The 576,716-nt window shown below is 46.7% G+C and overlaps 3 protein-coding genes across 7 annotated transcripts in view; all 3 read left to right on the top strand.

The window, feature by feature from the left end:
- The window catches only part of plcb1 (phospholipase C beta 1), a 657,020-nt gene extending 623,036 nt beyond the window's left edge, over nucleotides 1-33,984 (top strand). Inside the window, exons 33-34 of one of the 2 annotated variants that reach the window (XM_080200039.1) lie at nucleotides 4,844-4,928; nucleotides 31,485-31,585. In XM_080200039.1, the coding sequence (XP_080056165.1) occupies nucleotides 4,844-4,897 (54 nt within the window). In that variant the 3' untranslated portion in view covers nucleotides 4,898-4,928; nucleotides 31,485-31,585. Of the gene's footprint in view, nucleotides 1-4,843; nucleotides 4,929-31,484 lie in introns of both variants that reach the window. The other variant, XM_080200038.1, reaches the window with a different exon arrangement.
- A 61,520-nt stretch (nucleotides 33,985-95,504) lies between these two features.
- LOC145350763 (1-phosphatidylinositol 4,5-bisphosphate phosphodiesterase beta-4-like) lies at nucleotides 95,505-547,048 on the top strand. 4 transcript variants are annotated; one of them, XM_080200037.1, is made up of 43 exons: nucleotides 95,505-96,370; nucleotides 106,229-106,283; nucleotides 224,313-224,428; nucleotides 239,926-239,990; nucleotides 300,262-300,423; nucleotides 347,916-348,013; nucleotides 358,281-358,361; nucleotides 362,660-362,719; nucleotides 366,272-366,415; nucleotides 372,666-372,745; nucleotides 376,066-376,119; nucleotides 377,942-378,023; nucleotides 384,476-384,576; nucleotides 387,302-387,359; nucleotides 392,758-392,866; nucleotides 401,105-401,315; nucleotides 407,108-407,201; nucleotides 412,369-412,448; nucleotides 412,558-412,639; nucleotides 413,400-413,490; nucleotides 415,316-415,411; nucleotides 415,524-415,544; nucleotides 417,937-418,040; nucleotides 421,393-421,428; nucleotides 428,208-428,349; nucleotides 431,602-431,686; nucleotides 435,319-435,443; nucleotides 436,311-436,362; nucleotides 443,408-443,510; nucleotides 444,447-444,611; nucleotides 447,605-447,809; nucleotides 448,703-448,791; nucleotides 454,133-454,283; nucleotides 459,571-459,620; nucleotides 465,957-466,022; nucleotides 489,257-489,372; nucleotides 499,998-500,073; nucleotides 506,949-507,124; nucleotides 515,151-515,252; nucleotides 516,628-516,685; nucleotides 519,970-520,056; nucleotides 525,938-525,974; nucleotides 544,414-547,048. In XM_080200037.1, the coding sequence occupies exons 6-43, from the start codon at nucleotides 347,930-347,932 to the stop codon at nucleotides 544,500-544,502; spliced, it is 3,642 nt and encodes a 1,213-aa protein (XP_080056163.1). In that variant the 5' UTR covers nucleotides 95,505-96,370; nucleotides 106,229-106,283; nucleotides 224,313-224,428; nucleotides 239,926-239,990; nucleotides 300,262-300,423; nucleotides 347,916-347,929; the 3' UTR covers nucleotides 544,503-547,048. The 4 variants fall into 4 exon arrangements, with proteins under 4 accessions (XP_080056163.1, XP_080056160.1, XP_080056162.1 ...); XM_080200034.1 differs by having other exon boundaries at nucleotides 412,558-412,642; XM_080200036.1 differs by lacking the exon at nucleotides 300,262-300,423 and having other exon boundaries at nucleotides 412,558-412,642.
- Nucleotides 547,049-565,425: 18,377 nt separating this feature from the next.
- On the top strand, nucleotides 565,426-576,134 carry lamp5 (lysosomal associated membrane protein family member 5). The gene is made up of 6 exons (XM_080199724.1): nucleotides 565,426-565,577; nucleotides 567,887-568,059; nucleotides 569,366-569,497; nucleotides 571,727-571,832; nucleotides 574,619-574,807; nucleotides 575,417-576,134. Exons 1-6 carry the CDS (start codon nucleotides 565,511-565,513, stop codon nucleotides 575,593-575,595), a joined length of 846 nt encoding a protein of 281 aa, XP_080055850.1. The 5' UTR covers nucleotides 565,426-565,510; the 3' UTR covers nucleotides 575,596-576,134.
- The last annotated feature ends 582 nt before the right edge of the window (nucleotides 576,135-576,716 follow it).

Here is a 576,716-nt window from a genome sequence, read left to right as displayed (position 1 = left end):
TGGGTGGGAATATTCTGCCCGAAATCTCCGGAGATTAAAGTGCGAATACTCGCCTATTTGACTTGACGTTAAGTTGGAATGACTTAAAACGGGGTGATTTAAAGTGAAGACTTGCCACGTTGATGGTTTTAACTCGAGTGTGCAGGGACCAATGTCAAAATTTGTAAATGGCTCAAAACCTGTGAGTAGTGAGGAGGGGAGTGATGGATGGTGACAGATAGATGGTGGAATGGACAGACATGTGGCAGATGAGGACTAGGGGAGAAAAAAACTAGAGGACATGGGTTAAGGGTGAAGGGGGAAAAGTTTAAAGGGAATATTAGGGGGGGGTTTCTTCACACAGAGAGTGGTGGGAGTGTGGAATGAGCTGCCAGATGAAGTGGTGAATGCGGGCTCACTTTTAACATTTAAGAAAATCTTGGACAGGTACATGGATGAGAGGGGTGTGGAGGGATATGGTCCAGATTCAGGTCATTGGGACTAGGCAGAAAAATGGTTCGACACAGCCAAGAAGAGCCAAAAGGCCCGTTTCTGTGCTGTGGTGTTCTATGGTTCTACGAAATTGAATGCATTGATGTGTGATTTCAATAGGGTGAATGAAGAACGGATATATAAAATATAGGGTGCAATTCTGAAGGGGGTGCAGGAGCAGAGGGGCCTGGTGGTGTGGGTATATGGATCGTTGAACGTAGCAGGGCAGGGTGAGGACAATAGAATACAGCATCCTTGTCTTTATAAATTGATACAGTAAGAAGTCTCACAACACTAGGTTAAATTCCAGCAGGTTTATTTGGAATCATGAGCTTTCGGAGTGCTGTTCCTTCATCAGGTGAGTGATGGAGCAGTGCTCCAAAAGCTCGTGATTCCAAATAAGCCTGTTAGATATTAGCCTGGTGTTGTGAGACTTCTTAATGTGCCCACCCCAGTCCAATGCCGGCATCTCCACCTCACGGATAAACTGGAGAAGGTGGGATGGTTCTCCTGAGAAAAAAGAGGAGATTTAGTAAAGGTCTTGAGAACAGCGAGTCAATGGAGACAACTGTTCCTAGTGACAGAAGGGGCCAGGGGCCACCAATTTAGGTTGATTAACCCAAGAAGAACCAGAGGCGGCATGAGGAAAAAGCACTGGCGCGTGGTGAGTGGCTGAGATCCGGGATTCCCTGCCTGGGAGCGTGGTTGGGGATGACCCAGTAATGGTTTCGGGAATTGGATAATTATCCGAAGAGAAACATTTGCCGGGCTCTGGAAAAAGGGCAGGTGAGTGGATCAGGGTTGAGTAGACCTTGCAAAAAACCAGTGCAGACGATGATGGGCCGAATGAGTAGGGAGGGAATAGAGGGATATGGACCGAGTAAGGGCAGAATGGGTTTTTGTTTAGTTCAGTTAGGGGATCATGATTGGCACGGGCTTGGGCCGGAGGGGTGGTGGCGGCAAAGGGCCTGTTCCTTGTTGTACTTTTCCTTGTTCTTTGACGGAATCATAGAATCCCTACAGTGCAGAAGGAGGCCTTTTGGCCCATCGAACCTGCACCGACGACACAGACCCTATCCCCCTAACCCCATGGATTTACCCTAATAATCCCCCTGACGCTAAGGGGCAATTTAGCCAGGCCAATCCACCTAACCCGCACATCTTTGGGACAAAACCGGTGAAGCCTACGCAGACAAGGGGAGAACGTACAAATTCCACACAGGCAGTGACCCAAGCCGGGAATCGAACCCAGGTCTCTGGCGCTGTGAGGCAGCAGTGCTAACCAGTGTGTCACCGCGCCGCCCTTGTAAATAGCTTAGTCCTGTACTATAACCATTATGAGATGATACGTATCTTTTCCCCTGTTTTTCTTTGCCCCAGCCTGGGAGATTGTGTGGCCTTGTTGGGGAAGGGGTGGGACTGATATGTGTACAAATATACCACTGTGTCACAATGGGACCTGTTGAAAGGACTAGCTGGTTTTAACCTGTCTGTTATCATCTGTTTAAGTGTTAATGATTACCTTTTGGAACATAAGGACCGTGAGAAGGAATGGTCAAATAGGAGGAAGAGAGATAAGTACATAATAGAAACTATTCAGTCCCAGGGTGATTAATACACCGCTGATACAAAAGGGATTTTATTTCTATTTCACTGTTTCTTGTTCCTAACCTGAGGCAGAATAAGCAGCACATTGTTACCAGTCCTATGCCCGCAGGATACATGAGCAATTCCGGATCACCTTAAATAACCTGGACGCAGCAAGAAAGGCAATGACAAAATTAATCTGAGTTGTCGCCCAAAGGTAGTCGTAGAATATACACAGAATGGTTAAAGCAGAGGCAGCTTTTCTGCCTCTAATTTCATAGAATCCCTACAGCACAGAAGGAGGCCATTTGGCCCTTCGAGTCTGCACTGACCCACTATTTTTTAAATCTTACCCAGGCCCATAACCTCACGTATTTACCCCACTAATCCCCACTAGCCTACACATGCGTCCTAGCATGGCCAATCCATCTAACCCTGCACATCTTTGGACACTAAGAGGCAATTTAGCATAGCCAATCCACTATCCTACACATCTTGGAAGGCTAAGCGGCAATTTCCCATGGCCAATCCGCCAAACCTGCACATCTTGCAACACTAAGGGGCAATTTAGCATGACTAATCCACCTATCCTACACATCTTGGAACACTAAGGGGCAATTTAGCATGGCCAATCCACCCAACCTGCACACCTTGAAACACTAAGGGGCAATTTAGCGTGGCCAATCCACTAATCCTACACATCTTGGAACACTAAGGGATAATTTAGCATGGCCAATCCACCCAACCTGCACATCTTGGAACACTAAGGAGCAATTTAACGTGGCCAATCTAACTAACTTGCACGTCTTTAGAGTGTGGGAGGAAACCGGAGCACCCGGCGGGGGAAGCCCACACAGACAGGAGGCAAACATGCAAACTCTGCACAGTAACCCGAGGACAGAATCGAACCCGGGCCCCCAGTACTATGAGGCAGCGGTGCTAACCATTGTGCCACCATGACGTCCAAGGCCCTCCTGCAAACAGGAGCAGTTTCTCCCTGTCTCCATCCCTCAGGATTTTGAGTATCACTAATGAATCTCCTCCTCACCCACCCCTCTGCCTCTCCAACCCATCTGCGCCGCTGAAGTCTTTCATCTCAATTAATGGAGTATCTCACCTTTTATCTTTACGAATGTATTAGTAAGCGTAGAATATTGTCCTTTTTTTTAACCGTAAAGGCTATTAATCACAGGAAACAATGAATTAGGAACTGAAGTCCACTCGATAATTAGAAAAGGTGAAAGAAATTGACTTGAACTAATCTCCAGTTCTGTGCGTTTTGGTATTTGTCCAAGCTTTTATGCATTTTGCAAACGAACCTATATATATTAAATGGAGGAGATTGAAGGAAGTATGTCCAGGGCAGGATTAAAGTATCAAAAGGACATGTGACATCATTCAGGAAATTAAAAAGCAATGTGTGCTATTCAGGACAAATGGCAAACGGTATAAAGCAGAAGATAAACAATAATCCTGCGGGTTTTTTTTTACAAAGAGGCAAAAGTGTAGGTGAATAAGCTGACGGCAGTAGATGTTTAGAAGGATGGTCGAGAATTGCAGAGCACAGATTTCAACTGATTGGCAAAGAAACGAAAAGCAAAAATGAGAGAAATCAGCTAATGGTGTAGGGCAGGAAAGCCGCACACCGAGATGAGGGAAGGGGGGGAAAGGTTGGAGGAGTGGAGGAAGCGGAGTTGCTCTGGGAGTGAGTCAGCGGGCTGAATGGCCTCCTCCGTGCTTACCATCCTGCCGATTCTTTTAAAGAAGGAATGCGCCAATGTTAATATTTCAGACTGCCATTGCTCCCGTATCCAGTTGGCACAGAGGCTCATTCCATCGTTAGCACCTTGCTTTGCGACATTGGTTCACATAAGGATGTCTCTGAAGTGTTATGAGTGCACAGTTAGCACAGCCTTGGAATATTCCAGTGCAATAGATGCACCAACAGATGGCACCCTAGTAATTCAAAGTCACATTTTTAAACATTTTGGTGCACTACTATTCAACAGATGAACATAACGTTGGCTTTAGATTTCATAGCCATTAAGGTTAAAAAAAACACAAACACACACACACTTTGCCAACTGTGTTTGAACTTCAAGTGCACTTACACAGGTAGTTAATGTTTAATAGGCTCTGAGTTTTATCTAAGACTTAAAATTGAATTGTGAGTGTCACAAGTAGGCTTACATTAACACCGCAATGAAGTTACTGTGAAAATCCCCCAGTCGCCACACTCCGGGCGAATTAAGAATGGCCAATGCAACTAAACCAGCACGTCTTTCGGACTGTGGGAGGAAACCGGAGCACCCGGAGGAAACCCACGCAGACAACGTGCGGAGTCCCCACAGGCGGTGACCCGAGTCGGGAATCCAACCCAGGTCCCAGGCACTGCCAGAGGCAGCAGTGCTAACCACTGTGTCGTCCACTAAGGCACAAAGGTGTAAGACACTAAGATGCAACTTACAGTTTAAAGTTGATTTAACAGTGTCACAAGTAGGCTTACATTAACAGTTCAATGAAGCGGACGTCCGCCAGAATGAAGCCATTAGGATGATCAGATTAACTGTTTGAAATTGCCGTCTTAAAGATGTCTAAGCTAATTGGAGTTCATAATACATTTCAGGCATGTGTTTGAAATGACCACGTCATAGTTCTACATTTTGCGAAACTCTTTAACATGTTTTCTCTATGTGTGGCTTTTCTAGAAAGCTAATTTATATTGTGTGTTTTCTGTGATGTTTCTATTGTAAATATTATTTTCATTCTCCCCATTTTGCTGCAGTATTTACAAGACATTGAGGCAGAATGCTCTGAAAAAAATGTTGCCCTTGACTAATCCCCCCAGAGCCCTGTGTGTTACTTTCCCTGTAAGTACAGACAAAAGACAAAAGAATCATTGTGCACACACTCGAATCATCGCTCCTGTTTTTTTTGTTTCCGATTCTCGGTTCATCAACTTGGTTTTTTTTTCTCTCTAAACTACAATATGTGTCTGATCTCTCTAGCTCATGTGAAAGTAACCTTTTGAATCATCATGTCACTCTTGCCGCCTTTGTGTCCCAAAGTTTCGTTGCCACGGTGCGTCAAAAGAGAAACGAAAGGACGATTTTTGTATTACCAGTCGCCGAGCCCGTTAGCCTGGTCGGAGCGTAGAATTTGGTTGCTTGAAACCAGGAAGTCCAAGTAGGCTCTGCTTAGCAACAGAAGATGGTAATAATTCAGGGGTTGGCTGAAGAGCGGTGTTGCGAGCGGGCATGTGGGACGACAGAACCGCCAATGAGAATGATCCGGTTGCCTTAGCAACTTGCTCTTTCCCTGCTATTGTTAGGGCTACTTCAGTCACAGGCAGCAGCGAGTGGTTCCACTCACATGCCTGTTTTAAAATGTCAATAGGGGCTGGGACTCCAGACATTCGATAAACCTCACCGTCCCTTCATCCAGGCTGGGGAACACTTGCGAGCATTAGACTGACGTTCTTTGTCGCAGGATTCATTCTCCTTACGCAGGAGCTAGGCGCGGAGTTCTATTTTCTTTACCTAGTTATAAATTAGTTAATGATTAGCGAGGGGCTTAACGCAGATATGTCAAGTTGAAGTCATGCAATAAGTTGGAGCTGGCACGCTCTAATATCCTGCCTTGGGAGTTGAGTGCTGATTAAGATCTGCGATGGATTTTTTTTCCATCTTAGCCCTAGCTGAGAATGTCAGATGGCAGATGCGATACATTTTGATGGAGTAGCACACTGCATGCTCACTGATGTACATTCCTGTCAGAAAAAAAAACACACTCTGTTGTATCGTTAAGAATACACACATATACACCGAGCTTTTTTAATGGCTTTTTTTTTTGCTGCCAAGTCATTATGGGGCAGTGGTTAGCACAGCTGCCTCACAGCGCCAGGGAGTGCCCCCCTCCAGATCAGCAATCAGCAACAAGTGTGCAATGACGCACCTAGGCATCGCTGAGTGGCACAGTGGTTAGCACTGCTGCCTCACAGCGTCAGGCACCCGGGTTCGATTCCCGGCTTGGGTCACTGTCTGTGCGGAGTCTGCACGTTCACCCCGTGTCTGCGTGGGTTTCCTCTGGGTGCTCCAGTTTCCTCCCACAGTCCAAAAATGTGTGGGTTAGGTGGACTGGCCATGCTAAATTGCCTCTAAGCGTCAGCGGGGTTAGCAGGGTAAATTTATGGGGATAGGGCATATGTATGGGATAGTGGTCAATGCAGACTCAATGGGCTGAATGGCCTCCATCTGCACTGTAGAATTCTATCATTTAATGCAAGACTTAGGAATTATTGCCCCCTTGACTTTTAAAATACTACATTTTTGCCTATGGCTGATTATGTGACAGAAGCCAGAAAACATTTGGGATTATACCCTTTATTAATACAAAGGAACTGCGTTGTAAAGGAAAAGTGAGGCTCCGTGTAGGACACGAGGCAGATGATGAAGTGAATAATAAGCAGTGGCAGTACGAACCAAGTGGTATTATTTTACAGGGAGGAACACCAGTGAAGGGTTAGATGGGTAGATTGCTGGGACTGACAGCGCGGTGTCCAACATCAGCAAAGAGAACAACTGAAACTCATCACTGAGGGAAGGGTGCACTTGCTAGAGGAAATACTTTTGTTGCCCCACGTGTATCTCCATGGCCATTGGAATATGGGAGTTGTATGGGAGGGGCAGCATGGTGGCACAGTTGTTAACACTACTGCCTCACAACGCCAGGGACCCGGGTTCAATTCCCAGCTTGGGTCACTGTCTGTGCGGACTTTGTACCTTCTCCCCATGTCTGCGTGGGTTTCGTCCGGGTGCTCTGGTTTCCTCCCACAGTACAAAGATGTGCGGGTTAGGTTGATTGGCCTTGCTAAATTGACCCTAGTGTCAGGGAGACTAGCTAGGGTAAATGAGGGTTATGGCAATAAGGCCTGGCTGGGGTTACGGTCAGCACAGACAAGATGGGCCGAATGGCCTCCTTCTTTACTGTAGAGATTCTATGATTACAAGGATTCTATGATTCATGAAGGGTGCAGCCAAGGGCAAATAAATTGAGATTCGGGATGAGGCCTTCAAGCCTAAGCCTAAATTACCCCATAGTGTCCCAGGATGTTTAGGTTACAGGGATTAGTAGGGTAAATATACAGGGTTACAGGGATAGGGCTTGGGTGGCCTCCTTCTGCACCATAGGGAATCTATGAATGCAAATCACAGGATGTAAACAGAATACATGCCAATCGCTCTGAAATTCCCAGCATGGCTCGATGATTATTTTTTACTTGGAGTTATAATGGGATCCTTTGCAAATATTTGATCTGAACATATTCAGTGTTGTCACATGGTGTTTACTACGGGAGGGCATTGCCTCCTGATTAGAAGAGAGGGGGATCCAATTTTACTGGCTATAAGTAGAGAGCGGTGAGTGGGTGAAGTGAGGATTTTTGGGAGATTGTGCCTGGATGATGAATCAATAAGTTCACAAAGGGATTGGCTCACTGCTCGATGAACAATGTGACATAAAGCTAGTGCTATCGTGGACTATGATCATGAGATGGGCTCAATTCTTTGATTTGATTTATTATTAACACACGGATTGGCATACAGTGAAAAGTATTGTTTCTCGCGTGCTATACAAACAAAATATACCGTTTATAGGGAAGGAAAGGAGAGAGTGCAGAATATAGAGATACAGTCATAGCTAGGGCGTAGAGAAAGATCAACTTAATGTGAGATATGTCCATTCAAAAGTCTGATGAAAGCAGGAAAGAAGCTGTTTTTGAGTCAGTTGGCACATGGCCTCAGGCTTGTAAATCATTTTTCTGACGGAAGAAGGTGGAAGAGAGAATGTCTGGGGTGCGTGGGGTCCTTAATTATGCTGGCTGCTTTTCTAAGTCAGTGGGAAGCATAGACAGAGTTCGAATCACGGCAGATGGTGGAATTTGAATTCAATAAAAAATATCTGGAATTAAGAATCTACTGGTGACCAGGAAACCATTGTCGGAAAAACCCATCTAGTTCACCAATGTCCTTTAGGGAAGGAAATCTGCCGTCCTTACCTGGTCTGGCCTACATGTGACTCCAGAGCCATGGCAATGTGGTTGACTCTCAACTGCCCTCTGAAATAGCCTAGCAAACCATTGAGTTCGAGGGCAATTAAGGATGGGCAATAAATGCTGGCCCATCTAGTGACACCCATGTCCCACGAATGAATTAAAAAGAAAGATAGACCTTTAATGATTATAAGTGTTTCCTAATATTCAGTTTACAACTTCAATGTTGATTTCAATTTTGGTGAACTCAACTCATAGCTTTCCCATGCGTGACTTTATCAAAATATTTGTTAAAAATCAAGCTGCGTAATAAGCTTTCATTTTCCCCCGTATCCTCAAAGAATTCAGATGAATTTCCTCAGCATTATAAATCTGTGTTGCTGTGGAAATATTCCCTCTGCATTTATCAAATGCTTCTGAACTGTTCCCTTATGATTTATTCCCGTATTTCTTTACCCTCCATGCCTTATTAGAGGACCCATAGTTCACAGGAACTTGCTTCTGACCCTCCTAATGCAAAACAAAAGAGTCAGAGGCTAAAGTAAAACTTAAATACGAGGCAGATTATTTGTTTATAGGTCAGTGACATCGGTAGTTTTATTGCACTCAATTCCTCTGCTTTCCGGATTGCAAATGGAAATCTCAATGAGAAGGGATTGCTTGCCTTTCCATAGCTCTTTGTGTGTCTCTGGGAGATAGGTGCCACAAGGACCCCAAATTGCCCAGGAGACACGAATGGGGAGCCATCTTCTTCACCAAGCCCAAGAGGTGTTCGGGAGCAAGTTCCAGGATTTTGATCCAGCAACTATGAGTGAACGGCAGTTCCAGGCCAGGCTGGTGAGCCACTGGGTAGGGAATTTTCAGGGGAGGATTTAGCTCACATTAAGTTGATCTTTCTCGACGCCCTAGCTATGACTGTATTCCCATCCGCACACCACCCTTATTCTGTGAGCTGGTGGAGTTTTGGAAGGAAGGCTGTCAGATTATCGCCACGGTCGAGATTTTCATAGAATCACAGAATCCTACAATGCAGAAGGAGGCCATTGGGCCCATCGGGCCTACACTGAACACAATCCCACCCAAGCCCTGTCCCCATAACCTCATGCATTTACCCTAGCTAGCCCCCCTAACCCTAAGGGGCAATTTAGCAATCTACTGAACTCACAAACCTTTGGGCAGCAAGAGGAAACGGGAGCACCAGGAAGAAACCCACGCTGACATGGGGAGGACATGCAAACTCCACACAGACAGTGACCCAAGGCCGGAATTGAACCTGGGTCCCTGGTGTTGTGAGGCAGCAGTGCTAACCACTGTGCCACCATGCCGCCGATATGTTTCCTCTCTCTATGTGCTTTGCTGAGCCGGTGCGAGCCAGGATTCAAGGTTGTTTTTGGAAAATTCTGATACAAATTGAAATGATGCAAATGATAGCTCCATGGCATTGTGATCCTCTCTCACCAGCAGGTTATGGAGATAATCGGAGCTTTATAGCCACCTCCTGCCATCACACAACCCACCCCACCCCACCCCATCCAAACAATGTTGCTTTCTGTCTACTCTTGTTGCTCTCTGGTTAATTTTGCCCCCACATCTTCCTCTGCAATTACCCACAACAATCTTCTGCGGTTACAAAGGCCTACACATATGCCAAAAACAATATCTCTACAATCATATTGTTTCCATCTTTTGCAGACCACCTGATGGCCCCAGCTGATTTGATGGCTGGCGGGGTCTAGAAAAATGGGGGCATAGTCTCAGAATATTTTTCTTTGTTCCTCTTTGGGACATGGGCTTCACTGGCTGGGCTAGCATTTATGTTTGAGACTAAATCAAACCAAATTTATTGCCCATCCTTAATTGCCTTTGAGAATCATGGAATCATACAGTGCAGAAGAGGCCCTTCGGCCCATCGAGCTGGTACCAACATTTTAGAAACACGTGAACTTCCACCTAATCCCATCCGCCAGCACTTGGCCCATAGCCCTGAAAGTTATGATGTGCCAAGTGTTCATCCAGGTACTTTTTAAAGGATGTGAGGCATCCACCACCCTCCCAGATAGCACATTCCAGACCCTCACCGCTCTCTGGGTAAAGAGATCTTTCCTCACATTCTCAACCCCCCCCAAATCTCCTGCCCCTCACCTTGAACCTCTGTCCCCTCATGACTGACCCTCCAAATAAGGGGGACAGCTGCTCCCTATCCACTCTGTCCATGTTCATCATAATCTTGTACACCTCGATCAGGTCACCCCTCTGCCTTCGCTGCTCCAACGAAAACAACCCAAGCCTCCCCAACCTCCCTTCACAATTTAAGTGTTCCATCCCAGGCAGCATCCTGATGGATCTCCTCTGCACCCCTTCCAGTGTGATCACATCCTTCCTACAATATGGCGACCAGAACTTCACACAGTGCTCCAGCTGTGGCCTCACCAAGGCTCTATACAACTCCAACATGACTTCCCTGCTTTTGTAATCTATGCCTCAATTGATAAAGGCAAGTGTCCCACAAGCCTTTTTCACCACCCTATTAACATGCCCTTCTACCTTCAGAGATCTGTGGACAAACACACCGAGGTCCCTTTGCTCCACAGAACATCCCTAGTGTTCTACCATCATTGAATATTTCCTTATCAAATTACTCCTTCAAAAGTGTATCACCTTACACTTTTCAGCATTAAATTCTTATCTGCCCATTTGACCATTCCATTTATACCTTTTTGTAGCTCAAGTAACTCCATCTCACTATTAACCTCACCCAGCCAATCTTTGTATCATCCATAAACTTATTAACCTTACCCTCCACAGAGTCATCTATGCCATTTATATAAATAATGAATAGTAAGTAGGTAGAAGATTGACCATGATGAAATTAAATGGGCTGAATGGCCTCCTCGCGTTCCATAATATTGCCGTCTCCACCCTGGTCTCAACTTAACTGCTGCTGAAATTCTGCCTTCATTTCCTTGAGCCTTGCCTATTCCAGTCCCCTACCAGCCTGCCTACCTTCCAGTTCCTGGTCTGGAAATGCCTCCAGTTCCCAGACCCTTCCTCCTATCATTCTCCTCCTTTGAAACCTTCTGCAAACCCTGCCATCCTCCAAGAACTAAGCATTCCTTCAACGATGAGCTATTGTACACGCTACATTTCCTTTCCCTCACCGTTGAGAAGTCCATTTATTTGTCACAAGTAAGGCTTACATTAACACTGCAATGAAGCTACAGTGAAAATCCCCTAGTCGCCACATTCCGGCGCCCGTTCACGTACACTGAGGGAGAATTTAACTGGCCAATGCGCTTACTTAGCATTTTCGGAGTGTGGGAGGAAACCCACACAGACATAGGGAGAACAGACAGACTACACACAGATGGTGACCCGAGCTGGGAATCGAACCTGGGTCCCTGGCACTGTGAGACAGCAGTGCTAGCCACCGTGCCACCCATTGATGACTATGCCTTCAGCTGTTTAGACCCTAAGCTCTGGGAACTCCCTACCTAAACCTCTCTGCTCCTTTGAACAGGCCCCTTAAAACCTAATTCTGCGATGCATTTAGTCGTTCACCTGTCCTAATGTCACCTTCTTTGTCTGGATGTCAACCTTTCTCGCTGATTGCGGCTTTTAAGAGGTAATTGTTGTCCATTATTGCAATCATTTGTTTATTTCATAACGTTTAGCGGATTCTGTTCTACACTACTGGCCTGTTGCTTAAAAGCAGGCCAAACAGCCAGTTCAGTTCAGCGTGTTAGCGAATTATTAACTGCCTGTTGATATTGTGATTAGCTCACAAATCAACTTGTTTTGAGTGTGTCCTTAAATACCTCTTTGAAAACAATGCAAAATGGCAGGGAGCAGATAATTAGGACTTGTACAATTAGTCACCCCGCCGCTTTTCATTCAGTGCTCCTCCCAGAATTGACGGGTAAATCGGAGTCAGAAATAAATTATTTGCTCAACTATATAAAAAATAAAAATGGCCACTGAACAACCGTGACTAATTCATTCAAAGCCAACGATTCCGACAAAATCTGTTCCATTTCGTAACCCCTCGTCACTTTCGTTTTAAATCTTGCAAAGCAGCGTCATGTCGTGAGATTTGGCAGTAGTTTGAGGATCGTAGACTCATAAGAACATAAGAAATAGGAGCAGGAGTAGGCCATCTAGCCCTTCGAGCCTGCCCTGCCATTCAATAAGATCATGGCTGATCTGTCGTGGCTCAGTTCCACATTCCCGCCCTCTCCCCATAACCCTTAATCCCCTCGCTTATCAAAAACCCATCAACCCGCGTCTTAAATATATTTAGCGAGGCAGCCTCCACCACTTCAACGGGCAGAGATTCACCACCCTTTGAGTGAAGAAGTGCCTCCTCAACTCCGTTCTAAACCGCCCCCCCCCCTTTATCTTGAGGCTGTGCCCTCTAGTCCTACTGTCTTTTCTGAGCAGCAAGAGCCTCTCCACCTCTATCCTATCCATCCCATTCATCATCTTATACGTCTCAGTGAGATCTCCCCTCATTCTTCTAAACTCACTGGGCGCGAACTTACCACTGTTCACACCGGGCCCACGGTCCAGCGAAGAATTTGGAGACATGCCAAATCTCAGTTCACTGCAGTGGGATGGAAAAATCCCACCAGTGTCAACGCTTGGAAATTCTGGCCATATAATCCCTACAGGGTAGAGCAAGGCCATTTGGCCCATTGACTCTGCACCAATAACAATCCCATCACCCAGGCCCTATCCCCACGTATTTACCCTGCTAATCCCCCTGACACTAAAAGACAATTTGAGGCAGCGGTGCTAACCACTGTGCCACCGTGCCAGCCATCATGCAATATTTCTTGCCAGCCGTTTGAGGAAATAGGAGCAGAATTAGGCCATTCAGCCCATCAAGTCTGCTCCACCATTCAATCATGGCTGATATGATTCTCATTCCCATTCTTCTGCCTTCCCCGCATAACCTTGATCCCCTTATTGATCAACAAAGAACAAAGAACAACACAGCATGGGAAACAGGCCCTTCAGCCCAACGAGCCCACGCCGCCATCTTAGCATTGTGAGTGCCCTCTTCTGTCTATGACCTTTGTCTACGCCTATTGGACTCCACAATAAAGGAACCATGACCAGATTGAGGGACGAATCAAGAACCTATCTATCTCTGTCTTAAAGATACTCAATGACCTGACCTCCACAGCCCTTTGTCGTAATGAGTTCCACAGATTCACCACTCTCTAGCTGAAGAAATTCCTCCTCATCCCAGTTTTAAAGGGACGTGCCTCCGCTCTGAGGTTGTGCCCTCAAGTTCTAGTCTCTCCCACTAATGGAAATATCCTCTCCATGTCTACTCTATCGAGTCAGATTTACAAAATTGCCCTCCAGTGCAGTGGCTCATTCATTGGGAGCACACGTCAGAAAATGATGGAAGCCCAGATCACAATTGTCCACCAGGGAATGGAAAATCACGGGGATCGCACCCACAATAAGTGTGCCTGGAAGTTTATTTATTAGTGTCATGAGTAGGTTACATTAACAATGAAGTTACTCTGAAAATTCTCTAGTCACCACACTCCGGTACCTGTTCGTATACACTGAGGGTGAATTTAGCATGGCCAGTTAGGCAGCATGGTGGCACAGGCGTTAGCACTGATGCCTCACAATTCCAGGGACCCGGGTTCGATTCCCAGCTTGGGTCACTGGCTGTGTAGAGTTTGCATGTTCTCCCCGTGTCTGCATGGGTTTCCTCCAGGTGCTCCAGTTTCCTCCCACAGTCCGAAAGACGTGCTGGTTAGGGTGCATTGACCATGCTAAATTCTCTCTCAGTGTACCTGAACAGGTATTGGACTGAGGCGACTAGGAGAATTTCAAAGTAACTTCATTGCAGTGTGAATGTAAGCCTACTTGTGACAAATAATAAATAAAACTTTAACCGGCAAATCTTTTGGACTGTGGGAGGAAACTGAAGTGCCCGGAGGAAATCCACGCAGACACAGAGGAAACATGCAGACTCCGCACAGACAGTGACCCGAACCAGGAATCGAATCTCTGGCGCCGTGAGGCAGCAGTGCTAACCACTGTGCCACCGTGCGGAGGCTCCAGGTGTAAATTCGGAAGTGATACGCTTTATAAAAGCACGATAGTTTCGCCAAGTAAATTTCAATCAGCGTAAGGTTACTAAATGCGCTTCCCAATTATGCACTAAAGAGCTGTCATTCTCAACTTACCACTGCGACCGTCCACTTCATTTCAATCTGGAGAGCCACGCTGCTGCACGGGGCCAGGAGCAGATGGGTCAGGGATCCAGGCTCAGCGAGTGAGACTCACCAACTCCATGGCAAAATTAAAATAATAATCAGAGGCTTCGTGAGCTCTACCAGGAACTCAGCAAGCAGATTGTTCGCTTTGTAAGTAGGTCGCACATTGTGCTGAGCTATCTTGCTTTGTCCTTAGCCATCTGGTATCATGAATCAATGTCAGATGGATGAAAATATACCCAAGAAGGTGACCTTGGGAAGTGTACTGGTCCACTGAGAATAGACCACAAGAGCTTTACTCTGCTTCTGCAGGTATATTTTAAGGAGAATTCGAGGAGCGGTAGTAATTTTGGGAACGAGGCACTGTTCAGGTGTTGTGTTATTAAGTTATTTTATGAAGAGCAGCTTGTAATGTACTTAACGCATTACACTCAGAAATTCAGTTTAGTGAATTGCATCCTACCATGCTCTGCTAAGGTATATAAGTCCATCACTGTGACACCTTATATGCATTATGTAGACTGGAAACATGCATTTAGAATTGCCTCTCTCAAATGCACACTAAATAATTTCATGTAGACCATTTTTAAATGTAAAAATCCACATTGTAACACAGCACAAAACTGCTCATAATCAAAAGTACTTATTTAAGAACATAAGAACATAAGAAATAGGAGCAGGAGTAGGCCATCTAGCCCTTCGAGCCTGCCCCGCCATTCAATAAGATCATGGCTGATCTGTCGTGGCTCAGTTCCACTTTCCCGCCCTCTCCCCATAACCCTTAATCCCCTCTCTTATCAAAAACCCATCAACCCGCGTCTTAAAAATATTTAGCGAGGCATTGAGCATTTATGAACGAGGCTGATCCGGGAATGGCGGGATAATGTACGAGGAGAGTTTGATTAGGTTAGGATTGTTTTCACTGCAGTTCAGGTGAATGAGGGGAGATCTCATCTAGGCTTAGAAAATTCCATAGGACTAGACAGGCTAGATGCAGAGAGGATGTTCCTGATGGTGAGGGCTGTCCAGAACCAGGGGTAAACACAGTAAAAAGTCTGACAACACCAGGTTTTAGTCCAACCAATTTATTTGATAGTAAACGCACAAGCGTGACGAAGAGGGAAACCTCGGAAGCTTGTGCGTTTACTATCAAATAAATCGGTTGGACTAAAACCTGGTGTTGTCAGACTTTTTACTGTGTTTACCCCAGTCCAACGCCGGCATATCCACATCAGAACCAGGGGTCACAGTCTGACGATTCGGGATAGACCATTAGGGACAGAGGTGAGGAGACATTTCTTCACCCAAAGTGTGGTGAGCCTGTGGAATTCATTACCATAGGAAGTAGTTGATGCCAAAACCTTGAATGTATTCAAGAGGCGGCTGGATATAGCACTTGGGGTGAATGGGATCAAAGATTATGGGGAGAAAGCAGGATTAGGCTATTGAGTTGGATGATCAGCCATGATCATGATGAATGGCGGAGCAGGCTTGAAGGGCTGAATGGCCACTTACTGCTCCTATCTTCTATGCTATGTTTCTATTAATCTTTAAGCTGCAATATGCTCCAGGCCCTCTACGAATACAAGTTAATCCACCTTAAAAGACAATATCTGCCTTTTAACAGTCATTACATGGATATGTGGAGGGTAACAGTAGTTTAGTTTTTGAGCTTTTTTTATTTTATTTATTAGTGTCATAATTAGGCTTACATTAACACTGCAATGAAGTTACTGTGAAAATTCCCTAACTGCCACACTCCGGTGCCTGTTCGGGTACACTGAGGGAAAATTTAGCATGGCCAATGCACCTAACCAGCACGTCTTTCGGACTGCGGGGGGAAACCGGAGCACCCGGAGGATACCCATAGACACGAGGAGAATGTGCAGACTCTACACAGACAGTGACCCAAGCCAGGAATCGAACCTGGGTCCCTGATGCTGTGAGGCAGCAGTGCTAACCACTGTGCCACCATGCCACCCTAACTCTCCTTTGCTGTGCCATCGTGCCCGTTGGTGGCTAGGTCCAATTTGAGGCCTGAGCATCATTAAAAGTGTGACTACATGCCAAAATGGATGTCTTGCTGGGCTATGCCGACACAATATTGGGAAGCTCCAAGCCCAAACCAGCTGGCCAATCCTGTGGGCAAATTGGAAGCTTGGTAAAGAGGCAAGCAGGAGCAGATTGTGGGGAAGTGGCGGGGGGGAGGTGGGCTTTGGGTTTGGGTCTCACTCACAGCCCACATTATTCATGTTGAAGCCACAGGAACACCACTGCACCACACTAGTCACTATCTCACAAGCCTTTTATTTGGGGGTTTCTCCCTTTTCATCACTTTCTGATCAGTGGGTCATTGGTTACATGAGTCACTTGGAGAAGGTGGAACTGTTTTCCTTGGAGATGAGAAGATTTGAGAGGAGATTTGACTGAGGTGGTCAAAATTGAGGGGGTCAGCACAGATTTGATTTGATTTGATTTATTATTGTCACATGTATCAGTAAACAGTGAAAAGTATTGTTTCTTGTGTGCTGTACAGACAAAGCATACTGTTCATAGACAAGGAAAGGAGAGGGTGCAGAATGTAGTGTTACAGTCTTAGCTAGGGTGTAGAGAAAGATCAATTTAATGCAAGATAGATCCATTCAAAAGTCTGACAGCAGCAGGGAAGAAGCTGTTCTTGAGTCGGTTGTTAGGTGACCTCAGACTTTTGTATCTTTTTCCCGACAGAAGAAGGTGGAAGAGAGAATGTCTGGGGTCCCTGGGGTCTTTGATTATTTTGGCTGCTTTGCCAAAGCAGCGGGAAGTGTAGACGGAGTCAACAGATGGGAGGTTGGTTTGCGTGATGGATTGGGCTTCATTCACGACCCTTTGTAGTTTCTTGCGGTCTTGGGCAGAGCAGGAGCCCATACCAAGCTGTGATACAACCAGAAAGAATGGTTTCTATGGAGAAACTGTTCCCATTAGCAGAAAGGTTGAAGAATCAGAGGACACTGATTTAAGGTACTTGCCAGAAGAACCAAAGATGACGGGATGATGGGAAATATTTTATCGAGTGGCTATGACTTAGAATGCATTCCCTAAAAGGGTGGTGGGCAACAAAATCAATGGTGATTTTCAAAAATGTTTTGGATAAAGCACATGAAGGGGAAATAGCAGAGCTATGCCAAAGAGAGTCAGTATGGGCTCATACAGGCCGAATGGCTTCTGTAACCATTCCATGGTTCCATTCAATGACTCTACCTGAGAGAATTGGATGGAACGTGCACACGGGCCCTCAGCGGGCACTGTGCCCAACTCTGCCTGATTCCAGCAGGCACTTGGGTCACCCAACAGAAGGTCCCAGTACGTGCGGCATGGAGCAGGAAGTGGGCATTGAGTTCATTGGGATGATGTAAACTCTGCCACCAGCCTGTCTGTGGGTGAGGTGGCAACTGTGCTAATCGCACCAACTACAACATGCTGGTAGCCCAAGTGTGAAGCACCACAAAGCTGAGACATCATTGATGGCAGGTTGGTGCCATTTGGCTCAGGATTTGCAATGGAACATGCATCGCTTCATGTTCAGCACTACAAGTCACTGCCAACCTTCAGAGTTGAGAGAACTGTTAAAATGAACCATTTATAACTAATGCACTACGACTGGAATCCCCATCAGCTGGCATTTCTGTCACACGCTTAACATAGCTGTGAAAAGACTGGCTGGGATTCTCCAATGTTCATGCCAGCGGGATTCTCCAGTCCTACCCAACAGCGCATCCCCTGCCCGTAGGTTTCCCACTGGCATGGGGAATTCCCAATGACAGTGGCAGGATCGGAGAATCCCATCACTAGCAAACAATGCACCATCTCTCACTGGCGAATAACAGGTGGTTGGGAGGCTGGAAAATATCGCACAAAATCCTAAGTTTCCTTGATGGATATGCACGTATGAAAGGTCGATTTCCAACACTGTATGGCCGGTGAGACTGGAAAGTTTGGCGCTCAGCCAAATCACTATCCGCTGCAGCAGGACAGGAGAATCCCAGCTGGCGGAGGAGGTTGGAGAATCCCAGCACTCTTCACTGCAAAGGTCTACACTTTAACTAAAACCATCGCTGCAAATTTCGCATCCTGCCCAGTGGGAGATCGCCGAGCCAATAGCTATGGGGTCAAATCCCCTTCAGCCCAACTGTGGTTTTGGTGGAAAATGTGGGGAGGGGATGGCAGGTAGTGATGGCCCAAGTCTAGGACATGGCACCTGGACGGCATGGTGGCACAGTGGTTAGCACTGCTGTCTCACAGCACCAGGGACCCAGGTTCAATTCCGACCCCGGGTCACTGTGCAAAGATGTGAGGGTCAGGTTGATTGGCCATAGTAAATTGCCCATAGTGTCAGGAGGACTAGTAGGGTAAATACGTGGAGTTAAAGGGATTGTGCTTGGGTGGGATTGTGGTCAGCGCAGACCCGATAGGCTGAATGGCCTCATTCCGCACTGTAAGGATCCTATGACTCTGTTTGTGTGGAGTTTGCGCATTCTTCCCAGGTCTGCGTGGGTTTCCTCTGGGTGCTCTGGTTTCCTCCCACACTCCAAAAATGTGCAGGTTAGGTGGATTGGCCATGCTCAATTGCCTCTTAGTGTCAGGGGTATTCATAGGGTAAATACGTGGGGTTAAGGGGATAGGACCTGGTTGGGATTATTGTTGGTGCAGACTCAATGGACCAAATGGCCTCCTTGTGCACTGTAGGGATTCTGTGATTTTCATACATCATTGTGCACCAAAATGGCCATCATGTTTTGCCTCTACAGGTTTCACATATCCTATAAGATCTGCTCAAGTAATATGAGCTTTTACCATCTCGGGTCACTAAACCATTACACGGGAATGACTGCGTCTGTGGAGAGAGAACGTGGCCAACATTTCGAGTCTTGATGTCACTTGGGGTGGGATTTTCTGGCCACCATCGCCTCAAAACCGGTAAAAATCCTGCACAAAGTCAATAGACATGCCCCTCACTACTGCCTCCCCCACCGCCCACTACGATTCCCGTGGCATGATGGGAAAATTCCACCTCTGGTCTGAGCCCCCGCAAGACTTGAAACGTTGGCTCTATTCTCTCTTCACAGATGCTGTCAAACCGGCTGAGATTTTCCAGCATTTTCTGCTTTTTATTCCAGATTCCAGCACCCACCAGCATTCGCTTTTATTGTTACACTGGGGGGGGAGGCGTTGGAAATTCACAGGTTGATTGGCATTTGTCTGTGCTGTCGATGAAGTGGCTCGTTAGTCATTTGAGAAGCGTTAACTGATTCATTGTTACCGGCGTATTGTAGCTGGCTCTATCTCTCTTTCTCTGCTTACAAAAGAAGCTTTGGAACGGGAAGAAAGAATACGGACTTAATAATGGAGAGTGTCAGTCATCCAGAAACACAGCATTGTCACACTAGGGTCAGGGTTGGGATAAAAGGAATGCCTCATCAAACTGCACGTACATTGATAAATCACAGTGCAGTGCGAAGTTACCATTCTAAATAAAACCCAGTATCTCCTGCAATCAATGGTCCGAAAACCATTTACCAGGATGCTGCCTGGTTTGGAGGGTAGGTCTTCTGAGGAAAGGTTGAGGGAGCTGGCGCTTTTCCCTTTGGAGCGGAGGAGGATGAGAGGCGACTTAATAGAGGTTTATAAGATGATGAGAGGGATTGATAGACTGGACGTGCAGAGACTATTTCCTCAGGTGGATGTAGCTGTAATTAGGGGGCATAACTGTAAGGTTCATGGTGGGAGATATAGGAGGGATGTCCAAGGTAGATTCTTCACCCAGAGAGTGGTTGGGGTGTGGAATAGACTGCCTGCTGTGATGGTGGAGTCAGACACTTTAGGAACTTTCAAACAGTTATTGGATCAGCACATGGAGCACTCCAGAATTATAGGGAGGGGGATAGCTTGATCTTGGGATTGGACATAGCTCGGCACAACATTGAGGGCCAAAGGGCCTGTACTGTGCTGCAATGTTCTATGTTCTAAAAACATCTATACTTCAATTAATAGGCAGTCAGTGTTTTTTGATGAATTCAGTGGGGGCCTTAATTATTAGTAGCGCAATGTCTAAAAATTGGTTTTTAGTCTGTGCGGAGTTTGCACGTTCTCCCCCTGTCTGCGTGGGTTTCCTCCGGGTACTCCAGCTTCCTCCAAAAGGCGTGCTGGTTAGCTGCATCGGCTGTGCTAAATTCTCGCTCAGTGTACCCGAACAGGCGCCAGAGTGTGGCAACTAGGGGGCCTTCGCACTAACTTCATTGCAGTGTTAATGTAAGCCGACTTGTGACACTGATAAATAAGCTTAAACTTAGATCTGTTAAATTTAATTAGCTGACATTTTCAGATGTCGGATATGACATTGACTCTAATTAGGGGCAGGAACTTCTTGTGGAGTTTGCACATTCTCCCCGTGTCTGCATGGGTTTCCTCCGGGTGCTCTGGTTTCTTCCCACAATCCAAAAGATGTGCTGGTTAGGTGCATTGGCCGTGCTAAACTCTCCTTCATTGTACCTAAACAGACGCCGGAGTGTGGCGACTAGGGGATTTTCACAGTAACTTCATCGCAGTGTTAATGTAAGTTTACTTGTGACCTTAACAAAATAAACTTTAAAAAAGAATCTCAGTCCCATAAGTACACTTAAAATTACTCTCAAAGGATAGTGATCTTGTCAGATGATAAACTTACTTGTATAATGTAACTCCTTCCCCCACAAATATTTTTTTCAATCACACTTGAGAGAGATTTGTACTCTGGATGCAGTTGGTGATTTATTCATTGTCAACTGGTTATATTGATATCTATCGCCAGATTTTGCTCATTCTGCAAATAAATTTGCCTTTGAGGATGAGGAGGTATCCTGTTAGAGGCACAGAGAGTTTAAAGTTTTAACTTACTTCTCACAAGTAGGCTTACATTAACACTGCAATGAAGTTACCGTGAAAATCCCCTAGTCACCATACTCCAGTGCCAGTTCAGGTACAACGAGAGAGAATTTAGCATGGCCAATGCACCTAACCACCATGTCTTGGAGCAAACCCACACAGACACGGGGAGAATGTGCAGACTCCACATAGACAGTGACCCAAACCGGGAATCAAACTACTAAGCGTCACGTCTTTTAGTAGCATCAGGTCGCAGAGGCAAAAGCCTCTCAGATAAACATGGCAAAATGTTGATCTGCAATTAAAATGAGGTTTCATTGCTGGGATGTGAGCAGAACTCGCAAATCTTTGGACATTGGGAGAAAACGGGATCACCAGGAAGAAACCCACGGTAACATGGGGAGAACATGCAGACTCCACACAAACAGTGACCCAAGGCCAGAATTGAACCCTGGTCCCTGGCACTGTGAGGCAACAGTGCTAACCACTGTGCCACTGTGCCGCACAACAGTTGACTGTGGATTTAAGTGAAGGCGGTGTCTGGGTGTTTGGAGAGGTTATTCTTGGAATTATGAGAAAGGGGGGAATTTTCCCATCCCACCCACCATGGGAATTGTAACCGGCGGACGGGGAGAGGGTATAATGCAAAGCTCCGTTGACCTCAGGCGGGTTTTGGTGTGAGCACAGCTGGAAAATCCCATCCAAGGTGTATGATCAATGAAGAGGTGAATGAAGCTGCCCTGAGTGGCCATTATTTTTGTACATTCATTCTCTCCCCTTGGGGAACAGTATACTCCAGTGGGAGGAATCTCACAACCACCATTTGAACCCTTCATCCATGGCCTTCGTCATCTTTCTACTAACCAATGGGCTCATAAGATCATTCAAGAACAGGAGGAGGTCATTCGGCCCATTTGAGCCTGCTTTGCCATTTATGGCAGTTCTAATTGCGGCCTCAATTCCCGCTTAACCTGCCTGACCCATAGCCCTTGGCTCCCTTCTCAATCAAAATGTGCAGGTTGGGTGGATTGGCCATGCTAAATTGTCCCTTATTTTCCAAAGATGTGGAGGTTAGGGGATGTGGCCATGCTAAATTGTCCCTTAGTTTCCAAAGATGTACAGGTTAGGTGGATTGGCCATGCTAAATTGCCCCTTAGTGTCCAAAGATGTGGTGGTTAGGGGGATTGGCCATGCTAAATTCACCCCTAGTGTCCAAAGATGCCCAGGATAGGTGGACTGGCCATGCTAAATTGCCCCTTAGTGTCCAAAGATGTGCAGGCTAGGGGGATTGGCCATGCTAAATTGCCCCTTAGTGTCCAAAGATGTGCAGGTTAGGGGGATTGGCCATGCTAAATTGCCCCTTAGTGTCCAAAGATGCCCAGGATAGGTGTATTGGCCGTGCTAAATTGCCCCTTAGTGTCCAAAGATGCATAGGATAGGTGTATTGGCCATGCTAAATTGCCCCTTAGTGTCAGGGGAACTAGCAAGGGTGAATGTACGGGGTTATGGGGAAAGGGCCTAGGTGGGATTGTGGTCGGTGGAGATTTGATGGGCCAAATGGCCTCCTTCTGCACTGTAGGGCTTCTATGATTCTATAAAAATATGTAACTCAACCTGGCATTTACTCAATGCCTCAGCCTCCTTTGCGGAAGAGAATTCCGAATATTAGTGACCCTCTGAGGGAAGAAATTCCACCTCATCGCCTTCTTAAATGGTTTAAGTTTAAAGTTTATTTATTAGTGTCACAAGTAGACTTATATTAACAATGCAATGGGGGAAGGCAACAGGATTGTCGCCAGGCTACTAATCCAGAAACTCAGCTGATGTTCTGGAGACTCGGGTTCGAATCCCGCCATGGCAAATGATGGAAGTTGAATACAATTTTAAAAATTCTGGAATTTAGAATCTACTGATGACCATGAAACCATTATCAATTGTTGGAAAAACCCACCTGGTTGACTCACATTCTTTAGGGAAGGAAATCTGCCGTCTTTTCCTGGTCTGGCCTACATGTGACTCCAGAGCCACATCAACATGGTTGACTCTCAACTGCCCTTGGGAAATTAGGGATGGGCAATAAATGCTGTAAGAAGTCTCACAACACCAGGTTAAAGCCCAACAAGTTTATTTCATAGTAAACCCACAAGCTTTCGGAACGCTGTTCCTTCGTCAGGCGCTTGTGGGTTTACTATGAAATAAACTTGTTGGACTTTAACCTGGTGTTGTGAGACTTCTTACTGTCCTTACCCCAGTCCAACGCCGGCATCTCCACACAATAAATGCTGGCCAGCCGGCGACGCCCATGTCCCAAGAGTGAATAAGAAACAACACGGGGAGAACGCGCAGACTCTGTACAGACAGTGACCCAAGCCGGGAATCGAACTACTAAGCGTCAGGTCGTTTAGTAGCATCAGGTCGCAGAGGCAAAAGCCTCTCAGACAAACACAGCAAAATGTTGATGTACAATTAAAATGAGGTTTTATTGCTGGGATATGAGCAGAAGGACCCCATGTTCCACGATAGTAAAGTTCAGTTACAGGAGGCCGTCAGATAACACAAATCCACTGAGGATTCCTTCAGAATAAGACTTTCTTGGAACACAAAAGCTTCTCTTATCCTTGAGAAACATAAAGAGGCATTCATAGTTTATATCAAAATAGTCTAATTTCTTCTTTTCAAAGGCTATTTCTATACTTTTAATTCAATTAAAATACTTGCATATAGCTTCTCCTGAAGCATCGCAAAGCGGTGAATATTTCTCGATATGGAGTATCCATTTTTTTTTGCAAATAAACAAACTTTATTCAATAATGTTAGTTCTGTAATATCATAGAATCCCAACAGTGCAGGAGGAGGCCATTCGGCCCATTGAGTCTACACCGGCCACAATCCTCCCCCCCCCGCCATAACCCTATATTTACCCTGAAGCTAAGGGACAATTTAGCATGGTCAATCTGCCTAACCTGCACATTTTTCAGACTGTGGGAGGAAACCAGGGCACCCAGAGGAAACCCATGCAGATGTGGGGAGAACGTGCAAACTCCACACAGTCACCCAAGGCGGGAATTGAACCCAGGTCCCTGGCGCTGTGAGGCAGCAGCACTGACCACTGTGCCACATATCCAACGTAGAAAAAGAGAATGGATTTAATCTGTTATATGACGCACCTTGCTGCCAGAAAACGCCACAGAAAATTATTAGCCCAGCATTTAATTTCAGATTTAACTCAGTTTGCGTCAAGCCTTTTGGGATTTCAGGTCATGCATTTGGCAGGACATAGAAGACTGAGCGAATTAACATTCCAGGGAGATGACCAAATCTACTCCGACAAGAAAATAAAGAGATAAATGTAAAATCGCAAACTGATGACAGCTACACTGCAGAATCAGACCTGAAGTTTGGTAAGGTCTCAGGCAAAAGCATTGTAAATTACCAACATACATGCATTGCAACTTAAGTTTATGTTTATTTATTAGCATCACAAGTGGACGGTAATAATTAGGGTGCTACCGGGACTTGATGGATTGAGTTATAAAGAGAGGCTGGATAGACTGGGACTTTTTTTCTCTGGAGCATAGGAAACTGAGGGGTGATCTTATAGAGGTCTATAACATAATGAGGGGCACAGATCAGCTAGATAGTCAACATCACTTCCCAAAGGTAGAGGAGAGTAGAACTAGAGGGCATAGGTTTAAGGTGAGAGGGGAGAGATACAAAAGTAGGGGAATTTTTTCACACAGAGGGTGGTGAGTGTCTGGAACAAGCTTCCAGAAGTAGTAATAGAGGTGGATACAATTTCGTCTTTTAAAAAGCATTTGGATAGTTACATAGGTATAATAGATACAGTGGGATATAGGCCAAATGCGGCAATTGGGATTAGTTTAGGGGTTTTTAAAAGAAAGGGCAGCATGGACAAGTTGGGCTGAAGAGCCTGTTTCCATGCTGTAGACCTCTATGACTCTAAATAGGCTTAAGTTACTGTGAAAAATCCCCTATTCGCCACACTCCAGTGCCTGTTTGGGAACGCAGAGGGAGAATTTGGCATGGCCAATACACCTAACCAGCATGGAGCACCCAAAAGAAACCAACGCAGGCACAGGGAGAACAGGGAGACAGCGATCGAAGCCAGAATTGAACTGGGCTCTCTGGCGTTCTGAGGCAGCAGTGTTAACCATTGTGCCACCATGCCACCCATTTGCAGTTGCTGAGCATTCTTTGGAACCCTACAAAAGATAATTAGATCGGTCCTTGATTAATAAGTGGATCAGGGGTTATGGGGAAAAGGCTGGAGAATGGGGATGTGAAAAATATCAGCCATGATAGAATGGCTGAGCAGACTCGAGGGGCCGAGTGGCCTAATTCTGCTCCTATGTCTTATGGTCTTATGAAAGCTCTGAAGGGTTATAGAGTTAAAACGTTGCCCGTGTTTTTCTCTCTCCACCAATGCTTCCTAACCTGCTGAGTGGCTCCAGTGCTTTTTCTGTTTCTTCTTCTTTAGACTGAGGGGGCAATCTTACCCCCTCCTTGTGACATTAGCTTCTCATAGTTTGAAGAGGAAGAAAGAAAGCCTTTTGTTAATGTGTCCACTTCTTGAAAAGCACAGCACACATTCAGATTTGATGAAGATGGTGTACGATCTGCATCTTACTCATGGGAGATTGCACTGCTCCCTTGACTTTACTGGATATTGTGAATGTTTAGGGATATAGGTCATGCTGATATTGACTGCTATTCAATCTGGATTAGAATACTGAGTTAGGTGCTGGTGAGTAATATGTGTAATGGTATGGTGTTGGATATATTAATTTAATTCATCTTTAAGAATTTTAAGTTGAATGCACGATCATTACCAGTTATGAATCTATTTCATATGCATTCTTATAGACCCAATACAGTCATCTATATATTGCATTAAGTTATGGAGCACTTGCCGTTTAATGGCCTTTTATTATTGTTTCCATTACCTTGTGTGTGTTCATATTCTGTGACATTTGTTTGTGTTTCTTGACAATATGCTTCCCTCCCTCCTTCTTCTGAAAGTGTTGGTCAAAAGTTCATTTTCCTCTATTCATTCGTGGGGCCTGGGTGTCGCTGGCTGGCCAGCATTTATTGCCTATCCCCAGTTGAGACTCAGCCCATTGCTGTGGCTCTGGAGTCATATGTGGGCCAGATCAGGTAAGGACAGCAGTCTTCAAAAGTTTAAAGTTTATTTATTAGTCACAAGTAGGCTTACATTAACACTGCAATGAAGTTACTTTGAAAATCCCCGAATCGCCACAATCCAGCACCTGTTTGGGTACCCTGAGGGAGAATTTAGCACCTAACCAGCACGTCTTTCGGACTAAGGGAGGAAAACAGAGCACCCGGAGGAAACCCACGCAGACACTGGAAGAATGTGCAAAGTCCACACAGACAGTGACCCAAGCTGGGGATTGAACCTGGGTCCTAGTACTGTGAGGCAGCAGTGCTAACCACTGTGCCATCGTGCCACCTTTCACCAGATTCCCTTTACTTACAAACTCTATTCCACTCCTAAGAGCGCTTCAGGTACACAGTCAGAATCCAGAATGTCAGTAGCCCTGACATGCCTCGATATATATACACAGATGAGGCTCCCTGATTGGACAGGCAACTGTTACCTCAGTCAGGGAGTTCATACTCCAAGAGGCTCCGAAATCCTTCTCTAAAGGGGCATAAGTGAACCAGATAGGTTTTCCCAACAATCAACAATGGTTTCATGGTCATCTGTAGATTCTTAATTCCAGACTTTTTTAATTGAATTAAAATTCCACCACCTTCCATGGCGGGATTTGAACCCGGGTCCCCAGAACATTAGCTGAGTTTCTAGATTAATAGTCTAGCAATAATACCACTAGGCCATCACCTAGTTTCGGCCTGAGCACTGTGCAGTCAGCAAAAGCTTGGACCCAAAGGAACCATAAGTCCAGGAAATTTGGCCATTGGTCTCTTTGGCATCTTGGGCATGGACTGGTAGCGTCAATCACGGTTAAAGGCAACTCAGAATAATATCATCAATGTCAGCTTGTTAGCTCCCAAGCTGCAGCCCTGAGCTAAGCCTTGGAGGGATGGGTTGGAGCAAGTTACGGAGGTGAAAGGGTAATGTCCAGTGCTAAGGATTCACTGGAGGAACCTGGCTGCTCCTTCCACAGTTATATTTTTAATAAAACAAAATAATTCTGAAATCCGCTGGCAACTGCTAACTAATCCAATGCCTGTTACACTTTTACTGGACAAATCGCAGTGAAGAATCCTTCAGTATAGACTTTTGCCCCTTTATTATATTCAAGACGCCCTATGCAAGGCTTGAATGGATTGGACACAGCAAAATGGGGGCAAGTTGTACCTATTTCCACCCCATTAATTTCTTGCTAGGGTTTCATGGAGATGGAATCCCTGAGTGCAGAAGGAGGCCATTTGGCCCATCAAGTCTGCACTAACCACCCATGTCCTAACCCACATATTTACCCTGCTAATCCTGTACCACTAAGGTCTATTTAGCACCTAACCCACTTATCTTTGGACTGTGGGAGGAAACCGGAGAAAGCCCATGCAGACATGGGGAGAACATGCAAATTCTGCGCAGATAGTGACCCGAGACCTGAATTGAACCCGGGTCCCTAGCACTGTGAGGCAGCAGTGATAACCACTGTGCCGCCATGCTGCCCCAGTCACAATCCAATAGTTTGTCTTATGCATGAGGCTTGACAGTGACCATGAGGGCATTTTACAACCAAGCTTTATTCCATCCACATAATTTCACCAGCCACAATTGTGATTAGGGGGAGGAATCCCTGCCGTGCTCCTCCAACCATCCCCCCAGCCTTGGAGACACTGAGCCCAATTTTAACTCCCCCCTCCCACCCTGCCCCAGCTGAGGTTGACTCGCAGTCAGGGGAGCCAAACCAGGAATTCATAGAATCCATACAGTGGAGAGGAGGCCATTCAGCCCATCGCATCTGCTCTTTGGAAGAGAATCTTATCCAGGCTCATTCCACCCCCCCACCCCACCCCACCAGCATCCCTCCCCAACTCCTATCCTCATATCACTGCACATTTAGCATGGCCAATCAACCTAACCCGCACATCTTTGGATTGTGGGAGGAAACCGGAGCACTCGGAGGAAACCCACGCAGACACGCGGAGAATGTGCAAATTCCACACAGACTGTCACCCGAGGCTGGAATCGAACTCGGGTCCCTGGCCCTGTGATGCAGAGTGGATAGAATTACTGATCCACTGAGGACTCACTCACATTGGCATTTTGTTTCAACCCACAGTTTGCATCAATGTCGACCATTGGCAAACTTTATTTTCCTCATGTTCTCCAGTGAACAAAGAGCAGCTAATGCTTCTTTGTCACATAATAAACAATAAAAGTGGGCCAATCCTTGAAATATTGCCATTGAAAATCGTACTTCTGTAGAACTGGGGCAGGACGGTGGCACAGTGGTTAGCACTGCTGCCTTACACGCCAGGGACTCAGGTTCAATCCCTCGCTTGGGTCACTGTCTGTGTAGAGTCTGCATGTTCTTCCCTGTGTCTGTGTGGGTTTCCTCCAGGTGCTCCGGTTTCCTCCCACCCTCCAAAGATGTGCGGGCTAGGATGGACTGGCCATGCTAAATTGCCCCTTAGTGTCAGGGCACTAGCTCAGGTAAATGCAGGGGGTAGTGGGGATAGGGCCTGGGTGGGACTGTGGTCAATGCAGACTTGATGGGCCGATCGGCCTCCTTCTGCATTGTTCCCATTGAGTGGTGCTCCAATACATTGTGCGATATCTGTGTGGGAAGCTCTCTGTGTGATTTATTACAGGGCAATGCAGAGAAGGCACTGTCTGCTGTCTGTATATGCCACGACTTTGACTGCAAGCAGGCGTAGGGATATCATTGACTAAGAGACCAAATGATTTTGCAATGCAGAGCCAGGGGAGTGGTGAAGGTGGAGGGGGGAGAGAGTGGAAAAGAGGGGAGAGAGGGGGAGGAGGGGAGGGGGTGGAGAGGAGGGGAGGGGGGGGAAACAAGGACCATTAGTGCAGAACAGCTTGGGTTTGAGCAGATTGGGAAGGTGAACAAGAGAGTTTCAGTACATCCATGGCCTGTCTTGCTCCCCGCTTTTTGCCTTGCCATCTTTGAACATTCCCAGTTGCTGCTTATCCTCAGTTGACTAGGCTGCTCCTGGGGTGTTTCCCTTTCTTTAATTGTCCCTCCAGCCAGTCTACTTAAGCAACACACCCAGCTACAACACACGGAGAAAGCATGCTCAGGGCACCCTAACTATGACTGTAACACTACATCCTGCAGTGTCTCCTTTCCTTCTCTATGAACGGTTTGCTTTGTCTGTAAAGCGCAGAAGAAAAAATGCTTTTCACTGTATACTAATACATGTGATAATAATAAATCAAATTAAATCAATTCCAGCCTTGAGCCACTGTCTGTGTGGCTCTGTCTCCCCGAGTTTGGTGGGTTTCCTCCGGGTACTCCGGTCTCCTCCGAAACTCCAAGGATGTGCAGGTTAGGTGGATTAGCCGTGCTAAATTGCCCTTAGTGTCCAAAGATGTGTATGTTAAATGGATTAGCCGTGGGAAATATCTGGGGTTACAGTGATAGGGCAGGGAAGAGGGCCAGGGTAAGATACGTTGTCAGTGAGTCAGTGTAGATTCGATGGGCCAAATGGCCTCCTTCTGCACTGTAGGGGCCCTATGCTTTCCTTACAATTTCTTTGGTTGATTTTGCCAGCGGTTTTGTGCTGTGAGCTGAAACCCACTAGGTAGTGACTCAAAATTGCCAAGTCCACTTTGCGTGGGATCCTTTTATTGAGCAGATTGCAATTCAAATGGAGATGGGAGAATGCAATGCTCCAACCAACGTGGAAAATCATCTTTATTTATTTAATTTTCTCAATTTCCTCCTGGCCTCTGTTTCACACCAGGTTCCACCACAAAACCTGCTTTGTGTCTCTGCACAGTGATTCAGAAAGAATGTTCCCGATGGCGGGGATGTCCCCAGCTAGGGGGTTATAGTTTGAGGATAAGGGGTAAACCTTTTAGAACTGAGGCGAGGAGAAATTTCTTCACCCAGAGGGTGGTGAATGTGTGGGATTCACTCCCACAGAATGTAGCTGAGGTCAGAACGTTGTCTGATTACAAGAGGAAATTAGATATGGCTTTAGGGACTACAGGGATCAAGGGATCTGGGAGGAAGTGGAGGGATCGGGATATTGAATTTGATGATCAGCCATGATCGTAATGAATGGCAGAGCACATTGGAGGGGCCGAACCCTTGCTTCTGCTTTCTATGTTTCTATGAGGGACACCAATTGAACACTGTTAGGAGAATGCCTAGCGAAACCGAAACAAAGATCAAAGCCTTCAAAACAATCAAAGCCTTCGGTTGAGAATGAAGGGAAAAAACTGACAAAGAAAGAATGTTTTGGAGTCTCCATCTCGTTCCATACGTGGCAGCATTAGTTGGGAACCAAAACTATTCCATATTCCAAGCATCCCAATCATCAAAACACATTTAGAATATTGTGTACAATTCTGGTCGTCACACTGCCAGAAGGATGCTTTGGAGAGGGTACGGAAGAGGTCTACCAGGATGTTACCTGGTTTGGACGGTATGAGCTATGAGGAGAGGTTGGATAAACTCGGCTTGTTTGCACTGGAATGACGGAGGTTGAGGGGGGCGACCTGATAGAGGTTTATGAGTGGCATGGACAGAGTGGATAGTCTTTCCTAGGTTAGAAAAGTCAAATACGAGGAGACATAGGTTTAAGGTGCATGGGAAAAGTTCAGAGGAGATGTGCGAGGCAGGTTTTTTACACAGAGGGCGGTGAATGTCTGGGACGCGCTGTCCAGGGAGGTGGTGGGAACAACAGCAGCATTTAAGAGGCAACTAGACAAATACGTGAATAGGATGGGGATGGAAGGATACAGGCTGCATAGTGCATACGGTTTTAGTTTAGGCAGGCATCGTGATCAGCACAGGTTTGGAGGGCCGAAGGGCCTGTTCCTGTGCTGAACTGTTCTTTGTTCTTCATTCTTTGTGACAAATGTTGACCTTAACCGAAAGGATTTGCATCAACTACAAATACAAATGTGTTGTTTTATGTTGGAGTGAGCTTGCCCTGGACACAAAGGTCCCACTGTGCAATAAAGGAATCTTAATTTATTTGTCTGCAGGATTGACGGCCTCTCTCTCTCTTTCTCTCGATTGCAGTTACAGAGTGACCTTGATCAAGAATACCAGGACAAGTTTAAGAGGCTGCCATTGGAAATCCAAGAGTTTGTACAGGACACGCTGAAAGGGAAGTTCAGTGAAGATGGAGACCACAGTGTCCCAGCTCCCACCCTCGCACCAGACAATGGGAAATTAAACCACAAGTCATGCTCAAACGAAGACGATTTAGAAGACGACAAGTCGGATAAAGTCTTCGATACATCACTCTAATCGGCAGACCCCCACCTTGAAACTGTGTTACATCTTTTCTTATGGAGGGGGCACGGTCGTGGCAACCACAAAGAATGTAGGCAGGGGAGCAAGTGCTTTGAGTGCAAGTCTGCGTTCTGGAAGACCTACCCAAGCGTACAGTGCAGTGTCAGGGTCATGTGTGTGTGTGTGTGTGTGTGTGTGTACAGTCCGTCCGAGTGCCAGTGCGAAACTAATTGTACAGTGCCACCCATTTCATTTGAAGGACCATCAAAGAGGAACTTGGCACCTCCAGCACTTAATGGGCCCAAGCTCGCCAGCCACGTATCCATAACGTTGCATGATTGCACTGTGGGAAGAAACCTTTGCTCTAGTTGCAGGCACGGGTTTACCACTTGTCTTTGCTTTACACATGAAGTACACTTCTCTGAAGAATTGTAAATTGCTGCGTACTTTAATGTCGGCATTGCTGAATTAAGAATTTGCTAAATATTACGGGAGTTTTGGTCGTGCACCCTCTAAAACTTTCTGTATAGCTTCGTCCAGTATATTCAATGGGAAACAAGTTTCAGGGATGCATGCTTGATGGAAGTATTATGGTTCTCACTGTGGATCCTTTAATATATAACTGTAACAGGCAGTTTTTGTCGTGGAGTTTGTGCTGTAATGTACTTTAAGGTAGCTTTACAGGGTAAAAATAAAACGTGTCTTTGACTTGTGTGTACAAAGTAAAAGTTACATCGATATCACAGTTTTTTTTCTAAACCAAGATTGTTATTACAAGTTAACGTGAGTGACGTAACGGGAAGTCCTTGTATCCAACTGCACAGTCAGAATGTTGTAACTTGCTACGCGTCGAAGTCATTTGTAAAATTTGTTTTTGTACAATACCAGTGGCTGTAAATATCTTGAACCGAATGGGACAGGGCGGGGCGGGGGGGGAGGCGCGAAGAGAAATGCAAACAAGTCATTGTATTAATGCACTTTGTGGACGAAATTTTAATTTCAAAATCAAACACTGAAAACGCGGATACTGCTAATGATTAATTATCACTGGTAACTTTAGTGAAAACGGCACTATAATGGACAGTTCGCTTTGACCGATTTGTGCGACCTGAATTCTTTGGCATTTGGCATTATTTTTCACCCGATGCCATGTAGCCCCCCAGCATGCAATAGATGCATGTGCTGCAGCAGCTAAATTGGCAGGGTAGGTGGTTTCAGATTTAAGGGACTATCTCACGGCAAAAGCATTTTGATGTTTACAGTGGCTGCTCCATCCACGGGATACAAGGATCCGAAGTCTCTTGTATTTCCACTCAATTTAGTGTGTGTGTGTAATTATTCCGAGCGACGACATTTCATTGCCAGTATTGGCGCAGTATTTGTCTAGTATGACATCGCTGTAAAACGTTCTTTTTATTTTTATACAATGTAGTGTGCCATCCTAATAAAAAACACCATCGTCATGGGTCGAGCTAGCTCAGAACTGATGGTGGGATATCTTTCTTTTAACCTTTTATTGGTTTTAACTGTAACTTTATTGCAAAAACAGAAATTCATAGTTTTATTCCATCTCTATCACGCCCTACAGTTTTCAGTGGTTGTAGTGGAATCGTGTGTGTGTGTAAATGTGTGTCTATATATACATATATATAAAACATACACATACATACATACATGCACACATGCTATACGTGTTGTGTAACGTTACTTGAATTAGATTTGTTGAATCTAACAGAGGGGTTCTTATATGATGTGAAAGTCTTGTGCCTTTGAACTGTTTGCCTTGTTCTGTATCTGTCTAAGTGGAATATTCAAAGTACTTACTGTGGAAATCTGTATTTATGGGCTGTTCTGTACTGAACTGGGTTGTATGTGAATTTCCTGTAACAACTACAAAACACTACACCATGCGTTCAGCATTAAATGCGGGTCATTTTTGGATTAGGACATTGAACAGGACATTTTCAGTTCCGATGGGCGGCTAACAAAACGCGTATTAACAGTGAGCGTAGCCTAATTCCGTTTACCTCGCTGGACATACTAATATTGTTCAAATGTTTTGACTTCAAGTTGACTGTAGAATAACAAAATGTGACAAAGGGAACACTTCACGCAACAAAAAGGATGTAAATAGTATTGTCTTCGACGATGATAACTTGTTCCGAAATGCATATTCAAATTTTGTATGAATTCTATGCAATTTTCTGGCATGATGTTTCTTCCACTCGTAATTTTATGTGCATTCATCCGTTACAATGGAAAAATAAAACTTCTTTAAACATGAGTTTCTGTGTGTAACCATTGCAGAAATATGTGTTGTCTATTTAAAATATATATTATAGAACCCATACAGTGCAGAAGAATAAAGAACAGCACAGGAACAGGCCCTTCGGCCCTCCAAGCCTGCACCGCTCACGGGCCCAACTAGACCATTCGTTTGTATCCCTCTATTCCCAGTCTGTTCATATGGCTATCTAGATAAGCCTTAACCAATCCCAGTGTGTCCGCCTCAACCACTTTACTTGGCAGTGCATTCCAGGCTCCTACCACCCTCTGTGTAAAATACATTCCCCTGATATCTGTGTTGAACCTTGTCCCCCTCACCTTGAACTTGTGACCCCTTGTGTTCGTCACCTCCGACCTGGGAAAAGCTTCCCACTGTTCCCCCTATCTATACCCTTCACAATTTTATACACCTCTACTAGGTCTCCCCTCATTGTCCGTCTTTCCAGGGAGAACAACCCCAGTTTAACTAATCTCTCCTCATAGCTAAGACTCTCCATACCAGGCAACATCCTGGTAAACCTTTTCTGCACTCTCTCCAAAACCTCCACATCCTTCTGGTAGTGTGGCGACCAGAACTGGATGCAGTAAACCGAATGTGGCCTAACCAACGTTCTATACAGCTGCAACATCATATGCCAACTTTTCTACTCTATGCCCCGTCCAATAAAGGCAAGCATGCCATATGCCTTCTTCACCACCCTCTCCACCTGTGCTGCCACCTTTAAGGATTTGTGGACTTGCACACCCAGGTCCCTCTGTGTGTCTATACTCCTGATGGTTCTGCCATTTATTGCACAGCTCCCCCCTACATTAGAAGGAGGCCATTCAGCCCATCGATTCTGCACCGACCACAATCCCACCCAATTCCCATAACCCAATCTATTATCCCGGCACTAGGGTCAATTGAGCATGGCCAATCAACCTAACCCGCGTATCTTTGGACTGTGGAAGGAAATAAGAACATCCGGAGGAAACCCATGCAGACTCGGGAAGAAGATATTGTTATTTGTTTTGACAAAGACATGAATAAATTATGATTGGGATTTTACGGTCTTGCTCGTCCTGAAATCATAAAATCCCTCACGAGGTCATTCCCATCACCTGCCCCTCACCTGCTCCGATTCCTGTGGCGGGTGGAACAGTAAGCTTCCGGCCTGCATTTTTCAAAGTTTATTCATTAGTGTCACAAGTAGGCTTACATTAACACTGCAATGAAGTTACTATGAAAATCCGCTAGTCGCCACACCCTGGTGCCTGTTTGGGTTACACTGTGGGAGAATTTAGCATTGACCAGTGCATCTAACCAGCACAATTTTCCATCTAGTCTGTAACAACCACAACACCACCCAGGCTCTTTTCCCTTAATCCTCATTTACCCTGTTAATTCCCCTTACACTAGGGGCAATATAGCATGACTAATCAACCTAACACGCACATTTTTGCACTGTGGGAGGAAACTGGAGCATCCGGAGGAAACCCACGTAGACACAGACAGAATGTACAGACTCCGCAGAATCAAACCCAGATCCCTGGTGCCGTGAGACAGCAGTGTGTCACCGTGCTGCCCTGTGACAATGCAGCTACTGTTTCAACTCTTTGCAAATGTTGGGAGAACATAGTACGAACACCCAGGGTACCTCATCAAATAACAATTATTTTCAGAATTTAGTGAGCAGAAATTGGGCCCTTTAGTGCACAGTGCAAACTATGCCAGATTTAAGTCTTAGTTGCTAACATATCAAAGATTCGTCTGCATTGTGTACAAATTAAACTAAATGTAGTGGCAGTCCACCATGTGGAAGATCTAATGAATATTTCAGAAAGAACAAATCATGTAGGTTCATTGAGGAGATAACAGTGCAATACTGTCAAAGTTTGGGGGCAAGTTATGTGGTGCAACTGAAGGGATCTTAAAAGCCTATAGAACTAGTTTAAAGCATAGAATCCCTACAGTGCAGAAGAGGCCATTTGGCCCATCGACTCTGCGCCGACTCTCTGACAGAATATCTTACCCAGGCCCTCTCCACTGCCCTATCCCCGTATCCCCACACATTTCTCATGGCTAATCCACCTAACCTACACATTTTGGGACACTAAGTGATAATTTAGTGCGGCCAACCCACCTAACCTGCACATCTTTGGACACAAAGGGGCAATGTAGCATGCCCGATCCACCTAACCTGCACATCTTAAGAATGCAAGAGGAAACCGGAGCACCCGGAGGAAACCCATGCAGACACGGGGAGACGTGCAGACTCCGCACAGACAGTGACCCAAGGCCAGGAATCGGACCCGGGTCCCTGGCGCTGTGAGGCAGCAGCGCTAACCATTGTGCCACTGCGTTGGAGAAGATTTTTGTTGGATACTTGTAAAACCGATCCATTATCACAGGTGCTAATAGGATGTGTGGATTTGCCATGCTGAACTGTTGCTTGGTGTCCCAAGGTGTGTAGGTTAGCTGGATTAACTGTGGGAAATGTGTGTGGATATGGGGATAAGGCAGAGGAAAGGGCCTGGGTAAAATACTCTGTCAGAGAGTCAGTGCAGATTCAATGGGCCGAATGGCTTCTTCTGCACTGTAGGGATTCTACAATCCTATGGGTTAAACTAGTTCCAAAGGGGTTTAAGATCCCTTCAGTCGCATGACATAACTTGCCTCCAGAAGTTTGGCATCATCCCCACAGGGAGTCATACACCTTGCATGACCAAAGGAGAGATCCATGTCAATAGTCAGAAGCTTTTTCCCAGGACGGAAGAGTCAATTACTAGGGGGCACAAGTTTAAAGTGCAAGGGGAAAGATTTAAAGGAGATGTACGAGGCAAATTTTATACACAGAGGGTGGTGGGTGCCCGGAACTCATTGCCGGGGGAGGTAGTGGAAGCAGATACAATAGTGACAAATACATGAATAGGATGGGAATGGAGGGATATGGTCCCCAGAAGGGAGGGGGTTTTAGTTCAGTCAGGCAGCATGGTCAGGGCAGGTTTGGAGGGCTGAAGGGCCTGTTCCTGTGTTGTAATTTAATTTGTCCTCTTTGTTCTAATACTACATCATGCCAGAGGAGCAGGCTCCAGTTGAGGAAAGCATTCAAAGGTATCGATGAATCAGCTACAGTAAATCTATTCTAAATTGGCAAAGTATGCTTGGCTCTGTCCATCTATTCAAACAATTTAACAGCCTGCTAATGTTTGCAATGCCAGCCCACCTAATGGATGGGCCTATTTCACCAAAGCAACTTCTTACTGGAAATCTTGCCATGTTGATAAATATAAAGGGCTTCACTTCTAACCACGCACACACATTCACATTCTCAGAGAGCAGGATGGTAAAGTGAGGTTCATGATCCGCTGTGATATTCCCAACCTTACAACGCCGCTTGCTGAGCAAGATGCAGATAACAAGAGGAAACATCTGGAAAGAGGTTTTAATTGTGGGACGACGGCCTTGCGTTGCAAAGGCTTTTCCGTTCCTTCAGAGAGGCCATACCATTAACCTGAGTCCAGAGGGGATGGGTGAAGTCAGAGGACTCGCCAAGCACAACAGTCAGTTCAACCCTCCTGCACTTTTCACCCCATGCACTCTTCCATTACCTTACTAACTCACTCCCTTCCAGTAATGGTGCAATCACAATGCCATAAGATACATGGTTCCAGTTTTGCAGGAACCAGGCACTTTATGCCAGGTGCTGCAAACTTTAGAATCATGGAATCCTACAGTGCAGAAGACGACCATTTGGCCCATCTACACCAACCGCAATTCCACCCAAACCCTATCCCCATAACCCCATGCATTTACCCGAGCGAGTTCCTCTGACACTAAGGGGCAATTTAGCATGGCCAATTCGCCTAAGCCGCACATCTTTGGAGTGCGGGAGGAAACTGGGGGAAACCCACGGAGACACGGGGAGAACATGCAGACTCTATACAGACAGTGACCCAAGCCAAGAATCGAACCCGGATCCCTGGCGCTGTGAGGCAGCAGTGCTAACCACTGTGCCACCCTGCTGCATGATGCATGTGTCTGTGAATTTGCCGGAAATTTAAGGGGATGAAAGGTTATCAGGGTCGTGTGAGGTTGAGGTACAATCAGATAAGCCACGATCTTATTGCATGGCAGAGCAGGCTGGCGGGGCCACGCGACCGATTCCTGCTCCGAGTTTGTTCGTTCCTGTGTTCGGGAATCAGCCTGGTGAGTCACATGAAGAACCAAGGCAGAAACACGTAACCCTGACTTGGTGTCGTCCTTGAATCAAGGCCCAGACATGGTCGGGGGTTACCTACACTGCTACTGGTGGTGTTGCAGGTTGATCGCAGGTCGGCTTAATGCAAGTGGCTAACTCTGCCCAACTAGCTTCTACCTGAGCCTAAAGCTGTAGAGGCAATTGTTCTCAGTCATGGGCAGCACGATGATACAATGGTTAGCACTGCTGCCTCACAACACCAGGAAACAAGGTTCAATTCTGGCCTCGGGCCAACTGTCTGCACATTCTCCCCATGTCTGTGTGGGCTACCTCCGGGTTCTCTGGTTTCCTTCCACAGCCCAAAGATGTGTGGGTTAGGTTGGTTGGCTGTGCTAAATTGACCCTACTGTCAGGGGGATTAGCAGAATAAATGTGCGAGGTTATGGGAATAGAGCCTGAGTTGGGATTGTGGTCGGTGTAGACTCGATGGACCAAATGGCCTCCTTCTGTACTGTAGGGATTCTATAGGCATGGCAAAGGCGCATTGATGGTATTGGGGCAGGAGTGGTCAATGCAGATTAGCCGCCGACTAAAGCCCCTAGTTATGTCTTATTTCATCCTAAACCACTTTAAGCATGGATTAATGTCTTTAGGCAATTTTAACCCAACCTTAACTTAATTGCTAACCACCAACAAGCTCTGTTGTCTTCCTTTTGAATGTTTTGTCACTTCTGTTCTTCAATGAACATTTGCATTACAAGAATTCTTTCTCATGTCACAGAAATATAAAACCAGAAGTAGGAGGAGGCCATTTGGCCCTTCGAGCCTGTTCCATTATTCATCTTGATCATGGCTGATCATCGAATTCAATATTCTGGTCCCCGTTCCCCTCACATCTCTTGATCCTTTAGCCCCAAGACCTATATCTAATTCCTTCTTGAAATCAGACAATGTTTTGGCCTCAACTACTTTTTGTGAAAGTGAATTCCACACATTCACCACCCTCTGGGGGAAGAAATTTCTCCTCACCTCAGTTCTAAAAGATTTACCCCTTATCCCCAAACTATGACCCCCAGTTCGGGATTCCCCCACCATCGGGAACACTTTTTCTGAATCCACTCTGTCTAACCTTGTTAGAATTTTATATGTTTCTGTGAGATCGCCACTAACTCTTCTAAACTCCAATGAATACAACCCTAAGGGCAGCACGGTGGCACAGTAGTACTGTTGCCCCACAGTGCCAGAGATTCAGGTTCAATTCCAGCCTTGGGTCACTGTCTGTGTGGAGTCTGCACGTTCTCCCTGTGTCTGCATGGGTTTCCTCCGGGTGCTCCACTTTCCTCCCACACTGCAAAAATGTGCGGGTTAGGTTGATTGGTCATGCTATATTGACCCTAGTGTAAGGGGAATTAGCAGGGTAAATGAGGATTACGGGCAAAGGGCCTGGGTGGCATTGTGGTTGTTACAGACTAGATGGATCGAATGGCCTCTTCTGTACCATCAGGATTCTTGATTCTAACTAACTTTGTCTCTCCTCATATGACAGACCTGCTATCCCAGCACTCAGCGTGGTAAACTTTCACTGTACCTCCTCCATACTGTACTGAAGAAATCTTATAAATATCTTTTTATGCAGGTTACCTTTTGTCCGGACAACATTTTTTATTTCCAGCCGACAATATTCCCGATCTTTCCCCACATCAAATTTGAAATGAAAAGCGGGAGAGAGAAACATAGGGAGAGTCCTGCCAAAACAAGACGCTGATTTTTAAAAACCAACCTGACGTAGGTAACGCAAATTAAGAAAAAAAACCTCCGGCACTTTGTGAGGGGAAGTGCTCGTCACACCCACTCCTGATGGCCGAGAAAGTACACAGCCCGATCCCGCTGGTGATGGGATTGTGCTGACCTACATTTGCATATGTGAAAATCATCTTCTTTTTAGGAGGGAACTCTTGTTCACGTTTTCAGCTGATCTGGGAGATCAGATGGGAGATTTCATAAAGCACAGAATTCAGTGCCTTACAGCAAATAGGACATTGCGTCTGGATTTCTGGTATTCATTCTTATGATGTGCACTAGTGGGAGTGATTCCTTCTTCCCCCTTGTCAAGAGTGGATGTAACAGTTTGAGAATGAGCCCAGAAGGAGGCCATTCGGCCCATTGAGTCTGCACCGACCACAATCCCACCCTATCCCCATAACCCCATGCATTTACCCTAAATTAGTTCCCCTGACACTAATGGACAATTTAGCATGGCCAATCCACCTAACCCACACATCTTTAGAATGTGGGAGGAATCTGGAGCACCCAAAGGAAACCCACGCAGACACAGAGAGGACGTGCAGACTCCGCACAAACAGTGACCCAAGTCAGGAATTGAACCCGGGTCCCTGGCACTGTGAATTAGCAGTGCTAACCGCTGTGCTAACCACTGTGCCTCTGTAAAGTTTATTTATTATGTCACAAGTAAGGTTTACATTAACACTGCAATGAAGTTACTGTGAAATTTCCCTCATTGCCACACTCAGGTACCTGTTCAGGTCAACACACCTAACTAGTACATCTTTCGGACTGTGGGAGGAAACCGGAGCACCCAGAGGAAACCCACGCAGACATGGGGAGAGGATGAAAGCTCCTCAGTGACCCAGTCTGGGAATCAAAACCAGAAGCAGCTGTGCTAACCACTGTGCCACCATGCCGTCACACCGTGTATTAGTATACCATGAAAAATATTGTTTCTTGCACTATACAGATACACATTGTTTCTTGTGCACTATACAAGTGGATTGGCCATGCTAAATTGCCCCTTAGTGTCAAGGGGACTAGCTAGGGCAAATGCATGGGGTTGTGGGGATAGGGCCTGGGTGGGATTGCGGTCAGTGCAGACTCGATGGGCCAAAACAGCCTCCTTCTGCATTCATAGAATCATAGAACCCTACAGTGCAGAAAGAGGCCCTTCGGCCCATCAAGTCTGCACCGAACACAATCCAACCCAAGCCCTACCCCCATGTCCCTACATATTATACCCACTAATTCCTCTAACCTACGCATCCCTGGACACTAAGGGGCAATTTCTTAGCGTGGCCAATCAACCTAACCCGCACATCTTTGGACTGTGGGAGGAAACCGGAGCACCCAGAGGAAACCCATGCAGACATGAGGAGAATGTGCAAACTCCACACAGACACAGTGACCCGAGCCGGGAATCGAACGCAGGACCCTGGAGCTGCTAACCACTGTGCTACCGTGTCGCCCATATAGGATTCTGTGAGTCTATGACTACCTCACATCCGAACCGTATGACAATTGATGCTTGTTAGAGCATAAAAGGCGGAGGTGTTGTCGGAAGTGGCAAGAATGTGTTGCTGAAAGTTTAGGCCAATGCGTGAATGGGTTGTCCAAAGAGATACCAACTTTAAAATCATGATATTTTCTTCACCATCGGTTGAGAAGGTCACTTCACTGTGAATAGATTTTCCAGGAAAGAAACATTCCTACTAATGGGACACATTGTTCTAAATGCTATTTGGTGTAACTTTTCCCATCTGGGACCTTTTTTGAATAAAGCAACATGTTTACAATTAATTCAAGAACAATTAAGAGTCGCCAATATGATCCCCACCCATCTGATAAAAAGACAATGCTACCAATTATTAATTTCCCAGGTGATAGAATAGGTACATTTTATAACATTCAGAAATAGATTTTCGCCCAGAAAATATTCGAAACTGAGGGTTGGTTTTATTTATTTTTCAGCACCGCATATCCTCACAGACTTACAAGAAAAATGCACCTGAGTGAAACACGGCTTAGCATGCCCCGAGTTCCCCGCAGCGGCTAAACAATCGGCAATCTGTTTTCCAAATACTGGGAACACTCAGCAGGGCTGGCAGCGTCTGTGGAAAGTGGAAAGGAGTTCCAGCTCACTGGGCTTTCCTCAAAGCTGCAAGCTGCACCGGTGAAAATGAAGCGAGCTGCTGCCCTGAAGCAATGTCACTGACCTGAAACACGCTCCTCTTTCTGTTCCGGAGGTCCAGCATCTGCCACAGTTTACTTCTGTATAGGCGTGACGCGGTGGCACAGTGGTTAGGTCTGCTGCCTCACAGTGCCAGTGATCTGGACTCGGGTGACTGCCTGCGTGGAGTTTTGTACGTCCTCCCTGTGTCTGTGTGGGTTTCCTCCGGATGGTCCAGTTTCCTCCCACAATCCAAAGATGTGCAAGTTAGGTGGATTGGCCATGCTAAATTGCCCCTTGTATCCAAAAGATATGCAGGTTAGGTGGATTGGCATTGCTAAATTACCCTCTAGTGTCCAAAAAATGTGCAGATTAGGTGGATTGGCCATGCTAAATTACCCTCTAGTGTCCAAAAGATATGCAGGTTAGGTGGATTGGCATTGCTAAATTGTCTCTTAATGTCCAAAAGATGTGCAGATTAGGTGGAATGGCCATGCTAAATTACCCCCTAGTGTCCAAAAGATGTGCAGATTAGGTGGATTGGCCACGCTAAATTACCCCCTAGTGTCCAAAAAATATGCAGGTTAGGTGGATTGGCATTGCTAAATTGTCCCTTAGTGTCCAAAAGATGTGCAGATTAGGTAGATTGGCCATGCTAAATTACCCCCTAGTGTCCAAAAGATGTGCAGATTAGGTGGATTGGCCATGCTAAATTATCCCCTAGTGTCCAAAAGGCGTGCGGGTTAGATGAATTGGCCATGATAAGTTGCCCTTTAGAGTCCAAAGATGTGCAGATTAGTTGGATTGACCTTGGTAAATGTGCAGGGTTATGGAAATAGGCATGGGTAAGATGCTCTTTCAAAAGGTTGGTGCACATTTGATGGGCCAAATGGCCTCCATGTGCACTGTAGTGATTCTATGATCTTCGGCATGATCCCTGAGCCGCAGAGACACGAACAACTCCTTGAGCTAAGGTACATCATCCTCAGTAAGCCTTTCCTTGTGCTGCGCAGAGATGCCTATGTTGCCCTTGAGTTTATCCAGTGAGCAGAAGATATCAAGACCACCACTGTCGTGAGGCGGCCAGAACAACATGGTCATAGAAGTATAGAATCACTACAGTGCAGAAAGAAGCCATTCGGCCCATCGAGCCTGCACCGACCACAATCCCACCCATGCCTTATTCCCATAACCCCACATACCTACTCTGCTAATCCCCTGTCACTAGGGTCACTCTAGCATGGCCAACCTACCTAACCTGCATATCTTTGGACTGTGGGAGAAAACCGGAGCACCCAGAGGAAACCCACACAGACACAGAGAAAATATACAAACTCCACAGAGACACAAGTCTGGGACTCGAACCCTGGTTTCTGGTGCTGTGGGACAGTAGTGCTAACCACTGTGCCACTGGATTTCTCAACCAATAAAGAGTATTCAGAACCTGATTTGTGGAGCACTTTTGTCCTCCATCATTCCAGGTCCCAGGGATCAGACCAACCTCCCGCGCACGAGATTACTACTGCAACCTCTAGTAGATCTCCTCCGTATCCTTTTGCAGCATAATTACATGTTTTCTAGTGGTGACCAGAACTGCGCACAGTAAACAACATGCGCTGAACCAGTCTTTTCTGTAATTTCAGGGTAGTATATGCTTAAGGGACCCATATCAAGGCAGGCAATGGCCCACTGGCATGATTGGTCAACAATTAACCTAATAGCTCAGCTATTGTTCCAGGATACCCGGGTTCAAATCCCGCGACGGCAGATGGTGGAATTTGAATCCAATAAAAAAGTCTGGATTTAAGAATTTATTGATGACCATAAAACCATTATTGATTGTCATAAAAACCCGTTTGATTCACGAATGCCCTTTAGGGAAGGAAATCTGCCAACCTTAGTCGGTCTGGTCTATATCTTTATTTTATTCATTCGTGGGACATGGGCATTGTCGGCTGGGCCAGCATTTATTGCCCACCCCTAATCACCCTTCTACAGAGGGCAGCTGAAAGTCAACGACATTGCTCTGGCTCTGGAGTCACATGTAGGCCAGAACAGGCAAGGACGGCAGATTTCCTTCCCTAAAGGGCATTAGTGAACCAAATGGGTTTTTATGACAATGGTTTTCTGGTCATCGTTAGATTCTTAATTCCAGATATTTTTAAATTTCATTTAAATTCCATCATCTGCCGTGACAGGATTCGAAGCCGGGTCCCCAGAACATCAGCTTAGTTTCTGGATTAATAGTCTAGCGATAATACCACAAGGCCATTGTCTCTCCTAACATATGACTCCCGAACTAAGGCAATGTGGTTGGCAATGTGGTAATGGTTGACTCTCAACTGCCCCTCCAAGGGCAACTAGGGATGGGCAACAAATGCTGGCCAGCCAGCGATGCCCTTGTCCCACGAATGAATGAAAAATTATATCAACCACGGTGAGGGGAAATCCTGGTTTGAGGAAAAAGAAAGATGTATCAGACGTGCCAACCTGTTGAGTATTTCCAGCATTTTCCATTTCAATTGCTTAAGGAGCCACTCAACACTTGAAGAGATATCCGGATTGGACCCAGATGGGTTCTAGCAATGATTAAAGGAATGAGGATTCGGTCCGTGAACACAATTCGTTTTCAAAAAAAAAACAGAACAAAGACATGATTTGCAGCCATCAAGCTATTCCAAGTGTAGAACGCAATCCTCTCTCGTTCTCAAATCAACAAAGCAATTATAAGATGCAACAGCAGCTCAAGTTAAGCTCCTTTCTTTAATTAAGGAAGAATACTTTGAAGGAAACTAATTGCCAAAGTACACCCTCAGTTGCAGGATGAAAGATATTGCTTTAACTATCTCCAGTCTAAATGCCAACCGCAATGGAGTAATAGAGATATTATGGCACAGAAAGAGGCAATTCACTTCAGAGTCTGTTCCAATTTTCTGTATATTAATAAAGTCTGTCACACTGTCTCGTTCTACCTCCATAGCCGCCCCCCCCCCCAGCCCCCCCAAGTTTAATGAAGTGGAAATGGTTGAGAGCTTCAAGTTTCTAGGTGCCCAGATTGCCAACAACCTGTCCTGGTCACTCCACACCAACGCTATAGTTAAGAAAGCCCCCCAATGCCCTACTTTCTCAGGAGTGAAAGGAAATTTGGCATGTCAGTTACAATTCTCACCAATTTTTACAGATGCACCACAGAAAGCATTCTTTCTGGTTGTATCACAACTTGGTAATGGCTCCTGCTCTGCCCAAGAGCGCAAGAAACTACAATGTGTTGTGAACGTAGCACAATCCATCATGCAAACCAGCCTCCCATCTGTGCACTCTGACTACATTGCCTTGGAAAAGCAGCCAGCATAATTAAGGACCCCACGCACCCCGGACATTCTCTCTTCCACCTTCTTCCACTGGGGAACAAGATACAAAATCTGAGGTCATGTACCAACCAACTCAAGAGCAGCTTCATCTCTGCTGCCATCAAACTTTTGAATGGACCCATCTTGATCTTTCTCTACACCCTAGCTATGACTGTAACGCTACATTCTGCGCCCTCTTCTTGTCTTCTCCCCTATGTACTCTATGAATGGTATGCTTTGTTTGTGTAACATGCAAGAAACAATATTTTTCACCGACAGCTTGGACATATTCAAACAAAGAGGAGGCTACCACAAAACTCAATACTTACCAATCAGGCAAAGCTTAGATCCCAGAACTTTAAATCAGTCAGTTATACTTTGTTAAACTGCAATTACTTTAGTGATCAGATTCTGGGTGGAAATGCCATGAATTAGCAAAGACTGTAGTTAAATCTACATTGTTTCTTTAAAAATAAATGCTGGTTACTTACATTTGACAGAATTCATCGAATAGAATCCCTACCACGTAAAAGAAGGCCATTCGGCCCATCAAGTCTGCACCAGCCACAATCCCACCCAGGCCCTATCCCCATAACCCCATGTATTTACCACACTAATCCCCCTGAAATTCAGGGTCAATTTAGCACAGCCAATCAACCTAACCTGCACATCTTTGGACTGTGGAAGGAAACCCACGCAGACGCAGGGAGAATGTGCAAATTGCACACAGACAGTGACCCGAGCTGGGAATCGAACCCAGGTCCCTGGTGCTGTGGGGCATCAGTGCTAACCACTGTGCCACCGTGCCATCCTTTTGACCTTTTCCTCCATATGATGAGAAAATCATGTTAACACATGCAACCAAGCTACAAATGGCATGGACGGTTTTTGATTTAAAACATTTCTTCCATTTTTCGCTGAGGTATTTTACAGCCTTCAGAACAGAGAATTTGGCACTCAGCCAAATCTCCATACACTGCAGTGGTTCCCGAGAACCCCAGGCGCAGTCGAGATCGGAGAATCTTTGCCACAGTTTTAACTGAAACCAAACCCTCTTCACACATACAAACAACTTTGTCTAACATGAATCTAACCATAGGCTTATCTTCCTTACACAGAAACACTAAACTAAATTCAGTTAATTCTATATCTTATTTCTAATGTTTAACAATGTAAATATAGATCGCTTAAAAGTACCTCCCTTTTTCCTGACATGAAACAAGTGGGCCGGAATTCTCTGGCCATTCATGCCGGTGGGATTCTCCAGTCTCGCTGGCATTGCACCCCACCCGTGGGTTTCCTGCTGGCATGGAGTGACATCAATGGGAATTTCCAATGACCACAGCAGGACTGGAGAATCCCGTCCCTAGCAAACAGCGCACCACCTCTCACCGGTGAGAAACACACAGCTGGGAGGCCGGAGAATCTCACCTGTGATATTTGCTTTCAAAGGTTATTCAAGTGATCAACTTAGCAGGAAATAATGGGCATTTGCATCCCATTATTGTATGACCACCTCACATCTGGGAAGGGTTCCTCAGGCATTCCCAAACCATTACCTCGAATAGGAGCAGACCAAAGCAGGAAGAATGAGCCCCCTGAACAAGCTTCACCCCATGCTTAACCTGGACCTCCAGAGGAATAAGCAGAGCAGAGAGTCTTTAAGAAAGGAACACCTTCCAAAGATCTTCTGGGCAAATCGCCTGAAACTCAGCACTTAGCATAGGATTGCAACAGTGCCAGCGAGGATTGCTGATCGCAGATTAGGCTTCATATCAAATTGAGGGATTGCCTCACGCTGGCAACTGGGCTGCCTCCAACCACAAAGAGAACAGAGAGAGCAGATGGGCCCAAGGTCCATCAACAAAATAGTTGGCACCAGCTTCAATGGGCTGGTGATTACATTGTTAGCTAGTTTCATGAAGGTCTATTGAGATCAAAAAGATATATTTTCCTGATATTATAAACGGTGTTTGATATCAATCTGACAGCAACACAAATGTGGTGCCATGCATGGGGAATTGTAAGAGGTCTCACAACACCAGGTTAAAGTCCAACAGGTTTATTTGGAATCACGAGCTTTCGGAGCGCTGCTCCTTCATTAGGTGAGTGGAGAGTTGGGTTCATAAACAGGGCATATACAGGTGGAGACACAATCGCAAGATAATGGTTGGAGTGTGAGTCTTTACAGGTAATCAATCTTTATCAGTGATAGTAACGACATTGTAAATGTGCTTGTAAGTATTTTCGATAGTTTTGGCTCAACACTCCCTGAAACACGTTTTTGGTTTTTGATTTCGATGGCATTAATAATGAAAGACTGAAACCTATTAATGGAGCCTGATTGTTCAAAGTAAAGTCAGTTAATTATAATCGTGCATAATCATGATACAGGAATCTTAGCGGCGATACATTTTGCCAAAAGCCATTCTTCTGAAAATATTACTTGTTAGACAATCTGAGATAACCTGTCCAGTGGCGACAAGTTTGTAACTTTTGAGACGGTTAATCTTTAAGTAGGCAATTCTTTTCAAATCTCTAATGGATTATTATCAGGGATACCAGTTGCTTATTTATTTAAATTTCTTAAAATAATGAACTCTAAGAACAACGCACTGTTGGCATCTTGATTGGCAACTGATGGAAATCATCTAATAGCACAACCAGTGTTGTATGTTCTGCAGTGATATTGGTTAGCACACTGGCTTTTACAGACCGCTGATTTTTTTGAGTGGGAGTGGCCCCCTTTTGCATATTCTTGAAATCCTAGCCTGCCTCTGACCTCACTTTGCACCATATTTCCTTCTCTGTTTGATGTGGCTGAGGGTGGGGTCTTGGGCTTTGCCAGCCATGATGCACTGTGAGGTGTGTGTGTGTGTGTGTGTGTGTGTAAGGGGATATGGGAAGTGTGAAGTGGCATGGAGGAAACCTGGGGAGAGAAAAGGGACCTGGGAAGTGCAAGGGGGCATAGAGGGCAGTATAAGGGGACATGGGAAGTGTGAATGGAGCATAGAGGGACCTAAGGAATACAAGAGTTCATGGGACTATGAGGGTGCATTGAGGAGACCTGGGGAGTATAGGGGGACATGGGGAGTGGGAGGCAGCAAGGATAGGACCTGGGGCATCTGAGAGAGCATGGAGGGATCTGGGAAGTGTAGGGGGACATAGGGAGTGTGAAGTGGCAGAAGAATTAGAAGAGATACGGCCTGGGCTTTACAGGACGGATGAAGGTGAACAATGAGGTTTAAGTAGCATCAGAACATAGTGCGGAACTGGGGCCTTCTCCCTGAGACCAAAATGAGCTTCTAACTTTCAGTGTTAGTGTCAGCCTACTTGCGTCGCTAATAAATAAACTGAAGTTGGGTGCAAGAGAAAGTCTTGGGGGGGGATTTGTTCTATGTGGATGATTGTCATGGCAACGTACGCCAGCCTACAGGTGATGTCACCATTTTCCTCAGTTATTGGTTGATGTCTCCGGGTTTCAGAATGAGTGCCTAGGGCCTCCATGTAAGGCTTGCAAGCACCTTGTGTGAGGAACGCCGCTGATGTTAAAGGTGAGGTGATCCCAAAACCCAGAAGGGTAATTTGGAACACTGGTTCTGAGTGGTGTATATTTTCAATTCGGTGCAATGTGAGGAAAGATATGACAAAGAGATATGAACAGCTAGGTCTTGTTGAAATTAATTAATAATGAATGTTCGTTAATGTATAAAAAAACACACACACACACACAATAAGAAAGGCTACAATACCCTATAGTAATACACTTAACTACAATAATCCCTCCCAGGCCCTATCCCCGTAATCCCATGTATTTACCCTGCTGATCCCACTGACACTATGGGACAATTTGCCAACCTAACCCGCACATTTTTTTGTAATGTGAGAGGAAGCCAGATCACCCGGAGGGAACCCACGCAGCTGCGAAGAGGAGTTTTTTTTGAACATTTATTTATTATTGTCACAAGTAGGTGTACATTAACACTGCAATGAAGCTTCTGTGAAAATCCCCTGGTTGCCACACTCCGGCACACTGAGGGAGAATTTAGCACGGCCAATGCACCCTAACCAGCACATCTTTTGGGCTGTGGGAGGAAACCGGAGATAGGGGAGGAAACCCACGCAGACACGGGGAGAACGTGCAGGCTCCACACAGGCAGTGACCCAAGCCGGGAATCGAACCCGGGTCCCTGGAGCTGTGAGGCAGCAGTGCTAACCACCGTGCCACCGCATCACCCTTTTTTTATGAGACAATATGTTGAAATAATCATCGAGCTTCATTGAAGGGAACATTTTGCAGGCTTTGTACACATCTGTTATTCTTAAATCAAAGCACATGGTGAGGACGCATAACCTGCCTTTATGGGATTTACTGTCCCTATCAATATACTTTTACGCAGATTAACAGTAAATAATTGGATTATGATGAGAGTTGAATATCATTTTCATGTTATTTGGATGCAAATTTCAAAAAACTCTGTTGTGTCTCCCTGGCAGCAGCGAATGTGCATTTTGAACTGGAATGTGTGTTTCAGATGCCAAATATTTATGTCCCAGTTCATCCTTCTCACCAGCAAACCCAACATCCATTCTACTGCAGCTGAGAAACCATCCCTCAATACTGCTTCTGAAAAAGATCCCCAGTAAGGAATTATAGAACCATAGAAACCCTACAGTGCAGAAAGAGGCCATTCAGCCCATCGAATCTGCACCGACAACAATCCCACCCAGGCCCTATCCCCGTATCCCTGCATACTTATCCGCTAATCCCTCTAACATACACATCCACCTATTTACCCTAGCTAGTCACCCTGACACTAACGGGTAATTTAGCTTGGCCAATCCACCTAACCCACACATCTTTGGACTGTGGGAGGAAACCAGAGCAAACCCACGCAGGCACCGGGAGAATGTGCAAACACTGCGCAGACAGTGACCCGAGCTGGGAATCTAATCCCAGTCCCTGGAGCTGTGAAGCAACAGTGCTAACCACTATGTCACCGTGCTGCCCCAGAATTGCATGCTACTTGCCCTTCTACTCGTAAGAGCACTCTACTTTGTCTCTCAGCCTGTCTGCCTTCACCCGACTGCTTCTACCAACTAATTTTTGCTTACAGGCGCCAGCGAGAATTGAACTCATGATGCCTAGTTTACAGGACCAGCGCTCTAACCACTGAGCTATGGAGTCAAATGCTAATAAAGTTACTGTGAACATCCCAGAGTCACCACACTCCCGTGCCTGTTCGGATCAATCCAGCTAACCAGAGGACCACCTAATTGTCCAAACCAATTAACAAATCAACATGAATAAAAAATACTTTGTTTTGCATCATTCCTTTCATGATGCCAGGGGGCAGAATTTTCCCGTCCTGCCCACCACAGGAATTGTAGTGGGCTCGATACGGACCATGCCAAGGTCTGTTGACCTCAGCGAGATCTTCCGACCTTGGAGTGAGAGCGGACCGGACAATTCGGCCCCGGAGGGTGTCTCCAAGCACCTTACCAGTAACAAAGCGTTTTTGCAAAGCTGTATTGGAGGAGATACAGCTGCCAATTTGTGCACAGCAAGTTCCCACAGACAGCAAAGAGACAATGACCAAATAATGTGGCGTAACAACGTGGATTCAGGGATAGATACTAGCCGGGCCAGTGACGATATCTCCCCTGCTTCTCTCCTTCGAAAGGGGAATCTTTAGCCTTCACCTGAGAGGGCAGGAGTTCCAGTTTCCTCCCACACTCCAAAGGTGTGCAGTTTGGTTGGATTGGCCATGTTAAATTAAGTATCAGAGGGATTAACAGGGTAAATATGTGGAGAAATGGGGATGGGTGGAATTGTGTGCTCGCTGCAGACTCAAAGGGCCGAATGGCCTCCTTCTGTACCGTAGGATTTCTATGGTTGGGTGGCACTGCTGCCTCACAGTGCCAGGGACCCGGGTTCAATTCCCGACTGAATGTGCAGACCCTGCACGTTCTCCCCGTGTCTGCATGGGTATCCTCCGGATGCCCCTGCTTCCTCCCACACTCCAAAGATGCGCCGATCAGGTGGCTGGGCCATGCTAAATTGCCTTTGGCGGTGTTAACAGGATATATGGGGTCACGGGAATGGGCGATTGGTCTAGACTCAGTGGGCCGAATGGCCTCCTTCTGCACTGTAGGGATTCTCTGGTTCTATGGAAGTGGTGGTACGCCTCCTGTCTGCCTGCCTCACCTTTGCCACGTTGGGGGTAGGTGAGGTCAGGAGGGTGGCGGGGGAGCTAAAACTGACCCGGTGATTCCTACTTCTGAAATCTGGCCCTTCAGCCCATCACTGCTGACAAAGAGAAGCATCTCCATTTGAGCTCAATCCTTGGGAATCACCTTCTGAATTACAATTGATACATTTTTACTGTGGAGAGCCACAAAGTTAATTTGCTTTTCATTTCCAATTCAACTAAAACATTAAAAATAATTATGCATCTATGAATATTAAGTGCATGTAACACGGCTTAGGCGCGTGGTTGTAAACACGGGGTAATTTTATTTGAAAACTCAAATGGGAGTCTCATTTCGCAGGCTCTGGTAAACATGATTAGATGTGACCTAACATACAACTGCAGTGTTACAAGTTAAAATAAGAATTGTAAACTAGGGTTATCATCCTGATTTGGCACAGTAGACCTTCCCTAGGGGTGAGCAGGTCATCTGCTCGGGCCCACAGGTCAACCCCGCAAAACACCATGCTTCACATGGAGGTAGAAGGAGGTGCATTTATATAGCACCTTTCACAACGATTGAACATCGCAAAATGCTTTACAGCCAATCGGGAGCTTTAGAGTGAAGTCATTATGTTTAAATTTATTTATTAGTGCCACTAGCAGGCTTACATTAACACTGCAATGAAGATACTGTGAAAATCCCCTAGTTGCTGCACTCTTTGGGTACACTGAAGGAGAATTTAGCGCGGCCAATGACCCTAACTAGCACATCTTTTGGAGTCAGTAAGAAGTCACACAACACTAGGTGAAAGTGCAACAGGTTTATTTGGAATCACAAGCTTTCAGAGTGCTGCTCCTTCATCAGGTGAATCACTCACCTGTAGGATATATGTCTATATGTAGGATACAAACCTGGTGTTGTGAGACTCCTTACTCTGCTCATCCCAGTCCAATGCTGGCATTTCCATATCATCTTTTGGACCGTGGGAGGAAGCCGGAGCGTCCGAAGGAAACTCACGCAGACACGGGGAGAATGTGCAGCCTCCACATAGACAGTGACCCAAGCCGGGAATCGAACCCGGGTCACTGGCACTGTGAGGCAGCAGTGCTAATCACTGTTCCACCGAGCCGTTGTTGTAATGCAGGAAATGCAGCAGACATTGTGTGCATCACACAAACGGCAAAGTAATAAAACCTGATCATCTGTTTTTGGTGTCAACATACTGAAACGTCAGTGTCTAATATACTAGGAAGCATTGGTGATTATGTAGGATGTAAAGCATAGGATGAGGACATTCAGTCCAGTTCAAGGCAAAAAGCTGCAGCATGCTACGGTGCAGAGGGACCTGGGGGTCCTTGTGTACGAATCGCAAAAACCCAGTCTGCAGGTGCAGCAGGTGATCAAGAAGGCGAATGGAATGTTGGCCTTTATAGCGAGGGGGATAGAATATAAAAGCAGGGAGGTCTTGCTGCAACTGTATAGGGTACTGGTGAGGCCGCAGCTGGAGTACTGTGTGCGGTTTTGGTCGCCGTACTTGCGGAAGGATATATTGGCTTTGGAAGGTTCACCAAGAAGAAGAGAAGGTAGAGAAGGTTCACAGATTGGCAGAGAAGGTTCACTAAGCTGATACCGGAGATGAGGGGGTTAGCTTATGAAGAGAGATTGAACAGACTGGGTCTGTACTCGTTAGAGTTTAGAAGGCCGAGGGGGGATCTTATAGAGATTTACAAGATAATGAAGGGGCTAGATAGGGTAGATGTAGAGAGACTCTTCCCGCTTAGAAAGGATAGCAGAACTAGAGGGCACAGCCTCAAAATAACTTGGGGGGGGGGTGCAGTTTAGATCGGAGTTGAGGAGGAACTTCTTCACTCAAAGGGTGGTGAATCTCTGGAATTCTCTGCCCATTGAAGTGGTGGAGGCTACCTCACTAAATATATTTAAGTCACGGGTAGATAGGTTTCTGACAGACAAGGGAATTAAAGGTTATGGGGAGAAGGCAGGAAAGTGGAACTGATCCACTTCAGATCAGCCACGATCTTATTGAATGGTGGGGCAGGCTCGAAGGGCTGGATGGCCTACTCCTGCTCCTATTTCTTATGATTCTGGTTTTGGGTGACTGTCTGTGTGGTGTTTGCACATTCTCCCCATATCTGCATGGGTTTCCTCTGGGTGTCCAGTTTCCTCCCACAGTCTAAAGATGTACTGTTTGGGTGGACTGGCCATGCTAAATTGCCCCTCAGCATCAGGGGAATTAACAGGGGAAATACGTAGGGTTAGAGGGATAGGGCATGGGTACAGGCTTGATGAGCCAAACATCCTCTTTCTGCACTGTAGGGATGCTATGATTCTACAATTATTAATTACTGCCACTGTTTCCAGGTCAAAGGCCATCCACTGTCAAATTAAACACCACATAATATTTCCAGAATCAACATTATGTTAATTTTTATCTATATTACTGCAGCATCCCCAGCTTCTGGGAGTCAAAGCAGGAGGAGACGGTGACAGCTGGTATCAATGAAATGTGCTATGAATGTGTTAATCATTCACTCAGCTTAGGCAGCACTTGTAGCAACACAATGTCTTTCCCATTCCCTTTAAACACAGCCTAATTCATAGGGAACCAGGGGAAGGCTCACACGGTGCGTGTTGGCTCATTTTCCACATCAGCTGTCACCACGATTGAAGAACATTTGTTGATGCTTGGGTTGGATCATTATCCTTCTTCCCAATCGCTCGTTGAGGGATTTTTTTTTTTCCATGGGGCGTGGGCATCATTGGCTGAGCCATGCATTTGTCGTGCATTCCTAGTTGCTCCTTGAACTGCGGCCCTTACTAGGCCATCTCAGATGGCGGTTAAAAGTCAACCATGGTTCTGATGTCACATGTAGGTCATGGAGCCACAATGGTTAGCAGTGCTGCCTCGCAACGCCAGAGATCTGGCTTCGATTTCCAGCTTGGGTCACCATCTGTGCGGAGTGTGCGTGTTCTCCCCGCGTCCGTGTGCATTTCCTCCAGATGCTCCGGATTCCTCCTACAGTCCGAAAGGCATGCTGGTTGGCTGTGCTCCCTCAGTGTACCCGAACAGGTGCCAGAGTGTGGCAACTAGGGGATTTTCACAGTAACTTCATTGCAGTGTGAACATAAGTCTATTTGTGACTAATAAATAAACTTTAAAGATCAGGTGTCAGAGCGTTGCAACTAGGGGATTTTCACAGTAATTTCATTGCAGTGTTAACGTAAGCGTACTTGTGACACTAATGAATAAACTTAACATAGGCCAGACCAGGTAAGGACAGCAGATTTCCTTCCCTCAAAGGCATTAGCAAATCAGATGGGCTTTTACAACGATCACTTCATGGTCATCACTAGATTTTTAATTTCATATTTTTTACTGAATTCATATTTCACCATCTACCGTGGTAGGATTCAAACCCAGGTCCTCAGAGCATTCCCTGGGTTTCTGAATTACTAGCCCGGCAATAATACCACTCTGCCACTGCTTCCCCAGAGTTGGTGTCTAGAGGTGCCACAGATGAATGAAAAATGCAGAATCAGGTCTCTGGGGTCCCACGCGTGTCAGTGGCTTTCTGGAGCATAGAATGTAGTGAACAGACATTTACGTGACTTTGACTCTGGTGCCACTCAACAAGTGTCATCAGAGGAAATCTGACCTCTAAGATGACCCTGGCACCGACCTTGATGCAGCAGGCAATGGTGGTGTGATAGACTGACTCATAATGAATGAACACATTATGACAGCTTCATTAGCTTGCTTGGCAAGGTGGCTGAAATCTGGCATCAGGGACAGGAACCTTTCCTGTTGTATTAGGTAATAACCTACATATGATCAATCCATCACGCCTTGCACTTCATAAATTTCTCTTCTTTGACGGGATGTGGGCATCATTAAGTAGGCCAGCATTTATTGGCCATCCTTGACTGCCCTTGAGAAGCTGGTGGTAGGCCACTTTCCTGAAGCACTGCAGTCCACAGGCTGTAGGAACACTCTCCGTGCTATGATCGACGTAGGGTTGGAGGCCCGAAGGGCCTGTTCCTTTGCTGTACTGTTCTTTATTCCTTATAGGGTATTTGTAGGCTATGATTTATTCCAGTGTGAGTGAGATGTTAGTTTGACATTCAGTGGCTTCTATGTTTTTTTGGAGCCAGAGAAACGATCCTTAAGATTAACTGGCAGCCTTTAAAACACAGTACAAAGTCTCTCAACACCAGGTTAAAGTCCAACAGGTTTATTTGGTAACATAAGCCATTAGCTTTCAGAGCACTGTCCCTTCATCAGGTGAGTGGGAGTTCTGTTCACAAACAGGGCAAATATAGATACAAGCTCAATTTACAAAATAATGGTAGGAATGCGAGTCTTTACAGGTAATCAAGTCTTAAAGGTACAGACAATGTGAGTGAAGAGAGCGTTAAGCACAGGTTAAAGAGATGTGCATTGTCTCCAGACAGGATAGTTAGTGATATTTTGCAAGTCCAGGCAAGTCGTGGGGGTTACAGACAGTGTGACATGAATCCAAGATCCCGGTTGAGGCCGTCCTCGTGTGTGCAGAACTTGGCTATCTGTCTCTGCTCAGCAACTCTGCGCTGTTGTGAAGGCCGCCTTGGAGAATACTTACCCGAAGAAGGCATGAGTCAAACTTATAACTCTTGAAGTGTCCCAAAGCTTGGAAGTGTATCTTCAGGTCACGTTCAACCTTGTAAAAAACTTATTCTCTTTGTTATTTTCTGACACGTTGTGCCAATGCATCGTCCCCTGGTGGAGGCTTGTGGAATCAAGGCAGCTTTATGGAACAAAGAACAAAGAACAACCCAGCACGGGAAACAGGCCCTTCGGCCCAACGAGCCCGCGCCGCCGCATCACCCTACACCTATTCTACCCTGCATGTCTACGAATGGGACCCTACTCAGTCAGATTCAGGGAAGAAATAGTGTCAATTTGGTAGAAACCGATTAGCCTAAGAGCACATCTTTGGGGTGTGGGAGGAAACCGGAGCGCCCGGAGGAAACCCACGCAACCACAGGGAGAATGCGCAAACTCCCACAGACACAGGCCCAAATCCATGTATCTGCACAGCTAGCAGTGCTAGTCACTGAGCTGTTGCGGCGCCCGTCTACCGGTCCAGGATCAAGCACACACACCGACATGAAGTACTAGGCCACTCCTGGACTTCCAAGAGCAGCCCACGCACGACCCGCCATGTGCATGCCCCTCGCTTGACACGAGGAGCACTCAATTGGCCATGATCTTAATGAACAAAGGAGCTGAATGGCCTATTGTTGTTAGCAGTGCATCCACATTCCTCATAGAAACCCTACATTGCAGAAAGAGGCCATTTGCCCCATCAAGTCTGCACTGACCACAATCTCACCCAGGCCCTGTCCCCATATCCCCACATATTTACCAGTTAATCCCTCTAACCTACACATCTCAGGACACTAAGGGACAATTTTAGCATGGCCAATCAACGTAACCTGCACATCTTTGAACTATGGGAGGAAACTGGAGTACCCGGAGGAAACCCACGCAGACACGAGGAAAACGTGCAAACTCCGCACAGACAGTGACAAGCCAGGACTCGAACCCAGGTCCCTGGAGCTGTAAGGCAGCAGTGTTAACCACTGTGCTACCATGCCGTCATATGATAACCTATGTCCCTATGGGTGACACGATGGTTAGCACTGCTGCTTCACAGTGTCAGGGACCTGGGTTTGATTCCACCTCGGATCACTATCTGTGTGGAGTCTGCATGTTCTCCCCATGTCTGCATGGGTTTCCTCCAGGTCCTCCGGTTTCCTCCCATAGTCCGAAAGACGTGCTGGTTAGGGTGTAATGGCCATGCTAAATTCTCCCTCAGTGTACCGGAACAGGCACCAGAGTGTGGCGACTAAGGGATTTTCATAGTAACTTCATTGCAGTGTTAATGTAAGCCTACTTGTGAGACTGATAAATAAAATTTAAACATTAGTTTAAAGGCAATTTCACTAAGCTGATACCTGGGTATGTTTGAGCACATTACCAGGTTGTAGCAGTTTAGAAGAACTAAGAGATTTTCACAATAACTTCATAGCAGTGTTAATATAAGTCTACTTGAGACATTAATAATAATAATAATAATAATATAACCTGTAGTTTCAAGGATAATGTATTAATCGTCAGGGCTACGATCACAAGTAGAAATGTGCTTGTGCTGTATTAACCCTTCAACTGGATGCTATATTCATCTTGAGTTGATTTGATTTGATTTACGATTGCCACATGTATTAACGTACAGTGAAAAGTGCTGTTTCTTGCGCGCTATACAGACAAAACATACCATTCATAGAGAAGGAGATGAGAGAGTACAGAATGTAGTGTTACAGTTATAGCTAGGGTGTAGAGAAAGATCAACTTAATGCAAGGTAGGTCCATTCAAAAGTCAGGGAAGTCATTTTGTCAGTTGGTACATGACCTCAGACTTTTGTATCTTATTTTTAAAATTGCAGTTGGAGTCATTGTGGTTTGCAGCATGGAAACAGGTCCTTCAGCCCAACTTGTCCATGCCTCCCCTTTTTTTAAACCCCTGAACTAGTCACAATTGCCCGCATACCCTTCTATACCCATATTACACATGTAACTGTCTAAACACTTTTTAAAAGGCAAAATTATACCCGCTTCTACTACTGTCTCTGGCACCTCATTCCAGACACTCACCACCCTCTGTGTGAAAAAAATTGCCCCTCTGGATTCTTTTGTATCTTTCCCCTCACCTTAAACCTATGCCTCTAGTTTTAGACTCTCCTACTTTTGGGAAAAGATATTGACTATCCAGCTGATCTAAGCCCCTCATTATTTATAGAACTCTATAAGATCACCCCTCAGCCTCCTATGCTCCAGGGAAAGAACTCCCAGTCTATCCAGCCTCCTGTTATAACTCAAACAATCAAGTCCCAATAACATCCTAGTATATCTTTTCTGCACTCTTTCTAGTTTAATTCTAGTCCTTTCTATAATAGGGTGACCAGAATTGCACACAGTTTTCCAAGTATGGCCTTACCAATGTCTTGTACAACTTCAACAAGCCGTCCCAATTCCTGTATTCAACGTTCTGACCGATGAAACCAAGCATGCCGAATGCCTTCTTCACCACTCTGTCAATCTGTGACTCCCATTTCAAGGAGCTATGAACATGTACCCCTAGATCACTTTGTTCTATAACTCTCCCCAACGCCCTACCATTAACTGAGTAAGTCCTGTCTTGGTTCAATCTACCAAAATGCATCACCCCACATTTATTTAAATTAAACTCCATCTGCCATTCGTCAGCCCACTGGCCGAATTGATCAAGATCCCATTGCAATCCTAGATAACCTTCTTCACGGTCCACTATGCCACCAATCTTGGTGTCATCTGCAAACTTACTAATCATGACTCTGATATTCTCATCCAAATCATTCATATAAATGACAAATAACACTAGATCCAGCACCAATCCCTGAGGCACACCACTGATCACAAGCTTCAAGTTTGAAAAACAACCGTCTACAACCACTCTCTGTCTTCTGTCATCAAGCCAATTTTGTATCTATTTGGCTGCCTCACCCTGGATCCCATGAGATTTAACCTTATGCAACAACCTACCATGCGGTACCTTGCCAAAGGCGAGCTAGCTTGAAGGAGTCGATAAGCATGTGGGAGTCACAGTTGTGTCTGTGTGGAGTTTGCACATTCTCCTCGTGCCTGCGTGGGTTTCCTCCAGGTGCTCCAGTTTCGTCTTACAGACTGAAAGACGTGCTGGTTAGGGTGCATTGGCCGTGCTGAATTCTCCCTCAGTGTACCCGAACAGGCACCGGAGTGTGGCGACAAGGGGATTTTCACTGTAACTTCACTGCAGTATTAATGTAAGCCTACTTGTGACACTAATAAATAAACTTTGGGGGAGAAAAGGACAGATTGTAATTGTAGGGGACTGCAGTATAAAAATTGCCTTGCTTGCTGAGCCTTGAAAACCTTAAGAGCAATGTTGGTGTTCAGGTTTTGACATTTCAAGGGACATCTAAATGAAACAGCTTCTGAAACTGCACAACATCAATTTAGCTACTAGAGTATTATTTCCTGGTATTTTGCAAGATTGAAGATAACTATGAAAATTTAAGAGGCCCAGGACATGATAATTATGTAATTGCGTTGCAAAGTAGTTCCGTAATAGCCAAAAACTATTTAGAAATAAGATTCCTTGGCAACTGCAGCAAGGGATGAAATAAAACAACTAAACTTTATCTACACTGCAGCTGTATAGGAACGGCAACTCCCAAATTCCATTTCAGAAATAGCTCACAAATCAAGTGAAGAAATATGTTCCAGTTCGAACAGTGTTTGTAAAAACGATCCCCTCTGCCAATTTTCACTGTGTTTCCCTGTGGTGTTAAGAGCTTGCTGGCACTTTGTTCCATCTCACTACGTGAGTCCCACATAGTGGGCACCAGCAGTTAAGGAAAACAGCACAGCCAAGGTCAACCCCACCTTCCTGCCACCCAAAGGCGGCAGGAGTCACTGTAGATCAGTCAGGATGTATCAACAACTGATTTTCATTTTACTTACTAACCTATAAACCCATTAAATGAATATGTGAATATGGCAGTCTTTTAAAAAAAAAACCCCAGTGGATGACAAAAAGTGGTAGGGGCAATGGTGGCATGGTCGTAATGTCACTGCACTAGCAAGAGGACCAAGCTAACCACAAAATCCCTACCATGCAGAAGAAGACCAATTGGCCCATCGAGCCTGCGCCAACTCAACATGATGGTACAGTGGTTGGCACTGCTGGCTCACAGCGCCAGGGACCCGGGTTCGATTGCCGGATTGTCTATGCAGAGTCTGCACGTTCTCCACGTCTCTGCATGGGTTTCCTTCAGGTGCTCCAGTTTGCTCCCATAGTCCAAAAGGTGCAGATTAACCCTGCTGACTTATACATCTTGGGGCACTTAAGGGACAACTTAGCATGGCCAATCCACCTAACCTGCACATCACTGCTCTGAAAACATGGCTTCAAGTCCCACCATGAGCAGCCGGTGGAATTTAAATCTAATTAATAAATCCGGAATATAAATCTAATCTCAGTGATTGTGATGACAGCAACCATCATCAATTGTCTAAAAACCCCATCTGGTTCACTAATGTCCTTCATAGAATGAAGGAAATCTGCCATCCTTACCCTGTCTGGCCTGGTCTAGTGTGACTCCAACTATTTTGTATAAAACCAAGTAAACTAAGTCAAACAAACAGAGGGACAGTCACAGCACTCTTAACTGCCCTCTGAAATGATCTAGTAAGCCATTCAGTTCAAGGGCAATTAGGGATGGACAATGTGACATCAACATCCCATGAAAAAAGAAATAATTTCAGAACATCAGGGTTTTGTTTTAATGCATACAGGGGAATCCATCCGTTATTAGCCATGTGGGATCCTTGGCATTTTCCCTCTGTTCCCTGCAATTCCGGTTGCTTTGGTCATTCCAAACAAACAAACAAGGAGCAGGAGGAGGCCATTCAGCCCCTTGAGCTTGCTGCTACGACTAGCTACACATCAAAAAACTGAGTCAAATGTTGGTTTGATTTGATTTGATTTGATTTATTATTGTCACATGTATTAACATACAGTGAAAAGTATTGTTTCTTGCGCGTACGTTACCAGCTAGCTGGAGGAAGGGGGTAGGGGGATCATGTAAACAATTGAATCATAGAAACCCTACACTAGAGAAGGAGGCCATTTGGCCCATTGGGTCTGCATTGGCCCTAACCCATAATCCCACATTTTTACCTCACTAATCCTTCTAACCTGGACATCCCGGGACACTAAAAGCCAATTTAGCATGACCAATGCACCTAACCTGCACATTTTTCAGACCATGGGGGGAAACCAGAGTACCCAGAGGAAACCCACGCAGACACGGGGAGAATGTGCAGAGTCCACACAGACACTGACCCAAGCTGGGAATCGAACTCATCCATTGGCTCTGTCTACACTTCCTGCTGCCTCGGAAAAACAGCTAGCATAAGCAAGGACCCCACACACTCCGGATAGATTAAATCAAATCAAAAATCAAATCAGATCAAAAATCAAATCAGATCAAATCAAATGATCCCAACCATCATTTGAAAACTAAAGGTGGTAAAATTCCGTGCTATAGCTTCACCCTGTGGTGCTTATGTAGCAACTTCACTTGTAGCAAATGTATGCAATGTACACAATAAGTACATTCTGAATATATCTGCCCACTCCCTATTAATTGCTGCTTCTTTGATTAATTAGTCAACAACCACTTAAAAACTTCCAGTGCCAGATTGTGGTGTTGATCCATTTTGTGGCCAAATAGTCCCAGAGCAATTTTGCTGTATGTGATAAAGTTACTGCTCATTTTGCTAATGCTGACTCATTAAACTAATACCATTGAAACACGTACAACCAGTTTGAAGCAAATTAAATCTCAGGGGTTTGCGGAACCAACTAACAACGGGCAATTTAAGCAAACCAATCGGAAAGCTTTGATTTCAAATGGATTAGAATATTTTAAGTTTGACATCCGCCATTAAACAAACCAGCCCCCACCCCCCATCCCCCATCCATTGACTCTGTCTACACTTCCCGCTGCCTTGGAAAAGCAGCCAGTATAATCAAGGACCCCCACACACCCTCCGACATTCTCTCTTCCACCTTTCCCATCCGAAAAAGATGCACAAGTCTGAGGTCATGTACCAATCAACTCAAGAACAATTTCTTCCCTGCTGCCATCAGACTTTGAATGGACCCTACCTCACATTAAGTTGATCTTTTCCTGCACCTTAGCTATGACTGTCACACTACATTCTGCACTCTCTCGTTTCCTTCTCTATGAACGGTATACTGTGTCTGTATAGTGCGCAAGAAACAATACTTTTCACTGTATACTAAACCATAGAATCCCTACAGTGCAGAAGGAGGCCATTCAGCCCATCGAGTCTGCACCGACCATAATCCCACCCAGTCCCTATTTCCATAACCTCACACATTTACCCTGCTAAGCTCCCTGACACTAAGGTCAATTTAGCATGGCCAATCAACCTAACCTGCACATCTTCGGACTGTGCGAGGAAACTGGAGCTTCTGAGGAAACACACACAGACACAAGGAGAACATACAAAGTCCACACAGACAATGACCTGAGGCTGGAATTGAACCCAGGCCCCCGGCGCTGTGAGGGAGCAGTGCTAACCACCGTGCCACCGTAAATCAAATCAAATCAAATCAAACCAAAGCAGTCGACAGATGGAAAGTGATACACAAATTCTGAAAAATTATCTTAAATGACGGGGCAAGTCTGACATAGCAATTTTTTTGTCATTCATGGAGTCACACTTTATTATGTTCTATATTTTGATTGATAATGTTATAAAGTGAATATATTATGGAGAACTGCTCTCACAACGTACAACACCTCATTGCTGATGTGTTTCTAACTGTCTCATTCGCTGTCAAAACCTGTTTAACCATCAAATACTCTGGAATTAGCCTATTATTTACTACCAGATTCGCTGTGAACAGTTTTCCAGAACTGACAGCCATTGTGGTCACATCATCAACTGGAAATGTTGACTTTAAGTGCTGCATAAATAAATGCAGTTATGTGAATGTTACAGACAGGAGGGAGTGAATTTAAATTGCTCTAATTTCACCTCTCATTATCCGTCAATAAACAGAAAGGTTTTCCTCGGAAAAGGTCCTTGTGCATGAGTCGCAAAAACCCAGCCTGCAGGTGCAGCAGGTGGTCAGGAAGGCGAATGGGATGCTGGCCTTCATAGCGAGGGGGATTGAATATAAAAGTAGGGAGGTCTTGCTGCGGCTGTATAGGGCATTGGTGAGGCCGCAGCTGGAGTACTGTGTGCAGTTTGGCCGCCGCACTTACGCAAGGATATTTTGGCCTTGGAGGGAGTGCAGAGGAGGTTTACTAGGCTGATGCCGGAGTTGAGGAGGTTGAGCTATGAGGAGAGGCTGAATAAACTAGGCTTGTACTCGTTAGAGTTTAGAAAAATGAGGGGAGATCTCATTGAGATGTATAAGATGATGAATGGGATGGATAGGATAGAGGTGGAGAGACTCTTCCCACTCAGAAAGGACAGTAGGACTAGGGGGCACAGCCTCAAGATAAAGGGGGGCGGTTTAGAACGGAGTTGAGGAGGAACTTCTTCACTCAAAGGGTGGTGAATCTCTGGAATTCTCTGCCTGTTGAAGTGGTGGAGGCTGCCTCGCTAAATATTTTTAAGACGCGGGTTGATGGGTTTTTGATAAGCGAGGGGATTAAGGGTTATGGGGAGAGGGCGGGAATGTGGAACTGAGCCACAACAGATCAGCCATGATCTTATTGAATGGCGGGGCAGGCTCGAAGGGCTAGATGGCCTACTCCTGCTCCTATTTCTTATGTTCTTATAATCAAGGACACCATCCAGACATACTGGGCAGAGCTCTCCCAAAAGGAGGCTGAGGGGAGGCCTGATGGAAATCTGTAAAATTGAGGGGCAGATTTAGGGTTGACACTCAAAATCTTTTCCCCAGAATTGAAATGTCTAATACTAGGGGGCACGCGCTTAAGGTGAGGGGGGAAACTTTAAAGGAGATGTGGGGGGATTGTTTTTACATAGAGTGGTAGGTGGCTGCCAGGGGTGGTGGTGCAGGCAGATACGATAGGATTGTTTATGGGGCTTTTAGATAAACACATGAATATGCAAGATGTAGAAGGATATGGAGCAAGGGCAGGCAGAAGGGATTAGTTTAATTTGGCATCATGTTCAGCACAACATTGTGGGCTGGAGGGCCTGTTCCTGTGCTGGCGATTCTCCCCAAAAAAATTTGAAGTGTTGAATTTGCAGGACAACGGGAGTATTTCACGCTGTGTTTTTTTCAGTGGGAGTTCACACTGGAATCTTTCACACTCTATGCAATGCAGAGGCCACCATCTAATATCATTAGATTTCAGGGGGAGGAGCCTATCCCCATCCGGGAGGCTGAAACCAACGGGCCTCGGCGCATGCGCAGTGGGTCTGCATAGACAGTCTGGGGACTCTGCAGTGCTGCCTCCCCACCCCAACTCCTCACGCACCCCCCCCATTCCAACCCCAACTATTTCCAGGCCTCCCTATCCCAGGCTGATCTCTAGCCCACCCCTCCGCAGTTCCAATACCCCTCCCACCCCTGCAGTCCCTCTGGCAGACACCCCCCTGAGTCTCCACCCCCCCCATCCCCATCGATCCCAATGCAGAGTGGCAACAGGACCGCCCCCGCACCCAGACCGATTGCCTCTAGGCCCCATCCCATCACGTGCTAACTTATAGCCCCCCTCCAATAGGCCCCACCCCATTGGTATTGCCTCATGCCCTTCTTCAGAGGGTAGGGTTGGTTGGACTTCACAGGGTGATCGTCATTCCCTGATGGGAGAAGACTCCTAGCATTGAATTAGACTTGAAGACACCATTTCCAATGTTTTTTTTGTTTATCTGTGGAAAAGGACACCACTGGCTGGCCAGCATTTATTGCCCATTCTTGGTTGCCCTTGGAGGGCAGTTGAGAGTCAACCACATTGCTGAGGCTCTGGTGAGACATGTAGGCCAGACCAGGTAAGGATAGCAAATTTCCTTCCCTAAAGGGCACTAGTGAATGAGATGGGATTTTCCTCAATCGACAACTGTTTCATGGTCATCAGTAGATTCTTAACTCCAGTTATTTTTATTGAATTCAAATTCCATCCATTAACCATGGCAGGATTCGAACCAAGACCCCAGAACATTAGCTGAGTTTCTGGATTGACAGTCAAGCGATAATACCACAAGGCCATCGCCTCCCAAGTAATCCAAAGTGTAGATGAGGGCCAGGTGATTTTATGTGAGCAGAGTTTCTTTGATTGCTCCCTGTTCAATGATAAGATGGTGGACAGCGACATTTGCCTGGAGTTCTGTTCTCTTAGGTTGTCAAAATGGTGACTAAAGTTAAGATCCAACCGGTCAGTAAAGGAAATTGGACAGTTCAAATCTCGGTCATATGACTTTGTGGTTTTGGGTTGACCTAACAAGGCCCCTGGTTGAAACCCATTGTGTTTTGGAGCAGATAAGTGGACAAGCCATTAACACATATTGGATATTAGAAGTCACAAACCTCGGCCTTTGTCCTTGGAGGCAACTCTGCTGGCCAGAATTCCTCTTTAGAAATGCCAAAGAAGCTTTTGGGGAGGGGCCTTTTTTATTTTGAAGATAATAAGACTCTGCTGGTTTGTCTGAAAGTTAGAGATTCCTGTGAGTCACGGATAGTCAAGGTAAAGCCTTGGTCCTTTATTTCAGAATTGAAATTATAATATTACAGACTAGCCCAGTTGGCTTGTATATGGCTTTATATCTTCCTTCTTGTCCCAAACAGGACATAAATCAGACGAACACAAGAGCTAAAAACGAAAAGATTTACTGAAACCAGACTCCTGAGATGAAGGGTCATCCAGACTTGAAATGTTAACATTGTGGGAGAGAGTTGGTTGCCCCAGCCTGGGGTTGATAAGTCACCCACGATGGGTTCCTACCCACTGCCAGCAAATGGGAGCTCAGTGCAACCAACAAGAATGTACAAGAACACAGCTGCTGTAAACCAGGAGAGGTGGGAAGCTAGTGTCCTTAAGGTTCAATGCGCTTTAACTGAGACCCTTACCTCGGACCAAGGCCTTCAGCAGATTCATGCTGGGACCTTAACTGCAAAGACAGCAAGCACTTACTAGCTTCACCCCACAGAGACTGCAAACCAACTGGATTAGTGAACCCTTCATTCCTCTTCAGCGTCATCCAACTTGACAATGTACTGGGCAGAGGGGCATTAAAACGAGCCTATTGCCAGAATCAAGTATTTATTGCACAATTTTGTTTTAAAGTTTATTTATTAATGTCGCAAGTAGACTTACATTAACACTGCAATGAAATTACTGTGAAAATCCCCCAGTCACCACACTCCGGTGCCTGTTTGGGTACACTCAGGGAGAATTTAGCACCGAACCAGCACATCTTTTGGACTGTGGGAGGAAACCGGAGCACCTGGAGGAAACCCATGCAGATATGGGGAGAAGGTGTAGTCTCTGCGCAGATAGTGACCCCAGCCAGGAATCGAACTCGGATCCCTGGCGCTGTGAGGCAGTGGCGCTAACCACTGTGCCACCATGCCGTCCTCTGAGTCCAAAGTAATGAATAAATTGATTGATCCACTGTAACTGCATCCTGATATATCCCCAAAAACCTGTGTAACGTCCTACAGTCCATCAACCTGAGGATTGCCCCTGGCAGTCCTAGTTCATGAACCATTCAGATGGTCAAAACTCCATGGTTGCCGCAAACACTTTAAACGTATTACTTACCTTTGTTTCATCTCTTGAAAAGGTACCAAATACTGTGTCTGCTAATTTACCTTTCACCCAGAGGGTCAGGATCAGACAGTGGTTCATCTCTTTAAAAAGCTTCTTCTTCTGCTGAGGCAGTCACTCGGGATTGAAGGCAACTTGCTTCCATTCTGGTTCAATGGATTTTGAAAAGTCCAATGTGCGATCTGCAGATTCTGCCACAGGCAGGGCAAGTGGTGCTCGAAAGGCTGGGCAGATTGTTTGAATGTTTGTGCCTTCCCTCCAATGCCTCCTTCCCACCTCTGCCTGTTTCCTGACAAAGTCCCTCCATGTTTTCCGTGCCTTCCCCAATTTACCGTTTCCATTCTTCTCGGTCATGAGCCACGATCTCCCGTGAGTCAGGGGGCATGTTTGACCTCTTCAGGGAGGCATTGAGGACTTCCCTCAAGTCCTCCTGGGGGTCTCCTGCCATGACCAAGTCCTAATTAGAGTAATCATTAAGGCGTCTGGTGTCAGGCATACAAGTGACATCTCCCGCCTGGTGGCGTTGGATTAACATTGATGGTGAGATCCTGGAAAATGTGGAGCATTTTCTGTCTCTTGGGATGAAGGCAGGCATGGACGACAGAATTTACCATCATCTCCAATGTGGCAGCTCAGCCTTTGCCTGATGGTGGATAAGAGTATTTGATCTCCAGGATCTTAAACCTGAGAGTACAGTCATCATTTATTGGGCAGCGGTTATCCCCACTTTGCCATATGCTTCAGAGAGATGGACAACCAACAGCAAAAACGACAAAGCACTGGAGGAGAATGGTCAGCAGTGTCTTCTCAACCTTCTCTGCATGCTGCATTCTGAATCATAGAGCCCCTACAGCACAGAGGGATGCTATTTGGCCCATTTAGTCTGCACTGACTCTGCAACAGAGCATCTTACCCTACCCAGTACCCCCATACAGTTTTGGTCGCCGCACTTACGCAAGGATATTTTGGCCTTGGAGGGAGTGCAGAGGAGGTTTACTAGGCTGATACCAGAGTTGAGGGGGTTGAGCTATGAGGAGAGGCTGAATAAACTAGGCTTGTACTCGTTAGAGTTTAGAAGAATGAGGGGAGATCTCATTGAGACGTATAAGATGATGAATGGGATGGATAGGATCGAGGTGGAGAGACTCTTCCCGCTCAGAAAGGATAGTAGGACTAGGGGGGCACAGCCTCAAGATAAAGGGGGGCGGTTTAGAACGGAGTTGGGGAGGAACTTCTTCACTCAAAGGGTGGTGAATCTCTGGAATTCTCTGCCCGTTGAAGTGGTGGAGGCTGCCTCGCTAAATATTTTTAAGACGCGGGTTGATGGGTTTTTGATAAGAGAGGGGATTAAGGGTTATGGGGAGAGGGCGGGAATGTGGAACTGAGCCACGACAGATCAGCCATGATCTTATTGAATGGCGGGGCAGGCTCGAAGGGCTAGATGGCCTACTCCTGCTCCTATTTCTTGTGTTCTTATGTTCTTATGTATATATTTAAAGTAAAGTTTATTTATTAGTCACAGGTAAGGCTTACATTAACATTGCAATGAAGTTACTGTGAAATTCCCCTAGTCGCACTTAACCAGCATGTCTTTCGGACTGTGAAGTGAAACTGGAGCACCCAGAGGGAACCCACGCAAACACAGGAAGAACATGCAAACTCCACACAGGCAGTAACCCAAGCCAGGAATGGAATCCAGGTCCCTGGCGCTGTGAGGCAACAGTGCTAACCACTGTGCCACCATGCCACCCCCTACCTCATTAATCCCATAACCTACAAATCTTGGGATACTACAGGACGGTTTACCATTGCCAATCAACCAAACCTGAATGTCTTTGGGCACTAAGGGGCAATTAACATGCCAATCCAACTAACCTACCCATCTTTGGACACTTGGAGCAATTTAGCATGGCCAGTCCACCTAACCTGCACATCTTTGGACTCCTAGGGCAGTTTAGCATGGCCAGTCCACCTAACCTACACACCTTTCCACTCTTAGGGGCAATTTAGCATGGCCAATCCACCTAACCTGCACATCTTTGGATACTTGGAGCAATTTAGCATGGCCAATCCACCTAACCTGCACATCTTTGGATACTTGGAGCAATTTAGCATGGCCAGTCCACCTAACCTGCACTTCTTTGGACTGTGGGAGGAAACCAGAGTACCTGTTGGAAACTCATGCAGACAGAGGAAGAAAGAGCAACCTCCACACAGACAGTCACCCAAGGCCAGAATCGAATTCGTGTTCCTGGTGCTGTGAGGCAGCAGTGCTAATCATTGTGCCAGCCCACGTTTTTGAACGTTGTGTGTTTCGATTATCAAGCGGATTTCAAAAGAAAATCTCGCAGCTACAATAATTCTGTTCAGTACAGTCACTTTTGATATGTTTCATTCAAAGACTCAACTGTGAATCTCTGTCCAAGCGGCGGGAGAATTGACCTTCAAGGCCAGAATAAACGGAAAACAACTGCTTTAAAAAAAATTATATCAAGGGCACGGCGTATTAAAGAAAGTTCCTTTCACAAGTCGAGGGACTCTGTTTCAGAGGCGAGTTAGCAATGGGCACCAGCTGAGACTGACTGGTATCTCTCCTTTGTTACAGAAAGCCACATGACTGAATATTTCCCAGACATGTCTAAAGATTCCAAAATTGCTACAAGGGTTGTGGGGAGGGAGGGGGTGCGGTGTGGCTGTAGCGGGGGGAAATGAAAGATTTGATTGTAAGTGCCTTTTGCAGATGGAAATGCAAAAAAAAAATCCTCTCTGGGAAAGATAACATTACAATAATTCATAACTGAATCCGATGAAAGAAATAATCGGAGCCACACAGCCAGTCAGACAGAGCTGCAGAATGAATTAAGATGCGGCAAAGTCAGTAAGTGGGGTGAAATGGAACAAACTCAAGAAGAGATATAAAAGGGGATCCAGTCAAGATTTTAAGACAAGGCGGCAGTGAGAAGTATTTAGTCATGGCTGCACAGTGGTTAACACTGCCGCCTCACAACACCAGGGGCCCAGTTTCTGTGGCAATGAATTCCACAGATTCACCACCCTCTGGCTGAAGAAATTCCTCCTTATCTCTGTTCTAAAGGATCATCCCTTTAATCTGAGGCTGTGCCCTTGAATCCTAGACTTTTCTACTAATGGAAACATCTTCTACCCAGGCCTTTCAGTTTTCTATAAGTTTCAATGAGATTCCACCCCCCCCAACCCTTCTAAACTTCATCAAGTACAGACCCAGAGTCCTCAAACATCAAGCTCTTCATTCCAGGGATCATTCTTGTGAACCTCCTCTGGGCCCTTTCCAAGGCCAGCACATCCTTCCTTAGATATGGGGCCCAAAATTGCTCATAATACTCCAAATGTGGTCTGACCAGACCCTTATAAAGCCTCAGCAGTACACACCTAGTTTTGTATTCTAGTCCTTTCGAAATGAAAGCTAACATTTCTCATGGCGCAGCACGGCGGCACAGTGGTTAACACTGCTGTCTCGCACTGCCAAGGACCCGGGTTCAATTTCAGCCTTGGTTGACTGTGTGTAGAATTTGCACATTCTCCCCATGTCTGCATGGGTTTCCTCCAGGTGTTCCAGTTTCCTCTCACAGTACAAAGATGTTCAGGTTAGGTTGATTGACCATGCTAAATTGCCCCTTAGTGTACCAAGATGTGTGGGTTGGGGGGGGCTGGCAGGGTAAATATTTGGGGTTACGGGAATAGGGGCTGGATGGGATTGCTGTCAGTGTAGACTCGAAGGGCCAAATGGCCTCCTTCTGCATTGTGGGGATTCTATGATTCTATGAACATTGCCTTTGCTTTCCTAACTACGATTGCCAGAGTAAGAAGTCTCACAACACCAGGTTAAAATCCAACAGGTTTATTTGGAATCACGAGCTTTCAGAGCACTACTCCTTCATGAGCGATGACCAGGATTCACCTGAGGAAGGAGGAGTGCTCCGAAAGCTCTTGATTCCAAATAAACCCGTTGGACTTTAACCTGATTTGATGAGACTTCTTACTGTGCTTACCACAGTCCAATGCCGGCATCTCCACCTCCTGACTATAGCCAGAAGCATTGCAGCTGATTGTTGGTTTAAGCAGTGGCTCTCTCCTTCCCAGCTGCCTTGCTATTCTCGCTCCACAGCCCCCCTTATTAATCAGGAGGCCTTGGCATCATTTTCCGACGATGGATCAGTCACGCTTAGGCACCTGCTGATGTTAATGGAGCAGGCGTTCACGCAGGCTTTGGAGGTTGACTTTGAAGCATCTCGTTTGGCCCCTGTGTGAATGGGCTCCCTCATCTGCAGCTAGCTTAACGTCGCAAGTAACGCATTTCGAGTTAAGTAGCCGCTGAGCCACATCAGAATTGTGAAAATGTCATTATCGGATATAATTTCAAATTGGCCAGATTTCCAGTGTTAACAGCTATGCCAAAGTGAGGAAAGATTGGTCCCTGCGGCAGAAATGTGCAGAGCTTGTTGGCATTAATAAACCAGAAGAATTGGGAAATTAACACTCAAGGATCAACAGCAGAAAATATCCATAAGAAGCCCATCTTCTTTCGTAATCTCCTCAATGGCTGTGAAAGATTACAAACTGAGAAAAGGCAGTTCCTTTCTTAACACAGCTATTTTTCATTATCTCGCATTATTACATTTCATTATCTTTGTAAGACCAAGAGGGATGAATTCGATGAAGTGTGTATCAAAGGTGAAATGTCAGCATTGCTCAGGACAACTAAACTTAATGGATGGTGCATTATGCTTATTTGACCCAGAAGTTATTTGACCCTGTGAGTCAGTGTGAATAAAGATATCAGAGAGAGCATTGGGCCCCCTTACTGGTGACCGAGTGCAGGTCACGGCTACATCAAGTCCAGTTTATATAAATTTACCACTTCCGTTAATTAAATCCCTGCCCCTTGCCGTTTCCAATATTGCATTTGGTGACACTTCTGTTTGGATTCCGGATTATTCATGCTTAACAACCAGACTGTTTCACCCTACAGGTACTGTTGCCTCACAGTACAGCTTCAGAGAAAATATGTCATAACATATGGCATCCAAGTGATTACAGCCACAAACAGTGACACCCTTAGCAGCAACACAGAAGACTGCTCTTTAAGTGTTTCCTTTCTTTATGTGGATCCAGAGTCATTAAGTAAATTATCCATTATTTATTAGCACCAAAGAAAAGATGGGTGGGGTTTTTCATTCATTCATTGATATGGGCATTGCAGGCTAGGCCAGCATTTATTGCCCATTACTAGTTGGGTGAGGGCAGTTGAGAGTCAACCACATTGCTGTGCCTCTGGAGTCAAATGTAGGCCACACCAGGTAAGGACGGCAGATTTCCTTCCCTGAAGGACATTAGTGAACCAGATGGGTTTTTCCAACAATCGGCAATGGTTTCATGGTCATCAGTAGATTCCAGATATTTTTTAATGAATTTGAATTTCACCATCTGCTGTGGCGGGATTCAAACCCGAGTCCCCAGAACATTAAAAACCATAAAATCCCACCTGAGATCAACAGGCCTTCCCATTGTCTGCCCCTTGCTCACTCTGATTCCCGTCGCAGTCAGGGCAGTAAAATTTCAACAATGTGTTTGAGGTTGTGTGTAAAGGATACTGATAGGGCGGTACAGTGGCACAATAGTTAGCACTGCTGCCTCACAGCACCAAGGACCACAGTTTGATTCAATTCTGGCCTTGGGTCTGTGTCTATTCTCCCCGTGTCTGTGTGGGTTTCCTCTGGGTGCTCCAGCTTCCTCCCTCAGTATGAAAGATGTGCTGGTTAGGTGCGTTAACTGTGCTAAATTCTCCCTCAGTTTGATTTGATTTGATTTATTATTGTCACCTGTATTAATAGACGATGAAAAGTATTGTTTTCTGCATGCTATACAGACAAATCATACAGTTCATGGAGAAGGAAAGGAGAGAGTGCAGAATGTGGTGATATAGTCATAGCTAGGGTGTAGGGAAAGATCAACCTAGTGCGAGGTAGGTCCATTCAAAAGTCTGATGGCAGCAGGGAAGATGCAGTTCTGAAGTCATTCAGTGCCTGATCTCAGACCTTTGTATTTTTTCCCCCGACAGAAGAAGGTGGAAGAGAGAAGGTTGGGGGTGAGTGGGGTTCTTAATTATGCTGGCTGCTTTTCTGAGGCAGCAGGAAGTGAAGACAGAGATAGTGACCCAAACAGGTGCCGAAGTGTGGATTTTCACCATAACTTCATTGCAGTGTTAATGTAAGCCAACTTCATAGAATCCCTACTGTGCAGAAGATCATTCGGCCCATCGAACTACACTGTCAACAATCCCACCCAGACCCTACTCCTGCAACCCTATGTATTTACCCTAGCTAGTCCACCTAACACTAAGGGGCAATTTAGCACGGCCAATCCACCTAACCCACACATCTTATGGACTTGTGACACCAATAAATAAACTCTTAAAAATTTGGAGAGCTGGCTCCCCAAATTTTCCTCTTCTGCCCACAAAAATCCCCGGTATAAAAGTTCTGTGGTAGAGAATTCCGTGTGTCCTCTAGGTGAAGAGGTTCTTCCACAACTCAGTCCTGAATGGCTTACCCCCTCATTCTTAGACTGTGGCCCCTCATTCTACACTTCCCCCGACATCAGGAACATTCTTCCCCCATCTCGCCTGTCCAGTCCCATCAGGATTTTATGTGTTTCTGTGAAATCTCCTCTCATTCTTCTAAATCCCAGTGAGTACAAGCCCGTGAATTAAACAAATTGTTGGCTTGGTTTCTTCTCGGAGATCTGTAACACACACTATAAAGCATGAGTGAAGAAAAGGCAGGGACAGATCAGGTTTTTAAATTACATAGAAATCCTGCCATAAAACAGTCAAACACAGTACAGCAAGCCTGAAGCTCCTGTGGGTCAGTTGGATTGAAATAGATATGTGGGTCATTTAAACAATTAAAATATAAATGACATATTTGGCAGAAACCAGATTGCAACTGCGTACAGTTTGGCTTTGGTCTGTGAGACTGAAACATGTGTTCCTGTACAAACATCAGTACTAATCATATACACACCGCAGCTAACAAAAATGTACAATTCTAGTCAAAGTGGCAAGGCCAGTGTTTTAACAGAAACCCAAGATCGCTGGACATGTCAAAGACCTTCTTGTATTCACCTCCGGAAATCAACACTGTCAGGCCATCTATAATAATAACAGATAACAAAGACCAAGACATAATTCTCAGCCGATAATAACTTAACGAGTGTACTAACTCTGTCCGGAATGCGGAAATACAAAGACATTTTAATCGCGGCTATCATATTCCTATAGGTGATGATGGACGGCACAGTGGCTGCCTCGCAGCGCCAGGGACCCGGGTTCAATTCCAGCCTCGGGTCACTGTCTGTATGGAGTTTGCACATTCTCCCTGTGTCTGCATGGGTTTCCTCCAGGTGCTCGGGTTTCCTCCCACTGCCCAAAGATGTGCAGGTCAGGTGGGTTGGCCATGCTCAATTGACCCGAGGGTGAGGGGGATTAGTAGGGTAAATGTGTGGAGTTACGGGAATAGGGCCTGGGTGGGATTATGGTCAGTACAGACTCGATGAGCCAAATGGCCTCCTTCTGTACTTGTAGGAATTTTATGATTCTATTCTATGTATATATATATATATTCTTATATATTTATAAAAATAAATAAATCATCATAAATAAAGATAAATAAATAATTATATATATCCTTGTTGGAAAGTTCTTTTGCTGAAACTCTGGTGAAATTACTAAGAATAAAGCAGCTGTATGCAACTCAGGACTTGCCAACAGAAAAACATTCCCTGTTACTTAGACATCTCCATGGCTACTTCATTCACTTTACAATATTAATCTTCATTCCAAGCTTTTATGCTGCTCGACAACACATTCTAACCGGGCACAAGCACTGCAGGAAGCAAGGATTATGCATTAGTAATAGATGCAATCTCACTAAAGATTACAGATGAGTGGTTAGTTCATTTGCTTTGGTATAGTTGGATGAGTTACAACTGTTGGCCAGGACACTGAGAAGGTCCCCTGCTCCCCTTTGAATGTTGTTACTGGACTTACGTCCAGCAGCAACCACTGCAGTGGGTGGAAGGTTCCTCAGTTTACTCCTTCTCCAATGGACAGCACCTCTGGCAGTGCAGCACCCCTGCAGTAAGCCATTCAGTTGTTTGCTTGTCGTTTTGGAATGGGCCTATGAAAGGTTAACCCAGGACTGAGACTACTGCCCACTTACCCAAGCTAAGGTAACAAAATCAGAATGTATATTGATGTGTATGTGGGGGATAATGAGGATTTGATGTGTGCTTGCTCAAACCGTTGCAAATGTTCATCACATTTACGAACACAATCACAGCACTATGAAGTTTATGCTCATCAACTGGGGGAAAAAAAATACCTAGAACTAATGTCAGTACGGGGGAAGTTGCTCGAGTCCATTATCAAGGATTTCATTATCAAGGATTTCATAGCTCAGTACTTGGAAGGCAGTGGTGTAATCAGACATAGTCAACACAGATTTACAAAAGGGAAATCATGTTTGACAAATCTGTTGGAATTCTTTGAGGATGTAGGGTTGACCAGGAGAACCAGTGGATGCAGGTTATTTAGACTTTCTTCTAAGGTCTCACATAGCAGATGCTACGTAAAGTGAAAGCAAATGGAATTCATCAGATCATAGAATCACTGCAGAGCAGAAGGAGGCCATTCGGCCCACCGAGTCTGCGCCAACCACAATCCTATCCAGGCCCTATTCCCGTAACCCCACATATTTACCCTGTTAATCCCCTGACACTATGGTCAGTTGAGCATGGCCAATCAATCAACCTAATCCACACATTTTTGGGCTCTCTTCACCCTGTCTTCCCCTTTCCCTACCCCCTCCCCCACCCCCTCCCCCACTTCATCCTGCCCTTTCCTCGACCTATCCAGCAGCACTTGACCTTTGTTTTATCATGCAATTTGAAATTGTTCCCTAAATGCCTTCAACCAAGTCATTAATAAATTTTAGTGTTACAAGTAGGCTTAGTTAACACTATAATGAAGTTATAGAGAAAATCCCTCAGTCATCACATTCTGGTGCACGGAGGGAGAATTTTGCACGACCAATGCACCTAACCAGCCCGACCTTTGGACTGTGAGAGGAAATTGGAGCACCTGGAGGAAACTCACGCAGACAGAGGAAGAATGTGCAGACTCCGCAGACAGTAACCCAAGCCAGGAATCGAACCAGGGCCCCTGGCACTGTGAGGCAACAGTACTAACCACTGTGCCACCATTGCTCCTTGCAGGATTCAATTAGTAACTGGACCCTATACATGACTTCAACCCTCTGCCGCAACAAATGCAACCAATTCAATAGTCATCTTAATATTTGCTTGCCAATGCCAGGGATGAGTCACTTCATTAAAGTGGTTAGACAGCTGCCTCACAGCGCCAGGGACCTGGATTCGATTCCCGGCTTGGGTCACTAACTGTGTGGAGTTTGCACTTTCTCTCGTGTTTCCTTCGTGTGCTCCGGTTTCCTCCCACAATCTAAAAGACATGCTAGTTAGGTGGATTGGCCATGCTAAATCGCCCCTTAGTATCAGGGACCTCATTAGGGTAAATGCATTGGGTTATGGGGATAGGGCCTGGGTGGGATTGTGATCGTGCAGACTCGATGGACCGAATGGCCTCCTTCTGCACTGTAGGATTCTATGAAGGAATTCTCAAAATGGAGCCACACAATATTGATTGGACTATCACCAACCTGAAACCGCCAGTTTCCTAATAATCTCTGCTCTTCCCAAGTGAGCTGCAGCCTACATCTAATAATTCCTTCCAGCAACATACAGCCAACTAAAGGCAAAGTAACTCACAGCTTCGGATTTACCATCTATCTTAATTATTTTGACCATATGGGCCTCTCTCCAGTCTTTGGGAAGAAGCCCAAATCCTAGCGAGGTAACAGGTTGCATATCACAGCCCCATTTTTGTATACCCTGGGGTGAATACCATCAGGGCGAGTGGTACAAATCTGTTTAAAGAGCCCAATGTTCTTCAATTGCCTGGATGACTGTAGCTCCAGTATTCAACAAACTCAACATGATTGAAGCAGCCAGTCGCTGCCTTACTCTCTCTACCACCTGCACACAGCAGTGTGGACCATCTACAGGATGCTTTGCATCAACTCACCAACGTTCTTTTGACAGCTCCATCCAAACCCCATCACGTTCACCATCTAAGAGGACAAAGGCAGCAGATGCACAGGAACAGCACCATCTGCAAGTACCCCTCCAAGGGACTCATCATCCCAACTTGAAACTACATTGCTGTTTCTTCAATACAAGTTGGGTCAAAATCCTGGAGCTCCCTGCAAGGTGTAGCTTCATCATATGGCCTGCAGCGCTTCAAGAAGGCATTTAAGAACATAAGAAATAGGAGCAGGAGTAGGCCATCTAGCCCTTCAAGCCTGCCCCACCATTCAATAAGATCATGGCTGATCTGAAGTGGATCAGTTCCACTTTCCCGCTTTCTCCCCATAACCCTTAATTCCCTTGTCTATCAGAAATCTATCTACACGTGACTTAAATATATTCAGCAAGGCAGCCTCCACCACTTCAACGGGCAGAGAATTCCAGAGATTCACAACCCTTGGAGTGAAGAAGTTCCTCCTTAACTACGTTCAAAACTGTCCCCTCCCCTTATTTTGAGGCTGTGCCCTCTAGTTCTGTTTTCCTTTCTAAGTGAAAAGAATCTCTCTACCTCTACCCTATCTAGCCCCTTCATTATCTTGTAAGTCTCTATAAGATTCCCCCTCAGCCTTCTAAACTCCAACGAGTACAGGCCCAGTCTATTTAATCTCTCCTCAAAAGCTAACCCCCTCATCTCCGGTATCAGCCTGGTGAACCTTCTCTGTACTCCCTCCAAGGCCAATATATCCTTATGCAAATAAGGGAACCAAAACTTTCCACAACACCTTCCCAAGGGCAACTGGGAATGAGCAGTAAGTCCTGGTTATGCTGGAAACATCCACAGTGGGTGAGAGAAATGGTCTGTTTATGACTATTTCTACAATCATAGAATCCTACAGTGCAGAAGGAGGCCATTCAGCCCATCGAGCCTACTCCAACAACAATCCCACCCAGACCCTAGCCCCGTAATACTTACTCTGCTAATCCTCCTGACACTAAGGGTCAATTTACCATAGCCAATCCTCCTAAACTGCACATCTTCAGACTGTTGGAGGAAACTGGAGTACCCGGAGGAAACCCATGCAGACATGGAGAGTATGTGCAAATTCCGTACAGACCGTTACCCGAGGTCGGAATTGAATCCGGGTCCTTGGCGCTGAGAGGGATCAATTTCATTACTATCTGTTACCACTGGCAACTCAGCACCATCAGTAACAAGAAGAATATATAGAAGGTATCCATTGGATATCCCAGCTAAATCTGTGGACACCACCAGAATGTGCCCTGCCCAAAGACTTCAAATCATTCTCAATCATTATCAAAAGCATTATTATCACTAATGCACCTATCTCTGGTATACTAAACGTGTCCAAAGATGTGTAGGTTAGGTTGATTGGCCTTGCTAAATTGACCCCAGTGTCATGGGGATTAGCAGGGTAAATAAGTGGGGCTACGGGGGTAGGGCCTGGGTGGGATTGTGGCCAATGCGGACTCAATGGGCCAAATGGCCTCCTTCTGTACTGTAGGCATTCTATCACCTTCCAATTGCTTATTTGGTATTGTCTTAGATTTTTTTTTCCTCTTATCCTCAAATAAATCTGACAGCTTTTACTATTCTCTTGAGAACTATTTCTCTTGCGTCTGGTAGCTTACTTTTTTATGGGTTAAATTGTCTGCAGATGTTATTATTAAACAATTTCAGTTTCATCTTACCTTGTATTCAGCCTTTAATCCAGGGAAGATAGTTTCCATCTCCATTAGTACAGCTTTAAAAGCATTCCACTTTCCATCTGCACCAACAATTAGCCTTTTCTTGTAACATCACCCTAATTGGGAACTCAGATGTGCTCGTAATGTTTTTTTGCAATGATAGAATATACCATGGCCAATCCACGCAACCTACCCATCTTTGGACATTAAGGGGCAATTTAGTATGGCCAATCTACTCAGCCTGCACATCTTTGGACATTAAGAAGCAAGTTAGCATGCCCAATCCACTCAACCTGCACATCTTGGCCAATCCACATCAACCTGCACATGGGAGAATTTAAACTAGGAAGGTTTTTGGGGGGGGGGGTGCTGGGAATCAAATTGAAGTGACTGGGAGAGAGGAGATTAGCTCACAAATAAAGAAAGCTTGTCAACAGGGTGAGAGGGAGGATAGGCAGGTGATAGAGAAGGGGAATGTTCAGACTGAAGGTTTGAGATGTGTCTATTCTAGTGCAAGGAGTGTTGTGAACAAAGTGCATGGGCTTAGCACGTGGATCATTATTTGGCAATGTGATGTGGTGGCCGTTACAGAGACTTGGATGACCCAGGGCCAGGACTGGTTACTTCAAGTGCTGGGTTTCAGAAGGGACAGGGAGGGAGGCAAAAGAGGTGGGGGAGTGGCACTGTTGATCAGAGATAGTGTCATGGCTGCAGAAAAGATGGATGCCATGGGGGGATTGTCTACGGAGTCTCTGTGTGTGGAGGTTAGGAACAGGAAGGGTCAATAACTTTATACTGAGCGTTTTCTATAGGCACCCAATAGTAACAGGGATGGTTGAGGAGCAGATTGGGAAGCAGATCCTGGAAATGTGTAATAATAACTGAGTTGTCATGATGGGAGATTTTAACTTTCCAAATATTGATTGGAGTCTCCCTAGGGTAAGAGATTTAGATGGGGAGGAGTTTGTTAGGTGTGTTCAGGAGGGTTTCTTGACACAGTATGTGGATAAGCCTACAAGAGGAGAGGCAGTATTTGATTTGGTGTTGGGAATTGAATCTGGTCAGATGTCAGATCTCTCAGTGGGAGAGCATTTTGGAGATAGTCATCATAATTCTATCCCCTTTACAATAGCATTGGAGAGAGACAGGGTCAGACAAGTTAGAAAAGTGCTTAATTGGAGTAAGGGGAATTATGAGGCTATTGGGCAGGAAATTGGAGGCTTAAATTGGAAAGGGGTTTTCTCAGGGAAGTGTACAGAAGAAATGTGGCAAATTTTCAGGGAATATTTGTCTGGAGTTCTGCATAGCAACGTTCCAATGAGACATGGAAGTTATGGTAGGTTACAGGGACCGTGGTGTACAAACACTGTGCCACCATGTTGCTTTCTGAAGTTTGCGTGATATCTCCATAACTGAATGATTTAGGAGTGTTTGTATGCCTGAGGTGATTGATATTAAATTATCTTATTGCTGATACAGGCACCACTGAATGTGCTTTTTCAGAATTTTGTGCAAGTGTTTCAAATTTGAATTCCTGGATTTAAATATTGAATATTCTGTAAAATATAGCTACTGATTAATTAAACTCTCTGCGGAAATATTCTACCTGACAATTTCACATCTTTCTGAGGAAGTAATTAAGTCCGAGGCCAGTCAGAATATGTTTAGTTCCTTTGCTCTGTGTTCCCACAATTGTGCACTGTTGACCCCTGAGCTAACAAGCCTGTGAGGAAAAAGCAGCATTCCATGCAATACACTTTCATTAATTACCTTGAATTAGAAGTTGAAAAATATTCTGTTAGCAGTAGATGAGTTTTGTCACCTTTGGGTTAATTATTCTAAGATTTAAATATGTTACGTAGTGAAAATGCCTCTGTCTGAAGCCAGTGGTCATTTAAAACACTCCAAGATGCCATTTAATACACATCACACTGTAATGTTGGGCCAGGTCTATTCTAATGCCTGCTTGTTATGTTAATGAACAATCCTAGCTTCCTTTGAAACCAATGCCATTGTCAGCCACACAAAGTCCAAGGGTGGATTTTCTGGCTACCATACCCCCAAGACCAGAAAGTCCCTCCTGATTTCAACAGACTCATGTATGGTCTGTATCCCGGGCGGGACGGGAAGATTCCACCCCAAGTCTGCTTTCTGAAACTCCTGAGTTCAATTCTGGCCTTGGGTGACTGTTTGTGTGGAGTCTGCACATTCTCCCCATGTCTGCATGGGTTTCCTCCTGGTGCTCCAGTTGAGTCCAAAAGGCATGCTGGTTAGGTGCATTGGCCATGCTAAATTTTCATTTTCCCTCAGTGTACCCAAATAGGTGCCAGAGTGTGGCGACTCAGGAACTTTCAAAGTAACTTCATTGCAGTGTTAATGCAAGCCTACTTGTGATACTAATGAATAAACTTGATGTTTACAATACCTGGATGAGTACTTGGCACGCCAGAACATTCAAGGCTACAGGCCAAGTACTGGCAAGTGGGGTTAGGTGGGCAAGTCAGGGCCTATCATGCGTCAGTACAGACTCGATGGGCCAAAGGGCCTCTTCTGCATTGTAATATTCTGATTATAAAGCCTCAAGAGTATCTGGCATCTCCTGAAATTTTGAATGAATGTTCTATCATGAATCGTAATTGGAAGACCAATGGGGGTTGAAAGAATTGTATCCGACACATCCTTCAAAGCAAAAGGAAGAGGTTGCAATGCAGAAATAATGTGTCTGAAGGAAGATGGGAGGGAAGAGGCTCAGGTGCAGCACCAATAGCATAAATCAGTAAAGTCAAATGTCCTGTTTCTGTGCTGTGTACATTGTGTATCGCTATGGTAATTTCATCATTTAGAAGGCAGTAGATAGATGGTCCAACATCTCAAAGGATATAAATTCTATGTTTTGTCTCACTGTGAGTCACAAGCTGCAATATCGTAGAATCTCCTGACTATTTCCCTCCCTGGATACATTTTAACATAACATCAAATTTTAACATGAAAGCAAGCCGGTTTTTCTCCACAACAAATCACCCGATTGAAGAAATTGGGGGAACGCACGACTGACTTTTATCCTAATTCACCCAGTGGGTGATCTTCCCCCACCCCCTGAGCGACTTAGCTGAAAATGACCCCGCCTGATTTCTGAGGTTGTAGCCTTGTCAGCGGGGTGATTAATGAGGCTGCAACGCGAGCTTTTTCCATTAAGACGGCAATTTAATTCCTCGCTTACTAACACCTTCCACAAGCAGAATGCAATTATAACATGCGGAATGAAATTTCCCATTCTTAACATTATTTTCAACTTTGATTCAAATACAACGCTACAAAATTATTCAGGCTGGTGCATGCAGCTCCCTCTATTGGGTAATGGCAACAGCAGTGCCACCAAGTCGAAAAAATATCAAATCCCCAATGTCACCAGTTAATGTCAATGATTTGATTTGATTTATTATTGTCACGTGTATTAGTAAAAGTGGAAAGTTTTTTTTTGCACGCTATACATACAAAGCATACTGTTCATAGAGAAGTCTGAAAGGCACGCTGGTTAGGTACATTGACCCAAACAGACACTGGAGGGTGGCGACTAGGGGAATTTCACAGTAACTTCATTGCAGTGTTAATGTAAGCGTGACCTGCGACTAATAAATAAACTTTTAACTTTAGGAAGGGAGAGAGTGCAGAATGTTGTGTTACTTTCATAACTAGGGTGTAGAGGAAGATGCAAGTTAGGTCACTAACACCCACAGCAACCTCTGGCAAGGCCACCCAGGGTCAAAGAGGAGGGCCTCCTTCTGTCAACATCCTCCTTTACTGGAGGAGCACCTCTAAGGAGGTTTCACTGTAAAGTTTCTTTATTAGTGTTACAAGTTGCCTTACATTAACACCGCAATGAAGTTACTGTGAAAATCCCCTCGGCGCTACACTCCAGCACCTGTTCAGGTACACTGAGGGAAAATTTAGCACGGCCAATGCACCCTAACCAGCACGCCTTTCAGATTGTGGGAGGAAACTGGAGCACCCGAAGGAAACCCATGCAGACACAGGGCAAACGTGCAAACTCCACAGGGAAAGTGACCCAAGCCGGGAATTGAACCCGAATCCCTGTCACTGTGAGGCAGCGGTGCTAACCACTGTGCCAACGTGCCATCCCTGTGGATGAAGCTAAGGTATAGATTTGCCATAATCTCGTTCAATGGCAGAACAAGTTTGAGGGATTTAATGGCCTACTCTTGTTCCAATGTTCTGAAATTTTCATTAAATGCTGGGAAATCCTCCACGAATGATTCAAGTTGGCATTTCTGGCAATTTCTCCATCATAGCCACCTTGAAAGTAGATGTTTGTTGGCAAGGGAAATTAGAGGTACTCCCCAGACAGAATAAAACACCACATTTTTTTTTAAGTGGGTTCATTCATAAGATGCCAGCATCACTGGCTAGACGGGTATTCACTGGCTAGACGGGTATTTACTGCCCACCCACTGATGATGGAGCTAACACTTTCTTAAAAAAAATATTCTGTATAATTGGTCAAAGGGACCCCTCACGTTGCAGTGGCAATGCTGTACGTTGCCTTCCAGTTCACTATTTAGTGGAACAACACACTTCTGGGAACATTTGATTCTGACAGGAAAATAATACTCCTTGGATGTACAGGGCAGTGTTAGCAGTGCTGCCTCGCAGCGCCAGGGACCCAGGTTCAATTCCAGCTGGGGTCAATGTGTGTGTGGAGTCGGCACGTTCTCCCTGTGTCTGCGTGGGTTTCTTCCACATGCCCCAGTTATCTCCTGCAGTTCACAAATGTGCAGGTTAGGCTCATTGGCCATGCTAAATTGCCCCTGGTGTTCAAAGATGTGTAGGGTACCAGGATTAGCCATGGTAATTGCAATGGGGTAACGGGGATAGGGTGGATGCACAGGGGGATTAGCAGGGTAAATGAGGGTTACGGGAATAGAGCCTGGGTGGGATTGTGGTCAGTACAGACCTAATGGGCCAAATGGCCTCCTTGTGTACTATAGGGATTCTGTGATACAGGAAGGTGGAGGAGAGAATCTGGGTGAGATGCTCTTTCAGAGAAACGATGCAGACATGCTGGGCTGAATGGCCTCCTTCTGCACTGTAGGGATTGTCTGGATTCTATATCAAAATATAATTGGATGGGGGGATAATGTCATGACTGCTAACAAGGGATATGGGGGGAAGGATATTGAATTTGATGATCAGTCATGATCAGGACGAATGGCTTGAAGGGCCGAATGGCCTACTCCTGCTTCTATTTCCTATTTATATTTTGATGTAACCTTTTGGACTCTAGTTATACCAGCGATTCTTTGCTGCCATTTTGGGAGCCTGAAAGAAAATAAACTGAGATGACACTGGGAATGCAGGGGAGGTCAGTCAGTGCTCGTAAAAAAACAGGTGAACATTTTGCAGACGTCTCCACAATAGTGGATTCCACCCACAATATAAATTTGCTTTGTTTACGTTGGTAAATGCACTGCGGTCGACGAGTAAAATGTGGACAATGAGACACAATGGAACACCTGGTCCGTGTGACTGAGGAAGGACCTGATTATTCACAAAGGCATTATGAAAGCTCTCCTCATGAATTTTAAAGTTGGCAGTGTGCGGAAAGGCAAAACATCGTCAGGTATTGGCGTGGTGGCACAGTGGTGAGCACTTCTGCCTCACAGCGCCAGGGACCTGGGTTCGATTCCCGGCTTGTCTGTGTGGAGAATGCACGTTCTCCGGGTGCTCCCACAGCGCTGGTTAGGTGCTAAATTCTCCCTCAGTGTCCCCGAACAGGTGCCAGAGTGTGGTGACTCGGGGATTTTCACAGTAACTTCATTGCGGCGTTAATCAGGTTCACTCACCTGATGAAGGAGCAGCGCTCCGAAAGCTCGTGCTACCAAATAAACCTGTTGGACTTTAACCTGGGGTTGTGAAACTACTTACCTTGCCTAACCCAGTCCAATGCTGGCATCTCCACAACATGCAGCGTTAATGAATGCCTAGTTGTGACGCTAATAAATAAACTTTAAACACGTAGCTATACCTCGGCCAACTACTGCTGCTCCTATTTCTTACATTAATAACCCCATTAATCAATTTCTTTTTCTTTCCCCTTCATGTTTTGTACCATTGGTTCAAGCTCTCCAACTTTCATGGTCTTTGGTACTGGACAAGATCCATGTGTTGTTCTCGAACCTTATCCCTGTCCTGCTCTTTAACTCCCCTTTAAGAGACAAGGAAGTCTCCAAATCGTTTGGACTTGTCGTTATTTACGAGTGCTGAGGTTTCCATTTTTCTCTTTGTTGGGCCCAATCTCAGGATGTGAGCATTGTTGGCGGTGGTAATCCCATGCATCTGCCTGGGAAGAAGGCAGGAAAATGGGAATGAGGAGCATATCAGCCATGATCGAAATGACGGAGCAGACTCGATGGGCCAAATGGCCTAATTCTGCTCCTATATCTTGTGAAATTGTGAACATAGAACTCTGACAGTACAGAAGGAGGCCATTCGGCCTATTAAGCTTGCATCGACAACAATCCCACCCAGGCCCTATCCCCTTACCCCTGGGAATGCAGGGGAGATCATTTCTCCCATTGGCCATACTAAATTGCCCCTTGGTGTTAGGGTAAATTTACCCTGACACTAAGGGGCAATTTAGCATGGCCAATCCACCTGGCTGACACATCTTTGGAGTGTGGGATTAAACCAGAGCACCCGGAGGAAACCCACGCAGACACAGGGAGAATGTCCAAACGGACAGTTATCCAAGGCCGAAATTGAACCTGGGTCACTGTGGCTGTGAGGCAGCAGTGCCAGCCACTGTGGCTGTGAGGCAGCAGTGCCAGCCACTGTGGCTGTGAGGCAGCAGTGCCAGCCACTGTGCCACATTGCTGCCATGCACCTTTTGGAGCCACAGGTTGTGGTGTTCCCGTGTGCCTGCTGTTCTTGTCCTTCTAGATTGCCAGAGGTTGCAGGATTGGAAACTGCTGTCGCTGGATCCTTGGTGAGTTGTTGCAATGTGTCTCGTAGATGGTACACACACTGCTGCCATGTTGCACTGGCAGTAGAGCAGTGCTTTACAGTTGTACTGTATTGTGTTGGAAGTTTTGTTCGAAATGTTGTTCACAATTCTGTCTTTGTACACCAAGGAGGCCTGGTTATGGAACGCTGGAAGTGATCTACTCTGCTTAGTTTGCGGTTCAGGTTGTTCATGTTTGTTACTAACTCAAAAGTTCCCCCCCCACCCCATCCGAGTGCCCCAGAAGATTCTGCCAAACAATAACAAAGTGATGGATGAGATGAAATGTAATTGCTACAATGTGCTCGCTCCCATCAGGAGGCTGTCTAATCTTCAACTAGCTTCAAGCACCATATTTCGCGCTGTGCCCATCTCCACACTCCATTTCTGGCCCTCAGGATTACAAAGTGAACACTGTCAAGGGTTGGCAGTTGAAAAAATTCAGCAAATCATAGAATCCCTACAGTGCAGAAGCAGGCCATTTGGCCTATTGAGACTGCACTGACAACAAGCACACCCAGGCCCTATCCCACCTGCCAGTCCACCTGACACTAAAGGGCAATTTAACATGGTCAATCAATCTAACCCCCCACATATTTGGATTGTGGGAGGAAACCGGAGCACCTGGAGGAAACGCACACAGACACGGGGAAAACGTTCAAATTCCACAAACTTTGCATAGACAGTAATCCAAGCCGGGAATCGAACCCGGGTCACTGGCACTGTGAGGCAGCAGCACTAACTACTGTGCTACCGTGCCGCCTGCATTGCCCAGATACATCAGGCAGTAATGTGAGTCAAAAGATAACCTGATAACGTGAAGGAAAGATGGATTACCCATCACTGCTATTCAACATCATTGCCTTCGCTGATTCCTGCATCCTCAAAATCCTACAGGTTACCATTTATTAAAAACAAATTACCTGAACGAGCCATCAAAATAATTTGACTACAAATCAAAGGCTAGGATTTTTACAAATAACCCACCTCCTGACTTTCCAAAGACTGTGAAGTACAAGTAGGAGTGTGGTGCTATAGTCTTCCCCTTGGCTGGATGGGTGCAGTTCCAACAACACTCGAGAAACTCCGCACCATCCAGGACACAAAGCAAACCGCTTGATTGGCACCCCATTAAATATTCATTCCTTCCACCATTGGGAAGACAAAGACAATGGTCGCTACCCCCAGTGGAGTCATGACTTGAAGTGTCACAGCGCGCAGGCAGGTCTCCCCTTTGAGACATAATGCTGAATCTCCCAATGCAGAGTAACTCGCCTCGTAATCTGTTAGAAGTGTTTGGAAATGTGAACTGTCCTTCAGTAATGGTTAGTGGGTAACTAACAGAATTACCTGACACTCACTTTAAAATAAACACTTAATAATTTGTTTATTTAACTGATAGGGAACCTTAACTGAACAAGTAAAATACTGAATAAAATAAGGTTCTACTGGAATGCTGTTCAAATAAATCCAATATCCATTCATTAACTTAAAAAATTAATAATATAATTTAATCACTCTCAAAAAGATATACAATCAGGTTTTGTGTCTTTTGGAATCTTCTGGAGTTTCTCGGTTGATTTCTCTGTCCGTAACTTCTCTTTTGATTTGGTAACTTCTGTTGGTTAGATAGCGTGTTCTGGCAGGGTGGAGAGCTGCTCTCTCCCTCTCAAGACTTGCTATCTCCTGTTTTTCCCTCCTTGCACTCTCTTTCATACCTGTGATGACCTATCAATTTTCCTACAATAGGATTGCTCTGCTGTTGTCAACATCAAATTCAAATCTTATAGGTTCTTAGTAGCTCAGCGCCTGCTTTAAATTGATTGGGCCACATTCAAATGCCTGAAGCCCATTACCAAAGCAACCTTGTTGCCAGGCCTTTGATACAAGTGTTTCAGCTTGGATACAGCATATGCATTCTAGACCTTCAAGCACTGAAACAAACTATATTCCCTTTATAATCTTATGTTTCTATAAGATCTCCCGCATTCTTCTGTTTGCCAATGAGTATAGCCCCAGTCCACTCAATCGCTCCTCATAAGTTAACCCTTGCAACTCTGGTAACTACAGGATTTCTAGTTATCATTTCAACAAGGACTTTAACAAAACCAAAACCTGGATAAAACTACATGTGTGTAAAAACAGACTTTGAAATTTAAATACATATTTTGTTAAGATTCTGGTGAATTGCTATATTTTCAGAGTCTCGTTGGGAAATGTTTTCTCTTGAGCTGGGAAGGCAGCCTTTTGCATCTGATTGACTCAACATTATTCGAGGAATAAATAAAACCGCCTTGAAATCTGCCTTGTTCTAATTTCAGCATTGTAAAAAAACAGCTCCCTAACTACCAATTTCATGACGATGTCCTTGTTTAGGGTTCACGTTTCATAGCAACAGTATAACTTAATCCTCCCTTAAACTTGTTTGGGTGATGGCATGCCCTATTGGAGTTAGATCATGCAGAAAACCTAGAAGGTATACACAGTTATCATCTTTAGGATCAGTGCTGACGTATTTGTTTAAATTGTCCTGGCCGATGCTTATCTCTCAATCAACCTCACTAAAACAACAGATTGTCTGCTCCTTGTCACATTGCTGTTTGTGGGAGCTTGCTGTGCACAAATTGACTGCTTCACTGCAACGGTGATTACGCTACAAAGGTATTAGACCACAAGACCATAAGATATAGGAGCGTAATTAGGCCATTCGGCCCATTGACTCTGCTCCGCCATTCAATCATGGCTGATATGATTCTCACCCCATTCTCCTGCCTTCTCCCCATAATCCTTGACCCCCTTATTGATCAAGAACCTATCTATCTCTGTCTTAAAGACACTCAATGATCTGGCCTCCACAACCCTCTGTGGCAATGCGTTCCACAGATTCATCGCTCTCTGGCTGAAGAAATTCCTCCTCATCTCTGTTTTAAAGGAGTGCCCCTTTACTCTGAGACTGTGCCCTTGAGTTCTAGTCTCTCCGACTAGTGGGAACAACCTCTCCAAGTCCATTCTACCTAGACTTCTCTGTAAGTTTCAATTAGATCCCCCCCTCATCCTTCTAAATCCATCGAATACAGAGCTAGACTCCTCAACCGCTCCTCAGATAACAAACCCTTCATTTCAGGGATCATTCTTGTGAACCTCCTCTGGACCCCCTCCAAGGCCAGCACATCCATCCTTAGGTATGGGGCCCACAACTGCTCACAATGTTCAACATTACATTGCGTTCAAGCACTTTGAGATGATAATAAGTCATGAAAGGTGCTACATAAATGCAAGGCCTCTTTCTATTTTCCTTCCTTGAGTTCACCTGACAAATTTGGCACAAAGAATATCTTTCAAATAATAGTTGTATTGAATAATTGTCCCTGCCGTTTGCCATTTACCAAGTCTCTTCTGCCGTCCCCCTCCTCCTTCCATCCCATTTCCATCCTACACAATAACAATCTCTCTGGTCATGGCAGCTTTGTTGTTGTTCTCCACTTACCTTCTACTATTTTTTACCTCCAAAACAATATCATAAGACCGTATTTCATCTTCTCCACCCTTATTGTTTTTTATCTTGTACTCTGGAGTTTGCACATTCTCCCCGTGTCTGCATGGGTTTCCTCCGGGTGTTCCGGTTTCCTCCCACAGTCCGAAGATGTGCGGGTTAGGCTGATTGGCCACGCTAAGAAATTGCCCCCTTAGTGTCCAGGGATGTGTAAGTTAGAGGGATTAGTGGGTATAATATGTAGGGATATGGGGGTAGGGCCTGGGTGGGATTGTGTTCGGTGCAGACTCGATGGGCCGAAGGGCCTCTTTCTGCACTGTAGAGTTCTATGATTCTATGATGATTGATTCTCCTTGCTTTTAAAGGCTTCCCAATCCTGTGGCTTCCCGCGGCTCCTCGCTTCATGTTGTGCTCTTTCCTTTGCTTTTATGCTATCCCTTGCCATCCACAGTTGCCTCATCCTCCCCTTAACATGCTTCCTCTTCTTTGGTATGAATTTATGTTGTGCCTCCTGAATTATCCCCAAGGACTCCTGCCACTGTTCATAGAATTCCTACAGTGCAGAAGGAGGCCATTCGGCCCATCAAGTCTACACCAACAACAATCCCACCCAGGCCCTTTCTCCGTAGCCCGAAATATTTACCCTGTTAATCCCTCTAACCTATGCATCCCAGGACACTAAGGGGCACTCTAGCATGGCCAATCCACCGAACGTGCACATCTTTGGACTGTGGGAGGAAACCAGAGCACCCGGAGAAAACCCAACTAAACACAATCCCACCGAGGCCCTGTCCCCAAAACAGCATGCTTTATCCTAGCTAGTCCCCATGACATCAAGGGGCTAGTCCCCATGACATTAAGGGGCAATTTAGCACAGCCAATTTACCTAACCCGCACATCTTTGGATTGTAGGAGGAAACCAGAGCAACCGGAGGAAACCCACGCAGACACAAGGAGAATGTGCAGACTCCACACAGACAGTGATCCAAGCCGGGAATTGAACCCAGGCTGCTGGAGATGTGAGGCAGCAGTGCTAACCACTGTGCCACCGTGCTGCCACGTCTGTTCCACAATCTTTCCTGCTAGACTCCCTTTCCAATCAAATCTGGTGCGATCCTCCCTCATGACTTTGTAGTTTCCTTTAGTCAATCCCATCATTAGCGCCCCCCCCCCCCCCCCCCCCCCCCCAGTGCCCCAATCCATTGCAGCCTTCACATGTTCCACACCCTGAGTGCCCCGCATGTTCCAAACTGACAAGGAAAGAAGTCAGAATGGGCAAAAGCTGAGTGTTGTTGTCATAGATTTAATCAAATTGACATAAATATGTTCTGGCCTGGAAATCACTCAGGACATGGTTGTAACTGGTAATGAATCATAGAACCCTACAGTGCAGAAGGAGGCCATTTGGCCCATCATGTCTGCACCGGCCATAATCCCTCCTAGGCCCTATCCCCATGCATTTACCGCCTGCTAGTTCCCCTGACACTAATGGGCAATTTAGCACAGCCAATCCACCTTAACCCGCACACCTTTGGACTGTGGGATGAAACCAGAGCACCCGGAGGAAACCCACGCAGACGCGGGGAGAATGTGCAACAGTGACCCAAGCTGCGAATTGAAACTGGATCCCTGGTGCTGTGAGGCAGCCGTGCTAACCACTGTGCCACCCCATTGAGAAGAAGGATGGGCACGCAGTTGGCTCAGTCACTAGCCTAGGTATTTTTTTGGTTGATGGCTGAGCCTATGAAGCCAGGTAGAACACATACACAGTTTAAGAACCAAGGATCGTTCACGCCCTGTTACAGTGTTGCAAGCACCATTACATAGTTACAGGCTGGAAAAGGAATTCTTCAGATGTGAAGAACACTGTGTGATTGTTTCCGTCTGTACATGACTTGCTGTTCTTGTTTGATCCTGACCAAATACTATAAATTTCCAGTTACTCTGGATCGGCATATAAAAAAGCTGCCTGCCCTGGTTCAACCAGAAGGTCAGTTTTTACAAATTACCCAATGTGGGAAGAGAAAGAAGATTCTGAGGCCACATTTTGGATTACAGTAACGAGTGACAACAAACTCTCGGAGAGACACCCGCATTTAAAAGCTGTTTTCAACGAATGAACTTCATGCTTTGGAATTAAATCATTTAATTATTTCGTCAGCTGAAAGCTCATAAAATAGCTACTGAAAGTTGACATTCTTTCATTGGGATAAAATGACATAGAGAAAAGAAATGTGTGCGTGTAAATAACAATTTTCAGGATCACTGGGTGTCTCACAAAGTGCTTTACAGTCAAAGAAATACTTTGTTGAAATTTAATTTGATTTATTATTGTCATGTGTATTAACATACAGTGAAAAGTATTGTTTCTTGCACGCTATACAGGCAAAGAGAAGGAAAGGAGAGTAATGCAGAATGTAATGTTACAGTCACAGCTATGGTGTAGAGAAAGATCAACTTAATGCAAGGTAGGTCCATTCAAAAATCTGACGGCAGCAGGGAAGAAGCTGTTCTTGAGTCAGTTGGTACATGATCTCAGACTTTTGTATCTTTTTCGTGACAGAAGAAGGTAGAAGAGAGAGTGTCCAGGGTGTGTGGGGTCCTTAATTATGCTGGCTGCTTTGCCGAGGCAGCTGGAAGTGTAGACAAAGTCAGTGGATGGGAGGCTGGTTGGAATGTTGGAATGTGGGGAACGTAGCGGCTAATTTGTCCACAGCAATCTCCCACAAACAGCAATGATGGCACATCGATCAGCGCTGCTTCCTCACAGTGCCAGGGACACGGGTTTGATTCTTGGCTTGGGTCACTGTGTGGAGTTTGTACGTTCTACTCTGTGTCTGCGTGGGTTTCCTACAGGTGCTCCAGTTTCCTCCCACAGAGTGAAAGATATGTTGGTTAGGGTGCATTGGCCGTGCTAAATTCTCCCTCAGCGTACCTGAACAGGTGCCGGAATGTGGCAACGAGGGGATCTTCACAGTAACTTCATTGCAGTGTCAATGTAGCCATGATGTGGAGCTGCCGGTGTTGGACTGGGGTAGGCACAGTAAATAGTCTTACAACACCAGGTTACCTGATGAAGGAGCAGTGCTCCGAAAGCTCGTGCTATCAAATAAACCTGTTCGACTTTAACCTGGTGTTGTGAGACTACTTACAATGTTAATGTAAGCCTATTTGTGACATTAATAAATAAAGTTTGAAATTTTAATGGGTAGGATTTTCCAGCCACACTCACTCCAAACCCAGAAAATCCCACCCGATGTCAATGGACCTTTGCAATGTCCGTCCCCTCTCGGCTGCTACAATTCCCATGGCAAGTGGAATGGGAAAATTTCCCTCATCTGTTTTACGGCAATATTGATTCAACGATAAATATTGGCCAGGACACGAAGGATAACTTGCCTGCTCTTCTTTGAAATATTGCCAGGGGATTTTTTTTTACATCCACCTAAGTAGGTAGCTGCACGTCTCGCTCTCGGACAGTGCGGTGCTGCCTCGTTACTGCACTGGAGTGTTGGCCTTGCTTCTCAAGCCCTGGACATTGAATAGAATCATTGCAGAAGAAGGCCATTCAGCCCATCAGGTCTGCACCGACTCCCTGAGCAGCTTACCCAGGTCCACTCCCCGTCCTATCCCCATAACCCCACACACTTACCATGGCTAATCCTCCTAATCGACACGTCTTTTGATTTGATTTGATTTATTATTGATCACCTGTATTGGATACAGTGAAAAATGTTGTTTCTTGCATGCTATACAGACAAGACGTACTGTTCATAGAGTACGTAGGGGAGAAGGAAAGGAAATGGTGCAAAATGTAGCTAGGGTGTAGAGAAAGATCAACTTAATATAAGGGAGGCCCATTCAAAAGCCTGACGGCAGCAGGGAAGAAGCTGTTCTTGATTCGGATGGTGCAACTAATCCACATAACCTACACATCTTGGGATACCAAGGGGCAATTTACCATGGCTAATCCACATAACCTACACATCTTGGGATACCAAGGGGCAATTTACCATGGCTAATCCACATAACCTACACATCTTGGGATACCAAGGGGCAATTTACCATGGCTAATCCACATAAACTACACATCTTGGGATACCAAGGGGCAACTTACCATGGCTAATCCACATAAACTACACATCTTGGGATACCAAGGGGCAACTTACCATGGCTAATCCACATAAACTACACATCTTGGGATACCAAGGGGCAACTTACCATGGCTAATCCACATAAACTACACATCTTGGGATACCAAGGGGCAATTTAGAATTACTAATCCATATAACCTACATATTTTGGCACATTCTGGGGTAATTTACCATGGCCAATCTACCTATCCTAAACATCTTGGGACACTAAGGGGCAATTTAGCATGGCCAATCCACCCAATCTGCACATCTTTGGACTGTAGGAGAAAACCAGAGCACCCGAGGAATCCCATGCAGACATGGGGAGTACATGCAAATGCCACGCAGACAGTCATCCAAGACTGAAATTGAACCCAGGCCCCTGGTCCTGTGAGGTTGCAGTGTTAACTGCAGCTGCGAGGAGCAATGGCATCAATTGTGATGTGAGAGCACTCACAGGCGTGCAGAGTGTGGGTAACTCCTACCCAGAGGATACCATATATCATTTGCAAGCAGAGTGTGAAAGGATGAAGTCTCTGAGGTTGAACGTCAACCACATTGCTTTGGATCTGGAGCCCCACGTAGGCCAGACTGGGTAAGGACAGCAGATTTCCTTCCCTGACAGACATTAGTGAACCAGATGGGGGTTTTCCGACACTGGTTTCACGGCCATCAGTAGATTCTTAATTCCAGATTTTTTTTGTTGAATTCAAATGCCACCACCTACTGTGACAGGATTCGAACCCTGGTCCCCAAGACATTAGCTGAGTTTCTGGATTAATAGCCTAGCGATAATACCACTAGGCCATCGCCTCCCCGTTGCTGGCAACCACAACTGATCAAGGGACACTACAACTCTTGATGCTTAGGAGGGCAGGACTAAAACATCTGCTTCTGATGGGTAAAATTGAGGGCAGCAGGACTGAAGAGAGAGAGAGAAAGGAGGAAATGTATCGCCACTGGACCATACCATCCTGTTGCACCTGTAATCTAACTATCTGTCACAAGTAACTTGTTTTCAGGCCAATTTCACACAGAGAAAGAATTGAATGGCAGAATGCACTCCCTCAGGTACCAGTGACAGTCTCAGTTAACGAGAATGGATTCTCAGTTATTGAGTAACCACGATGTGAAAGTCCTGCCCGCAGACCTGTTTGTCATAAGATTGTTGCTTGCTGTCTCAGGTTACAACCTCCTTTCATTGTCCCTCCCTCCAGGAGCAAACTACCCCGTTTTATTTTGTCTCCAGTTGCAACATCAGCAATACATTCTGCATCAAATGTTAGAAGTAAAGCCACACTCCCAGCACGCAAGAATGCAACAAAGTTTGTTTTTGCTGGTCAAACCGAATGCACGTTATTGTTCGGGCAAAACAGCAAATCGCCTAAAACGCTCGGAGGGGGGCTCAAGCCTGCCATTCTCAGATGCTGCATCAGAGGAGAGGATGCGTCCCCGCGTCCCTTACACTTTGCATATCAGCCGAGCTTTTCTGCTACTGCTTTGTTATTGGAAAATGAGAAAAAAAAACAACCTTTCCTCTAATGCTGGTAAATAAGTTGGCAAAATTTTAAGAGCAATGCCTCATTTATTTAGGCAGAGCAATCGTTAGTCGGAAGAATCAGGACGTCAGATGCTGGTTAAAATGTTGCAGCATCTTTGCAACACAGGAAAAAGGGCCAGCTACAATATGCACAGACGGTGCTAAAATTCACAATCCTGAATTATTTTTTTAATTGTATATACAAGACAATGACGTATGTATTTCCCTAGTAATAGTGGTCACATGGCATTTGAGAGGGACGGTCCAATTGGCTTCCCCTTTGCTGACTGCAGAGTTCCCACCGACTGGAGGATTTTACAGTGAGAATTGCATTAACCTTGGCCGGCGCAGGCTGCACAGCGCTCATTCAGTCTGTTCCATCTGAACGCAATGCTTTTTCCACCTTCCTTCCCTCCTTTCCATGCTCCTGTGGAGGGAAGCTTGCACCGGGGCTGCTAGATGAAGCTGGGGGGGTGGTGGTGGTGGTGTTTGGCTGCAGAACGTTGGCAGGGAGTTTAGAATCTGAGCCCGGGGTAATAGAACGTTGGCCCGGGAATGGAACATTGACCCGGGGGGTGTTTAGAATCTGAGCCCGGGGTAATAGAACGTTGGCCCGGGAATTTAGAATCTGAGCCCGGGGAAGGAACGTTGACCCGGGATAATAGAACGTTGGCCCGGGAATTTAGAATCTGAGCCCGGGGATGGAACGCGGCGGAGCGGAGTGAAGCGCGTGCTCCGGGTTGACAGCGGGTGCTTTTCTCCCTCTCTCTTGCAAGTCTTCACATTGTATTTTTCTGCAGCGGTGGGTGAGGAGGGAGTGCATGTTTTGCCTCATCTCCTCCCCCTCGCTAGACATCCCTGTGTTGAGGTTTTGTTGCGGGGAGGGGGTGGATTTATTTAATCCAGTGCCGAGAATGAAGGGAGACTGAGGACAAGTGGGTGGCAACTGGACAGAAAACCCCTCTCATCGCCACAGCAACCAGCACGCCCACAGCTTCTCTTCCTGCCTGCTTGGTGTAAGACTTTCTCTCTCTCTGTCTGTCTAATGCACGCATATGTTTATGTATTACTTCCTATCGCCTTCCTGACGCGGTGTCATTTGAAGGAAGCTGTTCTAATGAGGCGCTGGGGCTGGATACACTGGATTCTGCCGAGGTGAATGCAATAGGACAGCGCTGTGTGCAGACAGGTAGGAGGACAGCAAAGTGTCCCCACTCTGCCCCTGATCTCAGTCTCCCCATTCACTCCCCCCCATCTCCCCATTCACTCCCCCCCATCTCCCCATTCACTCCCCCCCATCTCCCCATTCACTCCCCCCCCATCTCCCCATTCACTCCCCCCCCATCTCCCCATTCACTCCCCCCATCTCCCCATTCACTCCCCCCCCATCTCCCATTCACTCCCCCCCATCTCCCCATTCACTCCCCCCCATCTCCCCATTCACTCCCCCCCCATCTCCCCATTCACTCCCCCCATCTCCCCATTCACTCCCCCCCCATCTCCCCATTCACTCCCCCCCCATCTCCCCATTCACTCCCCCCCATCTCCCCATTCACTCCCCCCCCATCTCCCCATTCACTCCCCCCCCATCTCCCCATTCACTCCCCCCCCATCTCCCCATTCACTCCCCCCCATCTCCCCATTCACTCCCCCCCCATCTCCCCATTCACTCCCCCCATCTCCCCATTCACTCCCCCCCATCTCCCCATTCACTCCCCCCCATCTCCCCATTCACTCCCCCCCATCTCCCCATTCACTCCCCCCCATCTCCCCATTCACTCCCCCCCATCTCCCCATTCACTCCCCCCCATCTCCCCATTCACTCCCCCCCATCTCCCCATTCACTCCCCCCCATCTCCCCATTCACTCCCCCCCATCTCCCCATTCACTCCCCCCCATCTCCCCATTCACTCCCCCCCATCTCCCCATTCACTCCCCCCCATCTCCCCATTCACTCCCCCCCATCTCCCCATTCACTCCCCCCCATCTCCCCATTCACTCCCCCCCATCTCCCCATTCACTCCCCCCCATCTCCCCATTCACTCCCCCCCATCTCCCCATTCACTCCCCCCATCTCCCCATTCACTCCCCCCCATCTCCCCATTCACTCCCCCCCATCTCCCCATTCACTCCCCCCCATCTCCCCATTCACTCCCCCCATCTCCCCATTCACTCCCCCCATCTCCCCATTCACTCCCCCCCATCTCCCCATTCACTCCCCCCCATCTCCCCATTCACTCCCCCCCATCTCCCCATTCACTCCCCCCCATCTCCCCATTCACTCCCCCCCATCTCCCCATTCACTCCCCCCCATCTCCCCATTCACTCCCCCCCATCTCCCCATTCACTCCCCCCCATCTCCCCATTCACTCCCCCCCATCTCCCCATTCACTCCCCCCCATCTCCCCATTCACTCCCCCCCATCTCCCCATTCACTCCCCCCCATCTCCCCATTCACTCCCCCCCATCTCCCCATTCACTCCCCCCCATCTCCCCATTCACTCCCCCCCATCTCCCCATTCACTCCCCCCCATCTCCCCATTCACTCCCCCCCATCTCCCCATTCACTCCCCCCCATCTCCCCATTCACTCCCCCCCATCTCCCCATTCACTCCCCCCCATCTCCCCATTCACTCCCCCCCATCTCCCCATTCACTCCCCCCCATCTCCCCATTCACTCCCCCCCATCTCCCCATTCACTCCCCCCCATCTCCCCATTCACTCCCCCCCATCTCCCCATTCACTCCCCCCCATCTCCCCATTCACTCCCCCCCATCTCCCCATTCACTCCCCCCCATCTCCCCATTCACTCCCCCCCATCTCCCCATTCACTCCCCCCCATCTCCCCATTCACTCCCCCCCATCTCCCCATTCACTCCCCCCCATCTCCCCATTCACTCCCCCCCATCTCCCCATTCACTCCCCCCCATCTCCCCATTCACTCCCCCCCATCTCCCCATTCACTCCCCCCCATCTCCCCATTCACTCCCCCCCATCTCCCCATTCACTCCCCCCCATCTCCCCATTCACTCCCCCCCATCTCCCCATTCACTCCCCCCCATCTCCCCATTCACTCCCCCCCATCTCCCCATTCACTCCCCCCCATCTCCCCATTCACTCCCCCCCATCTCCCCATTCACTCCCCCCCATCTCCCCATTCACTCCCCCCCATCTCCCCATTCACTCCCCCCCATCTCCCCATTCACTCCCCCCCATCTCCCCATTCACTCCCCCCCATCTCCCCATTCTCTCCCCCCCCGCTCTCCCCCCCCGCTCTCCCCCCCCGCTCTCCCCCCCCGCTCTCCCCCCCGCTCTCCCCCCCCGCTCTCCCCCCCCCCGCTCCCCCCCCCGCTCTCCCCCCCCCCGCTCTCCCCCCCCCGCTCTCTCCCCCCCCCCACACTCTCCCCCACCCCGCTTTCCCCCCTCTGCCCCCCACTCTCTTCCCCCCCTCTGTCCCCCCCTACTCTCCCCCGACTCTTTTCCCCTTTGCCCCCCCGCTTTCCCCCCTCTGCCCCCTCCATCTCCCCACTCTCCCCCCACTCTTCCCCCTTTGCCCCCCACTCTTCCCCCCTCTGCCCCCCCCTTCTGCCCCCCCACTCTTCCTTCTCTTTGCCCCCCCCCTTTGCCCCCAGCAACTTAGACCCAATACCTTCCTTTCCAACTCTACCTTTTTATCCAATGTTGCTCTTTAGGAAAAACTGCAGTGTTGGGTGGCATTTCTTTTTTGCCCTCGTCCGGGCCGTGCATTTCCTCCTGCTGACAATGTTTCCCACAGTTGTAGCGGGGTCAAACACAGCCACTTTAAACACCCCAGATACAAGGGGGAGAACTTGCTTTGAAATGGTTGGTTTCAGTGTCGACCGCATGGCAAAGATTACAAAGCTTTGCGATCAGACCTGACATTTTGCTTTAGACCTGAGTTTGCAGTTGCAACCGGTTCCTAATTGTGGCAAGCCCACACTTGATACTTTGTATTGACAAAGGATTACTGATTTGATTCCATGTTTAAAACCCAGCAGCATGGGCTCCGCATTGAATTGTGCTTATAATGCACACGCGGTCTTCGATATTCCAACCTCTGGCCAATATTTAGCGTGATACGGTGGCACAGTGGTTAGCACAGCTGCCTGACAGCGCCGGGGACCTGGGTTTGATTCCCAGCTTGGGTCACCGTGTGGAGTTTGCGCATTCTCCCCATGGGTTTCCTCTGGGTGCTCTGGTTTCCTCCCATAGTCCGAAAAACGTGCTGGTAAGGGTGCGTTGGCCCTGCTAAATTCTCCCTCAGTGTACCCGAACAGGTGCCGGAGTGTGACGACTGGGGGATTTTCACAGTAACTTGATTTGATTTTATAATTGTCACGTGTATTAACATACAGTGAAAAGTATTGTTTCTTGCGTGCTGTATAGACAAAGCATACCGTTCATAGAGAAGGAAACAAGAGAGTTCAGCATGTAGTGCTACAGTCGTAGCTGGGGTGTAGAGAAAGATCAACTTAATACACGGTAAGTCCATTCAGCAGCGGGGAAGAAGCTGTTCTTGAGTCGGTTGGTACGTGACCTCAGACTTTGGTATCTTTTTCCTAAAGGGAGAAGGTGGAAGAGAGAATGTCCGGGGTGCGTGGGGTCCTTGATTATGTTGGCTGCTTTGCCGAGGCAGTGGGATGTGTCAACGGATGGGAGGCTGGTTTGCGTTCATGCCCTCCCACTCTCATTGCAGTGTTAATGTAAGCCTACTTGTGACACTAATAAATAAAACTTTAAGAAACTATTTGGGTTGTGTTCTTGACCCTGAGATTTTTAAGTTCACAGCTTATTTATTAGTTGCAAGTAAGCTGACATTAACACTGCAATGAAGTTGCTGTGAAAATCCCCTAGTCGCCACACTCTGGCGCCTGTTCGGGTACACTAAGAGAGAATTTAGCACCTAACCGGCACATCTTTCAGACTGTAGGAGGAAACCGGAGGAAACTCACACAGTCACGGGGAGAATGTGCAAACTCCACACAAACAGTGACCCAAGCTGGGAATTGAACCCAGGTCCCTGACACTGTGAGGCAGCAGCGCTAACCACTGTGTCACCCAATTTCATTCATCTGAATGAATCGTGATAAGTTTTTTTTTGTCACTTCAAGCATTAACAATTTGCATTGTGAAGGATGCAGTTTGCCTACACTGCTGTTTCTCATTTGATATTGCAGTTTAGTCCAGAACTTCTTGGGGAATCAAGTTCGTTGGGGTTTTGTTTTGCTGGAATGTTCTATTAGAGAAGGAACAGTCGTGTAATTAAGTGTGCCCAGTCGCACTTCCATTAGCTTGAGCAGCTTGGGGACACGAGGAGCCCCATTCAGCCCCTCAAGCCTGTTGTGCCCCTTGAACTGGGCTGATCACCCATCCTCACGCCATTTTCCCAAGTCACAGAGTCCCTACAGTGCAGAAGGAGGTCATTTAGACCACCAAACCTGCACTGACAACAACCCCATCCAGGCCCTATCCCTGTAACACCACATATTTAGCCCCATAATCCCCCTGACTCTAAGGCAATTTGCATGACCAATCTACCTAACCGACATATTCTGGGATACTAAGGGACAATTTAGCATGACCAATCCACCTAACCTGCATGTCTTGGGACACTAAAGGCAATTTAACATGGCCAATCCATCTAACCTGCACATCTTTGGACATCGAGGGGAAATTTAGCACGGCCAATCCACCTAATCTGCTAGTCTGTGGAGGAAACCCATGCAGAGAATGTGTGGACTCCACACAGACAGTCACCCAAGCTGGAATTGAGCCCAGGTCCCTGGTGCTGTGAAGCAGCAGTGCTAACTACTGTGTCACTGCGCCACCCGCCAAATCTCTGGCTGTTATCAGCGCCCTGGAAACCTGTGGATCCCTCTCTCGAACGTACCCAGTGACTGAGCTCTGCATCCCTCTGCAATAGAAAATTCCAAAGGTTCCCCGCCCTCCGAGTGAAGAAATTCCTCCAGCATCACTTGGAGTAACCCTGAGGTCCAAGAAGTGGTGCAGAAATATTCTTTCTCGTGCTCGCTCACGTTTTAGCAGCAATTTATTGGGGTCAGAATGTGAGTTTGGGCTGTGTACAAGGCAATGTTAATAGGGAAAGAAGAATCGTCATGGCCCAGCTTACAGCAATCAGAAAAATGCACCCACACAACCCGATGGGCTGAATGGCCCCTTGCTGCATGGTAACATTTCTGTGGTTCTATAAAAGCATGTTTGAGTTCCTGTTTTTGTTTAAGAAAAGGATCTCTTCTAATGATTGAAAATGTGGCAGGTTGTTGAAGTGTAATTTTGCCATAGCACCTTTTATTTTTAGACAGTCGCATTGGCAAAATGGAGTTTGATTTGAGCTTCACTCTGTAAAGCGGACACATTTGTCGCTGGCATGATGCTTTGTGAGATTTTTTTTCAAAAACCGATTCCTGGATATGGTTTTTGATGCAAATCCAGTTCTGATGTGTGGAGGCAGATTCTGGAATTTTGATTCAAGTCACCATTCTCGACCAAATTTGACGCATTAATAATAATAAGGACAGTAACGTCAATATTACCTTTCTGGTTGCTCAGTGAGAGACTCTGTATAGAAGGGAAGTTGAACCTGTTGGGTTGGAGTTTCAGAGAAAGTCTGTCTTCCAGGGTGGCACTGTGGTTAGCACTGCTGCTTCACAGTGCCAGGGACCCGGGTTTGATTCCCAGCTTGGGTCACTGTCTGTGTGGAGTTTGCACATTCTCCCCATGTCTGTGTGGGTTTTCCCCTCGGTGCTCTTGTTTCCTCCCACGTTCTGAAAGACGTGTTGATTTGGTGGTTTGAACAGGTGCTGGAGTGTGGTGACTTTACTGCACTGTTAATGTAAGCCTATTTTTCACTAATAAATAAATTTTGATGTTGAAACCTGTTTGTGAATTGTGGGCTATGTCTGCACACTGACTGAATGTGCTAACTGCTCATTTAAACATTTTGTTATTTTGGAAATTATGGAGTTAGATTTAAATCCATGTTGAACATAAAGTGAATCAGTTTTTGGGAAGATGTGTATGTCTTTCTCAGTGAAAAATGTGTAAACGGCATAAACACCTTCGGACACCTGGATTTAATATTTGTCCCATCTGTCAGCGATCATTTTTGCTGCATTTATTGCGACTGATTAGTACAATAATCAGAGTTAATTTTAAATGTAATACACCACATTTTCTCTCTCTCTCTCCTTCTCTGCATCAGTCCCTAGCCCATTCTCCCTCGACCCGTATCATTTCTCGCTCTACCTCATCAATTCCTGTCTTGTTTTCTCTCCTGTCTCTCACTTTCCCATCCTTCTGGCGCTCGCTCTCTCTTCCTTCCTCCTCGCGTGCGACCTCTCTCCCCTTGTCCTCGCATGCACCCCCCCTCCCCTCGCAGGCGTCCCCACCCCTTGTCACCTCACCCTCGTGCGCGCCCCCTGGCCCCCCCTCACAAGCGCGTACCCCCTCAGCTCCCCCCAGATCCCCGCGCGCGCACGCCCCTCACCTCCCCCACCCCCCCTTTTTACGCGTGCACGTTCCCTTGCCCCATCCCCTCAAGGCAGCCCACTAACGCTTATACTTTCTCAGAAGATTAAGGAAATTTGGCATGTCTAGTACAGCGCTCACCATCAAAAGCATTCTTTCTGGTTGTATCTCAGCTTGGTATGGCTGCGGTCTGCCCAAGACCACAAGAAACTACAAAGGGTCACGAATAAAGCCTAGTCCATCATGCAAACCAGCCTCCCATCCATTGACTCTGTCTTACACTTCGGAAAAGCCACCAGCATAATCAAAGACCCTACGCGCCCCGGACATTCTCTCTTCCATTTTCTTCCATTGGGAAAAAGATACAAAAGTCTGAGGTCACACGCCAACCAACTCAAGAACAGCTTCTTCCCTGCTGCCATCAGAACTTTGAATGGACCTACCTCGCACTCAGTTGATCTTTCACTGCACCCTAGCTATGAGTGTAACACTACATTCTGCACTGTCTCCTTTCCTTCTCTGTGAACGGTCTGCTTTGTGCAAGGAGCAATACATACTTTCACTGTATGTTAATACATGCGATAATAATAAATCACATCAATCAAACGGCCAAACGTTATTTGGGATGGTTTGGAATTTAACCGAACGGTCCAGTTTGGTGGGTCCTCTCGGTCGGATATTGTTTCCCTGTGACGTATCACCTAACTGGTGAAATGGGACTGCAGTCATTGCTGTAAATGGTTTAAAAGGATGAGCAGTTCTGCAGTGCCAGATTTGCCCAGCCTGGGATGAGGTCATTCCTGTTTAAATAATCATTGTCTTCCTGAACCCTGACCCTTGTTCTTTAAATTGCTTCTAAAATCAAAATGCTTCTCACCACGTGTCAGAGCCCCGGTGTTATTGTTGGCCGTCCGATTCTTCAGCGACCGCCTTTGCTTCCGATGGGTTAGATTCGTTGTGGGGTGGGGGGTGGGATAAGTGTTTTTATAGTCAAGTTAAACAAATCAACTTTAAAGGAAAGCTGTGCCCTTTGAGAGGCGAAAGCATCAAAGGGAAGATGGCTTATTTACAAAGCATAATAATGCATCAATATTTGCTGTAAGCAGTCCATTCGCAGGCCCTGCTAATAGCTGACATAAAAATACATGCATAAAAATTACTTGCGTCATTTACTTTGTAATTTCAATAGCAGTAGGTATTTTTGGCTGAAGCTGCTTCCTCGGCTGTTTAATGACATTTGAAAGTGCTATTTTTAAAATTTTGCTATCGCGACATGTAAAACTACCCTGTGATATTGATGCCTTTTTTTTCAGGGTTTGTTTAAAATAGCATGGAGTGAACCATGCATCTGTTGGCATAGGCATTTTTAACTCAAAAGGGTTCAGGGGCTGCTGGCTACTTTCTGATCTGGTGAAAAGCCTTATTACGTAACCTACCCGAGCATCTGGCTTTAGATTGAGTTAAAAGTTTATTTATTAGTGTCGCAGGTAGGCTCACGTTAACACTGCAGTGAAGTTACTGTGAAAATCCCCTAGTCGCCACACGCTGTTTGGGTACACTGAGGGAGAATTTAGCACGGCCAGTGCACCCTAACCAGCACGTCTTTCGGACTTTGGGAGGAAACTGGAGTACCCGGAGGAAACCCGCGCAGACACGGGGAGAACGTGCAGACTCTGCACAGGCAGTGACCCGAGGCCGGGAATCGAACCCGGGTCCCCAGTTCTGTGAGGCAGCAGTACTAACCACTCTGCCAATTGAAGTAAAGTTTATTTATTAGTCGCAAATAGGCTTATATTAACACTTCAACAAAGTTGCTGTGAAATTCCCCTAGTTGCCACACTCCGGCGCTTGTTCGGGTCAGTGCACCTAACCAGCACATCTTTCAAATTGTGGGAGGAAACCAGAGCACCCGGAGGAAACCCATGCAGACACTGGGAGAATGTGCAGACTCTGCACAGACAGTGACCCAAGACCGGAATCGAACATGGGTCCTTGGCACTGTGAGGCAGCGGTGCTAACCACTGTGCCACCGTGCCGACTCAATGCCTCAGATAATAAAATCCAAAAGTGCTGGAAAAGCTTTGTGGGTCTGGTAGTCTGTGTGGACAGAGACATCGAAGAGTCATTCCGGACTCCAGTCGATGGCTGGGATTTTCCTCTGACAGAGCTGGCTCACCATTGGTCAGCGGTGGGATCTTCCAGTCCCGCCGAAGGCAATAGTTGTTTTCTTTGGCTCACCAGGAAACCCATCAGCCAGTGGAGACGGAAAAACTCGCGGCAATTAACTCTGGATGGAATTAGGCCATTCCGCCCGTCGAGTTTGTGCTGCCATTTGATCATGGCTGATGAGTTACTCAACCCCGTTCTCCCGCCGTTTCCTTTGAGTCCAAAATGACACTTCAAAGATTCTGTCCACAGATACTACCCGACTCTCAAAGGCTTTCCAGCACTTTGGGATGTTATTACCTGAGGCATTGTGCGGCACGGTAGTTAGCACTGCTGCCTCACAGCACCCAGGTTTGATTCCCGGCTTGGGTGTGTGTGTGTGTGTGTGTGTGTGTGTGTGGAGTTTGCACGTTCTCTCTGTGTCTGTGTGGGTTTCCTCCCACAATTCAACAGGCGCCAGAGTGTGGCGACGCAAGGGTTTTCAAAGTAACTTCATTGTGGTGTTAATGTCAGCTGACTTGTGGCACTAATGAATAACTTTTGATCCCCTTACCAATCAAGAACCTATATATCTCTGCCTTAAATACACTCAGTGACGTGCCCTCCGCAGCCTTCTGTGGAAATGACTTCCACCCACGGGCTGAAGAAATTTCCCTTTATCTAGGTTCGAAAGGATCGTTCCTTTACTCTGAGGCTGTGCCCTCGGATCTGAGTCTCTCCGACTCAGAGAAACATCTTCCCCATGTCCACTCGATCCAGACGTTTCAGCGTAGTGTGAGTTTCAATGAGATCCCTCCTCACCCTTCTAAACTCTGTCGAGTTGCAATCTATCAAGATCTTGTGGTTATTTTTAATATTCTTTAACGACACTGCTTTTTCCTTTCTGATTTTCAACTTCTGATTTTTTGATCTGATTTATTATTGTCACATGTACTGGGATAGACTGAAAAGTATTGTTTCTCACGCACTGTACAGGCAAAACATACTAATTCTGCTCCTATATCTTATTGCTGGCGATGCCCGCATCCTATGAAAGAATAAAAAATATCTCAAGTCTTTGGCAATCCTTCCTCTTGGGCTAATTTAGTTTTGATTTAAGTTGGAAAAAGACCCGACCTTTATAGGAATTTAAGGTCTGTGTTTTGGTTGGCGGCCACCTTTACAAGGAGATAAGAAAGCTACGTTGTCTCAGCTTCTCAATATAACATGATAGCAAGGTTTGTTTTGTCAGCGCTGATGCATTTTTTTAATATCAGATCTATTGCAAGCAGCTGAGTCATTCTGCTTATTTAAGAACTTTTTTTTTCCCCAGAAAAGAAATGTTATAATATCTTTACAGTGAGGATTGAAAAATGATTTCTTTTGTTTTTAGGGAACGAAGAAATTTCTCTACAATGCACACCGACAAATAATTCGATGTGGAACAGGTAAGTGAGTGGCCATTTTGCACTCGGTCTGTGTCGGTGAATGCGTTTGACTTGATTTATTATTGTCGTGTGTATTAGTATACGGTGAAAAAGTATTGTTTCTTGCATGTTATACAAACAAAGCATACCATTCATAGATAAGGAAAGGACAGAGTGCAGAATGTAATGTTACACTCATAGCTAGGGTGTAGAGAAAGAGCAACTTAATGCAAGGTAGGTCCATTCAAAAGTCTGACAGCAGCAGGGAAGAAGCTGTTCTCGAGTCTGTTGGTACGTGACCTCAGGCTTTTGTGCCTTTTTCCCGGTGGAAGAAAATATGTCCAGGGTGCATGGAGTCCTTGATTATGCTGGCCGCTTTGCCAAGGCAGCGGGAAGTGTAGACAGAGTCAATGGATGGGAGGCTGGTTTGTGTGATGGATTGGGCTTCATTCACAACGCTTTGTATTTTCTTGCGGACTTGGGCAGAGCAGGAGCCAAACCAAGCTGTGATACAACCAGGAAGTGCTTTCGATGGTGCATTTGCAAAAGTTGGTGAGAGCCGTAGCGGGCATGTCAAATTTCCTTAATCTTCTGAGAAACTAGAGGCATTGGTGGACTTTCTTAACTATAGTGTCAGCATGGGGAGACTTGGACAGGTTGTTGGTGATCTGGACACCTATAAACCTGAAGCTCGCCATCAAAAGTCTGATGGCAGCAGAAGTTGTTCTTGAGTTGGTTGGTAGGTGACCTCAGATTCTTGTATCTTTTCCCCGACGGAAGAAGGTGGAAGAGAGAATGTCTGGAGGTTCCTTGATTATGCTGGCTGCTTTCCCGAGGCAGCGGGAAGTATAGACGGAGTCAATGGATGGGAGGCTGGTTTGCATGATGGACTGGTTCTCCCTTGGAGCATGACACCAGTTCTACAACCTCCTAAATTTGTTGCAGAAAAGACTTGTCTTGAAATATCCTTTTTTCTCTAGAGCTGGAAAGGTCCAAGGAAACTGAGTTTTTTTCCCCTAGCTGAACAACACCTGGGACTCCTGTCAATTGAGAGATCCTGTTTATCATCCAGGCCTCTTGTCCCAGGATTGAACCATAGCCAGGTTGTTAAGCCAAGTGCTTCATTACGGCTTTGTAAAATAATGCTCTTTGAATTAATAGTAGCAATTGTAGCCACTGTTCCCTGAGTGGTTGAATTGCTTGTGTACAGATCAGATAGTACTTCAGTAGAGTTGATGGTGCTGCGTTACTTACTGAGCCATTGGCTTGAGGAGACAGTTTAACATTTGGATGTATATTTGTTTAAATTCTTGTCGGAAACCTCCATCTACATTCGTGGCTGGGGTTCTCTGGTGCAGCTGAAGGTGAATATAACAAATTATAGTATCGCATTGGAACAGACCCTTCGGCCCACCCTGTGCTAACACATGACGCCTTTCTAAACTGAAGACTTTTTTGCCTTTGATTTGGACTCGAAACATCAGCTCTTTTCTCTCCTCACAGATGTTGCCAGAGCTGCTGAGAATTTCCAGTGTTATCTCTTTTGGCTTCAGCTTTCATCGTCAAATTTGATTTAATCTTTTGCCTCGACATGTTCCGTATCGATCTATTTGCTGTCTATTCATGTGTCTGTCAAGCTGCCTCTTAAACGTTGCTGTTGTATCTGCTTCTATCACCTCCTCCGGCAGCGCGTTCCAGACACTCACCACCCTTTGCGGGAAAGACACTTGCCTCCCACATCTCCTTTAGACTTTCCCCCTTTTTACCTTGAACCCATGTCCCCTAGTAATTGATATTTCTACCCTGGGGAAAAAGACCCCGACTATCCATTCTGTCCGTGCCTCTCATAATTTTTGTAAACTTCTGTCAGGTCACCCCCTCAGCCTCCAACGTTCAAGTGGAACGCCAAGTACTCTGTCCTCACCTACAGCAGGGTGGGGCGGAGATGAGAATCCCGCCTTCTACCTTTGTTCCCACTGTTTATTTATCATCCGACACATTGGTTGTCTTCCCACTCCTTCCAAAACCCCATGTGGGACCCTCGCCCAAATATTTTCCTTCCCATCCTGCTGGGAAGGCCCGAGTTCCTCTCAACACCACACAGCGATGCCATGACCAAAGTACAATGACTTTGTTGAGTGAGGGCCAGTATTATTGTTTAATCATTTGTCCCCCTCTACACTATGTTGTATCAATGTCTGCTGCACTACCAGACACAGAGTGCAGAAGGAGGCCATTTGGCCCATTGAGTCAGCACTGATCACAATCCCACCCAGGCCCTATTCTCACCACCCCACATATTTACCCTCTAATCCTCCTGACACTAAGGATCAACTTAGGATGGCCAATCCAGACCCTGCACATCTTTGAGATGTAGGGGGGTAACCGGAGCACCCGGAGGAAACCCACGCAGACGTGGGAAGAATGTACAAACTCTACGCAGACGTGGGAAGAATGTACAAACTCTACACAGACAGTGACCCGAGGCCGGGAATTGAACCCAGGTCCCTGGCGCTGTGAGGCAGCGGTGCTAACCACTGTGCCACCCCAAACGTGTAACGTGTAAGGTTAGTTTCTCTGGCTGGATGCTGGTGTGTGAAAATGAAGCTTTTGGCCTACTTTCTCGCCGCAATCTCTTTCCAAAAGAGTACATTTCCGTGCGCATATCTTGTGTGAGAGTCTCATTTGGAAGCAGCAGCCTAACCTCAAAAATAGCAAATCAAAACACAGGCTCGTTTCCAGGGGGCTGGAACTGAAAAGCAGACAAATATTATTGATGGACCGTGCCTGGGTTTGGCCGCGCTTATACGTACAGTGTGCATTCTTGCTCTGTGTTGCAAATGCCACATACGTGGTGGTGATGTGGTTGAACTCCAGAGGACCAGGTATGGGCCGTGAGTTCAAATCCCACCACTGCTGCTGGAGGAGTTTAAGTTCAATGAGTTAGTAGTCTAGTAGTTTCAGTCAAGTGGCTGTGAAATTGCCATTAAATACCCATCCGTTTCACTAATGTTCTTTAGGGAAGGAAATCTGCCATCCTTACCTGGTCCGGCCTACATGTGACCCCAGAGCCACAGCAATGTCGTTGACTCTCATCTGCCTTCTGACATGGCCCAGCGAGCCATTTTTAGTGTTATGTTTTGCTATGAAGGCAGCATTTTAAAACTTGGAGATAATTTTCATTTACTAATGATGAGGATTTCTCAGGACTTCTTCAAATGTTATCCATTATTAGGCCCCTGGAGCGTTGATTGTAAGTGAAGCATTTCCAGGGGTGGAATTTTCCCATCTCACCCGCCCTGGGAATTGTAGCAGATGGGACAGAACATTTGGTGGCTCGCTTGCAGGTCCGTTGACCTCGGGCGGGGATTTCTGGTTTTGGGGGCGTGTGTGGCTAGAAAGACCAGCCCCAGGATGTCCAAAGATATGCAGGTTAGGTGGGTTGGCCATGCTAAATTGCCCTTTAGTGTCCAAAGGTGTGTACATTAGGTGGATTAGCCAGGCTGAATTGCCCCAGTGTGTCCAAAGATGTGTAGGCTGGGTGGATTGGCCATAGTAAATTGCCCCTTAGTGTCCAAAGATATGCAGGTTAGGTTGATAGGCCATGATAAATGTGTACTGATATGGTGATAGGGTGGGGGAAATAGGGCCTGGGTAAGATAATCTGTCAGAGAGTCAGTGCATACTCAGTGGGCTGAATGGCCTCCCTCTGCACTGTAGGGATTACATCAGGACATGGTGACTGAAAGAGGAATGGGCGAGCACAGAGGAGGTCATCCAATACCAACATTGATGAGCTTGCGGTGATAGTGAGATATAAGTAGAACTTGGAAAACCAAGTGAACTCGAATAGGGTTGGTTTAAGGTAACACAAGTCACTATTTCTTGGTCGATGAAGGAAAAGGCGAAGGAACCAGATGAGGACTCGCACCATCTGTTCAGGCACTAATTCTGTTTACCGGCTTGAGGACACTTCTTCCTCTTTCAGTCACCATGTCCTTATGTAATCCCTACAGTGCAGAAAGAGGTCATTCAGCCCGCTGAGTATGCACTGACTCTGACAGATTATCTTACCCAGGCTCTCTTTTCCCCCACCCTATCACCATATCAGTACACATTTATCATGGCCTATCAACCTAACCTACACATCTTTGGACACTAAGGGGCAATTTACCATGGCCAATCCACCCAGCGTACACATCTTTGGACACACTGGGCAATTTAGCCTGGCTGATCCACCTAATGTACACACCTTTAGACACTAAGGGGCAATTTAGCATGGCCAATCCACCTAACCCGCATATCTTTGGACGCTAAGCGGCAATTAAGCATGGCCAATCTACCTAACATGCACATCTTTGCACACACTGGGGCAATTTAACATGGCCAATCCACCTAGCCTACACATCTTTGGACACACTGGGGCAATTTAGCATGGCTAATCCACCTAATGTTCACATCTTTGGACACTAAGGGGCAATTAAGCATGGCCAATTCACCTAATGTTCACATCTTTGCACACACGGCGGTGGGGGACAATTTAACATGGCCAATCCACCTAGCCTACACATCTTTGGATAATACTGGGGTAACTTAACCTGGCTAATTCAGCTAACGTACACATCTTTGGAATGTGGGAGGAAATGGGAGCACCCGGAGGAAACCTACACAGATACGGGGAGGATGTGGAGACTCCACAGTCACCTGAGGCAGGAATCGTACCTGCGCTGTGAGGCTGCCATGCTAACCACTGTGCCACTGTGACACCTCAGGTTCTAAGAGGGCATTGATGACCATGGAGTTCCATTGTTTTGGTCCATGATTATACTGAGCAAAGTACTGCGTTGATTTGCCGTTGTCTTCTGAATAGGAAGCTCCCCTTGCTCTCACAGCCAGCCCCACCGGAGGGATTTGCTGGCCGATCGTCAACCTGTCAGGCCACGTTGCAAATAAAATCTCTTGACTATCAAGCCCTGAATTGGGGTTTAGAATAGGAGTTGCAGATGCAGAGCTGGGGAGGCTGCCTCTGCGTCGCAAGACCTTTGCACACTGGGGCCATCAGAAATCAAGGGGGTTTTCCATTTGGTACAAACACTCATCCAGTATTATTGCAGTATTGTCCCCGGCCAGTCTGAAATCTTTAGCCCACAACTTGTCCCAAATGAGCCGCAGTTGCTATTTTTTTTGTTTATTCATCTGTGGGACATGGGCGTCGCTGAGAGGCCAGCATTTATTGCCCATCCCTAGTTGCCCTTGAAACTCAAGCCCTTGAGTATCTCGCTAGGCCATTTCAGCAGGCAGTTGAGAGTCAACCACATTGCTGTGGCTCTGGAGTCACACGGAGGCCAGAGTAGGCAGCAGATTTCCTTCCCTAAATGCATTCAGAGACATAACTGGGCTCTGTGTGTAACCACCCATTTTTAAAATAGACATAAAATGACAAAGCAGAATGCAGTGGTTAGCGCTGCTGCCTCACAGCGTCGGGGGCCTGGGTCCGATTCCCAGCTTGGGTCACTGCCTGTCTGGAGTTTGCACTCCCCGTGTCTGCGTGGGTTTCCTCCCACGGTCCAAAGATGCGCGGGTTAGGTTGATTGACCATGCCAAATTGCCCCTTAATGTCGGGGGGTTAGCAGGGCAAATAAGTGGGGTTATAGGGATAGGGTCTGGGTGGGATTGTGATCGGTGCAGACTCGATGGGCCGAATGGCCTCTTTCTGCACTGTAAGGATTCTGTGATTCTATACTTGTACTCTGCAATGAAAGCTTTCCCTCTCTCTTTTCCTCATCCTGATGCGCTTGATTCTGTTCGCTTGTGGTTTTATTAGTTTGGGTCTTTTTTTTTCATTTATTCATGGCATCGCTGGCTGGGTGTGTATTTATTGCCCATCCCTAGTTGCCCTTGGAGGGTGTGTTGAGAGTCAACCACATTGCTGTGGCTTTGGAGTCACAGGTCGGCCAGACCGGGTAAGGACGGCAGATTTCCTTCCCTAAAGGAACCAGATGGATTTTTCCAACAATCGGCCGTGGTTTCACAGTCACCAGGAGATTCTTAATTCCAGATTTTTTTTATTGAGTTCGAATTCTACCGCCTGCTGTGGCGGGATTCGAACCTGGATCTCCCAGAACATTAGCTGAGTTTTGGGATTAATAGTCTAGCGATAATGTGCCCAATGTTACACATAAAGACTGGTGGCTGCATTTTGCTGCTGCTTTAGGTTGTCTAGTTGCTGGGATCTGCAGTGCTGTGCCCCTGCATGCAAACCTAGGTGGAAAATAAAAGAACAACGACCTGTGTCTCTGCCGTGCCTGTTCGGACTGCCGCGGTTTATAGCCAATGAATTGCAATGTAGGAGGGCGCGGGATGCCTTACAATCTTCTTCTGGGCAAAGACACAACTGGGAGCTTTCTCTCCCAGAACTGCAAAACAGAACAAATATTGAAATGCTGGATACAAGTTGAAGCAGAACTGGCATTGCAGTTAATATGTGTGTTCTCTATGTTTGCCTTCAGGGAAAATGAGTGATAAATAGGCCGACACGTAAGAACAGAATGTGCTAGACGGGAAAGCAGAGCCTGGCTGTGCCTTCATTGTTTCCAATATTTTCCCCCCCCCACGCTGTTATATTTTTTATTCCTCCATGGGGCATGGGCATCGCTGGCTGGCCAGCATTTATTACCCATCTCTCGTCACCCTTGGAGGGACATTTGAGAGTCAGCCACATTGCCGTGGCTCTGGAGTCACATGTAGGCCAGACCAAGTAAGGATGGCAGATTTCCTTCCCTAAAGGGCATTCGTGGACCAGATGGTTTTTTTCTGACAGTGGTTTCATGGTCATCAGTAGACGCTTAATTCCAGATTTTTTTTTATTGAATTCAAATTCCGCCATCTGTCGCGGCGGGATTCGAACCTGGGTCACCCCTGAACGTTAGCTGAGTTTTGGGATTAATAGTCTAGCAGTAATGTGGCACAGTGGTTAGCACCGCTGCCCCACAGTGCCAGGGACTGGGTTCGATTCCCAGCTTGGGTCATTGTCTGTACGGGGTCTGCACATTCTCCCAGTGTCTGCGTGGGTTTCCTCCGGGTGCTCCGGTTTCCTCCCACAGTCCACAGGACATCCTGGTTAGGTGATTGGCCATGCTAAAATCTCCCTCGGTGTATCCAAACAGGCACTGGAGTGTGGTGACCGGGGGATTTTCACAATAACTTAATTGCAGTGTTAATGTCAGCCTACTTGTGACACTAATGAATAAATATAAACTTAATACCAGGAGGCCATCACGAGAAAATATGGCCCATAGTTCTCAACCTGACTCCAGGTCTGTTCCCTTGTTGCGACCTCCTGTTCAGCATGATAGCAAGATGTTAATAGTAAGATAGCATGATAGTAGATGTTGGAAGTTGAAGTATCACCTATGTGTTAACACAACCTGTACGTGACCTGCAGCTGATTGTGGATGCCAGTGAGTATCCCTGGTTGGGTTTGTGGTGTTTTTAATGTGTGAGTTCTCAGATTATATGAAGGTGTGCTTCTCTGTCTTTTGGCTAAGAAGTGTAGTATGGACATGCTGCGCTTGGTTGAAGTCATTAGGTTACATTTCAGCTTCATTTGAAGCAATTTTTAAAAGCGGCATCTCAGCCTTTTGGCCAAGATGCAAATGAATCAAGCCTTGGATCATGTAGATCAAGCCCAAGCCAGGAGCTGAGAGCCCTGTCTTGTCAGCTCGGATTGGGAATGTCCTAACTTGCTGGGACTCTGAATTGGATTGAATTTGACTTGATTGGATTGGAATAAAGCTTAAAAAAAAAACAAACGAAGGCGTGCTAAGGTTTTCTATTGTAAGTTGAGGTCTGAACGTGCGTCATGCTGAAACATCAGATGAAATGAAAAAGATCAACGTGGTTGGCTGAGTCCTTGACCCAGGCCAAAAGCCTGTTCAGCAATGGGGAGTTAACTGTGTGGTTCGTGTGGGTCAATGGTGCAATCCAAAATTGTGTAAATTAAGTTGATTAGCCAAGGGATATTGCCCCGTGGCGTCCAAAGATGTGTAGGTTAGGTGGATTAGCCAAGGGATATTGTCCCGTGGTGTCCAAAGATGTGTAGGTTAGGTGGATTAGCCACAGTAATTACGCAGGATTACAGGGATAGGGTGGGGAGGGAGAGGGCCTGGGGAAAATGCTCTTTGAGAGTCAGTGAGGACTCACTGGCCCAAATGGCTGCCTCCTGCGCTGTAGGGATTCTCTGTGGTTCCAAAATCACATGTGCAGGAAGTTGGAAAGATTGCTACTTAAAGGTTAATACTGGGGAGGGTGTAAATTTTCGTAGCCTTTAGAAGTGTTCACACATTGATGACACTTCCTGAGATTAAAAACTGGGAAGGATAAAGGTGTAAAAGTAAAGTGAGAGGAGTGTGAGGAACTGATGCAGATGCTGTGGCCAAATGATAAGAGTGGATCGTCGCTCTTTCCTCTCTTTGCTGGCTGGCTGGCAGACTGGGTATGGTACAAAGGTAGGTTTAAGAGGAGTTGCTGCAGTGCATTGTACAGCTCCCACTCTGGAACATGCTCCCCTGACCCAGAGCTTCTGGAGGTTATTCTCCTCAGTTGCCAGCACATTAGCACGTCAGAGTGCCAAGGCCAGGAAGTGTGATGGGTGCACCTGCCCACTGTGCTGCTGGCATCTAATGTTCTCTGTGGCATTTTGTACAACTTTGGTCACAGCGTGTTAGTTTTGGACATCGTTCAAAGAGAACCTCGGCTTGGAACTCTGCCTTCACTTTCTGGCTGCACCTGGAAATCTCGGGAGTCCTTGAAAGTATTTGTAAATGGATTGTGGAACAACTTTTTAAAACTTTGTCTTGCATCGCTGAGGTCCTGTCAGTAATTCATGTGAAGATATTTGATTTGATTTATTCTTGTCAGATAAGATATAGGAGCAGAATTAGGCCATTCAGCCCATCGAATCTGCTCCACCATTCGATTATGGCTGACATGCTCCTCATCCCCATTTTCCTGCCTTCTCCCCATAACCCTTCAACCCATTCCCAATTAAAAATCTAACTCCTCCTTACATTTACTCACTGTCCCAGCATCCACCGCACTTTGGGGCAACAAATTTCACAGATTCACAACCCTTTGGGAGAAGTAGTTTCTCCTCAACTATGTTTCAGATTTGTTACCCCTTGTCCACAGACTATGACCTCTCGTCCTAGAATGTCCCACCACTGGAATCATCTGCTTCACGTCTAATTTATCCATACCGTGTTTAGGGATTCGGTGAAAAGTATTACTTCTTGCATAGAAACATAGAAGATAGGAGCAGGAGGAGGGAATTTGGCCCTTTAAGCCTGCTGTGCCATTCATTACAATCATGGCTGATCATCCAACTCAATTGTCTAATCCTGCTTTCTCCCCGTAACCTTTGACCCCATTCGCCCCAAGTGCTATATCCAGTTGCTCCTTGAATACGTTCAATGTTTTGGCATCAGCTACTTCCTGTCGTAATGAATTCCACAGGAAGTAGTTGCTGCCAACTACATATGCGGGCTGTATAGACAAAAACATACAATGGTGGCACAGTAAGTTAGCCCTGCTGCCTCACAGCAGCAGGGTTCAATTCTGGCCTTGGGTCGCTGTGTGGAGTTTATATGTTTTCATGTTTGTGTGGCTTTCCTGTGAGTGCTCTGGTTTCCTCCCACAGTCCAAAGATGTGGAGATTAGGTGCATTGGCCATGCTAAATTGACCCTAATATCAGGGAATTAGCAAGGTGAATATGAGAGGTTTTTGGGTATAGGGCCTGGGTGGGATTGTTGTCAGTGCAGTCTTGATGGGCTGAATGGTCTCCTTCTGCACTGAAAGGATTTTGTGATAACTGTTCATTGAGTACATTGGGGAGAAGGAAAGGAGTAAGTGCAGAACATAGTGTTACGGGTGTAGAGAAAGATCAACTTAATATAAGGTAGGACCATTCAAATGTCTGATGGCAGAGGGGAAGAGGCTGTTCTTGAGTTGGTTGCTGCGTGACCTCAGACTTTTGTATCTTTTTCCCGATGGAAGAGAGAATGTCTGGAGTGCATGGAGGCCTGAATTACACAGGCTGCTCTTCCGCAGGAGCCGGAAGTGTAGACTGAGTCAGTGGATGGGAGGCGGGTATGTCTTTGTGGTTACTCAGCAGCCAATAATGAAATTTCAATACAGACTTGTCATAATAATTCCCCTTCACTTCACAAATTCAGAAGTGTTACTAAAACCACAGTACATTGCAAAATTCCAAAGTCTTTTCCACTTTAAGAGCTGATTTGGGCATGAAACTTCCTTTGTACCCATTCACAGTCATTGCCTTGAGTCTCTTGCACAGAAATAGGCCATGTCCAACTGATTATCTCCCACTCTGATTATTAAATACTTAGATGACAGAAGTGACTATGTTCCAATAACAGTTAATCGGTTGTAAAGTGCTTCATAATGTCCGAAAACTGCTATATAAATGCTGATCATGCCAGTGTCTGTACCTGCATCACCTGGACTGTAGCGGGTGGAGAAGGTGGCTTAATACCACCTTCTGGAGGACAGTGCTGACCTTGCCAGCGACACTCTCCTCCTGTGAACAATATTTTTATTCACTCATGGGCTATGGGCATCGCTGGCTGGACCAGCATTTATTGCCCACATTGCTGTGGCTCTGGAGTCACATATAAGCCAAGACCAGGTAAGGATGGCAGATTTCCTTCCCTAATGGACATTAGTGAACCAGATGGGTTTTTACAGCAATGGTTTTATTTGTGGCCACCGTCAGATTTTTAATTAGACTCAAATTTCACCATCTGCCATGGTGGGATTCGAACCCGGGTCCCCAGCTTGGGCAGCTGGATTACTAGTTCAGTGACAAAGCCACTACGCCTTCCCCCAACTTATTTAAGATAACAACACTTCAGCTGCATCCTCCAACTGCCATTCCCACTGATCTTCCGGAAGCTTCTAGGTTTTCAGTGGATTTGTTTACAGTTGCACATGAGTCTTGAGGCACCTTTTCTGCTCATTCGTGCACTGTTGACTGGCAGTCACACATGTCCGCAGTAACCTCTGAGGCAAAAAAGAAGGGAGGTGGGAGCCTTAACTGCACTGGCAAACAGATCCTACTGCAGCCAGTCATGTAGACCACACCCATGGTAAATATATATATTTATTAGTGTCACAAGGAGGCTTACGTTAACACTGCAATGACGTTGCAATGAAAATCCCCTTGCTGTCACACCTCTAACACTTGTTCTGGTATGCCGAGTAAGGTGACTAGGGGATTTTCACAGTAACTTCATTGCAGTGTTAATGTATGCATGAGTCGCAAAAACCCAGCCTGCAGGTGCAGCAGGTGGTCAGGAAGGCGAATGGGATGCTGGCCTTCATAGCGAGGGGGATTGAATATAAAAGTAGGGAGGTCTTGCTGCAGCTGTATAGGGCATTGGTGAGGCCGCAGCTGGAGTACTGTGTGCAGTTATGGGCGCCGCACCTGCGCAAGGATATTTTGGCCTTAGAGGGAGTGCAGAGGAGGTTTACTAGGCTGATACCGGAGTTGAGGGGGTTGAGCTATGAGGAGAGGCTGAATAAACTAGGCTTGTACTCGTTAGAGTTTAGAAGAATGAGGGGAGATCTCATTGAGACGTATAAGATGATGAATGGGATGGATAGGATAGAGGTGGAGAGACTCTTCCCGCTCAAAAAAGACAGTAGGACTAGGGGGCACAGCCTCAAGATAAAGGGGGGGCGGTTTAGAACGGAGTTGAGGAGGAACTTCTTCACTCAAAGGGTGGTGAATCTCTGGAATTCTCTGCCCGTTGAAGTGGTGGAGGCTGCCTCGCTAAATATTTTGAAGAAGCGGGTTGATGGGTTTTTGATAAGAGAGGGGATTAAGGGTTATGGGGAGAGGGCGGGAAAGTGGAACTGAGCCACGACAGATCAGCCATGATCTTATTGAATGGCGGGGCAGGCTCGAAGGGCCAGATGGCCTACTCCTGCTCCTATTTCTTATGTTCTTATGTTCTTATGTAACCTTACTTGTGACACTAATAAATTAACTTCAAAAAAAGTCTCACGGCCGCCATTACTGAGGTGAGTTTTCAATTGTATATTTTTTTAATGAATTGAATTTAAATTTTAGCAGTTGCCACAGTGGGATTTGGGCCTGTGTCCTCAGTGTGTTAGCCTGTTCCCTGGCCATTCACACCGGTAGGATTCCCTTGTCCGGCTGGCGACGCACCCCCTGCCATGGTTTTCCTGGTGGTGTGGGGTAGCTTCATTGGGAACTCCCATTGCCAATGGCGGGACCAAAGGATCCCGTCACCAGTAAATGGCACGCCACCTCCCGCTGCCAAGGGAATCACTGAAGGCAGGCCAAGAGATTCTCGCCATGGGCCTCTGGATTTCTAGATCAGTTATATTCTGACTACACCACCATCTCCCCGACTGAAGTTTATGCAAAAATATAAAGTTCAGCCTTCAGTGCATGTATTCTTACAAAACTCATTTCCGTAGCCCGGGGCTCGGCTCCTCACTCTGTAACTGGAGCCTGAACTTCCTGACCCATAGACCGTAACCCAGTAAGAGTAAGCAACAACACCATCACGATTATCCTCAACACCGGTTCCCCACAAGGCCGTGTTCTCAGCTCCCCTGCTGCACGCTTTCTGCACCTTTGATTGTGTGGCCAAATTCTCCTCGATTTTCAAGTTTGCTGATGACACCACCACAGTAGGTCGGATCTCAAATAACGATGAGACCCAGTACAGGAATGAAATAGAGGATCTGGTGAACTGGCGCAGCAACGACAATCTCTCATTAGCAAAACGAAGGATATAGTCACTGATTTCACGAAGTGAGTTGGATGGTGGCCCAGTGGTTAGCACTACTGTCTCACAGCTCCAGGGTCCTGGGTTCGATTCCCGGCTCGGGTCACAGTCTGTGTGGAGCTTGCATAATCTCCTCGTGTCTGCATGGGTTTCCTCCGGTTTCCTCCCACAGCCCAAAGATGTGCGGGTTAGGTTGATTGGCCATGCTAAGAAATTGTCCCTTAGTGTCCAGGGATGCGTAGGTTAGAGGGATTAGTGGGTATAATATGTAGGGATATGGGGGTAGGGCCTGGGTGGGATTGAGTTCGGTGCAGACTCGATGGGCTGAAGGGCCTCTTTCTGCACTGTATGATTCTATGGTTCTATACCCCTGTCTACATCAATGGAGATGAACTGGAAGTGGTCGAGAGTGTCAAGTTTCTAGGTGTCCAGATCACCAACAACCTGTCCTGGTCCCCCCCCCCCGTATTATAGTTAAGAAAGCCCACCAATGATCGCTTTCCTCTGGAAGCTAAGGAAAGTTGGCATGTCAGCTACGACTCTCACCAACTTTTACAGATGCACCATAGAAAGCATTCTTTCTAGTTGTATCACAGCTTGTCATCACTCCAGCTCTGACCAAGACCGCACAAAAATACAAAGGGTAGTGAACGAAGCCCAGTCTATCACACAAACCAGCCTCCCACCCGTTGACTCTGTCTACACTTCCCGCTGCCTCAGAAAAGCAGCCAGCATAATTAAGGACCCCACACACTCTGGACATGCTCTCTTTCCCCTCTCATCCATTGGGAAAAAGATGCAAAGTCTGAGGACACGTACCAACCGACTCAAGAACAGCTCCTTCCTAGCTGCCATCAGACTTTTGAATGGACCTACCTCATATTAAGTTGATCTTTCTCTGCACCCTAGCTATGACTGTTACACTTCATTCTGCATCCTCTCCTTTTCTATGTACAGTATGCTTTGTCTGTATAACACGCAAGAAACAATACTGTATTTGAATACATGTGACAATAAATCAAATCAGTTTATGGTTGTTGCAGGTCAAAAGCTAGGATTTCACACCTCACTCTGATCATTACAAGGACTGCGGTGGGTTAGGGAGAACGCTCGCTACCATTGATACAAACCAGCAAATGATTCTGATCACGCAGACTCCAAAAGCAATCAGCGACTGAAAGCTTTTGCACTGATTTCAACAGAACGTTTGAATAGATACATTTTGCAATTGTAGAACTGCTACAGTAACACTGAACAATAATTCAAACTCAATGTTCAAAACCTCCTACATGTTAAAATGTCTGTAGGGCAAAGATTAGTCTTGAGCTATACATGTTTTGCACACTTTGTTAAGGCACTTACTTTAAATTGGGTTTTTGTTTGAAGTAGGAGTTTTTAGCAGGAAAACCTATGAGGAACAGGAATAGAATAAAGGCACCACAGAATTTCATAGAATAGAATCACAGAATCCCTACAGTGCAGAATGAGGCCATTCGGCCCATTGAGTCTGCACTGACCACAATCCCACCATTCCTGTAACCCCCTGTAGTTACCCCAGTTAGTCCCCCAGCACTAGGAGTTAACTTAACATGGCCAGTCCACCTAATCTGCACATCTTTGGATTTATGAAGGACTGCGCTGAAAAGATTTTTGTCCTATATTCTCTGGTTTTAGACTGTGATGTTTATTGGGCGTGGGGAAGGGGGTATGAGTTAGAATCATAGAATCCTACAGTGCAGGAGGAGGCCATTCGGCCCATTGAGTCTGCACCAATCACAATCCCACCCAGGCCCTATCCCCATAACCTCATACACTTACCCTCCAAATTCCCCTGACACTAAGGGTCAATTTTAGCTTGGCCAATCCACCTAACCCGCACATCTTTGGACTGTGGGAGGAAACCGGAGCACCCGGAGGAAACGCACACAGACACGGGGAGAATGTGCAAACTCCACACAGAAAGTGACCCAAGGCCGGAATTGAACCTGGGTCGCTGGCACTGTGAGGCAGCAGTGCCGCCCTAACCACTGTGCCACCCCAGTGTTTGTAACCCCTCTAATACTGAAGCAGTCCCTGTCAATATGCAGCAAAACATGGACAATATCACTCATTAGCCCAAGCCTGAGTAAGTAACATTTGTGCCGTAAAATTGGCGGACAGTGACCATCTTCAATCAACAAGAGAGAATCTGACCATCTCCCTATACGGGTACATTGAAGGAGAATTTAGCACGGCCAATGCACCTTCAACAATCTATTTACAGAATTGGGATAAATGCTAAATTATGCAAAGTAAGAATGATACCCATTACAAAAATAATACAGATGCACGAGAGAAAGCATCCTTTTCAGATTTAAAAAAAAATTTGTTTGTGGGACATGGATGTCGCTGGCTGGGCCGGCATTTAGTCCCCATCACTGGTTACCTGAGTGCAGTTGAGAGTCAGCCCCATTGCTGTGGCTCTGGAGTCACATGTAGGCCAGACCAGGTAAGGAAGGCAGAATTCCTTCCCCAGTGGACATCAGTGAATCAGATGGGTTTTCCCAACAATCGACAACGGTTTCATGGTCATCAGTAGATTCTTAATTCCAGGTATTATTTGTTGAATTCAGATTCCCCTATCTGCCGTGGCAGGATTCGAACCCGGATCCCCCAAACATTAGCTGAGTTTCTGGATTAATTGTCTTAACAATAATACCACTAGACCACTGCCTCCCCTCACAACTTGTGTGGCTGCTGCTCTGACCGAGACTGCAAGAAACTACAAAGGGTTGTGAACCGTAGTCCAGTCCGTCGTACTAACTAGCCTCCTGTCCGTTAACTCCGTCTATACTTCTCACTGCCTCGGAAAAGCCAGCATAATGAGCGCCCTTCACATACTCCCGTCCACCTTCTTCCGTCGGGGAAAAAGGTACAAAAGCCTGAGGTCACGTACCAACCGACTCAAGAACAGCCTCTTCCCTGCTGCCATCAGACTTTGGAATGGACCTACCATATATCAAGCTGATCTTTCTCTACACCCTCGCTGTGACTGTAACACTGTGGGCTGGATTTTACGGTTGCGCCCACCCAAAGTCCGGAAAATCCCACCCAAGGTCAGCGGCTCTCTGCGTGCCCCGTGACCCGCTTGCTACAATTCCCGTGGCGGGAGGGAGAGAAAAATTCTGCCCCCCCCCTCCTGCACTCTGTCCTTTCCTTCTCCTTGAACAGCATGTTTTGCCTGTCTGGCTTTTGAGTATATATTAATACATGTGACAGTAAATCAAAACAGAAGTTAAATGCTTTAAATACTCTTCTATAAATGATAAATTAATAAGTGAATTGGCCAGGCAGCGAATTGGACATGGTTTCAAATTCGGTCCCAACTGATGGAATAAAATCTCCCAGCTCTCTATTGCCTGATTAGTTTCTATTTGGATAGAATTTGGACAGTCAGACTGGTGACTGAGGAACACACATCATCATGATTCAGTAACTAACAGACTAAATTCATCACCCATGAGGTGAAATGTGTCAGATGGCTTTTCTCACTTTTAATTACTTACTGACACACAAAAATGACTGTCGTGAGGAGTGGAAAGCTAACAGTTCGGTGTTAGTGCCCTTAAGGTTGCGATTAAGCCGTTTGGGAAGCCACTTGGCTCTGCCTCTGATGCTAATTCACTTGTCTTTCGGCATTGCGTTAACAAAGAATAAAGGAAAACACAGCACAGGAACAGGCCCTTCGGCCATCCAAGCCTGCATCAATCATGATGTCTGCCTAAACTAAAAGCGTATGCGCTTACTGAGTCTGTCATTCCCACCCTATTTTTGTATTCATCGAGTTATCCCCTAAATGCCGCTATTCTAATACTCCCCCAGGGCAGCGCGTTCCAGACATCCACTACGCTCTGTTTTAAAAAAAAAAATCTGCCTCGCACATCTCCTCTAAACTTTCCCCGCGTACTTTAACCCTAGTGTTTGATTGTTCTACCTGAGGAAAGAGCATCTGACTATCCATTCTGTCCACACTACCCTTCATCTTGTAAACCTCTATCCCTCAACCTCTGTCGTTTCAGTGAGAACAAACTGAGTTTCTCCAACCTCTCCTCTTAGCAAATACCCTCCAGCCCTGGCAAATCCTGGCAAACCTCTTCTGTACCCTCTCCAAAGCATCCACATCCTTCCGGTAGATCATAGAATCGTACAGTGCAGAAAGAGGCCCTTCGGCCCATCGAGTCTGCACCGAACACAATCCCACCCAGGCCCTACCCCCATATCCCTACATATTATACCCACTAATCCCTCTAACCGACGCATCCCTGGACACTAAGGGGCAATTTCTTAGCATGGCCAATCAACCTAACCCGCACATCTTTGGACGGTGGAAGGAAACCGGAGTACCCGGAGGAAACCCACGCAGACACGAGGAGAATGTGCAAACTCCACACAGACAGTGACCTGAGCCGGGAATCAAACCCAGGACCCTGGAGCCGTGAAGCAGCAGTGCTAACCACTGTGCTACTGTGTTGCCCGGTAGTTAAGGTTGTTCTGATTTTAAGTGTGGTACACTAAAATTAACAGAGGTCAGGCAGGATTTTGCAACCTCACTCAGGTGCACCTTGGAAATTCCCGTCTGAGGTCAACAGAGATTTTCTGTTTTCGGTCCCTCGCCTGTGCCAATTCTGTGGAGGGTGAGGTGGTAGAGTTTTGACCATTATGTTTGTCTTGAACCCTGGTGGGACAACATTTGGAGCACAGAGCTGTGAACCAGGTCTCCTCCGTCCTAGGAAAATGATATAGAAGCGGTGAAGCATGATGGAAGAAACCGTTGACTTGGATAATAGCGGAATGGAGAGGTTTTACTGAGGAGAAAAGATTAAGCAAAACTGAAGGGTGGCCTTACAAAGGCTATCAAGATACTACAAGGGTTTGAGAAGGCAGACCTGAAGAACGTATTTTCCACTTGCAGGCAAGGCCAGAAGTAAGGGTCACACATCTAAAATGGTCATTAATAAATGCAATAGGGAATTCAGGAGAATTGTCCTTATGTGGCGAGTGATTGGAATATGGAAATTATTACCACATGGAGTATTTGAATTGAAGAGTGTAGATGTATTTAAGGGGAGCCTTACAATATACCAGAGGGACAAAGGAATAGAAGGAGATGTTGATGGGCATTTATCATAGAATCCCTGCAGTGCAGGAGGAGGCCATTCGGCCCATTGAATCTGCACTGATGCTCCGACAGAGCACCTTACCCAGGCCCTATTCCCGTAACCCGACATTTTTACTCCACCAATCCTGCTAACCTACACATATTGGGACACGAAGGGGCAATTTAGCACAGCCAATGCACCGAACCTGTACATTTTTGCCCAGTGGGAGGAAACCGGAGCACCTGGAGGAAACCCACGCAGACACAGGGAGAACATGCAGACGCCACGCAGACAATCGCCCAAGGCCAGAATCGAACACTGGTCCCTGGAGCTGTGAGGCGGCGGTGCTAACCACTGTGCCACCGTGCAGGTGATGGTTGCTGGAGGAAAGCTGGTGGATCTGAGACACCAGTGCACATCTGTGTACCCAAACAGGCACTGGAGTGTGGCAACAAAGGGATTTTCACAGCAGCCTCATTGCAGTTTTAATGTAGGTCTACTTGTGACACTAATAAATAATCTTAAACTTTACTAATTGGACTGAAGCAAGAGTTCTGAACCTAAATAACTCTGAGTTGAATTGTGCTGATCTTTTTCTTTTCATTTGAGCCCAATCCTGGGCAAACATCAATTCTGGGTAGCGACAGCAGAATCAGACAAACGCTAGGATCCATGATAACCAATATTGTGTAGGTAAACAAATGAGGAAGCAGACAGAGAGCTGGCTAATTAGTTATGACTGATTACAGTACTGTAATTCTAACCACAGAGCATTCAATATTTGTTTATGAGGGAGAAGGTTAGTATTAATGTTTCCCCTACAGTTATCCTCTTCAGGGTGGGACTGCATTACTTGTAAAGTTTAGTATTTATTTGGCTTACATTAACACTGCAGTGAAGTCACTGTGAAAATCCCCTAGCTGCCACGCTCTGGCGCCTGTTTGGGTGCACTGAGGGAGAGTTTAGCACGGCCAATGCTCCTAACCAGCACGTCTTTCGAGCTGTTGAAGGAAGCTGGAGCACCCGGAGGAAACCCACACAGACTCGGGGAGAACGTGCAGACAGTGACCCAAGCCGGGAATCGAACCCGGGTCCCTGACACCATGAGGCAGCAGTGCTAACCGCTGTGTTACCCTGTTATCCTTACTCTAACTCTTATTCTCGAGCAGATCATTGCTCTTCTGGTAATAGAGGAAATTGTCAATTAGGCATAGGTCTAATTGATAGTACAGATTGGGGAAGTTCATTTGCAGCTGACAGGTTTTTTTCAGAGTTTAAAAGACAGATTATAGTCAGAATTACAAGGCTGTACTGAAAAAAAGAAGTACTTCCATTTTTTATAGCCCCGTTCAAGACTATGAGCTGTGTCAAAGTGCTTCAGAACCTTTTCAGTGTTGGTGTTGCTTTTGAAGTGTATTCACTGTTGTAATGGGTGGCGCAGTGGTTAGCACTGCTGCCTCACAGAGCCAGGGATCCGGGTTCAGTTCCCGGCTTGCATCACTGTCCGTGTGGAGTTTGTACGTTCTCCCTGTGTAGGTTTCCTCCCACAGTCCAAAGATGTGTAGGTGGATTGGCCATGCTAAATTGCCCCTTGTGTGGGGGGAATTAGTAGGGTAAATGTGTTGGGTTACGGGAATAGGGCTTGAATGGGACTGTGGTTGGCACTGGCTTGGTGGGCCGAATGGCCTCCTCCTGCACTGTAGGGATTTTATGTAATGCAGGAAATGTGGCAGCCAATTTGTTGCATAGCAAGCTCCCACAAATAACAGTCTGATCATGATGATCTCTTCGATGTTGATTGAGGGATGAATGTTGGCCAGGACACTGTGGCTAACTCCCCTGCTTTTCTCCAAAAAAGTGCCTTGGGATTTTTTGTGCCTGTCTGATAGGGTGGTTTATCATTTTATTCGTGCAGAACCTGCTCACTGTTGCGCCGGAGGGTCAACCTTATTTTTTAATTTGATTTATTATCGTCACATGTATTGGGATACAGTGAAAAAAATTGTTTCTTGCGCAATATACAGACAAAGCATACTGTTCATAGAGTACATATGGAGAAGGAAAGGAGAGGGTGCAGAATGTAGTGTTACAGTCTCAGCTAAGGTGTAGAGAAAGATCAACTTAACATATGGTGGTTCCATTCAAAAGTCTGATGGCAGCAGGGAAGAATCTATTCTTGAGTCGGTTGGTACGTGACCTCAGACTTTGTATCTTTTTCCCGAAGGAAGAAGGTGGAAGAGAGAATGTCCGGGGTGGCGTGGGGTCCTTAATTATACTGGCTGCTTTTCTGAAGCAGCGGGAAGTGTAGACAGAGTCAGTGGATGGCAGGCTGGTTTGTGTGATGGACTGGGTTGGTTTATTATTATTACATGTATTGGGATACAGTGAAAAGTATTGTTTCTTGTGCACTACACAGGCAAAGCATACTGTGCATAGAGGACATAGGGGAGAAGGAACGGAGAGAGTGCAGAATACAGTGTTACAGTCATAGCTGGGGTGTAGAGAAAGATCTGCTTAATATAGGGTAGGTCCATTCAAAAGTCTGATGGAAGCAGAGAAGAAGCTGTTCTTGAGTCGGTTGGTACGTGACCTCAGACTTTTGTATCTTTTTCCCGACGGAAGAAGGTGGAAGAGAGAATGTCCGGGTTGCGTTACTTATGCTGGCTGCTTTTCTGAGGCAGTGGGAAGTGTAGGCAGAAAGGTCTTTTGAGTGGAACTTGAACACCATGCTCGTGCAATGCATTGAACTATGGTTGACATTGTTTAACTTATTGTTAAATGCTTAACGTTTAACATTTTGTCCGCATGCTAACATTATTACTTTACCCTTTTTACAAAGTGCTACAGTTGAGTTTTTGTAAAGTTAAATTCACTGACTGTCACTCAGAGTAATTACTGGTTAGGTCTGACCACAGCACGACAAAATTAGAATCGAAAATCTTTGCCAGAAGTTATTGTGTTGTGTACTGCAAAAGGAATATACACATGCTTTTAAGTAATTTGTAGCGAGGCTGGAGTGCAGTTGAGTGAAAGAAACATAAAATCTAGAAGCAGGAGTAGGCCATTCATTTTGATCATGGCTGTTCATCAGGTTCAACATCCTGATCCCCCGCTCCCCCCCGCAAATCCCTTGGTCCCTTTAGCCCCAAGAGCTATATCTAATTTCTTCTTGAAAACACACAATGTTTTGGCCTCAATTACTTTCTCTCGTGAATTCCACATATTCATCACTCTCTGTTTAAGGTTTATTTATTAGTGTCACAAGTAGGCTTACGTTAACACTGCAGTGAAGTTACTGTGAAAATCTCCTAGTCGCTATACGCGGGCGCTTGTTCGGGTACACTGAGAGGAGAGTTTAGCATGCCCAGTGCATCTAACCAGCACGTCTTTTGGACTTGGTTGGAAACTGGAGCACCCAGAGAACACCCACCCAGACATGGGGAGAACATGCAGACTCCACACAGACAGTGACCCAAGCTGAGTCCCTGATGCTGAGAGGCAGCAGTGCTAACTGCTGTGCCACAGTGCCGCCCTGGGTGATGAAATTTCTCCTCACCTCAGTTCTAAAAAGTTTATCCCTTGTCCTCAAATCATGACCCCTAGTTCTTGGCTTCCCCACTATCAGGAATATTCTTTCTGAAGCTACCCTGTTAGAATTTTATAAGTTTCTGTGAGATCCCCCCTCCTCTTGTAATGAGAACAATCCTAACCGACTTCGTCTGTCCACGTATGACAGAGCTGTGTTATATTGAACTGCAGTTAAGCTTTGTACATGGATACCTAGAATGAGTATACAAATTGATAAACTATGCTAGTGGTACAGGTAGAAAATGAGTGTTTTCTGCAAGAGAATAAACCTGAAGTTTATTGCTCACTCATTTTCAGAAGCTTCATTTGCACAACATTAAATCAGTTTGTCGTAGCCATTTTCTCTGAGGTGATCTTGTGTATTTTTTTAAAGCCAGATTACAGCAACCATCCTTTCTAGAGCACTCATTAATCACAACGAGAAAGAGGCAATGAAGACAACTTCAGATAATTAGCTCCACCCCACCTTCACCTCTTTGATTTCATTTTATTTAAATTTTAACTGCTCTCTACCTTTTATTTCTTTATTGTCTTTCTTTATTTTTAATTCCTCTCTCACTCTTTCCCCCAATTTTATCCCCCCCCCCCACTCCTTATCTTTTCTTCTCCTTCCCCCTTCTTCTCCATTTTAGATCTCTGCTGCATCTTCATCTGTCACGGTTCACTGTCTGATTTCAGTTTCTCTGCCGTTTGTCCATTCGCACCTTCTATTCTCTCTAAGGACCGCCATTAGCAACCTTTCCGCTTGTTTTTGAGGCTATGACTCACCTTTCTTTCTCTCACCCCACATTATAAAAGTTAATTTATTAGTCACAAGTAAAGCTTACATTGACATTGTGATGTAGTGACTGTGAAAATCCCCTAGTCGCCACATTCTGGTGCCTGTTCAGGTCAGCACACTTTTCAGACCATGGGAGGAAACCAGAGGAAACCCACACAGACACAGGGAGAACCCGCAAACTCCACACCGACCATGACCCAAGACGGGAATCGAACCTATGTCCCCAGCACTGCGAGGCAGTAGTACTCACTCTGCCACCACATCACTTAGTTACATCGCACCCACTTTCTATGCCTTTTGGCTTTGACAAAGGGCTGTCTGGACTGGAAACGTTAGCTCTTTTCTCTCCTTACAGATGCAGCTGGATCTGCTGAGATTTTCCAGCATTTTCTCTTTCGGTTTCAGATTCCAGTAATTTGCTTTTGTTTTAGAAAGTGGTTGGTTGTGAAATGGTGAAGGGGTCAGTCGAGGAATTGGCAAATACTTCCCCAGTGGACCGGTCGCTATGGTAAAGTGGGACAAGCGGTCTTTCCTTGAGCAAGTTTTACCTTTTTGTTCAATTTCAACTGCAGAATTGATTCTGGGGATTTCCCCCTCATCCCTTGTTTGTTCGCTGTTCGAAGGGGAGCTTTTGTTTTCACTTTGGAACACGTGTTGGGTTCCGTATCTCTGTACGTTTGCTCAGAAGCACTCAGTGTCACTTTAATTAATCGTAGCTCATCTGAACTGCTTGGATCTTTTAGTAAATGGCTTCCTGTCATTAGGCTGTGGACTCAGAGGGGAACAGTTCGCTTCACGTCCACTGGTTCATTTGTAACAACTTAATTACAAATTGGAGAGAAGTAAGAGTTCTGAACATAATAATCTCTTTGTGTTGTGGTTTTTGTCATACTCCTTTGAGTCCATTCCTGTGCAAACACCTGGGTGTGGTTCTGTGAGCTGGGGTGAAGTTAAATGATGGGCTTCTTAATCAAAAACTAAATTATTAGTCCCTTGTTCGAGTGACTTCCTTCCATTCGTCTTAACTTAGAGATTTAAATATTGAATGCTTCTTTTCCTTTCTTGGCCTTTGTAGCGAGGGGGATAAATTATAAAAGTAGGGAGGTCTTGCTGCAACTGTACAGGGTACTGGTGAGGCCGCAGCTGGAGTACTGTGTGCAGTTTTGGTCGCCGCACTTGCGGAAGGATATATTGGCCTTGGAGGGAGTGCAGAGGAGGTTCACCAGGCTGATACCGGAGATGAGGGGGTTGGACTATGAAGAGAGACTAAATAGACTGGGTCTGTACTCGTTTGAGTTTAGAAGGATGAGGGGGGATCTTACAGAGACGTATAAGATAATGAAAGGGATGGATAGGGTAGAGGTAGAGAGATTCTTCCCACTTAAAAAGTATAGCAGGACTAGAGGACGCAGCCTCAAGATAAGGGCGGTGCAGTTTAGATTGGAGTTGAGGAGGAACTTCTTCACTCAAAGGGTGGTGAATCTCTGGAATTCTCTGTCCGCTGAAGTGGTGGAGGCTACCTCGCTGAATATATTTAAGTCACGAGTAGATAGGTTTTTGACAGACAAGGGAATTAAGGGTTATGGGGAGAAAGCGGGAAAGTGGAACTGATCCACGACAGATCAGCCATGATCTTATTGAATGGCGGGGCAGGCTCAAAGGGCTAGTTGGCCTACTCCTGCTCCTATTTCTTATGTTCTTATGTTTTCAGTTTTGTAACAGAGTCTCTGACATTGTAAATGGATTATTATTACTGATCGGTCTTTATTTTGATTTGATTTATTATTGTCACATGTATTAACATAGAGTGAAAAGTATTGTTTCCTGCGTGCTATACAGACAAAACATACCATTCATAGAGAAGGGAAGGAGAGAGTGCAGAATGTAATGTTACAGTCATAGCTCCAGTCGAGAGAAAGATGAACTTAGTGCAAGGTAGGTCCATTCAAAAGTCTGACAGCAGCAAGGAAGAAGCTGTCTTTGAGTTAGTTGGTACATGACCTCAGACTTTTATATCTTTTTCCCGACGGAAGAAGGTGGAAGAGAGAACGTCCAACATACGTCAGATCCTTAATTATGTTTTTCCTGTTTTTCCAAGGCAGCGGGAAGTGTAGACAGAATCAATGGATGGGAGGCTGGTTTGAGTGATGGACTGGGCTTCAGTCATGACTCTTTGTAGTTTCTTGTGGTCTTGGTCAGAGAGTAACCAAAAAATAGACTGTGGGACAAATCATAGAATCCCTACACTACAGAAGGAGACCATTCAGCCCATCACACTTGAACCAACAACAATCCCACCCAGGCCCAATTCCTGTATTTACCATGTTATTCCCCCTGATACCAGGGGGCAGTTTTTTTAGCATGGCCAATCCACCCAATCTTTGGAATGTGGGAGGAAACCAGTGCACCTGGAGGAAACCCACGCAGACACGGGGAGAATGTGCAGACTCCACACAGGCAGTGACCCAAGCCAGGATTCGAACCCTGGTCGCTGGCGCTGTGAGGCAGCAGTGCTGACCACTGCACCATTCCCAAATTTTTTTTTTTACCAGTTAACTGATTTCATTAACCCTATCATTGTTTGTGGGAGCCAGTTTGTAAGGCATGAAACTAAAAACTCTGGCTTGCAAACATACATGAACTCTCAGCTTTGTGTGAGTTATGTAGCTTATTAGAATTCTTTAAATGGCTTCTACGAAAGCTTGAGTCAGAGACAATTATGTCTTTGAGGCTGTACCATTACTAATGCTTTGCGTGTAATTTCAGTTATATATTCAAAGACATGCTTTACATTTTGAAATTTGGTTCTGAAGGATATTGGTCGGTTTAAAAATAGGTTTGCCCTTTGATAGGCCTGCCATTTTTGAAATGAATATTATGCAGTCCGTCAGTGGCACGGTGGTTAGCACTGCTGCCTCATAGCACCAGGGACCTGGGTTCGAATCCTGGCTTGGGTCACTGCCTTTGTGGAGATTGCATGTTCTCCCCGTGTCTGCATGGGTTTCCTCCGGGTGCTCCGGTTTCCTCCCACAGTCTGAAAGGCGTGCTGGTCAGGGTGCATTGGCCATGCTAAATTCTCCCTCAGTCTGTGATCTTGTTGAATGGCGGGGCAGGCTGGAAGGGCTAGATGGTCTACTCCTGCTCCTAGTTCTTATGTACCTGAACAGACGCCGGAGTGTGTGGCGACTGGGGGATTGTCACATTGCCGTGATAATGTCAGTCTACTCGTGACACTAATAAATAAAAGTGAAAACGCTACACAGGCAGTCAGCTGAGGCTGGAATCGAACCTGTGTCCCTGGCGCTGTGAGGGAACTGTGGCATCGCGCCGTTGACGGCTCACGTGAGCCTCTGCTTCATTTTCCTGCCTTTGCTCCACGTCCCTTACCCGATTAAAAATCAGCCTTGAAAGCTTCAATTGGCCGGCTATCGATGGTCTGTAGGGAGATGCTTTTAGGAGAGAGTGTTGTGAAGCGTTTGTGATGAAGTGCTTCTTGATATTACTGCTGAGGGATTATGTGTGCTTTCTGAGAGCATTATCTTGGGTTTAATAAGGTAAGCTGTGAAAATCAAGTCATCATCCGACACGCACGCTTGTTAAAAATTCTAAACTTTATTGCTTTTGGGAGTCCTGCCCTCGCTTAGTTGAGCTACGTTTGTGAAATACCAGATGAGAGACAGTGCGATAAGGTTCGCAGGTGATATTGTAAATATGTCCAAGCACTCTAAGTTATGGCGAAGGAACATTGCGTGCGACTTAACCATCAGCGTTGAGCCGCCGCGGGTCAGATTGTTTATGTGGGGCCAGGAGGAATGTTCCCTCTCGTTGGCCAAACCAATATAAATGTACCTGCTGAACTGTACTTTGGCACATCCAGCAGTTGCTGCCGTGTAGAGCCTGACGCACAGCCTTCAGCCAGTGCAGCTGGAGTATCCATTATCCCGAATCCTGGGAGCCCTTCCAGATTTTGAGTTTTGGGTACCGCACGTAGGAAGGACGAGGTCTCCTTACGTTACGATAATATGAAAGCAAAATACTGTGGATGTTGGAATTGGAAACGAAAAAAAACAGGAAAATGCTGGAAAATCTCAGCAGGTCTGACAGCATCTCTGGGGAGAGGGTAGAGCTAGTGTTTCGAGTCTAGATGATCCCGTGCCTGATGACGGGTCATCCAGATTTGAAACGTTGGGTCTATTCGATCTCCTGATGTGGAGATGCCAGTGTAGGACTGGGGTAAACACAGTAAGAAGTCTCACAACACCAGGTTCAAGTCCAGCAGGTTTATTTGATAGTAAACGCCACCGGCTTTAACCTGGTGTTGTGAGACTTCTTACTCTATTCTCTACCCACAGATACTGTCAGACCTGCTGACGTTTTCCAGCGTTTTCTGTTTTTGTTACATTACATTAACCTAAGCCTAGACTAGGTATAGTCTAAAATAAAATGGCTACGAAAGCAAGATGTGTTACTGAATGATAAATGCAGCATTCGTGTAATAGGTTACTTCCCGTGGGTGGCATGGTGACACAATGGTTAGCACTGCTGCCTCTCAGGGACCCGGGTTTGATTCTGGCTTTGGGTGACTGCCTGTGTGTGGAGTTTGCACGTTCTCCCCATGTTTCCCCCCCCCCCACACTCCAAAGATGTGTCAGTTGGCCATGCCAGGTTGCCCCTCAGTGCCCCAAGATGTGCGGGTTAGGTGGATTGGCCATGCTAACTGTGCGGGATTACAGGAATAGGGCAGAGGGGTAAGATGCTGTTTTGGCAAGTCGATGCAGACTCGATGGACAGAATGGCCTCCTCTGCACTGTAGGGAAGCTCATAAAAATATCTTACTCTTTCCTCGATATCTCTTAATGGATGTTAAATTTCCCCTTAGTGCTCTGGATGTGAGGGTGAGTAGTGAGGTGAATACATGGGGTTGCAGAAATAGGACTTGGTCTCTGTCGGAATGTCAGTGCAGACTCGATGGGTCAAAGGACCTCCTTCTGCACTGTAGGTATTCTGTGTTGCCACGTGTGATTTTGCTTTTAGGAGGAGATACAACATGCTGATGTGCAGACAACAGCTAGACTTCCTGTGCGAAAGGTTCATGTTGGCTTGGGTCATGTTGGCTCAGGTCAGGGACTTCCCCTGCGCCAAAGATCGATCAAGAGTGGGGTTCTTGGATGTGTTGGGTTTTGGGATTTACAGGTTAAGGGATACCTAACCTGCACTGTCCTACAGTGACCGGTGAAGTCCGGCGTACATTGTAGGACCACCATTTGTACATTCAGAGGATCTAATGCCTGTTGCAGCCACTTCTTCAGGTTGCCCAGAGACTGAGATGTTGTTGGGGGGAAGTGGGAGAATTGTCATAGAGCCTTAAGCGTTTACAGCATGGAAAAAGTCAGAGTGAATAAGGCAGTCAGTAAAATTCTTGGGAGAATGGAACAATTGTGTTTTGTCTTCAGCACTTGTCTACGTTGAAGGCATTATGAGTACCCTGTTTGGAATGTGCTGTATTGTTTTCAAAATAAATTAATTATCCAAACTTTATTTTGAAATTCCATTTTGTATATTTGTTCATATTCTTTCCCATGGCTACAAAGAAATTTGGGCACCATACATGGGCTGAAAACGTCAAGGTCCTCCAGTACTGTACAAGGTTATAGATATTGTTATAACACTGTGTGGTTTACTGGACTTTCTATTAATATTTTTAGTCAGTTTGATAACCCCCACCCCAGACTTGCATGGGGGAATCACTGATTGATCCCCCCACCCCACGTAGGACTTGTTGAACATGAGCCTCCTGAGGATTGGTAATTAACTAACCAGGTGGAATTCATATAAAGCAGGCCCCTGAGTGGGTCCATTATTGCATTGCTCCAGTCGGGACCTGTTTGTGTTCACCACAGGCTTGTGGATTTTGCTTTAATTTATGCAAGAAAGCACTGCTCCTTTACAGCTGACTCCTGCAATCACTATCGCGGCACGGTGGTTAACACTGCTCCCTCACAGCGCCAGTTACCTGGGTTCCATTCCAGCCTTGGGTCACTGTTTGTATGGAGTTTGCACATTGTCCCCGTGTCCGTGTGGGTTTCCTCCAGGTGCTCTGTTTTTCTCCCACACTCCATAGATGTGTGGGTTAGGTTGATTGGCCATGCTAAATTGACCTTAGTGTCAGGGGATTAACAAGGTAAATATGTGGGGTTACGGGAATAGGGCTTGGGTGGAATTGTGGTTGGTGCAGAGTCGATGGGCCAAATGGCCTACTTCTGTACTGCGGGGATTCTATGATTCTATTCTTTAAGTCAAGTAGAAGTATTAGAAAATAACTGAGCTTAAAGCTATGTTGAATTATTTTTAACGAACAGCAGTGAAGCAGACAAAGCCAAGGATGACATTAAGCTTTTCCACTCACTTTTCCAAGTGCAGCATTCCTACTTGTTGGATTTGTTGGTTTGGTTAATTGTTTCAAAGGTTTTTGAGTGACTGAGGCATATATTGTCCCTCATATATTGCCACACCTGCATCCGTGAATATTTCCTGCATCAGAACATTCTTAGGGTAATGGTGTCGAAATAGACATGGGAGGCGATGGCCTCATGGTATTATCGCTAGACTATTAATCCAGAAGCTAATGTTTTTGGGACCCGGGTTCGAATCCCGCCGTGGTGGAATTTGAACTCAATCAAAAATATCTGGAATTAGGTATCTACACCATGAAACCCTTGCCGATTGTTGGAAGAACCCATCTGATTCACTAATGTCCTTTAGGGAAGGAAATTTGCCATCCTTACCTTGTCTGACTTACATATAACTCCAGAGCCACAGCGATGTGGCTGACTTTCAACTGCCCTCCAAGGGCAACTAGAGATGGGCAATAAATGCTGGCCAGCCAGCGACACCCTTGCCTGATGAAAGGATGAAAAAGAAGTTAGGGTGTAGAGAAAGATCAATTTAATATAAGGTAGGCTCATTCAGAAGTCTGATGGCAACAGGGAAGAAGCTGTTCTTGAGTCGGTTGGTACGTGACCTCAGACTTTTTCCCGACAGAAGATGATGGAAGAGAGTATGTCTGGGGTTTTTGGAGTCCTTGATTATGCTGGCTGCTTTTCCGAGGCAGCGGGAAGTGTAGACAGAGTCAGTGGACTGAAGGCTGGTTTGCATGATGGACTGGGCTACGTTCATGATCGTTTATCGTTTCTTGCGGTCTTGGACAAAGCAGGGGACTTAGGAAGCTGTGATATGACCAGAAAGGACGTTGTCCATGGTACACCTGTAAAAATTGGTGAGAGCCATAGCGGGAATGCTGAATTTCCTTAGCCTCCTGAGAAAGTAGAGGCATTGGTGGGCTGTCCTGACCATAGTGTTGGCATGGAGGGACCAGGGTAGATTGTTCCCAATGCTGCTTGTTGGCGTCATTGCTCCGGTGAGTTGAAGACTGAATGGCCTTCACCATTTTTCCGAGGTTACTTTCTGACCAGCAGGTGCCGTTTCTATTCAGGACATCAGTTATGCAGGTTATAACCATAAAATGAAACAAGGCAATTTATTACATCAGTTGCGCTGGGGCCAGAGCACAAAGAAATCTTGATCAGATTAATGTTTCATGTGTTTTATGAGCAAAATAAGTTTTGGAGATCATGGAGGCTAATAATTTCCATTTTTATCACCAGCAGTGCCCTTGCAAATGGGTTACCTTGAATTTATTAGTGGAAGTTTTCAATAAAGGCCACAGTTTAGTCACAAATGGCTGAAATTGAACACAAGGCTTGACTGAAGGGTAATTTGCCATTCGCCAACAGCTGCTGAATTATCGTCATTTCATTGCTTGCTTTCAGAGAAATCCTACAGCACAGAAAGAGGCCATTCGGCCCATCGAGTCTGCACCGACCACAATCCCACCCAGGCCCTACCCCCATATCCCTACATATTTACCCGCTAATCCCTCTAACCTATACACCTCAGGACACTACGGGCAATTTTAGCATGGCCAATCAACCTAACCCGCACGTTTTTGGACTGTGGGAGGAAACCGGAGCACCTGGAGGAAACTCACGCAGACATGAGGAGAATGTGCAAACTCCACACAGACAGTGACCCAAGCTGGGAATTGAACTCAGGTCCCTGGAGCTGTGAAGCAGCAGTGCTAACCACTGTGCTGTCTTTGTAGGGTTCCAGCTCAACGAGGGAACTGGAAATTTGCAGCACTCGGAGCACTTTTAAGAGACGTGACGGAATACGGCAGATGCTCAAAAAGACCGTTAACATAAGAAATAGGAGCAGGAGTAGGCCATCTAGCCCTTCGAGCCTGCCCCGCCATTCAATAAGATCACGGCTGATCTGAAGTGGATCAGTTCCACTTTCCCGCTTTTAATTGCCGATTGTTCGCTCTAGAGTCACTCTAGCAACCAATTGCCGATGATGTGAAAGGGAGAGAGAGGGGAAACGGTCATGGGGCAGAATCAAAGGTGAGTCAAGCCATGACACAGAGCCTTCACCCGAGCAAGTGTCAGAGAAGCAGGGCATCTGAACACTGCTTGATGGCTGGTAAACTGGCGATGGTGGTGATGCACGACATTGCATTACAGCAAAGATAGAATCATAGAATCCCTACAGAGGGAGGCCCTTCAGCCCATCAAGTCTGCACCGATTCTCTCCCCTCCCTATCCCCTTAATCGCACACATTTACCACGGCTAATCCACCTAACCTGCACATCTTTGGATACTAAGGAGCAATTTAGCATGGTCTGACCATCGAACCTGCACACCTTTGGACCCTAAGGGGCAATTTAGCACGGCCAGTCCAGCATGTCTTGTGGACTGTGGGAGGAAACCCACGCAGACACGGGGAGAACGTGCAAACTCCACACAGACAGTCACCTGAGCCAGGAATCGAACCTGGGTCACTGGTGCTGAGTCAGCAGTGCTGACCACTGTGCCGCCCTTGTGCCAGATCTAAGTGCGGTTTTTGCGCACGTAACTCGTGAACGACGCAAATGTGCGTGCCAAGTCAATTGCAGCAATATCCAAGAGTAAAGACAGCACAAATAAGCCACCAGCAAATTTCTTTTGGAAAGAGAGGTACAAATCTGCTTTGACATAGGAGCAGGAGAAGGCCTCTGGCTCTCATTCCACTGTGCCAGTAGATCACGGCTTGTCTCTACCTGACCTCCCTCGACCCGCTATGGCTCTGTAGCCCCGTCAAAATTTTCAACTGGCCCGTAGCCACGGCCATTTTCTGGGTGTGGGCAGGGAGCAGCAGGAAAGTAAGTTCCAGATCCACACCACCCTTTGTGCGAAGGACTGCTTCCTGACAAAAGCGCGCTGCCAGGGGGTGGCGGTGCGGGCAGATACAACAGGGGCTTTTAGATAAGCACATGAATATGCAAGGAATAGAGGGATAGGGACCAAAATCAGAAGGGACTAGTTTAATTTGGCATCATGTTCAGCACAACATTATGGGCCGAAGGGCCTTTTCTGGTGCTGTGCTGTTCTATGTTCTATCAACACTGAATGGCCTTAGTCAAATTTTAAAGTTTACATGCCCTTCTTCTGGACTCTCCCATCAAAGGAAATAATTTCTCCCTCACTCCCGCAATCCCATCAAATCCTTTTATCATCTTAAACATTTCAATTGGATCACTGTTTTAATCTTCTCGATCAAGCGATTACAAGCTGAGACCACACAACCTGCGCTCATACCGTAACCCGGTATCACGTTGGTAGATTACATCTGAGGGAGGTTTCCTCCTACAGTCCAAGGATGTGCAGGTTGGGGGGGATTGGCCTTGCTAAATTGCCCCTTAATGCCAGGGGGACTAGCCAGGGTAAATGCATGGGGTTATCGGAATAGGGCATGGGTGGGATTGGTGCATACTCAATGGGCTGAATGGCCTCCTTCTGCATTGTGGGAATCTGATACTGAGCTTGCATAGAATCGGAGAACTTGTGTGTTTCCTGCCTATTAACCTGTTCTGATAGGTGATAAACGTACACCAATATTTTGGAGGCAATATAGCTTGAGTTTCATTGTTTTAAAGTTAATTTTATAGCATCCAGTGGAGACTTGCTTTAATCCAACTGCGAATGCTTTTCTGTGACATTTACAAAGGGAAAAAAAATTCCACGTACAGAGGAGGCAGTGGTGTAGTGGTATTGTCACTGGGCTAGTGATCCCGGATATCTCTCTGAAGACCCAGGTTCAAATCCCATCGCGGCAGATGGTAAAATTTGAAATCAACAAAAATCTGGAACAAAAAGTGTAATGATGACCATGAAACCATGATTGATCGTTGTAAAAATCCATCTGGTTCACCCATCTGGTCCCTTTGGGAAGGGAACTGGTTTTCCTTAACCTTTCCTTCCATGTGATCCCAGATCCACAGCAGCGTGGGTGATTCTGAAACACTCTTGGCGATGGACAATAAAATTCGGGGTGTGTTGGTCTGTGGAGTTTGTTCCACATCTGTGGCTATGAATAAGCTTTATCGGAAGGGTTGTTTTTTTGGTTTTTTGTGCAGTTACAGTTGCCAAAATCCCCTCATTCTTTTGCAACCTTTTGCCAAACCATTCACCCACATCAATCCCTACCCCACAGAAGGGCCACACCTCTGACTCTGGGATGGGTGTCAGTTAATTGCATTCTGTTGGGAGGCTCTGTTCACCTTGCGAGTAGATTCTCGTGCTCAGTGGTAGCAAAGAAAGTTGGCCTTCTGGTGTTTTATTGCAACCTTTAGGACACTTAAAGAAAAACCGCTCTCCGACTTGCGCTATATTTTCCATTTCTTTTGATGGAATTTTATGGTTTGTGTGGAAGTCACATTAAAATTTGAAAAGCTCCCGTGTGCCAAAGGTTCTGACACTTGCTGGTGCCTGAGTTGGATAAATGATATTTAATTGAGTGGAGACGTACAATCTCTGTCTTCAGCAGGCAATATGTGGTATCCATTTGACCAGTGCTAATCACCATGCCATTCTTACCCGTTCTGGTCTACACGTGACTCCAGAGCCACAGCACTGTGGTTGACTGTCAACTGCCTTCAGGAAACTAGAGGCAGGCATTAAATGCTGGCCCAGCCAGCGATACCTGTGATCCACGAATGAATAAAAGGAGGAAAACTATGCGTGTAAGGTCGGAAAGCACCGTGTAACCCAAGTTGTTCCGGTGGAGAAGGAAAGGTGACATCGTACCTCCACATTTGACCCAAACTGTCAATATTGAAGGGCGCCTTTCACACCCAGTGGCTGATCTGGTCACTGACTTCACTGGACAAGCTAGCAGACAAGAATTGGGTGTTGAACAGGATTTTGGAATGCGTTGTGCATTGTTAGCAAGAAGACGCCTAGGGGAATAGATTAAAAATTCACTCCACTTCACTCCACAGATGTTTGGACACCCTCCCAATCAGCTTCCAGTTGATAGCATTATGCAAGGCTGTCACATGGAGGGTTTCCCATATGATTACTAAACAGTGTTGCCTGCATTTGCAGCACCAATTAGCAGTTGGCATTTGGTTTTAAGGGCCTTTCTGTATTTGATTGTTGTTGTGCTCTTATTGATGGGCAGGGAGGGTGTGGAAATAGTGGAACAGTGAAAAGAAATGATGACCTACCTTTTACTGTAAGACCTGTGCACAACATCATACATCCTAATCCCCCTCACAGTGTCTAGTTTTAAAGCTTATTTATTAGTGTCACTCAGAGGGTAGTAAGGGCGTAGAATGCCCTGCCTGCAGCAGTTGTGGACTCGCCAACTTTAAGGGTGTTCACATGGTCATTGGATAGGCATATGGATAACATTGGAATAGTTTAGGTTAGAGGGTCATTAGATTGGTTCCAATGGTCGGTGCAACATCGAGGGCCGAAGGGCCTGTAGTGCGCTGTAATATTCTATGTTCTCTATGTTCACATTAACACCGCAATGAAGTTACTGTGAAAATCCCCCAGTCGCCACACTCGAGCGCCTGTTCGGAGGGAGAATTTAGCATGACCAATGCACCCTAACCAGCACGTCTTTCGGACTGTGGAAGGAAACCGGAGCACCCGGAGGAAACCCACGCAGACACGGGGAGAGCGTGCAGGCTCCACACTGACAGCGACCCAAGCCGGGAATCGAACCCGGGTCCCTGGCGCTGAGAGTCAGCAGTGCTAACCGCTGTGCCGCCCAGTAGACAGATAGAGATGCTGGAATTTTACCATCCTGCCCGCCACAGGAATCGGAGCGGGCGACGAGCAGACAGTGGGTAGTTCCATTGACCCTGGGTGGGATTTTAACGGTTTTGAGATGAACAAGGCCTGAAAGTCCCACCCGTAAGTTTTGTTTACCAGTGATATCAACAGCAAGTGGATGGACTTTGAATCCAGCTGCCGTGTTGCTAACGTCCTATTGACTCGTGTAATTTCTGGAAAAGTCTGGTTAAATATTTAAATGCGTTCGGCATAGTTTATGCACCGCGTGTGTGCGTGCGGTGCTGAGGGTCTGTGGATAGCCGCTCGTATGTCGAGCTGTATCTTTGGGTTGAAATTCATCTTAAGCCAAAAGATGTGACGTTACCTTCATTTTTATTAACTGGCGTTCTCCCTCGGGAAGTTGAACTGATTATTCCTTCGCTCATCTTCAACCTATGGTTTCATAATTGTCTTTTATTGCTCACAGCTGAGAACTATAAAAAGTTGGTTGAAGTAACAGGAGGTAGTGTTTCCAATTACCCTACTGATCCTAACCTTCAATGCCTCCCCTCAAGGATTTATTGCAGAAATGTCTTTCTGGTGTGCTATAGGACCATTGCAGGAATGTTACTATTAATATATACAAATTTTATATAAATTGTCAAACCCTGGAGGGGAAAAGGTTTTAAAATAAATTGCACATTGGGTAAACCAGAGATTGGGTGTAAAGGTTTTATACGTGAGATATAAAACACAAGGAACTAATTAAAACATCACATTGGCCTTATTTATCTGAATGTGTCAAATCCATCCAGGCAATTGATTCATCGATGATAAATTCTTTGTAGTGTTCAAGCTGACTTTTGAAAAATAAATCAATTTCGCTGTTTCGGCATTTTCAAGCTTAGGATTTACTTAAGGGATCAATTTCATCTGTCTGGTCTATTGTATTTACTGCTTGGAACGTGGTCTCCTCTCCATTTGCGGAGACCAAATACATATTGGGCGACCGCTTGGTGGAACGTGTCCCCTCTGTCCGCAAGTATGACCTCCAAGCTTCTGGTGGTCCGCCATTTTAATTCTCCACCTTGCTCGAAGCCCCGCTGATATTTCTCCCCTCTGCACTCTCTCACTGAAGCGCGACACAATGGAGGTGACGGCCCAGTGGTATTATTGCTAGACAATTAACCCAGAAGCTCAGCTAATGTCCTGGGAACCCGGGTTCGAATCCCACCGTGGCAAGTGGTGGAATTTGAATCTAGTTTTTAAAAATCTGGCACTAAGACTCGAGTGACCATTTTCAATTGTCATAAAATGACAATCCTCACTCACCTGATGAAGGGACAGCGCTCAGAAAGCCCTTGATTCCAAATAAACCCGTCGGACTTTAACCTGGGTGTTGTGAGACTGGTGCCCACCCCAGTCCAACGCTGGCATCTCCACATCATATCATGACGTGAGACCATTGTCAATTGTCGTAAAAACCCATCTGGTTCGCTATTGTCCCTTTAGGGAAGGAAATCTGCCGTCCTTACCCGGTCTGGCCTGCATACGAGTCCAGAGCAGTGTGGCTGACTCTCCACTGCCCTCTGGCAACTCGCAATAAATGCTGGCCAGCCTCCGACACGCATTTCCTAGCAATGAATAGAAAAATACCTTGGCTGGAATTTTACCGTCCCGCTGGTGACGGGAATCGGAGTGGGCGAGGGGCGCACCATGGAGAGGTCTGTTAACCTCAAGCGGGATTTTATGGATGAGCGAGGTCGTAATACCGCGCCCCTTTGTCTTTCGATGGTGCAGCTTACAACCTTCCAGACTTGATGCTGAGTTCAACAATTTCGGATCACAATCCGTTCGCCATTTCGTTTCCTTTTCTTTGGTTTTTTTTTCTCTTTATTTTGGGCTTGAACCCAAGCACATCTTTTGTTTCTCTCCCCATCACCGCTCTCTTTGTCCCTGGAAGACTTGACTTTTCTGTTAAGCCGTCTGTCCTGTCGTACATCCTATCACTTTTATAGTCCTTGTCCCACCCAGTCCTCGCTTGAAACCTTATACACCTCTAACTGCTTCCACTTCTCATGTCCTGAAAACGTACATTCTCGTTTCTTTATCCACTGATGCTCCCATACCTGCTGAGTATTTCCAGCATCCGCAAAATACCATTTTTATGTTGATCACTTGCATCCTTGTGTTATTTTGCTCATATATTAGCCCGTCTGTTTTAGTTTGGTTAATACAGGGTGGCGCAGTGATTAGCATGGCTGCCTCACAGCGCCCACGACCCGGGTTTGCTTCTGGGCTTGAGTCACTCTGCACATTCTCCCCGTGTCTGCGTGGGTTTCCTCTGGGTGCTCCGGTTTCCTCCCACAGTCCGAAAGACGTGCTGATTAGGGTGCATTGGCCGTGCTAAGTGTACCCGAACAGGCGCCGGAGTGTGGCGACTAGGGGATTTACACAGTAACTTCATTGTGGTGTTAATGTAAGTCGATTTGTGACATTAATAAACTTTATGCTCTTGTTGAAATAACGGAGAAGTTTGTGATGAATGAGTTGCGTGCTTGTCACTGATACCAGTGAATTTCTGCTCACAGTAACAGATGCCACTTTGTTCTTGTCACAATAATGTGTCCCGTTTTGGAGTAAATTCAACTTTTGGTACAACCGCAAGCCTTACAACTGCAAGGTGTTCCTTGCATAGTGCCTTTCACAACCTCCAGGGATCCCCTGCCACTTTACAGCCAACTAAGTACTTGAGGAGTGCATTCACTATTGCAGTAGAGGTATAGATAGCGGTCCATTTGAGATACAGTCCATTGGCGCACAGCAAGATCCCACCAGCAGCCGCAGGATAAGCGAGGAGAGGATCTCTCTTCTAGTGATGTGGACGGAGAATGAAATGTTCACCGTGGGATCTCGGCTTAGCGCCTCATCCCAAAATACAGCTGTTCCCCCGAGTACCACGTTGAAGGTTGGCCTGGGTTGATGCGCTTTCGTCGGATTTTTGTGTGGAACTTGGAGTCACAGAGATATACAATACGGATACAGGCCCTTCAGCCCAACTCCTCCATGCCAACCAGGTTTCCTCAACTGAACTAGCCCCACTTGCCTGCGTTTTGTTAAACCTTTCCCATCCGTGTACCTGTCCAAATGTCTTTTAAATGTTGTAATTAGAATCGTAGAATCCTACAATGCAGAAGGAAGCCATTCGGCCCATTAGGTCTGCACTGACCACAATCCCACCCAGGCCCTATCCCCACAAACCCCACGCATTTACCCCAGCTAGCCCCTCTGAGACAAAGGGGCAATTCAGCCTGGTCAATCCACCTAACCCCTGCATCTTTGGACTGCGGGAGGAAACCGGAGGAAACCCATGCCGACACGGGGATAACATGCAGACTCTGCATAGACAGTGACCCAAGCCAGGAATCGAACCCTGGGTGTGTGGCACTGTGAAGCAGCATTGCTAACCCCTATGCTTCTGTACCCACCTCTACCCCATCTGGCAACTCATTCCACATATGGACCAACCCCTTTGTGAAACATTTTCCCCGCAGGTTCTTTTTAAATCTTTCCCCTCTCTTAAACCTATGCCCCTTAGTTTTTGACTCCACTACCCTGGGGGAAAGGACCTTGGCTATTCACCTTATCTACGCCCCACATGGATTTTATAAAACTCAGTAAGGTCACCCTTCATCCTCCTGTACTCCAGGGAAAAGTTGTCCCAGCCTCTCCTTATAATTCAAACCTTCCAGTCCCAATAACATCCTTGTAAATCTTTTTTGCACCCTTCCCAGTTTAATAACATCCTTCCTATAGCAGGGTGACCAGAATTGTACGTGGCACTCCGAGTGTGATCTTATCAATGCCTTGTACAGTCTCCGCACGTCCTCTGAGTGTACTCAAGGGCGGATTTACTGCAGATGACTAAAATTGTTACATGCTCCACGAAGTCCAAGAGATGGATGGGGTCGGCGCTCCTGTGTCGAGAGCTGTGTTGACATTCTTTGATAGATTATTGGAAAGATAATCCTCAAATTTACGACTGGTAACCAATTCCATTACTTCAACGTGGAATTGAAGTAAGATTAATGGGTTGGTACTTGAGCTGTGTCAGGGATTGATTTTGTCCTAAACCCGTCACCGTGCCTCATTTTTGTTGAATTTGTTTAAATTGTGCCTTGCTGTTCTTATCATAAGAACATAAGAAATAGGAGCAGGAGTCGGCCATCTAGCCCTTCAAGCCTGCCCCGCCATTCAATAAGATCATGGCTGATCTGAAGTGATCGAGGTAGGGTCTGCTGTTTATGCCTTCCCTAGTGAGTAGCTTGAGGAAATAATCAACCCTCAGTCGATATTGGTGCGTCAGTTTGGTTTTTTTATTTCACGCCAATTTGATGGCTTAGAACAGAATCCATAGAACAGTGAAGGAGGCCATTCAGCCCATTGAGTTTGCACCGACCACAATCCCACCCAGATCCTATCCCTGTCACCCCTTGTATTTATCCTGCTAGTCCCTCTGACACTAAGTGACAATTTAGCACAGCCAATCAACCTAACCCGCACATCTTTGGACTGTGGGAGGAGCCTCGGAGGAAACCCACGCAGACACGGGGAGAACGTGCAGACTCCACACAGAGAGTGACCCAAGCTGGGAATTTAATCCAAGTCCCTGGCGCTCTGAGTGAGGCAGCAGTGCTAACACACCGTGCCATCCAGAAGTATACTTCATGTATACTTTCTAACTGACCAGCTTTTTATTCCTGAGTTTATTTTCTGAACTGAAGTCAGATTATCAAAGAATCACAGTGAGATTTGAGTCTGCCATGTTTGAAACATATTGATTTGATTTATTATTGCCACATGCATTAGTGTGCAGTGAAAAGTATTGTTTCTTGCGCGCTATACAGACAAAGCATACCGTTCATAGAGAAGGAAAGGAGACGGTGCAGAATGTAGTGTTACAGCCATAGCTAGGGCATAGAGAAAGATCAACTTACTGCGAGGTAGGTCCATTCAAAAGTCTGATAGCATCAGGGAAGAAGCTGTTCTTGAGCTGGTTGCTACCTGACCTCAGACTTTTGTATTTTCTTCCTGATGGGAGACGGTGGAAGTGAGAATGTCCGGGGTGCGTGGGGTCCTTGATTATACTGACTGCTTTGCCGAGGCAGTGGGAAGTGTAGACAGAGTCAATGGATGGGAGGTTGGTATAAGTCCTGTCTTTTTGGTTACTAGACCAGTGACTCAAACCTTAGACCACTGAACCACCCTTGATGTATTTTCTGGCCACTATCCCTTTGTAGCATACCTATGTCTGAATTTTTTACACATTATCTGGGTCCAAAGAACTATACAGTGCAAGAACAGGCGATTTGGCCCATCAAACCTGCACTAACACATGACGACTTTCTAAATTAAAGGCCTTTTGCCTCGATGTGGTCCAGATCTCTCTCTTCCCTGTATATTCATGTATCTGTCAAGACGCTTCTTAAACATTGCAATTGTATCTGCTCCTACCACCTCTTCTGGCAACGCATTCCAAGCGCTTACCTCCCTCTGTGTAAAAAAAACTTGTCCCTCACATCTCCTTTAAACTTTCGCCCTTTTTACCGACAACCTTAAACTCGAGTCCTGTAGTAATTAACATTTCTCCTCTGGAAAAGGAATCTAACTACCCATTCTGTCTATGTCTCTCATAATTTAGTAAACTTCTGTCAGTATGTCAGTCCGTCTCCAGTGTTCAAGTGGGAATAAATCAAGTCTGTCCAATCTCTTGTTATAGTTAAAACCCCCCAAACCAAGCAACCTCCTGGGAAACCTTCTAAAGCCTCCACACCCTCCTGGTAGTGTGGTAACCAGAACTGCACACAGTATTCCTCATGTGGCCTAACTAAAGTGTTAACTTTAACCTTGTGTTGTGAGACTTCTTACTAACTAAAGAAAGCCAGCTCAATATGGCGACCACCGTTCATGATTGCGTTATATCTTCCGTTATATTCATCAACACTGACTCAAAATGTCCCCATTTATGTTGAGCACCTGATGAGCACCTTTGGTCTGTGCGCCATCAAGACCCTCATCTTCCGGTTGCTTGCCATGTTAACACACGGACCTGCTCCCGTGCCCACATGTCTGTCCTTGGCCTGCGGCAATGTTCCAGTGAAGCTCAACGCAAACTGGAGGGACAGCATCTCACCTTCCAGCTCGGCACTTTATAGCTTTCCGCTCTCAACATCAGATTCAACATCTTCAGCTGATTTGCTCTACCCCACCGCGACCCGTTTGTTTTCATTCTATTTTGTTTAATTTTTTACTGTTCTCAGCCTTTTATTTCTTTATTGTGTTTCTACATTTTTCTTTCTTCCCTCCACTCTTTCCCCCTACTTTATTCCCCCTCCCTTACCTTTTCTCCCCCTTCCCCGCTTCCTCTTTTTCTACATTCTACCTCTATCTCATCTCCCCTCCCCCACCCACCACTCCAACATCTCCATCTGTCACAGCTTACAGCTTCTCAGCTGTTTGGCCATTTACACCCTTTATTCTCTCTGTGGTCAACTATTAGCACCTTTTCCTCTGGTTTCTGTGGCTATGACTCATCTTTCATTCCCTCACCCTGTAGTATAAATATCTCCCACTTTCTATGCCTTTTTAGCTTTGACAAAGGGTCATCTGGACTCGAACCATCGGCTCTTTTCTCTCCTTACAAATGCTGCCAGACCTGCTGAGATTTTCCAGCGTTTTCTCTTTTGGATTCTACTCACTCTCCTTTCCTTTTCTATGAATGGTATGCTTTAGAACATAGAACATTACAGCGCAGTACAGGCCCTTCGGCCCTCGATGTTGCGCTGACCTGTGGAACCAATCTAATGATCCTCTAACCTAAACTATTCCAATATTATCCATATGCCTATCCACTGACCATTTGAACGCCCTTAAAGTTGGCGAGTCCACAACTGCTGCAGGCAGGGCATTCCACACCCTTACTACCCTCTGAGTAAAGAACCTACCTCTGACATCCGTCCTATAATTATCACCCCTCAATTTAAAGCTAGGTTCCCTCGTGTTAGCCATCACCATCCGAGGAAAAAGGCTCTCACTGTCCACCCTATCTAACCCTCTGATCATCTTGTATGCCTCAATTAGGTCACCTCTTAACCTTCTTCTTTCTAACGAAAATAACCTCAAGTCCCTCAGCCTTTCCTCATAAGACCTTCCCACCATACCAGGCAACATCCTGGTAAACCTCCTCTGCACCCTTTCCAATGCCTCCACATCCTTCTTATAATGCGGCGACCAGAACTGTACGCAATACTCCAAGTGCGGCCGCACCAGAGTTTTGTACAGTTGCAACATGACCTCACGGCTCTGAAATTCAATCCCTCTACCAATAAAAGCTAACACACCGTACGCCTTCTTAACAACCCTATCAACCTGGGTGCCAACTTTCAGGGATCTATGCACATCTGCTCATCGGCACTACCAAGAGTCCTTCCATTCACCCTATATTCTGTACTCCTGTTACTCTTACCAAAGTGAATCACCTCACACTTTTCCGCATTAAACTCCATTTGCCACCTCTCAGCCCAGCTCTGCAGCTTATCTATGTCCCTCTGCAAACTGTAACATCCATCCTCACTGTCTGCAACTCCTCCGACTTTGGTGTCGTCAGCAAATTTACTAACCCATCCTTCTACACCCTCATCTAGGTCATTTATAAAAATGACAAACAGCAGAGGCCCCAAAACAGATCCTTGAGGTACACCACTTGTAACTGAACTCCAGGTTGAATATTTCCCATCAACCACCACCCTCTGTCTTCTAACAGCTAGCCAATGCCTGATCCAAACTGCTATATCACCCTCAATCCCATGCATCTGCCTACCATGGGGAACCTTATCAAACGCTTTGCTAAAATCCATATACACCACGTCAACTGCCTTACCCTTATCCACCTCTTTGGTCACCTTTTCAAAAAACTCGCTAAGTCCTTCTAGATGGAAATGGTTGTCATGGGTTTGGAAGGTGCTGTCTAAGGATCTTTGGTGAATTGCTGATTGTACTGATGAAGAGATTCCCAGGGAGTTATGGATCACCACGATGTTGGATTCATTGCTCCGTTCATCTCAGGAAAACAGCAACCCATCCTCAGCTGCCTCAGGAGTTTCGTGAGATTGCTACATTTATATTCCGATAAATGTGCTGCAGAAACTTAGGGCTGGCACTTAACAGCGCGAGTAGCCCTCGACTGGCATGATTGGGGCTATCACAACGCCAGTGAACCTCACAGCCCAGAAAGGGAATTGTGGAGTCTCACTCCTGCAGGTAGAAAATTCTTAGCCATTTTCAAATTTCAAAAGTTTTTATCTGTTCCCCATGCATTCTTTGTTTTTGTTTTCTTTTCCTTTATCCAATCATTCCTTTCTCACTTCCTATTTTCAACAATTTAACAGCTCACAGGGAGGGAGACATTCAAGCTGAAGTTGGAGGGAAATAATCTAAATTAATGGGTGTGTGTGAGGTGCCACACTTCCACATATTCTGAACCATTATTGGCAGGAATTTTGTAGTGCGGTGCACACTCTGACGAAGAATGGTTTCAGGTTTTGCTTCTTAGAAACTGATGGACAAGAGGTTGCACGCACTCATGGAACAGCGCCTCAACCATAGGAAACTGATAAGCAAAGATTTTGCGCATCGTTTTTAAACAAGCCAACATGTCAAAGCTACTTTTATCTGATTCAAGGCAGGTGCCTTCTGTGTCAACGATTTGGATTTTGGCACAATTCATTACAAGATCAGAACACAGGTCCTCGGACAGAGATCGAAGGCATTCAGTGTGTAAGTAGTGGATCTTATTCAAAGCTCAAGAAGCTTCATGTGTGACTTAACTGGTGAAATTGTGAAGTTATTTAGCAGAGTGGATCATTTTACTCTCTTTGTAAAACAAGGCTGTGAACTGTTTCTTGGTTTTCTTTATCAAAAGCTTTACTATGGGCAAAATTCTAAGATACTGTTGTTCAGATAGCTTGCCTTAAGAGTTTCCACTTGTTTTGTTCTGTAAAACATTTTTTCAGAAATGAGTCCTTAAAAAAATTAACCATTTTCATATGAATGAATACATTAAAAATATTGTTGAGATATTTTAAAATAATTAATTACTTGTATATCTGGTGCTAAATAAATCACTTAACATGGCAGATAATTTAGTATTAGAAATTGTACATTGGGAAACAGCAGTGAGCTTGCAAATTCTGCCAACAATTAAATATATGAAACAAGTATATCAAATAACACGAGTACTGCTCACTAACATTAAAGCTACAATGTTCTGGGCGCATAGGAGTAAGAAACCAGGTTTATCGACTTCCAGGCGGGGATGGGGATGGGGAGAGGTGATGGAGCTGGGGAAAATAGAGGGTTCAAGAGAGGAAGAATAAAATGGAAAATGGGAGAACAAGCATGAAATAAATTTGTGTGATCAGGATCACTTTTGTAGTTGCACATTTATTAAGATAGAACTCATTTAGTACAACAGTGCTGCATCCATCCGAGCATTGGAACACTTGCCTTTATAAGAATGGAATTGGCCAGTGGTTAAGTTGCTGAGAATGTGAAATGAATAGACTAAATTGTGGCGTACTCGTTCCAGGCTGTATCACCTGCATATGAAAATGAGTTAACACCATGGCAGTATTAGTAATGAGTTAGCACATTGGGTTATTTTATACGCTTTTATTAAAAAGGGGGCATGGACCTAATTACTTGAATACCTTGAGTTAGCACAAAGTGAGTTAGTACAAATGTGTTAAGACATTTATCATTAATAGCACACATCTGGTCAGAGTGTGCAAAAAAAACAAAAGAATTTACGTTTATCCTTTCATGTGATGTGGCCATTGCCAGCTAGACTGTTTCTCATCCCTAGCTGCTCTTGAGAAGGTGGTGATGAGTTGTTCTCTTGAACCACTGAAGTCCATATGATGTAGGTAAACCCATGGTTAGGTAGAGAGTTCCAGGAATTTGTCCCAGCGACAGAGTAGGAAGAGAGTCAGGCTTTGTGGGGGGAAGCTTGTGGCTGGTGGTGTTCCCATTTATTTGTTACTTTTGTCCTTCTAGGTGATAGAAGCCGCAGGTTTGGAAGGTGCTGCAATGCATCTTGTAGATGTATTACATAATATTTACAGCATCAAAACAGGCCATTTGGCCCAACTGGTCCATGTTGGTGTTTATGCCCCTCAGAAGTTTCTTCCAACCTTAATTAATCTGGCCCTATCATCATATACTTACATTCTTTCCCTTTCATATTCTTAACTTTCCCTTACAAGTATCAGTAGCATCTCCAAAGGTTATAGTCTTATAGCAATCTCTCTTTCCAAAAGAGAAAACGCTGGAAAATCTCAGCAGGTCGGGCACCGTCTACAAGGAGAGAAAAGAGCTGACGTTTCAAGTCCAGATGACCCTTTGTCAAAGCTCAATCTCTCTTGCACTATATTCTTTTCTTCAAACAGGTGTTTAGTGAGGAACAGCCTGCAGGAGCAAATGCCAATTTTATATAGTTCAGAAAACTGTGATTGTAACAGATAAGCTCATTCTGCGCCCCCCCCCCCCTCCTTTCCTGTCCATTTCTCTCGCACACGCTTCTTCGTCAATAATTTGAGATACCCAACTCTGGAATTTATACGCCTCAAATTCCCACTTCCCAATTGCCCATCCCTCCAGCGACTCTTCGGATTCACAGCAGGTATTCCAAGAGTCTAATAGAATTACGAAGAACCATCTGGTGTTTATATTCCACATGAACTTCCTCCAACCCTCTCTTCATCTCACCCAATCAACATTTCCTTCTATTCCCTTCTCCCTCAAGAGTTTATCCAACTTCCCCTGAGATGCATCTATACTATTCGCCTCAAACACTCCCGGTGGGAGCGAGTTCAACCCTCACACCACTCTCTGGATAAAGGATTTATGACCCTAGAAGGAAATCTTTCCTGAAGTCCTTATTGGATTTATAAATGACTAACCTGTAACTATGACCATTAGGTTTGGACTGCCTCCGTCAAACCCTGTCATGATTTTAAAGATCTCTAACGGGGACATCAGAATTAGGAGCAGAAGGAGACAAATTCAGCCCTTCCCGCCTGCCCCGCCATTCAGTCAGATCGTGCCTCTCTCCCTGGTCTCAAATCTACCTCCCGACTATATCACCCTCTCCCTTTTTTTATTAGAAATATGTTCACTTCCCTCGTGAAACCATTCACGATTTAATCTGCACCGCACTATGGGGCAGCGAGTTCTGCAAATTCACCATCCTCTGTGAGAAGTAGTTCCTCCTCATCTCGGTTTTAAGTCTATCGCCTCTCAACCTGTACTCGTGACCTCTTGTTCGAGGTTGCCCCACAACAGAAAACATTTGGCCTACGTTTACTCTATCAATCCATTTTCAAATTTTATACGCCTCGATCAGATCCTCTCTCATCCATCTAAACTCCAGCGAGTATTAGCCCAAACTGTTTACTCTCTCCTCGTCGACCCTTTCATCCCCGGAATCAATCTCATGAGCCTGTCGGTGTAGCACGCAAGAAACAATACTTTTCACTGCACACGTGACAATAAAGCAAATCAAATGATGTGACTCCTGACCCGCCACAATGCGGTAGACTCTTTAACTGCCCTCTGAAATGGCCTGGCAAGCCATTTAGCTATTTCGGGGTTGGGCAGCAGATGCGGGCCTTGTCTGCGATGCCCACATCCCGTGAAGGAATAAAATAAAAATGAGGGTGGGACTGCTGGAACATGTGGAGTGAAGGGGCTCCCAACGTACTGTTGGATCGGTTGCAAGTTGTTGCAACAGCGGTGAAAAGAATGGCGATTGTATTCTCGGGTCCAGGGGGTGATTGGCTCAGAGAGAAAATGTTTGTGTTGGTGTTCCCATGCCTTTGTTGCTTTGGTGCCTCTAGGTGGCAACAGGTTTCTAGGCACTGCCGAAGAAGCCTTGGCATGTGGCTGCAAGGGAGGCAGTGGCACAGTGGTATTGTCACTGGACTCGTAATCCAGAGACCCAGGTTCGAGTCTCACCATGGCAGATGGTTAAAATTTAAGGTCATTTAAAAATCTGGAATTGAAAGTCTAATAATGGTGACCATGAAACCATTGCTGATTTCCGGTTTCCTCCCACAGTCCAGAGACACGTGGGTTTGCTGGATTGGCCATGCTAAATTGCACCTTAGTGTCAGGGGATTAGAAGGGCAAATACGTGGGGTTACTGTGATGGGGACTAGGTGGGATTGTGGTCAGTGCAGACTCGATGGGCTGAATTGCCTCCTTCTGCATTGTACGGATTTTACGATTGTTAGAAAAACCCATCTGGTTCACTAATGTCTTTTAGGGAAGGAAATCTGCTGTCCTTACTTGGTCTGGCCAACACGTGACTCCAGAGCCACAGCGTTGTGGTTGACTAAGAAATCCTTTACGTTCCCTCTACCCCACCAATGAAACAAGTGGATGTTTAAGTTACTTACTCCCCTGTTTTCTTGACGTATGTGGTTATCTTACATTAGTCATCCACCTTGGATCTAAAATTATAGATCAGAGTATTTTCTAATTGGTGAATAGCCAGAAGCAGTAGAGGCCCAATTAATCTGTGTGGAAAAAAACAAAACCAAAAAGATTGGTTCAGCACTTGTTAGCACTGCTGCCTCACGATGCCAGGGACCTGGGTTCAGTTCCGGCCTCGGGTCACTGTCTGTGTGGAGACTGCACGCTCTCCCCATGCCTGCGTGGGTTTCCTCCGGGTGCTCCGATTTCCTCCCACCGTCTGAACGTTGTTTCAGTCAGGTGCTAAATTCTCCCACAGTGTACACGAACAGGCGCCGACAAGGAGATTTTCACACTAACATTATTGCACTGTTAATGTACGCCTAACTACGGAAAGTCCGGCACAGACCATAGTTGGAGTACTGTGAGCAACGGAGGGAAGATATTTTAGCCTTTGAGACAGTGTGGTTGATACACTGGAGTGATTGCTGAACTCCCCAAGGGGTAAAATGAGAGGTCAGCCCCTGTGTCTGGGAAGGTTTCAGAGATCATCATTTCCTGAAAGCTTAACTTTCATATTTATTTATTTTTCAACAATCGCCTCATGAGCATCAGTAGATTCTTAATTCCAGATTTTTTTTTTATTGAATTCAAATTTCACCATCTGCCGTGGTGGGATTTGAACCTGGGTCCCCAGAGCATTCCCCTGGGTTTCTGGATTACTAGTCTTGTAACAATGCCACCACTCCACCGCCTCCCCACAATCAGTCAGCAGACCCCACATTTTGCATGGTTTAGTTTGGACATTGATATGACTCACCGAAAGAAAAGAGATGCGGCAGAAGGAACCAGGCACCTTGTAATAATTAGCTTTCAGTGGTTGAGTTCGCTTCTGCTCTCGAGTAACATGAAGTTGGATATACTGCTGCCCCTATCCAATGTCAATGGCCCTGCCTCAACCACTGCTTCCGGTACGTACATTCCACTTACGTACAACCCTCTTAAAAAAAAAAGTTGCTCCCCCGTTTCCTATTAATTCTTTCCCCTCTTAACTTAAACCTACGCCCTATAGTTCTCGATTTCCCCAACCCTGAGTGCATTCACCCTATCCATGCCTTTCATGATTATATACACATCTATAAGATCACCCTTCAGTCTCCTATGCTCTAACAAAAGAAGTCCGAGCCTGTCCTATCCCTCCCTATAACTCAGTCTCTTGTGTCCTGGCAACATCCTTGTAAATCACGCTCACTTCACATCTTTCCTATACCACGGAGACCAAAACTGAACACAGTACTCCAGTTGTGGCTTCAATTGCTGGTGCATCAGTTCGAATCAATAGGCCAAGCCTTTTTATTGGATTCTGTGTAACCTTTTGAAGGAAAGGAACTGCCAAATATCAGCCCTGCCTTTGGGTCCAAAGGTCGTAGCTTGAACGCTCACTCCAGGGACTTAGAATCATAGAATCCCTACAGTACAGAAGGAGGCCATTTGGCCCATCGAGTCTGCATTGACCACAATCCCACCCAGGCCCAATTCCCATAACTCCACATATCCACATCTTTGGATTGTGAGAGGAAACTGGAGCACTTGGAGGAAACTCGTGCAGACACGGGGAGAAGGTGCATCTCCACACAGGTTGGAATTGAACCCGGGTCCCTGGCACTGTGAGGCAGCAGTGCTAACCATTGTGCCACTATGCTGCCCATAACTTGAACAAATAATGCAGATTAATGCTCTGCTGCAGCACTGCAGGAGTGCTGCACTGTCTAAGGTGTAACCTTTCGCATGAGCGAATGAGATGGGTTTTTGCGACAATTGACAATGGTTTCACGGTCATCACTTGAATTACAGAGTCACAGAATTCTACAGTGCAGAAGGAGGCCATTTGGCCCATCGAGTCTGCACTGGCCACAATCCCTCCCAGGCAGTAACCCCACAACCCCATGCATTTACCCTAAGCTAGTCCCCCAGACACTAAAGGGCAATTTAGCATGGCCAATCAACCTAACCCGCACATCTTTGGACTGTGGGAGGACACCGGAGCACCTGGAAGAAACCCATGCAGACACGGGGAGAATGTACAATCTCCACATGGACAGTAACCCAAGCCGGGAATCAAACCCGGGTCCCTGGCACTGTGAGGCAGCTGTGCTGCCCCAAATTTGATTTAATTTATTATTGTCACGATTAATATGTTAAAAATGTATTATTATACAGTGAAAAGTGTTGTTTCTTGCGCGCTACACAGACTGAGGATACCGTTCATAGAGAAGGAAAGGAGAGAGTGCAGAATGCAGTGTTACAGTCATAGCTAGGGTGTGGAGAAAGATCAACTTAATATTAGATTGATTGATTCATTCATTCAAAAGCCTGAAGCAGGGAAGAAGATTATTAAATTTTTAATTCCAGATATTTTTTTATTGAATTCAGATTTCACCATCTGTCACGGTGGGATTCGAACCAGGTCTCTAGACTGCTAGTCCGGTGACCATCCATTGTGCCTCCCCTGAACTGGCAGCTTCTTTTTGGGTAAGGGAACCTACCGGGAGATTAAATCCTTCCCACTGTAGGTGGGCCCAAGCGGTTTTTATCGGGTGACTGGACACTTTTCACAATACTTTTCACTGTATACTAATACACGTGGGAATAACAAGTCGAACCCAGTCGGACAGCAAAATGACCTTTTTCACGATTTGACAGCACCATGACAACGCGCGATGCAAAGTGACACCCGGTGGTCAAGAGCTACGTGGCGAGATGCCAGCGCGTGGGGTTAATGTTTCGGTTGTTGGGTGGTAACTGAGAGTTTATAGATCACCTTCATGTTGTTAGGTCTCAGCTAAGCTTTTCTTTGTCAGGGATTCCAATGAGGGTGAAGCGGGGGGGGAGCAGTGGGATATCTAACAGTGAAAATTGGCCCCATGAACTCAGTATACAGTCCTTTGTCGGCACTTAATGTGTTACTAAACTCAGCTGCCAACTAAACATGGGAAACCTTGGAGCATTGTTATCACCAGGGCGTACACTGGTCTTGCAGGTATCTTTCAGTGGAAAATGCCACGGGAAGTTTACGGTGCATTTTAAAGTGGAATGTTGTTAGCCAAAGACTATTTTTATAATTCAGTAGACAGCCAGTACCTGTTGGCTGTTTGCATTTCCTGGTAAGCCGTCAATTACTTCGTAACTTCAGTTTAATTGGATTCAGTCAGAATGGTTAACTGCGGTGTAGTGGGTGGCACAATGGTCAGCACTGCTGCCTCGCAACGCCAGAGACCCACGTCCGACTCCCGGCTAGGGTGACTGCGCACTCTGTGTGTTCTGTGGGTCACTGTGTGTGTAGAGTCTGCACGTTCTCCCCGTATCTGCGTGGGTTTCCCTCCCACACTCCAAAGATGCGCAGGTTAGGGTGATTGGCCCTGCTAAATTCCGTGTCGGGGGGATTAGCTGGGTAAATACATGGGGATAGGGACCCTGGATGGGATTCTTATCAGTGTAGCCTTGATGGGCTGAATGGCCTCCTCCTACTCTGTAGGGATTCTGTGATGTGCTGACACCATTAAATGTGTCAGATGCACGCAATTTTTATATTGGTAACAGAATCGAAGCCACCAATAATGAAACTGAACCATCTCTACGAAGTTCTTACAATGTACTGCAGACTGCATGTTCTCCCCATGTCTGCGTGGGTATCCTCCAAGTGTTCCAGTTTCCTCCCACAGTCTGAAAGATGCTCTAGTTAGGTGCATTGGCTGTGCTAAATTCTCCCTCAGTATACCCAAAGAGGCGTCGGATTGTGGCGACGAGGGAATTTTCACAGTTACTTCATTGCAGTGTTAATGTACGCCTATTTGTGACGCTAATAAATAAATTCAAGTTGAAGCTGGAGGAACATGAAGAGTAACAGAGACCGGAGATGCGGACAGTTAAACTGAGAGCAAAGTGTTTAAATGTGGAAGAGTCACTTACAGAAATTTACACAGTCAGTGTCGATTGGAAACATTAAAATTACGACATTTGGAAGTTGTATTTGCCTAATTTTCTTCCCCGTCACTGCTTTAAACTTTAGAATCTCTTCCTTTCTCCAAATTGGTAATGTCGTGCACTTTACCGTCATCCAGCAAAAATTGCAGCATTGGAAATGGGAATCTCTGCTATTTATGAAGGCCACTGGAGTTAGCTCAACTCTGTGAGAATCTAGCCTTTCATTACTCTGTATCTTGCCAGTTGTCCGATCTGAGACGTTTAATATTGTGCAAAGGAATAATGCACGTTCTGTCCTTCAAAGTGAAATGTCCGAGACTTTTATTGATGCAATGCTTTCATTTCTGTCACAACCATCTTGCTTCATGGGCAGTCGGGCAGATTAAAAAATGTCAACCTGATCAGAAATCAGGTAGCCGTAGAATCCCTACGGTGAAAAGGCCATTCAGCCCATCGAGTCTGTACCAACTCTTCAACAGAGTATCTACCCAGGCCCTCATCCTCGCCCTACCTTTATACATTTAGCATGGCCAATCCACCTAATCTGCACATTTTGAGACACTAAGGGACAATTTAGCACAGCCAATCCCCCTAACTTGCACATTTTGAGACACTAAGGGACAATTTAGCACAGCCAATCCCCCTAACTTGCACATTTTGAGACACTAAGGGGTAATTTAGCATGGCTAATCCCCCTAACCTGCACATCTTTGTTCACGAAGGGGCAATTTAACATGGTCAATCCACCTAACCTACGCATCTTTGGACACTAAGGGCCAATTTAGCATAGCCAATCCACCTAACCTGCTCATTTTGGGGCGTAAGGGGCAATTTAGCATGGCCAATCCACCTAACCTGCACATCTTTTGGACTGTGGGAGGAAACCCACTCCGACATGGGGAGAATGTGCAGACTACACATGTACGCGCACGCGCGTGGCTGGAATCCTGGCGCTGAGAGGCAGCAGTGCTAACCACTGCGCTGCCCCAACTGAATGAGAAGTGTGATAAATGAACTTTGACGTTGCGTGTAGCGTTTCCTTCTCCCCAGCTTTATTGTATAATTCAGCATTGCCGATTGCCGTGGTGTCTGTGATTTGTGCTCTACTTCAGTAAGTTTATTCATACTGTGAAACCTCTAGGGCTGCCCTCCATTGAGTGTGTGAGCTTGCTAGCACACAGATTTGTGTACCAGTCCCAGTCAGCACTAATATATCTCTGAGATGGTTGGGAGTGCATTTTATGCTGTGCACTGCTCTGTGGCTATTTGTAAAATTTTCCAGTAGCCCAAGTGGGAGCTGCTGTCACAGTTGTAGGAAAATAATGAGGCCGTGTTCTGCTTTCAAGCAAGCTACATAACCCCTCCACTATTACTTTGTAGGTTTATTTATTTGTGTCGCACGTCAGCTCTCATTAACACTGCAATGAAGTTACTGTGAAAATCCTCCAGTCGCCACGCTCCGGCGCCTGTTCGGGTAACACTGAGGGAGAATTTAGCACAGCCAGTGCATCTAACCAGCACATCTTTCGGACTGTGGGAGGAAACCCACGCAGACATGGGGAGAACGTGCAGACCCCACACAGACAGTGACCTAAGCTGAGAATCGAACCTAGGGCCCCTGGCGTTGTGAGGCAGCAGTGCTAACTGTTGTGCCACAGTGCCTGGGTGCTCGTAAGTCACCAACTTGCAGTGTCTTTCTGCAGCTTAATATTCACTTATTTTCCAAAACTAATTGCAACTCTTCCATCCATTAAATTTGGCATATGGCAATCTTTCTGCGATTGGACTTTCCAGTTTTTATTGACTTATTTAAGCCTCTTTGGTTTCCTCCAGGGGGATCCTGTCTCCTCCCACAGTCCAGAGATGGGTTAGGTGGATTGGCCATGCTAAACTGCTCCTTTGTGTCAGGGAATTAACAGGGTAAATACATGGGGTTACAGGGGTACGGATGGGTGGGATTGTGGTCAGTGCAGATTTGATGGGCCGAATGGCCTCCTTCTGCACTGCAGGAATTCTATGACAAGAAGCGGGTGCAGGACTAGGCCATTCAGCCCATCGAGGCTGTGTCACCAATCGATAAGATCAGACCTGATCTGATGTGGCCCTAACATCACTTCTCTGCCTACTCCAGGTAAATCCTTTGAAAGAAAGACCTGCAATTATATGCAGTGTGGCGTGGCGGCACGGTGGTTAGCACGGCTGCCTCGCAGCGCCAGGGACCCGAATTCAATTCCCGGCCTCAGATCACTGACTGCGGAGAGCCTGCACGTCCTCCCCATGTCTGCGTGGGTTTCCTCCCACCGTCCGAAAGACGTGCTGGTCAGCTACATTGGCCGTGCTAAATTGCCCCTTTCGTGTAAGGGGATTAGCAGGGGAAATGTGTAGGGTTATGGGAAAAGGGCCTGGTTGGGATTGTGCTCGGCACAGACTCAATGGGCTGAATGGCCTCCTTCTGCACTGTAGAGATTCTATTCTACGATTATTTTTCTGAATGAGTGGCTGTTCAGTAGTAGAGTTTTTACAGCTGCCTAATAAAACTGCTAATGGAAACAGATATGTCTTTTATGTAATTTAACACTTGTGCTGATAACATAATCAGCAGTAGAATGTTTTTGCATTTTGCAGATATGCTGTAATAAAAATAATCATACTCTGATTTTCACTGCTCATGCTGGATATGACCTTATTTCCATAATTTTTCAATGGATTGAGCTATCGCTGTGGGATTTTGCTGCTTTTACTGTACATCTGCTTGAAGGTCGACGCATTTTTGGGTGGCACATTCACAGAATTAAGTTTGTTGCTTCTGAAATAAAATATAGATCATCTTGTGGTGGGTGAGGATTGTCCTTGGGGAAGCTGATAGCATGTGTGTCCGATACCAGTTTGTCAAATAGTTCACAGCCTTGTATTTATTCTCTGAAAGAATCTACCTTTGGTCAGTTTTAAGAAACCACACCTTTTTTTTTGTTCATTGTTGTCTGAGTGTTTTGTCTGCATTGAGTGTTGATCCATCATCTGTGTGTCCTGCTGGTTAAACTGACATGCAGTCTGCTTCTCCCTGACTGTTTGTTTGTTTCTCCCAGGTTCAGATTGAACCTGTTTAAAAAAAAATTGTCCGCCTTCTTGGCAAAGACCTTCCTTGAACCCCGGCAGTCGCTTCTCACCTCCGGGTCGCCCGTTTCCCAAGCTCGAAGCAGGAATATGCTAATCATTTGTTCATCCACTTCGTGAACAGGATTAGGATTCTCCAGCGTGTAAAGGTGCATGCCCTCCAACAAAGAGCAGCAGAATTTGGAAATGACTGACGCTGGTCCTGTGTACCTTAAAATGGAACCTCAGTTCAGACCAGTACCAGTCCTTTCCAAATTTATTCTCTTCTGCTGGCCCCCCAACACACTGCCCTCACTGCTCTCAATCTTGGTAGCGCAGTGGTTGTCACTGCTGCAGCACAGCATCAGAGACCAGGGTTCAGTTCCCGACTTGGGTCGTTATCTGTGCAGAGACTGCATGTTCTCCCCGTGTCTTCATGGGTTTCCTCCGTGTGCTCCAGTTTCCTCCCGTAGTCCAGAGAACGTGCTAGTTAGGCCGTGCTAAATTCTCCCTCAGTGTACCCGAACAGGTGCTGGAGTGTGGCGACGAGGGGATTTTCATAGTAACTTCATTGCAGTGTTAATGTAAGCCTACTTGTGATAGTAATAAATAAACTTAAAACTTAACGCCCTTTGGGGAAGGAAATCTGCCGTCCTTACCCTGTCTGGCCTACATGTGACTCCGGAGCCACAGCAATGTGCTTGACTCTAAACTGCCCTTGGGCAACTAGAGACGGGCTATAAATGTTGGCCGGCCCGCGAATGAATAAAAACAACAAATTAATGTTGTATATCCCAGTGCAGTGCGCATCAATATGCAAATGTGTTCTTCACAAATTGAGGGGAAGGAGATTGTGAGCAGGGTGGCACAGTGGTTGGGCGGCACGGTAGCACAGCGGTTAGCACTGCTGCTTCACAGCTCCAGGGTCCTGGGTTCGATTCCTGGCTCGGGTCACTGTCTGTGTGGAGTTTGCACATTCTCCTCGTGTCTGCGTGGGTTTCCTCCCACACTCTGGTTTCCTCCAGAGATGTGCGGATTGGCCATGCGAAAAATTGCCCTTAATGTCCTGAGATGCGTAGGTTAGAGGGGTTAGTGGATGGATTGGGGGGTTAGGACCTGGGGTGGGATTGTGGTTAGTGCAGTCTTGATGGGCCGAATGGCCTCCTTCTTTACTGTATGATTCTATGAGTATGTGCTGGACTGTGTATCTGAAAAATCCCTTAACTTCAGTTTCCACATCACAGTGCTGGAGGGAACTGGGGGAGTGGTAAGAAGAGAGAGAGGGGTGAAGGGGAAGCCGGGAAGACCATTCTCGCAGGAAAGGAGAGGGAATGAGTATGCACCCACTATAATTAATTTGGAGAGAGAGGACGACAATATTTTCATTGAATCCCTACAGTGCAGAAGGAGGCCATTCAGCCCAAGGAGCTTACGTCCATAACAATCCCATTCTATCCCCATAACTCCTGTGAATTTACCATAGCTGCCCCCCCCACCATAGTGAGAGGCAATCTTAGCATGGCCAATCCACCTAACCACCTCACCTAACATTTGTGGGAGTGGTGGAGGAAACCCACGCAGACATGGGGAGAATGTGCAGACTCTACACCAGACAGTGACCCAAGCTGGTATTGAGCCCAGGTCCCTGGTGCTGTGAGCCAGTGGCGCTAATCGCTGTGCCACCTTCTTGTCGTTCCTCCAAACTTTAGCTCAGGTTCATCTCTCCACCGATCCTGTCAGACCTGCTGAGATTTTCTGGCATCTTCTGATCTGGTTTGGTACAATGGTTTTTAGGTTTGTGCATGCTTTTCTTTTCTTCTTGGGTTTGAGGATGACTTGTAGCCGGATGAGTCCAAAGGTGCAGTGCACACAGACTATTGGCGGAAAGTGGTGCTTGAAGAGTTGGGTGGATGGATTGTTTATTGAAGGGCTGGGTAGAGGTTTATGCGTTCCCTCCAAAGCCTCGGCCTGCGTGTCCCCAACAAAGACTTTCGGTGTGTTCAGTGCCTTTCTGAATCGGCCATCTCCAGTTGGCTCGGTTATGAGCCAGGGATTCCCAGGAATTGGTGGTTTGAACTCTTCAGGGAGACTCCAAAGCCCTCCCTGGTGTTCCCCCTGGTGACCAGACAAGGTAGGCCGTTGGAGAGCACCCATCAGCCACGCCTGTCCGACATCCGTTGTGATGCGTTAAAATCGACCTCTAACCCCTCCTCGGCCCTAACTAACGTTTATTCCCTTTTCGCCCAAATATTCATTGGGATCGGGTGGGGATTTCTTTCCTTGCTGCAAGTCTTTGCCAGTTAACATGACCAGGAAGCTGTGAAATTCAGCAGTCAGGGGAAAACCTCTCGAGATTGTTGACCTGAATCCGACTGACTGGCTTGCTGCAAGTGCTTCATTATGAAGACATTGTGCAAGAGGCAGAAAGTTCTCGTATTGTGCTGGAGTATTCATTCCACCTGAGGAAGGCTTGAAAACCGTAAGTTCACCTCTTTGCGAGCTGGTTAGAAATCCCCCGTAAACCTACCGCGCCTCGCAATAGTTGCCTGATTTGTCAGAAGTGTGAAGAATCTAATTTAGTTTCAGCCTGCGGCAGTCAGGTGCTGAGTAGCGTATGCTTTTTGTCTTTTGGACTGGCAGAAAGGACATTAAGTGAATTCCTGTTCGCATTGTTGTTGTTAAATAGGGTAATTGTTGGCCCTAAGCTATGTAATCTCAGATGTAAACTCCGTTCATGAAGGACAAAACCCACCTGAGGACAGGAATGTGTTACACGAGCATTGGCAGAAAATTGGATAGCTTGCACGGCAACTGGAGACTGAGAGAGAGAAACGTCTTATTTGGGGCACGAAGAGGAACAGAGGAAGCCTTTCGAACTGGGAACATTTTTGGGGGTGGGGTTAGTGGGAGGCAGCACTTGTCAAAGGTGTAGCAGGTAATTAAGAAGGTAAATGGAATTTTCTCCTTCATTGCTAGAGGGATGGAGTTTAAGAACAGAGAAGGTTATATATAGTGCAGCTGCATAAGGTGCTGGTGAGGCCACACCTGGAGCACTGTGTACAGTTTTGGTCTTTTGACTTATTGTCACATGTACTAAAACACAGTGAAAAGTATTGTTTCTTGCATGCAAAAACATACCGTTCAAAGAGAGCATGCAGAATGTAGTGTTACAGTCATAGCTAAGGTGTAGAGAAAGATCAACATAATGCAAAGTAAGTCCATTCAAAAGTCTGATGGCAGCAGGGAAGAAGCTGTTCTTGAGTCGGTTGACACATGACCTGATTTTTGTGTCTTTTTCCCAAAGGAAGAAGGTGGAAGAGAGAATGTCCAGGGTGCGTGGGGTCCTTAATGATGCTGGCGGCTTTTCTGAGGCAGCGGCAAGTGTAGACAGTCAGTGGTTTGTGTGATGGATTGGGCTACATTAACGACCTTTTGTAGTTCCTTGCGGTCTTGGGCAGAGCAGGCTGTGATGCACCATAGAAAACATTCTTTCTGGTTGTATCTATAAAGCTTGGTGAGAGTTGTAGCTGACATGCCAAATTTCCTTAGTCTTCTGAGAAAGTAGAGGCATTAATAGAACATAGAACATTACAGTGCAGAACAGGCCCTTCGGCCCACGATGTTGAGCCGACCAGTTAAAAAGCAATGACCCTCTAACCTAAACCAATCCCTTTCCATCCATAAACCTATCCACGGATCTCTTAAACGCCCCCAAACTAGGCGCATTTACAACTGCAGCAGGCAGGGCATTCCAATCCCTCACCACCCTCTGGGTAAAGAACCTACCCCTGACATCCGTCCTATAACTACCCCCCCTTAATTTAAAGCTATGCCCCCTTGTGCTAGCTTTCTCCATCCGAGGAAAAAGGCTATCACTGTCCACCCTATCTAAACCTCTAATCATCTTATATGTTTCAATAAGGTCCCCTCTTAGCCGCCTTCTTTCTAATGAAAACAACCTCAAATCCCTCAGTCTCATTGGTGGGCTTTCTTAAATATAGTGTCAGCATCTTATAGAAACGTATAAGATTATGAAGGGAATAGATAAAAAAAAAGCAGGGAGGTTGTTTCCACTGGCGGGTGAAACTAGAACTAGGGGCCATGGCCTCAAGATAAGGGGGAGCAGATTTAGGACTGAGTTGAGGAGGAACTTCTTCACCCAAAATGTTGTGAATCTGTGGAATTCCCTGCCCAGTGAAGCAGTTGAGGCTACCTCATGAAATGTTTTTAAGGCAAGGATAGATACATTTTTGAACAGTAAAGAATTAAGGGTTGTGGTGAGGGGGCGGGTAAGTGGAGCTGAGTCCACGAAAAGATCAGCCGTGATCTTATTGAATGGCGGAGCGGGCTCGAGGGGCCAGATGGCCTACTCCTTCTCCTAGTTATTATGTAAGGAAGAAATCCAGTTGAGGTGGCATGAGAGAGGGATGCCTGGTTCCTCATTGTGGGGCGGATGGTGACGGAAACAAATTGAGGGCGGAATTCTGTGGGATTTGATCTCTGACTTTGCTGGGAGACGGAGCAAAAGTATTCACCTGACCTTAGAGGCCCAAGTTATAAAACACAGTGCTACTGATGCACACCAGTAGACGATACACAGTTAAGCCAATTGAAGGGCTAGTCCTGTCACTCCTTGAACTTTACTCAAATTAGCTGCTTTGATTTTGGGGCTGGAATTTTCCCCATCCCATCGGGAATCGTACAGGACTAGTCACGGAGGCCATGCAAAGATCTGTTGACCTCAGGCGGGATTTTCCAGCCTTGGGGTGAGCATGGCCAGAAGATCATAGAATCCTACAGTGCAGAAGGAGGCCGATCGGCCCATCGAGTCTGCACCAACCACAATCCCAGCCAGGCCGTATCCCCATAACCCCATGCATTTACCCTAGCTAGTCCCTCTGACACTAAGGGGCAATTTAGCATGGCCAATCCACCTAAACTGCACATCTTTGGACAGCAAGGGGCAATTTAGCATGGCCAATCCACCTAAACTGCACATCTTTGGACACTAAGGGGCAATTTAGCATGGCCAATCCACCTAACCTACACAACTTAGGACTGTGGGAGGAAACCCACACAGACACGGGGAGAACGCGCAAAAACCCCACAGACAGTGACCCAAGCTGGGAATCGAACCTGGGTCCCTGGCGCTGTGAGGCAGCAGTGCCAACCACTGTGCCACCGTGCCGCCCGCATCTTTTTTCAACATCGTGCGAATAAAGTCTCAAAGGTATTAATGAGAAAGATCAAAAAAGATCCGCATTGTTTTAAAAACAAACAACGTTGACTTGTATCTTGCATTTCATGTAATGAAAGATCCTGAGCAGAAGTATTAATATCTTTGGCACAAATGCTGTACGCGGGTTTTGTTTGAAGCAGATAATTGCTTTGATCGACAGAATCTATGGCCAGATTTAGCTCCTGAGAATTTGCAGCTTCTCTTTGGAAGGCAGTCCCCCTTGATAAGATGAAAAGCATCAAAGAGCCATCTAATACATTGCTTTTTTAAACCAGAAATGGAATATAGATTAAGGCAGAAGAATGGGTATTTTTGATTTGATTTGTTTTTATTATTGTCACAATTTTTTTCATTCATTCGTAGGAAGCGGGCATCTCTGGTGGCCTGCATTTATTGCCCATTCTTAGTTACCCCAGTACTGAGTGGCTGGTTGGGCCATTTCAGAGGGTAGTTAAGAGTCAGTCACATTGCTGTGGCATGTAGCCTGGGTAAGGATGGCAGATTTCCTTCCCTAAAGGACATTAGTGCACCAGATGTGTTTTTCCAACAATTGACAGTGGTCATCAGTAGATTCTTAACTCCAGATATTTTTTATTGAATTCGAATTCCACCACCTTCTGTGGCGGGATTCGAACCCGGGTCCTCAGAACATTAGCTGAGTTCCTAGATTGATAGTCTAGCAATAATACCACTACGCCATCACCACCCTGCATGTATTAGTATACAGTGAAGAGTATTATTTCTTGCGCGCTATGCAGACAAAGCATGCCCTTCATAGAGGAGGAAAGGAGAGAGTGCAGAATGTAGTGTTACAGTCATAGCTAGGGGGTAGAGAAAGATCAATTTAGCACAAGCTAGGTCCATTCAAAAGTCTGATGGCAGCAGGGAAGAAGCTGCTCTTGAGTCGGTTGGTGCGTGATCTCAGACAGTTGTATCTATTTTCCAACGGAAGAAGGTGGAAGAGAGAATGTCCGGGATGAACGGGGTCCTTGATTATGCTGGCTGCTTTTCTGAGGCAGCGGGAAGTGTAGATGGAGTCAATGGATAAGAGGCTGGTTTTCATGGTGAGCTGGGCTACATTCTTTATAGTTTCTTGTGGTCTTGGGCAGAGCAGGAGCCATACCAAGCTGTGATACAGGTAGATGAAAATATCCACTTCATTCTCTGAAGGGTGAGGAAGGAGCGGCGCTCCGAAAGCGCGTGATTCCAAATAAACCTGTTGGTGTTGTGAGAGTTCTTACTGTGCCCACCCCAGTCCAATGCTGGCACCTCCACATCATGTTCAGATGGGCTTGTGAATGTTAATGCTGCAAACTCGCAGAAGATGAGATTGTCTACAGAATCTTTTTAATTCCAAGTGAATGAACATGTCAAGGCAATGTATGTGCCTGTCGTAAACTGATAGATTCGAAGAGGATCTGGTCTCAGGACATTTACATGTTGCACTGTGCTGTCAGGCTAATAAGTGCCAAATGCCAATCACGCACCCTCAGAATGTGTGCTTTTTTTGTTTAAACAAATTCCTGTTTCTTCCAAGGTTTTGGCAAGGATTTTGGGGAAACAGGCTTTGGTCTCCTGGGATAAGTGTTCAGTATGTCAAGATACACCACCCTGCTGCTGTGGGATCTTTTCCGTAGTTAGAATTTGGAAAAGATCAGGGCAAAAGGTGAATCAAACAAATGTCAGGCTTGGGGCCCACACTTCTACAGATGACTAAATTGTCCCAGCTGAGTAACATGACACTCTTGCAGGTAAGGCCGAATAAAAACAAGTCAAGATATCAATTGTCCTAAACTAGATTTGCCTCCCCCGCCCCCCCCAACGACCATCGTTGGGTTTTGATTGACAAGCCACTGTGTCTAATCCTTGTGATGGGAAAATTAATAGTATCACTTCCATTAGGATGACGTGATTCTGGAATGAGTGGGAGCGGCAGCTTCAGGGAACAATGAACAGGCCCTTCGGCCCATCAAGCCTGAACCAATCATGTTGTCTCATGTAGATCTCTGTTCCTTCTACTCCCTGTCTGTTGATTATGTCTATCCAGAATTCTATACGGCGAGCCTCACCACCCTTCTGTGCACCCACTTTTCTCCCCTTACCTTGAACGAGTGCCTGCCTGGTGATTGTCATTTGTGCCCTGGGAAAAGGCTTCCATTTGTTCACCTTATCTTCACCCTTCATAATTTCATCAACTTCCTATCAGGTCGCCCCCCCCCTCAGCTTCCTGAGAGAGGTTGCAGTCTTCCAGCTGGCCGCTGACCTTGATGAGAGTTAGATCCAGGTGGCCCTTCATCCACACAGCGCGTTTTGAGACTTTTGAGAGCTGCCAGCTATTTGAGAACCTATCCCCATGTTCCCCATCATATACCGTACAGATGGCTCCTGCTTATTGTCAGCTGCTGCACACTCCAAGCACACAGCCCCGTACCGCTGTGAGATCCCTGAACCCCCACCTGTTATTTTTCTAGAACCTATTCAAGCTGGCCGTTGGCTGCGCAGGGCGACACGGTGGCTCAGTGGTTGGCACTGCTGCCTCAGAGCGCCAGGGACCCGAGTTCGATTCCTGGCTTGGGCCACTGTCTGTGCGCAGTCTGCACATTCTCCCCATGCCTGCGTGGGTTTCCTCCCAAGTCCACAAGACCTGTTAGTTAGGTGCGTCGGCTATCTACATTCTCCCTCAGTGTCCCCGAACAGGCACCGGAGCGTGACGACTAAGGGTTTTCATAGTAACTTCATTGCAGTGTTAATGTAAGCCTACTTGTGACACTAATAAATAAACGTTAAAACTTGTCACCTGCCGTAAATGTAAAGGTCAGTGTGCATTATCAACGGCAGGGATTTTTGCAGCGATGCCCGCACTCCCGAGGGTTTCCCCACTGCAGCACGGTGGCACAGTGGGTTAGCACTGCTGCCCCGCAGCGCTAGGGACCTGAGTTCGATTCCCATTGTGCCACAATGCTTCTCAAAGACTATGATAAGAAGCCAGTTTGAATAAGTGTCTACCAGAAGACGGCAGACTGGTTAGCACTGCTGCCTCACAGCGCCAGGGATCACGGTTCGATTCCCGGCTTGGGTCACTGTCTGTGTGGAGTCTGCACATGCTCCCCGTGTCTGCGTGGGTTTCCTCCGAGTGCTCCGGTTTCCTCCCGCGGTCTAAAAGACCCGCTGGTTAGGGCGCATTGACCCGACCAGGCGCCGGAGTGCGGTGACGGGGGGGATTTCACAGTAACTTCATTGCGGTGTTAATGTAAGCCTTTCTTGCGACTAATAAATAAACTTTACTGTTTAAAAAAAGGATGGAAAATTTGGCGTGTACACTCGACGCATGTCAGAAGCGTGAACTGATTCAACAGGGTCCATAACAACTGCTTGTTGGTCACCACCAGCCTTGAGTCACTGTCTCTCCTGCTCATATACCCTGTGTGTGTATATCACAGTCTTCCCTGGGGACTCCCACAGAGTCTGCCTGTGGTCTGGGGGCTGTGGAAGTGATGACATTAAAAGTTGTGCTGAGGCTTGTTGCAGGAATGTTTGTTCCTTCGGATCCCCTTGTGTCAGACCCGCAGTGATGTTGCAGGAGGCACACAGCGCCTATTTAGGCTTGTTGTTGCTGGGCAGACAGGGAAGTGTGACGGTCTGATTCATCGATTTCCTGAAAATAAGCACGGATTTGAGCGTGTATGTTAGCTCACTGAGCATATTATAATCTCATCGACAGCACACAATTACAGTGTCAGTCTTTCTCAGCCTCTGCACTCGAGGATCTTTTTTGGTTCCCGCTTATGTTGATTTTCAACCTTTTACTGCAGATTCCCCCCAGGCAGTTACTGGATTAGTTAGGTTTGCTTAACATGCGTGTACCTATCTGAAACTTGTGATTGTCTCTGACTCTGAATATCACTGACATATACGGGCATGAGTATTTTTAGCCTTCATTCTTACTCCGCACCGTGGCACCTATCATTAAGTCCGCTCTTTGTCTCTGGTCGTTTGTATGAATTTTATTTCACTCTCTGCCACTTGGGTGGCACAGTGGTCAGCGCTGCTGCCTCACAGCGCCAGGGACCCGGGTTCAATTCCCGGCTTGGGTCACTGTCTGTGTGGAGTTGGCACATTCTCCCCATCCCTGCGTGGGTTTCCCCCGGGTGCTCCGGTTTCCTCCCATGGTCCGAAAGACGTGCTAGTTAGGACGCATTGGCCGTGCATCAGTCTACCCGAACAGTGTGGTGACTGGGGGGTTTTCACACTAACTACATTGCAGTGTTAATGTAAGCCTACTTGTGACAGTAATAAATAGACTTAAAAAAAAATCAAAAAGCAATGCAGCACAGATAGTTTCTGGATTAATAGTCTAGCGATAATACCACTAGTCCACCGCCTTCCCAAAGGCAACTAGGGATGAACAGTGAACTCTTTAGCTTTTCAAAGGTTGGATAACAATCTCATGAGTGGATAAAAAAGATTTCCAACTCTTTTCTGGTTCATACCTGTGCTTCCCCCCAACTTTTCTCCCATTCAAATGGCACATTCAAGAGGTGTAGTGTTCCAGAATGGTGCTAGTTATCATGATTATCCAACAGTTTATTCTGTTAACTAGCATTGTTGGATATGTTTCCAAATTGTGCACCCAGTTCTTGGTTTCTTTCTTGCCAGTCTCAATAGCTGGTGCCTTCTCAGGTGTATCCCCAACACCCCCCCCACATTTCCTCCAGTTTCCTCCCACACTCCAAAGATGTGCAGTTAGGTTAATTGGGCCATGCTAAATTGCCCCTTAGTGTCAGGGGGTTTGAAACCACAGAGTCCCTACAGTGCAGATGAAGGCCATTCAGCCCATTGAGTTTGCACCGACAACAATCCCATCCTAGGCCCTATCTCCACAACTCCACCCATTTGCCCTGCTAATCCTTCTAACCTACACATCCCTGGACACTAAGGGGCAATTTAGCCTGGCCAATCCACCCAACCTGCACATCTTTGGACTGTGGGAGGAAACCCGAGGAAACCTACGCAGACACGGGGAGAGCGTGCAGACTCCACACAGACAGTGACCCCAAGCCAGGGATCGAACCCAGGCCCCTGGCGCTGTGAGGCAGCAGTGCTAACCACTGTGCGCCATGCCGCCCATAGATTGGAATGGAAGGATAAATGCATGGGTAGTTCCTGGGTGGGGTTGTTGTTGGTATGGGCTCAGTGGGCCCAATGGCCTCCTTTTGCGCTGTAGATATCCTCTGAGCTGGAAGTTCTCTGATGCCCCTGGCCAGTAATATGTCTGGAAGACTGTGCACAAGTTGGCTGCCGTGTACAGTTTGAGCAACACATTGGCTCAAAAGCACTTTGGGCTAGGATGCTTTTGAGGGCAGAATGGACTGAGGAATGAGGCACACCCAAAGTCCTCATGATCTGGAAGTCAGGATTGGGCCCAGAATTTTAACCATCAAATTAGTTCACACCAAAAATTTGTAAGTGTTCTGAGCGGCACAGTGGTTAGCACTGCTGCCTCATAGCGCCAGGGACTCGGGTTCGAATCCTGGCTTGGGATCACTGTCTGTGTGGAGTCTGCACGTTCTCCCCGTGTCGGCGTGGGTTTCCCCCGGGTGCTCCGGTCTCCTCCCACACTCCAAAGATTTGCGGGCTAGGTGGGTTCGGTTGCGATAAATTGCCCCTTAGCATCAGGGGGAATCTGAGGATAAATGCGTGGGATTACGGGAACGAGATTGTGGTCAGTGCAGACTCGATGGGCTGGTTGGCCTCCTTCTGCACTGTAGGGATGCTGAGTCCTCTTTGCTAAATTCGAGCGTCCCTCCCTCAGTATTGTGCTTCAGAGAGGAGCGGTGGTTTGTCACTGTGAAGGCTGGCAGCAAGAAATGCCTAATTTTACGTACTCCCCAGTGCCGTGGAATAATGAACCCTGCACTTAAAATCAATTAAATCCATTGGGTGCGCGGTCTTGGCACTGTTAGTCAGGTAGCTCCTTAACCAATCGCAGCTGAGCAATTAAGCACCACTAATGCAGATGAGCATTAGTGCCTGGCAGTGTACCAACAGTGACTGATTCCCAGTACACAAAGCAGAGCGGTAGAGTTCCTCGCTACAATTTCTTCAGCTATGCTTAATCTGGGTGCTTACGGCTTCAACTTCAAGTGCGCCGTAAGAGGATCAGTGAAGTGATGGCAAGAGCTCTTTGAACGTAGCCAAGGTAACGGTTTGCGTGGCGATTGCCCACACATGCTTGTGGCTTGAGTGGGCCACCTCAGATGACTTGGTTCCGATTTCGGTGGCTGAATTTCTCCTCCGCGTGGGTGAACGCTTTGTGCCATCCCGTAAGAGCCTGGAACCTGTGTGGAATTCTCGGTTCCCCCCCCCTCCATTCCTTTATTTTAATGCAGTGATGGATTTGGGGGTTGGGGGGGGGGGGTTCCTTGATTATAATGCGGGGAGCCGGATCAGCGGGTGCGTGGGAACGCAAAGCAGGATTTCTCCTGCTGGGAATCCAATAAACACGCAGAATTCTGAAGGGAAGAGATAAGATTGAAGCAGGGAGGTTGTTCCCATTGGCAGGCATTGGGCGGCGCAGTGGTGAGCACTGCTGCTTCACAGCTCCAGGGTCCTGGGTTCGATTCTCGGCTCGGGTCACTGTCTGTGTGTGGAGTTTGCACGTTCTCCCTGTGTCGGCGTGGGTTTCCTCCGGGCGCTCCGGTTTCCTCCCGCAGTCCAAAGATGTGCGGGTTAGGTTGATTGGCCATGCTAAGAAATTGCCCCTTAGTGTCCAGGGATGTGTAGGTTAGAGGGATTAGTGGGTATAATATGTAGGGATATGGGGGTAGGGCCTGGGTGGGATTGTGTTCGGTGCAGACTCGATGGGCCGAGGGGCCTCTTTCAGCACTGTAGGGTTCTATGATTTCTGAAACCAGAACTAGGGGGCATGGCCTCAAATTAAGGGGGAGCAGATTTAGGACTGAGTTGAGGAAGAACTTGTTCACCCAAAGGGTTGTGAATCTGTGGAATTCCCTGCCCAGTTGAGGCTCCCTCATTGAATGTTTTTAAGGCAAGGAGAGACAGATTTTTGAACAGTAAAGGAATTAAGGGTTATGATAAGAGGGCGGGTAAGTGGAGCTGAGTCCACAAAAAGATCAGCTGTGATCTTATTGAATGGCAGAGCAGGCTCGAGGGGCCAGATGGCCTACTCCTGCTCCTAGTTCTTATGTTATTATGTTCTTATGCAGACCATTCTGATTTTACATCCCACCTTGACACATTCCTTAGCTGTGTTGCTGTGTGCTATGGGGAAATCCCATCCTAGCGTAATTGAGCCTGGCCACAGAATTACGACTGTGGGATAGGTTAGCGTGGAGCAAGTCATTTTTCCATTAACCTTGCGCTGAGTTGTCCGAACACCACCTCCCTGTTTCTCCCTATCCCCATTCTCGAATATGCAGCCCATGGAGTTCAGTTCAAGGGCAGCTACTGAACAGAATTTCATAGAATCCTGCAGTGCAGAAGGAGACTGTTCGGCCCATTGAGTCTGCACCAACCACAATCCCATCCTATCCCTATAACCACTTTCCATTATCTTGGCTAATCCCACTGACACTAAGGGGCAATTTAGCATGGCCAATCCACCTGACCCGCACATCTTTGGAGTGTGGGAGGAAACCGGAGCATCCCGAGGAAGCCCATACAGACACAGGGAGAATATGCAACGGACAGTGACCTGAGCTGGGAATCGAGTCCCTGACACTGTGAGGCAGCAGTGCTAACCACTGTGCCACCATGCCACCCCCAAATATGGTATAATATATGGTGCGTCCATTCAAAAGTCTGACGGCAGCAGGGAAGAAGCTTTTCTTGTGTCAGTTGGTACAGAATGTCAGACTGTTCTATCGTTTTCCCGACGGAAGAAGGTGGAAGAGAGAATGTCCTGGCTGCGTGGGGTCCTTAATTATTCTGGCTGCTCTTCCCGAGGCAGCGGGAAGTGGAGACAGAGTGGGTGAACGGCAGGCTGGTTTGTGTGATGGATTGGGCTACATTCACGCTCTTTTGTAGTTCCTTGCGGTCTTGGGCACAGCAGGAGCCCATACCAAGCTGTGATACAACCAGAAAGAATGCTTTCTATGGTGCGCCTGTAAAAATTGGAGAGAATTGGGGAAAGAGTCTGGGTAAGATGCGCTATCGGAGTGTTGATGCTGGCAGGATGGGCTGAATGGCCTCTCCTCCTGTACTGTAGGAATTCTGTGATTCTTTGAACTTGCAAATATTCACGGACCTCAGGATCCTCTTTGATTTTAGTTGGGGCATAGAATGCAAATACAAATTGAAGTTGAATTACTTCTTGTATATATCTTGATTGATAAAGATCTGTTATCAGCAGCAGAAGTTTAGAGTCAGAAACTGTGGCTCCGCGATCAAGGGCATTTTTGAGGTTGTCTCCAATTAACTTGTGCGGCACTCCCAAGGCATCGTCCATCGCCCCCAAGTGAAGTAACAAAAGCAATTTGTTTCAGTTGCGTATGCACAGTTTATTTGTGCGTCTGAGAAGTCACGATGGACAAAGGGTTGGGATGCACGAGAACACTATCGCTCGGCAAGCTCCTCTCGGTGCCAAGCACCGCGTTGACTGATTTGGGCATATATCAGTCATCATCGCTGGGGGCAAAGTCCTGAAACACTCTACGTAACAGCGCGTTTGGGAGTTTTTAATCCTTTCATGGGGTGTGGGCGTTGATGGCAAGGCCAGCATTTACTGCCCACCCCTAATTGCGTATGCAGAGGTGGTGGGGGAAGAGCCTCCATCTTGAACTGCTGCAGTCCACGTGGTGTAGGTAAACCCGCCGTTCTGTTAGGGAGGGAGTTTTAGGATTTTGACCCAATGATAGTGAAGAGGCAGTGATATATTTCCAAGTCGGCACGTCATATGGGGCTTTGTAGGAAACTTGCATGTGATGGCACTCCTATGCATCTGGCGCCCTTGTCCTTCGAGAGTTGTGGTTTAGAAACGGCTGTGAAGGAAACCCTGGTGAGTTGCTGTAGTGTGCCTTGTAAATGGTACATTCTGTTGTCATCGTTGAGGGAGTGAGTATCGAAGGTGGTGGAATGTGGTGCCAGTCAAGCAGGCTACTTTGTCCTGGATAGTGTCAAACCTCCTATGTTGTGGGAGCTTCATTGTTTTATCATGCTCCTGATGCGTGCGTTGTAGAAGTTGGACATATTTATAGAATCCCTACTGCGCAGAAAAGATCATCTGACAGAGTGTCTTACCGAGGCTCTGACCTATCCCTGTAACTCTACTAATTTCCCTTGGCCACTGAGGGGCAATTTACTTGGACCATTCCACCTAATATTGGTTAGTACTGTTTGAGTACAGCCTTGGGTCACTGTCTGCTTGAAGTCTGCACATTCTCTCCTCGCCTGTGTGGGTTCCCTTTGGCTGCTCCAGTTTCCTCCCACAGTCCAAAGATGTGAGGGTTAGGTGGATTGGCCGTGCTAAATTGACCCAGAGGGTTACGGGGATGGGGCCTGGGTGGGATTGTTGTCGGTGCAGGCTCGATGGGTCAGATGGCCTCTCGCTGCACTGTAGGGATTCTGTGTTTCTATCTTCGCGCTGTGGGAGGAAACTGGAGCACCCGGAGGAAACCCACGCAGACACAAGGAGAACATGCAATCTCTACAGAAGGCAGTCACCCCAGGCTGGAATTGAACCCGGATCCTTGGTGCTATGAGGCTGCAGTGCTAACCACTGTGCCGCCACGTCACCCACGGTGCGTCAAATATTTGCCAACTGGTCCCAGTAGTGGGTGCGTTCCCCTACGGCTCCACTGGTGTTCAGCATCAGGAGGGAACGGGGAAGGAGAAACTTTTGCAGGAATGCAAAGAATCAGTTTCTTCTGGGATTTTACACTGGTGCCCGCCATGGTGAATCGGGAAACCAGCTGAAGGTCAGCGTGAAACTGATTTGCAACATGCCATAGAGATGTCCGGTGATTGGAGGTCGCATTTAATTTTAACAGATGTTGTTTCGGAGTTGATGTGCAGTGAGTGCTGTTTTGCAACCATCTTAAACCTTGCACTTGGGTTGTCAGTGGTAGGCATTTTCGAGCTAATTAACTTTCCCGTTGTGCTGTGCCATGCAGGTATTTTTACATCGAAAGCATAAGGTTACAGAAATGTTATTATCAACTTGCAAATTGTGTTATTAAACAAGGGCTCTGCAGACGTTAGCTCAGGAATTTTAACAAGAGGATCGGGGTGAGTATTTTATCCTTTCAGGGAATGTGAGCATCCATCATTGGCTGCTCACCCCTAATTGCCGTTGAAACGGGTGCCTGTCTAGGCTGTGGGTCGGGTGTCAGATGTTCAGGTCAGGCAGAGTAAGAACAGCGAATTTCCTTCCCGGAAGGGGTGGTACGATGATTGGCATTGCTATCTCACAGCGCCAGGGTCCCAGTTTGATTCCTGGCTTGGGTCACTGTCTGTGTGGAGTCTGCATGATCCCCCCCCCCACCGTGTCTGCGTTGATTTCCTTTGGGTGCTCCGGTTTTCTTCCAAGTCTGAAAGATGCGCTGGTTGGGGTGCATTGGCCACGCTAAATTCTCCCTCAGTGTAACCCGAACGGGCGCCGGAGTGTAGCGACTAGGGGATTTTCACAGTAACTTCATTGCAGTGTTAATGTAAGCCGACTTGTGACACTTATAAATAAACTTAAAGCTTAAACTGAAGTGGATAGAATGGGTTTTTGCAACAATCAATGGTGGCCTCTTGGCCGATGTTACTGAGAGAAGCTGTGGGTGTAATTTTACGATTTTGTCCCACCTGACTTTCAGCAAGGCACAGATGGGAGAGAGATGAAACATGAGAAATGTGCTTGGTTTCATGCCTCCCCCGATCATACTAGCCCTGTTTTGCTGTTGAAATTGGCTTCACGCCCAAGAGTTAAAAGTTAAAGCTTAAAGTTGATTTATTAGTCCACAAGTAAAGCTGACATTAACACTACAATGAAGTTACTGTGAAAATTCCCTAGTTGCCATATTCCGGTGCTTGTTCAGGTCAATGCATCTAACTAGCACGTCTTTCAGACTGTGGGAGGAAACCAGAGCACCCGGAGGAAACCCTCTGCACAGGCGGTGACCCAAGCCGGGAATCAAACCTGGGTCCCTGGTGCTGTGAGGCAGCAGTGCCAACCACTGTGCCACCGTGCAGCCCAAGAGTTCAACAGCTGGCTCCATCCCTCCCCCCGCTGGCGAGATTCTCATCCTGGCACTCGTTTTGCACCTAGTCCCATAAGATTGCGACCCACAGCTCACCGAAAAAAAAGGTGCCCTTTTCTTCCGTTTTCTCGTTTATTTGGCACTTAGAACTTTTTTTGTAAGATCATGCCATAAATATCAAATATATATCCTTGAAAGTGGAGTTACAGGTGGACAGAGTGGTGAAGAAGGCATTCGGATGCCTGGTTTCATTGGTCAGAACATTGAATACAGGAGTTGGGATGTCTTGTTGGAGTTGTAGAAGGCATTGGTAAGGCCACACTTGGAATACTGTGTACCATTCTGGACACCCTATTATAGAAAGGATATTATTAAATGAGAAAGAGTGCATAGAAGATTTACTAGTAAGCTACCAGGACTTGATGGATTGAGTTATAAGAAGAAGCTGGATAGACTGGGACCTTTTTTCCCTTGGATCGTAGGAGGCTAAGCGGTGATTTCATAGAGGTCTACAAAATAATGAGGGGCTTAGATCAGCCGGATAGTCAACATGTTTTCCCAAAGGTAGGGGAGACTAGAGGGCATAGGTTTAGGGTGAGAGGGGAGAGAAACAAAAGGGTCCAGAAGGGCAGTTTTTTCACTGAGTGTCTGGAACGAGCTGCCAGGGGTAGTAATAGAGGCGAGTACAATTTTGTCTTTTAAAAAGCATTTAGACAGTTACATGGGTGAGATGGGAGTAGAGGGATATGGGCAATTGGGACTAGCTCTGTGGTTTAAAAACAAAGAGCGGTATGGACAAATTGGGCCAAACACCCTTTTTCCGTGCTTTAAACCTCTACGCCTCTCTAAATTTAAATCTGATATGGATCCTGCTAGCTGCCGTAGTGGGATTTGAACCCATATTCTTCCTGAGCCTCCTGAGTACTTGCCCTTCATGCTACGCCCTCTCTATAACAAGAGCTGTTATTTCTCTCCTTTTAAGGAGTACAGTCGCTGTGATGTGAACATTTTCTGGGGGCCAAAATATTTTGGGGGATATTTTTGAAGTTGGGGGTGGGGAGGAGCCTTTCATGTCAAAACCAGCTGTATTGTGTGAAGTTGAAGTGCGTTCTTTTATATCTAAGTGTAGTGCAACAAATACTTGGAAGTAGCGTTTGGCCATAAACTACCAAGCCATGCAAAACAGAAAAGATGGATAAATTAGTTTCAACTAGTACGTCAGTTCCAAAATATTTAACAGAAAGAGACTATAAAATATACTGATTGTTGTTTTTTGGAACAGTAATTACTAAAGTAGGTGACGTAGATAAGATTGGAGAGGTTGGGTCTCTTGCCCTTGGTGAACTTGAAGGGATTTGATTGAGATCTTCGCAATCAAGAGATATCCGGGCAGAGCAAATTTTCTTTTTGGGGGAGATGATGTGGTATTACGGCTAGACTGTTAATCCAGAACCTCAGCTAATGTTCTGGGGACCCGGGTTCGAAACCTGCCACAGCAGATGGTGGAATTTGAGTTCAGTAAAAAAACATTCGGAATTAAGAGCCTACAGGCAATGAAACCATTGTCGATTATTGGGAAAACCCATCTGGTTCCCTTTAGGGAAGGAAATCTGCCATCCTTACCTAGTCTGGTCTACATGTGACTACAGAGTCACAGCAATGGGGTTGACTCTCAACTGCCCTCTGGTCAAGAGCAACAAGGGAGGGGCTATAAATACCAGCCAGCCCACAAATCAATAAGGAAAAGTAAAATGAGGAGAAACTGGTGGAAAGATGGAGAATGGGAGGAAATTGGCAAAAGGATCAGAGTTGACATGAGGAGAAGTATTTTCACGCATCGAGTGGTTAGGATCTAAAATGCACATGCTCTCTTTTTCTCGTGTGCGTGTTCTCTCTTTCTCTTTCTCTCTCTCGCGCGCACGCTCTCTCTCTCTCTCTCTCTCTCACGTGCACTCTCTGCTCTGTCTCTGCCCCTCCCAGGCGAACAGCCCAAACTTCTCCGATCTGCCCATGACCGGTCTATTGTCGTGTTTGCAGATGCTTGGGAACAGTTTGTCCGCAGGGTGCGTGACGTGGGGGAGTCTGAAAGGGAATAATTCAGGGAAAAGGTTTGGCCAACACTCCCTTAGCTCAGTGTTAACCTAATTGCTCTTTGTTATGGTAATGATGTGAGTTTCAAGACATCATGAAATATTTCTCCCAGATTATTATTCCCTTCAATCATAAGTACGCCAGGTATGCATTTTGTGTGCCAAGAACATAGGTTTGAATTAATGTGAGCCCTTAATCTTTATTCTTTTTAAAGCAATCTTCCAGATTAATTGCAGCACCACTGTAAAAGGAAAGGGATGCACTGAAGTGACTCTCGCCAAAGAAATCAGTGCTTAGCATATCTGCTCCTTGTCACTGGTGTCAGCATGTTGGCTATGGTTCCAAATTCAACAAACCCTGTCTTTAATTCCACCGGATTTCTTCTCGGAATCACAGAATACGACAGTGCAGAAGAGGCCCTTCGGCCCATCGAGTCTGCGCCGACACATGGAGGGCCCTGACCTGCCCACCTAATCCCACTTGCCAGCACTTGGCCTTGAACGTTACGGCGTGCCAATACTCATCCAGGTACTTCTTAAAGGATGTGAGGCATCCTGCCTCCACCGCCCTCCCAGGCAGCACATTCCAGACCCTCACCACCCTCTGAATAGAAAGGTTTTTCCTCAAATCCCCCCCCAAACCTCACTTCTAACCAATGTCCCCTTGTAACTGACCCTTCAATTAACTTCTCCTCCCATTACGGGCTCTGCCGGTTAGCTGACCGGAGCTGGTCTCTGCAGCAAAGCAGAAACGAAAAAAAAGCATAGAATCCATCCATTTTATGTTTATAATCGATATCTTCTTCCGCATTTAAATTTTAGACTCAAAAGTAATGGACTTTTGCACCATCACCTCAACACTGAAGGTGAAAGCTTGTTTTCTGCTGTGGATAAATTTATATTGTTCGAATGTACAAAGAATCATTGAATCCCTACAGTGCAGAAGAGGCCATTTGGTCCATCCAATCTATACTGACTCTCTGACAGAGTTTCTTACCCACGACCTCTGCTTCGCTCTATCCCTATAACCCCACACATTTTCCATGACCAATCTATCTAACCTAGACATCTTGGGACACTAAGGGACAACTTAGCATGGCCAATCCATCTAATTGCTCATATTTGGACACTAAGGGACAATTTAGCATGGCCAATCCATCTAATTGCTCATATTTGGACACTAATGGACAATTTAGCATGGCCAATCCATCTAATTGCACATATTTGGACACTAATGGACAATTTAGCATGGCCAATCCATCTAATTGCACATATTTGGACACTAATGGACAATTTAGCATGGCCAATCCATCTAATTGCACATATTTGGACACTAAGGGACAATTTAGCATGGCCAATCCATCTAATTGCACATATTTGGACACTAATGGACAATTTAGCATGGCCAATCCACCTAATTGCACACCTTTGGACTGTGGGAGGAAACCGGAGCACCCAGAGAAAACCCACGCAGACACGGGGAGAAAGTGCAAATTCCATACAGACAGTGACCCCAGCTGGGAATTGAACCCGGGTCCCTGGAGCTGTGAAGCAGCAGTGCTAACTGCTGTGCTGCCCCTAAGAAGCAAAATCGAAATAATATTCTCAGTTTTATGGGTACTTAGTCCATATAGTTGTGAGTCGTAGTCAGTTGTAACTGCTGTGTTCATTTTTGGATTTCCCACAGACTGTAATAATATTTTGTTTAGTTTTTGTAGATGGTAATCCAAGTTACACATGAACTAAATTTATACCGGAGGCTTACTTTTACTCTTCCCCCACCAACAGGGTGCATTCCCTCTGGGCCCCCGCCTGTGCCAACCGCACAGCAGTTTTACATTGGGGTGGGCAAGACGTCAGATGGCAGACCCACCCAGGCCTCAGTTGAGGGCCTTAAGTGGCCAATTAGTAGCCACTTAAAAGCCCCTTCCCCACACAGCATCATTTGGCTGGTTAGACCAGTGAACCTCCACGGAGGGAGGTGGGAAAGAATCAAAGGAAGTGATTGAGGAGTGGGATGGGTTTGTCTCCATCAGCGCCCCCTTCTGTCTGGGAGCACCCTCCCCTTATAGCCTGGTGACATGTGGACCTCACCCAAGACTCTGATCGCCCACACGGCGACCCACCCCCACTCCGGCCGTCCCTCCAATCTGATTGGCCAGCAGCTCTCTAGGGCGGGGCTTCTTCTTGAGTGAGGGGCAGAAGTCCCGCCTCCAGCCAATCATTGCTTCTTGGAGTGTAGATTGGCTTTGGCACAGTTGGGTGAGGGCACGGGGTGGTGCTGAGGTGTGTTCCCCACTGAGTCTTTGGATGGCTGGAGGTAAGCGGCATGGCGGCACATTGGTTGGCGCTGTTGCCTCACAGCGCCAGGGACCAGGTTCAGTTTCAGCCTCAGGTCACTGCCTCTGTGGAGTTTGCACATTCTCCCAGTATCTATGTGGGTTTCCTCAGGGTGCTCCGGTCTTCTCCTGCAATCCAAAGATGTGTGGGTTAGGTTGACTGGGCGTGCTAAATTCTCCCTTAGTGTCAGAGGGATTAGCAGGGTGAATGCGTGGTGATATAGGGATAGGTGGTGAGGGTAGGGATTGAGTGGGATTGTTGAGGGTACAGATTTGATGGGCCAAATGGCCTCCTCCTGCACTGTAGTGATCCGGAAGATTCAAGTCCCTGTCAATTGCTGTGTGCAGGAGTTGTGAGTCACGTAACATGCTGAGCCAGAACAATTGAATATAAGTGCACTCAAATCCAACTTGTCGATAATTTCACAAATTGCTGTGACTGCAGGGAGAACTGTAAAGTTTTATTTTGTAATATTTTCAAAACTCTTGCTTTTCAAGTCTTTGCCTGCGCTTTATCCTGAGGAATTCCTCATGCAATTGATCTAAAGTAAAATGTATCTATTAGCGTGACAAGTAGGCTTACATTAACACAGCAATGAAGTTACTGTGAAAATCCCCTAGTTGCCACGCTGCGGCGCCTGTTCAGGTACACTGAGGGAGAATTCAGCGCGGCCAATGCACCTACCCGGCACTACTTTCGGACTGTGGGAGGAAACCCACGCAGACACGGGGAGAATGTGCAGACTCCACACACGCAGTGACCTATGCTGGGAATCAAACCCGGGTCCCTGGCGCTGTGAAGCAGCAGTGCTAACCACTGTGCCACCATGCCTTGCGCTAGTTCTAGCTTCATTGGCTAAGAAAGCTTTTGCAAGTAAGTATCAAGAAGCGTAAATACTGATCCAATTCAGCAATCGGAAGCCAGGTAGTGCAGTACTCAAACCTGGGGAGGTGGGGGTGGCATCCTTTCCTCCTGTGATGTAAGTTGTTGCGATGGTTTGAAATTTGGTATTCTTGTGTTTGTCCTGATGAGCCCAAGATGAACGGCTTTTGCAATCTCTCTCTCTCTCTGCATCAGTTTTCAGGTTAGCAGGGTTACGTGACTCACAACAGTCATCCCTGCACGCAGCAGTAAACGTGAGCCTGAATCTTCCAGATCACTGAAGGAGGCCATTCGGCCCATCGAACCTGCACCCACAACAATCCAACCCAGATCCTATCCCCCACCACCACCACCTCTTCTGTACCATCAAGGTTTCTGGAATCCATTGCACGTATCCAGGGTGCGCCAGCATAGTTTAATTTATAAGCGTGGGTTAAGAAATGAACAGTGGGCCGGGGGCTTTTGCGGTCTCGCTCGTCCTGAGACCCTTCCATTGTTCGCTCTTCGCCCGCTCCGATTCCCGCAGCAGGTGGGACAGTAAAATTCCAGCCCATGTGTCTGCCACAGAGGTGAATAACATTGATGCATTTAGGGAGAGGTTAGATAAAGGCGTGAGGGGAAAGAAATGGGAGGATGATCTGTATACACCAGCATGGATCTGCCTGGCTGACTGCTGTCAATACATTGCTGTGTCAAGCCTTTAAGTCCACTGGCATTTGGTCAAGTATTTGCGTGAAATTTTGTATTTGCGTTTCCCACACAATGCTGGTTTTCAAAATGCAGTTGGAGAAGGATGGCAGAAGAAAGTAATATAGGAATTGGATAAATCATAGAATCCTACAGTACAGAAAGAGGCCCTTCAGCCCATTGGGTCTGCACCGTACACAATCCCACCCAGGCCCTACCCCCATATCCCTACATATTATACCCACTAATCCCTCTAACCTACACATCCCTGGACACTAAGGGGCAATTTCTTAGCATGGCCAATCAACCTGACCCACACATCTTTGGACTGTGGGAGGAAACCCACACAGACACGAGGAGAATGTGCAAACTCCGCACAGACAGTGACCCGAGCCGGGAATCGAACCCAGCACCCTGGATCAGTGAAGCAGCAGTGCTAACCACTGTGCTACCGTGCCGCCCAAGATAGTCTTTTTACTATCCCGGTGGTTATATCAGTGATAATTTGAGTCGTTGTTGAACATAAGCGGATTGAGGTGTACGCGATTATGAGGGGGCGTGGACAGAGCGGATCAGGAGCCCAAGTTGAAAGGTCAGACACAAGGGGGCACAAATTCAAGGTGAGGGCCAGCAGGTGTGGGGGGGATGTGAGGAAAATCTTTTTTACCCAGAGGGTGGTGAGGGCCTGGAATGCCCTGCCTGGGAGGGTGGTGGAGGCGGGGATGCCTTTGAAAGGTACCTGCATGAGCGCTTGGCACACCAAGGTTGTGGACCAAGTGCTGGTAAGTGGGATTAGGCGGGAGGTTAGGTGTGTCAGTGCGGAGGCCGAATGGCCTCTTCTGCACTGTAGGCCTGAGATCATGTAGCAATGGACTCGAGAGCAACTTCTTCCCTGCTGCCATCAGATCTTCAGCCCTATCACATATTAAGTTGATCTTTCTCGACACCCCAGCTATGACTGTAACTCTACATTCTGCACCCTCTCCTTTCCTTCTTTATGAACGGTATGCTTTGCCTGTACAGCGCGCAAGAAACAATACTTTTCACTGTACCCCAATACAGTGGAAAATAATAAATCAATTTGCTGATTCTCTGATAAGCTGTGATGGATAAAAATTGGCTCCTGCTACTGATATTTCCAGTTTTTTTTAATCCTTCAAGCACAGTACAGAACAGGGTGGGATGGGGATGCAGGGTGAGGCGTTGCCAGATGCGAGCGCTGAGTGGGGTGGAGGTGTCAGTAGTAAGGGAAGTGTGGTTGGTGGTTCTTGGCTTCTCTATGTCAGGTCTCTTGTTCCGAGTTCCTGACAACAAAGGGCAGCAAACCCCCCCCCACTCACTCCATCTCCAGGGAACACCCACTGCACCCGGATACTTAAACTGATGAGGCCCCCCCAGTGTGACAGACACGGAGGCTGGAATGTAAGCGGCTAAGAAATAAGGACGGGTAATTCTTTCGGGCAGAAATTCTTGATGGCGACCAAACTGGTACTGACTGGTCATTGGCTAGCTGTGAATCCATGGCTGGATTCCAGTGGGCGGGATTGGTGGCTGGGTTCCAGTGGGCGGGATTGGTGGCTGGGTTCCAATGGGTGGGATTGGTGGCTGGGTTCCAGTGGGCGGGATTGGAGGCTGGGTTCCAGTGGGTGGGATTGGTGGCTGGGTTCCAATGGGTGGGATTGGTGGCTGGGTTCCAATAGGTGGGATTGGTGGCTGGGTTCCAGTGGGCGGGATTGGTGGCTGGATTCCAGTGGGCGGGATTGGAGGCTGGATTCCAGTGGGTGGGATTGGTGGCTGGGTTCCAGTGGGCGGGATTGGAGGCTGGATCCCAGTGGACGGGATTGGTGACTGGATCCCAGTGGGCTGGAGTGGTGACTGGATCCCAGTGGGCTGGAGTGGTGACCGGATCCCGGCGGGCGGGATTGGTGACTGGATCCCGGCGGGCGGGATTGGTGACTGGGTCCCGGCGGGCGGGACTGGTGTCTGGGTCCCGGCGGGCGGGATTGGTGTCTGGGTCCCGGCGGGCGGGACTGGTGTCTGAGTCCCGGCGGGCGGGATTGGTGTCTGGGTCCCGGCGGGCGGGATTGGTGGTTGGGTCCCGGCGGGCGGGACTGGTGTCTGGGTCCCGGCGGGCGGGACTGGTGTCCGGGTCCCGGCGGGCGGGACTGGTGTCCGGGTCCCGGCGGGCGGGACTGGTGTCCGGGTCCCGGCGGGCGGGACTGGTGTCCGGGTCCCGGCGGGCGGGACTGGTGTCCGGGTCCCGGCGGGCGGGACTGGTGTCCGGGTCCCGGCGGGCGGGACTGGTGTCCGGGTCCCGGCGGGCGGGACTGGTGTCCGGGTCCCGGCGGGCGGGACTGGTGTCCGGGTCCCGGCGGGCGGGACTGGTGTCCGGGTCCCGGCGGGCGGGACTGGTGTCCGGGTCCCGGCGGGCGGGACTGGTGTCCGGGTCCCGGCGGGCGGGACTGGTGTCTGGGTCCTATGGGGTGGGGTCAGCGGCGGCTGGATCCCACTAAGGCCATGGAAATGCCTATAGAGACTTATTGGCCATCCTCCTCCCCTTTGACAATTACCTTCCTCTCTTGAGACGAGTGGAATCTGGACCTGTTAAATTCTCGTTCTATTCCTGCTCAAGCAATGGAACAAAAGATCAAATAAACATTTCTTCAAAGTCTCAGTCGCAGGAAGGTTGTTGCCAAAATGACCATCATTCCATCGGGCAAGATGTTTTGTCTCCACGAGTAAATTTATCTGTGGGATGAGGAGCAAAATAGGCTTTGTTGCAGTGGTTGGTTGTTGGGGAAACCAAGGGAAAGAATCTGCACTATGTTGGTTTGCCGTGACGTAGACTGTCGAAGCCCAAGGGATCTGAACCGTAGCAGGGGCCATTCAAACTGCAGAGAGCCCAGAATCATTCTCCCAAGTTAACTGTTCTTGGGTTTGTGATGAGTAAGTCGACGGGAACTCCGATTGCTTCTTGGTAACAAGCGCCCTGTTGTGACGGTGCATGGATTTTGGGTGAGGGACTGGGGTAGGGTTGTCCTTAACTCCTTGCGCCCCTCGTAGTAAGGTTAGGGTGGCACAGTGGTTGGCACTGCTGCCTCACAGCGCCAGGGACCCGCCTCCGATTCCCGGCTTGGGTCACTGCCTGTGCGGAGTTTGCACGTCCTCCCCATGTGTGTGGGTGCTCCAGTTTCCTCCCGCAATCCAAAGATTAGGGTGGATTGGGCATGGTAAATTTGTCCCTTAGTGTCCAAAGATCTGTCAGTTCGGGGGAGAGTAGGGAGATAAATGTTACAGATGTTTATAATGGAATTTCGATCCCACCCTACCCCATAACCTATGTATTTATCCTGCTAATGCTTCTGATACTGAGGGGCAATTTACTGTGTCCAAACAACCTAACCCACACATCTTTGCGGGAGGAAGCCGGAGCACCCTGAGGAAACCCATGCAGACACGGGGGGGATGTGCAGCCTCCACACAAATAGTGACCCGAGGCTGGGATCAAACCCGGGTCACTGCTGAGAGGCAGCAGTGCTAACCGCTGTGCCACCGTGCCGAGCGATTGTACCAAGAGGCCAACACCTTGCCTTCTCTTTACGGGTACTACGGGGCATTTCCAGTATTTTTTGGTGGTTTTTGTGCAGGTATCCAGCACCGCAATATTTTGCTGTTGGGTAAATGCAAGAGCTTTCTCTGCCTTGCCAGCCTGTAGTTTAAATAGAAATGCCTCACGTGCATGATGATGGCACAGAAACCGATGAGCGAGGTGAATTCAGCAGCTGATTCATAATAAATATTTTGCCGCGGAAATAATTGCATTTTCGTTTTGGTTTACTCGTGTCTCAAGTAGGCTTACATTAACACTGCAGTGAAGTCGCAGTGAAAATCACCCAGCTGCCACGCTCTGGCCCCTGTTTGGGTACACTGAGGGCGAATTTTGCATGGCCAATGCATTCTAGTTGCCCCAAGGGCAGTTGAGAGCCAGCCGCGTTGCTGTGGCTCTGGAGTCACATGTAGGCCAGACCGGGTAAGGATGGCAGATTTCCTTCCCTAAAGGGCATTTGTTAAAAATGATAGGTTTTTCCGACAATGGTTCCGCGATCACCAGTAAATTCTTCACTCCAGAGTGTTTTATATGGAGCTCGAATCCCACCCGCGACCCCACGTGTTTACCCCGCCAGTCCCAGCAGGTGTTTTGGAATGTGGGAGGAAACCGAGGCACCCAGAGGAAGCCCGCGCAGGACTGTGCAGTCTCCGCACAGTCGGTGATCTGAGCTGGGAATCGAACCTGGGGCCCTGGCGCTGTGAAGCGGCAGTGCTAACCACTGTGCCACCGCTCCGCCCATTACCGATGGCTGCAGGCGTTTTGAGGGCACGACCTTACTGCTGGGGAAAAGGCAGGAGAACGGGGGATGAGAAAAACATCGGCCACGATGGAACGGCGGAGCAGATTTGATGGGCCGAGTGGCCTAATTCTGCCCCCACGTCTGACGGCCGTTCACGCTACATTCCCGCTGCAGTGAGGTCGGAGAATTTGGCGCCCAGCCAAATTTCTGTTCGCTGTGGAGGAATGGGAGAAGCCCGCCTGTGTGACTGTGGTAAGAATCCTGGCCTGAGAAATTCACCTGTCTCCGTTTATTGACAAATGAAAGCTGTGATGGTTATACGGCGGACAAGTGCGCCTGTTGAACGATGTTCTGCCGTGTCGCAATCATGCTTTCTCTCTGCAGTGCAGTCCTGAAGGTCAGAAGTACAAATCAATCCATTACCAGCTCCCTTCCGTGTCACTTTCTGAGCGAAATTGTCGCACAGTTCTCGGGGGGGAAAGTTCTTTTGATATCTGGCTTGCTGTGTTATCTCACGCACTGATCTGTATCCACAGGGATAAAAGCCAACACCTCCTTGGCACCCCAGCTGGGTGCAAGACTACTGATGGAAGTCGATGGCACAATTTATTGTGGTGCTCTGCTCACTCGGCAGTCTCTGTACAGCCCTGGATAGAATCAGTGCCTCTACAGTGGGAGCAACAGACCATATAGCAGAGTGATTATTCCTTGAGCTGTGTGTGCGACACCTCTCATTTCAACACCAGCAACACCTTATTGGGGAGATGATGGCACAGTAGTATTATCGCTACGCTACTAATCCAGAAACTCTGGGGACCCGGGTTCGAACCCCGCCACCGCAGCTGGTGGAATTTGAATTCAAAGCTTATCATAGAACCCTACAGTGCAGAAAGAGGCCCTTCGGCCCATCGAGTCTGCACCGAACACAATCCCAACCCCCATATCCCTACATGTTATACCCACTAATCCCCTCTAACCTACACATCCCTGGACACTCAGGGGCAATTTCTTAGCACGGCCAATCAACCTAACCCGCACATCTTTGGACTGTGGGAGGAGACCGGAGTACCTGGAGGAAACCCACGCAGACACGAGGAGAATGTGCAAACTCCACACAGGCAGTGACCCGAGCCGGGAATCGAACCCAGGATCCTGGAGCTGTGAAGCAGCAGTGCTAACTACAGTGCTGCCTTATTTATTAGTCATCCGTAGGCGCCCGTTTGGGTACATTGAGGGAGAATTTAGAATGGCCAGTGAACCTAACCAGCATCTCTTTGGACTGTGGGAGGAAACCAGAGCGCGTGGAGGAAACACACGCAGACACGGGGAGAATGTGCAAACTCCACACAGAAGCGACCCAAACTGCGAATTGAACACGGGTCCCTGGCACTGAGAGGCAGCAGTGCTAATCACTGCGTCGCCGTGCCATCCACATTGCCACATCAATAAAAGAAATCTGGAATTAAGAATCGACTGATGGCCATGAAACCACTGTCATTTGTCAGAAAAACCAGTACTGGTTCAGTATTGTCCTTTAGAGAAGGGAATCTGCCATCCTTACCCGGTCTGGCCCACAGTGGGATAATGGCAATTTCATTGGACGAGTAATTCAGACTCAGGCTCTGAGGGTATGGGTTCAGATTATCCCATCCCGAGCAAATTCAATCTTTTAACCTGGAATACAAAGTCAGTTCTCAGTAATCGTGAAAACTGTGGTCAATCTTTGGGAAAAACCCATCTCGTTCACTAATGTCCTTTAAGGAAGGAAATCTGCTGTCCTTACCTGGTCTGGCCTACATGTGTCTCCAGAGCCACAGCAATGTGGCTGACTCTCAACTGCCCTCAGGCAATTAGGGATGGGCGATAAATGCTGGCCCAGCCAGCAACGCCCATGTCCCACGAATGAATAAGGAACAAACCTTGTTATGCAATCTAAAGGTTGGAAGGAACTTCAGAGGAACCTCATGTTCCAATGGTCTTGTGTCACCCAGCAAGCTACTTGGAATTATGTAAATTTCTCTCAGTGATGCCAACTCTGGTCCCAATTATACTGAGCCACTTCTAGATAAATAGTCCATTTAGCAGGAAAAGAAGAGAGAATCCAAATTCCTTGTAGACTATAAATATTCTTCTCACCTGGGTGGTGACGATTTCTTATTTATCTTGGCAAGGATAAAGTTTTTCTTTGAAGCGTAACAAAGGTTACACTTGCAGATTATCGAATGTTTTGCATTGCTATACACGATGATTGCCAGCTTGTTTTTTCTTCTGTTCTTGTAGATTATTCTCCCCAGTTAATGTACAATTACGTTAGCACGGTGGCACAGTGGTTAGCACTGCTGCCTCACAGCGCCAGGGACCCAAGTTCAGTTCCAGCCTCAGGTCATTGCGTGTGGAGTTGGCACCCTCTCCCCATGTCTATGTGGGTTTCCTCCGGGTGCCCCGGTTTCCTCCCATGGTCCAAAGATGTGCGGATTAGGTGGATTGGCCATGTTAAATTCCTCCTTAGCGTCAGGGGATTGGCAGGGTAAATATGTAGGTAATGGGGATAAGGTCTGGGCGGGATTGTCGTCAGTGCAGGATCGATGGGCCGAATGGTCTCCTTCTGCACTGTAGGGATTCTATAATACTAAGCCAGGATATTTGATAAGATTTGATTGTGTCGATGAAATGAGTGAAATGTTTCATGTGAAGTAAGCATGTTGGATGAAAGCATAAGTTGCTTTTTGTTCCGGTTATTATGATCATTTGGCCAGGCTTCCAAAGATTAGCAAAGGGGGAAAATATGTCCGGAATTATTTAATACGGCAAAATCATTTTATACATGACCTCTTCAAAATAAGCTTTTTTTAAATTGTTCAAAAGACATGGGCATCAGTGGATGTGCCAGCATTTATTGCCCATCCCTAGTTGCCCTTGGAGGGCAGTTGAGAGTCAACCACATTGCTGTGGCTCTGGAGTCACATGTAGGCCAGACCAGGGTAAGGACAGCAGATTTCCTTCCCTGAAAGCCGTTTGTGAACCAGATGAGTTTTTATGACAATCGACGATGGTTTCATGGCCATCTTTAAAGTTAAAGTTTATCAGTCACAAGTAAGGCTTATATTAACACTGCAATGAAGTTACTGTGAAATTCCCCAATTCTCCACACTACGGCGCCTGTTTGGGTCAATCCACCTAATCAGTACGTCTTCCAGGCTGTGGGAGGAAGCCCACGCAGACACGGGGAGAATGTGCAAACTCCACACAGGCAATGACCCAAGCGGAAATCGAACCCGGGTCCCTGGCGCTGTGAGGCAGCAGTGCTGACCAGTGTGCCATCCAATTCCAGATTTTCATTGAATTCATATTTCACCATCTGCCGTGCCGGAATTTGAACTGGGGTCCCCAGACCGTTACTCTGGGTCACTAATCCAGTGACAACACCATTATGCCACCACCTCCAATGCCACTTGAATAGTAATAAGCATATTCTAATTGATGTGTAACTGAAGAGTCAAGTAGAGATCAGGCATTCTCACAGGAGGAAATGTTAGCTCAAACCACTCTTGCATGTCCCTCACTTTCTGGCAGGAGTGCTTATCAGGGGCCTTGCAGTAAGTCTGCAGCTCGTTCTCTGGGAAAGTGTAAACAGTGGAGAATTAATTATCTGTCAAGACAGCCATGGGGAGATTGTCAATAGATCTCCCCGTGGGCCTCGTAGCTCCCCTATTGGGCGAGTGGGGCCTCACCCCCATGTTTAAGTTTATTTACTGGTGTCACAAGTAGGCTTACATTAACACTGCAATGAAGTTACTGTGAAAATCCCCTAGTCGCCACACTCCAGTGCCTGTTCGGATACACTTAAGGGAGAATTTAGCCTGGCCAGTGCACTCTAACCAGCACATCTTTCGGACTGTGGGAGGAAACTGGAGCCCCGGGGGAAACTCGTGCAGACATGGGAAGAATGTGCAGACTCCACACTGAAAGAACATAGAACACTACAGCACAAACAGGCCCTTCGGCCCACAAGTTGCACCGATCACATCAATACCTACCAATCCATAGACCTATATAGAACATAGAACACAGTGACCCAAGCCGGGAATCGAACCCAGGTCCCTGGCACTGTGAGGCAGCAGCGTTAACCACAGTGCTATAGGGAGGGTTTGAAACCAGCTGGCTCCTCCCAGGCTGGTAGTTGAAGGATTCCAGGCCTTGGCCTGTACATTGTAGGCACCAGGCAGTACTTTATACATATTGTAAATAAAAAAGAGTGCAATGGAGTGTAAAGAGGGTAACGGAAGACTGACCTCGGTGAGATTATTACACACCCTCAGGGAAAGAAATGATTCAAAATATATTGGGAATGGATGCTGTGTTCAGTTTCAAATTCTACATTTTGCTAGCATTGTTTAATCAGCATGAATGAATAAGTTTGATTTGATTTATTATTGTCACGTGTAATGGGATACAGTGAAAAGTATTGTTTCTTGTGCGCTATACAGACAAAGCATGCTGTACATAGAGCACATAGGGGAGAAGGAAACGAGAGAGTGCAGAATGTAGTGTTACAGTCATAGCTAGGGTGTAGAGAAAGGTCAACTTAGTGGTAGGACCATTCAAAAGCCTGATGGCAGCCGGGAAGAAACCGTTCTTGAGTTGATTGGTACGTGACCTCAGACTTTTGTATCTTTTTCCCGATGGAAGTCAGTGGAAGAGAGAATGTCTGGGGTGCGTGGGGTCCTTGATTATGCTGGCTGCTTTTCTGAGGCAGGGGGAAGTGTAGATGGGATGTGTAGATGGAGTTAATAGATGGGAGGCTGGTTTACGTGGACTGGACTATGTTCGCAACTCCTTGTAGCTGTAGAAGGAGTTTGATTTGGAAGGATTTTATTGTTCAGATGACACTGTTTGAGTTTAAGTGTAACTTTGATGAGTAAATTTGGAGTGCAAAGCAATTTCAAGTGAGCCTGTTGGCTAATGCGCACAGCTAGTTCTAAATGCTGGTGATGTATATGTAGTTCCTCTTTGTTAACAGAGTCTGTGGCTTGCTTTTCCTGGACGTTAAGACGAGCATTATCGTTTCATTCTTGGTGTGAGCTCTTGTTGAATATTACGATCCCCTTCTGAAGGCAGAGGCCAAAACTGACTCCATCAAAGCAAAACTAACAAATTCTGATTAAAACCAAAATGCCCTTGAGACCTATCATTCCATTCACACTGTTGGGAAGCATATTTTATTGTTAGTCTAAAAGGTATTGTTTTCTCTTACCTGAATCGTTAGCAACGAGCTAACCAAATATTTATTCATTTCTCACCATTGAAATATTCTTATTCTGGTCAGACCCCATTTGGAGTATTGTGAGCAGCTTTGAGCCCCAAACCTAAGGAAGGATGTGCTGGCCTTGGAAAGGGACCAGGGGAGGTTCACAAGAATGATCCCTAGGGATTGAAGAGCTTGTCGTATGAGGAACGGTTGAGGACTCTGGGTCGTTAGAGTTTAGAAGGATGAGGAGGGATCTTATTGAAACTTATAGGATACTGCGAGGCCTGGATAGAGTCGACATAGAGAGGATGTTTCCACTAGTAGGAAAAACTAGAACCAGAGGGCACAACCTCAGGCTAAAGGGACAGTCCTTTAAAACAGAGATTGGAGAATCTGTGGCTCTCTTTGCTGCAGAAGGCTGTGGAGGCCTGGTCTTTGAGTGTCTTTAAGACACAGATAGGTTCTTGATTAACAAGCGGATCAGGGATTATGGGGAAAGGGCAGGAGAATGAGAAAAATATCAGCCATGATTGAATGGCAGAGCAGACTCAATGGGCCGAGTGGCCTAATTCTGCTTCTATGTCTTATGGTCTTGTTCAGCATTCACCATGGCTGAATTGGTAACAAACTGACCTCTGAGTCAGAAGGTTGTGGATTCAAGGACTTGAGGACTGATATCCAGGCTGACACCCCAATAATAGTGTGCTGGAAATAATCAGGTCTGACAACATCTCTGGACAGGGAAACAGAGTTCACAGTTCCGAGTGATAACCTTTCAATACTCCACTGCTGTACCGGCAGGCGAGGGCGGAGGGGGTAGGGGGTGTTGGGGGTGGGGGGGGGGGGGGTACTGTGCTGTCTGAGGAGCCTGCATTGGAAGGGCTGTTAATCCGGGGCTCCCTCTGTCCTCTCAGGTGCCCATACAAAGACCCCAGGGCACGATCTTGTCCTGGCCAACATTCATCCCTCAATCTGGCCTCCTCACAGTGTTGTTTGTGGGAGCTTGCTGTGCACAAATTGACTGCCTTGTTTCCCACATTGCAACCAACAGCGGCTCCACTTCAGAAAATACTCGATTGGCTGAAAAGTGCTTTGGAATCATAGAATCCGTACAGTGCAGAAGGACGCCATTTGCCCCATCGAACCTGCACCAACTCACCTTCTTGTCTTACCCAAGTAGCCCCATGTAATTGTCCAGCTAATCCCACTAAACTGGACATCGTTAGACACTGAGGGACAATTTAGCATGGCCAATCCACCTAACCTGCACATCTTGCGATGTAAAGGGGCAATTTAGCATGGCCAATCCACCTAACCTGCACATCTTGCGATGTAAAGGGGCAATTTAGCATGGCTAACCCATCTAACCTGCACATCTTTGGAGGAAACTGGAACATCCTGACGGAAACCTACCGCAGACACGGGGAGAAGGTGCAAACTCCACACGGACAGCCAGGAATTGAATCCGGGTCCCTTATGCTGTTAGGCAGCACTGCTAACAGCCACTGTGCCACCCCCGAGCTCTTGAAAGGCACGATCAAATTGCAAGTATTTAGTTTTGTTTGTACAGTATTTGTTTACTTAAAAACTGTGACCCACCCTCTAAAGATCAATTAATAGAATTAAAGCACTTGATAAGGTGTAATAAGAATGCAAGGTGGTTTGTCCTTTTTAAAATAACATTTGCTTTCTGTTTGCCACCTTACCACATAGTTTCCTGTTATCGATCGTGGCTTTCGTAATACAGAAAGGGCCTTGTTCTAATATCATTTATAAACACAGCAAGAAGCATGGCACCCAGTCCAAAGATGTGCAGGTTAGGTTGATTAGCCATGCTAACGTTGCCCCTTAGTGTCCTGAGATGTGTAGGTTAGAGGGATTAGCGGGTAAAATATGTAGGGATATGAGGGTAGGGCCTGTGTGGGATTGTGGTCAGTGCAGACTCAATGGGCCGAAGGGCCTCTCTGCACTGTGGGGTTCTATGATTTTTGTGTGTCTTACAGAATCATAGAAACCCAGCAGTGCAGAAGGCGGCCATTCAGCCCATCGAGTCTGCACCCACATCAATACAGCCCCAGGCCCTATCTCCGTAACCCCACATATTTACCCCGCTAATCCCTCCAACCTACGCATCCCAGGACACTGAAGGAGAATTTCGTGTGGCCAATGCACCTAACCCCGCACATCTTTGGATTGTGGGAGGAAACCGGAGCACCTGGAGGAAACCCATGCAGACATGGGGAGAATGTGCACACTCCACACAGAGAGTGACCCGAGGCTGGAATTGAACTCTGCTGCCTCACACAGCCTGGGAGCCGTGCTAACCACTGTGCCACCCTAATCTTTCCTAACTTCTATTTTTCCTAACTTTTATTTTGATGCAATTACACGCACAAACGCCCCTACAAATCCAACATCAAGGGTGCGATATTCTATCAAAAACAATGCCGATTCTATTCCGAGTGGACTCTCTTGGACATTTGGGGCGGCACTGCTGCCTCACAGCGCCAGGGATCCCGGTTCGATCCCAGCCTCGGGTCACTGTCTGTGTGGAGTTTGCACATTCTCCTCGTGTCTGCGTGGGTTTCCTCCGGATGCTCCGGTTTCCTCCCATAGTCCAAAGATGTGCAGGTTAGGTGGATTGGCCGTGCCAGATTGCATCTTAGGGGACTGGCTAGGATAATTGCATTGGGTTGTGGAGATGGGGGCCTGGGTGGAAATGTGGTTGGTGCAGACTCGATGGGCCGAATAGCTTCCTTCTGCACTGTATGATTCTATGCTTGGTGCGATTTGCTAAAGACTTGTGGAATTTTCCCGGGAATCATAGCAGGCGGGACACGGGCCATGCAAAAATCCATAGAAACAAATGTGGATTAACTAAGCAGTTTTGTATCTATTAATATCAAATCGAGTAGCATATCCGTTGACTCTAGGTGGGATTTTCCGTGTCTTGGGGCTGAGTGTGGCCAGAAAATCCCGCCCAGGGACACTTGCCATTTTCAGTTCTGTTGAGCTGCCGCAGATGGTGGAGATGGGCTTTGGATAGGTACGGAATTTACCAAATGATGCATCCTCGATCACTGTTCTTCCCACAAACAAACTGCGAAAAGCAACTTCACTTCAAACCAAAGCTGCCTCTCCCTGGCCGCGAGACGTTTCTCCGATCGATCGATTTTCCACAACTCCAAGTCTCGCACGTGGAAGTGACCTGCTCCAAGTCACAGATCATCCACTGGAACCGTCGAACTAAGGAAAAAAAAAGTACCTTGCCTGTGATATTTATTTTATTGGCAGATGGCAGAGAAGAGACACAGAATTTGCATTCATTTGTACCAAAAATAAAATTTTATTTGGTGTTTCCCATTGCCTTGGAAAAGCAGCCAGTGTAATCAAGCACCCCAGACCTACTCTCTTTCACCTTCTTCTGTCAGGAAAACTGGTGCAAAAGTCTGAGGTCATGTACCAACCAACTCGAGAACAACTTCTTCCCTGCTGAGGAGAGACAAAGTTGGTTAGGATTATATTCATTGGAGTTCAGAAGAGTGAGAGGGGATCGCGTAAAAACGTATAAAATTCTAACAGGGTTAGGCAGGGTAGACTCAAAGTATGTTCCCAATGGTGGGGGAGTCCAGAGCTAAGGGTCTTAGTTTGTGGAAAAGGGGGTGAACCTTTTAGAACTGAGGTGAGGAGAAATTTCTTCACCCAGAGGGTGGTGAATGTGTGGGATTCACTCCCACAGAAAGTAGTTGAGGCCAAAACGTTGTGTGATTTCAAGAAGAAATTAGATATAGCTCTTGGGGCTAAAGGGAACAAGGAATATGGGGGGAAGGCAGAGATCAGGAAATTGAATTCGATGATCAGCCATGATCAAGATAAATGGTGGAGCCGGCTCGAAGGGCCAAATGGCCTCCTGCTTCTAGTTTCAATGTTTCTGTGCTGTCATCAGAACGGACCTACCTTATGTTAAGCTAATCTCTCTTTACATCCGAGCTATGAGACCGTAACACTACCTTCTGCACCCTCTCCTTCCCTTCTCGCCTGTGTACTCTATGAATGGTATGCTTTGTCAGCATAGCGTGCAATAAACAATACTTTTCACTGTATCCCAACACGTGACAATAGTAAAGCAAATGAAGGGAAGGAGCTGTGAGAACACAGCTCACAAGCGAAGGGAAAGGGTAGATTTTGCTTTTCCCAGAGGGTTGAATGTTTTTTTTCCCTGACAGTCACGGACTGTGTGTCGCTCTGAAGGGATAGCGAATCCTGTGGCCGGCAGCTATGTGTCATCTGTGATTAAAGTGAGCCACTGTCCTCCTGTATCACTGATGCTGTTCAGACACAAACAGATGATCTCTGTTGTCCTCTGGCCTAAATATATCGGTCTCACCAACAGTAGTATTGGTGGTGGTGGTGGGGACATTTATTGCTCTGTGTGCCTCCATCTCGCATGGCTTGGTGCTTGCTGCCGATACGCCTTACCTCTGCGCGTGTAGGTCTGCTGGTGTCTTAATCGCACCTTGCCTGACAGGTACAAGTCACTGTCGCCTTCCCACTTCGGAATTAGTGAGGTCTTCACCAGGAGGACAGAAGTTGTTGGAAGTTAACACAGCGGCTCAGGCACCCCAGTGCGGAGAAGTGGAAAAGCCTGAGCCGTTGGCTGGGATTTTGCAGTCCTGCCCTCGCTGCAGGTGGGGCGGAGAATTTACAGACCAGCTGGAGAACTTTCGGTGCAGGAATTTATAGAGATGGCGCAGTGGTCAGCACTGCTGCGCCAGAGACCCGGGTTCAATTCCTGGCTGGGGTCACTGTCTGTGTGGAGTCTGCACGTTCTCCCCGTGTCTGCGTGGGTTTACTCCCACAGTCCAAAGGTGTGTGGGTTAGTTGGATAGGGCAGTGGGGTGGAGCTGGGTAATTTGCTTTGTCAGAGAATTGGTGCAGATTTGATGGACTGAATGGCCTCTTCCTGCACTATAGCGATTCTATGAATTTGCAGCCCTGCAGCCAGCGGGATTGGAAAATTCTCGACGATTTGCTCTGTTTCTCACTAACAGCACCTTCTGGAAGCGATGAGTCCTTTTCTCTGTCATGTCAAGGGTGATCCACCTTGAACCTTTGGACGTGCAGCATTCCTGCCACTCTGGCCTGGATAACAAGTGTAATTTATCACCCAACTCCCTTAACTTATTCCTTCGGTCGTCTTATCAAATGCTTTGCCTCCGGGTGGGATTTTTCAGACCCTTTTCTGTTGCTGGGATCCCCATGATGTGGAGATGCCGGCGTTGGACTGGGGTAAACACAGTAAGAAGTCTCACAACACCAGGTTAAAATCCAGCATGCCTATTTGGTAGCAAAAGCATGGTCAATCCACCTAACCTGCTCATTTTTGGACAGCAACGGGCAATTTAGCATGGCCAATCCACCTAACCTGCACATCTTTGGACACCAGGGGACAATTTAGCATGGCCAGTCCACCTAACCTGCTCATCTTTGGACACCAACGGGCAATTTAGCATGGCCAATCCACCTAACCTGCACATCTTTGGACACCAGGGGACAATTTAGCATGGCCAGTCCACCTAACCTGCACATCTTTGGACACCAGCGGGCAATTTAGCATGGCCAGTCCACCTAACCTGCACATCTTTGGACACCAGGGGACAATTTAGCATGGCCAGTCCACCTAACCTGCTCATCTTTGGACACCAACGGGCAATTTAGCATGGCCAATCCACCTAACCTGCACATCTTTGGACACTAGGGGACAATTTAGCATGGCCAGTCCACCTAACCTGCACATCTTTGGACACCAACGGGCAATTTAGCATGGCCAGTCCACCTAACCTGCACATCTTTGGACACCAGGGGACAATTTAGCATGGCCAGTCCACCTAACCTGCACATCTCTGGACACCAAGCTGCAATTTAGCCTGGCTGCTCCTCCTAACCTGCACAACTTTGGACTGTGGGAGGAAACAGGGACACCTGGAGGAAACTCACACAGATACGGGGAGAACATGCGGACTCCGCACAAATTGTCACCCAAGACAGGAATCGAACCTGGTGCCACCCTGCTGCCCAGATAGCTCCATTAAGAAGCCCTAATAAAGAGGCAGAATAGGCATGCTGGGCAGAATGGCCTCCTGACCGTTCCATGATCTAATGGCAGCTATAATGCATATTAAGTGCCTACAGCAATCAACTTTGGACTATCACGCAATCTGCAATAACCACCATAAATCAGGGTGTATAAGTCAACCTGGCTCGAAAGATGACATCATTTTCCCCAGTCCCAAAATTCATCCTTTAGCATCTGCTCAGAACGTAAGTTGATCCCCCTTTTCCAGCCATCACTTGTTCAGCCAAGTATTAGTAATCAGCTCCAGCTTGTACCCCTCCAAACATGTTCTATTCACAGTTATTATGTATCTGGTTTAAGAATGGAGTATAAGGAGACCTCAGAGTAAGTAGGTGTAAACTAACTGGAACTGTTTATTAACTTGTTGTATCTCGAGCACAGTCAGTCCGAGACTAGCTTGGCAAGCTCTACTCAGGGTGGAACTTGTGCCTCGGGTCACCTGATACATTCTCTTAAAGGGGCATGCGCCCAACATACAATGCAACAATTCCTTCAAACCCAGGTGTAAGGTGTCGAGCAGGACTGTGCTGTGAAGATGCGCAGGGGTTCAAGGTGTGCCCACTCATTAGGTTGATGACACTTCCAAATGGTGACCACCAACGTTGATGTTTTTTGATTTGATTTATTATTGTCACATGTTTTAGCATACGGTGAAAAGTATTGTTTCTTGCACGCTCTACAGACAAGAGCATACCGTTCATAGAGAAGGAAAGGAGAGAGTGCAGAATGTAGTGTTACAGTCATAGCTAGGGTGTAGAGAAAGATCAACTTAATGCAGGTTAGGTCCATTCAAGAGTCTAATGGAAGCAGGGAAGGAGCTGTTCTTGAGTGGGTTGGGGCGTAACCTCAGACTTTTGTATCTTTTTCCCGATGGAAGAAGGTGGAAGAGAGAATGTCTGGGATGCGTGGTGGTCCTTGATTAGTCTGGTTGCCTTTCCGAGGCAGTGGAAAGTGTAGACAGCATCAGTTGATGAGAGGCTGGTTTGCGTGTTGGGACTGGGCTTTGTTCACGACCCTTTGTAGTTTCTTGCGGCCTTAGATAGAGCAGGATCCCACACCGAGCTGTGATACATCCAAAAAGAATGCTTTCTTTGATGCATCTATGATTTCAGTTTTATAGGTGGGGGAATAGGGTAGCTCAGTGGCACAGTGGTTAGCACTGCGGCTTCACAGCATCAGGGACCCAGGTTCGATTCCCGGCTTGAGCCTGTGTGAAGTTTGTACATTCTCCCCGTGTCTGCGTGGGGTTTCCTCCGGGTGCTCCGGTTTCCTTCCACAGTCCAAAGATGTGCGGGTTAGGCGGATTGGCCATGCTAAATTGCCATTTAGTGTCAGGGGGACTAGCTAAGAAAAAGTCATGGGGATAGAGCCTGGGTGGGATTATGGTTGGTGCAGACTCGATGGGCCGAATGGCAATGTAGGAACCTGTGATTCTTAGATAGATTTCTGATGGGCTTTTCCGAGCCTTCAGAAGAGGACCTCCAGGGTAAAGCATGTGCGAGTATGAGGGGATTTGCAGAATCTGGTGAGGAGCTACCCTGTAAATAGTGGGAAGCCTGGAGCAAGAGGGCCTTTTATCTCTGGGACTGATTCTAGTGTCTGCTCTGGCTGGTTCAATAACAGCAAGGGTAGAAGCTTGGAAGACATAATGCGTCTCATTAGTGTGCGACCGAGGGAGACCAGAAAAATAAGATTTACTTTCGCCCATAATGACTGTTAAGATTGCAGTTGGACAGGGGGAATTTAAAATGGATAGTAAACATTGATTTGGCTGCAATAGATTGCAGTGCGCTTATCTGTTATGCTACTTGGTAATGCCTGTCTGCCAATGAAATGCAGTGTCAGTGTACTTGTGTGGCTGGTGCTACTAAAAATGCCTCGGAGATTATGTTGGCAAGTTGAGTTGCTCCCGTTCCATGCTGCAAAGCTGATTATCTGTGACTGTTGTGTCTTGCTGCTGTACCAAGGAGAACGTGGTATTCACATCAGAACTCTGCTATTCATTTTCCACTGTCGGTATACCTGCAATATTGGACAACATCTCTCTGACTAGCCCTGCAGATTTGAGTACCAATTGAAAACAACTCCTTCTGTCTCTTGTGTATTCCATTGTTGACTTTTAAATCCTCAAATGTGGCTATTTAAAACATACCTCAAGTTTTATTGATGTACTTTTTGAAGGAGTTTCTGTGCCAAGGAGTGTGGTTTGGCCTCAGCACTGTTAAGGCCCAGATCAGAAGCTCCATGCTATATTAGGAATATAGCCTAAACCCTAAGTTTCACGTTTGATTTTGTCTGGAGTTCAGATGAATGAGGAGGGATCTCATAGAGACTTATAAAATTCTAACAGGACTAGACAGGGTAGATGCAGGGAGGATGTTCCCGATGGTGGGGGGAGTCCAGAACCAGGGGTCACAGTCTGAGGATTCGGGATAGACCAAAGAGTGGTGAGCCTGTGGAATTCATTACCACAGAAAGTAATTGATGCCAAAATCTTGAATGCATTGAAGAGGCAGCCGGATACAGCCCCTGGGGCGAAGGGGATTAAAGGTTAAGGGGAGGAAGCAGGATTAGGTTATTGAGTTGGATGATCAGCCATGATCGTGATGGATGGCGGAGCAGGTTTGAAGGGCTGAATGGCCCCCTCCTGCTCCTATCTCCTATGTTTCCATCACACTTTTTTTTTTCTCCCCACATTTCTGACTGTACACCATCAGACAGGAACAGTGGTTTACAAGGCTAATTTCGGGGATGGCAGGACTGATGCGTGAGAAGAGATTGAGTAGGTTAGGATTGTTTTTGCTGGTGTTCAAATAAATGAGGGGGGAATCTTGTAGAGATTTACAAAATTCCAGCAGGACTCGACAGGGTAGATGCAGGGAGGATATTCCCAATGGTGGGGGACTCCAGAACCAAGGGTCACAGTCTGAGGATTCGGGGTAGACCATTTAGGACAGAGATGAGGAGACATTTCTTCACCCAAAGAGTGGTGGGTCTGTGGAATTCATTACCACAGGAAGTAGTTGATGTCAAAACATTGAATGTATCCAAGAGACGCCTGGATATAACACTTGGGGCGAATGGGATCAAAGGTTATGGGGAGAAAGCAGGATTAGGCTATTGAGTTGGATGATCAGCCGTGATCGTAATGAATGGCAGAGCAGGCTTGAAGGGCCAAATGGCCTCCTCCTGCTCCTATCTTCTATGTTCCTATGTCTGTGTTTCTATTAGGGTGAGCATAAGCTGTTCCACTCCCCGTATGATTCAAGTGATCCACTAGGAAGCTTTTATCAACACAAACTTTATTTAAAGACACAGAATATAACAAAAAGCATTAGTATAATTTCTGCCAACTAAAATATTTATACATGGCAAAGTACAGTTCTTAACAGCTAGCTATCTCTGTTCCAATTTAAAGCAATACCTCATAAACATACACCCTTCTTCAAAACTGGTTAGCACAAAAATAAATATTCTCACGTTATGCTGCTTTTTCAGCTTTTTAACACTTTTTGGACGGAGATCCAGACACACTTCCCAAAACAGCAACTCTCAGGGAGAGATCCACTCTCCAGCAGCAGAATCTCCAAGAAATAAACTTATCTCCTGGCGGATTTCAGTCTCCAACTTCAGAGAGGGGATAAGTGAGACACTGCTCCCTCTTGACTCCAAAAGCAGCGTCTAAGCTTGAACGTTCTGTGTAAGCCCAGTTTCCCCATCACCATGACCATCCCTGCCAATCATCCCAATTGAGCCCCACTCTGCAAAATCCCGGGGAAAACAGCACTTAGTTCAGACTAAAAGCAACATTGTAGCAATTAGAAGCAATTATGTTGGTGCAGCCACAAAACAGGATGTCAGTAGACAGGACAGCTCCGCATGCATAAAAAAACTGCTACAACAGACCCTGCACAGTGGCTGAAATACACCTCTTAAAGGCACAGTATCGTCACAGTTCAAACTATCACAGTAGCAAAGGTAGGCCACTCAAGGCTGTTCCATAAGATTCTGGCCAGGATTTTTCTCTCCCTCGCAACATTTTTCCCTTTGAATATAACCCATGTCACTGGGAAAGCAGTGGTGGTGGTGCTCCATCAGTGGGACTGTAAGATTCTGTTGCGGTGAATGGCAGCAAGATTTTGGCATACGGTTGATCTGGTTGTAGTCTCAGCTCCACCTTCTTGCCTGCACCCCCCATAACCCTTGACTTGCTTGCCTACCAAAAAACACCACCTAACCCAGCCCAAAATAATTTCCAAGACCCCAGCCTCCTTTCCAGGGAAGAGAATTCACAACCCTTGTGAGCAAAAGTTTAGAACATGAACATAGAAAAACTACAGCACAAACAGGCCCTTTGGCCCACTGGTTGCACCGATCATATCCCTACCTACTAGGCTTACCTATAATCCTCAATTCTATTAAGTCCCATGTACTCATCCAGAAGTCTCCTGAAAGACCCTATTGAATTTGCCTCCACCACCACCGACGGCAGCCAGTTCCACTCACGCACCACCCTCTGAGTGAAAAACTTACCCCTGACATCTCCTCTGTACCTACTCCCCATCGCCTTAAAGCTGTGCCCTCTCGTAGCAACCATTTCAGCCCTGGGAAAAGGCCTCTGAGAATCCAGCCGATCAATACCTCTCAACATGTTATACACCTCTATCAGGTCACCCCTCATCCTTCATCTCTCCAAGGAGAAAAGATCGAGCTCCCTTAACCTATCCTTATAAGACATGCCTCCCAATCCAGGCAACATCCTTGTAAATCTCCTCTGCACCCTCTCAATAGCTTCCACATCCCTCCTGTAATGAGGCGACCAGAACTGCGCACAGTACTCCAAGTGGGGTCTGACCAGGGTCCTATACAGCTGCAACATTATCTCCCGACTCCTAAGCTCAATCCCTCGATTGATGAAGGCAGTACACCACATCTCTTTCTGAAAAGGGGAACGTAATGACTTTAAGCAGGCAATTCAGGTGGGCCACTTAGAATATGAACTCCCTGATTAATTGATGGGCCAATCAGGGAGCCTCTTGCTATGTGTTTAACCAGGCGTGTCAGTTCCTCTGGAACACCTAGTGTGGACTGTTGACTGAAAGCACTCTGTATGCTGCTGCCAGACTTGTAAGTAAAGGGGTTTTGGTGAAGGAGACTTCTGTCTCCGGGGACTTGTTACAAAAGCACCTCTTATTTTTAAATTAAAATCCCCTGGTTTCTGTGTCCCCAATGAGAGGAATCAATCTTTGGCTTTCCACCCTATCAGATCGCCTCAGGACCTTGTGTGTTCCAGTAAGCTCATCTCTCAGTGTTCTGAACTCCAAGGGGTGTGGGTTTAACTTGTTTACTCTTTATTTTATATATATTTTGTATGTATGTGTAGGTGTAGGTGTAGGTGCAGGCTGGACTTCTCTGACCACCACCTCCGCTCCCCACAGCTGGGATCTTCCAGTCCCACTGCAGTGAGTGGAGAATTGGCTATGCGTAGAATTGTCCGTTCTCGCCAGCAGCAGTAGTGGGTCATGCGAGACTGGAGAATCCCAGCCCCAAGTTCATAAACATTATGTAACTAACTCAACCTGATGACGTACGAACCTTGGAAGTTCAGAACCTTTTCATTTTCATTCTGTAAGTTAAGGGACCTGCATTTTGTAACATATTACAGTTGTGTGTATACTTGTTTAAGTTTAAAATTTATCTAGTAGGCTCACATTAACACTGCAATGAAGCTACTGTGAAAATCTCCCGGTCGCCACACTCCGGCGCCTGTTTGGGTACACTGAGGGAGAATTTAACACGGCCAATGCACCCTAACCAGCACATCTTTCAGACTGGAGCACCCGAAGGAAACCCACGCAGACATGGGGAGAACATACAGACTCCGCACAGGCAGTGACCCAAGCCGGAAACCAAACCCTGGTGCTGTGAGGCTGTGCCACTGTGAAAATCATGTTCTGCACATCCTATACGTGATAGAAAGCATTCTTTCTGGTTGTGCCACAGCTTGGTATGGCTCCTGCTCTGACCAAGATCACAAGAAACTACGAGGGATTGTGAATGTAGCCCTCTATTTCATAACTGTGCAATCCTTTTATTATTTTATACCTTATGGCACAGTGGTTAGCACTGCTGCCTCACAGCATCAGGGACCCGGATTCGATTCCCGGCTTGGGTCACTAACTGTGCGGAGTTTGCACGTTCTCCCAGTGTCTGCGTGGGTTTCCTCCGGGTGCTCCGATTTCCTCCCACAGTTCAAAAGACGTGCTGGTTAGCTGCATTTGCCATGCTAAATTCTCCCTCAGTGTACCCGAACAGGCACAAGAGTGTAACTTCATTACGGTGTTAATGTGAGCCTATTTGTGATACTAAAACTAAACTAAACTTTTTATTTCAGTCAGTGTGCATAACTATGAATAACGATTTCTAGTTATTTTTTGTATTCATATCACATTTTTCTTCCACCTTGATTTTTCAATAAACTAATTATTCGATTGATATATGTGTGGAAACATGTATATGTATATTTAATTTATTTTTGGGATGTGGCGTCGCTGGCCAGCATTTATTGCCCATCCCTACTTGCCCGAGGGCAGTTCAGAATCAATCACGTTGCCATGGCTCTGGAGTCATGTCTAGGCCAGACTGGGTAAGAGTGGCAGATTTCTTTCCCTTAAAGGATGTTAGTGAACCAGATGGGTTTTTCCAACAATGGTTTCATGCGTGATCAATAGATTCTTAATTCCAGATTCAATTTTTTTTTTAATTGAATTCAAATTCCACCGTCTGCCATGGCAGAGATTCGAACCCAGGTCACCAGAAACGAGCTGAGATTCTGGGTTAATAGTCTCATGATAATGCCACTAGGCCGTCGCTTCCCCTAAATTGTTAAATGTGCGCTGAATGTAAGACCAACTGGATAGGCCAGCCACATAATCTTGTATTCCCAGATCATATGAGTTTGCGGTTGAGCTGAATCTTGTGGTCAGTGGACTGTATCTAAGTTATAATTAATTATGCCAAACTTATAAAGGTGCGGTGACCCACGTGGGAATTAGGACGGGTAATCTTTTCCATGCAAAATAATTGAAAATTAATACCGGGTAACTTAATTCGAGCGAGCGAGTCTTCACAGCATGGGACCAGGCAGCACTGCATTGGAAAAATTTAGCAGCCCACCATGGGAAAGGTTTGCCACAGGCCATTGTTTCTTTTTAGTGGAACCCCAACACTGTCGGAGCAGGGACGATGGAGGGGCTAAGAGTGAGTCCAGACATTTAAATTGGTAATTCAAGGAAGCCACCAATATTACCATAAATTCTGGCATACAAGCCGACTTGACATAGGAAATCCTGTTTCGCGTATACTATGCACCAGAAAGCATTCTTTCTGGGTGTATCACAGCTTGATATGGGCTCCTGCTCTGACCAAGACCGCAAGAAACTACAAAGGGTTGTGAACGAAGTCCATCACGCAAACCAGCCCCCCATCCATTGACTCTGTCTACACTTCCCACTGCCTCGGAAAAGCAGCCAGCATAATCAAGGACCCCACGCATCCCGGACATTCTCTCTTCCACCTTCTTCCGTCAGGAAAAAGATACAGAAGTCTGAGGTCACATACCAACCGACTCGAGAACAGCTTCTTCCCTGCTGCCATCAGACTTTTGAATGGACCTACCTCGCATTAAGTTTACCTTTCTCTACACCCTAGTTATGACTGTAACAATACATTCTGCACTCTTTCCTTTCCTTCTCTGTGAACAGTATGCCTTGGTCTGTATACCGTGCAAGAAACAATACTTTCCACTGTATACTAATACACGTGGCAATAATAAATCAGGAAAAAGATACGGAAGTCTGAGTCACGTATGTGTCTTAGGTATCTCTTAGGAGGCTTAGGGGTGATCGACAGAGGTCTATAAAATAATGAGGGGCACAGATCAGCTAGATAGTCAACACCTTTTCCCAAAGATAGGGGAGTCTAAAACTAGAGGACATAGGTTTAAGGTGAGAGGGAAGAGATACAAAAGTGTCCAGAGGGGTAATTTTTTCTCTTAGAGGGTGGTGAGTGTCTGGAACAAGCTTTCAGAGGTAGTAGTAGAGGCAGATACAGTTCTGTGTTGTTAAAAAGCATTGAGACAGTTACATGAGTAAGATGGGTATAGAGGGATATGGGCCAAATATAGGCAATTGGGACTAGCTTAGTGGTTTAAAAAAAGGGGGGCATGGACAAGTTGGGCGGAAGGACCTGTTTCCATACTGTAAACCTCTATGACTATGTCCCACTCGCAATTAAATGAAGATGTTTAGTTATCACTATTATTTGCCACTCTCATATAATTAGGAACAGGATATGCGTACCACGCAGGGACCATTTTTAGACAAAAAGTTTGTATCGGGAACTACCAACTGGTCCACAAGTATGAATATATCTGTCACCAACCAAGTTGAAGGGTGGCGAGATTAATTTCTGCACAAGCCTCCCACTTTGATTTGATTTATAATTGTCACATGTATTAGTTTACAATGAAAAGTATTGTTTCTTGCACAGTCTACAGACAAAACATGCTGTTCATAGAGAAGGAAAGGAGAGAGTGCAGAGCGTAGTGTTACATTCATAGCTAGGGTGTAGAGAAAGATCGACTTAATGCGAGATAAGTCCATTCAAAAGTCTAATAGCAGCAGGGAAGAAGCTTTTCTTGAGTCGGTTGGTATGTTACCTCAGACTTTTGTATCTTTTTCCCAATGGATGAAGGTGGAAGAGAGAATGTCCGGGGTGTGTGGGGTCCTTAATAATGCTGGTTGCTTTTCCGAGGCAGCGGGAAGTGTAGATGGAGTCAACGGATGGGAGGCTGGTTTGCATGATGGATTTTGTGCGAAGATGCAAGTTCAGGGCCGACCGCACTGATTACCTCCTGGCAGGAGAGTGAATGAGTGATGGAAAGTGGATGGGTTTATCACCTTGCTGGAGTTCAGCCTTTTTTCTGTGCTCTGGAATTGCTGAGGGTTTGCACCCATACCAGCAGAAGCACTCAGCTCAAGTTGCTGGACATTTCATTGGCATCGTGGCCATTCTGCCATTTTCCGTTGGCCTGATTGACAAGATGTCGGGGGGAAAATCCACACACAAGCTTCAGGTCGCTGAAGCAGCGAAGCAATGTTCCGTATCCACCCATCTCCCAGTGCGTACTCACCCCACTGAGCAAACCTGTGAAGAGATCGGAGGGGTAGGACAGATGGACTGCACTCTAAAGCGAACCGAGCAGAAGGAAGTAGAGTATGACAGAATATTTTGACGTTTATACACGAAAATGAGTTTTACTTGTCACGTAGCAACATTGTGCAGCTATGGTTCTCTCTAGTGAGACCCCATTTGAATGCAAGGAGGCCATCACGATGACTTGAACCATAGAATTCCTTCAGTGCAGCAAAAGGCCATTCAGCCCATCAAGCCTGCATTGACTCCCAACAGAACGTTTTATCCAGGCTCTTTCCCCCACCTTCTCCTCGTAACCCCACTTATTTAGCATAGCCAGTCCACCGAACCTCCACATCTTTGGACACTAAGGGGCAATTTATCATGGCCAATCCACCTAACCTGCATATCTTTGGACACTAAGGGGCAATTTAGCATGGCCAATCCACTTAACCCGTACATTTTTGGACACTGAGGGGCAATTTAGCATGGCCAATCCACCTAACCTACATAATCTTTGGACTATGGGAGGAAACCTACGCAGACATGGGGAGAATGTGCAAACTCCACACGAACAGTCTCGCGAGGCCGGAATTGAATCCAGATCCCTGGCGCAGTGCTATCCGCTGTGCCACCACATTTGCATGCCATTGCCAGATGCTGTGGTTAATGCCTTTGTTGTTTCCTGTGAAAAGATCTAGTTCATCCAGCCTCCTAATGCTGGCTTTCAGAATAAGAATGCAAAGTGAATGCTCAGTAATATCTGCAAGCAAAAGGCTTGGGAGGCTGGCCAAGGTAATGTTCCCAAAATGCTCGATTCCCAATCAAATCGCCTTGACGTTTCATATTTCAAATTACCCAGAGGTAGCGGATCTTATAATGGTGGCATTATTGAATCTTGGCATCATTTGTTCCATCAGTTGGCTGATTTCCATTCACTGAACTTTTCTTTTGCCTCTCCCTGTCGCTTTTGTGATATTTTAAAGTAAGATATTTTACTCCTTTAAGACATGCTGCGAATAAGGTTTCAACAGATAATGTCTCAATGGGATAAAATCCTTTTTGGCTGCTCTGCATGCTTTTCATCACCCCACCCAACAGTAAAACATCAGGAGAGAATAAAGCCATTGGGCTGGATTGCACAGGGCACCATGCTCCATCCACAGACATCCACTCCCCCCACCACCGAAGCTCAGTAGCAGCAGTGTGCACTATCTACAAGATGCACTGTAGCAATTCGCCAAAGATTCTTAGACAGCGCCTTCCAAGCCCATGACCACTTCCATCTAGAAGGTCAAGGGCAGCAGATACATGGGAACACCACCACCTGCAAGTTCCCCTCCACTCACTATCCTGACTTGGAAATATATCACCGTTCCTTTGCAGTCGCTGTGTCAAAACCCTGGAATTCCCTCCCTAATTGCATTGTCAACCCTACCCAACTGCAGCGATTCAAGAAGGTAGCTCACCACCACCTTCTCAAGGGCAACTAGGGATGGGCAGTAAATGCTGGCCCAGCCAGCAACCCCCCCCCCATGTCCCATGAATGAATGAAAAAAACCCACTGGGAGACCAGGCAATCCCTGAGGAAGAAGACTTATGGAGGCCTGATGAAGGGAAGGCTGAGATTTCAGCTGGGCCCCAGTGGCGGGGGGGTGGGAGAGAGCGCAGAGAGGCTGTGTTAAAGGGAGGGTATGATCTTGGAGGCGGGGGTAGCCTCTGATTTGCACAGGAGACCCCCTCCTCCTCCTAGCCCTACAACAAGACGCACGCTGAAAGCTGCTGTACTAACTCCCATGGCGTCCACTTGCCCCAGCCCCATGTAACATAGGGTCAGAATCATAGATAGAATCCCTACAGAGCAGAATGAGGCCATTCAGACCATCAAATCTGTTGCCAACCCAGGCCTTGTTCCTGTAAGCCCACACATTTACCCGGTTAATCTTCCTGACGCGAAGGGGCAATTTATCATGGCCAATCAATCTAATCCGCAAATTTTTGTGGGAGGAAACTGGAGCACCCGGAGGAAACCCACGCAGACATGGGGAGAATGTGCAAACTCCACACAGACGATAACCCGAGGCCGGAATCAAACCTGGGCCGCTGGTGCTGTGAGGCAGCAGTGCTAACCACTGTGCCACCCCAAAGGCCACGTGAGGCCGGCCCATCAGTGGTTTTTCGTTGACCGGTAAAGAGTCTCGATCGATTTTATGCCTTCTCGGCCCGTTATAACATGGAGGCGGGTAAGGGTAACTTAGAAAATAGGAGCAGGAGGAGGCCACTTGGCCCTTCGAGCTTGCTCCACCATTCATTCTGATCATGGTTGATTATTCAGCTCAATAGCCTGATCCCATCTCCCCCCCGCGCCACCTGTATCCTTTGATCCCCTTTGCCTCACGCGCTATATCTAACTGCTTCTCGAAAACATTCAATGTTTTGACCTCAGCTACTTCCTGTGGTAGTGAATCCCACAGGCCGACCGCATGCTGGGCGCAGAAATTTCTCCTCAGCTCAGATGAGATCTAACTATAAGCGGTTTCGGTTCCCTTACCTGGATGGTCCCCTTCACAGAATTGCACAACCAGCACTGTGGGGTGACCCATCGGGTCCGCACTGGCAAGAGCATTCCACCCAGTCCCACTCCCCTGCTGTATCCCTCGCACGTTCGTTCTTTCCAGATAGCAGCCCTTTCGATTGAACCCTACTCCACCGCTCTCTCGGAAAGTTTGTTCCAGACTCCAAATATCCCCTGGATGAAAAACGTCCCCCTCGCGTCAGTTTTTCACCTTTTGCCAATTATTTTGAATCCCTGTCCCGTGGTTCTTGTACGGCGACAAGTTTCTCATTATTTGCCCTGTCTGTGTCCCTTGGGATCGTGAACGTCTCCGTCAGGTCTCCTGTCGGCCTGTGTTTCACCCAGGTGAAACAGACCCCCACCTTTGCAAGTTATGGAATTCTTGAGCAGCACAGTGGGTTAGCGTTGCTGCCCCTCAGCTCCAGGGACCCGGGATCGACACTGCCTGTGTTGCACGTTCTTCCCATGCCCCCTGTGGAATTCCCTGCCCAGTGAAGCAGTTGAGGCTACTTCATTGAGTGTTTTTAAGGCAAGGATAGATAGATTTTTGAACAGTAAAGGAATTAAGGATTGTGGTGAGTGGGCGGGTAAGTGGAGCTGAGTCCACAAAAAGATCAGCCATGATCTTATTGAATGGCGGGGCAGACTGGAGGAGCCAGATGGCCCACTCCTGCTCCTAGTTCTTATGTGTCCACGTGGATTTCTTCTGGGTGCTCTGGTTTCCTCCTACAGTCCGAAAGACGTGCTGGTTAGGTGCATTGGGCCGTGCTAAATTCTTCCTCAGTGCACCCGAACAGGCGCCGGAGTGTGGCAACTCGGGGATTTTCACAGTAACTTCATTGCAGTATTAATGTAAGCCTACTTGTGACACGAATAAATAAGCTCTGAACTTCTTTCTCCCTGGAATCATTCTCCACTCACCTGATGAAGGGGAAGCGCTCCAAAAGCTCGTGGTTCCGGATAAACCTGTTGGACTCTAACCTGGTGTTGTGAGACCTCTTTCTTTATCTCCGGAACCATTCTTGCGAAGTTCCTCTGTACCCTCTCCAATGCTCTTTGTTAAATCTATTTCTGATTAGAAGTTGTAAGTCAACTGCCTAGTCGGACTGGGTGCTGGATTGATGAGAGGAACGGGGGCTGATTGTTCGCTGCGGTGTGTAATTAAGATGTGGCAGAGCGATGGTTCTGTGGTGGGAGTTTTCGATATTGGATCAACGCGCGCAACTTGGGCTTGGCCCGGGATCCGAGCAATGACGGACAGGTTTTTTTTTTGGAACTGTCTGTCGGTTCGGCTCCCTTCTGTGGGGAGGGGGAGGGGGTGGGGGTGGGGGAAGATGTCATTCAGCACCCACTCTTTCCTCCTCCCCCCACAGCGCCACCTGTGAGCTGAAGCCCACAGGTGCATGCGTGCGGGGAGCCCCCTCGTTACGAGGAAAGTGAATCTTTGGCTGGATAATGGGATCAATCCTCCATTCCCCGCTCCCCGCCCCCCCCCCACCACCCCCAATGCTGGCGTGCTGAATTTAAAAACTGCGTCAGCCGCCTTTTGGGACTCCCAACGTTTGTAATTCCAACCCGCCATCACCCAGCGCAGGAAGGACTTGCAAGTCAAATTCACCCTCCAAATGGAGCTATTTGCAAAATGAAACAATTTCGAATGGAAAACATTATTCCTGTTAGATATTGAATAGGCTCGTGGCGAGATCTACAGCCCCATTCACTCCATTTGAACATAAGAACATAAGAAATAGGAGCAGGAGTAGGCCATCTAGCCCTTCGAGCCTGCCCCGCCATTCAATAAGATCATGGCTGATCTGTCGCGGCTCTGTTCCACATTCCCGCCCTCTCCCCATAACCCTTAATCCCCTCGCTTATCAAAAACCCATCAACCCGCGTCTTAAAAATATTGAGCGAGGCAGCCTCCACCATCTCAACGGGCAGAGAATTCCAGAGATTCACCACCCTTTGAGTGAAGAAGTTCCTCCTCAACTCCGTTCTAAACTGCCCCCCCTTTATCTTGAGGCTGTGCCCCCTAGTCCTACTGTCCTTTCTGAGCGGGAAGAGTCTCTCCACCTCTATCCTATCCATCCCATTCATCATCTTGTAGGTCTCAATGAGATCTCCCCTCATTCTTCTAAACTCTAACGAGTACAAGCCTAGCTTATTCAGCCTCTCCTCATAGCTCAACCCCCTCAACTCCGGTATCAGCCTAGTAAACCTCCTCTGCACTCCCTCCAAGGCCAAAATATCCTTGGCGGCCAGCCAAATCTCCCTTCACTGCGGCGAGATTGGAAAATCCCGTCGGCGTGATCGATGGTATGATTCTGGCCATGGTTTTTTCCCCCCTCGGAACTGGGGAGTCCAAAACTAAAAGGCATTGGTTTATGGTGAGAGGGGAAAGATTTAAAAGGGACCTGAGGGGCAATTATTTTCACACAGAGGGTGATGCATATATGGAATGAGCTGCCAGAGGAGATTTGATTTATTATTGTCACGTGTATTAACATACAGTGAAAAGTATTGTTTCTTGCACATTATTAGAGACAAAGCATACCATTCATAGAGAAGGAAAGAAGAGGGTGCAGAATGTAGTGTTACAGTCATAGCTAGGGTGTAGAGAAAGATCAACTTAATGTAAGGTAGGTCCATTCAAAAATTTGATGGCAACAAGGAAGAAGTTATTCTTGAGTCGGTTGGTAGGTGGTAGAGGTGGGTACACTTACAACATTTAAAAGACATTTGGTGCGTGGATGGGAAAGGTTTAGAGGGGTATGCGCCAAACGCTGGCAAATGGGACTGGTTCAGTTTCGGAAAGGCTGGTCAGCATGGATGAGTTAGGCCGAAGGGCCTGTTTCAATGCTGTCTATCTCCATGATGCTATGGGCAAAACCTTTCTGTCCTGCCCATCACCGGAATCGTAGCAGACAGGACACGAAACATGCAAAGATCTGTTGACCTCAGGTGGAATTATCCTGCCACGCTCGCCCCGAAACCGGAAAATCCCGCCTGAGGTCAGTGGACCTTTCCATGGTCCACCCGCTCCGATTCCCATGGTGCACGGACTGATAAAATTCCGGCCAATGATGCTGTCACTTCAGGGCAGCTTACACCAGCGTCTTCAGTGGTAATATTTTCAAACAATTTTTTGGTTTTTTTTTACTAATAAATTGAAAAAGCTGGTTTATTATTCCTGGTTGTAGAAATTGGTTTCAATAATTTTTAGTTTGATTTATTATTGCAAATATATTGTGATAAAGTGAAAAGTATTATTTCTTGCATGCGATACAGACAAAGCATACCATTCATAGAGAAGGAAAGGAGAGGGTGCAAGAATGTAGTGTTACCGTCATAGCTAGGGTGTAGAGAAAGATCAACTTAATGTGAGTTAGGTGCATTCAAAAGCAGCAGGGAAGAAGCTGTTCTTGAGTCGGTTGGTACGTGACCTCAGACTTTCATATCCTTTTCCTGATGGAAGAAAGTGAAAGAAAGTACGTCTGGGGGTCCTTGATTATGCCGGCTGCTTTTCCAAGGCAGCAGGAAGAGTCATTGGATGGGAGGCTGGTTTGCATGATGGATTGGGCTACATTCACGATCCTTTGTAGTTTCTTGCGACCTTGGGCAGAGCAGGTGCCATACCAAGCTGTGATACAGCCAGAAAGAATGTAGAAATTGTAGAGAGTTGCAGGGGAATTGCCAAATTTCCTTAGTCTCTTGATAAAGTAGAGGTGTTGGTGGGCTTTCTTAATTATAGTGTCAGCATGGGGGGAACAGGACAGGTTGTTGGTGATCTGGACACCTAAAATCTTGAAACGCTCAACCTTTTCTACTTCATCTCCATTGAGGTAGACGTGCCCTCATTATGCATGTGACACTAGTTGCGATGGAATTAGCTCTGGCAGTGCAGCATCTGAATATGATTCTTAGCATATTGCAGATGAGTGTGCACTCACGAGTGGTATAGAGCAAGGTTGTCCTCATTAGTGATGTAATGAGCCTACAGTGTTGGATTTCCATATTTTGTATTCTTTTTGTCTTTTGAAGCAGAAACTTAAAGAGAAAAAAAATCATAAGAACATAAGAAATAGGAGCAGGAGTAGGCCATCTAGCCCTTCGAGCCTGCCCCGCCATTCAATAAGATCATGGCTGATCGAATGACTTTTCTTCCCAGCACATATTATTTTGCCAATTGTAGACACGGGACATAGAAACAGGATTGTTTTTCTTTGAGTTTTAGTCCCAAACTCCCTAAGCCAGTCCACCCACTTATTTTATTCATTCATTCATGGAATGTGGGCATCGCTGGTGAGGCCAGCATTTATTGCCCATCCCTGATTGCCCTTGAGAAGGTCGTGGTGAGCTGCCATCTTGGACCGCTGCAGTCTGTGCGTCACAGTGGTTAGCACTGTTGCCTCACAGCGCCAGGGACCCAGGTTCAATTCCTGCCTTGGGTCACTGTGTGTATGGAATCTGCATGTTCTTCTCATGTCTGCTTGGGTTTCCTCCAGTTTCCTCCAAAGATGTGCAGGTTAGGGGGATTGGCCATGCTAAATTGGCCCTGAGTATCCAAAGATGTGCAGGTTGGGAGGATTGGGGGGGTGGTGTCTCTGTCATCTCTACCATTGAGATCTCCCACATCAGTGTAACTTACCTTGGTACAGGGCAAAGTGGGTGGCACAGTCGTTAGGGCAAAACAAATCAATTGGCACCAGTGAAAAAAGCCAGGAGTGTAATATAGATGAAGGCAGAGCTTGTATTCATAGTTAATTTACTTGAAATATGATTAGTTGTTTCTAGATTTGAAAACAGCTTTTCATATATTGAGCGTAAGTCTGACCAATTCAGAAAGAAAAATAAATGTGCCCTGGATAAGTGTCTTGGGCATTTTTCTCTATTAGGTTGTGCTATAAATGCAAGTAGTTGTACTGAGTCAGACTATATTAACTTCTCAATCTGATGTGGAAAGTTTTGAAAGTGCTTTTTGCAGTGCATTTGTTAGAGATGAGTTTATGAATTTACTATCAGTGCCAAACGATGGGAATTTTTCTCAAAGCACTCCCAGAATCCGCTCAAACAAATGGATACTTACCCCCCCATTTTTATTTTGTTTCTTCATAAAATGTTGGGATTCTGGCGGGATTGGGAGTCTCGGGGGGTTGGGAGTCTGGCAGGATTGGGAGTCTGGGGGGGTTGGGAATGTGTTTGTACATGACATTTTCCAAGTGGCAGCTGATATCATAGAATCTTAGAATCCCCACAGTGCAGAAGGAGGCCATTCGGGCCAGTGAGTCCGTACCGACCACAATCGCACCCCAGCCCTATCCCCATAACGCCACATATGTACCCCATTGATCCCCCTACACATCTTGGGAGATAAGGGAGAATTTAGAATGGCCAATCCACCTAACCAGCACTCCTTGGGACTGTGGGAGCACACACATGTACAGATAGACGCACACATATTTGCACAAATGCACACCCACCCACACACCCGAGGCAAGCACACACACACCCCAGACAAGAATACACACATACTCCACCCACACAATCCCCAACCCCACACACCCCACCCACCCACACTCACCACCCACCTACACACACCACCCACCTACACAGATGCACATACACACACACATGCACACACCCCATACACACACACAGCCCATACACACATCCTACCTACACACACAGGGTGGCACAGTGGTTAGCACTGCTACCTCACAGCGCCGGGGACCTGGGTTCAATTCCCGGCTTGGGTCACTGTCTGTGTGGAGTTTGCATGTTCTCCCCGTGTCTGCATGAGTTTCCTCCGGGTGCTCTGGTTTCCTCCCACAGTCCAAAGATGTGTGGGTTAGGTGGATTGGCCATGCTAAATCACTCCTTAGTGTCAGGGGGATTAGCTAGGGCAAATGTATGGAGCTAGGGGGATGGGGCCTGGGTGGGATTGTGGTCGGTGTAGACTCGATGGGCCGAATGTCCTACTTCTGCACTGTAGAATTCCATGATAAACTCCAGTGAATACAGGGCCAGTTGACCCAATTTCTCCTCGAAAACAATCCTGCCATTCCAGGAATCAGTCTGGAGAACTTTTCCCCGATGGACTTGGGAAATAAATCCTACCATTTCAGCTGTCATTTCTGAATGCATAAATCAGGCAGGACTGCAGAATCATCCTGTATACTTCCCATTTTCTTTCTGAATAAGTGATTAGGAATTCTCAATCCATTTGCTGCGTTGGTTGCAGTAAAGTCACTGCTGTTCTGACGTAATTATGATTTTGGTGTTATTGCTTTGTCACCTCCATTCAGAGCTGTTGTAAATCTTCACATTATTTGAGGGTTTGTGGCTAACTCGTTGTCTGGGCTGTGTTTATACAACAGCGTTGCCTAAAGTCTCCCTCAGGTGGTGGTGAGGCATGGTGGCACAGTGGCTAGCACCGGGACCCGGGTTTGATTCCTGGTCTTGGGTCACTGTCTGTACAGAGTCTGCACATTCTCCCCGTGTCTGCGTGGGTTACCTCCGGATGTTGTGGTTTCCTCCCACAGTCTGAAACACGTGCTGGTTAGGTGCATTGGCCTAAATTCCTCAGTGTACCCAAACAGGTGCCGGAGTGTGGCGACTAGGGGATTTTCACAGTACCTTCATTGCAGTGTTAATATAAGTCTACTTGTGACGCAGTGCGGCGGGGAGGCACAGTGGTTAGCACTGCTACCTCTCAACGCCAGGGACCCCGGGTTCGATTCTCGGCTTGGGTCACTGTAGGAGTCTGCACGTTCTCCCCGTGTCTGCGTGGGTTTCCTCCAGGTGCTCCTGTTTCCTCCCACAGTCCAAAGATGTGCGGGTTAGGTGGATTGGCCTTGCTAAATTGCCCCTTGGCGTCAGGGGGACTAGCTAGGGTAAGTGAGTAGGGGTATGGGGATAAGGCCTGGGTGGGAATGTGATCGGTGCAGCTTTGATGGGCCGAATGGCCTCCTTCTGCACTGTAGGATTCTATGATTCTATGACTAACAAAATAAACTTTAAAAAATTTAAGATGGTTCACACAATTGCTCGACCAAATGTGACATCTAGGACTAAAAGCTTCGTCGAAGAGGGAGATTTTAAGGAGTGCCCTGGAGGAGATGGCAAAGTTTAGGGAGGAAATTTCCAGCGTTTAAGGCCAGCCAGTGATCCGGTGGCAGACCAAAGAAATTTGGGATACAGGGGAGGCCGGAATTGGAGGAGCGCCAGAGACGAGGGCAGCAGGTACACGGGAAACGCAACCACCCGCAAGTTCCCCTCCAACCACTCACCATTCTGACTTGGAAATACGTCGCTGTTCCTTTGCTGGAATTCCCTCCCTAATGGCATCGTGGGTCAGCACGTGGGCTGCGGCGGAACAAGAAGGCAGCTCACCACCACCTTCTCAAGGGGGCAGTTAGGGGATGGGCAGTAAATGCGAGGCCCACATCCTGCGTTGAATTTTAAAAAAAAAAGAGTCAAACTTGGTAACGTTACAGAGTCGGGAGGCGAGAGGAGAGATGGCTGTCAAGACCGTAGAAGGAGTTGAAAACTAGGATGAGAATTTTAAAATCGAGGCACTCGAAGCGTTATGTAGGTCAGTGAGCGGGTTGGTGATGGATGAGCGTGACTTGGCGAGACAGGCAAGAGAGGTTTTAGATGATTATTTTGTACAGACGGTGCGTGTTAGGAAAACAGCCAGAGAGACCAATGGGATACTGAAGTCCAGAGATAATAAGAGCAATGGATGAGTGTTTGAAAAGCAGGAAGAATTGAAACGAGAATAAATAAGGGGCCTTTATTCCATTGGGTGAGGCCTTGGCAAAGAGGCTTCAAATGTTCGGCAGGGATCTTGAGGCAAAAGATTTTGACGCAGGGTGTTAGGGTGTGGAATGCATTCCCTCGTAACGGGCTGGGTGCAGGTTCAATAGCTGCCTTCAAAAGGGATAAACACCAAAATCATAGAATCTCTACAGTGCAGAAGGAGCCATTTGGCCCATTGAGCCTGTACTGACTCACCAATAGAGCATACCTCCCAAATCCCCTCCCCACTGCACCTCTCTATCCCCTTAACCCTGCTTATTTATCCTGCTAACCTCCCTAATCTACAGACCCATGGATACTAAGGGGCAATTTAGCATGGCCATCCACCTGTGGGTGGCATAGTGGTTAGCACTGCTGCCTCACAGCACCAGGAACCAGGTTCGATTCCCGGCTTGGGTCATTGTCTGTGTGGAGTTTGATCATTCTCCCCGTGTCTGCGTGGGTTTCCTCCGGGTGCTCTGCTTTCCTCCCACCGTCCAAGAATGTGCGGGTTAGGGGGATTGACCATGCTAAATTACCCCTTAGTGTCTGGGATTATGGGGATAGGGCCTGAGTGGAATTGCGTTCGGTGCAGACTCGATGGGCCAAATGGCCTCCTCCTGCACTGTAGGGTACTATGATTCTAACTTACATATTTTTGGACACCAAAGGGCAGTTTAACATGGCCAATCTAGCTAACCAGCACACCATTGCACTGTGGGAAGAAACTGGAGCACTCAGAGGAGACATGGGGAGAACGTGCAAACCCAACACAGACAGTGTCCCGAGGCCGGAATTGAACCTGGATCCCTGGGCTGTGAGGCAGCAGCTAACCAAACGGGAGTAAAAGGAGGGGAGTATGAATATGTAGGTTGTTCTTCCAAAGAGCCGGCATTGAATCAATGGCCTCACTCTTGTTCTGTGCTATCCAGTGGCTGGATAAGTAGGCCATTGGAGTGGGAAAATTAACACTGTGCCCAGTGTTATGTCATATTCCTCAAATCCATTTTGTCCATTAACTTGCTGTGGCTGCGGTGATTGTAGAAGTTGTGGCTTTAGTGCTTTCTCTGAAGTAGCTGTTCCACGTTGAGGCTGGAACGTTGCCCTGAATCCAGATCAGAATGCTGGCTATGTTCTTGAATTTGTCCGTTGGCTGCACCACAAACTTACCTGCAGCATTTTAGTTGTGACTGTCTTGTCAAGACAATCTGCCTCATGTGTAACGTTTAACCTGTGAATTATTGGAAAGGGTGTATGATTCTCTGGCCTCCCATCCACTTTGAAGGCTACTGTTGGATTTATATCCCTCACTCTTGAGGCAGTGTATTAATAACCCTAAAAACTCATAGGGTGCGAGCTGTTCACTCAGCTCTCCCACCGCACAAAGTCGGAGAATTTGGCAAAATCCCGCTGTAACATTCCGGCCGTGGCTTAAAAAACTTGTTCCTCGCGCCACCTCTGTTGTTGCCAAACATTTTATATCCTCCATTCTCTTTATCAACTCTTCAGCCATTGGGGACAGTTTCTCCTTGTTTAGTTTCGCTAAACTCTTCATGATAGCCGAACCCCCATCCATGTGTTAGGGACCAGATCAGAAGCTCCATGGTATATTTATGAAGTTAGCCTAGACTATCTAACTTGTCTATGCCCCTCATTATTTTATAGACCTCTATAAGATCAGCCCCAAACCTTCTACGCTTCAGAGAAAAAAGTCCCAGTATCCAGCCTCTCTTTATAACTCAAACCATCAAGTCCCAGTAGCATCCTAGTAAATCTTTTCTGCACTCTTTCTAGTTGTAAAATCTTTTCTATGATAGGCTGACCAGAACTGTGCACAGCATTCCAAGTGTGGCCTTACCAATGTCTTGTACAACTTCAGCAAGACATTCCAAACTCCTGTAATCTGACCAGTGAAACCAAGCATGCCGAATGGCTTCTTCACCACGCTGTCCACCTGTGACCCCACTTTCAAGGAGCTATGAACCTCGATCTCTTTGTTCTGTAACTTTCCCCAACACTATGCAGGAAACCCACGCAGACATGGGGAGAAGGTGCAAAGTCCACGCAGACAGTCACCCCGAGGCTGGAATTGAACCCAGATTCCTGGCACTATGAGGCAGTAGTGTTAACCGTGCGCCACCATGGCACGCTATCATTAAGGGTTTGGAAATTTAAGAACATAAGAACATAAGAACATAAGAACATAAGAAATAGGAGCAGGAGTAGGCCATCTGGCCCTTCGAGCCTGCCCCGCCATTCAATAAGATCATGGCTGATCTGTCGTGGCTCAGTTCCACTTTCCCGCCCTCTCCCCATAACCCTTAATCCCCTCTCTTATCAAAAACCCATCAACCCGCTTCTTAAAAATATTTAGCGAGGCAGCCTCCACCACTTCAACGGGCAGAGAATTCCAGAGATTCACCACCCTTTGAGTGAAGAAGTTCCTCCTCAACTCCGTTCTGAACTGCCCCCCCTTTATCTTGAGGCTGTGCCCCCTAGTCCTACTGTCTTTTTTGAGCGGGAAGAGTCTTTCCACCTCTATCCTATCCATCCCATTCATCATCTTATACGTCTCAATGAGATCTCCCCTCATTCTTCTAAACTCTAACGAGTACAAGCCTAGTTTATTCAGCCTCTCCTCATAGCTCAACCCCCTCAACTCCGGTATCAGCCTAGTAAACCTCCTCTGCACTCCCTCCAAGGCCAAAATATCCTTGCGCAGGTGCGGCGCCCAAAACTGCACACAGTACTCCAGCGATGTGACCCACTATTTTGTTTTGGTACTGATCTAAACTTATACCTTGAAGGTGGATGGGACGCGATGTTGTGTTTTTCCACATTTTATCGATGGAATTGCTTCACATTTGGCTAATTAATTCGGACCTTGTCTCTCTATAAAGTTATTGTGAGTTTTTCCTTCAATTGTTCCCCGCGTACTTGGAAACTATTTTTGCACAATACTGTTTTTCTTTTTGAAAAGCAGTGCCAGCAAAGACTGGGGAGGGAAGAGACTTCCTACATTGCTTAGTGACCTCGTTGTACAGATGCTGTGGTTCTGAGAGCAGTGCAACCAGTCTGAAAATGGATTAACACAATGGGTGACTTGAAAATCTATTTTCTTGGAATGAAAGACTTGTATTGCTACAGTGCCTTTTATGGGACATTCCTAACTTCTTGCAGCTAATGATGTTAACTTGAAGGGCTGTGACTGTTGTAGGAAACGCAGCAGCCAGTTGATATACATAATTCACAGTGCGATATTGGCCAGGGGATTCCTTTGTTGTAATATTGGTTGAGTGATAATTGCCACAAACATGAGCAGTAACTCCTCATGGTGCCGTGACACCTTAATGCCCACTCAGAGGTGTTTCTGTTCCGATCTCATCCCAAAGAGGGCATCTCCAATGAAGCATTGCCCCTTGCCCTGGGAGTGCCAGCCTAGGTATCGGTGCTTAAGCCTCTAGAGTGGGAATCATACGCACTGCCACCTGAACCAGAGCTGCCACATTGGGTGGCACAGTAGCATGGTGGCTAGCACTGTTGCCTCACAATGCCAGGGACGCGGGTCCGATTCCCGGCTTGGGTGTCTGCATGAAGTTTGGACTTTTTCCCCATGTCTGCATGGGTTTCTGCCGATGCTCTGATTTCCTCCCACACTCCAAAGATGTGTAGTTTAGGTGGAATGGCCATGCTAAATTGCCCCTTCATGCCCAAAGATGTGTAGGTTAGGTGGAATTAGCCATGCTAAATTTCCCCTTTGTGTCCACAGATGTGTAGGTTAGGGGGAGGGGGTAAATACGTGGAGATGTGGGGATAGTGCCTGGATGGGAGAATTTGTTAGAGAGTTAGTGCAGACTTGATAGGCCAAATGGCCCCCTTCTGCACTGTAGGGATTCTGTGACTGTATGAGGTTCTCCAGTGTGTTCTGAGAATAACTTTGCTCTTTGTGACCCTGAGCCAGATTCTCCGACCTCACCCATGGCTTCTCTGGTCCCACTGCAGGGAAACGAGATTTGGCTGAGTGCCAGACTTCCAAAGAACGATCCCAGGAATGTAGGGTTTATCATTTGAGATGCGGTTAAGGGGTCTGTATTTGATGGAGTTTAGAAGGATGAGGGGGCTTTCGAATTAAAACTTAGAAAATACTGAAGGGCCTGGATAGACTGGACATGGAGAGAATGTTCCCACCAGTGGGAGAGACTAGAACTCGAGGGCACAACTTCAGAATGAAGGAAATGCTCCTTTAAAACTGAGATGCAGAGGGCTTTCTTCAGCCAGAGAGTGGTGAATCTGTGGAACTCTTTGCCACAGAAGGCTGCAGAGGCCAGGCCATTGAGTGCCTTTCAGACAGAGATAGGTAGGTTCTTGATTAATAAGGGGATCGAGGGTTACGGGGAGAAGGCAGGAGAATGGGGATGAGAATCATATCGGCCATGATTGAATGGCGGAGTGGACTTGATGGGCCGAATGGCCTAATTCTGCTCCTATATCTTACGGTCTTAAATTCTCTGTCCTCGACAGCAGCAGTGGTGGGGAGGGGTGTGGACTGTCAGAGCATTCCACTCTCTGGCTGACAATCATGAGAAATGCAGGTTGGGGGTCTTGGGGGACGGCGGGGGGGAGTTGCTGGAGGGGGGTGCTGTTTATCATAAATATATGTCATTTTCCCCTCGTAAGGATTCCAAATTCCGACCTGCATCCAACTAATGCTTGTGAACTTCTGCACCACTTGCCCACCAGTGACTGGACTCCATGTTCTGTGTTACCACTTTGACTGCTCGTACCTTGGTGGGAATTGGAAATCCTGATCAATCCGGAGAAATCCTTTGTGGAATCCTCCCTTCATGCCATTATTTAGATGTTGGTTCGAGATGGGGCAGCACGGTGGCACAGTGTTCAGCACTGCTGCCTCACAGCACCAGGGACCCGGGTTCGATTCCAGGCTTGGGTCATTGTCTGTGTGGAGTCTGCACGTTCACCCTGTGTCTGCATGGGTTTCCTCCAGGCACTCCACTTTCCTCCCTAAATGATGTGGGGGTTAGGTTGGATTGGGTTGATTGGCCGTGCTAAGTATCCCCTTAGTGTCCCAAGATGTGAAGGTTAGGGGGATTAACAGGGTAAATGTGTGGGGCTGTGGGGATAGGGCCTGTTGTTGCACAGACTCAAGCTGAATGCCCTCCTCCTGCACTGTGGGGTTTCTATAATTATGTTGGGGTGTTGTCCTGTGGGGATGGGTGTGGAGGTGTGGGCAGCCAACCTCAAAAATGTTTTGCCAAAGAAACAGTAAACCAACATGTGTTTGCAAAATACCCTTTCATTAAACACGCTTGTGAACTTCCGTCAGCAAACCTCTTAAGATCGCAGTGTTGAGAATGACAACCATTCTGGTTAGTTAGCAACCAGAACCAGCAACTCATTGCCAGTTTTTAACATGTCATTGCCCATGCCTTGGTCCAGATGAGTGCGTTTTGCAGCACTCCTTGTGGGCCAGGAGGACCTGCTGCGTTCCTTCAGGAGAACGTTCAAGTTTCCCCAGAATACAATAATGGCCACATCTCTCCCTGTGAATGTTTCAAGAACATCCATCATATATCAGATGCCACATTTTGCAAGTCACACTTGAGTGCCAAAAATACTTTTAACAAAAGTAACCATTTTGGGCTTTTTTACTTAATCTTGCCTGAAACCATAAATTTACAAGTGTCTTCCAATCTGCAAACCATCCTGGTTGAACCATACTTAACGTTAGCCTCAAGTCGATGATATTCAGGACAAAGGCAAGTGATGTCCTAGTGGTATTACCAGTAGACTATTAATTCAGCTCAGTTCTGGGGACCGGGTTCGAATCCTGCCACAGCAGAGGGTGGAATTCAAATTCAATAAAAAAAATCTGGAATTAAGAATCTGCGGGTGACCATGAAACCGTTGTTGATTATCATAAAAACCCGTCTGGTTCACTAATGCCCTTTAGGGAAGGAAATCTGCCGTCCTTACCCGGTCCATTGCCAAAGCAACGTGGTTGACTCTCAACTGCCCTCTGGACAAGGGCATCTAGGAATGGGCAATCGGTGATGGGCAGCGAGCAACACCCATATCCCGTGGCCGAATAGCAAAATACACAAAGTAGCCTTCCTCTCAAATGTTTGGAGCAAATATGCACTATTTTCTTTCCTCTTTGTCTACCTGTTTAGCTGATCAGTCGAACTTGTGCCCGAACTCATTGTAGTGGCAGAGACTACAGGCTGTCGGTCTACCATCCAGTTATGTAACAGTGGAAGTGGACTAGCGGATGTGCACCTACCAGCAGGTAAAACCCTTCACAAAATGGAAATGGGGGCCATGGGAGTGATGTTCTTTACAATACTGGGATAGAGCCACAGCCACGTGCATGCTGCCTGTCCTTCAAGGCCTGAAAATTCAGTCCTTGCCTTGGCGTGGGACAAGATCGTAGGATCCTAGAATCCTATGGTGCAGGAGTCCATTTGGCCCATCGAATCTGCGCCAGCTCTCTGACAGATGATCTGACCCAGGCCCTATTCCTGTAACCCCACATATTTACCCCACTAATCCTCCTAACCTGATATCTTTGGACACTAAGGGGTAATTTAGCACGGCCAATCCACCTAACCTACTCATCTTTGGACACTAAGGGGCAACTTAGCATGGCTAATTTATCCAACCTGCATATCTTGAGACATTAAGAGCAATTTAGCATGGCCAGTCCACCTAACCTGCAGATCTTGAGACATTAAGAGGCAATTTGGCATGGCCAATCCACCTAACCTACTCATCTTTGGACACTAAGGGACAATTTAGAATGGCTAACTTATCCAACCTGCACATCTTGAGACATTAAGAGCAATTTAGCATGGCCAGTCCACCTCACCTGAACATCTTGGGACATAAAGGGGCAATTTAGTATGGCCAATCCACCCAACCTGCATATCATGGGACATTACAGGGCAATTTAGCATGGCCAATCCACTGACATACATCTTTAGAGTGTGGGAGGAAGCTGAAGCACGCGGAGGAAACCCAGGCAGACATGGGGAGATTGTGCTAACTCCAGACGGAGAGTTACCCAGGACCAGAATCAAACCCGGGGCCCTGGCGCTGTGAGGCAGCAGTGCCGCCTCAAAGAAAGTGGGCCATTCAGCCCCTCAGGTCTTTTCTGCCAGCCAATTCATTCTCGGGCCATCTGTGACTGAGCTTGATTTACCCACATTAGATCTGGATGTCTTGATATCATTAATTCATAAAAAAATCTGTCAGCCTCAGCCTTTACACTTCCAACCAATTCGGCAGCAAGAGACCTGGGCAATTGATGGTGTTCTGATTTTTTGTGGCAACAACTGTAAAAGGGTATAAACCACAATGGAGTTCCTCATTAAATCCTGCCAGTGGATCCTTGCCAAACATTCTGCCCCAGAGTTTGAAATAATATTTGGCCTATGAAGATATTTTTAACTTAGTGAGAATGTTGGTTCTGGGTTAAATTACATTCCTGTTAGAGGAAGAACCTGATATTGTTGATACATAGTTAGGGTCGCGGAGAGAGTGGACAATAAATGCTGCCAACCAGTGATGCCCATGCCCCATAGTAAGAGAGTTTGTCAGCAACTGAGAAAGTGTCACCTCCTATTTAATATTAACTTGCGAGAAAGATGCCAGGGGTATTATTTTTTCCACACGATTGATTTCCAATAAAATTGCTCTTGGGAAGTCAGACGACCTGATGTTTTAGAATCTGAGGAATTACATCGTAATACCACATCATATAATATCCCACTCTGAGATGGAGCAGTGTTTCAGATGACTAGTTATCTTAAGGTCACAAGATCTAACTCCTTTAAGTAAAACAATCTAAGAACATAACATATATAGAGACAATTGGTAGGTGGTATAACGCCAACTATGCCACTGAATAAGATCATAGAATCCTACATTGCAGAAGGAGACCATTTGGCCCATCTAATCTGCACTGACTTACCCAATCCCTATCACAGTAACCCGATGTATTTACCCCACTAATATCTTGGGACACTAACGGACAATTTAGCACGGCCGATCCACCTAACCTGCACATCTTTGGAGTTTGATTGGCACTGCATCTACAAACATCCACTCCTTCTGTCACCTCAGTAGCAGCAGTGTGTACTATCTACCAGATGCACTGCAGCATCTGGGTGGAAACCAGAGCACCCGGAGGAAACACAGGGAGAACTTGCAAACTCCATGCAGTTTCCCGAGGCTGGAATTGAATCGGGGTTCCTGGCATTGAGAGACAGCAGTGCTGACCACTGTGCCACCATACCACCCTCATAGCTGATCCTCCAGCTTAATTCTACTGTTGTACTAGATTCCCATATCCCTCGTGCGTCTGCAGTGCCTTATTCTTATTCATTTGTGGGACATAGGTATCACTGGCTGGGCCAGCATTTATTATCCATCTTCAGTTGCCCTTGAACTGATTGACTTCATTCCAGAGGGCAATTGGGAGAAAAATTAATAGAATGTTATTGTTTATTGCGAGGAAAATTGATGACAGAAGTAGGGAGGTTATGCTTCATTTATACAGGACACTGGTGAGACCATATCTGGAGTACTATACACCATACTGGTCTCCATATTTAAGGAAGGATAGAAGTAGATGGTTCAGAGAAGACTTACCAGACTAATTCAGGGAATTGACAGGCTATCATTTGCAGAAAGGGTGGACAGGCTAGACGTGTATCCACTGGAGTTTAGAAAAGTAAGAGGTGTCTTGATCCTGAAGGGTATTGATGGATGTGGAGAGGATGTTTCCTCTTACGGAAGAATTTAGAAGCAGGGTCACTGTTCAAAAATTAGGGGTCGCCCATTTAAGACAGAGATGAGAATTTTTTTTCTCTTGAGGGGTAGCAAATCTTTGGAAGTTCCTTCTTCAAAAGGCAGTGGGAACAGTCTTTGAGGTAGAAAAAGCTTTTGATTAATGAGGGGGTGGGAGGTTACCAGGGGTGGGTATGAAGTTACAGTCAGATCAGCTATGATCTCATTGAATGATAGAACAGGCTCAGAGGGCTGAATGGCCCACTCCTGCTCCTAGTTCATATCTTCGCAATTCATACTCGTCAAGTTTGTTCATCAGTTACGGATGAAGACAGTGTTACTTGTGTTGAAATATGGGGCGCGATTTTACAGCTTCACTCAAGCGAGACCAGGAAATCCTGCCCGAGTTCAACGGACATTTCCATTATCCATCCCTCTCCCGTTCCGACTCCATGGCGGGTGGTGAAAGTCCGACCACGTAAGCAAGTGAGTTTCCAATTTTATAATTTGACAACTTGTAAACTTAGCTGGTCAAAGTTTATTTATTAAACTAGGAAGAGTGCAGAAAAGATTTACTCGGATGCTATCGGGACTTAGTGGTTTGAGTTATAAGGAGAGGCTGGATAGACTGGGGCTTTATTCCCTGGAGCGTAGGAGGCTGAGGGGTGATCTTATCGAGGTCTATAAAATAATGAGGGATGTAGGTCAGCTAGATAGTCCACATTTTTCCCAAAGGTAGGGGAGTCTAAAACCAGAGGACATAGGTTTAAGGTGAGAGGGGAGAGATACGAAAGTGTCCAGAGGGGCAATTTTTTCACACGGAGGGTGGTGAGTGTCTGGAACGAGTTGCCAGAGGCAGTAGTAGAGGTGGGTACAATTTGTCTTTTAAAAAGCATTTAGACAGTTACATGGGTACAATGGGTATAGAGGGATATGCTTCAAATGCAGGCAATTAGACTAGCTTAGTGGCTTAAAAAAAAGCATAGACACAGTGGGCCGAAAGGCCTATTCCCTGCTGTAAACCTCCATGACTCTATTAGTCACAAATAGGCTGCAATGAAGTTCCTGCGATCCCCGAAGCAGGAGTTTTCTTCTTAAAATGCATTGAATGTCATCTCTTGGCTGAGTTTGTTTTTGTAAGATCGTAAACCTCGGCAGTCGAAGCTTTGAACAGAAGAGCAGTTAAAGACGTTTGAGCTGTGGGTGACTATGGCTGATCTGGCTTCAACCTTTGAATCTTACAAGGAGATGACAGGTTTAAGGTGCTGGGGAGCAGGTACAGAGGAGATGTCAGGGGTAAGTTTTTCACTCAGAGGGTGGTGAGTGAGTGGAATCGGCTGCCATCGGTGGTGGTAGAGGCGAACTCGCTGGGGTCTTTTAAGAGACTTCTGGATGAGTAAAGGGATTTAATGGGATTGAGGGTTATAGATAGGCCTGGTAGGTAGGGATATCATCGGCGCAACTTATGGGCCGAAGGGCCTGTTTGTGCTGTAGTGTTCTATGTTCGATGAGATAATTTATTAAGGGGAGGCTGCATGGTCATGATGTGGTGACTGGGGGCGGTGGGGTGGGCGGTGGTGTAGTATGAGGTAGACTATATCGAGGTTAGCAGCCCCTCTCCATCCAAGAGGTTATTAGTTCAGATGATGCATCACGCAACAGATAATGAAGAACAGTGTGACCTCCAACGGTGTACAGCTGCTGATGACCACTGAGCTTGAAGGAGTTTTTGTGACTAAGCCCCGCATGGTAATTACCTTCAGAGCAGGCCACTGAATCCCATATTACTTGTTCTTTTTTTCCTCCCTCCGTTCTGATTGCTTTTCATATTTCAGTCCATGCTGAGATCAGCTAATGTAACACAGCCACTCAACTTCGTCCAGCTAATTATTCCCAAAATGTAGACCTGGACTTTAAAGCCTCTTTGACTGTCAGAGAGGAGCGAGGGTTTAAAATATAAAAGGTGTGTGCACATTCCTATTCCACCGTGTACACACCCATCATGGTTGTTACAGCACAGGTAATATTCTTTGCGAAGGCAAGGAGCTTCATGAATGTGTTTAGATTGGACACAGTGGGAGCTTGATCGCGATTTAGCAGCTGCCCGCCAAATTTTAATGGTTGAGGCAACCTGGCAACGAATGGAGGCAGTGGCTTGTTAGCTCCGATAGTTTTTACAGCACCTCTTGTGGGCCGAGAGGAGCAGGCAGGAGATCTCCCTCCGGCTTCCTCGTTTTACAATCGCGGGCTCTGCTCCTGGCCACAATTTCCTTTCCAACCCCCCAACTTTCCCTTCCAAACGCTAATCTTTTCCTCTGCCCCCTCCAGGTCCTGATCTGAACCTGTTCCCCCTTCCCCCACCCCCTCCAAATTCTTTCCAATCTTCCACATTTGTTCCAGACTTTGAGCATCAGCCACTGGTTTTCTCGGCTAGCAGCCAGATTGCCAATCTAGCCGTTGGCAAGAAGGGAGAGAGGTGAAAAGAATTATAGTGAGGCCCTGCCGTAACATTAGGCAAGTGTTACGGTTCAAAGTGTTTTACGAAGCCCGCCTGAATCATAAGTTTCTTTTACGTTGAATTTGGCTAGGAGAAGCATGAGATGTTTAATTTCAGGTGTGATTCAAAAGACCCACTGGGGAGCTTTTATCAAACCCAGTTTATTTATAAGAGTATCATTAACGTGTACAGAATGAAAATTAATGATAACTTTTATCAATTAAAAGCAAAAACAAAACTACCACAATAATGTATAACCCTTAACTGATATATATCAGACGTTCCAATCAAACCCAGTGTCCAATAAATGAAACCCTTTAAACAGATTGAGCACTGCATGGGCCGAAACTCACATGATACTGGAATCCAGTTCCCTGGGTTGAATGCTGATTTCAAATGATCTTGAAAACTCAGAGCAGTTTGTAGTCTGATCAGCTCCACAAAACTTTGATTCTTTACTGCAGCCTGGCAACAAGCCTTTCTTTCAGCCAACTGGCAAAATTTTCAAAGCAAAACAGAGAGAGAAAGAGACTTCTTTTCCGGCTTGTTTCTAAGGCTGCCTCTAACCTTGTTAGCCAAAGCGAAACTGAAAGCTGAAAATCTTTGGTCACTCCTCCTTCCTAGAACGAGAGCACACAACTTCAGCCAAAGGGACGATCCTTTATAACAGAGATGAGGAGGAATTTCTTCAGCCAGAGGGTGGTGAATCTGTGGAAATCATTGCCACAGAAGGTTGTGGAGGCCAGGTCATTGAGTGTCTTTAAGACAGAGATAGATAGGTTTTTGATTAATAAGGGGATCAGGGGTTATGGGGAAAAGGCAGGAGAATGGGGATGAGAAAAGTATCAGCCATGATTGAATGGCAGAGCAGACTCGATGGGCCGAGTGGCCTAATTCTGCTCCTGTGTGTTATGGTCTTCCACCAATGGCATCACCAAAGGCTGTGACCGTGATTAAAAAAAAATCTCTTAAAGGTGCACTAACCTCACACAAGTGTACCAATCTTGTGGGATTACCCTGTGCCTGCTCCATAAATCTCAGGCCCTTAGACATTAGGGCAAGATTCTCCAGCTTCCCAGCCACGTGTTTCCTGCCAGGAGGAGATGGCGCGTTGTTTGCTAGTGGTGGGATTCTCTAGTGAGAACCTGGCAGTCTTCCCAACGATGCCAGTGGGAATTCCCATTGATGTCACCCCACACTGGTCAGAAACCCACGGCAGGGATACTTGACGTGACTGGAGAATCCCATCAGTGTGAACGGCTGGAGAATTCCTACCTACATTATGTTAAACGTGGAATCCGACAGTGCAGAAGGAGGCCATTCGGCCCATCGAGTCTGCATCGATCACAATCCCAGCCAAGCCCTATCCCCATAACCTCATGCATTTGCCCTAGCTAGTCCCCCTGACACTAAAGGACAATTTAGTACGGCCAATCCACCTAACCTGCACGTCTTTCAGACTGTGGGAGGAAATTGGAGCACCTGGAGGAAACCCATGCAGACACGGGGTGAATGTGCAGACTCCACACAGACAGTGACCCAAGCCGGGAATCGAACCTGGCATTACAGAGTCCGTGGTGCTGTGAGGCAGCAGTGCTAAGCACTGTGCCACTGTGCCGTCCCAGTTCTATAAATTTTCATTTCTCCTTTTATTTTTATTTTTCACTATCCCTCAACATTTCTAGATATGCATCTCAGGGGGGCTCTGTCTTGCCATTTTATTCCGATTCCTATTTTAAAACCTTGTTTTTCCCTTTAAGCGATAAGCCTCCCTTTTCTCCTCTGATGTTGTAAATCTGTTTTGGCTGCACTTTCCAAATCAGCGAGCTTAACACCGGCCCAGAGCTTCCGAGGTCAACCCCTAACTACTTGCGATGGTTAGCAATTGCAGTATATGGACAGACTTCAAAGGTTTGCAGCAAAGGCATAAGCCATTCCAAATGTTTCAAATGTATTTTCAGCCCTCCCTTAAGACTCTCTCACGCTGAAGAAATGGCTGGCAAAAGAAACCGTTGAGATGGGAAAACAGGCAGAAGCAAAAATGATGAAGTAACACAGCACATGACTGACTTGTTCGTTGACCGGTGTGGTAATGTTGCTGTGAGGAAAGCTTCCCTTAATTGGTGTGAATGCACCATGTATGGGGTGGCACTGCCGCCTCACAACTCCAGGGACCAGGGTTTGACTCTGATCTCGGGTCACTGTCCGCGTGGACTGTGCATGTTCCCCCCCTCCCCCCATGTCTGCGCGGGTTTCCTCCGGGCGCTCCTGTTTCCTCCCACAGTCCAAAGATGTGCAGGTTAGCTGGATTGCCCCTCAATGTCAGGGGTTTAGCAGGATAAGTACGTGGGGATTGTGGTTGGTGCAGACTAGATGGGCAGACTGGCCTCCTGTTGCACTGTAGGGATTCTATGAACTATTCTATGATCATACATTGCACCTTAGTGTCCAAAGTTGTGTAGGTTAGATGGATTGGCCATGCTAAATTGCCCCTGAGTATCCAAAGATGTGTAGGTTAGATGGATTGACCATGCTAAATTGCCCCTTAGTGTCCAAAGATGTGCAGGTTAGGTGGATTGGCATGCTAAATTGCCCCTGAGTATCCAAAGATATGTAGGTTAGGTGGATTGGCCATGCTAAATTACCCCTTAGTGTCCAAAGATGTGCAAGTTAGATGGATTGGCCATGCTAAATTGCCCCTTAGTGTCCAAAGATGTGTAGGTTAGGTGGATTGGCCATGCTAAATTGCCCCTTAGTATCCAAAAATGTGTAGGTTAGGTGGATTGGCCATGCTAAATTGCCCCTTAGTATCCAAAAATGTGTAGGTTAGGTGGATTGGCCATGCTAAATTGCCCCTTAGTGTCCAAAGATGTGCAAGTTAGGTGGATTGGCATGCTAAATTGCCCCTGAGTATCCAAAGATGTGTAGGTTAGGTGGATTGGCCATGCTAAATTGCCCCTTAGTGTCCAAAGATGTGCAGGTTAGATGGATTGGCCATGCTAAATTGCCCCTTAGTGTCCAAAGATGTGTAGGTTAGGTGGATTGGCCATGCTAAATTGCCCCTTAGTATCCAAAGATGTGTAGGTTAGGTGGATTGGCCACGCTAAATTGTCCCTTAGTGAACCAAGATGAGCTGGTGAGATGAATTCACCGTGGTAAATGTATAGAGCTACAGGGTTGGGTAGGGGAAAGGGCTTGGGTAAGATACTCTGCCGGAGAGCCGGTGCAGGCCCAATGGGCCGAATGGCCTTTTCTGCTCTGTGGGGATTCTGTGATAGGTGGTGACCTGCATCAGCATTGAGTACAATAACCGCAAAACTTGGGACATGTGTTCAAAGTGATGGTGAACCAGAAGGAAATGAGAATGTAGTGTTACAGTCATAGCTAGGATGTAGAGAAAGATCAAGTTAATGCGAGGTAGGCCCATTCAAAACTCTGACGGCAGCAGGAAAGAAGCTGTTTTTGAGTCAGTTGGTGAATGACCTCAGACCTCTCTATCTTACTCTCAATGGAAAAGGCGGAAGAAGAATGTCCAAGGTGTGTGAGGTCCTTTATAATGCTGGCTACATTTCCAGCAGGAAGTGTGGACAGAGTCAATGGATGGGAGGCTGGTTTGCCTGATGGATTGGGCTACATTCATGACTTTTTGTAGTTTATTCATTCAGGTGCATTATTATATCTGAGTTTGGGCCCATTTTTGTTGAAAATACTGGGCAGAATTCTCCAACCTCCTCTGTACCCGCCGTAGAGAATGGAAAAACTCTTTTTGCTGCGGCAGCGCTGGAGAATGCCAGCCATGGACAGAGGTTTTTGGTGACTATTCAGAAAGGCTGGATGCAAGATCTGGTTTTTAGTTTTTTACTAGTGTCACAAGTAAGGTTTGCATTAACACTGCAATGAAGTTACTGTGAAATTCCCCTAGTCGCCACACTCTGGCGCCTGTTCGGGTCAATGCACCCTAACCAGCATGTCTGTGGGAGGAAACTGGAGCACCTGGAGGGAATCCACGCAGACACGGGGAGATTCTGCACAGACAGTGACCCAAGCTGGGAATTGAACCCAGGTCCTTGGCACTGTGAGGCAGCAGTGCTAACTGCTGTGCCACCGTGCAGGAGCAAATTTGAGCCTTTACCATTGCATCCATGGCATTGGAAGTACACATTCATATTTTGCCAAATTCATAATTTTTTAATTTTATTCTTGGGATACGGGCATCACTGGCTAGGCCACCATTTGTTGCCTCTCTCTAGTTACCCCTGAGAAGGCGGTGGTGAGCTGCCTTCTTGAACCACTGCAGTCCATGTGGCGTAGATGCGCCCACAGTACTGTTCGGGAGGGAGTTCCAGGATTTTGACCCCAGAGGTGGCGAAGAGACTGCTGACATGTTTCCAAGTCAGGACAGTGCGCTGCTTTATTGATTTGATTTATTATTGTCACATATATTGGGAAGAGTCTTGTTTCTTGCATGCTATATAGACAACGCATACCATTCATAGATAAGGAAAGGAGAGCGAGTGTCGAATATAGCATTACAGTCGTAGCTAAGGTGTAGAGAAAGATCAACTTAATGCGAAGTGGGTCCATTCAAAAGCCTGATGGCAGCAGGGAAGAAGCTGTTCTTGAGTCGGTTGGTACGTGACCACAGACTTTTGTGTCTGCTCCCTGACGGAAGAAGGTTGAAGAGAGAATGTCCGGGATGTGTGGGGTCCTTAATTATGCTGGCTGCTTTACCGAGGCAGCAGGAAGTGTGGACGGAGTCAGTGGATGGGAGGCTGGTTTTGGAGGGGAACCTGCAGAAGGTGCTGTTCCCTGCAAGGTGGCAGAGGTCATGGGTTTGGGCAGTGTTGCACCATGGTTTCGCTAACAATGCCACAGAAATCCCATTTAGCCACCCAAATGAGGTTTTGTCTACACTCCTGTAGGTAGGCAGGGATGTGGGGCTGTAGTTACACTCAGATCAGTCATGGTCTTATTGAATGGTGGCGGAACGGGCTCGAGGGGCTTACTTCTGCTCCGACCTTGTATGCTCTGTAGTAAGTTGCTCTGGTAGAAAGGGAGCAGCTGGAACCTCTCCTATCCTCATGCAGGCGATTGTAGAATTTATTCCACATAATTGCTTTCATTATTTTCTGGAAACTTCTACCACTGGAGTTTCAAACCCATTATCTTCATTTCACTTTGAGCTTCAGAATATGTCTGAGTGTGCTGGTTCCATTATCTTGCTCATTCCCTGAACCCTATACTGTTTCTTTTTTATCTATCTAACTCCTTCCTAAGTAACTGCAGTGAAGTGTTCTATATTTTTATCGTGCTTAAGTCAAAATATTTCTGATCTCTTCTGGCATTGATCTTAATGCTTGTCCCCTCTTGTTGTCACTTCACCAAGCAGAGGATGAGTACCGTTTGTCTTCTCACCCGTTTTGCCATGATGAGCACTGTAATGAGGCCTCCACTTAACCTCCTTGTGGTTTTTCAAGTCTTTCGTTCCTCTCATCCCAGGCATCAATCTGACTAATCTTGTCACATTTCTCCATGACTCCCGTATGGGAGTGTCCCCCATAAAAAGCACTTGGACTACAACAATGATTCACCCAATGCCTTGTACAAAATGGCAGAGACGTAGAAAATAAAAGCAGGAATAGGCCATTTCGGCCCTTCGAGCCTGCTGCTCCGTTCATTTTGACCGTGGCTGATCATCAAATTCAACATCCCGATCCCTCCTCCTTCCCATATCTCTTGATCAATTTAGCCTCAAGAGATATATCTAATTTCTTCGTGAAATCACACACAACATTTTGGCCTCAGCTGCTTTCTGTGGGAGTGATTTCCACACATTCACCACCCTCTGGGTGAAGAAATATCTCCTCGCCTCAGTTCTAAAAGGTTTACCCCTTATCCTCAAACTATGACCCCTCATTCTGATTCCCCCATCATTTGGAACACTCTTTCTGAATCTACCCTGTCTAACCTCTTCGAATTTTATAAGTTTCTATTAGTTTCGCCTCCTCACTTTTCTAAACTCCGGCAGATACAATCCTCACCGACTTAATCTCTCCTGAGTTGATAGACCCGCCATCCCAGGAATCAGCCTGGTAAACCTTTGCTGCACTCCCTCGATAGCAAGGTCATCCTCCCTCAGAAAAGACGACCAAAACTGCACACAATACTCCAGGTGTGGACACAAGAACGCCCTGTACAATTGCAGCAAAATGTTTTAGGGTGGTACTTGGCACAGTAGTTAGCAGCTCACAGCTCCAGGAACCCAGGTTCAATTGACTGTCAGTGTGGAGTTTGCACATTCTCCCCGTGTCTGCGTGGGTTTCCTCTGGGTGCTCTGGCTTCCTCCCACACTCCAAAGATGTGCAGGTTAGGTTGATTGACCATGCTAAATTGACCCTGGTGTCAGGGAATTCACAGGGTTAATATGTGGGGTTAGGTCTTGGCTGGGATGGTGGTCGGCGCAGGCTCGATGGGCCAAATGATCTCCTACTGCACTGTGGGGATTCTATGATCCCGATCTCTACGCTCAAATCTCTTCGCTATTGTACTTAGTGCCTTGTATAATCACTCGGATCTGTTTTTGAGAGTGTGCCAATTTAGAAAAGCATAACGAGACAATGTTGAGCTTAAGAATCATTCTCCGCTTCATCTTGTTGCAGAGGGGGAAATGTCGGGGACATCTGGTTAATATTTTGAGCTGGTGAATTGATATGCATGTTTGCCTGGCTCCTGTTACTCGTATTCTGAGTTCACCGCACATTTGGTAGGTTTGAGAAAGGGAGTTACAGTAGGTGATTGTCTTGGTGCCTCTGCAGTTACTTTCTGCTCATCAGAATTTTGAATAGACCTACCTCGCGCTAAGTTGATCTTTCTTTGCACCCTAGCTAAGACTGGAACACCACATTCTGCACTCTCTCTCTTCCTTCTCTATGCATGGTATGCTTTGTCTGTATAGCGCGCAAGAAACAATACTCCTCACTGTATACCCATACACGTGACAATAATAAATCAAGTCAAAGCAAAATCAGATCACCTAGGGGCCTGTTTTGCTGTTGACGTCTTTGGTTTCGTGCCCACTGCCTTATTTACAAAACTCAATCGAAGGCAGTTAAATTTGGCTTCAAAACAAATCTAGTAGTCAATGGTTTTTTTAATTGCCTTTTTAAGACTAGTTAAACTTGTCTTAACTACTGGTTCTGCTGGTAGAATCCTGTGTTGCATTCCACTGAAATGTATTAGTTTCACTCTGCCCCACATGTGACAATTTAACTTGAAACTGCTTGTATCCGGGTTTTACATACTATCCAATCTTACACTCTCATTTACTTGCTGATTAGTGTCACAAGTAGGTTTATGTTAACACTGCAGTGAAGTTACTGTGAAATGGCAACATTCAGTGCTAAAGCATGCGGCTGTTCCATGCACTTTCACGTTGCACGATAGGCATTACCTCATGTATTTGCACCACTAATCCCCCTAACCTACACATGGTTGGGAATTTGGCACGGCCAACCCACTTAACCCTCACATCTGTGGCGTGTAGGAGGAAATCGGAGCCCCCAGAGGAAACCCGTGCAGACACAGGGAGAACGTGCAGACTCCACACAAACAGTGACCCGAGACTGGAATCGAACTTGGGTCCCTGGCACTGTGGGGCTACAGTGCTAACCAGTGTGCCACCCTGCCACACAGTTGTGTGGATTGCTGGAATGATACATGGACCAACAAAGCAGAGTAAAGTCTGCATTGCAGGCCCCACTGTGACACCTCTTAGAATGAGTAAAGTCAGGGCATCGTTATTACAAAGAACAAAGAAAATTACAGCACAGGAACAGACCCTTTGGCCTTCCAAGCCTGCACTGACCACGCTGCCTTCTGAACTAAACCACCCCCCCCAACCTTCCAGTGACCATATCCCTCTAGTCATGTTTTTGTCCAGACGCCCCTTAAAAGCCACTATTGTACCTGTTTCACTACCTCCCCCGGCGGCGAGTTCCAGGCGCCCATCACCCCCTGTGTAAAAAAACTTACCTTGTACATCTCCTTTAAACCTTGCCCGTTGCACCTTAAACCTACGCTCCCTAGTAATTGGCTCAGTCACCCTGGGAAAGAGCTTTAGACTGTCCACTCTGTCCATGCCCCTCATAATCTTGTAGACTTCTATTGCCCCTCAACCTCCGTCGTTCTAGTGAGAACAAACCAAATTTCTCCAACATCTCCTTATAGCTAATACCTTCCATACCAGGTGACACCCTGGTAAATCTTTTCTGTACCCTCTCCAAAGCCTCCACATCCTTCTGGTAGTGTGGCGACCAGAATTGAACGCTACATTCCAAATGTGCGGCCTAACTAAGGTTCTATTTTGTTTATTTGTCTGACTGAAAATCTTGTTGTGGAGATGCCGGTATCGGACTGGGGTAAACACAGTAAGGAGCCTCACAACACCAGGTTAAAGTCCAACAGGTTTATCTGGTAGCACAAGCCACTAGCTTTTGGAGCGCTGCTCCTTCATCCTGATGAAGGAGCAGCGCTCCGAAAACTAGTGGCTTGTGCTACCAGATAAATCTGTTGGACTTTAACCTGGTGTTGTGAGACTCCTTACTGTGAAAATCTTGTAGCAGTGAGGCAAGACTTCATCCACAAGCACAGGGAGTCAGTGATGAGCATTTTAGTGCTACTCTCTGTGAATCCTCCACTTAGCGTAGCAGGTTCTGGGGTCCTGACCTCCCCTCCCACTACGCGGATTGACATCTATCAGGCCGTCTTGGAGCCTGGACGGAATTAGGATCATGCTGGCAGGAGGTAATCGCAGTCTCAATTAACAACATTGCTGGCAGATACTCCAGTAGTGAAGAGGGATTTGTACCAAATTACAAAGTCAGTGTTAAAAATAGATTCCACAACTTCAGAGTCCATATAATGTGAGGTTGACATTTCAGCACAGTACTGAGGGGTACTGTGTCTTCGTTTCCCACTGCCTTGGCAAAGCAGCCAGCATAATTGAGGATCCCACGCACCCCAGACATACTGTCTTCCCCCACCTTCTTCCATCAGGACTAAGATACAAAAGTCTGAGGTCACATACCAACCGACTCAAGAACAGCTTCTTCCCTGCTGCCATCAGACTTTTGAATGGACCTACCTTATATTAAATTGATCTTTCTCTACACCCTAGCTATGGCAGTTACACCACATTCTGCACCCTCTCCTTGCCTTCTCCCCTGTGTACTCTATGATTGGTATGTTTTGTCTGTATAGCGCGCAAGAAACAACACTTTTGACCGCATCCCAATACCTGATGCAGAGTGGTGAACATGGCTGCCTCACAGCGCCAGGGCCCCAGGTTTGATACCCGGCTTGGGTTACTGTCTGTGTGGAGTCTGCACGTTCTTCCTATATCTGCGTGGGTTTCCTCCGCGTGCTCTGGTTTCCTCCCATAGTCCGAAAGAGTTGCTGGTTAGGGTGCATTGGCCGTGCTACATTCTCCTTCAGTGTTCCTGAACAGGTGCTGGAGTGTGACAACTAGAGGATTTTCACTGTAACCTCATTGTAGCGTTAATGTAAGCCGACTTGTGACACTAATAAATAAACTTTAAAGTGAAAAAAAAAGCATGCGACAATAATAAATTAAATCACATCAAAAAGTGTGTATTCACCTTATTGTATAATTTGATTGTGAAGTTTGACTATCGGGATCTGATTAGTAGCTCTTTCTATCTACCCAGTTTAGAAAACAAGTCGCTTTACCTGGATCAATTTAATCGATGTTGTCTGTATTCTTGAACAGTGTAGTTCAAGCAAATCATAATTGTCTCAAGTGTCAGGATACAGTCCAAAGATGCGCAGATTTGATGGATTGGCCATGCTAAATTGCCCCTTAGCGTCCAAAGATGTGCAGGTTAGGAGGATTGGCCATGCTAAATTGCCCCTTAGCGTCCAAAGATGTGCAGGTTAGGAGGATTGGCCATGCTAAATTGCCCCTTAGTGTCCAAAGATGTGCAGGTTGGGTGGATTGGCCATGCTAAATTGCCCCTTAGTGTCCAAAGATGTGCAGGTTGGGTGGATTGGCCGTGCTAAATTGCCCCTTAGTGTCAGGGGAATTAGCAGGGTAAGTACCTGGAGTTGCGGGAATCAGGCCTGGGTGGGATTGTTGTTGATGCAGCCTTGATGGGCCAGTTGGCCTCCTCCTGCACTGTAGGACCCTATATAAAGAAAGCAACGAAGACTTTGCATTTATTTTGCATCTCCCACATCCTCAGGACATGCTGCCTCACACTCAGTGAAGTACTTTGGAAGTTACTTCTGTTGCGTTAAAATAAATTTTATCTCATTGCTTGAATGTCATTTGACACTTTGGAAGTGTGATGCTGCGGAGAGATTTTTGATGCTATTCTAGGCTGCTGGATGCAAGATTTGCAGTGACAAACACGGCATTTTAAACCTCTTACATCGGAGACGGTCAGCAAACCTTTCTAAAAAAAAATGTTATTCTCTTGCAGAAGAAAGCAGCAGATGACGCATTTGCCAAACTAGGACACTCACCCAGATACATAGTTATTGTTTGGTAAGCAACTGTTTTTTATTTAACAAGATCGTTGTAAGAGATAGCAGTTGCTAAGGAACGTTGAAATGCAGAATTCCTTGTTAACGATCAGGATGAATTTTCTTGTCGCTTTAACACGGGAGACTTCAGCCAAAAAGTAAAGACCAGTTTGCAGTCAATGTTGATGTCATCTTGTGTGGCATTAGGCCAAGTCTCGATTTGCATAGTCAATTGCAAATTGAGTTGGTGCTGGAGGGATGGGTGGAACAGTTGGCTTTGAATTCCTCTCACTTATCCTGAAAGCACCTACCTCTGTTCTCCTCAAATGTCGAACTGTTTGCTGACAGAGGTATCTCTGTTTTTCTCTCCAGTCCAAGGCTGCAGCTTCATAAACTTTGGTGAGGCCGCACTTAAGAGTATTGAGTTCAATTCTGGTCGCCACATTACAGGGAGGGTGTGGAGGCTTTGGAGAGGGTGCAGAAGAGGTTTACCAGGATGCTGACTGGATTAACTATAAGGAGAGGCTGGACAAACTGGGGATGTTTTCTCTGGAACAGCGGAGGCTGAGGGGAGACCTGATCGAAGTCTGTAAACTTAGGAGAGGCGTAAATAGGGTTGGCAGTCAAACTTTTTTTTCCCCAGAGTTGAAATTCACCAAAGATCCTTAGACAGCACCTTCCAAATCCACGACCACTTCCATCTAGAAGGACAAGGGCAGCAGATACATGGGGACACCACCACCTGCAAGTTCCCCTCCAAGCCACTCACCATCCTGACTTGGAAATATATCACAGTTCTTTTGCAGTTACTGGGTCAAAATCCTGGAATTCTGTCCCTAATGGCATTGTGGGCACGTGGACTGCAGCGATTCAAGAGGGTAGCTCAACACCACCTTCTCAAGGGGCAACTAGGGATGGGCAATAAATGCTAGCAACACCCATGTTCCACGAACGAATGAAGAAAAATGACTCGTGGAGGGGGCACGCACTTAAGAGGGGGAAAGTTCAAAGGAAATGTGAAGGGCAAGTTTTTTTTTACACAGGGAGTGGTAGGTGTCTGGAACGTGCAGTCAGGGGTGGTGGTGGAAGCAGATATGATAGGAGGCTTTTAGATAAGCACATAAATTTGCAAGGAATAGAGGGATACGGACCAAAGGCAGACAGAAGGGATGAGTTTAATTTGGTGTCATGTTCAGCGTAACATTGTGGGTCGAAGGGCTTGTTCCCTGTGCGGTATTGTTCTGTGTTGTTCTGACTCTGAGGCTCGCTTTGAGATTATCCTCATGGCTAAGTTAGTGATGTCCTGAAAGGGGGGTGGGGGTAGTTAGGTGGTTTGGTGGTGGTGGTTCCTGTGCTCAGTTGTCTGCAGTGTACTGCCTTTGGTAAACGAGACTCCTCAAGATGGACCACATCATGAGCTCCCTGGCAAAGCTGAGCTGTGATGAGTACACTGTCAGCGCGCAGCATCTTCGCAAGAACGAGTTCTGGGGGAACTTGTCCGGCCAGCTAGTGTTACACGTCAATCTCCGACCACACGGTTGGGAATGCTTCTACATACTCCGTGTGACACCATGACATTGATTTGATTTATTATTGTCACATGTATTAACATACAGTGAAAAATATTGTTTCTTGTGCATGATACCGACAAAGCGTACCGTTCATAGAGAAGGAAGGGAGAGAGTGCAGAATGTAGTGTTGCAATCATAGGGTGTAGAGAAAGATAGCTTAGTGCGAGGTAGGTCCATTCAAAAGCCTGACAGCAGCAGGGAAGAAGCTGTTCTTGAGTCGGTTGGTGCGTGACCTCAGACTTTTGTATCTTTTTCCCTACAGAAGAAGGCAGAAGAGAGAATGTCCGGGGAGCATGGGGTCTTTGATTATGTGGCTGATTTGCCAAGTGTAGACAGAGTCAATGGATGGGAGGCTAGTTTGTGTGATGGATTGGGTTGCATTCACGACCTTTTGTCATTTCTTGCGGTCTTGGGCAGAGCAGGAGCCCAACCCAAGCTGTGATACAACCAGAAAGGATGCTTTCTATGGTGCAGCATAAAGAAGGTCAGAAGCGCTGCCTGGTAGACTTTGATTTTTGCTGTGAGACAAACTTCACGCTGTCTTCAAATTCAGTGAATGATCCTGCCCACCCAGTGTCGTCTCCTTGGAGAGGATGGTCAGCCCCCAGGTAGCGAAACTTGTGCAGGAACAGAGGAGTGTGTTGTAGATTATGACTGTGGGGTCAAGGGATGTGTGGCCTGGGACGGGTTGATACAAGATATCTGTCGTCTTCAGACTCATTGTCAGGCCAAAGTGTGCTGGGGTTGGACTAACAACAGAACCTCCTCTTGAGTATATGGTATGAGACTGAGATTGTCCACAAGCAAGTGTCACTCAATACCTCTGTGCAAGCTGTGAGACTTTGCAAGTTGCAGAGGTCTCTCTATCCTGAGTTGAATGTGTACTTCTGTGTCCAGGAGTGCCTAGCCAAGAGGTATCAAGTAAACAGAGCTGGGGCCAATACAGAGCCTGTACGCCGCCTTCACTGTACGCCGCCTTCACTGTACGCCGCCTTCACTGTACGCCGCCTTCACGGTACGCCGCCTTCACGGTACGCCGCCTTCACGGTACGCTGCCTTCACGGTACACCGCCTTCACGGTGCGCTGGTCCTACAGGTACATTGGCCCCACGGTACACTGCCTTCACTGTTGACTATTTTCACTGTACGTTACTCTCCTAGTAGCAAACATGGCACAGTATTTAGCAGTGCTGCCTCACAGCGCCAGGGACCCAGGTTCAATTCCTGGCTTAGATCACTGTCTGTGCGGTGTCTGCACGTTCTCCCCATGTCTGCTTGGGTTTCCTCTGGTGCTCTGATTTCCTCCCACAGTCCGAAACACGTGCTGGTCAGGGTGCATTGGCCGTGCTAAATCCTCCCTCAGTGTACCCAAACAGGCGCCGGAGTGTGGCGACTAGAAGATTTTCACAGTAACTTCATTGCAGTGTTAATGTAACCCTTACTTGTGACACTAATCAGTAAACATTAAACTTCTGACAGTTTTACGAAGTGTCCTGTTGCACTCATTACAATGCTGAGGGGCTTGGGGAAACACAAACATACGGCTTGCGGGCAGCATTGCAGCACCTGGGTAAACTCTCCTGCGACGAGCAGAAAGGTGTACAGCTCCCCCCCCCCCCAGCGACACCGCGGTTACACAGAATGTGGCCATACACCCTCTGCACAGTCCCACCTGGCAGCCTAGCCAAACAAGAGCCCAGAAGCTGAGTTATTTCTTAGCTTTGATGTGGGGCTACCACTTGATTCCTGCCGTGGAACTGGCTGGCGTGATAATTGGCCCTGGTGTAGTCTCAGAGTTGGACACCGCAGCGCTTTGAGATTCAAAATTGTACAGAAGGCAGTTAGGCCGTCTCTGGCATATTCCGTGCATAAGGGTGGCTATCCAAGGTGCTGGATTTATAGCTCGGCAGGCTTGCTTTATGTGGCCATAGTCAGCACAAGCCCCTTGATGTTCAGTGGTGTCACCATCACTGAATCCCCCATTGTGAACATCCTTGGGGTCATCATTGATCAGAAACTCAACTGGACTCACCACATCAACATACAAGAGCAGGTCTGAGGCTAGGAATACTGCAGCGAGTAACTCACCTCCTGACTTCCCAAAGCCTATCCACCATCTACAAGGCACAAATCAGGAATGTGATGGAATACTCCCCAGTTGCCTGGATGGGTGCAGCTCCAACCACACTCAAGAAGCTTGACACCGTCCAGGAAAAAGCAGCCCACTCGATTGGCACCACGTCTACAAACTTCCACTCCCTCCACCACCGACACCCTGTAGCAGCAGTGTGTACTAGTTACAAGGTGCACTGCAGCAATTCACCAAAGATCCTTAGACAGCACCTTCCAAACCCTCAACCACTTCTTTGGGCAGCAGATACTTGGGAACACCACCATCTGCAAGTTCCCCTCCACTCACCATCCTGACTTGGAAATATATCGACATTCCTTCACAGTTGGATCGAAATCTTGGAATCCCCTCCCTAACTGCATCGTGGGCCAACCCACAGCACGTGGACTGCACGATTCAAGAAGGCAGCTCGCCACCACCTTCTCAAGGGCAACCAGGGATGGGTAATAAATGCTGGCCCAGCCAGCGATCCCCATGTCCCACAAATGAATGAAAAAAATGCAGATGTGGCACTATACCTGGTCACTTCTTTGTTGCAGTGATTCATGTCCTATGCAGGACTTTTAACCACTGATGGCGCCCGCTCTCATAGGTGGCAGCAAACTGACTTCATTCCCACTGCCACAGAATGAGACTTGAAGATGCCAGGAAGTAATCAGCGAAGACAATTTCAGTTCTTGAAACGAGAAGCTCTCTTTGCAATAATGTTGAACTAAAACAAACATGCCCGCGGTATCCAGCAGCCCCCACAATCAGACGTGTGACTGTGGATGGTTACAGCCTTTGAGGAAAGCAGTAACGCACAATGTGAAATCCTGGACTGTCGAGCTGAAGTAATGTTTTGTGTTCGCAGTGGGTGGATATACGTCATGAGAAAACTTTCTCTCTTACCCACCTTAAAAGCTTTATTATTGTCAGCACGACAGTTTAAATTGGCCTGTGCCACGTTGGAAAACACAGCATCGCTTAATATCTCGGAAGTGTGGGAAAGGAGAGGTGATTCAGTGGGAGATTTAGGCAGCGAATGAGAAAAAGAGCAAGACCAACATTCAGATAGACTGATAAATATCAGGACGAGGAAAATACTTTGTAAAGCAGCTTCTCTTTCCCTGTTACTCTTTCTCCTCTGTTTCTTCCCTACCCGTTTCTTTTCCCCATTTTTATCTCTCCCGTCTTCCTGCATCTCTTTCCTTCCCTCTCTATTTTCTTTTCTGTTTCTTGCTCTCTTTCCCTTACTCACACATACTGTCACATTCTCTGTCTCACACTCATACACTCTCTCTGTCTCTCACACGCTCTCTCTGTCTCTCACACGCTCTCTCTGTCTCTCACACGCTCCCTCTGTCTCTCACGCGCTCCCTCTGTCTCTCACGCGCTCCCTCTGTCTCTCACGCGCTCCCTCTGTCTCTCACGCGCTCCCTCTGTCTCTCACGCGCTCCCTCTGTCTCTCACGCGCTCCCTCTGTCTCTCACGCGCTCCCTCTGTCTCTCACGCGCTCCCTCTGTCTCTCACGCGCTCCCTCTGTCTCTCACGCGCTCTCTCTGTCTCTCTCTCCCATTCATCCACAGTGGTCAGCACTGCTGCTTCACAGCGCCAGGGACCCGAGTTCGAATTCTGGCTTGTATCACTGTCTGTGCAGAGTCTGCATGTTCTCCCCGTGTCTGGGTGGGTTTTCTCCAGGTGCTCCGGTTTCCTCCTACATTCTGAAAGATGTGCTGTCCAGAACAGGCGCCAGATTGTGGCAGCTAGGGGAATTTTACAGTGACTTCATTGCAGTGTTAATATAAGCCTTACTTGTGACAAATAAATAATGAAATTAAACACTCTCTTCCACTCATTTTCTCTCTCGCACACTCTCTCCCTGTCACATTCTCTGTCTTTGACACTTTCACTCTTGCACTCATAGGTTTAATGTCTCATCCGAAAGCTGGCACCTCTGACAGTGCAGCACCCGCTCAGTGTTGCCCTGTTGTGCCAGCCTGGACTGTTACTGAGGCCAATGCTCAAGGCTTAGGGGGCGACACAGCAGTTAGCACTGCTGCTTCACAGCGCCAGGGACCAGGGTTCGATTGCCGGCTTGGGTCGCTGTCTGTGCGGAGACTGCGCGTTCTCCCCATGTCTGCGTGGGTTTCCTCCCACAGTCAGACAGATCTGCTGGTTAGCTGTATTGGCTGTTTGAGCCTCTTGGTTGCTGTAGAGTAGAGAAGAGAAGACACAAGTCCTGCTCCTTCATACACAAATCTCCACCAACAGAAATAGTGCCATCTGTGGCCCCTTTATATATCAGTGACTTCTATTGAATAATTGACATCAAGATAAGACTTAATTGGAAGGTCTGTTAACCCATTCCTAACATTGGCCATGCTAAATTCTCCCTCAGTGTACCCAAACAGGAGTGTGACGACTAGAGGATTTTCACAGTGACTTCATTGCCATGTTAATGTAAGCCTACTTGTGATGCTAAATGAACTAAACTTAGGGACCTGTACATGTGTGCAGGGACAGGGCTGGATTTTAACCAGTAAGACCGCTCAGTCCTTAGAATCCCTGCAGCGCAGAATGAGGCCATTCGACCCATCGAAACTGCGCCGACCATAATCCCAACCTATCTCTGTAACCCGACATACTTAACCTGCTAATCCCCCTGACACTAGGGTCAATTTAGCATGGCCAATCATCCTAACCCGCACATCTGTGGATAGTCAATGAGCTTCCAGGACTGGGGTATTGCACGGTTACCTGCCTCTCTCACTCACTCACACACACACACACACACACACACACACACACACACACACACACACACACACACACCCTCCCAGTCCTGCGGGTCAGTGCGGTTCTGGTTTGGTTACCGGATTCCCCAGTTTGCCGCAGAGATTGGTTTCCGTTGCCGTGCCGATATTACGCAGACTCAACAATAAAGAAACTCTCCTTATCCCATTTCTTCTCTTTCGTTTCCCAAAGAACATTGACCCTTAATTGGCCTTTGATCCTGAACAGTGTACGGGTTTCAGTCCTCTCTACAGAGGCAGCAGACGTTTCATAAGAAGTCTCACAGCACCGGGTTAAAGTTCAATAGGTTTATGTGGAATCACGAGCTTTTGGAGCACTGCTCCTTCATCAGGTGAGTGGAGAGCACCTCGCCTTCTGGGACGGGCGATAGTTCCACTAGTTGGAAGTGGGGCGGTTTGTAGAGTATTTCCTTGGATGGAAGACTGGCTTTCTTCAATCCAGTTTTAAAATTTATTTATTAGTGTCACAAGTCGGCTTACATTAACACTGCAATGAAGTTACTGTGAAAATCCCTGAGCCGCCACACTCCGGCACCTGTTCGGGTACACTGAGGGTGAATTTAGCATGGCTAATGCACCCAAACCAGCACGTCTTTCGGACTGTGGGAGGAAACTGGAGAACCCGGAGGAAACCCACATAGACATGGGGAGAACGCATAGACGGTGACCCAAGCCAGGAATCGAACCTGGGTCCCTGGCGCTGTGAGGCTGCAGTGCCAACCACTGTGCCACCGTGCAACCCAATCCATCACCATAGACATCGAACTCTGGTCAAACAGTATCGCCCTTCAATTCATGCCCTCCAGCCCATACCAAACCCAGGCCTCCTCCCTCAGTATAAATGGAATTGCCTTCAGCTACAGTTTACCAGTAACTCAGCACTCTGTACAACACTGTGCTTCATATCCTGCGTACTCATTACTAGAATCATAGAATCCTGACAATGCAGAAGGTGGCCATTCAGCCCATCTAGTCTGTACTGACCACACTCCCACCCAGGCCCTATCCCCATAACCCCACATATATACCCTTTAGCTAGTCCCCCTGACACGAAGAGACAATTTAGCATGGCCAGTCCACCTAACCCACACTTTTTTAGACTACGGGAGGAACCAGAGCACCTGGAGGAAACCCACGCAGACATGGAGAGAGTGTGCACCATACAAGTCCTTACAGGGGGATTTTGGTGAAGAGACATGATTGATGTCAGGATATTCAGTGATCGCATTGCCTTATGCATCGAGCGGAACTTCCCTGCGATTGTTTGCAGCCCTCTGCTTGGCGTGCCTGGTCCTGGACCTGGCGAGGGGCAGGCAGAAACTTTTTCTTTTGAACTTCTGGGAATTCTGAACCTGTGAAGCAGAGCAAATTTCACAAACTGATCAACTGCCTCTGGGTGACAGGAACATAGATACCTGATTCTGTTTAGTTTTGCTAATTATTTTGTGTGTGTCTTTTGTGTGTGTGTTGTGTGTATGTGGGTGTATATGCGTGTGTGTTGTGTGCATGTGGGTGTATATGCGTGTGTGTTGTGTGCATGTGGGTGTATATGCGTGTGTGTTGTGTGCATGTGGGTGTATATGCGTGTGTGTTGTGTGTATGTGGGTGTATATGCGTGTGTGTTGTGTGCATGTGGGTGTATATGCGTGTGTGTTGTGTGCATGTGGGTGTATATGCGTGTGTGTTGTGTGCATGTGGGTGTATATGCGTGTGTGTTGTGTGCATGTGGGTGTATATGCGTGTGTGTTGTGTGTATGTGGGTGTATATGCGTGTGTGTTGTGTGTGCTTGTGAGTATGCATTGTATGTGTGCGTGTGTGTGGTGTGTGTGTGTTTATGTGTGTGTGTGGTGTGTGTGTGTTTATGTGTGTGTGTGGTGTGTGTGTGTTTATGTGTGTGTGTGGTGTGTGTGTGTTTATGTGTGTGTGTGGTGTGTGTGTGTTTATGTGTGTGTGTGGTGTGTGTGTGTTTATGTGTGTGTGTGGTGTGTGTGTGTTTATGTGTGTGTGTGGTGTGTGTGTGTTTATGTGTGTGTGTGGTGTGTGTGTGTTTATGTGTGTGTGTGGTGTGTGTGTGTGGTGTGTGTGTGTTTATGTGTGGTGTGTGTGTTTTATGTGTGTGTGCGCATGTGCGTGTTTTATGTGTGTGTGCGTGTTTATGTGTGTGGTGTGTGTGTTTGTGAGTATGCATTGTGTGTGTGCGTGTTTGTTTGTGCGTATGTGTGTGGTGTGTGTGTGTTTCTCCCCATTCCCTATAATTTTCTCCAGTCCAGTGAGGGATTTTCCACACCGTCCCTTTCCCAGTTCGCACCCTGGAATTTTAACTTGTCTATTCATTTTCTTTCCCATCCCCTTTCAGTCACGCTGCTGCAGAATTCCTAGCATTTCATTTATCCGGATGACTGTTGTGTCTGTATCGTGTGTCTCGAGAATTTTCGAGAGCATTTTCTATTTGCTCCTGGAGGGAGAACAGTGGGATGTTACTGCTATTCACCTTGTGATCCCTTTTGGCAACACGATAGGATTTGTGGTCAAAATTAGTGCGGCCTTCTTCGTCTGGAAGGAGCGGGCAGTCAGCGGGGCGGGGATGGAGCGGTGGGGGGGGATTACCACTTGAGGGAGCGAAGAGGATTTCATCGCAGGGTCTCTCCCCCCTCCCCCCAACTCCCCGGTTCCTCAGGGCGTGATTGGACGGGCTGCATATTGAAGACTATCAATCACTTCTAAGCCGGTTACCGAGGCAACGAGTTGATGTCAGGCAAGTTGCTGCAACATCTGTGAGCTGTTTATTCGTAAAGAAAGGTCAGACTTGTTCTCAGCCGAAATAGAGGACTGTGGCAAAACTCTCAACCTGGTGCGTTGTGCGTTTGGATGAGTTATTTCAGGTTGCCCGAGTTTTGCGTCAGACTTCTAGTTGCCTGCACGTCACTGGGAGCTGTGGTAGCGGGGGGATAAAAAGGACCCACGTCTTCGTGAGTGGTCAGCGATTGCTGCGCCCGGCTAAGTATTGGGTTCTTTAGTCTTTTTCTTTCACGGCGACCAGAACTCCCGGCGCGCGGAGACTGAGCAGTTAACAGCTGATCTCGGCTACGGGGATGGAAAGCCGCCACGTGAAAGCTCGGTGTGTCTCCGTGTCACGGCTCTCGCTGCACTCCAGTTCAAGGGCTCGTCACTTCCAGTTGGGTGTTTGTTTTCAGAGGAGAGGCCGTTGTCCTCTCCCGTTCGCCCTCCAGAGAGAGAGAGAGATAGAGGGGAGTCAACTGTAGGGACCCTGAGGTGGAGGTGCCGGCGTTGGACTGGGATGGGCACGAATAAGAACACCAGGTTAAAGTCCAACAGGTTTATTTGGTAGCGCTCACCTGATGAAGGAGCAGCGCTCCGAAAGCTCGTGATGCCAAACAAACCCGGCGGGCATTAACCTGGTGTTGGGGGACTACTTGCCAGGAACCCTGGCTGAATTTACAAGCTGAGCCCAACCAAAGGGCTGGCAGTAATGATCCCAGTGGCAGTGTCACTGGTGCCCGTGCAGGTCCCCTCATACCCTTCAGTATTGGTGATGATAGGAAGGATGTGGGTGGCACAGTGGTTAGCACTGCTGCCTCACAGCGCCAGAGACTTGGGTTCAATTCCCAGCTTGGGTCACTGTCCGTACAGAGTCAGCGCATTCTCCCTGTGTCTGCATGGGTTTCCTCCGGGGGCTCCGGTTTCCTCCCACATTCCAAAGATGTGCGGGTCAGGTGCATTGGCCATGCTGAAACGTCCCTTAATGTCAGGGGGACTAGCTAGCATAAATGGTAAGAGGTTACGAGGATAGGGCCTGGGTGGGATTGTGGTCGGTGTAGATTTGATGGGCCGAGTGGCCTCCTTCTGCATTGTTAGATTCTGTGATAAGAACATAAGAACATAAGAAATAGGAGCAGGAGTAGGCCATCTAGCCCTTCGAGCCTACCCCGCCATTCAATAAGATCATGGCTGATCTGTCGCGGCTCAGTTCCACATTCCCGCCCTCTCCCCATAACCCTTAATCCCCTCTCTTATCAAAAACCTATCAACCCGCGTCTTAAATATATTTAGCGAGGCAGCCTCCACCACTTCAACGGGCAGAGAATTCCAGAGATTCACCACCCTTTGAGTGAAGAAGTTCCTCCTCAGCTCTGTTCTAAACCGCCTCCCCTTTATCTTGAGGCTGTGCCCCCTAGTCCTACTGTCCTTTCTGAGCAGGAAGAGTCTCTCCACCTCTATCCTATCCATCCCATTCATCATCTTATACGTCTCAATGAGATCTCCCCTCATTCTTCGAAACTCTAACGAATACAAGCCCAGTTTATTCAGCCTCTCCTCATAGCTCAACCCCCTCAACTCCGGAATCAGCCTAGTAAACCTCCTCTGCACTCCCTCCAAGGCCAAAATACATCCTGATGTGGATGTATTGGAGAGAGCGCAGAAGAGGTTTACAAGAATGGTTCCAGGGATGAGAAACTTCAGTTCTGAGGATAGATGGGAGAGGTTTGGACTGTTCTCCTTGGACAAGGTGGCATGGACAAGTTGGGCCAAAGGGCCTGTTTCCATGCTGTAAACCTCCATGACTTTACGAGAGAAGAAGGTTGAGAGGAGATTTGAAAGACATGCTCAAAATCATGAGAGGACTGGACGGAGTAGAGACGGAGAAACTGTCCCTGCTCGTAAAACGAGAGGGCACAGATTTAAAGTGATTCGCAAAGTTGATGAGAGAAAAAAACTTCTTCACGCAGCGAGTGGTAGAGGTCTGGATTGCGCTGTCTGGAATTGCGACGGAGGCAAGTTCAGTGGAGACATTCACATTGGGTGATTGCTTGAACAGAAGCAATGTGCAGGGGTATGGGGAAAAGGCAGGAGAACGGCACTAAGCCATGATGCTCGTTTGGAGAGCCAGTGCAGACACAACGAGCCAAATGGTCACTGCCAACGTCATAACAATTCTGTGAGCCAATGTTACCCCTCCTCCAACATCTCTCTTCCAACGACCATCTCAGTGCAACGGCCCTCACTTGCTCACACTCCTATCAATTTAACTCCAGTTTCCTCCCACAGTTGGAAAGACGTGCTGGTTAGATGTATTGGCCGTGCTATAGTCTCCCTCAGTGTACCTGAACAGGTGACTACAAGATTTTCACTCATTGCAGTGTCAATGTAAGCCTATTTTTGGCTAATAAATAAACTTTAAAACTTAATTGTAGTCAGAATGTCTCGAGCAATAGTTTCTCCTCACACCCCAATGCTGTCATCCCTGGATCCCCCTCCCCATGGATCCCCCTTTGCCCCCTCCAGCCTTCCTCTCCCTCATCAACACCTCGGCATCCACAGACACGGGGGGGTCAGGTCATAGAATCTGTACAGTACAGCAGGAGGCCATTCGTCCCATCGAATCTGCACTGACCACAGTCTCGCCCAGGCCCTACCCCTGTAACCCTCATTTACCTTGCTGACCCGCTGACACTAGGGACAATTTAGCATGGCTAACGCACCTAACCAGTCTTTTGACTGTGGGAGGAAACCGAAGGAAACCCACGCAGACACGGGGAGACCCTGCAAACCCCACACAGACAGTGACCCAAGCGGGGAATCGAACCTGGGTCCCTGGCACTGTGAGACAGCAGTGCTAACCCACTGTGCCACCATGCTGCCCTAATGTATGTTGAGGAGACCCAACTCTACTTTCTCAGTCACTCTTCTTCACCTCTCTGTGCTGTGTCGTCAGTCTGTTTATCCTACATGGAGTCTTGTTTGACCCAGTATCTCCTCCCTTGTGACCGAAGCCAGAAACCTTTACAATCCCGTATCACCAATGACCCAGGGATGGAAGGGAAGAACGATTAGCCAGGGTCCCCCCTTTGATTATGGCCCAGAGACTCCTGCGGGAAGCTGTCAGTGAGCGATAGAGGAGGATAGGTTCAGGGTCGAGGTGTCACATTGTATTAAGTCATCTTCACCCAAAAAGGATACTGCACATATAGGTGAGACTTGGGGAGGGTGTGCAGGGAGAGGCCAAGATGGAAACACAATGAAGAGAAGCACAGGAACGTAGGGGAGTGGCACCTTCAATCAGTCTTTTGAGTCACTTGTGTCAGTTGTGGGGCATAGAATCCCTACAGTGCAGGAAAAGGCCATTTGACCCATCGGGTCTGCACTGATTATTTGGAAAAGCATCTTACCCAGGCCCTGTCCCTGTAACCCCATGCATTTACCTTGCTAATACCCATTTTACACATGTAACCAAACGCTTTTTGAAAGTCAAAATTGTACCTTCCTCTTCTACTACTACCTCTGGCAGCTCGGTCCACGCACTCACCACCCTCTGTGTGGGAAAATTTGCCCCTCTGGACCCTGTTGTATCTCCCCCCTCTCTTGTTAAACCTATGCCCTCTAGTTTTAGACTCCTACCCCTTTGGGAATAGATGTTGACTATCTACCTGATCTATGCCCCGCACTATTTTATGTGATGTGGAGGTGCTGGTGTTGGACTGGGGTGGGCACAGTAAGAAGTCTCACAACACCAGGTTAAAGTCCAACAGGTTATTTGGAATCACGAGCTTTTGGAGCACTGCTCCTTCATCAGGTGAATCACCTGATGAAGGAGCAGCGCTCCCAAAGCTTGTGATTCCATTATTTTATAGACCACTGTAAGACTCCCCCTTAAGCCTCCAAGCTCCAGGGAAAAAAGCCCCAGTCTATCCAGTCTCTCCTTATAACTCAAACCATCAAGTCCCGGAAGCATCCTAGTCAATCTTTTCTGCACTCTTTCTAGTTTAATAATATCCTTTTCTGTACTAGGGGGACCAGAGTCAGAACCCATCGACAACTTGACATGTTTCGTTGCTACAGGCGTTAACATTGACCTGTGTCGCTGTTCACGGGAGAAAGCAAGTAAGCTTGGGAAAAAATGCTCAATGCACCAACTTCTTCAGCAAGCTACTGAAATGGCAGTGTAGACGTTAGCCTTCGAATGGACTGAGGAAGGTTTGGCTGGGGGTGATGCTTTGAACAGATGAGCATTACATTGTTGAGAAGCACCATGTTGTTCCTTTGCCACCTGCTGCATATTTCATACGGGGAAATGTAGAATAGATAGATAGAATAGATAGATTCGTACAGTGCAGAATGAGGCCATTCGGCTCATTGGGTCTGCACCGACCACAATCCCACCCAGGCCCTATCCTCATAACCCCATGCATTTACCCTAGCTAATCCCCCCTGACACTAAGGGGCAATTTAGCATGGCCAGTCTACCTAACTGGCATGTCTTTTGGACTGTGGGAGGAAACCGGAGCATTTGGAGGAAACCCACGTAGACACGGGGAGAATGTGCAAACTGTACACAGACAGTGACCCAAGAGGGGAATTGAACCCGGGTCCCTGGCGCTGTGAGGCAGCAGTGCTGACGACTGTGCCACCGTGCCGCAATATTTGACTGCTACTTTGTAAACAGAAGAGAAGGATTGAATGAGGTTTTTAAGAAAATTGGAAATTGCGAGGCATCTTGAAGGGAACTGCTTGATAGAGCAGACGCAGCACGGTTTCATTAAAGGGAAGTCGTGTCTGACAAATTTACTGGAGTTCTATGAGGATATGTCTAGGGTGGTGGATAGAGGAGAGCCGGTGGATGTGGTCTTTCTGGATTTTCAGAAGGCGTTTGACAAAGTACCTCACAAGAGGTTATTGCAGAAGGTCGAGGGACATGGAGTTGGGGGTAGGGTGTTAGCGTGGATAGAGGATTGGTTGTCAAATAGGAGGCAGAGAGTGGGGGTCAACGGGTGCTATTCGGATTGGCGGATGGTGACTAGTGGAGTGCCCCAGGGGTCGGTGCTGGGGCCTCAGCTTTTTACCATTTATATAGATGATCTGGAGGAGGGAACCGAGTGTAGGGTGTCGAAATTTGCTGATGACACCAAGATTGGGGGAACGGCAAATTGTGCGGAGGGTGTGGAGAGTCTGCAGAAGGATCTAGATAGGCTGGGCGAATGGGCCAGGAAATGGCAAATGGAATTTAATGTTGGCAAGTGTGAGGTGGTCCACTTTGGTAGGAATAATGGTAGGAAGGACTATTACTTACTTGGCGAAAAACTGCAGCAGGCGATGGTGCAGAGGGACCTCGGGGTCCTTGTGCATGAGTCGCAAAAACCCAGCTTGCAGGTGCAGCAGGTGGTCAGGAAGGCTAATGGGATGCTGGCCTTCATAGCGAGGGGGATTGAATATAAAAGTAGGGAGGTCTTGCTGCAGCTGTATAGGGCATTGGTGAGGCCACAGCTGGAGTACTGTGTGCAGTTTTGGGTGCCGCACCTGCGCAAAGATATTTTGGCCTTGGAGGGAGTGCAGAGGAGGTTTACTAGGCTGATACCGGAGTTGAGGGGGTTGAGCTATGAGGAGAGCTGAATAAACTAGGCTTGTACTCGTTTGAGTTTAGAAGAATGAGGGGAGATCTCATTGAGACGTATAAGATGATGAATGGGATGGATAGGATAGAGGTGGAGAGACTCTTCCCGCTCAAAAAAGACAGTAGGACTAGAGGGCACAGCCTCAAGATAAAGGGGAGGCGGTTTAGAACGGAGTTGAGGAGGAACTTCTTCACTCAAAGAGTGGTGAATCTCTGGAATTCTCTGCCCATTGAAGTGGTGGAGGCTGCCTCGCTAAATATTTTTAAGACGTGGGTTGATGGGTTTTTGATAAGAGAGGGGATTAAGGGTTATGGGGAGAGGGCGGGAAAGTGGAACTGAGCCACGACAGATCAGCCATGATCTTACTGAATGGCGGGGCAGGCTCGAAGGGCTAGATGGCCTACTCCTGCTCCTATTTCTTATGTTCTTATTTCTTATGTTCTTATGTATGTTCTTAAAAACTTCAGGTACAAAGCACGCCAGCCAGTTGTCTGCACTCTCCTGAAACTTGGGTGATGGTGTACATGTTTCTGATTTCCAAACTTAAGAGGTTGATCACAGATATAAAATATAATACTTTGAGTCTTGCAAACTAAGGAGATGGGGGTGTGGTGGGGGGTGATCTTACAGGCTCGTCCCTCTAGTTGATTGGCACGGTGAGCGATGAGGTCGGGCAAGATGCAAACAACTGGCTTCTCACCTCTCACGACATTACCGGCCCCGTGCAGCCGGTGAAATCAGCCTCATGCCGGGAAGGGTGCGAGGCTGATTTAAATATTAATCAGTTAACTTAAATGTGATTAGTGAGTCCCGAACACAATTGTTGGCGGGGTGGATCGGCCAGAGTGGCAATCGGGGGTGTGGGGAGAGTGACAGATCTGCCAGTACACACTACACACAGTGCACTGCAAGATTGGGGCGTTTGTGCAATGTGGCCCCTATAGCTCAATAGCTTCCTGGCGTGCATAGGCTCCGCCCACTCCACCTGCTGGCGAGAATCACATTTTGCTCTTTTTTTCCCTAAGCGCTGTGCGATTGTGTCTGCGAGCTTGTAAAAGATTCTTTTTTTGGTAAGATTGCACCTCCCCGCCCCCCCGCTCCCGCAGTCTTTCAAAGTCCCGTTATGGCCTTCAGTGAATTAGAATGTGCAAATTCACTGCTATATTTCCTAGTTTTCCCACTAACTTGAGTCAGATTCTTTCTCTAGCTAAGTTAGCTCACAGGGACAGAGTGAGGCTGACTCATTGGGCTAACAAAGTATCATGGAAAAGGCTTACAATGAATTGCTTTCCTGTTAGTTCTCTGAAAAATTGTCCAAAAGTGTAAAATAAAATCACCATTTTGAGCTTTATACACCCGAAAGCATTTCCTGTTGGATTTCATAAGAGTACAGAAAAGGCCCTTCGGCCCATTGGGTCTGTACTGACAATAACTGCCACTAAAGTCACGCTAATGCCATTTTCCTCCACTTGTCTCATATCCTTGCATGTTATGATGTTTCAAGTGCTTATCCAAATATTTTTTAAAGGCTATAAGGTTTCCGGTCTCCACTGCCTTCCCAGGCAGTGCATTCCAGATTCTCGTCACCCTCTGAGCGGTTTTTATCTCCTCACATCCCCTCTGAATCTCCTGCCCCTCACCATCAATCTATGCCCCCTTATGATTGATCCCTCAACCAAGGGGAACAGCTACCCCCTACTCACCCTGTTCAAACATGTTATTATCTAACACGCTTCAATCAAGATCTCCCTCTGCACTGAAGGGATTCTAGGATCTATATGTACATATCCAATGTAACCTCAGGCCAGGAAGTGACCCATTTTCATGGCAGCACGATGGCACAGTGGTCTAACACTGCTGCCTCACAGCTGCAGGGACCCAGGTTCAATTCTGGCCTCGGGCGGCACTGTCTGTGTGGACTTTGCACGTTCACCCCATGTCTGCGTAGGTTTCCTCCAGGTGCTACAGTTTCCTGCTACATTCCAGAGATGTGCGGGTAAGGTTGATTGCCCCTTAATGTCCAGAGATGTGCTGGTTAGGTGGATTGGCCATGCTAAATCGCCCCTTAGGGATTAGCCGTGGCACATTGTCCCTTAGTGTCTAAATATGTATTGGTTGGGTGGATTAGCCATGGTAAATTGCCCCTTAGTGTCCAAAAATGTGCAGGTTAGGTGGATTGGCCATGCGAAATTGCCCCTTAGTGTCCAAGGATGGATAGGTTTAGTGGATTGACCGTAGTAAATTGCCTCTTAGTGTCCAAAGATATATAGGTTAGGTGGATTGGCCATGGCAAATTACCCCTTAGCGTCCAAGATGCCTGGGTTAGGTGAATTGACCATGGCAAATTGCCCATTAGGGTCCAAAGATGTATAGGGGGTTCGGGGGATTTGCTGTGTTAAATTGCCGCTTAGTATCCCAGGATGTATAGGTTAGGTGGATTGTCCATAATAAATTGTCCCTTAATGTAGAGGGATTAGCAGGGTAGATACTTGGGGTTACGGGGATAGGCCTGGGTGGGATTGGTGTTGGTGCAGGCCCGATGGGTGTAATAGCCTCCTTCTGCACTGTCGGGATTCTATGTCCCTATCGATGCGCTCAGTCTGTTGATGTAAACTGCGGAAGGATAGTGATCTAAAGTTTGATTCACGTACGCCCAGATCGTAATCAGCCTTGCCTGCAGCGTTGTCGAGCCGTTGCTGCTAAAACAGCACCCGGCACTGCACACTGAACAGGCTGCTTGCAGCGTGGGGCCAGGCACTCACTCGGCTGTCCCCTCAGGTCACTCTCAGAGACAACGCTGGCCCATTGATTGTTGGGAGTGTGTGCAGAGCGCACCGTTCACCTCTTTTGGCTACCGCGCGCAGACACAGGAAACTCATTCACGAGGAGACGGCGATGGGGGTGGGGGAAGAGACTGGAAACAAATACAAAATTATAGATCAAAAGATTTTGAACTCCGTGCGATACCTTTTTATCTTTTATCTGGGTAATGCTTAGCCCTTGCATGGCCAGACTCAGAATGAGAGTCACGCACTCTGTTTCGCCGCAGTGCTTCAATTTTCGTGAAGTTTTTCCTTTCGCATCCAATCTGTCGAAGATTTACAGATAGTTAATCTCCCTTCAATATCTGGTGCCACCTAATGTTATGCTGCTGGACAGCCACTTAATTGTATGTAAATCATACAATTAAGAGTCCTTGGCGGGGGCAAGTGGCGGGGGGGGGTGGTGTGTGTCTTGTTTCCGAGTGATGTGTTGTTTTCCCAAAGATAGAAGATAAAGTGGGCTTTTTAAATTCCGCCGCAGGGTTTGTTTTCGGAACCTGTCTCCGCTGGATTTCGTGTGACTCCAGTGTCGTTAGTCGGCACGCAGGTCACGCTTGTCCCCTGACAGGCAGAGCACTGTGGATGCGAGGAGTCAAAAGAGAGAGGGGGGGGAAAAGACATGCAGGAAGTAGCCAGCAGGTCTGTGGAAACAGAAGCACGGTTAACATTTCAGGTGGATGACCCTTGCATCAGGAACGTCTCTCGCTCATTACGGGTGGCGTTGAGAGTCTTTTTTTATGTTTTAAGTTTATTTATTAGCGTCACAAGTAGGTTTACATTAGCATTGTAATGAAGTTACTGTGAATCATAGAACCCTACAGTGCAGAAAGAGGCCCTTCGGCCCATCGAGTCTGCACCGAACACAATCCCACCCAAGCTCTACCCCCATATCCCTACACCTTCATAGCGAGGAGGATTGAATATAAAAGTAGGGAGGTCTTGCTGCAGCTGTATAGGGCATTGGTGAGGCCGCAGCTGGAGTACTGTGTGCAGTTTTGGGCGCCGCACCTGCGCAAGGATATTTTGGCCCTGGAGGGAGTGCAGAGGAGGTTTACTAGGCTGATACCGGAGTTGAGGGGATTGAGCTATGAGGAGAGGCTGAATAAACTAGGCTTGTACTCGTTAGAGTTTAGAAGAATGAGGGGAGATCTCATTGAGATGTATAAGATGATGAATGGGATGGATAGGATAGAGGTGGAGAGACTCTTCCCGCTCAAAAAAGACAGTAGGACTAGGGGGCACAGCCTCAAGGTAAAGGGGAGGCGGTTTAGAACGGAGTTGAGGAGGAGCTTCTTCACTCAAAGGGTGGTGAATCTCTGGAATTCTCTGCCCGTTGAAGTGGTGGAGGCTGCCTCGCTAAATATTTTTAAGAAGCGGGTTGATGGGTTCTTGATAAGAGAGGGGATTAAGGGTTATGGGGAGAGGGCGGGAAAGTGGAACTGAGCCACGACAGATCAGCCATGATCTTATTGAATGGCGGGGCAGGCTCGAAGGGCTAGATGGCCTACTCCTGCTCCTATTTCTTATGTTCTTATGTTCTTATCTTATACCCACTAATCCCTCTAACCTACACATCTCAGGACACTAAGGGGCAATTTCTTAGCATGGCCAATCAACCTAACTCGCACATCTTTTGACTGTGGGAGGAAACCGGAGTACCCAGAGGAAACCCACGCAGACACGGGGAGAATGTGCAAACCCAACACAGACAGTGACCCAAGCCAGGAATCAAACCCAGGACCCTGGAGCTGTGAATCCCCTCGTCGCCACACTCCAGCGCCTGTTCAAGTTTTTCTTATTTATTCGTTGGACGTGGGTGTCGCTGGCTGGCCAGCATTTGTTGCCCACCCCTAGTTGCCCTTGGGGGGCAGTTGAGAGTCAACCACATTGCTCTGGCTCTGGAGTCATATGTAGGCCAGGCCATGTAGGGATGGCCGATTTCCTTCCCTAAAGGACATAAGTGAATGAGACGGGTTTTTTCCAACAATCGACAGTGGTTTCACGATCATCAGTGGATTCTTAATTCCAGATTTTTTTTTTACTGAATTCAAATTCCACCATTTGTCGTGGCGGGATTCGAACCCAGGTCCCCAGAACATTGGCTGAGTTCTTGAGACTAGTGATAATAGATTAGCAATAATACCACTAGGCCATCGCCTCCCCTAAACTGAGGAAGAACTTAGCACGGCCAACGTCTTTCAGACTGCTGGAGGAAACAGCCACGCAGAGACGGGGAGAATGTGCAAACTCCGCACAGACAGTGACCCAAGGCGGGAATTGAACCCGGGTCCCTGGCGCTGTGAGGCAGCAGTGCTCACCACTGTGCCATTTAGCATCTTGAATTTGATCCTGACACCAGCTCCATTAATGATTCACCGATTTCTTTTCCCCAGTGCTGCATAGAACTTAAGTCATTAGTGACAAGGTTGTCTCTGAGTACATGCAGAAGAGGATAGTGCTACAGTGCTATTTACACGTCCTGCTGCCTCACTCAGTGTAATTGCGAGCTTTGAGGAGTTGGCATGTTGCAGTTTTTTTCCTTTATTTCTCATTAGCAAGTGGGAGAGTAACTCTTAATTGCTACATTCTTACATGGTATTCAAGTGTGTGATAACACTCGTGATGAGAAGACATAGAAATGTGTCCAAGGTGTATTCAAACAAAAATAGAATACTTGACTGGAAAGCATATAATTATATGTTGCTTTGCTAAATAAAATATATTTTGAGAGCTCTAATGCTACAGTGGCCTATTAGTATCATAATAAGCACTGATACAGACAGTGTAAATAAAATAATGTCCAACATACATTATGGTAAGTAGCAGTTTGTAACGAGTTAGTTGTTTGTGGATGTTCAGTATTATCAAATTATGAAAAACAACATTCAGAGAGCTCTCTTCCTTTGGGCACAGTGGTTAACTCTGCTGCCTCAGAGCGGTGTGGACCCAGTTCAATTCTGGCCTCGGGTCACTGTCTATGTGGAGGTGGCACATTCTCCCCATGTCTGCGTGGGTTTCCTCCTAGTGTCCTGGTTTCCGTCCACAGTCCGCAGGTTAGGTTGATTGGTCATGCTAAATTGCCCCTTAGCGTCAGGGGGACTAGCTGGGGTAAACATGTGGGGCTACGGGGATAGGGGCTGGGTAGGGCTGTAGTCGGTGAAGACTCCATGGGCCTCCTTCTGCACTGTAGGGATTCTATGAAAATTCCAATTTTACCAACTGCCGTGGCGGGATTCGGAGCTGGGCCCCCAGAACATTAATCGTGTAGCGATAACACCACTAGACCATCGTCTCCACAAAGCAACAAGTAAAGCCAGTGGGTGAATTCTGTTTTTCCAAAAGACATTTGAAGCATGGAGTAACTCCTCAGAGGCTGCTGATTCCCTTTATTTACAAATTCTATTCCACTCCTAAGAGCGCTTCAGGTACACGATCAAGATCCAGAATGTCAGTAGCCCTGAGATTCCTCAATATATATACAACAGATGAGGCTCCCCGATTGGGCAGGCAACTGTTACCTCAATCTTTTTGTGTTTAACCAAATAAACTTAACTTAGGGTGGGTCAGTCAGGGACATCTTTGCCGTTTGAACCAAATAAACAAAATCAAACTAACTTAAGGACAACTCAAAAGGGGCAGCTCCCAAAAAGGAGGCGACCCACCCGGAACAAAAGGAAACTTAAAACGTCAAATTAAAATGTGATTAAGGGGGTCAGTAATGCACCTCAGTCCCTGTGGTGCCCACCAGGCACACAGTAGCTCAATCAGGGAGATCATACTCCAAGAGGCCCACCCCAATGGCCTCGTTGAAGACATTACACAACAAATCTGGCAGACCATCACCAGTTGAGCCTGGAGCCAGCCCTCAGGATGTCAGTACGAGTATTCTCAGGATTATTCACAGAACTATGGTATCGACCTGATTCCTGTCACATACTGGATCCAAAACATGGTTCTGCTCAATGAATTTAGTCTCCCGCAGGCAGCCGCTGAAGCCCTTATTCTTTAACCAGATGCAGCAGCACACAGTTATCAAAAGAATCAGGAATTATGATGATGTCATCAATTACACTGAATGTAGTGATGTAAAACAGGTTTGGGGCAAAGCCAACTCAGTGCATGCAAAACCCCACATCTATCAAATGAGGATTTTACTCTGTACACACTCTCTCTTTTTATGTCTCTCTCTCTCGTGTGTGTGTGTGTGTGTGTGTGTGTGTGTGTGTGTGTGTGTGTGTGTGTGTGTGTGTGTGTGTGTGTGTGTGTGTGTGTGTGTCGCACTCTCATTCTTTTTTCTTTCTTGTTCTGTTTGTGTGGCTCTCCCTCTTACTGTTTGTCTCTTTAACTCTCTCACTCTCTCTCGTTCTCTTTCTCATGTGTGTCTCTCTTGCACTGTCTCTCGTTCTCTGTCTCTTTCTTATTCTCTGTGCGTGTGTCTCTATTTCTCTCTCTTGTGTTTTCTCTTTCTCACTTCCTCATTCTCTCTCTCTCTCTGCCTCTTGCTCTGTGTGTGTATGTCTCACCCTCTGTTGCATGCTCTTTCATTCTCTCTCTGAGAGTGTGTGTCCCTCTCTGTCTCTTGTTCTTTCTCTCTATCTCTCTCTTGTTCTGTGTGTACATCTCTCTTGCATTCCCTCGCTCATCCTCTTGTTCTGTGTGTGTGTGTGTATGTGTGTGTGAGTGTGTGTGTCTCTCTCTCTCTCTCCTGCACTCTCGTACTTTCTCTTTTGTGCCCTCTCTTTCATTTTCTCTCTTGCTCTTTGTGTGTGTGTCTCTCTCTCTCGTGCTCTCCCCCCTCTCTCTCTCTCTCCCTCCCACTCCCTCCCTTCAGCTCCCCTCTTTTCTCTATCCCTCAGCCAGCAAGATGGTAGCAAAGTTCATTGCCAAGATTTGGGCAAATTATAGAATCATCGAAATGTGTAGCACAGAAGGAGACCATTTAGCCCATCGTGCCTTTAGCTGACCCTTTGACAGAGCAGCTATTCTTAGTCTCACAATGCTCACTTTTTGATTCCTTCACACTCAGGGGGCTTTTGCAGGGAGCCTATTATTCCATATACATATTCCATTTTAGGGTGTCTCGACCAATCAGAGGCAACTTGCCAACCAATCAGCACCTTCTGTAGTATAGGGTGGGGCACCATGGCATAGTGGTTAGCACCACTGCCTCACAACACCAGGGAACCAGGTTCGATTCTTGGCTTGGGTCACTGTGCGGATTCTGCATGTTCTCCCCGAGTTTGCGTGGGTTTCCTCCGGGTGCTCCGGTTTCCTCCCACAGTCGAAAAGACATGCAGGTTAGGTGCATTGGCCGTGCTAAATTCTCCCTCGATGTACCTGAACAGGGACCGGAGTGTGGTGACTAGGGGATTTTCACAGTAACTTCACTGCACTGTTAATGTAAGCCTACTTGTGACAGCAATAAAATAAACTTGAGAAAAAATAAATTTTAAGATTTCCTCCTCTAAAGGACATCAGTGAACCAGAGGGGTTTTTCCTTGCAGTGTAAGTGTAAGCCTACTTGTGACACGCATAAATGAACTGAAAATGTTGCGATCATTTGAAATTTGGTATTCTTGCATTTGTCCTGATGAAGTTTCTCCTTCAGCTTTTATGTAGAGCTGAGATCAGCAGAGTTAAAAACTGCTCTCGGAGGTCTTTATTTCCTGAAAAGTTTACATTTGAATGAGTTTCCTCTTTCTACCTTAATTCTCCCTAATGGTAATGGAAGATGGTCATGGAAGAATGTGCAAGCACTTGTGGAGCGTTGGCAAATGTTAATCTCAGTAAATTTACCCTTTCGAGTTGCTCAGAAGCAGGAACAATTTAATGCATTTGGGGTTCATTGACTTGCTCCTACGGGAGCTGACTTCCTGAAACTTGGAGGGTGTTCTTATTAGGCTGTTACAGATAACATTATAATAAAGTATAGTAATTAGACCCGAGCTACATGCTCAAATTACATTAATTACAGAGCAGACTTTCCTTAACGGTTCAAGAATATTTTTATCGCAACCTCCTTCAGTCTATATTTTGACACTCATCTCTGCACTTCCGATTCTTCTCTCCTGTGAACACCCAGTTTTATTTTCCCTACCCCCACATTCCGCTTCTGCACTTGTTTTGGTCCAGCGTTGGTTCCGATATTTACAACTGGACGCAAACGCACAGGAAATAGGAGGAGACCATGTTGTTTGACGAGTCTGCTCCACGGCAAGGTGGCCTAGTGCTGCCGCCTCACAGCGCCAGAGACATGGGTTCGATTCCCGGCTAGGGCCACTGTCTGTGTGGAGTCTGCACGTTCTCCCTGTGTCTGCGTGGGTTTCCTCCGGGTGCTCTGGTTTCCTCCCACAATCCAAAAATGTGCGGGTTGGGTCGATTGGCCGTGCTAAATTGCCCCTTAGTGTCAGGGGGGACTAGCTAGGGTAAATGCATGGGGTTATGGGGACAGGGCATGGGATGGGATGGGGTGGGTCGGTGCAGACTCGATGGGCCGGATGGCCTCCTTCTGCACTGTAGGGGATTCCATGATTTTGTACAATCCTGGCTTATCTCAGGTTTCAACTCTATGTTCCTGCCCACTCCCCAAATCCTTTAACTACCCTGAGAAACCAAAAATCTATCAATCCCACAGCCCATCCCATGGGCAGTACAGTGGCCAGGCCCTTCGGCCCAACGAGCCTGTGCCGCCATTTCAACACTGAGTCCCCTCTCTGCCCATGACCCTTGTCTACGCTCATGGCATTCCACATTGGAAACCAGATTGAGGGGAGAGGATCTTTGGGAGGAAAGCGGAGCACCCGGAGAAAACCCACGCAGGCACGGGGAGAATGTGCAAACTCTACACCAACAGTGACCCAAGCCGGGAATTGAACCCGGGACCATGGCACTGTGAGGCAGCGGTGCCAGCCACTGTGCTGCCCCTGATTTGGCCCATCGAGTCTGCACTGGCCACAATCCCACCCTGGCTCTAATCCCGTAATCCCACATTCCTATAATCCCATGTAAAGCTGGTAGGGATTTGCAAGCCCAGGCCAAATGGTGCGGGGTTACATGTAGTGTGACATGACAAATCCTGGTTGAGGCCGTTCTCGTGTGTGTGTGGGGAATAGTTTTATTTCCCTGGGCACTAGTCCTGTGACAACACCACCATGCTGCCACCAGCTCCCATTGATAACACTGCCAGCCAACAAGTTGGAATTGTGACAAGACTCTGAGCAAACGGCCTATTGTACAGTGGCTCCTGTTTACTCAGCAAACAGCAAAGTGAGTAAAGACTGTTTACACAGCCTGTGTACTGAGCGAGCGTACAAAACTTCTGTTCTGTGGAAACCTCTCCCGATTAAAGAAGGGCGCCCCTTTCTGTAAAATGCAGCAAGTGGACAACAGTTAACGGAAGACAGATTTGTTGCATAAAACCAAACCCAATCAGTGTGGTCCCCAGTGTGAGAGAATTGCTCAGTTATCACTATTCTGTTGGGGTATAGAGGTGTCAGAATGTGTGGAATCTTTTTTCCGAGTGTCAGCTACAGAGCTGGGCTAAGAGGTGGCAAATGGAGTTTAATGTGGAACAGCGTGAGGTGATTCACTTTGCTAAGAGTAACAGGAGTACAGAATATAGGGCTAATGGAAGGACTCTTGGTAGTGCCGATGAGCAGATGTGCATAGATCCCTGTAAGTTGGCACCCAGGTTGATAAGGTTGCTAAGAAGGCGTACGGCATGTTAGCTTTTATTGGTAGAGGGATTGAATTTCGGAGCCGTGAGGTCATGTTGCAACTGTACAAAACTCTGGTGCGGCCGCACTTGGAGTATTGCGTACAGTTCTGGTCGCCGCATTATAAGAAGGATGTGGAGGCATTGGAAAGGGTGCAGAGGAGGTTTACCAGGATGTTGCCTGGTATGGTGGGAAGGTCTTATGAGGAAAGGCTGAGGGACTTGAGGTTGCTTTCGTTAGAAAGGAGAAGGTTGAGAGGTGACCTAATTGAGGCATGCAAGATGATCAGAGGGTTAGACAGGGTGGACAGTGAGAGCCTTTTTCCTCGGATGGTGACGGCTAACACAAGGGGACATAAGAACATAAGAACATAAGAAATAGGAGCAGGAGTAGGCCATCTAGCCCTTCGAGCCTGCCCCGCCATTCAATAAGATCATGGCTGATCTGTCGTGGCTCAGTTCCACTTTCCCGCCCTCTCCCCATAACCCTTAATCCCCTCTCTTATCAAAAACCCATCAACCCGCGTCTTAAAAATATTTAGCGAGGCAGCCTCCACCACTTCAACGGGCAGAGAATTCCAGAGATTCACCACCCTTTGAGTGAAGAAGTTCCTCCTCAACTCCGTTCTAAACCGCCCCCCTTTTATCTTGAGGCTGTGCCCCCTAGTCCTACTGTCTTTTTTGAGCGGGAAGAGTCTTTCCACCTCTATCCTATCCATCCCATTCATCATCTTATACGTCTCAATGAGATCTCCCCTCATTCTTCTAAACTCTAACGAGTACAAGCCTAGTTTATTCAGCCTCTCCTCATAGCTCAACCCCCTCAACTCCGGCATCAGCCTAGTAAACCTCCTCTGCACTCCCTCCAAGGCCAAGATATCTTTGCGCAGGTGCGGCGCCCAAAACTGCACACAGTACTCCAGCTGCGGCCTCACCAATGCCCTATACAGCTGCAGCAAGACCTCCCTACTTTTATATTCAATCCCCCTCGCTATGAAGGCCAGCATCCCATTCGCCTTCCTGACCACCTGCTGCACCTGCAAGCTGGGTTTTTGCGACTCATACACAAGGACCCCGAGGTCCCTCTGCACCGTCGCCTGCTGCAGTTTTTCGCCCCGTAAGTAATAGTCCTTCCTACCATTCTTCCTACCAAAGTGGACCACCTCACACTTGCCAACATTAAATTCCATTTGCCATTTCCTGGCCCATTCGCCCAGCCTATCTCGATCCTTCTGCAGACTCTCCACACCCTCCGCACAATTTGCCGTTCCCCCAATCTTGGTGTCATCAGCAAATTTCGACACCCTACACTCGGTTCCCTCCTCCAGATCATCTATATAAATGGTAAAAAGCTGAGGCCCCAGCACCGACCCCTGGGGCACTCCACTAGTCACCAACCGCCAATCCGAATAGCAACCGTTGACACAGCTATAAATTAAGGGGTAATTATAGGACGGATGTCAGAGGTAGGTTCTTTACTCAGAGGGTAGTAAGGGCGTGGAATGCCCTGCCTGCAGCAGTTGTGGACTTGCCAACTTTAAGGGCGTTCAAATGGTCAGTGGATAGGCATATGGATAACATTGGAATAGTTTAGGTTAGAGGGTCATTAGATTGGTTCCACTGGTCGGTGCAACGTTGAGGGCCGAAGGGCCTGTACTGCGCTGTGGTGTTCTACGTTCTATGTCACTCAGTTGGTAGCGCGCTTGCCTCAGAGCCACAGGGTTTCACACTCAAGTCCCTGTCCAGGGCTTGAGCACAAAACTCAAGGCTGACTCTCCGATGCAGCACTGTCGGAGTGCAGCACTGACAGAGGTGCCATGTTTTTAGACAAGATATTATACCAAGGCCTCAGCTGTCCGCTGGGGTGGACATGAACGATCTTATGGGAGCAGAAGAGTTATCCTGGCTTTCCTGGCCAATGGTTATCTCTCAGTTAGTATCACAAAAGCAGATTATGTGAGCATTGTCACCCTGCTGTTTGGGGGAGCATGCTGTGTGTCAGTTGGCTGCTGTGTTTCCTACATTAACAAGTCCCAAAACACCAGGTTAAATTCCAACAGGTTTATCTGGTAGCACAAGTTTTCGGAGCGTTTCAGAAGAAGGAGCAGCATTCCGAAAGCTCATTCTATCAAATACCCTTGTTGGAATTTAACCTGGTGTTGTGAGACTTCTTACTGTGCCCACCCCGGCATCTCCACATCTTTCCTACATTACAACAGTGACTACGCTTCAAAGGTAATTAATTGGCTGTAAAGTACTTCATGACATCTATAAATGCAAGTCTTTTTTTCCCTTTTCCCGATTATCGTGCATTTATACTTCAGCTATTTACGTGTTCTCTGTATCGACCAAATGTCTTCCTCCTGCTCTAATGACAAAGTATTTAACCATGTGTGTGTGTTTGTGTGTGTGTGTTTTTGTGTATGCACACGCATGTTTGTGAATGTGTCTGTGTGTGTGCGCGCGCGTGTGTTTGCATGTGTGTTTGTGTGTGAGCGTGTGTGTTTATATATGTGTTTGGGTGTGTGCACATGTGTTTGTGTGTGCGCGCGCGTGTATTTGTGTTTGTGTGTGTGCGCACAAATATTTGTGTGTGTGTACTTGTGTTTGTGTGTGTGTATGCGCACGTGTGTGTTTGCCTTGGGATCTTCCATCCGCGTTTGCCCCAAGACTGGAAACTCCCACCTGAGGTCAGCAGACCTTCACATGGTCTGTGTCCTGTTTGCTACAATTCCCGTGGTAGGTGGGATTGGAAAATTCCACCCTGTCTGTGTGAATGTGATTGTACTTTGTGTGTGTGCTTACACGTGTGTGTGCTTACACGCGTGTTTACACGTGTTTACAGCGTGTGCACTCATGCACACGTGTAAACATACATGTATGTAAACACGCGTGTGTTTACATGCATGTGTTCACACGTGTGTGTTTATGTGTGTGTGTGTGTTTACGTGGGGTGTGTGTGTGTCTTTTAATCTGGGGAAGGCTGTTCCCTTCAGCTACACGTGGTCTGGCTGAACTTCATTATCTTTCGTTCGAGGAGAATTTGCATGTTGACAATCAACATGTTTGGTCACATTCTGAACACACCTTATAACCATTGAGAAATGGGCTGAATTTTATATCTGGGGGGTGGGGGCGTATAAAACGGTGTATATTCCCTTCCCACCCATCCCCAAGCACAGTCCCCATCACACACTGAAATCGGCAGCCCGCCTGCCAGATTAGGACGACCAGGTAAAGATCACTGTTAACAAAGTTAAAAGCAAATGACTGCAGATTCTGGAATCTGAAACAAAACTGAAAATGCTGGAAAATCTCAGCAGGTCTGGCAGCATCTGTGGAGAGAGAATAGAGCCCATGTTTCGAGTCTGGGTGACCTTTCATCCGAGCTGGTCAGAACCTCATAACCCCACGGATTTACCATGACCAATCCCCTTAACCTACTTATCTTGGGACACTAAGGGATAATTTAACACGGCCAATGCACCTAACCTGCACATCTTTGGAGTGTGGGAGGAAACCAGAGCACCTGAAGGAAACCCACGCAGGCACGGGGAGAACGTGCAAACTCCACACACAGACCTGAGGCCGGAATGGAACCCAGGTTCTTCAAAGTATACCTGTTGCTGGGGTACAGAAAAAAAATGATGTGAATTCAACGAATACTCCACAAACCAGTCTTTCCGCATCTAATGAAGGTCTTGTGATGGGGAGAAAGAAACAACCATTTGATCTGGCAGAGAGCAGTGTCTGTGTCACATTAGTCATCGAATCCTGTCTAGGCTGCCTTTCAAGTGCTTGTTGGTGCTAGCTGAATGTAAAATGCCGAGAAATATTCAGGAAGAAATTTGAATGGTAATTATCAGTGGAGGCTTTCCAGCAAGCACATTTGTCATGGGAGGCATCAGAATTACATAAGAAAAATGAGTCAGAGAGTACAAAGGGAATTCATAACAGACAGGGTGAGAAACTGTGTTGGTTTGTATCTATTTTCTTGGTGCTGTGAGTGTCCTTTGAGCTCCAGAAAGGTGTCCACAGTGGCTGCATCTCACTGACCTTCACCACTCCTTGATTTATTATTGTCCCACGTGTTAGTATACAGTGAAAAGTATTGTTTCTTGCGCACTATACAGACCTTCCATAGAGAAGGAAGGGAGAGAGTGCAGAATGTAGTGTTACAGTCATAGCTAGGGTGTCGAGAAAGATCAACTTAATGCAAGGTAGGTCCATTCAAAAGTCTGATGGAAGCAGGGGAGACGCTGTCCTTGGTATGTGAGCTCAGACTGTTGTATCTTTTTCCCAACGGAAGATGATGGAAGAGAGTGTGTCTGGGGTGCGTGGGGTCCTTGATTATGCTGGCTGCTTTTTTGAGGCAGCGGAAAGTATAGACAGAGTCAGTGGATGGGAGGCTGGTTTGAGTGATGGATTGGGCTACGTTCACGACCTTTTGTAGTTCCTTGCGGTCTTGGGCAGAGCAGGAGCCCATACCAAGCTGTGATTCAACCAGAAAGGGTGCTTTCTATGGTGCATCTGTAAAAGTTGGTGAGAGTCATAGCTGACATGCCAAATTTCCTGAGTCTTCTGAGAAAGTAGAAGCGTTTCTTAACTATAGTGTTGAGTGAGGTCATTGTACTTCTTGCAGCATTGTATCCAGCTCCTCGTGGCTTGACTCCTGACGTTGTTCTCCATGACGACCTGCACCCACTGCAGTATGTCTGTGCCTGGAGGGCCACCTGGCTCGCACGCACAGTGGTTAGCACCGCTGTCTCTCAGTGCCAGGGACCCAGGCTTCGATTTCACTGGAAATCCCTCATCTGAAGAGCAGTGGCTGTAAATCCCCTGCAGGGCAGACTGTGCAGTCAGTTCCTGGAATGGGGTTAAATAACACTTCTAAGACAGAGACTGGAGTGCTGCCAGTGAAACCCAGCTGACATTGGAATGTGCAGTGGATATGTGAGTATTGCATCGAAGGCTGCAGTTCAATAGGTTGTTCTTGCATTCATGTTGATCGAGACAGCAATGACATTTTATTCTTTTGTATCCCCCCCATAAATGGCACGGGTGCGAGGGCAGCATGGTGGCACAGTGAGCCAGGAACTCAGGTTCGATTCCTGGCTTGGGTCACTGTCGGTGTGGGGTCTGCACATTCTCCCCGTGCCTGCTTCCTCAGGTGCTCTGCTTTCCTCCGAAAGATGTGCTGGTTAGGTGCATTGGCTATGCTAAATTCTCCCTCCGTGTATCCAAACAGTGCGGCAGCTAGGGGATTTTTCACAGTAACTCCATTGCAGTGTTAACGTAAGCCTACTTGTGACCCCAATAAATAAACAGAGGCACCCCCCTCCTCTTTTCCACCAAGACCCCCAAGTACATTGAGTGGAAATATTGAGAGCTCGCTCCCCCCCCCATACTGCGCATTTTACAATCCCCATCCAACAAGATCAAAGTCACTCCTGCCCAGCTTGCTGGTTCCCTTTAAGAGGACAGGATGAGCTTTAAATGGTGGTAGCCTCTAATTATATTGTCCCCCTGCTGACGTGTCCAGTCAGTCAGTCAGCAGTGCAGTTAATGTTGTCTGGAGGCCGTAATAATTAAATTGTTCAATTAGCACAAAACTGCAGGAGCGGATCTATGGGGCCAGTTTATAGCGCCTACTAAACTTTGCCACAAAAATGCTGGCTAAGAAACGCTGTTTAATAATCTTACTCATATCGCAGTAATACATAGAACCTTGCCTTCATCAATCGGGGAGTCGAGTTTAGGAGTCGGGAGATAATGCTGCATCTGTATAGGACCCTGGTCAGACCCCACTTGGAGTACTGCGCTCAGTTCTGGTTGCCTCATTGCAGGAGGGATGTGGAAGCTATTGAAAGGGTGCAGAGGAGATTTACAAGGATGTTGCCTGGATTGGGAGGCATGCCTTATGAGGATAGGTTGAGGGAGCTCGGCCTTTTCTCCTTGGAGAGACAAAGGATGAGGGGTGACCTGATAGAGGCGTATAAGATGTTGAGAGGTATTGATCGAGTGGATAGTCAGAGGCTTTTTCCCAGGGCTGAAATGGCTGCCACAAGAGGAGGCAGGTTTGTAACCCCATGTATTTTATCCCACTAATTCCCCCTGACCTATATATATATATAGGGACACTAAGGGGAAATTTAGCATGGCCAATACATCTAACCTGCACATCTTTGGACTGTGAGTGGAAGCCCACACATGACATGGGGAGAACATGGAGACTCGGTACAGACAATGGCCCGAGGCTGGAATCGAACCCGGCTCTGTGAGGCAGCAGCGCTAAACACTGTGCCGCCCCGAATTACTTTCCTGATAGGCTGCTTACCAACGCAGCTGTTGATTTAACATGTGGAAATAGAAAATTGTCTGCTTGGTGCCAGGCCAGCTTATCACTCCAGCTGGATTGCTTTGGATAGATATTTACTGTTTCCCAGTTTGACTGTGAGAATAGAATCGTAGAATCCCTACAGTGCAGGAGGAGGCAGTTCGGCCCATCGAGACTGTGCCGACAACAATCCCACCCAGACCCTATCCCCGTAACCCCACTTATTTACCCCGCTAGTCCCTCTAACCTACGCATCCCGGGACACTAAGGGACAATTTAGCACGGCCAATGCAACTAACCCGCACACCTTCAGACTGTGGGAGGAAACCGGGGCACCCGGAGGAATCCCAAGCAGACACGGGGAGAATGTGCAGACTCCGCACAGACTGTGACCCAGGCTGGGAATCGAATCCCTGTGAGGCAGCAGTGCGAACCACTAACCAGTGCCACCGTGCCGCAGTTGGGGAAAGTGTGACAAAAAAGGCATTTTCCCCTATAGACTGGAAAAAATGTTGTCTGTTCTCATTCTACTCGGAGTGAATCATGCAGCGAGACTGATCAGTGTGAAGGTTCGTGGGCCAGATCGCTCCTTTGATCTGAAAGAAATTAAATGATTGTGAGACTGGATGGAGATGGCAAAGGAAGAAGGCGTGGGAGCAGACCAGAAATAAAAACGGAAAATGCTGAAAATATGCAGCAGGCTTGGTGGCGCCGGTGGAGAAAGAGAAGCAGAGTTGATGGCTTTGATTTTGTGCGCAGCTGGGATTATCCGTTCCCACTGCGGCGAATGGAGTTTTGACTGAGCGCCAAGTTCGCAGCGGTGACGGGGATCAAAGAATTGTCTGCATCAACGGGGATGAAGTAGAAATGGTCAAAAGCTTCAAGATTTTAGGTGTCCACATCACCAGCAAGCTGTCTTGGTTCTTCCGTGATGATGCTACAGTTTAGAAAAAAAAAAGCTCACCAACGCCTCTACTTTCTAGGAGATGAAGGAAATTTGGCATGTTGGCTAAGACTCTCACCAATTTTCACAGTTGCACCATTAGAAAGCATCCTTTCCAGATGTATTACAGCTTGGTATGGCTCCTGCTTGGCCCAATGCCACAAGAACCTACAAAGGGTCATGAACATAGCCCAGTCCATCCCTCAAACCAGCCTCCCATCCGTTGACTCTGTCTGCACTTCCCGCTACCTTGGGAAAAGCAGCCAGCGTAATTAAGGAGCCCACGCACCCCAGACATTCTCTCTTCCAGCTTCTTTGATCAGAAAAAGATACAAAAGTCTGAGATCATGTACCAACCTACTCAAGAACAGCTTCTTCCCTGCTGCCATCAGACTTTTGAATGGACCTACCTTGCATTAAGTTGATCTTTCCCTACACCCTAGCTATGACTGTAACACTACATTCTGCACTCTCTCCTTTCCGTCTCTATGAACGGTATGTTTTGTCTGTATTGTGTGCAAGAAACAATACTTTTCACGGTATACTCATACATATGACAAGAATAAATCAAATTGAAGAATTACAGCCAGTGTTTCAGAATGATGGCTTTTCCTTCAAGCCGGGAGTTAAGAAATTTAGATTTTGAGCAAGTGGTGGAAGGGATGAGGGTAAAAAAGGAAAAGTTGGCGATGGAGTGAGGGCAAGAGAGATTGAACGCCAGAAGAATTGGCCTTCCTGAGGCAAAGAGAATGGTGTTGGGGGCAGATAAGAAATGAAGATGCAAGGTTGTGTCTTGAGCCAGAGTGGTGCTGTCCTGAGACACGTGCAGAAAACAAAATGTGGAGGGGATTGAGTTTACAGTCTGAAGTAGTTGAAGTTTCAAGCCTAGAAGGTGCTCAATTGAAAGATGGGATAAAACTGATGTCGAGCTTTTATAGAGCAGTGCCTATAATGAATCTCACTGGGACAGTGCAGCAGGGAAGGACTGAGAGAGGATGGGGAATGAAAGTGACAAGTCACCGGCAACTTGTGATCATAATTGCGGATTGGATTGAACTGTTCCACAAAGCGGTCTCCCCAATGTGGAGGAAGCCACATTGTGAACAGCGAATACTGTAGACTAACTTGAAGGAAGTGCGGGGTAAATCTTTGGCACAGCTGTTAGCACTGCTGCTTCACAGCGCCAGGGACCCGGGTTCGATTCCCGCCTCAGATGATTGTGTGGAGTTTGCACTTTCTCCCTGTGTCTGTGTGGGTTTCCTCCCACAGTCCAAAGATGGGCGGGTTAGGTGGATTGGCCATGCTAAATTGCTCCTCAGTGTCAAGGGGATTAATAGGATAAATATGTGCGTTACAGAGATAGGGTCTGGGTGGGTTCTCGTTGGCGTAAGCTCGATGGGCCAAATGGCCTCCTCCTGCACTGTTAGGGGTTCGATGAAATTCTGCTTCACCTGAAAGAAGGTTTTGGGGCCTTGGACGACGGGGAGATACAAGAGCAGGTGTCACCATTTGTATGGAAAGGTACCATGAGAGGGGAACAGGGTGTTGGGAATGCTTGGGGGAGAGGGGAAGGTGTGTTTGGCGCTAAAACGACTCTGGAGGGGCAAAAGTGTTGAAAAATGACCTGTTGAATCACGGAGGCTGGTGGGGTAGGAGGTGAGGACAAGGGGGAAATCTGATGGAAGGCAAGGGGTGAGAGCAGAAGTCTGGGAAATGATACGGGCATAGCCAAGAGTCTTGTGGGATATGGGGGAAGGCTTTGGGGGGGGTGGTGGAATCTTCAATTGATGAGCAAAGAAGCTATTGCAGGCACTCTGATGTGGAAGGTGGCATCATTTTTTTTATTAGTGCACCATTATTAAGTGCTTAAAGATAAACAAAAGAGAATTGGTTTTACCAAATTATTATTGAAACATTTCCATCCTTCATCTGTTTATTCCAGTGTAAAGAAGGTTGGGAACTGTTCTAAGCCCCATGAGAATGCTGGTGCTTGGAGGAGCTACCCAAACACTCCAGGGTTGGCGCGTTAATCAGAGCTTGACCCTGGTGGATATTCAATATGTGTTCACGGCATGTTGCATTTTACGCTTGCTCATCTCCAATATTATTAAGGAACAAAATCCCACTGGAGAAGTCGAGAGCCGGACACAATATTTGATGCATTATTGCCGCGTTGTGGAAGATCACAACTGGTGAATGCATTAGAAGATATCCATCAGTGTTTGAGGACAGACTGGAGACTCTGCAGTGCCATTTAGACATTAAGTGTTGAATGACGTAATCAGGCTTAATGTTACACATCTCCAAATGAAGAGAGAAATTGTGATTTAATTCTTAAAAAGCTGCATCTACCATTCCCCCTTTTAATGCCCAAATGAATAACAGGTACACTGTGTCATCATTGAGGAATGAGGCATTGCATCCGATGATTGTCACAGTAAAATGTGATTACTAGTTACCTAGAGCAGTAGAGTGTGCCAGGAATTCATTTGTGGGACATGGCATCACTGGTTGGGCCAACATTTAGTGCCCATCCTTAGTTGCCCCAGGGTAGTTGCGGGTCAACCACATTGCTGTGGTTCTGGAGTCACATGTAGGCCAGACCGGATAAGGGCAGCAGATTTCCTACCCTAAAAGATATTCGTGAACCAGATGGATTTTTCCGACAATGGTTTCATGGTCATCAGTAGATTCTTAATTCCAGATATTTTTTATAGAATTCGAATTCCACCCCCTGCTGTGGCGAGATTCGAACCCGGATCTTCAGAACATTAGCAAACTTTCTGGATTAATAGACTAGCGATAATATCATGAGACCATCTCTTATTCCCCTTTTAAAAACTCGTATGGAGAATAGGTATCCTGTGTGATCATTTTAAGAGTGAGGCATTGCTGACTGTCACTGGAAAATGTAATTACTAGTCACTTGAAAGAACTGTCTATAAGAGTAGAATGGTGGCACAGTGGGTTAGCACTGCTGCCTCACAGCACCAGGGACCCGGGTTCAGTTCCAGCTTGGGGTCACTGTTTGTGTGGGGGTTGCACGTTCTCCCTGTGTCTGCGTGGGTTTCCTCCCACAGTCTGAAAAATGTGTTGGTCAGGTAAATTGGCTGTGCCAAACTCTGCCTTAGCGTACCCGAACAGGCGCCAGAGTGTGGCAACTAGGGGATTTTCACATGGCTTCATTGCAGTGTTAATGTAAGCCTACTTGTGACGCTAATAAATACATTTTAAACTAAGATTAGAATGTGGCTTCCTGAATAGTCCTGGATCTGAGCCATTCACAAGTGGAGCGCATGATGATTAGTCACACTCTTACACCTAGCACCCTCCCACATCCTTGTTAAGGTCTAATCTTCCCAAGCAAATACACCACAGTTAACTCAAACAGAGAGGAATGAAACCGAGTTACATATCCGCCGCAGAACTTCCCAAAGTCCAGTGTTTTGTCTGGATCCGGGAGTTTCAGGAAGTTCCTCACATCCGTGTTTCCACGCTGAAAACTTTGCTCCCGAGTTCATGCTGGGACTTTATTGAGTTCATCCTCATAGAATCCCGACAGCTCAGAAGGAGGCCATTCGACCCATCGGCCCTGCACCGCCCACAACCCTGACCAGGCCCGATTCCCGCATCCCCATGCGTCTACCCTAGCTAGTCACTAAGGGGCAATTTAGCACGGCCAATCTACCTAACCCACATATCTTTGGAGTGTGGGAGGAAACCGGAGCCCCCCCCAACCAGAGGAAACCCATGCAGACACGATGAGAACGTGCGGACTCCGCATAGTGACCCAAGCCGGGAATCGAACCCGGGTCCTTGGCGCTGTGAGGCAGTAGTGCTAACCACTGTGGCACCGTGCCATTCAGCTTTATACCTAATGTACTTTCACCAACAGGCATGACTGGACAGGAACTCAGAAATGGATGATGAATATCACTTTATTATTCATTGAATTACACGAGTTATTTTTTGAAAAGCTTTTTAAAAAGTATAATGTAAAATATTACTCAGGTGTACAGACTAAACGGATTATGTTTTGAGACTTTCACTTTGCTACTCATTGGTTTTATGGTCAAATTAATCTAAGTGATGAATATTATGGAACTTTATATATTCCCAAACCTCATGGGCTGAACATACCTGGTTCCAGATTAGACCAGAGCATTCAGAAAGTTTCAGGTTGTTTTTGTTCATTCGTGGGACATGGACGTCGCTGGCTGCCCAGCATTTATTGCCCATCCCTAGTTACCCTGAAACTGAGTGACCCACTAGGCCATTTCAGAGGGCAGTTGAGAGTCAACCACATTGCTGTGGCTCTGGAGTCACATGTAGGCCAGACCAGGTAAGGACGGCAGATTTCCTTCCCTAAAGGGCATTAGTGAACCAGATGGGTTTTTCCGACAGTGGGTTTCATGGTCATCAGTAGATTCTTAATTCCAGATTTTTTTCATTGAATTCACATTCCACCATCTGCTGTGGCGGGATTCGAACCCGGGTCCCCAGAACATTAGCTGAGTTTCTGGATTAATAGTCTCGTGATAATACCGCAGCTTATGTCACCATCTGTGCGGAGTTTGCACGTTCTCCCCGTGTCTGCGTGGGTTTTCTTTGGCTGCTCCGATTTCCTCCCATAGTCCAGAGATGTGCAGAATAGGTGGATTGGCCGTGCTAAATTGCCCCTTAGCGGCGAGGAGACTAGCTAGGGTAGATGCACGGGGTTATGAGGATGGGGCCTGGGTGGGATTGTGGTCGGTGCAGACTCGGTGGGCCGAATGGTCTTCTGTACTGTAGGATTCTGTGAATCTATGTACGATGCCAGTTGGGTACTTATTTTTCCAGAATTGTAACGTGCGAGTTGTGGAAAGATTAGCCGTCGTCATGGAATCATACAGTGCAGAAGAGGCCCTTCGGCCCATCCAACCTGCGCCAGCACGCGAGGAACACCTGACCTCCCACCTATTCCCATTTCCCAGCACCTTGGCCCATAGTTTTGAAATGTTATGACCTCTCAGGTGCTCATCCAGGCGCTTTTTAAAGGGTCTGAGGCATTCTGCCCCTACCACCCTCTCAGGAGGTGCATTTCAGACCATCACCACCCTCTGGGTAAACCCCCACCCCATGAAACCTCCTGCCCCTCACCTTGAACCTATGCCCTCTCGTGACTGACTCTTCAACTAAGGGGAACAGCTCCCTATCCACTCTGTTCACGTCCCTCATAATCTTGTACACCTCGATCAGGCCCCGTTGTTGTAGAAAAATTCTGTTGTTATTATTATTCTGTCACTTCTCGTAAGCACAGCATGCCTTTGGCTACGGCATAGAATTTTATATCAGCCTTACCTACGCCAACCCAAAAATATTGGTCTGTTTGACGCTAAACAAACCAGAGTCGCTGCCATTTTCCTATTTGTCAGGGCTGGGTTTAGTGCCACAGAGCTCGTATGTAATATTTGGAAAGCAACAAACAAGTTTGTCTTGGCAAAAGAGAAGGTGCTGGAAAATCTCAGCAAGCCTGGCAGGAGAGAAAAGCACTTCCAGATGACCCTTTATCAAAGCTAAAAGGCTTAGAAAATGGGAGATATTTATACTGCAGGGTGAGGGAATGAAAAGTGAGTCGTAGCTCAGAAAAACAAGGGGAAAGGCTGCTAATGGCAGCCCACAGGAAGAAGTCTCACAACACCAGGTTAAAGTCCAACAGGTTTATTTGGAATCACGAGCTTTCGGAGCACTGCTCCTTCATCAGGTGAGTGGAGAGGTTTCACAAACACGGCATATATAGACAGAGACAATTGCCAGTGATTACCTAATTCTTCAAATACATGAAGCATTATCTGAAAAGATTCACATTCCAATCATTATCTCGCAATTTGTGTCTTTGTCAATTTGTGGGGCGGCACGGTAGCACAGTGGTTAGCACTGCTGCTTCACAGCTCCAGGGACCTGGGTTCGATTCCTGGCTCGGGTCACTGTCTGTGTATGGTTTGCACATTCTCCTCGTGTCTGCGTGGGTTTCCTCCGGGTGCTCTGGTTTCCTCCCACAGTCCAAAGATGTGCGGGTTAGGTTGACTGGTCATGCTCAAATTGCCCTTAGTGCCCGGGATTAGCGGGTAAATGTGTAGAGATATGGGGATAGGGCCTGGGTGGGATTGTGGTCGGTGCAGACTCGATGGGCTGAAGGGCCTCTTTCTGCACGGTAGGAAAGCTCGTGATTACAAATAAACCTGTTGGACTTTAACCTGGTGTTGTGAGACTTATGACTGTGCCAACGCCAGCATCTCCACCTCAGTCCGCAGCGAGAATAGAAGGTGTAAATGACCAAAGGGCAGAGAAGCTGAAATCAGAGGGTGAACTGTGACAGATGAAGATGTGGGGAGAGGGGAGGAGATGGGTTGGGGAGAGGTAAAATTGAGAAGCGGGGGAAAGGGGGAGAAAAGGGGGATGAAATAGGGGGAAAGAGTGGGTGAAAAAGAAAAATAAAGAAAGACAATATAGAAATAAAATGTAGAGAACAGGTAAAAATTAAATAAAATGAAAACAAAGGGGTCGATATGATGGGTTGTGGCTCTAACTGATCTGGAACAATTCAAGGATTGTATTCACTGGAGTTTAGAAGAGTGAGAGGGAATCTCATAGAAATTTAGAAAATTCTAACAGGGTTAGACAGGGTAGATTCAGAAAGAATGTTCCCAGTGATGGGGGAGTCCAGAACTAGAGGGTCATAGTTTGAGGATAAGGGGTAAACCTTTTAGAACTGAGGTGAGGGGAAGTTTCTTCATCCAGAGGGTGGTGAATGTGTGGAAATCACTACTACAGAATGTAATTGAGGCCAAAACATTGTCTGATTTCAGGATGAAATTATGATGCGGAGATGCCAGCATTGGCATAGGGTGGCCACAGTAAGAATTCGCACAGCGCCAGGCTAAAGTCCAACAGGTTTATTTGGAACTACGAGCTTTCGGAGCACTGCTCCTTCATCAGGTGAGTGTGAATCCCACTCACCTGAAGAAGGAACTATGTTCCAAAAGCTCGTGATTCCAAATAAACCTGTTGAACTTTTCAACCTGGTGTTGTGAGACTTCTTAAGATGAAATTGGATATAGCTCTTGGGGCTAAAGGGATCAAGAGATATTGGGGAGGGGGAAGACCAGGATATTGAATTTGATGACCAGCCATGATCAAAATGAGTGACGGAGCAGGCTCGAAGGGCAGCGGTTCGAGAAGGCAGCTCACCACCACCTCAAGGGGCAACTAGGGGTGGGCAGTAAATGCTGGCCCAGTCAGCGACGCCCATGTCCCACGAATGAATGAAAAAAACAAGATGTTGACGTGCACCCAGCAGAGCAAACACCATTGGGCTTAAATGGAGAAACAGGGTTCAGGAAGCAAGGTGAATAAAAATCGGGCCTGGATTCGCCGCCCTGGTTTGTTTGACTTTTAAAAACTGGCAGCGAACCCACTGACAACACCTGTGGAGCAGGAAGATCAACAGCAGAATGGGATGGCTTTATTGTCGTCACGGCAGAACACCTTTAACAAACTGAGCAACTTAGATAAATATCAGGGGAATAGCGAGCGATCGAGAGGGAGAGAAATTGCTGGTGCCCAGCCACAATTCATGCTTTCCTCGGACAGGGATCGATACTGCAGAAGGAGCAGAGGCTTTGACGTGTAGGATGTGCTTTGTTTTTGTTCCGTCTAAGTGCTCCTGTGCTATTTCGTGTCTGCCGCGTAGGTTGGAAACTGTTGTCGACGCGAAAGGTTGAGTCCAGGAGACATTAAACGGATGATTTGTTTAGTAGGACAGGATACCAATCCAAAGACGTGTAGCTTGGGTGGATTGGCCATGCTAAATAGCCCCTCAATGTCAGGGGGGGACTAGCTAGGGGCAATGCGTGGGGTTCGGGGGATAGGGCCTGGGTGGGTTTGGTGCAGATTCACTGGGCCAAATGACCTCCCTCTGCACTGCAGGATTGTATAGATTTTATGGATAGTTGCAGCATTGAAGGAGGAGCATCCTCCAGGAAAACTTCCGTTTGCCCACCCTTTCCCCACCTGACCCTGCAGATCCCAACCCCCTTCCCCACCCCACCCAGTTGATTATCCAGCTCCCATTTGAATGCCAGAATCTGCTTCCCAGTCGGGCAGTGCATTCCGATGGCACAACCGTCAGCGCTGCTGCCTCACAGCTCCAGGGACCCGGGTTCGATTCCCGCCTCGGGTCACTGACTGCGCGGAGTTTGTGCGTTCTCCCCGTGTGTCTGTGCGAGTTTTCTCCGGGTGCTCCGGTTTCCTCTTTCAGTCCAAAGGTGTGTGAGGTTGGTGGATTGGGCCATGCTAAATTGCCCCTGGTTTTGGGGGGGATGAGCAGGGTAAATATGTGGTGTTGCGGGGATAGGGTGGGATTGTTGTTGGCGCAGGCTGGATGGGCCAAAGAGCCTCCTTCTGTACTGCAGGGATTCTATGATTGCATGCAGATGGAGGGTGAGAAATGAAAGGGGCACGGAATGCCAATTATTCATGGCATCGGGCAGATAAAATGAGCACTGGGCTCAATGAGATGCTAAATTGTCCCTTAGTGTCAGGGTAAATACATGGGGTTATGAGGATAGGGCCTGGGTGTCAGTGCAAGCTTGAATGGCCTCCTTCTGCACTGTAGGGATTCTATGATCATTTTTATTTATAATATGACACATACGTCAAAATGTTGAAGAAATATCTAAAGCGGGCGACTGTGATTTTCTGCTTATATGTTTAAAAATATTGTGCTGTGGGGTCTTCTTTTAAGGATAGGTTTTTGCTTATGTGCTGTATGTGTCCTGCTGTACGTGTTGGCACAAATGAGCTCCAGTAACTAATACATTCTGAGGCGTTTTGTCAGCCGCTGTTTACTTAATCTAATTCTCAGCGGCAGCACCTAGACACAGAGAAGACTCTGGTCCTGGATCAGAAGATGAAAAGCTTTGTATCTCGGGCCTGTTCGAATCCTCTGTACTGTTCCAGGCATTGCAGCCGAGAACCATGCTGAGTAAACGGATTGCTCAGAATATATTTCGGATTTAGTTTACTGGCTGAGGTGTTGTCCCGCTTTTCTTCCCCCCCTCCAAGGCAAGTCTCTGCTGAACTGTCCTCGAGATCGTACTGAGTTTCGTGGCTTTCGTAGGGAAGGAAAGGAGAGGGTGCAGGATGTAGTGTTACAGTCGTAGCTGGGGTGTCGAGAAAGATCAACTTAACGCGAGGTAGGTCCATTCAAAAGTCTGACGGCAGCAGGGAAGAAGCTGCTCTTGAGTCGGTTGGTAGGTGACCTCAGACTTTGGTGTCTTTTTCCCAGCGGCGGAAGAGAGAATGTCCGGGGGGGTGCGTGGGGTCCTTGATTACATTGGCTGCTTTTTTGGGGCAGAGGGAAGTGTAGACAGAGTCAGTGGATGGGAGGCTGGTTCCTTGTGGTCTTGGGCAGAGCAGGAGCCATAACAAGCTCTGATACAACCAGAAAGAATGCTTTTTGTGGTGCATCTGTAAAAGTTGGTGAGAGTCATTGACGGATTTGTACATGTCCATTTCACACAGCGAATTGTCACGAGGGGGAATGTGCTGCCTGAAAGGGCAGGGAAAGCCAATGCCCCGGAACCTTTTGAAAAGGGAAATGGTGCAGACTTGATGGGCTGAAGGGCCTCTTCAGCAGTCTATGGATCTATGATAAGGATTTGAAGTGGAACAATTTGCAGGGCTTATGGGATAAAGAACCGAGAATCTTCCGGATAGTTCTCCCAAAGAGCCGGCTCAAGACATGAAAGCATTTGTGTGCTGAATGGCAAATGGCATGTTGGCCTTCATTCTGAGAGGTTTCAAGAACAGGAACAGGGATGTGTTCTTACAATTATACAGGGCCTTGGTGAGGCCGCACCTAGAGTACCGTGTGCAGTTTTGGTCTCCTTTCCTGAGGAAGGATGTTCTTGCTCTGGAGGGAGCGTAGCGAAGGTTTACCAGGCGGACTCCAGGGATGGTGGGACTGATGTATGAGGAGAAATTGACTAGGTTAGGATTGCTGTCACCGGAGTTCGGACAAATGAGGAGGGATCTCACAGAGACTTATAAAATTCTAACAGGGCTAGACAGGGCAGATGCAGGGAGGATGTTTCCGATGGTGGGGGCAGTCCAGAACCAGGGGTCACAGTCTGAGAATTCGGGGTAGACCATTAGGGACAGAGATGAGGAGACCTTTCTTCACCCAAAGAGTGGTGAGCCTTTGGAATTCATTACCACAGGAAGTAGTTGATGCCAAAACATTGAATGTATTCAAGAGGCAGCTGGTTATAGCACCTGGGGCGAACAAGATCACAGGTTATGGGGAGAAAGCAGGATTAGGTTATTGAGTTGGACGATCAGCCGTGATCATGATGAATGGCGGAGCAGGCTCGAAGGGCCAAATGGCCTCCTCATGTTCCTACCTTCTATGTTTCTATGTATCATTCTGTAATTTTACACTGCGCGGGATATGGTTTCAGATGGCGTCAGCCGTCTTGCCTTAAGGGCTACATCGGGGGGAGAGGGTGGACAGGGCGAGGGCTGTTTTCCTCGGAACAGAGGTGGCTGGGGGGGGGGGTGACCTAATTGAGATGTACAAGAGGGGCCCAGACAGGATAGACAGGAAAGACCTCTTTCCCCGAGCAGAGGGGCCAATTACAGAAAGGGAGCGGGGTGGTGGCAGGGTATGGGGCACAGATTTAAGGTGATTGGTGGAAGGATTGGAGGAGGTGTAAGGGGAAAGCTTCGTCACCCAGAGGATGTGGGCATCTGGAGTTCGCTGCCTGGTTTGGTGCTTGAGACACAAACCCTTGACTCATTTAAATAGTGCCTGGATCTGCAGCTGAAGTGCTGTAACCTGCAAAACTTGGGCCACTGTCTGTGCAGAGTCTGCACATTCTCCCCATGTCTGCGTGGGTGTCCTCTGGGTGCTCCGGTTTCCTCCTCCAACCTGAAAGACGTGCTGGTTGGGTGCATTGACCCAAACAGGTGCCGGAATGTGGCTACTAGGGGAATCTCACAGTAACTTCATTGCAGTGTTAATGTAAGCCTTACTTGTGACTAATAAATAAACTTTAAGCTGTGGGCTTGGTGCTGGAAGGCACAATAAGAATCGGCTGCTCAGTCTTTCATGTCTTTTTGGGCTGGCATCGACTCCTTGGGTTGAATGGCCTCTTTCTGCACCGAAACCTTTCTGTGGTTCTGTGACATTCCGAATGTGTGATCCCAGCCTTCCCATTCAGAACGTTTGGGCCTCAGTATAAAGGTTTAGTTTAGTTTGTTTATTAGCGTCACATTAACACCGCAGTGAAGTTACTGTGAAAATCCTCCAGGCCGTGACACTCCAGTGCCTGCTCGGATACACCGAGGGAGAATTTAGCTTGGCCGATGCATCTAACCAGCACGTCTTTGGAGTGTGGGAGGAAACCGGAGCACCCGGAGGAAACCCATGCAGGCAAGGGGATAACATGCAGTCTCCACATAGACGGTGATGCAAGACCAGAATTGAACCCAGGTCCCTGGCGCTGTGAGGCAACAGTGCTAACCACTGTGCCACTGTGTGCCAATGCCTGGGACCTGAAGCTATCTGTTATGGCCTACCACAGCCCTGTGTATGATCAGTTGACCCAGCATGGCACAACTGGGGGGGGGGTGATGAAATAGTGGTATTGTTGCTAGACTATTAATCCAGAAACTCAACTGATGTTCTGGGACCAAGGTTCGAATCCCACCACGCCAGATGGGGAAATTTGAATTCAGTGAGAAGAAACTGGAATTAAGAACCTACTGATGACCATGAAACCATTGTCGATTGTTGAAAAAGCCCATCTGGTAATGTCCTTTAAGGAAGGAAATATACCGTCTTTACCTGGCCTTGCACTAAAGGAGAACTTAGCACGGCCAATCAACCTAATCAGCACATCTTTGGACTGTGGGAGGAAAATGGAGCACCCGGAGGAAACCCACTTAGATATGGGGAGAACATGCAAACTCCACACAGACTCATGGTGGCACAGTGGTTAGCATTGCTGCCTCACAGCGCCAGGGACCCAGGTTCGATTCCTGGTTCGGGCCCCTGTCTGCATGTTCTCCCCATGTCTGCATGGGTTTCCTCTGGGTGCTCCAGTTTCCTCCCACAGTCCAGAGATGTGCAGATTAGGTGAACTGGCCGTGCTAAATTCTCTCTCAGCGTCCCAGGACAGGAGTGTGGCGACTCGGGGATTTCCACAATAATTTAATTGCAATGTTAATATGAGTCATAAAAAAGTAAACTTTAATAAACCTAAGCCGGGAATCGAACCTGGGTCCCTGGTGCTTTGAGGGACAGCAGTGCTGGTCACAGTGCCACACTTGCATACAAACTGTCAAAATTGTACTCATGTAAGGTCACCCACCTGAAACGTGGGCTGGGGTTTTCCGACCTCGGTGGGGATTCTCCAGTCCCGCTGCAGTGAATGGAGGTTTGGGCTGAGCGCCAAATTCTCCGTTCCCGCTGACAGCGGTGATGGGGCTTGCGAGCCTGGAGAATCCCGGCCGTTAACTCTGTTACTCTCCCCACTGCCAGCTCTGCTGAATGTGTCCAGCATTTTCTGTTCTTAATACACCTCGGCAGTATTTTGCTTCTCTTTGGCGGATGAGGAGGCCAAAGATTGAGAAGGTCACCTTGTTGAATTGGAGATGGAAACCAACAGAGCCGTTATCACCGTTAACTGGTGAAGGATAGACTCAGTTCATTATATTTTCACGCTAAACTGATGTCAGTTGTATGAAACTTGGGTTGCTTTAGCCTAATGCCTGATGTTAAACAGACTCGATCGTGGCAGAAAATTGGATAGATCACTCAGACACAAAGGAGAAACCGTTTACTGTTTGGAAATTTGATGATTATAAGCAGACGTGGTATGAAATATGAAGGTTAATCATCTTAAGCAAGTGGAATCTCTACAGTGCAGAAGGAGGCCATTCAGCCCATCAAGCCCGTACAATCCCACCCAGGTCCTATTCCCATAACCCCACATATTTTTGATTTCGTTCATTATTGTCATGTGTATAACATACATTGAAAAGTATTGTTTCTTGTGCACTTTACAGACAAAGCATACCGTTCATAGAGAAGGAAAGTGGGGAGTGCAGAATGTACTGTTACAGTCATAGCTAGGGTGCAGAGAAAGGTCAACTTAATGCGAGGTAGGTCCATTCAAAAGTCTGATGGCAGCAGGGAAGAAGCTGTCCTTGAGTCAGTTGGTACGTGACCTCAGACTTCTGTATCTTTTTCCTGATGGAAGGGAGAATGTCCGGGGTGTGTGCGGTCCTTGAATTTTCAACTGTTCTTATCCTGCCAATCTCCCTGACATTAAGGCACAATTTAGCACGGCCAACCAACCTAACCTGCACACCTTTGGACTGAGGGAGGAAATCGGAGCACCCGGAGGAAACCCACACAGACATGGGGAGAATGTGCAAAATCCACACAATCAGTCACTCGAGGCCAGAGTTGAACTCGGGTCCCTGATGCTGCGAGGCAGCAGTGCTAAGCACTGTGTCATCGTACTGCATTGATGCCTGCTCCCTTGGGAAGACTTTTTAAGAAGTTTTAATACGCCTGGAACACAGTATGGAAATAATGGAAATTGTATTTTAGAATCAGAGAATCCACGCAGTACAGAAAGAGGCCATTCAGCCCATCGAGTTTCACCATCCACAGTCCCTCCCAGCCCCTATCCCTGTAACCCCACCTATTTACCCTGCTAGTCCCCCTGGCCAAAGTGGCAACTTAGCATGACCAATCCACCTAACCCGCACATCTTTGGACTCTTATGGTAAAAATGTGAGGAGTTACAGGGATAGGGTGGCAGAGTTTGGGGTCCCGGTTTCGATTCCCGGATTGTGTGGAGTTTACATATTTTCCCCGTCACGCCCCTCCAATCCATTCAGCATCCTGACTCGGAAATATATTGCTGTTCCTTCGCAATGGCTGGGTGGGTTTCCGCCGGGTGCTCCAGTTTCCTCCAAAGATGTGCGGGTTAGGTGGATTGGCCGTGCTAAATTGCCCCTTAGTGTCAGGGTGACTAGCTAGGGTAAATACACGAGATTATGGGGATAGGGCATGGGTGGGATTGTGGTCAGTGCAAACTCGATGGGCCAAATAGCCTTCTTTTGTGGTGTAGGATGTTATGATTCTGAGTAAGATACTCAGTCAGAATTGGTGCAGAACTGTCTGCACTTTTGAGGTTCCATCATTCAGTGAGACTGCAGAGTGAGCAGTGAAGATAGGAGATTACATTGAAGGAAGCGTTAAAACTGCTATCTGACCTGGAATGAGTGTCTGGGGCCTTGGGTGGGCAGGTGAGAGGACAAGCCTGCCTTTGCCGAGAAAGGGAACCAAGTGTGAGGGGTGTAGAGGAAGGGGCCAGGGTGTCACAGAGGGGCCAGAATCTTTGACGGGGAAGGGAAGGTGTGTCTGGCGCTGGTAACTATAATTGCTCCTGCTGTCAGAACTGTAAACGGTAACTGCACACCACTCTGAGAGGACCTAACTGCGCAAGATATTAACGAGGCACTGCTCGCTTACTGAACTTTATTGTAAAGCTGCCAGAATAGTGCAGAGAGTAAACTAACTGCAGTTAGAAAGGATCACATGGTGGAAGGAAAATGCAGTTTAAAAGGGGCAAATTACTGAACAAACACTTGTTCCTGCCCAAGGGAGGAGGGGAAGCTGGAACCTCCACAGGAGGCCATTCAGCCCACAATCCCACCCAGGCCCTATCCCCCATAACCCCATGCATTTGCCCTAGCTGGTTCCCCTGAGACTAAGGGGCAATTTAGCATGGCCAATCCACCGAACCCGCACACCTTTTAGGAGTGTGGGAGGAAACCGGAGCACCCGGAGGAAACCCATGAAGACACGGGGAGAAGGTGCAAACTTCCGCACAGTCAGTGACCGAGGCTGGAATTGAACCTGGGCCCCTGGCGCTGTGAGGCAGCAGTGCTATAACCGCCGTGCTGCATATATATGAATATATAATGTGTGTATCACAGAGCCAATGTTGGAAAATGGAAGGATTTTCAACAATTCCGCTTTTGCCGCACAGCCAGAGATTACTGCTGGCTGTGTCTGTGATCAGACGCTGGTGGCCTGCTCAAGCTTGACTGGGGCAGTGAGCTAGTGGTTTGAGTTAAGAATGAATCTTGGATAAGGGATTTTTAACACCTGCCTGGGTTGAGGCCTCCGCTAAGCGATCGAGCGAGAAAATTGGGGAACTTTCAACAAAGAAAAATTGCTTCTTCTGCAGTTAACCAGAATGGCAAACGCTGGGTAAAGCCACAGAATCCCAATAATGCAGAAGGAGGCCTTTCGGCCCATCGAGTCTGCACCGACCGCAATCCCACCCAGGCCCGATCCCCATGTATTTACCCTAGCTGGTTGCCCAGACACTAAAGGCAATTTTGCACGGCCAGTCTACCTAACCGGCATGTCTTTGGACTGTGGGAGGAAGCCGGAGCACCCGGAGGAAACCCACGCCCACACGGGGAGAACGTGCAGTCTCTGCACAGATGGTGACCCGAGCCGGGAATCGAACCTGGGTCCTCGGTGCTGTAAGGAGTGCTAACCACTGCACCACTGTGCTGCCCAGTGGGCCTGGGAGAAACAGAGTTAATGTTTTGAGTCCAATATGATGTTTCTTCGGAACCGAAGAGGGTTCGGGTTGTGAGGGATTGTATAGTTGGAGAAGAGACAGAGGAGGAGGTGCAGAATGGGACATCAGCGATGGGTCAGAGTTCAGGAGAGCTTGACAAAGATGTCATGGTTACTAGACTGAGGGATTTTTAATGGTGGCATTAAGGACTCAAGAAATGCTGATACGCGATAGTTAATTGCCTCTTCCCAGAATACCGCTGTATTATTTACAAATGATTTCCAGACAGTTTATCCATTTTAATGGCAAATTTACAGCCTGCAGTGTACGGTTATCTTTAATGTCCACTGCTGTCCCACTTTCTCATTTTCCATTTCTTTGGGTCTGAATTGTCCCGAGAATCCTTTATTGTTATTAAGGTGATCTTGGCAGACAGTGTGGTTGCAGCAGGCAGACACTTTCAATGACGCTGTCATTGTGGAAAGGTCACCCTTATTCGTACATTTGAGTTTTGGCGCTCCTGCTCCAGCTTCCAGAGGGAAATAGCGATTGGAGACACAAGGTTCGATTTGGATTTACTGCTGAACATGGTACTTTCACTGCCTTGGAGAAGATTGCACCTGTTTGTCACATCTCGCGTGATATTGTAGGCACAGTACAAATTAAGCAAAGTAATCAGTAATGTAACAATTTTGCGAGATTATTTCCTCACTCTCCCCCCGTCTCACTCTCTCATGCTCTTCCCCCCCTCGCTCTCTCTCCCCCCGTTGCTGTCTCCTCCCGTCACTCTCTCTCCCCACTGTTGCGCTCTCTCCCCCCGTCGCTCTCTACCCCTGCTGTTCTCTTCTCCCGTCGCTCTCTTCCCGTCGCTCTCTCTCTCCCCTCATCACTCTCCCCTCCGTCGCTTTCTCCCCTGTCGCTCTCTCCCCCCCCGTCGCTCTCTCTCCCCCCCCCCGTCGCTCTCTCCCCCCCCCGTCGCTCTCTCCCCCCCCCGTCGCTCTCTCGCCCCCCCCGTCGCTCTCTCCCCCCCCCGTCGCTCTCTCCCCCCCCCAGTCGCTCTCTCCCCCCTGTCGCTCTCTCCTCCCCCGTCGCTCTCTCTCCCCCTCATTCCCTCACTTCCTCATCCCTTCCCTCGCTCCCCCTTCCCTCGCTCCCTCTCTGTCTGAGAGCTTGCAGTGGGTGACTAATTGCCAAGTGTTTGAGTGAGAGTGAAGGTGGTTACCCCACCCCGCAGTGCCTGACGATGTCACCATGGTTTGATGTGTGGAGTCTCAGCAAGCCGTTATTTAAAATATTCAAACGGCAGTAATGTGTTTGACAAGAAGTCAGGCAGCGTCTGTGGGGGAGGGAAATGGTGCAAAGGTTTCATTTGAAACCCTTTCAAGTCTGCTTAACTTGCCAAGAGCCTAATTTAAACAGCTTTGCGATCCTCTTTGTTATGTAACGTTGCAGTGCCCTGTATTAATAAAATCATGAATTATACCTTTCCTAAAAAAAGAACTGCATCCAGCTGAGATTAAAGCTGGAGGATACGACAGATCGGAGCCAATAATGTTATTATTAAGGGGCGGCACTGTGGTTAGCACTGCTGCTTCACAGCACCAGGGAGCTGGGTTTGATCCCAGCCTCGGGTCACTGTCTGTGTGGAGTTTGCAGATTCTCCCCGTGTCTGCGTGGGTTTCCTCCGGATGCTCCAGTTTCCTCCCACACTCCAAAGATGTGCAGTTTAGGCTAATTTGCCCCTTAGTTTAGGGTAAATATGTGGGGTTACGGGGATAGGGCCTAGGTGGGATGGTTGTCGGTCCAGGCTCAATGGGCCAAATGTCCCCCTTCTGCACTGTAGGGATTCTATGATTCGATTCTATTCTATTTTTCCGTAAATCAGAAAATCCTGATGCATTCGGAATTCTGAAAGAGGTGCTGGTTAGGTGTGTTGGCCATGCTAAGTTCTTCCTCAGTGATTTAATTTGATTTATTATTGTCGCATGTATTAGCATACAGTGAAAAGTATTGTTTCTGGGGCGCTATACAGACATAGCATACCATTCATGGAGAGGGAAAGGAGAGGGTGCAGAATGTGGTGTTACAGTCATAGCTAGGGTGTAGAGAAAGATCAGCTTAATGCGAGGTAGGTCCATTCAAAAGTCTGACAGCAGCAGGGAAGAAGCTGTTCTTGAGTTGGTTGGTACGTGACCTCAGACTTTTGTATCTTTTTCCCAGAAGAAGGTGGGAGAGAGAATGTCCGGGGTGCGTGGGGTCCTTAATTATGCTGGTCGCTTTGCTGAGGCAGCGGGAAGTGTAGGGGGAGTAACGGGAGTGTGGCCACGAGGGGATTTTCACAGTAGCTTCACTGCAGTGTTAATGTAAGCCTGCGACTATTAAATAAACTTAGCTGTGATTTTATTTTATCGGTGCGTTTTCAGGAATATACAGCTTTTCGTGTTAATTTATGCATTATTTTCTTCGAATTATTTTTCCAATGTATGAGGTACTGATGGCAATTAATAAGTGTTGGGGCAAGTGTGTGCTTGCCACACAAAGCATTGAGTTTTGTCAATACTGTGTTCGTTTTCACAAGTGAAAGGATTGTTTTTATAATAAATGTGGAGCGATTTTTATTGATCCTGCTGTGAGTATGTTCTGCGAAGCTGCTCTAACCTCCACTTGCGTTTAGAACTCGTTTTTGTCGCTGAGCCGTAATCATGAATTAATTTAATTACCATTTTAATAGTTCTAAATTTATACTCATATAACAGCATAAGCTTATGGATCAGGAGTAGCCCATATCATTTAGGTGGCACAGTGGTTAGCACTGCTGCCTCACAGCGCCAGGGACCCAGGTTCAATTCTGGCCTTGGATGACTCTCTGCGTGGAGTCTGCACATTCTCTCCGTGTCTGCATGGGTTTCCTCTGGATGCTGTGGTTTCCTCCCACACTCCAAAGATGTGTTAGTTAGGTGGACTGACCATGATAAATTGCCCCTTAGCATCAGGGGGACGAACTAGGGTAAATATGTGGGGATAGGGCCTGGGTGGGATAGTGGTCAGTGCAGACTCGATGGGCCGAATGGCCTCCTTCTGCACTGTAGGGATTCTATGATTCTCGTAATGGCTTATCCTCTATCAATGGTACGTCTGCCTTTCCAATTTTGCTTCCCTTGGTATCCAACAATCTATAAATCTAACTCTTGACTGCACCCGCTTACTGAGAATCCCTCTGGGGCCAGTCCCACAGGTCTATAAACCTTGGAGTCAAGACCCTTCTCCTCATCTCAGTCCAAGATAAGTCCGAGACTTGTCCTGAGACTGTGATTCTGTGTTCACGACTCTCCAGTTGAGGGTAACAGCCTCGCGCTATTATCTTCTGGATTTTATTTGCCTGTTGGAATGTGTGATATAAAGTGGATTATTCAGTGAGCAGTGAAATCTGTTAGTTGTCCGTTGACCGGGCTGATGGTAACTCATTCTCAACCCTCATATTCCCGGATGCATCATTGTGGAATAAACCCATCAGCTTCACAAAGAGCCTGATTGCAGAATAAATGGAAGAAATTTATTTCCAGTCATGCGAGCCTCTCTCTCCCTCTGTCTCTCTGTTTTTCACTCTCTGTTACTGTCTCTGTCTCTGTCTCTTTTTGTCTCTGTCACTCTTTATCTCTATCTCTATTTTTATCTCTCTCTCTGTCTCTACCTCTCTCTGTTTCTTTCTCTGCTTCACTCTCTCTGTCTCTCTCTCTGCCTCTGTCTGTCTGTCTCTCTCTCTCTCTGTCTCTCTCTCTCTGTCTCTCTCTCTCTGTCTCTCTCTCTCTCGCTTCATCTGTCTGTTTCTCTCTTCATCTGTCTGTCTCTGTCTCTTTCTCTCTTTGTCTTTTCTCTCTGCCTCCCTCTTTCTCTCTCCCACTTTCATTTTCTCTCTCTTTCTCTCTCTCCCACTCTCTCTCTGCCTCTCTCACTCTCTGCTCCTCTCTCTCTCTCTCTCCCTTTGTCTCTGTCTCTCTCTCCATCTCTCTCTCTCTGCCTCTCTCTTTCTGCCTCTCTCTCTCTGCCTCTCTCTCTCTGCCTCTCTCTCTCTGCCTCTCTCTCTCTGCCTCTCTCTCTCTGCCTCTCTCTCTCTGCCTCTCTCTCTCTGCCTCTCTCTCTCTGCCTCTCTCTTTCTGCCTCTCTCTCTCTGCCTCTCTCTCTCTGCCTCTCTCTCTCTGCCTCTCTCTCTCTGCCTCTCTCTCTCTGCCTCTCTCTCTCTGCTTCTCTCTCTCTGCCTCTCTCTCTCTGCCTCTCTCTCTCTGCCTCTCTCTCTCTGCCTCTCTCTCTCTGCTTCTCTCTATTGCCTCTCTCCCTCTCCCTCTTTCTCTCTGCCTCTCTCCCTCTCTCTCTGCCTCTCTCCCTCTCTGCCTCTCTTTGCTTCTGTCTCTGCTCTCTCCGTGCTCTTTCTCCCTCTGTCACTCTCTTGCTCTCTCCGTTTTTCTTTCTTGCTCTTTCACTCTGTCTGTCTGTCTCTCTCTCTGCGCCTCTTCTCCTTCTCTCCCACCCCCCCTACCCGCTGCGTCCCCTTGCCCCCACCTCGATGTTTGGAGAAGCAGTGGAAGCCCATTGTCTGGAGTCCTGCCTGAGGCGATTTGAAGAGCACTCGGGCACTTAATTGACCAACATCAGGCCTCCTGTGAGACCAATGACCCCAGAAGGCAGAAGTCCCACCCCTGAGAGCTGCCAGCCGAGTAGGGGTCAAAGCTGTCCAGTGCCAACATGCCACTGGGAATGGTGATGGCTGCCAGTGATGCTATGAGGTCTTGACCAGAGATCAACGCTGGAGGCCTGGACACAGTGGGCTGGGATTATGGGGAAGATTGTCGCTGGTGAGTGGGGGAGGGTATCGGTGTAATGGGGAATGGGGCATGGCTTCCATATCCCCAATCTACTGTTCCTCGTGCCAGATATATTAATTGGGCACTGAGTATCGAGAAACAACCCAAACTCCCATGAGCCAGAAAGCAAACCCAACAATAACAACATTCAAAAGACATCTTGATGGATACAGAAATATAATAGATCTAAGGAAGGATGTGCTGGTCTGGGAAAGGGTCCAGAGGAGGTTGACAAGAATGATCCCTGGAATGAAGAGCTTGTCATATGAGGAACGGTTGAGGACTCTGGGTCTGTACTCATTGATGAGGTGGATAAGGGGGAATCTTACTGAGTGTCCAAAGCCTGGATAGAGTGGACCTGGAGAGGATGTTTCCACCAGGAAAAACTAGAACCAGAGGGCACAACCTCAGGCTAAAGGGAGGATCCTTTAAAATAGAGATGAGGAGGAATTTTTTGAACTAGAGAGTGGTGAATCTGTGGAACTCTTTGCCGCAGAAGGCTGTGGAGACCAGGTCATTGAGTGTCTTTAAGACAGAGATGGATAGGTTCTTGATTAATAAGGGGATCAAGGGAAAAGGCAGGAGAATGGGGATGAGAAAAGTATCAGCCATGATGGAATGGCGGAGCAGACTTGATGGGCCGAATGGCCTAATTCTGCTCCTATGTCTTCTGGTCTAGTAGGAAGGGAATCGAGGAATATGGACCACCTAGAGGCAAGAAAATATTAGGTTAAAGAGGTGTCTTTGTCGGCACAGATTGTTAGGCCGAAGAGCCTGTTCCTGTGCAATTCTTTGTTCTTGTTCGGTGCTTCAGGGGCCATGGGCCACCTCTGCAATTCACATCAAATTCCTGATCCACCATTAAATTTCTGAGAATTCCGGGAGAATTGTCTTCATGGATCAGAGCAACTGACATCCGGATTCCTGGATCAGGCCTTTCCTGCCCCCGAATAAGACAGTTTCCCCAGCGCCGGGAATCCGACACGTTTACCCCCCACCCCAACCGCCCCTGCTCCCCGCCATTGTGGCTGCTCCGAAATGCTCCACTATGGGTGGCACAGTAGCACTGCTGCCTCACAGCGCCGGGGACCCGGCTTTGATTCCCGCCTTGGGTCACTGCCTGTGCGGAGTCTGCGCCTTCTCTCCCGTGTTGGCGTGGGTTCCCTCCGGATGCTCCGGTTTCCTCCCACAGTCTGACGGCCACGCTAAATTCTCCCTCGGTGTCCCCAAACAGTGTGGCGGCTGGGGGGGGGATTTTCACAGTAACTTCATTGCAGCGTTAATGTAAGCCTACTTGTGACACCAGTAAATAACCTTACACTTAAATTCAAGCTCCCTGAGTTGTAGTTTTTTTTCACAGCCTGGTTGGGATATTGGAATTAAATTACTCATTCCGTTAGGTGGCCATTTGCAACAATGGGTGGGAAGATCATGTTTGAACCATTAACTCAAATGTTGGCTGTCCCATTGAATGACACCCTGGAATAATTGTCAACTGCCCGTATCACAGAGCTATGTTCTACTGGGCAGTTTGTGTATACATGAGGAAACTGATTGTTTTCTTGGAAGAACAGGAGCATTGATTGTTCTGTGCTGCCATGTTCTATCAGAGCCTTGTGCTCCATACCTGGGGTCAAACACGTTTAGGATTGGGGAATTTAAAACCTGGAAAACATTGGAAATTAAACCCTATTTGGCATGATGAGAATCTGAGGTTGTCCGTAAGAAATTTGGATCATTATCTGTCTGTGCCGGAGGTGTTGAAGTGGGAACAGTTGGACGGCCTGACGGTGTAAGTCAGAGTCACAACGTTGATTCCCAGATCCGAAGAGCACTCTTCAAGGCAGCGTTGGTCTTCCAAGTTCCATCAGAACTCTGACAAGGGGCCAACCAGATTTGAATTATGAGAAGCACAAGCAGAGTGGGTAGTCAGAGGCTTGTTCCCAGGGTGGCAGTGTCAATTACAAGGGGGCACAGGTTCAAGGTGAGAGGGGGAAAGCTTGAGGGAGATGTGCGAGGGAGGTTTTTTCACACACAGAGTGGTGGGTGCCTGGAACGCGCTGGCAGAGGAGGTGCCTTGAATGGTTTTATTCTCGCTCCATAGATGCTGTCAAAGCTGCTGAGATTTTCCAGCATTTTCATGGAATGCCTGCAGTGCAGCAGGAGGCCATTTGGCCCATCAAGTCTGCACCGACCACAATCCCACCCAGACCCTATTCCCGTAACCCCACATATTTACTCTGCTAAAACACCTGACACGCGGGTTAATTTAGCGTGGCCAATCAACCTAACCCGCACATCTTTTACTGTGAGAGGGAACCGGAGCTCCTGGAGGATATCCACGGAGAATGTGCAGATTCCTCCGCACAGACAGTGACTCTAGCTGGAATTGAACCCGGTCCCTGGCACAGGGAGGCAACAGTGCTAACCATTGTGCCACCGTGTCACCCTTGATTTTCAAGGAATGAAGAAAAGTACTGTACAGGAACAGGCCCTTCGGCTCTCCAAGCCCATGCCAATCATGATGCTCTAACTGAGCTAAATAAAAAACCATCTGTCCTCACTCGGACCATGTCCCTCTATTCCCTCCCTGATTCATGTACCCATCCAAGTGCCTCCTAAATCTCAAATGTGCCTGCTTCCATCATCTTCTCTGGCAGTGCGTTCTAGGCACCCACCGCTCTCTGTATGAAAAACTTTGCCCCACACATCTCCCTTAAACTTTCCCCCTCTCACCTTGAACCTGTGCCCCTGTAATTGACACTTCCACCCTGGGAAAAAATCCTCTAACTATCCGTCTGCCTACGTCTCTCATGATTTTGTAGACCTCTATCAAGTTTCCCCTCAGCCTCCGTCTTTCCAGTGAGAACGATCCCAAGTTTATTCAACCTCTGCTCATAGCCAACACCCTCGAGACCAGGCAACATCCTGGTGAGCCTTCTTTGCACTCTCCCCAAAGCTTCCGCATCCTTCTGGTAGTGTGGTGACCTGAACTGCACCCAGTACTCCAAATGCAGCCTAATCAAGATTTTATATAACTGCAACATAATTTGCCAACCCTTGTTCCACCAAAGTAATATTGGCTTTGGCCATTCCCGGTTTGTCCCTTTGCAGTTTGCCTTCCCCCCCACTTCCACCTCAAGATTAACTGACCAAATATCCAAAGGTCCCAACCAATGAGCTGGAACAAGATTTGATTTGATTTATTATTGTCACATGTATTAGTGTACAGTGAAAAGTATTGTTTCTTGCATGCAATACAGACAAAGAGAAGGAATGGAGAGGGTACAGAATGTAGTGTGACAGTCATAGCTAGGGTGTTGAGAAATATCAACTTAGTGCAAGGTAGGTCTGTTCAAAAGTCTGATGGCAGCAGGGAAGAAGCTGTTCTTGAGTTGGTTGGTACGTGACCTCAGATTTTTGTATCTGTTTCCCGATGGAAGAAAGTGGAAGAGAGAATGTCCGGGGTGCGTGCGATCGTGACTGCTTTTCCAAGGCAGCGGGAAGTGTAGACAGAGGCAATGGATGGGAGGTTGGTTTGTGTGATGGATTGGGCTACATTCACGACCTTTTGCAGTTCCTTGCGGTCTTGGGCAGAGCAGGAGCCATACCAAGCTGTGATACAATCAGAAAGAATGCTTTCTATGGTGCATCTGTAAACGTTAGGGAGAGTTGTAGCGGACATGCCAAATTTCCTTAGTCTTCTGAGAAGGTAGAGGCATTGGTGGGCTTTCGTAACTATAGTGTCGGCTTGGGTGGAGGGGGACCAGGACAGGTTGTTGGCGATCTGGACACCTAGAAACTTGAAGCTCTCGACCATTTTCTACTTTGTCCCCGTTGAACAAGATGCACAAGCGGGGAATTACATTGCCCGTTTCCACAGCTCCAGTGTTCACCCCTTCGAACGTGGAGTCACTAAACAGCACGTAGCAGATCAAATTCCTCTTGCGCTTCTTGTCTCGATCTCCTTTTCATTTTTAACATATATATGACATACTTGTGCAGTGAATCATAAGCGAAGGTAGTTTCATAGCATGGTCTTGTGTCTAAGATAAACAACTGCACCGGCGATTAATTAATATTTAAAGCACGCCATTTGCCGTCGGACATATGTTGAACACTGCAAATCATTTGTCTTTCAAAACTTCTTTTTTTATCTGATGGTGCATAAATCTTAAGGATGTACTGTGGTCGGTTTGTCTAGCAGAGTCTTTGTGATGCAGTCCTGTCTGTATATCATCTCCCGCGATAAATCCACACCCCCCACCCCCCAAACAATTCAGCTTGGGAGTGAGCATTACAGTCAACCTGCAAATCCTGAGCACATTTCTTGAGCACATCCTGATTTGTGGGATAAGAGTGCACTCCAGTCCAATAGTTCACCGCAATCCGCACAGGGGTGGCTCTTGCTTTGTTTGTTGTGCACAAATTAAGGGAGGCATTTATCCTGAGGTGGAGATTACAGTCTGTTGTGCAGTTTGTACATTGTTAGTGTGACCACAAGAGTTCCTCGCGCCTTGTATTTTGGTCTTGTGGCACGGCTCCTGCTCTGGTTCTGACTTGGAGTATTGTTGTGAGTATAATCAAAGCTGCGTCTGTTTTCTTCTCGGGAGCTAAACCCTGGGAAACTGTAGATAAATCTTTGCTTTTCACTTATAGCCGTAACCCCAGCCTGGTAGACTTTTGTTCCACGCAGGCGTCCTTCTAAGAAACACCTTGCCATAAATCTATCGTACACTCTTTCTGGCTCTTGAAACTTCACCTGATCTTATATGCTGTATAGACTTCAGTTGCATGCAATGCGAAATAAATAGGGAGAGCATGTTGCGACTGGTTGGTTTTGCATAATACTGATGAAACATTTTGTTTGTATAATTACCCATCACAGCTCAATTTTCTCTGGCTTCGAGCTGCTTTTAGATAATCTCTGACCAATCTTTGATACATTATTGTCCACGGTGAAAAGTGTGCTTTTCAACATTACTGCTTCCTAATCTGTAGTCCTGTGATGGAGCCTTTGAAACTGCAAGTCGTGTGGGTCACATTTTGGATTGTTAAGGCTTATAAGGGAAAATGAGAAGGTCATCTCATTGATTCTTGGGTGTTGAAACACTCACTGCATCTGCTGCTGATGGGGTCGAGGGGTCAGTAACCAGGGGGCATAGATCTAAGGTACGGGGTAGGAGAAATGGAGGGGGATTTGAGGAAAAACTTCTTCACCCAGAGGGGGTGGAAATCTGGAACTCACTGCCCGAAGGGCTGGAGCCCCTCCCAACATTTAAGTTTGTTTATTATTGTCGCAAGTAGGCTACCGGAGCACCTGGGGGTAAGGCACGCAGCAACGGGGGAGAATATGCAGACTGTGCACAGACAGTGATTCCCAAGACAGGAATTGAACCCAGGTCCCTAGTGCTGTGAGGCAGCAGTGTTAACCACTGTGCCAGGCATTTAAGCAGCATTTAGGTGAGGACTTCAAATGCCATGGCATACAAGGCTACAAACCAAGTGCTAGAAAAGGGGAATTGGAATAGATAGATGCTTGATTACCAGCACAGACACGATGGACTGAAGGGCCTCTTTTCTGCACTGTAATGCCCCATGACCACAACATATATTAGATTTTTACAGATATGGCTTCTCCATAGAGTGGAATATAGCGTTCAATTCTGGTTGCCACACTGCCAGAAGGATGTGGAGACTTTGGAGAGGGTACAGAAAAGATTTACCAGGATGTTGCCTGGTATGGAGGGCATTAGCTATGAGGAGAGGTTGGAGAAACTTGGTTTGTTCTCACTGGAGCGACGGAGGTTGAGGGGCGACCTGATAGAAGTCTACAAGATTATGAAGGGCAGGGACAGAGTGGATAGAAGCTTTTTTCCAGGGTGGAAGAGTCAATTACCAGGGGGCGTAGGTTTAAAGGGGACGTACAAGGTAGTTTTTGTACGCAGAGGGTGGTGGGTGCCTGGAGCTCGCTGCTGGGGGAGGTAGTTGGAAGCAGATACGATAGTGACTTTTAAGGGGTGTCTGGACAAATACATGAATAGGATGGGAATGGAGGGATATGGTCCTCGGAAGGGTAGGGGGTTTTAGTTCAGTCGGGCAGCGTGGGCAGTGCAGGCTTGGAGGGCCGAATGGCCTGTTCCTGTGCTGTAATTTTCTTTATTCTTTATTGTGCCAGTGACAGCTCCATCATTGCAAAAACTAAATTACACTTTTCTCAATTTATTTTCTGTCGAAGTCCTGCCTACTGTTATATGGGGCGGCACGGTGGCATGGTGTTTAGCACTGCTGCCCCACATCACTGGGGACTCGGGTTCGATTCCTGGCTTGGGTCACGATCTGTGTGGCATCTGCACATTCCGTGTCTGTGTCGGTTTCCTCCGGGTGCTCCGGTTTCCTCCTACAGTCCGAAAGACGGGCTGGTTAGATAGATTGGCCATGCCAAATTCTCTCTCGGTGTCCCCGAAGAGGTGGCATCCAGGGCGATTTTCACAGTGATTTAATTGCGGTTTTAACATAAACCTATTTGTGACACTAATAAATAAACTCTAAAACTTTATGTTCATTGGTGCTGTGTGCTACCTCTGCACGGGCGCGGTCAAAGGTTCTGAGGTCAAGCTATCGGAAACTTGCACAAGTTAAAAACTTTCTACAGCTTGCTGTCCTGACAAGGAGGCCTCGTCTGTCAGCCATGGATGTCAGTGTCAGTATCTACAGCGAGCAGTGCGAGGTTAGGAAGTGGCCCTGGAGAACTGTCATTGTCTACGAGCCGAAATTTATATTAATAGTTCTGCCTTGCCATCACACGTCGGGTGGAGTTTGCATTCTCCGTCGCGGCTTTGTGTACAAGCCTACAGCAGGATCTAAAGATTTGTAAACCCAACAGAGCCAGACTGGAGTTAATTTGCAATATGTATCCCAATTCGGACGTGTAGGCTTTATTGCAGTCTCCTCCTCCTCCCGGGCATATCTGGATCCACCCAAATGCAGAAGGGTAAGATATTTTCCGGCATGTATAATGCTGTCATTTTACATGTCCTGCTTTCTATTCAGGTGGCGTTTGCTGTGTGGTTGCTGTCTCCTGCTGCAAGGCAGTGACAAAATTAGACACAGGCTGTAAAATCTCCTCTTGTGTTCCGTTGCGCCGCTGTCGATGTCCTAGCTCCACTGGAAAGCTCCGTCGTTCCAGCAGCTGACAGGGTCGCTGGGGTGGGGGTAAGTTGCTTGAAATATATTTTGCATCGTTCCGGTGTAACTTACAGAATCGTACGTCCCTACCGTGTAGAATGGGGCTATTCAGCCCATCGATCCCGCCCTGACTCCCTAAAGAGTATATTACCCAGGCCCGATCCCCATGACCCCACACGTGGGGGCGGCACAGTGGTTAACGCTGTTGCCTCACAGCACCGGGGACCCGGGTTCAATTCCCGGCTTGGGTCACTGTCTGTGTGGAGTCTGCCTTGAGGATTCAAGTCCATGGGACTATTGCCTATGCAGACCCTGCATGTTCTCTGCGTGTCTGCGTGGGCTTCCTGCAGGTGCTCTGGTTTCCTCCCACAGTCCGAAAGACCGAGCTGGTTAGGTGCATCGCCATGCTAAATTCTCCCTTAACATACCTGAACAAGTGCCAGAGTGTGGCGATTAGGGGATTTTCACAGTAACTTCATTGCAGTGTTAATATAAACCTACGTGTGACTAATAAATAAAAGTTTAACTTTATATCTCATGGTTAATCCCCCTAAGCTCCACCTCTTGGGATGCTAAGGGGCAATTTAGCATGGCCAATCCACCTAACTTGCACATCTTTGGACACTAAGGGGCAATTTAGCATGGCCAATCCACCTAACTTGCACATCTTTGGACACTAAGGGGCAATTTAGCATGGCCAATCCACCCAACCTGCACGTCTTCGGACTGTGGGAGGAAACTGGAGCCCCTGGAGGAAACCCATGCAGACACAGGGAGAACATACAGACTCCGCACAGACAGTGACCCTAGACCAGAATCGAACCAAGGTCCCTGGTGCTGTGAAGCAGCAGTGCTAACCACTGTCCTTCCTTGCCGTGAATATTGAAGTGTGTTAACTTGCTGAAGATATGCTACAGAATTGTGAGCTTTTAGCGAGGTGTCAGGACATTGATGATCCTGATGCCCGGGTGTACGGAACCCGAGTGTATACCAGTTGCTGCTGAGTTGGCATCCTATGTGTCATCTTCATGCCATTATAGTACCTTGAGGAATGACGCCATGGGTGTAGATGTCGATGGCACAGTTGTTTGGGAGGAGTGCCCACAAGGTAAGTGGGCATACGTTACACTGATTGATTGTTTGATTGATTTATTATTGTCATATGTATTGGGATACAGTGAAAACTATTGTTTCTTGAGCGCAATGCAGACAAAAGCATACTAATCATAGAGTACAGAGGGGAGAAGGAAAGGAGAGGGTGCAGAATGTAGTGTTACAGTATAGCTGGAGTGTAGAGAAAGATCAACTTAATGCGAAGTAGGTCCATTCAAAAGTCTGATAGCAGCAGGGAAGAAGCTGTTTTTGAGTCGGTTGGTGCATGTCGTCAGACTTTTGTATCTTTTTCCCAGTGGAAGAAGGTGGAATAGAGAAGTGCGTGGGCACCTTTGATTGTACTGGCTGCTTTTCCAAGGCAATGGGAAGTGTAGATGGAGTCAATGGATGGGAGGCTGGTTTAGCGTGATGGACTGGGCTACGTTCACAAGCCTTTGTAGTTTCTTGAGGTCTTGGTCAGAGCAGGAGCCCATACCAAGCCGTGATACATCCGAAAGGATGCTTTATAATGCATCTGGAAAAATTGGTGAGAGTCGTAGAGGACGTGTTGAATTTCCTTCACCTCCTGGGGAACTAGAGGCAGTGTGGGCTGCCCCTGCCATTAGGCGCCCAGCCTCTTCGAGCTGCTGGGAGTGTGGGATTAGTTTGCGCACATGTTGTGGGGCATGGTATCCAGGGGGACACTCTCCTCCACTGCCTGATGCCCCCCGGGTCTGGATACACTGCCGCAGGAACAGCTCCTGCTGCCCTGATGGCGCGGGACGTTAGACCCGGGGGAAGGACATTGCTTGTCCAGTCGGACAGAGCGTGGAGTCGTGGATGGTGGAAGTCGGGCGTTCCAAAACTCTTGTCTGTTCCGAGTAGAGGGAAAGCCGAATGGAAGACCGGAAGAAGCTTCCAGAAGGTGGGATCGCGGGAGTGCTGGATAAATTTGACATTCTGCCGGGTGCCTCCCACTGTTCAAAGATGTGCAGGTTAGGTGGATTGGCCGTGCTAATTGACAACAGTGCCCTTACCCCCCTGTAACCCCATGTATTTACCCTAGCTAGTGCTCCTGACACTTAAGGGCAATTTAGCATGGCCAATCAATGGGACTGACTCTATTTTATGCAAAGGCTCATCTGCTTAGATAATTGCAAAGCGATTATGTAAACCCCAACTGCGGGGTGCAGATGCAAACATTCGGAGCAAAACTCCGAAGCTGGCGAATGTTGACAGGTCAAACGACCCCCAAATGAAATAATAGCAGCACGGACTCCCTTCCGCTGCACTGATGGTTTTAATCACCTGGATTGTGTTTGTTATTTAAACACAGCTTAGTTATTGCCACGAGGGGAGAATTGTGCTTTGGAAACAGACTGAGAGTGGGCTCCCCCTTAATCTAATCAACGTGTGCGACTGTGCATGCTGCAGATCCAATTATGGTGATTCATTCGCAAAACCTAAAAGCAGCTTGCAGAGGCTGATAAGCATCTAATTAATTTCAGAAAACTTATAATTGGAAATTCTTTTTCCGACTATAAATAATACGTGCCCTTGTGCAGATCACAAATACAGGGGGATGAAGTTCCAGCAAGCCAGACGCGGCTCCCGCCTATTGTGTGAAACCCGCTGTGGGAGTTGTTGCACTTGGCGGTTCTCGCTCATTCCAATCTCACACATTTCGCCGCTCCAGCACTCATTTATTTTTGCAAGAAAATGCCAGAGGAGGGACTATCTCACAAACGCACTTCCCAATGGTGCACTAACTCAAACCTTGCGATGTCAACTCAAATGCTACTGCTCCAACCATTTGTCTTGTTGCCTTATCAATCAGACGAGGCGGGTGTTGCCGTTGAGGTGGACGATTCTTGCCGATCCTTAACTGCCCTCGAGAGGTGGTGGCGTGTTGCCTCAAACACAACTGGACGGCTCACCGGGCTCATTTAAGACCCCAAACCACATTGGCCGCATTTGGCCAGACCGGGCGAGGGTGGCAGGTTGTATCAGACTGGCCACGATCTCATTGAATGGCAAGGGATGGTCAAGGAAGGGGAGGGGGCATGGGTGGGATGGTGTCCGGGCAAGTTAGGAAGGGGCAGTGCTGACTCTCTGAGTGCCCTTTAAGTGTGGCACCCGGACGTTTGACCCCCATGATGTAATGGCGGGGACGGTTGCCACCGCGAGAATCGGCAAAATCCTCGCATTTGTGAGTTGAACAGTCCCCGTGGGTGGATGTACCATTCCACAACGAGAATCATAAGATATAGGAGCAGAATTAGGCCACTTGGCCCATTGAGTCTACTCAACGGCTGGTACGTTTTTCAACTCCATTCTCCCGCCTCTTCCCCATGACCTTTGATCCCCTTACCAATCAAGAACCTATCTCTGTCTTAAATATGCTCAATGATCTGGCCTCCACAGCCTTCTGAATTCCACAGATTCACCACCTTCTGGCTGAAGAAATTCCTCCTCATCTCGGTTCTAAAGGGTTGTCCCTTTACTCTGAGGCAGTGCCCTTGGACCCTAGTCTGTCCTCCTAATGGAAACATCTTGCCCCACGTCCACTCTCTGCAAGCCTTTCGGTATTCTGTAAGTTGCACTGAGATCTCCACCCTCCCCTCTCCCTCCACCACTCCCCCATCCTTCTGAACTCCGCACAATCACTCCCCCCACCACCAACAAGCCCCCGCGTGTTCTTCTGAACTCCACACAACCACTCCCCCACCCCACCCGGCCTCCACCCATCCTTCTGAACTCCACACAATCACACCCGCAAGCCCCCGCACATCCTTCTGACCTCCACACAATCACTCCCACTTCTGTGCCCATCACCAAACTCCAGAAGGTAGTTTCTCTTCATGAGTGATGCAGGGTTGGGAGGATGTGCTGTTTACTCGTGGAGCGACACACTTAGAACTGTAATTGGAACATTGCGAAGGTGATGGTTGGGTTGGGGGAGGGGGTGGTGTGGGGGTGGAAATGCCAGCTTAGCGCTGGAGGGCGACTTGTCCTGAGTCCGGGGTTAGATTCTGATACTCATGACCATTGCACCTGAAACAAGTGAGGGCTCTCGATCCGAGTTGCTGAGAGTTATTTTTATGTCAATTAGCACTGTTATTGTTGACGCTTGAACTTGCTGCAGACAATACCCAGCACAGGTTGCAAAGTGTTTACTTAAAGAATGTTCCCTTTCTATCGTCTTAATGTGTCGCTACATTTTGAGGCATGTTGTCAATAGTTTATAGTGGATGTGGCAACCTCAGTGGCTGAAGTCCCATTACAGCTGTGTGAAATTGGAAGGCACATCTGGCGGTGTACTTTGCAATGGGATCTCTCTGGCACTCACATTTTATCTTGAGGATGCAGGGCAACAGCAGGAGGGGTCAGGACAGAACATGTCCACTGTGTCGTTACGGGCTTTAATCCTGGCATCATGTACCCCGTACTGAACTGAGGAGCAGTGTTTAACAAGGCTGTACTACACCACCGAGAGTGTCTCACAGTTTTACATCGTAGAATCATACAGTGCACAGGAGACCCTTCGGCCCATCAAGTCTGCACTGGCACCATCGTCCACCCTTGCATGTTGCAGGTGAGACAGCTGCTACCTGGAGCTTTTTTTAAATTTATTCATGGGACATGGGCATCACTGGCTGGGCCAGCATTTCATAGAATCCCTACGGTGCTGAAGGAGGCCATTCAGCCCATCAAGGCTGCACCGACCACAATCCCACCCAGGTCCTATTCCCTTAGAATCATAGAGGTTTAGAAACAGGTCCACCTTGCCCATGCCGCCCTTTTCTTTTAAGCCCCTAAGCTAGTCCCAATTGCCCACATTTGGACCATATCCCTTTATACCCATCTTACCCACGTAACTGTCTAAATGCTTTTTAAAAGACAAAATTGTACCTGCCTCTACTATTACCTCTGGCAGCTCGTTCCAGACACTCACCACCCTCTGTGTGGAAAAATTGCCCCTTTTGTATCTCTCCCCTCTCACCTTAAACTTATGCCCTTGACCCTACGTACTTACCCTGCTAGTCCCCCTGATACTGAGGGGCAATTTAAGCATGGCCAATCAACCCAACCCGCACATCTTTGGACTGTGGGAGGAAACCCATGCAGGCACAGGGAGAAGGTGCAAACTCCGCACAGACAGTGACCCGAGACTGGAATTGAACCCAGGTCCCTGGCGCTGTGAGGCAGCAGGGCTAACCAGTGTGCCACCCTGCCACTGCGCTGCCCTTTATTGCCAATCCTTAATTGCCTGAGTGGCTTGCTATTAAATGTCCCATTTCGCAGGACAGTTAAGAGTCGACCACATTGCTGTGTGGGGCAGGAATCACACGTAGGTCAGACCAGGTAAGGTTGGCAGATTTTGGGTGGGGTGGGGACACGGTGGCACAGTGGTTAGCACTGGTGCCTCACAGCGTCAGGGACTCACGTTCAGTTCCCCAGCTGGGTCACTGTCTGTGTGGAGTCTGCCCGTTCTCCCCGTGTTTCCTCCGGGTGCTCCGGTTTCCTCCCACAGTCTGAAAGACGTGCTGGTTGGATGCATTGGCCGTGCTCAGTTCTCCCTCAGTGTATCCGAGCAGGCACGGGAGTGCGGTGACTGGGGGATTTTCACAGTAACTTCATTGCAGTGTGAATGTAAGCCAACATGTGACTAATAAATAAATGTAGTGAACCAGGTGGGTTTTTATGACAATCGACAGTAGTTTCATGGTCATCATTAGACTTTTACTATCAGATTTTTATTGAATTCAAATTTCTGCTGTGGTGGGATTCGAACCCAGGTCCTCAGAGTAGCACCCTGGTTCTCTGGATTACTAGTTCAGCAATAATACCATTCTGCCATTGCATCTTCCTTTCTCTGCAGGGCTTACAGATCCCATGGTGTTCTTCTACTTGTCTCTAAAGGACCCAGTGCTATTTACATAAGAACATAACATAAGAAATAGGAGCAGGAGTAGGCCATCTAGCCCTTCGAGCCTGCCCCGCCATTCAATAAGATCATGGCTGATCTGTTGTGGCTCAGTTCCACTTTCCCACCCTCTCCCCATAACCCTTAATCCCCTCTCTTATCAAGAACCCATCAACCCGCTTCTTAAAAATATTTAGCGAGGCAGCCTCCACCACTTCAACGGGCAGAGAATTCCAGAGATTCACCATCCTTTGAGTGAAGAAGTTCCTCCTCAACTCCGTTCTAAACCGCCCCCCTTTTATCTTGAGGCTGTGCCCCCTAGTCCTACTGTCTTTTTTGAGCGGGAAGAGTCTCTCCACCTCTATCCTATCCATCCCATTCATCATCTTATAAGCTAGACCCGGAGACTTTCAGACCAATGTATCCCTTCTGAACGATCCCAAGTCTGTCACCCTTGGTAATAAATAGCTGTAGCACCACTATTTTTTCAGGGTAAAGTGGTGACTGACCTTGAACAGGATATCAGGGTGACAGTATAATAACAAAGAGTAAATTCCGAATCGCCACACTTCCAGCAGCGAGTTGCAATCGAACCTGTGAATCAAACCTTGCCTACATGTCGTGTTGTTTCTACAACCTTTATTCACTTTGAATGAGGCCTCCAGCTGGGAGCAGATACCTGTTTCTCTTTATATTACTTGTAAAGGTAGCCTGTGCATGGAGCAGGTTATCGACACAGCTGGTAGGACAAAGATATGTGGGTTAGATGGATTGGCCTTGCTAAATTGTCCTTGCGTGTCAGAGGGACTGGCTAGGGTAAATGCATGGAGTTATGGGGATAAGGTTGGGGTTGTGGTCGGTGCAGACTCGATGGGCGGGATGGCCTCCTTCTGCACTGTAGGGACTCTGTGACATAAGAAGACTCAAGCCTGGTAAAGACTGAAGTTCTTTACTAACCCTGACCCAAGGCAAGATCCAGTCTCTTCCTCCATCAAGATCAATGAAGTAACCCTCCCAAACATGGAACATTTCCCTCACCTGGGGAATTACCTCTCATGTAAAACTGACATTGAGATCCAACGTCATATCCAATCCATCAGCATTGGATGCCAAAGGACAGGAATCTTTGATGACTGTGACGTTTGTGCGGATTTCAAGATCCCCATGTCACCGACTCATCTATACAGCTCAGAAGCTTGGATTACGCACAGATGCCATCTCAAGGCCCTGGAGAGGTACCATCGACGCTATCTGGGATGGATTCTCCACATTAGCTGGGAGGACAGGCTTACTAACGTCAGCATCTTTGAAGGGGCCAAGAACATCAGCATGGAGGCCACGATCATCTGAAACCAACCAACCAACTCCCCACTGCCAAAGCAAATCTTCTTCACTCAGCTCAAGGAAAGCTCTGGAATGAGAGGAGGACAAAGGAAATACTTCAAACACGCTCATCTCAAGAAACGTAAAACAGGTGTCAATGCCTGGGAGACCTTTGCTCAAAAGAGATCTACTTGGAGTAACGTCCTGATTGAAGGGACACAATTCTTCCAGGGTGCCAACGGCAAGAGGAGGCCCAGAAAAGGAGACTGAGGAAGGATTACCAGCAATCTAGAGGACTAGGACCAAACCCACCACCCAGAAACAGCTGCCAAGTGTGTGGGCAGAGATGTGGCTCTGGGATCGGCACATCATCCACGCAAGGACTCACAGAAGCCATGATCGGTAACACGGAGTTTCTTAGGTGGACAATCACACCAGTGATGGCAAAGAAGAAAGAGAATAAGAAAGCTAAGTGTGTTTCAAGACGATAGGATCAACTTATCCAGGATTTTGCTTTTGCTGGAAGGTTTGCTATGCAATAGTGTTACCAGATCCTGTGAATCATTGATTGGGGTGGCAGTGGTTAGCACTGCTGCCTCACTTCGCTAGGGACCTGGGTTTGATTCCCAGCTTGGGTGACTGTGCGGAGTTTGCACATTCTCCCCGTGTCTGCGTGGGTTCTCACACGGGGATTTTCACAGTAACCTCATTGTGGTGCTAATAATGTGAGCTTACCCATGACTTTTACTTGTGCTCCAGTTTCCTCCCACAGTCCGAAAGACATTTTGGTTAAGGTGCATTGGCCGTGCTAAATTCTCCCTCGAATCATCTTGGGGAGGGTGGGTGTTGAAGGAACTTTACAGTTGCCGGCACTAAAATAAAACAAGACTTAACTCAACTTAAAAAGTTGACTTATTAGTCACAAATAGGCTTACATTAACATCCAATGAAGTTACTGTGAAAATCTGCTAGTCGCCACTAGCCTGTTGGGGTACACAGAGGGAGGATTTAGCACAACCTGTCCACCTAACCAGCACATCTTTCGGATTGTGGGAGGAAACTGGAGCACCCAGAGAGAATACGGGGAGAATTTGCAGTCACTCAAGCTGGGAATCGAACCCGGGTTCCCGGCGCTGTGAGCTAGCAATGCTAACCACTGTACCCGAACAGGCACCAGAGTGTGGCGACTAGGGGATTATCAGAGTAACTTCATTGCAGTGTTAACGTAAGCCTAATTGTGGCACTAATAAGTAAACTTAAACTCACTGTGAGCAAGCTGTGGGAAGTGTACAGTGGTAGATTTTGCCAGTGCCACAGTTAGAGTTCAGTGAGGGCACTCTGTACCAGGACATGAAGCTCCCTTACAGAAATTCCCTTCAATATGGTGCTTTAAAAAGATACGCCTACCACAACCAATTACTGCACTGACACTTGTTCACCCTGTTCCAAGCAATCACATCCACAGGAAAAGCTCAGCACTTGTGAGTGAAATGTACCAATGATGTGGCTCGCATCACGATCTGAGTTCTATTAGAATGCAGTGTGATGACAAAGGAAGAGAAATAACTATAATTAGAAATTCAATATCATAATTCAGTCTGTGCCTGCACTGAACATTATTAATAAAATGTCAAAAGTCATTTTGCCCGACTCGTGACAAAGGCTAACTTGTGGGAAAGGTGCCTTGAAAGTCCTTGAATCATCTTGGGGAGGGTGGGTGTTGAAGGAACTTTCCAGTTGTAAGAACTAAAATAAAACAAGACTTAACCCAACTTAAAAAGTTGATTTATTAGTCACAAGTAGGCTTAACTTAACATCGCAATGAAGTTACTGTGAAAATCCCCTAGTCGCCACTGGCCTGTTGGGGTACACAGAGGGAGAATTTAGCATGACCAGTCCACCTGACCAGCACATCTTTCGGACCGTGGGAGAAAACCGGAGCACTAGGGAGAACACGGGGAGAACGTGCAGTCACTGAAGCTGGGAATCGAACCCGGGTCCCTGGCGCTGTGAGGCAGCAATGCTAACCACTGTGAATCAAAGAGAAAGGTTTAATAAAGAAACGTCATTGCTCCAACACTTGAGGCCTCACCCTGGACCATTCCAAGCTCCCACAAACCTCAGCAGCTCCTTATTTATACTGGAGTTAGCTGACCTTTACAGCATGTTACCATTGATCACACTCTAACAGATCCAATGTTATCTTTGGTTATATTCTAACAGGAGTGGGGGGGGGGTGCGGAGCAATCCAAGTATTTGTTGAAATTGGGTGACCAACAATGATATCATTGATGAAGGGCATAGTAGTGAGGAAGGTGCAGAAGAAGCTGTTCTTGAGTCGGTTGGTACTTGTCCTCAGACTTTTGTATCTTTTCCCCTACGGAAGAAGGTGGAAGAGGGAATGTCGGAGTGCGTGGGGTCCTTAGTTATGCTGGCTGCATTTCCAAGGCAGCGGGAAGTGTACGCATTCAGATGTTTTATGCATTTCGGTAGCTATTGCTAGTGTTGTCAATAAAATGTCAGCACCCCCTGCTAGCCTCTTTCCTGGGATTCTGCACCAGGATAAGTTTCGTGAGGCACCTGTGTCTTTAGAGCTCCTTTTTGTCGCTGCTGATTATTTCGGGATTATTTCTTGTTGAAAAAGAGTTGAGACTGTTCTTGCAGATTTAATTGATTTGATGTGGTAAGTGAGCTCTCAGGCACAGCAGGCACTAAAGAAGGCAAATGGTATGTTGGCCTTCACAGCAAGAGGATTTGAGTTTAGGGATGGGGATGTTTTCCGGCAATTTCTTAGGGCCACACCTGGAGTTTTGTGTACAGTTCTGGTGTTCTTATTTGAGGAAGGATGTCCTTGCTGTAGAGAGAGCATAGCAAAGATTACCAGGCTCATCCCTGGGATGGCAGGTCTGTCACGAGAATAGTGTCAGTTAAGCTTATATCCTTTGGAATTTGGAAGAATGAGAGAGGATCTCGTAGAAACTTATAAAATTCCAAAAGGATTAGACAGGGTGGATTCAGAAAGAATGTTCCCGATGGTGGGGGATTCCAGAACCAGGGGGTCTTAGTTTGAGGATAAGGGGTAAACCTTTTAGGACTGAGGTGAGGAGAAATTTCTTCACCCAGAGGGTGGTGAATGTGTGGAATCCACTCTCACAGAAAGTAGTTGAGGCCAAAACATTGTGTGAGTATAAGAAATTAGATATAGCTCTAAAGGGATCAAGGGATACGAGGCAGGGGAGGAGGGGATCAAGATATTGAGTTTGATGATCTGCCAGGTTTGTAATGAAAGGCGGAGCAGGCTGGAACGGCTGAATGGCCTAGTCCTGCTTCTATGTAACACGTGGCAATGTGTCCGCCAAGTTTATGCCGATTGTACTGTGTGCAGTTTTGGGCGCCGCACCTGCGCAAGGATATTTTGGCCCTGGAGGGAGTGCAGAGGAGGTTTACTAGGCTGATACCGGAGTTGAGGGGATTGAGCTGTGAGGAGAGGCTGAATAAACTAGGCTTGTACTCGTTAGTGTTTAGAAGAATGAGGGGAGATCTCATTGAGACGTATAAGATGATGAATGGGATGGATAGGATAGAGGTGGAGAGACTCTTCCCGCTCAAAAAAGACAGTAGGACTAGGGGGCACAGCCTCAAGATAAAGGGGGGGCGGTTTAGAACGGAGTTGAGGAGGAACTTCTTCACTCAAAGGGTGGTGAATCTCTGGAATTCTCTGCCCGTTGAAGTGGTGGAGGCTGCCTCGCTCAATATTTTTAAGAAGCGGGTTGATGGGTTTTTGATAAGAGAGGGGATTAAGGGTTATGGGGAGAGGGCGGGAAAGTGGAACTGAGCCACGACAGATCAGCCATGATCTTATTGAATGGCGGGGCAGGCTCGAAGGGCTAGATGGCCTACTCCTGCTCCTATTTCTTATGTTCTTATGTTCTTATGTCCTGCTGTTGGAGCTCACATTGAGAAGTGTTGCTGGCACTCACCTTCTGTGCCGTTGATGCCTGCCAGACGCCATAGGCAGGATTATCAGGGGAGGGGCAGGGGGTTATACGGAGCACTCCTGCTTCTTACAGAGGCTATCTCTGTTCATTGACCAAGAGTTGGCCGCAGTGGAGGGAGGGGGGGAGGGGGGTGGTCCCGACTGTCGACTGAATTCCACTTGGTGCCACTTAATCTTAATCGCCCATTGCTGGGCTTCAATTGGTTGTATGTCACTGATGTGTAGCCGTCACCTCCTCTGCCAAGCCACCAACAGCAGCAGCGCCACCACCGCCCACCCCCCCAAATCCAGACTTTCCAACGTGACCACAAGGTCATTTAGACGCTTGGCTCCTGCTGTCCTGTCAACATAAGTCAAGGTGATCCAAATCGTCCTCTGGAATGTACATCACAAATGCAAATTTCAGTGTCCGTGCGAGAACACACAAGAACCAGGTTTGCATTTTGTGCTTGCCCGAGGCTTGTCTGTGCACCATTCGATCATGGCTGATAAGTTTCTCAACTCCGTTCTCCCGCCTCTTCCCCTTTGATCCCCTTACCAATCAAGAACCTAGCTATCTCTGATTTTGATTTGATTTGATTTCTTATTATCGCATGTATTAGTATACAGTGAAAAGCGTTATTTCTTGCCCACTATACAGACAAAGCATACTGTTCATAGAGAAGGAAAGGAGAGAGTGCAGGATGTAGTGTTACAGTCAAAGCTAGGATGTAGAGAAAGATCAACTTAATGCGAGTTAGGTCCATTCAAAAGTCTGATGGCAGCAGGGAAGAAGCTGTTCTTGAGTCAGTTGGTATGTGACCTCATACTGTCTTAAATACACTCAGTGACCCGGCCTCCACAGCCTCCCTCTGGCTGAAGAAATTCCTCCTCATCTCAGCTCTAAAGGATCATCCTTTACTCTGAGGCTGTGCCCTCAAGTCCTAATCTCGCCCACTGATGGAAACATCTTCTCCACGTCCACTCTATCCAGGCCTTTTCAGTATTCTGTAAGTTTTGATGAGATCCCCTCCCTCATCCTTCTAAACTCCACCGAGCACAGACCCAGGGTCCTCAAATGCTCCTCATACGTCAAACCTTCCATTCCCGGGATCATTCTCGTAAATCTCCTCTGGACCCTCTCCAGGGCCAGCACACCCTTGCTTAGATACAGGGCCCCTAATTGCTCGCAAGTGTTCGTTAAGATTTGCACTGGCATTGAGTTGATTGGCCACAAGTTTAAGTCAAAAAGTGTGCGATTAATAAATTAAAGATACAAAAGTCTGAGGTCACGCACTAACCGACTCAAGAACAGCTTCTTCCCTGCTGCCATCAGACTTTTGAATGGACCTACCTCGCATTAAGTTGATCTTTCTCTACACCCTATTTGTGACTGTAACACTACATTCTGCACCCTCTCCTTTTCCTTCTCTATGCTTTGTCTGTATAGCACGCATGAAACAATACTTTTCACTGTGTGTTAATACACGTGACAATAATAAATCAAATCAACTCAGTTGAAAAGTGATGGAAATGATGCAACATTCTGAAATTGTGGGCAGGGTTTTACAGGCTCGCTTGGCCCGAGATCTGAAAATGCCACCCGAGGTCATCGGACCTTCCCATTGTCCGCCCCTGGCCCGCTCCGATTCCCACGGCGGACAGGATGATAGAATTCCGGCGTTGATGTTTTGCCTGCCTGCACCGTCCTGGACACATCTGACCGTCCTGTAAATCTAACCCGAGATTGACGTGAAGAGCTCCTTCTGCCTGTGAAAGGGATTCTGCATGTCAGATGAAGTATGCGTGCGATTACATGGCATCTCCTTGTGGTTTTGCTCAAGCAAAACAAATGGGGAGCGCTGTTTACAGTCGAGGGCTGTGTTTAGCAAAATTTGAAGTGGTTAATGTTCGCTTAGCAGAGGCACTTAGCAAAGCCACAGTGCCAAGTCGCAGAGGGCGCGGGCCACGTGGGAAATGCCTTTGATTACATTCCCGACGTGATGCTTGTGTGAGCTTCCCTTTCCTCTGAAGGTGGGCCACAATCGGAGGATCGAGTTTGGATATCTCTGCGAGGCGATCATTTTGGTCAGATAATGAAGTCAAACTACCCAGTCCTGTGATCCTTGCTTTAATCACTTTTGGCACGCACTTCTGTATCACACAGGGACTGGTCATTAGGGGAAACATGTAAACACACACTTAGCTTTAAAACTCTGAAACACAGGCCTGTCTGTCCCTATCTTATCTCTTTGTTTTATTATAATTTTTCTGTGGTTACCCTATCTGAAGCTTCTTTGCATGTCCCTGTGTTTTGCAGATTACATGTCTTCATGCTGTCTATTCCATGCACTGTTACTGGGACCTTATCTGTATTTCTGGTGCTTTGCCAGATAGTATTTCTGAGTTTGAACATTGTCACACTGAGGGAATTCCTGAGCTTGCTGGGGTTATTAACGCCACAGGGGGAACACCATTTGATAGAAAAGTGGCTCCCCGCCGAGTGCGGTTGACATCCGAGGATGTTTCCTCTAGATCCCGAGTCATGGCAGTGTTTGACAATTGGCCGAATTCATTTCGTTATTCACCGCCATTTGTTGAAAATGTTTCAACCAAAAAAAATACTCAAAACGCGTTTTGATCTGCAAATCGAAAGAGTTTGGAACTATAAAACGTCAGTCCAAAGATGTGTAGGTTAAGGGGATTGGCCATGCTAAATTGCCTCTTACTGTCCAAAGATATGTAGGTTAGGTTGAATGGCCATGCTAAATTGTCATTTTGTGTCCAAAGGTGTGCAGATTAGGTGGATTGGCCATGCTAAATTGCCCCTTTGTGACCAAAGATGTGCAGGTTAGGTGGACTGACTAAGCTAAATTGCACCTTTGTGACCAAAGAAGTGGAGGTTGGGTGGATTGGCCATGCTATATTTGTCCCTTAGTGTCCAATGATGTGTAGGTTAGGTGGACTGACTAAGCTAAATTGTCCCTTAGTGTCCAAAGATGTGCAGGTTAGATGAACTGGACATGCAAAGTTACCCTTGAGTGTCCTGGCCATGCGAAATGATCCCTTCTTTTCCAAAGATGTGCAGGCTAGGTGGACAGGCCATGCTATGTTGTCCCTTAGCATCCAAAGATGTGTAGGTTAGATGGATTGGCCATGCTAAATTGCCCCTTAGTGTCCAAAGATGTGTAGGTTAGATGGATCGGCAATGCTAAATTGCTCCTTAGTGTCCAAAGATGTTTAGGTCGGATGGATTGGCCATTGCGAATGTGTGGGGTTACGGGATAGGGCCCGAGTAAGGTACTCTGCCAGAGAGAGCCGGTGCAAACTTAATGGGCTGAATGGCCTCCTTCTGCACTGTAGGGATTTTATGAGTAGAAGCAACCTGATGTTTGGATCAGTTGATTTCAGTGTTTTTAATATGGATGTAAGATTTTGATCTCTTGGCTTTGCGAAGATGCTGATGATTGATTTTTCAGTTTCATTGTCTGAAGTTTGATGTCATCCATTCTCATGTGTCAGCCATGGTGGGGAAGCAGTTGTAAAACAGGTGTTCTAGATTTTAATACTTATCTCTGCAGTATCTGTGGATGACAGCATCTATCCCAGCACTGATTCTGATTCTGTTTCAATCTGTTCAGAAGCCCATTAATCTCAACAGTGCCTGAGTTGCTTGTCTACATTTAAGGAATATAAGAACATCAGTGTACCTTTGCTCTGCTTTCTAACAATCCTTTGTCAACTCGCAGCTCTTCCCACATTGAGTGATTGCACCCATTATTATTGTTAGGCATACTTAGACCCTGGCCTGGGTGTACTTAATGTCAAAACTTGTACAGTTTTCATTGCTGGTGTTGTAACTGATTCAGAGAGGGGCGCTGCACAGCCAGAGGTGCCATCTTGCAGAGAGGTCTATAATTTGAGCTCACCACTACCTGGGTGTCAAAGATCTAATGGCACAGGAAGAGCAGTTAAGTTCTCCCTTGTCCAGTAACCAACATTTACCCCTGAACACCTCAACAAGATTAATTGATGGTTATTTTCCCTTTAATGTGGAACCTTGCTGTGTGTAAATTGGAGTGTTGTGTCTTCTCTATTTGTAAGAAGTGTCACAACACCAGGTTGAAGTCCAACCAGTTTATTTGATAGTAATCCCACAAGCTTTCGGAAACGCTGTTCCTTCGTCAGATACACGGAAGGTTCCACACACCTGATGAAGGTACAGCGTTTCTGCAAGATTGCGGGATTACTATCAAATAAACTGGTTGGACTTTAACCTGGTGTTATGAGACTTCTGACTGTGTTTATTCCCAGTCCAACGCTGGCAACTCTACATCATTTTCTCCTTTTGGTCAGGCACAAGATAGGGCTTAAAAAAAGCTGAGAACATTCGTAACTTTGAATGGAAAGCGTTTGTAAATTGTCTACGATCTGAATAAAAATATTGTATTTCATATCGGAACGTTAATAATGCTTCCATTGAAAGCATCTTAAACTAATGAAAATTGCATTGTTGGTGCATTGACTGTGCCTTTATGAGGTTTTACAGATAAAAGGCTCGAGGGCAGCTCACTTGGACAATAGCAGAGGTGTGCCTCAGGATTTCTATAGTATTAGAGGTTGGAAACCACTACACTAGACCCTTCATCCTCCCTCCCACAAAGTCCAACGATTCTAACAGATTCTTGCCCCAGGGGTCCCAAACGACAGGACAACTTTACTAACACTACCCCAAACTTGTCATCCACAGTTCCTGCGGTTTACCTCTTACCTTTAAGCAACTTACAGCCACCTGTGTAATATTTTAATATGGTAGACTAACTAATATATTAGACTTTCCAAAACATGAAGCATATATAAATTTACATTAATAAAATAATGGTAACCAAGGCCGCAGATTTGCAATTCAACACAAGTATGCATTCAATCGCAGAGCTCATGCTTCAAGATATCACTAACAATCCTGCAAGACTTTGTAATAAAAATAGAGAGTCATAGCATCCCTACAGTGCAGCAGGAGGCCATTCAGCCCATCGGGTCTGTACTGACTCTCCGACAGAGCATCCCACCCAAGCCCTATCTCCGTAACCCCACGTACTTTACATATAAGGATAACATGGTGACACAGTGGTTAGTACTGCTATCTCACAGTGCCAGGTTCAATTCCGGCCTTGGGTCACTGTCCATGTGGAGTTTACACATTTTCCCCATATCTGCGTGGGTTCCCTCCCACAGTCTAAAGATTTGTGGGTTAGGTTGATTGGCCATGCTAAATTGACTGTAATGTTAGGGGACTCATAGAGTAAAGATGTGGGGTTATGGGGATAGAACCTATCCTGTGCTTTTATAACACCCCCTCTTCTTTGTATATGGGGGATTGGTTCAGGGTTGGGGGGCGGGGGGGCGCATAGTATACCCCAGTTTATTGCCTCAGTGGAACCGCAGCAACTATGCAACACTGGCTTAGTCCCACAGGGAAGCATTGGCCAAGACTGTAAATATAGCTCGCTGGAGTCAGGCTTGAAATCTTGACCTCCTGACCTGGACAGTGACCTCTGACCCCACAAGCCTCAAGGGAGGACAGCCTCCCCCCCTGACTTTTCTATCACAAACTTTGACCTAAACCCCACGGCGTAAAATCTTGAATGGGTGAAATACGGAAGAGTGGCAAGTAATGTGTGCCGCACACAAGCCCGTTAATACAAGTCTGCTCACGGTCAGTAAGATGAGTTCCCAAGAGGTGATCAATAAGCTGATATATGTTGGCTGTTCAGAGAGTTCTCCAAAAGACAAATCTGTCGTACTTCCATTTGCTTATGGCATTTTACTTCAGATTGTGTGTGTGTGTAAAATATATTTGTGAATAAATATGTCACAATATTTCAGGAAAGCTTCTTTTTATCGAAAGTTCTTGTTAACAACAATTTTTCCTTTTAGCTACATGAAGTGAGCATGACAAATGAGCACCCAAAGAACCTTTTGTACTTGGGCTTTTATTTATTTTTGGTAACTTCATTGAAGATCCATTATCACTTAACAACTGTCCTTCACAGGCACATTAATGTAGTGGGTGTATGATAAGGTTGTCAGCAAGAGAACACTTGAGTTATTCTTGGCCGTGGAACAACTGTCTGACGATAAGTTTATTTTTGATAAACCACCGAGTCTCAGTCACCCACGTTGACGTGCATTTGCGTAGTGCCTTTCACTTGAAAACTTTCAACGTTTTTCTGAGATCTCGCCCAAAAAGAAATCCAGGAATGGATGGTGAGCCCAAGGACCAGGAGTGTCTAAAACCTCAGTCTCAAGAGAGGGGCTCTACAGGGGATCTTAATAGAGGAGAGGGTCACGGAGAGAGGTGGGGCACTCAGGCCATTTCTGAGGCTAAATGGCCTGAAGACAGTGGTGTGAGTGTGGGCTTTAATAGGGATGAGAGTCAGAGAAATGGACATTTCTACAAGGTTGTGGGGACGGAAGGGATAACAGAAATGGGAAGAGTCAAATTCCTGAATGCCTTTAAATAAAAGGATCGCTATTTCCACACTCTCTCTCTCTCTCTCTGCCTTATTTTCCTGCCCCCTCTCTTTGTCATTCTCGGACTTTTCTGTTTTCTGCCCCTCTCTCTCTCTCTGCGCCTCGCCCTCTCTCTTTCTCAATGTCTTGTTCTCTGCCAACTCTCACTGTCTCCCTTTCTGTGTCCAAATATCTCCTTCTGCCTCTCCCTTTCTGTCTCTGTCTCTCTCTTTGCCTCTCCCTCTGTCATTCTGCTTCCCTCTCCCTGCTCTGCTCTATCACTCTCTCTCTCGCTCTGAATTCTGTTCTTTGACTGCTTCTCTCTCCCTGCTTACCCCTTCTCCCTCTCTCTCTCTCTCTCTCCCTGCTTACCCCTTCTCCCTCTCTCTCTCTCTCCCTGCTTACCCCCTTCCCACTCTCTCTCTCTCCCTGCCACCCTCTCTATCTTTTTTCCCATTTCTCCCCCTCGCCTCTCCCCCTTTCCTCTTCCCCCCCTTCCTCCCCTTCCCCCCTTCCCCCCTTCCCCCCCTTTCCTCTTCCCCCTCTTCTCCCCTCTCTGCTCTCCCTGCTCTTGCTCCCTCTCCCCCCTCTCTCCCCTTCTATCCCCCTCTTTCTCCCCCTATCCCTTTTGCCCTGCCTCTCCCCCCTCTCTCGCTCTCTCTCCTCCTCCCTCCCCTTCTCTCAACCTCTTTCCCCCTGGTCTGCCCCTCTTTCTCCCTGCCTCCCCCCTCTTGCCCTCTTTTTCCTCCTCTTTTTCCCCCTCTCCCGCCATCTCTCCCTTTTCTCCCTTCTCTCTCTTCCCCTCTTTCTTTCACCTTGCCTCCCTCTCTCTCTCTCTCTCTCTTTCCCTACCTCCCCTTCTTTCTCCCCAGTTCTCTCTCCCTGCCTCCCCCTTTCTCCTCCCCCTCTTTCTCCCCCCTCTCTCTCCCATCCTCCCCCTCTCTCTCCCTATCTCTCACCTCACTTCCCTGGCTCTGTCTCTCTCCCTGGCTCTGCTCTCTCCCTTTGCTTTTCCTCTTTCCCTCTCGCTTGCTCTGCCCCTCCCAATTATCCTTCATCTCAACTCATTAGTTTGGCGTTGCAGCACTTAGGAGCCCGTGTAGGCGGGAACGCTGGCTGGGCTGCCCTTAGTGTGGGGTTGATTTGGTGGACGGAGATACACAGAGGAGTTACTGGAAGTTAGACGCGGGGAGAAGCGAATTGCTCCACTGGGCAGGTGTGGAAGGCTGAGGCGAAGGGTTTTAGCTGCAGATTGGCGAGTGAGCCGGAGACTGAGAAATGATTCTGAGGTTTAATTGAACGGTCTGGGTGATGGAATGAGGCAGGAGGGGCCTGAGGTTAACATCCTGAGTGCAGTGAGGGGGGTGGTGTTTGTGGGACTGTATGTGAGGCAGGGTGGAGGGAAGACCGCATCAAACTCAGGCCCTGAATGTCTTTGTACTCTCTTTACTAATATACGTGATGGTTTGCAATGTACACTTGTCCCCATCCGAGTCGCTCGGATACCCGATTTGTACCTGAAAAAGGTGTGTATTCTCATTGTAATTCTTTGGTAATTGGGCATGGAGATGTACGTGGTGCTGTGGACTGTGGTGGCTGTATGCTTGACCAAATGTTTAAAGTTTTAAAATTTATTTATTAGTGTCACAAGCCACCTTACATTAACACAGTAACCTCATTGCGGTGTTAATGTAATCCGACATGTGACACCAATAAATAAACTTTCACTTTAAAAACTTTACCTTCTGGATGACACAAAGTACGTGGCTGGAATCAAAGTGGACAAGGGGTGGACAATAGGAAGGTCCGTTGACTTTGGATGGGATTTTATGGTTTTGGGATGAGCGAGGCCATAAAATCCCACCCCGTTGTTTCTGGGCTCTTCTAGGTGATAGAGGTTCAGAGATTTGAAAGGTGCTGTCGAAGGAGACTGAGCAAGGTCATTGCAATGCATCTTGTAGATCGTCCATTCTGCTACAACTGTGCATCAGTGGGCCTGAATGGTTAAGGCTTTGAACGGGGTGTTGATCAAGCAGCCTGCCTTAGTACGGGTGGCATTGAGCTTTGGAAGTGTTGTTGCAGCTCCCGGATTGGATTTGTTTTGCCTTTTGTGGACAGGTTGTACCTGGGCGGCTTTCCACATTGTTAGCTAGATGCTAGTGTTGTTGGAGCTCCACTCCTCCAGGCAAGTGGAGAGTGAACCATCACACTCCTGACTTGTGCCTTGCCTTGGAAGAAGGTGAGTTACTTGCTGCAGAATTCCCTCTCCTCTGACCTGCTCTTATAGTCACAGTGTTTAGGTGGTTTGTCCCAGTTAGACAACAGTAACCCCCAGGATATTGATGATGCGGGATTCAATGATGACAATGTCAGACAGCATCATGGGAAAACCTGAGCTGATGTCCTGTTGGAGATGGTCATTGCCTGGCTGTTGTCCAGGTCTTGCTGCGTTTGGACACAGGATCTGTAGAGTTGTTGAAACAACCTCTTCTCTGACTTTATGATGAAGAGAAGATCATTGATGAATGATGGTTGGACCTAGGAGGCTAACCTGAGGAACTCCTGCAGTGTTGTCCTGGGGTTGAGATGATTGATCTTGGTAATCCATAATCCAATTTGTTTGTGCTAGGTATGACTCCCAACCAGTGATTTCTCCCGGATTTCGTTTGACTCCAGTTTTGTGAGGACCTCTTGATGCTGCCACACCTGGTCAAATACAGCCTTGATATCAAAGGCAGACACTCTCACCTTACCCGTTGAATTTAGTTCGAATTTAGTTCAAATTTAGTTTGAGCCAAGAGTTAACTGGTCTGGAGCCAAGTGGCAGAACACAGTTTTGAGTGTCAGTGAACAGGCTGTTGCTGAGTAAGTGCTGCTTGATAGCACTGTGGGTAACATCTTCTATTATTATCATAGAATTCCGACAGTGCAGAAGGAGGCCATTTGGCCCATCGAGTCTTCTCCGACCCCAATCTCACCCAGACCCTATCCCCGACACTAAGGGTCAATTTGGCATGGCCGATCCACCTAACCCGCATATCTTTGGAGTGTGGGAGGAAACTGGAGCGCCTGGAGGAAACCCATGCAGACACGGGGAGAATGTGCAAACTCCAGTGACTGGAATTGAACCTGGGTCCCTGGCGCTGGGTGGCAGCAGTGCTGACCACGCCAATGGAAATGTCAGGAGTGGGATTTTTGTTGATGATCGAGAGTGGGCTGATGGGGTGGTAATTGGCCAGATTGGATTTGTCTTGCCTTTTTTGGGCAGGTTATACCTGGGCAGTTTTCCACATTGTTAGCGAGATGCCAGTGTTGTAGCTGTGCTGCAGCAGCAAGGGCACAGCTCGTTCTGGAGCATAGATCACAGTAGGATGTTGTCACGTCTCACAGCTGTTGCTGGTCTGGTGTCTTCGACTGTTTCACATTGCAAGACCTCAAGGCTGTATTTATTTTCATTGTAAGTGATTGCATGCTTTGAAACTTGAGCATCAAGAGTGATTTTTGGTAATAAGATGGTTCTATTTTGAGCCGCAAATTGGCTCGAAATATATTTTTGTGGATTGCACGCTCGAATGTTTGCAGATTTTGGGATATGGCTAATGCAGTATCTGTACATGAGCATCTTAGCTGGGATTTTCCAGCCTCGCTTGTCCCAAAACTGGAAAATCCCATTGGAATGCTTGTCCCATTGGCCATGCTAAATTGCCCCTTATGGTCCAGCTATGCTAAATATGTGGGGTTATGGGGTTGGGGGCCTGGATGGGGTGCTCTTTCGGAGAGTCAGTGCATACACGATGGGCTGAATGGCCTCTTTCTGTACTGTAGGGATTGCATGGTTGTGTGTTGACTGACAAAGACATTTTATCCAGCACACCAGGTATAACTCCCTTGATCATCTTCGAACTTGTGTCATGGGATCTTTTACATTCGTGCTGGAGGATAAACAGTGCCTTAATTTCACGCCTCATTCAGTAGATGGCACCTCCAACAGTGCAGCACTCTCTCGGTACTGCACAGGAGTGTCAGCCTAGAGATTTGCCTTTAAACCCCGGAGTGAGAAAGGATAGCAGGACTAAGGGCACAGCCTCAAGGGGGGGCAGTTTAGATCAGAGTTGAGGAGGAACTTCTTCACTCAAAGGGTGGTGAATCTCTGGAATTCTCTGCCCGTTGAAGTGGTGGAGGCTGCCTCGCTGAATATATTTAAGTCACGGGTAGATAGGTTTCTGATAGACAGGGGAATTAAGGGTTATGGGGAGAGAGCGGGGAAGTGGAACCGATCCACTTCAGATCAGCCATGATCTTATTGAATGGCGGGGCAGGCTTGAAGGGCTAGATGGCCTACTCCTGTTCCTATTTCTTATGTGAGACTGGAACCCACAATCTTCTGACTGGGCGAGGGGAATGCTACCCACTGAACCAAGGCTGATAATACAAAACTGCTGTGAGCAGTCCGCACTGTATGTGAAAGCGTGTATTTAGTAAGTGACTGCGTTATATGCAGTTGCATCTTAAACAAAACTAATTTATTGGAGGAAGGAGATGTGATTTCCTTTGTAAAATTACGATTCCAGCTCCGTACAAATTTTCCCCCACCTGCAAATCAGTAACACACACACAAGAGCAAACATTATGTGCAATTATGTAGTATATGTGAGAGTATGCTGTGATAACATTTTATATATTCATGATTTGTACAAGGGAACTCGATGTACTATCTCCAAATTTGCAGATGATACAAAGTTGAATGGGAGGGTGAGCTGTGAGGAGGATACGGAGATGTTTCAGTGTGATTTCGGCAGGCTAAGTGAGAGGGCACATGCACGGCAGATGCAGTATGATGTGGATAAATGTGAGGCAAATATAGGAAGGCTGATTATTATTTGAACGGGTGTAAATTGAGCGAGGCGGATACTCAGTGAGACTTTGGTGTCCTTGTGTGTCAGCCACTGAAAGCAAGCGCGCAGGTACAGCAGGCAGTAAAGAAGGCAAATGGTATCTTGTTGGCCTGCGTAGCATGAGGTTTGGAGTATAGGAATAGGGATGTTTTACTGCAAATGTATAGGATGCTGGTGAGGCCACACATGGAATATAGTAGATAAAAGCAAATTACTGCTGATGCTGGAATCTGAAACCAAAAGAGAAAGTGCTGGAAAATCTCAGCAGGTCTGGCAGCATCTGTAAGGAGAGAAAAGAGCTGACGTTTTGAGTCCAGATGACCCTTTGTCAAATGAAAAATGGAATATCGTGAGTCCTTATCTGGATGTCCTTGCTATAGAGGGATTGCAACAAAGGTTTACCAGGCTGATTCCTGGAATGGCAGGTCTGTCATATGAGAAGAGGATTATATTCATTGGCGTTTAGAAGAGTGAAAGGGGATCTCATCGAAACTTATAAAATTCTAATAGGGTGGATTCAGGAAAAATGTTTCTAATGGTGGAGGAGCCTGAGACTAAGGGTCATAGTTTGAGGATAAGGGGTAAACCTTTTTGAACTGAGGTGAAGAGAAATTTCTTCACCCAGAGGGTGGTGAATGTGTGGAATTCACTACCACAGAATGCAGCTGAGGCCAAAACATTGTGTGATTTCACAAATAAATTAGAGATTGCTCTTGGGGTGAAAGGGATCAAGGGATATGGGAGGAAGTGGGGGGGTCAGGATATTGAATTTGATGATCAGCCATGATCATCATGAATGGCGGAGCAGGCTCGAAGGGCCTAATGGCCTCCTCCTGCATACGTTTCATATGTATGTTTTACCGTGGAATGGTTGCACACTGGTTAGCACTGCCACCTCACAGCACCGGGGACCCGGGTTCGATCCCCAGCTTGGGTCTGTGCGGCGTCCGCACATTCTCCACATGTCTGCATGGGTTTCCTCCGGGTACTTCCTCCCACAGTTTGAAAGGTGTGCCGGTTAGGTGCATTGACCTGAACAGGCGCCAGCGTGTGGCGACACAGGGAATTTCACCGTAACTTCATTGCAGTGTTAATGTAATGCCTTGTGACTAGTAAATAAATAAATAGTACATTACAAATGTTCAAGTTATCTGAATTTGTTATGTGGAGCACAACTCCTGTTTCACACAGGAATTATGTATTAAATCTAAGGGGTTTTATTCATCGCATCAATGGGTGATTTTCTAGTGTTGCGATCTATAACCACATCTGTTAAGAAACTAAGGAAAATATCCTTTTACTCATCGTATGAAGTGAACTTGTCAATATCTGCTATTTGAACCCTTTCATGATCTCCCCAGAGGGGAGGATTTCATCAAAAGAAATCTATTGCATTGCTAGCAATGCTGGACACAACTGCTTTCATTCTGTTTTAGACACAATTATTTTAAGCAAGTTAATCATTTTGTTTGTCAAGCTCCTTTCCTAAAAACCTTGCCGCAATGACAAAATTCCCCAGCATGGCAATGGTACCCATATCAAATTGCGGCCTTGAGTAATCACTTAGTTCTTTTGAAAAAAAGTAATTAAGTTACTCATTTTATTGCAAAGAACAGGCCCAAGGATCATAGATTCATAGAATCCCAATAGTACAGAAGGAGGCCAGTTGGCCCATCGAGTCTGCACCGACAACAATCCCACCCAGGCCCTATTCCTGTAACCGCCCCCACCATATTTACCCGTCTAATCCCCCTGGACACTAAGGGTCAATTTAGCATGGCATGGCCCGCACATCTTTGGAGTGTGGGAGGAAACCAGAGCACCCGGAGAAAACCAGCGCAGGCACAGGGAGACTCCACACAGTCAGTGACCCAAGCCAGGAACTGAACCCGCGTCCCTGAAGCAGCAGTGTTAACCATTGCGCCACCCTTAAAAGTGCAGCACTCTCTTAGTAGTGCCCTGGGGAGTCAGCTTAATTTTTGCCAGCAAGCTTGGAGTGGGACTTGAACCTAAAACCTGCTCAAGAACAGCCTCTTCCCTGCTGCTGTCAGACTTTTGAATGGACCTACACTGCATTAAATCGATCTTTCTCTACACCCTAGCTATGACTGCAACACTACATTCTGCACTCTCTCCTTTCCTTCTCTATGAACAGTATGCTTTGTCTCTATAACGCAAGAACTAATACCTATATGTTAATGCACGTGACAATAATAAATCAAATCAAATTCAAAAAAAAGAACCTTATGTTTCAGAGGCAAGTGTGCAATAACTGAGCTGTAGCAGACACACTACGACTGAGCAGTCAGCGATTCCATGATTCTATAAAGAATCCCATGGCGCTATCTCGAAGAGGAGCAGGGGAGTTATCCCCGGTGTCCTGGCCAACATTTATCCCTCAGTCCATATCACAGAAATAGGTGATTGGGTTATTTTAGCATTTGCCTTTTGGAGTTTTGAGATTGCTGAGTGCAAATTGGCTGCCAACACTTAAAGTGGAACTTCATTGACGAACACGAGGAGACAGCCCGAGCTCCTGAAAGGCGCTATTTCAATGCAAGTCTTTTTTTTTTTGCTCCTTCTTGCGTGCATCAGAATTGATCACCAGTCATTTAAAGTAAAGGTTTATTGATTAGAGTCACAAGTCGGCTTACGTTAACACTGCAATGAAATTGCTGTGAAAAATCCCCTCGTCGCCACACTCCGTTCGGGTGCGCTGAGGGAGAATTTAACCAGCACGTCTTTCGGATTGTGGGAGGAAGCCGGAGCAACGCAGACAGGGGGAGGATGCGCAGACTCCGCACAGACAGCAACCCAAGCCGGGAATCGAACCCAGGCCCCTGGCACTGATAGAATCGAAATTGGCTCTATTCCCTCTGCACAGGTGCTGTCAGACCCGCTGATATTTTCCAGCGTTGTCAGTTTTTGTTTCAGATTCCAGCATCCGCAGTGGCTTTGATTTTTTTCTCAGTGCAATGCACGTTGAGACAATGACCCAAGCCGGGAATCGAACCTGGGCCCCTGGTGCCGTGAGGCAGCAGCGCCAACCACTGCTAACCAGTGCTAATCATGGAGGGAAGTGTGTGGTTAATATGATTATCTATAGTCTGGCACATTGATATTTGTCAGACTAAATCCACGGTTGACATCGCAGGAGTGCACGTTGATGGAACGGACAGCAACCCAAAGTGGCCACTTTGCATTCAGCTCCAGACCTGTGCTGCCGCAGATTTGGAAATCAGATTTTGGCATTTCCGTTTGTACCTGTATTCGCGCCCGGCTACGATATTCCTCATGCGTCCACCGCACGCAGTGTCAGTAATTTGTCAGCGTTACATCAATGCAGAACTGTGCAGCTCTGGAGCTTGGTTTAATTAAAATATCAATTAGATTCGGAGTGGCTTGGGGTACTAGACAGCTACAGGGACGGTGTCAGTTGTCAGGAGCAAGGAAAGGTTGCTCATGATTTCCAGGATATTTCAGCAAAGTTTACAGGTGCCATCTGTAATTCTGTGCCTTGGTCCAGTGGCATTTCCTGCATCATAAAATTGAGGTAATGAAGTAGAAAAGGAAGCTTTATTTCCCACTAAATTTCTCAGTTGTTCACACCTCCTCAACATTTATGACCTTTAATGATTAAGGTCAGAAGTATGGGATGGACGGGGGATATTTAATTTGATTTATTATTGTCACATCTATTCATATACAGTGAAAAGTATTGTTTCTTGCGCGCTATACTGACAAAGCATACTGTTCATCGAGAAGGAAAGGAGAGGGTGCAGAATGTAGTGTTACAGTCATAGCTAGGGTGTAGAGAAAGATCGACTTAATGCAAGGTAGGTCCATTCAACAGTCTGACAGAAGCAGGGAAGAGGCTGTTCTTGAGTCCGTTGGTACGGGTCCTCAGACTTTTGTATCTTTCTCCCAACGGAAGAAGGTGGAAGAGAGAATGTCCGGGGTGCATGGGGTTCTTGACTATGCTGGCTGCTTTTCCAAGGCAGCGGGAAGTGTAGACAGAGTCAGTGGATGGGAGGCCTTTTGCGTGATGGATTGGGCTTCATCTTTGTAGAAACTTTGTAGTTTCTTACAGTCTTGGGCAGAGCAGGAGCCCATACCAAGCTGTGGTACAACCAGAAAGAATGCTTTCTATGGTGCATCTGTAAAAGTGGGTGAGAGTCATAGCGGACGTGCCAAATTTCCTGAGTCTTCTGAGAAAGTAGAGGCATTAGTGAGCTTTCTTAACTATAGTGTTGGCTTGGAGGGGCCAGGACAGGTTGTTGGTGATCTGGACACCTAAAAACTTGAAGCTCTTGACCATTCTGACTTCTTCCCACTGATGTAGACTGGGACATGCCCTCCACTACACTTCCTGAAGTTGATAACTATCTGCTTTGGGAGAGTGTGTGTGGGAGGGGAGAGAGAGAGAATGGGGATGGGTGGGGGGAGAGAGAGAGAGAGTGTGTGTGCATGAGGGAAGAGAGAGAGAGTGTGTGCAGGAGAGGTGAGAGGGACAGAGTGGGGGTGGGTGGGGGAGAGAGAGTGGGTTGCAGAGTGGGTGGAGGGAGGGAGAGTGGGGATGTGTGTGTGAGAGGGAGGGAGAGAGAGAGTGGGGTGGGTGGGAGGACTGAGAGTGTGTATGCAGGAGGGAAGAGAGAGAGAGAGTGAGTGCAGGAAGGGTGAGAGGGTCAGAGTTGGGGTGGGTGGGGGAGAGGGTGGGTGGAGGGAGGGAGAGTGGGGGTGTGTGGGTGGGAGAGAGAGAGTGTGTATATGGGGGGGGGAGAGAGAGAGACAAGGGGTTGGATGGGGGAAAGACAGCAGTAGTATGTGGGGGGGTGAAAGTGTGTGGGGGAGGAGGGAGAGAGAGACTGGGAGAGGATAGGGAGAGAGAGTAGGGGTGCTGGGATGCATTGACCAACATAGGATGGCCTTTTTTGAGGCCAAGCATTAGATTTTTATGTTGTCCTCGGTGAGAAGATCCACATTATTTATTGGGCTGCCCGTGTTTCCATGAAGCAAGTGACGTCGGAATTACTGTTGTTTCCGGGTTGCTGAGAGGACAGTTTGGTGACAGCAAATACAACCATGGGCACGCACGCACCACAAATTCCTCTATTCCCCTCCTCCAAGAAGGTGCTTCAGTGCACCAAATGTGGGATACTTCCCTAATCCCAGCTCCTGCCCTGGCATTCCGACTTTGCCAGCCGTCCAACAGCGCGCCAGGTTCTGCCTCGATCTGTCACGTCAACATCTACTTACAAAGTGCCTTCAACGCAATGGAAAGTCTCCAGACGCCTCACAGGGACATCACGAAAAGAGCCACGTAAGGCTTCCTTACATCCGATGACCAGTAGCTTAGCCAAGGCAGTAGGTTTATAAGAACCATTTTACAAGAGAAAAGCGGGTCAGGGAAGGGATTCCAGAGCTGGGGGCCCAGATAAGTAAAAGCACGGCCAACAGTGGTGGACTGATTATCACGGAGTCCTACAGTGTAGAAGGAGGCCATTCGGCCCATCGAGTTTGCACCGACCACAATCCCACCCAGGGCCTAACCCCATACCCTAGCTAGTCCCCCTGACACTATGGGCAATTTTAGCATGGCCAACCCATCTAACCCGCACATCTTTGGACTGTGGGAGGAAGCCAGAGCACCCGGAGGAAACCCACGCAGACGCGGGGAGAATGTGCAGACTCCACACAGACGGTGACCCAAGCTAGGAATCGAACCTGGGTCCCTGGCGCTGAGAGGCAGCAGAGTGCTAACCACTGTGCCACCGTATAACGGCACTGCACAAGACACCAGAAAGAGAAAGAGCGCAGGCAAGTTGGCACGTTGCTAGTTTGGAGGAGATAGGGGAGGGAGAGGGACGAGGCCTTAGGGAAGTGGGAAGGAGGCATTGGGAAGAGGACATGGGGAGGTAAGAGTTTTTAATGACCCAGATTACAGAGGGTAGAATGTGGAAGATGAGCGAGGACTGTGCCGATATCGGCACGTTGAGGGACAATGAAGGTTTGGCCCCAGGTTCAATTTAGTGCCTTATTCTTTCATTTTGTTATCTTTAGACTTGGCCGGTATTTCTAATTCATTTTGAAATACTTAAAGGTTGAAGTTGGAGATGTTCTGATTCAAGAGTGATCTGTCCAAACCGCAGAACAAGTGTTTCCTGAAGCCTGGGGTGAAACCTGTGGAGCAGTGTAAAGGCAACTCCAATTCTCCCCTTGTTATTACAAGGGTTTTTGGCTCCATGAACGTGTAGGCCATAGTTTGGATGCTGAATGCCTTTTGCTTTATAACCACCATCTGCTGCCCTTTAACAGTGAGGATGGCATCAATGATACAGCATCCTTTTGCTGAATGCTCTTCTGCAATAGCTGGCAATGGTCCTTGTTGCTCAGTGGAATTCTGTGCAGGAGATTTCCCACACTGATATTGTCAGTTTTTTGATGTGATTTAATATTGTCACAGTGAAAGATATTGTTTCTTGCTCGCTATACAGACAAAACATACCGTTCACAGGGAAGGAAAGGAGAGAGTGCAGAATATGGTGTTACAGTTATAGCTAGGGTGTAGAGAAAGATCAACTTAGTGCAAAGTAGGTACATTCAAAAGTCTGACAGCAGCAGGAAAGAAGCTGTTCTTAGAACCATAGAACCCTACAGTGCAGAAAGAGGCCCTTCGGCCCATCAAGTCTGCACCGAATACAATCCCACCCAGGCCCTACCCCCATATCCCTACATATTATACCCACTAATCCCTCTAACTTACATGTCCCTAGACACTAAGGGGCAATTTCTTAGCGTGGTCAATCAACCTAACCTGCACATCTTTGGACTGTGGGAGGAAACTGGAGCACCCAGAGGAAACCCACGCAAAGAATGGGGAGAATGTGCAAACGCCACACAGACAGTGACCCAAGCCAGGAATTGAACCAGGTCCCTGGCACTGTGAAGCAGCAGTGCTAACCACTGTGACGCCCGACATCCTGCACCCTCTCACTTCTTTCTCTATGAACGGTATGCTTTGTCTGAATAGCGTGCAAGGAACAATACTGTACAATCGCTGTACGCTAATACACGTGACAATAATAAATCAAACCAAAAAACTACAGGGCAGTGTGGAAAGAGTGGAGGTGGGGATTGGAATGAGTAATTTGGCCCTACCAAGGGGCTGGCCCAGGCAGCGCGGGCTGAATGGCCTCCCTTGTGTGCTGCATCAAATTCAAAGTGACCTCAACAACAAGTTAGGTCAGTTTGTGATTTCCTCCTGCGGTTTTTAAATCAGGATTTGACGGTTTGCAAATAACAGCCGCAAAAAAAGCTGCAGAGCAAACACTCGGAGGGGAACTTCCATTCTTAACCTTGTGGTACCCGTGTTTGCCTCCGACGATAACATGTGCTGAGTGTTGTGAGGAAATAGCCACGCGCCACCCCGACCTACTTGAAGTAAGAACGGCCTCAGATTCTAATGCAGTGGCGCTCAAGGTGAAATCAGCGAGGCTGCTTTTTAAACCGCAGCCTTGGCAGTGCGGCGCTGTGTGACCACAGATCAGCACGTCTGAAAATTAACAGAAGGTTGGAAGTGCATTACTTGTCGATAGGTATACATGGATAGACGGAAATAGACAAATTTCTGATAAAAAAGAGATACAGGGAACAGATGGGGAGATGGATTTGGGAGCAGTGAAAGATCAGCCAGGATCTGATTAGAATCAACACTGTGCCGCTCCCCTCACTAACAGGTTAAAATCTTTAATCATTGCCTGCATTATCACCACCATTCGGAAATAAGATGAAGGCAGGAACTGTACCCTCGACTGGCTACCTGCGTTTATTTGTTAGAATCCCTACAGTGCAGAAGGAGGCCATTCGGCCCATCGAGTCTGCACCAACTTCTATCCCACCCACACCCTCTGCCCATAACCCCATGCATTGACCCCAGCCAGTCCCCCTTCTGACACTAAAGGGCAATTTAGCGTGGCTAATCTATCTAACCCGCACATCTTCGGAATGTGGGAGGAAATCGGAGCACCCGGAGGAAATCCTCGCGGACACAGGGAGAGTGTGAACACTCGACGCTGATGGAATTTGAACGCAGGTCCCTGGCGATGTGAGGCAACAGTGCTAACCACTGTGCCACTGGAGCAGGCTCGAAGGGCCGAATTTGCCTACTTCCAGTCCTAATTCCCAGGTTCCCGTGTTTGTTTTTCGCATGTTGGAATCCTCTCCTCTTCGCTGTTGAAGCTTGTACTTTGACAGCTGATCAGCACTCCTCAGACCTCCCAGTCCACTCTCACCTTGCCTGGAGTTGGGCAGACACACTCGATTGTCTCAAAATGCACGGCCTATCCCCATGGCCCCATGGAGATGGGAATGTAAGTGTGTGGGAGTCCTGGAAGCGCTGTGGAAGTGGCTGCCATCTGGAGGTTTAAGAACATAACATAAGAAATAGGAGCAGGAGTAGGCCATCTAGCCCTTCGAGCCTGCCCCGCCATTCAATAAGATCATGGCTGATCTGAAGTGGCTCAGTTCCACTTTCCCGCTTTCTCCCCATAACCCTTAATCCCCTTGCCTACCAAAAACCTATCTACCCGCGTCTTAAATATATTTAACGAGGTGGCCTCCATCACTTCAACAGGCAGAGAATTCCAGAGGTTCACCACCCTTTGAGTGAAGAAGTTCCTCCTCAACTCCGTTCTAAACTGCTCCTCCCCTTATCTTGAGGCTGTGCCCTCTAGTCCTACTATCCTTTCTGAGCGGGAAGAATCTCTCCACCTCTACCCTATCCATCCCCTTCATTATCTTATACGTCTCTATAAGATCCCCCCTCATCCTTCTAAATTCCAACGAGTACAGACCCAGTCTATTTAGTCTCTCTTCATAATCCAACCCCCTCATCTCCGGTATCAGCCTAGAATTCCCCAGGCGGAAGATCTATCAAGGTGAAAAGTAGGGTGCCCATACCCCTCTGACCCTCCAATCCCAGGGGTCCAGGTGTCAGGCCTGGCATCAGCTGGTTTGAGCACCCCTTTAATTGAATGCCTTCCATTGCTGTGTGCAATGATGTGGAGATGCCGGCGTTGGACTGTGGTGGGCACAGTAAGTAGTCTCACAGCACCAGGTTGAAGTCCATCAGGTTTATTTGGTAGCACGAGCTTTCGGAGCACTGCTCCTTCATCCGTCGAGGTCAGGCGACTCACCTGATGAAGGGACAGCCCTCCGAAAGCTTGTGCTACCAAATAAACCTGTTGGACTTTAACCTGGTGCTGTGAGACTACTCACTGTGTGAAAGCTGATGAGCACAGGTTGGCGAGACCTTGCCCTGCCCCCTTGCCCCCTTTCCCCCTCCTCCCTTCCACCCCCCTGCATCTCATTTTCCAAGGCTTTCCTCACCTGTTATCAGTCCAGCTCCTTGTCAGTCATGAAACGCTGCTGGTGCTGGAAATCTGAAACGCAAACTGGAGGTGCTGGAAAAACTCACTGGCAGCGTCTGGAGGAAGAGACAGGAGTCACCGTCTCACGTTGAACTTGACATCTTCTCAGATCTCCAATAACAATAAAAAGCTGAAGGAATAAGACTCCATACTGTGGCCAAGATCTCGTTAACACCACCCCCCCAACCCCACCACCACTGCTGCAGTAGCAGCAGACACTGCCCACTAGAGGCCAGCAGCGGGATTTTCCAGTCCCGCCGCTGATAACAGGCTTTCCTATTGTTCTCACCCACTGCTGAAATTTGGACTGTTGTTAGAAAGGTATACAGATTTTAAATGGCCAAGGTTTTCTATGGCATGTTCAGTTTATATTTGATTTGATTTATTATTGTCACGTGTGTTAGCATTCAGTGAAAAGTATTGTTTCTTACGCGCTCTACAGACAGAGCATACCGTTCATAGAGATGGAAATGAGAGAGAGCAGAATGTAGTGTTACAGTCATAGCTAGGGTGTAGAGAATGATCAACTCGATGCGAGGTAGGTCCATACAAAAGTCTGACGGCAACAGGGAAGAAGCTGTTCTTGAGTCGGTTGATACGTGACCTCAGACTTTTGTATCGTTAATTTATTAGTGGGTTGGTTGGTATCCAGTGTACAATCATGTTATTCTCACGCCGTTCAGTGTGGTTCACTGGTAAACGAGTCAGCGAGATACTGTTTGCACAAAACCTGAACGGCAGCTTTTAGCTTCCTGTGTTTAACCTTGGTACACATAAATAATAGCGAGTACCATGAGTTTCACTGTTACTTTAACAGCAAAACCTGCTCCATTTTGTTTGGAGTTTATGCAGATACTCTGTTCTCCTAAAAAAAAAATAAATACTGTAATCACCTTAGCTGGAAGGAACTGTTTGCCTTCAAAGTGTCTGGCCGCTTCTGGGCAAATCATTTTGTTCTGTTGTATTAGTGAAAAAATCCAGTGGAATGAATGGGATCCAGATTAACGAGCACTCCAGATCCCATAGCTGGATATGTCCTGACTTTTGACAGGCAGTTTGACAAAAGCAAGTTGTGTGGCACGGTGGTTGGCACTGCTGCCTCACAGTGCCAGGCACCTGGATTCTAAATTCCAATGAGTATAGTCCCAGTCCACTCAGTCCCTCCTCATAAGCCACCCCTCTCAACTCCAGAATCAATCGAATGAATCTTCTCTGCACCCCCTCCACTGCCAGTACATCTTGGATGGCACGGTGGCACGGTGGTTAGCACTGCTGCCTCACAGTGCCAGGGACCCGGGTTCGATTCCCAGCTTGGGTCACTGTCTGTGCGGAATCTGCACATTCTCCCCGTGTCTGCGTGGTTTTCCTCCGGGTGCTCCGGTTTCCTCCCCCAGTTGCAAAGACATGCGGGTTAGGGTGCAGTAGCCGTGCTAAATTCTCCCTCAGTGTGCCCAAACAGGCAACAAGAATGTGGTGACTAGGGGATTTTCATAGTAACTTCATTGCAGTGTTAATGTAAGCCTACTTATGACACTACTGGTCTAGAGTTGTGCGGGTTAGGTGGATTGGCCGTGCTAAATTGCCCCTTTGTGTCAGGGGGACTAGTTAGAATGAATGAATGGGAGCTAGGGCTTGAGTGGGATTGTTGTCAGTGCAGACTAGATGGGCTGAATGGCCTCTTTCTGCACTGTAGGGATTCTAATGAATTTTAAACTTCAACTCAAGTAGCAAGTCGAGGGTACAGTTCTTGAATGGTGCCTTCATCTTACTTCTGAGGCTGTGACAATAATGCAGGCAAAGCTTAAAGATTCAGCGGCACAATGGTTAGCATTGCTGCCTCACAGCGCCAGGGACCCCGGTTCAATTCCTGGCCTTGGGTCACTGTCTGTGTGGAGTCTGCACGTTCTCCCTGTGCCTGTGTGGGTTTCCACTGGTTTCCTCCCACAGTCTTAAAGATGTGCAGGTTAGGGTGCATTGGCCGTGCTAAATTCTCCCTCAGTGTCCCCGAACAGAGTGTGGCGACCGGAGGAATTCCACAGTAACTTCACTGCAGTGTTAAGTCGATGTGATGAACAAATAAACTTTAACTTGCTGCCTTTTCTGCTACGTGCTGTGCACTAAATTAAAATGCTCTGAATATTTTTGCAAAGGATTCTTTCTTTTTCCACCCAGCTCAAGGTGCTAGTTTTACACAGTAAAATTAGTAACTGGCAAGAAGTGTTTCACCGAGAGATTAGTCAGGGCATCAATTTGCTTTTCCTTTTACCACTTTGTGATTTGCCTTTCTCATTTTTTAAGGTGAATTTTTTCCTTTGGTATTTTATCCAAAGAGTCTTTTCTTCCTCGCTTTTGTGACTTCCTGTTCATTTTCTCCTGCTCCTTTATTTATGTTTCTCATCGTTTTAAGTTCCCCTTCCTGATTTGCATGGCTGTGGCGGAGAGGTTTGCTCACCAAGTTCAGAGGGCAGCTGAGAGTCAACCACACTGCCGTAGATCGAGGATCACAGGTCAGCCAGACCAGGTAAGGACGGCAGATTTCCTTCCCTCAGGGGACATGAGTGAACCAGATGGGTTTTTACAACACTCAGTTTTCAATTCTTGTTCATCAAATTTAAGATGTACCAAGATAGTAAAATAAGAATCCAGCTCTGAACCATAAAATGGGGAAATAAGAAAAGGAAGGTCTGAAAAGTAAAGTTTAAGGTTTTTGAAGTGTATTAGTGTCACAAGTGGGCTTACATTAACACTACAGTGAAGTTACTGTGAAAATCCTTTAGTCGCCACATTCCTGTTTGGGTACACTGAGGGAGAATTTGGCACAGCCGGTGCATCTAGCCAGCATGTCTTTGGGAGGAAACCGGAGCACCTGGAGGAAACCCAGGCGGACACGGGGAGAACTTGCAAACCCCACACAAACAGTGACCCAAGCCGAGAATCGAACCTGTGTCCCTGGCGCTGTGAGACAGCAGTGCTAACCACTGTGCCCCCACGCCACCCCCAGCAGGGAAATAAGGATACAGGTTTGAACTGTTAAATAAGGAAATAAGGATACTGATCTGAGCTGTTTTTTCCCTTCTGGGAGCTATCATCACCCCTTAATTTCTTACTGGTGACCAAAGGCCTTTCCTCCTGCAGGGGTGAGAATTTGGATCTGACCAGTTCGCTCTCCAAACCCTGTTAAACGCCGATCACATTGTGCGATAAATGATGTGCCTTTTCTCTTCCAACTGCATGTCAGCGCACACATTTGTGGAGATGGAGAGAAGACGTTACAGTTTATTGTGGCTGCACCAGCCTGTATCTTGCAGCTTTGCCCCTGTCCCTGCACAGTGAGGTGCAGATTTGGACTGTGTCTTGATAACAGGATGGGGAGTCGAAGCGTATCGCTGAGCAGTGGGGGTCTCCCTCAATCAATCTCGCACTCGCTAACAGCATGTAGATAGCCAGAGGCTGGAAAAAGATGCCATAAAGTGAGCCAACTAATGAGGGAAGGGAATGATAGAAAAACAAAATCTGTTGCAAGTTCTGTTATATTTTTGTTCTCACTCGGGCAAGGTTACAGACGGGAGGGGCATTCCACAGTGACTTGTGTCATTTCCCCTGCTTACATAGAGGATGTTTGCTGCCTATACCCTTTGCTATGGGTTTAGTGCCACTCATTGTGGCAGAGAGAAAGGCAGAGGAACTGGAAAGGATAGGAAGCCCCACTCATTGGAAAGTATTGCTGCTCCACAGCGCCAGGGACACGGGTTCGATTCCCGGCCTCGGGTCACTGTCTGTGTGGAGTCTGCACGTTCTCCCCGTGTCTGCGTGGGTTTCCTCCGGGTGCTCCAGTTAGCTCCCACAGTCTGAAAGAGCTACTGGTTAGGGTGCATTGGCCGTGCTAAATTCTCCCTCGGTGTACCCAAACAGACGCCAGAGTGTGGCGACTAGGGGATTTTCACAGTAAATATGCTGCAGTGTTAAAGTAAGCCTACTTGTAACACTAATAAATAAACTTTACTGGATCTCGCAGTCTGACCTTTTAGCGGCAGTGAAGGGGCTGAGAGAGGTGGTGGTGAGGGGGAGATGGGCGTTGTCAGAGTACTGGTAAAACTGACACAGTGTTTGGCACAATGTCATTGAGGGACAGCACGCACAGAGAGTTAGGAAGGGGCCCAGGACTGACCCATGGGGCACACCAGAGGTAACAACACAAGTTATATTGAAATTGTGCTGTAACGAACCGTCACAGGATGCACCGTGAGCGTTAGAAAACAAAGTGTGACAGTGGGCCACACAAGGAGACATTGGTGGGTTTTTCCGGTTACGTTCTCCCTGAGGTCAGAAAATCCTGCCCGAGGTCAGTGGGCTTTTGCGTGGTCAGGTGACCAAAGTCTTGGGTCCCAGAGGTCGACTTTAGGAAGTGTTTCAAAGACAGAAAGCCAGGCAAAGAGGGAGGGAATTCTGGAGGCTGGGGCCTAGGCAGCTGAAGGCACAGCCACTTAATGGTGGTGCCATTATAATTGGGAATGCTCAAGAGGCCAAAATTGGAGGAGTGGAGATATAGAGATTTACAGCATGGCAAAAGGTTCTTCACCCAATTTGTCCATGCCAACCCTTTTTTAACCACTAAGCTGGTCCCAGTTGCCCGCATTTGGCCCATGTCCCTCTATACCCATCTTACCCATGTAAATGCTTTTTAAAATTGTACCCGCCTCTACTACTGCCTCTGGCAGCTCGTTCCAGACACTCACCACCCTTTGTGTGAAAAAATTGCCCCTCTGGATCCTTTTGTATCTCTTCCCCCCTCATCTTAAACCTCTGCCCTTTAGTTTTCAACTCCCCTACTTGGGAAAAGCTGAGCTATGCCCTCATTATTTTATAGACCTTAAGAAGATCACCCCTAAGTCTCCTATGCTCTAGGGAATGAAGTCCCCATCTATCCTTATAACTCAAACCATCAGGTCCCAGTAACATCCTGGTAAATCTTTTCTGCACTCCTTCTAGTTTAATAATATCCTTTCTATAATAGGGCTTTCAGAACTGCACACAGTATTCCAAGTGTTGCCTTGTACAACCTCAACAAGATGTTCCAACTCCTATATTGGAAAAAAAGTTTATTTATTAGTCGCGAGTATGCTTACATTCACACTGCAATGAAGTTACTGCGAAAATCCCCATTTCACCACACTCTGGACCTGTTCGGGTACACTGAGGGAGAATTTAGCACAGCCAATTCATCTAACCTACACATCTTTCGGAGTGTGGGAGGAAACCAGAGCACCCGGAGGAAACCCACGCAGACACGGAGAGAACGTGCAAACTCCGCACAGACAGTGACCCAAGCCGGGAATCGGACCCGGGTCCCTGACGCTGCGAGGCAGCGGTGCTGACCACCGTGTCACTGTGCCTCCCACAGAGGGCGCGGAGCTGGAGGAGTGCTAGACAATGGTGGGAGCACGGAAAGATTGGAAAATGGAGTCTGGGAGCTGGGAATGCGACAAGAAACCAACTCTCTGGTTACAGTTAGGGAGATAAGAATGAACTGGGCGGACGTGGTTCTGCCCAGCTGAAGGTGACTAGAGAGGCATGGGAGAAGGATGGTGTAAATGGGTCAAAGGCTTATGGACTGGTTGAAAGGGGACATTGCGGGCTAGACAGCGGCTCAGCCCGCCTGTATTCACAGCTGAGGGAAGTGGCAGGTTGCAAACAAAGGAAAAATACTGAGAAAGTGAAACAGCAACAAGAATGGTACTGCTTTCAGCTGTTTACTGGTCCGGAGATTGAAATATAATCACATGATTCCGTTCCGCTACTTCTCCCTAATGGAGTAATGAGCAGCTTATTACATAATTGCCGCTAAGATAATCAGGGTGGTGAGACCTTAGATGGGGTCACGGGGATGCAGAGAAACTGGGAGTTTTTCTCACAGTACAGTAATATTCCAGGGTTACGCCCTGCTGCTAACAATCCGATTGTTATCATACACTAGGACAGTCATTTCAGATGCTGATATAAAGGAGAAGTAATGCCAAAATTGCTCATTTTTGTGGACCGGGAATGATTAAGTTAGTATCCGTCACTTCCAAGCAGAGGAAACATCAATTTTTGACCCCGGGGAACAGGTCAGAGAAATTGATATTTTGACCACCAGTTTCAAGAGTTCATAGAATCCCTACAGCGCAGAGGGAGGCCATTTGGCCCATCATGTCTGTACCCGACCACCATCCAACCAGGCCCTGTCCCCACAACCCCATGCACTTAGCCCAGCTAGTCCCCTGAGGGGCAATTTAGCATGGCCAGTCCACCTAACCCGCACATCTTTGGACTGTGGGAGGAAACCCTCGCAGACACGGCGAGGATGTGCAGACTCTGCACAGACAGTGACCCAAGTCAGGAATTGAACCTCGGCCCCTGATACTGTGAGGCAGCAGTGCTAACCACTGTGCCACCATGTCGCCCTGAGTTCAACAGTAAAATGAGGTGAATATTTTGTTCTGAAATGCAGGGCAAGTGAAAATGCTGTCCACAGTGCAGGTTAAAGCTGGGGATTTTCACAGTAACTTCATTGCAGTGTTAATGTAAGCCTACTTGTGACACGAATGAATAAATTTCAAACTACTGTTGATACTTAATACACCCTTATTTGCCTCACTTTAAGAGGGACAGTGGGATTGTCACTGGACTAGTAATTCAGAGACTCAGGGTAAGACTTTGGAGATGAACCCAAAATATTGCTGATGTTGGAATCTGAAACAAAAACAGAAAAATGCTGGAAAATCCCAGCAGGTCTGACGGCATCTGTGAGGAGAGAGTAGAGCCAACATTTTCTGTCCAGATGACCCTTCATTAGAGCTCTAGGGGTACAAGAGTTCTGACGAAGGGTCATTCAGACGCAAAACGTGGGCTCTATTCTCTCTCCACAGACGGTGTCAGACTTGCTGAGATTTTCCAGCATTTTTCTGTCTTTTATTGTTAATGTTTTGGGGACCTGGGTGCGATGGTAGGTGGTGAAATTTGAAGCCAATTAAAATCTGGCATTAAAAGTTATGACAGTGAGATAATTGTCGATGGTCGTTAAAAACCCATCTGGTTCATCAGTGTCCTTTAGGGAAGGAAATTGGCCGCCCTTACCCTGGTCTGGCCTACATCTGACTCCAGACTCACGACTTGTGTGGTTGACTCTTAAATGCCCTCAGGGATGGGCAATAAATGCTGGCCTAGCCAGCGGTGCCCATATCCCATGAATGAATTAAAAAAAAAACTTCTTTATACTTTGAATATTTTAAGTCTTCATTTCTGAAGAAGAGTCAAAGGGAATCACAACATCAACTCTGTTTCTCTCTCCACAGTTGCTGCCAGCCATGCTGAGTATTCCAGCAAATTTTGGTTCTCATTTTACATTTCCAGCATCCACAGCATTTTCCTTTCATTTCAAGTCTTTGTTATGTTTCTACACTAGTTTCCTGCCACTACTCAACCTCTTCAGAATATGCCTCACATGCTGGGCTACACACTTTCACAGGAAGTAACGCGCGAGTGACTTCTTACACATTTGGGGATGCACCTTTGAAATTGTAGCCATAGAACCAGAGATCCCCAACAGTGTAGAGGGAGACCATTCAGCCCATCGGGTCTGCACTGACTCTCCAAAAGAGCATATTACCCAGGCCCAATCCCCGCAACCCCAAGCATTTAGCATGGCCCATCCACCTAACCTTGCACATCTTTAGACACTAAGGGACAATATAAAACGGCCAATCCACCTAACCTACACATCTTTGGACATTTAAGGGCAGGATTAACCAGCCGCACTTGCCCCAATAACAGAAAATCCCGCTCAAGATTTTTGCACAATCCATGTCCTGCCAGCACCAAACAGAAAAAGCATATTGTACATAGAGAGGGAAAGGAGAGGGTGCAGAATGTAGTGTTACAGTCATAGCTAGGGTGTAGAGAAAGATCAACTTAATGTAAGGTAAGTCCATTCAAAAGTCCGATGGCAGCAGGGAAGAAGCTGTTCTTGAGTCATTTGGTACGTGACCTCAGACTTTTGTATCTTTTTCCTGATGGAAGAAGGTGGAAGAGAGAATATCTGGGGTGCGTGGGGTTCTCGGTTATGCTGGCTGCTTTTCCGAGGGTGTAGTCAGAGTCGATAGATGGGAGGCTAGTTTGGTGGTGGACTGGGCTTCGTTCACAACCCTTAGACCACAATCCTTGTGGTCTTGGGCAGAGCAGGAGCCATACAAAGCTGTGATGCAACCAGAAGGGATGCTTTCTATGGTGCATCTATAAGAATTGGTAGGAGCTGTAACGGACATGGTGGATTTCTTCAGCCTCCTGAGGAAGTAGAGGCGTTGCTGGGCTTTCTTAACTATAGCGCGTCGTGGAGGGAGCAGGACAGTTTAAGGTTACAATCAGGTCAGCTGTGATCTTATTGAATGGCGGCGCATGGTGGCCTACTCCTGCTCCTAATTTGTGTGTTCTGCCCTCAAGTGTCCGACCATATTGAGGCATCTTTCCAGGGAGAACAATCCCAGTTTATTCAATCTTTCCTGATAGCTAATACCCTCCATACCAGGCAGGATCCTGGTAAACCTTTTCTGTACTCTTGCCAAAGCCTCCACGTCCTTCTGGTAGAGTTGGGGTGACCAGGATTGAACATAGCATTCCAAACACTATGGCCTAACCAACATTTTATACAACTGTGACATAATTTGCCAACCTTTATGCACAGTGTCCCTTCCGATGAAGGCAAACATGTCTATGCTTTCTTTACCACCTGTGCTGCCACTTTTAAGGATCTGTGGACCTGTACTCCCAGATCTCTCTATGCTCCGGATTGTTCTGCCATTTATTTTATAGCTCCCACTTGAATTAGATCTTCCAAAAATGCTTCGCATTTGTCTGGATTAAATTCCATCTGCCACTTCTCCGCCCAAGTTTTTAGTCTGTCTACATATCCTGCTGTGTAACCTTCATCACGACACACAGCTCCGCCAATCTTAGTCTCATAGCACTTTGAACTGATGAATCAGGTATTACAGAGTGACGGTTTGAAAATCTGTGGGTGGCAACTTGCGTTTTATGGTATAGTCAGATCAAATTGAAGTTTCTGCTTTGTCGCCAGCTAAAGAGGTGATGACAATTGTGGAATATATTTTGGTGGCTGGGAGCAAATATTGCTCCCAGGATTAACAAATAGATGGGAAGGACCTATTAGACGTATACTAGACATTACTGGTATTGTATGATGTGGTAATAGGGGCCAGGATTACTGCAGTTCTTTTTTATTCCTTTCTACGGGGTGTGGGCATCCCTGGCTGGGCCAGCATTTATTGCCCATCCCTAATTTCAGAGGGCATTTGAGAATCAGCCACATTGCTGTGGGGTCTGGAGTCACATGGAGGCCAGACTGGGTAAGGATGGCAGATTTCCTTTGCTAAAGGACATTAAATCTTGTTTGAGTAGGCCTACATTAACACTGCAGTGAAGTCACTGTGAAAATCCCCTGGCGTGTGGCGACTGCGGGATTTTCACAGTAACTTCATTGCAGTGTTAATGTAAGTCTTCTTGTGACACTAATAAGTAAGCCTAAAACTTAGTCGCCACACTCCGGCGCCTGTTCGGTCACACTGAGGGAGAATTTAGCAAGGCCAGTGCACCTAACTGACACGTCTTTTGGACTGTGGGAGCACCCGGCAGAAACCTATGTAGACATGGGGAGAATGTGCACAGACGGTGACCTAAGCCAGGAATCAAACCCGCGTCCCTGGTGCTGTGAGGCAGCAGTGCCAACCACTGTGCTACCGTCATGCAAACCAGGTTAGTTTTTACCACAATCGACAGTGGATTTAATTCCAAACTTTTATTGAATTTGAATTTCACCATCTGCTGTGGTGGGATTTGGACTCAGGGCCCTAGAGCATATAGAACATGGAACATTACAGTGCAGTACAGACCCTTCGGCCCTCGATGTTGTGCCAACCTGTGAAACCAATCTAAAGCCCATCTAACCTACACTATTCCAATATCACCCATATGTTTATCCAATGACCATTTAAATACCCTTAATATTGGCGAATCCACTACTGTTGCAGGCAGGGCATTCCATGCTCTTACTACTCTCTGAGTAAAGAACCTATCTCTGATATCTGCCCTATATCCATCACCCCTCAATTTAAAGCTATGTCTCCTCGGGATAGCCATTTCCATCCCAGGAAAAAGGTTCACATTATCCATCCTATCTCATCCTCTGATCATCTCAAATGCCTCTGTTAGATCACCACTTAACCTTTTTCTCTCTAACGAAAACAGCTTCAAGTCCCTAAGTCTTTCCTCATAAGACTTTCCCACCATACCAGCAACATCTTGGTAAATCTCCTCTGCACCCTTTCCAATGCTTCCACATCCTTCCTATAATGCGGCGACCAGAACTGTACGCAATACTCCAAGTGCAGCCATACCAGAATTTTGTACAGCTGCAATATGACCTCATGGCTCTGAAACTCAATCCCTCTACCAATAAAAGCTAACACACCGTATGCCTTCTTAACAACCCTATCAACCTGGGTGCCAACTTTCAGGGATCTATGCACAGGGACTCTGAGATCTCTCTGCTCAACCACAGTACCAAGTATCTTATCATTAGCCCAGCACTCTGTATTCCTGTTACTCCTTCCAAAGTGAATCACTTCACACTTTTCCGCATTAAACTCCATTTGCCACCTCTCAGCCCAGCTCTGCAGCTTATCTCTGTCCCCCTGTAACCTGCAACATCCTTCTGCGCTGTCCACAACTCCACCGACTTTAGTGTCATCGGCAAATTTACTAACCCATCCTTCTACGCCCTCATCTAGGTCATTTATAAAAATGACAAACAGCAGTGGCCCCAAAACAGATCCTTGCGGTACACCACGAGTAACTGAACTCCAGGATGAACATTTCCCATCAACCACTACCTTCTGTCTTCTTACAGCTAGCCAATTTCTGATCCAAACTGCTAAATCACCCTCAATCCCACGCCTCTGTATCTTCTGCAATAGCTTACCGTGGGGAACTTTATCAAACGCTTTACTGAAATCCATATAGACCACATCAACTGCTTTACCCTCATCCACCTCTTTGGTCACCTTCTCAAAATACTCAATAAGGTTTGTGAGGCACGACCTACCCTTCACAAAACCGTGCTGACTATCCCTAATCAAATTATTCCTTTCTAGATGTTTATAAATCCTATCTCTTATAATCCTTTCCAAAACTTTGCCCACAACGGAAGTAAACATTGAATTGTTTGGGAGATTCTTCCCAAGAGGTCTCAGCCCTCTATGTGACATTGGATCGTGCGTAAGAGCTTGGGGAGCAACTCAGTGCCAAGCTGTGAGAGATGAGATAGCTGAAAAGATCTGTGTTAGAGAACTGGCAGGAAGGGACATCTCAAAAGGAGTTGCTGCCTGGAGACACTTAGATTGTGAGAGGCAGGGAATAGATTCTTGTTGTCTTTACCTGCGGTTTCAATACGAGAGGATGATTTGATTTGATTTATTACTATCACATGGATTAACATATAGTGAAAATATTGTTTCTTGTGTGCTACACAGACAAAACATACCATTCATAGAGAAGGAAATGAGAGAGTGCAGAAGATAGTGTTACAGTCATAGCTAGGGTGTAGAGAAAGATCAAATTAGTGTGAGGTAGGTCCATTCAAAAGTCTGACAGCAGCAGGGAAGAAGCTGCTCTTGAGTCGGTTGATACATGACCTCAGACTTTTGTGCCTTTTTCCTGATGGAAGGTGGAAGAGAGAATGTCTGGGTTTGTGGGATCTTGAGTAACCTGAGTGCAGAAGGTGACAACATATTCACTTTAGCTGTCCCTCCGCTCCCCTTCCACCCACCCCTCCACCCCTCCACTCCTCCACCCCTCCGGACACCCTGCACCCAGGAACAAGTTTGTTTGATGTCTTCTGCCAGGAGCGCTCGGTCCCTTTGCTTCTCAGACCACCGCCGCGTGATAATAGCGTTCTCGATTTTAATCAGCTATCAAACAGATTCCCGTTGTGCTAACCTCAGTGTTTACTTCCGAATGTCATTAGCGATTACGAAAATAGATAGGAAATGAAGATGCTGACAGTGGAACAGCTGTTACCGAATCCCTCGGTGTGACACTGCTGCCATCCATTTCTGCTTCATATTGTCATTTCGCAGCTGGACAGGGCATTTGTGAAGAAAGTCTGTTCGCAAAATAAGTTCTTTGTTTGCGATTGCAGTGCCTGATTTGGACAGTCTATCTTGTCACCAAATCTCCAGCATTGTATTTGAATATATTGTGCGGAGGTGTAGCCTTCCTCCATTTAATTTCAAAGGGAATGTATGAATACAAATTCACTTGCTATTTTAATATTGCAATAAAAAAAATCTCTTTTGTCCTGAAACGTTTCATTCCCCAGTTCATGCTCACACAGCCTGCTGCAGTACGACTGTGATACAAACAGAGTGTGCTGGAAATGCTCGGCAGGTCTGGCTCCAAGTACGGAGAGAGGAGCAGAGTGAACGAGGGTGACCTTCTCGGCTTCCGTATCCATTCATCCGGTATACGTTGTGTACAGAAATGAGTTATGTTATAATAGAAGTAATTGTAGAAATGCTGTGGGGAGCAAAAAAACAGTCATTCAGTAATCCGCTTAAGAAAAAGCTCTTGTGCTTACAACCTTACAAAAGTGTCAGTTGGAAAGGTTCCAGTCAGAGAGGCTTGAATTTCGTTAGACCTTTTAATCATAACCAAAGATTTAAGTATTGAGACGTTGACAAAGTAAATCTCAGAAAGTGCAACTCGTTAAAACTACGTAACGATGTTAATCAAGCAAAATCACCCCACTTCAGTCGGCAAGAGGGAACCTCTGAGGAGCTAATGCGCCTTCTGGTGTTTGGCCCTCAGCCGAGCATTCATAACAGAGGACAGAGTGGAGGAGAACTGTTTCAGTAGAAACAGAGGGTCGGACGTCTGGGTTCTGTACCTGTGCTGGAAAAAGCTTCTCAGAATTGGTCCTGATTATAAGTCATTGAATGAAAGTAAGCCTTTGCACTGAGAGTGCAGTAGAATAAAGTTTGTGGCTCTTGACATGGTTTCCCCGACACTATTTTGGTTATATTTGGTGAAATGGAAAGTTCCAGTGCATGGCTGGGATTCTCTCAGCCTGCTGCACTGCTCGAACAGCGGAAATTGGCGCGGAGCTGATTATGATATTGTTGAAATAAGCACTTCAGTACGATTAGCGGGAGATTGGGGCTGGGCGGGTAGTGGGAGGGAGGGTTGCGGGGTGTGACACAGAGGCTGAACTGCGGAGATCCAGGAGGCTGGGGATCAGGGGGCTAGGGGGCGGTCGAGTGAGGGGTCAGAAGGCCAGCTCTGGGGCTTTGAAGGGCTGGCAATGGGGGCTACTGCGCGTGTGCCAATCTTCTCACTGACAGATCAGCGCGCGCGCAGTGGCCCACTCAGCACTATGCTGCCGGACTCTCGAGCGGGAATAGGCCCCACCCCCTGCTTACCAGACTGAATCCTGTTGAGGCACTCTGCGATGCACAGAGTATCGGAGATTCGTTGTGGTAGGTACGCTACAAAAACTGGCAGGAAATACTACGTTGTCCCGCACTTTGGGAATTTAGATTTTTTTTGGGGGAGGATCCCAGTCATGATGGCTGAAGTGAGACTCAGGTGTTGAAGACACAGGATTTCTTTTCTTGAAAGATTGCAGGGTAACATTTCATGCCAACAACCTGTCCGAGTCCCGCCACACCGACACTATAGTTAAGAAGGCCCACTAATGCCTCTACTTTCTCAGGAGGCTAAAAAATTTGGCATTGCTGCTGTAACTCACCAATTTCTACAGATGCACCATAGAAAGCACCCTTTCCAGTTGTATCACAGCTTGGTATGGCTCCTGCTCTGCCCAAGACCGCAAAAAATTGTAAAGGGTTGTGAATGAAGCCCAGTCCATCAGGCAAACCAGCCTCCCATCCATTGACTCCGTCCACACTTCCCACTGCATCAGAAAAGCAGCCAGCACAATCAAGGACCCCACGCAGCCCGGACATTCTCTCTTCCACCTTCTTCCGTCAGGGCAAAAGATACAAAAGTCTGACGCCATGTCCCAACCAAGTCAAGAACAGCTACTTCCCTGCTGCTTTTGAATGGAGCGATATATTAAGTTGATCTTTCTCTACACCTTAGTTATGACTGTAACACTACATTCTGCACCCTCTCCTTTCCTTCTCTATGAATGGTAAGCTTTGTCTGTATAGAACCATAGAAACATAGAAGATAGGTGCATGAGGAGGCCATTTGGCCCTTCGAGCCTGCTCCGCCATTCATCATGATCATGGCTCATCATCCAACTCAATAGCTTAATCCTACTTACCCCCCCACCTTAACCTTTGATCCCATTCACCCCAAGTGCTATATCTAGCTGCCTTTTGAATACACTTAATGTTTTGGCATCAACTACTTCCTATGGTAATGAATTCCACAGGCTCACCACTCTTTGGGTGAAGAAATGTCTCCTCATCTCTGTCCTAAATGGTCTATCCCGAATCCTCAGACTGTGACCCCTGGTTCTGGGCTCCCCCGCCATCCGGAACATCCTTCCCACACCTACCTTGTCTAGTCCTGTTAGCATTTTATAAGTCTCTATAAGATTCCCCCCCCAACTTCATCAGAACTCCAGTGAAAACAATCCTAACCTAGCCAATCTCTCCTCATACATCAGTTCGGCCATCCCCTTATAGCGCACAAGAAACAATACTTTTCACTGTATCCCAATACGTGTAACAATAATAAATCAAATCAAATCTGTTTTGGAATTGACAATGGAAACGCACTTTGCACTTTTTGTGTCTGAACAGGGGAGGAACTTTTGCTTGAGTTATTGAAAATTATTCTCCTTTTGTTCCACTTGGGAACGACCTCTTCTTCTTTCTATTTTTCCTTCTCCCAGTAGCAGCCGATAATCTATTAGTAGGAGAAAAAGGATTTAATTAATTTTCCTTTTAGAAAGAAAGAAAATTACCTCAAGGAGAATGAGGGATTTGAACTTGCCCTGGCCGACCGCAGGATCACTGCAGTCGGGGAGGCAGGCAACAAACTTTGAATTGCACCTGGTCTTTTCCAGATTATTAACGATTTATCTCGGGCTTTGCAACTGATTTCCATCAGGGTTACAGGAGATACAGGGAAGGGTGTTAGAGCGTCTGTGACTGGCGTGTCTTTTGAATGCGCTGAGGCTAATAAGATGTAAAATTGGGATGAGTGTTGGTTTAATATGATTGTTTTTTTTCAGGTGACTGTTTCTCGGGATTAATTGGTCCTGTGGGTTCTCTTTTTTTCAGGCCTCTGAGCAACAATGGCTAAAGCATATGAGTTTCTGTGGCAGAAAGCTGTTCCAGCCTTTATGCAGGATGGAGCTGTTTTTGACAGATACGAAGAGGTAAGTGACATCTTAAAAACAAGTGCCCTTTCCCCACACAATTAGCGTAATTAGGTTCCATTTTAAGCTCCCATCTTTCACTGACAGCCATCGCAGACGGCAGATTAATTCCCTTGTGCTGGGTTTTGCCTTTGTGACACCTCAGAACAAAGTGGGCTGCCTTCCCCCTCCGCGCTCTTGTGGCAACACGTGGAGATTACCCGTGTGGCTGCAGGCAGGGAAATAGCAACGCCGAGACTCTGTCCTTGTGCTCTGAGCCGAGCCTTTGTTTGACTCGAGAGGTTTCATTGTGCCGTTGCCCCAGTTAGCTGACAAAAACCCAAACTCCACACAATGGTCCTGCAGTGTGTGCCTTGTGCCAGACAAAGGAACAGAATGGGAAGATTTAGTCGCTTGGCGTGGCAAATCATAAACCAGCCCTTTATACACGCACTTAAAATACCTGGTACGCCAGCAAAATCTGCCCCGCGTGCAACTTCAGGTGGGTGTGTGGGGGTAAAGTAATATTAAACAGCCTGACGGTGTTCAAAATTGAAATTTCTCACCGGCTAATCTGTCTGAAGTTCGTTGAATTTATGATTTGTTTGTGCTGGGGAAACTGAAGTGCACCTTGAAACATAGAACCGTAGAAAATTACAGCTCAGAAACAGGCCTTCTTGTCTGTGCCAAACCATTTTTTGCCTAGTCCCACTGACCTGCACTTGGACCATATCCCTCCACACCCCTCTCATCCATGAACCCGTCCCAGTTTTTCTTAAAAGTGACCCCGCATTTACCACTTTATCCGGCGGCTCATTCCACATTCCCACCACTCTCTGCGTGAAGAATCCCCCCCCCCTCACATTCCCTTTAAACTTTCCTTCTTTCACACTTAACCCATGGTTTTTTTTCTCCTCTAGCCTCAGTGGAAAAAGCCTGCTTGCATTCACTCTCGCGATACCCATCAAAATCTTATACACCCCTATCAAATCTTCCCTCATTCTTCTACGCTCCAGGGAATAAAGTCCTAACCTGTTCAATCTCTCTTTGTAGCTCATCCTCGGACAATATCCGTGCCGGCAGTTCGGTGTAGGAATATAGGAATTGGGAACAGAAGTAGGCAAATTCAGCCCTTCGAGCTTGCTCCGCCATTCAATCAGATTGTAGCTGATATGTCCCTGCTCTCAAATCCACTCCCCCACCATGCTGGAACAGTCCCGATGTCAGGCACACGGGAAAAGCAGTTCCGTCCGGGAATTAGGGAGTGCGGTGGGGTCGACTTCCATTGCCTTCCCGTCCTGTTAACTGCCCAAGCAGGGTTTCAGAATGGGTTTGGACACCTCATTAATGCCAGCGAAGTGACAGGTCAAAACATTTGCCAACTTCACAATATAGGCTCTTTTTAATGTGGAAATCATAGAATTTGACAGTGCAGAAGGAGGCCATTTGGCCCATTGAGTTTGCACTGACCACAATCCCACCCAGGCCCTATCCCATGCATTTACCCTAGCTAGTCCCCCTGACACTATGGGGCAATTCAGCTTGGCAAATCCACCTAAAGCACCCATCTTTTGACTGTGGGAGGAAACTGGAGCACCCGGAGGAAACCCACGCAGACATAGGGAGAATGTGCAAACTCCAGACAGACAGTGATCCAAGCCGGGAATCGAACCCGGGTCCCTGGCGCTGCGTGACAGCAGTGCTAAACACCGTGCTAGCCCTTGTCCCAGTCGAGATCCTTAAATGTTGGTTCATTGTTGGCCACTTAAGGGCCAGTTCCTGCCCAGGCTGAATTTTGAGGTTGGCAGGAGGACTGACCTGGTCAGAGGAAGCCTGAGAATTAACAAGCTCAGATCCCAGGCAGGAGGGGAGTGGAGACGGGATGGGTGGGATTGGGGACGCCTCCACCATAGACCCCTCCTGCTGAAGTTCGGAACCTCCCTCAGATGTTAACTGAGACCCCGTCTAACTTCTTCGAGTGGACACAGTAAACTACCACAGGCCACTGTGCTGAAGGAAGGCAGTGGAGCTTTGCTTGGGGATCTGGCCAATATTTATCCCTCAGTCAAGCACAAGTTGGGTCGAAGGGCTTGTTTCCATGCCGTATCTGCTGCCTCACGGTGCCAGGGAGTCGGGTTTGATTCCGGGCTTGGGTCGCTGTCTGTGCAGAGTCTGCGCCTTCTCCCCGTGTCTGTGTGGGTTTCCTCCGGGTGCCCCGGTTTCCTCCCACACAATCCAAAGATGTGCACGTTAGGTGGATCGGCCATGCTAAAGTCTCGCTCAGTGTACCTGAACAGGTGGCGACCAGGGGACTTTCATAGTAACTTCATTGCAGTGTTAATGTAAGCCTACTTGCGACACTAATGAACTTTTTAAGAAACTTAAATGTCACAAGCCTTGATTATTCACTGATGTTTGGAGGGGAGTTTGCTGAGTGCAAATTGGCTGTTGGGATGCCCACTTGATAACAGGCTGAAGGCGGGCATGCTGGCCAGCCTGGCACAAACGTGGGTTCCACCATCGAGGCATGAAGCTTCTCAACTGTGCGTTTGGTGTGCACACTGTAAACTACACAGGCAACACATATTTTGAGTGCTGTTTCTACCAGGAGGAAGTGATTAGGTCAATCGCCAATCACAATTTTAGGGGACTATCCATTTTTACCCCTAATAACACAACTCAGAGGCACATTATTATCATCTGATTAATTGGTACGCTATAGCACTAATATACGGATAAATTTCGATGCTCGTGCTTCCGGTAGAGTTGCGTAGTGCTCTGGGAGGCTATATTGGGCATTCGGGCTCACACACAAAGGCCTGAGCCATGAGCACTGGCTAAAAGCTTGCACAATAATGAATCTGTGTCTCGTGGTGGGTCGTGCGAGGGTTGCTCTTGGATGTTGTTTCGAGAGTTGCCTAGTGCTTCACGTGCGTTAGTGTACGCTTAAACTGGACCAGTTGACGGGCAACACGTCAGCTCAGTGGCTATCACTGCCTGCTGTGCAGTTACAGGGACCCGGGTCGGATCTCTGGCTTTGGATCAATGTCTGTGGGAGTTTGCACATTCTCCCCGTGCTTGCGTGGGTTTTCTCCCACAACCCAGAAACGTGCTTTTTAGGCTGAGTGGTGTCAATAAATTGTCCCAGGATTGGATCTCCCTTAATCTGGAGCATATATAATTCCCTAAATTTGCACCCCTTTTATTGTGGAGTTCCACTAGAGGTAGACAAAAACGTTGACGAGCGACGTAAGACTTGACTGAGGCACTCACTGAGTGTTAAAATGGGCGGCACAGGCTTGTAGGGCCAAAGGGCCTCTTTCCTATGCAGTTCTCTGTTCTTTGATTTGTGCTGTATCGAAGGATTGGGTTTTTCCGATACATTTTTGAGATGCTATTCTGGTGCTTTCCCTGTTTGATGTTGGACTCTTTGGCTTTGTCATATCTTTAATTGTTGGACGTTTCCACGTTACCTTCCAGGGACTGGGTTTTATGGATTATATCTTTTCAACTCTTTTCTTTTGAAGTGACTCATGGCAGCTTTGACTATATTTAGCCACCCTTAAAATAGAGGCCTCGGTTCCCCAGTCAGAAAACTAAATTGCTGTTGCTTCACTGATGGCCTTCCTGCGGGAACCGGGCACTGACCAGCTGCAGTGTGAGACCCCCAGCTGTGGGTGGGTGAACCAGTTATTTTTGTCCCTCATCCCGGGCACAAGGTTACGGTGCGGGGGTGGTGTCTCCAACTTTATCCATTGAAAGTTCCCTTTTATGGTTCACCATCCCTTGCAAGCTACGCAGGATTGTTACTTTTGAGCATCTGCCAGTCCCTTCAATCTGCCTTTTAACCCTTCTCCCACCTAAGGCCGCCAAAATCAAACGTAACGGGTGGATTTTGTTCTCAAACCGTGACACAAAGTGGTTAGCACAGCTGCATCGCAGTGCCAGGGATTTGGGTTCTGCTCCTGACCTGGGTCACTATCTGTGTGGAACCTACATGTTCTCCCCATGATCTGTGTGGGTTTCCTCCGGATGCTCCTGATTCCTCCCACAGAACGAAAGACATGCTAGTTAGGTGCGTTGGCCATGCTAAATTCTCCCTCAGTGTACCCGAACAAGCGCTGGTGTGTGGCGAGTAGGAGATTTTTCACAGTAACTTCATTGCAGTGTTGATGTAAGCCTACTTGTGACATTAAAAAATAAATTTTCCCTTTCCTCAACCAAGGATTTAATTTAATGGGCGGCACAGTGGTTAGCACTGCTGCCTCACAGCTCCAGGGATCCGGGTTCAATTCTGGCCTTTGAATGCACGTTCTCCCCATGTCTGTGTGGGTTTCCTCCAGGAGCTCCAGTTTCCCCCGACAGTCCAAAGATGTGAGGGTTAGATGGGTTAGCCATGCTAAATTGACCCATTATGTCCCAAAATACAGATAGGTTGGAGGGTAAGCAGGATAAAATATGTGCGGTTAGGTCCTGGGTAAGACTGGATGGCCCGAATGGCCTCTCGCACTGTAGGGATTCTGTTACCGACAAGTTTTTGGGCAATGTTTTATCCAAAGATTGCTGTTTTGCCGCAGCTGTTTATGAGCTTTGCCTTTCTGAGCGCAGTGTGCAGATGCAATGCGACAATCTCACGATTTGCATTTGTGGCTTACCACACTTGTTATCGTGCAGGATCGACGATTTATTTCTTCCTCATTAATTGCTGCCTGATTGTGTCGATAAGGTTTCCACAGTGTGACCGACCTTTAGACTGTGTACTTCACAGAGCCAGACGGTACTGAAGAGGCCCTTTGGCCCATTGACTCTGTACCGACAAACTACACTAAATCTGCACTAATCTCACAGAATCGTAGAATCCCTGTAGTGCAGAAGGAGGCATTTTGGCCCATCAAGTCTGCACTGATCACAATCCCTCCCAGGCTCTATCCCCGTAACCCCCATATTCATCCTGCTAGTCCCCCAGATACTAAGGGACAATTTGGCGTGGCCAATCCACCTAAATTGCACATCTTGAGATATTGAGGGCAATTCAGCAACGCCACTCCACCCAATCTGCATATCCTTTGGACACTAGGGGCAATTTAGCATGGCCAATCCACCTAACCTACACATCTTTGGATATTAAGGGCAATTTAGCACGTCCAATCCACCTAACTTGCACATCTGTGGGCACCAAGGGGCAATTTAGCATGGCCAACCCATCTTGCCTGCACATCTTTGGACTGTGGGAGGAATTCGGAGCACCTGGAGGAAATGCACAGGGAGAATGTGCAAACTCCACACAGACAAGACACCCGAGGTCAGAATTGAACTGGCCCCGTGGCAGTGTGAGGCAGCGGTGCTCAGCACTGTGCCGCCGTGTCACCTTCCAGCACTTGGCCCATATTGCACCTTTCAGATGCTCATCCACGCACCTTTTGAAGGTTGTGAGATTTCCCACCTCTACTGCCCTCCCAGGCAGCGCGTTTGCCCTGTACCGATGCTGATAAGCCAGCCGCATATTTGCCATCCTTTCTGCTGACGGTCAGTACATGACGAATCGATAAATGATAAGACAAGGGCAGACGATTGTACGAATGCTTCAAAGTGATTGAATTAACATGCGGCAGTTTGGAATACTTCAGTTACGTAACATCCATTACTTTTCACTGGACATTTAGTTGCACGGTGACATTATGGTCTGTGATTAAAACAAAAAGGTTTTGATACATTAATTTACTGGCTACATGAATCACTGTCAAATGGTGTTATTTTCTGAAAGGAAATTGATCAGAGTTCTGCACAGTCACATGCTCCTGCTCTCTCGCCAATGTGAAATGGATTTGTGCTCAATCAGAGAGAGGGTCAGTGCTGCACACAGTGCAACGAAAGAAGCGCTTGTCTAAATTAGCAATGAAGGCACTCCATCCCAATCCAGCATTCTACACAAATGTATCGTGGAGCGAGAGTACTTACCATCCCATAATATTACATATTTAAATATTTATCCATATTTGATTAATAAAATAGGACAGTTACAAAAGTATCAGAAATAAATACACAAAGGTGTGTATTTATTCCATCTCCAGAATGGCACAAGGAGCGGCACGGTGGCACAATGGTTAGCACTGCAGCCTCACAGCGCCAGGAACCCAGGCTCATTTCCTGCTTCAGGTCACTATCTGTGTAGAGTCTGCATGCTCTCCCCGTGTCTGCGTGGGTTTCCTTCGGGTGCTCCGGTTTCCTCCCACAGGCCAAAGATGTGGGGGTTAGGTGGATTGGCTATGCTAAAGTACCCCTTAGCGTCAGGGGGACCAGCTAGGGTAAATGCATTCACGTGGGATTGTGGGGATAGGGCTTGGGTGGGATTGTGGTGAGTGCAGGCTCAATGAGCCAAATGGCCTCCTCCTGCATTGTAGGGAATCTATGGTTCGATTCCCGCTCGGGTCACTGTCAGTGCGGAGTCTGCACATTCTCCCCCACGTCTGCGTGGGTTTCCTCCGGGTGCTCCGGTTTCCTCCCACAGTCCAAAAGATGTGCTGGCTAGGTGCATTGGCCATGCTAAATTGTCCCTTAGTGTACCCGAACAGGCACGGGAGCGGGGTGACTAGGGGATTTTCACAGTAACTTCATTGCAGTGTTAATGTAAGCTGACTTGTGACACTAATAAATTAACTTTAAAAACTGAAGTTCAGAATATTTCTTGCGATGCCAAAGCTACCTTTAATTCTTTATTAATATTCACCATTTGTGTTAATGTATATCAGCAGATAAATAGGAGCTAGTAACATGATAATTAATGCACAGAATGTCAACTGAAGATCGCCACATAGCTTAGCAAAAGCAGTAATATCAACTCAAGGTTATTGTGTCTGCCTTTGCATTGCAAAAATTAATTTTGATACGTATTGATCATTGCAATGAATATCCCAGAATTTCTAAACTGCTTACAGGATAATAGAATCCCTACAGTGCAGAAGGAGGCCATTCGGCCCATAGGCCCTGCAATGACCACAATCCCGCCCAGGCCCTTTCCCCATAACCCCATGTATTTACCCGAGCTAGTCCCCCTAATGAGCAATTTGCCATGGCCAATCCACCTAACCTCCGTGTCTTTGGAGTGTGGGAGGAAACCGGAGCAGCCGGAGGAAACCCACACAGACACGGGGTGAACGTGCAAACTCCACGCAGACAGTGACCCAAGCCGGGAATCGAACCCTTGGTCACTGTGAGGCAGCAGTGCCAACCACTGTGCCACCGCACCCTCCCAAAGGTTAAACTGAGGGCTACCAAAATGATTTGCATTCGCCTGCCAATGTTCTCTCTAATGTCCCTTCTCTGTGCACAGTCCATTTGTTGCACTGCATGGTCCCTTTAAGATTGGCGCAACACTCTGTGTACGCGTGTGTGTGCGCATCTTAAAGGAACCACTGTTTGTATGTGGCCTGTTTGTCCTCTGCATTAGTACGTTCCTGATCTCTGCCTGATGGCCCAGTCTGAGGGACCAGATTAGAAACACCAAGATATATTCTCAATTTAGTCTAGACCCCAACTTTAGTTGATTTTGGCATTAGTGCGAACGTAAGATGTTTCACTCCCGATGTGATTCTGTTGACCCACTAGAAAGCTTTTATTAAAACCATATGACATAGGAGCAGAATTAGGCCATTCGTCCCATCAAGTCTGCGCCACCATTCAGTCATGGCTGATATGATTCTCATCCCTATTCTCCTGCCTTCCCCCCATAATCCTTGATCCCCTTATTGATCAAGAACCAACTGTCTACGTCTTAAAGACGCTCAATGACCCGGCCTCCTCAGCCCTCTGTGGAAATGAGTTCCACAGATTAACCACCCTTTGGCAAAAAATTCCTTCTTATCTCAGTTTTAACCAACTTTACTTAAGAATACAGTTAGCATCTAACAAAAAGAATTAGCATAACTTTTACCAATTAAGATACTTAAACATGAGAAAGATACTTAAACATGAATCTTAACCAGCCATCTATCTCTATAGTTCCAATTTAAGCAATATTCCCGTAGACATACATCCTTCTTTGGAACCAATTAGCACTAAAAACAGATACGCTCACATGGATACTAATTTTCAAGCCTTTTAACTCCTCTGGACAGATACTGAAAGACACCTGCCTTCTTACTCCCATGCAGCAGTTTCCAGAGAAAGAGCTACCTTCAAGCAGTAGAACTTCAGAGAAAGAGACCTATTTTCTGGCAGATGCCAGTCTCCAACCTCCAGGGAGAGAAAGAGACAGACAGAGAGCTATTTCGTCTCTCTATAGATCCCAAACAGCAACTGAGCTGAGTTTCTCTGTGTGACCCGAGTCCTGCCCAGTCACATGACCTTACTTCTCAGTTGACTTGATCAAACCCCACTCTGAAAAACCCCAGGGGAAAATTCTAAATTAACAACCCTGCATTGGTGCAGATTAAAACAAACAATTTTCGCAATTAAGATCAATTATGCTGCTGCAGTAACAACACAGGCTGCTGGCTACAGACAAAGTGGCACCAATAATAGAACTGATTGCTAAAGCAAATCCTGCAGAAGAAACATGACACGAATAGGTTTCTTAAAGGCTCTGTACATGCACACAGGAATATTTAGAGGGAATTAAATGATACCTTATTTTAAATGTCGTCATGCCGGTACCAGGGAAGGTAGTGACAATAGACTAAAAGAAGAGTGGAAGTTAGCAAACAAATGGCGGGGGCAAGTCTTGAACAATTCAAAAAGAGTCCTTGATAGTTCTAAGGAGAAAAACATCGCTTTCATTTGCATCAGCTTAATCCTGAGGTGGACCTCTGATCATGCGCACTGCCTCCTGACTACTTATAGTACAGACAAAGCCTAGTTATCTGCATAAATGTAAATTCTGTTTCTTATAAGAGGGCCTCTTGGCTGCAGTCAATGGAATAATTGCGATTGCTGACAACTCATGATGTATTATTTATTATTCAATGCATTAAGGACCATGTGCACTTGTCACTTCACATCTGATTCATATATTTAAAATATTAGCATAATTCACTAATTGTGTGACCCTCACTCATATTAAAATGCACCAGAGCAAAGTTACATTTCTTGAGAAACTGAGGAACAGTTTGTTTTTGGCACAGAATCATAGAATCCCTACTGTGCAGAAAAGGCCATTTGGCCCATCAAGTCTGCACCGACTCTCTGGCAGAGTATCTATTCCAGACCCTCTCCGCCACTCTATCGCTGTAATCCCACACATTTAGCATGGCCAGCCCACCTAACCTACACATCTTTGGACACTGAGGGGCAATTTAGCATGGCCAATCCACTTAACCTACACATCTTGGGACATTAAGGGGCAAATTAGCATGGCCAGTCCATCTAACCTACACATCTTGGGACATTAAGGGGCAATTTAGCATGGCCAGTCCACCTAACCTACACATCTTTGGACACCGAGAGGCAATTTAGTATGGCCAATCCATCTAACCTATACATCTTGGGACATTAAGGGACAAGTTAGCATGGCCAATCCATTTAACCTAAACATCTTTGGACAATAAGAGGCAATTTAGCAAAGCCAATTCATCTAACCTACACATCTTTGGACACTAAGGGGCAATTTTCATGGCCAATCCACCTAACGTACACATGTTTGGACACTAAGGGCAATTTAGCATGGCCAGTCCACCTAAACACATCTCTGAACTGTGGGAGGAAACCGGAGCACCCGGAGGAAGCCCACGCAGACACAGGGAGAACTTGCAAACTCTACATGCACTGTCACCCAAAGCCGGGAATCGAACCCGAGTCCCTGGTGCTGTGAGGCAGCGCTGTTAACCACTGTGCCACCATCACTCTCAACACTTTCTCATCAGCCCAAAGCAAATTCCTGCGGATGCTGGAATCTGAAACTGGAAGGAAAAAGCTTTGACAAAGGGTCATCTGGACTCGAAACGTCAGCTCTTTTCCGCCCTTACAGATGCTGCCCGACCTGCTGAGATTTTCCAGCAGTTTCCCATCCATGCTCCTTGCACTTTGACCTGGAGTGAGGAAACGTTAAAACATCGGTATTTGACTTTAGTCTCCGTGAACCCAGGGTGACGTGGTGAGCGGCTCACCGGAAGCTTTTTCCCGTTCGAAGCTGACCATCAGGAGGTGCACACTGGGAGAACACACAAAAGAACCCACATTATTTTCACCCTCTCCAGCCTTGGCACTGCTTGAGGGCCGTTCTGCGGATCCTTGACCTTCCTGAGGATGGTCGCTAACTGACTTATTACTGACGATTGTCTCTTCCTCCCAACAGGAGTCATCTGTATTGGAACCTAACTGCATCTTTAAGGTGGATGAATTTGGATTCTTCCTCACCTGGAAAAGCGAAGGAAAGGTATTTGTGCCCACACTTGAACTCTGTGACCTCAGCATAAACCTTTTTGCTTGCCCAGTCCCCTATATCCTGCATGATAAGCTGCGGTTGTAAAACTCCATTACTAAGAATGAATTAAGTAACAGTAACATTGGGGATAGAGTAAGTTCAAAGATCCAGTGCCAAAAATATTTCACGATGTGGAGATGCAGGGGTTGGACTGGGGTGGGCACGGTAAGAAGTGTGACAACACCAGTTTATAGGCCTAACAGGTTTATTTGGAATCACGAGCTTTCAGAGCACTGCTCCTTCATCAGGTGAGTGGAGCCTCCGCTTACCTGATGAAGGAGCAGTGCTCCAAAAGCTTGTGATTCCAAATAAACCTGCTGGATGTTAACATAGTGTTGTGAGACTAAAAACATTTTAGTGCCTCAGTTTTAGAAAGAAAAGGTAGACTCTGCTTGTCCGAGGCATACCGCAGAAGATTTCTACCTCTGATTTGATTTGATTTCTTATTAGCACGTGTATCAATGTACAGTGAAAAGTATTGCTTCTTGCGTGCTATACAAAGCATACCGTTCATAGAGAAGGAAAGGAGGGAGTGCAGAATGCAGTTTATAGTCATAACTAGGGTGTAGAGAAAGATCAACTTAATGCGAGGTAGGCCCATTCAAAAGTCTGACAGCAGCAGGGAAGAAGCTGTTCTTGAGTCGGTTGGTATGTGACCTCAGGCTTTTGTATCTTTTTCCCAGTGGAAAAAGGTGGAAGAGAGAATGTCCGAGGCACGTGGGGTCCTTAATTATGCTGGCTGCTTTTCACAGGCAGCGGGAAGTGTAGACAGAGTCAGTGGATGGCAGGCTGGTTTGCGTGATGGATTGGGCTACATTCACGACCTTTTGTAGTTCCTTGCGGTCTTGGGCAGAGCAGGAGCCCATACCAAGCTGTGATACAACCAGAAAGGATGCTTTCTATGGGGCATCCGTAAAAGTTGGTGAGAGTCGTAGCTGACATGTCAAATTTCCTTAGTCTTCTGAGAAAGTAGAGGCGTTGGTGGGCTTTCTGAACTATAGTGTTGGTGTGGGGGGGACCAGGACAGGTTATTGATGATCTGGACACCTAAAAACTTGAACTCTGGGTACTTACTGTAGAATGTTTTTAACTGTATCACTGGAATTTTACTGCCTTGACCACCCTGGGAATGAGAGAGGGTGGGAGGGGTGGACAGTGCGAAGGTCCGTTGACCTCGGGCAGGATTTTACAGTTTCGCAATGAGTGAGGCTGGAAAATCCTGCCCTATATGTCTAAGATATACTGTAGAATGTTTCTACCTTTCTTCTAATTGTATCCAAACAGACTTTGCTGCATAGTCGGAGGAAACCATCAGTCTCATTGCATGTTTGGGAGAATAATCCGAATTGTATCCCATTTCCTGCTATGCTGTCCATTGTCTTGCTTCACCCTCTACTTCCAATATATATCCATATTTCCTTCAGAAAACCAGTGTCTGCCACAGCCATTCCTTATGGCAAAGCGTTCTATTTCCCGACAACTGGAGTGTGGAGTAACTGCCCTATGTAAATGACCTTTCATCATTGACTGCCCAAAAAAAGGACTGTTTAATCTCTCACCTACCTTTACGGTGACATAGTGGTTAACACTGCTGCCTCACAGCCCAAGGAACCGGCTTCGATTCCAGCTCTGGGTAACTGTGTGGAGTTTACAGGTTTTCCCTGAGTCTGTGTGGGTTTCCTCCAGGCGCTCCGGTTTCCTGGAGGTAGGTTAGGTGGATTGGCCATGCTAAATTGCCCCTTAATGTCCCAGAATGTGCAGGTTAGGTGAATTGGCCATGCTAAATTGCCTCTTTGTGTACTGAGATGTGTAGGTTAGATGGAGTGGCCGTGCTAAACTGCCCCTAACTGTCCAAAGATGTGTAGGTTAGGGGGATTAGCAGGGTAAATGAATGGGGTTACGGGGAGAAGATAGGGATGTGGTGCTGGACAACATGCTCTGTCAGAGGGTCAGTACAGACATGATGGGCTGAATGGCCTCCTTCTGCATTATAAGAACATAAGAAATAAGAGCAGGAGTAGGCCATCTAGCCCTTCGAGCCTGCCCCGCCATTCAATAAGATCATGGCTGATCTGTCGCTGCTCAGTTCCACTTTCCCGCTTTCTCCCCATAACCCTTAATCCCCTCTCTTATCAAAAACCCATCAACCCGCGTCTTAAAAATATTTAGCGAGGCAGCCTCCACCACTTCAACGGGCAGAGAATTCCAGAGATTCACCACCCTTTGAGTGAAGAAGTTCCTCCTCAACTCCGTTCTAAACCGCCCCCCTTTTATCTTGAGGCTGTGCCCCCTAGTCCTACTGTCTTTTTTGAGCGGGAAGAGTCTCTCCACCTCTATCCTATCCATCCCATTCATCATCTTATACGTCTCAATGAGATCTCCCCTCATTCTTCTAAACTCTAACGAGTACAAGCCCAGTTTATTCAGCCTCTCCTCATAGCTCAACCCCCTCAACTCCGGTATTATACGGATTCTAATGCTTAACATGTCCATTAAAAAACCTCCTGCTCCACTGGGGTACCACAATTCACTTGCCACAGTGATGGTTTCCAATTGTTGGTGTCATTGTGGTGAACCTACACTTAGTGATCTCTCTGGCTTTAATATTCCTTGGCTAACAGGGCACCCGTGTGATTTACCTCTCGTTCAACCAGTGTTTGGTTCAAATTTGTCCAGCTGTCTTCATTGTTCTACCCTGTATCTCAAACACTCAATGCCATCTTAATTTTACTCACCTGCCTCGAACACTTCCAATTTTTCATCCACTGTGCTGTGTTCCCACATGCTCAATTTCACCCTTTGACTCCGTCTACACTCCCTGCTGCCTCGGAAAAGCAGCCAGCATAATTAAGGACCCCACGCACCCCGGACATTCCCTCTCCTCCTGCTTCCGTTGTGAAAAAGATACAAAAGTCTGAGCTCACATACCAACCGACTCAAGAACAGCTTCTTCCCATCAGACTTTTGAATGGACCTACCTTGCACTAAGTTGATCTTTCTCTGCACCCTAGCTATGACTGTAACACTACATTCTGCACCCTCTCCTTTCCTTCTCTATAAACAGTATGCTTTGTCTGTATAGTGTCCAAGAAACAATACTTTTTGCTGTACATTAATACATGTGATAATAATAAATCAAATCAGAGGTAGAAATCTTTTGCAGTATACCTCAGGTATGCAGATTCTATCCTTGCTTTCTAAAACTGAGGCAAAAACATAGATAAGGTAGATAGTCAACATCTTTTCCCAAAGTTAGGGGTGTCTAAAACTAGAGAGTCTAGGTTTAAGATGAGAGAGGAGAGATACAGTAGGGTCCAGAGGGGCAATTTTTTTCACACGGAGGGTGGTGAGTATCTGGAATAAATTGCCAGAGACGGGTTAGTGGAGGCAGGTACAAATTTGTCTTTTAGAAAGCATTTAGGCAGTTACGTGGGTAAGATGGCTATAGAGGGATAGGGGCCAAATGCGGGCAATTGAGACTGGCTTTGGTGGTTAAAAGAAAAGGGCAGCATGGACAAGTTGGGCTGACAGGCTTGTTTCCATGCTGTAAACCTCTGTGACTCTATATGACAATAAATCAAATCAAATCAAAATCAACCGCGATTTCCAAACAATTGGAACGTTGACCCTTTCCTCACTTTCCTAGTTTTCGTCTCAGTTTGAGTGTCACCAACCGGATTGGGCACCACCAATCCTACCGGAGCTCAGTGGGAAGGCACCGCATGAGCACAGGATGGGTGGGTTGATGCAGAATCCTTCCAGCTTATCCAATGGATAAACCAAAGCCTTCTCCTGGGGGGGGGGTAGGGGATGGTGCAGGGTTGGGGGAAGGGGGGAACGGCTGAGCCAAGATGTCCTGTCCGAGCCGAGATGCTGTGTGCGAGAGTCATAACAGACCCGGTGGTCCGAATGGCCTTCTCGTTCTATGATCTTGCAAGTTGCGCCATTCCTCCTGCCCTGCTCCAGTAAACCTCAGAAAGAGAGCGGAAGGCAAGTTTCTGTTTAACGTTGGTTTTTGAGATTAGTTTTTGACCGAGCAGCCGTCCCAGCTGGCACTCTGCTCCCACACCAGTGACGAAACATGTGGAAGATCATCAGAAGTTTCCCCTTGATAAACGACAGGAAGCAAATGTCACTGGAACCACAGATGTTTTAACCCCACCTTGTAGTGAAGTAATACTGGCACATGTTCAATCTGCATTTGCATCTTGCAAACAGAGCTTAATGAATGATTTTCCTTTATTTTTAAGGAAGGACAGGTATTGGAATGTTCGATGGTGAACAGTATTCGATATGGGACTATCCCCAAGGTAAGAAGCTGCTTTGTTTGCCATTTCTCTGGGAGACCAAATGCACAAGAAGGAGGAAATGATGGTAACATGAGACAATGGCGGAAGTAGATTGATGCGGTCAGGTTATTTGGAAACTATTCTGAAGCAATTGGGAAGATCTGATTAAAAAAAATGGTGAAGATATTTGAGTAATTTGCATTGTGTAATCAGTTTTCAAGATTAGGTTCTAGCTCGCTTCCCTGGCCCGTCCTACATGAGTGCGTTTTTTTTATTAGTGTTACAAGTAGGCTTACATTAACACTACAGTGAAATTATTGTCGCCACACTCTGGCCTGCTCGGTTACACTGAGGGAGAATTTAGTGCACCTAACCAGCACGTCTTTCAGACTCGGATGAAACCTACGCAGACGCAGGGAGAACGGGGAGACTCCACACAGACAGTGACCCGAGGCCGGAATTGAACCCGGGACCCTAGTGCTGTGAGGCAACAGTGCTAACCACTGTGCCACCATGCTGCCCAAGAATTCAAAGTGTCCCTGGATGGGCTTGAACCACCAACCTTTCAGTTAACAGCCAAACGCGTGAACCAGTTGCGCCACATAGACTGCCTGTCAGCTCTGAAACTTGCTTTCACTCTGATTCTGAGAACTTTACTAACAATGCTTCCAAATTCCATTAGTCTCTCTGTTCCATTGAACAAGTTGGGTTCCAGTCAAAGTGTTCACAGTCATGAGGGTTTGGACATATAGACAGGAAGAAACTGTTTCCAGTGATGGGAGGAGGATCTAGAATAAGAGCTCAGATTTAATGAAATTGGCAAAAGGAGCAATGGAGACATGAGGTGAAACCTTCTCACCCTGTTATAGGGCCAGGTCAGAAGGTTAGAGGGATGAGAGGGGGGTAGATCTGATTGAAATGTACAGAATACTGAGGGGCCTGGATAGACTGGATGTGGAGAGGATGTTTCAAATAGTAGGAGAAACTAGAATCCGAGGGCACAGCCTCAGAATAAAGGGACGACCCTTTAGAACCAAGACTTTCTTCAACCGAAAGGTGGTGAATCTGTGGAACTCTTTGCCACAGAAGGCTGTGGAGGCCAGGTCATTGAGTGTATTTAAGACAGAGATAGATAGGTTCTTGATTGGTAAGGGGATCATAGGTGACAGGGAAGAGATGGGAGAATGGAGTTGAGAAACTTATCAGCCATGATTGAATAGCGGAGCAGATTCCATGGGCTGAATGGCCTAATTCTTCTCCTCCATCTTCTGGTCTAAAGCCCAAGGAATATTTACCCTGTTCATCACCCCCCTAACATCCTGGGACACTCAGGGGCACTATAGAGTTGGCCAATCCGTCGAACTTGCCCATCAAACGGAGACCTGGTTAATGGCTCTGTGAACTCTTTGGTCAGGTATAAAGGACATTTCAGAAGCATGTGGAACAAATACGATGAGGTTGTAGAAACTGGGAGAATGGGATGGAGTTTATACAGGACTTGGGGTAAGAAGGATGTCATTCCAGATAATTGTCACATTGTCAGTGAAGAGGTGATCAGAAGGGAAAAGTTTTAAAGTTTAAAGTTTATTTATTAGTATCACAAATCGAATAACATTAATAGTGCAATGAAGTTAGTGTGGAAATCCTCTAGTCGCCACACTCCGGCACCTATTCAGGTACACTGAGGGAGAATTCAGCAAATGCACCTAACCAGCATGTGTTTTAGACTGTGGGAGGAAACAGGAGCGCCCAGAAGAAACCCGCACAGACATGGGGAGAACATGCAGACATTGCACAGACAGTGACCCAAGCCAGGAATCGAGCTTGGGACCCTGGTACTGAGGCAGCAGTGCTAACCGCTGTGCCACCATGATGGTGTGTGGGATGGCAACAGTGGGAGAAACAAGGGAAAGGATTGCAGTGGCGCAGAGACTATGGTGGTAAACGAGGGAGCCAAGGGATACTGTGGAGCAAAAGAAGTAGTTGAGGAACGGTTTCTTGTCAAATAATCAAGCTTATCTTCTATCAGTGCTTCCCAATTCTTTCCATGGAGTGACCGTATTGGCATTGCCAGAGTGAAAATTTGAAGGAGTGCAGGACCTGTTATGAGAGGTTTCAACGGGTGAGCAAAGTGGAGGCTTTAGTTACTGGAGAGGGGAGGCTTCAGTGGCGGGGGGGGGGAGGTGCCTGAGGCTTTCAACCAACACCTCCCAAGGCACAGGCTTTTTTTTGCAGCAGCAGTAATTGGGCCTCAGAGAGCAGTCCATTAGGCCATGCCTACCAATAGAAAACGATTTAAAGGGACCTCGCTACTGTTATAAATCAGGCCATTCACCCCAGCAGCCATTGCTGCCTCGGCACTGTGGCGCACTGGTTGGCACCGCTGCCTCACAGCCCCCAGGACTTGGGTTCAATTCCGGCCCTGGGTGTCTGTCTGTGTGTGGAGTTTGCACATTCTCTCCATGCCTGCATGGGTTTTCTTCAGGTGTTTACTCCCACAGTCCAAAGATGTGCAGGTTAGGTGGATTGGCCATGCTAAATTGCCCCTTAGCGTCCAAAGATGTGTAGGTTAGGTGGATTGGCCATGCTAAATTGCCCCTTAGTGTCCAAAGATGTGTAGGTTAGGTGGATTGGCCATGCTAAGTTGCCCCTTAGTGTCCAAAGATGTGTAGGTTAGGTGGATTGGCCATGCTAAATTGCCCCTTAGTGTCCAAAGATGTATAGGTTAGGTGGATTGGCCATGCTAAATTGTCCCTTAGTGTCCAAAGATGTATAGGTTAGGTGGATTGGCCATGCTAAATTGCCCCTTAGTATCCAAAGATGTGTAGGTTAGGTGGATTGGCCATGCTAAATTGCCCCTTAGTGTCCAAAGATGTGCGGGTTAGGTGGATTGGCCGTGCTAAATTGCCCCTTAGTGTCCAAAGGATATGTAGGTTTGGTGGATTGGCCATGCTAAATTGCCCCTTAGTGTCCAAAGATGTGCGGGTTAGGTGGATTGGCCATGCTAAATTGCCCCTTAGTGTCCAAAGGATATGTAGGTTTGGTGGATTGCCCAAGCTAAATTGTCCCTTAGTGTCCAAAGATGTGCGGGTTAGGTGGATTGGCCATGCTAAATTGCCCCTTAGTGTCCAAAGGATATGTAGGTTTGGTGGATTGGCCAAGCTAAATTGTCCCTTAGTGTCCAAAGATGTGCGGGTTAGCAGGGTACATATGTGGGGTTACGGGGAGAGGGCTTGGGAAAGATGCTCTGTTGGAGATCCAGTGTGGGCTCAGTGGCCCGAATGGCCTCCTCCTGCAAAGTAGGGGATGTAATGGCTTTGAAACCTCATCTTGCGACCCCACAGGGCGGCCACGACTGGGAGTTTGGGAAGCCCTGCTTTAAATGGGCTTCAGTCCACTAAGGTGAACTTCCATCAGCCGTAGCAAAGTTCAGGCAACGGTAACTGTAATTGTGTGCTGAATGTTGATCCATTACCTTAAATGACCCATTGTACCCATTGTACAAATGTTTATCTCCTTCTCTCTCTTTCCCGCCCCCCCCCCCCCCCCCCCCGCTCCCCACTTCTGTCCAAGGACCCCAAGATATTGTCTGCCCTCGAAGCTGTTGGGAAGTCGGAATATGAGCTGGATGGGAGAATATTTTGTGTTTGCTGCGGTGCGGACCTGGTAAATATCAGCTTCACGTATCTCGTGGCTGACAGCACGGAAACAGCTAAGGTACGCATAATTAACACGTTCTTTCAACAGATCAGATGTGGGAAGGACTAATATCTTCACAGTAAAGATGTCGCTATTTTCCTACCAAATGCTACAATTACCTAACATCACATGGGAGCTTTGGTACTTTTTTTAGAAAACGGATGTCTGAAATAAATGCGATCTTCTATTTTTTTTTTCCTGACTAAAACCTTAATGTAAATTTATAGAATCATAGAATCCCTACAGTGCCGAAGGAGCCCATCGAGAATCCCCGCCCAGGCCCTATCCCCCTAACCCCATGCGTTTGCCCCAACTAGTCCTCCTGACACCAAGGGGCTGTTTAGCATGGCCAATCCACCTAACCAGCACATCTTTTGGACTGTGGGAGAAAACCAGAGCACCCGGAGGAAACCCACGCAGACACGGGGAGAATGTGCAAATTCCATACAGACAATGACCCAAGCCAGGAATCGAACCTGGGTCCCTGGCGTTCTGAGGCAGCAGTGCTGCCCTCTGCGCACACTTGGTTAAATCCATCCATCCTGCTCTGGCCGCATGGTTTAAAGTTTATTTGTTAGTCACAAATAGGCTGACATTAACGCCACAAAGAAGTTACTGTGAAAAATCCCCTCGTCGCCCACACTCTGGTGCCTGTTCAGGTACACTGATGGAGAATTTAGCATGGCCAATGCACCTAACCAGCACGTCTTTTGGACTGTGGGAGGAAACCGGAGCACCCGGAGGAAACCCACGCAGACACGGGGAGAATGTGCAAACTCCACACAGACAGTGACCCAAGCTGGGAATCGAACCCGGGTCCCTGGGGCTGTGGGGCAGCAGTGCTAACCACTGTGCCACCGTGCCACACTTGGTTAATCCATCCATTCTCCTCTGGCCGCACTTTTTATTGAGGGTTGCCTGTCTTTGGGACGGTTACAAGGTGGGGTGGGCCATCCTTCACCGCAGGACTGGCTGCAGGAGAGTCTCTATGAGCTGATTGCTAACTGGGGCCTCCCGATATGGGCCGATCTCAGGGCAGTCTAATCCATTAGCCTTTGAACAGCAGGGGGTGCTGTCAATCCCAGTTGACCAGACTGTCATGTGTTAAACACTGGGAGTGCAATTAAAGTATCAAAATCAGCCAATGTTTGAGATAGAAGTCTCACAACACCAGGTTAAAGTCCAACAGGTTTATTTGTTAACAAAAGCCACCAGCTTTCAGAGCGCTACTCCTTCATCAGGTGAGTGGGAGTTCTGTTCACAAACAGGGCATATAAAGACACAAACTCAATTTACAGAATAATGGTTGGAATGTGAGTCTTTACAGCTAATCAAGTCTTAAAGGTACAGACAACGTGAGTGGAGAGAGGGTTAAGCACAGGTTAAAGAGATGTGTATTGTCTCCAGACAGGACAGCTGGTGAGATTTGGCAAGTCGTGGGGGTTACAGATAGTGTGACATGAACCCCAAGATCCCGGTTGAGACCGTCCTCCTGTGTGCGGAACTTGGCCATCAGTCTCTGCTCAGCGACTCTGCGCTGTCGTGTGTGGTGAAGGCCGCCTTGGAGAACGCTTACCCGAAAGATCTGTGAGGCAGCAGTGCTAACCACTGTGCCACAATGCCGCAATAAATCCATCCATTCTCCTCTGGCAGCACATTTCGTCTTCGGGTGAGTGTTCTCCAAGGCGACCTTCACCACAGCGCAGGGTCACTGAGCGGAGACTGATAGCCAAGTTCCGCACACGTGAGGACGGCCTCAGCCGGGATCTTGGGGTTCATGTCACACTATCTGTAACCCCCACGACTTGCCTGGGCTTGCAAAATCTCACCAAGTGTCCTGTCTGGAGACAATACCCATCTCTTTAACCTGTGCTTAACGCTCTCTCCATTCTGATTGTCTGTACCTTTAAGATTTGATTAGCTGTAATCTCGCATTCCAATCATTATTCTGTAAATTGAGTTTGTGTCTTTATATGCCCTGTTTGTGAACAGAACTCCCACTCAGCTGACGAAGGAGCAGCGCACCGAAAGTTGGTAGCAGTTGATACCAGATAAACCTGTAGGACTCTAACCTGGTGTTGTGAGACTTCTCACTGTGTTTACCCCAGTCCAACGCCGGCATCTCCGCATCATGATGTTTCAGGTGACATAGCAATTTAAGAACTGCACTGCCCTCTAATGCTGCTGCTTTATAATAGCAAGCTGTGCTGGATGCAGAGACAAAACAAATGTACGATCAGTAATACGGAGTCAAATCATTAGCTTGCATTCATGGAGCGGGGAGGGGTTTTTCTTCATTCTTCCGGTTTTCTTTCATGGGATGTGGGTGTCACTGGTTGGGTCAGCATTTGTTACCCTTCCTCAATTGTCCCTTGAACTGAGTGGATTGAACCAGGCCTTTTAAGGGGGGCAGCCAGCCACATTGCTGTGGCTCTGGGATCACGTGTGGTGGGCCAGTGTAATAAGTCTGCAGGGGCAAAAATCCCCTCACCAAAATTGCTTTATTTATAAACTCTGATAGCACTCTGCACACTGCTGTTAGTCAGCAGTCTACTGTGGTGGGTGTCAGAGGAACTGACACTCCCAGTTAAGTACAAGGCAAAGACTCCCTCATTGGCCCATCAATTGACTGCTTAATAGGCCTATATATATTGGCCTATACTCCAATAGGCCAACCTCTGACTGAAGTCATTACAGCCAGACCGGGTAAGGACGGCAGATTTCCTCCTCTGAAGGTACATTCGCGAACCAGATGTGTTTTTACAACAATCGACAATTGTTTCACGCTCACCATTTGATTTTTAATTCTAGACTTGGTTGTGTGCATGAAGTTCGTGTATTTAGCCCACTCAGGATAGCATTCGACAGATAATTTATGACTTCTTAACTCGTTAAAAATGACCAGAATTCTACAAATTTTGTGCTCACATGATTGTTACTAAGGGCAAAAAAATAATTAGTTACCATTTTGTGCATGAGTATAAGGTTACCAAATGTCACTGCGTATAGCTGCTAAGAGGAGAAAGTTACACTGGTGGGGTTGGTCCTCTGTCTCTGAGTATTTTTTTTAAACATTGCTTTGAAATTATTTTTTCTTTTCGGCCCTCGTCTGTTCAACTCATCAGTTTTCTGATGAGAATTGATGAGTTTTTGATGAGAATTTGATGAGTTTTCTGATGAGAACTGGCTTTGCGAAGTGACCCACATTGGACGCTGATGGGGAGACATGGGGGAGGCATTCGGCACACCACGACCAAAGGAGAGGCCGTAGCCTAGTGGTCTTGTCACTGGGTTAGTAATCCAGAGACCCAGGATAATGGTCCGGGGACCCCGGATTCAAATCCCACCATAGCAGAGGGTGAAATCTAAATTCAATTAAAAAAAAATCTGGAATTGGAAATTCAATGATAAAACCATTTGTCAATTGTTGTAAAAGCCCACTAATGCCCTCAAGGGAAGAAAATCTGTCATCCTTACATTAACATATAGGGAGGAACATTAACATGCAGAGGGATCTGGGCGTGCAGGTCCACAGTTCCCTAAAAATGGTAACACAGGTGGCCAAGGTGATTAAGAAGGCATGTGGCATGTTAGCTTTCATCGGCTGGGACACTGAGTAGAGGAGTTGGGATATCATGTTGCAGCTGTATAAAACCTCGGTTAGGCCGCTTTGGAGTGTTGTGTGCAGTTCTGGTCACCACATTATCAGAAGGACGTGGAGAGAGTGCAAAGAAAGTTCACCAGGATGTTTGCCTGGTCTCGAGGGTGTTGGCTATGAGGAGAGGTTGAATAAACACGGATTGTTTTCACTGGAAGGACGGAGGCTGAGGGGAGACCTGATAGAGATCTACAAAATTATGAGAGGCAGAGGCAGGGAGGGTAGCGAGAGGCTGTTTCCCAGGGTGGAAGTGTCAATTACAAAGCGGGCACAGGTTCAAGGTGAGAGGGAGGAAATAGAGGGATGTGGACTGAGTAAGGGCAGAAGGTTTTTAGTCTAGTTAGGACACCATGATCGGCGTGGACTTGGAGGGCCGAAGGGCCTGTTCCTGTGCTGTACTCTGTACTTTATTCTTGTTCTTACAAATCTAAAGATGAAACCATTGCCGATTGTCTAAAAAACCCATCTGGTTCCCTAATGTCCTTCAGGGAGGGAAATCTGCCGTCCTTACCCGGTCTGGCCTATATGTTATTCCAGACCCGCATCAAGGTGGTTGACTTTCAGCTGCCCCTGTGAAATGTCACTCCGTTCATGGGGCATGAGCAATAAATGCTGGCCCACCAGCAACGCTCATGAAAGAATAAAGGGGAAAGAAAAGCTTTCAGCTGTACATTTTCTCTCGTACAAAAATATCCAAGAAAATTGAGTAGGCAGTTTGAAGAAGCTTTAAAACAAAATGAAACCCTGGGTCTGATCACAGTCCAGCGAAGTGACTATGCCAAGTTGCCACAGAAGCTAGCAAAGGAAATGGACATGAATGGGACCCCACTGAGCACCCCTGTGAACATAGAACCGATGATGTAGAGATGCCGGCATTGGACTGGGGTAAACACAGTAGGAAGTCTCACAACACCAGGTTAAAGTCCAACCAGTTTATTTCATAGTAATCTCACAATCTTTCGGAAACACTTCCTTCGTCACACACCTGGATGAAGGAACAGTGTTTCCGAAAGCTTGTGGGTTTCCTATCAAATAAACTGGTTGGGCTTTAACCTGACGTTGTGAGACTTTTTACTGTAACGCAGAACCAACAGTTTAAAACTCTAACCAGCAGACATGTACTTTAACAAGCAGGTGCGATTCCCAGCTTGAGTCACTGTCTGTGCGTGGTCTGCACATTCTACCTGTTTCCTCCATGTGCAAATATTGCTGCTTCTTCCACCTCCTCTGGCAGGACGTTCCAGCCACCCACCACTCTCTGTGTGAAAAACATCCCCCCCTCATCTCCCTTAAACTTACTCCCTCACATCTTGAACGCACGCCTGCCTGTTCGGGGAGAACTTAATGTGGCCAATGCATCAAACCCGCATGTCTTTCGGACTGTGGGAGCAAACCAGCATCAGAGGAAACCCATGTAGACACGATTAGAACGCGCAGACTCTGCACAGTCGCCCAAGCCGGGAATTTTACCTGTTTGCTTAGTTAACAGAGGGAGCTGTAAGGTTCCCATCTTGCTGCTGCCTTCAGGTTTGTTCAAAGTATCATTAATTTTTAAAGCATTTTATGCTGGAGGAAGTAAGTTACTATTTTGTTTATTAGTGTCACAAGTAGGTTTACGTTACCACTGCAATGAAGTTACTGTGAAAACCGCCTTGTCGCCTCACTTCGGCGCCTGTTCGAGTACACTAAGGAAGAATTTAGCATGGACAATGCGCTGAACTAGCACGTTTTTGGACTATGAGGAGAAACCAGAGCACCTGGAGGAAACCCATGCAGACATGGGGAGAATGTGCAAACTCTGCACAGATGGTGACCCAACCTGGGAATTGAACCCGGGTCCCTGGCACTGTTGCAGAATCCAAATTTGAATCCAATCCAAATTGATTTGACGGAAGTCTTTGTTCATGAAGTCTGATCCCAGTTCCTACTGTAAAACATCCAACAGAATTGAGAGTTTACCAGAAGAGACAACAACAGGTGGTATGGCATCTATCTGGGGTACCAAAGAGGGATCTTTACTGTGCATTTACTAATGCCATACTTAACTTTCTGACTTGATTTATTACTGTCACATGTATTAGCATACAGTGAAAAGTATTGTTTCTCGCGCGCTTTACAGACAAAGCATACCGTTCATAGAGAAAAAAAGGAGAGGGTGTAGAATGTAGTGTTACAGCCATAGCTAGGGTGTAGAGAAAGAACAACTTAACCACTGTGTCAAGGTGCTGCCCTTGTACGTAAGAACATAAGAAATAGGAACAGGAGTAGGCCATCTAGCCCTTCGAGCCTGCCCCGCCATTCAACAAGATCATGGCTGATCTGAAGTGGCTCAGTTCCACTTTCCCGCTTTCTCCCCATAACCCTTAATCCCCTTGTCTAACAAAAACCTATCTACCCGTGACTTAAATATATTTAGCGAGGTAGCCTCAACCACTTCAACGGGCAGAGAATTCCAGAGATTCACCACCCTTTGAGTGAAGAAGTTCCTCCTCAACTCTGATCGAAGGGGGAATTAAAAATAAATGGAATTGGGCAGAATTTGGTAAAAGGTTTTGTCAAATGGCAATGGAGTGAGTTGACCGAAAATAATGTGTCTTTCTTATCTTTCAGCATTGGGTAGAAGGATTAAGAGCCATTATTCACAACTTCAAAGCCAACAGTGTGTGCCCTATGACCTGTCTCAAGAAACAGTTAAGTTACACCTATATTGTTTAAATTGTATTGACAGATCAGGTAGCTGCCTTGCACTGAACTTGCTTTGCTAGTCATGCTCGTAAGCATTTTCTGTGATGATACATCATGTGTTAAATCATCCATCTACAGTAAAACTGGATTATATAAAAGAGAATGTGACAGCTCAACAAATGTCGAACAAAGCAACTGAAGAATTAGCTTGAGGCTTGTTCCTTGAAGATGTTTTTCTTTCTAATGTTAAATCTATCTTTGTATAAAATTTCTTTAATGGCTGCATTAGACACCACAAAAACATTAAATATTTGTACACTGATGTTTGAAGAACTTTGATTGAAAAGGCTTTATTGCGTGAAGGTTTTGTGAGCATTCTGGTCCAGTTCCACAAGGGCTGTGTTGCAACTGAGTAATTTTTCGAACTGAGTGAGAAGGTGGCTGCTGCCAGGTCCTACTCAGAACGTGTCATGAACATAGAACCGTAGAATCCCTACAGTACAGAAGGAGGCCGTTCGGCCCATCGACTGTACCGGTCTCAATCCCACCCAAGCCCTATTCCCAAAGCTTTCATTTACCCTGCTAATCCCCCTGACACCAGGGTCAATTTAGCATGGCCACACATATCTAACTAACCTTATCTAGCCTAACCCACACATCTTTCGGACTGTGGGAGGGAACCGGAGCACCCGGAGAAAACCCACGCAGATGCGGGCCAGGATCCCAGTTTCAGTTCCAGCCTCGAATCACTGTCTGTGTAGGGTTTTGCACATTCTCCACCGTGCCTGCTTGGTTTTCCTCCAAAGACGTGCAGATTAGGTGGGTTGGCCATGCAAGATTGACCCTAATGTCAGGGGGATTAGCAGGGTAAATCTGCAGGCTTACAGGAATAGGGCCTGGCTGAGATTGTGGTCAGTGCAGCCACGATGGGCCGAATGGCCTCCTTCTGCATTGTAGGATCCTGTGACTCGTAGGAAAAAGCAAGCTTCACATAGACAATCACCCAAGGCTGGAATTGAACCTGGGTCCCTGGCGCTGGGAGGCAACAGTGCTAACCACTGCGCTGCCCTTATAGGAATATTAAAATCCGGAGAACATGATGGGCGAGTGGGAATAAGGGAGTGAAGGATTTCAAGCCGTTAGTAATGCTGACAATTTAAAACCAGAAGATATAGGAGCAGAGTTAGGCCATTCAGCCCATCGAGTCTGCTCCAGCATTCAATCATGGCTGAGAAGTTTCTCATCCCCATTCTCCTGCTTTTTCCCCATATTCCCTGATCCCCTTACCAATCAAGACCTTATCTATCTCTGTCTTAAATGCACTCAATGACAGATTCACCACTTGCTGGCTGAAAACATTCCTCCTCATCGCGATTCTAAAGGGTTGTTCCTTTACTCTGAGGCTGTGCCTTTGGATCCTAGTCTCTCTTACGCATGGAAACATCTTTCCCCCACACCCACTCTATCTGTCCAGCCCTTTCAGCATTCTGTATTAGCGTTGAGTTTGCCTTGGGGAGGGAGCCTTTGATGTTAATGGCGATTGCTGAACTCTTGAAAACAACCTTGAGTTTCCATCCAACTCCTGACATTGATTTGTGGGGCGGCATTGTGGTTAACACTGCTGCTTCACAGCGCCAGGGACCAGGGTTCAATTCCGGCCTCGGCTCACTGTCTGTGTGGAGTCTGCATGTTCCCCCCATGTCTGAATAGGTTTCTTCTGGGTGCTCTGGTTTCCTCCCACACTTCAAAGATATGCAGGTTAGGTTGATTGGCCATGCTACATTGATCCTAGTGTCAGGGGGATTAGCAGGGTAAATATTGAGGTTATGGAGATAGGGCTCGGGTGGGATTGTGGTCGGTGCAGACTTGATGGGCTGAATGGCCGCCTTTTACACTGCAGGGATTCTAAGATTCTGTTCTATGATTATCCACCTTCCCGACAAGTGCTCCCCTTCTGGTTTCTTACGTACTTTGGGAATTTGCTGACCTCAACCTCTCAGAGTTCACACTCTTTCTGAGCCTCCCCACCCTGTTCAAGTACACACAGCTGGGAGACCCCACCCCAGCCCATCCCCCTTTTCTCAGAATCTGAGACCTTATCATTCCCAGGAACCCCGGAATCCCTCTTTCCAAACATCACAAGAGCTCTTCCCCTGCCCCGTTATTTCTCGGGGAATAGTTCTGAGGAGGGCTGAAGGCTTGAATGAAAGGCTGGAATGTGGCATACAGCAGGACCCTGGTGAGGGGTGTAGGGACCGGGGCAGACAGACAGATGGTGCGGTCTGCCTGGAAGCGGACGCCGAGATTGCAAGGTTGGTGTTGCTGAAACTGAAGAATTCCGGAGCAGCGCTAGTGAAGCAGCTGGATTGGGATTTGGGGAAAATTTCAGCCATTTGCAAATCCTTTTTTAATTAAAGTGCTCATTTCATTTTAATTATTTTGACATCAAGTCTTTTCTTTTCTAGCAGGAGTCCAAATCTTCCCCTAATTTTTATGTCTGCCGCACTCCTGTTGGTCTTGTCAGTTTTAGATAGCAGTTACGTCAAGGTTATTTTAGTAAATACTCGACAGAGGATGTTTCTACTGGTAGGAAAAACTCGAACCAGAGGGCACAACCTCAGGCTAAAGGGACGATCCTTTAAAACAGAAATGAGGAGGAATTTCTTCAGCCAGGGAGTGGGGAATCTGTGGAACTCTTTGCCACGGAAGGCTGTAGAGGCCAAGTCATTGAGTGTCTTTAAGACAGAGATAGATAGGTTCTTGATTAATAAGGGGATCAGGGGTTACGGGGAGAAGACGGGAGAATGGGGATGAGAATCATATCAGCCATGATTGAATGGCGGGGCAGACTCGATGGGCCGAGTGGCCTAATTCTGCTCCTATGTCTTATCGTTTAGTGTTGATTATGTCAGGTAGAGGGAAAGATGTTAAAGGGCTTGGTAAAGGCAGAGCCAAGTGGCACTGCAAAGTGCTCCGCGACAATATTCAAGGCATTACCAAGCCTGGCATCAAGCAAATGTCCAGCTTAATCTACGAAGAAGTCCGCGGGGTTTCGAAAGTGTTTTTGGAGAATATGATCAGGGACTCGGTGACCTATACTGAACACGCCAAGCGCAAAACGGTGACCGCCATGGATGTGATGTACGCGCTGAAGTGCCAGGGGCGGACCCTGTATGGCCTTGGGGGTTGAGGATAGTGTGAAGGGGAACAGAGACTTATGGGATTATGATAACGGCCACTCTTCTGTCTTCAAGTTGAACACTTCTGCATCCTTTCTGTTCTCACACATGATAAATAATAACGTTGCTTTGTTTTTTTCTTTCAGCTGGATGAGGCTATCGTTTTTGACAAACGTAAATGGAAAAATCCCTGTGAGGAGGTAAGACGTGTTTTCGTTTTAGAATACCTTTTGTCGCAATCTTTGCCCATCCCTGATAGGAGTCTACACCGTGATGAGAGGTATCAGTAGGGCGGAGAGTCAGAGGCTTTTTCCCCAGGGTGAAAGGTTTGGCTAGAAGAGGTTTAAGGTGAGAGGGGGTAAGTGTAGGGGAACACCTGAGGGGAAAGTTTTTCACACAGAGGGTGATGGGTGCCAGGAACGTGCTGCCAGAGGAGGTGCTGGAAGCAGACACATTAGCCACATTCAAGGCATATCTTGATAGACACATGAACGGGAGGCCAGCTGAGGGATAGAAACCGTATATGGGCACAGGCTCAATGGGCTGAAGGGCCTGTTCCTGTGCCGTATTGTTCTTTGAAAGTTTTCATTTTACATTTGCCATGAAATGCAACAAACCCCCGAAGCCTGGTACGGTACAGAGTCATTCCTAGAAAAGACCAGTGAATATTCATTCTATTTCAATTTATCCATTGTAATGTCTACAGTGCAAGAGATGGCTGTTCGGCCCATTGAGCCTGCAGTGACTACAATCCCACCCAGGTCCTATCCCCTTAACCCAACACATTTACCCTGCTAATCTCCCCAACACTAATGGGCAATTTTAGCATGGCTAATCAACCCAAGCCGCACATCTTTTGGACTGTGGGAGGAAACCAGAGCAGCCGGAGGAAAGCCACGCAGATACGGGGAGAATGTGCAAATTCGATTCCGGCCTTCTGTGACTGTGTAGAGTTTGCATTCTCCCCGTGCCTGCGTGGGTTTTCTCCGGGTGCTCCGGTTTCCTCTCACAATCCAAAGATGTGCGGGTTAGGTGGATTGGCTATGCTAAATTGCCCCTCAGTGTCCAAAAATGTGCTGGTCAGGTGGATTGGCCATGTTAAGTTGCCCCTTAGTGTCCAAAGATGTGTAGGTTAGGTGGATTGGCCATGCTAAATTGCCCCTTAGTGTCCAAAGATGTGTAGGTTAGGTGAATTGGCCATGCTAAATTGCCCCTTAGTGTCCAAAGATGTGTATGTAGATTAGATGGGTTGGCCATGCTAAACTGCCCCTTAGCGGCCAAAGATGTGCAGGTTAGATGGATTGACCATGCTAAATTGCCCCTTGGTGTCCAAAGATGTGTAGGTTAGGTGGATTGGCCATGTTAAATTGATTTTTAGTATCCAGAGTTGTGCAGGTTAGGTGGATTAGCCATGCTAAATTGCATGTTAGTGTTCCCAGATGTGTAGGTGGATTGACCATGCTAAATTGCCTCTTTGTATCAGGGGGACGATCAGGGTAAATTAGCCTCGAGGGCCGTAAAATGACCTCGGAGTCTGGAAAGCCCCTCCTTTAATTAACCCAGTCAGCTCTTAATGATCCTGATTGCTATCCGCAGGACGTGTTCCTCCCAGCCCGATCCTGATCCTGCTTCTGGAAGAATTCCCCGGAGATGGGATGCGCCCGAGGACCCGACTTTCCAGCTGACTGGGTTATTTTTAGCTTCCTCCGTTAATTTACTATCATTAATAATCTAACGCAGCAGTTCCCACTGGAAAAGGAAGCAAGTATTTCTCTGACGTACTCCTTCGCCTGCCCGAGGATATTTTAGTTACCACGCTATAGAACTGTGGAGGTTCCAAATTGTTTGTCCTCCAGAAACATCTTCTAGTGTAAAACACATTTTGACAGTGACATTTTCAATCAATGTGTAGCACACAATGTAAACTATTATAGAACAAGCAAAACTTTGCTTGCCTTTTTTCTGTGAGCGATTCATTCCTGAGATTCTGAGTTGTTTCTACAATTCTCTCATCATTTTCAGCATTACCAGAACCTTTGCCTCAGGCAAGACAGAGAAGGTTATATTTCAGGCACTGAAGGAACTCGGTCTTCCCAGTGGCAAGGTAAGACTCGGAATTCTTCATTTATTCCTTCTGGCTTTCAGTTTTTTCCGACTAACTGTCTGGGAATAATGTCACTAAAATGGCCGCTGGCTTTGCCTTCGCTCGGTGACTCAGCAAGAGGGCCTTCTCCCAAACCCGTTGTGGCCCAGATCTTCAGAAATTGAAAGCAGATTTGTTTGTGGAAGCTAAAATGACAGCAATCACACAAAGGATTAGCCGCTGACTTGAGGGCTTCAAGTTTTTAGGTGTCCAGATCATCAACAACCTGTCCTGGTCCCTCCGTGCTGGCACTATAGTTAAGAAAGCCCACCAGCGCCCCTACTTTCTCAGAAGACTAGGGAAATTGGGCATGTCAGCCCCAAGTCTCACCAACTTTTACAGATGCACCATAGAAAGCATCCTTTCTGGTTGTATCACAGCTTGGTATGACTCCTGCTCTGCCCAAGACTGCATGAAACTACAAAAGGCCAAGAATGCAGCCCAATCCTTCACGTAAACCAGCCTCTTATCCATTGACTCTGTCTAGACCTCCCACTGCCTCGATAAAGCATAATTAAAGTCCCCACGCACCCCACACAGTCTCTCTTCCACCTACTTCCTTCGGGAAAAAGATACAAAAGTCTGAGGTCACGTACCAATCTGCTCAAGAACACCTTCTTCCCAGCTGCTGTCAGGATTTTGAATGGACCTACCTCACATTAAGTTGATCTTTCTTGACACCCCAGCTATGACTGTAACACTACGCTCTGCACTCGTTTTCTTCTCTATGGACGGTATGTTTTGTCTGTATAGTGCGCAAGAAACAGTACTTTTTCCCTGTACGTTAATACATGTGACAAGAATAAATCAAATTGTCCATTTATTTTGGGCAGTCACTCTTCTGGCTCCCACGACCTTTTGTAAGGGGAGGAGGGAAATCTTGGTTTATGTGTTAAAGGAAAGTATTTTTGCAAAATTAGATATGATCTGTGAACCAGTTGGGGTCATCAGAAAACAAATGCCATTATTTTGATTCTGGGAGGAAGCTGGAAAAAACCCACGCAGGCACAGGGGAGTATGTGCAGTCTCCACACAGATAGTGACCCAAGGGGGAATCTGTAATAAGTTTGCAGAGGCAGAAGTTCCTTTACCAAAATCCCTTTATTTAAAAACTCTTAACAGCAGCACACAGAGTGCTCACAGTCAGCAGTCTACCTTTGGAGGTGTCAGAGGAACTGACACTCCCCAGTTAAATATAAGGCAAAGACTCCCTGATTCGCCCATCAATGGGATCCTTGATCAGGGAGTTCATACTCCAATAGGCCAACCGCAGCGGCCTAACTGAAGTCAGTACAGAATGGAACCTGGGTCCCTGGCACTGTGAGGCAACAATGCTAACCATCGTGCTACACACAGTAAAAAGTCTGACAACACCAGGTTTAAGTCCAACCGATTTATTTGTTAGTAAACTCACAAGCTTTTGGGGTTTGTCCCTTCGTCAGGTGAATGGAGAGTTCTGGCCTCAGACAGAGCATACAGACAGCTTACAGATTACTGATTAGAATGCAAATCTTTACACCTAACCTGCTGTTCAAGTCCTAAAGTGGCCGACAATGTGAGTGGAAGGAGCACTGATCACAGGTTAAAGAGATGTGTATTGTCTCCAGACAGTACAGTAAGTGAGGTTTTGCAAACCCAGGCAAGTCACGGGGGTTACAGATAGTGCAACATGAACCCAAGATCCCTGTTGAGACCGTCCTCATGTGTGCGGAACTTGGCTATCAGTCTCTGCTCAGTGACTCTGCGCTGTCGTGTGTCGTGAAGGCCGCCTTGGAGAACGCTTACCCGAAGGCTGGCATATCCACATCGTAACCATCGTGCTACCATAGACCTACCAGCACTAGTGTTTAACCAACTTGCTTCATACTTCTCCATCTTCTGGTTTAACTATTATATCTCTTAGTTTTCGCTTTGTTTGTGGTGGTGAAACCCAATTTCTGACTATTACACTACTCTCTTCTGCTACATTTTACTTTACAACTGTTATCTTCTCCACCACTTCCACAAGAGTCATGAGCATTTACAAGAATAACTGACCCTACTGGACTGGGAACATCAGTCTACTGGGGACTCCATGCCTCACCAATCTTGTTATAGAATCGTAGTATCCTACAGTGCGAAGGAGGCCATTCAGCCCATCGAATCTGCACTGACAACAATCCCACCCAGGCCCTATCCCCATAACCACAGACATTTAGCGAGTCCCCCTGACACTAAGGGGCAATTTAGCATGGCCTGTCAACCTAACCCGCACATCTTTCGGACTGTGGGAGGAAACCGGAGCATCCAGAGGAAACCCACACAGACACGGGAGGAATGTGCACACTCCCCACAGACAGTGACCCAAGCCAGGAATCGAACCCGGGTCCTTGGAGCTGTGGGGCAGCAGTGCTCACCGCTGTGCCACCATCTCTGTCATCTCCTCCAGTGCAGGATTGCAGGGTGTGAAGAAATGAGTTGGAGGATCTGCCTTTGACACATGTCAAAGTCACATGTAAGCACAGATCCCTGCTATTGGAAGCCTGATTGACAAAATGCATTCATTTACGGAATAACTTTGAACGTAAATGGTGCTCAAACTCAGTTATAACTAGCATTACTAGAGTGAGTGAGTGTCTTTGAGAAGAAACCCCCTCCCTTGAATCAGATGAATGATTCAAAGCCTGCTCCACTCAGTGCCAGTGAATAAAGAATGATCCTGGACTGGCATTCAGCAGGTTACGTGATGTGTCCTTATGACATGCCCAGTATCTCAGTGGGAGAGTTTGCACCCCTGACACACAAATCCCTGTGAATGGCAGGTTGTGAGTACATGTTAATATCCAGTGGCAGGGCTCTCCTAACTGAATTGATTTGATATGATTTATTATTGTCACCTGTATTGGGATACAGTGAAAAGTATTGTTTCTTGTGCACTATACAGACAAAGCATACCGTTCATAGAGTACATAGGGGAGAAGGAAAGGAGAGAGTGCAGAATGTGGTGTTACAGTCACAGCTAGGGTATAGAGAAAGATCAACTGAATGCGAGGTAGGTCCATTCAAAAGTCTGACGGCAGCAGGAAGGAAGCTGTTCTTGAGTCGGTTGGTACGTGTCCTCAGACTTCTGTACTTTTCTCCCGAAGGAAGAAGGTGGAAGAGAGAATGTCCGGGGTGCTTGATTATGCCGGCTGCTTTACCAAGGCAGCGGGAAGTGTAGACAGAGTCAATGGATGGGAGGCTTGTTTGCGTGATGGATTGGGCTACATTCACGACCTTTTATAGATCCTTGCAGTCTTTTGTAGATTTTGCCCTGGGATGAAGGATTTGTCACATGAGGAGATGTTGAGGAGTCTGGGTCTATAATCGATGGAGTTTAGAAGGATGAGGGAGGAATTCATTGAAACTGACAGAATACTGAGAGGCCCAGACAGAGTGGACGTGGAGAGGATGTTTCCAGTAGTGGGAGAGACTCGAAATCGAGGGAGCAACCTCAAAGCGAAGGGGCACTCCTTCAAAACAGAGATGAGGAGGAATTTCTTCAGCTGGAGAGTGACGAATCTGTGGACCTCATTGCTGAGGAAGGCTGTGGAGGCCAGATCGTTGAGTGTCTTTGAGACAGAGATAGATAGGTTCTTGATTAATGAGGGGATCAGGGGTTATGGAGAAAAGGCAGGAGAATGGGGATGAGAAAAAAATCAGCCATGATTGAATGGCGGAGCAGACTCGATGGGCCGAATGGCCTAATTCTGCTCCTATGTCTTATGGCCTTATTTGGGCATTCATCGAAGTTTACAATGTATTCTATGATTTTCTTTTTGGATGAATCCCATTTAAGGTTTACTTTGTACTTCTTGAGCTTTGGTTACTTGTGGACTGTCATGGTGCGTTCCCATGGCTACAGCTGGTGAGAGCGAGCGCACATCTGTCTGATTTATTTTTAAAACTGCTGGTGCCTTGCAAGAATATTATTTTAGTCCGCTCATGATGTAGCTGTGATAAAACTCTTCGGCCCGTGCCTCACGAGGTGACAACTAAATCTCACACACTGGGGAGAAACAAAACTGTTCTCGGCTGAAGGAACAGGAGAAGGTGTTGGAAGTGTGCAGCACATCACAAATCATTCAGTGTCTGAAAAAAAGATATATAGGTTATTAATTTGAGTGGGAACGTTCGGCAACTGTCAAATGTTATTCCAAGCTGTATTCATTTGAATTCGTGCACCAAAAAAATTCAAGAATAGCTTCTCTCATATAAGAATGGATCTCTCATATCATGAACTGATCTTCCCTGCACCCTCTCTGTAGCTGTAACACGATATCCTGCTCTCCGTTCCGCTACCCTGATGCACTTAGAACAGAGAAAAGTACAGCACAGGAACAGGCCCTTCGGCCCTCCAAGACTGTACCCATCAAGATGTCTTAACCGAACTCAAAAAAAAAACTTTATGCCCTCACTCGGGCTGTTTCCCTCTATTCCCTCCCCATTCACGTGCCCATCCAGATGCCTCTCAGATGTTGGTAATGTGCCTGCCTCCACCATCTCCTCTGGCCTCTTTTTCCAGGAAAAAGCCTCTGACTATCCACCCTGTCTCTGCCTCTCATAATTTTGTAGACCTCTATCAGGTCTCCCCTCAGCCTCCACCTTTCCAGTGAAAACAATCCCAGTTTGTTCAACCTCTCCTCGTAGCCAACACCCTCGAGACCAGGCAAACATCCTGGTGAGCCTTCTTTGCACTCTCCCCAAAGCTCCCATGTCCTTCTGGTAGCGTGGTGTCCAGAACTGCACGCCAATCTCCAAATGCGACCTAACCAAGGTTTTATATAGCTGCAACATGATTTCCCAACTCTTGCACTCACTGCCCCGGCTGATGAAGGCAAGCATGTCATATATCTTCTTAATCCCTTGGCCAACTGTATTGCCACTTCTAAGGAACTGTGGACCTGCACGCCCAGATCCCTCTGTATGTCAGTGTTCATAAGAGTTCTGCCATTTACAGTATAATTCATACATGATTCGCATGGCTAGCATGGAAATCAATTTATTATTGTCACATGTAATGGTATTCAGTGAAAAATATACAGACAAAACATGCTGTTCATAGAGTACTTAGGGGAGAAGGAAAGGAGAGGATGCAGAATGCAGTATTACAGTTAATAGCTAGAGTGTAGAGAAAGATCAACTCAACGTAGGTCCAGCCAAAGACTAATAATTTTCACTGTATCTGGGTACATGTGAAAACAATAAATCAAATCAAATTTTACAGAATAAGCTTTTTCCCCTTTAGCTAATTCACTTGCAAGTGAAACATTAGCATGTATTGCAGAGGGACTGGTGTATAAAAGTACAGAAGTGTTGTTGCAATTGTATAGGGTGTTGGTGAGACTACATCTGGAGTAATGTGTCCAGTTTTGGTCTCTTTAATTGAGGAAGGGTATGGTGGGCATTAGAGGCAGCTCAGAGGAGGTCCATCAGACTGATTCTGGGAATGAAAGGGTTGACGTATGAGGAGAGATTAAGCAGTTTGGGTTTACACTCGCTGGAGTTTAGAAGGATGAGCGGGGATCTGATCGAAGTGTATAAATTATTAATAGGGATTGATAAAGTCAATGTGGACCAAATGTTTTCTCTCATGTGGTAATCTCGAACAAGAGGTCACAGGAATGGGTTGAGAGGTGGTAGATTTAAAACTGAGATTTCTTCAATTCTTTTGTGGGACATGAGCGTCGCTGGCTGGCGAGCATTTATTGCCCATCCCTAGTTGCCCTTGGAGGGCAGTTGAGAGTCAACCGCATTGCTGTGGCTCTGAAGCCAAATGTAGGCCAGACCGGGTAAGGATGGCAGATTTCCTCCCCTAGAGGACATTAGTGAACCAGATGGGTTTTTCCGACAATGGTTTCATGGTCATCAGTAGATTCGTAATTCCAAATATTTTTATTGAAATCAAATTCAGCCATCTGCCGTGGCGGGATTCGAACCCGGGTCCACAGAACGTTAGCTGAGTTTCTGGATTAATAGTCCAGCGATAATACCACTAAGCCATCGCCGCTGCCCACCCGCCCCACTGAAATGGGAAGAGGAGGAACTACTTCTTGCAGAGGGTGATGAATTTGTGGAACTTCCTGCCCCATAGCGTCTGAATGGTTTCAAGAAAGAGATAGATATACATTTGAAAACAGGTTAAAGGGGTATGGGGAACAGGTGGGGAGGTGGATTTGAGACCAGGGAGGGATTAGCCATGAACTGATCGAATGGCGGAGCGGGCTCGGAGGGCTGGATTGCCCACTTCTGCTCCAACTTCCTATGTTTTGTAAACTGGGCATTTCTGGTATTGTTTTCATGTCACTTGTACCGACTTTTGCATTACAAAACGTCATGAATAATCTTACAACTATTTCAGTTAGATTTCAGCGGCGTTCTCTTGTCTCTTCCAGAATGATGAAATCGAGCCGGCAATTTTCACCTTCGATAAATTTTATGCACTAACGCAAAAAATTTGTCCTCGCACTGACATTGAGGAGTTATTCAAGAAACTGTAAGTTTTTGAATAATTAGGGGGTTCGTTGGTGTCACTTGTTTCTACACTGAAGCTGAAGGCAGGTCCCTCATGCTAAAGAACCACAGCATATCCAGACAGAAGGCTTCATTCTTAATAACACCAAGTAGTTTCTAATGTTAATGCCATCCTGCACTATATCTGAAACCTTTTTAAACCAAATAAGAACTGGCGCATTGCGTTAAGATAAAAGCAAGTTCTGCAGTTGCTGGAATCTGAAACAAAAACAGAACATGCTGGAAAGTATCGGCGAGTGTGACAGCATCTGTGGAGAAGGAATAGAGCCAACATTAACTCTATCAGGGCCGGGGATCCAGGTTCGATTCCCGGCTTGGGTCACTGTCTGTGTGGAGTTTCTACATTGTCCCCGTGTCTGCGTGGGTTTCCTCCACGCTCCGGTTTCCTCCCACAAACCAAAAGATGTGTGGTTAAGTGCATTGGCTGTGCTAAATTCTCCCTCGGTGTACCCGAACAGGCACTGGAGTTGGGTGACCGGGGGATTTTCACAGTAATTTAGTTGCAGTGTTAATGTCAGCCTACTTGTGACACTGATAAATAAACTTTAGAAAAAGTTCTCCACAGATGCTGTCAAACCAGCTGAGATTTTCCAGCATTTTCTGCTTCTGGTGCATTGCACATTTTGCCCATTTATTTCCTTCATTGTAACCGTTCTAGTTACAATAAAGTGATAGTTTAACTGAAACCCCATCCGAAGTTACCTGAATATCCCTGATAACCAGTGTGGTGTAGAGAGCACCTGGAATCATTGCCCATCTGCTGGACTAACAGTCTTTGAAGTCTAACCCCGCTGATTTGAATAAAGCATTAACTTATTGTGATTGGTAAACATTTGAAAGATCTTGAGGTATATTTTGCTCGGGGTTCTGAGAAAGTAAATGGTTGAAAGTGGGAATGAAACTTCAAACTATCATTTGTCTCTGTTTAAATTCCTTCTTCTCTAAATTCCCAGTGTCAGTCTTCCTCATGTGACCAAAGATCAAGTGTCCGCCCTCTGCACAGGACACTGCTTCCAGTGTCCATCCTCTGCACTGGACACTGCTTCCAGTGTCCATCCTCTGCACTGGACACTGCTTCCAGTGTCCATCCTCTGCACTGGACACTGCTTCCAGTGTCCATCCTCTGCACTGGACACTGCTTCCAGTGTCCATCCTCTGCACTGGACACTACTCCCAGTGTCCACCCTCTATGCTGGACACTACTTCCAGTATCACATTGCTTCCAGTGTCCACTCTCTGCACTGGACTCAGCTTCCAGTGTCCACTCTCTGCACTGGACACAGCTTCCAGAGTCCGCCCTCTGCACTGGATACTGCTTCCAGTGTCCATCCTCTATACTGGACACTGCTCCCAGCGTCACACTACTTCCAGTGTCCGCCCTCTGCACTGGACACTGTTCCCAGTGTCTGCCCTCTATACTGGACACTGCTCCCAGTGCCTGCCCTCTGCACTGGACACTGCTCCCAATGTCCACCCTCTGCACTGGACACTGCTCCCAGTGTCTGCCCTCAGCACTGGACAGATTCCAGTGTCCGCTCTCTGCACTGGACACAGCTTCCAGATGCATCAGAATGACACCAAAGCTTAAAAGGTTAAACTAATGAGGACTGGAAAGGGTCCAAAGGAGGTTCATAAGAATGATCTCTAGAATGAAGAGCTTGTTGAATGAGGAACGGTTGAGGACTCTGGGTCTGTACTCTTTGGAGCTTAGAAGGATGAGGGGGGGGGGGTCTAATTAAAACTTACGGGATAGTATGAGGCCTGGATAGAGTGGACATGGAGAGGATGTTTCCACTAGTAGGAAAAACTAGAACCAGCGGACACAACCTCAGGCTAAAGGGACGATCCTTTAAAACAGGGACGAGGAGGAATTTCTTCAGCCAGAGAGCGGCGAATCTGTGGAACTCTTTGTCACAGAAGGCTGTGGAGGCCAAATCATTGAGTGTCTTTAAGACAGAGGTAGATAGGTTCTTGATTAATAAGGGGATCAAGGGAGAAGGCAGGAGAATGGGGATGAGAAAAATATCAGCCATGATTGAGTGGCAGAGCAGACTCGATGGGCCGAATGGCCTAATTCTGCTCCTGTGTCTTATGGACAGTTATCTTAATAAGAAATGGTAAAGACATTGCGATAATCAGAAGATTGACAGAAGAGGACAATATACCCCTTTTTCTGAGCCTGTGATAAGAGATCTCCAAAGGGTTGGAGAGCATGAAATGAACGGATTGCCGTTTATTGTCTTAATCTCAGGAAAGTACAAGTAGCGTGCTGAATGTTTGCAGTTTGTACATTTAACCATTTGGGGATTGCACTAGGACCAAATGACCTGTGGGAATATTTGGCACTGATTTTCAGAGTATATTACAGTTAGAGAAACATTGGGCGGGATTTTCCAGCCCCGCTGGCCCCAAAACCGGAAAGTCCCACGCACGGTCAGCGAACCTTTACATGGTCCGCCACTCTCCGCTCCCTCACCCGCTACGATTCCCATGGCAGGTGGGGCGGGATAACTCCACCCCCCCCCCCCCCCCCCCCCCCCTCCCCCATGAAGTGATTCTGTCCACCTTGGAAGTTTGGAGGTGAGCATTTTTTTTAGAGCTATCAGTACTCCGAGGATTATGCTTTTGAAAATCATTATGCAGAGAAATGCAAACAACTTACATTTTTTTACTGAATTCCTTTACAGCAACGGAGACAAATCTGATTACTTAGCTGTAGACCAATTAGTCAGCTTTCTGAACGAAGTAAGCTTCTTTCTTTCATTTAACTGCGTCACGTACCCCTGTTTGTCACCGCTCGCTTCACTCCTGCCCTCCCAGTGCATGCGACGCATGGGTTTGCGCCACTGCTTTCTCCCTGCTCCTCTGTGTTTTTTTTAACCTGTGTAAGCAACGGCAGCGCACAATGAAACGTGACTTCTCACAAGATTAAATTTGCTTTCGCTATAGAAGCATCACTGCATGGCTGCTTCTGGACAATGTACAGTGGATGTTGAGTAGATTGGACCATTACTGTGTTAGAAATGTATGAGTGTCTGATAACCCCCATTGATTCTTCCTCAAGTTGCCACTGCGTTTCTCTGAACAAGATGTTCCCTTTTTCAAAAAGACGTGTTTTGTGATCTTTAATTCCCCAACGTGGGATACAGCTGTTGAATGTATTTGTGCGTCGCCAATCCTTTATTTGTTACTCGTCCTGGGACTCTGAACCTTTACTATGCCTGTTTATTGCACATATTTATTCATTTATCTCCTCCACTGAAGGAGCAGAGGGAAAATATTTACATGTGTCAAATGTTTGCACATCATTACCCCACTTAATAACTTTGGGGCTCGAGATTGTAGTCATCATGGGAGTATACATAAACAAGTTAGTTTTTCCGCCTGCATGTTTATTTTAATCACTCTATAAATACAGCACTCTGTGGAATCTCCCTACTACTGTGGTGTGCATTAAACTTTGACCATGTGTGCGGAACCGTTCTCCTTTTGCATTATTTGTGTGATGCCCTTCAGCAGAACCAGTTGATGTTAGTGGGGAAAGTTAGTTTCGCTTCCCCTGAGCTTGTGCACCTAAACATCAGGCTGTTACACGTCTAGAACATTGATTTAATCTGTAAAATTGAATCCGTGGAATCCCAAACAGGACAAAAGGAGGCCTTTTGGCCCATCGAGCCTGCACCAACAGTAATCCCGCCTAGGGCCCTATCCCCGTAGCCTCATGTCTTTGCCCTCCTAATTCCCCCGACACTAAGGGTCAATTTAACAGGGCCAGTCCACCTAATCCGCACGTTTTTGGACAGTGGGAGAAAATGGCAGCACCCAGAGGAAACCCACGCGGACACTGGGAGAATGTGCATTTTCCCCTCAGTCACCCAAGGCCAGAATTGAACCCTGGTCCCTAGAGCTGTGAGGCAGCAGTGCTCACCACTGTGCCACCATGTTGCTCCCAAATCAAATTTTATCGAATTCAAATTCCACCATCTTCCACGGCAGGATTTGAACCTTGGGTCCCCAGAACATTAGTTGAGTTTCAGGAATAATAGTCTAGCAATAATACCACTAGGCTATCGCCATAGTGATTTTGATTAGCATATAGTAATATGGGAATAGAAGCAGGAATAGGCCATTCGGCCCTACCAGCCTGCTACGCCATCCATTTTGATCATGGCTGATCATCAAATTCAATATCTTGATCCCCCTTTCCCCTCCATATCTCTTGATCCTTTAGGCCCAAGAGTTATATCTAATTTCTTCTTGAAATCAGACATCGTTTTGACTTCGACTACTTTCTGTGGTCGTGAATTCCACACATTCACCACCCTCTGGGTGAAGAAATTTCTCCTCACCTCAGTCCTGAAAGATTTACCCCTTATCCTCAAACTTTGACCCCTAGTTCTGGTCCCTCCACCATCGGGAGCATCCTTCCTGAATTTACCCTGTCAAGCCCTGTTAGAATTTTCTAAGTTTCCATGAGATCCCCTCTTACTTTTCTAAACTCCAGTGAATATAACCCTAGGCTTCCAATCTGACTCCTATTTCTTTAGGTTATGACTATATGGGATTTTTAAGTGCTTAATATCTGTAGGGATTGGTTCAGAAGGTGGGGGAGGAAGGGGAAGTTTGCTGCTGTACTTTTTCCACACAGTTATATATTTGCCCTGTTATCAAAAAATCATTGAATCCTAACTGCAGAAGGAGGCCATTGAGCCCATCGAGTCTGCACTGACCATAGTCCCACCCATGGGCCTATCCCCATAACCCCATGTATTTACCATGGTAACCCCCCTGACACTAAGTGGCAATTTAGCACGGTTAATCCACCTAACCCGCACATCTTTGGACTGTGGGAGGAAACCGGAGCATCCGGAGGAAATCCGCACAGACACGGAGAGAAAGTGACCCAATCTGGGAATTGAACCCGGGTCCCTGGCGCTGTGAGGCAGCAGTGCTAGCCATTGTGCCACCATGTCACCCTGTACTATTACCAGCAATGTTAAAAGGGAAAGGAAGTGTTGATGTAACAGCTATTTGGAATTTCATAGCAACTTCAGTACAATGTTATAGAGTCATAGAGGTTTATAGCATGGAAACAGGCCCTTCAGCCCAACGTGTCCATGGCACCCTTCTTTTTAAACTCCAAAGCTAATCCAATTGCCCGCATTTGTCCCATATCCCCTTATACCCATTGTACCCATGTAACTCTCTAACACTTTGTAAAAGACAAAATTGTAGCCGCCTCTACTACTACCTCTAGTTCTTGTTCCAGCTCATTCCAGACACTCACCACCCTCTCTGTGAAAAAAATTGCCTCTTCAGACACTGTTGTATCTCTCCCCTCTCACCTTAAACCTATGCCCTCTAGTTTTAGACTCCCCTACCTTTGGGAAAAGATATTGCCTATCTAGCTATCTATGCCCCTCATTATTTTATAGACCTCTATAAGGTCACCCCTCAGCCTCCTACGCTCCAGAGAAAAAAGTCCCATTCTATCCAGCCTCTCCTCATAACTCAAACCATCAAGTCCCAGTAGCATCCTAATGAATCTTTTCTGCATTCTTTCTAGTTTAAATATATCCTTTCTATAACGGGGTGATCAGAACGTGTTAATGTGACCCTTACTTGTGACTAATAAATAAACTTTAAATCCCTGCTTTCAGTGAAAGTTTGCAAGGTATTTGAAATACACCAACAGCATAAATGCATACATGAGAAATAGTTCAAAGGTAAGCCAAGGGTATGAGACACACTTTTGATATCTCCAAGGGTCACAGTTCTCTGATTTTGACACCCCTTCTTTTGAGTTGTCAAACTTGTGACAAGTTAGTGGGATCCCATTGCAATACATCTTAGCATCACTGACAAAAATAGTGGCCACTTTATTGCTCAACTTTTGGGTCAACTTTTAAAGTTCTCCCACCGCCCCCCCCCCTTTCAATGTGACTCCTGAAAATGCCCTTCCCCCTCATCACAAGCCCACTACCCAGCAAGGGAATGTGTCACACTCGACCAAATGCACCCACAAAGCCAAATTTCACTGCCCCTTAGTGATGTCCCAGGTGAGAGTCGCGAATGCAGCACGGACAGGAGTTACAGCTGAGACCATCTGGACTGCATGGATCAGTGTCACTTTATACAGTGGATTCACAGCCTCCACCATCTGGGATATGAGTACAGTCACATGAACACCTACTTAGGGATACTCCCTTGGGAATAAAGTTTGATGCTTTTTTTCTCTCTTACCTTGATGTGGTGGCAAAGTAACATTGCAAAGCAACAAAGGCATGGTGGCACAGTGGTTATCACTGCTGCTTCACAGTGATACAGGTTCAATTCCCGCCTTGGGTCATGTCTCACAACACCAGGTTAAAGTCCAACAGGTTTATTTGGTAGCACAAGCTTTCGCAGTGTTACTCCTTCCTCAGGTGGGTCAGGAGTTGTGTTCACAAACAGGGCATATACAGTTACAAACTCAATTTACAAAATAATGGTTCAAATGTGAGTCCTTACAGATCTCTAAAGACTTGCAATCCAACCATTATCTTGTAAATTGAGTCTGTATCTGTGTATGCCTTGTTTGTGAACACAACTGTTCACTCACCTGAAGAAGGAACGATACTCTGAAAGCTCGTCAAATAAACCCGTTGGACTTTAACTTGGTGTTGTGAGATGTCTTACTGTGCTTACCCCAGTACAACGCTGGCTTCTCCACATTATGTGTGGGGTTTGCACATTCTCCCTGTGTCTGTGTGGGTTTCCTCCGGGTACTCTGGTTTCTTCTCACAGTCTGAAAGATGTGCTGTTAGGTGCATTGACCCGAACAGGTGCCGGAGTGTGGCGACTAGGGGAATTTCACAATAACTTCATTGCAGTGTTAATGTAAGCCTTACTTGTGACTAATAAATTACTTTTGACTAAATTACTTTTACTTTCTTTCTGACTCACAGCGCCAGGGACGCGGGTTCGATTCTGGTCTTGGGTGACTTGTGTGGAGATTGCACATTCTCCCTGTGTCTGCATGGGTTTCCTCCAGTTGCTCCGGTTTCCTCCCACAGTCCAAAAATGTGTGGGTTAGGTGCACTGAATATGCTAAATTACTCCTCAGTGTCAGGGGGATTAGCAGGGTAAATGTCTGGGGTTATGAGAAGAGGGCCTGGGTGGGATTGTTGTCGGTGCAGGCTTGTTGGGCCGAATGGCCTCCTTCTGCACTGTAGAATTCTTTGATTCCATGACAGTTGAGTCTTAGTTGTTCATTTGACAACTATTACAGTGTAGCTGACTAACATTACAAAGTGAATTCAGTTGCGTATTAATTATTAGTTTGCAAACTATTGCAGACTATGTCACACTCGAGCACTTGAAGTTATCATAGCTACCTTTGAATTTGATCAGAAAACTCAAGAATAACAATCTTGCTTGTAGTAATCTTAACTTCATTTCATGGCTAGCCCTGACATACATATTAACTATTTCTGTTTCTATTTCTGAGAAACACTCAGATTCTTTGGGTGACATTTCAACACTTCTTGATCTTCAGCCTAAATTTAGGTAAAGAGATGGGCTCAAACAAAAGGAGGGTTTCATCAGAAAGAATGTTGTTACATAATATAGAATCCCTGCTTGTGCAGAAGGAGGCCATTTGGCCCATCGAGCCTGCACCGTCCACAATCACACCCAGCTCCTATCCCCCTAGACTCACATATTTACCCTGCTAGTCCCCCAACACTAAAGGTTAGTCTAGCATGGTCAGTCAAGCTAACCTACACATCTTAGGGCACTTAGGGACAATTTAGCATGGCCAATCAACCTAGCTTGCACATCTTTGGAGTGTGGGAGGAAACTGGAATACCCGGAGGAAACCCTCGCAGACGTGGGGAGAATGTGCAGACTCTGTACAGACAGTGACCCAAGCCGGGAATCGAACCCAGGTCCCTGGCTCTGTGAGGCAGCAGTGCTAACCACTGTGCCACTTGATTGTTGGACACAAGTGACTCAGGAATAGAGATAAAAGCAGCTATTTCGTAGTCAATCAGCTGCCATTGACACTGCAAAAATGTGCGAGTTAGGTTGTTTGGCACTTGCTTTGGGTTGTAAGCCATTGGCAGGAAACACTTTAATTCAGGCTTTTCCTCACTGACTGCAGAATCAACGAGACCCTCGACTGAATGAAATTTTGTTCCCCTTCTATGAGTCGAAAAGAGCAATGCAGATACTTGAGAATTATGAGCCTGATGAGGAGTTGCGGAAGAAAGGTAAGTGTGCTCCTGTCTCAGCTTACTGAAGTGTAAGAGGGTTCCGGTGACTATGGCATTAACCTCCAGCACTCATCCTTCCTGTTGTTCTTAAACTATTGGCGCATTTTACCATCCGTGATTTTGTTAACCTTGTTCTCCATCAGGACCTGATGTATACATCAAGGTAAACTGTTAACCATTCTTTGATTTGATTTATCGTTGTCATGTGTTGGGATACAGTGAAAAGTATTGTTTCTTACGCGCTGTACGTGATGTGGAGATGCCGGCATTGGACTGAGGTGGGCACAGTAAGTAGTCTCAGGACACCAGGTTAAAGTTCATTTGGTATCACGAGCTTTCGGAGCCCTGCTCCTTCATCAGGTGAATCAATACACTACACGGACAAAGCAAACTGCTCATCGAGTACATTGGGGAGAAGGAAAGGAGAGGGTGCAGAAGGTAGTGTTACAGTCACAGGTAGGGTGTAGAGAAAGATCAGCTTAATATAAGTAGGCCCATTCAAAAGTCTTTTTGATTTGACTTAATTCTATATTATTGTCACGTATTAATATACAGTGAAAAATATTGTTTTTTGCACGTTTTGCAGACAAAGCATACCGTTCATAGAGAAGGAAAGGAGAGAGTGGAGAATGTAGTGTTACAGTCATAGCTAGGGTGTAGGGCAAGATCAACTTGATATATGGTAGGTCCATTCAAAGGTCTGATGGCAGCAGGGGAGAAGCTGTTCTTGAGTCGGTTAGCACATGCTTGCAGACTTTTGTATCCTTTTCCCGATGGTAGAAGGTGGTGCGTGGGGTCCTAAGTTAGACAGCAGCTGATAACAGCACCACATCTGATGACCTGCTCATTCCTGAAACACTACATTTGATTTGATTTATTATTGTCACATGTATGCAGTGAAAAGTATTGTTTTTTGCACGTTTTGCAGACAAAGCATACTGTTCATAGAGAAGGAAAGGAGAGAGTGCAGCATGTAGTGTTACACTCATAGCGAGGGCGTTGAGAAAGATCAACTTAGCGTGCGGTAGGTCCATTCAAAAGTCTGACAGCAGCAGGGAAGAAGCTGTTCTTGAGTCGGTCAGTACGTGACCTCAGATTTTTGTATCTTTTTCCCGACGGGAGAAGGTGGAAGAGAGAATGTCCGGAGTGAGTGGGATCCTTGATTATGTTGGCTGCAATCTCCACACAGACAGTCACCTGAGGGCAGAATTGAACCCAGGTCCCTGGCGCTGTGGGGCAGCAGTGAGGCTAACCACTGTGCCACCCTGTTGCCCCATTCCTCCTGCTCCTGTTCCCAATGTTTCCGCATTAATATATTGTTCAGTTCTGAGCTTAAGCTGGAAGATGTGTTCCTGTTGTGAATTTCTGCAGTGTTCACTACGCGGATTTCTTATTTTACCGTACACCAGGCAGTGAGCGGGGCTTTTTCCAAGTAATATCCTTCGTACAAAACATTGTTTTAGGAGCTGCGAGAACTCTTGGGTTGTTTGCCAACTGTGGAGTAACATATTCTTCCCTCTTGGTTAACGAATATTTAGTCTTGGCATTGTGTATCGAATCAACAAATTCCTGCAGTGCAGTGGGCTTTTTATTTGAAAATATATCTATTATTTAGAGCAGCTTCAGAATGGAGGGAAGAAAAAACTACAGCGCTGATATTTTACTGGTGAAGCAAGTGTTGGACAGAGTGATAAGGTGAGGGGAAATACTCAGTGTACCCAAATATTATACATAGCATTTTACCTTGGTTCAGTTTACTAAAAAGTAGAGTACTAACCATTCAACACCGCCACCTTTCAATTTGGACACGATCAGTAATTCTGCTTGAACTTCAAGATGAGTTTGTGAAGTTTTTTATTTATTTGTGTCACAGGTAAGGTGTACCCTAACACTGCAATGAAGTTACTGTGAAAGTCCCCCAGTCGTCACACTCTGGCGCCTGTTTGGATACACTGAGGGAGAATTTAGCACCTAAACAGCATGCCTTTCGGACTGTGGGAGGGAATCGGAGCACCCGGAGGAAACCCACGCAGAGAATGTGCGAGCTCCACGCGGACAGTGACCCAAGCTGGGAATTGAACCCGGGTCCCTAGCACAGTGAGGCAGCAGTGCTCACCCCTGTGCCGTGCGTGGAGTCCAGTAAGGAGAAGAGATTAGACTGTGGGACAAAATGCTGCAAGAGTTCTGGCCAGTGCAAAAACAGAAAATGCTGGAAAATCTCAGCAGGCCTGACAGCGTCAGTGCAGAGAGAATAGTTTGAAGTTTATTTGTGAGTGTCACAAATAAGGCTTACATTAACACCGCAATGAAGTTACTGTGAGAATCCTCGAGTCACCACACTCTGGAGCCTGCTCAGGCACACGGAGGGAGAATTTAGTACCTTAACAACGCATCTTTCGGTCTGTGGGAGGAAACTGGAGCACCCAGGGGAAATCCACGCAGACACGCAACATGCCCCTGATCATTCCTGACGGACTAAGTATGTGAAGAGAGAGAAAGACATCGCAGTGCCTACCCCTGCTCGTTTTTCCAAACCTCCAGCCATGCTCCAACCAAGGTGCTGCAGCGGTTAGCACTGCTGCCTCACGGAATCAGGGACCCAGGTTCGATTCCTGACTTGGGTCACTGTCTGTGTGGAGTCTGCATGTTCTCCCCGTGTCTGCGTGGGTTTCCTCCGGTTGCTCCAGTTTCCTCCCACATTCAAAGATGTGCGGGTTAGGTGGATTGGCCGTGTTAAGTAGCCCATTAGAGTCAGGGGGACTAGCTAGGGTAAATATGTGGGGTTATGGGAATAGGGCCTTGGTGGGATTGTGGTCAGTGCAGACTTGATGGGCTGAATGGTCACTTTCTGCACTGTAGGGATTCTTTACGAACCCCCCACAGCTACTATGAACATCTCCCCTACTCAAGAACCACAGATTAGTCTTCCACTCTCTCCCTGGACTTTCACTTCAGCTGTATCTTGGCTCACGCTGTTTTCTAACTTCTCATGTCTGTGCCCTTGGAGCAGGGTGGTGCAGTGGTCAGCACTGCTGCCTCACAGCGCCAGGGTCCCGGGTTCGATTCCCAGCTTGGGTCACTGCCTGTGCGGAGTTTGCACGTTCTCCCCGTGTCTACGTGGGTTTCCTCCGGGCGCTCCGGTTTCCTCCCACAGTCCAAAAGATGTGCGGGTTGGCTGGATTTCCCTTCAGCGTCCCAAGATATATATAGATCAGGTGGATTATTGGCCGTGCTAAGTTGCCCCTCAGGGGAACCAGCTTAGGGTAAATGCGTGGGGATGGGGCCTGGCTGGGACTGTGGCCGGTGCAGGCTCGATGGGCCGAATGGCCTCCTTGTGCGCTGTCAGGTTCCTGTGTGTTCGAGCTCGGAGCTCCATCTCAAAACCCGGGGATGTGTCCGTGTGGCGACCCCACAGCCTGCCAGCAGAGGGACGTCCAAATCACGAAAAGACAAAACGTGGGAGATAATTCTTTCCATGCGCGCACGCACACACACACACACACACACACACACACACACACACACACACACTGCTAAAGCTCGTTGGGCAGCAAAGAGCTGATGAGAAAAATGCATGGAGAGTTGACTTTTTAAAATTAGCAGAGCTGTGTCACCCAGCGGTGACCTGCCCAGAATAGTTTAATATAGCGTGACATTTATAATGGACTCCGTTTTCCCCAATTTTGATAGCTTTCCATAAAAAGCTTGGCGTCAGTAGTGGGGACTATATTAGGCAAAGTGCTCAAAGACAGTCTCGCTGTTCAGGATATTGCTGCACAGCAGAATCTTGAGGCTGGCTGCCACCTAATGGGCATCAAATTAAACTGCATCAGCCACAGGATCAAAGCAAAATACTGCGGATGCCGGAATCTGAAACAAAAACAGGATATGCTGGAAAACCTCAGCGGGTCTGGCAGCGTCTGTGGAAAGAGAGAATAGAGCCCACCTTTCAAATCTGAAAGACCCTTCACCGGAGCTCTGACAAAGGGTCATCCAGACTTGAAACGTTGCCAAGTCCCATGGCAGCGCGGCGGCAAAGCCTGTTTGTGCAGCACGGTTGGCACTGCTGCCTCACAGCGCCAGGGACCCGGGTTCGATTCCCGGCTCGGGTCACTGCCTGCACGGAGTTTGCACATTCTCCACGTTTCTGCGTGGGTTTCGTCCGGGTGCTCCGGTTTCCTCCCACAGTCCGTAAGACGCGCCGGTTAGACGCATTGGGCCGTGCTAAATTCTCCCTCAGTGTACCCGAACAGGCGCCAAAGTGTGGCGACTGGGGGATTTTCACAGTAACTTTTCACTGTTTTATTTTATTCATTTGTGGGACACGGGCGTCGCTGACTGGCCAGCATTTATTGCCCATCCCTAGTTGCCCGAGAGCAATTGAGAGTCAACCACGTTGCCGTAGCTTTGGAGTCACATGTAGGCCAGACCAGATAAGGATGGCAGATTTCCTTCCCTCCATTGTAACCCTTTCCAAGAGGATGAGCAGGGAGTAAAGCAGCACTGGACACACTAGACAGAATTTTGGGCATTTGATGTAGGGTTGGGTGAGGTCGCTGTGGTGGATGGTTTTCACCTGAGTTTGAGTTTTGAGCGGGTGAGGGTTGAACCCACTTGATACCATCAGTTTGGAACTCAGTCGGTTATAACTCTTGGCTTCATTTGTATCCTGCTATAACCAACTGTCTGCTGGCTGCAGGCAGAGAGAAGGAACTGGGTGCCTTCAGCAATGGTCAGATAGTGTCTCCCAAAGATACAAAAGTAAGTCAGAGGGAAGGTCAGACTGATGCGCAAGTGCGAAGAGGGAAACCCCAAGCTGCAGGGGCCCAGAATTTACTCACCGTTTCTTCACAGTCTGTGGGTGAAAATCCTGGAACATAAGAAATAGGAGCAGGAGTAGGCCATCTAGCCCTTCGAGCCTGCCCCGCCATTCAATAAGATCATGGCTGATCTGAAGTGGATCAGTTCCACTTTCCCGCTTTCTCCCCATAACCCTTAATTCCCCTTGTCTATCAGAAACCTATCTACCCGTGACTTAAATATATTCAGCGAGGCAGCCTCCACCACTTCAACGGGCAGAGAATTCCAGAGATTCACCACCCTTTGAGTGAAGAAGTTCCTCCTCAGCTCCGATCTAAACTGCCCCCCCCCTTATCTTGAGGCTGTGCCCTCTAGTCCTTCTAGAGGAATCCACCCCCCCCCGCCCAACCTCCTCAAACAGCATTGTGGGTCAACCCATAGCATGTGGACTGCAGCGATTCAAGAAAGCAGTTCACCACCACCTTCTCGAGGGGAACTCGGGATGGGTAATAAATGCTGGCCCAGCCAGCGACCCCCATGTTCCAAGAGTGAGTAAAACAAAAAAATCCAGTTCCTCAAATTCCAACAGTTGGGAAGGAAGTCTAATCCAGCACACAAACCAGCCTCCCATCCATTGACTCGGTCTACACTTCCCGCTGCCTCGGGAAAAGCAGCCAGCATAATCAAGAATCCCACGCATCCCGGACATTCTCTCTTCCACCTTCTTCTGTCAGGAAAACGATACAAAAGTCTGAGGTCACGTACTGACCGACTCAAGAACAGCTTCTTCCCTGCTGCTGTCAGACTTTTGAAGTTGATCTTTCCCTACACCCTAGCTATGACTGTAACATGACATTCTGCACCCTCTCCTTTCCTTCTCTGTGTTTTGTCTGTATAAGGTGCAAGGAACAATACTTCCCACTGTATTCCAATACACATATGGAATCGAAGGAAAGTTTTTAAAAAGAAAGTTATGTTATGTTCTGATCCCCGTAGAGACCTGTAACTTTTAGAAAGAGATTTGAGCGTCTAGTTATGGCTGCCAGGATATTTTACATTTTGAAATTCTTCCTGTAACAAATGATTGCAAGCATTATTGAAACATCAGCCCCAATTATATTTAAAAGGCCTTTTGAGTGTCCTTTCCCATTCAGCCTCACTTTCAAGCTGGCGGGTGCCCTGGTGAGCGAGGGTGGGGAAATAGAGGAAGGCCTCACCCTCAATTTCAAGCGGGAAAGGTGGGATCGCCTCCGATGGAAGGCCCCTTCTGACTGGTGGGGCCTCCCCGCGTAGAGAGGAGACCTCCAGATTTCCCACCCCTCCCCGCCCAACTCAACCCCCTCCCTTCCGGTGCCCTATCCATTGACAGTCAGTGACAATGGGATCCCCCTGGGCATTTCCCTCCCGGGTTTGTGGGGGGGGTGGGGTTTGCAGGCGTTGAGGGTGAGAGTGCCCCCGGATAGGTCAAGCACAAGTTGACCCGTCTACTTTGCCATGCAGGAGAGAATTTAAAGGCTCCGTGAATTGGCTGCACACAGCAAGAGACCATTAGGGAGAATAGCGCATGTTTTTCCAAATGGAATTTAAATGCATCAGGAAGTGTGTAGAGCCTTGATGCACGTTGTAGAGTCATAAAGCAATACAATATAGAAACAGGCCCTTCGGCCCAACCAGTCCATGCCGACCGTGGTGCCCTCCCAGCTAGTCCCATTTGCCCACATTTGGCCCATATCCCTCTAATCCTTTCCCATCCATGTACTTTTCCAAACACTTTTTAAGTGTTGCTATTGCACTTTCTCTGGCAGCTCATTCCATACATGTGCCACTCCCTGCGTGAAGAAGGTGCCCCTCAGGTTCCTTTTAAATCTTTCCCCTCTCGCTTTAAACCTATGCCCTCTAGTTTTAAACTCCCCTCCTCTGGGACAAAGACTATGTGCGTTCATCCTATCTGTGGCCCTCATGATTTTATACACCTCAGTAAGGTCACCCCTCACTCTCCTACATTCCAAGGAGTAAAGCCCCGACTTGGCCAACTTCTCCCTGTAACTCAGGGCCAGTACTCCCGGTAACATCCTCATAAATCTTCCCTGCACTCCTTTCAGTTCATCAATGGAAGAAGTCTCACAACGCCAGGTTAAAGCCCAACAGATTTATTTGGAATCACGAGCTTTCGGAGCACTGCTCCTTCATCAGGTGAGTCCTCTTGAAGGAGCAGCGCTCCAAAAGCTCGTGATTCCAAATAAACCTGTTGGGACTTTACTAGGTGTTGTGAGACTTCTTACTGTGCCCACCCCAGTCCAATGCCAGTATCTCCACATCATCAGTTTATCAATGCCTTTCCTCTAACAAGCACCAGAATTCTACCACCCTGTCCCACCATAGAATTGGACCGGGCAAGGGACGGAAAATGGAAATGCCCTTTTGACCTCAGGAGGCATTTTCCGATCTCGCTGGAGCGGGGCTGTAAAATCGCGCCCAAGGGGACCAGAACTGTACCCGATACTCCAACATTTGTTTGTCGCCTTTGAGGAACGGCATTACGGAAAAAGCAAATGGTGAACTTGAATGGGTTCAGAGATGTGTTTTGGGTAGAGGGAGGTAATCCTGTGTCCTCTATTACTTGCATAGCAGCAAATTACTGCGGATGCTGGAATCAGAAACCAAGAGGGAAAACGCTGGAAAATCTCAGCAGGTCTGGCAGCATCTGTAAGGAGAGAATAGAGCTGACGTTTTGAGTCCAGACGACCCTTTGTCAGAGCCAAAAGGCATAGAAAATGGGAGATATTTATACTGCAGGGGAAGGGAATGAAAGATGAGTCAAAGCCACAGAAATAAGAGGTCTGTGGGCTGCCATTAGCAGCCTTTCCCTTTATTTCTGTGGCTATGACTCATCTTTCATTCCCTGCAGTATAAATATCTCCCACTTTCAATGCCATTTGGCTTTGACAAAGGGTGATCTGGACTCGAAACGTCAGCTCTTTTCTCGCTGTACAGATGCTGCCAGACCTGCTGAGATTTTCCAGCATTATCTCTTTTGATTTCTCTAATACTTGTAACTTTCCTTCCTTAACTGTCCACTCAAGGCAGGTTATTGAAGACACAGGAACCAGCATCGGTGTTGTAAATCTTGCTGCCCCATTACCAATGGAGTGTGTACCTGTGCGTTGTGTGCGCGAGATTGCCCGTTGTATCAGTGCGGTACTGAACGCAGAATTGTGCTGTCTGTGTGTGTGTCACATGGTTACCGTTGGTTATTTTTGTTAAGGTGAGAATAAGATTTTGAGCGGAGAGGCCACACATCGCACATTAATCAGTTCTGGTTGGTTGCACAGACCCAATTAGTGATGCTGTATTAGCGCACATCATGGCACTGACACAGATTTCCGAACCCCCTGCTCCAGTTTGAGTTAAAGCTTACCAATTTTTGTTTTGCAGCACTTATGTCGTGCGATGGCTTCTGCAGCTACCTGATGTCGGACGAGAATGCCCCGGTCTTCCTCGATCGTTTGGAGCTGTACCAGGAAATGGAGCAGCCCCTGTCCCATTACTTTATCAGCTCCTCTCATAACACCTATCTCACAGGGAGGCAGTTTGGAGGAAAGTCCTCTGTTGAGATGTACAGACAAGTCCTCTTATCAGGCTGCAGGTTTGTCCTCGTGCGTAGAACCTATTCTAAGGCCAGAAACTCCAAGGTGTTTTCTGAAGTTAGCCTAGATTTTACATTTGATTTTGGCTTGGGTGAGCAAGAGGTGGTTCACTCCAGGTATGATTCAAGTGACCCACGGGGGAGCTTTTATCAAAGTTTATTTAAGAACACTGTTAATTTTTAAGTTTAGTGTCACTAAGTAGGCTTACATTAACACTGCAGTGACCTTACTGTGAAAATCCTCTTGTCGCCACACTCAGGATACACTGAGGGAGAATTTAGCACAGCCAGTGCACCAAACCAGCATGCCTTTCAGACTGTGAGAGGAAACCGGAGCACCTAGAGGAAACCCACGCAGACACAGAGAGAATGTGCAGACTCCACACAGACAGTGACCCAAGCTGGGAATGGAATCTGGGTCCCTGGCGCTGTGAAGCGGCAATGCTAACCACTCTGCCATCACGCTGTTAAAGTACAACACAAAATAATTAGCAGATCTTTTTTCCAATTACAAGACTTAAGCCGTGGCACGTAACAGCTAGCTATCTCTGTTGTTCCAAGACAAATACCATCCTACAGATAGACACTCTTCTCCAGACTAAGCACAGAAAGCAGGTATACCCACACAATGCTGGATTTTCCACCTTTTAATACATGCTGTGAATTGGTCTGTTGAATGTTGGATCAAATCTCTGAGCCTCCACGGTCTTAGAATTATCAGAAAGCCTCTGGAGAGAGCAAGAGAGAGAGAGATACTGCCTTCTTCCACTGGCTTCTGGCAGCAACTGAGAAACAAAACGAAAAACTGGATAACTCCTCCATTCTTCCTCGAAATAGTACAATAGGAAATTTTACATCCACCTGAGAGAGAGCCTCAGTTCAACAGCTCACCCAGCAGATGGCATCTCTGACACTGCGGCACTCCCTCGGTACTGCACTGAAGTGTCGGCCTGGATTTCTGCTCTGGGGTCAGACTGCAGAACCTTATGAATCAGAGGGGCAGATCTCTCCACTGAGGTCCCGCTGGCACATGAGTTAAGGTCACTCTGTATTAGTTCTTCAGGGATAAGTATAGGAAGACATGATGCAGTCCCCATCTGTGATTCCACATCCATCTCTCTCTCCCTCCCTCCCCCACCTCTTAATATGTCACACCACGTTGTTGACCAAAGACCACAGGGGGCACAGTGGTTAGCACTGCTGCCTCACAGCGCCAGGGACATGGGTTCGATTCCCAGCTTGGGGCATTGTCTGTGCAGAGTTTGCACGTTCTCCCTGTGTCTGCAAGGGTTTCCTTCCACACTCCATAGATGTGCATTTTAGGTGGATTGGCTGTGTAAATTGCCTCTTAATGTCCAAAGATGTGTAAGCTAGGAGGATTGGTCACGCTAATTTTCCCTTTTAGTGTCCAAAGATGTGTTGGTTACATAGATTTGCCGTGCTAAATTACCCCTTAGTGTCCAAAGATGTGCAGGCCAGGAGGATCGGTCACACTAAATTTCCCCTTTCCTATCCAAAACTGTGTTGGTTACATAGATTTGCCATGCTAAATTACCCCTTAGTGTCCAAAGATGTGCAGGCTAGGAGGATTGGTCACACTAGATTTCCCCTTTACTATCCAAAAATGTGTCGGTTACATAGATTTGCTATACTAAATTGCCCCTTAGTGTCCAAAGATATGCAGGTTAGGAGGATTGGCCATGCTAAATTCCTCCTTAGTGTCAAGGGGATTAGCAGGGTAAATACATGGGGTTATGGGGAAAAGTGCCTGGGTGGGATTGTTGTTGGTGCAGGCTCAATGGGCCAAATGGCCTCTTTCTGCACTGTAGAGATTCTATAATTCTATGAAATGGTTAAGTCAGACTAAACAAGGTTTGTGACATGTCTCCTGAACACGTCACCATCATGTGTGACACCATCCCAGTTAAGTCTGACGTCGGAGTACAGCAGTGTCATTACATTATCTGGATATGTAGTTATTGCCTGCTCCGCAGTCACGGGGCTGATCTTGGCCATCGACTCCATTTCCCGGTCTGTTCCCCGTATCCACTGTGCCACCGGGTTACCGGCCCCACTGCCAAACCATTGCCGCTGCACCTTCGGCTTAGCTGACCCTCCCGGGGGATGCTGATTCCTCCGAGACTGGGTCACGGAATTAAGGCACTTCTGTTAATTGCCGTCGACAGATGCCGAGAAGCTGCAAAAATCACCTTTACGCGTCAGCCTCAGTAGCTGAGCGGATGACAGGCTGAAAAATATTGCCCTTGAAAGAACAACAGCTGTCGTGCATTGCAGATTAGGGATTCGGAAAGCACCTGGGGAAATTCAGCACAGTAAAGGACAAAGACTTCTGATGCACTTGGCAAGGACTGTACTTGAGTGAGAGCTTCACCTATAATGTGAAGGATAAGGATTACAATTGTTTTAATGGCTTTGGTTCACTGCTTGGTATCAGTCAGACGTAGCTAAGTATTTCTATATATAAAGTAATCATGTGCGCTGGAGGATATAAACACTCTTAATGTTTGTGTTCATTGTTAGTGGAAACTTAGTGCACCTACTGGGGAACTCTCTAAATTAGACAAATCCCGCTTGGCCTCCCAGGGAAAATGGGAATGAGTCTTGAATGTTTGGTATTTATCTTCGCCCAAAAAAATTGTTTTAATAAAACTGAACTGCAGTTGCAGCTTTGTGACGGCGTCTCGATCATATTTGTATCAGCTGGGATGTTGCAGAGTTAAGATTGCCCTCAGCTATCTGTGTCACGAGCCTGTCTCTCACATTCTGCATCGCAACACATCCGTTAGCCCATTTTAAGTTGAAGACGGTCAAATTAAAGAATGCAAATTCTAACCGGGTGGCGGTGATTGCTGTGGCAAATTTAAGGAAGTCCGGAAGATATGGGCAGGCACGGTGGCACAGTGGTTAGCACTGCTGCCTCACAGCGCCAGGGGTCCCCGGTTCAATCCCGGCCTCGGGTCACTGTCTGAGTGGAGTTTGCGTGTTCTCCCTGTGAGTGCGTGGGCGTCCTCCGGGAACTCCAATTTCCTCCCATAGTCCAAAGATGTGCAGATTAGGTTGATTGGCCATGCTAAATTGCTCCTTAGTATCAGGGGGATTAGTAGGGCAAATATATGGGGTAACGGGAATTGGGCCTGGATGGGATTGTGGTCAGGACAGACTTGATGGGCCGAATGGCCTCTTTCTGTACTGTAGGGATTCCATGATAAATGAAACCTTAGTGTATATCTGGATTTGTTAAATAGTCATTTCTCATAGAGTAGTGGGGTGGGATTTTCCAGCTGCGATCACCCCAAGACCGGAAAATCCCGCCCGAGGTCAATGGACCTTCGCATGTCCCCCCCCCACCACCCAACCTGCCACTATTCCCATGGCGGTTGGGACTGGATGGGAAAGTTATGCCCATACAATGCAGAGAAGGCCCTTCAGCCCATTGGTTCGACACTGACAATATCTACCATTAAAGGTGCGTTAATCCCATTTTCCTGCACTCGTCCCCTACCTTTGAATGTTATGATATTTTAAGTGCTCATCCCAATATTTTTTGAAGGTTGTAAGGCTTCCGGCCACCCCTCCCTTCCCCGGCGGTGCATTCCAGATTCCCCCCGCCCTCTGAATGAAAAAGATTTTTCTCAAATCCCCTCTGAATCTGCTGCCCCTTACCCTAAAACTGTACCCCCTCGTGATTGACCCCTCAACCAAGGGGAACAGCTGCTTCCTACTCACCCTGTCCATACTCCTTACAGTCTTATACACCTCAATCATGTCCCCCCTTCAACTTCCTCAGCTCTAGAGAAAACAATCCAAACCCAATCCAGTCTCTCCTCGTGGCTCAAATGTTCCATCCCAGGGAACGGCATTGGGGAACCTCCTCTGTAATCCCTCTGGTGAAATCACACCCTTCCTATAGCACACTCCAGCTACAGCCCAATCAATGCTTTGTACAACTCCAACATTACCTCCTTGCTCTTATACTCTCTATACCATAACTGATCAAAGCGAGTGTGCCTGATGCCTTCTTAACTGTCCTCTTCTCGAGTTACACTGACTTCCGGAATCTGCGAATCATCACCCCAAGGTTCCTCTGATCCCCTGAGCTTCCCAGTCTCCTGCCACTCATTAAGTAGACCCTCATTTGTTTCTTCCAAAGTGCATCACCTCGCACTTACCGGTTTATTATTGGCAATATTTTTGCATTCGAATACAAGCTGTACATTAATAACAAGTACGTTTTAAAACCACCTCCATCAAACCTAATATAATTTTGGCCTACACGTATAATTAAACCCCCGATCTGGACACATGATTGGATCTCTTGTTTTGCCTTTCTCGAGGAGGGAACCAAAGCCAAAATTTGCATGTCTCAAAATTACTGAGTAACCATGAGCAATGGAAGTTATATCATTGTAATCTGGCTCAGGATTAATAATGTTCTGTTTAAGGTAGATAAAGTCTGAAATTCCAGTTGCCCACTAAGAGAATGTGGCACAGTGGTTAGCACTGCTGCCTCACAATGCCAAGAACTCAGGTTCAATTCCCGGCTTGGGTCACTGTCTGTACGGAGTCTTCACATTCTCCCCGTGTCTGTGTGGGTTTCCTCCGGGTGCTCCAGTTTCCTCCCACAGTCCAAAGACGTGCTGGTTAGGCGCATTGGCCATGCTAAATTCTCCCTCAATATAACTGAACAGACGCCAGAGTGTGGCAACTAAGGGATTTTCACACTATTTTCATTGCAGTGTTAATGTAAGCCTACTTGTGATACTAATAAATAAACTTTAAACTCTAGAATAAAGCTGCAGGATTCCATGGTTTTAAACAAACAAACTAAACTTCGCCACATAAGATCAGCAAAGTAAAGCAGTTTAGAATATCTATCTTATACTCTAATGTTCAGGATTAACGCAGCACACAACCCATCAAATGGCAAATGCAACCAACATGGATTCCACGGATTTATTTGTAACCCACTCAGACATCAATGACAACTAAGAGCCAAAAACTTTATTAAAATTGTGTCTCCCTCATGGGGGATTTCAACTCTTCCCTTTCAAAGATTTATTCCCATAAAAGCTGCTCCACTTCAGATCGCCTCAACAACTGACCACCTCTGGATGGTTCAATCTCCTCTCCTGAGACTGCATTCCATGGGATTCACAAAGCTGCTTCACTATCTTTAATTAGCAGCACAATTCTGACTCTTTTGAAGCTGCTAAGCTAGCACTGCCCTGGGATTCTGTAAACTCCAGCCTCCCCGCTGCACTGAGCTATAAATAACTTCCAGAATTTCTCTGCTCTAACTGTGTGGCACAGAACGAGTGATCTTCCACGACCACCTCAACTCCACCGGACTTTTCTGAGTCCTAACTGTCTGGAGTATTTTCGAAGCTCTCCAAGCTTCTCCGTGAACTGCAAACCACATGTGGTCCAAACTGCAACTAACAGCTGCACCGATAAACTGAAAACTGAGAAACTTCTTAAGCTCCACAAATCTCCATGGAGATGTGGCCTTTCAAGGTTCACAGTGCTTTTCAAATAATTTAGTCGAGCTCTGAGAAGAATCATCTGACTGGACATCTTATTTGTCACAACATGCTGTAGATAAATTAAGTCCCAATTTCACAGTCAGTTCTAGTGTGCTTCATGTAGCGTTATATTCAGAATAGAAATACATTTTGTTGTAAATGAACGCCACATATGTCATATTTTAGTATCTAAATATTGCACTTGGAATATTCCACCAGAATTATGACCTCTTTATTATGTTTTAACAGGTGTATTGAATTAGATTGCTGGGATGGAAAGGGTGAAGACCAGGAGCCAATAATAACACACGGAAAGGCCATGTGCACAGATATTCTTTTTAAGGTAAACTTGTTTCTTGGAATAACCTTCAGCACGTAATATTTTTACTTTTTACATTTTCTGTAATTTTGATGTTCACAGCATCCCTGCAGTGCAGAAGCAGGCCATTCAGCCCATCGAGTCTGCACTGAGTCTCTCTCATGGAACATCTTACCCAGGTCCTATCCCCATATTTACCCCATTAATCCCCCTAACCTCGACATCCTGTGACATTAAGGAGCAATTTAGCATGTCCAATCAACCTAATCTGCACATCGTTGGACACTAAGGGGCAATTTAACATGGCCAATCAACCTTAGTCGCACATCGTTGGACACTAAGGGGCAATTTAGCATGGCCAATCCACCTAACTTGTACATCGTTGGACACTAGGGGACAATTTAGCATGGCCAATCCACCTAACTTGCATATCGTTGGACACTAAGGGGCAATTTAGCATGGCCAATCCACCTAACTTGCATATCGTTGGACACTAAGGGGCAATTTAGCACGGCCAATCCACCTAACTTGCATATCGTTGGACACTAAGGGGCAATTTAGCATGGCCAATTCACCTAACTTGCATATCGTTGGACACTAAGGGGCAATTTAGCACGGCCGATCCACCTAGCTCGCACGCATCCTTGAACTGAAGGAAACCGGAGCATCTGGAGGAAACCCACACAGGCACGGGGAGAACGTGCAGACTCCACACTGACAGTGACCTGAGGCCGGAATCGAACCCGGGTCCCTGGAGCTGAGAGGCAGCAGTGCTAACCATTGTGCCACCATGTAAAGTAGAGCACCGTCTGCAATCCTAACTTGTGTTCTCATGGATAATTTTCCAACTTCAGAGGAGACACTGGTGCAGCGGTAACATCACTGAATTAATAATCTAGTAGGCCCAGCCTGAGGACACAGGTTCAAATCCCACCATAGCAGTGGTGGAATTTAAATTTAGTGATAAAGTCAGGAATTGAAAATCAGAAATGGTTAGCATGAAACTATTACTCTTTTGTTGCAAAAGTCCATCTTGTTCTTTAAGGGAAGGAAATCGGCCATCCTTATCTGGTCTGACCTAAATGTGACTCCAGATCCACAGTAATGTGATTAACTCTGCAAGTGTGCAGAGGACATAGAAAGTCTGTAAAGGGATATAGGTAGTCTAAGTGAGTGGGCGAGGGTCTGGCCAATGGAGAACAATGTTGATAAATGTGACTTCATCCATTTTGGTAGGAAAAACAGCAAAACGGACTGTTATTTAAATGGTAAAAAATTACAGCGTGCTGCTGTGCAGAGGGACCTGGGTGTCCTTGTGCATGAATCACAAAAAGTTGGTTTGCAGGTGCAGCAGGTAATTAAGAAGGCGAATGGAATGTTGTCCCTCATTGCTAGAGGGATGGAGTTTAAAAACAGCGAGGTTATGTTGCAGTTGTATAAGGTGCTGGTGAGGCCACACCTGGAGTACTGTGTACAGTTTTGATCTCCTTACTTGAGAAAGGATTTAAAGTTTGTTTGAAGTTTATTTTCACAGTAACTTCATTGCACTGTTAATGTAAACCTACTTGTGACACCAATTATTAGTGTCACAAGCCGGCTTACATTAACACTGCAATGAAGTTACCATGAAAATCCTAATTGCCACATATTGGCACCTGTTCAGGTACACTGTGGGAGAATTTAGCATGGCCGACGCACCCGACCAGCACGTCTCTCAGGCTGTGGGAGGAAATCAGAGCACCCAGAGGATACCCATGCAGACACGGGGAGAACATGCAAACTCCACACAGACTATCACCCAAGCTGGGAATCAAACCCCGATCCCTGGTGCTGCGAGGCAGCAATGCTAGCGTCTGTGCCACTCAGGATGTATTGGCACTAGAGGAGGTGCCAAGGAGGTTTACCAGGTTGATTCCAGAGTTGAGAGAGTTGGCTTATGAGGAGAGACTGAGTAGACTGGGACTAATTGGAAATGGGAAGAATGAGGAGGGATCTTATAGAAACATATAAAATTATGAAAAAAATCAATAAAACAGAAGCAGGGAGAATGTTTCCACTGGCAGGTGAAATTAGAACTGGAGGCATAACCTCAAAATAAGGTGGTAGATGATGTGGAGATGGGGGCGTTGGACTGGGGTGGGTTTCAGTCCAGCAGGTAGCACAAGCTTTCAGAGCGCTCCCCCTTTATCAGGTGATGAAGGGGCAGTGCCCCAAAAGCTCGTGCTATTAGATAAACCTGTTGGACTTTAACCTGTAAGACTACTTGTAGTGCTTGAAATAAGAGGGCACAGATTTAGGACTGAGTTGAGGAGGAACTCCATCACACAAAGGGTTGTGAATCTGGAGAATTCCCAGTGCAGCAGTTGAGATTATCTCGTTGAATGTTTTTAAGGCAAAGATGAATAGATTTTTCAACAATAAAGGAGTTAAGGGTTATGGTGAGGGTAAGTGGAGCTGAGTCCACGAAAAGGTCAGCCATGACCATACTGAATGGCGGAGCGGGCTCGAGGGGCCAGATGACCTACTCCTGCTCCTAGTTCTTATGTTATTATTAAAAGGTGGGAGAATGGGGTTGAGAAACCTAGCAGCCATGAGTGAATGGCAGAGCAGGCTCGATGGGCCGAATGGCCTAATTCTGCTCCTACATCTTATGGTTGTGAAAAATAAACTGCCAGTATGGAACATAATTTTATAATTAATATCTGATACAAAAAAGATACAAACATAATGGCAAATGTGTGGAATTCACTACCACAGAATGTAACAGAGACCAAAATGTTGGGTGATTTCAAAAAGAAATGAGATATAGCTCTTGGGGCGAAAGGGATCAAGGGATACGGGGGAGGGGGGAAAGGGGGAGGTCAGGATATTGAATTCAGTGAATGGCGGAGCAGGCTCGAAGGGCTGAGTGGCCTACTCCTGCTTCTAGTTTCTATGTTTCTACAGCTTTATCACTGGGATAGTATATGTTAGGCTTTCCATTTAAACATGGAATCAAAGTGTCTCAGCAACTGTTAAAAATAATGACTTGATGTTGTGGTTCTTCCCATTGGTCACAGTGTAACTTCTCAAAGTAATAATGCATAAATTCAATTGCTTAGATTCGTGTTTACAAAAAACAGCTTCTATAATACTGGATTGTAGTCCGGCTATGCAGATTACTAGATGTTCATTGAATAAAGGACATTACGTAGTATCATTAATGTTGTGGCTGTTATGGCATTGTCAAGAGATTTCAGATTTTGTTGGGAACAAAACATTGATAATATTTGTTGAGTATTTATTGAGGTTGTATCAGGCTCTGGTCAGACCACATTTGGAGTATGGTGAGCAATTTTGGGCCCCGTATCTAAGGAAGGATGTGCTGGCCTTGGAAAGGGTCCAGAGGAGGTTCACAAGAATGATCCCTGAAATGAAGAAGTTGCCATATGAGGAATGGTTGAGGACTCTGGGTCTGTACTTGTTGGAGTTTAAAAGGATGAGTGGGAATCTTATTGAAACTTACAGGATGCAGCGAAGCCTGGATAGAGTGGACGTGGAGAGGATGTTTCCACGAGCAGGAAGATCTAGAACCAGAGGGCACAACCTCAGGCTAGAGGGACGATCCTTTAAAACAGAGATGAGGAGGAATTTCCACAGAGTGATGCTTCTGTGGAACTCTTTGCCACAGAAGGCTGTGGAGACTGGGTCACTGAGTGTCTTTAAGACAGAGATAAATACTTCCTTGATTAATATGGGGATTAGGGGTTATGGGGAAAAGGCAGGAGAATGGGGATGAGAAAAATATCGATTGAATGGTGGAGCAGACTCAGTGGGCCGAGTGGCCTAATTCTGCTCCTCTGTCTTATGGTCTTATAAAAGAAACTCAGGTACAGGAGGTTTATGCAGCACCAAGGCTGCCCTAGAGCAGAGATCTGCTCTACATGGTTGTAGAAGGAAAATGCCTGAGAAAGGGCACCCTCTCTCTGCTGTGATCACTCACTCTCAGGTTGGGATTTTCCAGCCGCACTCATCTTAAAACTGGAAATTTCCACCGGGATCAACAGACCTTTGCAAGTTCCTGTCCCGCCCGCTACGATTCCCGTGGTGGGTAGGATGGAAAAATTCTGCCCTCAGTTTCCATTGATCCCTCAAGTCAGATGATTCACTTGTGCTGTGCTGTCTTAAAGTGACAGACACCAGAGAACCATCGAGAACTTACAGCGCAGAAGGAGGCCATTCAGTCCATCTTGCCCATGCCAGCCTGAGGACACCCAGGTGCCCTTTCTAATCCCACTTTCCTACAACCCAGCCCGTAGCCCTGTGGTTACAGCACTTAAGGGGCAGATCCAGATACTTTTTAAAAGAGTTTAGGGTCCCTGCCTCCATCACCAACTCGGGCAGCGAATGCCAGACACCCCACCACACTCTGTGTAAAAACATTTTTGATTTGGTTTGTTTTAGTCACACAACAGCATGCAGTGAAAAGTATTGTTTCCTGCGCGCTATACAGACAAAACATACCATTCATAGAAAAGGAAAGGAGAGGGTGCAGAATGTAATGTTACAGTCATAGCTAGGGTGCCAAGAAAGATCAGCTTAATGCGAGGTCGGTCCATTCAAAAGTCTGATAGCAGCAGGGAAGAAGCTGTCCTTGAGTCGGTTGGTCCGTGACCTCAGATTTGTTTCCAATGGAAGAAGACGGAAGTGGGTATGCCCGTGTATGTGCGGGTCCTTAATTATGTTGGCTACTTTGCTGGGAAGTGTAGACAGAGTCAACGGATGGAAGGCTGGTTTGCATGATGGATTGGGCGACATTCACGACCTTTTGTAGTTTCTTGGTTAGAGCATGAGCCATACCAAGCTGTGATACAATCAGAAAGAATGCTTTCCATGGTGCATCTGTAAAAGTTGGTGAGAGTCGTAGCCGACATGCCAAATTTCCTTCGGCTTCTGAGAAAGTAGAGGCATTGGTGGGCTTTCTTAACATCGTGTCGGCATGGGGGGATCAGGACAGGTTGTTGGTGATCTGGACACCTAAAAACTTGAAGCTCTCGACCATTTCTATTTCATCTCCGTTGACGTGGTCAGGAGCATGTTCCCCTTCACGCTCAAAGAGAAACTTGTAGCTTTATCCACTGTGGCTTTGGAGGATTCGGTGATTATATCAGGCTAATCTAAAATTCGATGACTGCTGTCATTTCTTTGGCAGGATGTAATTCAGGCCATCAAGGAGACAGCGTTCGTGACATCCGAGTATCCTGTGATCCTTTCCTTTGAAAATCACTGCAGGTAAGGTCTTAAATAAAGTTCAGTGAATAGTTTTCTGCAGTTCTGTTCATGCTGTAAAGTTCTGTGGACTTGGGAGACACAACTGTGCCAAATTCTTCCTGTTTTACAGTAAACCCCAGCAGTACAAGATGGCCAAATACTGCGAAGAAATCTTTGGCGAACTCTTACTGAAGCAGCCCCTGGAGCATCATGTAGTATGATTGCTATTTTTATGTACATATAATTTTTTTTTCAAATCCAAACCTGTTGCAAAGTGTTGAAGCACAGGCTTATTCGGCATGTCTGTACGTGGCCCAGTGGGTAACCCGCTTGCCTCTGAGTCAAGTGGGGTGGAGGGGCCGCAGTTTCTGGGTCTAAGTCCCACTCAAATGACTTGAGCACAAAAGGCAAGGCTGGCACTTCGGTGCTGTACTGAGGGAGTGCTGCAGTGTCAGAGGCTCTGTACTGAGGGAGTGCTGCAGTGTCAGAGGCGCTGTACTGAGGGAGTGCTGCAGTGTCAGAGGCTCTGTACTGAGGGAGTGCTGCAGTGTCAGAGGTGCTGTACTGAGGGAGTGCTGCAGTGTCAGAGGCGCTGTACTGAGGGAGTGCTGCAGTGTCAGAGGCGCTGTACTGAGGGAGTGCTGCAGTGTCAGAGGTGCCATCGCTCAGAAGAGAGATAATACCCCAGGATTTTGAATATTGGTAGCGGGATGTGGGGGGGGAACGGTGTGGAGTCTCTCTCCAGTGTCCTGGCAAATATTTATCCCTCGTTCAACGTCACAAAATAAGCAGATTGGTTATTATCGCATTGCCATTCGTGGGAGCTTGCTGTGCACAAATTGGCTGCTGTATTTCCTGCAGTACACCAGTGACTACACTTCTAAACTACCTCGTTGGCCATAAGGTGCTTTGGGACGTCCTGTGGCCACAAAAAGGCACGATATAAATGCAATTTGTTTCATTGCTTTACAGCTTGAAGCTGGCCGACCCCTGCCCTCCCCGAATGATCTGAAAAGAAAAATACTCATCAAAAATAAACGGTTAAAACCTGAAGTCGAGTCAAGTAAGTTCGTAATCCTTACAATCTGAAGTTTGATTTGATTTGATTTATTATTGTTACATGTATTAGCAGACAGTGAAAAGTATTGTTTCTTACACGCTATACAACAAAGCATACCGTTCATAGGGAAGGAAAGGAGAGAGTGCAGAATGTAGTGTTACAGTCATAGCTAGGGTGTAGAGAAAGATCAACTTAATGCGAGGTAGGTCCATTCAAAAGTCTGATGGGAGCAGGGAAGAAGCTGTTCTTGAGTCGGTCGGTACGTGACCCCAGACTTTGTATCTTTTTCCCAATGGAAGAAGGTGGAAGAGAGAATGTCCGGGGTGCATGGGGTCCTTAATTATGCTGGCTGCTTTTCTGAGGCAGCGGGAAGTGTAGACAGAGTCAGTGGATGGGAGGCTGGTTTGCGTGATGGATTGGGCTACATTCACGACCCTTTGTAGTTCCCTGTGGTTTTGTAGAAGTGATGATTGAACGAGAATAGAGTTCATACCGAGCAGATTTCATTTCTCCAAAACAGAAAGGCTTCCAAATAACTGGAGAGACGTGTTAAATCTCATTGAATGAAGGAGTATCTTACAGAACGGAATGGCACAGTGGTTAGCACTGCTGCCTCATGGCGCCAGGGACCCGGGTTCGATTCCCAGCTTGGGTGACTGTCTGTGCGGAGTCTGCATATTCTCCCCGTGTCTGCGTGGGAGTTGAATTTGCAGAGCGTGGCACTTGCCTTCTTCATGAATCACTGTGTTGGACTATACCCTCGTGAAAAGTTCACCCACCTGATCCTTGTCCAACCCTGTTCCTGGATATTTCCACCTCTCCTGATCCAGACCACACTCTCCCATGGTGGCACGGTGGGTTCGCACTGCTGCCTCACAGCGCCAGGGACCCGGGGTTCGATTCCCAACTTGGGTCGCAGTCTGTGCAGAGTCTGCATGTTTTCCCCAGGGGTTTCCTCCGGGTGCTCCGGTTTCCTCCCACAGACTGAAAGATGTGCTGGTTATATGCATTGGCCGTGCTAGTTTCTCCCTCACTGTATCCAAACAGGTGCTGGAGTGTGGTGACTAGGGGATTTTCACAGTAACTTCATTGAGTGATAAATATAAGCCTACTTTTGACACCAATAAAAGAAAGATTATTGCCATCAGAACATGCTAACCTGCAGCATTTGTGCAGTCTTGTTAAAGATATTCATAAAACTACATATAGCAGCCGTGAGATTGCGAGTGACTTTTAAGTATCAACGTGTCTGGAAGGAACATTAATAAAAGGATTCAATCCATTGATACTTCAGTTAAAAAAAATAGAGTTTCAATTATAATAAACACCTTTGACCCATAACCAACCTCACCATTATAATTACTGACTGGGGGACATTCTCTCCCAGGGTGCTGAGAATTCGTTCTTACTCAATATTTCAGCTTCTAATCATTGTGCTCCAGATATCACTGGCTGGAATTTTCCGTTCCTTCACTCCAGCGGATTTCTGGGTTGGTGCGTGACCTCAGACTTTTGTATCTTTTTCCCGTCAGAAGTAGTTGGAAGAGAGAATGTCCGGGGTGCGTGGGGTCTTTAATTGTGCTACCTACTTTTCCGAGGCAGCAGGAAGTGTAGACAGAGTCAATGGATGGGAGGTTGGTTTGCCTGATGGATTGGGCTGCGTTCACAGTCCTTTGTAGGTGGAAGAGAGAACGCCCCGGGGGGGGGGTGCGTGGGGTCTTTAATTATGCTGGCCACTGGAGCATGAACTTCAGCCAAGACTCAGTGAAGGATGTTCTCTCCCGGTTAACCCTCCAGCTAACGTTGCATAAATCAATTTTGATTTCAGAACAACTTGAAACTTTCAGGAGCCTGATGGAAGGTGGAGAAACATCCAGTCCAGCCAGTATGTTGGAAGATGACAATGAAGAAGAAACGGAAAATGGTAACTGTGTTTCAGAAAGTTAGCACTGGTTATTTTTTTTCTTAAAAGAATTGCTGTCCCTGTGAACAGTTCGTTTGAATGGTTGTAATTTTTTCTTGTCCTGCATTTCTAGCTGACCTCTCTCCGAATTCTGGTAAGAAAAGTGGATAAATGACTGAGTCCGGTTTGAAACCGGTTCATTTCCGACCTTCTAATCGTGTTTGCGGGCACCTTCACCACCTTTCCTGAGAGTGACGCGTTACCAAGCACTTAACCATCGCTGGGGGGGTGCGGTCTAGCAAGTCTGAAATTCACGCAGCTTGTCAGGGTGGCTGCGGAGAAGGCACATCACCAGATTTCTCAGAGAGGGCAAACTCTTCATGGAAACATGTCAGGGCACGATGAGGAAAGGTTCAGAATTTAATGTTACGTTGCGAACTTAACCAAAACTGGGCCTCAATTTGATATCAATTTGACATCTTGGCGCGAGGGGTTTAATTTCTTTTTAAACCTCTTAAACCCTCTCTCTGACTTGTCTTCTCCGCAAACACACTGACCCAGTCTAATCGATTAATCTAACTGCACCATTTTACTGTCAGTCGCGTTCCTGCACTCTGGCGGGGGATCTGAATGAAGATTTTGACTACCTTCGCCGCATACACATGCACTTAGTCCTCTTATTACATACGTAAGGAGCTAAAATCTTCCAAACTTTCTGAAATCACTTTGTTTTGAAAGATGTTGGTGGGTCAGAACTACAGAAGGTGCGCAGAATATGTGACCCACTTAATAGGGCGCACAAGTCAAATGAACAAACTGAATCATTGATGATTGTCCTTTGATTACAGATTAAGTAAAACACGCCGTTTTATTTAATGGCATTACTGTTGCGACTAACGAGGGGAATAAAAGAATGAACCATCACCAACCCCTTTAAGATCTCAAGTACCTCTCAATGATACTGCACTAAATTTAACCACAGTGTATCAGACTTGACCTACTGTACCTGTGTGGCCACTGATAACTTCAAGCCTCTGCATGTTAGATGGTGCCGGGATAAGAAACAATCGCGCACTCCGCATTTTATGCAAGCGAACTCTTTTCAAAAAGATCTATCTTTTAACAGGTTAATGAAAATTGCATGCTTGTTCGAGCTGTTACATTGTACTGAACTCTGTGCCAATGCCAGTGCAATGATTTCTGACCCGCACTCCATCCTTCTCCTGGGTGCTTTAAGTCACAAAACATTGTGCCATTTGGTAACTATTTTATAACACACCCTACAATCACTGTATCTATTGCAAATCTATACTGACCAGTAACCAAATTGTCAAAGAAAGTGCCCCCTACTGCCTCGACAATCTCAAGGAGGCAGTAGCAGAGTGGCATTGACACTGGGCTCGTAATCCAGAGACCCAGGGTAACACTCTGGGGACCCAGGTTTGAATCCCACCACAGCAGATGGTGACATTTGGAATTGTATTTAAAAAAATTCTGGAATTAAGAACCTACTGATGACCGTAAAGAAAAGCCATCTGGCTCACTAATGTCCTTCAGGGAAGGAAATCTGCCGTCCTTATCCGGTCTGGCCTACATGTAACTTCAGAGCCTCAGTAATATGGTTGACTCTCAACTGCCCTCCAGCGGCAACCAGGGATGGGCAATAAATGCTGGCCAGCCAGTGATGCCCATGTCCCAAGAATAAAGTTTAAAAATCGAGCGAATCATTCAGCATCGCCGCTAGTTCCTCATAGTCATAGAAACTAGAAGCAGGAGTAGGCCATTTGGCCCTGCGAGCCTGCTCTGCCATTCATCTTGATCATGGCTGATCATCAAATTCAATATCCTGATCTCCCGCTTCCTCCCATATCCCTTGATCCCTTTAGCCCCTAGAGCAATATCTAATTTCTTCTTGGAATCAGACAACGGTTTGGCCTCAACTACTTTCTGTGGGAGTGAATTCCACACATTCACCATCCTCTGGGTGAAGAAACTTCTCACCTCAGTCCTAAAAGGTTTACACCTTCTGCTCAAACTGTGACCCTCAAGTTCTGGACTCTCCCACCACCGGTAACATTCTTCCTGAATCTATCCTGGCTAACCCTGTGAGAATTTTGTAAGTTTCTATGAAATCCCCCTTCATCCTTCCAAACTCCAGTTAGTATAATCCTAGCTATGACCCCCCTCATTCTGGACTCCCCCACAAATAAGGAACATTCTTTCTGAATCTACCCTGTCTAACCCTGTTAGAATTTTATAAGTTTCTATGAGATCCCCTCTCCCACTTCTAAACTCCAGTGAATATAATCCTAACCGACTTCGTCTCTCCTCATGTGACAGACCTGGCCTAGTCAAGGGCATTGTGGGGATAACATGGGCCGTGAGTCCACCACGAACAAAATTGTCACCAGTTGTGTGGTGTACAAACCCTTAATCGTTCTTCTCTGGATGGGGGTGTGCTATAAATTAAGATTACTTTGGTAGCCGTGCGGTAGCGGCACACTTTGTCTTGATATGAGCAATGATGGTGTTTGTTCCATGTGTAGTCGATCTAAACGAAGAGGCTCATCCTGAGCTGAAATTCAACAGCGAACTCTCCGCCGATGAAATTGGTCAAGCGACGGAGGTGCTCATCAATAGCGTGAAGAAGGTTGGTGTCTTATTTCTACAAGTTCTGTATTAGTCGTTGGTGAGGCCGCACTTTTTGGAGCGTTGCGGGCAGTTTGGTCGCCCTGTTGGAGGGGAGTCATTGATAAACTGGAAAGAGTGCAGAGAAGATTTAGGAGGACGTTGCCAGGACTACCGGAGTTACAGGGGGAGGCTAGGACTTTATTCTTTGGAACAGAGGAGAATGAAGGGAGGACCTTATTGAGGTGTATAAAATTATGAGGGGCAGAGATAGGATGAACGCACAGAGGCCAAGATTTTCCAGGCACGCTGACCTCAAGATTGGAAAATCCCAACCAAGGTCAATGGACCATTCAGTGGTGTGTGCCACCCTCCCCCCCCCCCCCCCCCCCCCCCCCCCCACCTGCTATGATTCCCATGGTGGGCGGGGCAGGAATATTCTATCCATAGTCTTTTTCCCAGGGAAGGGGAATTGAAAACTAGAAGTCATAGGTTTAAGGTGAGAGGGAAAAGATTTAAAAGGGACCCAAGGGGCAACTTCTTCATACGAGGGGTGGTGCGTATATGGAAAAAATTTTGCTGCTCCCTTTTTCTTTAAAGCAAATTGGATGACGCTATAGTTATAAAAGCTAAAGTTGGTTTGTGTGATGGTCTGGGCTACATTCACAACCCTTTGTAGTTCCTTGCGGTCTTGGGCAGAGCAGGAGCCCATACCAAGCTGTGATACAACCAGAAAGAATGCTTTCTATGGTGCATCTGTAAAAGTTGGTGAGAGCCATAGCGGACATACCAAATTTGCTTCATCTTCTGAGAAAGTAGAGGCGTTGGTGGGCTTTCTTAACCCGAGTGTCTGCATGGAGAGATCAGGACAGGTTGTTGATGATCTGGACACCTTTTAGGGAAGGCCTACTGCACAATGAGCCAATCAGGCAATCAACAGGCCATCTCCACGGATCCTGTTTGAGATCCGGATTCAGGAAGCAGGAAGTCCCACCTGAACTACCCTGCTGGCCGGCCAGAGTCCGACTGCGCTGTTGCTCAGCAGCGCCGCCAAAGAAGTGGTGGCTACTGCGGGAAGTACACCCACCTGAGGCACAGGATCGCTGAGCGATACAGGGCAGAGTTGGGGAATGAGCTCTGACGAAGGGTCATCCAGACTCGAAATGTTGGCTCTATTATCTCTCCACAGATGCTGTCAGACCTGCTGAGATTTTCCAGCATTCCCTGTTTTTGTTGCGGATTCCAGCATCCGCAGTATTTTGCTTCTTTACTATATTCTGCACCCTCTCCTTTCCTTCCCCCTGCATACTCTATGAACAGTATGTTTTGTCTGTATGGCACTCAAGGAACAATACTTTTCACTGTATCCCGGTACATGTGACAATAACGAATCAATTCAATCCAAAGATTCTTGAAGACTCAACATTATTCAATTTGCTTTAAATAAATTGTGGATAAATTTGGACCCTGAAGCAAGTTATCAATAATTTCCAATGGAACCAAAAGGGACAGCGTTGCCACAGTGATGTTTTCTATCCATCAGAGTAACCAACATTCAAAAGGTAACAAGGCAAAATAATGAGCAAAAAAGGGGAGAATGGAACTCAACAGAACAAAGAAAATTACAGCACAGGAACAGGTCCTTCAGCCCTCCAAGCCTGCACCGACCATGCTGCCCATTCTGAACTAAAGCCCCCTATGCTTCCGAGGACTAGATCCTTCTATTCCCATCCTATTCATGTGTTTGTCAAGAAGCCCCTTAAAAGTTACTATCGTATCTGCTTCCACTACCTCCCCCAGCAGCGAGTTCCAGGCACACACCTTCCTCTGTGTAAAAAAACATGCCTCGTACATCTCCTTTAAATCTTGCCCCTTGCACCTTAAACCTGTGCCCCCCCCAGTAATTCCACCCTGGGAAAAAGCTTCTGACTATCCACTCTGTCGATGCCCCTCGTAATCTTGTAGACTTCTATCAGGTTGCCCCTCAACCTCTGTTGCTCTAGCAAGAGCAAGCCAAGTTTCCCCAATCTCTCCTCATAGCTAATGCCCTCCATACCAGGCAACATCCTGGTAAATCTTTTCTGTACCCTCTCCAAAGCCTCCACATGCTTCTGCGAGTGAGTCGACCAGAATTGAACACTATATTCCAAGTGCGGACTAACTAAGGTTCTATAAAGCTGCAACACAACTTGCCAATTTTTAAACTCAATGCCCCAGCTGATGAAGGCTAGCATGCCGTATGCCTTCTTGACTACCTTCTCCACCTGATTGCCACTGTCAGTGACCTGTGTACCTGTACACCCAGATCCCTCTGCCTATGAATACTCTTAAGAATAATCTTAAGAATTAAGAATAATCTCACGGGAAGATAATTATTAATATTTGAAGTAAAAACTGTGGCTGAGATTCTCCCATCTCACCTGCTGCAGCGGGCAAGACATAAAATTTGGTGGACCATTCAGTGGTGCGTTGAGGCTCAAGTGGGAATTTCCAGTCTTGGGGACACACGCAGGCAGACAATCCCATCCTATGTGTGAAATTTTCCAGTCCCACATGATAGTTTTCCAGTGAGGGAGGAGACCTGTCATTGGCTGCCAGCGGAATTTTCCAGTCCCGCCAACATCCATGGCCACTTGTGCTGCTCACAGACCACACGTCTGGGAATCATAGAATCCCTCCAGTGCAAAAGGAGGCCATTTGACCCATCTGCAGCAACCACAATCCCACCCAGGCCCTATCCCCGTAACCCCACATATTTACCCTAGCCAATCCCACTGACACTAAGGTTAATTCCGCAATCAATCTAACCCGAATGTCTTTTGCACTGTGGGAGGAAATGGGAGGAAACCCACGCAGACACAAAGAGAATGTGCAGACTCCACACAGAGAGTGACCCGAGGCTGGAATTGAACCTGGGTCCCTGGCACTGTGAAGGCAGCAGTGCTAACCACTGCGCCACTATTTGTACTATTTGTAGAGAGTCTGCAGAAGGATCTAGATAGGCTGGGCGAATGGGCCAGGAAATGGCAAATGGAATTTAATGTTGGCAAGTGTGAGGTGGTCCACTTTGGTAGGAAAAATGGTAGGAAGGACTATTACTTACGGGGCGAAAAACTGCAGCAGGCGAATTCTCTGCCCGTTGAAGTGGTGGATGCTGCCTCGCTAAATATTTTTAAGACGCAGGTTGATGGGTTTTTGATAGGAGAGGGGATTAAGGGTTATGGGGAGAGGGTGGGAAAGTGGAACTGAGCAGCGACAGATCAGCCATGATCTTATTAAATGGCGGGGCAGGCTCGAAGGGCTGGATGGCCTACTCCTGCTCCTATTTCTTATGTTCTTATGTTCTTATGTTCTTACTGTGCCTTTCTCTGTAGGTAATCGAGGAAGCGGATCAGGAGAATAATAAAAAGGTGAGGTCTCCTTCGCCAGCATTGTGAAAGTTTGGCATTGGCTTCAAAAAAAAGGACCACATTCTCTGTAATAATAATTTTTTTTGCTGTACATCAGAAGTAGACAGATATCATCGCTGATTAATTGTTTATGTTCTCATCAATTCTGTCCTGCCTGTCCTCACCACACCTTTGGTAACACAGCTACTGCCTGCTTCCAGAAGTTCAGTACTTTGTGTGATGTTCTATCTGCTTCATACCTGCCAAGACACGTAATCAGTCAGCGTTGTTTAAAGTTTTAAAATGTATTTATTAGCGTCACAAGTAGGCACACATTAACACTGCAATGAAGTTACTGTGAAAATCCCCCAGTCACCACACTCTGGCGCCTGTTCGGGTGCACTGAGGGAGGATTTAGCACGGCCCACACACCAGCACATCTTTCGGACTGTGGGGGACAATCTGGAGCATCCGGAGGAAACCCACACAGACACGGGGAGAATGTGCAGGCTCCACACGGACAGTGACCCAAGTCGGGAGTCAAACCCGGGTCCCTGGTGCTGTGAGGATTGTGTGTGTGTGTGTGTGTGTGTGTGTGTGTGTGTTTGTGTGTGTGTGTGTGTGTGTGTGTGTGTGTGTGTGTGTGTGTGTGTGTGTGTGTGTGTGTGTGTATGTGTGTGTGTGCGTGTGTTAGTTATTCATAGAAGGGAAGCATTTATTGCCCACCCCTAATTGTCCTTCAGATGGTGGTACTGAGTTACTTTCTTGAATCGTTGCAGTCCCTGTGGTGTAGGTACACCCATCATGCTGTTAGGGAGGGAGTTCTATGTTTTTGACCCAGTGACTGCGAAGAAGCGCTGATATATTTCCAAGTCAGAGTGGTGAGTGCTGCCCCCCAACCCCACCCATGGCCTCATCGTGGGGCCCCCCCTCCCCCCCGTCTATCTGCGAGCCAGCCCCAAACCCACCCGCATCCTGACCCGCCCCAACACCCATCAGCCCCGCCAGCCTGTCCCGATCAACGGCCTCCCTCCAGCTGCGTCTGGATCCCAATGCAGGGTGGCAGCGGGACTCCCCACCCCCGCCTCCTTGGCCCTCGTCCCCAATAGGCTCCACCCCCTTGGCACTGCCCCATGCCCATTGGGCACAGGCTTTTTGTCCCTTGGGCAATGCCATGGGGCACAGCTTGGCACTGCCAGGGTGTACCATTCCCCGTTGCCTGACCCCCCCCCCGGGAAGCCCTGATTGCGCACCCCCATCCCCTCCCGCCTTCAGTCCCGCAGGGGTCAGGCCACTAGTTCCCCAAAAAAATGGCGGGGGGCTAGTCTGAACCCCACTGGAGTGAAACACTCCTGGCGGGGTGGGAGAGGCTAGCGGACTCGGAGAATTCAGTTCCGGGCCCGCTAATAGCATTTAAATAGCATGTAAAAATACCATCTAACTGCTAGGCCCACGCCCCAGCCGATTTCCGATACTACGCAGACGCTGCAGAAGGCCTGGGAGACACGAGCGAGGCGCAAACGCTGGCGGGAATCCCGCAAACCGGCCCACACGCAATTCTCCCAACCCGCCACACTGAACATCAGCGCAGTGGGATGGGAGAATCACCCCCTTCATGTCAATTGATAATGTATACAATATGATATAAAATACGTCCGTATGTCCTAGCAGCAGGGCATATATTTTGTGTCCTGCCCCAGCTATTATAAATCCTTGTTCCGCCAGAATTGCTGTAATTTAAATTGCAGTCAGCCAAAACAGAGCTCCTTAAAACATATCGTGACTCATATCATCTGAGGCACATATGATTCTCTTTTCAGCTAAACCACACGCTGCATCTTTAGACTGACCGCTGAATCTGCTGTTTGTTGCAGGCATCTGGCTAATTTTCCTTCCAGTGTTTATGTTGCTATTAGTCTGACGATCAATGCACCATTGCTTGCCAAGAGGGTAGTTAGTGGCTCTTCCTCGCCTTGCACCAGTGTAAGTACGTCACACAGCCTTGGATGAAAGGCAGGAGGACCTCAGCTGATTATTCTAATTTTCTCTCTTTCGCTCTCCCTCCCTGTGGAGACGTGATTGGTGTTGTACTCACGAGCCCCTCTGTCACAATAAAGCTAAGATTAGTAACCCGCCATGTGGGAGGGTTTCCTCTGTCCCATATTTCCAGCAGAACAGCATAAGCTCATTCTTTAAACAAGCGTGCCAACAGACCTGAGTGCAAGTAAATATACGTTTGTACAGAGCAGCGAATGAGAGGATTAAATGAACCCAGTCCTGCAGCAATTACTTGCAAGCACCTCGCCACACACTTCCCTTCCCCTTTCACCGGGAGGGCAAAAACAAAACACTCAAAAACTGAGGACGGGTCCAACTAAGGTGGCCACAAAAGAAATAGAGACACTGAACATACAAACCAGCAGCAGGAGTGTAGGCCATTCGGCCCCTCGAGCCTGCCCCGCCATCCAATAAGATCATGGCTGATCTATTTGTAATCTCATCCCCACACTGTTGCCCACCAAAAACCTTTCACCCACTTGTGGTGGCACAGTGGTTGGCGCTGCTGCCTCACAGCGCCAGAGACCCGGGTTCCATTCCTCTGCACGTTCTCTCCGTGTCTGCGTGGGTTTCCTCCGGGTGCCCCAGTTTCCTCCGAAAGATGTACTGGTGAGGTGCATGGGCCGTGCTAAATTCTCCCTCACTGTACCCAAACAGGCTCCAGAGTGTGGCGACTAGGGGATTTTCGTTGCAGTGTTAATGTCAGCCTACTTGTGATACTAATAAATAAACTTTAAACTTATCAAGAATCTATCCATCTCTGCCTTAAAAGTATTCAAAGACGCTACTTCCACTGCCTTTGAGCAAGAGAGTTCCAGAAACTCCCCGCCTTTTGAGAAAAAAAGTCACTCCAAGGTCGGATTCGAACCTGGGTCATAGGATCCCTACAGTGCGGAAGGAGGCCATTCAGCCCATCGAGTCTGCATCAGTACGCTGACAGAATGTCTGACCCAGGCACTCCTCCCACATTTGTGGTGTGTAACCTCACACACCGTAGCTAACCCATCTAACCAACACATATTGGGGCAATTTAGCATGGTGGACCCACCTAACCCGCACTTCTTTGGAGTGTGGGAGGAAACTGGAGCACCCGGAGGAAACCCACGCAGACACGGGGAGAAGGTGCAAACTCCACACAGACAGTGACCTGAGGCTGGAATCGAACACGGGTCCCTGTGAGGCAGCAGTGCCAGAGAAAGAAAGATTGAATGGGCACTTGAGACAAATCACCAACAGATTAATAATAGAAGTACAAATAAAATAGATATATAATCAGTATATTGAACTGGGGCTTTTTTGTAATGGTTATTTATGGGCTAGGGCAATACTTCTTGCTTGATTGCCTTTTGAGGAGGTGTGATTGATGATCTGGTGCGTAGGAAATGTAGAATCCCTGGTACTAAATGTACACTCCTCAAATGAAGTGGAGTTTTGGTTGATCAGAACACGTTCCCACTAAATGTCACATCGAATAATATCATTCTTTGACAGAATTTTTGCCCCTTGGAGATTTCACTTGTGTTTAATCGCTCCCTTTGACATCTGAATAGATTGGGCAGAGTTGATGCCGGAGAAACATACACAGTTTCCGCAGGGAGAAAACGATACTTAAAAGGAGAGTGGCCCGTTGTTTAAGATTTTGTCCTCGAGTGATCCATAATCATTGCGATATGAGATAATAGGCTGCATTTTCCAGCTGCATTCGCTCCAGAACTGAAAAATCCCACCCGAGATCAACAGACCTCTGCACGGCCCTCCTGCCCTCGGTGATTCCCGTGGTGGGTGGGACGGGAAACCCCCCCCTCCCCAATATATTTGATAAAATCAAACACCCTTTCTTGGTATGCATTCGGCTAAAATGTTCATTTGTCTTAAAACAAACTGCTATTGCAACCGTGAGGTATACAACTCTACTTATATCCGTGCCCATTGTTTCAGCTGTAGAAGGTTAACCAGACAATGCACGGTGAATACTCAAATCTTATAAGCTTTTATTTCCTGCTAGCAAGGAGACTAGACATGAAGTTTTACCGGCACGCCTGCCCCAATTCCAGAGGCAGACGAGGTTCAGAGAACGACATTCTCCATTGGCCTCCGGCGGGATCATACAAATCTTGAGTGGATGTGCCGGTAAAATTCCGCCCAGTGAATTTCACTGTGGTATTCTGTCAATTCATACAGATAATTAGCAGTTATAGTTAATTACAGCAAATGAGAAATGAGCAACTTTCCCATCCTTCATTTGCATACATAGTCCGCCAATCATAGCATAGCTTTTATCCTTTCTTATCCAATGGAAAATCATCTCCTTCATAGGCGTAATGTGTCAACATATCTTGTTTTTTGGTATTTGTCATGGTAACTTGTCTTTGTTTGATCCTGTGGCCAAGACTTGGAAGCAGTGTTTATGAAACTGACACAAGGTTAGATTAGTCTCTTGCCCTGATTGCGCGAGCGCTGGCCTCACTGAAGGCCTTGTTCGGCTAATAAACATTTTCCATTACTTGTCAGCGTTGTTTGCCATAACTTAATTTCCACAATTGTTGCAACTAATCATCCCCTACCAGCATCTGCAGTTTTTAACTGCTTTTAACTAGAGTTTCACAAATTCCAGCAACTCCATGGTATTTTGTTTGAAGTGAGCGTCCTTAGTCTTGCAGAACAAAGTGAATTAAATATTTGGCTATAGCTGGAATTATAACTTAAGTTCCACGCAGTCAAGATTTAAATGCAACATATTCTTACTGAGCGTACACAACCTGTTTTATAGAGCCTTTAATGTAATTAAACAGGCCAGTAGCTTCACAGGAGCAGTATGTAACAATAGAGTAGAGGCGGTGGCCTGGGTAAGATACTCTTCCAGAGAGTCGGTGCAGACTCGATGGGCCAACTGGCCTCCTACTATCCTGTAGGGATTCGATGGATTCTTCTAATTGGAGGAGCAAACAGCTCATTGAGGGCTATGGGACTGGAGGGAGTTACAACGAGAGAGGTCTGAAAACTAGGATGTAAATTTTAAAATTAAACAAAAATTCAAGTGTGATTGATTCTCATGAATATGAATACTTCTGTATAAAAAAATTAGCAATAGATTTCCACTTGCTAGGGGGAGATATTTGGGCACTGTGCGTGATTGGTCGCAAATAGGACTTAAGATTATAGAATCCCTACAATTCAGAAGGAGGCCATTCGGCCCATTGAACCTGCAAAGACAACAACGCAGGCTCCATCCCAGTAACCCCGTACATTTACCCCATTAATCCCCAAGATACTGAGGGGGAGTTTAGCATGGCCAATCAACCTACACATCCTTGGACTGTGGGAGGAAACTGGAGCACCTGGAGGAAACCCACACAGACGGTGACCCCCAGGCTGGGATTGAACCCTGGTCCCTGGCGCTGTGAGGCAGCGGTGCTAACCACTGTGCTGCCCTACTTACGAGCTAACTTTGTGACCTTGTACTTCTTCCCCCACATGTGCCCTCAAACCGATTTGCACGTCGGTCAATGTAACATCAACTGCGAATCAGCTCAGGGACATTTAACCAAACAAATTGTTTCGGAAAAAGAAAATTCCTTGCCGTATTTAGGAGTGGTAACTTGTAGTTCGATTGATGCAGTTGAAAATGAGTTTGTCACAAGTAAAAGCGTTCCTTAATCCGAGTGACTGATCCGTCAACTGAGAAAGCTGATTTTGAATAACTGAAAATGACCCGAAGTGAAACACTGCACAGACCATTTGCTAGTGGTGCTGGTATAGAGGCAGCTTCGAAGGAACAGATCCAAAAAATCATAGAACAGTGCAGAAGGAGGCCATTCGGCCCATCACTTCTGCACTGACAACAAGTCCACCCCAGACACTACGCCCACAACCTCATACATCTACCCCATTAATCCTTCTAATCTACGTATCCTGGCACACTAAGGGCCAATCAACCTAACCCGCACATCTTTGGGACTACAGAAGGAAACTGGAGGAAGCCCACGCAGACACGGGGAGAATGTGCAAACGCCAGACAGACAATAACCCAAGCTGGGAATCGAACCCAGTTCTCTGGAGCTGTGAGGCAGCAGTGCTAACCACGGCACCACTGTGCTGCCCAAAATGTACTCAAAAGCTTTTAAAATGTGCCAAACAGCACCCTTGCACCTCCGAAAAGAAGTACCTTAATTTTTAACAGCTGCTTTGAAGTCCTGAAGCGGGCACAAACTGTGGAAACCCCCAGCAGTGATTGGCCAAAGCAATGACTGGCATCACCAATCTTGTGAACCAGATAGGGAACAGATTGTTTTTTCAGATGGGCGCAGAGTGTCACGGGGCTTCAGTTTATGCTGGACATCAGGGCTGGAATTTTTCCAGCAGGATTCTCCGGCCCCGCTGCAATGAATGGAGGTTTTTGGCCGTGTGTCAAATTCTCCCGTCCTGGCTTGCAACAGCGGCAGGCTGTGAACGGCCGGAGATTTCCATCCCAGTTGTGCTTGGAATCCAAAACCTTCTGCGCTGCTCTTGGCCAATTTCAGGCAAATTGCATTGATGGACAGAATATCAGTCACCCTTGGAAAAGTCCAGACCACTATGTCAATGGCACTGCATTTAAGAAACATTTTTGAACATCTTAACAGTATGTGTGTATATGGAAATTTCAGCAGTTGGCAGTTCCTTGTGTGTATATTTATGCCTTGAAGTATTAATTTCTCTGATATATTACACAATCGATGCTCAAAATATTCTTCTTTTCGCAGGGGACAATAACAATCGAGGATGAACAAGCTTGGGTATCATCCTATACGTATGTTGGTGCCACCACCAATATCCATCCATACCTATCTGCCATGGTCAACTATGCCCAACCTGTGAAGTTTCAAGGCTTTCAGGTAGCAGAAGGTACACAATTTTTGTTAAAAGTTCTGATTAGCAAACAATGCGTGCTTCATCTGCGGAAGAGTACTCTTCAGTTCTGAAAGTGGCATGATTTCACCCTTGCGATTAGAATGCCAAATAATGTTTTTTTTGTTCTTCTTTGCTCTTTGTTGTTCTAAACATTCAGGCTCAATATTCAATCTCGAGTTTTCCCCCGCGTGTCCAGAGGTGCATCGCTTTACAAGATGCATACTGTTTAAGTTTATGTATTAGTGCCACAAGTAGGCTTACGTTAACACTGCAATGAAATTATTGTGAAAATCCCCTAGTTGCCACATTCCGGCTCCAGTTCGGGTATACTGAGGAAGAATTTAGCATGGTCAGTGCACGTAACCAGCACGGCTTTTGGACTGTGGGAGGAAACCGGACCACCGGAGGAAACCCATGCAGACACAAGGTGGACATACAATCTCTGCACGGACAGTGACCTGAGGCTGGGAATCGAACCCGAGTCTCTGGCACTGTGAGGCAGCAGTGCTAACCAGTGTGCCACTAACTTGTTCAAGCCAAAAAAGAAAATGCTGGAAAATCTCAGCAGGTCTGGCAGTATCTGTAAGGAGAGAAAAGAGCCGACGTTTCGAATCCAGATGACCCTTTGTCGACTTCTTCAGGAGTTGCCCGAGAAAGGAAGAAGTGAATGTATTTTTTAGAGCGGCAGCTATTATGGAGAATGAAATATATATGTCTGTCTGCCTGTCTGGCTGTCGCTCTCTCTCAGGGAGCAACAAGGGTTCGATGTGAGCCAGAAGAAAAGTGACAGAGCGTGAAGAAAAGGGCACACGTCCTTTCTCTGTCTGACCCCAAAAATCTCTCTCTCTCTCCATCCCTCTGTCCTAGTTTGACTTTTCTTCTCTCCATGAAGTTCACAGCAGGAGGGAGATGCAGAGGCCTGACTCAGAACAGCCATAACTCAGCACTAGGCTGCAGCAGCAAGAAACCACCATGTCACTATAAGTTAGCTTCTCAGTCATTCAGGAAGCATTCGAGATGAGAAAATTCACTTTCCAACCATTCTTGAATTTCCCCCTTTCCTTACCTTTTCTCCCCCTTTTGCTTCTCCTTTCCCCCTTTTGCTCCATTTTACCTCTCTCCCACCCATCTTCCCCCTCTCCTCCCCTCATCTTCATCTGTCACAGTTTACCCTCTGATTTCAGCTTCTCTGCCCTTTGGCCATTCACACCTTCTATTCTCTCTATGGGCTGCCATTAGCAGCCTTTCCCCTGGTTTCCGTGGCTATGACTCATTTTTCATTCCCTCCCCCTGCAGTATAAATATCTCCCACTTTCTATGCCTTTTAGCTTTGACAAAGGGTCATCTGGACTCGAAACGTCAGCTCTTTTCTGATCTCACAGATGCTGCCAGACCTGCTGAGATTTTCCAGCATTTTTTCTTTAGGTTTCAGATTCCAGCATCTGCAGTAATTTGCTTTTATTAACGTGGACAAGTTGGGCTGTAGGGCCTGTTTCTGTGCTATATATCTCTCTGACTCTATGATCCTGGGCTTGATCTGATGGTTAGATCATAGAATCCCTACAATGCAGAAGGAGACCATTTGGCCCATCAAGCCTGTACTGACAACAATCCCACTCAGGTCCTATCCTGGTAACCCAATGTACTTACCCTGCTAATTTCCCTGATACTAAGGGGCAATTTAGCATTGCCAATCCACCTAACTCCATATCCTTGGACTGTGGGAGGAAACCAGAGCACCTGGAGGAAACACACACAGACACGGGGAGAACATGCAAACTCCATATGGACAGTGACCCGAGGCCGGAATTGAACCCGGGTCCCTGGCGCAGTGAGGCAGCAGTACTAACCACTGTGTCGCTGTGCCACCACTTTGATTTGATTTGAATTCAATAAAAAATCCGGAACTTAGTATCTACTGATGACCATGAAACCATGGTCGATTGTTGGAAAAACCCATCTGGTTCACTAAAGTCCTTTAGGGAAGGAAATCTGCCGTCCTTACCTGGTTTGGCCTAGATGTGACTCCAGACTCCAGCAATTGTGGTTGACTCGTAGAATCCCTGCAGTGCAGGAGGAGGCCATTTGGCCCATCGAGTCTGCACCGACCACAATCCCAACCTGGCCCTATCCCGGTAACCCCATGTATTTACACTGCTAATCCCCCTGACACTTAAGGAGCAGTTTAGCACGGCCAGTCTATCTAACCAGCACATCCATGGAGGAAACCGGAGCACCCACAGGAAACCCATGCAGACGCGAGGAGAAAGTGCGGACTCCACCCAAACAGTGACCCGAGGCTGGAATCGAACCTGGGTCCCTGACACTGTGAGGCAGCAGTCCTAACCACTATGCCACCCTGCTGCCTTTCTCAAGAGGATTGAGATCGCTCCCAGTTTCGCTGTGAGGTACGCTCACCACTTGATGGCAACAAAGGCTGCAGTTTGTTTCCTCTGTGCCGCATTCCACACACATCTCAGTTTTAATCTTTCCATTTATTTCAGCATTTTTAACTCTTGGCTTCCTCCCTCTGGGTTTTTCACACGCACGCCTGCCCTTCCCCCCTCAAGGAGCAGTTACGAAAAGTAGGCAAAAATACCATCCTGCTTTTTGAAGTAATCTCTGAACTAATCCCGTTTGCTAAATAATTACAGAAGCCAGAGAACGTGCAGGAATACATCTGCTGTCCATTATCAGCAGCAAGTCCCCTTCTTACTCTGCCTGTATGTTTTTCCCTCCTAATCTCTCCACGCTCCGAGTACTGCAGCCTTTTGCTGCATAGCAGACTGTGCTTGACGTACATTTTGCTGTATTAATAAATGACCGTTACATTTGCAACCACGCAATCCTCCGCCACACCGTTCACAGCAACGTGGCTTTGGACGTAAATGTTTTCCAAATACGCAGCCGGAATGTTTTATCGAACGAGCTGGAACGTTTATCACCTGCAGTGGGCAAGTGAGACCCCCACCCCACACTCCCGCAAAGTGCCTGTGTGACAAACCGTTGTTTGCTCAGACACTGCTGCTGTAGCACCACCCCCACCACCCCTCCCCAGGGAATTCAGGGCTCAGTGGTCCATTGCAAATATTGAGTGTCTGAGTGCAAGAAGGGGGAATGGTGTTAACTTGAGCTGCAGCACAGCCCCTGGTCAGAGGAAGCAGCCATGCCTGTGTTTTCTAGCTGTTGTCCCGGGTCTATCCGCTTGCTAACCGAGCTTTTTTTCATGAATTTTTGTTTCCTCAGAACGAAATATCCACTACAACATGTCTTCGTTCAATGAATCGGTTGGTCTCGGGTATCTGAAGACCCACGCGATCGAGTTTGTCAAGTATCCTTTTGTGACGATTTTAAGGAGCGTTGGGAATAGTTAGTGCCAAACCATCTCAGTGGCTCAGAGATCGTAGAATCCCTACAGAGCAGAAGAAGGCCATTCTGCCCATCGAGTCTGCACTGACCACAATCCCACCCAGACCCTATCTCTGTAATCCCCACATATTCACCCTGTTAGTCCCCCTGTCGGTTTAGCATGGCCTGTCAACCTAACCCGCACATCTTTGGACTGTGAGAGGAAGCCCACACAGACACAAGGAGAATGAGCAAACTGCACACAGACAATGACCCAAGGCCAGAACTGAACTCCCTCGCGCTGATCTGATCTGCCTGAGTTTACACTGAACCTCCTTTGCCAGTGCTATGTTTGATATCCCTTGAAGCTTGGCACCATCTAATATGAAGCAGCCCATTGCTTTATTGGCACCCCATTCACAAACATTAACTCTCTCCATCACCAGCACACAGTGGCAACGGCGTGTGTCATCCACACGATGCACTGCAGCAACGCCAGGTTCCTTCAACAGTGCCTTCCAAATCCACAACCTCTACCATCTGGAAAGACAAGGGTAGCAGGTACATGGGAACACTGCAGGTACATGGGAATCCCGGAACTCCCTCCCTATCAGCACTGTGTGTGGAGCCTACACCACATGGACTGCTGCGGTTCAAGAAGGCCACCTTCCACCACCACCTTCTCAGAGGGCAATTAAGGATGGATAATAATCGCTGGCCTAGCCCTTGAATAAATTAAAAAAACCTCCCCAGGTGAGATATCTGATCCTGAAGAAATTGAGAAGATTGCCCAACAACCTTCTAAATGCGGGAATAATGCATACAACCTTGCCTAAGACCGTAAGACATAGGAGCAGAATTAGGCCACTCAGCCCATCGAGTCTGCCCCGCCATTCAATCATGGCTGATATTTTTCTCATCCCCATTCTCCTGCCTTTTCCCCACAACCCCTGATCCCCTTGTTGGTCAAGAATCTATCTATCTGGCCAATGTTTATCCAACATTCAGCGTCACAAAATGCATTATCCGTTCATTATCACATTGCGGATCATGGAAGTTCGTGTGCCCAAGTTGACTGCTGCGTTTCTAACCTTAGAGCAGAGATGCCCCATTCAAAAAGTGCGCCCATGATTATAACAGTCTGGGACACGCATTAGTCATGAAAGGAATTTCATACATTCGAGTCTTTCTTGACAATACCACATAGAAGATCATTCATATTTACACCAACCAAGTTTTGAAGTCTTACTAATTATATTGCTGTGGTTTAACGGCAATTGCATTACTAAACAGGTGTTAGCCCACCTATAAATGGGGATAGCTGGGACACTGGGCATTGGAATCGTGTTGGTTGTAAACTAAGTCTAAGTTTTTTTTATTGTTACAAGTAGGCTTACATTAACACTGCAATGAAGTTACTATTAAAATCTCCCAGTGGCCACACTCCGGTGGCTGTTCGGGTACACTGAGGGAGAACTTAGCACCTAACCAGCACGTCTTTTGGACTGTGGGAGGAAACCAGAGCGCCTGGAAGAAACCCACGCAGACACAGGGAGACTCCCCACAGACAGTGACCCAAACCGGGTATCGAACCTGCATCCTTGGGGCTGTGAGGCAACAGTGCTAACCACTGTCCCCACACAATTCCCACGGCCAATCCACCTAACCTACACGTCATTGGACACGAAGGGACAAATTAACATGACCAATCCACCTAACCCGCACATCTTTGGTACGTGGGAGGAAATCGGAATGTACATATTTCAGCACATAGGGTGTAATGTCTTAATTTTTTTATCTGATGATAACTGTCCTACAATTTGCTGCAGCTTTCACATTAGTTGTAATGGAAAATTCTGATTCACTTAATTTGATTTGATTTATTATTGTCTCATGTATTGGGATATAGTGAAAAGTATTGTTTCTTGCCTGCTGTACAGGCAAGATAGGGAAGAAGGAAAGGGGAGGGTGCAGTATGTAGTGTTGTAGTTACAGATAAGGTGTAGACAAAGATCAGTGAAATCCATTCAAAAGTCTGATAGCAGCAGGAAAGAAGCTGCTCTTCAGTCGGTTGGTAAATGATCCAGACTTTTGTATCTTTTCTCGATGAAAGAAGGTGGAAGAAAGTATGTCCGGGGTATGTGGGGCCCCATTCACACTTTTCAGGAACCCGGTTACAACATTGATCAGAGAATCTCTAGCGCAGAAGGAGGCCATTTGGCCCATCGAGCCTGTGCAGACAACAATCCCATCCAGGTCCTATCCCCGTAACCCCACATATTTAGCCTCCTAATCCCCGTCACACTAAGGGGCGATTTAGCATGGCCTACCAACCTAACCCGCACATCTTTGAACTGTGGGAGGAAACTGGAGCACCCGGAGGAAACCCACGCAGACACGGGGAGAATGTGCAAACTCTGCACAGACAGTTACCTAAGGCTGGAATTGAACCCATGTCCCTAACGCTGTGAAGGCAGCAGCACTAACTACAGTGCCGTCCTTGAGGAGAACTTACTGCAATGACTTTTCACCCAAGTTTCTCAGTGCAGCCATTAGATGCCTTTAACCAATGGGAAAAATTAACTGATGTTGCAACTTTGATCCTTTTGAAGGAAGTCATGTTGCAGCTTTATAGAATCTTAGTTAGGCCACACACTTGGAATATAGTGTTCAATTCTGTCGCCACACTACCAGAAGGATGTGGAGGCTTTGGAGAGGGTGCAGAAAAGATTTACCAGGATGTCACCTGGTATGGAGGGCATTAGCTACGAGGAGAGGTAGGAGAAATGTGGTTTGTTTTCACTAGAACAACAGAGGTTGAGGGGCGACCTGATAGAAGTCTGCAAGATTATGAGGGGCATGGACAGAGTGGATAGTCAGAAGCTATTTCCCAGGGTGGAAGAGTCAATTACTAGGGGACACAGGTTTAAAGTGCGAGGAGCAAGGTTTAAACGAGATGTACGAGGCAGATTTTTTTACAGAGAGTAGTGGGTGCCTGGAACTCGTTGCTGGAGGAGATAGTGGAAGCGGATACAGTAGTGACTTTTACAAGGGTGTCTTGACAAGTACATGAATGGGATGAGAATAGAGGGATATGGTCCCCGGAAGGGTAGGGAGTTTTTAGTTCAATCGGACAATATGGTCGGTGCAGCCTTGGAGGGCTGAAGGGCCTGTCCCCGTGCTATAATTTTCTTTGCTCTTTGAAGTGATAGTTGGTAGGGATTTTCCAGTACCCAGTGGCATGTTTTCCAGCAGCAGAGGTGACCCACCATTGGCCGTCAGTGGGATCTTCCAGTCCCGCCGATGCCAATGGCCATGTGCACTGCTCGCCAGCCAGGGAACCCACTACAGTGGGGGGGGGGGGGGTGGAAGGGCAGGGCCTGGAAAATCCTGCCAGTGGAAAGGACTGGAAAATCCCACCGATGGGAAGGGCTGGAAAACCTCTCCCTTAAGTAATGACTGGAACAACACTCTTGCAACAAAGTAGGGATGGGAAATGGTAACTGAAGCGGTTTTGCAAAATGAGAGGAATAAATAATAACGGCAATATTGAAAGGCAAGTGTGTAGATGCGTGCAGCTGCAGCTGTTTTTGGTTCATTTTCCTTAATGAGCAGTTATAACAAGCGACAAATGAGTCGAATTTACCCCAAGGGAGGCCGAGTGGATTCCAGTAATTACATGCCTCAGATCTTCTGGAACGCTGGCTGCCAGATGGTCTCTCTGAACTTCCAGACCCCAGGTATGGAGCATTGTCCATTCGGCCAGACTCACCCCCGTGCAGGAATTGAGAAGCTGCACTCAAACAGATGCCCTGGATGAATCTCAATCACTTTTGCCAGTAGCATTTCTGTCGGCAGACATATGGCACCAAGTAGAATTGTCTACGCAACCATGAAGCCATGCACAATTGCACAGTGAAGCTACGGTTCTGCGCGGGTTGGAAATTGCAGAATTTTTTATCGAACGGGGTCACTGTTTTATCCGACTGAATTTGGATTCAGAGCTTCACGTAGGCAAAACTTAGGAACAGAGAATCCCTGCAGAGCAGAAAGGAGGCCATTTGGCCCATCAGGCCTGCACCGACTCTCCAAAATAGAATCCCTACGGTGCAGAAGGAGGCCATTCGGCCCATCAAGCCTGCACCGACAACAATCCCACCCCCGGCCCCTATCCCACAACCCTACATATTTACCCTGACACTAGGGTCAGTTGAGCATGGCCAATCAACCTAACCCGCACTTCTTTCGGACTGTGGGAGGAAACTCACGCAGACACGGGAAGAACATGCAAACTTCACGCCGACAGTGACCCCAAGGCCGGAATTGAACCTGGGTCTCTGGCTGACCGCTGTACCGCACCTTACTCAGCTCTCCTCCCCCGCCCCATTTTAAAGCAGGCTGATGAATACCTTGCATTAGGTTAGCAGGATAGAAAGTTAAATATCTGTTGGTTTTTTTTTAATCGTGAAATTAATTGAATTGTGAGTTACAAAATCAATGCAACAGTTTTTCTTTAAAATGGCCACTAATTTCCCTTGGGTATCTGAGTATTGACACCTGTCCCATCTAACTGATCTAATTCTGTGACCTTTTATATTGTTTGACAGACTTAGCCATGCAGCTGAATCAGGGGAAGTTTGAGTACAATGGATCATGCGGGTAAGTAACGTATCGCTTCTGCTAAAATGATAATGCGGTTAAACTAAAACAGATCTAAGTATCTGCATTTTGGAAGTTTATGCTTGTCCTTAAACATTTCTCGAGTTTAGATGAGCAACTCCCTTGAAGTATGGAAAGAAACCTCACAACACTAGGTTAAAGTCCAGCAGGTTTATTTGGAATCGCGAGCTTTCGGAGCGCTGCTCCTTCATCAGGTGAATGGGTCACTGTCTGTGCGGAATCTGCATGTTCTGCCCAGGTCCATTCACCTGATGAAGGAGCAGTGCTCCGAAAGCTCGTGATTCCAAATAAACCTATTAGACTTTGACCTGGTGTTGTGAGGCTTCTCACTGTGCCCACCCAAGTCTTGACTCCAGTATCTCCACATCATTCCTCAAGGTAAGTAGGGTCTCTCTAGACCTCCAAGTTCAGTCTGTATGGTGTTAATATTGGTCAGTTGGGTAAAAATCGATTGCATCATTCATATTCACACTGCAGTTGCTGTTTCAATAATTGTATGTTCGAAAACAAAAAAAATGCTCTTCAATTTGAGCTGCATCACACAGGTAATCTTCCAAATACTTCACTAAACAGGCCAGATTTTACTGAGTTCAGCATCTTACTGAGCTTAGAAATGGATGGTCAGATGAATGCTTCAAGATTCAAGCTCCTAGCGGCACAGTGGTTAGCACTGCTGCTTCACAATGCCAGGGACCGGGGTTCAATTCCAGGCTTGGGTCACTGTCAGTGTGGAGTTTGCACGTTCGCCCCATGTCTGTGTGGGTTTCCTCTCGGGTACTCCGATTTCCTCCCACAGTCCAAAGATGTGTGGGTTAGGTTGATTCTGCTACGCTAAATTGCCACTTAGTCACAGGGGGATTAGCAGAGTAAATGAGGTTTACAGGAATAGGGCCTGGGTGGGATTGTGGTCGGAACAGATTCGATGGGCCAAATGGCCTCCTCCTGTACTGTGGGGATTCTATGAATGAGGTGTAACTGAAGTTTTAATGGCTCACTAAGTCATAACTACTCCCACACAACCTCTTTGGCCTGGAAAGCAAATTTTATGTTTGAGGAATGTCAAATTTTCTACATTGTGGTAAAAAGTCCAGAAACCCTAAATTTAAAAAATCAGCTTTTCGTAAGTTTTTATATGTTATTTCTACTTCCACATTATTCTTGTGTGTATGTCCCAACCTTTATTCAATCTTCTGTAAAATCTAAAGGAAGTGAATGATAATCATGTCCCTGCTTTGGTGAAAATTCTTCAATGTGATTGTCTAAAGATCTCCTAGACTTGGTGTTGGAACGGGCTGCACAGTGGTTAGCACTGCTGCCTCACAGCACCAGGGATCCCGGTTCAATTCCGGCCTCGGGTCACTGTCTGTGTGGAGTTTGCACATTCTCCCCATATCTGCGTGAGTTTCCTCCGAGTGCTACGTTTACCTTCCACAGTCCAAAGATCTGTAAGTTAGGTAGATTGGCCATGCTAATTCCTTCATTAGTGTCCAAAGATGTGCAGGTTAGGTGGATTGGCCATGCTGAATTGCCCCTTAGTGTCCAAAGATATGTAGGTTTGGCGGATTAGCCATGGTTAATGGGGGAATTATGGGGATAGGGTAGAGATGATGTGGAGATGCCGGCGTTGGACTGGGGTAAACACTGTAAGAAGTCTGACAACACCAGGTTTAAGCCCGACCAATTTATTTGACAGTAAACTCACAAGCTTTCAAGGTTAAACTCTTTGTCAGGTGAATGGAGAGTTCTGACCTCAGACAGAGCATATAAAGCATAGACAGTTTACAGATGACTGATTAGAATGTGAATCTTCACACCTAACCTGCTATTCAAGTCTTAAAGTGGCCGACAACATGAGTGGAAGGAGCACTGAGAATGCTAAGACTGTTCCCTTCCTGTTGGCGAACACTTCAGCGGTCACAGACATTCAGCCTCTGACCTTTGGGTAAGCATTCTCCAAGGCGGCCTTCACGAGACACGACAGCGCAGAGTCGCTGAGCAGAGACTGATAGCCAAGTTCCGCACACATGAGGACGGTCTCAACAGGGATCTTGGGTTCATGTCGCACTATCTGTAACCCCCGTGACTTGCCTGGGTTTGCAAAACCTCACTTACAGTACTGTCTGGAGACAATACACATCTCTTTAAACTGTGATCAGTGCTCCTTCCACTCACATTGTCAGCCACTTTAAGACTTGAACAGCAGGTTAGGTGTAAAGATTTGCTTTCTAATCTGTAAACTGTCTGTTCTTTATATGCTCTGTCTGAGGCCAGAACTCTCCATTCACCTGACGAAGGGGCTAACCCCGAAAGCTTGTGAGTTTACTATCAAATAAATCGGTTAGACTTAAACCTGGTGTTGTCAGACTTCTTACGATAGGGTAGAGGGCAGAGTCTGGGTTGAATGCTCGCTTAGAGAGTCAGTGCAGACTTAATGGGCTGATTGGCCTCTCTCTGCACTGTCAGGATTCCATTACAGAATCTGACCTCAGTATTCCTTCAAGGGAATCCTGGAAATTTCAGGACTTCAGACTCTGGCATTGCGGGTGTACATTGATACAGTGTATGATAAAAATGCCGCAGCCAAAACTGACTAGCTGTCAAGGGACTAAACCAGAAGGGCAACAGGATTGGCAATGTCCTAGTGAAGTTTCAGCGATGTGAAATAACATGCTGGAGACAATGATGTTTGAATGTTTCAGTGGCCATTCACATACATGACAGCTCTCACTCATCAGAACTCAGTAAGGATCTTCGCCGAGTTGGATTGGTGGATTCAGATCTCGGGAGTATTCGGTTTAGCTGAAAGCTGACGTGGGAGCCAGTTAAAAAAAAATAAGAAATAGAAGTGTGTTGTGGCAGCTGGGAGCAGTGTGATAGCCAAGGGCAGCGAGAAGGACTGAGTACTGGAGAGGCGAGGTAGAAATTACCTTCAAGGCAAAAACATTGTGAAAATTTAAACACATTGAAAGACAAGTTATTATTAATGAAAATATGCAGAAACCATCGAACCATAGCAATGCAGAAGGAGGCCATTCAGCCCATCGTGTCTTTGTTGGCCAAAATAGAGAGGAATAAATAAACTAGCCCCTCATTTTTTTCCCACTTTCCAGCACCTGGTCCCTATTCTTGAAGGTTACAATACTTCAGATGCAGATGGGCGACACGATGGCACAGTGGTTAGCACTGTTGCCTCACAGCGCTTGCAACCCAGGTTCGATTCCTGGCTTGGGTCACTGTCTGTGTGGAGTCTGCATGTTCTCCCCGTGTCGACATGGGTTTCCTCCGAGTGCTCCAGTTTCCTCCCTGAGATGTGTAGGTTAGGTGGATTGGCCATGTTAAATTGCACCTTAGTGTCAGGGGGACTAGCTAGGGTAAATGTATGGGATTATGGGAATAGAGCCTGGATAGGATTGTGGTCAGTGCAGACACGATGGGCCAAATGGCCTCCTTCTGCACTGTAAGATTCTATCCAAGTATCTTTAAATGAGTTTAGCATTTTAGCCTCAATCAACAATTCAGGCAGTGAATTCCAGATACCCACCACCCTCAGGGTAAAAAGGGCTTTCCTCACATCCTCTGTAACCAATTACTTTACATCTGTCCTCTTTAATTGACCCCTCAGCTAGGGGAAAACAAGTCTTTCCTGCCTCCCCATCTAGACCCCTCATCATTTTGTCCATTAGGTTACCCCTGAGTCCCTGCTGCTTGAAGGAAATCAACGCCAGCCTGTCCATTCTCTCCTCATAGCTGCAATCTCAAACCCTGACAACCTGTGCTATAAGCTTATCTGATGGAATGAGTTGGTGTCACCTCACCAACATTCGCTCTGTCTTCTTTTGCTAAGAATGCATGAATGCGGTAAAAAACATAAGTTTCTGGTCTGGATTATAAAGAATGTGTTATTCTAATATCCCTGAATTATTGTGTGAATATATATCATTATATAAATAATACGAATCTGATGGCACCTCATCATCACTTCTCTCAGCTCCTTCACTGTTGCTAAGTGATCCAATTTCTTATCCATTGTCGGCTGAGCAGAAATTTGCTCCAAATGTTTAGATGACTGAAGCTGTGGTTTGCAAACCCCACTCCAAACTTCATTTCCTAGTGACCTTCTCCATCCTCATTCCCTTCTCCGCATCCCCTCTCCCTCCCCTCCCCTCCCCATCCCACTTCCCCTCCCCATCCCACTTCCCCTCCCCATCCCACTTCCCCGCCTCATCGCCCCCCCCCCCCCTCCCCATCCACCCCCCCCTCCTCAGCAACAGTCTGAGACAAAACTAGCCTTTTCTCGACAGGACTTTGTATTTGACCCTCCTCCCCCTCCTCCTCCTCCTCTCTCTCTCTGTCTCTCTCCCCCCACCGGATGAACTTCTGATCTGACAATCACACCAACACCCAGACCACGAGTGCAATCTTGCTAGCCCTTCACGCCACACTCCCACTGCAGCGAGGTTGGAGGATCTGGCATCCAGGCAAGTCTCCGTTCACTGCCACAGGATGGGAAAATCCCACCGGCGTGAATGGCCCTAACATTCCGGCCCAGACATTTTCACCTCCACAACATCACCCGACCTCGCCGCTGCCTCATCACATCTGCTGCAACCCTAATTCCAATTTGCCCATTCTGATGCACTCCTGGCACATCCCCCACACTCCACCAACTGCGGACTTGAAGCCATCCACAACTCTGCTGGCCGTGCCTTGTGAACTGAGAGTCCCGTTCACCTTTCTATTCTAAACCTTTAAACCTGTCAAAACGTTGAACTGTAATCAAGACGCAACTAGATATAGCACTTGGGGCAAATGAGATCAAAGCTTACACTGACACTATAGTTCGGAAAGTCCACCAACCCCTTTACTTTCTCAGAAGATTACGGAAATTTGGTATGTCAGCTACGACTTTCACCGACATTTACAGATGCACCATAGAAAACGTTCTTTCATAGCTTGGTATGGCTCCTGCTCTGCCCAAGACTGCAAGAAACTACAAAAGGACGTGAATGTAGCCCAATCCATCACTCAAACGAGCCTTCCAACCATTGACTCTGTCCACAGTTCCCACTGCCTCGGCAAAGCAACCAGTATAATTAGGGACACCATGCATGCTGGACAGTCTCTCTTCCACCTTCTTCCATCTGATGTCACGTACCAACCAACTCAAGGACAGCTTCTTCCCTGCTGCCATCAGACCTTTGAATGGACCTACCTTGCATTAAGTTGATCTTTCTCTACACCCTAGCTATGACTGCAGCACTACATTTTGCACCCTCTCCTTTCCTTCTCTATGAATGGTATACTTTGTCTGTATAGCATGCAAGAAACAATAGTTTTCACTGTATACTAATATGTGACAATAATAAATCAAATCAAACAAAACAGGACTATTGAGTTGGACAATCAGCATGATCATGATGAATGGTGGAACAGGCATGAAAGGACTAATGGCCTCCTGCTGCCCCTATCTTCTATTCTCTATGTCACCCCTGCCCTTGCTGACTTATGTTGGCTCCCAAACCATTAAACAGCCTTGACTTTAGAATTCCCGTCCTTGTTTTTTTTGGGTTATATTTCCAATCGTAGAATCCTACAGTGCCAAAGGAGGCCGTTCCGTGCCGACCACAGTCCCACCCAGGTTCTACCCCCATATCCCCATGCATTTACCAGAGCTAGTCTCCCTGAACTTAGTATGGCCAATCCACCTAATTAGGACATCTCTCGGACTGCGGGAGGAAACCAGAGTACCCGGAGGAAACCCACGCAGGCAGTATCCCAAGCCGGGAATCGAACCCGGGTCCCTGTGAGGCAGCGGTGACGCTTTAAATCTTTATGAAACACCCTGGGATATCAAAGGCACCCCAGTCTATAACCTCAAGTTGTTGAATCAACTCAGACAGTAGCAAGTTGCTGAGACTGCTCGAGGGCACAGCTCGCACCATTCTACAGTATCACAAATTCACAAAACGGACCTGGACAACTCGGAACACTGACTGACATGCAGCAAAGGTTGGGTGATTTGGAGGAATTGTGAATTCAGACCAGGGACTTGTGCTTCATTTGGATTTGTGACAAATCACACCCAGGGCAGAAACATAGTCAATCATCATAGAATCTCTACAGTGCAGAACAAGGCCGTTCGGCCCATCGAGCCTGCACCAACAACAATCCCACCCAGGCCCTATCCCCATAACCCCACATATTTACCCTGCTAACCCCCCTGACACTAAGGGGCAATTTAGCATGGCCAGTCAACCTAACCAGCGCATCTTTGGACTGTGGGCGGAAACCAGAGCATCCAAAGGAAACCCAAGCAGACATGGGGAGAACATGCAGATTCCACACACAATAACCCGAGATCGGAATTAAACCAAACTCCCTGGCGCTGTGAGGCAGCAGGGCGTGCCACCGTGCCACACCCAGGTCCTTCTGCAGGCTCCACTCTTTGTAATCACTTTCACATCTCTGTTACTCTCCAGTAGGAAAAACTAGAATCAGAGGGCACAACCTCAGGCTAAAGGGACGATCCTTTAAAACAGAGATGAGGAGGAATTTCTTCAGCCAGAGAGTGGTGAATCTGTGGAACTCTTTGCTGCAGAAGGCTGTGGAGGCCAGGTCATTGAGACAGAGATAGATAGATTCTTGATTAATAAGGGGATCAGGGGTTATGGGGAAAAGGTGGGAGAATGGAGATGAGAAAAATATCAGCCATGATTGAATGGCAGAGCAGACTTGATGGGCTGAGTGGCCGAATTCTGCTCCTATGTCTTATGGACATCTGAGGCAAGCTGTAATAAGATTAGTGAGCAAAACAAACTGATGTCTACAGGTAAAGATGCACTTGTGACGTAATAGCTTTGTTGTGTTGCCCTCCAGGAGTTAGACTCTACTCTTACAGATCATCGATGATGAAATTCGTACAGAGATTTGGCAGAAACCTCAGTTTTTTTTTCTGTGTGTTAGGAATTTGTATAACTTTGTGCTGTAATCTGACTTGCTTTGGAATTCCTTTTATCCCGATTAGTTTCCTGCTTAAGCCTGACTTCATGCGCCGCCCCGATCGAACCTTTGACCCATTCTCCGAGACCCCAGTTGATGGAGTCATTGCAGCAACCTGTTCCGTCCAGGTAAGAGGAGAAAGAATGAACTTACCTTCACAGAGCGACTAATTCATAATCACGTCATCGAATCTCTATATTGCAGAAGGAGGCCATTCGACCCATCGAGTCTGCACCAACAACAACCCCACCCAAGCCCTATCCCCATAACCCCACATATTTACCCCACTAATCTATGCATCATGGGACACTAAGAGGCAATTTAGCATGGCCAATGCACCTAACCTGCACTATGGGACTATGGGAAGAAATGGGAGGAAACCCACGCAGACACAGGGAGAACGTGCAAACTCCACACTGACTGTAGCCCAAGCTGGGAATTGAACCCTGGTCCCTGGCGCTGTGAGGCAGCAGTGCTAACCATTGTACCACCGTACTGTCCAAATTGTCACCTCCAAAATCAGTTCACACTCAACGAATCTTGACACATTTGTTGTGTAGGAAAATGATACAGTGGATTGCACACACAAAAGCCAAACAAATCTAACATGAAGACCAATCAATTTATATTTTGATAACCCTATTTGATAAAACCATTTTCATTCCATCTGTACGGGCAGGCACAGTGGTGAGTACATCTGCCTCACAGCAACAGGGACCTGGGTTTGATTCCTGGCTTTGGGTCAATGTCTGTGTGGAGTTTGAACATTCTCCCCGTGTCTGTGTGGGTTTCCTCCCGGTGCTCCAGTTTCCTCCCACAGTCCAAAGACGAGCAGGTTAGTTGCACTGGCCATGCTAAATTGTCCCACTGTGTCAGGGGGACTAACAGGGTAAATATGTGGTGTTACAGGAATAGAGCTTGGATGGGATTATGCAGACTCGATGGGCCAAATCTGCATTGTGGGGATTCTATGATTCTATTTCTTGCTCAGCGTCTTGTACTCCGGAATTAGTCGAAGAAGATGTTTTGCCATGAACGACAACACTTTTCCTTCTCTTGTCCAGGTAATATCAGGTCAGTTTCTTTCCGATAAGAAAATTGGTACATATGTCGAAGTAGATATGTACGGTCTGCCCACGGACACAATTCGGAAGGAGTTCCGGACCCGAATGGTGATGAACAATGGTTTAAACCCAGTGTATAATGAGGAACCCTTTGTGTTTCGAAAGGTGAGTTAGTAATCCAGTATCTAAAGTATTTTCAATATCAGTGCTGAATCTGCCATCCAGGAATAGGATTCGAATGTTTGCCCACCAGCTGTTCAATCTGGAATCGAACAGCACAGAAGGAGGCCCTTCAACCCATCAAACTTGTGTTGGCTGTCTGAAAGAACGACCCAATTAGTTGAAAATGCTCCTATTTGAGTTTATGGCCAATTCCCAGTTTGGAAGTTGCTATTGAATCTGCTCCACCACCCTTCCAGGTCATAAAAACTAGGAATAGGAGTGGGCCATCTGGCTCCTCAAGCCTGCTCGGCCATTCAACAGAATCATGGCTGATCTTTTCGTGCTTCGCTTACCCACCCACTCACCATGACCCTTAATTCCTTTACTGTTCAAAAATCTATCTATCTTTACCTTAAAAACATTCAATGAGGTAGCCTCCACTACTTCACTGGGCAGGAATTCGTAGGTTCATAACCCTTTGGGTGAAGAAGTTCTTCGTCAACTCAGTCCTAAATCTGCTCCCCCTTATTTTGAGGCCGTGCCCCCTAGTCCTAGTTTCACCTACCAATGGAAACAACTTCCCTGCTTCTATCTTATCTATTCCCTTCATAATATTAAATGTTTTTATAAGATCTCCCTTTATTTTCTGAATTCCAATGAGTATAGCCCCAGTTTACTCAGTCTCTCCTCGTAAGCCAACCCTTTCAACTCGGAATCAGCCTAGTGAATCTCCTCTGCACCCCCTCCAGTGCCAATATATCCTTTCTCAAGTAAGGAGACCAAAACTGTACACAGTGCTCCAGGTGTGACCCCACCAGCACCTCATATAGCAACATAACCTCGCTGTATGTAATGGTCATGTGTTCCTGATCCTCACTATTCACCGATCTGTTTTTTTAATTCTCCTCTCTTCCCCCCTGATTTTTGCCAGTTTTTAAATGCATGCCCTCCAGTTACCAACCTTCCAACCAGCATCTCCCTGTTTACTCTTCTCGCAATCTGCGACATAGAAACTAGAAGCAGGAGTAGGCCATTTGGCCCTTCAAGCCTGCTCTGCCATTCATCTTGATCATAGCTGATCATCAAATTCAATATCCTGATCCCCCCCTTCCTCCCAGATCCCTTGATCCTTATCCCCTAGAGCTATATCTGATTTCTTCTTGAAATTAGACAACGTTTTGGCCTCAACTGCGTTCAGTGGTAGTGAATTCCACACATTCACCACCCTTCGGGTGAAGAAGTTTCTCCTCACCTCAGTTCTAAAAGGTTTACCCCTTATCCTCAAGCTATGACCCCTAGTTCTGGACTCCCCCACCATCGGGAATATTCTTTCTGAATCCACCCTGTCTAACTAACACTGTTAGAATTGTATAAGTTTCTATGAGGTCCCCTTTCACTCTCCTGAACTCCGGTGAATATAATCCTAACTGACTTCATCTCTCCTCATATGACAGACCTGCCATCCCAGGAATCAGTCTGGTAAACCCTCACTGTACTCCCTCTATAGCAAGGACACCCTTCCTCAGATAAGGGCACCAAAACTGCACACAATACTCCAGATGTGCCTTCATCAATGCCCTACATATACATTTTGATTACCTCTTTTAAATCTTCCCATAAACCTTCTCTCTTCCCCGCAGGAGAACAAACCTGGCTTCCTTCATGCTTTTGACTCCCTTCTAAAATTACCCCTCAAGGCCCCGGTGTCACTTCACCAAACTCCCTTTATTTATCACCAAGCTCAATTCCATTCATATCATGCTTCAAGTACACAGCCCAATTCTGGTGTGCCAGTGGATGTGACACTTCCATATTTATATACAGGTGAGGCCTCCTGATTGGGCAGGCAATTATGACTCAGTCAGTGAGTTCATACTCCAAGAGGCCAATTTCATGAGTCGTAGAGGTTTACAGCATGGAATCAGGCCCTTCAGCCCAACCTGTCCTTGCCACCCCTTTTTTTACCCACTAAATTAGTCCCAATTGTCTGTATTTGACCCATAACCCTCTATACCCATCTTACCCATGTAACTCCCTAAATGTTTCTTAAAAGATAACATTGTACACGCCTCTACTACTGCCTCTGGCAGCTTGTTCCAAACACTCACCACCCTCTGTGTGAAAGAAATGCCCCTCTGGACCCTTTTGTATCTCTCCCCTCTCCTTCAACCTTTGTCCTCTAGTTTTAGACTCCTCTATCTTTGGGAAAATATTTTGACTTTCAAACTGATCTAGGCCCCTCATTATATTATAGACCTCTATAAGATCACCCCTCAGCCTCCTGCACTTCAGGGAAAGAAGTCCCAGTCTATCCAGCGTCTCCTTTATAACTCAAACCCAAATCCCAGTAGCATCCCAGTAAATCTTTTCCTCACCCTTTCTAGCTTCATGGGCCTCGCTGAGGCCATTCCACCTTCAACCTGGGTACTAGTCCAGTGTATCTCCTCTCCGAGACCTTGATGTCCTTTCCGAAGCACATTGTGGAGAACTGAACACAGCACATGAGCTGAGTTCCAACCAGTACTTCAGAAAGGTCACCTGGATGTGATTCATTTTGCACTTTTTGCTAACTGTGCAATAATATTTTAAAATGAAAGGTTTCTCGTTTTTTTTTCCCTGCTGAAATATATTAAAAACCACCCAGTCTGCAAACGATTTGCCAATGGAGAATGTGTGTGTATAATCACATCAGTATTTCCTTGTGTGTCCTGAATGCTGGACTCAGCACAGTTGCTTGAGTTTGTATTTTACCAGCCATCGGAATGCATTTTGGAACAACTAATACTTTAATTCAAGAAGTTAAAAATTCGGCACAAAATCTGCTTTGCTTAGATGGAGAATTAACAATTAAGGTCATGGCTTTCGTTTATTTATACACTCTCGATCGCGACTGCTGGCAGTGTTAATACGTAGCATTGTTATCCTTCCAGGTTTTGAAAATGGTTTTGTTTAGGCAGTAAAGTCAAAACGGAATGATTTTCTTTGTCATTTTCCAGGTCATTCTACCCGACCTTGCCGTGTTGAGAATAGCAGTCTACGATGACAACAACAAGCTGATTGGTCAGAGAATCCTGCCTCTGGATGGGCTCCAAGCTGGCTATAGGCACATATCCCTTAGAAATGAAGGCAACAAGCCTTTATCATTACCCACCGTCTTCTGTAACATTGTACTCAAAACATACGTCCCCGATGGGTTTGGAGGTGAGTTTATCCACTTCTTAACTATCAGTAGATATCGTTATATAGTAACTTCATTGCAGTGTGCCCACTTGTGGCACCAGTAAAATAAGCTTGCTTGGTTTCATTGATCAGAACATTGAATACAGGAGTTGGGACGCCTTGTTGAAGTTGTACAAGGCATTGGCAAGGCCACACTTGGAATACTGTGTGCTGTTCTGGTCCCCCTATTATAGAAAGGATATTATTAAACTACAAAGAGTGCAGAAGAGATTTACAAGGATACTACTGGAACTTGATGGTTTGAGTTATAAGAAGAGGCTGGATAGACTGGGACTTTTTTCTCTGGAGCGTAAGAGGCTCAGGGGTGATGTTATAGAAGTCTATAAAATAATGAGGGGCATAGATTAGCTAGAAAGTCAACATCTTTGCTCAAAAGTAGGGGAGTCTGAAACTAGAGGTTATAGGTTTAAGGTGAGAGGAGAGAGATACAAAAGGGTCCAGAGGGGCAATTTTTTCACACAGTGTCTGGAACAAGCTTCCAGTGATAGTAGTAGATTTTGTCTTTTAAGAAGTACAATTTTGTCTTTTAAGAAGTATATAGACAGTTACATGGCTAAGATGGTTATAGAGGGATATGGGCCAAATGCGGGTAATTGAGACTAGCTTTGGGGTTTAAAAAAAGAGTGGCATGGATAAGTTGAGCCGAAGGGCCTGTTTCTATGCTGTAAATCTCTATAACTCTATGACTCTAAGGTTAAAAGCAGGTCAAAATGTGGACAAGGGGAGGTGGCTAATCTTGACCTCTGGGCCATAGCTGACCTTGTGTTTACCATTGCACATCACAGCCATAGAAGTAATAATGGGAATTGTCATTTCTCTGAAATTGCCTTAAGCCTCTTTCCATTCTCCACCAGATATTGTTGACGCTTTATCAGATCCAAAGAAGTTTTTATCAGTCATGGAAAAGAGAGCGGACCAAATGAGGGCGATGGGAATTGAAACTGTACGTAAAATACTTTGGTATTTATTACACGGTCAACGGCAAATCATTGAGTCAATTTTCTTCTTGAGTGCCAAAGGTCAAGAAAATTGTTTTCACATTGTCAGTTTAAACTAAGAAGTCATGACCAGAAGGTTTTAACATTAGACAGTGGTAAATTTTCCTAAGAGGAGGTGGATATAACAGCCTCATAGACTGAGGTCAACCACGTTCTCTGGTCGCAGTTTTAACAATACTGATGATGTGTTAGCATTTCGGGGAGGCGATGGCTGAGTGGTATTATCACCTGGCTATTAATCCAGGAACTCGGCTAATGTTCTGGGGACCCGGGTTCGATTCCCACCACAGCAGCTGGTGAAATTTGAATTCAATAAAAAGGATCTGAAATTAGGAATCTACTGCTGACCATGAAACCATTGTCAGAAAAAACCCGTCTGGTTCACTAATGTCCTTTAGGGAAGGAAATCTGCCATCCTTACCTGATCTGGCCTACATGTGACTCCAGAGCCCCACACAGCAGTGTGGTTGACTCTCAAATGCCCTCCAAGGGTTACTAGGGATGGGCTATAAATGCTGGCCAGCAGCGACGCCCGTGTCTCACGAGTGAATGAAAAAAACGGTGGATAAGTCCTCCTTTCAGAGCTCCTTTGATATCCGACTTACCTTTGTGGTATGTGGTATTTGGACACATTATTTAATGCTCCATTGCTGCAGAATGCAAGTTGTTGGTGTTGCTCTTTGAAAATACTCAGACCATTGACAATCTGCTCCTGATGGATTAAGATTTCTATTTATTCCCATTGCCTGATTTTCAAAACTGAAAGCAATTAGGAAGAAATGAGTTTGAAAATTATGTTAAAAAAATTTGCAGTGCCCCACTGGCATTTGCCCAACTTTTGGAACCTGCTGAAACATTCTGGACACAAGTGGGAGACTGGACCACTGGGCAGTGCCCAGTCATCTCATGTTCCTGCATGTGTCCCTGGAGTTTAGGGCCTAGATTGTGACGGTGGTCTAGATCCCGACGTGGGCTCGATTGCACGTTGGGAACCCAGGAGTGGCCACGGCAGGTCAGCATCGGTGGTGATCTTCCTGGAAGTAGCTGTTGAATTTGCAGCCTCCAGGCACGCCGCCCAGTTAAAGGCTGTTAACAGACCAGCATGCCCAACACAGAGCCCCGCAGTGGTGCCTGGTTAGCAGGCCCATCAGCAGAGGCGGGCATCGTCAGCATAGGTAAGAGAGCACAAGGGCATCTCAAGGTGGGGTCAGCCTTCGAGAAGTTATAGCAGTATGAGGGGGATGGGGGGGGAAGGAAACAAAATGTCGCCACAGTTGCCAGGCCATCAGTGTGGGGGAGGGAGCCCCTTCCACGGACAGACCTGTGACCATATTTCTGCCGTTCTGCCTCCCATGGCTCTGGGATTTAAAGGAGAATTCATTAAACACCCACAGCCGGCTTCCAGGAGGCCGTCTCCCACACGATCCCGACGCATTGCAAAGTTGACCATAAGTTCATAGAAACCCTACAGTGCAGAAGGAGGCCATTTGGCCCATCAGGCCTGCACCAACTCTCTGAAAGAGCATCTTACCCAGGCCCTATCCCCTTAACCTCACATATTTACCCTGCTAATCCTCGTAACTTGAGACATTAAGGGACAATCCACATTATTGCACATTATTTGGGCACGAAGGAGCAATTTAACATGTCCAGTCCACATAACCTACACATCTTTGGGCACTAAGGGGCAATTAATTCACCATCGGAAAGATGTGCTGGTTAGATGCATTGGCCAGGCTAAATTCTCCGTCAGTGTACCCAAACGGGCATCGGAGTGTGGCGACGAGGGGATTTTCACAGTAACTTCATTGCAGTGTTAATGTAAGCCTACTTGTGACACTAATCAATAAACATTAAAAGCTACAGCATGGCCAGTCCACGTAACCTACACATCTTGGGACACCAAGGGGCAATTTACCTTGGCCAATCCACCTAACCTGTACATCTTTGGACTGTGGGAGGAAACCGGAGTACCTGGAGGAAACCCACGCAGACATGGGGAGAGCATACAGACTCCACACAGACAACGACCCAAGCCGGGATTCAAACCCAGGTCCCTGATGCTGTGAGGCAACAACGCTAACCACTGTGCCACTGTTAAGATTAGCTACCGCCTCTGCCAGTCAGAGTCCATTCCCACATTCCCCACCTCCTGGAAGATTACCCGGAGACGGGATCATGTGAGGGGGAGCTGTCCCGTCAGAGGATTCTCTCATTGTGCTCTTGGTTTCCATTCCCAACCCATCTCCAAGGGAAAGTACAGCCTGTACATCAATGGATGCCGCTTGTAGATTAAGCTCAAATGTGATAAGAACCTTAATCAAATAGCCAATTAGGACTCGCTTGACAAAAAATGGTCTCCTCGACAAGCTACTGCAAGGTTTATCACAGGGATTTAAAATCTCACATGAGTCGCTCTTGCTGGAGGATATCAGGCTGCGAAGTAAGAAACATGTTTATGCAAACAAGCAACTATTTGTTGTGGGTTTAAGTTTAAGCCATGCAGCCCAAACCAGCAGTCTCCATTTAGTCTCTGTTTACTGGCATGATGTACTCTCGTTTACTCACATCTCACTCAGCCAGATTTTAATTCGTGTCTGCAGGAGTTAATAAGTGGCCATCAATGACTGAGCTGTGATTAATTAGCAGAACAATTGCAGTAAAGTCCATTAATTCGAATCATGCTACAACCATTGTGTTATCATCCAACTAAAATAGCTAATGCTCAGATGCATTTGAGTGGTAGGAGCATGTGTACCTTCGCTCAAGAAGGTTTACTAGGATGACTGATGGTTTGAGTTATAAGGCGAGGACTGATAAACTGGGACTTTTTCCCTGATGCGTAGGAGGCTTAGGGATGATCTTATAGAGGTCTATAAAATAATGAGGGGCACAGATCAGCTAGATAGTCAACACCATTTCTCAAAGGTAGGGAAGTCTAAAACTAGAGGGCATAGGTTTAAGGTGAGAGGGGAGAGATACAAAAGCGTCCAGAGGGGCAATTTTTTCACACAGAGGGTGGTGAGTGTCTGGACCAAGTTGCCAGAGGTAGTAGTAGAGGCGGGTACAATTTTGTCTTTTAGAAAACATTTACATGGGTAGGATGGGTATAGAGGGATGTGGGCCAAATGTGGGCAATTGGCACTAGCTTAGAAGTTAAAAAAAGGGGCTGTATGGATAAGTTGAGCTGAAGAACCTGTTTCCATGCTGTAAGCCTCTATGACTCTAAGAGAAAGTGTGAGAGCTGGGTAAAATCAATTGCAGCAGGATAAATGATGCATAAAGCTATTTCGCAACTGGATGAGGTGTTCGTATTCCCCCCGTGTGATTTTTCTGCACAGCATCAGCAACTTGTGATTCAGAGCACCTCCAATGTCCCAAAGTCCCATTAAGTTGCATCATGCATAAAAATTCACCAACCCTTGATGTAGATATCACGAGGAGTGTTGAAAACTTGGGTGAAGAGTTTTACTGTGAAAGTAATGACTGGGATGTTGCCATCCCGCCTGGCATGGGAATCAGAGCGGGCGAGGGGTGCAGCACAGAAAGGTCCATTGGCCTCATTCGGGTTTTGGGACGTAATCTATTTGTGACTAATAAATGAACTTTAAAAACTAAGCCATGGCCAATCTACCTAACCTACACATCTTTGGACACTAAAAGGTAATATTGCATGACCAATGCACCTAATCTACACATCTTTGGACACTAAGGGGCAACTTAGCATGGCCAATCCACCTAATCTACACATCTTTGGACACCAAGGGGCAATTTAGCATGGCCAATCCACCTAACCTACACATCTTTGGATACTAAGGGGCAATTTAGCATGACCAATGCACCTAATCTACACATCTTTGGATACTAAGGAGCAATTTAGCATGGCCAATCCACCTAATCTACACATCTTTAGACACTAAAAGGCAATTTAGCATGACCAATGCACCTAACCCACACATCTTTGGAGTGTGTGAGGAAACGGGAGCTCCTGGAGGAAACCCATGCAGACACGGGGAGAAACTCTACTCAGGACCCGAGGCCAGAATTGAACCCTGGTCCCTGACACTGTGAGACAGCAGTGCTAACTACTGTGCCACCATGCCACCCCTAAAGTTAAGACTGAATATCTACCTGCTCTGCCAGTCAGATCCCTCCCCGTTCCTCCTGAAAGATTACTTGGAGTCAGGATCATGCTAGGGAGCTGTACAGCGAGGCCATAAAATCCCACCCAATAACTGAAACTTATTTGGTGTCATTAATGAGATTAAACACCCCAGTGCACTTCATTGGAGCACTATAAAGATAGAAATGACGATAAGTCCCATGTTGGGTCAGCTGTCCGAAGGTTTGGGGCCCAATTCTCCAATCTTGCCCGTCAGTGAGGGTAGAATGTTGGGCCAGTATGTTTACAGTGGCACATGTTATCGATAACAGAACTAAGAAAAATTTGGAGGGAAATTTGATCACTTTCCTACCCTGAACAGATGCCTTGTATCCCTGAGAACGTATTGATGTCAGATAAGCCGCAAAGGCCAACTTTATATTGACCTGCCAGGTCCAAGTCATAAAAGATGTTAGTTTTATCTACTTAAATAATAATAAGTAACAGTGGAACAATTTCTGAGTTGATTAACAACTCTATTTTGACATCTGTAGAGTTGACATCCATAGAATCCCCAGAAGGAGACCATTTGGCCCATTGAACCTGCACCAGCAACAATCCCACGCAGCTCCTAACCCCATAACCCCACACATTGACCCTGAAAATCCCCCTGACACTAATGGGCAATATACCATGGCTGACCCACCGAACCCACACATCTTTGGGCAGCAAGGTGGCATAATGGTTAGCACTGCTGCCTCACAGCGCCAGAGACTCGGGTTCAATTCCAGCCTCAGGTCACTGTCTGTGTGCAGTCTGCACACTGTCCCCGTCTCTGTGTGGGTTTCCTCCGGATGCTCCGATTTCCTTCCATACTTCAAAGATGTGCGGGTTAGGTGGATTGGCCATGCTGAATTGTTCCTTAGTATCAAGGGGATTAGCAGTATAAATGTATGGGGTTAGGGAATAGGGCCTGGGTGACATTGTGGCCGGTACAGACTCGATGGGCTGAATGGCCTCTTCCTGTGCTATGGGGTTCTATGATTCTATGAGTTTGGAGAATTACAATTTGTGTAGAACTGTCTCCGTTTCTAAGGTGACCAATTCGGACAAGATGTCTTCATGCAGAATGTCTTTTGGACTGTTTTGCCACATATTGTAAGTTGTTTGCTTTGTATCTTTAGAGCGATATAGCAGATGTGCCAAACGACAACTCCAAAAACGATAAAAAAGGGAAAGCGAACCCAGTAAAAGCAAGTGTAACGCCACAGAGTAGCTCAGAACTAAGGCAGAACTCAACTTCGGGTCAAGGAATCGGGAATGATGCAAAGAAAGGTAAGAATAAAATATCTGATTCGTTTTTAAACAATGCTCGTCTTTTTAAATTGTCTGAAGAAAGCTATTGGATTGGAACTTTTGAATCATACTAGAGGGCGTTGATGAGGCCACGCCTGGAGTATTGTGTGCAGTTTTTGGTGTCCTTATCTGAGGAAGGGTGTCCTTGCTGTAGAGGGAGCAGAGCGAAGGTTTACCAGGCTGATTCCTGGGATGGCAGGTTTGTCATATGAGGAGTGAATAAGTTAGGATTATATTGACTGGAATTTAGATGAGTGAGAGGGCATCTCAGAGAAACTTACAAAACTCCACCAGGGTTAGACAGAGTAGATTCAGAAAGAATGTTCCTGATAGTGAGGGAGTCCAGAACTAGGGGTCATAGTTTGAGGATAAGCGATAAACTTTTAGAACTGAGGTGAAGAGAAATTTCTTCACACAGAGGGTGGTGAATGTGTGGAACCAAAGAAAGTGGTTGAAGCCAAAATGTTGTCTGATTTCAAGAAGAAATTGGATCTAGCTCTTGGGGCTAAAGGGATCTAGGGATAAGGGGGGAATCAGGATATTGAATTCGATAATCAGCCACGATCAAGATGAATGGCGGAGCAGGCTCGAAGGGCCAAATGGCCTCCTTCTGCTTCTGGTTTCTATGTTTCTATACCAAGTTTCTATATATTGAGCTGCATTTTGGATAACATCCAAGAAGCTTGATATCATCCAGGACAAAGCAACCTGCTTGTCACTCCATCCACCACATTAAACATTTAATCCCTTCATAGCTGATGCACAGTGGCTGCCGGTAGCACCTACAAGATGTACTCCAGTAACTTCATAGGTAGCTCCTTCCAGACCCGCAACCTCTGCCACCTAGATGTACAAGGGCGGTGGACACGTGGGAACACCACCATCTGCAAGTTCCCCTTCAAGCCGCTCACCATCCTGACTTGCAAATGTATCGCCGTCCCTTCACTATCACTGGGTGGGAATCCTTAAACTCCCTTCCTAACAGCATTGTGGGTGTACCTACAACATATGGACTGCAGCGATTCAAGATGCCACTAGGATGGCACAGTGGTTAGCACCGCTGCCTCACAGCACCAGGGATCTGGGTTCGATTGGGTCGCTGTGTGGAGTTTGCACATTCTCCCTGTGTCTGCGTGGGTTTCCTCCAGCTGCTCCGGTTTCCTCCCACAATCCAAAGATGTGCGGGTTAGATGGATTGGCCGTGCTAAATTAGTGCCAGGGGGACTAGCTAGAGTAAATACGTGGGATTATGGAGATAGGGCCTGGGTGGGATTGTGGTCAGTGCAAACTTGATGGGCTGAATGGTCTCCTTCTGCACTGTAGGATCCTATGATTCTCAAGGACAATTAGGGATGGGCCTAGCCAGTGATGCCTGTGAAAGAACAAATTTGTTTGTTGTGGCTTTGGGTGTAGGAACGGCTCCACAATGAGTTTTCAGCTGAATGTTTGCCCCCCTCCCTTTCATTGCATTCACTATAGATGACTGCCAATAATTGAAGGAAGAATGGATTACAATAATGACCATTTGCCAAATTTCAAACATTCTGATTTTCCATTCATTTCCGTACAAGCTAAGACCTACACTTTTTTTAAAGAAGGAAGATCCGTTTGTTGCAGGAGGTTGCTCAATTAGGGGCTTCCGTTGAATCTGCCATAATTTGTAAATATCTAATATTTCAAACATCTGACAAATGGAAATCTGTATTATCCTTAATTAGACAAAGCCACCATTCCATCAGATCTGAGCTGTCAAAACTGTTTTCTCATTATCAAAGCACCTCATATAATCCCTTCAGTGTGATAATGGTGAGTATGAGATTGGAAATGAATATGCAATCATAATGGACAACGGAAAGTGTTACAAAGGTATTGTATTTATGAAGATATATGCACATGTCGGCAACATTATTGTTTCAGGTAACAGTATTTGCAAATTCAACTGGCTTTCCGTAATCTCTATTCATGATGAGTACCCAGTGGTGCGAGCATAGAACTTCAAACTGCGTGCTCATACTTCCCTAAAAACAATTATGTTCTCCCCATGTCTGAATGGGTTTCCTATGGGTGCTCTGGTTTACTCCCACAGTCCAAAACATTTGAATTGTTTTATTATTTTCACATGTGTTAGTATACAGTGAAAAGTATTGATTCTTGCGCGCTATACAGACAAAGCAAATCATCCACAGAGAAGGAAAGGAGAGGGTGCAGAATGTAGTGTTACAGTCATAGCTGGAGTGTAGAGAAAGATCAGCTTAAGGCGAGGTAGGTCCATTCAAATGTCTGATCGCAACAGGGAAGAAGCTGTTCTTGAGTCGGTTACCTCAGACTTTTGGAAGAGAGAATGCACAGGGTGTATGGGGGTCTTTAATTATGTTGGTTGCTTTGCCAAGGCAGCAGGAAGTGTAGACAGAGTCAATGGATGGGAGGCTGGTTTGTGCAATGGATTGGGGTACATTCACAACCTTTTGTATTTCTTGCGCTCTTGGGCAGAGCAGGAGCCAAACCAAACTATGATACCAACCAGAAAGAATGCCTTCTATGGTGCATCTGTAAAAGTTGGTGAGAGTTGTAGCTGACATGCCAAATTTCCTTAGTCTTCTGAGAAAGATGCGTGGGTTAGGTTGATTGGCCATGCTAGATTGCCACTTAGAGCAAAGAATGAAGAAAATTACAGCGCAGGAACTGACCGCACAGTCCTCCAAGCCTGCCCCGACCATGCTGCCCGACTGAACTAAACCCCCCTACCCTTCTGGGGACCATATCCTTCTGAGTTTCAGAGGGATTGAGGGAGTAAATATGTGGAGTTACCTGTGTCAAGCGAGCGTCAACATTTAAAATTAGGCTAAATTATAATGATAAAAAGGAGCAGAGAAACAGTGTGGCAGTGCCATTAGTGGAATTCACAGACCCTGTGGGGAACTCAACAGTGCCATTGTAGTCAACAGAAGCATATGTAACCAATATTTAGATCCTGTTAAATAATGATTAGACTGGAAGGCATTACTTAGTGCAGCAGCTGAGGCAGTGCCATAGCAGTCATGTCAACAGGCAAGTCATCCAGACTAATGCCATGGGACACAGCTTCAAATCCCACCAATGTAAGCTCAATTAATTCATAAAATCTAGAATTGAAAGCAAGCCTCAGTAAGATTAACTATGAAACTGTGATCAGTTGTTGTAAAAACCCTTCGGCGTCACCAATGTCCTTTAGGCAGGAAATCAGAGAATCCCTACAGTGCAGGAGGAGGCCATTCAGCCCATCAAGCCTGCACTGACAACAATCCCACCCAGGGCCCTATCCCTGTAACTCCACATATTTACCCTGTTCGTCCCTCTGAAACTAAGGGTCAATTTAGCACGGCCAATCCACCTAATCCGCACATCTTTCAGAGTGTGGGGGGAAACCAGAGCACCTGGAGGAAGCTCATATAGGGAGAACATGCAGACTCCACACAGACAGTATCCGAGGCCGGAATTGAACCTGGATCCCTGGAGCTACAAGGCAGCAGTGCTAACCACTGTGCCCTCTTCCCTCATGTCAGTTGTCTTTACCTAGTTTGACCTAGAGGTGATTCTAGATCCACAGCAATGTGGTTGACTTTTAACTGCCCTCTGAAATAGCCCTACCAAGCCAGTAAGTTCAAGGGCAAATAGGAATGGGCAACAAATGCTGTCTTTGCCAATGATGTCCACATCTCACGAAAGAAGGAAAGTGCACACTGATATCCCTGTACATTGTACTTATTATATGAGACGATACAAGAGAACAAACACTTTAATCTACCAAAGGTATTCCTTCCACAAACCAACTGATGCTGGTACTATTGTTCATGGAACAACTGCGGATAAGAATTCAGTGCAGTGAAACAACTCCCTGACCTTGCAGGGTAAACTAGCAAACACTTTGTTATTAATATTTTTGAACTTGTGCCCTGTTAAGAAAACAAAAGTGGTTATAAATATGATATAGTTTTACGTAGGTTTAATTTAATGTTCTGCTCCTGGAAGGGTAAAACCTATTGTTGGATTCATGCTGGACGGAGGTGTTTATTGGTGTGGATGTTGTGCTTAGAGAAGGCCACGGTGTGAAGAGTAAATAAACTACAAGTTGTTGCTTAGCAACCAGGGGCCACTTTCCAGAGGGGAAGGATTTCCTTTGTTCTTAGTTTTAGCCGAATTTGTCAGCAATTGGAGACAGGACACCAGGGAGTGAACATCTCTCAACTCTGTCAGCGGAAACTGGACAGGACAGGGGAGCTACAAAGAGGCAGGCTTCCAAGGAAGCAGCCACAGTCCAGATAGCCAGGTAATTGGGACAGAAAGAATTTCTTACGACGACTGAGCTAAGAGAACAGAGACCAAGGAATTGTTCAGAAGAAGTCAGGAAAGAGTAACCAAAGTGTTCTGAGTTGAAGAGACAATTGGAATAGCCAGATTTAGATTGGGAAAGCAGAGTTCAGAGGTAAATCAAAAGTTCGTTGTTTTCATAGAGAATGGGAATCAAAGGTTAAAGCAATTGTGAGCAATTTGTACAGCAATCAAGACAAAGAATTCCTAAAGAGGGTAAAACCTGCAGATATAAAAAGAATCTTAACCTTTATTTTTTGATCCACGTATTCAGCCATTTTGATCATGCCTTTAGATTTGCAGATATGATGGGCCAAATGGACTCCTTATGCACCATAACAATTCTGTGATTATAACTCTTCACTCTAATCACAATGTCTGTTTTCCCTTAAAAACTAATTTCTTTCCATTATTTGGTCCCTGGGGTATGGCTGGTGTGGGTAAGGCCAGCATTTATTACCCATCCCTTGTTGCCCTTGGCATGAGAATTTTGCTTAACCAATTCAGAGGGCAATTAAGAACCAACCACACTGCAGTGGGCCTGGAGTCACATGTGGGCTAGATGGGGTAAGGGTGGCAGATTTTGTTCCCCAAAGGAATATCAGTGAACCATAGAAACATAGAGAATAGGAGCAGGAGGAGGCCATTTGGCCCTTCGAGTCTGCATCGCCATTCATTACAATCATGGCTTACCATCCCGTTCAATAACTTAATCCTGCTTTCTCCCCATAACCTTTGACCCTGTCCGCCCCAAGAGTTATAGTATTGTCTCCTCCTTGAATGTTAGTCTCTGCGACATCTTAAACATCACAGGCAGATCTTCTGTATCCTTATATAGTTTAATGTGTTTAAAATAACCGGAAACCAGAAAGAGCATCTGTTGCGCTGAATAATTTTTGCTGGAATTTTTTTTTTGCAGATACAACGCTCATACCTCAGGTGAACATTGAGGACTTGAAACAAATGAAGGTAATTTTGAAATAACGTTTTAGAAAGTGCAACTGTTATTTCTTCCTGAGATCTGGATGTTGCTGGCGAGGTTGACTTATGCTACCCATTGCTAACGAACTGCATTCTTGAGACCACTGCAGCCTGTATGGTATAGGCACACTCATCATGGTGTTTGGGAGGCTTTTTTTTATTTATAAGTGTCACAAGTAGGCTGACGTTAACACTGCAATGAATTTATTGTGAAAATCCCCTGAGTCGCCACACTCTGGTCGGGTACACCCTCTAGTCACCACACTCTGGCGCCTGTTTGGATACACTGAGGGACAATTTAGCATGGCCAATACACCTAACCAGCACGTCTTTTGAAATGTAGGAGGAAACCGGAGCACCCGGAAGGAACCCATGTAGACACAGGGAGAATGTGCACACAGCCGGTGACCCAAGCTGGGAATCGAACCCCGGTCCCTGGCAGCACTGCTGACCACTGTGCCACTTTTTGATACTGCACTGATGACAGGGATCTGATCGAGATATATAAAATACTAAAAGGGATTGATAAAGTAAATGTAGAGCAAATGTTTCCTCTTGTGGGGCAACCTCGAACAAGATGTCACAGGTATAGGTTGAGAGTTGGTAGATTTAAAACTGAGATGTGGAGAAACTACTTCTCGCAGAGGGTGGTGAATTTGTGGAACTTGCTACTCCATAGTGCTGTGGAATCATTGAACGGTTTCGAGAAAGAGAAAGATATATTTTTAATTTTAGAAAGGGATGAGGGGATGTTGGGAACAGATGGGGAGGTGGATTTGAGACCAGGGAGATATCAGCCATGATCTGATTGAATGGGCGGAGCAGGCTCGAAGGGCTGAATTTGCCAACTACTGCTCCTAATTCCTATGTTTCTGTAAACAGCAAGTGATATATTTCCAACTCAGGATGGTGCACGCAACTTGGAGGGGAATATTTGCCTGGTCGTCTTGTAGGCAGTAGAGTTTGGAAGATGCTATTGAAGAGTTTGGTGCAATGCATCTTGTAGATGGTGCACTCTGCTGCCACTGTGCATCAGTGATGGAGGGAATGGATACTTAAACTGGGGAGCCAGGTGCAAGTCAAGCAGACTTGCTCTGACCTGAATCGTATCGCATTTCTTGAGTGTTGTTTGGGATCTTTGTCATCCAGGCAGGTGTAGAGCCGTCCATCACAAGCTAACTTGTGCGCAGTGGATTGTGAAGAGGTTTTGGGGTCACAGAAGATGGGTTGCTACAGAAGTCTCATTCTCCAATCTGATCTTGTACGCATAGTATTTATGTGACCGATCCATTTTCTGCTGAACGGTGACCCATATATATCAGCGTTCATGAGGGAATTAGAAACTAGAAGCAGGAGTAGGCCATTCGCCCCTTCGAGCCTGTTCCACCATTCATCTTGATCATGGTTGATCATCGAATATAATATCCTGATCCCCCCCATAAAATGATAATTCTACAGATCGATACGCCTTCAGGTTCCCTTTCCTTTAGTTTCACGGTTTGTTTCGGTCCCCTTCTCTTTGCCAAGTAACTATTGTATGGCCAGAAACTTCATTCATTAACTTGATCAGGTGGTCATTATTGAAGTGTGAGCCTTGCAAGTGTATTGCAGTTGGCTCTTTAGCCAAAGCTTCACCTTGCCTTCCATATCACCAAGCAAGTGTTTCCAGCAAGGGTTGTCAGATGATATAATTCACACTCGGAACGCTCACCAACTTCCCTCCCGCACACCACAGTTCTGAGGCTAACTATATCCGTCCCAATACTATTCCTGATGGAACCATCGAACCCATCCAGGGATCAAACATTAAGACCTGGACCCACAGCTGTTGCATCTGTCAGGGCAAGGAGCAAATTCAGAAATCGTCCGTTGCCCCCCTCGAAGAGTTTCTGCCCCTGAGCAATCTTGCCAGAGTTCCTGTGGCACTGGCTACCCCCCCCCGACACCAAGGAGTAGCCAGTTAACCCAGTGGCAGGTTGGGGAGACTGCCGGGATCCTCCCAGCATCGGATGGTTTCCAGTGAGTCAGGCTGGTGGCCTCCTGGTGGTAAACTGTGAGGTCCTCAGGGGCCCCTTACTGGCCCTACGGAGGGCATATGTTGTGGATCCTGTGTATGATCTGCTTCCTTTATGCATATTTCTGCCCATGCAATTACATTTAAATGATAAATTTTTAGACGCATTAAACGCAGTAGGCATGCTGGGATTAGCCTGAAGGATTAACTTGAAAAATAGACTGCATTCTTTCCAAGTACAATGCTAGAAGAAACATGCCCTTTCATTAGCTAAAACGAAGTTTTTCATAAAGAACTCCTGCCGAGGCTGCGACATATGGATGGAGATACTTTGGAATTGTTAGTTCAGTCCAGAGTATGTTTTGAGTTTTTTACCCAGCACAGGACTAGCTCTTGCCTGCATCTCTCGCTCTTCCCCGCTCTTTCTTTCTTTCTCTCTCTCGCTCTCTCTCCAGTCTTTTTCATTTTCTGCAACATTTTAATTTTAAATTCTGCTCAATAGAAGAAATTTAACGTATCAGTGCCGCCTCCGTCTATTCAGAGGAATGAATGGACCCTATAGCTTGTAAAAATAGAACATAGAACACTACAGCACAAACAAGCCCTTCGGCCCACGAGTTGCGCCAATCACATCAACACCTACCAATCTATAGACCTATCTATAACCCCCAATCCCATAAAATCCCATATACTCATCCAGAAGTCTTTTAAAAGACCCCAGCGAGTTCGCCTCCACCACCACTGACGGCAGCCGATTCCATTCACTCACCACCCTCTGAGTGAAAAACTTACCCCTAACATCACTTCTGTACTTTCCTCCCCGAACCCTAAATCTGTGTCCTCTCGTAGCGACCATTTCAACCCGGGGAAATAGCCTCTGAGAATCCACCCTATCTATTCCTCTCAACATTTTGTAAACCTCTATCAGGTCGCCTCTCAACCTTCGTCTCTCCAGGGAAAAGAGACCCAGCTCCCTCAACCTAACTTCATAAGGCATGCCTCCCAGTCCAGGCAACATCCTTGTAAATCTCCTCTGTACCCTTTCAATAGCTTCTACGTCTTTCCTATAGTGAGGCGACCAGAACTGCGCACAGTACTCCAAATGAGGCCTGACAAGGGTCTTATAAAGGTGAAGGTCGCAGTCTCAGCCACAACTCCTTCCAGCAGATGGGTTTCTCCTCCAGAATGGTGACCCTTCGAGTTGTTAGCAATATTTTTACAAATTGATTGGACTTCTGTGGGCACCCCCCATTTTGAGAAGCCCTCACACTCCCCTACCAGCTGCAGCAGTGCCCATCTCTGCCAATGCGGCAGCTGCCCCTTGGTGCTGTGGGCCCTCATATTGGGCCTCCCCCTTTGAGCACCTACTCGGTCTCTTTAACCGCAGGGCACACGTGGAGACGGTCTGTTGAGGAGCCACTCTCCAGGATGGGACTCAGAGCCCGTCCTGACAATGTGGGGAAATTCCAGCTCCATCAGAAAAACTCTACAGTGAGGTATGTTATTGTTAGAGTCACCTATCCAGGAACTCTTTGGAGGTATCATGTATGCCTTTAAGTGATGTTTAAGCAGGATTGCTGCACATGAACTATTAAAATAGGTTATTTGGAATGTGGCAACACCTGAGGAGGGAACAAATGGGGCAAGAAACATTTTGAGACCAGAATCATGTCTTTTTTTATTCATTCATGGGACATGGGCATCGCTGGGGCTGGCCAGCATTTATTGCCCATCCCTAGTTGCCCTTGAGAAGGTGGTGGTGAGCTGCCTTCTTGAATCGCTGCAGTCCACGTGCTGTGGGTTGACCCTCAATGCCGTTAGGGAGGGGATTCCAGGATTTTGACCCAGCAATTGCGAAGGATTGGTGATATATTTCCAAGTCAGGATGGTGAGTGGCTTGGAGGAGAACTTGCAAGCGGTAGTGTTCCCATGTGTCTGCTGCCCTTGTCCTTCTAGATGGAAGTGGTTGTGGGTTTGGAAGGTGCTGCCTAAGGATCTTTGGTGAATTGCTGCAGTGCATCTTGTAGATAGTACACACTGCTGTTACTGAGCATTGGTGGTGGAGGGAGTGGACGTTTGTAGATGTGGTGTCAATCAAGTGGGCTGCTTTGTCCTGGATGGTATAGAGCTTTTTGAGTGGTGTTGGAGCTGCACCCATCCAGGCAAATGGGGAGTATTCCATCACACTCCTGACTTGTGTCTTGTAGGTGGTGGACAGGCTTTGGGGAGTCAGGAGGTGAGTTACTCACTGCAGTATTCCCAGCCTCTGATCTGCCCTTGTAGCCACTGTGTTTATGTGGCGAGCCCAGTTGAGTTTCTGGTCAATGGTAACTCCAAGAATGTTGACAGTGGGGGATTCAGTGATGTGCTAAAAAACTGTGGTCTTTTGATTGTAGTGGAAGTTTCACTGTCCGCTTAATGGGAACCAGAAACGCTGGTGAAATATCCAAGGCGTGGAGAGATTCCCTGTTGCGTAGAAAGAGCTCAGGGTGCTTCACAGCCGATTAAACATTCCTGAAGTGTAGTCACTGTTGTAAATTCAAAGTATTTGCATATCTGGCTTTGTCCCAAACCTCAAGTTATCTACTCTTTTCAAATAGTGACCAAGTCAGAGTAATATAATGGCCGCGATCTCACCGACCATTCACGCCGTGCTACCGAGGTCAGAGAATTTGGCGCCCGGCCAAATTTCCATTCACTGCAGCGGGATGGGAAAATCCCGCCAACGTGAATGGCCATACTGCCAGCGGGATAGGGGAGGCCATAGCCGAGTTGCATTATCACTGGCCCATTAATCCAGAAATTCCACTAGTGTTCTGGGGACCCAGGTTCGAATCCCACCATAGCAGATGGTGGAATTTGAATTCTATAAAAAATGATCTGGAATTAAGAATCTACTGATGACCATGAAACCATTGTTGGAGAAACCCTTCTGGTTCACTAATGTCCTTCAGGGAAGGAAATCTGCCATCCTTACCTGGTCTGGCCTACATTTGACTCCAGAGCCACAGCAACGTGGTTGACTGTCAACTGTCCTCAGACAAGTAGGGATGGGTCCAGCCAGCGATGGCCATGTCCCACGAATGAATAAAAAAAAAAGTTCTGGCTGATGTCTGTAATTCACTTACTGGTCTCCACTACCCTTTATCCAATATTCAAGTCACACTTCAGTAGCAACTGTCAAATCACACTTTATCCCTGTTAAATTTTGTTAAGTTGATTCAAAAACAGTGGAGTAGGGAATTCCAAAGAGTTCTAATCCTCTTGGTGAAGACATTTCTCAGTCCTAAATAGCTTACCTCTTATTCTGAGATCGTGGGTGGGATTTTCCAGCCACGCTTGCTCCCAGGACTGGAAGGTCCTGCCCGAGGTCAACAGACCTTTGCTTTGTCCACTGAACTCACTGTCCCGCCCGCTCCGATTCCCACCCTGTGTCTGCTGGTTGTAGAACCACCCTCAGGCATGGAAAGGAAATCCCGCAATGCCTGCACCTCTGCGTTCATCTGCGCAGACGTCAAAGTACAGTTAATTTATTTGTCACAAGCAGGCTTACCTTAACACTGTAATGAAGTTACTATAAAAATCCCCTAGCTACCACACTCTGGCGCCTGTTTGGGTCAATGCACCTAACCAGCATGTCTTTCGGACTGTGGGAGGAAACCCCCACAGAGATGGGGAAAATGTACAATCTCCACACAGAAAGTAACCCAAGCCGGGAATTGAACCCAGGTCCCTGGTGCTGTGAGGCAGCAATGCTAACCACTGTGCCACCGTGCCACCCATAAATCCTGAAATTGCAATCAGTGGGTAATGACAGCAAAAGCTCACAGTCTGCCCCCTCAGAAACCCCTGCAAAGGTCTATGACTTGTGAAGCTCTATTGTCTGTGTCTAGATTTAGTAGTTTTGGGTCAGTATTGCAGTAACAAAGCTGCATCTGATATTTAACCAGCGACACTAGTGTAACGACTGTAATGTCGCAATGCGAGTTAAAAAGAAATCAAAGCCATCCGCAGAGGGAGACGGAACGTTCACCTGTCAACACTGCAGAGGCTTAATAAAGCAAAACTCCTCCCAGCTTTTGCTAATAGCAGTCTGCATGCTAAAGACTTTGCACTTGACTTTTTTTTGTGGATGGAAATAATGACCATCACGTCAACAGAAAGGTACAAAAGATGGCTCTGTTAGCGCAAAGCAATGGGATAATTGATGTCACCTCTTCATAACAGGGCATTCCCTGAACTCCCATTGCAATTATGGTGTTTTCTTTGGTTGCACACAGTTGAAATGGTTCTGTTATTTCATGTTCTAGGCCTACCTGAAGTTATTGAAGAAGCAGCAGAAAGACCTGGCTGCATTAAAGAAGAAACATGCCAAGGTATGTGTGTACTTTTCACATCTTCAGGCACTGGGGGAGGCCAGTTAGCCCCTCTGAGTTAGTCCACCATTCAATTAGTTAATGGCTGAACTAAAATCTAACTCCATATTTGTTCCATGGTCCCTTTTACCTTTGCTCAGCTGAACTCTATCATAGAATCCCTACAGTGCAGAACCAGGCCATTCGGCCCATCGGGGCAGCAGGGCGGCACAGTGGTTAGCGTTGCTGCCTCATGGCGCCAGGAACCTGGGCTCAATTCCCAGTTTGGGTCACTGTCTGTATGGTGTCTGCACATTCTCTCTGTGTCTGTGTGGGTTTCCTCCGGGTGCTCCTGCTTCCTCCCGCAGTGCAAAGATGTGCAGAGGTGAATTGGCCATGCTAAATTGCCCCTTAGTGTCAGAGGGACTAGCTGGGGTAAATACATGGGGTAATGGGGTAGGGCCTGGGTGGGATTGTTGTGGGTGCAGACTCAATGGGCCAAATGGCCTCCTTCTGCATTGTAGGATTCTATGAGTCTGCACCAACTCTCCAACAGAACACCCCACCCAGATCCTATCCCTGTAACCCCAAATGTTTGCCCCACTAATCCCCTCTACTCTTGGGACACAAAGGGGCAACTTAGCACGGCTAGTCCACTTAACATGCACATCTTTGGACTCAGGACATCAATTTCAGTTTAAAATTAACAATTGAGATAGCGTCAATTGCCGTTTTCGGAAGAGTATTTCAAACTGTTACTTCCCTTTGTGTGAAAACATGTTCTATAATTCCATTGCTCTAAGGTCTGGTCCTTTGAGATGATGTCCCCTCAGTCCCAGACTCCCCAACCCGTGGAAACAGCTTCTTCTCTATCTACCCGAGTTTCCTCCCATCTCTCCTACCTGCTCCCCTCAATGTCTCAAAACTTAAACCAGGTCACCCTTTAACTGTTTGAATTCTGGGGAGTATCAGCTTGTTGGCAGGATCTTTCTTGGTAATTTCAACCTCGCTGTTAATAGGATCCAGGTTGGTTGATGAATGCTCTGGGGACCTGGTTTCAAATCCTACCATAGCAGATGGTGAAATTTGAATAAAAATCTGGAATTAAAAATCTGATGATGATCATGAAACCATTGATGTAAAAGCCCATCTGGTTCACTAATGCCCTTTAGGGAAGGAAATCTGCTGTCCTTACCTGGTCTGGCCTACATGAGACTCCAGAGCCACAGCAATGTGATTGCGTCTCAACTGCCCTCCCATGGAAACTAGGAATGGGCAATAAATGCTGGCCCAGCCAGTGATGCAAACATCCCCTGAACAAATAAAACAAAAATTTTCCTGTGATTAAGGTTAGCAGAGTGGTTAGCATTGCTGCCTCACAACGCCAGAGACCTGGGTTCAATACTAGCCTCAGGTCACTGTCTGTGTGGAGATTCCCCATGTCTGCGTGGGTTTCCTCTGAGTGCTCCAGTTTCCTCCCAAAGCCTAAAGATGTGCGGGTTAGGTTGATTGGCCATTCTAAATTGACCCTAGTGTCGGGGAATTAGCAAGGTAAATACGTGGGGTCACAGGAATAGGGCCTGGGTGGGATTGTGGTCAGTGCAGATACATTGGGATGAATGGCCTCCTTGTGCATTGTGGAGATTCTATAAAACAAATGGTCAGTAAAATCAATGAATTAAGGATGGGGTGACATCTCCTGGTGAGTCACTGCATCTGAAACAAGATGTCAAAGAAAACCTAACAAACACTAAATCAAAATGTCACCCTGGGGGACAGGGAGGAATGTTGATGCACCCAATTTCCCCACGGCACCCACCAGTCACGGAAGGCTTAACACGTGCCGGTGGACACCACCTTTCCCCTCTCCAAGGCCAACCAGCCATGTATATAGCCATGGTAGAGGGGCAGATTGTCAGACTGAACAACCCCCTTGGCCGCCCGCTGTCTGGACCTGTTAATGACCAATTTGGCCAGGCCTAGGACCAGATGTTCCCAATTTACACGTGCTCAAAGACTATTAATATCATCTCCTGTTTCCCTGAAGCGTTAACCTACCATAAGAATGTATCTGATAAAACTTTTGATTTGGTTTGATTTATTGCCACATGTATTAGCATAGAGTGAAAAGTATTGTTTCTTGCGCACTAGACAGACCAAGCATACTGTTCATAGAGAAGGAACAGAGAGAGTGCAGAATTGAATGTTACAGTCATAGCTAGGGTGTAGGAAGGATCAACTTAATGTAAGATTAGTCTTACATTAGTCAAAAGTCTGATGGCAGCAGGGAAGAAACTGTTCTTGATTCGGTTGGTAGGTAACCTCAGACTTTAGTATCTTTTTCCCGACGGAAGAAGGTGGAAGAGAGAATGTCCGGGGTGCGTGAGGTCCTTAATTATGCTGGCTGCTTTACTGAGGCAGTGGGAAGTGTAGACGGAGTCAATGGATGGGAGGCTGGTTTGCGTGATGGACATTAATTCTTGGGAGTTTGGTTATGATCCTAGTTTGTTTTATCAGTTACATGATGTGAATGCAGCTCTTATCGCTGTGAAGAATCCACTTTAAGCAATGAATGAGTTGCACTTCTTACAAAAAGGATCATTTTGAGAGGGGAAACCACTATTTTGTTGCCTAACAGTAATAGCACAGATGCAAGATGTGCAAAGGGGCAACATGGCGGCATAGCGGTTAACACTGCTACCTCACAGCTCCACGGACCTGGGTTTGATCCCCAGTTTCAGTAACAATCTGTGTGGAGCCTTGCACATTCTCCCTGTGTCTGATTGGGTTTCCTCCAGGTGCTCCAGTTTCCTCCCCCCAATTCAAAGATGTGCAGGTCAAGTTCTTTGAACATGCTGAATTGCCCCTTAGATCCCGGGATGTGTAGGTTAGAGGGTTTAGTGAGGTAAATATGTGGGGCTATAGGGATGGGGGCTGGGTGGGATTGTGGTCGGTGCAGATTCGATGGCCTGAATGGCCTCCTTCTGCACTGTGGGGAAGGCAACATTTTCCGAATTGAGCTGTTTTGCTTCTCTCTGGAGTTAAAAGATTAAAATATGAATCATGTTGCAGAGGCTATTAATATCTATGAAAACAGCCTCAAGGTAGGAACGATAATGTAACTGTTTAACATTCATGTTATGGCTTGTAATCTTACTTATCTCTGCTCAGTAATCGTTGGGTGAAAGGACAGTGTTCCTACGTGTGGCGATGCCAGATCTTTGAAACATAATAGGAGCTGGAGTGGCCATTTGGCCCATCAACCCTGCTCCACCATTCAACAAGTTAGCGTCTGATTGCCCACCTCAGCTGATCTCCTGACATTGTCACCATTTCCCCAAAATCCTGTCAACCTCTGACTCAAACATACTCAGTGAGTGAGCATGCAAGCCTCTGGGGTAGAGAATTCCCGAGGGTCCTATGCACTCCCCCACCCTCCCCTCTACCCATGGAAGAAATCCTCCTCAGCTCCATGAGAAAGTGATCCAACGCCTTGTCCTGACACTGTGACCCAGTATTCTATATTCGCCAATCAGGGGAAACAACCTCTCAGTGCCTACCCTGTCAAACCCCATAAAAACGTTATTTATTTCAACGAGATCGCCTCTCCTTCTTCTAAACTCCAGGGAACTTAGGCCTAGTTTACTCAGTCTCCTCTCATAGGACAATCACGCGAACCAGTCAAATTGTTCTCACTTACGTGACACACAAAAGCATGGAGGAGTCCTTCAGCTGGTAAATGCCCTACTTTAAGATGTGCAAGGTGAGAAATTTGTCCAGATCGAGATTAAATGGAAGGGACATTAGTTGGATTTCTTTATGGGCATGGACCCAGTATCTGCTGTACTCGAGTAGATCCAGAAGAGAAACCTGGGCAGATCTCCAAAGTCTGCAAGCAAATTATCTCTGGCAAGCATTACATTGAGGTTTAATATCTGGACATGAATAATATTTCAAGTGATGTTATATTTGGATCAGCGCTTCAGTGCGATAAGAACTGGTTTAGCATTTTGCAAGATTATGCTAGGTTTTTAATCTTGCTTGCACAAATTTAGTTAGCATTAATACTTAGCATTAATAATGTAAGAATGTATATCCTTTGTCAGTGGGAACAAATCTTAATGAATAAAATATTGAAAACACTTAACTTTATTGGTCATAATGAAGGTATGAATGTATTTTCTTTGCAATTCTAGCTCACCTAATGTTTTAATGTCAGCCGTGGCTTAGTGGGTTCTTGCCTTATGTGGGTTCAGGTCCCACTCCAGAGGCTTGGGCACACAGCTGGTTTAGGGTGGTATTGAAGGAGTGCAGCTCTGTCAGAGGCAAACTTACCAAAAAAGTTCTAAGTCCCAAACAAGCATGAAAACAGGAAAGAATCACACTTATTTGGGGGGGGGAGGGGGGAGTTAAAAATGGAATTTTACCTCAATATGTCAAAAAAAAAGAACCTTGATCAGTCTTCCACCAGCAGGAGGAGAGGGCATGGCCTAAGCTTGCGGAAAGCCGGCTGATAGCAGCGGAGGGCGACATTGCGCTTTCCCATTCACTGCCTCCCTCAGCTATAGCTGGACTTTGTCACCCACAAGAGGAAACATAGTTTCCAAGTCCACCTTGTCAAGATCATTCAGGATCTTGGATACTTCAATCAAGTCATTCCTCACGCTTCTAAACTCCAGTGGAAACAAACCCTTAAGACACTTACGTCACCTAAGTAGTTGCTTAGGCTTAGGGATCGTAACATAATAAATAGAAGCAGCGATAGGCATTAGCCCTCTCAAATCTGTTCTGGCATCTGATAAAGTCATCAAACCTCATCTTCAGTTGCCTTTCTCCTCTTGATGTCCCCGTATATCTTTGAGATCAAGCGATCTCGGCCATAGAGTGGACTCAACAAGTGAGCATTCAGAACCCCGTAGGGTAGAGAACTCCAAAGATTTGCAATCCTCCATGTGAAGAAATCCCTTCTAACCTCAGTTCCAAGTCACCGTCCCATTATCCTGAGTGTTCTGAAATTCCCCACCTGGGTTTCCATTCAAATCCTTTCAGAATCGTATATGTTTCAGTGAGATCCGCTCCCATTCCAGCAAACCCAGCAATAAACTACAGGAGAGAATAACATTTATACCTAACTGTCTCCTCACCGGAAGTTGATATCTGGCTTTTTACAACAAGATTAGGAGCGCTGGCTGAACTCTCTTTTTGCAGGTGAACTCTTTAATGCTTTACTGCCTCACTGCTCCCTTATGGGGAGGCAATGACCTCACTAGTCTATTAATCCGGAAACTCAACTCATGTTCTGGGGCCCTGGGGTCAAATCCTGCCATCGCAGATGACACAATTTGAATTCAGTAAAAAAATCTGGAATTAAGAATCTGCCGATGACCAGGAAACCATTGTTGGAGAAACCCATCTGGTTCTCTAATGCCCTTTAGGGAAGGAAGTCTGCCGTCCTTACCTGGTCTGGCCTACATGGGACTCCAGAGCCACAGCAATGTGGTTGACTCTCAACTGCCCTCTGAAATGGCCTAGCAAAACCACTCAATTCAAGAGCAACTAGGGATGGGCAATAAATGTTGGCCAGTCAGTGATGGCCCATGTCCCATGAATTAACAAAAAAAGTGCTAAAATAAAACTGAATTATTCACTCAAGAAATGTGGCTGATCTTTAGGGGCAATTTGTCGTTCATGTGTATTATTGACACTAATCTGAAAATGTAGCCTGCAGCAAGCAATTAGGAAGGCTAATGGAACGTTGGCCTTTATTACAAGAGGATTTGAATACAGGAGGAGTCTTGCTTTAATTGTATAGAACCTCAGATAGAGCGCATCTAGGATACTTTGTGCAATTTTGGTCTCTTTACCAGAGGAAGGATAACACTGTCATGGAGGGAGTGCAACAGAGGTCCACCAGATTTGTTCCTGGGATAGTGGGACTATCCTGCAGAGAGAGACTGGGGAAGCTTTATCTATTTTCTCCAAAATATTGAAGAATGAGACATGATCTCATTGAAACCCACGGAATACTTAAAGGGATGGACAGAATAGATGTGGATAAGGTGTTTTCCCTGGGTTGGGGGAGTCCAGAACCATTTCAGAGTAAGGGGGAAACCACTTAGGACCAAGATGAGGAGAAATGATTTTGCTCGGAGGGATGCGACTCTGCAATTTAAGTTTTAAGTTTAAGATTTTAAGTTTATTTATTAGTGTCACAAGTAGGCCTACATTAACACTGTAGTTAAATTACTGTGAAATTCTCCCAGTCACCACACTCCAGTGCCTGTTCGGGTACACTGAGGGAGAATTTTGCACGGCCAATGCACCTAACCAGCTCATTTTTTGGACTGTGGGAGGAAACTGGAACACCCGGAGGAAACCCACGCAGACACGGGGAGAACGTGCGGACTCCACACAGACAGTGACCCAAACCAGGAATCGAGCCCTTGCACTTTGAGGCAGCAGTGCTAACTATTGTACCACCCTGTAATTCTTTAATCCAGAGGGCAAGCTCCATCATTTAGCATGTTTAAAGCACAGATTGACAGATTCCTAAATACAAGTTATATTTTATTTATTTGTCATAAGTAGGCTTACATTAACACGGCAATGAAATTACTGTGAAAATCCCCTCGTGGCCACACTCTGGTGCCTGTTCGGGTACACTGAGTGAGAACTTAGCACGGGGAGTGCACCTAATCAGCATGTCTTTCGGACTGTGGGAGGAAACCCGAACGCCCAGAGGAAACCCAGGTAGACATGGGGAGAATGTGCAGGCTCCATACAACAGTGACCCGAGCCAGGAATCGAACCTGGGTCCCTGGCGTCATGAGGCAGCAGTGCTAACCGCTGCACGAGTGATGTAAAGGAATGTGGGGATGGTATGGGGAAAAGGCATTGATGATCAGCCATGATTATATTGAAGGGCTGAATGGCCTATCCCTGTGTTCCTATGAGATTATACACTCAAAATGAATGTTAGTGGGAAAAGAAATAGGTTAATGCCTCTTAAAATAATGGACAGGAGACTCTGATGTGCAAGTGATAGTCCAGATTTCCTACCAGAGGTACAGTAGATGATGAATCAAGCCAGCCCAACACTGTGAGTGGCGTCCCTGTTTATAATTTCACGGGTCAGCACTCACAGTAATATTTCAGGTGAGCTCTCTGGCAACAGGACGACCTCCAAGTTTGTCCTTGGAGAGTGAGTAATCGCGAATTGCTGCAGGATTTAATGCCAGGCTCCGGTGTCATGTCATTGGCTCCCGGACAATCGAAAGCACTTTTGTCTTTGGAGAGCTATCTTGCCTGTCAGTCAGTCCAGCGGGAAAGCAGAGAGCGCACCCTGCCCGCGTGGCGGTGGGGATACTGACGCCAGAGAAGCGAGGGAGGATTTTGTTTGGCACAGGGCAACTCCCGAGGCCTGAGGAAAGAGGGCAACAGAAGGAAATGGTCAGGGCGGTGAGTGTAAATCCAAACACCGTGCCACTATATTTGCCCTCAGTATTGGTTACTAATATTACCAGGCTGGTTAAAGTTTTTAGTATGCAATACCATTTACATTGGGCTCTCCCTCAGGCTGTAATCAATATTTCAACTGCGTACCAGTGCTTACAGGGAGATGATGGTGCAGTGGTGATATCATTGTGCCAATAATCCAGAGTTCAGGTTGGTGTCTTGGGGATCCAGGTTCAAATCTGACCACAGTTGGCAGAATTTAAATTCAATTTATAAATCTGGAGTGTAAATTCTGGAGTGTCATAGAGATTTACAGCAGGGAAACAGGCCATTCGGCCCAACATGTCCATGCCGCCCAACTTCTTCCACTACTCCAGCCCCATGTTTGGTCCCTATCCCTCAATACCCATGTAACTGTTTAAATGCTTTTTGAGACAAAATTGTACCCATCTCTATTACTACCTCAGGCAGCTCGTTGTAGACACTCACCACCCTCTGTGTGAAAAAATTGCCCCTCTGGATCCTTTTGTATCTCTCCCCTCTCACCTGAAACCTATCCCCTTTAGTTTTAGACTCCCCGACCTTTGGGAAAAGATGTTGACTATCTTGCTGATCTATGTCCCTCGTTATTTTATAGACGTCTATAAGATCACCCTTTTCCCTGGAGTGTAAGGGACACTCCGGAGAAAAAAGTCCCAGTCTATCCAGCCTCTGCTTATAACTCAATCCATCAAATCCTGATAGCATCTTAATATATCTTTTCTGCACTCCTTCTAGTTTAATAATATCCTTTCTACAGTAGTGGTGACAATGAAACCATTATCGATCGTTGCAAAATCCACTTGGTTCGCAAATGTCCACTCAGTTTTTGCTGAAAAAAAAAGAGACATAGAATCCCTATAGTACAGAAGAGGACCATTCAGCCCATTGAACCTGCATTGACAGCAATCCCACCCAGGCCCTGTCCCCATAACCCCATGTAGTTGAAAGAGACTCAATACGTGGACATCTTGTTTTTCTCTGCAAAGGACAGAACTTTCTGTATATGTGTGGCACCGAGCATGTGTAAGTGACCCACACAGTGCGCCCGACTGATATTGTTAAGAACATAAGAAATAGGAGCAGGAGTAGGCCATCTAGCCCTTCGAGCCTGCTCCGCCATTCAATAAGATCATGGCTGATCTGTCGTGGCTCAGTTCCACATTCCCGCCCTCTCCCCATAACCCTTAATCCCCTTGCCTATCAAAAACCTGTCAACCCGCATCTTAAATATGTTTAGCGAGGCAGCCTCCACCACATCAACGGGCAGAGAATTCCAGAGATTCACCACCCTTTGAGTGAAGAAGTTCCTCCTCAACTCCGTTCTAAACCGCCCCCCCTTTATCTTGAGGCTGTGCCCCCTAGTCCTACTGTCCCTTCTGAGCGGGAAAATTGGTTTCCAGTGTAATTCATAGTTTTGGTTTCCATAAGCAGATTTCATATTAAACAGGTCTTGGTGCACACCCATACTGAGCTAATTAAGTCAAGGAATTGGCATCGCTGTAGTTCTGGGGTAGGTCCTATGGTTCAAACCTGGCCCTCATAGTGAAAGTTAATTTTGTTGACTCTCGGCTATGTTACTGGCTGACACATGGCACTGAAGCCATTGCAAAAGAGAGAAAAGGATCAACCTTCTCACCATAGGAAATAGGAGTGGAAGAAGGTCATCCTCAATCCAATCGAGTACTCAACCCCCAATCCCCTGTGATCTCACCTTCTGCATCAGACTTTTACGTGGCACCTTGCCAAACATCTTCTGGAAGTCTAGATATACCACATCCACAGGTTCCCCATTATCCATCTTGCTGGTTATGTCCTCAAAGAACTCGAGCAAATTTGTCAAGCATGACTTACCCTTCATAAATCCATGCTGACAATGGCAGATTGAGCTTTGTCTTTCCAAATGTTCACTCATCTTCTCCTCAGTGGTTGATTCCAGCAACTTCTCCACCACAGAGGTCAAGCTTCCCTACCACCCACCCTCCTTCCCGGCTTTTACACATGGAGCAAGTTCTGCTGTAGCTAACTCACTAAAAATCCGCGTCATGACCCTTCACCCCTGTGGTCACTGACTCGCTTTGGTTCTCACTCAAACAACGCCTCAGTTTTAAAAAGCTCATCCCTGTTTGTGTGAATCCCTCCATGGCCTTGCCTCTATCCTCCCTCAGGGTAATCTCCACCAATGCCACAGTCCTGTGGGATAAACCTCGTAGCAGTGAAGGCCATGTCTTCACCTGCCGATCAATTCCCAGAGCTCAGGAATTCCCTCCCTCAACCTCACTGCCTCCCGACCTCTCTCCCCCCGCCTGTGGCACCTAATTCTTTGACCAGATTTTTGTCATCCAGTCCAATGTCTCCTCATGTGGCTTAGTGTTATTATCATAGAATCTCTGCAATGCGGAAGGAGGCCACTCAGTCCATCGCATCTGCACTGACCACCATCTCACCCAGGCCCTATCCCCATAACCCCGCACATTTACCCTGCTAATCCCCCCGACACTGGGGTCAATTTAGCGTGGCCAATCGGCCTGACTCACATATCTTTGGACTGCGGGAGGAAATCCGAGCACCTGGAGGAAACCCACGCAGACACGGAGAGAAGGTACAGTCTCCACAGAGACAGTGACCCGAGCCTGGAATTGAACCTGGGTCCCTGGCTCTGTGAGGCAGCAGTGACCATAAGACATAGGAGCAGAATTAGGTCACTCAGCCCATCGGATTTGCTGTGCCGTTCAGTCATGGCTGATATTTTTCTCATCCCCATTCTCCTGCCTTTTCCCATAATCCCAGATCCCCTCATTAATCAAGAACCTATCTATCTCTGTCTTAAGGACAGTCAGTGACCTGGCCTCCACAGCCTTCTGCGGCAAAGAGTTCCACAGATTCACCACTCTAGTTGAAGAAATTCCTCCTCATCTCTTTTAAAGGATTGTCCCTTTAGCCTGAGGTTGTGCTCTCTGGTTCTAGTTTTTCCTACAAGTGGAAACACCCTCTCCACGTCCACTCTATCCAGGCCTCTCAGTATCCAGTAAGACTCCCCCCCCCCCCTCCAATCCTTCTAAACTCCAATGAGTACAGACCCAGAATCCTCAACTGTTCCTCACACAACAAGCTCTTCATTGCAGGGATCATTCTTGTGAATCTCCTCTGGACCCCTTCCAAGGCCAGCACATCCTTCCTTAGATATGGGGCCCAAAACTGCTCTCAATACTCCAAATGGGCTCTGACGTGGGCCTTATACAGCCTCAGAAGCACTTTCCTGCTCTTGTATTCCAGCCCTCTCAACATGAAAGCTAACATTGCATTTGCCTTCCTAACTGCCGATTGAACCTGTAAGTTAACCTTAAGAGAATCTTGAAAAATGAATCCCAAGTCCCTAACCACTGTGCCTCCGTGCTGTTACATTAAATTCTGTTTCTCCAGTGAAGTTCCTTGGGACATTTCATGATGTTAAAGGTTCTAAATGAACACACACAGTTGATATTTTAGACAAAAGATAATCAAGAGACCATTCATCTAGAATAGAAACAGTAATTCCAATGGTAACAGAAGTGGAACCCGGTGAAATTATCTGAATTGGTATCCAGGCTTAGCTTCCACAGATAAGGAACTCTGATGTTAGTCATTGCAGGGTAAGTCATACAGCTGTGAGTTGGTGAAGACAATTCCTGTTGTATAATTGAATCTTCGATTCATTGGAATTCAGACAGCCAAATCAAGCTTTTTTCGTTGATTCCTAATTGTTTCCAGCTGTTATCTCCGCTCCTTTTGCGTAAAGGGACTTTTCCATTGTGCGAATTGGCACAAAAGCAGCACCACCTGTGGTCACGTAGGTGGTCTGAACGTCAACATTTCTCCTCCATTAGCAACCAGCTCCCAATGACGTCAATGTTCTTCTCAATCCGGACAACCCTTTGTCACTGTTGGATTTGATTTTGGATTACTTTCCTACAGAGTTCTTAGAATCGTAGAATCCCGACAGCGCAAAAGGAGGCCGTTTGGCCCATCATAGAAGATAGAACATTACAGCGCAGTACAGGCCCTTCAGCCCTCGATGTTGCGCTGACCAGTGGAACCAATCTAATGACCCTCTAACCTAAACTATTCCAGTGTTATCCATATGCCTATTCACTGACCATTTGAACACCCTTAAAGTTGGCGAGTCCACAACTGCTGCAGGCAGGGCATTCCACGCCCTTACTACCCTCTGAGTAAAGGACCTACCTCTGATATCCATCCTATAACTACCACCCCTTAATTTAAAGCTGTGTCGCCTCATGTTAGCCATCACCCAGACCCTATTCCCGTAACCCCTCACATTTACCCTGCTAATCCCCCTCACACTAGGATTAATTTATCATGGCCAATCTCAACCTAATCCGAGGAAACTGGAGCACCCGGAGGAAACCCACGCAGACACAGGGAGACTGTGCAAACTCTACACAGACAGTGACTCGAGGTCAGAATGTAACTAGGGTCCCTGGCACTGTGAGGCAGCAGTGCTAACCACTGTGCCGCCCCACTCTTGTTTGCTATTTGGGGCCCCGCATTTCAGGAAGGACGTGGAGACTTCAGAAAGGATGCGGGAAAGATTGATGTGAACAGTTACAGGGTTGAGGGCCTTCAGTTGCATGGATACAAGTTGGGGCTCTTCTCCTCAGAGAAGAGAAAGTCGAGAGGAAGTTTGACAGAGATGTTCAAAGTCATGAAGGGTCTAGATGGAGTGGATGGAGGGAAACCACTGCCTTCAGTGGAAGGGTCAAGAACCAGCGTGACAAAAGAATTAAAGGGAGAAAAAAACCATGAGGGAAAAAAAAACATTTTACACAGCGGGTAGTTACAATCTGGAATGCACTTTTATTTATTTATTAATGTCAGAAGTAGGCTTGCATTAACACTGCAATGAAATTACTGTAAAAATCCTGTAGTCGCCACACTCCGACGCCTGTGCGGATACTTTGAGGGAGAACTTAGCACAGCCAACGCACCTAACCAGCACCTCTTCCAGACTGTGGGAGGAAACTGGAGCACCCCCACACAAACACGGGGAGAGAACATGCAGACTCCGCACAGACAGCGACCCAAGTCAGGAATCGAACCTGGGTCCCTGGCGCTGTGAGGCAACAGGGCTAATCACTGTGCTGCCTCCACTTGCCTGAAAGGCTGTTGGAGACCAATTCAACCGTGGCTTTCGAGAGGGAATTGGTTCAGTTCCTGAAGGAAATTTGAAAAAAAACAGGGCTATGGGGAAGGGATAGATGAATGGGACTAGATAACTAGATAAATTGTTCCTGCCAGCACAAAATTGATGGGCCAAATGGCCTCCTTTGGTGTTGTAACAAAGATGTTTGGAGCAGGAGGAGGCCATTTGGCCCTTCAAGCCTGCTCCACCATTCATTACAATCATGGCTGGTCATCCAACTCAGTAACCATATCCTGGTTTCTCCCCATAACCTTTGATCCCATTCGCCCCAAGTGCGATTTCCAGCCGTCTCTTGGATACAAGCGACCATTCCAAGATTCTGTTTCTATGGGAACTAAAATGATTGACATACGACTTCACATCCCATCTCCTTGACAAAGGTACTCCCTCCACCTATTCAATGCTCATTGGTTAGAAAGATTATGACTGCGCAGAGGATTGGGCAGGTAGAGAAAGTACTTTGGATATAAGCCTGGCATTGGAAATCTGAGAAATGCGGAATAGTGCAGGTGCTGAAAGTCTGAAATAGAAACAGAAAACGCTGGGAATACTTAACAGGTCAGGCAGCGTCCATGGAGAGAGAAAGTCAGTCGAGTTAACGTTACAGGTCCGTGTCTTTGCATGAGAGGTAGCGCAGTGGCATTGTCGCTGGACTAGTAACCAGAGACCCAGGGTAATGCTCCGGTGACCTGGGTTCGAATCCTGCCACGGCATATGGTGAAATTTGAATTCAGTAAAAATAATCTAGAATTAAGAATCTTAACGATGACCATGAAATCATTGTCGGAAAAACCCATGTGGCGCACTAATGTCCTTTAGGGCAGGAATCCTGTTGTCCTTACCTGGTCTGGCCTCTGTGTAACTCCAGAGCCACAGCAATGTGGTTGACTCTCAACTGCCCTCATGGATGGGCAATAAATGCCAACCCAACCGGCGACACCCACAGCAATAAATATTTATTTCTGGGAAGAGTTAGAGATTGAATAGGTTAATACGTTCATTCAGAGATGAGCGATTGGCCCTGTGATTCCAAAGGCTTACTTTTGTGATAAATTGACTCTCAGTTCTATTAATTAGACATCACAAGTTTCCTGGCCTTGCGTATTTGAAGGAATAAAATGAACAAAATATTAGATTTTAAATGTTGCCATTTCTCTTGCTGCCAAATTTTATGAGGTGTGATAGACAAAGGCATTTAAGACAGAAGTCCAGGAAGGGAAAAAAAAACTTCAAAATGGGGGCAAGTTTGCTCCTAAATTTCCAGTGGCACCCGAATATAGAAAATAAGCAGGAGTAGACCATTTGGCCCCTCTCCTGGGATCCCAAACATAACAAACCAAGCAGCAAATAACTGGGAAACCATTCCCCTGCTAATCCAAGAGAGATTTAGGCCCTGATTTTATTGGGACAGGCGAGGCTTGCAGAATAACGTTCCCCGTTGACCTTGGGTGTGATCTTACGAGCCTCGGGTGAGCGTGCCGGCAAAGTCAGGGCCTAACACTCTATCTCAGAACCGTAGCTGTGCAGAAAGAGACTATTCGGTCCATCGCGCCTGTGCTGGCCCTCAGTAGCAGCAATTCATTCTACGCCGCTCCTTCATCTTCTCTTCATAACCCTCCCTTTCCAATTTCCTCTCAAACACCCCGACTGAACCTGCCTCCAGCACGCTCGCGCTCAGGCAGTCTATTCCACATCCTAACCATTCACTGAGTAGAAATATTTCTCCTCAAATTCTCCATTGCTTTATTTGTGACAATCGCCTTAAATGGGTGCCATCTGTTTGTTGAGTTCTTCCACCAACGGGAATGGTTTCTCCCAATCTGCTCCGTCCGGTTCCCTCAGGATTTTGAACACCTCCATCAAATCTCCTCTGAGGAAAAGTCACAACATCTTTATTCTATCCCCATTAATAGAAGCAGAAAAACATAGAAACTGGAAGTAGCGGTAGGCCATTTGGCCCTTCGAGCCTGCTCCACCATTCATTTTGATCATGGCTGACCATCAAATTCCATATCCTGTTTCCCTCCTCTTCCCTCCATTTCCCTTGATCCTTTAGCCCCAGAAGCTATATCTATATTAGAGCTATATATATATTGTATATAGAATAACACAAAAGTTCTATTCCAAACTGTGCGGTGTAAATCATAGAATCCCTACAGTGCAGAAGGAGACCATTCAGCCCATCTGGTTGGCACAATCCCACCCAGGCCCTCTTCCCACATATTTACCCTGCTAATCCCCCTGACTCTAAGGGGCAATTTAGCATGGCCAATCCATTTAACCGCACGTCTTTGGAGCGTGGGAGGAAACCGGAGCACTGGGAAGAAACCCACGCAAACACGAGGAACAAACTCCACACTGACAGTGACCCGAGGCCGGAACCGAACCCAGGTCCCTGACGCTGTAAGTCAACAGTGCGAACCAATGTACCACCGTTCCACCCACTGCACAGGTTGTATCGAATTATTATCCTAACTTCTGTGCTTGCCAACAGCATGCAAGCTAATTCATTGCTTATGCGCATCAGGCTACCCAGTTGTGCGTCATTCTTCTGACTGGGATTAAAATCCCAATGAAGATATTGGCATCTGCTGCCTGCTGACACTGACGTCTTTCTCACGGTCTGGGTGAAAGGCTTTTCTTTGGATCTTAAGCACAAGAAAGAATTCACAGACTCTTCCTTCTTTGTGTCGCAGTGTATTTTTTTTCTGAAATAAGCAGCGCTTTTAATAAATCTACCTTTATTGCGTCAGCCACTGGAAAGGAATTGTAATCCCAGATTGTGTTAACTGAAGGTGAAATGAGGTCCGTGTTGAGCTAACTAATGGTTACACTTGCGTGAAGGCAAAACCCATTTTTATGTTGACTTTGTTTGCTACCTTCCATTGTCGTTAGTCTTGATTTATTACATTTCGTAGAAGTGAGTCAGAACAATCCAGAGTAACGAGGATACCTCAAAATGGTGGCTGTTAAATAGTGGTCAAGATTTTATGGCTTCATTTGTGGGAGACCGGAAATTTCCGCCCAAGGTCAACGGACAATTCCAATGTCCGTCCCTCACCCGCTAGGATTCTGTGGCGGGCAAGGCGGTGATCTGGAAGAGCATTGTCAGCTCCGACTCCTTCCCTTCAGGACTGTTGTCCCTGTAATAAAAGCAAATCACCGCGGATGCTGGAAACTGAAACCAAAAGAGAAAATGCTGGAAAATTTCAGCAGGAGATTTCACCCCCCCCCCCCGCTCAACATCTTCATCTGTCACAGCTCACCCTCTGATTTCAACTTCCCTGCCCTTTGGCCATTCACACCTTCTATTCTCTCTATGGACTGCCATTAGCAGCCTTTCCCCTGGTTTCGATGGCTATGACTCAGCTTTCATTCCCTCCCCCTGCAGTATAAAAATCTCCCACTTTCTATGCCCTTCAGCTTTGACAAAGGGTCATCTGGACTCGAAACATCAGCTTTTTTCTCTCCTTACAGATGCTGCCAGACCTGCTGAGATTTTCCAGCATTTTCTCTTTTGGTGTCACCACAATTCTTCTTTCCTTCCCAATGCACCCAGAGTGGATTTTTTTTGAGACCACGGGTGGGATTTTACAGCCTTGCTCGTCCAGAAACCTTCAAATCCCCGAGATCAACAGATCTTTCCATTATCTGCCTCTTGCCCGCTCCGATTCCTGTGGCAGGCAAGCTGATAAACTTCTGGCCCACATCTAGAGGGGTATACTTGCATTAGAAGCAGTTACGAGAAGGTTCACTATTCTCATTCCTGGAATGAAGGGATTGTCTTACGGGGCAAGGCCCTGGACAAGATAGAAGCAGGGAGGTTGTTTCCACTGGCAGATGAAACTAGACCTAGGGGACAGAGCCTCAGAATAAAGCGGAACAGATTTAGGACTGAGTTGAGGAGAAATTTCTTCACCCAAAGGGTTGTGAATCTGTGGAACTCCCAGCCCAGTGAAGCAGTTGAGGCTACCTCGTTAAATGTTTTTAAGGCAAAGGTAAATTGTTGAACAGTAAAGGAATTAAGGGGTGGATGGGTGAGTCGAGCTGAGTCCATGAGAAGATCAACCATGATCTTATTGAATGGCGGAGCAGGCTTGAGAGACAGATGGCCTACTCCTGCTCCTGGTTCTTATGTGATCCTTATTGAAGCATGTAAGATTCTGAGGAGGCTGGATTGAGTAGATTCTGAGAGGAATCGAGAACTTGAGTGCACAGTACAAAACTGAAGGGCTTCTCGGTGAAGATGGCGATGAGGTGGAATTTATTCTCTCAGAGGGTTGTTAGAATGTGGAATTCTCTTCCCCACTGGAGGCTGAATCATAGAATCCCTACTGTGCAAGAGGAGGCCATTCGGTCCATTGAATCTACACCAACCCAGCCCCACCCAGGCCCTATTCCTGTAACTCCCATATATTTACACTGCCAATCCCCCTGACACTAGGGTTAATCTGGCATGGCCCAATCAACCTAATCCGCACATCTTTAGACTGTGGGATGAAACTGGAGTACCCGGAGGAAACCCACACTGACACGGGGAGAACATGCAGTCTCCGCACAGCCAGTGATCCGAGGCCGGAATCGAACCCGGGTCCCTGGCGTTGTGAAGCAGCAGTGCTAACCACCGTGCCGCCCGCATTACCTTTGACAAAATAAATGAATCACAAGCAGATTGCGTACGGGATTTTTTTTTTTGCATTTCATTATAATTGTGAACAGTTTATGTTTAAAGTGGGATGTTTGCAGTGTTGGAGACCCCCATCGTCAAGAGCTCGAAGTGAAATCTGAAAAAAATTCTTTGCGTCAGCTTGAAAAACAGTAACTTTTTCACTAACAAATGGCCATTTCCTATCATATAGCTGAACGTACCAACAGGTATTCAAGAAGGAAATCGTAAAGGGGAAAGACATGTTAATTATGATTTGTATGTCATGTTTACTTAGAATTTGTGTTTGATTGCAAATTGGTGCTGCCCTTTTCTGGGAGCAGAGGTTAATTACTTATTTGAACAGTACTTTGTCCAACGCTCCTGGATACGCTCCGGGGAATTCATCTGGATTCCATATTTCCAATTTGCGTCATATGCTTAGTGTAACGTCAAGGAAGGCAGTTAAGGGAAGCGGCTTTTGGTAGAGTTCAGTTTCATGTTTACCATGGTTTTTTTTTATTCATTCACTCATGAGGCATACAAGATGATCAGAGGGTTAGACATGGTGGACGGTGAGAGCCTTTTTCCTCGGATGGTGATGGCTAACACGAGGGGACATAGTTTTAAATTGAGGGGTGGTAGTTATAGGACGGATGTCAGAGGTAGGTTCTTTACTCAGAGGGTAGTAAGGGCGTGAAATGCCCTGCCTGCAGCAGTTGTGGACTCGCCAACTTTAAGGGCGTTCAAATGGTCAGTGGATAGGCATATGGATAACACTGGAATAGTTTAGGTTAGAGGGCCATTAGATGGGTTCCACTGGTCGGCGCAACATTGAGGGCTGAAGGGCCTGTACTGCGCTGTAATGTTCTATGTTCTATTCGTGGGACACAGGTTGTCACAGGCTGGCCACCATTTATTGCTTATTGTTTGCCCTTGTTCAGAGGGCAGTTGAGAGTCAACCACGTTGCTGTGGCTGTGGAGTCACATGTAGGCCAGACCAGGTAAGGACAGCAGATTTCCTCCCCTAAAGGACATTAGTGAACCAGATAGGTTTTTACAACAATTGACAGTGGTTTCATGGCCATCAGTAGATTCTTAATTCCAGGTTTTTTTTATTGAATTCAAATTCCACCATCTGCCGTGGTGGGATTCGAACCCAGATCTGCAGAACATTGGCTGAGTTTCTGGATGAATAGTCTAGCAAGAAGACCACTGGGCCATCACTTCCCCAATAGGGTTACTGCGAGTCTTGACAATTTTCTATTAATTTACACAGCTGTATATATCACTTATCAAGCCCATTTCATAAAGAACCTGATTCTAATTAGATACTATGTACTAATGTCCCAAAGTTTGACAGTTGCCACTACCTACACCATCTGTATTTATCATGAATGCAACCTTTATAAGGCAGATATGGTCTAAAGCTCTTGGGGCTAAAGGGATCAATTGATGAGGGGGGGTGGGGAAGGCAGGATCAGGTTATGATCAGCCATGATGAAGATGAATGGTGGAGCAGGCTCGAAGGGCCAAATGGCCTACTTCTGCTTCTCGTTTCTCTGTTTCTATATCACTAACCCCTAGTCAGCGTGCTAGGCATCAGTTACAAGGTATGAAGTGCACCAGCTTTTTCATAAAAGTTCTGTCTAAACCATATTGAAAGGTTTCTCTTACTTAAAACATCAGTTTTTGCTGCTGTGTTCTTGGCGTTTGTCACTGATAGGAGTTGAAAGTCATACCAAAAGGAGCTAGAATTGCACAGGGACTTGATTCTTTTAAGGAACTCCATGAAACCCGTGGCTTAAAAACCCACCTGGTTCGCTGATATCCTTTAGGGAAGGAAATCTGCCGTCCTTACCTGAAACAAAAGCAGAAAATGCTGGAAAATCTCAGCAGGTCTGACAAAATCTGTGGGGAGAGAGAATAGAGCCAATGTTTCGAGTCTACTTGGTTCCTGAACCAGCTCTGACAAAGGGTCATCCAGACCCGAAACGTCGGCTCTATTCCCTCCCCACAGATGCTGTCGGACCTGCTGAGATTTTCCAGCATTTCCTCCTTGATTCAGAATCCAGCATCCGCAGTATTTTGCTTCTGTGTTATGCCGTCTGGCCTACATGTGACTCCGGAGCCACAGCAATGTGGCTGACTCTCAACCGTCCTCAGACAACTGAGGAATGGGCAATAAGTGCTGGCCCAGCCAGCGAGGCCCACCTCCCAAGAATGAATTTTTGAAAAAAGTTCTCGGTCGTCATAGCGAAAACTGGTGGGGAGCATCCCGACATTTGTCTTAACTCACAGCTGGCAGTGCCATCCACTTCCTGGCTGTCTCCCATGGTTAACAAGGCCAACAGCTGATGGAGACTACAGGGAGTCCTCATTGACTGACCACACTGCTATGATACCAGGCCATCGGAAATTGGAAGCTTCGATGAGCAATTGGCAGCTGTGCTTCCAGCTGCCTAGGCTCTGGAATTCCTGTCCTATACACCACCCCCTTCCCCCATCTCCACCTCCCCTCTACCCTTGAGCCATTCCTTAAGACCAGTCTCTTCAACCAATCTGGCCTAATAACCTCCTGAAAAGGAAAATGTTGGAAAATCTCAGCAGGCCTGACAGCATCTGTGGAGAGAGAGTAGAGCCAACGTTTCAAGTCTGGATGACCCTTCATCACAACTAAAGGACAAGATTTATGCTGTAACCCCCCAGGGGGAGGGGGACAGGGGGTGTAATTGAGTAAGATATCGTAGACAAAAGGACAAAGGGATTGTAAATGATGGTTATAAAGGCTGAGAATGGCCCTACCAACAAGCTTTCCATCTTATTCCTCCTCCCTCCATCACTCAACTCATTAAGACAATTTGCCACATACCTCAGGTTCTCATTTGACCTTTGTTCTGCCACTTACACATTCTGATCTCTTCATGGACGCTATTAGCACCATTCTCAGCCTTTACTAAATCATTTACATTCCCATTGTCAATTTGTCTATGATATATCACTCAGCGCCCCACCCCTTACTTACTGTATAAATCTTATCCTATTCTCTTTGTCTTTAGTTCTGAAGAAGGGTCATCCTGGCTTGAAACGTTGGCTGTATTCTTTCTCCACAAATACTGCCATACCTGCTGGGATTTTCCAGCATTTTCCTGTTTTAGTTTCAGATTCCAGCATCCGCAGTGTTTTGCTGTAATATCTCCTCGTTTCCAATTATGTTTGATAACACTTGTGAAGCACTTTGGGATGCTTTACTGTGTTAAAGGCATTGTATAAATGCACATTGTTGATGGCCCTGCTGATACACTAAGATAGTTCATAAGATATCAGAGCAGAATTAGGGCATTCGGCCCATCGAGTCTGCTCTACCATTCAGTCATTGCTGATGTGCTCCTCATCCCCATTTTCCTGCCTTCTCCCCATAATCCTTCAACCCATTCCCAATTAAAAATGTCTAACTCCTCCTTAAATTTACTCACTGTCCCAGCATCAACCGCACTTTGGAGTAGCAAATCCCACAGATTCACAACCCTTTGGGAGAAGTAGTTGCTACTCAACTCTGTTTTAAATTTGCCACCCCTTATCCTAAGACTATGACCACTCGCCCTAGAGTGTCCCACAAGAGGAAGCATCCGTGTCTACTTTATCCATATCTTTTATCCCCTTGAGTATCTCAATTTGATCTCCCCTCGTTCTTCTAAATTCCGAGGCGTACGGGCCTAAACTGTTCAATCCCTCCTCATACGACAGACCCCTCATCTCTGGAATCAATCTAGTGAACCTCCTCTGAACTGCCTCCAATGCCACTACACCTTCCCCCAAATACAGGGACCAGAGCTGTGCGCAATATTCCAGGTGTGGCCTCACCAATGCCGGGACGATTTTAACCCCACTATATATACCGGCACATGGTGTTAGAACAAATGCGCATTGAAGAATGCATCGCAATGGTTTACAGCTGCGTTCTTGTTTATCGGTAGTTATTCAATGAATGAAATAACAGTGATTTGCTGAAGTGTTCATATTTGAACATCTAATATTTCAATTTGCTTTTTTTTTAAATCAAGCCAACATTTTTAATGACTGACGGGAGATGTTTGGTTAGAAATTTTGACAATTCAGTGCGTTATATATCCCCAGACCCACAAACCTAAATAATTCCAACGCTGATACAGATTATGACTGAAACCAATTACCTCATTGTCAGTTTCTATCCAGGCCGTTTTGGAATGAAAATTAAATCATGCAAATTGATGTTGAAATTATTTTATTAGAATCTTGTTTTGGCTGTGGTTCAATTAAGGCAGTCATCAACTGACTTTCCATCCTAATCATTTCAACGTAAAGGCTTTACAATCAGTTTATGTGCCGCGATGGAAATTCGCAGCGTTAGTGGTCAGATGTGAACGGTTTGGGAGTGATCAGTCATTGATGGCCAGTTTTCTGATCTGAGGCAGACGCTGCACACACACACAACACGTCAGATCCTGTCGAAGAGGTTTACGATGTGGAGATGCCGGCGTTGGACTGGGGTAAACACGGTAAGAAGTCTCACAACACCAGGTTAAAGTCCAAACTGTTAGACTTCAACCTGGCTTTGTGAGACTTCTTATAGAGGTTTACAGCATGGAAACAGGCCCTTTGGCCCGACTTGTCCGTGCCACACTATTTTTTAACCACTAAGCTAGTCTCAAATGCCCATATTTGGCCCATATTCCACCTTACCCATGTAACTATCTAAATGATTTTTAAAAGTCAACATTGTACCAACCTTTACTATTACCTCTAGCAGCTTGTTCCAGACACTCACTGCCCTCTGAATGAAAGAATTGCTCCTCTGGACCTTTTTGTATCTCTCCCCTCTCACCTTAAACCTATGGCCTCTAGTTTTAGACTCCCCTACCTTTGGGAAAAGATATTGACCACCTAGCTGATCTATGCCCCTCATTATTTTGTAGACTTTGCTAAGATCACCCCTAAGTCTCCTACACTCCAGAGAAAAAAAATTCCTAGTCTGTCCAGCCTCTCCTTATAATTCAAACCATCAAGTTCCAGTAGCATCCGAGTAAATCTTTTCTGCATTCTTGTAGTTTAATAGTAATGTTATTTGAGTAAGCATGTAACCCTCCATGTGCCCAAGGTTTGGTCTCCAAGGGAAGAATGTATTTCATAGAATCATAACAGTGCAGAAGAGGCCATTCGATCCATCCAGTCCGTAGTGACCCTCTGACCCAGTGTTTTACCCAATCCCTCTTCCCCGCCCTATGCCTGTAACCCCATTCATGGCTAATCCATCCAACCTCCATGTCTTTTGGATTGTGCAAGGAAAGCAGAGCACCCGGAAGAAACCCATGCAGACATGGGAAGAACGTGCAAACTCCACACACAAGGTGACCCCAGCTGGGAATCGAACCCAGGCCCCTGGCATTGTGAGCCTCATCATACATCTAGTCCCTCACTCAGGCACTGGGGTGCATGAACCGCAAAGGTGAAAAGATGGCTGCACAGATAGACCTGTCATGCACAGCACATGGTGACAGGCCCATTACTGGGTTAATCCTAGGAGCGGTAAGACGAGGCTCTTAAATGGTCATTAATTGCCCACTTAAGAACCTCAGTTAGCGCTGGGATAGGAAGGTTGACCAAGGGCCTTCAAGCCCAGAACGTAACTCGGGCAGAGGCAGGAAGATGGCGGCGTCTGCTGCATCACTACCCTGCCTAAATAAACGTCCTCCCTGCCTTCCAGCTCACCACCAGCGAGAGCAGAAGGTTCTGTACCATCAGTGAGCAAATTAACTCAGCCAACATGTCCTCCTGTTCTGGGTGGGGGGGGGTGGTTTGTATTATGATGTCCCCCTATCTAATATTCTACCAAACTGTCAAAACATTGCCGCTGATAACTAATTCTTATTCTAGGAGCACAGCACCACTCAGAAATCACATTGTATGCAAGTGGACAAAATGGTGGCGCAGCACGACAAGGAAAAGTTAACGCAAGAGAAGATTCTAGAAAAGGCAATCAAGAAAAAGGGGTAGGTGCCGGCTTATTACTCAGTAAGTGCAATGTATGGTGCGAGACCATGAGGGAAGAAGGTGAAGTGAAGAATCGTGAGAACACAACACACACACTGTGGGATTTTATGGCCTTGTTCATCCCAAAATCGTAAAATCCTGCCCAAGGTCAACGGACCTTCCCACAATCGGCCCCCTCGCCCGCTCCGATTCCCGTGCTGGGTGGGGCGGTAAAATTCCTGAGGGGGCGGGGCTTCTCCAATCTCATCTGTGGCTCACCCGCTAATCCCTCTAACTTACGCATCCCGGGATGCTAAGGGGCAATTTAGCACAACCAATGCGCTTAACCTGCACATCTTTAGAAAAAAAAACCAGAGGAAACCCACGCAGACACAGGGAGAATGTGCAAACTCCACACAGACGGTGACCCAAGCAGGGAATCGAACCTGGTCCCTGGCGCTGTGAGGCAGCAGTGCTAATCACCGTGCCACACATTCTTGTCTCTGGAGTTTTAAGCCCGGGGCGAAGTTGTAGTTCTGGCTCGTTTTTCCAGATGGTAGAGGAAAGGCAGAACAGGGGAAGCCTTCTTCCTTCTCCCAACAGTCTTGTTTTTACACAGTGATCTATTCAATCCCCTTATTGTGCCTTCCATTCTTTAGTCCCTGGTGTCAAACAGTCCTGCAAATCTCCATCAGTCATTGCCAATGGAATCTTCGAAAATTCCATGTTAGTGTTGATTGCATGCTAGATTAGCACATGATGCAGAAAGCATGGGAAGGTGATGTTGATGGGTTTAGCTCAAGACGGGATGGGGGTTAGTATGGAGTATAGCTACCAGTTGGGCCAAATGGGCTGTTTTTGTTTTGTAGGCCTCAACATGAACAAACCCACCAATTGGGAGTTGTCTCCGTGTCTTTGGCTATACTTCAGCAGAACAAGACCATGCCTTTGGCGTTAGTAGAGTCAGGCTTCAGTGTTGGGGTTAAAAAGTTTAGAGAATGTCTACTTGGGGGTTTATAATGGGATTGGGGATTGGGTGCAAAGATGTACTTTCAAGATATGGGCCAAGTGCTGGTAAATGGGATTAGGTGGGATTTAAGGTGTTACTTGTGTGTCAGTGCAAGCTCAATGAGTCAAAGGCCCTCTTCTGTACTGCGTGATTCTATGAAGTAACATCCCCAACCATCATTCCAACAGTCTCCCGAACGCGAATCCCTAATATCATATAAATTGCCAATTTTAATACATAAGTTGCACCTAAGGGCAAGGCTTCTCTGACCTCATCCTTGGCTGTCCTGCTAATCCCTCTAACCTACGCATCCTGGGATGCTAAGGGGCAATTCGGCATGGCCAAATGCACTTAACCGGCACATCTTTAGAGAAAACCAGAGCACCTGGAGGAAACCCATGCAGATACAGGGAGAACGTGCAAACTCTGCACAGATGATGACCCAAAGCGGGAATCGAACCTGGGTCCCTGGCGCTGTGAGGCAGCAGTGCCAACCACTGTGCTGTCACGCCGCTCATTCTTATCGAATGCCAGGATGTGATCTCTAATGAGCCGTAATATCCGTGATGAAGGATTCCTAGCTTTGCTTACCAGACAGGCATTCGGAAACACGCCTAGAGAGGGTGTTTCAAAATTCTGCTGTTACCCTTAGCATGTGCACAAGCATTCCACGTCCTTCTACAGGCATCCGGGTGGCACAGTGCTTAGCACTGCTGCCTCACAGCGCCAGGAACCCGGGTTCAATTCCGGCCTCAGGTTACTGTCTGTGTGGAGTTTGTACATTCTCCCCATGTCTGCGTGGGTTTCCTCCGGGTGCTTTGGTTTCCTCCCACAGTCCAAAGATGTGCGGGTTAGGTGGATTGGCCCTGCTAAATTGAGCTTAGTGTTGGGGTATTAAGGGTAAATATGTGGGGTTGTGGACCTGAGTGGGATTGTGGTCAGTGCAGACTCGATGGGCCAAATGGCCTCTTTCTGCACTGTAGGGATTCTATGAACCAAGTGGTGTAAAGCACTCATCCCATACTTGGGTTTGCAGTCAAAATGTTTCACAAACTCTTTACGATGGGCGCAATTTTAAGGATTAAGTATTATTTTTAAAGATATGCCAGTGTGCAGAGGAGGTTTACTAGGCTGATAGCGGAGTTGAGGGGGTTGAGTTATGAGGAGAGGCTGAATAAACTGGGCTTGTACTCGTTAGAGTTTAGAAGAATGAGGGGAGATCTCATTGAGACGTATAAGATGATGAATGGGATGGATAGGATAGAGGTGGAAAGACTCTTCCCGCTCAAAAAAGACAGTAGGACTAGGGGGCACAGCCTCAAGGTAAAAGGGGGGCGGTTTAGAACGGAGTTGAGGAGGAACTTCTTCACTCAAAGGGTGGTGAATCTCTGGAATTCTCTGCCCGTTGAAGTGGTGGAGGCTGCCTCGCTAAATATTTTTAAGACGCGGGTTGATGGGCTTTTGATAGGAGAGGGGATTAAGAGTTATGGGGAGAGGGCGGGAATGTGGAACTGAGCAGCGACAGATCAGCCATGATCTTATTGAATGGCGGGGCAGGCTCGAAGGGCTGGATGGCCTACTCCTGCTCCTATTTCTTATGTTCTTATGTTCTTATGTGCGCACATAAAAGAGTTAAACCCCTTATTCATTTGCATTTCAGTAGTAAGCCGCACATAATAGTGCACTATTGAAAATAAATTGTATCACACTGTTTTCTAATTTGCATTATTTTCAAAAGCCTCGGCGGACGAGGGTTCATTGTTCGATATACGTTCAGGTGCATATGAGGATTGGAGATGGGGGTGGAAAAAGTGGGGGGAGGGATGGGTGAGGGCTGAGTAAAATTTCAATGGCCCACACATCCTAAACATCCCCCTCATTGTTCTTGGAACAAAAAAGGTGCGAACAATTTCTGGTCGCAGTTGAATGGAATTAATAAGCATTTTGTAAATAATCCACTGTCAACATTCACTGCGTGGTTGTTCTCTTCTCTCGGACTCATAATATTGTGGGTTCAAGACTGGTTTCAGAGTCTTGAGCCTGCAGCCTGGGGCTAAGTCTTCAGCAAAGTCATGGGAAAGTGTGGATGGCCTGAGATCTTGGCCAGGATTCTCCTAGCCCAGGGCAGTCCAGTGAGCCAGCGATCGAGGGGTGCGTGGAAGGGAGGGGGGGGTGGAGTCCGTAAAACCGGTGATCTGTAGGTTGTCGGGCTGCCAGTGATCGGACACCAGTGATCCGGAGAACATAAAACTAGGAGCAGGAGTAGGCCATCTGGCCCCTCCGCTGTTCAATAAGATCATGGCTGATCTTTTTATGGACTCAGCTCCACTTACCCGCCCGCTCAGCATAACCCTTAATAACTTTATTGTCCAAAAATCTATCTATCCTTGCCTTAAAAACATTCAATGAGGTAGCCCCAACTGCTTCACTGGGCAGGGAATTCCACAGATTCATAACTCTTTGGGTGAAGAAATTCCTTCTTAACACAGTCCTAAATCTGCTCCCCCTTATTTTGAGGCCATGCCCCCTAGTTCTAGTTTCACCCACCAATGGAAGCAACCTCTCTCCTTCGATCTTATCTATTCCCTTCATAATCTTATATGTTGCTATTAGATCGTCCCTCGTTCTTCTGGATTCCTGCACATTTTTTAACACTAAGAGGCAATTTAGCATGGCTAATCCATCAAAACTATACATCTTTGGAAACCAACGGGCAATTTAATATGGCCAATCCACCTAAGCTACACATCTTTGGACACAAAGGAGCAATTTAGCGTGGCGAATCCACCCAAGCTACACATCTTTGGACAGGAAGGGGCAATTTAGTGTGGCCAATCCACCGAACTTACACTCCTTGGACACTAGAGGAGCAATTTAGCATGGCCAATCCACCTAACCTGCACACCTTTGGCATTAAAGGACAATTTAGCATGGCCAATCCACCTAACCTGCACATCTTCTGCGTATGTGAGGAAACCGGAACACCTGGAGTAAATCCATGCAGAACGATCACACCAAAAACAAACTTGAAGGAAATGGCTGCATTAATTCTGTCAATTAAATATGCAATTAAAACCAAGATTAATTGAGATTAATTTTCCCATTCATTTGCAGGCCCAGAAAATAGTGGAACTCTTCAATCCATTTGTAACATCTCAGCTGTAACCAGAGTACCACCCTCGCTTCTGCCCCATGCTAGTTGGGTTTTTTTAATAGTTTGATGGTTTTAAATCTTAAATGATTAAAAATGTAGATTTTGGAGACATTTATGTCAATGTCAGTTTGATCAGACTGATTGCTGACCCAGATCTCCTGTCTCACACACTCAGACACATCAAATTCCTAACCTATCAGTGGTTATATATAATTAGATTTGGAAATAAGATTGATTTTGTCGATGACGACGCATTGATATCTGGATTAAGTGTCTTCTTTCTTTGAAGTTTATCCCTAATTTTGATCTAGGCTTACATTGGAACATACAAATTAGGAGCAGAAATTGGCAAATTCAGCCCTTCGAGCCTGCTCCGCCATTCAATCAGATCATAGTTGATCTCTCCGTGGTCTCAAATCCACCTCCCCATCCATTCCCCATATCCCTTTAACCTGTTCTTTTATTAGAAATATATCTATCTCCTCTTGAAACCATTCACCGCGCTATGGGGCAGCGAGTTCCACAAATTCACCACCCTCTGCGAGAAGTAGTTCCTCCTCATCTCAGTTTCAAACCTACCACCTCTCAACCTATACCTGTGACCTCTCGTTGTAGATTGCCCCCCAAGGGGAAACATTTGGTCTACATTTACTCTATCAATCCCTTTTAAAATTTTATATCCCTCGATCAGATCCCCTCTCATCCTTCTAAACTCTAGTGAGTATAAACCCAAACTGTTTAACCTCCTCGTGTGTCAACCCTTTCATCACCAGAGTCAACCTGGTGAGCCTCCTTTGATTGTCTCCAATGCTACCACATCCTTTCTCAAATAAGGGAAGGGTAGGTCGTGCCTTACTAACCTTATTGAGTTTTTTGAGAAAGTGACTAAAGAGGTGGATAGGGGTAAGGCAGTTGACGTGGTATATATGGACTTTAGTAAGGCGTTTGATAAGGTTCACCATGGAAGACTTCTGCAGAAATTGCAGATGTATGGGATTGAGGGTGATCTAGGAAATTGGATTAGGAATTGGCTAGCAGATAGGAGACAGAGGGTGGTGGTTGATGGTAAGTATTCAACATGGAGTTCAGTTACGAGTGGTGTGCCTCAGGGATCTGTTTTGGGGCCACTGCTGTTTGTAATTTTTATAAATGATCTGGATGAGGGTATAGTTGGGTGAATTAGTAAATTTGCTGATGACACCAAAGTCGGAGGTGTGGTAGATAGTGAGGAAGGGTGTCTTAGTCTACAGGGAGACTTGGACAAGTTGCAGAGCTGGGCTGAGAGGTGGAGGATGGAGTTTAATGTGGAAAAGTGTAAGGTAATTCACTTTGGCAGGAATAACAGATTTGTAGAGTATAGGGCTAACGGTAGGACTCTGAATAGTGTGGATGAACAGAGGGATCTAGGTGTATGTGTACATAGATCCCTGAAAGTTGGGAATCAAGTAGATAGGGTTGTTAGGAAGGCATACGGTGTCTTGGCGTTTATTGGTAGGGGGATTGAATTTAGGAGCCGCAGCGTCATGTTGCAACTGTACAAAACTCTGGTGCGGCTGCACTTGGAGTATTGTGTGCAGTTCTGGTCCCCACATTATAGGAAGGATGTGGAGGCTTTGGAGAGGGTGCAGAGGAGGTTTACCAGGATGTTGCCTGGTATGGAGGGGAGGTCCTATGAGGAGAGACTGAGGGATTTGAGGTTGTTTTCGTTAGAAAGAAGGCGGCTACGAGGGGACCTTATTGAAACATATAAGATGATTAGAGGTTTAGATAGGGTGGACAGTGATAGCCTTTTTCCTCGGATGGAGAAAGCTAGCACAAGGGGGCATAGCTTTAAATTAAGGGGTGGTAGTTATAGGACGGATGTCAGGGGTAGGTTCTTTACCCAGAGGGTGGTGAGGGATTGGAATGCCCTGCCTGCTGCAGTTGTAAATGCGCCTAGTTTGGGGGCGTTTAAGAGATCCGTGGATAGGTTTATGGATGGTAAGGGTTTGGTTTAGGTTAGAGGGTCATTGTTTTTTAACTGGTCGGTGCAACATCGTGGGCCGAAGGGCCTGTTCTGCGCTGTAATGTTCTATGTTCTAAAACTGGACACAGTACTCCAGATGTGGTCTCACCAACACCCTATACAATTGCAACAACACTGTTCTGCTTTTATCCTCCAGTTCTTTTGGAATAAATGGCAACATTCCATTTGCCTTTTTAAAAATGCTGTTTTCAGTGAGTCATGAGCAAAGGCACCAGATCCTTCTGCCCAGACACATTATGAATCTCTTATCCATTCAGATAATAATTTCCCTTTCTTTTTTTTATTTAGGGGAGGGGGGGAAATCATAGATCAGAGAATCATAGAACCCTACAGTGCAGAAAGAGGCCCTTCAGCCCATCGAGTCTGCACCGAACACAATCCCACCCAGGCCCTACCCCCATGCCCCTACATATTAATGCCCACTAATCCTTCTAACCTACATATCCCTGGACACTAAGGGACAATGTCTTAGCACGGCCAATCAACCTAACCCGCACATCTTTGGACTGTGGGAGGAAACCGGAGCACCTGGAGTGAACCCACGCAGACACGAGGAGAATGTGCAAACTCCGCACAGACAGTGACCCGAGCCGGGAATCGAACCCAGGACCCTGGAGCTGTGAAGCAGCAGTGCTAACCACTGTGCTACTGTACCGCCCAAAATCTGACTTGCGCATGTACATGGCTCACAAAATCACAATCGACCCACATGTGACTTCATGAAAGATTTCACATGGGGGTGGGTTTGGTAATGATTTGAGAGACACGATACGATTCACGAGGAGTGTGGAAGTGGACTGATTAGAAGGCCAATGAGGTTATCTAACACAGTAACCCATCTCCCAACGTCATTTGAAGACTCCCTAATCACCAGCCCCTCCACACCAACTCACATTCCCCGATGGTACCAATGCCCCTTCGCAATCATTGATACTGAACCAAATAATCCAAGGAAAAAAATCATTGTCATCCTTTAAAAAAAGTGCAACACAAGAACCGGCCCTTCAGCCCCCCAAAACTGCCTGTTACGTTTGCAAACAAACATGGAGCTGCTTATTATTGGCTCATAAAGTTTTAACAGTTCTTGGTTCAATAAGACGACTTGTTGAGCTGAAGCTTTTTGAAACCCAGCCAAGCATTCATAATGGAGCAGCTGTTGTGACAAAAGCTTTCAGCTCCACTGACAAAATAGATGTACATTTCAAAGCAAACTGCCTGCCAAGGAATGGAGGGGGAGCAGGTGCGGACTATGCTTCTTCAACCTTCAGAAGCAGAATTTTATTCAAACAGCCTGATCTGCCAGCCCAATTAAGCCACAGCGCAAAAGCATGACGGCAGAGAATTTTCTGTTACATTTTTCATTACATTATGGTGCCTTTTTTTTGCAAATTGTGCGGAGGGTGTGGAGAGTCTACAGAAGGATCTAGATAGGCTGGGCGAATGGGCCAGGAAATGGCAAATGGAATTTAATGTTGGCAAGTGTGAGGTGGTCCACTTTGGTAGGAATAATGGTAGGAAGGATTATTACTTACGTGGCAAAAAACTGCAGCAGGCGACGGTGCAGAGGGACCTCGGGGTCCTTGTGCATGAGTCGCAAAAACCCAGCTTGCAGGTGCAGCAGGTGGTCAGGAAGGCGAATGGGATGCTGGCCTTCATAGCGAGGGGGATTGAATATAAAAGTAGGGAGGTCTTGCTGCGGCTGTATAGGGCATTGGTGAGGCCGCAGCTGGAGTACTGTGTGCAGTTTTGGGCGCCGTACTTATGCAAGGATATTTTGGCCTTGGAGGGAGTGCAGAGGAGGTTTACTAGGCTGATGCCGGAGTTGAGGGGGTTGAGCTATGAGGAGAGGCTGAATAAATTAGGCTTGTAGTCGTTAGAGTTTAGAAGAATGAGGGGAGATCTCATTGAGACGTATAAGATGATGAATGGGATGGATAGGATAGAGGTGGAGAGACTCTTCCCGCTCAGAAAGGACAGTAGGACTAGGGGGCACAGCCTCAAGATAAAGGGGGGCCGGTTTAGAACGGAGTTGAGGAGGAACTTCTTCACTCAAAGAGTGGTGAATCTCTGGAATTCTCTGCCCGTTGAAGTGGTGGAGGCTGCCTCGCTAAATATTTTTAAGACGCGGGTTGATAGGTTTTTGATAAGAGAGGGGATTAAGGGTTATGGGGAGAGGGCGGGAATGTGGAACTGAGACACGACAGATCAGCCATGATCTTATTGAATGGCGGGGCAGGCTCAAAGGGCTAGATGGCCTACTCCTGCTCCTATTTCTTATGTTCTTCTCCATTGATTTGATTTGATTTGATATTGTCACATGTATTAGTATACAGTGAAAAGTATTGTTTCTTGCACACTTTACAGATAGAGCATACTGTTCATAAGAACATAAGAAATAGGAGCAGGAGTAGGCCATCTAGCCCTTCGAGCCTGCCCCGCCATTCAATAAGATCATGGCTGATCTGTCGTGGCTCAGTTCCACTTTCCCGCTTTCTCCCCATAACCCTTAATTCCCTTGCCTACCAAAAACCTATCTACCCGTGTCGTAAATATATTTAGCGAGGCAGCCTCCACCACTTCAATGGGCAGAGAATTCCAGAGATTCACCACCCTTTGAGTGAAGAAGTTCTTCCTCAACTCTGTTCTAAACTGCACCCCCCCTTATCTTGAGGCTGTGCCCTCTAGTCCTGTTGTCCTTTCTGAGTGGGAAGAATCTCTCTACCTCTGTCCTATCCATCCCTTTCATTATCTTATACGTCTCTATAACATTCCCCCCTCATTCATTGAGAAGGAAAGGAGAGAGTGCGGAATATTGTGTTACAGTCATAACTAGGGTGTAGAGAAAGATCAACTTAATACAAGGTAGGTCCATTCAAAGGTCTGATGGCAGCAGGGAAGAAGCTGTTCTTGAGCTGGTTGGTGTGTGTCCTCAGACTTCTGTATCTTTTTCTCGACAGAAGAAGATGGAAAAGAGAGAATGTCCGGGGGTGAGGGGTGGGGAGGGTGCGTGTGGGGACCTTAATTATGCTGGCTGCTTTGCCATGGCAGAGGGAAGTGTAGACAGAGTCAATCGATACGAGGCTGGTTTGCGTGATGGATTAGGCCACATTCACGACCCTTTGTAGTTTCTTGTGGTTTTGGTCAGAGTAGGAGCCATACCAAACTGGGATACAACCAGAAAGAATGCTTCCAGAAGTAATGCTTGTGAACAGTTACACACTGCTGGCCAGTATAACTTTGCAGAACAGGTCTCTCTGATGAAGCATCACATTGAAAACATATCTACGATTTCAATTGATGCTACAAAATGTTCATGTGTCCTGAACAGGTTTTCCATTTCTTCACAAACTCTGAAACACGGCATGCTTTTAATAGGCTTTCCAAACACCGCACCACCAGACAAAAATAGTGCATGGGGGAGGGGATGGAATCTAATTTCCATTCGCTGTTTAAAATGGGGAACCCAGCCTCAGTGGTGTCCACCAGACATTCCTGATCTGTAACAAGGCTGGAGGAAAATGGTGCGGGATCAGCATGCAACAAGAAAATCAAATTTCCTTCCAAAAAAGCATCAAAATGTCCACCAGAATCACCCAAACAAATACAGCCCAAAGTCTTCAGTCTTGATAAGACTGTAGTTGACTCTGTAATGTGTGGGCTGATCATGTGGCAACAAGTACATAGACCTTAAATTCATTGGTTACGCAATGTCCATAGAATTGTAAAATCCCTACAGTGCATAAGGAGGTCATTCGGTCTATCGAGTCTGCACCAACTCAGCATCTTATCACCACCCGCACAACCCCCATAACCCTCGTCCACCTTACCTAAGCAACCTAACCTACATATCTTTGGACACCAAGGGGTAATTTAGCATGGCCAGTCCACCTAACCTGCAATCTTTGGATACTAAGAAGCAATTTCGAATGGCCAATCCACCTAACCTGCACATCTTTGGACTGTGGGAGGAAACCAGAGCACCCAGAGGGAAACCCACACAGACACAGGGAGAACGTGCAACCTCCATGTTAGCTTTAAGAATGTAAATACAATTTTGATAATCGCTCTCACCCAAATCCTTGTCCATAGATTTCAACACACTCCCCAAAAAGCCAGGGTCACAGTAGCATTCAAACGTACCGTTGATCTATTAACAACGTGTGGGACTGTCACAAGTGGACTGTGTTGGCATGTTTCTTCTGAGTGCAGGATTGCCCCAGAACTCTGAAGTAACTTATCCCAACTGTCTGCCAACAAGGATATGATCCAGTGATTCACGATGTAAATATGTTACAGAGGAACTACTTCCCTTTATGCCAGTAAAATAAATGATTACATTTCTCAATATGCTTCAGCATTCAGTCTCCTGAGATGAGCCAGAACACTGATTATTAGTAACCAGGGGCAATAGGACAGAAACGTTATTCATGTTCACTCTGTTTTCCTTATTTTTCAGAGAAAATAATTGTACTGATTTGAAGAAAGAAACAGAGGTCAAAATAGAAGCACTTTCTTCAGACCACAAGCTAAAGGTATTGTAATGTTGCATTTTAACCTATTCTACACAATCCAGTTCTGTACTAAATGATGCATCGGAATGACTAGGGATGTGGATTCCGACTGAACCTGCACAAGATAGGAATGCCAGCAACAAGTCAGAAAATAATTTGAGCTTAGCTGAATAAAGAGACACATTGTTGAAGCTTTGCACTTTGTACGCTTCACAATTTAGCATGGCCAGTCCACCTAACCTGCAATCTTTGGATACTAAGGAGCAATTTAGAATGGCCAATCTACCTAACCTGAACATCTTTGGACTGTGGAAGGAAACCAGAGCACCCGGAGGGAAACCCACAGATGCAAAAATGCCAAATTTCAAAGGGAACAACACTTCCTGCTGCATAATTAAAGGGTACTGATTGGTTGGCAAGTTGACTCTGATTGGCTCCAGGGAAATTTCTCGAGCAGCGTAGCTTGTTGCTCCCTTTGAAATTTGACATTCTTGCATCTGTCCTGATGAGTGCAAGGCAAGAAGCTTTGACAGTATGTCTCTTTTCTCAGCAATACTCTATACCAGCAAGCAAAAATTGTTTAGTAACAACTTACGTGTGGAAATTATTGGTGCACAATCTATATGTTGAAAGTTTCCCTTATAATTTTCATCAACGTCCAAATGGGTTGTTCCAAACACTGCTTTCTCTACAAGTTGGCCATTATATTTACGCCTACAAAGGTTTCATGCAGTATTCCAAATAAGCAAGGGCGGGATTTTACGACTCACTCGACCCGAAACCAGAAAATCCCGCCCAATGTCAAAGGACATCTCCATTGTCCGCTCCCCACCCGCTCCAATCCTGTGGTGGGCAGGGTGGTCAAATTCCGGCAAAAATCTCTTGGAAAGAAAATTAGTGACCATCTAAAATTTTATTCACCAGTAAGTTCGATTCAATTGATCTTAGAATAGGTAAGCACATGAATAAATGCCAGCTTTAGAATGTACAGAAGAAGATTATCACCAAATGAAACTCCATCCTTAACACTATCACAAATTCACGTATTCACAAGGCAGAGCAATTATAACTATAATCCTTCTGGCCAATGATAGATAAGAACAAGGGTGAGATACTCCAACCTCCTAGCCGCTTAGTTCCTGCCAGCGGGAAGTGACTCGTTGTTTGCTAGTGGCCCAGATTCTCCAGTCCTGCCACCGTCCATGGGAATTCCCATTGACATCACCCCACTCCAGCAGGAAACCCGCAGGAGGGTTGCACTGCCGGCAGGACTGGAGAATCCTACCAGCATGGACGGCGAAGAATTCCGGCCCATCTTCCTCATTTTGTCATTAGTTGATGGTGAAATTCCTAATGCCTTTAACAGTACTTGGCAGCTTTATGCACTTGTATGACGTCCTTTCGTCTGTTATTCATCATCACCCTAGAGCCACTACAGTGCAGAGGAAGGCCATTCAGCCCATTAAGTCTGCACCAACTCTTTAGCAAGGTCTCCCATCCAGGCCTTATTCCTGTAGCCCCATGTTATTCTAGGTGTTGCTTGTCTACATCAGGCAACACCTATGTTAAATTACCAAACAAAGAAATGTTACACAAGGATGTTAGATCGTACGTTACAACAGGGATGGGAGGAGTGCGCAGTTTCTCTAGCCCCACTTCTCCGCAAGTCAAACTATTAATTTAAAAGTTAATTCACTCACCAAAATGGCCAATTATTTACCTTCATTATCGTTAGACCCAGAATGAAAGAATCTGGACCCAAGCTTCTTTCGATAAATGTAGAATGGTTGACTTATTATAAAATAAAACTTTTTTTTAAACCAGTTGGAAGAACTGGTTTAAGTTTATTTATTAGTGTCACACATAGACTTACATTAACACTGCAATGAAGTTACTGTGAAATTTAGCACGGCCCAAACCAATACGTCTTTTGGAGTATGGGAGGAAACCGGAGGAAACCCACGGAGTCACGGGGAGAATGTGCAGACTCTGCACAATGACCCAAGCTGGAAATTGGACCCTGGTCCCTGGCACTGTGCCAGCCACAGTGCACGTTCTCTCCAATTCTGCGTGGGTTTCCTCCGGGCGCTCCGGTTTCCTCCCACAATCTGAAAGACGTGCAGGTTGGGTGCATTGGCCATGCTAAATTCTCCTTCAGTGTACCCAAACAGGCGCCGGAGTGTGGCGACTTGGGGATTTTCACAGTAACTTCATTGCTGTTGCCGTGGTTAACGCGCAATCTGAAATCTAGAAGTATAACTATCCCGTTTAAAATTCCCAGCGCACGCACAGACAAACAAACAAATAGAAAGAAGAACAAAGAAAGTAGGCAGTTATTTGAAGTGTTGGACAGCTTTCCTTAAAATGAATTGTGTAGAGACTAATTAAATAGTCATGTAAATTCTAGGGTTTAATCATGTTGCCACTCATAACTCTACAAACCATTGCATTGTTATTTTTTCACCTGCCATGGTATCAGTAAAACTTGGGTAAATTACTTTTTTCATCTCTATTCATGTTACTTCATGTCAAGTTTAAAATTAAAGGAACATTGAAGATTTCTAAACTGAACCTTAAAAAATACAATGCAGTATTACAGATTGGAGTCTCTGAAGAGATGGGCAGTTGAAGAGCAGACTTTGGGGGAAACAAAAAAAAGATAAAGATTGCAGGGTTTCAACCATGTCGATCTGGAGCATCCTCACGTGAAGACAGATCGTTTGTCAAAGTAGTGACCTGCAGCTTGTCACCAGTGTAGCTTAGGCGTGGAGGAAAATAGAGCCAGATCAGCCTTCCTCGTCTCAGCTTCTTGGGTTCCACTGTGATGTGGATTCATAGGAACCGTAGAAAGTTGCAGCTCAGAAACAGGCCTTTTGGCCCTTCTTGTCTGTGCCGAACCATTTTTTGCCTAGTCCCACTGACCTGCACTTGGACCATATCCCTCCACACCCCTCTTATCCATGTACCCGTCCAAGCTTTTCTTAAAAGTGACCCCGCATTTACCACTTTATCCGGCAGCTCATTTCACACTCCCACCACTCTCTGCCTGAAGAAGCACTGCCCCCCCCGCCACCCCCCCAATATTCCCTTTTCTAACCGGATACTGACAATCACACAATTTCAGGGAAGGCAAAAGTGGCCAGCTTTTCACTTCCTCCGTTCAGTCCCAACTGAAATCAAAAAACAAGCTCAAAACCTGAAGCTTGTCATGTCATTTCCAGTAAATCATTAGTTCCTGTCTTTAAACCATTTTTTGCACCCCCACTCCCCCCCCACCCCCAATCAATGAAAATAATTGTGATGCAAACAACAACTCCCCCATCACATCATGCCGGTCTTGGGGAAGAAGTGCTTGCTCCCAGTCCAAAGGACCTTTTTTCCAAAAAGAATTCAAATATCCAAATAACACAACATAGTTCGAAATACCAAAAGAGAAACACAGCCCGTGAAGATATGGTTTTCTCAATATGCAGCACAACAACTCACAGACGCTCGACTCCACTTGACATCTCTGCAGGGCACAGTTGAGATTGGTAATCTCGCACAAAGTGTGTTTTATAGACAGCAGAATGATGTTCAGAACTGCTGTGAGGGGAATGTATTTTAAAGGCATTGACTGATCTCAGACGCTGAGTGGAAGTTTTTTTTAACATTGATAATTCTGCTGATAGCTTCTTCTGAAAGAGGCTGTGCGTTGGATTTTCAGAAAAGCCTGAATAAATTTCAGCTGTTCTCTATGTTGGATATCTCTGATTCAAAACAGGATTGGGAAATTACAAAACCGGATTATCTATTTTCATCAAGAATCATAGGGCGGCACAGTGGTTAGCACTGCTGCTTTGCAGCACCAGGACCTGGGTTCGATTCCCGATTCGGGTCGCTGTCTGTGTGGATTCTGCACATTCTCCCCGTGTCTTTGTGGGTTTCCTCCCACACTTTAAAAAAACATTGACCCAAACAGGTGCCGGACTGCGGCGACTAGGGGAATTTCACAGTAACTACGTTGCAGTGTTAATGTAAACCTTATTTGTGACTAATAAGTAAACTTTAGAAACCCTACAGTGCAGAAGGAAGCCATTCGGCCCATCAAGTCTGCACTGACAACAATCCCACCTAGGCTTTATCCCCGTACCCCTGCTCTAACCTATACTCGCGGGACACTAAGGAGGAATTTAGCATGGCCAATCCATCTAACCCGCACGTCTTTCAGAGTGTGGGAGGAAATCGGAGCCCCTGGAGGAAACCCACACAGACACGGGGAGAACATGCAGACTCCGCACGGACAGTGACCCAAGCCAGGAATCGAACCCCAGTCCCTGGCGCTGTGAGGCAGCAGTGCTTTAAGGCGGCGCTAGATAGATTCTTGATTGACAAGGTGGGGGGGATGAAAGGTTATCAGGGGGTTGGAAGGATTGATATGACAATCAGATCAGCCTTGAATAAACTGGGAGCTGGTATTGGACGAGTCCAACAGGGAAGTCAGTCAGTGACTCCCCCAGGCAAGGGCTGGAGGTTTACCACGAGGAGGAAATTCCAGAGCTTAGGGCTCAGATTGGTAGAAGGAATCGCAACTCATGGTGTGATGAAAGACTTGGATGGTGACGGCTAACACGAGGGGACATAGCTTTTAATTGAGGGGTGGTAATTATAGGACGGATGTCAAAGGTAGGTTCTTTACTCAGAGGGTAGTAAGGGCATGGAATGCCCTGCCTGCAGCAGTTGTGGACTTGCCAACTTTAAGGGCGTTCAAATGGTCGGTGGATAGGCATATGGATAACATTGGAATAGTTTAGGTTAGAGGGTCACTACCTTGGTTCCACTGGTCGGCGCAACATCGAGGGCCTGTACTGCGCTGTAATGTTCTATGCCAGACACTTACACGGGGGAATTCAGAGTTGCAGAGGGTGGTAAGGCTGGAGGAGTTTAGGGTACGTGAGGCAATCTGACTGCTTCTTATAATGTACTTACCCCAGGAACTGATCACTGCCCCTGCTGTTTATTGATCTGATGTTTTGTACTTCAAACTGTAGACGTACCCTACAAACTGTTCCTACTAATTCAGGGTTTTTTTTACATTCGATCAGTATTTTATGCCTTTGACTGTGGGAGGATGTGGTATGCTGTTCTGAATCTTACAGGGAATGGCGCTGCATAAGATCATAAGACATAGGAGCAGAATTAGACCACTCGGCCCATCGAGTCTGCTTCGAGTTTTAGAATTTTTTTATAGTTTTTCCGACGAGCATGTTGCCTGACATTTGGAAGACTCGCGACTGCGCGCCCGATGTGCCACGTTTCTGATTTCCAATCCACTCAGCTTTGAAATTCCATCAGGAGGGATTTTCCCATTTTTTGGGAGGCAGGAAGCACCCCCAGTAAACAGCGTAACTGGCTTTCCAAAGGAACGTTGTTATCCTGCGATAACATTCTGTATTAGAAACTAAGAAGCAGGAGTAGGCCATTTGGCCCTTTGAGCCTGCTGCTCCATTCATGGCTGGTCATCAAATTCAACATCCTGATTTCCCCCCCTCCCTTTCCCCCATATCTCTTGGTCCCTTTAGCCCCAAGAGCGATATCTAATTTCTTCTTGAAATCACACAATGTTTTAGCCTCAACTACATTCTGTGGTAGTGAATTCCTCACATTCATCACTGTCTGGGTGAAGAAATTTCTCCTCACCTCAGTTCTAAAAGGTTTACCCCTTATCCTCAAACTATGACCCCCTAGTTCTGGACTCCCCCACCACTGGAAACATTTTTCTGAATCTACCCTGTCTAACCCTGTTTGAATTTGACAAGTTTCTAAAAGATCCCCTCTCATTCTTCTAAACTCCAGCGAATACAATCTCACTGACTCAGTCTCTCCTCAGATGACAGACCTGCCATCCCAGGAATCAGCCTGGTAAATCTTCGCTCTGCTCCCTCTATAGCAAGGACACCCTTCCTCAGATCAGATCCTTCCTCCCGTCCTTCCAGGACGGCACGGTAGCGCAGTGATTAGCACTGCTGTTTCACAGCTCCAGGGCCCTGGGTTCGATTCCCAGCTCGGGTCACTGTCTATGTGGAGTTTGCACATTGTCCTCGTGTCTGCGTGGATTTCCTCTGGGTGCTCCGGTTTCCTCTCACAGTCCAAAGATGTGCGGGTTAGATTGATTGGCCATGTTAAATTGACAGTAGATGCAAAGATTAGAGGATTAGTGGGTAAAATATGTACCGATATCGGGGTAGGGTCTGGGTGGGATTGCGGTCAGTGCAGACTCGATGGGCTGAATGGCCTCTTTCTGTGATGTAGGGTTTCTATGATTTCTATAAGGACACCAACACTGCACAATATATTCCAGATGTGGTCTCACCAACACCCTCTGCAATTGCAGCAAACATCCCTTCCCCTGTGTTAGTTCTGGACTCCCCCACTATTGGGAACATTCTTTCTGAATCTACCCATAGTATTAACACCATACCTTGTATTGTGCTTTCGTACATTTTTAACAATTTCTCTTGCATGCAATGTTTCACTTCCGTAAAAAAACAAGTTCTGTCCAGCCTGATGTCAGCCTGCGGCAGAAGCATTGCTAACTGAAAACTAAACAGCAATCCAATCCGTTTAGAACCTGCCTGATAACAGTTCTGGAATAATAACTACCTCCAACATCTGGGTAAGACTGTGCCATTTGAGTTTATGGGCGGGATTTTCCATCCGCGCTCGCCCCCAAGGCCAGAAAATCCTGACCACGTTCAACGGACCTTTGCATGGTCTGCCCCTCGCCCACATCGATCCCTGTGGCGGGCAAAATTCTGCCCTCTGAGTCTATATTAACCAGTCCGCCAACCTTCCTATCAATCCAACTGGACCTGTGTTCAGTGTGATGTGACCTGTGGTGTTCTTCCTTTCAACAGGTGAAAGAGATCGTTACCCAGCAGACCAAAGAATGGTCGGAAATGATAAATGTACATTGTGCCGAGGAACAGGAGCTAAGGGACCTCCACCTGAGCCAGCAGTGCGACTTGTTAAGGAAGCTACTGATCAGCATGCACGAGCAACAAAGTCAGCATCTCAAACTGATCCACGACAGGTACGTACCAAGGTTGCAGAGCTCTGTCCCGGTGGTTTGGTTGGTAAACCCACAGACCACCAGTCAACACCATCAACCCCTTGGTTGCTGCTGGTTGTCAGATTTTTAGCTGCGGGTAGCAGCCACTCCAGAGTTGTCTCCCCAGTAGGGTGGCACAGTGGTTAGCACTGCTGTCTCACAGTGTCAGGGACCCAAGTTCAGTTCCCAGTTTGGATAACTATCTGTGTCCAGTTCTCCCTATGTCTTTGACAAAGGGCCATCTGGACTCGAAACGTCAGCTCTTTTCTCTCCTTACAGATGCTGCCAGACCTGCTGAGATTTTCCAGCATCTTCTCTTCTGATTTCAGATTCCAACATCTGCAATAATTTGCTTTTTTCTCCCCACATCTGCATGGGTTTCCTCTGGGTGCTCCGGTTTCCTCCCACAGTCCGAAAGACGTGCTGGTTAGATGCATTGGCCATGCTAAATTCTCCCTCAGTGTACCCGAACAGGAGTGTGACGACTAGGGGATTTTCGCAGTAATTTCATTGCAGTGTTAACGTAAACCTACTAAGACACGAATAAATAAGCTTAAATCTAACTTGAGTAGGGTGGCACGGTGGTTAGCACTGTTGCATCACAGCACTAGCAACCCGGGTTTGATTTGGGTCTCGGGTCACTGTCTGTGTGGAGTTTGCATGTTCTCCCTGTGCCTGCTTGGGTTTCATCCGGGTGCCCCGGTTTCTTCCCACAGTCCAAAGATGTGCAGGTTAGGTTGATTGACCAAGCTAAATTGTGTCAGAAGGATTAGCAGAGTAAACCGCAACCACCAACACTCCCCCCAAAAAAACTAAGCAGGAAATTTCACGGGGTCCAATGGATGGGCAGACATCCAAACCACCCACATGCTCAGTGATGCTTCCATCACTTGGTCAAATCTAGCATCATTGACACACAGAGGAATTGGTATATATATCTCCACACCAATTAACAAAGCAAATCCTGCTGTTACAACCTGTCTAGTGAATGCAGTGTAATATTGTTGATTGCACATCTAATCGTAGCAGAAGTACAGTGCAGAAAGAGGCCATTCAGCCCATTGTATCTGCGCAGGCCAAAAAATAGTGAAAGGAAAATAATATTTATAGTGCCTATCAAATCATCAGATCACTGAGCAGTCAATGAATTCCTTAAGTATCGTGGCCCAGATGCACAATAGAAAGCATCCTATCCAGATGTATCACAGCTCGGGATGGCTCCTGCTCTGCCCAAGACTGCAAGAAACTACAAAGGGTTGTGAATGTAGCCCAGTCCCACATGCAAACCAACCTCCCATCCATTGACACTGTCTACACTTCCTTCGGAAAACAGCTAGCATAATTCAGGACCCCACGCACCCCGAACATAGTCTCTTCCACCTTCTTCCATTGGGAAAAAGGTACAAAATTCTGAGAACACGTACTAACTGACTCAAGAACAGCTTCTTCCCTGCTGCCATCAGACTTTTGAATGGACCTATCAATATATTAATCTAATCTTTCTCTTCACCCTACCTGTGACTGCCACCCTATAATCTGCGGCCTATCCTTTTCCCCTATCTACCTTATGTACAGTATATTTTGTCTATATACGTACAAGAAACAATACTTTTCACTGTATCCCAGTACACGTGACAATAATAAACCAAATCAATTTGCAAGCAGCAATATTGTACAACGGATGAGATGAATGACCAGTTAAACCATCGTGTTGGTGAGGGTAGCAGGGTAAATGTTGACCAGGGCACCAACACAACACCCATTGTCTTCTTGATGTTTTATGTGAATCCTTCACACCTATTATGTAGAAAGGATATTACTAAACTAGAAAGAGTGCAGAAAAGATTTAATAGGATGCTACTGGGACTTGATGGTTTGAATTACAAGGAGAAGCTGAATTGCCTTGGACATTCTTTCTCTGGAGCGTAGGAAACTTAAGAGTGATCTGATAGAGATCTATAAAACAATGAGGGACACAAATCAGCTAGATAGTCAACATCTTTTCCCAAAGTTAGGGGAGTCTAAAACTAGAGGGCATAGGTTTAAGGGGAAAGATACAAAAGGGTCCAGAGGGTCAATTTTTTTTATTCAGAGGGTGACGAGTGTCTGAATGAGCTGTCAAAGTTGATGGTAGAAGTGGATACAATTTTGTATTTTAAAAAGCATTTAAGTAGTTATATGGATAAGATGGGTATAGTGGGATATGGCCCCAAATGGGGGCAATTGGGACGAGCTTAGGATTTAAAAAAAAAAGGGCAGCATGAACAAGTTGGGCCAAAGGGCCTGTTTCCATGTTGTAAACCTCTATGACTCTATGACCTATTTTTAACAGGTAGATGGGGCCTTGTTTAATATCTCACTCAAAAGGTGGTATTTCTGAGAGTGTAGCTGTCCCTCAGCACTGCGTTGAAGTGTTGGGATGGATGATGGGCTCATCGGACTTGAAGCCCTGATGTGGTTGAAGGAACTGACGAGCCAAACAAAAGAAATCACCAACGGAAATGAGAAAGGAGATTGTCCAGGCCTGGCATTGGGAGGCAAAGCCTGGTCCGCACACACAAACCACCCCAAGGTTCAGACCAGTTTAAAGTTTATTTATTAGCGTCATAAGTAAGGCTCGTATTAACACTGCAATGAACTTACTGAGAAAATCCCCTAGTCGCCACACTCCGGCGCCTACTCGGGTACACTAAGGGAGAATTTAGCATGGCCAATACATCAAACCAGCACTAATTTCGGACTGTGGGAAGAAACCAAAGCACCCGGAGGAAACCCACGCAGACACGGGGAGAACGTGCAGACTCTGCTCAGACAGTGACCCAAGCCGGGAATTGAACTCAGGTCCCTAGCTGTGAGGCAGCAGTGCTAACCCCTGTGCCAGGGTTCAGGAAGTAACGTAAGAGGAAAGAGAGAAAGTAGTTGCAGGAATAGGCCATTCAGCTCTTCAATTCTGCACCAGCATTCAGTGTGATCATGGCTGATCATGCACTTTCAGTACCCCACTCCCGCTTTCTCTCCACACCCCTTGGTCCCTTTAGACGCAAAGGCCACACCCAGCTCCCTCTTGAACATATCTAATGAACTGGCCCCAACAGTTTTCTGTTGTTGAACCTGATTCCCACGGCTTCATAGCTCCCTGAGTGAAGAAGTTCTTCCATATCTCAGTCCTGGATGGCTTTACCCCTTATTCTTAGACAGTAACCCCTAGTTCTGGATTTCTTCAACATCAGGGACATTCTTCCCACATCTAGCCTGTCCAGTCCCATCAGGATTTTATATGTTTCTATCAGATCCACTGTCATTTTTCCAAATTCCAATGAGTATGAGCCCAGTCGATCCTGTCTATGTCCTGCTGTTCCAGGAGTCAGTCTGGTGAAGGAGCGGGAAGGGGTGCAGTGGTTTGCGAGCAGTTTGTTCTCGCTGGAAGGAGGTGGTCCTTTGGGATTAACTGTTGGGAAAGAAGGAAAAGGTGGGGATGGAGGTGAAGGGGTCAGAGATGCATGGCCATGGAGTATGCTTGAAGCAAACATTCTCAGTTGCAAGCTTATAAAAGTGCATTGAAACAAGTTCTCTTAGTCTCAACAGCTTTGAAATAATCGGAATAATGGATAATAAGTAGTTAGAAGATCTTAATCTAATCAAAGCATTGAAATTGCATCTCCAATTATAACGTGAAGTATGAGTGTTTTGTACATGTGTTCCTGGAATATCAATTGGTTTTCAACTTTGAAAGTGCTCCATTCTATTTGTTAGTGTTTATATTGACTGGTGATGGAAAGAGCATTTAAAACACAGTTCTTTCAACTCAATAATCCTTCCACCACTTCCCCCAAAATGGGAGAAACAGTGTGGGTGCAATAAAAAGTAGTCATAGATAGACACTGATCATTGTGCTTAAGTAACCATAGCGTATAAAAGATGGGGAGATATGTTAAGATTGTTTAGGACACTGGTTTTACCTCGACTGGAGTATTGTGTCCAGCTCTACGCATCACATTTTAGGAAGGATGTGAAGACATTAGAGAGAGAGAGCGGAAAAGATTCTAGTGAATGGTTCCAGAATCATAGAATCTCTACAATGCGGACGGAGGCAATTTGGCCCATCGAGCCTGAACTGATGGCAATCCCACCCAGGCCTTATCCCCGTATATTTATCCTGCTACTCCCCCTGACACTTGTGGGCAATTTAGCATGGCCAATCCACTATCTTTGGATTGTGGGAGGGAACTGGAGCACCCAGAGGAAACCCACGCAGACACGGGGAGAATGTGCAAACTCCACACAAACAGTCACCTGAGGTTGGGAATCGAACCCGGGTCCCTGGCGCTGTGAGGCAGCAGTGTTAGCCCCTGTGCCACCGTGCCGCCCCCGCCGTGGTGGGTACTGTTTGAAAATTGGCTAGAAATAAACGTTATGGGTGCGTCCTTGGTTTTACAATTTGGGTTTGTTGTGCTTTCGTAAGTTAGACCGTTCTCACACAGGTGTCACAAGGTTCAAGCCAGTTGTTTGAACCCCCGGTGAACAAAAGCCTGTTGTAAAATGATGTTTCCCAGTAAAATTAATCACACTAAAATTGTAATATTCATTAAAGAAGAAAAGGTATCATTATTTACCTGATTGGACAAAAGTGTCTTTGATCTGAGGTACAATCTTACTTCAATCAGCGATGGTAAACTTGGGATTTACATGAGGGCAGGTCGCATTTATTTGTTAAGGAGCACTTAGCATTCTGAATATTGATGTCTTTGTTGTTCAGTGTGGTTTATTTTGGTGCTGCTAGGATACAAGATCTAATAAATATATATTTTCTAAAAAGCATCTCGTTACAATTGCCACAAACAACGCAGCACAGAAGTTTGTTACTATAAGACACAGGATCTGAATTAGGCCATTCAGCCCATCAAGTCTGCTCCGCCATTCAATCATAGTTGATTTTTTTCTCATCCCCATTCTCCTGCCCCAACCTATGCCTCAACCCATCCTCACAAGAAAGTATGAGCTCAATCTTATGCAAAATAGATATAACTGAATGTTCCGTCACATCTTAGCAATGTAAGAATTAACATTAGGCTACTAGACTCGAGGTTTGTGCTTACCAAATACTGCAGTGTCCTGTAGAAAGCTTATTAAAGCACAGTTCCCATCACAGGAGGCTAAGATGTAGTCATAGGAGGTGATGGCCCAGTGGTGTTATTGCAATACTATTCAGCCATAAACTCAGCGAATGTTCTGGGGACCCGGGTTTGAATCCCATCACGGCAGATGGTGGAATTTGAACTCAAAAAAAAATCTGCACTCAAGAATCTGCTGTTGAAAATGAAATAATTGTTGGGGAATAACCCATCTGGTTCACTAAATGTCCTGTAGGAAAGGAAATCTGTCGTCCTCACCTGGTCTGGCCTATATGTGACTCCAGAGCCACAGCAATGTGGTTGGCTCTCAACTGTCCTCCAAGGGCAACTTATTTTTATTCATTCATGGGATGTGGGCATCGCTGGCTGGGCATTTAAGAGTCAACCACATTGTTGTGGATCTGGACTCGAGACGTAAGCCAGACCGGGTAAGGACAGCAGATTTCCTTCCCTAAAGGACGTTAGTTAATCAGATGGGTTTTCCCGACAATCAACAATGGTTTCTTGGTCATCGTTAGACTTTTAATTCCAGATTTTTATTGAATTCAAATTTCATTATCTGCTGTAGTGGGATTGGAACCTGGGTCTCCAGAGAATTACTCTGGGTCTCTGGATTACTAGTCCAGTGACAATACCACTAAACCACTAGCACCCCTTTGATGGGGTGGGCAATAAATGGTGGCCAGCCAGCGACACCCATGTCACACAAATGAAAAAAAAACTAAAATTAGCTGGCACTTCAGTTTTAAAATATATTCTGCGTAATCTTTCACATGTTTTAACATTAATTGAATTACTTCTTTAAAATCTGTATCAGTTTCTATGTTTTTCTGTCACATTTGTCTGATGTATTGGGATGCAGTGAAAAGTATTGTTTCTTGCGCGCCATACAGACAAAGCATACCATTCATAGAGCACATAGGGGAGAAGGAAAGGAAAGAGTGTAGAATATAAGGCGGAATTTTCCCATCCCATCCCGCCCGCCACGGAATTGTGGGCGGGACATGGAGCATGCAAAGGTCCGTTGACTTTGGGCGGGATTTTCAGGATTTTGGGTGAGCACGGCCAAAAATCTCACCCCTAGTGTTACGGTTATAGCTAGGGTGTAGAGAAAGGTCAACTTAATGCGAGGTAGGTCCATTCCAAAGTCTGATGGCAGCAGGGAAGAAGCTGTTCTTGAATCAATTGGTTCGGGCTTTTGTATCCTTTGCCCAATGGAAGAAGGTGAAAGAGAGCATGTCCAGGGTGCATAGGGTCCTTGATTATGGTGGCTGCATTTTTGAGGCAGTTGGAAGTGTAGACAGCATCAATGGGTGGGAGGCTGGTTTGCATGATGGCTGGGCTACGTTCAGAACCTTTTGTAGTTTCTTGCGGTCTTGGGCAGAGCAGGAGCCATACCAAACTGGGATACATCCGGAAAGAATGCTTTCTACGGTGCATCTGTAAAAATTGGTAAGATGCGGAAAATTGCAATGGAATAAGCATTAACTGTCCTCTTTTTCAAAAGGCAAACTGGAAACATTGGTTGTGATGTTAAATTATTCAACTCAACAAATGTTTGAGTCTGGGAGGGGGCCGTTAATGGTCCAGTGAAAAGATGTGGCTCTTCCTGCTGGTGGCACCTTGCAGTCCTAACCTAAACCCCCACCCAGTCCATTCCCCGATGGTGGAGAGGTGACTAGGGGAGAGATACAAAAGGGTCCAGAGGGGCAATTTTTTCACACAGAAGGTGGTGAGTGTCTGAAACAAGCTGCTAGAGGCGGATAGAGTTTTGTTTTTTGAAAGCATTTAAACAGTTACATGGCTAAGATGGGCATAGAGCGATATAGGCCAAATGCAGGCAGTTGAGACTAGCTTAGTGGTTTTAAAAAAGGATAGCATGGACAAGTTGGGCCGAAAAGCCTGTTTCCATGCTGTAAACCTCTATGACTCGAGAGATGCAAAACCTCATTGGCATCGGCAGGACCAGAAGATCCTGTCGCTGGCTAATGATGGGCCACCTCCACTGTCGGAAAATATGCCATGGGGATGGGGTGTGTTGAGGGGTGTGGGGGTTGGAAAATCCCACCCATGTTGTTGGAAAATCCCACCCTCCCTGGTGTTGCTCCACAGTTTCATTGGGAAGGTACAGGATGGAGTACTGTGTGCAGTTTTGGTCGTCGCACTTACGCAAGGATATTTTGGCCTTGGAGGGAGTGCAGAGGAGGTTTACTAGGCTGATTCCAGAGTTGAGGGGGTTAAGCTATGAGGAGAGGCTGAATAAACTGGGCTTGTACTCGTTAGAGTTTAGAAGAATGAGGGAAGATCTCATTGAGACGTATAAGATGATGAATGGGATGGATAGGATAGAGGTGGAGAGGCTCTTCCCGTTCAGAAAGGACAGTAGGACTAAGGGGCACAGCCTCAAGATAAAGGGGGGGCGGTTTAGAACGGAGTTGAGGAGGAACTTCTTCACTCAAAGGGTGGTGAATCTCTGGAATTCTCTGCCCGTTGAAGTGGTGGAGGCTGCCTCGCTAAATATTTTTAAGACGCGGGTTGATGGGTTTTTGATAAGCGAGGGGATTAAGGATTATGGGGAGAGGGCGGGAATGTGGAACTGAGACACGACAGATCAGCCATGATCTTATTGGATGGCGAGGCAGGCTCGAGGAGCTAGATGGCCTACTCCTGCTCCTATTTCTTATGTTCTTATGAGCGAGAACAGAATGGAAAACTGAAATGGCGAGTGTGTGGAAGCTCAGGGTCGCGCTTGAGGTCTGAACTGAGGTTTCGCCGAGCAAAATCGTGCAAACTGACTTTGAGATCCCCAGCGTAGGGGAGAGTACCCCGTGAGCAGCGTATCGCTGTTGACCTGTCTACTGTGTTTGTGTCATTAGACTCAGCAAGGAGATGCGTGCCAACCAGGCAAAGAGTTCCATGGAGAACAGTAAAGCCATAAGCCAGGACAAAAGCATCAAAAACAAAGCGGAACGAGAAAGGCAAGTTGACCTTCTGCAGCAAACAAAAATCAGAGAAATGCATTGATGTCACCTTTATGGGGGGAGCTGCTTGCAAGGAATGTGAAAGAACAGCACTCTTCCTTTTATAGCCTGTCTCACCTGGTCAATGCACAGCTTTCTAATCTGTGTGTACTACCTTTTACATTTACAAGAATATAATTAATAGGCGCTTGCTTTCTTCATTTTTAATGCTCTGAGACATTGAGGTTTTAAAATGGTGATGCTAAACTATGATGCTTCACAATGCATTGTCACTTTGTAAAGTCTTTGGGTGGGATCTTACTCCCCGTTCACGCCACACTCCCGCTGCAATGAGGTCGGAGAATTTGGCAGCCAGCCAAATCTCCATTCACCGTAGTGGGATGGGAAAATCCTGGTGAATGGTGGTAAAATTCCAGCCTCTCCATCTGCATTTTCCTACTTCATGATATTTTTCTCGCAAGATCTATAAAATATTTACATTTCTGCCTTTGTTGATTTATTTCTTTGGATTGTTTTCGAATCCATGTCTATTTTTTTGGAATTCACAAGTCTACGAGAAGGGAAGCCGCCGGAATCTCCATTCTGACCGGAATTTCATTTCAGTGCATTTAATTTTGTACCTCGTAGGCGGACGACAGCCTACCACTCGACCATTAATCCAGAAACGCAGCTAATGTTCTGGGAGACCTGAGTTCGAATCCCGCCACGGCAGATGGTGGAATTTGAATTCAATTTTTAAAAAACTGAAATTAAGAATCTACTGATGACCGTGAAACCATTATTGGAAAAACCCATCTGGTTCACTGACGCCCTTCAGGGAAGGAAATCTGCCATCCTTACCCGGTCTGGTCTACATGTGACTCCAGAGCCACAGCAATGTGGTTGAGTCTCAACTGCCTTTGGGGCAACTAGGGATGGGCAATAAATATTGGCCAACCAGTGATGCCCATGCCCCATGAATGAATTTTAAAACATTATACTGTCAACGGGACTGGTCAGAGACTGACTATTTGTGCAATGTGTTTCAGATAGAGGCAATTTGCAGTTAGAACAAAACATGGCGAGAACGCATCCAGAGGGCATAGGGTTTAAGTTAAGAGGGGAAAGAATTAATGGGGACCCAGGGAGCAACTTTTTTACACAGAGGGCGTGTGGAATGAGCTGCCGGAGGAAGTGATTGAGGCAGGGACATTAGAAAGACATTTGTACAGATCCATGGATAGGAAAGGTTTAGAGGGATATGGGCCAAATGAAGGTAAATGGGGTTAGCTTAGATGGACTTTTTGGTCAGCATGGACCAGTTCGGGCCGAAGGGCCTGTCTCCGTGCCGTAGATTCTGTGACTCAAACGTTTTGATGTTTTTCCTTTTCAGGCGAGTCCGAGAACTGAACAGTAGTAACACTAAAAAGTTCTTAGAGGAACGGAAACGGGTATGTCACTGTGCATTATTGCAAATATTTAAGTCAGTTGATCAGACGGTGTAACTGTAGTTCAAGGCTAATTTACATTTGGTCTATTGAAAGAAGTGGGCTGTATTAGCCAGTCTCTCATCACAGCATTGTCAAGGCACAGAAGATGGCCATTTGGCCCATCATGAGCTGCTTCATACTGCATCCCCATTGTGTAATACAGCAGATGAAGGGAGATGATTGAGAGTGCGACGGGAACATTGGACAGAATGTTGGCCAGGAGTCTTGTTTGCTGGTCGTAGACCTGGTGAGAGCCTGGGTTGCCCCTTTTGGGGTCAGCCAGCTGGTTTTAAGTGCCATTGAGGCATTTAGGTGCCAGTGGCGAATCTTCCCCGAGATCAGGGACCTCAAGAGGCAGAAAGCCAATCCACCCCTCTCCCCAGAGCTGCCGGGCAGTCAGAGGTTGGCAACTGCCATAGATGCCATCAAGGGAATGGCAGTAGCTGCCAACAGTGCACCCACCAAAGTGGCAGTGCCCATCTGCTGTTAAAACCCTCATCCATGAATTTCCCGCGTTGATTATTCCAGTGCTGTCCTGGCCAGTCTCCTATTCAGGACCCTCCATAAATGTCACCTGTCAGGAACACCAGAGACAGCAGCAGGGCTAGACCACATCATCCAAAGCTATGATGCCCACATCCAAACTAGAAAGAGTGCAAAAAAGATTTATTAGGGTGCTGCTGGGTCTTGAGCTTTGACAAAGGGTCACCTGGACTCGAAATATCAGCTTTTTTCTCTCCTTACAGATGTTGCCAGACCTGCTGAGATTTTCCAGCATTTTCTCTTTTGCACCTGGGTCTTGATGGTTTGAGTTATAAAGAGAGGCTGGATAGACTGAGACTTTTTTCCCTGGAGCATAAGAGGCATAGAGGTGATCTTTTAGAGAATCTGAAAGTAAAGTTAAAAGTTTATCTATTCATCACAAGTAAGGCTTATTAACACTGCAATGAAGTCATTGTGAAATTCCCCTAGTCGCCACACTCTGGGTCAGTGCACCTAACCAGCACATCTTTCAGGCTGTGGGAGAAAACTGGAGCACCTGGAGGAAACCCACGCAGACACGGGGAGAATGTGCAAACTCCACACAGACAGTGACCCAAGCTGGGAATCGAACCCGGGTCGCTAGCGCTTTGAGGCAGCAGTGTTGACCATAGTGTTACTGTGCTACCTATAAAATAATGAGGGGCATTGATCAGCTAGATAGTCAACATTTAAAACTAAAGGGCATAGGTTCAAGGTGAGAAGGGAGAGATACCAAAGGGTCCAGAGGGGCAATTTTTTCACACAGAGGGTGATGCGTGTCTGGAACAAACTGCCAAAAATATAGCAGAGGCGGGTACAATTCTGTCTTTTAAAAAAGTATTTAGACAGTTACATGGGTAAGATGGGTATAGAGGGATAGGGGCCAAACACAGGCAATTGGGACTAGCTTAGTGGTTAAAAAAATAAGATGGCATGGACAAGTTGGGCTGAAGGGTCTGCTGTAAACTTCTGCAACTCTATCCTCCAAGAGCAATTAAGGATGGGCAATAGTTTGTTAGCCCACATCCCATTAATGAATAAATTTTGGGTAAAGCTCTGCACTCCTCCATCTCTGGAATCTTGCACTTCTAGAATTTCCTTTTGCCTCACCAGACATGCCTTCAGCAATTGAGGCCCTAAGACTTACCTGTGTAAATATCTCCATCTCTGTCTCAAAGCTGGATAAAAGCAAATGATTGTGGACGCTGTAATCTGAAGCCAGAAGAGAAAATGCCAGAAAATCTCAGCAGGTCTGGCAGCACCTGTAAGGAGAGAAAAGAGCTGACGTTACAGGCCATTTGTCCCCTCGAGCCTGCGCCGATGACAATCCCACCAGCCCTGTGACCTCATGTGTTTACCCTGCTAATCGCCCTGACAATAAGGGGCAATTTAGCCTGGCTGGTCTGCCTGACCAGCACGTGTTTCAGATTGGGGGAGGAGACCGGAGCACCCGGAGGAAACCCACACAGACAGGATTGAGTGGTGCCAGAAAGGTCCAAGGGGCTAAAACGGCTGCCTCCTGTTCTAATGTTCCTAGTGTTGAAATGGGAAGGAGTAGTCGGCGCACTAGTGCGGAAGATGAATATAGGAATTAGGAGCAGAAGTAGACAAGTTCAGTCCTTCCAGCCTGCTCAGCCATTCAGTCAAGTCATGGCTAACCTCTCCCTGGCCTCAAATCCACCTCCCCACCAGTTCCCCGTATCCCCTTATCCCAAATTTTTTAATTTGAAATGTACCTACAACTGCTTAAAACCATTCAACGGTTCAGACTCCACTGCACTTTGGGGCAGCGAATTCCACAAATAATGGTGGCATTGTCTGTTTTTAGTTCAGCACCCTCCTGGTACAGTGCCCAGTCGATGGTCCAACCCTCATATTTGCCCCGGTTGCCTTGAAAGTGACAGGGCTTGTTGTTTTAGCCAAGAGCGTTCAACAAACTCAAGATTAAGAGGTCTTCACATTACTTAAAGGAGCCCAGATTAACCTTATTCTTGTTTCATTTCAATATATTTGTGTATTAATGACTGCAGGATATGTTTACACCCGGCAGTGTATAGATTTTTTTTGTCCGTTTGCTAATGTGATGGGAATTTCGCATTGAATGAGAATCACTTCCTCGACTTTATACGGACAATAATAGAATCCCGTCAGTGCAGAAGGAGGCCATTTGTCCCATCGAGTCTGTACCGATAACAATCCCACCCAGGCCCTATTCCTGCAACCCCATGTATTTACCCTGCATGGCCAGCCAGCCCAACCAGCACGTCTATCTGACTGTGGGAGGAAACCGGAGAACCCGGGAGAAACTCACGCAGACACAGGGAGAACGTGCAGACTCCACGCAGACAGTCACCTGAGGCCGGAATTGAACCTGGGTCCCTGGGGCAGCGGTGCTCACCACTGTGCCACCGCGCCCACCCCTATATCGATGCAACATCCCAAATGCCAAAACCGAATTGCAACGCAGAGGGTTTACGCAGTAAATGTAAGAAACTGGTGAACCGTTTACGTATGATGTGGAGGCGCTAGCATTGGACTGGGGGTGGGCACTGTGAGAAGCCCCACTCATCTGAGGAAGGAGCGGCGCTCCGAAAGCTCGTGATTCCGAATAAACCTGTTGGACTTTAACCGGGTGTTGTGAGACTTCTTACTTTGTGCCGTTTATGTATGTCAGCGATCGGGGGCTTCTGCGCAACGTAACTGCAACATGTTCTCATTTACAGCTCGCCATGAAGCAATCTAAGGAAATGGACCAATTGGTGAAAGCTCAGCATGAACAGTTGGAAGTCTTGGAAAGACAAAATGACCAGGTAGCGATTTTAGACATTCAATGTGTATGTAATATTAGACTGCGTCACGCAACGAGGGGAGAAACCAAAGGACTATTGACTTTTTTTTTGAACTAACCGGCATGGCAACACAGTGGTTAGCACTACTGCCTCACAGCTCCAGGGTTCGATTCCCGGCTTGGGACTTTGCACATTCTCCCCGTGCCTGCGTGGGTTTCCTCCAAGTGCTGCGGTTTCCTCCCACAGTCCGGAAGACATGTTGGTTAGCTGCACCGGCCATGCCGAACTCATCCACCCTGTACCCAAATTGGCGCCGGTTTCCTCCTACAGTCCGAAAAATGTGCGGGTTAGGTGGATTGGCCAGGCTAAATCGCCCCTTGGTTAGCGGGGTAAATGTGTGGGGGGGGAGGTGGTTATAGGGATAGGGCCTGGGTGGGATTGTTGGTGCGCAGACACGATGGGCTGAATGGCCTCCTTGTGCACTGTGGGGATTCTGTGATTCTAACCGTCAAGGTTTCCTGCCTCTGGGCTAAGGCAGTCAGGGATAAAATGAGCTGGAAGGTATCACTGCTGATTCACGGGGAGTCCATGGCAATGAGATCCCCATGGGTAAAAACCAGCCATGCAGAGGATCAGGATGCGGGAATTATTGCACACAGAATTATTTATTCCAGGAGGTCTTTTCCCTCGCTCGTCTGTCAAAGGCACAAAAGCCGAACAAGCACAGGGAGTAGGATTCTGATTTAATTACCGGTTAATTGTGCAACACATGTAACCGAGCCATTTGAGTCCTTTGTTCCCTGATGGGTGAAACAAAAGGATTCACCAAAAAAGCACAGCTTGAGTTCCAAAGCGTGATGTTGTCCCCTAGCACAGTGGATCGGTGCAAATTATCATTTAAGGTTGACATGACATTAACTTCTAAATAGCTACTGCCTTTCTAAAAAAAATGTCAATTCGGGCAACCGTCGTGATCTTTTCGAACAATTCTATTAATCTTTATAATTAACATTTGAACAGTTTTAATTTACTTTTTGAAAGCCGCAAACCAAGTTTTATAGAGTCGTAGAGGTTTACAGCATGGAAACAGGCCCTTCGGCCCAACTTGTCCATGCCGTCCTTTTTTTAAAGACCCCTAAGTTAATCCCAATTGCCCGCATTTGGCCCATATCCCTTCATACCCGTGGTCACAAAGACTTGTGTCAAACAGAATGAAAATGACGCTGCTCAGAACAACGCAGAATTACAAATATTGGTGGCACGGTGCTTAACACTGCTGCCTCACAGCGCCAGGATTCGGGTTCGATTCCTGGCTGGGGTCACTGTCTGTGCGGAGTCTGCACGTTCTCCCCGTGTCTGCGTGGGTTTCCTCCGGGTGCTCCGGTTTCCCCCCCCAGAGTCTGAAAGATGTGCGGGTTAGGTGGATTGGCTGTGCTAAATTGCCCTTTAGTCCAGGGGGACTAGCTAAGGTAAATGCATGGGGTTATGGGGATAGGGCCTGGGTGGGATTGTGTTTGGTGCAGACTTGATGGGCCGAATGGCCTCCTTCTGCACTGTAGGATTCTTTGAATCCTTGCATCTCTGATTCTATGTTTGCTGCCATTCACAAACTTGATACTACATCCAAGAGCCACCAAAATTTTTGTCTTAAATTGGATTTTGATCTTGCATTTTATTTAACTTTGTCATTTAAATATTCGAATGCTAACTTGTGCAGATTAGTCATTTTCAAAGTGTAAGAACTTCAAATATATTAGCATGGTGGCGCAGTGATTAGCACTGCTGCCTCACATCACCAGGGACCCGGATTCGATTCCCGGCCTTGGGTCACTGTCTGTGCAGAGTCTGCACATTCTCCCCATGTCTGCATGGGTTTTCTTCCCACACTCCAAAGATGTGCAGGTTAGATGGATTATCCATGGGAAATGCTTGGGATTATGAGGATAAGGTGGGGGAGAGGGTCTGGGCAACTTCCCCTGTCAGAGAATTGGTGCAGACTCGATGGGCCAAATGGCCTTTACTACATTGTTGGGAATCTCTGATTCTTTTATTTCCTAGCCTGCGCCTTTGGAAAGTGTTTCTGACATTTCTGGTTCTTTTCAAAAATATTTGGATAATTAATTTTATGAGTTAAAGAAGCCGTTGCTTCAGTAGTTATCCAATAGCATTCATCACAGAATCACTACAGTGCAGAAGGAGGCCATTCGGCCCATCGAGCCTGCACCAACAACAATCCCATCCAGGCCCTATCTCTGATACTCTATGTATTTACTCTACTCGTCCCCCTGAAGCTTGGTCATCCTTCCAACACACGCGCCAATGCAAGCAGGAAGAGTGGGAGAGCTCTTGGGGCCTGCCATTGGCGTATTTGTTGGAAGGATGACTAAGTTGATAGTCAACCACTTTGGCCGTATTATGAACGCACCTTCCTTGGCCGTCACATTCGGGGGTGGGACTTGAAGCTGGATCTTCTGGCTCAGAGTCAGGGAATGCTACCCACTGCACCACATGACTTTCCAGTTGAGTCAACCCAACTCGCACATCTTCCAGACTGTGGGAGGAAAGCCGAGCACCCGGAGGAAACCCAGGCAGACACGGGGAGAAAGTGCAAACTCCAGACAGACAGTGACCCGAGGCTGGAATCGAACCCGGGTCCCTGGCACTGTGAGGCAGCAGTACTAACCACTGTGCCACCGTGCCGTACTTCTCAAACGGAAGTACGTTTCCATTTTCACCTTTTTGACAATAACCTGTTGTCAAACCCTTTGATTTCAAGGGGATAAAATTCTCGGCAAGTTCTGCAATAGGTAGGCAATCTCCTGTCCCAGATTAATGTCCAGCTGGTGAAGAAAAGGGTTTGCAGCTCATTTTACTTGCAAAATTTCCCCTCAATCTTAAATATGAGGTGTTGGGATTTAATAAACCGGACATCTAACCTTCCATTAAAGTGCGTATTAATTCAAATTAGCATTGGCCCAATCATAAAACCTGGTTCACGGTTAAGTTGCTGGATTAGTTAAGGCAATACAACTAGTTGAGTGGTGGAGTCTTCTACTCCACAAGTTTGAGTTTCTGTGGCAACGTACACGCTTACTCCTCTGGCTCCGTAAGGCCTCGATGCCAACTCGAGCCCCCTCCAGTCCACTTTGGCTTTATAGCTTCCGTGACAACTCATGCTCTCCCCCACCTATCCACTGCTGTGGCACTTAAAAGCTTCCATGTCCAGTGGGGTAGCATAGTGGTTAGCACTGCTGCCTCACAGCACCAGGGACCCAGGTTCAATTCCGGGTCACTGTCTATATGGAGTTTACGCAAACTGGAGCACCCGGAGGAAACCCACGCAGAGTTTACACATCTGCGTGGGTTTCCTCCAGGTGCTCCAGTTTTCTCCCACAGTCCAAAGATGTGCGGGTTTAAGTGGATTGGCCGTTCTAAATTGTCCCTTAGTATCAGGAAGATTAGCAGGGTAAATACGTGGGGTTACGAGAATAACGTTTGGGTGGAGTTGTGGTTGGTGCAGACTTGAGGGGCCAAATGCCCCCCTTCTGCATTGTAAGGATCCTCATGGACATTATAAGTCCTCATGCCAGCACATGCTGCCCCCCCATTGTACCTCCATGCCAACTAACCCAATATCTACAATAGGAATACATCTAGAGCCAGGATGAGAAGAAATAAAATGAAGATCTAAATCCCTGCATGGTTTTCATTATATTAATGCCTGTTCATGAAACCCCATTCAAAACATTAAAAGCCCTTCCAGTACTTAATCCCACATCAGAACAAACAGACTTGTATATATAACTTGACATGCAAGGTGGCTAATCCTTTAATAACCTCTTTAAACTCCCAATCAAATTGTGAAATTATGGTCATCCTACTGGAATAATAATACTTTATGGAAAGCAGCCAAGTATTAGTAATGATAAAATGATAGACCTCGGGTTAATGTCAAACAAACAGATAAAAGATTTTTTTAAAAATGTCATGAACTTAAGCAGACTGGATCATTTTTTTTCAGTACATGGGATTTAAATTATTTGATTATTTTTTAGATTCTCATTGACACAGGCAGGCTGGTCTTTCGATTTTTGAAGGGCTGGGGCTTTAACTAGCTTGACAGCTCTGTGGACTTTATCTGCTCTTCACCAATTTTTACTCTCCTCCATCAATTCATAGCTCCCAGACTGTAGAATAAAGCCCTTGCTGCGTCAAAAATAGGGTCTGTTTGAACTCAGCACTAAGTTCAAAGGGCCCTTTCCCCAATCAACAAAAGTGGGATCTGTCGGAAAGAAGGAGTGGGGGGGGAGGGGCGGAAGATTCAGATCTTTGTCCCGCTCGCTGCTTTTAAAAGAGCCCAGAGTCATCGCAACTCTGCAAAAACCCAATACATTGTCTTCAATAGATGAGAGAAAAGGGAAGAATTTAATGACCTTGAAAAAAAGAAAGAAAATATTTTGTCCGCAGATAGAGACCTAAATGTTTGTCTCAGCAGGATTAAAGATTTTCTTCCTGTTAAAAAGTGACCTACAGTGAGAACCCCAGACAAAAAAATTTAAACGTGTCCATGGTTAAAGGTCATCATAATCGGCTAGAGTTTCATGGATTGCATTTGCCCAGGGTTTACACTGAGAATGAGTTCCTGTGGAGCTCGTTTGCCCATTCTGCCATATAAAAGCAGCGCCAAACAAACATTAGGGCAAAGTGGTCAAGAAGGCAAATCTAACAGACCTCCTCTTCACTCTCATTGTCCTCCAAACTTGTTGGTCATGTTCCTCTTCCATTATTAAGCTGCATTAAGAGTTGACCCATTGCGTGCCGGCCATTTTACCTCTTCTCACCTCATGTTGTGTGGTGGGGTGGCGAGGGGTGGGTCCTTAAAAAAGAAACCCCTCAAATGCATGGGAACTCTTAAGCGCAGTGTGCCCTCTGGAAATGGCTGAGATCGCCACACAGTTCAAGGGCAGTTAAGGATGGGCAACGAATGCTGGCCTTTCGACCAATGCCCACATACCGTAAAAGAATTATTTTTAACGGGTTTTGCATTCGCCTCGAGCCGAGCCATAGTTTGACTCCATCACATACGTGACTTTTATTGTCTGAAATGTCTCAACAGAGCAGCTTTGCTTGCAATCATGTGTCCATTTCTCTGAAGATGGGAAGGGAGAAGATGAAAAATAAAAGCTGGTGGTGAAGGGTTGTTCCATCCTCTCCGATTCCATGTCTTACATTAATCAAAACTATTGTACTAATAGAACGCTTTGCACCTTTCCTTGCGCTTTTGTAACATTGGCAAGCCAAAATTCTCCTTCAAGCACTGTCTGATGTGAACCTTTGCAAACCTATTTGAGTCCCTCCATCAAAAAAAAAGCCTCAAGAGCATTTTCCGCCGGAGATGTTTTGAAGGCGCAATCTTTTGCCGCTACAGCCAGCTCGGTGGCAGGCTCTAATGTGTCTTCCAACTGCTGTCTATTTGTTCACTAGAGGTATGTTGCTTAATAATCACCAGCACAACTCATCTTGCGAGCTGCAGTTGATGTTGGCAACATCCAGATATTTTTAGCATCCTTCTGTTGCCTCCATCTCTGTAATTTCCCTTTTTTGCTTTGTGCCTGGGTTTCTCCCATTCATTGTCCACCAGTCTCCTATTCTCACCGCCTTCTGGAAAATGAACACGCATTAACAGACGACTTACATGTCTTTTTTTCATTGCTACACTCATGATCGTTCAGTGAGAAAATGCGGTCTCCCAAGAGACCATGTTGAATTTATTGTTTTCTCTTTCCCCACTAGAATTCAGATGTAAAAGGCATTGTAATAATGTTTTTATTGAACACTGGCATTTCATTTTATTTTACATTTTTTGGTTTATAATCATTGACTATTATTTTTGCACATACAGCTGCTGAAATCATGTCATACAGGGTCTGGCATTCAAGGTAGGACTGTTCTTAATTACCAAACAACAATGAAATCTGTTGTTCCATTTTAACAGTAGTTCATATCCAGATATATATATATATATATGAGTTTCAGCGATTGAAATTAGTTGTTAATATTGTTTGATGTGAAAATGGAAACTTTTTAGTGCATCAAGCAAGGCGTGACGTATGTGGAGCATTTGAAGACTCTGGGTCTGTACTCATAGAGCACATTCAGCACAGAAGGAGGCCATTTGGCCCATTGAGTCTGCACTGATCACAATCCCACCCAGGCCCGATCCCCATAACCCCCATGTATTTACCCTAGCCAGTCCCCCTAACACTAAGGGGCAATTTATCATGGCCAATCCACCTAACCCATACATCTTTGGACTGTGGGAGGAATCTGGAGCACCTGGAAGAAACCCATGCAGTTACGGGGAGAATGTGTAAGCTCCACCCGACAGAGTTTAGAAGGGTGGGGGGGATCTCATTGAAACTTACAGAAGTATCGAAAGACCTGGATAGAGTGGACGTGGGGAAGATGTTTCCATTAGTAGGAGAGACTAGGATCCGAGGGCACAGCCTCAGAGTAAAGGGACGACCCTTTAGAACTGAGGTGGGGCAGCAATGTGGTTAGCACAACTGCCTCACAGTGCCAGGGACCTGGGTTCGATTCCAGGCTTGGGCCACTGTCTTTGTGGAGTTCGCACATTCTCCTCATGTCTGCGTGGGTTTCCTCCCACAGTCCAAAGACGTGCAGGTTAGGTTGATTGGCCATGCTGAATTGCCCCTTAGTGTCCCTGGGTATGCAGGTTCAAGGAATTAGTGGGGTGAATGTGTTTGCTTGTGGAGATAGGGCCTGGAGTGGGATTATTGTCGGTGCAGACTCGATGGATCGAAAGGCCTCCTTCTGCACTGTAGGGTTTCTACGATTCTATGAATTTCTTGAGCCAGAAGGTGGTGGATCTGTGGAATTCATTGCCACAGAAGGCTGTGGAAGACGGGTCATTGAGTGTCTTTAAGACAGAGATGGATAGGTTCTTGATTGGTAAGGGGATCAAAGGTTACGGGGAAAAGGCGGGAGAATGGGGTTGAGAAACATGATTGAATGGCGGAGCAGACTCGATGGGCCGAATGGCCTAATTCTGCTCCTATATTTTATGGTCCTATCAGCCATGGAGTTTTGCCGGCCAATAACTGAGATACTGTCACTAACCCCAGGCTCTTCTGGGCCGAGTCCAGAATCATAAGGTATTAAAGGTAGCTGGAGTCAGAGATCATATTCTTATTGGTTCTGTTCACATCACCGGCTCATCTTAGAATTATTTGACTACAGATATGAGGTAATATCCTTCCCTGAAATGAACGGCGTTCTGAACATACATATCAACATACAAATTAGGGGCAGGCCACTCGGCCCCTTGAACCTGCTCTGCTATCCCATAAGATCATGTCTGACCTGATTGTAACCTCAACTCCACATTCCTGCCGACCCCCTGATAACTTTTCACCCCCAGATAACCTTTCACCCCCCTCATTGAGCAAGAATCTAACTAACTCTGCCCTGAACGTAGTCAAAGACTCTGCTCCCACTGCCTTTTGTGGAAGACAATTCCAGAGACTCATGGCCCCTTTGAAAGAAAAAAAATTCTCCTCATCTCTCCCTTAAATAGGCACTCCTTATTTTTAAAACAGTGACCTCCCCCCCCACCCAAACTCCCAGTTCCAGATTCTCCCACAAGAGAAAACATCCTCTCCACATCCACCCTGTCAAGACCCCTCAGGATGTTGAAGGTTTTGAACCAGTGGCTTCTTACTCTTCTAAACTCCAGTGGATACAAACGTACCCTGTCCAATCTTCCTTCATAAGATAACCTGCCCATTCCTGGTATGATTATTAAAGGTACGTAACTCCTTCAACATGTCAAGACAGATACAAAATCGCCAAATGCCTTTCTTATGTCCCTTGTGATTCGATGATTGGGGCTCCCTTTTACCTTTGCTGCCCAGGTTGAAACTTACCAAAGGGAGTTGCTGACCCTTCCCCCATCTGCTCCCGTGGACACAGGTTGGTGAAGGGGCTTCACAATGAGCAGTTGATGTGCTCTGGCAGATCACCACCGGCCAGCAAGGTTGCATGTTATCCCCATTGCTTCACCCAGATTTGAAAAACACATTCACAAATAAAAAAGACGTTTGTGCAAACGAGGGCCTGGATTTTACCCCCCTCCCCTGTGTTTGTAGGCAGGGACGTAGGGCTGATCTGATGCAACTATATTCGCGGCTGGGTGTCCGTGGCAAAGGGAGCGTGCAGAGGCTTTCCGTGCTCGTTGGGCACCGCAGGGACTTGGGCGGCACGGTAGCACAGTGGTTAGCACTGCTGCTTCACACAGCTCCAGGGACCTGGGTTCGATTCCCGACTTGGGTCACTGAATGTGTGGAGCTTGCACATTCTCCTTGTGTCTGCGTGGGTTTCCTCCGGGTGCTCCGGTTTCCTCCCACAGTCCAAAGATGTGCGGGTTAGGTTGATTGGCCTTGCTGAAATTGCCCCTTAGTGTCCTAAGATGCTTAGGTTAGAGGGATTAGGGGTCGGATATGGGGATAGGGCCTGGGTGGGATTGTGGTTGGTGCAGACTCGATGGGCCGAAGGGTCTCTTTCTGCACTGTAGGGTTCTATGATTCTATTATCCACCTCTTCAATCACATTTTGATTGAATGTTTTAAGTTTCCGCTTTGCATTTTGTTTTGGGCGGTCACCTTCTTACTTGCAGGCTGCCCTTCTTTGTCCCTGAGTTTGGTTTAGTTTAGTTCAGTTGGTTTACCAAGAAGAATGGAGCGGGGCTGCTTAAGATCAATTGGGTTCATTTTGCACCATCGACACCTGACCAGTTTCATCTGCCCCATTATCGGCTGATTGACAATACTTGACGTTTGCACACAAGGTCATGTTCACTACCCCAAACTCTTATCCAACTGACTGACCTGGCAAGGGTCAGATGATAGTTAATAAGACACAATTGCAATTCCAAACAGCACATGTGGGACTTGCTCACATGAGAGTTGTTTAAAATGCCCGTTCTTTTCCAAACAGGAGCCGTGCGGTGAGATTCTCCGGTCTCCCAGCCATGTGCTTCCCGCTGACAGGAGGTGGCACGCTGCTTGCTGGCGGCGGGATTCTCCAGTCGTGTCACTGTCAATGAGAATTCCCATTGATGTCACCCCACACCAGTGGGAAACCCATGGACGGAGGTGCACTGCGGGCAGGACCAGAGAATCCCACCACTGTGAACGACCAGAAAATTTCAGCCAAGATTTTGACATGTTCTATAATATTATTTATTAACTTGGTACATCCCTAAACTGTGGAGAAACCAGGCACAGTATCAGTGTCCGCATGCAACAGAATTTGTTTTGAGTTTATGAAACATTGACCTTACTGTGGTACAGAATTCTAGTAAGACAGCACCAGGTTAAAGTCCAACAGGTTTATTAGGTAGCACGGGCTTTCGGAGCGCTGCTCCTTCCTCAGGTGAGTGAGTGTCCAAACAGAAATTTCTGTTTGAGAGTGTGGTCCTGGAAAACATGCTTTTAACAGAAGTAGATATTCTCTGCGTCTATACATCTCAGGGGAGATTTGAGATGGGATAAAATTACTCACCTAGTTTGTGGGTAGAAATTTGTGAGGACTTAGATTTACCTCCTGTCAAAATGTTTACACCAGTCCAGTAGTCGAAGCTGTTTATTGAACCAACTGTGTAATCCTGGATGGGAAATACTTCAATAACTGACAAGCCAAGAAGGTTTGGTGCCGCCGAAAGACATTGGGTGGGATATTACGTTCTTGCTCATCCCAAAGCCGTAAAATCCCGTCCGAGGTCAACGGATCTTTCCATTGTCCGCCCCTTGCCCGCTCCGATTCCCGTGGCAGGCAGGGCGGTAAAATTCCAGCCATTCGCTCATCACGTCCTGCCCTGTGTGATGCCAGACTGGAATGGACACCAAGGGGAAGTTGGCAAATCCACCAGAGCTCATTGTCATCAGATTTCCACCTATTCCCTGCATCTTAAACTCAGGCTCAGGGTATGCCCAGCACAAACATTTTCATTTTGATATTGGAAGGTATTTTAGTGACTCCTGTCCTTGTTTTTAAGAATCATTACAGTGAGAGAAGGCGGCCATTTGGCCCATCAAGTCTGCACCAATCACAATCCCGCCCAGGCCCTATCCCTGTAATCCCACATATTTATCCTGTTAGTCCCCAGTGAATCTCAAAACATTGTGTCCAGTCACACATTTCTTCTGGCAGCTGTCCCCTACGTGTATGTGTGTGTATATACGTACACTAAGGTGCAATTTAGCATGGCCAATCAACCTAACCCGCACATCTTTGGAGTGTGGGAGGAAACCGGAGCATTTATTTTACTGACCATTTGTTTTATAGAATCCCTACATTGCAGAAGGAGGCTATTCAGTCCATTGAGTCTAGACCGACCACAATCCCACCCAGACCCTATTCCTGTAACCCCAAATATTTACCCTGCTAATTCCCCTGACAATAGGGTCAACTTAGCATGGCCAATCCACCTAACTCGCAAATCTTTGGACAGTGGGAGGAAACCAGAGCACCCAAAGGAAACCCACGCAGACACGGGGAGAATGTGAGTTACCCCATCTCCAACATCCTCCCAGGTGGCACATTCCAGACCCTCACCACCCTCTGGGTAAAAACGTTTTTCCTCAAATGCCCCCTAAACCTCCTGCCCCTCACTCTCAACTTGTGTCCCCTCATCACTGACCCTTCAACTACGGGGAACACCTGCTCCCTATCCACCCTCTCCATAATCTTGAACGCCTCAATCAGATCCCCCCCCACCCCCGCACAGTCTTCTCTGCTCCAGAGAAAACAGCCCAAGCCTATCCAATCTCTCTTTATAACTTAAATGTTCCATCCCAGGCCACATCCAGGTGAATGTCCTCTGCACCCCTTCCAGTGTGATCACAACCTTCCCATAACGTGGCGACCAGGACTGCACACAGTGCTCCAGCTGTGGTCTCACCAAGGTTCTATACAACTCCAACATGACTTCCCTGCTTTTGTAATCTATACCCCGAAGACTCTGCTAATTTCAGGGTAAATTAACTCTGGTGCAGAGTTCCCTTTAATTTCTAACTGTGATAGATATTCAGACAATAATATTTCTGCGGCACTTGTCATAGGAGGTGGAGATCTGCTACAATGCAGATGGAAAATAGGATTATATCTGTTAATTCATTTCATTGGATGCCAGTTACCATGGTACCAGAATTATCACTAGTATTTTCATCATAGTTGTTTGGAGTTCGCCATTGCTTCTATTTCATGACTTGTGATTGTATTCTGCAAATTTGCTGCATAGTTTTGCGCGCACAGATGGTGTTGTTTCAAATTACCTTCTCTTTCAACTGATTTTCGAGTCAAGACCATTCTTGTTTTCTTCGCCTTACACAAAGCGAGGTTTGTATCACTTTAAGTAAGCAATTCGTGTCACAGATGTGGAGGAGGGGAATGACAAATCTCTGCAAACTCACCATTCTTTTAGCCAGGCCGAAAACGTATCAAACCCTTACGTCAGAATGCAGACACCTGAGGTGGGATTTTCCAGCACCAAAACTGGAAAAATCCCACCTAAGGTCAATGGACCATTCCATGGTCCGCCCCTCACCCACTCCGATTCCCGTGGTGGGTGGAACAGGAAAATTTACCCCCTCCGATGTTAGTATTTTTATAATTCACTCATGGGACAAGGATGTGGTTGGCAGGCCCGCATTTATTGCCCATCCTTAGTTGCCCAAGAGCAGTTGAGAGTCATTTATTTCTCATCCCGAATTGCCCTTGTTTAGAGGGCAGTTGAGTGTCAACTACATTGCTGTCTGGAGTCACACGTAGGCCAGAACCAGGTCAGGACAGCAGATTTCCTTCCCTAAAGGACATTAGGGTGGCACAGTGGTTAGCGCAGCTGCCTCAGAATGCCAGGGTCCCAAGTTCAATTCTGGCCTTGTGGAGATTGTATGTTCTCCCCATGTCTGCATGGGTTTCCTCCGGGTCTCTGGTTTCCTCCCACAGCACAAAGATACATGGGCAAGATTGATTGGCCAAGCTAAATTGCCCCTTAGTGTCGGGCAGATTAACAGGGTAAATGTGTAGGTTTGCAGGAAATAGGGCCTGGGTGGGATTGTGGTCGGTGCAGACTCGATGGGCCAAATGGCCTCCTTCTGTACTGTAGGGATCCAGACGTTTTTTTTCAGACAATTGACAATGGTCGTCAGTAGATTCTTAATTCCAGATATTTTTAATTGAATTCAAATTCCATCATCTGCCGTGGTGGGATTCGAACCCGGGTCCCCAGAACATTAACTGCAGTTTCTGGATTGATAGTCTGGCAATAATACCACTAGGCTATCGCCTCACCATGGCGCCTGTCTGCACTCTGTGAAATGGATGAGTTAGGATTACGGAAATAATGAGACCCCGGCTCATTTTAAACAGACCTTCAGATACAGAGAGGGATAACCTCCAGAAACTGTTACTGCCGTGTGCAAACCAGACATATAATGCATATCAAATTCCAAAAAGAACACTAAATGGAGATACCGGGCTAAATTTTCCAATTTTGTTCTCTTCATGAGCCCAAAGCCTCTGTTTCTGCTCCAGATTCACCAACGTTTGCATCTTAGTGTTCAGATTGGGAAGAGTCAGTGCAGCAGTGGGGGAACCATTCACAGGAGAACCTTCTAGATTCGGTGTCGGGTGATGGGGGTGCTGGGGGCTGGTTGGGGGGGGGGGGGGGGAGTTGTTGGGGGGGGGGGTGGGGAGCAGTGGGATGGTGGGGGCAGTCCAGGAGTTATTCCCGGAGTCCTACCTTCATTGTCAGTAGGCCCATCTTCCAGCCTGAGAATGTTCCTGGAGATCCATCATGGCAAAATGAAACATCTCGATAGGAAAATCGGAACAGGAATGGCCCATTTTCACCCTTGGGCCTGTTCTGCCTGCCATTCATTGAGCTGATGATGCTCCGTGATGGAATTTAAATTTCATTAACAACTCTGGAATATAAAGCTGATCTGAGGAGGTGTGAGCATGACAACTAGCCTCGATTCTCATAAAACCACTTCTGGTTCACTCATGTCCTTGAGGGAAGGAAATCTGCCGTCCTTACCCAGTCTGGCCTATATGTAACTCCAATCCAGAGCCATCTCATTGACCCTTAACTGCCCCTAGTAACCAACCAGGGCGCAAATGTTGGCTTATCCAGCGACATCTACATCCCATAAAAAAGTAGAATAAAAGGCACTGCTTGCCTTATGGAATGGGATAATGATTGGGTGGTTGGTCAAAGTTTTCGGAAAAGACAGTGTAAAAATGCAGCAGCTAATTTGCGCTCTGCAAACTGTGAACTGGATGGAATTTGGGGTGGCACAGTGGTTAGCACTGCTGCCTCACAGTGCCAGGGACCCAGGTTCGATTCCCAGCTTGGTTGCCATCTGTGCGGCGTCTGCACATTCTCCCCGTGTCTGCGTGGGTTTCCTCCGGGTGCTTCAGTTTCCTCCCACACTCCAAAGATGTGCTGGTTAGGTGGATTGGCCGTGCTAAATTGTTGCTTAGTATCAGGGGGACTAGCTAGGGTAAATGCATGGGGTTATGGGGGTAGGACCTGGGTGGGATTGTGGTCAGTGCAGACTTGAGTGGCTTCTATGAGTTGGTGAACTGGAAGGAGTAGCCACTGTCTCGATGGAGAGTGGTACTAAGCTTCATTCTGTAAATCACCACCCAATACCTGCATATGGGGGAGTTTCACACTTGAATTTGGCACTCATTGTCGCTGTCAGAGAGAAATTGTTTCCTTTGGGAGACTGAGGATGGAATTTTCCCAAGCCCCCGCCAGCGGGTTGAGTGGTGAACGATGGGGGAGGAGTTGAGAATACACCGGAGACCCAAATATTGGTTTTACGCCAGTGCAAACTTGACAGCGAGATCTTCCAGTGATGCCCGCCATGGTTGGACTCATGCGTGAACTTCATTTGCATCCTGCTAATGGGATGCAACCAGCCACCCCCAACTCTCTGCAATGCCAGCGGGCAAATCCACTGGCGTGGGACACGTCAGGGACAACGTGCCATGCAGATGTCGGAGCTCACGTCGGTGACGGCTACCCAGGACCCCGGAACACCACAGCAATGGGTGGGGAGAGGGGGAAACACCTGCAAGGTCGGGGGCCGGGGTGGGTGGGGCAGGGGGGGCGGGAGGTGCAGAGGCGGGAGGAGGGGGCAGGGTGGGAGGAGGCTCCAAGAGTTATTCCCAAAGTCCCATCTTCATTCTGAGTGAGGTCCGCCTTCCAGCCTCAGAATGTTCTTGGAGATCCACCTCCATTTTCAGGAAGTCCTCCTTCTCCCCTCAATCGTGGCTCGGTGATGTTGGGAGCTTTTTCAATATGGCGGCAGGATATGATATACCGCTAAGCTAATCCCAATTGCCCGAATATCCCTCTATACCCATCTTACCCATGTAACTGTCTAAATGCTTTTTAAGACAAAATTGTACCCACCTCTACTGTACATCTGGTGGGGGCAGGAGGTTGTTAGTTGAGGATGAATCCTGTTGCTGGGTGGTCAGTAGATAAGAGGGTGGTTTAGTCCCTTGGGAATGGATATCCAGGGTGTGGGAGGAGTCCCCCCTGGGTTTGGGATGTGGGAGGAGTCCCATGGTGGGGGGAGGTGGCAGTAAGTATGTGTCAATAGTTATCTAGAAGCTAGAAGTGGTTTTAATCCTGCTAACTCTTCCTGGGTAGCTTCTGATGTAAAACCATCCAAGTTTGAGATTTAAATGGAATTTTCAGGATGGTTCCAAGTGCAGAGTGATCGGCCATTGGAAGTTTGCACTTCTGGTCTAATTTCTTTGCAAGCCTTACTTGGAAACCTCTGGGAGGCGTTGGGGAGGGAGGCAGGAGGATTCTTTGGGGTGCGTCCTCCTCCAGATACACTGCTCTAGAGCTCGGAGGTTACAGCCCAATAGCCATGCTCGTTTGAGCCCTCTCTGGTGCGGCACGGTGGCACAGTGGCTAACACTGCTGCCTCACAGTGTTAGGGAAACGGTTCGATTCCCGGCTCGGGTCACTGTCCATGCGGAGTTTGCACATTCTCCCCGTGTCTGTGTGGGTTGCCTCCGGGTGCTCCGGCTTCCTCCCACACCCCAAAGCAGATTAGGTTGACTGGCCGTGCTAAATTGCCCCTGAGCGTCAGGGTAAATGCATGGGGTTGCGGTGAGAGGGCCTGGGTCAGGTTGTTGTCGGCGTGGGCTCGATGGGCCGAATGGCACTGTTGGGACTCGAAAACGCGGTCGAGTGTGATCACGACGAGCCTGAAAGAGTCCTTTTTGCTTTTGTACAGTTCCCTTATCACATCCTTCCAAAATGCATCGCATGAGGTGAATTAGTTAGAAGTGCCATTATGGTTCTTATGTAAGCAATTGGAAAGGTAAAGCCCCCTGTTCAGGCTTCGGGAGGAGGTGGAGATTGCTTTCCATTAAAAAAGCTGAAAATTAGACCTCACAATTATACATTTGGATGCAGCCACCCACTCCCTCTCTTCCGTACAGTCATCTGAACATTAAATCACCCTGTGCTATTCACCCACATAATCTCTCAAATCACGAACAGTCAATCAAATGCCAGTTTATGTGTTTACCTCGGGCAATAAATCATGTATCATCTCCCTCACACACAACAGCCTCAGTCCTTTCCAAACCCAGCCCTCGCTGTAACAAAAGAAAACTTCACAGTCGTGTTAAAGTCAGAGCCTTCCATCTCTTGAAAATACAAATCGCAGCATTGCCTTTGCTGTCCGCAGAGTCTGTTTGATGCGAGGTTAATTGTATCGCAGTGTTGTAAACAGATTAGCACTGATTAAACGCATTAGGAATGCTTTTTAATGCACTATGCCAATACAATTTATTACCGCTCTCAGATCGCTCTGTGTCAAACAAGTGGCAACTATTAATCCTTCAGCATAGCTCGATTCCCTTTCCTCTCAGCGGTTTACTCTGTTTAAACAATTAACCATCGTGCAACGACAAAAAAATGTTTAAACTGCCCGTGACAACACAGTCCGTGCGCAAGAACATGGCGAGGTACATTTCCACCGTAATCTTGACAGCAGGTTAGCAGAACTCCTGGAGTAGTGGCCATGGATTGATTTGCATTAAAGGAAGTTTGGGGAAAACCCCAACAGGAATGTCACCTTAAGTAGCCTCAGCAGTTGTTCTCGTTGCTGTCCATGGTTATTAAATTATTCAGGAGCTTGGCTGCATTGCTATCATCGTGGCACACTTGTAAATCAGTCTATAGTAAACCAGTATTTTCATCTGTGGACACTTGTGTGGCACAATATGTGAAGTGTGTACTGGGGAGTTCTTTCAACCTATTTCGTGACATGTACTATGCAGGCAGTTATTTCAACGCTTTCTATCATTATTTTTATTTATTAGCGTCACAAGTAAGGCTTACATTAATACTGCAGTGAAGTTACTGTGAAAATCCCCTAGTCGCCACACTCTGGCGCCTGTCTGGGTTACACTGAGGGAGAATTTAGCACGGCCAATGCATCCTAACCAGCACGTCTTTCAGACTGTGGGAGGAAACCGGAGCACCCGGAGGAAACCCACGCAGACATGGGGAGAACGTGCAAACTCTGCACAGACAGTGACCCTAAGCTGGGCATCGAACCCGGGTCTCTGGCGCTGTGAGGCAGCAGTGCTAACCAGTGTGCCACCGTTTGCCATCCGTGAGTGATTGCTTTCTTCTGCTAAAATAGAATTCCTACAATACGGAAGGCGGCCATTCGGCCCGTTGAGTCCGTACCGATCACAATCCCACCCAGACCCTATTCCCATAATCCTCATTTACCCTGCTAATCCCCTGACGCTAGGGTCAATTTAGCATGGCCAATCCACCTAATCTACACATCTCTGGGCCATTAAATTTAGGAATTTTCCCCATTCTCTCCCCTTACCTTCATCCGATTGCCCTGCGCCGTTCCGTGCTGGCCTGTCCACTCTTCTCTTGCCCTCTGGACTCTTGGGTAAGAGTCAGCAACTCAGCAGCACAAAGAACTCAACCCTGCATTCCTTAACTCAGTGACCTGTACATTGGTTTCCCCAACCTTTAGTTGACAGGGAAGCACTACAGCCTCAGTTCGCAAGTCACATTGCAGAATACCACTGCGTTCCAGGAAAACAATGGGATTTGTACAAATGAAAATGATCTGTACTATTAAGTTATAAACCAAAATGTAAAGATTTTTCCAATATACTGAAATCCTAACAGATAGCAGGTACAATATTAACACAAACAGTACTGTTAGGTTAATCCTCACATTTAAAAGACATACCTTAAAATCTAGTCGCTGTTCTCTGGTACCTCATTCTCGGAATAATTCCACTATGCCATGGTAACAGGAATATTTTCAAATTATTCTCAGGAAGGAAATGAGTAAAGTGAATCATAGCATCGTGAAAATAGGAATAATTTGAGTACCCAATAGCTCTAATCCACATCATTATCCTTTTATATAATTTGTTGTAATGCCTCATTATATAATTTACTTGCATACTAGTTTGACAAGCCATTAGGTTTTTTTTTTTGACAAATTTTTTTTCTGACCTAGATATGAATTGAGTTATTTGATGGAAATATCTGTAATTACTGCTGCTTAGATGGACAGATGATGGGGTTTTTTTTAATGCTAAAATCTGCCCTAGATAAAACGATCCAAAGCAGTACGATATTTTAGGCAGGTTCCTAGAGAGCAGTAGTGTCGGACAAGGTGGAAGTGATGGTGGTCATCACACCTACAGGAGCAATGGCTAACACAAGCTACAACTGCAGACAGAAGGGATTTTGTTTGCTGAGGACTGTCCAGAAGGTTTCTCCATATGAATTGGTTGTGTCCTTTCTTAGTCCTCATATCCTTGCATCTCTGACGAGGATTTAGGGTCTGTGTACTCCTTGGACCTTTCAGCTCCAGTTGGTCTAGTTTAAAGTTTATTTATTAGTGTCTCAGGTAGGCTTACATTAACACTGCAATGAGGTTACTGTGAAAACTCCCATGTCGCCACACTCCAGCGTCTGTTCGGATACACTGAGAGAGAAGCCATTCCGCCCTGATGAAGGAGCAGCGCTCCCAAAGCTCGTGATTCCAAATAAACCTGTTGGACTTTAACCTGGTGTTTTGAGACTTCTCACTTTGAGGGAGAATTTACCATGGCCAGTGCACCTAACCAGCACGGCTTTCGGACTGTGGGAGGAAACCAGAGCACCTGGAGGAAACCCACGCAGGCACGGGGAGAACTACACACAGACAGTGACCCAAACCAGGAATCGAACCTGGGATCCCTGGCGCTGTGAGGCAGCAGTGCTAACCACTATTTGACCCTCTGTATGAAATTGGATGCAAGATTAACACCAGAACTTTGACTAAAGTAGTAGTACTTAAAAAGTAGTTTATTTATTATTTACAAGTAAGCTTACATTAACACTGCAGTGAAGTTACTGTGAAAATCCCCCACATTCCGGCGCCTGTTTGGGTACACTGAGGGAGAATTTAGTGCGGCACCTAACCTGCACGTCTTTTGGACTATGGGAGGAAGCTGGAGTACCCGGAGGAAACCCACGCCGACACGGGGAGAAAGCGTAAACTCCACACAGACAGTGACCCAAGCCGGGAATCGAACCTGGGTGTGTGAGGCAGCAGTGCCACTGTGGACTAAGCCAGGAACTGAACTCTGAGGGGCGATTACAGATTGTGAGACATTCTTCCCTTGAAAACAGAAGAATTGAAAAGCTCCGTTAGTTGGACGGCTGGCCCGTGGTGCAAAGTGGCACTAACAGCATGGGTTCAATTCCTGTACCCGTATTCTCAAGCTTCTCGATCTTGCCTGTGGTGTGGCGAAGCTCAGGTTAAATCAGCACCAGTCAGCTCTCCCCCTCAGAGGGGTCCTCTGGGACTGTGGTGACATCTAGATTTTTATAGACTTGCACAGGATTTTGAAAAGGTTCTTGCCGGTTGGCAGTGTAAGACGCTTTGCCGTCAAGACGCAGAGGGGCATCGTTGCACAAAGAGGCAAGTAAACAGGTAATTCAGATAGGACTTACTTTGCAGCAAGGCTGACTGAGCAGAACGAGCTCATCTAACGGAAATTTCTGAAATGGTTTCAAAAGGAAAGTCAAAAGTAGTGCGGGTTATTACATTTTATAAGTGATACATCGAAGTGATTGTTTTCAGACTGCAACTTGGATCAGGGCAATCCAACTCATGAGATTCAGCAAACTCTGTTCTTAACCACTGTTAGAGATGCATTCAAATTAATGACATTCTTATTGAAATGTTTGTATCTGCTTGTCGAGGGATTGGGGGGGTGTCCCTTGAAATGTCTCTCAGTGACCCAAGAAGGCAAAAAGTTCAAGACTTTCAAGAGATAGAAATTTCTTGCAACCAAAAAGGGGGATATTACATGTATCACAGCTTGGTATGATTCCTGCTCTGACCAAGACCGCAAGAAATTACTGAACAGTTGTGAATGTAGCTCAGTCCCATCTCGCAAACCAGCCTCCCATCCATTGACTCCACCTGCACTTTCTACTGCCTTGGAAGAACAACCAGCATAATCAAGGACCCCACACACTCTGGACATTCTCTCGTCCGCCTTCATCTGTCAGGAAAAAGTTACAAAGGTCTGAGATCACATAACAATAGACACAAGAACAGCTTCTTCCCTGTTGCCATCAGACTTTAGAATGGACCTACTTTATATTGAGTTGATCTTTCTCTACACGCTAGCTATGACTGTAACACTACATTCTGCACTCTCTCCTTTCCTTCTCCGCTGTGTACCCTTATGAACGGTATGCTTTGTCTGTAAGAAACAATGCGTTTCACTGCATCCCAGTACATGTGGCAGTAATAAATCCAACCAAATCAAAAACTCAGAATGATTGAACATGCTGGGTAGACGGTCACCCCTTCCTTCCTGAAATACGTTAATATGTCTTTTATTTTTAATGTGGAGAGGTATAGTTAGGTTCTGTAATAAGGTGAAATCCCGTCGAGATCCCACTCTCTGAACCAAACAATGTGCTTAATGAAAATAAGAAATGGTGTCGTTTCTGCAGTGGAGAGGCGATGCGCACTGTCAGTTTAATACCTGATTGCCAAGTTGAAAGTGTGTTGCAAATGATTCTTTGTTTGATCCAATTTGTGTGTGAATATAGTTGCAGTGTGAAGTGGAGGGAATCAGTGAATCTGTTGTTTCTGCTGTGAACCTTTCCCTTTTCCACCTCCTTCATTAAGCACGCACGCTATTAATTTATGTCCAGCAGAGAACATAATATACTTCAGCTGGAGACTGGAAATGGCAGGGGAATTGATGTTACTAAATTATGAGTTAATGGAAAGCTCTCACTTTGAGCGAATTTCTGTCACTCAGTTCAGAGTAGTAGTGTGTGCCATCTACAAAACGCACTGCAGCAGTCCATCACACTCCCAAACCCCGCGATCTCTCACACCTCGAAGGACAAGGGCAGCAGACGCAAGGGAACACCACCACCTGCAAGTTCCCCTCCAAGCAGGAGGCATCACGGTGGCACAGTAGTTAGCACTGCGCCAGAGACCGGGGTTCAGTTCCAGCCTCAGGTCACTGCCTGTGTGGAGTTTGCACATTCTCCCCGTGTCGGCATGGGTTTCCTCCGGGTGCTCTGGTTTCCTCCCACAGTCCAAAGATGTGCAGGTTAGGTTGATTGGCCATGCTAAATTGACCCTCATGACAGGGGGATTAGCAGAATAAATATGAGGGGTTATAGGAATAGGACCTGGTTGGGATTGTGGTCGGTACCGACTCGATGGGCCGAATGTCCTCCTTCTGCACTGTAGGGATACTGTGATAAGCCCCACATCATCCTGACTTGTCAATATATCACCGTCCCTGCATTGTCGCTGGGTCAAAAATCTGGGAACTTCCTCCCACTGTGAGTGTATCCACACTAGATGGACTGTTGTGACTCAAGGAAGTGTCTCATCACCACCTTCTCAGGGCAAATAGAGGGGAGGCATTGGCCTGGAGATATTATTAGATTATTAATCCAGAATTTAGTTAATGTTCTGGGGACCCGGGTACGAATCCCGCCACGGCAGACGGTGGAATTTGAATTCAGTAGAAAAAAATGTGGAATTGAGAATTTACTGATGACCATGAAACCATTGTCAGTAAAACCCATCTGTCTGGTGCCAGAGATCAGCTGGGAGGTGGGCCTATTATTTGAATAGTGTTTTATATACTATTTCAATGGTATTCGCAGGCCCGGGACTGAATTCTCTCGGCCCTCTTACCTCTCATACCCCACCAGGAGTATTACACTCCAGCAGGGTTCAGACTAGCCCCCCCCACTTTCGGGGAACTAGAGGGACTACCCCGCTGGAGTGAAGGGGGGGAGCAATCGGGGCCCCACATGGGGTCAGTGGTGCCCCCTGGGCATGGGGACCATGGCACTGCTAACCTGTGCCCCCTGGGACTGCCCAAGGGGCAAAGTACCCATGCCCAGGGGACACCCCAGTATTGCCCATGGGGGCAGCACCAAGGGGGCAACGCCTATTGGGCACAGGGTTTCGGGGGCGATCGGTGGGGGTGCGGGGCTCCACAGCCATTCTGCATTGGGGATCCAGGCCAGCATTCGGGGCGCATTGGGGGGTCAGCCAGGGGACATGGAGGGTCTGCCTACCAGGAGCGGGGGGGGGGGGTGGATTGTCAGTGCTTGAGGAGGGGTGGGGGTGGGGGGGCATTTGCTGGAGATCGGGCAGTCCAGGATGGGGAGGGGGTTGGAGTTGGCGTTCAGGGCTAGCCCTGGAACGGATGGGGGTGCCACGATCGGGCTGTGGGAGGATTGGTGGGGGGGGGCAGCACTGCGAGGGTCCCGGGTTGGCCAGCGACTGAGCTGGCCAGCAAACAGGAGGCTGACAGTTCGGGGCCACTGCACATGCGCAGAGTTCCCCTGGTTTCGGCTTCCTGCGTGGGAATGGGTCCCGCTCTCTGAGATCAAATAGCATTCACACTGGCAATGCACAGAGTGTGGGAGATTCCTGTGTGAACTCCCATTGAAAAAAACAGAGTGATTTACTCCAGTTTTCCCGCGAGAAGGTGGGAAATCTGCCACTTTGACAGTCCTTCAAAGGGTTGTACTGATTTTAGTGTGTCGCACATATTAAAAGGAAAGATATACCCAGAGCAGGTTTCTGAGGAACCAGTCCAGAGAAATGGAACTCTTTGCTAATGTGTGTATAAGCTGTAGCTGTCTGTATCCATCTTTTGTTATTTTTGTAAATGTTATCCTTAACCTGCTGCCAACACCTTCTGATGAAAAACATGGACAATAGGAATATTTATTCAATGTCACATGACTCCAATTTTCTGTTTAAGGGTGGCACAGTGGTTAGCACTGCTGCCTCACACTGCCAGGGACTCGGGTTCGATTCCCGGCTTGGGCCACTGTCAGTGCGGAGTTTGCACGTTCTCCCCATGTCTGCGTGGGTGTCCTCCGGGTGCTCCAGTTTCCTCCCATTCTTCAGAGATGTGCGGGTTAGGTGAATTGGCCATGCTGAATTGCCCCTTAGTGACAGGGGGATCAGCTAGGGTAAATGTATGAGATTAGAGCCTCAGTGGGATTGTAGTCAATGCAGATTCGATGGGCCGAACGGCCTTCACCTGCACTGTAGGATTCTATGAACTTTACAACACTTTCAATTATGAAGTTGACAGTCCACTCAAAGCCAGCCTCTTCTTCCAAATGCTGAATATCAACGAATATAATTGTTGTTGATTGTGAAACTTAATTGCTGGGGAGGAGGAGAGGGGAACTTATTTTAAGAGTTATTATAAGAGACTTTCCTTTGGAGCTAATGATGCAACAGATAAACCTCTTCTGTTGCTTCTAATGTACCAACGAGAAACATTAGCCGGAATTTTACCAGCCGGCCCGCCACGGGAATCGGAGAGGGAAGGTCTGCTGACCTCGGGCGGGATTTTCCGGTTTCGGGTTGAGCGAGGCCATAAAATCCCACCCGTTAACACCCAACTGATTTGTTTTGATTTGTTGTTGCCACGTATTGGGATACAGTGAAAAGTATTGTTTCTTGCGTGCTATACAGGCAAAGCATACCATTCATAGAGTACATAGGAGAGAAGGAAAGGAGAGGGTGCAGAATGTAGTGTTACAGTTATAGCTAGGGTGCAGAGAAAGATCAACGTAATATGAGATATGTCTATTCTATATGGGGTTTAATGAGATTGAGGGTTATAGATAGGTCTGTAGGTTGGTAGGTGTTGATGTGATCGGCACAACTCGTGGGCCGAAGGGCCTGTTTGTGCTGTAGTGTTCTATGTTCTATGTTCTAAAAGTCTAATGGCAGCAGGGAAGAAGTTGATTTGAGTCGGTTGGTCCGTTATCTCAGACTTTTGTATCTTTTTCCCGATGGAAGAAGGTGGAAGTGAGAATGTCCGGGGTGTGTGGGGTTCTTAATTATGCTGGCTGCTTTTCCGAGGCGGCAGGAAGTGTAAACAGAGTCAATAGATGGGAGGCTGGTTTGTGTGATAGACTGGGCTCCAACCCTTTGTAGTTTCTTGTGGTCTTGGTCAGAGCAGGAGCCATACTGAGCTGTAATACGCCCAGAAAGGATGCCTGCTGTGATGCATCTGTGAAAATTTGTGAGAATCTTGGCGGACATGCCAAATTTTCTTTGCCCCCTGAGGAAGCAAAAGCGTTGGTCTTTCTTAACTATAACGTCTGCACGGAGGGACCAGGATAGGATGTTGATGATTTGGACACCTAGAAACTTGTCCAGGGAACTATTGTGTCAGTGTGGAGGGACCAGGACGGGTTGTTGGTGAGCTGGATATCTAGAAACTTGACCAGGAAATTAGTTAGGCCATTTTGACCAAACTGACTGTGAAAATAATATTACCAAACCTAATTTAGGCAGGGGGATGATAAAGGCTCCGTGGGGTTGACAGAGATCATGCTCTGATCATGTAACCACGTCCAGAACATGTAGTACTGTACGACGTACTGAAAGAGTTAAGTGTGTTCATTCTTTCTCCACCATTACACCAGGGGTAAGTTTTTCACTCAGAGGGTAGTGGGTGAGTGGGATCAGGTGCCGCCGGTGGTGGTGGAGGTAAATTCGATAGGATCTTTTAAGAGACTTCTGGATGAGTACATGGGACTTAATAGGATTGAGGGTTATAGGTAAGCCTAGTAGGTAGGGGTATGATTGGTGCAACTTGTGGGCCGAAGGGCCTGTTTGTGCTGTAGTTTTTCTATGTTCTATTACAAAATTGTGAAGTAGAGTGACGCTATTTTTTTTTCCTCTTTCTCAGGCAAAAGAGATGCGGCAGATGGTGAAGCTGGAAGCAGAGATGGCTCGAAGGCCAGCAACAGTTGTCTGAGCTCCCCAGAAACAGACTGAGGCCAGTGTCAGTCAGGCATACCACCAACAGTAACGTCCAAAATACCAACACTTAACAAGTTTTGCCATCTCCTCTTACCTCACAAGTCTCCTATCGCCAGCAGCTTTCCGTATCGAAGGATCTCCGTACACCCAAATGAATGGCGTTGATGCCATGAGCACTTTAAAAGGTTGCTGATTCTACTTGATATGTGTCCAGATAACTTTCTTTGCGTCACCGTCTCTTGCAAAGGAAGGCAGCAAAGGCGAAGGCTGTTCTTTTGACTTCGTGTTGTTTGATTAATATCCAAGGGATGGAAAACAGCTATGGCAAATTGGTAAGGGAGTTACCAAAGTTATAGACAACATGCATTGTATGAACAGCGTTAAACTAGTTAGGACATTTCGACCAAATTTTGTCATTTGCCAAGAAACCTTCCATGTCCTTTTATTTAAGTCTGCATGCATTGCCAATAGATATTCAAAAGCCTAAATACTTGCAGGTCCGTCCACCAGAGTCCTGTCAAGCTCACAACTACTGATGTCAAACTCGATACGTGGAGCTTTGAGGGGCTAATTGCAGAGACGAATATTGGACCTTGCTTGTCCAAAATGGAAACCCTAATCCGACCTTTATGATCCTTCTGACATGACGCATAATGTTGACCAGAATAGATCAAAGCCGAACGTCACCACTTTAGGTACCAAACTAAAGATTGTCTTTTTAGGACAGAAGATAGATACATCCATTAAGTTAAATGTTCCTCTCTTTGCATGGTCTTGCACAGGTAACTGGCTTGTAGTTTACAAAGGATTACTGCATGTTTATACTCCTCTGGAGATGTCCTCGCGTGCCCATCACTATAGACTGCCTGAAACACTGGGAGTTCCATCAGCAAAAGTATGAAGCAAATGCTTGCATTAATAGCTTTCCCAAAGTCAATACCAATATAGAGCAAAACAATTTGCTATTTCCAGCACCTGAAACTGTCCGGGATTCATTCAGAGATCTTTGTCAGGGGTTGTTGGTCAGGGAAATACCCTTGTTAAAAATGTCGATACGCATAATTTCTTCTTAAATGTATAAAACGCATACACCGCCTTTTACACTTCTTCCTTTGCAATATACAAGAATGTGAACAGGATGAGGCAAAATGGATTCACACTGAAATTTATCATCCAAACAAGAAAATAATTAAGATTAGAAATGTTGAATCAGGGAGTTTATTTAATATTCTAAGCACATAATGTGAACAAAAGAAATGATATCTTTTCTTACACTGGGGCAGGAATGTAGAACATCTTGTTTTCTAATCAAATACACATAAAGTTCTCAACAAAGTTTGCTGAGGTTTGGAGCTACTGTCGAGTCTTGTAGTCCAACCAGTTTGTGTAAAAATACACGTCACTCCAGACCAGACATCCACCCAATTGTTTTACTTCGAGCATTTATCGGAGTACAGTTTGACAGTGTTGGACAATGTTGCCCAATTCGTTCCAACATGCCGTCCTCAGTAATCCCAGATCCCCTCCAGCAATATGTCTTCGGCTGTGAACTAGAATAAAACCATCTTCAGCCACGCTGCAGCGAGCCGACTCAATATTCTTGGCAGCTCAACACCGCCAGTAGTGCACCATTTTATTTCATTATGCAATGCCTTGGAGAGGTGTCAAACCTGTGTCTGAACACTGTCTAAGATGTTCTTGCCAAATGATAACATGGGTCAACGTGACCCGAGCAAGTTTCCCAGTAATATCCGCTGCGTTACTCAAGAGAAGGCAAATGAGCGCCCGTCTCAGAGCAGAAATATATCACGATGAAATACTGTATGTAAATATGTATTTAATACTATAACATCATTTAAGACCAAAATGTGTTTTAAGGCATATCAATTATCTTAAGGGCTGTGTGGTCATGCGGACTTGCTAAGAATATATTTGTTTCCAAGAATGCAATTTCATGTTATCAGCCATTTTGAGGGTTACTTCTCCAGCAAGCCATTTTTACCCTCTTAAAACCAGTAGCTTTGACAACATATCAATTATGGTATTGTATATGTAAGGTGGGTATTACTAAAATGTATTTTGTGTACTACTGTAACAGTCCTTTCAATGTGTCACTGGTATACCTAACTGACGCAGGTGGGTTACTAGAACTGCTGCTTTCACAAGGAAACGAAAAACAAAAATTGAACTATCTAAATTTTGTAACTCGGGTATATAGTTCAACAAAAAAACGAAACACAAATTCAGTTCTGTTTGCTGGTAGATAAAATGGCTGTTACATTTTCTATCGGGTAACTGTCCTACTGCTTATATACTGTAGCTATGTAGGTTTGCTAAAAGGCAGGCTGTTTTACAGCAATCACTCACATGTATTGGTTTTGTTTAAAATATATATAAATATATATATATAGAAAGAGAGAGATTTGGTGAAGGTGTTTTATATTTATAATATCTGTCAAATTACAAGGTAGAACATCATGAACTCTTAATTAATGTTCTCTTGATTCTTTAATACAGTTTTATAGTTTCTGTACCCCATTATAAATAAACGACAAATGTGAGAAGCGATTTGTGGCTAGAGTTTTACTGGAATCACGCACATCTCATACAATTGCTACGGTGCTGAGGGAAGGTGATGACCTAGGGGGCGGCACAGTGGTTAGCAGTGCTGCTTCACGGTGCCAGGGACCCAGGTTCGATTCCTGGCTTGAGTGACTGACTGTGTGGAGCTTGCACGTTCTCCCCATGTCTGCATGGGTTTCCTCCCACAGTCTGAAAGACGTGCTGGTTAGGGTGCATTGAACCAAATAGGCGACAGATCGTGGCGGACCAGGGGAATTTCACAGTAACTTCATTGCAGTGTTAATGTAAGCCTTACTTGTGACTAATAAATAAATTACCTTTACTTTAGCGTATTCTCGCTAGACTATTAATCTCAGCTAACTTCCTGGGGACCCGGGTTCAAATCTCACCATGGCAGATGGTGGAATTTAAATTCAACAAAATATATCTGGAATTAAGAATCAATGAACCGATTGTTGGAAAGGCCCATCTGGTTCATTAATGTCCTTTAGGGAAGGAAATCTGCCATCCTTACCTGGTCTGGCCGACATGTGAATCCAGGGTCACAGCAAAGTGATCGACTCTCGGTCACTGATTCACATTGAATGTTCGATACTTGTTTTTGCGTTTTGCAAGCACAAGCTGGTTGGGGATGGTCACAACAGCCAAAGTACTGATTGCCTTTTCCAAATGAACAAAAACTTGTGAGACAGCCATTCACAAGTTCATTCTCCGTCCTTAACCAATCAATCAGAGTGATCTTGGGTTTAGACATAGCTTGGCACAACATCGAGGGCTGAAGGGCCTGCACTGCGCTGTACTGTTCTATGTTCTAAGTCATCCTGCCTGGTTTGAATTTGAAACAAAAGGTTTGGAAGGGACTGTGTGCAGATGGGTAACATCCCCATGTTTTTATTACCAAAAGCCAATAAAATCACACTTCAATCATTCATGGCTGATGCCATTCTCATTGTGTACTTATTTTTTTGCACAAGAAACCAGGGGACATTCCTCTCTCAACACTTCAAGCCCATCTCGTTTATATTGGAAAGCCTCTTGTTTCATGGTGCAGAGGACCTTCAACACTCCATGTCGCTCAGCAATAACGTGCTGCTTTTAAACGTTACGTCTGAGGATGTGTCTAGGGCGGTGGATAGAGGAGAGCCGGTGGATGTGGTCTTTCTGGATTTTCAGAAGGCGTTTGATAAGGTACCTCACAAGAGGTTACTGCAGAAGGTCAGAGGACATGGAGTTGGGGGTAGGGTGTTAGCGTGGATAGAGGATTGGTTGTCAAATAGGAGGCAGAGAGTGGGGGTCAATGGGTGCTATTCGGATTGGCGGTTGGTGACTAGTGGGGTGCCCCAGGGGTCGGTGCTGGGGCCTCAGCTATTTACCATTTATATAGATGATCTGGAGGAGGGAACCGAGTGTAGGGTGTCGAAATTTGCTGATGACACCAAGATTGGGGGAAAGGCAAGTTGTGCGGAGGGTGTGGAGAGTTTGCAGAAGGATCTAGATAGGCTGGGCGAATGGGCCAGGAAATGGCAAATGGAATTTAATGTTGGCAAGTGTGAGGTGGTCCACTTTGGTAGGAAGAATGGTAGGAAGGACTATTACTTACGTGGCGAAAAACTGCAGCAGGCGACAGTGCAGAGGGACCTCGGGGTCCTTGTGCATGAGTCGCAAAAACCCAGCCTGCAGGTGCAGCAGGTGGTCAGGAAGGCGAATGGGATGCTGGCCTTCATAGCAAGGGGGATTGAATATAAAAGTAGGGAGGTCTTGCTGCAGCTGTATAGGGCATTGGTGAGACCGCAGCTGGAGTACTGTGTGCAGTTTTGGGCGCCGCACCTGCGCAAGGATATTTTGGCCTTGGAGGGAGTGCAGAGGAGGTTTACTAGGATGATACCGGAGTTGAGGGGGTTGAGCTATGAGGAGAGGCTGAATAAACTAGGCTTGTACTCGTTAGAGTTTAGAAGAATGAGGGGAGATCTCATTGAGACGTATAAGATGATGAATGGGATGGATAGGATAGAGGTGGAGAGACTCTTCCCGCTCAAAAAAGACAGTAGGACTAGGGGGCACAGCCTCAAGATAAAGGGGGGGAGGTTTAGAACGGAGTTGAGGAGGAACTTCTTCACTCAAAGGGTGGTGAATATCTGGAATTCTCTGCCCATTGAAGTGGTGGAGGCTGCCTCGCTAAATATTTTTAAGAAGCGGGTTGATGGGTTTTTGATAAGAGAGGGGATTAAGGGTTATGGGGAGAGGGCGGGAAAGTGGAACTGAGCCACGACAGATCAGCCATGATCTTATTGAATGGCGGGGCAGGCTCGAAGGGCTGGATGGCCTACTCCTGCTCCTATTTCTTATGTTCTTATGTTCTTATGTCTGCTTCGTCACAACAGAGTAATCTAGCCGAAACAGCATTGTAAGGACTCTTCGGGGTCCTTCCAAACTGCAATGAGACCCACATCTTCTGGTTCTGCATTCTGCTAGCTAATTTGAGAATGATATCAAGTTCCAGGAACCCAAGTTATGAAGATTTTCTGTTGTCCTACTCTCCCTTCAAAGGCAGTGACATCCTCTCTACACCTGAATAACCTGCAGATATAAAATCCACAGCATACAAAATACAGGATTTTTCTTTATCTTATTTTGGGGCTGGCATGACACAGAAATGCAGCCAGTTCCCTTCGCTCTCCAATACTTCAGATACCAGATTTCTCACCTGCCCCTCTGCTTTTCGACCAACGATCCTTATAATCTGGTAGGTCTTTATCTGAAGGTCTTATAAAGGGATAATGCAGAGAAATACCATTGAGATGGAAGACCATTTCTAATCCAGTTGAATGGTGTAGCAGACTCAAGGGGCTGAATGGCCAATTCCTGCTCCTATTTCCTATGCTCCTACAGGCTTTGGGTCAAATTGCAAGCCCTTGTTATCGCCCTCGGTCTAGACTTTATTCAGGCCCTGTGTTTCTCAAAAATCCAACAACTGCCACATCTTTTACTGCTGCCCTGGTTATGCACCCACCCTTATTATCATGATTTACCTCAGATTTTAATAGAGCTGCCATCCCTTCTGTCTTTTATTCAGTTGTTGGACTGGCCAGCATCTGTTGCCCAAAGCTCATTGCCCTTGTTCAGAGGGCAGTTGAGAGTCAATGACATTGCTGTAGCTCTGGAGTCACATATAGGCCAGGCTGGGTAAGGACAGCAGATTTCCTTCCCTAAAGTGGATGGAGAATGAGAGCAAGGAGATTTTGTCGAATTTGTATAAGATGCTAATTTGGCCTCAGCTAGAGCACTGTGTCCATGAGACACAGGAGCAGAATCAGGCCACTCGGCCCATCGAGTCTGCTTCACCATGCAATCATGGCTGATATTTTTCTCATCCCCATTCTCCTGCCTTTTCCCCGTAATCCCTGATCCCCTTATTAATCAAGAACCTATCTATCTCTGTCTTAAAGACACTCAATGACTTGGCCTCCACAGCCTTTTGTGGCAAAGAGTTTCACAGATTCACCACTCTCTGGCTGAAGAAATCCCTCCTTATCCCTGTTTTAAAGGATCATCCCTTTAGTCTGAGGTTGCGCCCTCCGGTTCTAGTTTTTCCAAATAGTGGAAACATCCTCCCCACATCCACTCTATCCAGGCCTCGCAGTATCCTGTAAGTTTCAATAAGATCCCCCCCTCATCCTTCTAAACTCCAATGAATACTGACCCAGAGTCCTTAACCGTTGACAAGCTCTTCATTCCAGGGATCATTCTTGTGAACCTCCTCTGGTCCCTTTCCAAGGCCAGCACACCCTCCCTTAGGTACGGGGCCCCAAAACTGCTCACAATATTCCAAATGGGGCCTGATCAGAGTTTTATACAGCCTCAGAAGTACATCCCTGTTCTAGCCCTCTTGACATGAATGCTAGCATTGAATTTGTCTTTCTAGCTGCCAAATCAACCTGCACGTTAACCTTAAGAGAATCTTGAACAAGGACACCCAAATCACTTTGTGTCTCTGACTTCCTAAGCATTTTCCCATTTAGAAAATAGTCGATAAATATAATTTCCTGTCTGCTGCCTCCCTCCCTTCGTAAATGGTGTTGTTACATTATCTACTGTCCAGTCCTCTAGGACTGTCCCTGCCTCCGGTGATCCCTGAAAGATCACCACCAATGTATCCACAATTTCCTCAGCTATCTCTTTGAGAACCCTGGTGTGTAGTCCATCTGCTCCAGGTGATTTATCCATCTTCAGCCCTTTCAGTTTCCCCAGAACCTTTCCCTTAGTGATTGCCACTACCTCCCCCTGTTCCCCTGACTCTCCTGGAGCTCTGGCATCCCACTGGTGTCTTCCATCGTGAAGACTGATGCAAAGTAACTCTTCAGTTCCTCGGCCATTACTTTGTTTCCTATTATTACTTCTCCAGCCTCATTTTCCAGTGGTCTAATGTCTATTTTTGCTTCTCTCTTACCTTTTATATATTGAAAAAAAACTCTTCCTATCTTTTTTAAATCACTAGCTTGCTCATATTTCATTTTCTTCCCCTTTTATTGTTTTTTAGTCATCCTCTGCTTGTTTTTAAAGGCTTTCCAATTCCCTAGTTTCCCACTAATCTTTGCCACTTTGTATGCTTTTTCTTTTGCTTTTGCTTGACTTCCCTCGTCAGCCATGGATTCCTAGTCCTCCCCTTTGCATGTTTCCATCTTCTCGGGATGAATTTCTGTTGTGCTTCCCGAATAACCCCCAAATACTCCTGCCATTGCTGCTCCCTGTCTTCTCTCCTATGCTCCCTTTCCAATCAACTCTGGCCAGCTCCTCCCTCAAGTCTTTGTAGCGACCTTGATTTAGTTGAAATAATATTGCTACATCTGATTCCAGCTTCTCCCTCTCAAACTGCAGTTCTGGGAAGTCTCACAACACCAGTTCCAACAACCTGCCCAGAGAAATGGCCAAAACATTCATCTCACATTGCTAATTAATGCGCGCACTGGTATTGATATTGGGTTGATATTCGAAAGCGTTTTGCAAGAACGAGAAGTTGATCTCTTTGTAACTTAAAAGGTTCTTACAGGGTGCAAAAGGATAGATGTAGATAGGAGTGGTGAGTCTGAAATCAGGGGACACAGTCTCAGAATCTCTTCTTCCTGTTTCTTGAGTCTTTTAGCTTCCGTCGCATCAGCATCTCCTTCTCCTGCTTCTGCATCCATGATTGGAGCTTCTTCGCCTTCAAGGTCACGGTCATCCTGTCCCAGTTGAAGTCCAACAGGTTTGTTTGGAGTAAGTAAACCTGTTGGATTTAACCTGGCGTTGTGAGACTTCTTACTGTGCCCACCCCAGTCTAACACCAGCATCTCCTCATCAGTTCTGGGAGCCACACTTTAGGAAGGATGTGAAGGCATTAGAGAGAGTGCCAAAGTGAGAGGGCGGCATGGTGGCACAGTGATTAGCACTGCTGCGGCACAGTGATTAGCACTGCTACCTCACAGTGCCAGGGATCTGGGTTCAATTCCCAGCTTGGGTCGTTGCATGTATGGCGTTTGCATGTTCTCCCCATGTCTGCGTGGGTTTCCTCCGGGCACTCTGGTTTCCTCCCACAGTCTGAAAGACCTGCTAGTTAGGTATGTTGACCCAAACAGGTGCCGGAATGTGACGACTAGGGGAATTTCACAGTAACTTCATTGCCATGTTAATGTAGGCCTTACATGTGACTAATAAATAAATAAACTTTATGATTCAAGAGATTGGTGCCAGGAGTGAGGAACTTCATTTACGAAGAAAGATTGGAGAAGTTGGGGTCGTTTTCTCCTGAGGAGAGATGGCTAAGAGGAGATTTGTGGAAATGTTCAAACCATGAGAGGGTTGGACAGAGGAGAGAGGAAAAAATTGTTCCCGCTCATGAAACAAGAGGACACAGGTTTAAAGTAATTGGCAAAAGAAGCAAAAGTGATATGAGATAAAGCATTTTCACATAGTAAATAGTCAGGGAGTGGAGTATACTGCCTGAGTGTGTAATGAAGTCAGATTCAACCCAAACATTCAGAATAGAGTTAGACTCTTATCTGAAGAGGAGGAATTTCCAAGCTTATGGTGCAACGTTGGCAGTTTGGAATTAAGTGCATTACTCATTCAGAGAGTTGGTGCAGACACGAAGGGCAGCCTTGTGGATTGTCCTTCTAAATGGTAGAGATTATGGATTTGGAAGGGTGCTGTTGAATGTTGCTGCAGTGCATCTTGTAGATAGTGCACACTGGTGGCAGAGACAGTGAATGATTTAAGATAGTGGATGGGAGGGGATGCCAAAGAAGTGGACTGCCTGTTCTGGATGGGTTGGATTTCTTGAACGTTGTTGGGGCTACACGCATCCAGTCAAGTGGGGGGAATTCCATCACATTCCTGGCTTGTGCCTTGTAGATGGTGGGGAGAATTTGGGGCGTTAGGAGATGGGTTAGGTGCTGCAGGATTCCCAGCTTCTGATCTGCCCCTGTAGCCACAGTACGGTGGCACAGTGGTTAGCACTGCTGCCTCACCAGGAACCCTGAGTCTGATTCCCGGCTTGGGTCACCGCCTCTGCGGAATCTGCACATTCTCCCCATGTCTGTGTGGGTTTCCTCCGGGTGCTCCAGTTTCCTTCCACAGTCTGAAAGATATGCTGGTTAGGGTGCATTGACCCGAACAGGCGCCAGAGTGTGGCGACTCGGGGAATTTTGCAATAACTTCATTGCAGCGTTAACGCAAGCCTTACTTGTGACTAATAAATAAACTTTAATTTATGTAGCCTTTCCAGGTAAACTTTTGGTCAATTGCAACCCCTCAGGGTGTTGGTGATGAGAGAATTCAATTTATTAACAGCTATTTACATCTGTTTAGCTGTTATACTTCCAGAACTTTTAAACTATTACTGCGCTGGTGGCACGGTTCCAACAACCTGCCAGAGAAATGGCCAAAACATTCATCTTACATTGCTAATTAATGCACGCACTGGTATTAAAATGTAGTTTTAGTTAGCCCCAACCACTGCCCGAAGACCTTATTAATGCATTAATATTTCATACAGATTGTTCTGGCACAGAATTTCAGAAGGGGAATAGATTTGTATTAAAACCGAGAACAGCAAACGTTGAGGAACTCAACAAGTTGACCCACAAAAAATATCAAAGGACTATATTGTGCGTGGCAGCGACATTCGCTGCTGACCTTGAAAGATTTAGTTATCTCTGTGGCACAGGCTCTGTCTTCACTTTCACATTCTCTCCATCATGTTCATTGGCGGCACGGTAACACAGTGGTTAGCACCGCTGCTTCACAGCACCCAGGGACCTGGGTTCAATTCCCGGCTCGGGTCACTGCCTGTGTAGAGTTTGCACATTCTCCTCGTGTCTGTGTGGGTTTCCTCCGGGTGCTCCAGTTTCGTCCCACAGCCCAAAGATGTGTGGGTTAGGTTGATTGGCCGTGTTAAAATTGCCCCTTAGGATGCTTAGGTTAGAGGGATTAGTGGGTATAATATGTAGGGATATGGGGGTAGGGCCAGGGTGGGATTGTGTTCGGTGCAGACGCGATAGATCAAAGGGCCTCTTTCTGCACTGTAGGATTCTATGGACTTTACCACCACGCTGAACGGATAGATTCAGAAACACATCTAGCAACTCAAGACTAGCCACCCATGAGGCGCTGTGGGCCATCAGCAGCAGCAAAATTGTACTCGCCTACAATCTGTAACCTCCTAGCCCGGCATATCCCCCACTCTACTATTACCATTGAGTCAAGATTTCAACCCCTGGTTCAATGAAGAATGCGGGAGGGCAAGCCAGCAGCAGCACTAAAACTGAGGCATCAACCTGGAGAAGCTACAACATTGGCATGCTCGGGTGCCATCAGTAGAAGAACACATAGAATCCTACAGTGTAGCCATTCGGCCCATCGAGTCTGCACTGACCACAATCCCACCCAGGCTGTATCCCCATAACCTCATGCATTTACTCTAGCTAATGCCCCTGACACTAAGGGGCAATTTAACACAGCCAATCCACCTACCCCACATATTTTTGGATTGTGGGAGGAAACCGAAGCCTGGAGGAAACCCGCCCAGGGAGAATGTGCAAACTCCACACAGACAGTGACCCAAGGCCGGAGTTGAACCTGGGTTCCTAGCCCTGCGAGGCAGCACTTCTAACCACTGTGTCACCGTGCCACCCCAGACATTAGACAGAGCTGAGTGATCATACAGCCACCAGAGCAAGTCTCAACTCTGCAGTCCTGCCACATCCAGTGGTGAATGCTAGTGGACAATTGAACAACTAATAGGTGGAGGAGGCTCCATCAATATCCCCATCCTCAATGATGGGGGAGCCCAGCGCATCAATTTCAATGGTAAGGCTGAAGCATTTGCAACCATCTTCAGACAAAAGCCAGTTGGATGATCCACCTCAACCTCCTTCTGAGTTCCCCAGCATCTCAGAAGCCAGTCTTCAGCCAATTCAATTCACTCCAAGTGATATCAAGAAATGGCTAAAGGCAATGGAAATTGCAAAGGCAATGGACCCTAACAATGTTCCACCATAGTTCTGAAGACTTGTGCTCCAGAACTTGCCTTGTCCCTAGCCAAGTATTCCAGTACAGTTACAACACTGGCACCTACCGAGCAAAGCTGGAATTAATGGGAATCGGGGGAAAACTCTCTCCTGGTTGGAGTCATTCCTGGCACAAAGGAAGATGGTTGTGGTGGTTGGAGGCCAAGCATCTCAGCTCCAGGACATCATTGTAGCAATCCCTCAGGGTTAGTGCCCAAGGCCCAACCATCTTCAGCTGCTTCATCAATAATCTGCTGCCTTTGGATTCTTTCCCATTTCCCTTTTGCTTTGATTGGTGCTGTTTTAAACATTTCTGTACTCTTCTAGCTTTGTGCTGTCTCTTATCAATTTAACCATCAGCTGATATTTGAGGGTGGGGTTGGGAGCGAATACATCTCATGTCCCTTTGGAATATGAGCTGGGCGGCACAGTGGTCAGCACTGCTGCTTCACAGCGCCAGAGATCCAGGTTCGATTCCAGCCTTGAGTGTCTGTCTGTGTGGAGTTTGCATGTTCTGCCCGTGTCTGCGTGTGTTTCCTCCGGGTGTTGCCCCACACTCCCAAAATGTGCAGGTCAGGTGGATTGGCCATGCTAAATTGCCCCTTGGTGTCCAAAGATGTGTGGGTTAAGTGGATTGGCCATGCTAAATTGCCCCTTGGTGTCCAAAGATGTGTGGGTTAAGTGGATTGGCCATGCTAAATTGCCCCTTGGGTCCAAAGATGTGAGGGTCAGGTGGATTGGTCATGTTAAATTGCCCTTTGGTGTCCAAAGGTGAGTGGGTCAGGTGGATTGGCCATGTTAAATTGCCCCTTGGTGTCCAAAGATGTGTAGATTAGCTGGATTGGCCATGTTAAATTGCCCCTTGGTGTCCAAAGATGTGTAGATTAGCTGGATTGGCCATGTTAAATTGCCCAAAGGTGAATAGGCTAGGGGAATTAGTGGGATAAATTTGTGGGGTTATGGGGATAGGATCTGGATAACATGTTCTGACGGAGAATCTAAAGATATGCAGGTCAGATGGATTGGCCATGCTAAATTGCCCCTTTTAGTGTCAAGGGGATGAGCTAGAATAAATGCATAGGGTTATGAAGATAGGGCCTGGGTGGGATTGTTACTGGTGCAGATTTGATGGGCCAAATGGACTTCTCCTGCACTGTAGGATTCTATGATGAGCGTCAGAGAGGATACAAGATTCAGGGGTGGCCATACAGATACTGAATCCTAAATTAATCTTTTTCTTTTCCTGTCAGTAACTGTTGTGCGTGTCCTGCTTAATTGTACTTTTTCTACGCACGCCAGTGTATGTCGAGAACAGGCGAAATAACTTTTACCTTCTTCAATTATTGCGCCAAGACATGAACTCCTGTCTCACCTGGTAATCTTTACCCTCAGTTTCAATAGCAATGTATTTCAAGCACATTTCTTTACTTTGCGATTCAAGAAATTTTAAGGAAAGTTAGCGCAGAGGCTGACACTCAATCTGATCAGTTCATGTTATTGGCATGACTGGAGAAAGCTAATTTGGTGCGATACTGTCACAGACTATTATGGCGGAGAGGCGGATCATTTATTCCGAGTCAATGTTTCTCTCTAATAGCCATCGCAACATGATCAAGCTCAACGCCATGTTGGAGAAGGGGGAAATGCAAAACAGACACTGAGATTCTAGATTTCGGTAAAGCCGCGATGGGGCGGAGTCCATTCACAGTGCAATGTCAAGGCAGTTTATGGGTTAAACAGAGAAAAAGCAGCAGGAGGGGTTCGAGAACAATTTCATATGATACAGAATCACTTAGAATCCCTACAGTGCAGAAGGAGGCCATTCAGTCCTGCCTGCACCAACTCTTACCCAGGTTTCCCTCTTAACCTCACATAATTAGCCCGTTAATTTCCCATAACCCAGATATCTTGGCATAATATGAGTAATTTATCACGGCCAATCCACCTAACCCACACATTCTTGGACTGTAAGAGGAAACCAGAGCACCCGGAGGTCAGGTGTGTGTGTGTGTGTGTCTTTGTGTATCTCTGGGGTAAACACAGTAAGAAGTCGCACAACACCAGGTTAAAGTCCAACAGGTTTATTTGGTAGCAAAAGCCACCAGCTTTCGAAATGCTTGCTGCTCCATGTGAATGTCTGTGCATGTGCGTGCATGTGTGTGGCTGTGTGTATGTGTTTGTCCGTGCGCGTGTGTGTTTGTGTGTATGTATCTGCATGCGCATGTGTGTGTGTCTGCATGTGGTGTGTGTGTGTGTGTGTGTCTGTGTGATATGTGTGTGTGAGTGTGTGTTTCTGTGCCTGTATGTCCATGTGTGTGTGTGTCTGCATGTGGTGGGTGTGTGTGTGTCTCTATGTCCATGTGTGTGTGTCTGCATGTGGTGGGTGGGTGTGTGTCTGTATGTCCGTGTGTGTGTGTGTGTCTGTATGTCCGAGTGTGTGTGTCCGTGTCTGTATGTCCGTGTGTCTGTGTATGTCTGTATGTCTGTGTGTGTGTGTGTGTGTGTCTGCTTGTGGTGTGTGTGTCTGTAGGTCCGTGTGTGTGTGTGTGCGTCTGTATGTCCCTCTGTGTGTGTGTGTTCGTCTGTATATCCCTGTGTGTGTGTGTGTGTCTGTCTGTCTGTCTGTATATCTGTGTGTCTGTGTCTGTAGGTCTGTGTGTGTGCGTGTGTGTGTGTATGTAGATGCTGTCTCTTGGCTATGGAATGGACAGGTGGAAGCAACATTGAGTAAACAGTCGGAGTTTGGTGACGTGCTTTGGGTTGAGAGTCAGCAGTTTGGAGCTGGAATGGGAGGGAGCTCCCAAACGCAGCAACCTCGAACTCCAGATAATTCTCAGGAACGGCTATGCAAATCACCCCTGGCCCTTCTGCCAGCCAGATTCTGAGAGCTGTGTTGCCTCGGTGACTGTGTGTTGTGGAGAGGGGCTGGCTGTATAAATAAGCAACCTGCTCCCTGTGTCTCGAGAGCGACAGAAAGCTTCCCGTGTTGCTGCTGCTTTACTCTCCTCTGATAACTCAGAGTTTCTTAGGGCGGAGAGGGAGGGGGGGATTGTGGAGGTGGGTGGGAGAGGGGTAGTGGAGGAGGGGTAGGTGGGAGATGGGGCAGAGTGATTGAGGAGGAGGAGGGGGGAGATTGAGGAGGTGGCGATAGGATGGGGGAATAGTGTTGGTGGTGGGGGGATTGAGGACAGCGGGGGGGAGGGGGGTGGTGGCGGGATTGGGGGGGCTGATGGTGAAGGGTGTCCGATTCCCACATGGAGCCAACAACCAGCAGCCTGTCCAGGAGCCCCAGGGGAGAGTGTGTGGGTCCCAGGGAGGAGTGTGGGTGCCCTAGGGAGGGGAGTGGGTGTCCCAGGGGGTACTGCAGGGGTCCAGGGGAGGAGCGTGGGGGTCCCGGGGAGGGGAGCGAGGGTCCCCGGTGGGAGTGTGGGGCTCCCAGGAAGGGGAGCAAATGTCCCCGGGGGGAGCGCGGGGGTCCCGGGGAGGGGAGCGAAGGTCCCCGGGGGGAGTGCGGGGGTCCCGGGGAGGGGAGCGGGCTCCGAGCGCTGCTGGATGCCATCTCCAGGGGTCAGCTCCGCCTGGCCCGGATCATCCTGGAGGCAGCAGGGGATGGGCTGCTGGAGTCCCGGGGCCCGGGGTCCCGCACTCCACTCATGTTCTCGGTGCTGCTGCCAGATCCGGGGGCTCGGGGCCGCCTGCTGCGCCTCTTCCTGGGGAGGGGGGCCCGGGTGAACAGTCAGGACGGGGACGGGCGCACGGCTCTCAGCCTGGCCTGCGAGCGGGGTTTCCTGGACTCGGTCCGCCTGCTGGTCCAGCACAACGCCCACCCCGAGCTGGCTGACCGCTGGGGGAACACCCCGCTCCTGTACACAGCCGCCGCTGGCCACGGAGAGGTCCTCGAGTTCCTGGTCAGAGCCTTCAAGCGCCTGGGGCTGGACATCGAGCACCATAATCGGGTGGGCAACTCTGCCCGGGGGGTGGCCACCTTCCTGGGCCATCGCCACTGTGTCCAGGCTCTGGGCACTGTGCCCAGGACAGGGGCACAGGGAATCCAGCTGTCCCCCCACCAGGGCACAGGACAGCTCAGAGGAACCAGAGATACTTACCCCCTGGATAGAGACAGAGATAGAGACAGGGATAGGGGCAGAGAGACAAACAGAGAGACAGACAGGAAAATAGACTGGGACAGAGCGAGAGAGATAGATAGAGAGATAGATTGGGTGATAGACAGGGACAGAGATAGAGAGACAGATAGAGAGAAAAGTAGGGACAGAGATAGGGGCAGAGACAGGTTCAGAGATAAGGGTAGAGACAGAAACACAGACAGAAATGGGGACAAAGAGAGGGATAGAGACAGAAACAGGGACAGAAACATTTACTCCCTTGATAGAGACAGAGAGGCAGACGGAGACACAGAGAGTGACAGAAACAGGGACAGAGAGAGGGGCAGAGATAGGGTCAGGGTGAGGGCAGCAGCTCTCTGGACGCGCTTGGAGTCCATGGGATCCATTGATGAAGAGGAGGATCAGGATGGGCACCAGGATCAGGATCGGGACAATCCCCCCTCCCAGAACACCCAGTCGCCCAGATCCCGGCTCCGCTCCCGCAGTGTGCAGTATTCCGGCTGCTCGGAGACCTGGGGCTGCCTCCTGCCACCTCTGACCGCGGACGTTTGCCCCCTGGGGAATGGAGCCCCTCACTCCCCACGGCCAGCCAGGAGCACAGTCACCCCGTGGGGCCAGCCTGGAGTCAGCACCCTGGACATCCTCCTCACCCCCCTCAGCCCTTACCCCAAGAGGGGGGCTTCGAGCTCAGCTGCCGCCCCCCGGGGTAGGGACAGCCCGGGGCTCCTGCTCTTCCAGCAAAGCTATTACCAGAAGCGATGCAGCCTCCCCACCAGCACTCTGCCAGCCCCAGCCCAGGACCGGCTGCTGCCCTCCCGTAAACCCGCAACTGGTGCCCGGGGCAAGAGCCCGGCTGTGCCCAGTGCCAGCTCCACCACCTTCTCCACCCTGGGCAGTAAACTCCTCCGGCGATTCACTTTTCCCCATTTTCGGAAAGACACGGGGGGTGAGGAAAGGGGGAGCGCTGCACCCCACAGGATTTCCCGCTCCGACACATTCCCAATCGCCAACGATCACCCCCAGATCTCCAACAAAGCAAGTATCGACAGCATCAGCGGGGTGCAGTGCGAATTTGACTTCCAACTCAAGGACAACTCATAGCAAAGGTAAACCCGGAGGCAGAATCCACCCCCTGGAGGTCCTGGGCCGTAAGGGTTGCGGGGGGGGTGCGGAATCCCTCTGTTCCCCCAACTTCAGGATCACCCAGTGGTCCTTGTATCAAAACAGAAAACGCTGGAAAATCTCAGCAGGTCTGACAGCATCCGCGGAGAGAGAATGGAGCCAGCGTTTCAAGTCTGGATGACCCTTCGTCAACACCGTAAGGACATATCAGCAGCCACCGATGGCATCACCGAGAGAGATGCGGCAGAGGCGAAGGAACTGAGGGAACGAGTCGGACTCCTGACAAGACGCAGAGTGTGAAGAGCTGCAGGCAAGATCCCACGGGAGTCAGTGGGCTTTGCAATGGATACTTGTGGTCAGTCTGGAGGTGGAGACCGAGAGGTCAAGGAAGGGAAGTGTCGGGGATGGACCTTTCGAAGGTGAGACAGGGGTGGGAATTGGAAGCGAAACTGGCCATATTTTTTCCAGGTGCAGACCAGAGTGTGAAGAGACAGCTAGTTGTTGATGCAAGCGTTGTAGTGGGGTGGGGGGGTGGGAGGGGGGGGGTGTTAGAGTAGGACTGGAACAGGGGAATGCTCCACATACCCCCCCCCCCCCCCCCCCATAAAGAGACAGGCATAACTGGCACCCATGCGAGCACCCGTAGCCACACCTGTGTTCTTTGTAACCCAGGGGGCTCTGTTTCTCCTGGGGGTGGTGGGGTTGTTAATTCAGACATTGGGGGGGTGGTGTGGGGGCAGAGGAAGTTTTCCCCAACCTGGGCTGCTGAACTCAAACCCACCTTCAGACTCAAATCCTCAAAGCAATATTGTTACTAAATTGAATCAAACAGTGCAGAGAGGATGCACTGCCACATGGACAGTTAAATGGTACACGCAACACAAGGCGGAGGCCATTCAACCCACAATGCCTATACTAGCCCTTTGCTATCCAATTAACCATTGACTCCTGAACTTTTATACATTTGGAAGCATTTGACAGACTCCTTTTAACAAACTTTCTCAAAATCCTGAGACTGTCTATTTCATCCTGAGTTGAACTCTTTCCGTGACTGTTGACTTCTGTGGAGAGTTTTTAGAAGTATGAAAATGTTGGGGGCTGGGCGGGGGTGGCGGCATTCACCTGGCTCTTTGTCTCAAAAATATCGAGGAAGGAGCAGCACTCCGAAAGCTCGTGATTCCAAATAAACCTGCTGGACTTTACCCTGGCGTTGTGAGACTTCTTACTGTGCCCACCCCCCCTGCCAGTCCAACACCGGCATCTCCACATCACAAATACTGAAGTCACAGCTTTAAGAGTTATGAAACTTAAGGTCAGCGATAACCAGCGCTAATACAAATTGTGCCCTTGCTGTGCACTGGGTTAAACTTTCATCTGGGCAGGCTTTTGTTTCAAAGAACTGCTCCCATTTTCAAAGAAGTTTCCTGCTCAAAATTCCAATGCTGACATTATAATTCTTGGATTTAATTCTTTATCTCAATACCATTTGTAACATGAACTAAAATGCATGAATATTTCTCTAACTCTGAACGAAGTTCTGTTCTATCAGTGTGTGTTTCTCTTTGTCTTTGATACAATTTATGTGTGATACATTTGGCAAGAATTTCAATGGTTTCCAGGCAATAATACTTAACTGTGTTCTAAGCAGAAAAAATATGTTATAATATAAAATCATGTAATCGCGGGATAGTTGTGAAATGTCAGTGTTTGCAGAGAAGTTCCAGGCAATTGTGTTTAATCCAAATAAACATTCCTGTGACATGAGCCGGAGTCATTATCATTACTGGGTTCAAGTGAGCCCATGTGATGGTTCAATTCACATCCCTGGCATCGCTTAAAACGTTTTGCAAATTGTAGTGAAATGCAAAAAATAAAAACTCAAGATTGGCGCATTTCCAGAGACCTTATTCTCAGCCTTTGGATGAAATCGTGCAGTTCAGAAATAAATCTTTCCCCATGGATAATCTCTGCTAGTCGTGACTTACTGAGGAATTTGATGGCATTGTGTGGGCTTGCCGGCTGAACAGACAATGCCTTGGAGAAGAATTACTCAGCTCACTTCAGAGAGGCTCAGCTCCACCACAGGACCCAGCTCCATCACAAAGCTCAGCACCACCACAGAGCCCAGCTTCGCCACAGGGCCCAGCTCCGCCATAGAGCCCTGAGCCCAGCTCCACCACAGAGCCAAGCTCCACTACAGACCCAGCTCCGCTACAGAGCCCACTCCACCACGGAGTCCAGCTCCGCCACAGAGCCCAGTTCCGCCACAGAGCCCAGCTCCACCACAGAACCCAGCTCCACCACAGAGCCCAGCTCCACCATAGAGCACAGCTCCATCATAGAGTCCTGAGCACAGCTCTGCCACAGAACCCTGAGCACATCTCCACACAGAGCCCTGAGCAGAGCTCCACTACGGAGTCCTGAGTACAGCTCCACCACATAGCCCGGAGCGCAGCTCTGCCACAGGGCCCTGAGTCCAGCTCCGCCATAGAGCATAGTTCCACCACAGAGCATAGCTCCGCCACAGAGCCCAGCTCCGCCACAGAGCCCAACTCTACCATAGAGCACTGAGCACAGCTCCACCACAAAACGCATTCCACCACAGAGCCATGTTAAAGTTAAAGTTTATTTGTCAGTCACAAGTAAGGCTTTCATTAACACTACAATGAAGTTACTGTGAAATTCCCCTGGTCGCCACACTCGGGCGCCTGTTCGGGTCAATGCACCCTAACCAGCACGTCTTTCAAACTGTGAGAGGAAACCAGAGTACTCGGAGGAAACCCACACAGACATGGGGAGAATGTGCAAACTACACACAGGCAGTGACCCAAGGCTGGGAATCAAACCCAGGTCCCTGGAGCTGTGAAGTAGCAGTGCTCACCAGTCTGCCACCGTGTCCCACCATGAGCTCAACTCCGCCACAGAGCCCTGAACCCAGCTCCACCACAATTCAGAGCTCCACCACAGAGCCCAGCTCTGCCACAGAGCCCAGGTCCACCACAGAGCCCTGAGTACAGAAATAAATCTTTCCCCATGGGTAATCTCTGCTAGTCGTGATTTATGGAGGAGTTTGATGGCATTGTGTGGGCTCGCTGACTGAACAGAAAATGCCTTGGTGCAGAATTACCCAGCTCACTTCAGACAAGCCCAGCTCTGCCACAGAGTCCATTTCCACCATAGACACCAGCTGCACCACAGAGCCCTGAGCCCAGCTCCACCACAGAGCCCAGTTCCACCACAGAGCACTGAGCCCAGCTCCGCCATGGAGCCCTGAGCACAGCTCCACCACAGAGCCTAGCTTCACCATGGAGCTCAGCTCCACCACTGAGTCCAGCTCCACCACAGAATCTGGCTACACCGCAGAGCCCTGACTGAGCTCCACCAGTGAGTCCAACTCCATGACAGAGCTTAGCTTCACCACAGAGCTCAGCTCCACCATAGAGCCCTGAGCACAGCTCCATCACACAGCCCAGCTTCACCATAGAGCCCAGCTCCACCACAGAGCCCAGCTCCACCACAGAGCCCAGTTCCAGCACAGAACGCTGAGCCCAGCTCCACCACAGAGTCCAGCTCCACCACTGAGCACAGCTCCACCACAAAGTCCAGCTCCGTCACAGAGCTCAGCTCCAGCATAGAGCCCAGGTCCGCCACAGAGCCCAGCTCTGCCACAGAGCCCAGCTCCAGCACAGAGCCACAGAGCTCAGCTCCAGCATAGAGCCACAGAGCCCAGCTCCACCACAGAACCACAGAGTCCAGCTCCATCACAGAACCACAGAGTCCAGCTTCACCACTGAGCCCAGCTCCACCACAGAGCCACAGCTCCAGCACAGAGCCCAGCTCCACCACTGAGCCCAGCTCTGCCACAGAGCCTAGCTCCAGCACAGAGCCACAGAGCTCAGCTCCAGCATACAGCCACAGAGCCCAGCTCCACCACAGAACCACAGAGTCCAGCTCCATCACAGAACCACAGAGTCCAGCTCCATCACAGAACCACAGAGTCCAGCTTCACCACTGAGCCCAGCTCCACCACAGAGCCCAGCTCAGCCACAGAGCCCAGCTCCAGCATAGAGCCCTGCTCCGCCACAGAGCCACAGCTCCAGCACAGAGCCCAGCTCCACCACAGAACCCCAGAGTCCAGCTCCACCACAGAACCCCAGAGTCCAGCATCACCATAGAAACCTGAGCGCAGCTCCACCACAGAGCCACAGCTCCAGCACAGAGCTCAGCTCCGACACAGAGCCCAGCTCCACCACAGAGCCCAGAGTCCAGCTCCACCGTGGCGCCCTGAGCCCAGCTCCACCACAGAGCGCTGAGTCCTCTCGGAAAGCCTGTGCCACAGAGCTGCTCTCTGCTAGTCACACTGCACCAAAGAATCCACTCTGGGATTCCTCAGCACCGCTCTGCGTATTTCTCTCTCTCTCTATCTCTCTCCTTTTTCCACAGCCTTTCTCTCCAGTGGAGGCAGCACAGATCAAAACCCCCCCACTTCCCTCCCTCCCTCCCCTCAATCCCTCCCCAATCTGTCAGAGAGGAGGGTTGGGGAGGGGGGGGTGGGGGTGGGGTGCAGCTCCTGGCTCTGCCACTTTCAGCACTGGCTGCGGGACAGCAGAAGGCTTACTCAGCAAGTGCGGGCTTTCTACTCCACAGCAGGATGGGGACGAGCAGGAGGCTTCATCACTTCAGCCCAGCAGCTCTTCACATCCTGGGCTGCATCCTCAGTGAGTACCCCCACCCCGTCTGTCAACAAACGGGTTTCAACAAGGCACAAACACCTAGAACAGATTGTAACATTCCTCCACGGGCAACATTGTATTAGAGAGGGGGAGGAAAGAGAGAGAGAGAGAATCCAGGTAAAAGGCTGGAAATGTGTTTGAGGACATTACCAAAAAGGAAAAAGGTCCTCAAAACCGACCAGCTAAGCATTTATCCGCAGTTTTTACACATATTAACCCCTTAGGTACTAAAACATTTTCAAATTTAATTTCACCAAATGTAGTCAAAATAAAAGACTGACAAGTCACAGAGGTGGTGGGGGATAATATCTGATTGACAGGAAGGTTGTTGGATTTTTGTTCTGTCGATTTATTGCCAATAATTACACTTGGAAAAAAAGTACTGCAGTCCTCAGAGGTATACCCGTCAATGGCGTTCCCGGGACTCCTGATTTTTTTCAACTGAGCCTAAAAGGACGCGGCAGCATTTCATTTGTAAGAAATCTTACTTATAAAAATGAGAGTGCAAGGGAAGAGGCTTTTTTTTTGCGCAGTTATTTCAAGTAAGTTAACCTGCGCTCTGTTAGCGTGGCAGAGTGCACTGGACTGGATTGCTAATACCGCCTAGGACATTTGGACTGCACAGCTCACTCCAGTACTCTCTGGTTAGTCTGTGTGTCACTGGGAGGGCTCTGGCTCACTGTCCTGCTCTGTTCACCCCTTCCAAAGCTGCAAAAGCTCCAACTATCACCTTACAACAAATCATTGGTTCGGTACAAAAACTCAATGACAGAGGGAGAGGCTGCAATTTTGTTACACGGATGGAGACGGGTCTCTAACTAACAGTCCGCCTTCACCTCTTTTCTTTCTATATTTGAGGAGGTCATTCTGATTTTCTCATCACTCCTGTTTTAATGTGTGCGTGTGTGTGTGTGGAGGAATGTGTGTGTGTGTGAATGTGTGTGTGTTTGTGTGTGACTGTCAGTGTGTGTATGTGAGCCTGTGTGTGTGTCAATGTGTCTTGAGTATATGTGGGTGAGTGTGTGTGTGTCCTTGTGTGTGTGTCAGTGTGGGTGTATGTGGGTGAGTGTGTTTGTGTGTGTGCGTGTGGAAGTATGTGGATGAGTATGTGGCGATATGTGTGTGTGGGGGTGTGTGTCAATGGGTGTGTGTAGGGGGAGGTGTCAGTGTGTGTGTGCATGAGTGTGGGTGAGTGTGTGTGTGCGAGAGAGTTTGTGTGTGTGTTAATGTGTGTGTATGAGAATGTGTGTGTGTTAGTGTGGATGAGTGTGTGTCAGTGTGTGTGAATGTGGATGAGTGTGTGTGTGCGGGTGTATGTGTGTGTGAGTGTGTATGTGGGTATGTGTGTCAGTGTGTGTGTATGAGTGTGCGGGTGTATGTGTGTGAGTATGTATGTGGGTATGTGTGTCAGTGTGTGTGAGTGTATGAGTGTGCGGGTGTATGTGTGTGTGTGAGTGTGTATATGGGTATGTGTGTCAGTGTGTGTGTGTGTGTATGAGTGTGCGGGTGTATGTGTGTGTGTGTATGTGGGTATGTGTGTCAGTGTGTGTGAGTGTATGAGTGTGCGGGTGTATGTGTGTGTGTGTATGTGGGTATGTGTGTCAGTGTGTGTGTATGAGTGTGCGGGTGTATGTGTGTGTGTGTGTGTATATGGGTATGTGTGTCAGTGTGTGTGTGTGTATATGGGTATGTGTGTCAGTGTGTGTGAGTGTATGAGTGTGCGGGTGTATGTGTGTGTGTGTATGTGGGTATGTGTGTCAGTGTGTGTGTATGAGTGTGCGGGTGTATGTGTGTGTGTGTGTGTATATGGGTATGTGTGTCAGTGTGTGTGTGTGTATATGGGTATGTGTGTCAGTGTGTGTGTGTATGCGGGTGTATGTGTGTGTGTGTATGTGGGTATGTGTGTCAGTGTGTGTGAGTGTATGAGTGTGCGGGTGTATGTGTGTGTGTGTCTGTGTGTGTGTGTATGAGTGTGCGGGTGTATGTGTGTGTGTGAGTGTGTATGTGGGTATGTGTGTCAGTGTGTGTGAGTGTATGAGTGTGCGGGTGTATGTGTGTGTGTGTATGTGGGTATGTGTGTCTGTGTGTGTGTGTATGAGTGTGCGGGTGTATGTGTGTGTGTGTGTGTGTATGTGGGTATGTGTGTCAGTGTGTGTGAGTGTATGAGTGTGCGGGTGTGTGTATGTGGGTACATGTGTTGTGGGTACATGTGTTGGGGGGAATGTTCCCGGAGCTTTTTTGTGTTGCAGGGTGTGAGAGGTTCTGTCTCTTGCTTTCCCCCCTCCCCATTGCAGATGTGCTGCCGGGGATCGGTGCGGAACTGGAGACCGAAAATCTTTCGGGGCTTTCTACCGATCCCTATAAAGACATCTTTGTGGTTCGGGAAAACGGGACTACCTGTCTGATGGCCGAATTCGCAGCAAAATTCAGTGTCGCCTACGATGCAAGAGCCAGTAACTATGTGGATGTAAGGGAGTAAGCAACACATAGAGACACACTCCCCCTCACACACACACTGACATACACCCCCTCCCCCACACACACTGAAACACACACTGACACACTTTCCCCACATACACACTCTAACACACTCCCCCCACACACATCCTAACACACACTGACACACTTTCCCCACACACACACTGACACACACACAGACACACTCCCTCCCACAAACACATCCTAACACACACTGACACACTCCCCCCCACACACACACTGATACACACAATCCCCTCACACACACACACCCTAACACACACTGACGCTCCCCCACACATACACACACACTGACACACAAACACACCCTAACACACACTGACACACACACACACTCTAATGCACACCCTAACACACACTCACACACATACACACACACACACACCCTCACACACACTCCCCACTCACACATTGACACACACACTCATACACACACACACACACTCAGACTCACACTCTCACCCACGCTCACACACACACTCTCATACGCACACACATTCACTCACACACTTACACACACACACTCAAAGACTCACACACTCATACACACACATTCACACACACTCCTACGCACACAAACACACACATACACGCTCACATGCGCACACTCTCATTCATACACACACGCACTCACAATACACACACAATCTAGCATGCACACACTCTCATACATACACACACTCTGACACTCAACACACACCTCCACATACACAACCCCACACCTCACCACATATACACACCCACACACTCATCCCCACACAGACACACTCCTACACACACACACACACTCACATGCACACACTCACACATACACACAATCACACATACGCTAACACACACACATCCCCACACACACATCCCTACATACACGTGTCCCCACACACACACATGTCCAATAAGGTCCGAATTGAAATGAACACGTTAAACTAAATAAAAATGACTCCACGCATTCAAAAAACAAATTGTTTAAAATTTTTAATTTAAGGATATTTGTATCTTTAGTTGATTTTATTGGCTGGGTTCATTTCACCTTTCATTTTCTTATTTGGTGCAAATCACTATGAGATTAACCCTGTGAGTGGCTGTAATTCATTACAGAATACCTTTGTGTGCTTAACCCTGTGTGTGACTAACTCATTACAGATCATCACTGTGTGATTAACCCTGTGTGTGACTGTAGCTCATTACAGAACACCATTGTGTGATTAACCCTGTGTGTGGTGTTAGCTCATTACAGAACATCACTGTGTGATTAACCCTGTGTGTGGCTGTAGCTCATTACAGAACAAGCCTATATTTCAATTCCACGTGGAGCAGACGTGAAGGGGAAATGCGGAAGCAATGAATCGGAATTGCAGATCTCCTGGCTGGACAACGCTTACAGCTTTAAACTCTTCTTTGTGAAGGTAAAACCGACTCCCGGGCTGGGGGCGACGGGGCTGGGACTCTCATTCTGCTCGATAACCTGCCTTCCTGGGCAGAAAGGCTTGCACCGGACAGAATACTGGCCGGCTTTGATAGTCCATCCAAAGCAAAATGCAGCAAATGTTGGAAATACTCAGTTAGCCTGGCAGCATCGGGGGATTGAGGGAGATAGAGAGAGAGAAGGAGGCAGGAGTCAAAGGTCTCTGTCTGTGTACCAATGTGGAGAGAGATAGAGAGGGAGAGAGAGAAGGGGAGGGTGGAGTTAAAGGTCTCTCTGACTGTTCATCAACCCTGGGGACAGTTAGAAATTTGAGGACAGAGTTTGGGCCAGACAGGAGTGTGTGATAGGGTGGGAGGGATGGGAAGACAGAGTGACAGGAAGAGATTGGTATTTGAGAGTGGGAAGGGAATGGGGAGGGGGTGGGAGGAAAGCAAAATAAACAAATAAGCAAAAACATTTGTTTTTTGAGCAGGAAAAACTGAAACGAGAATAAAAACGCAAAACTTAAAAGTGAAATCATACAATCTATAGAATCCTACAGTGCAGAATGAGGCCATTCAGCCCACTGGGTCTGCACCAATAACAATCCCACCCAGATCCTATCCCTGTAACCCCCAATTTACCCCACTAATCCCTCTAACCTACACATCCCAGGACCCTAAGGGTCAATTTAGCATGGCCGATACACCTAACCCGCACATCTTTAGACTGTGGGAGGAAACTGGAGCATCTGGGGGAAACCCACACAAACACAGGGAGAATGTGCAAACTCCGCACAGAGACCCAAGCTGGGAATCGAACTCGGGTCCCTGGTGCTGTGAAATAGTAATGCTAACCATTGTGCCACCACGCTGCCCCAAATGAAACAATCGGGGTTGGGTTGGGGGTAGAGTTTACAGCCTGAAGTTGCTGAACTCAGTGTTGAGGTTCGGAGTGTGTGGAAGTGTCCAGTTCACAGATAAGGCACTGTTTAGGGCAGCACAGTGGTTTGCACTGCTGCCTCACAGTGCCAGGGACCCGGGTTCGATTCCCAGCTTGGATCACTGCCTGTGCAGAGTCTGCACATTCTCCCCATGTCTGTGTGGGTTTCCTCCGGGTGCTCCGGTTTCCTCCCACAGTCTGAGAGATGTGCTGGTTAGATGCACTGGCCGTGCTAAATTCTCCCTCAGTGTACCCAAACGGGCGCCGGAGTGTGGCGACTAGGGGATTTTCACAGTAACTTCATTGCAGTGTTAATGTAAGCCTACTTGTGACTAATAAATAAACTTTAAACTTTTGAAGGTTTGAGGCTTGAAATGTATGGAAATATCCAATTCAAAGATAAGGTGCTGTTCCCAGTTCCCTGAGGAACGGTCACACAGACTGAACTCTCTTTCTTTCCCCCCCACACACATGCTGCCAGATCTGCTGAGTGTTTTTAACGAGGTTTTTCTAATGCATTTATTTGAGATTTCCAGACTAGAGAACAATAAAATCCCTACAGTGCAGAAGGAGGCCATTCGGCCCATGGTGTTACAGTGGTTAGCCCTGCTGTCTCACAGTGTCAGGGACTTGGGTTCAATTCCCAGCTTGGTTCACTGTCTGTGCGGAGTTTGCACGTTCTCCCTGTGTCTGCGTGGGTTTCCTTCGGGTGCTCCGGTTTCCTCCCGTAGCCCAAAGATGTGCGGGTTAGCTGGATTGGCCATGTTAAATTGACCATTAGTGTCAGGGGGTTAGCTAGGGTAAATCCATGGGGTTAGGGGGGTAGGGTCTGGGTGGAATTGTTGTCAGTTCAGACTCGATGGGCTGAATGGCCTCGTTCTGCACTGTCGGGATTCTATGAGCCTGCACCAACAACAATCCCACCAGGCCCTATCCCTGTGACCCCCACATATTTACCCTGCTCATCCCCCTGACACTGAGGTACAATAATAGCATGGCCAATTAACCTAACCCGCACACCTTTGGTTCTGCAGTAATTCCATTTTCCCATTCCAGGTTTTGCATTCCCGATCATTTTCACAGCATGGGCCTCAGTCAGCAAGTTTCCAGTGCTAAATACATTTGAAAATGCAGGGAGCCCAAGTCCAGGTGGCCACATTAATTCAGGTTGTTATTGTTATAATGACCTTGATCAGAGTTCTGTACAATCGGCTGCAGTTCAGAGAATGTGAAAGCATTTGGAATATTGCCTCCCCCCAGTGATTAGAAAACTTTGAACTTTTTACAGGAGACTCGCAACATATCCACAAGGCAGGACCATTACTGGAAAATCAACAAGGTCCAGTTCAGTTACGACTTATCGGATCCCACCCACTTCAAGGACGCGGCTAACAGTGAGTCGGTTCATTGCGTCCTTCAGTAAAACGGGGTTCTGGCCCATTGATGTTTTTTAAAGACCATTCCCACCTCGTTAGGAATGTGGGAATGTTGTTGAAGTCTCTGCTTCGAGATTTCTATGGGATTCCCAGCCAACAGGAACATCATTACAGGAGGGATGTGGAAGCCATTGAAAGGATGCAGAGGAGATTTACAAGGATGTTGCCTGGATTGGGTGGCATGCCTTATGAGGATAGATTGAGGGAGCTAGGTCTTTTCTCCCTGGAGAGACGAAGGATGAGAGGCGACCTGATAGAAGTGTACAAGGTGTTGAGAGGTATAGATAGGGTGGATTCTCAGAGGCTATTTCCCAGGGCTGAAATGGTTGCTACAAGAGGGCACAGCTTTAAGGTGCTGGGGAGCAGGTACAGAGGAGATGTCAGGGGTACGTTTTTCACTCAGAGGGTGGTGGGTGAGTGGAATCGGCTGCCGTCGGTGGTGGTGGAGGCAAATTCGATAGGGTTATTCAAGAGACTTCTGGATGAGTACATGGGACTTAATAGAATTGAGGGCTATAGGTAAGCCTAGTAAGTATAGATATCATCGGCACAACTTGTGGGCCGAAGGGCCTGTTTGTGCTGTAGTTTTTCTATGTTCTATGTTCTATCACCGCTTTAACTCCAACATCAACTGATTTCATTAAGGGACCATCCCTTTGCCATCTCTAATACTGGGCAGATATCACTCCACCCTGACTGGGAAGGCTTTTTTGGAAAGAGCCAATTGAACCCAGTAACATATTTGATTTATTATTGTCACATGTACTGGAATAGAGTGAAAAGTATTGTTTCTTGAGCACTGTACAGACAAAGCATACCATTCATAGAGTACTTGTGGAGCAGGAGAGAGTGCAGAAAGTAGTGTTACAGCTATAGCTAGGGTATAGAGAATGATCAGCTTAATATATGGCAGGTCCATTCAAAAGTCTGACAGCAGCAGGGAAGAAGTTTCTCTTGAGTCAGTTTTTGCCTCAGGCTTCTGTATTTTTCCTCCCTCTCTTAATTCATCTTTCATTCCCATTCTGTACCCAATGTAGTAATACTTCAACTCCCCCTTCTCTCGTCTTCCTCCTTTTTTTTGACTTTATTTGATTTATTATTGTCACGCACTGGGATACAGTGAAAAGTATTGTTTCTTGTGCACTATACGGACAAAGCATACCATTTATAGAGAAGGAAAAGAGAGGGCGTAGAATGCAGTGTTACAGTCATAGCTAGGGTGTAGAGAAAGATCAACTTAATATAAGGTAGGTACAATCAAAAGTCTGATGGCAGCAGGGAAGAAGTTGTTCTTGAGTCGATTTGTACGTGATCTCAGATACTTGTATCTTTTTCCCCTGGTAGAAGAAGGTGGAAGTGAGTAGAATCACCACAGAAAGAATAGGTAGATAGTATGATTTTTAAACTAACCAGAAAAAATATACAAATAGCGCACATTTAGGGAAGTCTCAAAAATCGGAACATTGCTGTGACCATCTCATTAGACATAAATCAGTGTACAAACCAGCCAGGAATGAAGTATTTGGATGAGTACATGAAATGTCACAGCAGACAAGGCCAGTGACCATGAGCTGGAAAATGGGAGCAGTATGTCTTTGGAACTCTTTGCCACAGAGATCTGTGGAGTCCTTGTGAATATTTAAAGCTGAGATAGATTTTTGATCAGTAGGGAATCAAGGGTTACGGAAAGGGCAGGAAAGTGGATGTGAGGAATGCCTGATCAGCCATGATCCTATGGAATGGTGGAGCAGGCTCGAGGGGCCGAACAGCCTTCTCCTGTTCCTGTTAATTATGGTCTTGGATAGGTGGTTGTTGGCCAGTGCAGACATGATGGGCCAAAGGGCCTTTTTCTGTGCTGTGACTATATGACTCATTAGATTTAAATGTGTTAGTGAAAGCAGACTTTTACACAAAAATACAAAAGTCTCTACAAAAGTCAGAGACCAACCAACTCAAGAACAGCTTCTTCCCTGCTGCCATCAGATTTTTGAATAGACCTACCTCCGCACTAAGTTGATCTTTCTCTACACCCTGGCTATGACTGTAACACCACATTCCGCACCGTCTCCTTTCCTTCTCTATGTACAGTATGCTTTGTTCTGCATAGCAAGCAAGAAATAATACTTCACACTGTATGCAAATACATGTGACAATAATAAATCAAATCAAATCAAGCCTCTCTTTTGACCTGGTTTATTATTGTTGTATGTATTGGGATACAGCGAAAAGTATTGTTTCTTGCACGCTATACAGACAAAACATACCGTACATAGAGAAGGAAAGGAGACAGTGCAGAATGTAATGTTACAGTCATAGATAGGGTGTAGAGAAAGATCAACTTAAGGTCTAAGTTGGTTTAACAATTAAGCCACCTTGGAATAGAAGAATAAATTCAACAGAGCTCTTGGGGCTAAAGGGATCAAGGGATGATGGAGGGATCAGGATATTAAATTTGATGATCAGCCATGATCAAAATGAATGGGGGAACAGGTTGGAAGGGCCGAATGGCCTTATCCTGCTTCTATTTTCTATATTCATAGAAGAAGTATCCAAAAACTACTGCCCTCACCGACATTTTATCCTGTAATTAGCTTTCTATCCGGTGGGTGTTTGTAGATATTATAATGCAGTCTATATTTTAGACGGTAGTCTCCTTTCTCTTTCTGCGGGAAGAGCCTCTTTTTGTTTTGCTGATGTTGCTTTTGAAATTCCACGTGAAATGACCAAGAGCTTTCTTTCCGCAGGCGGGAAGCACACGGCCACATCTCGCCACCTCTCCCTCTTTGTCACCCCGGCTGGCAAGTCGTACAAGTGCGAGGCTCAGGAGACTGTCTCCCTCATCTCCAGCGACCATCAGAAGGTGGTCGCCATCCTTCTGTCCCAGATCCACATCCAGCCGTTCGGCATTAAGCGCGACTTCATATTTAGCGAAGGTAAAACGTAGTGGGGTGTGGGTGGGTGTCGGCGCTGGGGAGAAGAACTTCCCCTTATCATCTACTCTGGCCACTTTGGGAGAGCATGTATTCAATCTCCCGTGGATGTTTAAAAGGTTTTCATGTGTATTTTTGTGTTCAAAGATACAGTGCATCCATTTGTATTAACCCAAAAATGTACTTGACTCAAATCTCACATTTAGCTTTAACTTTTAAAAGATTTTAAGGTATATTTTGTGTTGAAACATTTACTTAGCTTAACCAAAAAATCTACTTGACTCAAATTTTGTATTTAACTATAATCTTTGAAAGATTTTAAGGTATATTTTTGTGTTCGAACTTTACAGCATTAACCAAAAATTATAACAGGCTCAAATCTCACATTTAGCTGGAGCATTTTAAAGATTTAAAGTGTACATATTTGTGTTTGACCATATAATGAATTTATTTTTATTAAGCAATCACATACTTGACTCAAGCCTCTCACATTTAGCTATAACTTAGAAAAAAGACACTTGTTTGCTAAATTGGAATGTAAATCCCAAATTGCATTTCCAAAGTTCATGTGGCTTCCCTTTTTTCTCTCTCTCTCTCTGTGTTTTATCTCAGCTTCGAAATGCGTGGTGGATGAGCAGGAGCAGTTGGAGGAGACTTTGCCCCTCATCCTGGGACTGACCCTGGGCCTCCTGATCGTGGTCATCTTGTCGGTGTATCACATCCACCACAAACTCACCGCCACCAGCCAAGTGCAGATACCCAGGGACAGATCTGAGTACAAACACATGTAAAAAAGAGAGAGAGAGAGGAGAACGAGAGAGAGAAAGACGTGGGGAGGAAAGAAAAAACTCCCAGTGAAATAGCACAGGAAACACCAACAGCCGCAAGAAATTGTCACAGATAGTAATTCACCTTCTGTAGAACACATGTAAATACAACGGCCCCGATGTGTTGCTGTACATACATACCGCTGCTTCCTTTGTTTAAAGTTAATAATGTTACAGGGGGGACGCCTGCAAAAGCAGAGTGCCGCACCAACAGATTAAAACTAGCGTTTAAAATGACTTGCAAGTTTACCAATCCGATGTTAGTGTTAACCATAACTTAACGAGAATTTAAAAAAGCTGTTACAAACGATTTCGAAACTGCCTAATATTAATGAGAAGGTTCAATTGAATTTGGTTCCTTCGAATGCTACATGCTGGAATCCTGTTCACGGGGCAAGCACGGATCATTTAGCCGAGTGCGTGTACATATTCTCATCAATGTTTCAGGTTCACTCTTAATGGGGGGAGGTGGGTGGGGAGAAGGGGATACAAACATGTTCAGCTCATGGTCCGGAATGCAAATATGCTCATGAAATAAATCGAAATAATTTTTTTAAAAAAAGAAAACTCCTGGTGTTTTAATCTCTGCATTCATTCAGAATTACTATTCCTGCAGTCTGGGGAATGTAACGCCCACATCCCCACACCATGAATGTTTTTAAGGCAAGGATAGATAGATTTTTGAACAGTAAAGGAGTTAAGGGTTATGGTGAGCGGGCGGGTAAGTGGAGCTGAGTCCACGAAAAGATCAGCTATGGTCTTAATGAATGGCGGAGCAGGCTCCAGGGGCCAGATGGCCTACTCCTGCTCTTAGTTCTTATGTCAGCACACTTTGCATTCTTGTTGTAAAGTTTTTGATGAATTACATATAAATATAACATTGGCAAAGTTTAGAATCATAAATTCCCTACAGAGCAGCAAGAGACCATTTGGCCCATTCAGTCTGCACCGTCCACAATCCCACACAGCCCCTATTCCCATCACCCCACATATTTACCCTGTTAATCCCCTGACACTAAGGGGCAATTTAGCATGGCCAATCAACCTGACTAACACATCTTTTGATTGAGGGAGGAAATCCACGC

This window comes from Carcharhinus amblyrhynchos, chromosome 12 (assembly GCF_965287045.1).
Source record: "Carcharhinus amblyrhynchos chromosome 12, sCarAmb.v2.hapA, whole genome shotgun sequence".
In the NCBI taxonomy this organism is placed as follows: domain Eukaryota; kingdom Metazoa; phylum Chordata; class Chondrichthyes; order Carcharhiniformes; family Carcharhinidae; genus Carcharhinus; species Carcharhinus amblyrhynchos.
Note: the sequence above shows the minus strand (reverse complement) of the source record. Positions and strands in the feature narration are given on the sequence as shown.

Excerpts from the sequence above, each read along its gene's own strand:
- LOC145350763 (XM_080200036.1), top strand. The coding sequence starts at position 347,930 with ATGGCTAAAGCATATGAGTTTCTGTGGCAGAAAGCTGTTCCAGCCTTT. Across the intron at positions 412,643-413,399 it reads AGCCCCTGGAGCATCATGTA|CTTGAAGCTGGCCGACCCCT; the intron begins GTATGATTGCTA and ends ATTGCTTTACAG. Across the intron at positions 454,284-459,570 it reads CGGGAATGATGCAAAGAAAG|ATACAACGCTCATACCTCAG; the intron begins GTAAGAATAAAA and ends TTTTTTTTGCAG.
- lamp5 (XM_080199724.1), top strand. The coding sequence starts at position 565,511 with ATGGGGACGAGCAGGAGGCTTCATCACTTCAGCCCAGCAGCTCTTCAC. Across the intron at positions 565,578-567,886 it reads CATCCTGGGCTGCATCCTCA|ATGTGCTGCCGGGGATCGGT; the intron begins GTGAGTACCCCC and ends TCCCCATTGCAG. Across the intron at positions 569,498-571,726 it reads TTAAACTCTTCTTTGTGAAG|GAGACTCGCAACATATCCAC; the intron begins GTAAAACCGACT and ends AACTTTTTACAG.